This window comes from Aquarana catesbeiana, linkage group LG04, assembly GCF_042186555.1.
Source record: "Aquarana catesbeiana isolate 2022-GZ linkage group LG04, ASM4218655v1, whole genome shotgun sequence".
Classification (NCBI taxonomy): Eukaryota; Metazoa; Chordata; class Amphibia; order Anura; family Ranidae; genus Aquarana; species Aquarana catesbeiana.
This window is the reverse complement of record NC_133327.1, coordinates 574,226,750-574,679,062: the sequence shown is the minus strand read 5'-3', so window position 1 is coordinate 574,679,062 and position 452,313 is coordinate 574,226,750. Positions and strand designations below refer to the sequence as shown.

The window sequence follows — 452,313 nt, the reverse complement described above, 5'->3', positions numbered from 1 at the left end:
CTCCACCTGTGGCCCCCTTGCAGCCAATGTGGATCCTATCAGCTGCATCAAGGAGAGAGGAACCCATGCCTCAATGGATGTATCTGCCCATAAGCAATAAGACCCCCAGCCGACTTCCTGTTCCACCGGAAATTATGTCATCACAAGGCCATGAGGATGCCATCTTTATGAAGAACACTCCTGTGTTCCAGCCTGCAACAGGTATGCAAAAGTCAAGGCTCCACTCCTCAGAGTAACCCTTTGGTTACTGATAACCACCAGGCAAGAATCCCCTCTCCTCTGAGTGGGTTGCTTGGTACAGCTTGTGGAGAAATCCCTCAGCAACCAATCATGGTTAAACGATGGAAGCCATAAGAGGTTCTGGTAATCATAAGTAGTGGTAATTCCCACAAAGCCCCAGCGTTGTATTGGGAAAAAAAAGTGACCATACTAATGAGGCCCCTGCACCCATCTTGCATGCTCAACTTGTGTGCATGTTATCAGGCCAAATCACCAGGGTATGTAAACTTTTTTTCAGGCTTTTTCAGGGTCATTTGGGTAGTTTCTGTTGCCATTATAATTTAAAAAGAGTAAACACAGTTGATTGATAATAAATGGCTTCAGCCAAACACTAACCATGAGTGAAAGAAATGTTTTTGTGTTATTCATATTCTTTGAAAAATGGCCAAGAAATCATAAATTCTTCCAGGGTATGTAAACTTATGAGCACAATTGTAAATACTGTTTGAGTCTAACTAATCATCAGACCTAAAATTATTTTTTTAATGTGTGCAAAAAACACAAAAATACATTTCTGGCAGTGAAAGGGCTAAAGGCTTTTAGCCTCAGACACGTTGAAAAGCTCTAGTACAGAGGGTAAAACATTTTCTGTTGGTGTTCCACACCCTTTATTCCTGTCAGACTAGAAGTCAAGAAATACAGCATGTGAGATCAAAAAGTGTTTTTACATGGTCATTCATGCAGATACAGTAGAACCTTGCTTAACGAGTAACGTGGTTAACGAGTGTTTTGAAAGATGAGCAACGTAATCGTGTTCGTAATCCAAGGTTCCATTGTAATGGACAAATGATATGATTAATGTGGAATTTTATTGAAATGATTCGCATTAAAAAAAAAAAAAGAAAAGAAAAGAAAAAAAAACTGTTCTGTGAGACTGCCCTCTTTGTTTCAATCTCATTTTATTAAGTTTTCCATTTCATAAAAAACAATCATAAATATCATAACATCCCAATTAAACAAAACATTTTACAGCATGTTCTTCTTACTCCTAATACATAAAAGATTTTTCCTAACAGGCTTTAAACATCTGCATCATTCAACGTTAAACCACCACTTCCTACTCACCCTTACCCTCCCCCCCATACCTATCTTCCCATACATACCACATTCATAATAAAAAAAAAAAAAAAATTCTCCTTCCTTACTTATATAAATTCTAATATTTCTCGTGATGACCGAAACTCTTCCCATTTTTGCCATATTTCAGATAATTGATTTATTATATGCCCTTCCTCTCTAATCTGTTCTTCCATATATTGTATTTCATTAATTTCACATATCCAATCTGCTATAGCTGGATTCTCTGTTTTTTTCCAGTTTTTTGCTATTATTGTTCTTGCTGCTGATGTCATATGATGAATGATGTCTTTTTTAATTGTCTTTATTGACTTTGGTATCAGAGACAGTAATGAAATTTCCATACTCGGGGTCACCTCTACACCTGATACCTTATAATAGATCTCGTATATCTTGTTCCAGAATTCTTTCACCCGATTACATCCGTACCATATATGTTCCATTGTTCCCTTTTCTACTTTACATCTCCAGCATAGATCTTTATTTCCTTTGCTAATTAGATTTAAGGTGACAGGGCTCCTGTACCACCTCATTACAATTTTATAATTTCTCTCTTGATATTTATTTGATATGGTTGTTCTATGTATAATTTTGAAAATCTTCTCCCATTCTTCTTCCGATAAGGGTCTTCCCATTACTGCTTCCCATTTCCTTATGCTCGTTAATTCTTTAAGGGGGCTGCTCGGGATTAATTCATCATATATCTTCGATGATTTCTTAGTTGGGGCCTGTTCTCCCAGCAATAATTTTTCAAATCTAGTCAGTGGTCTGTTTATCCTAGCTATTTTATCTGTTGCTTATAATAAATAAAATTATATCTGATTAAATATATACTGTGCTACTATAAAACTTCCCAAAAATAAATAAATGCAAAATGTGCAGAAAGTATACAAAGTATTTTCCTTTTTCTAAAAAATCCTTCATGTGAAGTGTAGACAATTCATCAAGTGTTATAAGATCAGACTACTCAGTGTTAATTATATTATGACATTATTGAAACAAAAATAAAAATAAAAAATAGTGTCAAACAAGTGTGTTACTTTTACTTCTTTCACTTCTTCTTTAGTGCTAATCGCTCCTCCACTCAGATTCCGGACATGTGAAAAGAAAAATTATATATCCATTGCGCAGATATAAAACATTGATTGGATACTATCTATCAGATAGAGTTGTTCCACTCACATACTCTCCTAGAAGGGATCGCTTTTATTGATCAGCTGCAAACCGGAGCTGAGCGGCAAGGTACTTCATTCACCGCCGCTGCTATCTCACACACTGCAGATGCTGGGGACTTCACAGGCTCCTCCTACATGTTACGTCACTGTCACGTGGCAGTGACGTAACATGTAGGAGGAGCCTGTGAAGTCCCCAGCATCTGCAGTGTGTGAGATAGCAGCGGCGGTGAATGAAGTACCTTGCCGCCCAGCTCCGGTTTGCAGCTGATCAATAAAAGCGATCCCTTCAAGGAGAGTATGTGAGTGGAACAACTCTATCTGATAGATAGTATCCAATCAATGTTTTATATCTGCGCAATGGATATATAATTTTTCTTTTCACATGTCCGGAATCTGAGTGGAGGAGCGATTAGCACTAAAGAAGAAGTGAAAGAAGTAAAAGTAACACACTTGTTTGACACTATTTTTTATTTTTATTTTTGTTTCAATAATGTCATAATATAATTAACACTGAGTAGTCTGATCTTATAACACTTGATGAATTGCCTACACTTCACATGAAGGATTTTTTAGAAAAAGGAAGATACTTTGTATACTTTCTGCACATTTTGCATTTATTTATTTTTGGGAAGTTTTATAGTAGCACGGTATATATTTAATCAGATATAATTTTATTTATTATAAGCAACAGATATGTTTTAAGAGCGTATACACATTTCAGTGAGTTTGATTACCCTTGCATCCTTTATGAGCACAGTATTTGTTTAATGGTGGGATTAGATTGAATCATATTATATTTATTTTGTATGAATTTGTAGATGTAGAATATTTGGAGGTATTTTTAGAAGTATATTTTTTCTTTCACTATTTTAAAGGGAATATGAGGTTAATATAAGCGCAACTGACCACTTTACTATTTATTGATCTAGCACTCATTTAGTTGCAGCTATATTATTTAGTTATCTCATTTTAACCATTTGGTTTCCATAGTAGTGATTTATAACCACGTCAGCGCTTGAGCTCCTTATATACTAGACCCAAAAATGTAAGTTCCGCTTTAAGGACTCCTCGCCGGTGGCGGGGCGGAGCGGAGCACGGCATGTAAGAGATTTAGCTTCTCTGTGCTCTCATAGCTGATCCTGTCTCTCATCCTCTCCAAGGCTCACTGCCCGGGCAATCTCTACACCCGATGCTGCCTGTACCCTTGCTGGTACTTACCGCATCCGCCAATCAGCTCATCGCCCTGCTATATGGCCGCTATGACCCACTCCAAGAAGGAGCGGCCCTGGGTCAACAAAATGGCGCTGCAGCTATGCCTCAGAGGATGCCTTGTGGAGCAAAGAAGTCCAAAGACAAGGTGCATGGGACCTCTAAAGCAAAGGGTGCCAGAACACAAGGTAAAGATGGTCCAAGAGATATGCTGTACTATGCACGAAAGCTGCCATTATCGTGCACTCAGAATAGTGACACTGAGGAGTTTGCTATTGACATGCTGGAGGGGGAGCAGCATAGAGGAGCAGAGGCCATGCACACATAGCAGGATGCCCAGTCACAAGGGGACCCTGAGGAGTCTGAAGCCTGTCAGAAGACGTAGCCCTAATTAGAAAAGACCTCAAAAAAATAAGAGAACGCACGACTGCCACTGAAAGTCGCATTAGTGATCTGTAAGACAAGTTGCCATCGCTTCTTCGGCACTCACAGACCACTAAGCAGCTAGCTGGTGCCAACAGTATGTGGGCGGAAGATCTGGAAAACCGCATGAGGAGGAATAATTTGCGTGTTGTAGCCCTCCCAGAAAAAAAACGAGGGCCGAGACCTCACAGAATTTATTGAACTCTGGCTCCTTGAGTTATTCGGTAAAAATGCTTTCACTCCTCACTTTTTGGTGGAGAGGGCCCACCGCACACCCACTAGGCCTCTGCCGCCAGGTAACCCACCTAGACTTGTACTGGCTCGCTTGCTGAACTATCATGACAGAGAAATTATCCTTAATCTGGGGCGGGAACGCCGCAATGTTCAATACAACAGGGTTAGAAATTTCTTCTACCTGGACTATTCAGCTGAAGTCCAGTGCAGCAAGGTGAAATTTACAGATGTCCAAAAACGATCGCGCCTTCAAGCAATTTATGCCATGTTATATCTGGCCAGGCTCCATATTACATCTGGCGGGCAGGCCCACTTATTCAAGTCGACGACTACAGCCTCGGATTGGATCTCCACAAAGCTGACCTATGACGCCGCCCCGCTGTGGAGAAAGCTGCTTAAATGAATTCCTGTCTACACTCAGGCTGATGTTTTGGGATGCCTTACACTGAAACATGTCTTTGACAGATGGCACCACCATAGTCTCCTTCCTTATGGCAGACAAGGTTGCCCGCATAGGGTGTGCTGGGGAGGAACAGTTCCTTTTCTTCCATTTGCCTACAAGAGAGAATCAAGAGCGGTAACACTACTTTTTTGTTTTTTTCCCCCCCTTTTCTTTTTCTCCTTAGAGTATAGGAGACCTTGGTTTGCGGAGTTACGCAAAAGCTGTGTTTTATTCTATATACACTGAGGCGGGTAATGGATGTGTGAGTTGCAATCCATGCCACCCTAGTTTCTACTTACCACCTGGATTTTTGGGAATAATGTGTTGCATTTCCCCTGGTTTATGCTGGCGCAGTTGCACCCAAAGAACTTATTGCTTTTTTTCCCTGTTATGCCAAGACAATCCACTGTGGGGCACACTACAGCTCCTGATTTGGCCCTTTCGATACATCCATACTTATTTTTACATCTGCAGTCACCCATTTCTTTCTGACCATGTGTGCATGTTTGAACTGCCTGTGCACCGTTGCCCTTGGTTACTTACCTTATTGAAACCACCACTATGACAGACGTAAAAAAAAAAAAAATATAACAAATAATTCTGCGCTACCCGAAAGAACAAGCAGCTAACACGGGCAGTAGGATATGTGCATAAAACAGAGAACAGAATAAGTGCAGCGCTAATATAAAAAATCAAATAACCATATGTTATGTAGCATGAAGACCATTACGTTCCTCAAATCAACAAATCCAAATAAAAAAAGAAAAAAAAAGGGGGACATAAAAAGGTTTGTCCAAAAATAATAAAGTCCTCAAAAAATGTGTCATACAAAATAATGGGATGCTAGTCCTCAATCTATATGTGACTTCATACATAAAACATGTCAGTGTGCAGAAGACATCTGGAATGGAAAAACACCACCACCACTAACAATAGGGAGGCTTACCGGAACGTTTGAACCCAAAAAAACATACGCTCAATTGGGTCAAACAAGCTTGAGTGATAAACGGCTGATGGAGTTCTGTGGAAGTTGAAAGAAGATCTTGAGATGATCTGTGGATCGGTGTGTGCCTCAGGGGTGATGCCCGCAGTGGATGGTAATTACATTGGACAAAAAGAAACAAAAAGAGGCCACATAGTGTAATCCCGTATAAAAAACGTGTACCAAATTTATTTAAAAAGAAGGAAATACACTCACATGAAGATGGATAGAAAACAGCGCTGTGTAGGTAAAATGGCGGCAGTGGGGTCCTACCCGACGCGTTTTGTCTCCGTGGACATCGTCTGGGGGGTCCCCCCTGCAGCCAGCAAGATTTATATAGGTAATGTAGTCCCCAATTTGAGAGTCAACTCCCAATGTGTTCGGCATGTAAACAATGCCACTTCCGGTAACTAGGCAAGATGGCCGCTCGGCGTGCGCTCCACGCCTCATTTTGGGGCCTTTGCAATCATGTACCGGAAATGCCTCTGGTAGAATAGACCTAGCGTCCACGTATCAATGCCGGAAGTGCCCCTGATAGATCGGGCATCACCCGCGGGTATCACCCCTGAGGCACACACCGGTCCACGGATCATCTCAGGATCTTCTTTCAACTTCCACGGAACTCCATCAGCCGTTTATCACTCAAGCTTGTTTGACCCAATTGAGCGTATGTTTTTTTTGGATTCAAATGTTCTGGTAAGCCTCCCTATTGGTGGTGGTGTTTTTCCATTCCAGATGTCTTCTGCACACTGACATGTTTTATGTATGAAGTCACATGTATATTGAGGACTAGCATCCCATTATTTTGTATGACACATTTTTTGAGGACTTTATTATTTTTGGATATACCTTTTTATGTCCCCCTTTTTTCCTTTGGATTTGCCGATTTGAGGAACGTAATAGTCTTCATGCTACATAACATATGGTTATTCGATTTTTTTTTATATTAGCGCCACACTTATTTTGTTCACTATGACAGACGTACACATGGTATCTTGGAATGTACAAGGCCTGAGGGATCCTCAGAAGAGATCCATGATTCTGCAACTATACGTAAACATCATCCCAGCATCTATGGTTTTCAGGAAACCCACCTTACCAAAGACTATGTGTCGTGTATCCATTTACTCCTCATATTCGAGGGGACTGAATGTACTCATACATCGCGCTATTATATTCCAGGAACTGGATGTGCTGGTGAATCAGGAGGGGAAATTTATATTTTTGTATTGTCAACTGTATAAGCTACGTTGTATTATAGCTATAGTCTACATTCCACCTCCATTCTCCAGAGAGATATTGCATACTCTTTGGTGTTTTTGCTGGATAAACCTGATTTACCTCTCTTTTTGATGGGAGACCTCAATTGTTAACTCCACCCTTTGCTAGATAAACACCCCCCCATCCAGTTGGGGAATTTGGACAGGGGCACGGTCCTATATAGATTCATACAAGAGGTGGGTTGGATTGACTTTTCACACTAAGTATCCCCAGGAAAAAGTTTTCCTGTTTTTCCAAGTCCCATATGTCCCTATCCCACATTGATCTAGGCTTGGGTACCCCTTCCCTGCTCTCTTACATCTAGAAAATCTCCTACCACCCTAGAGGGATATCAGATCATTCCCTACTGGCAATTCATCCAGCAGTGAAGCCCAAGACTTCCTTATTGCCAGCCCCATGGAAGTTAAATGCCTTCTGGTTGAACCTTTTTCCTCCCCATGATCCTGAACACCTATCCATAAAATAATTTTTAGCAACAATCCAAGATCAGGGGGACTTGCTGCACATTTGGGATGCTTTCAACGCAGTCCTGTGGGGAGTATTTATCAGCCAAGTCACTGCAGTTTAAAGAAATACGCACGGGTTACGTGCAGATCTCGAGCAACAGGTACACACACCAGTTTGAAACAAGCATTTATTGATGACCCCACAGACTCAACTAAGGGGTCTTGGTTATTGGCCCAGGATGCACTTACCCGTGTGGTCTCTTCCTCAGCAGATAAACGCTTTTTTACTAAAGCGGTCTTTCTCTGAGGAAGGGGAACAAACTAGGAGGTTGCTTGCTAAAATTGCTAGATCTCAGAACTCGAGGAATTATATTGGTGCACTTAGAGATGAGAATGGTAGGCTGGTCAATACCAGACTCTATAATGACAGTATTAGTCTCATTCTACACTAACATATCAATCAAGGCTGTACAAAGGAAGATATTGTGAAATGCCTAAACAGTGTCTGCTTACCAGAACTCTGTCGCTAACAGGGAAATGCTCGACTCTCCGCTTACTTTGGAGGAGTTACAGCAGGCGACTGCTGCATTTCCCAATTGTAAGACTCCAGGAGATTACGGTCTGCCAATGGAGACATACAAACTGTATGGGGAACAGATCTTGCTGTTTATGCTAAAGTTGTTCAATGCTGCAAGGCAACGTGGTACTTTACTATACTCTGACCAAAGCTAATATACTTCTAATGAAACAGGGTAAGGACTCCACGATCCTGTTTCTTATAGGCCAATCTCCTTAAGAGCAACATAAAAATTCTTGCAAAGGTGCTAGCACTACGCGTCAATAAAGCTATCTACACAACTGTCCACTCAGACAAATCTGGCTTCATGCCACAAAAGTCAACAGCTGTTAATCTGCAGGCCAGAGCAAATATGGGCAGCAGAGCACTATTATCCCTAGATGCGGTCTTTGATAGTGTTGAATGACCCATTCTTTGGGCTGTCCTATCTAAATTTGGCTTTGGCCCGGTCTTTACTTCCCAGGTACAACTATTACATAGTCAATTGGTGACTGCCATTAGGAAGGCTGGCAGGATCCCCCCCCCAAATTCTCCCTAGGTAGAGGCACTTATCAGGAATGTCCCCTGTTGCCATTATCATTCACGTTAACAATTGAACTCCTGGCTGCATCCATCAGGCAAAACCCTGATATAATAGGCTTCCAATTTGGCAAGCTGCAGGAAAAAGTCACGCTTTATGCAGACGATACTATGTTGCTATTGGGAGACACCCGGCGCTCACTGGAGGCGGCAATGAGTACCATCGCTAAATTTGGGGACTTTCAGGTCTGCTTATAAATTGGGATAAGTCTGCATTGATGCCCCTAGACGACACCTTAACAGCAATTACCCCAACTTCTTTAGTGCCTGTCACATCTACTTTTAAAAAATTAGACATCCAGATTACGCCGCAACTGGGGGACTTTTGTAACTTAAACATGGCACCATTACTAGACTGTTTTAAGGACAAGATAAAAAAATATGGAGCAAACTGGCTATCCTTAGCAGAGAAAGTAAATCTAGTGAAAATGATCTTTATGCCCCAACTATTGTATTCTTTACACAATAACCCTATAGTGATACCGTTAAGTATCTTCCATGAGGTGAACTCCATCTTTAGAAGCTTGCTATGGCATATTAAAACACCTAGAGTATGATGAACACCTTCAAAAATCTAAGAATGCTGGAGGTTTGGCTAAGCCAAACTCCTGAGTGTACTATGTAGCGGGACAATTGCAACACCTCTGTAGGGACCTGGTTCACACCAATAGGGAACTTAATCAATCTGGCCAAGATTCCACTTTATGCATTCTGTTGTAAACGTCAAAAGGTGCCTGACTTGCCTACTGGCCTAGAGGCAGAATCCTTTGCCAAATCTAATAGTCTGTTGCCTACAAACACCCTTATCCAAAAGATTTGGGATATGGCTAAACAGCTCCAGCAGGTTAATGGTTTCACTTGTTTCATCCCCATATGTCACAATAATCATTATCCGGAGCTAGCTAAATTACAACAGGCCTCTAGGTGGCATAAGTGGGGTGTCACTCACCTTCATCATATCTTTAGGAACGGATCCCTATGTTCATTTGAGAAATTAAGCATGAAATTTTGTATACTTAAAACTATGCCTTTTTACTGCATTCAACTTAAACATGCGGTGCTGGCACAGGGCTCTGAGATGGAGCGGCTGCAATCCCCTACACCGCTATTTAACATGATGGCTGAAACTGTATCCACAAAGGTTTTTATTTCCAGATGTTATGTAATGTTACTGAGTTTTTGACTTCCTTTCCCCTGATGGATGGGAAAGAGATCTCGGTCCTTTCATAAAAATCAATGGGGGGAGGCATTGCAGGCAGTACCCCAATGCTCCCTCAATGTAACACAAAGTCTTATGCCACTATATCTACTTTTAAGGGTACATTTCACACCAGCTAGATTATTTGCAATAGGCATTTTAGATTCCCCCTTATGTAGTAAATGTTCTAGGGTCCATGGGATCTGATTCACTTGACCTGGCGTTGCCCCAAATTGCACCTATACTGGGTGGGAGTGTTGAATACTATAAACTCCATTTCAGACCCCGATTCCACTTGATCCCAAACCATGTCTTCTAGGTATCATAGATGATTTTCAATTACCGGTCCCCACGAGAGAGGCAGTGGCCAGAGCCCTCTTTCAGGCCCGAAGGGTAATTCTTCAAAACTGGTAGTCCATGGATTCTCCTTCACATAAGGAATGGGTACAATGTATGGGGGAACCCTTAGATTAGAGAAATATGTTTATCAGCACAGGGGATGCCCCTGTAAATTTGATAACTTATGGGGTCCTTGGTTGGACTCCCCAGGGTTGAGCCCACTGGAACTGGTGATGGAAAGACTCATTGGATAGGTACTTTGGTTTTACATGTTCTATGACTATGTAACTCACTGCAAGATACCAATGGAAGGGCGGATGCCTTTAAAATCTTTATTGAAGGCATGTTGCATTAACTCAGGTATAGCTCAGTTGATATGTCTTTACATATTCGTAATTTATCCTCGGCATTTTTATCACTACAGGTTGTGTCTGCAAATGCTTAATTTGTATGTGTGCAGATATCTTGGCTTAGCCCTGTATATACTACTTTTTGTTATGAGTTTTATTTCCTTAAATTCTAATTTAAAAACAAAAACAAAAAAACCTTACATGCCACATTTGGCTTGTCAAAACTAGGTACCCACTCCCCCCACCTCGGCCACCAAGGTGACTCGAGCGGAAGTTCTCCTATCCCCCTCCCTCCCTGCAATCTTCTGTGACATGTCACAGAAGATTGCCTGGCACATGCGCAGTGTGCCCCAGGCTGTGAAGCCGCAAGTTGTCACAGCCAGGTGCCACACTTGTGATGCCAGCGCCGGGGAGAGAACCAAGGGTTCAGGTGGCCGCATCGCTGGATCATGAGACGTGTGTTTATTAAAAGTCAGCAGATACACTTTTCGTAGCTACTGACTTAAACACAAAAACGACTGGAACTCCACTGTAAGACTTATAAATGTTCCACAATGATCTGATAAACAGCATGGTTTTGTGTATATGACAGTTGTGTAAAATGCTCATGTATGAAGCACTGTTGGTCACAAAACCACCAACTGGAAAAATGCATCTGAATTTAGCTCTAGGGTTCATCTAGATGATCTCTGATCTACATTTTGAAGATGGTGTTCCACACTTTGCCATTACTCTGCACTTGGGTCAGCCTTTGCTGTACCAGTGACAAAATCCACAAACTAATGAAATTCTCATTCTAGCAAAGCACAAGAATGGAAACTGGCATGCAAAGACCCAAGCATTTTCTGCTTGGCATGGTCTATGGCTGAGTATAAATGACAGCTCCAAAAATCCATAGAAACGATGCAGCTAAGGGAAGGGACGTCCGGGACGATGGACGTATTCCTCTGTAAGACTATTCACCACTCAGCTGAATGAGCTCTAAATGGTCCATGTGGGCAGGTCTCCGAACACTGTTGATCTCCATTTATGACACACTACTTGTCAGTAGCAACAAATTAGATTTAATCCTTTCTGTTTGGAAGATGAAACAAAGAACCTGCTGGGTTAACAAGATGAGTTCTTGTAGAGCTTAACTAAATATACCTAACTTATGGAAAAATCTTAGCGCACACACACGAAGAAAAAAAAAAAAAGTCTTATGGCAACCAGGTTATAAAACAAGGCTATATTTTGTGGACTCAATAAGAGTCACTGAACAAGAGATTTTTTTTTTATTAATATATTTATATTCTTCAGGACGAACCGTGGCAGAACAGATTTAAAATAGGTAGTTTTGTAACAATGTTCACTAAAGTTTTCATATCTCTTTTAGACAAACTAAATATATATATATTTTTTTTATTAAAAACAAAATGCAATTTCTTTTCCTTTTCGCTTCAACAAAAAATCTCTTTGACAACCTGAACAGGGTGGGGCTCGTGTTTCCTGGGAAACAAATACATTAATGTACAAACAAACCTTAATGTACTAGGTCAGTATAATGTGGTGTGTCTACAGAAATTCGAAAAGGAGGCCAATATACACAAAAATGAAAAGTTGTCACAATTAGTTTAATGAAGTGCACAGAATAGCGATCAATCATGTCAATAAAATAAAACAATTACTTTTTTTGTCTTTTTCTTTTTTACATCAAGTGTGCTTTATTTCCTCCACAGGTATTCTGTTAAATAAAGCACCATATATACTGCCAGGCCACAGCTAGAGAGGATTCTTTACAGAATCAAATTTCTTGTGGTTTAGTACAAGTAAACTTAATTTTGATAATAAGAACCACAGCGAATTGAGGCAACTGCCTCTATTATAAGGTACAAAACTGGCACAGAGGACACCATATTATACACGGTAAAAATGACAAGTTTAAATTACATTATATTGGGCAAGGAGGGGTAAATGCACCCCTATTTTTCCAAGCGGCCATTTAAATGAATTGCCACTACAGCGAACCTGAATTACATAAAACATAACCATTATGATTGGCCTTAACAAAGTGAATTGCAGATGCAACTTTTGTTTCTTGACTTCTGCCTGAACAAGAATGAAGCATATAAATTCTAGCTTGCCATTCAAGCAGAAAGCACTTGACAAACTGAAGCACAAAATCGAAACAAAAAGAAAAGGAACTGCAAAACTTGTATACAAACAGCTTAAAAAAAACAAAAAAACAAAAAAAGATTTAAAAGCAGACGTGCTACAACTAATGTCAAGAAGCAGCTTTGTTTTCTTTTCCTGATATCCTTGAGACCACGAGAATGGTGGACTCAATGGTCCTGCACAGGGTATCTAAAATGTCATTTTGTTGTACATGACTAAAAAGTCCCCTGGAATGCTCGCAGTTTAATGACAGGCTGAGCTCCTGGCTGTCCTGTGTGGGTGATGGCTGCCCATCACAGCTCCTCAAGTCTGCCAAGTCAGCTAGTACTGCAGAAATGGAAGTGGAAGGGAGCTCACTGTCCTCTTCTGTTACATTTGTCTCCTTTGGGCTCTGGAGCGGTTTCTCCTCTTTGCTCTCTTCGAACTTCACGCTGCAGCCAGGCTGCTCGTCCGTTGACTGTGGCCTCGCAGGCAGTATGTCTTCTGGGAGAGATGGCGGCACTTCTATTCGGTATTCTTTAGCAGACAGCGGCGATGGCGAGGGTGGATCTTGCTCTGTTCCTGGATCAATAATTGAAGAGTCTCTTGTCTCATTGTCAGATGTGCTTGTGGGGGTAGATGCTTCACGCTCTGTTTTCAGATCAGTCATACAGCTGTCAACCATGTGTTCTTCATCGCTGCTAACTCGCCGCCGTTTTACTGGAGTAGCACCTTCATCATCTAAAAAGATAACAAAATGTCCAACTTAAAATGTCTTCAGTAGTGCGGAACAGTCACTTTTATTAATTTCCTATCGAGTATATGAAAAATGGTGACACCAATATGTTATAGGACATCTCTGCCCTCAGCACTGAGAACAATGATTTTATGGTAGCACCTCTTCCTCTCTGCACTGACCCTATAAGAGCTCTGAGCACTTCTGGGTTCACAACTGTCAAATTCTGACCTGTGGCCAGGAGAGTATCAGGTCAACACTTTGGTCTCAGAGCAGGGAAGCCATCACGGGTCTGACAGATACATGTGTAAGCCCCCATTCACACCGAAGCAACTTGTCAGGAGATTTGACATTTTAAAATCGCACGACAAGTCGCAACCTATTTGTGCCTATGGAACCGTTCAAATCAGTGCGCCTCCGACTTTGCACAGGTGCTGAAAAGGTTTGAAGATTTCATGTGTGACTTGCATAGACGTTGGTGCATGAAGTCACACAGATGTCAGCAAGCCGCAACTTAAATCGCACTGACCGATGGCTTTGAAATCGCACTGAAGTAGTGCGATTTCAAAGCCGCATTCAGTGTGAACAGGGCTAAAGCTCAAAATATATATAAAAGTTTTTTTTTTTGTATTTCTGCCCATCTAGTCCTCCGATGTGCACAGCTCTGATAGAAGAGTCAAATTGGTAAGCAGATATTTCTCTGCTACAGTTAAGCAGCACAGCATGGTTTATCTCTCCATCCCCATCCTGTGACTGGACAATATAGGAGCAGTAAACAGATGAAGTTATCCCTCTGAACACTCCTCATGTTTCATGTTGCACATGAACAATCAGCAAATCTGAAGGAGTCCTACTGTGGCCTTGTGCAGGGAGCGATCTGGGAGAACACACAGTGATTATTGCTAGCGGCTATGGCTAACCCCCCCCCCCCCACACACACACATATCACAGCAATTTTTACATTTCTGCACCTGTTCTGAACCTGTTTATTTGGCAATAACTTTGTCAATGTCTAAGATGAGGGTAAAAAGCTAACATGTGTATATATATATATATATATATATATATATATATATATATATATATTTTTTTTTTTTTTTAATTTTTTTAAAGGACAAACAAGCCAGCAGGGCAGAAAGACTGGACATGCTACACGTGCCCTATACTATTGAAGATTTTTTTTTTAGGATGTTTGTAGCACGCCCAGTGTCCTCAACTAGTTAAACATCCTGGTTCCTGAGTTTGCCCCACTGATGAAGACTTATATAGTCATACCTGGAAGAGGTGCATTCCTATAAAAAGAAAAGATTTAGGGTGATATGTCGTTCTTTTCCCCTTTGGTAAACTGGAAAGTGATTATATGCAACGGATGCAAGAATCTGTTAAGGTTACAGCCTCCAGCTACCAGGAGGAAAACAGTATTTATTACTGACCTTTTGTTTTACCTTCTTTGGATTCTTGCTCTTGTAATGAGGTTCTTTGCTGCTGGCAGGCTCTACATTTGCTTAGGAGATCTTGTAATGTTGGTATTAAGGCTGGGTTGAGTTGTTTTGGAGTGTGAACAGAGAGGAGCAGAGTCAATGCTCTGAGATCCTAAAGGGCAAAAGGTAAAGGGAAAAAGCTATTATAACAATAAAACCATTAAAAATATACACGGATGTGCAGAAAAGGGGGCACAATTTTCACTGGCAATGCAAGTGCTGATGTAATAAACATTCAATTACTAATTGAATTCTTCACGTAACTGATAGCAAGGTAAAAGCCATTGTATTATCAAATGGTCATATAGCAAGCTCTTTGTTAAAAATCTTAAAGGAAAAAAAAACAAAACAAAACACAAGTGTTTGTAAACCTCAGACCTGAAACATGAACAAAGAATATAACGCTATAGTGTGTACTTTTCTCAATTAAAAGGGGTTGTAAAGGCAGAAGATTTTTTATCTTAATGCCTTCTCTGCATTAAGATAAAAAACCTTTTGTGTGTAGCAGCCTCCCCAGCACCCCCCTAAATACCTACCCAAGCCCATTTTCTCTCCAGCGATGTCCACGATACTCCTCCTGGTTAGCTGAGACAGAGCAGTGGCGCCATTGGCTCCCACAGCTATCAAAGTCAGTCAGCCAATCAGGGGAGAGAGGGGGTGGGGCAGGGCCAGGTCAGGGCTCCCTGTGTGAATGGATACACTGAGCTCTAACTCGGCTTGGGTGCCCCTTGTAGCAAGCTGTTAGCTGAGGGGCACTCAAAGGAGGGGAGGGGCTAGGGGCAGCGAAGAGGGACCTGAGAAGAGGAGGATCCAGGCTGCTCTGTGCAAAACCAACTGCACAGAGGTTCAAAAGCAAAGTGATCCAGGCGGCATTGTTCCATATCATTGTGCTCAGGTGATTAGTCTTCTGCTACTCCTCTCTAATCCTTTGTTGGAGAAAAAGGCACCAGTAGGTAAAGCAATTTGTATGAACTTGCAGCCAGATGGCTGTATTGGGGCTCATTTACATGAGTTGGCCCTCTGAAGAGTGGCTATATCTTCTGTTTACAGCCTGTTTTAAACCCTAAAAGCCTTCACTACAACTGTCTGCACTGCATGTGTTTGCAACATGGCCCCATTCTCTTAAATAGGTTATGTCCGGAACTGCCTGTCAAGCAAGATGGCATGGATCATTTTTGTATGTGTTTACCCTCATATGGCTGCCTTTGCAGCTTAGGGGGAGCAGGTGGACGCTAGAAACTTGGCTTAACTGCATATTTTTATCCCTAACCAGCCCTACCCCAACTGCAAGTGTAAACTATAATTTAGGTTTTTTGACCTTATGGCATCAAACTTACATCAGTTTGAGATGCTTTCGAGATAATTTACAAATTGACAGGTGCATTTAAGATGCAGTTGACCTCCTCCTGACCTGCATTTGACATACTTTAAGATGGTTTTCACTCTGACTTGTGTGAAAATACAAAATACCTCTTTAACCGCTTGCTGGCTGTATAACCTAGATATATGGTGGCAAGGCTCAGCTGCGCCAGATCAAGTACCTAGTAGGTGATCTGACACTTTCGGGTAGGGGGCATGTGCCGCCGGCGACCTGGCCATGCTGTGATAAACACAGATGTCGATCACCGGGTGTCGGCCAATGGATTACCGCTACCACCCATCAATCATCATGGATTCACATAGGACAGTGCCGCTCTGCCTATGTAAACAAGGCAGAGCCTTGTCCTGTCAGTGGGGAAGTGATATCATTTCTTTTCCCGCAAAGCAGGGAATAAAATCTATTACTTCCCTTAGTACCGCACAAAGTACACAAACACTGGCTAGGCACAAATGTAACCCTTTGATTGCCCCAACTGTTTAACCCCTTCCCAGCCAGTGTCATTAGTACAGTGACAGTGCATATTTTTAGCACTGATCAATGTATTAGTGTCACTGGTTCCCAAAAAGTGTCAGTGTCCGAATGTCCACCACAATATCGCAGTGCCACTATAAGTCACTGATTGCTGCCATTACTAGTATATTAAAAAAAAAAAATTCCATTATGTATTTCAAAGTTTGTAGACGCTAGAACTTTTGCACAAACCAATCAATATACGCTTATTGGGACTTTTTTTTTACCAAAATCATGTAGCAAAATACATATTGGCCTCAACTGATGAAGAAATTTGATTTTTCACTTTTTTTTATTGGATATGTTTTTTGGATATGTACATTTTTATTCTAGTTCTATAGGGACGCCTGTTCAGTAGCAACAGGAAAAAGCTGACGATGTGATAAGAAAAGGTCAAGTTTTAAGGCCCCTTTCACACTGGGGCGGGGTCAGCGGTAAAGCGCAGATATTGTTAGCGGCGCTTTACTGTCGGTATGTGGCCGCTAGCGGGGCGGTTTTACCCCCCACTAGCGGCCGAGAAAGGGTTAAAAACCACCGCAAAGCATCTCTGCAGAGGCGCTTTGCCGGCAGTATAGCCGCGCTGTCCCATTGACTTCAATGGGCAGGAGCAGGGAAGGAGCGGTGTATACACCGCTTCTTCCCTGCTCCAAAGAGTCTGCTAGCAGGACTTTTTTTTCCTGTCCTGCTAGCGCACTGCTCCAGTGTGAAAGCCCCTGGAGGCACAGCAGGGGTCGGTTTGCAGGCGCTATTAGCGCAATAGCGCCTGCAAACCGCCCCAGTGTGAAAGGGGCCTTAATGCGGTGTCCTCCTTAGAAAGAAGTTTTCCCCCTTCCCCAGCCTAATCCGGAGTTAGTTTTTAAAAAAAAAAGAAATTGTTTTGGCTGCAGTTTATAAGGGGCAGAAAAAAAAAACACAAATGAAACCATGTTACTGCCTTACCCCATTTAAAGTGCTGCTTGCTTTGGAAATTTCAATCCTGCTGATAAAGTCGGACTCCACATTTTGATACTGATTAATGACATGTGTAATAATGGTGTTAATGAGGCTTGCACAGTTTGTTTCTGAGAAGACCTGATTTTGAACCTGTGAGGTAAGGGAAAAAAAATTATTGTATACAAATTTTATAAGGTGGCGACAGCTCATCCTACAAAAAACATGATCATACATACCTTTACCAAGAAATGGGTGAGGAATGTGTATACCACATTGTTGTTGATGAAAACACGCTCATCCACTAGAATACTTTTAATATATTCTGCAAAAACAGGATCCTCACACAGCAACTTGATGCAGTTTTTTGCCAGTGGAGTCTGCAGGTTAATAGATCCAGAGATTAGGAAACAAAAAAAAAAAAAAAAAACAAGGTTTCAGAGCCTTAGCTCACTGCAGCGACTGATTTCAGGTGAAAGAAAGAAAACCCCAAACTAAAAGAAATCTAGGGTGCACAAACAAGGAAAAGTCATATGCAGTGTTAGTGGTGTCCCCCCAAGGGATTATAAAAGGGTTCTCTCTACAAACTCTCTCTTTGTGTTACCACCCCTTGCTATAGGCAGAGCATATAATCCCATAAACCTGTCTGTGTAGCCCAAAGTGAGATAAAAGATCACTACATACAAGTGCTTATTTGCACCCTTTCCAATGGCCACAGATCTCTAGCAGTATCTAGCTGGCAGCTGTGAAAACTGTTTACAAACATCCACTTACTATCAACTTCTTCATCCTTCCTTTCCCTATAGGGTAGGACTATTTGTTTTTTCCCATTGGCTGACTGCAGAGTCAAATAGTATAATTCCAGCCAATCTGGAAAGGCACTGTATCAAGACAATGTGTGTAAAAATTGACATTACCTCTAAAATCTGATTTCCTATCTGAGTTTTAACAGCTGCCATCTAAATATTTTGAGGAAAATGTAAATGGTGATGGGGGGGAGCTTCTTACAGCTACTGTTTGGCCTATATAATAAAATGGGTCTTCAAGAAATGTGCATTTTAAGACTGACTTGTTCATGCAACACATTATCATACCTGCGTTTGGCATAATTCTGTCCAGAGTTTAGGAAATAATGCAAGATGTAATGAGAGCCCTTCATATGCAATTAAGATACCTGCAAAGAAAGTAAAGAAGTGAGCCTGAACTTGAAGACGACAATATGCATGCTTTCATGATTGATAAAAAACTGTCTAGCAGTCTTTTGGGTACCCGTGACAAGTTTCTCAAGGTCTGGGCCACTTGGCATGCCTACAAACTCACAATTATGGATCCTGCATTGCTCACAACCCTACAGTTGCCCTTGTGTTATCCAGGAACTCCGGTTGCAGCCTGGTCCACTGTCCTCCTCTTTACCCCTTTTTCCTCCACTTCCCTCTTCCATTCTACTGTTTCTTGCTTTTGCCTCTGTTGCCTTTCCTTTTTTTTTTTTTTTTTTTTTAAGAGATGTTAATTTTCTCTATATTTGAAATACAACGCCTAAAATTTCTCCTTGGAGTGGAATGTTGCCCCTCTAGGCTGCCACTGATGCTTAGGTTAGTAGTTTTTTTGCATCAGTTAAAGGCCCAAGGCTCCAGCGGTCACGGCATAGGCGCTATAGAAATCGTGCCCTTTCTTCAGTGTGCCTGCGCCGATGATATCGGCACAAGCGTATATGGTAAATATCTCCTAAACCATTTCCAGTACCTATAGGTAAGTCTTAATATAGGCTTACCTGTAGGCAAAAGTGGTTGTACAGGATTTACAACCACTTTAAATTATATTAGTCCAAGAAGTGAACAACATAAAAGTCATACCCACAGACAATGCTCTGTTGACACAGAGAAGAAATACATATTACATCAAAGACCTCACATCTGTAGTGATGACCTACTTAAACTACTACATGTCTATTTTATAAGATTTACTTACTCAGCTTTATCAGAGCTTCTGTAAACTTTTCACAATTGATTGCTACACGGCAAAGGAGATGAATAAACTGGTGATATGAAGACAAGTAATCTAGCAGCATGCGGTCATACACATCATCTTTACCCTAAAATTAAAAAAAAAAAAAAAAACAGGTTTTATGGTTAGTACCACAAATAGATGATAATTCTGGGAATTCTTCATGCTTAGAAAGAAAGATGCAACTTGTAAGAAGTTAGATTTCTCCTAACATCTTCCAAGCCCCACATCATCTACTGAGATTAGCTGGTGACAAACACAGAAAGGACAGTTGGGCTTCTGAGAGGCTGGCAGAAGAGATTGCGAGTTTTGTCCGATGGTGGAAGAAAGGAAAGAAGAGTCTAGGATAAACCTGGGAACCGGTTTCAAATAATGGGAACAATTTTATCTTTAGCTTCTACTATGACCTCAATGTAGTCAGTATTAATTAGCCTCTATTCTATATATTTTCTACAGCCTAAATTCATATCTTTAGTCAAAGAAAATGATGCATTCTATTTATATTACTGATACTGCAGACCTTTTTCATCTTATTTATAGTTCTGTGTCCCTGGTTTATTCCTCTTTTCATCTACTTAGATTGATGTATCTGTGCATAACTGTGCAAAGCTATAACTTTCACACAAACCAATCAATATACACTTATTGGGATTTCATTCCACCAAAAACATGTAGCAGAATACATTTTGGCCTAAGGTCCCATTCACACTTGTACCCCAAAGTCATACAAGTCGCACCCCATGTTTCCCAATGATAACTATTTATATCTATGTGACTTCAACTCACAGCGACTTCAAAGTAGTTAATGCACTGTGTTTTGGTCTGACTTTCATGCAACCTGAGCTGCATAGACCTCAATGTAAACCCCAAAAAAGTAAATAAAATTTATCGTTAATCACGCTGTCACCCCGAAAAAAAAAAAAAAAAGAAGACCAAAAACCTTAATTTTCGATGAACACTCCCGCCGTTTGCCTGCTCCAACGCATGACAGCTCTTAAATAGCTAAAGGTTGTGGCCACCAACCGAGAGCATGCTGGGTCGGTGATGTCACAAGGGGCCCCTTAGCTATTTAAGAGCTGTCACACGGCTGGTTCAGGAGGGGGTGGCTAATTTCCCCCCCCTTCCTGGCCTGCAGGGCAGCATGCTCGGATAAGGGTCTGGTATGGATTTTGGGGGGGACCCCACGTAGTTTTCTTAAAATTGTGGTGTTGGGGTCCCCTTAAAAACCATACCAGACCCAAAGGGCCTGGAATGCATTGGAGGTGGAGGGGGGACCCCACGCTAATTTATTTTACATTCAGCTGTCAGTGGGGAAACCTACTGTCAGCTGAGGAGTCATTGGTTAAGGACGTGAAGGCCAGCTTCCTGACCCACACGTTAACAACCAGCACAGAATTTGAATCGGTCGATGAATTTTCAACCAATTCGAATGGTTCTGAAAATGTGTAATTTGTTAGAAAAGAAAGAAAACTAATTAAGCCAAACAAATTTTTCTTTCTTTTCTAACGAATTACACATTTTCAGAACCATTCGAATGGTTCGAAAGTTCTTAGAAAAATTTGTTTGGCTTAATTTGTTTTCTAACGACTTTCCACTATCTAACCATTTGAATGTTTCTGAAAATGTGTAATTCGTTAGAAAAGAAAGACAAATTTGTTTGCCTTAATTTGTTTTCTAACTTTGTGGAGCACAAACAAAACTATCACATTTATCAAAGCCAAAGTCACACTCATCCAAAGTTGCAATGGAAATTGCATTATTTTTAAGTGTGAAAAAACTCTATATGTATGAAAAAATTTGATTTTTTAAAATTGGACATGTTTTATAGCAGTAAATAAAAAATTTGGGTTTTCAAAACGTATTCCCCTTTTTCGTTTATAGTAAAAAAAATTAAAAACACAATTGTAATCAAATACCACCAAATGAACGCTCTAATTGTGGGGAAAAAAGGATATCAATTTCGTTTGAGCACAGTGTTGCAGAACCACGCAATTACCAGTTAAAATAGCACAGTGTGAAATAGCAAAAAATGGCCTGGTCATGTAGAGAACATGCGCGTGTTGAAGCCAACGAAGCGCAGTACCAAGCGGTTTGGTGCAGCGCGTTTTGGGAGGAGAGGAACCGGCGTCATCAGATGACGCCGGTCTGTTTACATGTGATCGCGCCGTCATTTGACGGCACGATCACATGGTAAACGCCCGCGATCAGCGCCCATTTACCGGGATCCGTGGACCGCCGGGTCCGGATGTGCTCGGGTGCGCGCCCCAGGGGGCGCGGGAGAGGGGAATTCCGGGAGGACGTCATATGACGTCCTCCCAGAGTTAAGCAACCGCCCTGCAGCCGTCATTCGGCTATGGGCCGGTGGTTAAAAGTTGCGACTGTTGTACTTTTTGCGTGTTCGGCAGCCAATTTAAATAAATAGGTTGCCAAAAATGCACAGTGGTGTGAACCAGTCCTCGATATTTACTGCTTGCCAACCGTATAACCGAGATATACAGCAGCTTGGCTGCGACAGATCACATACCTAATAACTGATCTGACGCTTCCAGGTAGGGGGAGTGTGTGTGTGTGTGTGCCTCCAGTGACCCAGCCCTGCTGTATTTAAACACAGCAGATGTCACTCACTGGCCAATGGATTACTGCCAGCACCCCGGGATCATCATGAATTTACACAGGACATGGATCTGCTTATGTAAACAAGGCAGAGCCCTGTCCTGTCAGCAGGGAAGTAATAGATTTTACTATTCCTATTACTAGGAATTATTCTATTTTTATACTATTACTTCCCCTAGTGAAAGTCCTACACAGTACGCAAACACTGGTTGGCACACATGTAACCCCTTCCCAGCCAGTGTCATTAGAACAGGGACAGTGCATATTTTTAGCACCGATCACTGTATTCGTGTCACTGGTTCCCAAAAGGCGTCAGTGTCCAACTGTCTGCTGCAATATCTCAGTCTCGCTATAAAAATAAATAAAAATTCACGTATATATCCCATAGTTTGTAGACACTAACTTTTGCGCAAACCACCAAAAATATGTAGCAGAATACATTTTGGACTAAATGTATTAAGAAATAAGATTTTTTAAATTTTTTATTGGATATGTTTTATAGCAGAAAGTAAAAAATATTGTTTTGGGTTTTTTTTTTAAGAAAACATTGTCAGTCTTTTTTTGTTTATAACGCAAAAAATAAAAAACGCAGGGTGATCAAATACCAAATGAAAGCTCTATTTGTGGGTGAAAAAAAAAGGACAAATTTTATTTGGGTGCAGTGTCGGATGACCACACAATTGTCAAAGTAACACAGTGGCGTTTACCAAAAAATGGCCTGGTCAGGAAGGGGAGGTAAATCTTCAGGAGGTCAAGTGGTTAAAGAATATAAACAATACCCAGAACAAGCAAACAGCCTTGATTTTTACTTTACAATCAAACTAAGGGTATACCAAAAACTGGGCGCTTTTAATCCATTACGGAGAACTAATGCCTCGTCCAGAGGTAGAGGTTTGGCTATTTAAACATGTTAAAGTCACTATAAGTATTAGAAATAACCTGCATGGCATATTAGGACTATTGCCACATTGCGGTTTCAGATTTAATTTCTAAAAAGATTCTTAAACTGAACTTCAGGTGAAATTTAGGAGTCGCGATTAGGACCAAGCGATATGGGTCACAAAGAACAGTGTACAATGAATTCAACTTCACAAGCATTTTATTGAAGTTAGTTAATCATAAAAAGTGCAGCGCTGACTTCCCTTATAACTTAAACACATGTGAAAACTCAACTCCTTTCATAAAATCATACAATACAGTATTTTAACCAAAACAGTCCCCTGAAATCAAACTCTGCGTGGTTTCTTTAAACAAATGTCCTCATTTCCCAAAGACTCAATCCAACCTGCTTTCTTGCAAAATTATTTCACCACCAGCAATTATGCTTATAATGGTCATCTTCATACATGTGCAGCCACCACTGGAACTGTTCCAGCTTGCTCTGACTCTGCATTGTATTGCCTCCTGCAGCCACCCGTAGAGCTGTAAATATAGAGGTGAAGTCGCAGGGGGCACATGAGCACCCTATGCCCGGTGCATGACGGGAAGACAGCTCCCAGACTACAGGTGAGTGCTGACCTGCGGACGTTTATGGAAACAATATAAATGAGTTATGTGGCACTGGAAGATTTGCACAATCTTTGAACACTTGGGATACTTACCATGATTGAGAAACCATCTGAGACAGAGGTTACTGACAAGAGACACCCAGGAGATTTAGGAAGTCCGGGAGATCGGGAGTTCCATGCTGGGGATCTGTGATCCAATTTGCGCTTTCTGACCTCCCTGAATAAGGGGGGGGTGTGTCGCTGGTGGTCCGGTAAGCCTTCCTCTTACTAGAGGTGACGGGTATCACGAGGTCAAGCATTCACATCAAGTCACATTAATATATGAAGATTTTTCAGTCACTTTTATGGGCTTTTTTTTTGATAATAATATTTTTCACATTGCCTTTTGCACTTTATTGTAGCTCACACACACATATATATATATATATAATCCTTTGGTGAACAAGGGCTTACAATTTAAAACTGATACTTCATCACATACATCCAACAGGCTACTACTCACATTTATTTTATATATATATATATATATATATATATATATATATATATATATATATATATATATATATATATATATATATAAACAAGGCATTCAAAACATTTCCCAAATATTAGAATTCCTTTAATGGAAGACCCATGTTGGCTCGGGGACATCTGAGAGGGATCAGACAACCAAGATACGGGAGACCAAGCCAGATCAATGTATGTACAGAGATTTTACAGCAGAATTCTACAGAAAATCCAGGCGGCCGAGTGAAGGAGGGATTGGAAATTGCTGCCTGAAAGGGCACGTGACCTGGTATATCAAAGAACACTGTGTTGGTATCCCATACACCAATTGAAAAAGCAGAATGGTACATGCATGTATATTTAAAGGGGACTCATGTTCATAATGACCATGCAGTGAGGGCTTGGTCATTAATCCCAGGTGCAAACACATCTGTAAAGGGTGCAGCACCACAAGTGATGGAAAAGGTCACGGTGGTTAAAAGCATTGAAGGAATTATAATATATGGGAAATGTTTTGAATGCCCTGTTTATATTTATAATAAATGTGACTAGTAGCCTGTTGCATGCATGTGACAAATCATCCGTTTTAAATGAAAAACTATTTAGCGACATTTCTCATATAGTCGGGTGGAGGAGGAGAGATTAAGGTTACCTTAAAGCGGAGCTTCAGCCACCCCCAACGGAAAAATTATAAGTCAGCAGCTACAAATACTGTATCTTATGCCTTTTAATATTAGGACACTTGCCTGTCCAGGGATCCTACGATGTCGGCACCCCAGACGATTTTTCATTCGGCTCTCGGGTGCTGCCACCGCCATTCCTTCTAAAGGTAAACCGGCAGTGAAGCCTTGTGGCTTCACAGCTAGTTCTCTACTGTGCATGCGCAAAGTGCGCTGCGCTTTATGAATGGCCCGGTGGCGGGGGAAGAAAGAGTGGGCCGACCTGTCAAAACCAGGTACCCGTTCCCCCTAAAAGGTGCTAAATGTGGCAGTGGAGGTGGAAAAGTAGCAAACAAGCAGCGCTTCCCCTTTTGGGTGGAAATCTGCTTGTCCCACTTCAATACAGGGCACTTTTACCCCCTTCCTGCCCAGGCCAAATTTTAGCTTTCAGTGCTGTCACACTTTGAATGACAATTGCACGGTCATGCAACACAGTACCCATAAGAAAGCTTTATCATTTTTTTTTTCCACACAAAATAGCAGTTCCTTCTGAGAGGATGTCTCATGAGGTCCACTCCGAAGGAGGAAAGTCCTGCCCAGCCATCAATCTGCTATAGGCCGGATGGGAAGGTGTTAAATTGAAAGTACCATAAAACAAATAAGGATTATTCCATTTCAGGTCTGAATGATCTGAAGAGTCTGGAAGTCCCATTATTCATCCCGTATAGGGCACAAGTGTATTTGGCCATACATAATATATATGGTCCTACATTTCAGGTGAGGGCACATCTGATGGTGGTGGCTGCACATGTATGAAGATAACCATTATAAGTACAATTGCTAGATATTAAATCATTTGATTGAGTCTTTAAGAAATCAGGACATTTGTTTACAGAAACCACACAGAATTTGATTTCAAGAGTCTGTTATTGTTTTAGTTAAAATACTGTATTGCATGATTTTATATGAAAGGAGTTGAGTTTTCACATGCATTTTATGAATTAAAATAGTTTGAGCCACGCTTATATGAGAGTGTGGATAGGTACCAGTAGCTGTAAAAGCTTTAATATATCTAGGTTTTATAGCCGCTCACAAGTTTCTTATCTTATCTGTAATTTATTAAATATCTGGCAGCATGAAATTCAAATATGAATGACTATTTTATAAAGCTTTTCTGATTTCATTTACAAGTATGTCATATAAAGTACATTTCTCTGAAAATGGAGTTTAAGTTAAAACTCCAGAATTTGGTGGACACCACCGTAAGGCACCTTTGTTCACTAGTATTATGTACAGATTTGCATCTCTTTGTGTGCACAACAAATGTTTCCTAATTCGGATATAATAAAAGCTCACAATTTGCTCTGCTCTAGCACACCTCTCAATCCCACACTGAGGGTTGAAAGGTGCAGCCTCAGTGTTATTTTCCTCTAGGACTAGGGAAAAAAAAAAAAAAAAAGAAAGCTGAAAGAATGCCTAATAGTAAACTACACCTAGCATTCTCAGCATCCCCAAGTGCCTATAGTGATTTCAGTGCTGATTTTTACAAACTGTCTGTAAATTAACAGACAGTTGGCAACCTTACTGCCTAAATTGATGCATCTCAATGGGGAATTGTAAATGATGGGTCTATGTTTTGTCCCCCTAAAGATTTCACAGTACATCACTATATGACAGACAGGATACCATTACATTGTTTTGTGTTTCTTGGTGGCCAGGACAGTGTGGAGGACATTTTGCATTTTTGAGCTCATCTATATTATACCCACCTTGCTGGATTCAACCATTGTAGGCAAGAGGCACATGTTAAGTTCTGGACGAGGGGGGCGAATATTGCTTTTTCCTCCGATTAGTTTCATGTTTTCACGGCATGGAAAGTATGGACCAAGAGACACTGGGGGGGGAAAAAAAAAAAAAAAACAATAATTAAAATAAACGGGTAACAAACCAGGGCAATTCAATCTAGGCATATGCAAAGCAAAGGGTGTTGTTATACATTTCAAAACAGCCACCACCTATCATCACCTGAACCTCCCTGCTGGTAAAGCCGCCCATTATATTAAAAGGAGAAAAGGTTAAGGATGTTTCTTTATTCCTACAGAAAGAGGTAGAGATATGCAGATAATCTGATCAGCCCAGGACAGGCGTGCTCAACCTTTTTGAAGTGATTTGATAGCGGGTACAGCGCAGTGCACCTGCAGCTTTCCTGTGCTTTGCCACAGACTATTATTACATCTTGCAGGTGTGGTGTACTTTCAGAAAGCGCACCAAACCTGCAGGCTGTAATAGAAGCCTATGGCTCCATGCAGCTAACCCACAGGAAAGCCGAAGGTGCACTGCGCCTGTGGATCAGTGTGAAAGCAGACTGATAAACCCCCCCCTTTTTTTTTTGCAAATATGCCCATTGCAAAAGTGCAGTGTATGTGATGTTTAATACGTTGACCTTTCCTATTCCAGCTTCTGCTGGCATCGCTCCCCAGGCTGCTAGAAAGGTCCCGGGTGAAGTGCACTTGGTATGACTGCGCCTGCGACAGGAGTTGGTGCTCCATGCACTCTGATGGCGGGTCGGCAACCCATTAATCGCTGATCTGCTATCCCAGAGCATGGTTATGCACTTCCCTGGTTTGAGGTTGCATGCCACATCAGAGGGCTCTGTGGGCCCCAGGTTGAGCACCCTTGGCCTAGGACTCTCACAGGTAACCGAATATATATTTGGTAATAAAGAGTAAAAACCTGTGCATGCCACATGGGCATGGAAGCAGTTTATTTACTACAACACATGGTGGGAGAACTATTTACTCATTTTACGTGCGACTGACCAATTTGCAAAAACTTACATCACAACTAGAGAAAAACAAATATTCATACTAATCTTCCGTGTGGTTACATTTTTGAGATTGGTTAAGCTTGATGTTCTTCATGTTTTGTTTGTGTCAACATTGGTAATTTCCTGAAACCAGTCAGATACTAACAGAGATAAAGCTGTTTTGCAATATTTTGTAAATGTTTGTTTAGCTTGCAAACGAGTCAAAACTTGAGTAAAATCTTTTCTCTGTTGAGGTTTAAAAAAGACTAGTGATAGACATGCACATTTGTGATCAGATTAACTAATTCATTACTACGCAACTCTCTTGCTCCGGGCATGCTCTGATCACTGTGTCCTTTAGACACAGCTGAACACTAAGCGCTGTAAGAAGCCAATCACAGCGGCCCTTTACCATGTGATCAGCTGTATACAATCACATGTAAACAAACATGCTCGTTATCGGCATTCCTTTCCTCACACACCGTCACAGCATGAGGAGAGAAGAGCTGGTAACCGACAGGTTTGACAGGGGACATTTACACAGATAATCAAGTCCCTGATCATCAGTGCAGTCCCATTAGCGCCCATCTGTGCCGCCTCATCAGTGCACATCAGTTAAGAAAAATAAGGTACTTATTTGCTAAATTTTATTTTTTTGTTCAAAAATGTTGGCTTTTTTTCTTTTAAGCAAAAAAAAAAAAAATCTGGTGATTAAATACCAACAGAAAACGGTCTCAAGAAAATGATAAAAATTTCATATGGGTGCAGTGTTGCATGACTGTACATATGTTATTCAAAGTGCAACAGCGCTGAAAGCTGAAAACTGGCCTGGGCAGGAAGGTAGTAAAAGTGCCCAGTATTGAGGTGGTTTAACCTCCCTGGCGGTTTTCTCGAGTGTGGCTCGGGGTTAAAATTCAGGACCATTAGCGGTAACCCCGAGCCACACTCGGGATTACATCGCAGGATCCTGGTGTGGCTTTACTTACCTTGTCCCCGGGATCTTGCGATGTCCCCCGCAGTGTCCGTGGGCTCCGTCCTCTGCCCGAAGCCTCTCCGTGCCAGGCTCCGTTCCCTGCGAGCGACGCGACGCACGGGGGCGGAGCCTGGCGGCAAATTAAAAAAAAAGTAAAAATCATAACACATACAGTACTGTAATCTTACAGATTACAGTACTGTATGAAATCATTTCACATCCCTTTTGTCCCCAGTGCTTTGACCCATGCCCTGCATGCATTTTTATGTGAGATATACTGTTCTTTCTGCCTTGAAACTGGAGATTGTCCATGGCAACCAAAAAGTGTCCCTTTATGTCAAAAGTGGCTTTAGACCAGCTAGAAAACAGCGATAGTAAATTAGAACACTTGCAGAATTGAGCGATAGTGAATCGTGGGGAAAATTTATTTTATTACTATTTATTTTTATTTTTTTTAATTATTTATTTTTATTTATTATATTATAATTTATGTTTTTGTGTTTCAAACTTTATCATACCCGGGATATCTACTAGACTCTTGTTTGGACAGATTTAAGTGTGTTATTGTTAAGAATTACAGGCCTACAATATAAAACGCCAAATTTACATGCAAAATAATTGTACCGCTTTCAGCACCTAAAATCCGAAATAATCATACCGCCAGGGAGGTTTAAAAAAAAAAAAAAAAAAAAGCCTTTACATTTTTTTTTAACACAGTGGATGTGTCTGGAAGAATACTTTGCTGTGAGGTTGAAAAATATAATCCTAGGAGGAATAAAATTCTTAAATTGTGTTTAATACAAACCCAAATATAATTTGCACGATATAAATGATATGATATGATATAAACATATAACATAAATGCCACATCCCTATATATAATCTAGCACCTTGAAACATAGTACTACTATGTTTTAAGACACTAGGATGAAAACAAAATGAATATAGATCATTAACAGATGTTGATAACACAGTTGATGATCATCTTAAAAAGATCTAACATTTTTATGCTGAATGCCTCTTTCCTGTTTAGTAATAATAATAATAATAATAATAATAATAATAAATCATTTAATAAAAAATAAAAAACAACACTTACTTGGGATGTTGCTATGATGGTATGTACAATGGTTGTGCTGTAAAAATGGAACAAGTGTGTGCAAAAAATCATGAGGACTCAGCAGCACAAGTTCTTTTAGGACATCTAAAAATGATACAGAAGTAACTTGTTACAATTCTGTGAAAATTGCACACAATCAATGGCAAAATAAGAGGGTTCGTCAAAAAAGTTTCCAAACTTTTTTTTTTAACTCTTTTTGGAAACTCTTTGAAGACCCCTAGTAGAAAAAGAAAAAGAAAAAAAAAAAAAAAAAAAAACCATAGTCCACATATAAAAGCTGTTAACATTTCAAATAATCAGTGATTAAACACAACAACATTATACCATTAAATGCCTGCGGGAATGCCCATACATGCAAGTATCCACTTTGCCTGCTTAAAAGCACATAGGAGCCTGCACATGAACATACATATGAGTATATAAACAGGGCTACAAACAACTACTAAACCGCAGTGAGCAATACTGGCCCCTAAGCACTGATCACTATCAATTTACTGAACACACTGTTTTGATTCAGAAAGTTACCAGTCACAGGAGCAATATGTTAAAGCAGAAAAATCCCCTAAACATCTGACCAATCTTCCAAGGTATTGCAGACCTGGCAAACACTGATATATTTTATAGATATGTCAAACCAGCCAAAGCCACAAGACTCTTACATTTCCTATGATGAAACATTTATTTTCAGCTGACAGGTAGTTTCAACAGGGGCCATGTCTTTTGGACATCAAATGCCTTTTTTTTTAAAAAAACCCATTAAAAATAAATCATATAAACTATAAAGGTTAAAAAGGGTTGTAGAGGTTCGTGTTTTTTCACCTGGCAGTCACTGGCCCCTTAGCCCCCGTTTTACTTACCTGAACCCCTTCATTCAGTCGGTGGGGATGCGCTGTCTCTCTCTCCACGGGCTCCCGCCTCTTGATTGGATAGATTGATAGCAGCGCAGCCATTGGCTCCCGCTGCTGTCAATCAAATCAAATGACGAGGGCGCCGGGGGGTGGGGCCAAGTCCTGCATTCAGCCTCTGTGGACGCCGAATGCTGGAATTGGGAGCGTGCCCACAAGGTAATCCCCCGTGAGAGCGTTTCTCTCAGGGGGTTATCTGATGCGGGGAGGAGCAGCGAGAGCTGACGGGGACCCCAGAAGAGCAGGTTCGGGGCCACTTTGTGCAAAACGAGCTGCACAGTGGAGGTAAGTAGGATATGTTTGTTATTTTAAAAAAATAATAAAATTACCCTTACAATCACTTTAAAAGAATTTTTACTGCTCAAAAAATGTTCGGTGAACTTTGAAAGATACAAATGTATACATTTCTGGGATTAAAGTGGATGTAAACCCCATTCATAAAAATTTGAGCTGGGCACATATATCTGCAGGGTTTTCTCATCTCTCTTCAAAGCCCTAGGTCCGGTGGCTTTCTCCTGCTCCGTTCTTCTGTTATCAGCATGATAACTTCTGACAAGATCTCCGTCAACTGTGATAAAACCAGTCTGAATTTTGTGTCAGGGTGGGTGCTATAAATAGATTAGCAGAGAGCTGATCTATTCACAGCAAGTGTATGGCAAGAATCCACACCCACAGGTGAATCAGGAAGAGAAAATTCTAACAGGACGTGCACTTTGTAAACAGTATATAAAGCTGTAGACAACAAATATAATGTAAAACTTATGTAGGAGTATTTGTTTCATCTCTGTGTATCATCCGAGGCCGTTCATTTCACTGAGTATATGTGAGGGTTTACATCCACTTTAACCACTTGCTGCCCGCCCACCGTCATATGACGGCGGGACGGTGCAGCTGTTATCCTGGTCCCCCAGGGGACGCGCGCGCTGCCGGCAGCACGCGCTCGCCGCGTCACTCGGGTCCCGGTGCGCGTGCCCGGCGGCCGCGATGTCCGCCGGGCACCCGCGATTGCCCGGTAATCGAGCAGAACACACAGATCCACGTCCTGTCAGATGGGAGGAGACCGATGGTGTGTTCCTTGTACAGAGGAACACCGATCGGTCTCCTCCCCTTGTGAGTCCCCTCCCCCCACTGTTAGAATCACTCCCTAGCAACACGATTAACCCTATAGCGCCCCTCCTGGTTAACCCCTTCATTGCCAGTCACATTTATACAGTAATCAATGCATTTTTATAGCACGGATCGCTGTATAAATGTGAATGGTCCCAAAAATGTGTCAAAAGTGTCCGATATGTCTGCCGCAATATCGCAGTCACGATCAAAATCGCAGATCGCCGCCATTACTAGTAAAAAAAAAAAAAATAATAATAAAAATGCTATAAATCTATCCCGTTATTTTGTAGACGCTATAACTTTTGCGCAAACCAATAAATATACGCTTATTGCGATATTTTTTACCAGAAATATATAGCAGAATACATATCGGCCTAAACTGAGGAAAAAATTTGTTTAAAAAAAAAAAAAAAATTGGATATTATAGCAAAAAGTAAAAAATATTGTGTTTTTTTCAAACTTGTCACTCTTGTTTGTTTATAGCGCAAGAAATAAAAAACGCAGAGGTGATCAAATACCACCAAAAGAAAGCTCTATTAGTGGGGGAAAAAATGATAAAAAAATGATAAATGATAAATTTGTGTACAGTGTTGTATGACCGTGCAATTGTTATTCAAAGTGCGACAGCGCTGAAAGCTGAAAATTGGCTTGGGCAGGAAGGGGGTAAAAATGCCCTGTATGGAAGTGGTTAAGGAAGTCTTCAGCTTTGTTATCTACTGTTAAATACGAATTCCCTCTGGATCCGACCTTGTGATTCGTTTACATTTTGTAATTAAACAGCATAAAGAAATGGTTTACCTATGCAGGCATTTCGCAGTTCTGGAGGACTGTAGGAATTTAACAAGGTTAAGAGTTTGTGAGCAAATTCAATGCGTTCCTGCCACTGAATCAGGGCCTGCTTTACATCTGTGAAAACAAAAGAAATCAGAATCTGTGAATGAAATACAAACAAGCTGGATGCGCTCACCATGATATATGCAGCTTCACATACACCAGTGGTTCTCAACTCCTGTCCTAACAGGCCAGATTTTAAGTATTACCTTGTGGAGATGCAGACTAGAATGCTGCAGTCACTGAGCAGCTAATGATATCAACTGTGATGTATTTCAGTTTTCTTGCAAAACTAACACAGTGAGCCTTATAGTAAGGATGAGCACAGGCGTGTTAGCAACCGCATGTGCAGAGCCCGCCAGAAAGTCAGCATTGCACAGCGCTCATCAAAGCAGTGAGACATTTTCCCAATCCGTGGCTGCAGAGATCGAGAAATGTCTCATTGCCTGTGATTAGCGCTGTGCAATGCTGACTTCCTGGTGGGCTCATCCTTAGTCCTGAGGACAGGAGTTGAGAACAACTGACAAACACTATACATATTCTATTTGGAACAATACCCTCCCACACATAGTATATAAAGTACAGAAGAGTCCTGTCCCACCTTTTCTCTGTAGATAAGGACGTGTGGACTTGAGGACAGACAAGAATATGGACAAAAGCTCCACTAAGTCTCCAGTCACATGGCAGGCTGTAGCTTCATGGTACATCATATGCAAAGTGTTAAAAGACTGTGAATACAAAATAGTTCTAGTCAAATACTTCATTACAAATGGTAACATTTACAAAAGGAAAACAACGTATGGAGTGTTTATTGTTCTGGTGACAAATGTAAAAGGTTATTTCCCATCAGCTTTTGTTTCGGTGACAGTGGCACCACAGGACAAATACATAGAAATATAGAAGAGTGATGGGAAAGTATGTTTGAATCAACCTACTAATGACTTGCTTTTTCTGCTGGAAGCCATAGCATCAACTACTCTTTTTTGCAAATTAATTCTAAGATTAGCTATGAACTTTCCTCCTGTTAGTTGATACAAAGGGTAACTCTACCTACACACTAGAAATGCTTAGTAAAATCCATATAGTCTATTCTTTACATTGTTCAAAACAAACTGGTGCCATGATTGAGTAAAAGCAGAGCTCCACCAAAAAGGGGAAGCTCCGTATGTATGCCCCCCTCCCACCCTCCTCTGCCACCTTTCGGGGGGAACTGGTACCTGGTTTTGAAGTTCGCCCTCCCTCCTCCTTTCCCCGCTGCCAGGCCATTCACAAAGCGCAGCACGCTTTGCACATGCGCAGTAGGGAACCAACTGTGAAGCTGCAAGGTTTCACTGCCAGGTTCCCCTTAGCCAAGATGGTGGTGGCAGCACCTGAGAGCTGATTGAAAAATCGGCTCGGGTGAAGATACCGCAGGATTCGTGGACAGGCAAGTGTCCTAAGCTACAGTATAGAATTTTTTCTAAACATCGCTGGATCAAGAGGGGGCTCCAATAAGTATTTGGGGGCGCTGCACGCAGGTTTCTATGCATGAAGTTAAAAAACAATTGTGCCTTTACAACCACTAAGTCTATACTTAGATTTACAGTTTCCGCACTAAGAGCCCATTTCCACCACTGAGTTGGGGCATAGCACATTATAGGTGTTGGTGCGCTGCAGTGCCATTCGCTGTCAGCGATGCACTTCCAAAATGCGTGTATTGCACCTTGTACTGTGCAGTGCAGCCCTATTTTTATGTGCATTACTGCAGTGCAGCCCAATCGCACTGAATGGGCTGTTTTATGCACAGTATTGCAATCCATCATGTATGCTGTAGAGGAAATGGGTCCTAAATGAACGCAAGACATACATTTATAAAATACAAAATATATAAAACTATAATAACCACCAAAAACATTGCATCTGCATTTCTAGGAAAACAAATGACTCACCTCAGTCATTAAGATCAATCCTCTGTTGAATACAACAAGAAGTCTGTCTTCATCGGACTCCAACAATATTCTAAAGGCACTGCAAGACAGGTAAAGCCATGCCAGGTCACTTAAGGGTCGTACACACAATAAGATTATCGGACAAATGATTGTTCGTTTTTGCATGCTAGTTTCATATCGAACACAGCACCATAATCTTGACATTATATCGCCACCTTTAGGAGATGACTAGGCAGAACATAGAAAAAAACAAGCATAGCACCGCCCAGGGGGTGGTCCTACTGGCAATAACCCCCCACTCTGCTCCCAGCAGCTCAGTTTGTCAAAAAGCAGTACAAATATAAATAGGAGGGGTGGGTGCTGTGTCCGTCAATGAACTTCAGAGAAAGGGATTTTACCGTAAGTATAAAAAAAATCCCATTTTCTCTTTCGTTCATTGACGGACACAGCACTATGATCTTGACCTTAGGGACGTCCCCAAGCAGTGCCAAAAACGAGGGGTGGGAATAAAGAAAAAATAAACTCCACCCACAACAAAAAGAACTCCCCATCAGAGGAGCCGCAATCTCAGACAGCCGCCTGCAAAACCTTGCAGCCGAAGCATGCATCCGAAGATGTGCCCACATCGACCTTGTAAAATTTGGTGAAAGTGTGTACCGACGACCAGGTAGCCGCCTTACACACCTGGAAAACGGACGCGTGATGCCGGAAGGCCCAGGAAGCACCAACTGCTCTGGTAGAATGCGCCATGACGGGAAAGGGAGGTGCCCGCCCCCTCATGGCCTAAGCCTGAACAACAATCTGTCTGATCCACGAGAAATGGTGGCCGAGACCGCCAGGCCCTTCTTCGGACCAACCACCGAGACAAAGTCCGACCTCCGGAAAGGAGCCGTAGCAGACAGATACACCCGCAGAGCCCGGACCACATTGAGAGAATGTAAAGCGACCTCCTTGGGATGCGACGGCGAGGACATAAGAATGGGAGCACAATGTCCTCATTTAGATGAAAGGCAGAAACTACCTTCGGAAGAAAAGAGGGCTGCAGATGCAGCACCACCTTATCCTTGTGGAGAATCAAATAGGGAGACTTCCATGACAAGGCCGGCAACTCAAGAGACCCGCCTTGCAGAGGTAATACTACTTTTTGAGAGAGCGTCAGTAAAGGGATCTCCCTAATGTTCTCAAACGGTGGTTTCTGGAGCACCGAGAGCACCAGATTTAGATCCCACGGGGGCAGCGGAGGGCGTACCGGAGGGGCCACATGCCGGACCCCCTGAACAAACGTACGCACCAATGAGTGAGCAGCCAGGGGCCGCTGAAAAAAGATAACTAGAGCTGATATCTGCCCCTTAATGGCGCTTAATGCAAGCTTCTGATCCACTCCCTGCTACAGAAACAGCAGGATCCTGGAAACCGAATATGAACGCGGATGCCACCCCACCTCCTCACACAGGGAGATGTAGGCCTTCTAGGCGCGATGATAAATCTTCCGGAAAGAAGACTTTCGCGCCCTCAGCACTGTGTAAATTACCGAAGCCGACAGCCCTCAGCACCTGGCTTTCAACAGTCATGCCCTTAAAGCCAGAGACGGTAAAGCAGGGTGGAGTATCGGACCTTGAGACAGAAGGTCCTCCTGCACCAGCAGCCACCAAGGAACATCTGCCACCATTCGTACTATGTCGGCGTACCAAGGACGTTGAGGCCAATCTGGGGCAATCTGAATCACCAGAATCCCCTCGGCCTCCACTCTGCGCAGCAGACGAGGAAGGCCCCTGAGAGGGGGAAAGGAATAAATGAGCTGATAACCTCCCCCCCCCATGGGGCCACCAACGCATCTGACTTGTCCGCCCAGGGATCCCTTGACCTGGCCACAAACCTCTGCACCTTTCGATTGAGCCGAGATGCCAGGAGATCCACATCCGGCATGTCCCACCGTAGGCAAATGAGCCGAAACACTTCCGGATGCAGTGACCATTCCCCCTGGTCCAGCAACTGACTGAGGTATTCCTTCTGCCAGTTTTCTACGCCCGGAATGTACACGACTGACAGAGCCGGCACGCGCCGCTCTGCCCACTGCAGGATGCGGGAGACCTCCAGCGCCGCTGCTGAGCTCCTTGTCCCTCCCGCAGACTGAGGGGCCAAACGAAGGACTCACCACCCTGAACCAAGGCGTGCCATTCTCCCCTCTGCAGGCATCCAAACCACAAGGTGTTCTGTCTCATTTTCGCGCTGTTCCTGGCTTAAGCAGCCACCCAGCGCTAGAGAACTAACAGAAAACGTTCCCCGTGGCTACATGAAGATGGCCGCCTCAGAGAAAAGTGCCTGAAAACACCGGGAAAATGGTGGCCGCGCTACGGGAAAATGGCAGTGGTTCCCGCGGCAACCATTCCCCCTGCATGGCGGTCAAACAAGGGGAAAAAAAACGGCAGCAACCCCCTGCCAGGCACCCGGAGACCCCCGGGCCAGGTAAGTACCACACACCCCCTACGCCCAGCCACGCAGCGCCCCTCGGAAGGGGAGGAGGGAAAGAGGCAGGGACGGAGGAAAGGGAGAGAAAAACCCCCCTAATCGACCCCCCCCAGGGAGTGCCCAGCTGCTCCAGCCTGCTTAAACCAATGGAGCCATACTTACCCCTCCTGCAGGGACTGCTGGATGTACTCCACGGACAGATCCATCTCCCGCATAGTACGGAGTGGCTGTCGACCATGGCAACACTGTGACTCAGACAGCAACACTGTGACTCGGACAGCAGTAGCCCGGTTATATGTGTACCCCGGAGCATAGAGCTCGCCAGCCGCCCCGGACCCGAATGGGGCCTGTCGCGGCCGACCCAGCATGGAGCTAAGGTCTGCGTGCGCTCGATGGCTAGGCTGGGGAGACTACCAGGATCTATATTATCCAGCCTGTCACCCAGCCCGGATGTTGATTGCAGATCACAGGAAGAAAAAAGCAAAAATTTTCAAAGAACCACTGGTCCCCACAGGGAGCCAGGTCTTTCTCCTAGACTAGGCAGAAAAAAAACTGAGCTGCTGGGAGCAGAGTGGGGGGTTATTGCCAGTAGGACCGCCCCCTGGGCAGTGCTGTGCTAGTTTTTTCTATGTTCTGCCTAGTCCTCTCCTAAAGGTGGCAATATAACCCCTAAAGGTCAAGATTATGGTGCTGTGTCCGTCAATGAGCGAAAGAGAAATGAGGTTATTCAATTTAGAAAATTCTCGTAATACAGAATACAACTTTGGAAGTGATGTATTGTATTTTCGGCCAAAAACTGTACTGATTAAACAAAAATGGAATGATCTGGAATCAAACGAGAAAAATTTTCGTGTTTGACGCCTACTTATTTTAGATGAACTGTCATAATTGTCTCTCGAAAGCTGTGTACAATCAGATCATCATAAGATCGCTTCAAAAGCAGTATTTTTCGTGCGATTTTCTGGTCCTCTGTACTGGGCTTTACAAATAGGTTTCTTCCAAACCTCATTTACCCATGTATTCCTCACATTAATAAGATTTACATTGCTACATTTCAAAGTTCATTCCAAGAAAATAAACTTAAAAGTGGTAACCCTAAAAAAAATAAAAATAATAATAATATCCTGATCCTTTACAGCAGGATACACAGCATAGTGCTTGTGCTGTGTCATTTGTCCCTCATGGCTGCTGATCTCCGATTACCGTGCTTCGGTTGCCGCCGCGATTCCGCTCTCTCTCCCTTTCTCCCTGCCTGTCAGCTCGGAAGTCTGTGATCTTGTGAGATCGAACCCTTCATCACATGCACCTCTGAAGGGGTCGTTTACCTCTTGCAATGCCCCTGCGCGCTACAATACGTGGGGAGGACCAAAAGGGCATTGAGTGTTCGAATGAATGAACACATAGGGAATATTAGGAGAGGTTATGACAAACACCCAGTGTCTAGACATTACGATCAAGTACATAAAAGGGACCCTTCGAAAACACTATATGTAGGTATTGATAAATACAGACCACACTGGCGTGGAAGTCTGTTGGTCAGAGAGATCTCAAAACAAGAGATGTCTTGGATCCATAGACTTAAAACCTACGCCCCCTTTGGCATGAACATTGACACAGATGTGAATGCCTTCATCAATAATGCTTGATGTTGGCCAATATGCCACACTCAATTTTTGTTCCTTTGGGCTTTTGGTTTATCTGCAATTTACTCAGGTTCCAATCAGTTATATGTGGTTGCATTTTTGTTTGTAATTTCAATATGAAATATGATGTTGGGAATAATTTTATATGGCCTTTTGCTCTGAGCCTTCATTCATTTGGACTATTTTTGCGTTTACAGAATTATTGCCTATTTTTTAGCATTTTCAATTTCGGTGGATAAGTGTTGTTATTGACCTCTATCATATTTTTAAGGACTTTGTTTTTTTTACACATTATGGCGGTATTTTTTGTATCTCTACTAATTATTAATACCCAATTTAATCTAATTTATATGTATTAGGCCCGTGCACCTTCCATATAATTTATGGTTTGATGTCTGTTGAGACCTTTGACCTTGAAATTTATGCTGTCGTTCAGTCCATGTCTTTTAGACTGGACGTGGATTTGAACATAGGGCTATCTGCAATTTGGCCACTGGGTGGCACTTGCATTTTACTATCATGTCCCCCTTATAAACTTTTATGCTGTTTCCGGCTTTAGAGTGAACGACGATAGCCGCTGACATTGCCTATATTTATTTGCTTTTTTGATGTCTGTCTTTTGTCCGGGTCTTGTGTCTTATTTTGGGGACCTTCTAATGTGTTCCCATATTTTGTATTAGGTGTCGAGTTAATGTTTTTTACTTCAATTTTTACTTAATTTATATTTATTTATAAGTTATATGTGTCGTTATGTGTGTCATTAGGTGTTGTCTGACACCTTTCTTTTTATTCACTTTTTATTTTCATTTATTGAATTTACATTTATTGTAAATTATTTGTGTAATTAGACGTTGCTTGAGCACTCTGTAGAGAATGACACAGGCATGCACATATCATCTATTTCCGCCCGATTGCGGCGGTACTATTCAACGCTATGGATTGATACATTCTTGATGTTCAGTTCCCCCGTTTGATTGCTATAGCTCAAGCTTGTTCTTAAGTGTCAGGGAAAACCTGATTCTTTTGATTGATTCAGTTGAGCGGCCTTTAATATGTGCTTGTTTATGACTATCAACATATTCGCTGTTTACCGATGTAGGCATTATGCGCATGTCCGCCGATGTAATGGAACTCAGAGCGAGGCTTGGTCAAGATGGTTCGGTACAAAGGGAGGTGACGCAGCACGCCGCCCGTGCCCCTGGACGACGTAACTATTACGAAACGCGTAGGTCGGAGCGACACGCTTGCGTCACCTCTCATCGCTGTTGCAGTTACCAGCAGGACAGGTTCTGTACGCGAGTTTACCGGCCGGTGCTCCGGACACTTTAGGCGCTTACCTTACTACCATCATGTGAGTGCAATTATTGATACTTATTTTAATAAAGGTTAATGGTTTTACACAATTGGAGCTTTTATATTTTTTTATGGTGCATTTATCCTGAATGCAGGTTGATGTCCAAAACGTGACAGTTCGAGTGTTTATGCCACGATAACAACGCCCTGGTTGTGCCAGGATATCCCAAGGATTCTGGTTTATCAGCTGTGGTCCGGAGGTCTGCAGAACATATCCCTTTCAAGCTTTCTCTGATCCTCTGTAGTGGGGGATCATGAGTCTCTGGTAAGCGGCCATTGTTTACTTGTGGTGGTGGATCGAGCACTATTCACAGCGGAGGCTTATCAGCCCTTCATGGACTCTTTATTTTCACATTGGTGATTTAGTTATTTATGTATATACATGGACTGTGTATTTACCCATTATTCTCATTTTATGTGTTTATATTTTATTATATGATTCATTCTGGTGTTATGTTACTTTGATATGTTCACATTTATTCACTTCGTATATTTATATGATATGCGTCAGTTTTAGCACAATTCCAATTGTTCTAATTTACTATTTCTGCGTTTGTGGTACTCAGAGGAATTGCTGCTTCTCAATCTGTATAACTATTTAGTTTGACATTTTGCTGTGTGTATCACCAGAGCGCAGTTTCTTTTTTCTTTTCTCTCCCTAGAGAGTCTCCCTACTTACATCAGGGTCCCCAGAGCCCCTCTCATTACATCAGGGTCCCCGGAGAGCCTCCCTACTTACATCAGGGACCCCAGAGCCCCCCAAGGTTCAGGAGTTGGCTGCATAAAGAAGGCAGAGCTCACCAGTGCCCAGCAATGCAGCCTCACCAGTGTCAAGCTGTGCCCACTGTAATGTCCTCTGTACTATTAGGATATCAACAGTTCCTTTCCATACATATACTCTATTGACGGATTATTGTGGAACGGTTTTGGCTTTTATATCCATCTTGCTATCAGTTTATTGCCTTTATTTATTTTCTGGACTTCAGCGCTTTTTTATTCTGTTAATTATATATTTTCTGAAAGCAGACACCCTATAGAATAAAATAGTGGTAGTTCCAATTTATTTGTCACGTTATTGCAAAGGTCTAAGAAATGCAACCTTTCAGAAAAAAAAAAAAAAACACACTAAAGTGAATTTTAGGGCAAACAAATGCAATAAACTACCCACAGTTTTGGTAAAATATAAAAGACGAGGTTGCACCGAGTAAATAGATAACCAACATGTAAAACCTTAAAGTTGTGTGCGCCCGTGAAATGACGACAAACTTTAGTACCCTATATTTTCTATAGACAACGCTTCAAAAGCCCCCTATAGGTACCAGTTTAGTCTTATGGAGGAGGTCTTGTGTTAGAATTGTTGCTCTCACACTAGCATGCGCGGCGATATGCAACATCTGTATTGCAATTGACATTTTCACGCGCAGGTGCCCGACGCATGCATTTATGCTAGTTTGTGCATATATGTGTGGGGTGGAGGGCTTAAAAATGGTGATTTTGTGTGATTGGGTGTGACTTTTTTTTTTTGCAAAAAAAAAAAATGTATTTACTCAACTCCCCCCCGCCCCTGTTTCTTTTATGAGACATGCAGGGACTAAAAGAGACCCTGCATGTCTCCTTTGAGCTCCACTGAATGTTTTGCAGTGTAGACCGCATTACAAAACATCCTTTCCTGGCTAAGCTAGCTGGGGGACACGGTAAGGCTGACCCGTCAGACGTCGCTTTCTGGGTCATAACAAGAAGGGACAGAGAGCAAACGTGTGTACTCTCCTTCCCCCTCCAGCCACCGGGCGGCAGATGGGCAAGCGCAGTCCGGAAAGGATGGCGGGGTGTGGCAGCACGCCGGTACCAGGGGTGTGCATAGCCGCACGAATGCTTTCACTTGACAGGCAGGATTGTGCCTGTCAGTTTCATAAACGATCCTAGTGGCTGTAGCCACTGGATTGTGTGTGAAACCCCCCCGCTGTCAGGTCCTTAAAGCAAAGTTCCACCCACATTTTTAAGTCCTTGGCATCCCAAGCTGCTCTGTGCACTTAAAACGATTTGGTATATAATATATATATATATATATATATATATATATATATATATATATATATATATATATATATATATATATATACACATACACACACACCACTTTTAAGTACACAATGGGGTTTATTTACTAAAGCTGGAAAGTGCAAAATCAGGCTCACTTCTGCATAGAGACCAATGAGCTTCCAGGTTTTATTACCAAAGCTTAATTGAACAAGCTTGGGTTAGAAGCTCATTGGTTACTATGCAGTAGTGAGCCTGATTTTGCACTTTCCAGCTTTAGTAATTAAACCCCATTGTGTACTTAAAAGTGGTGGTATATATATATATATATATATATATATATATATATATATATATTTTAAAACTCACTGTTATATTTGTGAATGAAATATTAATTTCCTCCTTCCGGCCACGGCTGAGCGCATCATTTCCAGTCTGCAATGCCTCCAGGGAGATGTTTGTCATCAATCCTAGGAGGCAATAGGCATCGCTGGGCCATAGCATCGCGTTATTTCAAAACCGGAAATGATGCAATGCAAGGCGGCGGCCAGCGCCATTTTAAATAAAGGCAACCATGCTTTTGTTGCCATTGTTACCCTTGCTTCCAAAGCAGCGAATTCGGCGGTGGTGGATACGGTCGATTCGTGTGGGGGATAAGAAGGCAAGCAACTATTTGCTATTTGAGAGTGGTAAGCACGTTTGCCGATCCAGGGGGACAGACACCACAGCATGTGCAATTACTGAAGAAAAGAGCAATGTTTTGAGAACAGCAGCAGCGTGATGTGCATAGCTAAGAGCGGCAGCTTCCTCTGACACTGTCGTTGCTATGGAAACCTGACCTGCAACCCATTACACTACTTGTGCTGCACTGAACATGTGCGAGATCTGCAAGGATGAGATGAAGGAAGAAATACACAGTCTTGCTTCAGATGCCCACACTTGAGATGGCCACAGCCTGCTAGAATTTATAAAGTAAACTAATGCTATAAACTAACAAAACTGACCTTAGTTTACAGACTAACTTTACTAGAATACATTAAGCTTGTGTATTATAAGGGTATTTTTATTTAAAAAGTATAATTTTGGCCAGAACACTGCTTTAAGACCTACTGACCTGTCAGCGAAAGGGTTAAAGTGGTATTAAAGTCTTTTTTTTTTTTTTTCTTTAACGAAGACAAACATGTCACACTCTACTGCTCTGTGCAGTGAATTTGCACAGGGAAGCCCAGATCCTCCTCTTCTTGGGTCCCTCCCTCCTGTTGAGTGCCCCCACAGCAAGCAGCTTGCTATTGGGGCACCCGAGCCGAGCCGTGTATCCATTCAGACATGGAGCCGCGGTTCGGCTTCTCTCCCCCCCCCCCCCTCATTGTCTGACTGATTCACAGTGGCGGGAGCCAATGGTGCCACTGCTCTGTCTCAGCCAATCAGGAGGGAGAGTCCTTGACGGCTGAGTTACTCGTGCACATTGCTGGATAAAGATGGAGCTCAGGTAAGTATTAGGGGGGCTGCTGCACACAGGTTTTTTTTTTTATCTTAATGCATAGAATGCATTAAGATAAAAAACTTTCTGCCTTTATAATCACTTTAAAGCAAACTTGCAGGTCAAAGTAACAGCTTTATGAAAAACTGTGTTGGAGCAAAAAAAAAAAAAAAAAAAAGGGGTACGTTGTGTGCTGCTGGGGAGGAGTAGAAGGTTAAAGTGAACTTGTTGGTTTACCGTATATTACCAAAGCACAGGTTCACTTTAAATAATCTAATCAACACCAAAAACACAAAAAACTCACATAAAAAACCACAGCAAGAGCAACTCACATTGCATCTGGAAAATATTAGGATATCAACAATGTTATTGTGCCTCCAATAACACTGACAATATTGTTCACTGTCTCTTACCTTATTAAAGTTGTCCAGCAGGAGCGGCCATCTAAACAACGCAAGTAACAGCTTATCGTAGTTTTCTTAAACTGTTTGATATCTTCCAGCTCCTCCTCTCTCATGTCTGGTCTCTGAGCTACAAAGAGCTGCATGAGATTAAACAGCTCTTCTACAGCCTGCACAAGCAAACACAATATTCAATTGCAAACTTTCCTTTACATTTTGTCTATGATTGCAGAAAATTAACTTTTAGGCTCCGTGCACACTAGCGGTTTTTATAAGCTCAAAAAACCCCCCAAAAAACGCTAGAAAAAAAAATGCTGATAATAGCAACTTTGTGCCGGCTTGTAGTTGCATTTTAGTAGCTCTGAGGAGCGTTAGCGTTTTATTAGCATCTTTACAGTACATGAAGAAATAAAACACTGCTTGAAAAAGGTAGGAGCGTTTAGCGTTTTTTTCTGCTGGGAAAATGCTCCCAAAAACTCTAAAAAAAGCAACTTTTCCACTCCTAAACACTGAATCTTGAAAAGTGCTTCTAGCATAAAACAGTGCGCATGGAGACATATAGAACACTACTGGCTTCTAGGAGCAAAAAAAAAAAAAAAAAGTTCATAATAGCTTATAAAAACGCTAGCGTGCATGAAGCCTTAAATGAAAGTCGGGGGGGGGGGGTTTGGGGGCTGAAGTTACCTGGTATCAGCTTCAGTTTTTGAAGCTGCTGAATTTTCATAAATACAAAAATGTTTGGAGCTTCTCATTAAAGTGCTTCTGCCATGAGGAAAGTGTAGGGGCAGACAATGTTGACCACCTTTTCAAAAAGCTAGTTGCCTGGTTGTGCCTGCCAAGTACGTTTAAGTCAAAGTCCCAGAACAAGCATTATGTATATTAGTGTCATAACAACATCTCTCTATACCAGTCCAGGGACAGCAGTCAATCATTATAGTTTAACTAAAGGCAAATCTTTTTTTTTTTTTTTTTGTTTTGGATGGCGTGGAGATGGATTAGAACACCTGTCAGTTTTTATTGCTATCTGTGCTCCCAGAGATTTACCCCATTTTGTCCTGTTTACCATTATCCTTGAAAGTGAAAGTAAGCAAAAACCCAAAATTTTGGGTTGTCCCCAGAAAAGTAATAGAGGGAAATTTTCCAATGGGGACACTAGTTCTGGTGACCTGGGGGTCCCCAAGGAATTCACATAATTTGCAGGCATTGTCCCTCACTTCCGGTTTTGGCTATGGGACAGGAAGCTTAGGTAAACCTCCCCAATGGGCACAGATGGCAAAAAAATTAAACTAACATGGGTTTTAACCCTCCATTACCCTATCCAAAAATGAAAAAAAAAAAAAAAAAAAAGTTTTGCCTATAGTTCTACTTTAAAGCAAAACATCAACTTCAAAAGATACAGATAAAAAAAAAAATATTTGCTGCAGAGGGTCACGTTAGCAACACACAGAAGTTGCGCTCTGCAAAGACTCAATAAGCAAGACACAGAGGTAAATCAGACCGTTTCCCTTTTCATGCACACACTGAGCAGAGATGAACTGGGGAGTTTCAGAATAGCTTCAGTTTTCTTATGGAGAGACCAGTATAGCCCATAGAAATGGTTAGGCTGAATTTACATTAAGCCATTTTCTTTCCTGCAACCACGGGTTAAAAGAAAGAGAATCGCTTGATTCCCCCATTAACACAGATAAGTGGAAGTTCCACTTTTTGGCTGGAACTCTGCTTTAAGACCGAGACTTAATTTTGTGATAAATGCTGCTAGCTGCAGAGAAATTGGTTAATTAAGGGGTAAGGATTGCTACAGATTTTAAAGAAAATAATGCCACTTTATATACACATTAACCCCAAACACAATTTCTTTAAAAAAGTTCACTGTGCTCTGAGGTCCTTTCTAAGTGGTTTTCAATTAAGGTCAATTAGCTTGTGGAATATGTTTGCATGAAAAGCTCCATTATGTTCTAAACACTGTTCCTTTCACAATAATCAAACATCAAGCTTTTCTCTCTTACCGCAGGGTACTGACTGGCATGCGGCGTAAGGTTTTTAAAGGCCCACTGAATGTTCTGATGTGAGGCAAGTTGACGGGTGAAGGCAGGAGACTGTTCACAGCACATCCGAAGAATGCCGTAATAAGCTGGCAGCATGCCACGATTAAAAAGCACCACGTCTTGGTCATCATGATCCGCCAAGATATAGTTAAAGGCAATATTCTTGGTCACCACAGGATTCTGAACAATAAGGCGCACATTCTCCGGACAGTCAACACAGACATTGTACCAAAAGGAAAGCAGCGCTTGCTTGTTGTGGTTTGTGGCTATGGCTGGCTCAGACAGCTTTGGCTGGAAGAGGTTCCACAGGTCCATGAAATATGTGGAGAACATAAGTTTTTCAGTTTTGGAAATCAAACAATAAGTCATGAAGCTAAAATAGGGCACCAGTTTGGTGGTACCATGAACAGCAGCATCAACATAGAGTTTTGCTCTAGAAAGAAGGCCCAAGAGGACATTGTACACCTGGTGCAGTACCACTGTGGTTTCTGGGCTGAGGGGCAGGTCACGTGTGGGAATGTGAAGAGAACGCGTGGATCTAAACATCTGACGAAAGGAGTTGCTTGGAATTAGTGACACCAGCAGGTAGGCTGCAGCTGTAACATAATAAAAAGTGTTAGTTATCTTCAAAGGTTTCAAAGCTGAAAACCAGAGATTGCTCATAAATACACCCCTACTGACAGCACAACTTTAAGGCCTAGGAAAGGATAGGCAATAACGAGAACTTTTATTATTAGAATAAGTAGGGCTGTAGTGATATCAGATTTTTAACAGCGAGTACGAGTAATAATACTTTTGGTCAAGCACTCGTCAAGTAGCAATACCTTTGCAGTGCCATTTGAGCCCACACAAAATGAAAGGGCTCAAATCGTACTGCAAAGAATTGCATGCGCTGTGAACAGGAATGTGATGCGATTCCTGCACTGCTCCTGTGTGAACCCAGGCTGAAGTCACTATGACAAGCCTGGGTTCACACAGGACCAGTGCGGGAAACCGCATGCCATTCAGACAGGAATCGCATCACATTCCTGTTCACAGTGCATGCAATTCTTTGCAGTGCGATTTGAGCCCATTCATTTTGTATGGGCTCAAAATCGCACTGCAAAGTTATCAGTTTGGGGTATCAGAGCATTTGCACACGTACGAGTGCAAATACTCGGCATCTGTGCAACCCTAACATGTTTGAGCAACCTAATTTCCTTTCAACAACCACACTAAATTGCATTTTGAAAACTAAAAAAACAGCATTATATTAAGATACTTTAAAAGGTGTTCAGCATAAAGTATGCTGTGATTTTCTTAAAACCCAAGTAAACTTTCAGTTGAATCAAAGATTTCAGATGCATTAAAACAAAATATTGTGCAAAGTTTTATACCTACGTTTCTTTAGAAAGCAGCCGACTGAGCAAAAAATCCTTCCTCTGCTGCAGCGACCCCCTGATCTGTGTGTGGAAGCAGCGGCTCTGCAGTGGTCCAACACAACCTCTGCTGAGTCAGAAACAGAGCTCTCCAATTAGCAGGGAAGCATGAGCTTTTCTGATTGTAGCACTAAGTCTGAATCAGCAGGGAACATGCTGGATGCCTGCAAGAGACCATCCTTCCACAAGGGTCCTTCATTACAGTATGCTGGGAGTGGCCAGGCTTTTCACTGAGGGTGCTTTGTAAATAAAAAGAAACTAAGACTTTAACCACTTGACCTCCGGAAAGGTTTTACCCCCTTCATGACCAGGGCATTTTTTTTTTGCTATTCAGCACTGCGCTACTTTAAATTTTTTTCACACAAATAGGACTTTATTGTGGTGGTATTTGATCACAAATGGGTTTTTTTATTTTAGATTAAAGAAATGAAAAATCTGGGGAAAAAAAAAATATATTTTCTAATTTCTGTTACAAAACATAATGTAAAAGAAACTCTTGCGCTCAGGACAACACAACTTAAAAGGCCTTCCCGGCACTGGGCCAATATCAACGACGCTGTCCCTTTAAGAAATAAATCTTCTACTATGATTAATACATAAAATGAAAACATTAAAGAAACTGCCCCGCTAGCGGCTGAATACCGACGGTAAAGCGCCGCTTAAATAGCGGCATTTTACCGCCGCCACAGTGTGAAATGGGGCCCTAAATGTCTTTGGTAAAAAAAAATTTTTACCAATACGTGTATAGTAATTAGTCTGTGCAAACGTTATAGTGTCCACAAACTATGGTACATATACTGGAATTTACACATCTAGGAGACGCTATATTTGTAATGGCAGTGAGGAGCGACGTACAGTGGGACTATGATAGGGACTGGCTATCTGGGAGGGTCGATACCTGTCCTTTTCAATAGTGACACCAATACAGTGATTATACTGTACACTGACACTGTACTAATGACACTGGCTGGGAAGAGGTTGATATCTAGAGGCAATCAAGGGGTTAACTGTATGCCTAAAAATGTGCCTAAAAATGTGTAATGTGTGTTGCTTTTACTTTCTGATCTGGCTATTTATCTCCCTGCTTTCCAGGGACAACAGTCAGATCGCTGTGTCTAGCCAAACCGAGTTCAGTGTTTTTGTAAACACAGAACTTTGTGTGTAATTGGACACAGCAGATTAGCGGATTTAAGCCAAAATCATAGGCTGAAATCTGCTGCCAAATGCTTGCTGTGTCCAATCACAGCACGAATCAGCAGAGGGCACGCACATGCGTGCCGCCATACCAGGAAGAAAGGGCCGACATACAAGTATGTGATGGTGCCTGAACTCGCTCGCAGTATAATTTACTGTGAGTAGTCGGCAAGTTAAGACACGCCTTTTGTGTTTAGCGGATTTAAAATGAAAGTTCAATTGGGATTTAAATAAGGTTACATTAAAAACACTGGATTGGAATTGGTGCACTTACATGTTCTCACTCTGGGGTAATTGTGTGCTAACAGAAAACGCTCCACCCAGTTTTCCATATTCTGCAGTACCCAGCTGTGTGCTAGCTTGTTTCGAGGAGTTTGCACTGCCAGCCAGTCTAAACACTGAGACGGGTTGTACTCAATTACCTGAAAGAATGGGAAAGCAAGAAGTAAGAGGGCAGCTGCTTCAACTATATATCCCAACAATGGAAATGATTCATAGCATAAACTTATTTACCTCCCATATCCTTTGCAAAATGTAGGAGGCAAAAGGAGGCATTCCTGGGGGCCCACCAGAAAACTCCATAATCATGGTCAGCAGTTTGAAGAAAGGATTAGCAGCCTGCAAAAGCCAATATCACATTAATATTCAAACTGCTTATAACTGACACCATCAGTTTCAAAATGACTATAACCGTTAGAAAAGTGAATAAGCAACATGGAATGTGACATTCTGCAACGTTAATGGTCCACAGTATACATTTCAGAATGTAACAATAGTGATTTTTCTGGGCATTAGATACCACAGGCTCAATTCATAAACTTTCAACTCATACCTTATATATGTAAAACCTGGCTATATATAAGGCACTGTATGATTTAAGTTAGGAGTTTACAGCACTGCACTGTATAATTTATGATTCTTTGATGCACTTATATGACACACATTTAGGGCCAGTTCACACCACATGTAGTCCAGTGCATTTTTTTTGTGCATCAAAAATGCATGGAAAGTAGGTTATATGCTTTCCAATGTCATAGTTCACACCAGTGCAGCAAGTTCCAGGGCAGTTCGGTTCCAGAAAAAAAAAAGTAGAACATGCTGCATTTTGCCTGCACTGGAACACAGTAAAACACATCCAAAATGCCCCAGAATGCACTGGAACACATAAAAATAGCACTGGACACCAGTAAAAAAAAAAAAAAAAAGCAAAAAAAAAGCATTTGGAATGCATCTGTACACGTGTTAAAATGCATTAAAAACGCACATGCAGAAACGTATCCGGAAATGATCTGGAGTTTTTGTAGTGAGAACCAGCCCTTAGTGTTAGCTAGCTGTATTTAGTATCAGACACCAGAAGGCAGTGCAGGAGCACTTATACAAAATACTGTTACCAATTCTTCAAAACGCCAGGCTAAGGATGCTTACTTAAATTGTTACTAAACCAACAGTAAAATCAATCTGCATATGCAGTAAAGCATGCTTGTTTTACTCACCATGGAACCTAAGGGGTTAATCCTCTGCATTGCTTAAAAAGGCTGTTTGATCCTGACTCTGACACTCCCCTTCTTTCACTGTCTCCAGTCTATCTGCTGATAGAACAGAGCCTTGGGGGCAACTCTGCACATGCTCAGTTTGGTGTGTATTATGTTTTTTTTTTTTATTCTTGGGAGGGTGCATGTGATCAGCACAGGGCCAATCTGCACTGTCCAGACAGAGGGTCGGGGGTCCTGCAGCCTCATGGGACAAATCAGGGAGAATAAAAACTCCTCCTACAAGCTTTAACCAGACACTGATAGAAGTCACAAGACTGCTAACTGCTGATGAGAAAAGATATTTAGCAGTTTAAATTTACTAAAATAATTGTATTTCCATGTTCTGTCTACTGTGGGAGACCAGATATAGTGAATGCAGGGTCCTGAGTTTAGTAACACTTTAAAAAATATATGTTCAACTATTTTCATTATCCCTATGTTAAAGCTTAGGGAATTCTCCAATCTTTAGAAAATCATAAGAATCCCTGCTTAAAAACTGCTATGTAACCTGTATCCACTACAGAATGATTATCATTTAAGGCAGTTGGCGACTTAATAAAGTACTGGTGCATTGCACGTTAAACTCAACAGTAGGCCTCCTTCACACGGGCAATTACCTGCAACCCCCGGATACCAGCAGCAAGAATCAGTGAATTCCTGCAGCAGGGATGACAGGTGTACATGAACAGCAACAACCACTTGACTGTACAAAGCAACAACAGGCTGAAAGGTGTGGTCACTGTTCACATGTACCCGCACTACCGGCGGTTACCTGTGTTTAGGGACAGATTGCAGAACCTGGACACCCCGTCTGCATCAGGCGGCGATCATTCGTCCCTATCCACAGGTAACAGCCGCATGTGCTTTTACCTGTGGACAGCTGCTGTCAGCTTGCCATTCTTTCACATGGGCAGCGCAGCCACAGCTAAATGGAAACACGGGTGATTTCAGCTGCAAGAATTCAGACAGGCCCTAATGTATCTGTAGACATTATGAACCCAAAAAAGTACAATAAACCACCAAAATATACCATAACTCAATGTATACTGTTTCAATAAACATATATTGGTGAACAAATCAGTGAGCAGAAATGCATTCATTTAAAATAATGCCTCACAACTACAAATATATTAATATAAATGAAAAAAGTACACAATTGAAAAAGTCCATCCAGAGGTGAAGAAATGCTTGATTGGACATGTGATCACTCCCAGGCTCCAACACCAAACACAGCCTCTTACCAGAGAAATCACACCTCTAACATAAAGGTCATAAACACGTGAGGACTATCCAGGGTATCTGTCAAATGACCCCCCTCAGGCGGGCATCACAACTCCCCAAAATGTCATAAAAGGACAGAATCACAGTTCAATACCGTCACAAAGTTTTATAATTTTAACTGTCACATGATTTAGATTTTTTTTTCAAAGTCTAAGTCCACCTTTCACAAAAATATAAATGAATAAAAAATTAAATAAATAAAGGCACCCATAATCAGCAGAAAAAAATGTGAGTTTATTACTTTTTTTGCAAATGAGCCTGCAAAGCATTTCAATAACTATCAGCAGATCGCGGGTGCAATGCACAGGCTCCTACAGAATCTTCCTCCAGCACAGTGTCTGCACAGACAAGTCAGTTACTGAGCTAGAGGAAATGTCAATGGACTAGGCATGGGGTAATCATTGCACATGTTTCCCAAATGAGAACCACTATCCCGTCTGCCACGGCTGGCAGATGGGACATTTAATTGTTCACAGATCTCTGTGACGAATGAAGTAACTGTGTGCTGGAGCCCTACAATATTCAAAAGCGACAGCACCTGCGGGAAAAAGAACCCCTATACGCTGTCAGGGGCACGAGAACCGCTCAGGAGTATAGTCTGCTTGCAACCAGGTCTCTCCCTAAATGTGTGTAACATGGTCTAAAAGGTTAAGTTAGCCTTTAACATTTTTGAAAGGTCACTAAATAGGCTGAGCTGCAATGCAGTGGCAAACGGTGCTGTGCGCTGCTGAACAAGGCACATAGAAAACATTTGTTTTCTATGTGACATAGCGCTGACCTACATTGTTCTTGCACAGAAAACTGCAGGTCACTGCATATTGTGTGACTGGGGCCTGAAAAGTACCTGTCAGATGAGAAATATAGGTGTTGCCTTTACTTTGGCAATTAGGAAGATCAGAAGTTACCTGAAATCTGACAGTTGCTTGACTGTCTACAGCCTGACCTCACACTTAAGCTTAGTACACCACCACTAGTTTTTTTTGTTCAAGCCGCTGTACTAACAACCCGATCTTAGTACTGCAATCTCCCCTGTTCAAACTCCCCCAGAACACTCCGGTCAGTGCTCTTGGCCATTGGCTGGTGGTTTTCCAGCATGCTCAGCTGGGTTCTGTCAGACCGGCTGCTATACACACGGGCCAAATGTTGGCCAGTTTTTAAATGGACCAGCCGATGTCGCCCAAAATTCTGCCTGTGTGTACTAGGTTTTAGTCATTGATCTTCTGAGTTTGCAGTGCATGAGGTCATGAAGCTGACAGGCAGCAAATGCCAGGTAACCTTAAATTTCCCCAACATAGCAGATGAAGTGTCAGGCTCAATGTAAATTATGCTACAACAGGGAATAGAAGTCTTTCCTAAGTAAGCTAGTATAATGATAAAAATTGAAGCCTAAATATTTAGATTCTTGCATAAGCCCAATTGTGACTGGTTCTCTTTAAACCTCAATCCCTAAATTCATTTAGTGGATTAACTTTAAAAAAAAAAAAAAAAAAAAAAAAAAAAGTGTAGCATACCTCTGGGGTCAGCTTCGCTATAGATGTGAATAGCATCGATGCAATCTAAAAGACAGAGTAGAGGTACAACTATTAAATAAGCAAACCAGATGTTGCACTTGTTCAAACATCTTAATTTAAAACTTGGCATCCAGAATGTTCAGTAAAGAATATACCTCTTTTGTTCTACCAGATAACATTTCCGAAGATTTCAAACCCCACGACAAACTGTTGGGGATGAAACTTGGGATGAAACTTATGAGCTTAACATCAGGTGAAAACAAGCCGTATACATGTATAATGGCACACTTTTCTGAAGGTCTACTTTCTAGCAGTAATGTTTAGTACCTTTAGGAGGTCATGTGACCACACAGCCTCCTTTGTTTTGTTCTTTCATATAGCAGAGGGTGTGTCTGTATAGTGGGTGGGCAGAGGATGACCTTCCACACAGCGGGGAAGCACTATTCCCATCTGTGTACGCTGCATTCCAGCAGCTGCTGTGTTGACGACGTGGCCCTTGCTGGGAGCTGCTCTTAACAACAGAGCAGGGCTGGATGGGGGCTGGTTGGTCAAACTTACTTGACACCTTCTAAAGAGGTAAGAGTGTGCTCTTTGCCACAGTTATCTTTTTGAGGAAGGCATTCAAAGATGGTCCAAACAAGTGTTCACCCTGAAAGGCTTTACTGCCTGCAAAGAGATTCCACCGACCAACAATTGAGCCAAAGGATCATTCTCATGTGGACAGACAGTGCCCATCAGCGAAAACGGCCTTATGGAGTCTTTGAAGGCATCCGCCAAGAAACACAATGCTCTTGGAAAGTCTTCCAGGATCTGCCAAATGGTTGGGTCTTATTCTCTTGAACGAAGCACATGCTTTACCCAGACTTTAAGAGCTAAGCAAACTACAACTGCAGTCACTGATGGGTGTAGAGCCACTCCTACCAGAAAGAATGCCTTAAAGTGGGCCCCTAAGCTCTTATCTGTGGCATCTTTAAAGACCAGGACCTCATCCCCTGGAACCCCTAAGGGTCTTAGTTAAGTATGAAACAGCCGGAGAATCCCATTTTTTAAAATTCCTACTCCATTGGGTACTGAGCACTCACTCACTCTGGCCAATTACAGTGATCAGAAGGCGCATAGCTGCTTGAAATGGCTGTGCACACAGTGCCTGTGAACAGAACCCTCCGAGGATGACTTGGTTTACCGGCAATAGTTAAAATGGTTGCCCCAGGGATATTTCGGGAGTGACATTTGTAAACATCACTCTAGAAATAGACGTGCACCTCCTTGCCATTTTTTTACAATACGATAGCAGATGGCTGATTTGTATTAACCAATTCCCTACCCCCTTCCTGCCTAGGCCAATTTTCATTTTTATAATTTTTCTCACACAAATAGAGCTTTCTTTTAGTGGTATTTGATTATTACTGTGTTTTTTTTTTAAGCAAAAAAAAAAAAAGAAAACGAAATTTTGAAAATAAAAAAAATTTACCCCCCCCCCCCCAATTTTTCATAGTTTGTTATAAAATTTTGCAAACAGTTAATTTTTCTCCTACACTGATATGTGCTGATGAGGCTGCACTAGTGGGCACTGATGGGACTGCATGGATAATCAAGACACTAATAATCAGTGCTGATGTCCCTTTAACATAAGTCAGTGTGAGGGGAAAAAAAAAAAAAAAATCTGATAACCGGCTTGTGTTTACATCCTGTGTTCAGCTGTCATTGGCTGACAGCTGATCACGTGGTAAAGGGCCGCTGTGATTGGCCCTTTACCAGGATCTGTGATCAGCTGAGCCGCAGGGGGCACACGGACAGCATGATCACAGGAGGGTGTCCATCTACGCCCTTCCACCAAAAAAAGCCTGCGGTGTCGACGTATTTTGGCTATAGCACGAGCAGAAAGTGGTTAAAAAATCCTGTTACACTCTTAGGATTGTTAGGACTGCTTTCAGGGGAAGGTGACGATCAACATTCAATCACATTTATTACGTGACAGTCTTACACTTACATGTTCAGCAAGACGGTTGTTGTACCGGCAAAGGCTGAAAATGAGGTTGCAAGTTTGTCGAATATTAATTCCATCTCGTATATGCTGGAACAAAAAAGGAAAGCCCTAAAAAAAATAAAAATATATATATATATTATTGAAACACAGATTTGCACATGCAATGGGGTAAAGTATGCAATATAAAATGTGCAAGAAGATTTAATAAGTATTTAGCAAAATGCTAACAACTATCTCATCCATGATAAAATCCATGTGTGTGATTATAAATCAAATACAGGACACACAATTACCTTTCCACCTGTTAAAGCTGCCATGTCATTCTGGGACAATGTGAGATGCCTAGAAAGTGGAGGAAAATGGTAATTAAAATGTGCATAAATATGACAAATGTTATAACTAGATTATGTATCTTCTTTAACTACTTCTCGCCAAAACTGAAAAAAAAAAAATGCTCTGGCATTGGTCTCCGTTCTGCACATGATATATTTTCGTTTGTGTAATTTTCCTTTAAGTATTAAATATTTTTGAGGGCAGTCAGGCTTTAATTTGGTAGCAAATTTGGATACATATATTTCCACGATTTTACAGGAAATGAATAGAAAAAAAACGTTTTTGCTCTAATTTTTCTCAATGCAGTCTTTACATAATTTGCACACCCTTATACATTTACCCCAAAATATAACGAACAAAGTCTGCCTATTAAAATGATCACATAAATCCCTCAAAAATCTCCATAGGCGACGTTTAAAAAATTCTACAGGTTGCAAGTTTTGCGTTACAGAGGAGGTCTAGGGCTAGAATTATTGCTCTCGCTCTACCGATCACGGTGATACCTCACATGTGTGGTTTGACCAAAGTTTTCATATGCAGGGGCTACCCACGTACGCGTTTGCTTCTGCGCGCAAGCTCATCGGGGCGTTTACATTTTTTTTTTCTTATTTATTTTACTTGATTTTATTTATTTTTACACTGTTTTAAAAAAAAAAAAAAGTGTCACTTTTATTCCTATTACAAGGAATGTAAACATCCCTTGTAATAGAAAAAAAGCATGACAGGTCCTATGAGATCTGGGGTCAAAAAGTCCTCAGATTTGGACTTAAATGCAAAAAAAAAAAAAAAAAAAAAAAAAAAAAAAGTAATTTGAAAAAATGACACTGAAAAAATGTGGCTTTAAGACGTATGGGTGGAAGTGATGTTTTGACGTCGCTTCTGCTCTGCAGTGTCATGGAGACGGGTGGGGGCCATCTTCCCCTCACTCGTCTCCATGCTAGGGAAAGGACGCGATCGCCTCCGCTGCTGCCAACGGCTCCGGTAAGTGGCGGAGGGCACCGGATCGCGGCGGGTGGGGGGCCCCTCCCCCGCCACGATAAAAGTGATCTTGCGGCGAACCTGCCGCAGAGACCACTTTTATCTTTTAGCCGATCGCCGGCCGAAAACGGGGATACCGGGGTTCTGGCATCTAGCTGCTGCCATAACAACGATATGCACCCCCAAAGTTAGGACATATATGTACATGCGGCGGTCAGCAAGTGGTTAATACAGATAAAAGTCAAGGTTACTGTTGCCACCTGGGGGTTTATTTATAGGGGATATTTTATATATACACACTCACCAGCCACTTTATTGCTTGGTAACACAAATTGCTAATCAGCCAATCACATGGCAGCAACTCAATTCAATTAGGCATCTAGACGTTGTGAAGCCGACTTGCTGAAGTTCAAACCAAGCATCAGAATGGGGAAAAAAGGGGATTTAAGTGACTTTGAACATGGCTTGGTTGTTGGTGCCAGACAGGCTGGTCTGAGTATTTCAAAAACTGCTGATCTACTGGGATTTTCACACACAACCATCTCTAGGGTTTATAGAGAATGTTCCGAAAAAGAGAAAATATCCAGTGAGCAGCAGTTGAGTGGACAAAAATGCCTTGTTGATGTCAGAGGAGAATGGGCAGACTGGTTCGAGATTATAGAAAGGCAACAGTAATGCAAATACAGTAGCTCATTACAACCAAGGTATGCAGAATATTATTTCTGAACGCATAACACGTCAAACCTTGAAGCAGATGTGCTACAGCAGCAGAAGACCACACTGGGTGGGTGCCAGTCCTGTCAGCTAAGAACAGGAAACAGACTACAATTCACACAGGCTCACCAAAATTGGACAATAGAGGATTGTAAAAAACTGCCTGGTCTGACCAGTCTCAATTTCAGCTGCAACATTCAACTCGTAGGGCCAAAATTTGGCGTAAACATGAAAGCATGGATCCATCCTGCCTTGTATCAAAGGTTCAGGCTGGTGGTGGTGTAATGGTGTGGGGGATATCTTCTTGGCACACTTTGGACCCCTTAGTACCAATTGAGCATCATCTAAATGCCACGGCCTGAGCATTGTTGCTGACCATGTCCATCCCTTTATGACTACAGTGTACCCATCTTCTGATGGCTACTTCCAGCAGGATAACGCACCATGTCACAAAGTTCCAATCATCTCAAACTGGTTTCTTGAACATGACAATGACTTCACTGTACTCCAATGGCTTCCACAGTCACCAGATCTCAATCCAATAGAGCACCTTTGGGATTAGGTGGAACAGGAAATTTGCATCAGGGATGTACAGCAACTAAGCTTTACGGTGCCCATCAATGCAGCCGCACTGTGCCCACACACACAATATATATATATATATATATATATATATATATATATATATATATATATATATATATATATATATATATATATATATATACATACACACACACACATACACATATATATATATATATATATATATACACACACACATATACACACATACATACACACACTTTCACATTTTACTTTTCTTTTCTCTTCATGGGGGGGTTCTGAACCTGGTCAGTGGAAACCAGCCCCCATTTATGCAGCTGTGCCATCAGCCAGTGTTTCGTCACACATGGCGACCCATCACATTTGGCTACGGAAGTGACGATCTGCTGAGAAATTTCGCACTGTGCATGCGCAACTTGCCAATATGCGTTCCAACTGTTTTTTACGAGCAGTTTAACCGTGAGATAATGTCACGGAAGTGACGTTACAGACAAGCTCTTCTTCTGTATAATTATTGATTGTAAGACACCACTTTGCAACCGGGCCCCTCGCGGGCTCGCTTCGCTCGCCACACTTCGGGCGTGGCCTCGCTTCACTCAGCATAATTATAATCTAACTCTATGTCCATTTGGATTATGGGGCTTGAACCTGGACTTCGGTGTGGAGCCACATAATAACTGCACAAGTGCAGTTCAACGTCAGTTCCGTCACACTGACGGTTTTAGTGTGCTGTTTTGTCGTAAAAGTGTTGGAACGCATATGGCGGTGTCGCGCATGCACACTCCAGCAGGTAGCCAAATGTGATGGGTCGCCATATGTGACGATACACCGGCAACAGATAGCTATAGCAGTGATCTACTAGAAGTGAGAGTTTTAATAGCTCTGCCTGAGCCTCTGTACTGACAGGAAATGCCATGATGTCAAAGCCCCTTAGACAAACACAGAGTTTGTGTTTTGTTTGCTTTTGCTCTTTGGAATAGTATGTAGCATGGTCAGAAGGACAGGAGGTGCTTATTTCAGCTGGTGGTTTCCAGCATTCTAGTCAAAAGCGGTCTGCAGTAGCTGACATTTATAAATGGTGGTAGATGGGGAATAAGGACAACCGTCCCTTTAGTAAGTAACCCCCCCACCTGCCTGAGTGCACCCCACATGGTTAAATCCTTACCTATATCCCTTGTATAGCTATACTTGCTGTGCTCAGCACTGTTCAGCCTTTGCAAAGGAAACATTCTAGCCGACTCCCCTTTCTACTGCACAAAAACTCTACAGCATTATTTATTCCTATGTGTGAGCTAAACTCAAAGCAGCCTCCAGCCATCACTTAGAGTAGGGTTAACCTATATGAATGAATTAAGTAGCAGCGCACGTGGCCTGTAGGAGGACCTGGTTGGAACTTTTTTTTTTTTACAAAGGCTATGCTCAGCAGGGTTGCAGAGTGAAAATGAGAAAAAGGTGCAGGGAGGACTGGCAAGTACGTAACCAGGTTGGCTGCATTCATGTGAAGCTGCCCTATTAAAAGGGTAAGTCCACTCTGATATTGCAGACATAAGTGGACCTAAACACTGGGGTTCTCACCACTCCAAGTAAAATAACACCGAACTGAAATTCTGACCATTAATCCTGTATAGAAAAGAAAAATCCAACAAGAAGGGTGACACCCCTGTGAAACATGTGACAGGTTATCTGTCTGCCTAAGGCCCCTTTCACACTTGTATGACTTGCCCTGCGACTTGGGACTGCAAAGTCGCATGACAAGTCGTTCCCCATTATTTTCAATGACAACCATTCATATTAGTACGACTTCTGCTGACTTCAAAGTAGTCCCTGCATTACTTTGGTCCGACTGTGATGCGAGTTACACAGGCATTCCCTGAAATTATTGCAAAAATCACGTCAAAATCACTGCCGCAAAATCGTATGACTTTGAAGTCGCGGTAGTGTGAAAGGGGGCCTTAGTCTGTCTTTGGTGGGCTAATGATTTTTAAAAAATCCTTTAAAGAAATCGACTCTTTCAATGTCTTGTGCTGATGCCAATAGGCTATCACTTTCACTGGGTCACTTTCACTGGCTGGCACTGATGCTATTAATATTTAAATTATAAATAAATAATAAGCAACAACAAAGTCTCAATTGCATAATTTGAAAATACATGTGCAAACTGCCCATCAAGCCACACCTCTTCTGCATGGGTGGTGCTAGTCAACTGCTGGAGTACCAAGTACAGTACCATAGTCTATAACAGGTCATCAGCCTACCTTTCTGAACGAGACTGTTCCACCAGAAACGCAATGAGAGCGATCATCTTCTCTAGAGCCGCTGGCCTGTACTTTTCTTCCGCAAGTGATAGAATGTCTTCTTCCTCCTCCTCTTCTCCTTCTTCTTCCTCAGACAATACTTCAACCTGTGGCTAAAAATAACAGTATATAATATATGTATATATCATCAATATATGACAAATGACTAAATCACACCATTCTAAACTAGCCATTCAAAGAACACACAATTTACTAGTATAGATCAAAAAATATACAGGACTAAATACATATATCACTGTAGTTTGTCTACCTACATTTTCAGGCCCTTTGGTGCCCATGTAAAAGTGTACCATGGTTGATATGGCTTGTAGGGACAGTAAAAACTGGCTCTGAAAGAGAAAACATTTAGTTAAACATTTAACACATAGTAAATAAATATACCACCAAAAGATGTATACAGAGATGAATAATACCTCTTCCTCTCCCATCTTGACAAACTCATAAAGGAAGGCAAAATACTCAGTCAGATGTTTACTGTGAGGCTTCACACCATGCTCCATGATAGAAAGCAATGTTTTCACAAAGCGAGTAACACAAGAGCGGCTGCCTATGTCCTCCACAGGCCCATCCATGTCATCAGAGCTGGAAAGGAATATGAATACATTGGTATGTTTTAAATTATAAGATATACTACCAATGAACCTTATTAGGTTTTCTATATGTAACATTTTCTACAAAGTACAGTAATTGTTTAGGCACTTGAAACATGATGTACAATGAGGATGCTTTTTTTATAAAGAATATCAAATAATTTAAATTTATCAAATGACCCACAAAGCGCACACTCAGAAAAAAAAAAAGCCTACATTAAATCAATATTTGGTTTGTCCACCCTTTGCCTTTTTAAAAGCATCAATTTTCGTAGGTACAACTTATAAATGTAGATATACGTATACAGTTTTTTGTTTTTTTTTTTAGTTAAGAACTCAGCAGGTGAGTTGTTCCAAACATCTAGGAGAACATCACAGTTCTGTGGATATGGGTGGTCTGTTGTTTTTTTCTGCTATTATATTTCCAGACAGACTTGATGATGTTAAGGTCAGAGCTAAGTGGGGGCCATATCTGTTCCAGGACATCTTGTTCGACTTTTTGCTAAAGGTAGTTCACGATTTTGGCTGTATGTTGGGGTCACTGCCCTTCTAAAGAACAAATTTGAAATAGAGCAGGCACCTCCCTGATGGCATTGCATGACTAATAAATATCTGCCTGTACCCTTTTGCAATTGAGTAGACCAATAATTCTGACCAAATCCACAACTTTATATGCAGAAACGTAGCCTCAAACCTGCAAAAAACCTTCACTGTTACCTGCAGACACTCATCCCTGTACTACACCCTAAGGCCTGGTTCACACCTATGCAGGTTGCAGTTGGTGCATATTCCAGGGGCATTTTGCGTTTGCCAGTACAAGTTTTTGATCCATAGAAGCCTACAGAACCAAAAAAACAACCTGATGGTCCCTGGCCCTTTCCATAAAATGCACAGATATAAACATGACCCATAGGAAACCATGTTAAATGGACTGTAGTGTGTTTCTGCAAAACTGAAAATGCATAAGTGTGAACCAGGCCTAAGACTTTTGGTAAACAAACGGCCTTGTATTATTGCCAAACATTTCACATATTTTTATGCCAAATTAATCACTTGGCCTTAGTTCCACATTGAGGTATGGATTTTTAGCTGTAGCTCTTCCATTAAGACCACTTTTAACCAGACGTCTTCAGACTGTAAATGGGTGGGTGTGTATTAGGGACGCACAGATACCTGTTTTTAAAGAGCGAGTGTGAGTCCCAATACTTGTGCTCAAGTACTCGCCGATACCAATTACCGATATACCATTCGGTGCAATTTCAGCCCATACAAAATGAATGGGTTTAAATTGCACTGCAAAGAATTGCCTGTAATTTGAACAGGAACGCGGTGCAATTCCTGTCCGAATTACATGCAGTTTCTCTCACTGCTCCTGTGTGAACCTAGGCTTGTTATAGTGACTTCGGCCTGGGTTCACACTGAAGTAGTGCGAGAAAGAAGAAGAGTGACCCACAGTTGATCACTTTTCAGAGGGCATTTGATAGGCAGTGGTGACTCGCTACCCATTTTAACCCATAAAAGTCACTCCACCATGTCAAATTTGTGTGCCTCTTTCACATGAATGAGCATCACTCAAGGGAATATTGACCCTCGAGCATGACGGGGAGATACTTTTTGCTGCTGCCACCATGGCTGTGGCATGTGTACACCCCTGTCTGCTGCATTTGCAGCAGATCGGGATGTTAAAACGTGGCTCAAACAAAAATATTTAGCCTGCGCATGAGCCTAATGAGCATGGATGGCTTCCACTTGGTCTGTGTACAACTCCAATCCTGAAAGATAAGATGATCTACATAAAGCTACAACCTTACAGGTTTATTTTGAAAAAAAAAAAAAAAAAAAAGAAGGATATATTAAAGCAACTATTGACACAATAAAAATGTACATTAAAGGGATTCCTGCAAAGAAGACAATGAATACTCACCCCCCCCTGCTATCCATTCCACTGATCACTGCAGTGAAGAGAAATGGCTCAAGATTTGCAGAATCTCACAGTTTTGCACTCAGTGGTTTAATCTGCTGTTCCCTACATCACTTCTGTATCCTGAAGTTGTGTAGAGGCAAGCAGGAACCACAGCAAGCAGCAGGGGGACCAGAAAGGTAAAGATTCAGTGTCGTCTTTAGTTAATTTCAGACACAAATGATGAGTGCTATTCCTACCACTGACACCAATGATAGGGCGTTATACCTCCCATTGACAACACAAACAATGGGGTACTATTCCTCTCATCACCTACATGGGGCACTACTCCTATAAATGACACCAATGATGGGGCATTAATCCTTTAAATGGACATCAATGAGGCGGCAGTGATGCTTCAAATGAGACCAAGGTTGGGGCATGGTTTACTCCCACTGGCACTAAGACATTTTCTACAACCACTGGCTTTTTGTTTAGAAAGTTTGGGGGCTCCTGCGCTAGACCGTAGTAACTTGTCATATAAAGTATAAAGGAGATGAGAATCTCATTATGCAACAATGCAGGTATACATACCAGACTTCATGTACAGTGAACCAAATATCAATCAGCGCAATCAAATAGTGTAAATGTGAAAAAATTATACAAGTAGCCGCCATCACTAAAAAGTGCTTTCACTCTACTTAGGGGCCATAATAAAATGAACAATACAGTGCTGTGCCACTAGGTATACTATAATAAATAATAAACCAATATATATATGTATGTGATCCAGTGCTTAACCATAAATCATCAACATCCTCATGCACACACAATCGATAAATCTTTAAAAGTCCATAAGAAATATCCATGTATCAAAGTCCATAAAAAATTTAAAATGAAAATAGGTCACGAGTGATCGATTATAGTGGATCCAAAATATAGCAATTCACCAACAAGTGCAAAGGTGGTAATGCTCCAAAAAGTGCTTTTGCTCCCCTCCACCAGTATCATAGGCTGCTAACCTCACATTTTGACCCCTGTTTCACCAGAGCGTCAAAATCAGCAGTTTTCCCTCTGGGAATAATGGAAATATCTGGGGTGGGCTTGACATTTTCAATCCTCCATCTTCCACACCCCCTTCTCTAGGTTCAGAAGAACCCCGGCAACTCTCATCCAATAGGATATGTATGAGGAAAGAGAAGGGCAAAATCTAGCTATCTCCGTATAAAAGATCATTTATTCTCATATAAAATAAATAATACACTCACAAGTAGGGATGAGCTTCGAGTTCGAGTCGAACTCATGTTCGACTCGAACATTGGCTGTTCGCAAGTTCGCCGAACAGCGAACAATTTGGGGTGTTCGCGGCAAATTCGAATGCCGCAGAACACCCTTTAAAAGTCTATGGGAGAAATCAAAAGTGCTAATTTTAAAGGCTTATATGCAAGTTATTGTCATAAAAAGTGTTTGGGGACCTGGGTCCTGCCCCAGGGGACATGGATCAATGCAAAAAAAAGTTTTAAAAACGTCCGTTTTTTCAGGAGCAGCGATTTTAATAATGCTTAAAGTCAAACAATAAAAGTGTAGTATCCCTTTAAATTTCGTAGCTGGGGGGGTGTCTATAGTATGCCTGTAAAGGGGCGCATGTTTCCCATGTTTAGAACAGTCTGACAGCAAAATGACATTTCGAAGGAAAAAAGCCATTTAAAAACTACTCGCGGCTATTGCATTGCCGGTCCAACGATACACATAGAAGTTCATTGATAAAAACGGCATGGGAATTCCCCACAGGGGAACCCCGAACCAAAATTAAAAAAAAAAAAAAAAAAAAAAAAAAAAGACGTGGGGTCCCCCCAAAAATCCATACCAGACCCTTATCCGAGCACGCAACCTGGCAGGCCGCAGGAAAAGAGGGGGGGACGAGAGAGCGCCCCCCCTCCTGAACCATACCAGGCCACATGCCCTCAACATTGGGAGGGTGCTTTGGGGTAGCCCCCCAAAACACCTTGTCCCCATGTTGATGAGGACAAGGGCCTCATCCCCACAACCCTGGCCGGTGGTTGTGGGGGTCTGCGGGCGGGAGGCTTATAGGAATCTGGAAGCCCCCTTTAACAAGGGGACCCCCAGATCCCGGCCCCCCCCCCCCCCCTGTGTGAAATGGTAAGGGGGTACAAAAAACTGTCAAAAATGTTAAAAATGACAAGAGGCAGTTTTTGACAATTCCTTTATTTAAATGCTTCTTCTTTCGTCTATCTTCCTTCATCTTCTTCTTCTGGCTCTTCTGGTTGTTCCTCCGGCGTTCTCGTCCAGCATATCCTCCGTGGCATCTTCTAACTTCTCCTCGGGCCGCTCCACACCCATGGCATGGGGGGAGGCTCCCGCTCTTCTCTTCATCTTCTTCTCTGGGCCGCTCCGCATCCATGCTGGCATGGAGGGAGGCTCCCGCTGTGTGATGGCGGCTCCTCGTCTGACGGTTCTTAAATAACGGGGGGCGGGGCTTCCCTGTGGCATTCCCCGTGACGTCACAGAGAAGTCCCGTCAAGTCACCATGTGGCCCCGCCCCCCGTTGTTTAAGAAGAGGAGACGCCGTCACACAGAGGGAGCCTCCCTTCATGCCAGCATGGATGCGGAGTGGCCCGGAGAAGAAGATGAAGAGAAGAGAAGAAAAGAAGAAGATGAAGAAGAGAAGATGAAGAGAAGAGCAGGAGCCTCCCCCCATGCCATGGGTGCGGAGCGGCCCGAGGAGAAGAAGATAGAAGACTCTGCGGAGGAGATGCTGGACGAGAACGCCGGAGGAAGAACCAGAAGAGCCAGAAGAAGATGATGAAGGAAGATAGAAGAAAGAAGCATTTAAATAAAGAAATTGTCAAAAACTGCCTCTTGTCATTTTTAACAGTTTTTTAGTGAAATGGTAGGGGTACTTTTGTACCCCCTTACCATTTCACACAGGGGGGGGGGGCGGGATCTGGGGGTCCCCTTGTTAAAGGGGGCTTCCAGATTCTGATAAGCCCCCCGCCCGCAGACCCCCACAACCACCGGCCAGGGTTGTGGGGATGAGGCCCTTGTCCTCATCAATATGGGGACAAGGTGTTTTGGGGGGCTACCCCAAAGCACCCTCCCAATGTTGAGGCCATGTGGCCTGGTACGGTTCAGGGGGGGGGGGCGCTCTCTCGTCCCCCCCTCTTTTCCTGCGGCCTGCCAGGTTACGTGCTCGGATAAGGGTCTGGTATGGATTTTTGGGGGGACCCCACGCCGTTTTTTTTTTTTTTTTGGCGCGGGGTTCCCCTTAAAATCCGTACCAGACCTGAAGGGTCTGGTATGGAATTTAGGGGAACCCCCACGTCGTCTTTTTTTTAAATTTTGGCCGGGGTTCCCCTTAATATCCATACCAGACCTGAAGGGCCTGGTATGGAATTTAGGTGTACCCCCACGTCATTTTTTTAAAAATTTTGGTTCAGGGTTCCCCTGTGGGGAATTCCCATGCCGTTTTTATCAATGAACTTCTATGTGTATTGTCGGACCGGCAATGCAATAGCCGCGAGTAGTTTTAAATGACATTTTTCCTTCGAAATGTCATTTTGCTGTCAGACTGTTCTAAACACGGGAAACATGCGCCCCTTTACAGGCATACTATAGACACCCCCCAGCTACGAAATTTAAAGGGATATTACACTTTTATTGTTTGACTTTAAGCATTATTAAAATCACTGCTCCTGAAAAAACGGCCGTTTTTAAAACTTTTTTTTGCATTGATCCATGTCCCCTGGGGCAGGACCCAGGTCCCCAAACACTTTTTATGACAATAACTTGCATATAAGCCTTTAAAATTAGCACTTTTGATTATTCATGTTCGTGTCCCATAGACTTTAACGGTGTTTGCGTGTTCGAACGAACTTTTTTCCTGTTCGCATGTTTTGGTGCGAACCGAACAGGGGGGTGTTCAGCTCATTCCTACTCACAAGAATGGAACTTTAAAGCTGTGCTAGCTGGATAAGCATACAAGCATCAGTTTCCCGAGATGGCCGCGCTGTGATGTCAATAAAAAGGTTCTGCCCCCATTTTATTTTTTATGGACTTTAATACATAGAGACTTCATGTACAAAAAACTATTTGTAAAATCTGCACCCCATTTTCAACAGAATGATGCTCCTATAAATGATGCCAAGCTGTATAGTTGAATTATATCCACAAAAATGCAACAGGATAAAGAGGGAGATGCTGGAAAATAGAGTAAAATCATCATAGATCTGTAGGTCCACATTTGTTTTGGGACAATACCGATTACATTGGAAACGTACCCATCCTCCATGCCTGGTTGAAGATAGAGGTGCGCGTGTGCAGATCGCAACCTTTGAATAACATGTATGCAAAGACGCTGGAACATCTGTTACAAACACACAAATATGAGAAATAGAATAAATGTTTGGAAAAATTAAACATCTTGCATTTAAATGTAAAAAAGCACAAATAAAAGGGTTTCTACAAAAGGGACTTTTTATGGTATTACAATAGCATTAATTCAAATGTACTGTTAAAAGTTGTAATTCTAATTATACATCCTGTTAAAGCTTGTACAACAAAATATATTAATGATCAAGTGGTATTAAATCAATATTAAAGCGTTGGTTCACCATTTCCCAAAAAACGAAAACGTGCACTGACTCGCTACACCCTCCCCACACTCCCAGTCCCTAACTGCACTTACCTCCTTAAATGATCTTACAATGCCCACAATTGCTGATGCAGCAGTCTGAGCATTTGAAAGCCAGGCTCTTCTACACCCTTTCTTCTGGCACGCTGGGGCTGCTCAGAGATTCTCACTGGTCAGCACAGTAACGTATTGGTGCTGACCAATGCCCGCTCACCATTGTGAGCATTATGATGCTACACAGCCTCTGGGCTGTGTAACATTTTTACAGATGCACAGACCGCTACACTGGCTGGCATAGGCAACAGAATATAATCAACAAAATGAGGCAAGTGCAGCGGGAAGGCCAGAATGCAAGGCAAAGAATAATCTCTAGGATTGTCTCTGTTCAAAGCCAGGCAAAGTGACTTTTCTTGCTTTTAGAATAGTAGGAATCACAAACTTAGACACCTCTCTATCTTTTAAGACCTGGGCTTCAACAACCATGAGGGTAGGGGCTGGTTTAAACCAGATGCAATCCAGTGCCTTTTTAATCTGCATCAAAAACACATACACAGTGTTTTCAATGTACTCCAACGGCCCTAGTTCACACCAGTGCAGTGTGTACCAGTGCACTCAACAAAAGAACATGCTGCAATTTTTCTGTATGGAATGGATGTGGAACGTGGCAGAACACATGCAAAAAGCACCGGAACACATGTAAACGTACCAAAACACATTAAAAAAAAAAAAATGAGGGGACAATGCAATGAATTCACACAGGAGGGAAAGTGTAGATTAAGCAGAACTGAGACCAGGAAATTATCAAGGCATTCAAGGCTAAAGCTAGAGGATCCTTGGTCCTGGCTACAATCAGAGGTAGTTTGTTGTTGAATCTGGAGGCTAGGATTTCTACATCCAAAATTCCCCATTACTGACAGATTGAAGAGGTCTAGGTTACTTGATGTGGGTCACTTGATGTAGGCATAAGCAGCCGATTGCCGATTACGTCCTGCAAGACTCCTGGTATCCTTGATGTCTGTTGTAAGGCACATTTAAGACATGGTCTGGCAGCACCTTGATTAGGTGTCCCTGCAGAAGGGGGGTTTCAGAGTTGCAGAGCCATGTGAACTGCTGAGCTCCAGGATATTGATGGGGAGCTTAGCTTCCACAGGTGACAATGTTTCTCAGACCACGGGGGAGTAGAACACTGCTCCCCAGCCTGAAAAACTGTCATCTGTTATTACATTCCAGTGATTCCTGGTCATTCCAGTACATGCCTGGTCCCTGCTGACATTGCAGAGGAGTGTAGGTCCATGTGGGGTACCACTCAAGGTTAGGTTTCTACTAAAGGAGGAACAAGGAGTACCAGGGTGTATGAAACCCAGACAAACCGGGAAGGATACACTGCTGGACGCAGTAACACTGGAAAAATGGTAACGGGCAGATGGAGGAGATGCCAGACACAAGGATTTAGCTTGTGTGTCTGTCAACTGGCCTGAACACCCAGGGACACACTACTCCTGCATTGAGGCAAAAGCACACCCTGGCCATCCGTGGCATTGCTAATGACTGTGTCCAGAGCAAGTCCAAAGAGACCTCGTCCCTCAAAAGCTAAACTGAATCAGATATTCCTTGGACGCATCATGTCAGTTCCAAGTCCAAGCCTGCAGCCAGAGTGCCCTACTCATTTGTATGGGCATCAGTCTCATGAGAGTTTAAATGCTTGTAACAAGCCTTCACAACTACAGCATAAGGCTCCAAACATTCTCTTTAACTGCTTCATAAAATGGGGACCTACACCAGCAGTGGAGGGATCCTCTTAAAGGGTATCTACCCACTCTGACATGGTCTGGCAGATTAAAAATCACCACCACAGGGTAGACAGCCACAGCAGTTAATGCAAAATGGGATCCTAGTAGGGAATTTAATGGTTTGTCAGTGGCGAGGACACCTTTAACACATTTGGTGGCATGCCTGTTAAGGTGGATCACTGTGGCGACCACAGTGGAACAGATGACAGATTTTTGAAAAAAACCCCTCCCATAAGGAAAAGTTCTTAGGGCCCCAAATCCTTCAGGGCGTTTCCAGTCCTTATAAAGGAATGACTCAAACAACAGGCGTAGCGTAAAGTACTTTGCCACTCTAAGAACCCTAAAAGACCCAAGGGCTGGAACAGCAGGCTGAGGTGCAGGGTAGTAGGCACTGCATCACTAAAGTTTGAAACAACCCTTTAAAATTGCAGACCTGCTGCAGGAAACTGCAGTGTCTCAAAAACAGCTTCTAGAGAACAGGCTGTTGGGAGTTGGAATTGAAATCAAAGATGGCAACAAGGGCCACAGGCCTAGTTACATTTAGGGGCCCAGGAGGGTCAAGTACAGGCTCTGCAGGTGATGGAGACCTTAGAGTCTCTATGGGTAGAGTGCCCCAATATTTGAGCACAAGTAGCCAGGAAGTCCAGAGTGAATAGAGCTAAGATATCATAGGATCATTGTCATCGGAGTCTAACAGAAGGCCTAGGTTCAGGGTTATGAGCATCAATTTCTTCTGGGTAAAAATGGGGATAACTGCCCCAGAATCACTAGAGGAGTATGGGCTGTCCTCACATATGGCAGTAGGACTGTTTTCTGTGTACCTTATAGAAGACCTGTTGCGTCCACAGAGTGGTAATGCAACTAGGTCCAAAGCGAGGCAAGGCCTTAAACAGTTATAAACTTGGGCAGCTGGTGAGTTTCAGGTAGCTGTAGGTGACCAAGTATCTGTGGGTGGGCAGTGGAAACAGATCCAAGATTCACGTGTTGCTTCAGAAGCAGCAGCGAGCTGATGCACTCCACCAAAAGCATGACATCTTGGTCGATCCCTCAGCCTTAACCCTTATTGTGGTAAAACTGGGAGGTGGCAAAAATTTGAAAACATGCTCAAAAGGTCTAAACAGTGAGGTATCTGCTGCTGCTTCTGTCTGGCCTCCAGAGACAATGACAAGCCTAGGGCTGTGCCATTGCTTTGGACACAGAAAGTGCTCCATGGCCAACACTATACACCAAGGTCTTGAAAGGGCCACGTAGCAAAGCTCAGTATGCAAAGGTCACACTCCAAGCTAGACAAGCATGTCAAATCCAGTCGGGTCTGAGAAGGGCCTCCAAAGCTATTGCGGAAAAAAATGCCAACAGGGATAGCTGCTATGTAGAGACCACCAAATCTTGACTGAAGTCAGAGGAATTAAAAAAAAAAAAAAAATACCCGGAAGTGAAAAGGATACCAAAAATAATTAGACCCTTTTCAGCAGAGCTGAAGAAAAAGGTGTTTAACCTCCTAGAACACTAGCAAAAAAGTGAAGCTGGGTAAAGTAGAGGATATGAGGGCTTGCTTGCAATGTTTCTATTTACCAGCATCCCAACCTCCGCTAGGCAGCAGTATAACTCGACTGCTGCTGAATTCCTGTGCCCCTCAATGACTGGAGTTTTGGCTGGAGCTGGGAGGGGCCAACATGGTGCTGTACATACATTTCTGAAAACTTCACAGCACCATGCCTCAATACTCCTCCCAAGAGCACTCAGCCTTGATACAAGCAGTAGACTTGCGCTTGAAAGGAGTTATAAAAATTGAAATTCAATGAATGAAAGGGGTGAAGTAGGGACAGTCAGACTTGGGAAGGAATGAAGTTGATATTGGACCTTCTTCAGGCACGTAATGAGAGAGCCTTTACTGAATGTAATGTAGCTTCTAATGCACGTTGCGAGGAGCTCACAGTTTACAATGAAATCAAACCAAGTAATTTCAGTATGAGAGGAACCTTTACAACTGCACACAACTGAAAGCAAGGCTGGGGATTAAGCTTTAATTATTTCAGAGATCTTTTAAGAAAAGCACACATTGAAATAAGGAAGATTCATATAGAATATTAATGGAGTAGTGGCAGCTTAAACAGTAAATTAACTTAACACAAAAGAAAGTGCAATTTTCTAATTGTGAACAGTTTTAATAACATACTGTTATAGCACATGCACAAACCTGTCTCACAATCTGATTGGGACACTTGATAAGGATCTGCATAGGCCACCAGTCATCATCAGCCATCCTGTCCAAAAACCACTTAAAAAATGAAGCAAAAATTTTAGAAGAGGTAAAACAAAGCTGTTTAAAGTTGAACTCCAAGCAAATACACAAATGATCTACACAAATGTGTTAAGAGTACTATATGCAAATGAATTTATAAATCTTTGCAGCCAGTCATTTGATCTAGGTACCACTGCCAGACAGCACAAATAGCTACTGCATCCTCTAAGGGCAAGTTCACACCATAGAAACGCAGTCCGGATGCGTTCCAGATGCTTTTCTGCATGCGCGTTTTTGATGCGTTCCAGTGCATTTGATACATTTTTAGTGCGTTTTTGATGCAGTCCAGTGCATTATTTTCCTTAACCCTAAGGACATGTGCGTTCCAGTGTGTTTTTTATGCTTTTTACAGCGTTCCAGTACAGTCCAGTGCAGGAAAAATGCAGCATGTTCTACTTTTTTTTCTGGAGCTGGAACGCACTGGAACTGCAAGCACTGGTGTGAACTATGCCATTAAAAACCATATAACCTACTTTTCTTGTGTTTTTATGCAGAAAAAAAAAAAAACCACACTGGACTGCATGTGGTGTGAACTTGCCCTAAAACCTCTGCATGCTACACACGAGTTGAGCAATACAGCCAGGTCTAGGACTAGCCTGTGGCTGGACATTGAGTGGGTAGCAGTACATTGATCAGTTCAACACTCATGCTCTTCTCTTATCTCTCTTCTGTCAGCTTTTAGTATAAGATGGACAGTATTGTGCAATGCAGTAGAGCCCTGATTAGCCAACACAACAGCTGCTTCTCATTCTCTTAAATCTAATGTCTGCTGCACATGGGGAATGCAGAAACTAGAACCAATGAGGTTATTTTTTTATATCTGCATGAAGGTTAGCAAAACAAAAGTACTAGTTTCAATATTACTGGCAAATTCAGCTAAAGCTATGGTGTGCCTAGGGTTGTCACATCATGTATAATTCACAAAACAGGTTATACATTTCTTACCTCGCAGGCTGCCTGGCTGTTGTTAAACTGCTTTGTCAGCAGTTCAATCCACTGAAGCATGGTGGGCTAAACGGAGACAGAAAATAAGTTTCAAGCGGTGTTCCGGGCAAAATGTGACTTAACATAAAAGTACCTCTAGAATACTTATGCCTCGTGCAGTGTAATAAAGGTATGCTGTAAACTATGGCCAGTTTTCTATTTGTGCAGCATCGTTTTCTTACTTCGTAAAGTTCCTGCACAGTGCGGCCATCTCCAGTGTGGGCATCCAAAGCCTGTATCCTTCCTGGATTCTGTGCATGCTGGATACCCAGCATGCACCTGGCGATCTCGCGCATGTGCAGTGCGGCGCAAGAGAGGACAATAGCTTGTAAGTTGGGTTTCCATAGCAACAGCAGCATCAGAGGAAGTTGCCACCCCTTCTGCTATGGAAACCTCTTCTCCCCTTTTTTAAAAATGGCGCTGAGCGCCGCCTTGCATCGCATCATTTCTGGTTTGGAAACAAAGCAATACTACGAGCCGGCGATGCCCACGGCCTCCTGGAATTGATACACATCTTCCAGGAGCCAATGCAAAGTCGGAACCACGATATCATAGATCAGCAGCCATGATTACTGTAGTCAGCACACACAGGGGGACACATGAACAGGCAGGATCAACCAGATATTATTTTACAGCATAGAAATGAAAAAAGGCAAGGAAGCAGCACTATGCTATTTACCATGCTTTAAAGGAACAGGGTCATTTTTATTTTTAGGGTTACAACCACATTCACTCTCTGTGATAAGGGTAAACAGGAAATCTCCAAATCTCTTGACCTACTTACTGAAATTTTGGAACTAAGTAAAGACTTAACTAATTCTACAACATCTTGGGCTAAAAGAAGAGTTCACCAAAATGTTCATCATGCTTCACATACTCTTTTTGTTCCTCACACTACCCATCCCTGTCCTCTCATCTTACATCAATAACCTCCAAAAATGTATTGATGACTAGGGGAAACAAAAAAACATGAGTACACAAACTGTCCCTATACACTGATAAATTGCTAAATTTCAACCAGGAATGGGTGCTCCAGATTTGAACAGATATTACAAAGCTTCGCTTTAGACCAAATGCAACAGTTATGGTCTCCTTTCTTGGATAAACACTGGCTTCAAATCGAAAAGTAAGCCTCCTCCATAAACCTACAAGCCCTAATAGAAGCCATATTGTTCGCCCACAAAGAGATCTCAATTGGACACTGTTCAAGCTCCACTACGTACATGGGTATCTCTCCTTGTTTTCCCCGGTAGGCGCCCTACAATTAGTGACTTTGTTCGTGTGACTTCCTTAGCAGTGGTCATACCAGGATTTGGATCTGCTGACTTGTAATATGGCAGTGATTCGCTTGATATCCCAGCTATATTCAAGAACAACTCTGATTTTTTGAAGACATAATCTATAGTTAATACATCATCAATAAATATTTTTATAAATATCTCAGGATTTGACATCTATTATCTATACCAGTGGTTCTCAACCCTGTCCTCAAGTACCCCCAACAGGCCATGTTTGCACGTTTTCCTTTATCGTGCACAGGTGCTTTAAATTTGAGTCAATGGCTTGGTATTTTGGACAGCTATTTATCTAAGAGAAATTCCCAAAACAAGGCCTGTTGGGGATATTAGAGGACAGGGTTGAGAACCACTGATATATACTGCTTGAAGACGATCCACTTAAACTCTTTACTTTTGATATATGTCTGTCAAACCAAATCAGAGAGGGATCTCCGTGATCTATGCCTCCATATGAACGATACCAGACAAACTCCCAGCAATACTCAAATGGGAACATGACTTGGGGATCTCCTGAAATACCCAGCAATGGCACTAAACTCTTCAGTGGCCCTCCAGTTGTTGCAAAACTACAAGTCCCATCATGCCTCTGCTTGTGCTTGTAAATGTCAGCCTTGCAGTGCCTTATGGGACTTGTAGTTTCGCAACAGCTGGAGGGTCGCCAGCTTGAGACCCCTGCTCTAGATGCTTGTCCCATTTGGAAACGATACATGAATGGCATTTTATTGCTCTGTTGGTCTCCAATAAATACCTTCTATTTTTTCATTTATTTTTTTCTAAGAAAAATATAATCTAACATTGTGTAAATCCAACAACTATCAAACCAGGAGAAATGAAATACATCTAAAGCAGCTGAGGTTGGCAACTCTAAGAATGTCAACAGCGCAAAGACTAAAGTGGATGCTGCCAGAGCTCAGCAGCAGTAACTACAAGTAATTAAGAGTCAGTACCCAACAAAATGATGGTAATCATTTTGGATAGATACCAGTCATTTCAATGATTTACCAACTTATTAGATCTTTATGGGACTTCAACACCTATCCACCATTTGTCAAAAGCCAACCCTACTACCTATTTTTGTTTAATATTTATCCTGAATGGCAGTGTGTATTTAAACTGGGTGGTTTGGTAAATATTCAGTAATTACCCACTTAAATATTTAATTTTGTACAGTCCCATATAGATTAGCTCATGTTTATTTTTTTTTAAAGTAAACTGTAACATCCCATTGAGAGACATAGGACACTTTTCACCTTCTGGGTTATACTGCCACCTACAGCAGGATAGGGCACTGGTAAACAAAAAACTGTAGGCCAGCCAAGGATAAACTCTTCCACTACCAGCATGCCAGTATTCAGAGCATTATCATATAGGGTTAGACCTGTACTCAATTGATTTTACAGCGAGTATAAAGATCCCATTTTATTTCTGTTTATTGAGGGACTCAGGAAGTCTTTTACCTTTGGTATGTCCACTCCAACTGAGGGCTGTGCAACACTGCAAATGTACACTAACAGATCCAAGAAAACAAAACCTGGAACTGCCTGCAGCTCAAAAGAGCAGTCTTAAAGACCTTTCTCCTAAAGCTGGTATTAGATGAGACAACAACATCCCTGTAGTAGTAGTAGTAGTAGTAGTAGTAGTAGTAAGGGGCACCTGGACAAAAATAGGTGGAACATGGCACTCGAGACCACAAGTTTGGAATATGGTCTGTCGGAGTAACCTACAGATAGTAAAGCAAGAAGATGGTGCATTCTTACAGGGACCTTCAAGGATACAAAAGATAATCAGTGGCTGATAGACTCATAGCCCAAGCTACATCCAGAAAACAAGTAGTAATTTCCTTTTGCTGAATTAAAGCAGGAACGAGGGAGGGAAGAATTATATCATGGTTGAGGTGAAAGTCAGAAACTACCTTGGGCAAGCTGAAAGTCCTGGGCCTCAACACCACCTTTTCTCTAATGCAAAACCAGGAAAGGTTCCTAGTATCATAAGGCTGTCAGACACTTGTGTTGCAGAGGTGATGGTTACAACAAATATCACCTTGTGTGTGAGAGTAGAGAGGTGAATGTCTTTAATGGTTTCCAAATGCATTCTAAAGCACAAAGAAAACCAGATTCAAATCTCAGAGTCTTAGGGGACTCTCCCCCTCCCGTACATGGCACTTAATGAAAAAGTGAGACCTAACGTCTCAGAAAAAGAAGGGAAAGCACAGAAACCAGAATCTTGATGTTGCTTACAGCCAAATGTTGGTCCAGACCCATGTTTAGAAAGAACAGAAATTTGTCCAATGGCGAAGCTCTCAGGATAAAAGCCTCAAGACTCATACAAAGCAATCATTTCACATCCAGGGATAGACCTTGCAGGTAGACTTTCTAGACTTGTCTTGAACATCGCAGGCTCTGAGATGTCCCTTAGAACTTGGTCATCAATAGCCTTGCCAGTGAAGCCAGTGTCCATGAAACAGGCTTACAAACTGACCCTTGGAAATGTAGATGTGGGCAGTCTGGCAGGGCCCATGAAGGGTTTGTCAAAAGCCTTAGCAGGTTGGTGTACCATATTTTCCTGGGCCAATCCAGAGCCATACAGATCCCTGGAATGTGCTCCACCTCAATCCTGTGGCGTAGTTGAGAAAGAAGTGTCATTGAAGGACAGGCATACATCAGGGTGTAATGATCCCACAGAGCCACCAGAGCACCCACTGTTTCCACCAGGGGAACCCTATACCTTGAAATAATCCTCTCCAATTCACTGTGGAACCTGGGAGGCAAAGAGTCATTCAGAATCCCCCATATGTGGAACACCCCCCGGTGAAGAGACTACTCCCCTGTGCCAAGGTGCTGCTGGCCAAGGAAATCAGTTTGCAAATTGTCTACTGTTGGAATGTACATGGCTAAGGCTGGCCATACATTATACAAATTTTCTTCTACAACTTTCCTTTAGATTTTCCAAAACCATATAATATGAGGTCAATCCTAAACACTTTCAATTTGTATGCAATCAGGTCCTTGCTTGTACTACATAGTTGAAGGTAAATCTAATGGAAATTGAACAAGAAAATTGTATAATGTATGGCCAGCTTAAGAAAGATGGAATGTGCAGTTCTGAGTAGAACAGGATCTGCTCTACTTCTTTGCCGTAGTGTGACTTCTGATTCCGGCTTGATTGTTGATGTATGAACCACTGCGGCATTGTCCTACTGAATCTAGACTGTATGGCCCTCCAACAAGTCGGTCCAATGCGACAGACAAAGGTCCAAAAAAGCCCCCTTCATTAGGGTTTGATAGGCAGCCAAATTAACTGTTAACACATCCTGTGCTTGTATTAACACTGGAAAAAGTGGTTGTATATCCTTACATATGCCCAGTGAAGTGAAAACATAAGTTGTACCTGTTTATCTGCAGCACTCTCCTTTATAACCGTTCAAACCACACATTTTACACAGTATCTGAGCTCCAGCAGGCAGGGGGTGGGGATTTGACGTCAAACTAAATAAACAAATACAGCTCAAATTTTTTTTTAGCCCCAGGACACCACCTCCTACACCCTGGCATCCGGAATGCAAACTGTCCAAGCATCCCCAAAAGAGAACAGAAGTCCCCTTAATCTGGAAAATTGGAGCATATCTTCATATGCAGGAAAACTTTGATTTGACAGATTTGAAATTCCAGACAGACATGGAAAAGCATCCAATACAAATCAGGAAACTCCAATTGTAAAGCCCATCTGGCATACTCTCCAAGTGTGTCTTCACAGACAGGGTGAGTGCAGAGGTGATACCAATGGCTCTGTACCTGGAAATAAATGCAGGCAATGTAACCTGCACTGGGTCTAAAAAGCACCCTACATTGAACCTAATACCTGCAGGTTAATTCCAGACTAGCCTGCAGGGTTTGGGAATGGATTCAATGCCAGGCTGAGGACGACGATTCCAGGTGGCTAAAAATCAGAGAGAAACCTCCAGCAATAGCTGTAGAGAAGAGTTAAAATTGAGGAATAAGGTGCTAGTAAATTATTAGTGACCTGGGAAAAGCGCATGAGCTGCTCAGGTTCGATAGGGAGGGGGTATGTGGACAGTGTATCCGCAGGCAGCTTCTGCTAGAGTGCTGACAGGGGATGGATCCCATCCTGGCTCCTGCAAAGGTTCAAGAAAGGAAGGGTAACCCCTGGAAGTCACACATCTATGGTGTCCTACTGCAATGGAGTGGCAACCTCAGCCTGGACTACGACCAGGCCAGGCCCCCTAGTAAATTAATAGGTCATTCTTAACAGCACATTTAATAAAAGATGCCCATCCTCCTATGACATTAGCAAAATACTGAGGCAGGTTGGTAGTAGGAGGGGCTTATCCTGGACTGGCCTACGGTTCCTGAAGGCAGCAGTTCAACCCTAAAGTTTTACAGTTTCTAAATGTTTCCAGTAATCTGTCAAATGTAAAAAGAATAAACCAAGGTATTTATCACATACCTTTTCTTTTGAATGGATAAAAGTCTCCAAAACAAACGATGTGCTAAGCTGAAAGAAATAACAAAAGAATAAACAGAAAATGAATAAGACAATGGTCCAACAGGCAAAGTGTAATTTTATTCTGCGCTAGGTAAAGGACCCCACTTTTGTTAACCATTTGTCTACCTGTGCCATACTAATAATAAATAGCAGGTAGTAGACAGGTATTTTATTTGTAGAGCAGGCGATGGGCTTTCATGTGAAAGAGATTCACCCAACTGTAATGCCATCTAATCACTCCCTCAGCCCGCCAAAAATACAGACCCCCTGATGTCTCAGTATGCCATCACATAGGGGGCTGTTGGCTCCCTATGTGATAGCAATGTTAATTGTAAAAAAAAAAAACATACAACACCTTTTTCAAGTCCCCCGTCCACATGAACATTTATACATGAGGTAGGCCTACCTATCTACAAAAACAATTGTGCTACACATCACCCCAAATGGAGAGCAATCATTCTAGAATCATTATTCACAGTTAAACTGAAAACCTATAAAAAGGTTTTTAAAGCAGCGGCGGGGAGCATCGATGGTTTAAAAAAACTATTAGATAAGCACCTGAACGACCACAACATACAGGGATATACAATGTGATACTGACATATAATCACACATATAGGTTGGACTTGTATCTTTTTTTCAACCTCACCTACTACGTAACTACTGTATGTAACTATGTAAAAATATGGAGTACCAATAATTTTAAGGCATAACATGTTGGGTAGCCATTTACTTGCTGTGACATATTTTATATTTTTTTTACAAAAAGGTTCATGTTTTGTGTTTATGTGCATTAAAATGATCTTTGTCTATTTTTTTACAAAAAAAAAATGCATTTGATAAACAAATTGCAACTCCCAACATTTTATTGTCCGTGGTCTTTGCTTTCAGAAAATATATACGGTTTGGAGGGTTTAACTAATCTTCAGGCCTAAAATGTGCATTTAAATGTGTGCAAAAACTGAAAAAATGGCTCTGGTAGAAAAGTGAATGTTACTGTGACATGTGACTGTTACCCAAACCATTTTGTAATTCAGTGCTCATGCTTTCAGTCTGTAGTTCACTATAATTTTTTTAAACTGACAAAAAAATAAACGGTTTCCTCATTGTAGAAATGGTAAACGGACGTTTGAAAACATTTAGGGATAGTCTTGCTCGTGGGACAACTTTCCTGAGAAAAACAAAGGCTTTCACTGCCATCCTTCTATGGGGGAGATTTACTAAAACTGGTACACTCTGAATCTGGTGCAGCTGTGCATATTAACCAATCAGCTTCTAACAACTTGTTCAATTAAGCTTTCACAATAAACCCGAATCTTTCCAATTTCTCCCCCCCCCCCCACCCAGTCTCTTCTGCCCGGGGGGACACTTACCTCCAACATCTACCCCCCACTCTGGTTGTTCCCCCTGCCTTACACCCCCTCTATTTTTAGTCACCCTTTGAAAACCCAGTGATGGGATGAACCCTTCAGATATGATGTATATCCTGGTTCATAGCCTGCTTTCATATTGCCCCATCCCTGGGCTTGTTAGACCAAGGGGAAGCATCAACCCCTGTTATGTTACCTGGAAAATTCTATCAATAAGTATATGCTGTTATGACCACATACTCTGTGCAACGCCGGGACCATTGATCTCAGACCTGGCCTCCGATTTTTTAACTATTTGTTTTCTATTTGAGATACTGTAAATACTATTTTTCTTGATTGATACGTGTAATGTTCTTTGGCAAATAAAGGAATTACAAAAAAATAAAAAAAGCTTTGACAATAAAACCTGGAAGCTGATTGGTTTCTATGGAGTGCTGCACTAGAATTTGCATGCTCCTGCTTTAGTAAATCTCCTATTATGCTGCTCTTAAAAAAAGGTCTTCTTTAAAGCACCGATATACTGTTTGGATCATGTGATTATTGCAGGCAGATCCTCCCTCTTTGATATCAGTAGGGCTGACTGATAAATTCCTTGCAATATTAAGAAAAGGCCTGGAGAGAATTGGCTTATCTTTATATTAAGGGTGAAGAATCTGGTACAAGTAAATTTGCAGATATTGCCTTTTACCTTGGCTGTCATTAGGGACACCGCTTTAGGATCTGGTAAGGTGCTGGGAATACTGCTGCATAGCTGCCACATAAACCTATGAAACACAAGGTGATATTATTTCACTCCTTTACAGCAGGGCATCTGAATGAATATATATATATATATTTATATTTAATACCACACCCTTACCCAAAATAAGTGTGTTCAAAAATGTTTTTGTCCTGTAGAAATTGCATGTTGTCGTGCCAGATCCACTGTTAAAACAAAACGTATGCATTACGGATGTTGCAATCTGCAAATCGATTTATGTAAAATGATGGTGCTATTGATTTGAAAGCAGAGGTTATGCAGAAAGATTGGAGTTTAATACCCTGTATTGTCCAAATGAAGAGCATCTTTAACATCCTAATAACTAAGCCAACAAAGCGTATAAACCTAAACTTCAATCTTTCTGCATTAGCCAATGGCTATCATAGTACAAAGCCCTACCACTAACATAATGTTACACACAGCTACTGTTGTCATTCAGTGAAACAAGAGAAGTGCACAACTAATAATGTTGACAACAGAAAAGTCTACCAAAAGGGGAACAGATGTATAGCTGGTCTTGATGTTCTTAAAGGGGAAGTCTAGCCAACATGGCTGGAATGAGGTGGAATGAATGAACAAATTGTCTTTAACATTGCTATGAGGAAGCCATGGCAATCATACATTACCAGCAAGAAAAATGAGCTTGTAAATGTAGTCCATGCAAAATAATTAAAACCGATGACTACTAGAGAATAATGACGTTCGTTTAGTAGAAACACACTAATTTTTTTTTTTCACACTCAGAAATCAAGTAAAAAAGAATGTAGGGCATACACTGGAACAATTCCAGTTTAATTCAATATCTGATGGCATTAAAAATGACAGCATACACTGGTTGTTTTTGCTGGTAGTGGAGGTCTTAAGATGGGTATATACACTGAGGTTTTTTTATTCAACTAATGGCTGCAGCGCTGATCTGTGTATTGCGACGGGGGTTGAATAACCGCCACCTCCTTCCGTCAGAATACACAGATCAGCAATGCCAGCCACAAGCTGCAAGCGCTAATGGAATGCTGGTCTTCCAGCATGATCATTTAACAAAGCCAGTCAGTCTTCTGTTGAACAGACAGTGGTACACACATACTGAAAGTCAGCTAGTTCCTGCTGAACTGACCAGTTTTCAGTAAAGCTGTGTACACACTAACAGTTTTTCGTGCAGCTCAGCAGGTTGCACAAATAAAAAACTGACAGCTCCGTTTGGAGCCGCTGTACTTACCATGCGAGGTTGGTTCAGTGATCTCCCCCACTGAGCTGTTCTGACAGGGGGGCGGCTTCTGTTGGACAGAACAGAATACACACAGGCCAAACGTCGGCCTTTTTTCTTTTTTTTTTAACCGGCTGTTGTCTCCTGACATTCGGCCCATGTGTACGGGGCTTAAAATTTACACCCAGCTTTAAACAACTTTTCTTTGAACATAATCTGCACTTGTAAGGACACCTTAAGCTTTAGATAATATAGTGTTGATCCAGGGGCACATTTCCAGGGGAGACAGGTCATATTTTATAGCAACGGCCCCATCAGTAGGACATGTATTCCTATGTCCCATTTATTCAAAGTATGTGTGCAGGTCAGTAAGCTCAATACCTCTTTGAATCACTATACAGGGGTCATTTACTATAGCATTTGGCAATTTCCAATCAATAAATTGCAGCTGTGTTCACTTTAAATAGCCAAATCATGTGCAGATTAAAAAAAAAAATATTTTTACATGATTGTATAATTAAAGTGAACACAACTTAAGTGAACATTCTCTACTCCTTTAATAAATCTGATTGATTGTGTTTATCATTACAATTTCTCCCGTCTAGAATGGGTACACTTTTGCCAGTGATAAATTATACAAAAAATAAAAGTACATGCATTGCGGGGAAAAAAAGTATTTGATCCCCTGCTGATTTTGTACATTTGCCCACTGACAAAGAAATGATCAGTCTATAATTTTAATTGTAGGTTTATTTTAATAGTGAGAGACAGAACAACAACAAAAATATCCAGAAAAACGCATTTAAAAAAGTTATAAATTGACTTGCATTTTAATGAGAGAAAAAAGTATTTGATCCTCTATTAATCAGCACGATTTCTGGCTCCCAGGTGTCTTCTACACAGGTAACAAGCTGAGATTAGGAGCACACTCCTTAAGGGAGTGCTCCTAATCTCAGCTTGTTACTTGTATAAAAGACACCTGTCCACAGAAGCAATCAGATTCCAATCTCTCCAACATGGCCAAAACCAAAGAGCTGATCAAGGATGTCGGGGACAAGATTATACACCTACACAAGGCTGGAATGGTTTACAAGTCCATCGCCAAGCAGCTTGCCAAGAGGGTAACAACAGTTGGTGCTATTATTCGCAATTGGAAGAAGCACAAAATAAATGTCAATCTCCCTCGGTCTGGGGCTCCATGCAAGATATTAACTCTTGGAGTTTCAATGCAGGGCTGAAACAACTAATCAATTATAAAAATAGTTGTCAACTATTTTCATAATCGATTATTCGGCCAGCCGATTAGTTGACCTGCATATTGAGTGCATTATTTGTTTACATATCAGGAAATACAGTGCAGCACACATACAGCTCAGTACACCAGCTATACATGTCCGTAAGTGCCTGAGAACTTGTAAATGTGAATGTGTGAGGAGCAATGCAGTCCTGGGCAGGAAGTGAGTGGGTCCAAAGGCAGAAGTTTTTTACCTTGCTATAGGGTGGGGGCACGCTATACTATAATTTGCAGCTTGCTATTGGGCCACTCTGAAGGCAGGAGGAGCCAGAAGTATCAGTGGTGAACCGCAGAAGAGAAGAATCGGGGCTGCTCTGTGCAAAACCATTACACAGAGCAGGCAAGTATAACATGCTTGTTGTTTAGCCCTTTCATGACTAAGCCTATTTTTGAAATTTGGTGTTTACAAGTTAAAATCCGTATTTTTTGCTAGAAAATTACTTAGAACCCCCAAACATTATACATTTTTTTTAGCAGAGAATCTAGAGAATAAAAAGGAATAGCTCAAGAAGAAGCACATTAATGTTCTGCAGTGGCCTAGCCAGTCTCCAGACCTTAATCGCATAGAAAATATGTGGAGGGAGCCGAAGGTTCGAGTTACCAAACGTCAGCCTCAAAACCTTAATGACTTGGAGAGGATCTGCAAAGAGGAGTAGGACAAAATCCCTCCTGAGATGTGTGCAAACCTGGTGGCCAACTACAAGAAACCTCTGATTGCCAACAAGGGTTTTGCCACAAATTACGAAGTCATGTTTTGCGAGGGGGTCAAATACTTATTTTACTCATTAAAATGCAAATCATATCGATACGTTTTTTAAAAAGTGTTTTTCTGTATTTTTTTGTTATTCTGTCTCTCACAGTGAAAATTAACCTACCAATAAAATCATACACTGATCATTTCTTTGTCAGTGGGCAAACGTACAAAGTCATCAGGGGATCAAACACTTTTTCCCTTCACTGTACACACATATAAAGTGTTTGTAAAGTCTTTTTGTTTATTAAAATAACAAACATGTTATACTTACCTGCTCTGTGGAATGGTTTTGCACAGAGCAGCCCGATCCTCCTCTGCTTGGCGCTCCTGGCTCATCCCCCCTGCTGAATGCCCCCCACAGGCACTTGTGTGTGCTCGCTCCTGAGCCCCACTCCTTGTCCATAAGAGACAAAGAGCACCGCTGGGCCTGGCTCAGCCCCTTGCTCCTTTGTCATTGGCTGTGATTGACAGCAGCAGGAGCCAATGGCTCCCACTGCTGTGTCTGAGCCAGTGGGGCGTGAGAGAGCCTCAGCTATTATGCACATCACTGGATTGAGGATTGGGTCCTTGTATGTATTTAGGAAGGGCTGCAGTCAGAGCTGCATGCAAAAGGTTTTTTTACCTTACTGCATAGAATATACGCAGGCATCCAACCTTATGTTGCTTGAACACAATGGTACAGCATTTCCACAGTTATGAGATATATACCTCTAGGAGTTCTGAAGAGACATCGAACTTCACCTCCTTGCTGGTCTCCTCCTCTGGCTCCACACGTTTATAAAACAGCATGTAAGCACTATGAGTCTATGGAGACAAGACAATTCTGTATTACCAGTTACAATTTTAGGCACCATTTCTATGTATTTAATACGTTAATGGTTTTTATGAACATGTACCTTTTCAAAAGAGAAGTCCATAAACTTATCAGTTACAGAGTCATATGTTTTTGTCTGAAGGGAGAAGAGAAAAAAAAAATAAAAAAAACAATGTGACTGTGAAATATAGAAGCCATCACTCACTGTAGAATGACTGTTTTGTACTTTTCTATTTTTTTTTTTTTTTTTAATCTTTATTTAAATTTTTCACAAGGCCATACAAAACGTGAGAGAGTAGCCAAAAAAAAAAAAAAATAGACAAAAACATTCAGTAATCCCAACATCATCTCTCAGAAACCTCCCCACTACCCACCCTCCCCTCCCCGTACCCCACCCCCCTTCCCCCCCGCAGACATCTGTTGCTGTTTCCTTTACTAGGGTGAAACTACTGGAATACCCCTTGGGGTCGGATTACTTCATCGTCAGTTCGGCATAAGAGAGCGAATTCCTAAAGGTCGTCCAAATTGCCCATCTTCCTCCCCTCGACGCATCATCTTTAAATAACCCGTCTTTCTCCCCTTTCTCTAAAATATGTATTTCCTGTATTTTGAGCAACCAGTCTCTGACCTTAGGGCCTTCAGTATTCTGCCAATTCTTGGGAATTTCACTTTTTGCTATATTTAATAGTACTGGGATTATAGACGTATTGTACTCCCGATTGCCTCCTTCCGAGCTGTGGAACAGACATATCCATGGGTCATATGGTATTGATTTACCCATTATCATCTTAATTATTTGAATTACTTTCTCCCAAAACTTTTTGACCACTGGGCAGCTCCACCAAATATGAGCCATGGATCCCGGCATCTCACATCCCCTCCAACAATTAGGCGACCTATCTGGTTGGTGTTTATTGATCTTTACGGGCGTGATCGTACCATCTGGATAGGCATTTATAGTTTGACTCTATCGTTTTTATGTCAGTTGCCGTGCTGTGTGTAGCTGTTAATATGTTGCCCTTTGCATTTTCTTCTAATGGTACCCCTAAGTCCTTCTCCCATTTCTTAATGAATGGCGGCGTTTCCAACTCCTCCCTGATCGATAATATTTTATATATGGCCGACATATATCCTTTCAGCTTATTACTGTTAAATATCTTCTCTATTGGTAATAAATTGTTTTCTTCCCTTATCGGAGCCGGGAGACTTTTAACAAAGTGCGAGAGTTGGGCGTATCGCCATCCATTGAGTCTCATTAGCTCTCTACGTGTGTCTAAGTGCTCGTAAGTGCCTATTTTCCCTTTCTTCATAATATCTTTAACTTGTGTTTTGTTGTTTAAGATCCAGTTACCCCCCACTTCCTCCATCCCCGGGGGGAACAGCTCGTTATTTTTAAAAAAAATTAATGGTGAATTGTACTCCCACCCATTTAATGTGTGCATCCAATCCCAAATTTTAAAAGTGTGTTGTGTAATAGTGTGTGTGTTTGGACCTAGTGTTCTACAACGAGGGGGATTCCAAAGTACATTGTTCAAACGTGCTCCACTTAAACCTATCTCCAGGTTGACCCACCTTTTAGTGGTCTCTCCCTTGACCCAATCAACTGCCCGTGCAATTACTATTGCGTTATGATATTTTTTGAAGTCGGGGAGGGCCAGCCCCCCTTGTGCTTTCCCTCTACATAATTCTTTGTGTGCAACTCTAGATTTCTTATTCTTCCAGATAAATCCCTTTATTATTTGTGTTAACTTTTTAAAGTAAATTTGAGGCAATGGGGTAGGCAACATTTGCATCTTATAAAATACTTTTGGGGCCAGCACCATTTTCACTGAATTGATTCGCCCTATCCATGAGATCGGGCAGTGACCCATCCTCTTAGCTTCTGTTCGGACTTCGTCCAGCAGAGGCACAAAGTTCAGGGCGTATGTCCTCTGCACAGAGTTCGACAACTTAACCCCCAAGTATTGGATATTGTCCCTTACTGGAAAGTGGAAAGTGTCCCTAATCCAGATCTCGTCCTTCTCTTCCATGTTGACATTCAAAGCTTCAGATTTTCCCAGGTTGATCTTATAATTTGATAACTCACTGTATTTCTTAACAACCGATAATACATTAGGGATCGAAATCCTCGGATTTGAGATGTATAAGAGGACATCATCGGCATATGCAGCCAGTTTGTGTTCCTCTTTCCCTACTGTACACCCCTTAATGTCCGGATTTTTTCGGAAGGTAGCTAGCAAAGGCTCCAATGTCAACACAAATAAGAGGGGGGACAACGGACAGCCCTGTCTAGTGCCGTTTTTCATTTCAAACTGAGCTGAGGGGGTGTTGTTAACTTTAACAAAAGCGGAGGGGTGGTCGTATAGAGCTTTAATCCATTTTAACATTTTTTCTCCCACCCCTATGGCTTCCAACGTTTTGAACATGAAACCCCAGTCTACCCTGTCAAAGGCCTTTTCGGCGTCAATTGACAGGAATAGACCTGGGGTTCCGTTGCTCTTAAAGGCCTCTACCAGGAGCAAGGACCGCACCCCATTATCTCTGCTCTCTCTCCCAGGGACAAAGCCCACCTGGTCCGGGTGGACCAGATGCGCCATTCTCCCCTTAAATCTGGCTGCGAGCACTTTTGCGTACAGTTTAATGTCTGCATTTATAAGCGCTATAGGTCTATAACTGGAGCAGAGGGTGCGGTCCTTGCCCTCCTTAGGGATCAGGGTCACTGCCGCCAGCAGGGCACCTTCACTCATCTCTCCCTGGGATCCAAGCTCATTCCAAAGCCTACACATCCTCGGGATCAGCGTTTCTCCAAATGTTTTGAAGAAGGCAGCTGTAAAGCCGTCTGGGCCTGGGCTTCTTCTCGATCTGTTATGGGTCTGTCAAGGTCTTTTGAGTCCATTTCGGACAATTTATTAAGCCCTGCCTCTGTAAGGAAGGCCTCTGCTCTTTTATTACTCCCTCTGCTGCAACCTGTTTTACTTACTGAGTATAGGGATGTGAAGTAATGCCTAAATTCTTCTCCAATTTCCCCCGAGGCGTATTTCAATACTCCATTTTTATTTTGAATCTTATCTATAAAATTTATGTCCCGTTTTTTCCTCAAAATTTTGGCCAGGTGTTTTCCTACTTTATTACCCCACTTGAATTTTTCTCTTGTATATCTGTTCGTTATGTGTTGCGTCTCCTGTTCCATTAAGTCCCTTAATTCGTCTCTCTTGGTGGTTAGTTGCATCAGTAGTGTCTTATCTGGGCCTCTATAGGCTTTGTGTAACTGCTCTATCCTAAAAATTTCTGCAATGAGAGCTTTTTTTCTTTTTATTCTTTCTTTTTTCTCCCCTGCGCCTATTGAGATCAGTATCCCTCTTATGTACGCCTTAAAGGTTTCCCAGACCATCGTCCCCCGTGTTTCGCCCGTATCATTGGTTAGGAAAAAATCATCTATATCCTGCTGGATTCTTTCTACGTTTTTGGGGTCTTTAATTAGGTTCTCATTTAGGCGCCAAGTAAACGGAGGTTTATGCACTTCTTTTAGTTTTAATTTCATCGTAACGGGGGCGTGGTCTGACAGTGATCGGATCCCAATCTTGGTCTCTACTACTGAATCCACCAATCGATGATCCACCAGGAGATAGTCCAATCTGGAGTGTGTGTTATGCACGGGGGAGAAAAAGGAATAATCCCTGACCCCCGCATGCTGAATCCTCCACATGTCTAACAACTGACATTCATGCAGTTTTTTCCCAACTCTTCGCAGGGTGTCTTTACTCATCCCCCGTGCATTTGATGAGCTATCTAGTGGTGGGTCAAAACAGAAATTGAAGTCCCCTGCTGCGATCACCTCCCCTTCTCTAAATTCCAGTAACTCATTTAGGACCCTCATCAAAAATTTTGATGGGTCTCTGTTCGGGCAGTAGATATTGGCAAGGGTGAGGATTCTCACTCCTATCCTAATTTTCAAAAACAGGAATCGCCCCTCAGGGTCACTCTTCCTATCTATCAAGCGGAAATTAACATTTTTCCCGAAACCAATTGCCACCCCCTTTGCTCGCTTTGTTGGAGAATCACTGTAGAACCAAGATGGGAGGTATTTAGAATAGAGTTTTATATTTGCATCCCACGAAAAATGGGTTTCCTGTAAAAAAACTACTTCTGCTCTGTGGTGGTACAGCTCTCTTAGTAGTTTATGTCTCTTGTTAGGGGAGTTTAGGCCCCTAACATTGTATGTTAAACATAAAAAGTCCATTTGACCAAAACCTTGTGCCTTATTTGCAACTTTATGGAAAAAAAACGAGCTCTATGAGTTTTCTGTCTGCACAGGGTGACACCCCCCCTAGCCCCCCCTCCTCCCCTCACCTCCCCATCCCCCCTCCACATCTCCGCCCCCCCCCTCCCCCCCCCGCCATTACTAGGCAAATGGATCGCAGGGCGGCCATCTCTGAGCGCCCACTCTGCGACCGATGTGCCCTGGGGTGGGTCCCGGTGAAAAGGCGGCTGCGGTGACTACTCAAACCTTTATACCTTGCGCCTGTTCCCTCCCTCTTTTTCCCTCCCCCGCCTCCCCGCGCCCCCAGCCAAACCCCCCACACTCACCACCTCCCCCTCCCCCCCCAAGTACACTACGGGAAGACACTTTCAGGGATGATAGGGACCCCAATTTCTAGTTTCTCACAGAAGTCCTGTAAGTCCTCCATTTGTCTCAAATTACAAGTCCTGCCCTCTTTTGCTACGTTCAGGGACAACGGGAACCCCCATCTATACTTTAGGTTTGCATCTCTTAGTAAGTCCAGCAGTGGCTTCAGCTGTCTCCTTCTTGCCAATGTACCGGCGGATAAATTAGAAAAAATCTGTATCTCTTGATTGTTGAATTTGACCGGCCGGGCCCCTCTTAGTTTACTCCAGATATTGGCTTTGTCCTCAAATTGATGAAATTTCACAATGATATCTCTGGGTGCATCTCCTCTTAGGTTATGAGGTTTCCTGATCCTGTGGACACGGTCGATTTTCAGTTCACTATCCAGGTTTCTTCCCAAGAGGGGATTGAAAAGCTCTTTACAGACTAAAAACAGGTCCTCATCTCTGTGCTCAGGCAGTGATCTAATTCTTAAATTTTGTCGTCTGTTTTGGTTTTCTTGTTCTTCCATCTTATAAAGCAGCTCTCTGTGTCCCCTCTGTAGTGTTTTTACTTGTTTTTTTAACATGGCTATTTCTCTACCTTGCTGTTCCACCCCCCTCTCCATCTCCTCCACTCTTGCTAGGAGGTGTCCCATGTCAGTTCTTACATTCAAGATTTCTGCTTTAATTACTTTTTCTAGATTTTCAAACATATCTTGAATCTCCATTTTTGTGGGGAGCGCCTCTTGTCGGATCTGCCTCCGTATTTAAAGCTGGAAATCCTTCCGCAAATGTCCCAGTGGTAGCTGCCCCCCCCTGGGCTCCTTTGCTTTTGGTAACAGCCTTTTTTCTATCTTTAGCTTCCTTTGGCTCTTGTTGTTTATTATCCGTGCTTGGGCTTTTCAGAAACTTTTGAATAGTACTCGAGTTCAGACTGTCTCTAGATTTATTGGGGTCCGTCGATCTTTGGGGGCGCCCTCTCATGTTCAACCCCGCTCCCCCCTGGCCGCCTGAGCCTTGATTGACCTAATTAGGTCCCACCACCTGTTGTTACAGTCTGGCTCAAGGCTCCGCTTCTACCAGTGCAGGGACTTTAACACAGGGGTGGATACCCAACCCGGAGGCCCTCACTTTAGAGAGGGCACGATAGTGCACCCAACGTGTTGTTCAGATTAAATTAACTGGTCTAACCCGGCTTTTAACAATGCTCTATCGTTGGGGCGGGAGCCCAGACGTCTCCGACCGCGGTCTCCCTTAGACCCAACTTAGGTCCACCTTTGAGAGAAATGCAAAAAATATTATGTCCTTGGGGGGTGCTTATGATTTAGAGTCACTCGGGCTACCCGAGCACCTTCTTAGCGATATCAGGTAAGTAGCATACCCCCACTTTAAATACATAATGTCCACTCTAATCGCAGCAATGGTATAATGTTTACAACTCTTCTTGTATCCTTTGCAATGCTTTAGTTGGCTTTTTTCACACATAGTTTTAATATAGCAATTAGACCAGTTCATGTGGCATTGATATCAGCCAGGCTGATCCTACCTGACTCCAGGTGGGCTCCAGAGGACCTCTTGCAGGGACGGTATCCACGTGCCAGGGAGGGACCTTTACCAACGCCAATGCCGTGTTCAGCGTAGAGGAGTAGGAAAAAAGGGGGGGGGGAGGCGGGGGGGAATCCTCTCCCCGCACGGTTCACCGCACTGTCAGATTGCCAGGCAGTCCTGTCTGCGCTGCCGTACTCCCTCAGATTGTCACAGCGCGAGTAATGCAGAGGAGGAGCGGATTCCGAGGAGTCCTGTGGCGACAACCTCACGGGGGGGGGGGGGGGAGACCAGAGGCACCGGAGGTTGGTGAGGTATGTCTCCCTTCCGTCTGCTGAGTCAGCCGCTCCAAGGACGGCACCGATCCCCGGTGTTCGTCGTGCGGCTTCCCCCGCTCACTCTGGTCAGCTGGCCGACGAGCCCGCCTATGGCTGGGGGGGAGGAGGAGGGGGAGAAGCGATTGACGGCCACGGTCTCTCACCCCGGGCTTTTAGGACGCTGACCTCCAGCAGCGTGCAGCTCTCACCGCTCTCATCGCCCCTGACACCGAGCCCCGCCCCCAGATCACAGCACGTTACGTCATGTCTCCCTGCCCCCTCTCCGTACTTTTCTATTTTTTAAATTGATGTCCTCTAGTGTCAAGATTTAGAATTGCAACCACATTTTTTACAGGTCCCTATGGGACGGGGAAATAAGAATTTAGTACTTTCCTATTTTTGAATTACTGGGGAATGCCACATGCAGGGTATGTTGCATCTTTTGTTTTCCATCCTGAACACTGGGCAGTTATAGTAAGGAATAGGGATGAGCCTGATGTTCGAGTCAAAAGTAAGTTCCACTCGAACATAGGGTGTTCGCCGAATAGAGAACAATTTGGGGTGTTCGCTTTTAAAGGCTTATATGCATGGTATTGTCAAAAAAAGTATTTGGGGACCTGGGTCCTGCCCCAGGGGACATGTATCAATGCAAAAAAAAGTTTTAAAACAGCTGGTTTTTTTTTCGGGAGCAGTGATTTTAATAAAGCTTAAAGTGAAACAATAAAAGTAAAATATTCTAGGGATGCACCGAATGGGTTTTTTGGTACGGAAACCGATACCGAAAAAAATCTTCCTTGATCCCGAAAACTGAAACCGAAACACCGATACCAAAAGTGACTGTTTTTAAAAATATTTTTATACAGGAGATGGTCAGAGACTGTGGACATGGTACAGGAGATGGTCAGAGACTGCGGACATGGTACAGGAGATGGTCAGAGACTGCGGACATGGTACAGGAGATGGTCAGAGACTGCGGACATGGTACAGGAGATGGTCAGAGACTGCGGACATGGTACAGGAGATGGTCAGAGACTGCGGACATGGTACAGGAGATGGTCAGAGACTGGGGACATGGTACAGGAGATGGTCAGAGACTGGGGACATGGTACAAGAGATCAATGCAGCCTCACCAGTCCCAGTCAGATGCAGCCAGCCTGTGTCCCCAGTAGTAAAGCCTGTGTACCCAGTAGTGCAGCCAGTGAAGGGAGAGGAGAGCCGCCGCCGCCTGTTTGATTACAGCGCCGGGAACATCACAGCTTTCATTTCAATAGCTGTGTGTTCCCTGCTGCGCGCAGTCACATACAGCTCCTCCCCCTTGTCCAGGCACTTTGATAGACAGATCACCCGTCCAATGACGATTGTCATCATTGGGAAGTGTCACTTTCTCCATTTCTCTTGTTGACCACTGTCACAGTAAAAAAATTTAACATTTTTAACTGGTGTTAGAAAAGGAATAGAGAAGAAAACTTGCAAAAGGGAGTCGTGCTGCTGTGCTAAACAAAGCTGGCCATAGATTCATCAGTGTAAATGTCCCTGCTTGACAAGTGGATCGGTTGAAGAGACACGCTGGAAAACTTTTGTCCATCAGGGTTTACAAAACGATGATCGGTGTATTTCAACAGGAATACAATGTCCTGGCCAGTTGGGGGGGGGGGGGGCAGGCCATTTTTGTGGATGGAGAAATTTGTCAGCTGGCTGAACAAAAAAAATAAATGAAAAAAAACACCCTTCTATGGGGAGACTTTATAAGGGTTTTTTCCTTGCTTAGAAGAGAGTTCCTCTTACTTCCTGTTGTGTCTGTAGGGCAGAAAGTGAAGGAATATCTTCACCCTAGGACAAAGGATCCAAAAAAAAAAAAAAAAAAAAAAAAAAAACGACAACCCTTCCCTACTATATCCAAAACAGAATCGAGTCTTGGATTGGATTTAGATATACTTTAAGTACATAATTCTGTAGCAAGTGAAATATTTGCTGACCTCAGTATGTGACATTATAGCTGCCTAGCCTTATTCAGCGATTTTAATACTTTTTTTTAACACAACAGCCTTTTTTTTTTTTTTTAACACAATGCAGAAGAATAACCCCTTAGGTTCCACACAAGCATTGATTGGCATATAGGAAGTACTCCTGAGATTATATCTTCCGAAGTGCTCCTTCTTGTCGCTGATTAGCCGTTCAGGAAGGAAGTTGGTGGACTTCAGCAGAGTCTCCTGCGGGACATCCCCTGTGGTCCATATATCTCTACTAAGCAGCCTGTTTTGACCCCCCTGAATAATGGTGGTCGCAGGCTTTCTGGTAAGCCTCCATTACTTTATCACCAGGTGGTGGGCAGCACTAGAGGTGGAACATTGATCCAGGATTCCGCATTGAGTACCATTCTGGACTTTATTTCACCTTCACTTTATCATATGAACTGTTTCCTCACTACACTATATATTCTATCATGTCTTTGCAACAATTTATGAGCACGTGATTGATTTATATATCAGCTGATATTATTTTAATGGTTATCATTCACTGTTGTTGGTTATTTCATTCATTTACATAACACATTTCACATTTGGTGACATATGCCCAGCACTGATCTTTTTATATCTATATTTATAATACTTTCTGAGTGACTTTGCCAAGACATACGTGCAGAAGAGGAGTTCTGAATTCTCTGCGGGGGATCTATCAATTCTGCAGCACAGCAATGCTAAACAGGGTCAGTGAGAAAGATTTTCTGACATTTAATATAAGACTACAGCTTAAAGTGGTTGTAAATCCTGTATAACAACTTTTTCTAGGCAACGTGAATTTCTTCTAAACTTACACAGTTTAGGAGATATTCACTATATCCGCATGTGCCGATGTCAACGGCACATGCGCACTGAAGAAACGGCTCGCTCGTGACGTTTTTTCAGCTGCTGGGCTGTTACCGGTGGCTCCCGCGCGCATACACGGGAGTGATGTCATTGTGACTCCGGCCAATCGCAGTGCCGAAGCCCACGAACCCGAAAATAACTGCGGAATGGCATATCGCTCGTCACAGCGGTGTTCTGGGACCTCTGCAACAGCACTGTTCTAAGGTATTTCATAATGAGCTAGTATGTGATGCATACTAGCTCATTATGCCTTTGTCTTGCAGGTTTTTCAACCACATTAAAGCAGAGTTCCACCCAAAAATGGAACTTCCGCTTTTCCGGTTCCTCCCCCCTCCAGTGTAACGTTTGGCACCTTTCAGGGGGGAGGGGGCAGCAGATACCGGTCTAATACAGGTATTTGCTCCCACTTCTGGGGACAGATCGCCACAGAATCCATGGCGATCTACACCATGTCCGGCCCCTCCTTCGTCCCCCTGCTGTCTTCTGGGAGACACACAGGTCCCAGAAGACAGCAGGGACCAGTCAGGATGCACATTCGCAGTAGGGAACCAGGCTGTGAAGCCGCAAGGACTTAAATACCTGATTCCCTTACTGAAGATGCCGGCGTCTTCACCCAGGAGCCGAAGAACAGATCGGCTTCGGGTGAGGACATCGCGGGCACCCTGGACAGGTAAGTGTCCATATTTTAAAAGTCAGCAGCTGCAGTATTTGTAGCTGCTGACTTATTTTTATTTTTTTGGGGTAGAACTCCACTTTAAGTCCTAAATCTCTCCCTTAGCTGCTCTAAAGTAGCACTGTGACAAAACAAATGCAAGGTAAATCATCTGTCGTAGATGCTTTGCTAAGTGAGAGGCATGCTGATTTGAGTCCAACTGTGTTGCTAATTTGCTTAACCACTTGACAATTGCTGTACCCAAACAAAATTGATGTCCCTTTTTTCCCCATAAATAGAACTTTCTTTTGGTGGTATTTGATCACCACTGCTATTTTTATTTTTTGCACTATAAAAAAAAAAAAAAAAAAAAAAAAGCAGACAATTTAAAAAAAAAAAAAAATTATATTTTTTACTTTCTGCTATAAAATATATCCAATAAATGAAAAAAAAATCTAATTTCTTCATCAATTTAGGACAATATGTATTCTGCTACATATTTTTGGTAAAAAAAAAATCCCAATAAGCGTTTATTTTTTACTAATAATGGCGGTAATCAGTGACTTATATCGGGATTGCGATATTGCAGCGGACAGTCGGGACAGTAACTGACACATTTTGGGGGACAGTGACACCAATACAGTGATCAGTACTAAAAATATGCACCGTCGCTGTACTAATGACACTGGCTGAGAAGGGGTTAAACATCACAGGCAAAGTGTTAACTGTGTGCCTTGCCAGTGTTTGTGCACTGTGTGGGAGGTGCCTTTACTAGGGGAAGGCATGGGTCCACGTTCCTGCTTTACAGTTACACAGGATCCATGCATGCTGTACTGACAGAAAGGCGATCTTCCTTGTTTACATAGGCAGATCGCCGCTCTTGCTCTCTGCCTAATGAACGCCAGGTGCCAGCAGACAGAGCCTGCGGTACCTGCAAATCAGCTACAAACACAGCGTGAGCGGGTCGCCAGTGGCGCGCATGCACGCCCCAGACACGAGAGTGTAGAATCAAGTACCTAGTGTGTGATCTAGCGCAGCAATGCCACCTTGCAGCAGTACAAGTTATACTGGCAGCAGTTGGTTAATCCTCCATCTTTCCTTACAGCATGGTTGTACTCAGTCAGAGAAAACTGACATTTTCCAAAGGTTTCCTTTAAGAGGGCTATACAATAAGAAGTGTATGATTGTATTGTATCTCGTTTTTCACGTTCCAGCGACAAGGGTAAGTTAGAACATATACAATACTTTATCCACGTTGAATTGTTTAACTTATAGGTTTCAAATAAAAGCCAGCCAAATAGCATTTTCAGAAAGTTGTCACGGATGTCAGCCTACATATCCCCCCCCCCCCCCCCCCAGACAACAATGTGCAGTAACTTATAAACCAGTCATCTTTCAATCTCTCCATAGTTCTAAAATGATGCTTGCTGTGTTACTGCACCATCTTCGTACAGTCTGAATAAAGCTTGATAGCTGAGAAAGTTACAGTGCTTGGATAAGTTACATTCCTACTTTATGGATATTAAATTAACTTACGGTCATTTCACCCCCAAAACATTCAGAAGCAAGCTGAGCTGAATCGAATGGCTTCACTTCGGCATCATTGAAAAGATACCTGAGAAATGGAATAAGTTACTACCACAATGTCATATGAAGTATAACAGTTAATTTTTGTAAAATATCTACACTAGTACTCCCATCAAGTATCCCCACCACACACGAAGCTGCCTCCTTGGTCTGCAGGCTTGGGGAGAAGTGGGTGGGCTCCCATCAATACTGAATGGGTGCCAAGTACCTCCCTGGCCCTGCACTATCCAGTGTTTCTTATCCCTTGGCCAGAGTCAGCAGACTGCATAATAAGGATTGATGCAAATAGGATTACGCCCTCTTATAAGAAAAAAAAACTATTTTGGGACAGTTCTGAACTCGTAATCGTTATGTGTTATCAAACCCAGGACCCTGCATTCACTATATCTGATCTCTCACAGAACATGGAAATGCAATTATTATAGTAAATATAAACTGCTAAATACCTTTTCTCATCAGCAGTATATAACAGTCTTATGACTTCTGTCAGTGTCTGGTTAAAGCTTGCAAGAGGAGTTTTTATTCTACTCTGACTGTCCTATGAGGCTGCAGGACCCTTGACCCTCTGTCTGGACAGTGTTGATTGGCCCTGTACTGATCACATCCCCCACGCCCAAGGAAAAAAAAAAAAAAAAAAAACCTCTCTAGCAATACACACAAACACAGAGCATGTGCAGAGTGCCCCCAAAGCTCTGTACTATCAGCAGATAAATTTAGGACTGTGGAAGAAGGGGATGAACAGAAAAGACAGACTCAAACAGCCTTTTGACACAATGCAGAGAATTAACCCCTTAGGTTCCACAGTGAGTAGAACAAGCATGTTTTACTGCATATACAGACTGATTTTACTGTTGTAAATTTAGTAACACTTTAATATCATATTGATTATAGTGACTTCCTAAAATCTTTTTCATACCCATAATGTATTTAAAGGTTTCAATCCTGTACCCATGTCCCTTCTATTCACCTATTCTTGTTATACTTCCTTCTCTTATCAATATCTTTTTGTAAATGAGGTCTCCAGAACTAGACAGACAGTAACCTAAATGCAATCCAAGCTCTAAAAAATAATCAGGAAGAGCTAAGGAAAAGTAACTTCAAATTCTGGCCTTTTCTTCAAAAATGACAAGACAATAAGGGATTTTATGTTTGGAAAACGTTCACCCAATTAGATTAGCAAAATAGTTCCTGGTCCCATTCAATCAACTACTGCTAGAAAGGAAATGTGGTGAAACCTAAGGCCAGTCATTGACGGTTTGAATCTCGGACGGTTCAGTAGGAAGCGGCGGGATTCAAACCATGTATGGACAGGCTGAATGTACCCAAGTTGATCGATCAACTTGGGTAAAACCAGCCTGCCGATTTTGCATATGATTATTTCTAGCAGCTATATACCAGCCACTAGCGATAATCATGGTCTTCTCCCTGCATGGATGGCTTCCCCACCGGGGGAATACAACGGCTTGGCAAAAGGTAAAAATATAAATTATTGATGTGCTCTAATTAAAATATCAATCAGTGCACAGCTCACCTCAAATAAATTAGATGAGTTCAATGGACAAAGCCATCAAAGCATAGAAATGCATAAAAATGCATAGAAAATCAAAGATCCTTGAGAAAGTCACGTGGTCTGTGACGTAACGCGTGGGAGGAGCTAGTGACGAGCACTGCTGTTACGAGTCACCAATACGGCAGCAGCGGCTTTTGAGGAGTCTCGCTCGTAGCGGCTGATTGCATCCTTTATGCCCAACACATACTGGGTCTTTGTGAGTGTATCACTGTGGCTATTCTTCTCTGTTTTCTTTTTGTTCATTGCACAATGATACTATTTGTTTTTATTTAGCATGGCTCATCTGTTTGCTGAGAATGATACAAAGTGAAACAAAGGCAATGCACTATTTATAAATCTGGGAGAAGAAACTTTGGAGGCACCGATGAATGAAAGTTTATAAATTGGGCTGCCAATCATCACACAAATTAACTCCTACATCTCAAACGGAAAACGATTAATGGACTGCTGGGTTAATAATATCACTTGTGTCAGAGGATTATTGTACTTAATTTTTTCTTAATTTCTCAACATGCATTGTTCATCAAATTACTAGCCTATGAGTGCTGACAGTTGCACACGTATATCTATACACATAATTTTTCTGGTTTAGTGTGTTTTATCACATTAAATTTTATGCAATTTTATGCATTTATGCTTTGATTGTATTCATTGAATTCACATAATTTACGCACACTTGTACACATAATTTTTGCTTTTAATGTGTTATCACATGCAATTTGTATGCATTTTCTATGCATTTTTATGCATCTCTATGCTTTGATGGCTTTATCCATTGAACTCATCTAATTTATTTATTTGAGGAGAGCTGTGCACTGATATTTTAATTAGAGCGCATCAATAATTTATATTTTTACATAACATTAGGGTGCCTGAACACTTATGATTGATTGCAGCTTCATTTTTAATTTTCAATCACTTTTTTACTTTATCATATATTTCATTACAGCGCTTGAGTTTTTCACAGTTCACATATAGGCTTGGCAAAAGGGATTCCCCTGTCAACACTGTCTGTCACTTGTGGTTGCAGGAAAGAAATTCACTCCGTGTATGGCCTGCCTAAGAGAAGATGCTAGTTCAGATGTACACAACTCAGAGAAGTCAAAATCAGACACCCAAGTTATCTGTCCCAACACAGGGCACTCGCTTCAATACATGATCTATATAATACATTGTCCACTTTATGTGCTACCACATAGGTGATTGCCACATGAGGGCATGATTGCATGAAAAAAAAGAAGAAAAAAAAAAAAAAAAGCAAGCTAGGACATACCATTTATTATTTTTGTAAGCGTGTGGATTCACAATGTCCCTGATGAAGCTGTAGTAGTGGCCACCGTCAGCAGTACCGGTATGAACAGTGACCCCTATTAAATCATACTCATAGCTCTCAGTCTCTTTCGCTTCCTCCCCCTCCTCTTTGAAACCTAAAAAAATAACAAAAAACCTGGAAGATGATTGGTTTCTATGCAGAGCTACACCAGATTTTGCACTCTCCAGTCTTCGTAAACCAACCCCACAGTATATATTTAAAGGGCTACTATGCCAATCTTTATTACAAGCAGTTTAAAAAAAAAAAAAAAAGTATACAAAACACAGTGTTGTTGATTACACTACATAAACACAATTTAGTGTACTATACTATGCTAGTATCATCACCGAACAGAAAGTGATGAAAAATACAAATATTGCAGTTGTTGCTAAAACATGGAGTGAAGCCGGCCATAGACGGTGCAATTCCCCCACACACAGTCAGTGCATTTGTGTTCTCCCGGCAGGGTGAGCCATCCCTGTCGGGAAAACACACAGCGATTGCCGCTGGCAATAATTGCATGAAAAATCTGAGAGACTGGTTGTACCCAGGTTGATCAATCTATCAACTTGGGTGCAATCAGCCTGCCTATACATGGATGGAATCTCAACCGTCACTGCTGAACCGACCGAGACTCGAACCGTCTTTGGTCGGCTTAAGGCTAAATCCACCGATGGGGATAGCTGTTCTGGTGAAACTCAGTTAAGCTGAGATTTCTTCTCCCTTTGGAGAGATTTTATTCACTGTTGTGTGTTTAGGAAAGGAGATAAAAGGGAAACTTTCTTTAAGGCCAGCTCAAAAGTGTCAGGACCTGGCAAAAAGAGAATCACACCATACCTTCTATTCTGTCATTTTTTCCCATTAAAAAATCTTCTGTGTAGGGAGTCATATCCAGTCGAAGAGGAAAAGAAAAGTGTGTGTTGACCTTTTCCTTCATCATGGTGACCATGTTAAAAGTGTACCGCATTGTATTAAAGCTTAATATCCTTGGCAATTTCTTAAAACAAGCCCTAAAAAAGGACAAGAGAGGTAATATAAAGAGAATATACTAGCATAGATATGAAGAATTGCAAATGTGGTGTAGGAAAAAAACAAACCAAAAAAAAAAAAAAATCTTAAACCTTTCACTTGACAGAGTCGGATCTGGTTTTTTTTTTTTTGTTTGTTTTTTGCACAAATGGTAAAATGCATATTTATAATATTTCTAAAAGCAGGGACTCATCATGAAATGATGGAAGCTGCAATTTTATGTCACATGACACTGGCACAACTGCATATTTCCAGTACAAAGTAATTATAGTGCACAGAATTGGGATAAATTTCCAATTTTGTTTTGGTAAAATATAAAAGATGAACTTGTGTCAAGTAAACAGATATCAAACATGTCGAGTCTTAACATTGCATGTGTTCGTGAAGAGGCAGCAAACTTTGGTACCCAATGCTGTCCAAAGGGGACATTTTAAATGCCTTTACAGCTCATCAGTTTAAAGTGAACAATTAATGACAGCTGCTGCCTAATGCTCGTATGTGTTCTTGTAAGTGGAGCTTTAAAAAAAAAATATTTGAGTATTTTTTTTATAAAAATACAGGCAGTATCTCAGCAGTAGGTTGTGGGGCTTAGAATCTTGACTCCTAGACTGTGGCCCTTGATAATTTACAACTATTAAAAAAAATGAAAGGCAAACATTTTGGCTGTTTTTCTTGGACTGTATAAAAAAAAAAAATGCAGTTTGGTAAAATATCTCAAATACTTGAGTCTGTGCCTTCCTCCCCCTCCCCTTTGTCCCCAATAAATGTTGTTGATCCACAGTAGGAGCAGAATCCTATGGGAGTTTTTTTTTTTTTTTAAGTCTTTGCTATGATAGGAGGAGTGCCAACACAAAAGTTTGAATGCATTCATTCTTGCACATGTAGTTGACGGTTATTTAAAGTTTGTGTTTTATTTTTTTACACATTCTAGGCTATTCATAGATCATGCTTTTTACCCATTCCGTGTCAGACTATGGTAATTGTCTGTTGTAAAATCCACAATTTTATTGTGGTAAGGAGACTGCACTGCAGGAAAGGCCACATTTGTCAGAAATCAGAACATAAAAAGGACCCTTCTTCCAGATAACAGATTCTACAGCACATAATCAAGCACAATTGATATGCATAAGGCAGAACTTAAAGCTGTTGTAAAGGCTCAGTTTTATTTTTTTGTAAAACAAACATGTTATACTTACCTTCTCTGTACAATGATACTGCACAGAGTGGCCCCACAACCTCTTCTTCTGGGGTCCTGTAGGCTTCTCCTCTTCTCGATTTACTCCCATAGGAAGCCACTTCCTATGGTGGTGCACTTGCAGGCTTACGACCAAGCCAGGCTACGTGCATCCATTGACACACAGTGCGGCTCGGCACCGCTCCCTGCATAGAATTTGACTGACAAAGGCAGGAGCCAAAGGCCAGAGCGGGGGCAGCGGAGAAAGCTGCTACAGACAGGCACAGCGCTGGATCGAGTGAGGACTCAGGTAAGTATTTATGAGGGTAAGGGGGCGATACTATTACTGGGACATTTTTTAACTTAACGTAGGGAATGCATTAACGTGTTTGTTAACCCCCCCAAAAAAAAAAAATTACCGTATTTATCGGCGTATAACACGCACTTTTTTCCCCTTAAAATCAGGGGAAAGTCGCAGGTGCGTGTCATACGCCGATCCCGAACTGCACAACTCAAAAATCGCCGACCGCGATTTGAAAATGGCGCCGCCGGCGCCGAAATACACAGAGCCGGTCCTCGTCTCTTTCCGGCGGCTCTCGTTCATTTTCGGCTCCACTCGTAGTCCCGAGCGGAGTTATCCGAACCTACTCGGCTAGGTTCGGATAGCTCCGCTCGGGACTACGAGTGGAGCCGAAAGTGAAAGAGAGCCGCCGGAAAGAGCCGAGGACCGGCTCTGTGTATTTCGGCGCCGGTGGCGCCATTTTCAAATCGCGGTCGGCGATTTTGAAGACAGGGGATCGAAGGCTGCACTGGGGGAGGCTGCACTGGGGGAGGCTGCACTGACGAGGCTGCACTGACGAGGCTGCACTGACGAGGCTGCACTGACAAGGCTGCACTGACAAGGCTGCACTGACAAGGCTGCACTGACAAGGCTGCACTGACAAGGCTGCACTGACAAGGCTGCACTGATGGGCATTTAAATGTAAGTTTTTTTCCCTTCAACTTCCCTCCTAAAAGTTTTTTTTTCCTTAAAATTCCCTCCTAAATTGGGGTGCGTGTTATACGCCGATAAATACGGTGTGTGTATGTATATATATATATATATATATATATATATATATATATATATATATATATATATATATATATATATATATATATATATATATATTACACAGCACTTGTGCAATCTGCCCCTCTAAACTGTATTAAAAGCAAAAAAAAACCCTGAACTTGCCACTTCCTTTATGGCCTCTCTAAATAGACCACAATAACCAGGGTAGCTCCGCCCTGATCACCGTGGTCAAAGTATGTCCCTCCGTCATACGCTGTCCCCTCTGCTCTCCTCTTTCCACCCTCCTTCCTCCCTGTCATCTGCCTCTGTGTCTCCATCCGCGCCCCCCCCCCGTCGTTATTGTTGTAGAATAAAATTTAAATTAAATTTAAAAATTTTCACTGCCAGCCTTAGAGGCTGGCATAGCACACGGTCTGTAGTTTTAAAAAACGAGCAGTGTAAATACCTAATTTTAGATGTCTTCAGGCCGGTTTACAGCTATGAGACACAGCTTCTGTGGAGGAGACGGGCGGCCATGTGATCTGCCCAGCTGACGTCAGAGGGAGATCACGGTCCCTCCCTCAGAAGCAATAGATCAGAGCTGTAAAGTGGCTGTGAGTGATGTGACCGGACTGAAGACAGCTGAAATTAGGTATTTACAACACTCGTTTTTTAAAACAACAGGTATAAAAAATGTCTAGCCTTTAGAACCACTTTAAAGCACTTGTTGCTTTCCACATCTAATATTTTCAAGTGCTTTTTTGTAAAAACATCCTGAAAGAAATCGCTTGTTTCACACAGACCTTTTCTCCGCTCGCACCTTCTTTCCACATTGGGAGCATGTGTACATATTGTCACCTTCCAATGTGTCCTTGATGGTGACTTCATCTAGTGACTCCTAAAGTAAAAACAAATAGCGTTGAGATAATGCACCTTATTCCAAAATCAAACACACACAATTTTTTGTCTAAAGCCCTACCCTTTCTGTGTATTTTACCCATTAATAAATGTTGGATTTTTCCTTTTTGTTAAGTCCCTCTGTCAACAGTCACAAGAACAAATCAAGAGCCTGAATGTTCCTAATAGGGGACAAAAGCAGCAGAAAAAACCTTGCAGTGGTTTTAAACCCTCACCACTATCCAAAATATAAAAAAAAAGTTCTGGGTTCAGATATACTTTACCCAAAAGCTAATGAACAAACTTGTCATTAATATAGGATATAACTTGCTAAAAGCTTGTCTTTTGCCCATACTAGATTTAAAAAGTGCAGCACCCTGAATCGATGCATTTAATAACCAGGATAAATGCACTTATAATCAGCATCTGCATGTATCCGATACTTAATTTCTACAACTGTTTCCCCATGTTGTGTATACCACTGCAGTGTAATCATATTTCACCATAATTAAATTTCTACTTTACATGAAAATCCATTTGTAACCTCTACGTATGAAGCATGGCAAGGCCCCATTCTCCCAACTGATCCATGCAAATCATGATGCCCTTAAAGAGTTTGGTGAGCCCTTTACTTACTACGGAGATAAACTAGTCCTTAAAGTGATTGCAAAGTCTAGTTTGTTATTAAAATAAACATATTATACTTACCTGCTCTGTGCAGTGGTTTTGCACAGAGCAGCCCGGATCCTCCTCTTCTCGGGTCCCTGGCTGGAGCTCCTGGCCCCTTCCTCCTGTTGAGTGCCCCCAAAGCAAGCAGCTTGCTATGGAGGCACCCGAGTCGAGCTGCAGCTCCGTGTATCCATTCAGACGGGGAACTGCGATTCGGCCCCGCCCCCTTTCTCTCCTGACTGGCTAACAGAGTTTAATTAACAGCAGCGGGAGCTAATGGCGTCACTGCTCTGTCTCAGCCAATCAGGAGAAGAATGTCCTGGATGGCCGAGGCACTCGTGGATATCGCTGGATAGAGATGGGCTCAGGTATTAGGGGAGCTGCTGCACACAGAAGGCTTTTTATCTTCATGCATAGAATGCATGAAGATAAAAAACCTTCTGCCTTTATAATCACTTTAATGAGAAACATGGTTTTCAATCTTCATCACAATACTGGATTTTACTAGCATACACAAGTGGAACCGCCAAGCAAATCTGACACTTGTGTTTGGCTTGGGAACACAGAGGAGATTTACAGATTTAGGAGTCAGTATACACAAATGTCAGAATAGGATATTTGGTATATGATTTTCATGCCCTTCGGGCACTCCCGGAAAAATGAAGGAAAAAAGTGTATTGAATTTTAAGCCGAAGTAAAATGACTATGGACGACTGGAGAATCTGGTTATAACTGCTGCTACAGTCCAGCTTGTTTTACTTCCTCTGTTTAGCATGCCTCTCTCTACAGGTTTAAAATGTTATCTTTTTAGATAAGACTCATTGATTGCTATGTAGTATAGGTATTAGGGTAACACTGTTACAAAATAGATTATAGCACAATTCAGAAGCGGCATTAGGAGGTGGCAGTATATACTGATGTGATACTCACATATATGTTTTTCATATCAGCCACCTGACATCTCACAGTATAGAATTCTTCAGCGGTCTGACTTACATGTTCACAATCCTAGAGGAAAACAGCAAAATTAGCAAATATATCAGCACAAGCAATAATACCAATCTGTGTAACAAAAGCAATTTTTTTTTAGAAAGATTTACCAAAAATTTAATCTACAGTATTGACAAATAAGAATTGTTTCCAGATATCCAAAAATAAATAAAATAAAAAGATTGCGGCCCCTTTCACACCAGTGGACAGATCGGGTCTGCCTGTCCATTTTTCAGGCGGATCTAATCAGACCACCCATTGTTTTCTATGGAGCGGTGGATGTCAGCGGACACCTGCCGACATCCAGTCCGCTAAAAACAGACGGATGGGGATCGGTTTCCCATCTGTCTGGGGGATCGGATGGCAGTCAGATGGAAATGGACAGCTAATTTGTTTACATCCGACCACCCACAGAGAACAGCAGGCTGTGTCTGTTCTGCATAGCAGAGTGCACACAGACCTGTCATTTGCCTGCTCAGTGGGCATCAACGGAGAGATCCCCCCACTAAGCAGGTGGATCTGCTTGACGGATTCCACACGTCTGAAAGGGGCCTAAAAATTTTTTTTTTTATTAAAGGGAACATATACTCAATGTTTTCTTTCGATAAACATAAAAAAAATTAGCTTGGTGTAAATAATCTTTTAGGCAAGTTAGAGGAAGTATTTGCAATTAGCTACTTGGGGGTCTCTCTAGTGACTGATCTAGTAGTCTCCATCTTTAAAATAACAAAGATATGGAGTAACCAGCATTTAAAATGCCTCAAGAAAAATAACTTTATGTATATTGTAACTGCAAATATGCTAACTGAATTTTCCCCTTTTGTTTTCATTAGTAAAAAAACAAAAAAATGTTAAACTACAGAACTGTGTAAAGGTTTTAGGGCAGGTTCACACCATAGAAACGCAGTCCGGATACGTTGTAGGTGCTTTTCTGCATGCGTGTTTTTGATGTGTTCCAGTGCATTTATTTCCCTTCTTTTTTCTTAACCTTAAATAAGGACATGTGTGTTCCAGTGCGTTCTTGATGCTTTTTACAGCGTTCCATTACAGTCCAGTGCAGGAAAAATGCAGCATGTTGTACTTTTTTTTTTTTTTTTTCAGGAACTGGAACTCACTGGAACTGCAAGTACTGGTGTGAACTATGCCATCAAAAATCATATAACCTACTTTCTGGACTGCATGTGGTGTGATCAATGCTGTAAAAAATGCTGTCAATTAGGAATGTTTTCAGAAATAGAATAGTTAAATGGTTTATTTATTTTTTATCAATTAACAAATTGGAAAATAAATGAACAGAAGAGGAATCCAAATCCAAATCAGTATTTGGCATGACCACATTTTGCCTTCAAAACAGCATCAATTCCTCTAGGTAAATTGCACACAATTTTTGAAAGAACTCAGCAGGTAGGTTGTTCCAATCATCTTGGAGAACTAAGCACAGATCTTCTGTGGATGTAGGCTGCCTCAAATTCTTCTGTCTCTTCAGGTAATTCCAGCCAGACTCAATGATGTGGAGATCAGGTCTCTGTGGGGGTCAAACAATCACTTCCAGGACTCCTTGTTCTTATTCACGCTGAAGATAAGTCTTAATGACATTGGCTGAATGTTTGGGGTCATTGTCCGCTACAGAATACATTTGGGGACAATCGCATGACTCCCTGAGGGTATAGCATGATGGATAACTATCTGCCTGTATTTCTGAGCATTGAGGACACCATTGATCCTGACCAAACCTCCAACCCATTTTGCAGTAATGCAGGACCAAACTTGCAAGGAACCTCCCCATCATGCTTCACGGTTGCCTACAGACTGATTTCTGAACCCCTTTCCAGCCCTTCATGAACAAACTGCCTCCTGCTACAGCCAAGTATTTTAAGTTTGGACTCATCAGTATAGAGCGCCGGCTGCCATTTTTCTGCACCCCAGTTCCTATGTTTTCATGCATAGCTGAGTTATGTAAAGCTTGTTTCCATGTCGGAGGAATGAATTCAGGCTGCAATTCCTCCATGAAGACCACTTCTGGCCAGACTTCTCCAGACAGTAGATGGCTGTACCTGGGTCCCGCTGGTTTCCAGAAGTTCTGTGTTGGTGGCACTGCTGGAGATCTTCCAATGTTGAAGGGAAGTAAGCTTGATGTGTCTTTCATCTGCTGCATTAAGTTTCCTTGGCAAACTGTCTCCGGTCCTCAGTGTTGGCCATTTTTGTGTTTTTCTTCAAAAGAGCTTGAACAGCAAATCTTCAAACCCCAGTGTGCTTAGAAATTTTTGACTGGGAGAGACCTTGCTGATGCAGGATAACTATCTTGTGTCTTGTTGCTGTGCTCAGCCTTGCCATGGTGTATGACCTGTGACATGAAGTGGTCTCCCATAACCTCACCTTAGCAGCAGTTTGGCTGTTCCTCACCCAGTTTTAAGCCTTCTACACAGCCATTTCTGTTTATGAATGTGTTTCAACAAACATATTAAATTGATGATCTTTAGCACCTGCTTGGTATAATTGGTTAATCATACAGCTCACTTTAATCCAAAATCCCTGACTTTCTGCAAGTTCACAAAATGTAAGAAATGATGGTCTGAAGCCAAAGGGTAGTCACACCAAATATTGATTTGATTTAAAGGTTTCTTCTGTACGCTCACTTTGCATTTTGTAAAATGATAAAAACAAAGAAAAAATGTTTTTAAAGCATTCTTACTTAGACTTCTTCTTGCTTACTTCTTACTTTTAAAGCATTCTTATTATAGCATTTCTACACACCTGCCTAAAACTTTTGCAAAGTACTCTATGGAAGGCAGTTAACTTTAGTTCAGATCCAACACATTTATGTTTGACTTTAAACATTTCATCACTCTTTTTATAATAGTTTTCAGAAAAGTTTAAAGAAATCTTACCAAAGACACAACATTATTTGTAATGACCCCTCCAAATAAACTCTTAACTGTGTTCTTCTGTTGAAAAATAAGAAAAATGATTCTGTTAAAGGACAAATTATACTGGAATAAGCTCAAGTGATAATAGGCAAGGAGAACTTACAAGCTCAGGAGACATTTCTTCAATCTTCGTAATAAGGTCTGTGAAGAACTCTGTCATATCTTTCTGTTCTCCTGTGTTGAGTGGCTGCTTGTCCATGGTGTATGTCTTACAGAACGGCCTTGGGTTATAAGCTTTACATTCACTTTCCTGGAGTAAACACATTTATTATTTATTAACACTTCAATGGTAGCACACAAATATGGGATTGAGTGTTTCCGTCTTTTACAAAAACCATAAAACAAATCAAGACAATGGTCTTCTCATGCTTTAAAGGAACTACAGTCTGCTTACATAAAATGTAATAAAAACATCTTTGCCATTCTGAAGCTTCCCTCCAACCACTTTGCATATTATTTTATATATACTGTGATTCTGTACTTGCCAAAAATGCTGCAGAAATCTCCCTTCATTGAGTCTGGCTGCAACCATTTTAACAGTGGGCAGCTGAAGCTGCTGTCTGTTCACTTCCTGGATTTACACAGAGGCACACCTCCAGATCTGCAGTTTTTATTGGCCCTCCTCTGGCTCATCCCCCCTCCCTTCCTAGCAAACGCTCAAAGAGTGAGAGAGAGTGATGCATGCATAAGTCTAGGCTTTTTACCAGACAAGAAACAGAAAGTGGGCTGTATAAGGCATTTACTGGCAGAAAAAAAAACATATGTTTTACTATCCAAAGTTAAAAGGCAGAAGAAGATTTAATAGATGTTAAGATGAAAGAAATACTGAAGTTCCACTTTAAAGATGAACACTAGGCAGTTGTGATGCTGTGTAAAATCTACATAAACCCATATTTTTTCACAAGATAAAACATAAAAACGTATCAAATGTTTAAACTGGAGAAAATATACCATTGAGAAAAAAAGCAAAATATTAGAATTGATGGCAGCAATACAATTCAGAAAAGTTGGGACAGGGCAACAAAAATCTGGCAAAGCAAGTGGTACTAACAAGGAAGAGCTGGAAGAATATTTTGCAACAGATCAGTAACATGATTGACTCTCTAAGATGCTCTTTTTTTTTTATACCCAGAGTGTCTCAGAAGTAAAGATGGACAGAGGTTCACCAAACTGGAAAGCTGTGTCTAAAAATTGTTGAACAATTCCAGAATAAATGTTCAATGTAAAATTGCAAAGACTTTAAATTAGGGTTGCACTGATACTAGTATCGGTGCCGAGCATTTGCACGAGTACTTGTACGCCGATGCCTAATCCGATACCTGGGCAGCCTCAGAGATTATCGTTGCGGCGGTGGGGGAATTACAAGCACTGATCTCCCTTTGTGGCTTTCAATAAAGCAGCTGACAGCCGCTTCTCTTCCTCTCCCTCCCACGGCTTTCAGCTGCTTTATTGAAAGTCACACAGGGAGATTGGTGATTGTAACTGCCCCCACCGCCGCACCAATCACCCCTGACTGTCCCCTGTATCCACTCCCCTGGGTCCCCTTCTGTGTCCTCCCTGTCCCGATCTGTCAGGATGGAGAGCAGAGGAAGGAGCCAGTAAATATGTCATTTACTGGCTCCTTCCTTTTCTGAATGAGCAGAGTCAGTGATCACTGACTCTGTCCATTCATAACCGAGTATGGTGTTTATGATGCCTCAGTTTATGAATGAACAGGAGCCTCTGTCTCCTGTCCACTCATCTTGAGGCTGCAGAGAAAGGAACTATGGAATTTGTATGCTCAGTCCCTTTCCCTGTCTCAAAGGGGAGATGTCAGGGGCCTGTTTAGACTGCTGATATCTCACCAAGGCCCCCCCCCCCAACAGGGCTGGAAAGAAAGAAAGAAAGAAAGAAAGAAAGAAAGAAAGAAAGAAAGAAAGAAAGAAAGAAAGAAAGAAAGAAAGAAAGAAAGAAAGAAAGAAAGAAAGAAAGAAAGAAAGAAAGAAAGAAAGAAAGAAAGAAAGAAAGAAAGAAAGAAAGAAAGAAAGAAAGAAAGAAAGAAAGAAAGAAAGAATTCAACATTTTTTTTTTTACAATTTAAAACACCACTGACACCGTCGACTCCTATCGGTACTATCGGTCTTAAAAAAGAGGTAATGGTATCGGCGCAGCCCTACTTTAAAGTATAACCATCTACAGTACATAATATTCTCAAAAGAGTCCGAAAATATGGAGAAACCTCTGTGTGCAAGGGACAAAGTGGAAACGCAACACTGGATGGCTGTGATCTTTGGGCCCTTGGACAGCACTACATTAAAACATAAGCATGATTCTGTGATGGGCATCACTGCATGGGCTCCGAAATCCTTCCAAAAATAACTGTTTTTGAACACTGTTCACCGTGCCATCCAAAAATGCAAGTTAAAGCTCTAACAAAGAAAGAAGAAGCCACCCCTGAACATGACCCAGAAAGATTGCCATAAAGTGGTCTGTTGCAAAGTGAAAAACTGTTCTATGGTAAGATGAATCAAAATTTGGCATTTTTAAGAATCCATGGGTGCCGTGTCCTCTGGGCTAAAAAGGAGAGGGACCTTCCGGTTTCTTATCAGTGCTCAGTTTAAAAGCATGCATCTCTGATGGTATCTGTAGTCCAGAGCTTTCATAAATTTAAAATGTTTGGTGCAGTTTGAAATAAAAAATACAACAAAGAAGACCTAGGACAATTAAGCAGTTAGACTCCTATATCAGGCAGGAATGGGACAACATTCCTCTCCCAAAGCAAACTGAAAACAGAACAAGTCAGAGCTAACAATGTAAGAAAACCAGCTGCGTCCAATAGGCATAGATATACAATACACCCATCAAGCATTATAACAATAATTGCAGCGCTCTGTAGTTGTAAAAAGTGTATAATTCACACAAAACACCAATACAAATATCAGTGTCCTTAAATAAAAAAGTAGTACTAAAAATAAATTCAAAATGTTAATGATTCAATTGATGTATAGCCACATTGCCAGTGCAAAATCCATTGAATCAATGAATAAGCCAAGTGTAGCTTGTTAAACCTTCACCATAAAAGTAGAAACCGCCCGCTGTGACGTGCCTTCCCCATCTAGGAAGATTGCACACACACACACATCTGAAAGTAATGCTGTCTATGGATAGAACAGCAAAAAGCGCTCGTTACTCACACTATCTCTCCCTCCAAGGGTGTGTGGCTCCAATCCTTTAATAATGCTTGTAAATGGAGAAAACTCTCTCCCCCCCAAAGGTGTATCGCTCAGTTCCATCAAGGGTTAAGACCAACACTCACATCCAAAAGGAACCACCAGCAACAAGAGTGTAGTGCAGGGTTTTAATGATGACTTAAGAGTGCATAAACATTAAAAAACACTCTTCAAAATAAAATACAAAGCTAAAAATACAAATATCGATGTCGCTAATCACTTACATAAGGGCTTGCCACTCCAGGAGGGTGACCTCTGTCAGATTAGCTCATTTTAGCTAATCTGCAAAGCATACAAATGTAGTTTCAGGGGTGGAAAGGCAAAAAAATCAGAATGTACCGATACCATGAAGCCACAAGCGCTTCCATGGCAGGAACCCCATTCCTTGGGACAAACCTGCTTAGTTTGTTTTTAAGTTAGATACTTACATTTGGCATTGACAGGGTGCCGAGGACTCAACGGGCTAGCATCTGTCGTAAGGATCTTCCAAAAGATAGAAAAATTTTTTTTTTTTTTTTTTACGGCCAAGTGTAGGCCTAAATTTTCCCACAACAGAATATTGTATTTTAGGGGTCTGGAGTGAAAATGGGCAAATGGGATTTCCTCAAAATGGAGACTTACTTCATCCAGGACTCTCTTGCAAAAGCCGAGTCAGATAACTCCTGAGCTGGAGAGCATCATTCTGGGATTTAAGAGCCCGAAATACTCTGGCTTGAGCTGTGCCTAGACAAGAGATATTCCAAACATTTCCAGCGCCAATCTCAGGTTTAGAATCCATCAAAACCATTGTAATGCCTGTATAGTCCAGGACACATTGTCCATCAGTGCCTGCTGATGAGAAAACAGTGTTGGCTGTTTTCTCATTAGATAGTCAATTAATTGTATCACAATGGAATACCAAAGAAGCACAGAAGGATAGTAACTGGGACCTGCACTGTGGTGAACACCCAAGAGGCTGAATGGCATGGCCATGATCTGCAAGTGCAGGGGACCACAGCAAAGCTTAAGAAACACTGGTGCGCTGGAAAAATGGGTACATGTATTTACATGTCCTTGATATCCACAGAAGCCAGGGCTAACAGTAGAACCATGCAGGAGATGAGAAACCTCCAGCAGGCCATTACAACTATAGCTTAAAGTAGTCAGGATGGAGAGCAGGACCAGCCAGCGAAAAACAGAGCTCTAGAGAGGGCTTTCAACCATTTATTAGTTGGGTCCTTAAAGACAGGTGCATCCTCCACCAGAATGGTGGTTGGTTTATTAAGGCAGGAAACTGTGGAATCCACAGTGGGGGTAGACAACAGGTATAATTCTAATAGGCACTTGAGGGAAGCAGACCCCTTGTTAGGGCGTTTCAAATCTCCGTAGACTAAGACCAGAAAAGCTGGTGCCTTGGGAAACGCTTTGCGGTCTTAAGGGCTCTAAAGGACCCATAATTGGGAACAGCACTGGTTGAAGCAACAGGCTGTTCCTCTTGTTTTAGCATGGTGCACACTGCATTAATAGGAGCTGAAACAGTATTTTATTTTCAGAATAATAGCTAAAGACTGCAGCGCTTCATAGGCAAGTGTGTTCAGAAAGAACTGGCTCAGAAGCCTCAGCAGGTCAGAAAGAAACTGCAGGGGAAGGTACAGGAGCATATTCGTGAGAGTCAGCAAATAACTGAGTGATTTGGAAGATAAAGACATGCATGTATGTAATAAAGACCTCAGCCAAGAGGAAAGAGGAGCTGGCCACATCCCACAGAGCTAGGGAAAATTTCCTCCTGAGATTGGATAGACCCTAGGATCAAAGGGCCTGATGAATCCAGGCTGCAGACATCAGCTGTACCAGTGGGAGCACTGCAAGCAGCACTGAAGTGGTTAGTAGAGTGTAAGCTAGAAGCAAGGAGAGCACAGCTCTGATTGGATGTACTGGATTCAATCTCAGTCTGCTAAAAGTGGCTTACTGCTGAAATAGCCATGTCCTTTAAACTGCTATTTTAATTAATGCTACTGAATGGAATCTATCATGGCCATTTATTGTTGCCTTTGCAGTAATAGGTAGGGAATAAGGTTTTATCCCATTAATCTGGTTAACTCACTTTGTATAGTTCTTTAAATGTGCATACTAATACAATCTCTTGAAAAACATAAGAAGAGTCCTGTTTTTTGGGGATTTGCATCAAAGTCATAGGCAAAGATTCTATTCTTTTCTATTAGGATTTTATTAAAAAAAAAGTAATGGATATCCTCACAATAAGGTGGAGCTTTCCAAAAACAGGAGCAACAGTGACTGAACTTTAAAGCTGAAGTCCAGGTATGATTTTTATTGCACACTTACACTGGTTCAGCTTGGACTGCTGAGGAGACTGACAATCAATTTAGTAGACTGCACTACTGTAATAGTAGCAATTTTCCAGGTTCTGCGCTGAGTGGCTTCCACTCTACACATTGACCAGAGTGTATGAATACAAAGAGTTCTTTGGACAAGGTGAAGATCATGACATTACCCCCTCCACCTCATCCAGTCATAGAATGCCTTGTATTCATAGAAAAAATAATACAGGCATTCTATTACTGGTGGCAGCGCCATTTTGTACAGGACCCAGAAGATCACAGCCATCACTGTGATAATGCCAAATACTAAAGTGATTATCAGCTTCCCTAGCTAGTCCTCGGGTATGAAATCTGCATACCTACATTGGTCCAAGCTTGCATGCAATAAAAACTATACCTGGAGTTCAGCTTTAAAAGAAGGTATTAAACAATATACTAGAGTACAACAAGGAGACTTACCATTAAATAAGTAAACATTTTCTGGAGTTCCAGCAGGGTGGTTTTATGTTTAATATCATCTGAATACTGCAAGAAAGGTTTAAAATCTGTTTAAGCAGTTGAACAACCAGGTGCTTTAACCCTACTTTAGGACACATGTAAGTAAATGTAAACAGTAAGCAAGTCAAAATTTACAATTTAAAAGGGAAATAGGCATTTTTAATGTTTTTTCCAATTATTGAACAGAAAGCTCAACTGAAGTTTATGTGAAAAGTTTATAGATAAATTCATGGTGCTGCAAAGCACTTCAGCATCTTGTCTTTCTTATGCAGCTGCAGTGCCAGTAGAAATGCCTCTGCTGATGGCTGCAGAAAAACACACTCTTACTTTGTGTAAACTTAGCAGTCTATCTACAATGGTTCAACAAGCCCCCTACCTCAGACAGAACTAAAAGTCTGTAATCTGTCCCATTCACTTTCTTGCCCAAGAGTGTGCTGATGTAGACCTGTAGTTTCTGACTAAAGCTGAACTAAAAGGTTCAGCAGGGACTGGCCAAATTTCATTCAGCATGTAGCTATTCTCACTCGACAGAAGTCAATCTAATGATCAACTTCTGTCAAACCAGGACAGCCACACGTTGAACAGACCTCAGCTGGTCCACCCTGAAGCTATGGGCAGCTAACAATCCACTTCTGTTGAATGGAAAAGCTGGAAACTTATCGATCAGCGGCTGCAGGTGGTGATCAGTGAATTCTGATAGTGGAGAGTTCCACTGTCAGAATACAATGTTCCAACAGGGGAGGATTCCTCCCATCCACCTTGCTAGTGTGGATGGATGAATCGATTTTATTTTTTCATTCAAACTGCTGGCAGAAAAAAAAAAAAAAAAACAAAAAAAAACATCTATGGCCATGTTAAAGGGGTTGTAAACCCTCATGGTTTTTCACCTTAATGCACTCTATGCATTAAGGTGAAAAACCTTCCGTAGTGCTGCAGCCCCCACCCGTTTTACTTACCTGAATGCCATCACCCTCCGTTCGGGAACGAGCACACCATCTCTAGCTGGTGTCTCATGTCTTGATAGGATAAACTGATAGCAGCGCAGCCATTGGCTCCTGCTGCTGTCAATCAAATCCAATGACGCGGCGCCGGGGGGCAGGGTCCTGCATTCTGTGTGAATGGACACAGATGCGGGACTCGGGAGCACACCCGCTTGGGTGTCCACCAAGGACAGCGATTCTCCAACGTGGACACTCGATGCGGGGAGGAGCCACCAGCGCCGCCGAGGGACCCCAGAAGAGGAGGACCGTGGCCACTCTGTGCAAAACGAACTGCACAGTGGATGCAAGTATGACATGTTTGTTATTTAAAAAACAAAAAAACAAAAAACGAGGGTTTACAACCCCTTTAAGGCTGGGAGTAGGCCTGAGCAGCCTAGTGCATAGGCTCACTGCTAGTAGTAAACAAGACATGTTCTTTTGCAAAGGAAAGGCTGTGGGGAATAGTAAAGCATGTTCAATGAGTCTGTAAAGCTTAGTGTGTGAAAGAATGCTTTAGTACTGCTGCTAAGAGATCACAAACATCCTTCCATTACCATTTTAGCATGAGTGTGTTACTACAAATTTAAAAAAGTGTTTTAACAATAAAAAATGTGATTATTGATTTACACATAAAATCCTTCTCTTGGAGTACATTACAGGACACAGGAGTTTCATATTCATAACAATAGAGTTTAGGCTGCCAATTTCAGGTTACTGGACAGGTCCCCTCCTAGGTATACCACTGCCCAACAGAAAACATTTCAGTTTTATTAGCAAGTCATAAGCCACAAAAGAAAAGAAAAAGGGACGGGATCTCAGTGTCCTGTGATGTACTCCAAGAAAAGGATTTTACAGCTAAAAAAAAAAATCCTATTTTCTTTATCATACATCATAGGACAAAGGATTTTCAGATCGATAGGAATTTCCCCAAGGACTGAACGTGCAACACAGCAACAAGCCAAAAGGCCCCAAATAACCAAAACAGAATAATCGGTTAGAATCTTATGCAGCAGTCTGCAAAACACTCTGCCCAAAGTGGCTCTAACATCCACTTGGTAAAACTCGGTCAAAAGATGAACCGAAGACCAGGTAGCAGCTTTACAAATGTGAGCTACCAAAGCCTGATGAAGAATAGCTCAGGAGGCAGTGACACTCCTGGTAGAAAGAGCCCTCACTAAAAAAAGGTGGGACTTTTCCTTTTAAACAGTACATTTGAAAAATAAGCTGGATTCATCTGGATATGGTAGATTTGAAAGCCGTTTGACCCTTCTTTGGGCCCTCAGGAGGTAGAAAGAGGGAATCAGACTGATGAATAGCAGTTGTCAACTACAGGTAACACCTGACACCATGAACCACATCAAAGGTGTTTAGAGCCGTGTCTGCCTATGACTAAGGCCTAGGACAGAAGGACAGTTACAAAGTCCTGGTCGAGGTGAAAAGAAGAAACCACCTTGGGCAAAAAGGACAGCTGAGGCAATTAAAACTACCTAGTCATGGTGTAATACCAGGAACAGTTCCTTACGGAAAAAAAAAAAAAAAAAGAAGAAGAAGAAGAAGAAGAAGAAGAAGAAGAAGAAGAAGAAGCCATTTTCGACACTTCGAGCTGAAGTAATGGAAACAAGAAAATAACCTTTCGAGTCAGGACCAAAATGAATATCCTGGATAGGTTTAAATGGAGATTTTCGCAATACAGATGGTACTAAATTAGGGACACATGGAATCAAGAGAGTCTCTTAACCAATGGGACAAGGCCTAACACCTTGAACAAAGGCATGCACCAAAGATCATGAAGCATTCTGTCTCAGAAAAAAGGGCAGCCAATGCTGAAATTTGAAGCGGTGCTCAAGGCTAGGCTCTGATCCACTCCAGACTTGACAAAAGCCAGAATACAGCCAACCACATACTTGTGAGGATGAAAACCCCAAGGCCTCAAACCAGGCAAAATAAGTCTTCCAACTTCTGTTGTAAATCTTCTGGAACTTGCTTTCCTAGCTGTCAGCAGGGTAGGAAAGACCAAATTTAGAAAAGAGAGACATCTTGGTCCTAGGACCCTGGCTTTAACAGCCATACCGTTAAAGCCAGCAACTGTAAAGAAAGATGGGAGAATGGACTTTGCGACTGAAGGTCAGGTCAGACTGGAAGAGTCCAGGGGGTCTCCCCTTGATATGTTCACAATGTCGGTATATAAGGTTCTCCTATGTCAAGCTGGGACTATCAAGATTACCAAATTCCTTTCACTCTAATCCTGTAAAGCAGAAGAAGCAAGAGTTGCACGGAGGAAGGCATATATAAAAGAAAACTGGTCTCATGGTGCCACCAGAGCATCCGGTGCGAATGCTTTAAGATCCCTGGTTCTGGAGACAAAGTTGTCCAGTTTTACACGGAACCTATATGCCAGAAGATCCATATCTGGGGTTCCTGTCACTGATCTAGTTCCTCAAACACCTCCGGGTGAAGAGCCTACTCCCCCAAAGATAGCAGTCATCAGCTGGGGAAGTCCACCTACTAATTTTCCACTCCTGGAATGTGTATGGCAGACAACACTGGAACATAAGAGTTCTTTCCAAAACAGTATGAGCTCTACTGCCTGGGGTGCCTGACTTTAGGTGCCTCCTTGATGATTTATGTATGCCACTGCAGTGACACTGATTAAACACACAGAGAAGCCCCTAAAGCAACCCTAACCAAGGGAGCAGGGTGAGGCAATCACCCTCAGTTCTAAGATGTTTATGGGCAACAAACTCTACTGTAGAGATCAAGTCCCCTAGACCAAAAGTTGGTCTAGGAGTCCTCCCCTTCCTGGAATGAAACTGGGCCAAGGACACAGCCTTGAATGAGGCTACCATCTTCCTCAGAAACTTCATGCAAAAATGAATCAAGGAATGACTGTTTTGAGCAAGCCTACCAGTGCCCTGAGTAAGACATTTGCCCGGAAGGAGGATCACTTTCAACTGGACAGTGTCTGGGATTATGCCCAGTTATTCCAGTCTCTGGGCTGGGATCAAGGTAGACTTCTGAAAATCTAGAACCAAGAACCAATGCGAACCTTCCCAACCTGGGGGGGGGGTTCGGGACCCCCTCAGGGGTCGAATGACGATTTGCCAGGGGTCACAGAATCCTGGGCTGTTTCTGGAGCCCGCACCGCTCTACCAGCCTTTTCACCGCCACCCAGCTGGGCTTTTCCTGGAGCCCAAGGCCGCCCACTCAGCCTCTTCGCAGCTGCCCATTCAGTTCACGACCTGGCCGGAGGGCAGAGACTAGAGGTCAGCTAACTGGGGAGGAATGTGAAGTTGGAGGGGCTGAAGAAGACCCTATCTCCTGATTTCATCATAGATGTCACTGCTGCGAGACACCACAAAGTCGGAGACACAGTGAGCAACACTACCTGTGATTATAGTTGCCATTAAAAGTCCCCACTACAGTTCTCAGATCAGCAGATGACCTTGATCAAGAGCACCCAAGTTGGCTGATCAGGACTCCCCACCAGCACTGCCACTCATCCCAACTCCCCACCAGCACTGCCAAAAGAGGGGGAGGAACAAAGAAAAATAGAGAGAAAGAATTCGAGAAAGAACAAGAAAGTCGGCTAGAGAGAGGGATGGGGGAAAGTAAAAAAAAAAAAAAAAAAAAAAAACACAAGATTTTAGGATAGCAAGAGCTAAAAGGGAAAGAAAGGAGAACGAAGAGAAAGAGTGGTACATCCTAAAATGTACCATAAGGGGTTTTAATACTGTACGAGTGAAAGGGACTCAGGGAGCACTAAATGTCCGTGGGTTAGGGGTGCAAATTACTAGTCTTGCCTTGGGTGCTGACAACCCAAGCTACGAAAATCATTTTACTGTTAGTGGTCCCCGCAACTTGGGAAATTTTATCAAGGGGTCACGACACTAGAGAGGTTGAGAACCACTGCTTTACAGAGTGTGTATTGTGTGAGTCACATGGGACTCACAAAGTGGATTTCTCCTGCAGAAGGTGGTTATCCATGTACCCTATTGGTAGTAATTCCCCTTTGAGCGCAAGGGTCCCAAAACTAGAGCCAGGGCCTTTGTCACTCTGGGACAGGCCGAATGGCAGGGCCACAAACTGGAAATTACAGTCCCTCCACCACCAACCTCAGAACCCTTTGGTGAGGTGGAAAAATTGGAACATGTAAATATAAGCATCAGAGAGAGACCACTACAGACCGGACACATTCCATCTGTAATTTTCTGTACCATTAGACATTTATGCCTCGTTTCCATTGAGCGGATCGGTTCGGCACGGTACGCTATTTTGGGTGTTTCCATTATGAAAGGGGCCCATACAACCGAACCGAACCGTTCCATTCAGGGTCCTGCTTCAGATGTGGGGCCATAGAAAATGGAACGGTTCGGTTAGGGCGGAGCTACGATACATTCCACTGATTGGCTGACAAAAAACCCTCTGCTGTGCTATGCTGAGGCATTTTTTCTAAACCCTGTATGGCCCCTTGTGGTCCCACTTGCAGTGGAAACGCTCACCAGAATAGACCGGACCATTGTAGGCCATTCAAACTGTACCGACCCGAACCGATCCGCTCAGTGGAAACAAGGCATTAGAGTCTCTTGAGATCCACAATATCACCAACATATAGTTTGGTTTTGGAACAGTAAAGAGGTTTAAGTAGAAACTGTGAAGCGTCTCGTCCTCTGAAAGCAGTTCAATCACTTCTCAAGATAAGATGATCGAGAGCTTGCAAAAGCGACAATTGCTTTTGTGGATTCAAAGAAACACATTTGAAAGAATGCAGTGTGGATGGGGAAGGCTCCAAAAAGCCACCTTGTAACCACAAGCCACAATTTTGCAGACCCATTTGCCAGCATTTGCCCCCCAGTCCTACCTCCATGAAGGCCTGTAAACCTCCCCCTACAAGAAAAGAGTGGGGTCCCCCTTCATTGTGATGAGGACTTTTCCCTGGTTTAGAGGGTTTCCTAATTGCAAGCATGGCCTTCTTTGTAAGTGCTAGTAGAGCATTCTTACCCAGAGTCACGTTCTGGACATAATCATCCAAAGTCAGACCAGTTCACCATTCCCCTTGAAAGGGCAAATATCCTACGCACTTCTGGCAAGGTAAAACCGCTGACCCACACTTCAGTCATAGCATCGTGCACATGTGCACCAACAGGAATCCCAGGCGAGATGGAAGTTGCTACATAGAGTCCTTCAAGACATCCACTGAAAACCCAAGAGCATGTGGAAAATCCTCCATGTTTCTGCTCGATTCAGTGTCCCCACTATCAGGATTCCTGTCTTTTTTTTTTTTATGTTTGAATGGTGTGGTGGAACTTCTATGCAATACTATATCAATGACCCAGAGGCACCATCCCATCTGAAACATGTAAATAAAGGAAAACCCCAAATATACGTGGGACTTTGTGTCAACTGGAAGATTCCATATGTGTGTGTGTAACATGTGTAAGCATATAAAAAAATATTTTTAAATAGAGTTCATAAAAATTGTCACTCAACGTATCAATCACAAGGTATACATTGAAAACAGTCTCAAGATTCATGCAGGCAAGGTCAAGTGCGGCCTAGAACAACATATTGGTCTATGCATTTCGTGGACACTGCCGCTTCTTTAGGATCAAGGATGCCAAATCATCAGGCTTGATCATCAAAAATGTATGCACTCTAAAACTAAACTAATGCAATAAAATCCAAGTATACAATCACATAAATCAACATGTTATAGACAAAAATATATAAATAAATTGCGCGCCAAAAAAATTATAAAATCAATACCAATATCAATACATAATCAAATAAATCCATCAGTGGATTCACTTCACAGCTGACATTTCTTAAACTTGTAAAAGTTTATATTCCATACTTGAGCAATATTTACTCGTCAAATAAAGTCATATATGCTGCACTATGAGAGCCTTCTCCCCTTTTCCACTATGTGCTTTATCATCAAGCTGTCCGTGAAGAGCGGGATCTGAATTGGATGGATGGGTTAAGCAGCAAAGAAGTGTTGGGTCTCTGATATAGAAGGACTGACGTGTTGAGATCCTGGGATCAGGTACAAACGTGATCAGATGCTTTATAAGAGGGTGTGGGTCTGGTATGCATTTTAACCACCTTTGGTGCTGTGGTCACTGAATCTGTGGATTCACTTGAGGACAATTATTTCTTCAACATGTAAAAGGCTTGATTTATGCGATTGTCTGTATACTTGATTATATTGTATTTTCATTTTACAGTGCGTACATTGTGACAATCAAGTCTGCTGAATTGGCATCCTTGGTCCTAAAAAAACAGTGTGTCCAGGAAACGCTTAGAACTCACGTTATACTAGGACGCACTTGACCTCACCTGCCGCAATCTTGAGAGTAATTGTTTTTAACGTATACGTTGTGACTGATCCATTCATGAGACACATTTTTTATTAAGGATATGTTTAAATAAAAGTAATATATGTTTTTTTTATGAGTTGGTGTTACTTACACATATGGAATCTCCAAGTTGGCACAATCAGAGTCTTATGTATAGTTAGGATTCCTCTTTCTCGTCATCTGACGAGCCCAGACCTTGAGGTTCTGGGGCACGCCTACCGCTGCCATAGCTGGTTGTAGGAGCTGCTACCACCAGAGTAAAAGGAGACTTTGATTTGCGGCTCCAGGTGTTTGCCCGATGCATCCTTGAACAGTGGTACGTCATCTACTGAGCACGTGAGGTTCTTATTTAGATAAAAAACCTACTGAAGGCCATCTCCATCTTTTCGAGAACTCACCCTGCATGGGGTATTATTAAGCAGACCTTTTTGGCGGATCAAACGCCTTGTCAGGTTGAGCTCAGTTTTACATACAAAACATTTCATGTGACGCCATAACCCCAGTTCTTAAACCTTTGAAGAAGACTTGGGAAGTAGTAACTTCAAATTAGTAATAACTCCTTCCTCAAGAAGAATCAAAGGCTTTTTGAGTCTGGGATAAACGCTGAACCTGGAATAGCTAAGAGGGCACTGTGCCAGTAAGCACCAGTGTGCTGGTTTCCCCACAGAGAAATTCCTATGATCTTTTTGTGTCAGTACCCTGACCCCACAAAGAATTGGCGTGGCCCTTAAAACCTTGCTGCGATACACAGTAGACACAACGGAGCTGCTGTGACCTGTGGTCCTCTCCAGGAATGCTCAACTGTGCCCCTTTTAAAAAGTCTGCTGCTCAGTGGTCCTCTGCTCCTTGTAGTCCTGCTCTGTGACCTGTAGTCCCAAAGAAACTGTTCATAAGACAGTGTACTGGGAGCCCTGCTTTTCTCTACATGAAGAATAGAATTCAAGACGGCCGCCAGCATCTAGCTCCCTGTCCGCTTGTGACATCACCGGCCGTACGCTTGCGTTCTCATGGCTCAGCAGTCTTGAGGGAATGTAGGGGTGGAGAGAGTCCCTCCACCTGGGATTTCTGTTTTGGACCTGCACAGCACCCTATCAGTCTGAGAGACAAAACCTAATTGTGCAGGGTCCCGTGCCGAACAGCAACATTGGAGGCATCCTGCTCGTCTGAGCTGGGTCCAGGTACCCCTCCCCTGAGCGTTAAACAGCCGTAGGAAAATGGATCCGGATAATACTAGTCTCCTAATCTCGGATGTAATCATTGAGAAGCTAGCTATATTTGTGCAGAGAGCTGCACAGGAAGGCCATTACTAACTGAAGCCTTTCCTGTCGAGGAGGGGTTATACCTAGGAGGGGATTTTTTTTTTGCTAATGCCAAAATTACCTAAAGGTGGCAGTAGATCCTTATGGATATGAAACACCTCTGTCTCATGTCCAGCCACTGTTTATTATTGCACTTAGTCATTCTTTAGTGATGCTTATTAACAATTCTGTATTATACCTAGGAATATTACTATATTAATATACCTTAGCAGTAAAGATGGCTTGCCTGGCCGCTGGTATCATGTACAATTGCTGAATGGTAGATGCGAGATAACAGGTAGCTCCAAGATTTGTGAGTCCAACAAACCTGCACTCCGCTCGTACATCATCATGTGGCCAGTAGTCCCACTTGTAAGGAGCATGGGAAGCTGTAGTGTAATATGAACAATAAGACATTGTAGAACAGGCAGCTGTTCACCTATGGCACAAAAAGAGCTATGCTACGGATATCATTGTCCATGCACATTAATCAAACACATCATTCAACAGCATAAATATACAACAATGTTTGACCAATGAAGAATGCATGTCTAGAAAGCATATAAAATGTACATTTAGTATACTGTATTTTACACGAAGCATCCTGTCATCCATCCCTTTACACAAAGTGGGAACCGGAGCTAAAATGCAGTATTTTGAATAACTTGCTGCACAAATGTTTCCTGATGAGAACACCTGTTGCAAGCTTTGGCATACAAATCTCCAGGCGATACAGGTGCAGTTTAAGATATAAGAAAGCATTTATAAAAAGCAGAGCTGGTATGCAGTCAAGAAAAGAACAGCAGTCTCCCTCTGAGGCTTCTGACTCAGGTATTTTGTTTTAGGATGCATCCACTTTATAAGTAGACCACCAGGCAAGACTTTTGCTTTTATTTAGAGCCAGTAAAGTTTGAAACCAAGTTTTTATTGCTGCCTGTGTGACAGCATTTTGACTGGCTCTGAAATAGAAGGGATTCTCCCCAACAAAACGTACAGACAGCAATACATCCTAAACTGCTTTTATACAATCTGCTTTACAAGGGCCTACTTGACCGCTTATGGAGACCCACTGTCTTCTCATACCTCAAGCATAAATGCTATTAAACTCCACAGCTGAGCAATTGCATTACCAGTTCTCCATCTGATCTGTCTATAGAAAACAATGGATTGCAGAAGTTTAATATAATTCTCTGATTTCCAGCCTGACATTTTTGCCTGAGTAAGGAGCAAGGCCTTCAAAATTGGCAAACTGCAGAAACTAGAGAAAGCGAGTTACACCCAAGATTCATCTCACTTGAGGCAAAACAACTGTATGTAATTTTACTGGAGTATTTATCTTTGAAATTGAACCATCTGGAAAAAATTACATACAGCAAAATAAGGCAGTTAGGGACAGGGTATAAGTACACACTATGGGGCTCCATAGCAAAATTTTGTTAGGAACCAAAGAGAGGTTGCTACATGGCCTGTCAACTGCGCTACTAAACAAATTGCCTACTAGAATATATAAACACTCTAAAACTGGCAAGTAATTGTACTGAAAGAACTACAACCCCTGGCAAAAATTATGGAATCACCAGTCCCCGAGGATGTTCCTTCAGTTGCTTATTGTTGTAGAAAAAAAGCAGATCACAGACATGGCCAAAAACTAAAGGCATTTCAAATGGCAACTTTCTGGCTTTAAGAAACACTAAAAGAAATCAAGAAAAATAATTGTTGTGGCCAGTAACAGATTTATAGAGCAAGCACAGGGAATAAATTATGGAATCACTCAATTCTGAGGAAAAAATTATGGAATCATGAAAAACAAACAAAATAACACTCCAACACATCACTAGTACTTTGTTGCACCACCTCTGGCTTTTATAATTGCTTGCAGTCTCTGAGGCATTGACTTAATGAGTGATAAACAGTACTCTTCATCAATCTGGCTCCAGCCTTCTCTGATTGCTGTTGTCAAATCATCTTTGCAGGTTGGAGCCTTGTCATGGACCATTTTCTTTAAAGCGGGGGTCCACCTATCGTTTTTTTTTTTTTTTTTTTTGAGTTCATTCACAAACTTTTCTTCTCAGCATTATATACTCACATATTGTGTGTAATATGTCCGCTTGTGTCAGATTTAGTCGGAAAGAATAACTTATATTATTCACTGCAGGCGGTTTCCATCTTCATTGTGGGCATTTGAAGCCCACAAGCATTTCCTGGATGTGCTCCCAGCATTCACTGCTCATTCCCGCACATGCTCAGTGGCATCCTGGGAAGCCTGAGACTAGCTCCCAGGAGTCTGGGAGAGGCTAGCAACACGCCTACTCCCATTGGAGGAGAACCAGGAAGTGCAAAGAAGAATAGAAAAATAAAAAGGTAATTACGGCAATTTAAATTTTTTAAACGGCATGTCAGCATCTAGGCAAGGAAGAGAATACATACAGATATTGTTCAAAATTTGGGTGGAACCCCGCTTTAACTTCCACCACAGATTTTCAATTGGATTGAGATCCAGACTGTTTGCAGGCCATGACATTGACCTTATGTGTCTTTCTTCAAGGAATTTTTTCACAGTTTTTGCTCTATGGCAAGATGCATTTTCTTGATAAATGATTTCATCATCCCCAAACATCCTTTCAATAGATGGGATAAGAAAAGTGTCCAAAATTTCAATGTAAACCTGTGCATTTTTTGAAGATTTAATGACAGCCATCTCCCCAGTGCCTTTACCTGACATGCAGCCCCATATCATAATTGACTGTGGAAATTTGCATGTTTTCTTCAGACAGTCGTCTGCATAAATCTCATTGGAACGGCACCAAACAAAAGTTCCAGCATCATCACCTTGCCCAATGCAGATTTGAGATTCATCACTGAATATGACTTTCATCCAATCATCCACAGTCCACGATTGCCTTTCCTTAGCCCATTGTAACCTTGTTTTTTTGTGTTTAGGTGTTAGAGATGGCTTTCTTTTAGTTTTTCTGTATGTAAATCCCATTTCCTTTAGGCGGTTTCTTACAGTTCGGTCACAGATGTTGACTCCAGTTTCCTACCATTTGTTCCTCATTTGTTTTGTTGTACATTTTCTGTTTTCAAGGCATATTGCTTTAAGTTTTCGGTCTTGACGCTTTGATGTCTTCCTTGGTCTACCAGTATGCTTGCCTTTAACCACCTTCCCATGTTGTTTGTATTTGGTCCATGTTTTAGACACAGCCGACTGTGAACAACCAACATCTTGTGCAACACTGCTTGATAATTTACCCTCTTTACCTACATACTAACAAGCAGATTTAATCTGATGCAGGTGTTAATGTTTGGAATGAAAATTTACAGGGTGATTCCATAATTTTTTCCTCAGAATTGAGTGATTCCATAATTTATTCCCTGTGCTTGTTCTATAAAGCTAACTGTTTCTGGCCACAACAATTATTTTTCTTGATTTCTTTTAGTGTTTCTTAAAGCCAGAAAGTTGCCATTTGAAATGCCTTTAGTTTTTGGCCATGTCTGTGATCTGCTTTTTTTCTACAACAATAAACAACTGAAGAAACATCCTCAGGGACTGGTGATTCCATAATTTTTGCCAGGGGTTGTAGAAATGGGGGTGTGCATGCCCACGCACCAATGGCCAATCAGAGACAAAAAAAAAAAAAAAATCAACCTTTGTTGATGGAAGAGTATATCAGAGGAGAAAGAAAAAGCAAAAAAAAAGTGTGTGTACACTTATAGGATGGAAAGCATATTAACTCTATTAGAGCAGATGATAGAAAAATACACCAGTAGTGCAATTCTACCAATCTTTTTTAGCTTGCCCCTATGAATACAGGATTATCACCATCTACTAGGAAGCCTCCCTCCTACAAACAATTTGACTGGCCAAATACCATGGTATGGTGTCATGCATCCAAGCCACTCGTTGGTCTCAGTCAAAAAAGGGTAATCCCATTGTAACCTACTAGTCAATCTGACTGCCCAATTACTGTGGGATGGTGTCTAGCATCTAAGCCACTCGTTGGTCTCAGTCAAAAAGAGCTTGCTATGGGGGCACCGCTCTGTGCGTCCATTCAGATACAGAGCCATGGTACGGCCCCGCCACTTCTGTACTTAATGGCTAACTGACTTTGATTGACAGCAGCGAGAGCCAATGGCACCACTGCTGTGTCTTAGCCAATAAGGAGGGAGAGTCCCGGACGGCCAAGGCCCTCGTACACATCGCTTGATAGAGATGGGGCTCAGGTAAGTAGAAGGGCGGCTGCTTCTGCCTTTACAACCACTTTAATTCTGCAATGTTCTTATATTAAATAAAGATAACCTCCGTACGACCAAACCACACCAACCTTTTCTTCCCTAGGGTTTTTTCCAAATTTATGATCTCAGTGATGTTTAAGGTGCCAAATAACTGTCCAACCAAACTATTCTAAAGGGATACTTGTGAGTGCTGAGGGAACCAACGCAAAGAACAGGCTTTAACTGCTTCCTGCCCGCCATATCAGGATCAGGGGTGTAGCTACAGTTGTGATCCTGGTTTCACTTTTCTCAGCTGGCGTCGAGCTTTCATGAAGTAGTGATTGGAGTGGCTCTACAGCCGCCCGATCACTTTAACAGGGAGCATAAAGGGGCCTCTCCTCCCACTGCTGATTTGAGGCTCTTCTGTCCAATCGGGGAGAATGGGACCGCTGCAACCTGTCGGGTCTGGTAAACACAGAGGGAAGGAAGGTACCCCAACCCCCCATGATGAAAGAAACTGGAAGCTTCTGATAAAACCTAACTCGGTTTGATCAGATGCTTTTGAGGGCAGAGGAGAGATATGGGGTCTAATAGTAGAGCACCTATCACTGCCCATGGTATCATAGAAGATGTTGTTCATCCCTTGCGATTAGGGTTGCACCGATACCACTTTTTTAAGACCTAGTATAAGTACCGATACTTTTCTTCAAGTACTTACAGATACTTTTTTTTAATGTCATGTGAAAGTAGCACTGATGGGCACTGATAGGTAGCACTGATGAAGCGTAGACTGTCAGTTTTTTATTTTTGTTAAATTTTTATTTTTTTACATATATATATTTTTTTGTTACAATGCTTTTTTGGGTGGACAAAGTCATTTTTTTTTTTAATTTTATATTATTTTTTAATTTTACTTTTAAATATTACATTTGTTCCTATTTTTTTTTATTTTTTATCAACCTTGTTGGGGGGGTGGGGGCTTTGGTGAGATATCAGACCCCTGACATCACCCCTTTGAGACAGAGGAAGGGACTGAGGACAGAGATTCCCCAGTCCCTTTCTCTGCAGCCTCAGCTGCACTAAAGATGAATGGAGAGGAGACATCGGCTCCTCTCCATACATAAACTGAAGCATCGTAAACACAGTTCACAATGTTTTAGTTCTGAATGAACAGAGTCAGATTAACTGACTCTGTGCATTTATAAAAGGAAGGAGCCGGTAAATGACAGATTTACCGGCTCCTTCCTCCACTCTCCATCCTGACAGATCTGGGACAAGGGGGACCGGAGGAGGACACGACGTGGGAACAGAGGAGGACCCGGAGGGGGGAGCGGAGGAGGACCCGGAGGGGGGAGCGGAGGAGGACCCGGAGGGGGGAGCGGAGGAGGACCCGGAGGGGGGAGCGGAGGAGGACCCGGAGGGGGGAGCGGAGGAGGACCCGGAGGGGGGAGCGGAGGAGGACCCGGAGGGGGGAGCGGAGGAGGACCCGGAGGGGGGAGCGGAGGAGGACCCGGAGGGGGGAGCGGAGGAGGACCCGGAGGGGGGAGCGGAGGAGGACCCGGAGGGGGGTGCGGAGGAGGACCCGGAGGGGGGTGCGGAGGAGGACACGGAGGGGGGTGCGGAGGAGGACACGGAGGGGGGTGCGGAGGAGGACACGGAGGGGGGTGCGGAGGAGGACACGGAGGGGGGTGCGGAGGAGGACACGGAGGGGGGGTGCGGAGGAGGACACGGAGGGGGGGTGCGGAGGAGGACACGGAGGGGGGGTGCGGAGGAGGACACGGAGGGGGGGTGCGGAGGAGGACACGGAGGGGGGTGCGGAGGAGGACACGGAGGGGGGTGCGGAGGAGGACACGGAGGGGGGTGCGGAGGAGGACACGGAGGGGGGTGCGGAGGAGGACACGGAGGGGGGTGCGGAGGAGGACACGGAGGGGGGTGCGGAGGAGGACACGGAGGGGGGTGCGGAGGAGGACACGGAGGGGGGTGCGGAGGAGGACACGGAGGGGGGTGCGGAGGAGGACACGGAGGGGGGTGTGGAGGAGGACACGGAGGGGGGTGCGGAGGAGGACACGGAGGGGGGGAGCGGAGGAGGACACGGAAGGGGGAGCGGAGGAGGACACGGAAGGGGGAGCGGAGGAGGACACGGAAGGGGGAGCGGAGGAGGACACGGAAGGGGGAGCGGAGGAGGACACGCAGGAGGAGGACATGGCGGGGGACCTTAGGAGCACAGAGTAGGACACGGGACAGTCAGGGATTATCGTTGCGGCCTGTTACAAGCACCGATCTCCCTGTATAGATTTCAATAATGCAGCTGAAGGCCGCCGGGGGAGAGGGAGGAGGAGGAGAGGGAGGAGGAGCAGAGGGAGGAGGAGCAGAGGGAGGAGGAGCAGAGGGAGGAGGAGCAGAGGGAGGAGGAGCAGAGGGAGGAGGAGCAGAGGGAGGAGGAGCAGAGGGAGGAGGAGCAGAGGGAGGAGGAGCAGAGGGAGGAGGAGCAGAGGGAGAGGAGAGGGAGGAGAGGGAGGAGGAGGAGGAGGAGGAGGAGGAGGAGAGGGAGGAGGAGGAGAGGAAAGAGGAAGAAGAGGAAGAGGGGCTGTCAGCTGCTTTATTGAAATCTATTACAGGGAGATTGGTGCTTGTAACTCCCCCACGGCCGCACCAATCACCCCTAACTGCCCAGGTATCGGATTAGGCATCGGAGCATTTGCACGAGTACAAGTACTCGTGCAAATGCTCAGTATCGGCACAGATACCGATACTAGTATCAGCTCAACCCTACTTGCGATAGCAATAAAAATGATCCCAAAAAAATGTAAAAAAAAATTTTTTTTAATAAAACAAATGTAAAAAAAAAAAAAAAAATTAAGGCACCCCTTGCCCCATACACAAATGTGAACGCATACGTAGGTCAATGTGCAAATGTAAACAGTGATTTGACCACACACGTGAGGTATTGCCACAATCGTCAGAAAGCAATAAATCTTGTACCAGACCACCTGTGTAACTCGTAAAGGCTTTTAAAGCGTTGTCTATGGATAATTTAATATACCCTAGTTTGATGCCATTCCACAGGTGTGGACACAGGCGTGACAGGTTAGGTATCCATTTTCTTAGCGTAGCATTAAAAAAAATGGGTATTGTGTTGTGTTTGTGTGCAATAAAATTCATTGTGTATTTTTTCCTGAAAATTTGTGTTTGTAAACCACTGCGCAAATATTGTGTGACACAAAAATTTGCAACAGCAATAATTTTATTCCCCAAAGCCCGTATTTTTAGAAAATATGTTTGGGGGGGGTCTAAGGCTACCTTCACACTGGGGCAGAGGGACTTTACCGCTGTAATAGCAGCACTTTTCGGACACTAACGGGGCGCTTTTAACCCCCCGCTAGTGGCCGAATAAAGGGTTAAAATTGCCCGCAAAGCGCCACTGCCGAAGTGCTTTGCAGACGCTTTGGCAGCGGTGCCCAGTGTGAATGCACTCTGGCTCTCACACTGGGGTGGCAGGGAAGGCGTTTTTCATGCGCTAATTTTAGCCCAAAAGCGCCCGAAAAATGCCTCAGTGCGAGAGGGGTCCAAGTGTTTTCTAGCAAAAAAAATGCAGATGTATGCGAGAAATGTCAGAATTGGCCTGGGTTTGATATGGTTAAGCATCAAAATAAAACCTCTGTTAGAACGGTCTCAGTGAACTACAGTTCCAGATGACATTGCCAGAAGGGAGCAGGAAGAGAAGCTTTAAAATGCATTTTTTTAAATGGCTCACAAATTAGGGATACCAGAACACTACCTCTAACCCTCTTTCTGCATCTTTCTTACAACAGCACATGAGGTTTTTAAAGTATAACTAAAGGCAAAACTTTTTTTTTGTTTTGGACAGAGTGTAAAGTGATTAGAACGTCTGCCAGTTCTTTACGTTTTCTGTGTCCCTAAGGAGATTCATCCAGTCTATTTGTATTGCTTGCCTGCGATTATCATTGAAAGTCAAAGAAAACCTAACATTTTGGGTTGTCCCCAGAAAAGTAAGGGGAAATCTTCAAATGGGGACACTAGTTCTGGTGAGCAGGGGGTCCCCAAGGTATTCCATTAATTTGCACTTCCTGCTTGGCTATGGGACAGGAAGTGCAGCGAAATCCCAGAAATGGGACACAGATGGTGAAAAGAATCTGACAGAGGCCTATTTTACTCTATCAAAATAAAAAAATTAAAAAAAAAAATCCTATAGTTCTACTTTAACTTAATTTGCCCAGAAAGTAGTAGCACAGAACCGAAAAGCTGATAAATACACTGACTCTTACACTGCATGTGCTGTGCCATAACCCAGTTGTGTAATAGTCTGTAGTTCTCCACTGAGCCTTTCACCATCTCCACCAATAGGTCATATGCTGCAGCTCTGGAAGAATGTGATTTACATTTGGGCTGCCGCCTGTCCTTAAGACTGGGTAGCATGAAGAGGAGATTGAAAACATCTCTGAGGAATTCCTGAAAAACAAAAATCCTGTTAGACTTTGACAAGTGAAAAGATTTAGACACAATCAATTTGTACAGGAAAGTGCACCAAAAATAAGCCACGTCCATAAATCATTGAGGATACAAAATAAGGTAGTACTGAGTATTACCAGGGAGGCAGACTTTTTAGGCTAAGAACCAGTGGAGAAGATATAGCAGTATAAAAAAATATAAATTTATTGAAAAATACAATATCTAAAAAACAATGACAATTGTAACATATAGCATCTATAATTATTGTGCAGTGAGCCCTTGTATGTCTACGCGTTTCACCGTTAGGCTTCCTCAGGACACGGCCAAGGTTCACAGATGAGACAGAGAAGGAAATATGTCTGTCTAACTTAAATTGGAATGCAAAATTATGCAAGTCACGGTAGCATGAGAAAGTTCAATCAGCAGTAAGAAAGTATATTAGATATAGCTAAATATCTCAGCAGGGGCATGTAAACAATATTCCTAATTAAGGGAGCAGCCATTAGAGGGAGGAGGGCCAACACCGGATTCACCACTTAGATCCTGGATTTAGTATCAGCAATGCTGAAGGCTCAATACAATCCCATCGCTGCATATTCAGGATACAAATAATCCAGCGTGCCCCTGGGTGACAGCAATACACTGCACCTAGCTATATCTAATATACTTTCTTACTGCTGATTGAACTTTCTCATGCTACCGTGACTTGCATAATTTTGCATTCCAATTTAAGATAGAGAGACATATTTCCTTCTCTGTCTCATCTGTGAACCTTGGCCGTGTCCTGAGGAAGCCTAACGGTGAAACGCGTAGACATACAAGGGCTCACTGCACAATAATCATAGATGCTATATGTTACAATTGTCATTGTTTTTTAGATATTGTATTTTTTAATAAATTTATATTTTTTATACTGCTATATCTTCTCCACTGGTTCTTAGCCTAAAAAGTCCGCCTCCCTGGTAATACTCAGTACTACCTTATTTTGTATCCTCAACAATCAATTTGTAATCCTACCTGCCCTTCCCTTGAAAATTTGAAAGGGGGCTTGTGTTTGATGACACTGGTTGCAAGTCTGAGGAGTCCCGTCATACCATCATCTTCTACATTACCATCTTGGTAGTCAAGAATTTCTCGGCTAAAATATAACAAAACAAAAAAAAGTATATAATTGTATATAGCTTTATAAGGGCTCATTTTATAAAATACATATTCATCCTATGGCCTAGAACCAATTGTTTTGAGTTTAAAGGGTTAGTCCACCTTTAAAAAAAATATGTTATTTTTGGGAAAATGTGACTTAAAGAACTGTGCAGTATTTAAAAAAAAAAAAAAAAAAAAAAAAAAAGTTCTCTTTATTTGACTCACCTGCAGTAAAAGAACTTCTGCTTTCCAAAAATTCAAAAGCCACAATGACATTCCCGGTCTGCATTCTGATTTAATTTTGGACAGTGAGGTGCTGCCGAGTCCTGACGTAGCATTCCCATCAATTATTGTTCCTACTCTCTCCCCTTCTGTTGCCTCGCTCTGCAGCTTCTCCTCATTAACAACCATTAAAGTCAATGGCCTCACTGACTTAAATGGCGAGGGATTTTTATTCAAGGACTTGGCAAATGTTTGGTTGTCTATGTCTAGGGTTTACATTTTTTTTTTTTTTGTTAACAAGAACTTATTCATATGGGGCCTAAGATAAATAATTTTTTTTTACTTTATTTTTAATGACTCGAGATTGTAATATAATATCATTTGCGATATTTACAGCAGGTAATTACTGCATTTGCAATATGTACTTGTAGTGAATAGACACTTTACATGTTGCATGAGATATTTTGTATAAAAAAAACAAATATCTAAATGGGATGAGCATTACTGAATTGACCCCACATTGAGATACAGAGTAAGAGAAAGATCGGGGCATAGAGGGATAGAAATAGATATTGAGAAAGATAAAGAGGAAATTGTATGTACAGTGCCTTGCAAAGGTATTCACCCCCCTTGGCATTTTTCATGTTTTGTTGCCTCACAACCTGGAATTAACATGGATTGTTTGAGGATTTGCATCATTTAATTTACAGAATATGCCCACAACTTTGAAGATGTTTTTTTTTATTTTTAAGCAAATAGGACAAAAAAAAAAAAAAAAGAAAAAGTCAATGCATCCCCCTAAAGTCAATACTTTGTAGAGATGCTTTTTGCGGCTATCACAGCTCCAAGTCGCTTTGGATAAGTCTCTATGAGCTTGCCACATCTTACCACTAGGATTTTTGCACATTCCTCTTTGCAAAACTGCTCCAGCTCCTACAAGTTGGATGGTTTGCGCTTGTGAACAGCAATCTAAGTCTGACCACAGATTTTCTATTGGATTGAGGTCTGGGCTTTGACTAGGCCATTCCAACACATTTATATGTTTCCCCTTAAGCCACTCAAGTGTTGCTTTAACAGTGTGTTTGGGGTCATTGTCCTGCTGGAAGGTGAACCTCTGTCCTAGCCTAAAATCACACATACACACACAGTGGTACAGGTTTTGCTCAAGAATATCCCTGTATTTAGCACTATCAATCTTTCCCTCAACTCTGACCAGTTTCCCAGTCCCGACTGCTGAAAAACACAAACACAGCATGATGCTGCCACCATGTTTCACTGTGGGGATGGTGTTCTTTGGCTGATGTGTTGGGTTTGCGCCAGACAGCGTTTTCTTTGATGGCCACAAAGTTAAATTTTAGTCTCATTAGACCAGAGCACCTTCCTACATACATTTTGGGAGTCTACCACATGCCTTTTCGCAAACTCAAAACGTGCCATTTTGCTGAAAGTAATGGCTTTCTTCTGGCCACTCTGCCATAAAGCCCAACTCTATGAAGCGTGCGGCTTCTTGTCATCCTATGTACAGATACTCCAGTCTCTGCTGTGGAACTCTTCAGCTCCTTCAGGGTTACCTTAGGTCTCTGTGCTTCCTCTTTGATTAATGCCCTCCTTGCCCGGTCCGTGAGTTTTGGTGTGCTGCCGTCTCTTGGCATGTTTCCTGTTGTGCAATTTTCTTTCCATTTGGTTATGATAGATTTGATGGTGCTCCTAGGGATCATCAAAGATTTGGATATTTTTTTTATAACCTAACCCTAAATTGTACTTCTCAACAACATTGTCCCTTACTTGTTTGGAGAGTTCCTTGGTCTTCATGGCAGTGTTTGGTTAGTGGTGCCTCTTGCTTAGGTGTTGAAGCCTCTGGGGCCTTTCAAAAAGGTGTGTATATGTAATGACAGATCATGTGGCACTTAGATTGCACACAGGTGGACATCATTTCACTAATTATGTGACTTCTGAAGGTAACTGGTTGCATCAGAGGTTTTTATGGGCTTCATAACAAAGGGGGTGAATAAATACGCACATGCCAATTATCAGTTTTTTATTTCTGAAAACTAGTTTTATGTATACATTTTTCTAATTTTACTTCACCAACTTAGACTATTGTGTTCTGATCCATCACATATAATTTAGATTAAAAAAAACATTGAACTAAAGGCTGTAATGTAACAAAATAGGTAAAAAGCCAAGGGGGGTGAATACTTTTGCAAGGCACTGCATATACTATATATTTGCTTTATCTCTATCCTGTTCTGTTCCTCTCTCTCAAAAGTACATTTTTGCATAAAAATGATTAAGCACATTCAGATTGTATATCTAGGTTAGGCATAGCTGAAGGAATTAATTCTTAGTACTAAAAGTAAACAAACTTCATATTAAAAATGGTAGAAAATTCAAAGGAAAAGTAAATTGAACCTGGACAGAAACTCTATGTTTTAGTGAATGGGCCTTTTTAGCAATTTCCTGTCCGTACAAGCATCATCCAAGTATCATTTTCAGCCGGCGACTCCTTACAATGTAAAAGCCATCCTTGCGGCTGACTAGCCACTGGATTGCCTTTACGAGCAGTGGGGCATTTCCTCCCCAAATTTTATATGGGTACACCATTGCAGGAACGTCAGTTAAAGCAACGCAGTGCCATATCGCAAAAAATGGCCTGGCCAGGAAAGGGGGTAATCTTCCAGAAGGCAAGTGGTTAAAACGTGACATTTTAGGTATCAATTTACTTGCAGTAATATCTTTTATATATTGTGCTTTTTGCAGCAAAATCCATCAAACTGTACTTTTCCCAAAAAAAATGCATTTGAAAAATCTCTGCGCAAATACTGTGCGACATAAATTGCAACACACGCCATTTTATTCTCTAGGGCCTCTGCTTAAAAAAAAATAAATACACACACACACACACACATATGTGTGTGTGTGTGTGTGTATTTTGAGTGATTTGCTAGCAGAAAAATAAAGATTTTTACATGTAGGAGAGAAGTGCCAGAATTGGCCTAGGTGGGAAGTGGTTAAACACAATAGTGAGTATAAAACATGTTCAGCAGGAATAAAAAGATTAACACTTTTTGCTTATTGGACAAAGTAGACGTAAAAAGAAAGGTTGAAAATGAACAAATACTGTCTGCCCAACTCTAGGCTCCCCATTAAACAGCACAAGTGCATTCTTTTGACAGACAATGTAGAAGCTGCAGCTGTGGATTTGTTTGGGCAGCCAGAGTCGAGAGATAAGGATTATTAAAGCATATCAAAAAGCAAGAATATAGTATATTTAAGCTTGCAAGTCTGTAAAGGAGGTGGCTACTTCGTTTTTTTTTATCCACTTGCGGAATGCTGGCTCCCCATGCAATGTGATGCACTGGTACATCGCGGTGCACATGGGCACTGCGAGTGCTCCCTGGGGCACGGAACGACAGGATCTGCAACCGCTGTATCCACCAGAGACAGAGGATAGCGGGGCTTGGTACTGGGCCGATGTGAGCTGCTCAGATAACACTTGATCGCAGTGCGATCACATGGCACATAGTAAACAATAGTCATGAATAGAATCCATTCATTACATAATTTTTTACTACTGTGTGTGATCACACGGCAGCTGGGAAGTTGCAAGGATACAAAGATTCTGTAATTTAAGAATTGTACTTAGCCTGAGAAAAGTAATGCAACCATGACATCTATGGACTGACAAGCCACAATCTGCAATTTTTTATATTTTTTTTTCTTGGGTTTAGATATTTTAAAGTATTATAAGGCTTTTAGCATTTGTTCCAGCTTCAGGACATTAGGGCTGCAAAGCAGGTTAGTTTTTAAAGGCTCAGAGATTACATTAATGGATAATCTCCCTAAAGGATATGGAGAAGATTAACAGAACAATGTTGAAAAAGATCACAGGAGAAGGTGAGACAAAATGGGTTGCACCTGTAATTACAATAAGAGGCATACCTGCGAATGCAGTCGGCTAAATGTCTTGCTAACGCATCCAAATCAAGCAATGTTGTCTGATTAAAGAAAAAACAACACTTAATATCTAGTACTTGATCTAAACATCCAGAAAGGCGAGACATATTTCAGATCTACACTATGGGGTATATTTATAAAGCGGTGAAAACGGAGATTCCCTCCAGGTAAAACTTCCTGAAGCATGTGTTTTAAATGAGTGAATGAGTCACTACCAGTGAATGTTTAGTGAAGGTCACATTCACTGCTTTATAAATATGCCCTAGGTCAGTGATGGCGAACCTTGGCACCCCAGATGTTTTGGAACTACATTTTCGATGATGCTCATGCACTCTGCAGTGTAGTAGAGCATCATGGGAAATGTAGTTCCAAAACATCTGGGGTGCCAAGGTTGGCCATCACTGCCCTAGGCATTGCCAAAAAGGACTGTTAATTCCAGAAGATGACGAGTAAAGCCCCGAGAGGCACACTCAACAATTGCTCTAAGACATTCTGGGTCAGATTTAAAATTCAGCTGGCAAGCAGAGTATGATGGCAGTTTAGTAAAAGGAGGATTAAATATTTCAGTTTAAATATTCACATATTTAAGCAACAATGCCTGTAACAAATATTCTCAAACTGAGACACTACAATGTTCTTCTAGGAGATACAAATAAGAATGACAGTATGGCTTCATCTTCTGAATAGATCCTGCAAATTGAGCTGCATGACATACATCCTTCCTGATTAGAAAATGGTCATCAATAAAATAACAGCAATGTCTAAAGTTTTGTATTTCCAAGTTCTAAAAACACTACACTTTTTCTCATTTGTGTTTAACACTTAGTAAAGCCATTTTTCTGTTACAATAGAGTACATTTTATTCCAACTATACCTGGCTAGCATCCTTGACATGAATGTTATCTATCAGTTTACACAGTAACCAAAAATATTCTTTACATCCAGGTCGTAGAATGGTTTCTTCCTCATAGTCCTCTACCTGTAAATAAAACATAATATGTATATAAATGTGTGTTTATAATATTTATACAGACACACACAATCTTTAAATGCTTAAGCGAGGGGTTATTTGATCATGTTGGGATAGATACAGGAGGTTAAAAATAAAAACAACATATAGCAGGGTATGTAGAAGGAATCTAGAAATGCTGTAGATAACCATTTCGACAAATAAGGGACAACAATAAATGTCATAACTTGCAACAAATAGGCCAAGATATCCCAATGTAGTTTTAAATGTAACTCCAGGCAATTAAAAAGGATAAGTTCACCTCTGAAAAAAATTTAAATAAATGTATGATTTTTTTTGTAGAAAAAAAAAAAAAAAAGTGGGCAAATGCTGAACATATTACAACGTTACACCCTAAATATGGGTGTAACAAGTTCAAAAAGGTAAACTTTTCCTTTAAATATCCTAATAAAAAATAGATTTTTAGCTTTTCAGAGTTTTTGTTTTGCTTCCCCTACTACTATCAGATTTGATCTCATTTGACCTCTGAAGAGACACCGTGCAGCTACTTGATGCCTGTAGTCTACCCAATGACTTGTGAGCTGACTAGTTGGATGCTTATATACAGATATCCACTACCTAATTTGCTATGTTACTCTAAGATTAAGGCCTCATGAACACTAGATGTTTGGCTATCTCAGCTTTGTACTGCTGTCTGAATTCACCTTTAGGCGTCCACCAAATGTATTAAAAAAACCCTAGATAATCCTTGATTGGCATCATTGGTATGACTAGTAATGTAGTTAAGACAGGAGGAGGGAACAAAAGATGTTATAAGAAATATTGGTGGGAGGCTAGACATTTATGATTTGTGTGCCACTTCTAGGGCACCACTGATGTAGGGGTTAGAAAGGAAGCAAGATAATAGTTCATACACCTAATGTACTGAAAATATTTTCACTTACCCGAATGGGTTTTAGTGCTTGAGCATCAGGAAGAAACTTTAATAATGTTGATGCAGCCAGAAGCAAGAATGATCGATTTATTGAGTCACCGCCATCCAGACCAGAAAGGGACAGCTTGTATAGACCATTGCATGATTCGTGCCGAACTGCAGTCTTTCAGGGAAAGAACTTAATTTTACATTTCAATCCAAACTATGTATATATTAAACAAGTTAAGATCATTTTGAATGTTTTTAAACATTCTAATGTGTTACTCTGAAATGATCGTGGAATGATAGGAATATGGAAACTGCCCAAGCCAAACATTATAAACTCCAAGGGCTTTCATCTTCATTCTTTGCTTACCATCTAGCGAGTCATATGTCACTGAACCAAAAGTAAGTAGCCAGAGTAGCCCATATTTGCTTTAATGCTATTGCAAAGTGCCTATAATTTCTAAAATGCATTTCTGGCAAGTTTTGCTATACAGTTCAATAAATCCACAAGCAAATTTGTATAATTTAGTTGTGGCCCAGAATGCTGCCACATCTATAGCCCCCTTCCTCCAAGTCCCAGTCCTAGGAAAAAGAATAATTAAAACTCCTATTAGTTTTATACTCCCACAAGCCCATCTCAGTGGTTACTACAGGAAACTAAAGTATTAAATACTCTTTTTTATATATCCTGATATTTTTTAAAATCAGATAAAATATATATATATATATATATATATATATATATATATATATATATATATATATATTGAAGTGTAGAGGAGTACCGCACACAGCTTTCAATCTTGTTCCAGCAAACAGGTCCTCCCACCGACCTTGTATATATAAGAATACATTTCCAAAGGTTGCTGCACTTAAAAACTTTGTTGCTTTATTCCATCAAATCTTTGGAAAAAGATTACAAAGCAAGAGGAGTCATTCCAAACAAAATTGTTACAATCATTTGTTCAGACAAAGATTACGTTTCGGGCTGATTTGTTCGCGCCCTTCCAGTCAGAACACATCTTTTTCCAAAGATTTGATGGAATAAGGCAACACATTTTTAAGTGCAGCAACCTTTGGAACATTGATAGATAGAGAGATATAGATAGATAGAGAGATAGATAGATCTATCTATCTATCTCTATCTCAATCACACACATACATATATACATACACACGTCGTCTATCAAAAAACGGGGGGAAAAAAAACAGGTGAAAAGATGGAATTACAGGCATGTGAAAATTTCCTATCTTGGAGTACAATACAGGACACGAGTTGATTCTTAGACCATGGGTCACATGCCCCCAACTTCAGGTGACTGGACACTGGCAAAAGCCTTGCTAGGAACTGCTCCTAGTGTGCTCATAACCCTACCTACTCAATGAGGTTCCATTTTTATTTAGAAAAGAGTAGAACGATCACAGAGAAAGGAGGTGAGGGACCTGCATCTTGTACTGCAGTGGTTCTCAACTCTGTCCTCAAGTACCCAACAGGCCATGTTTTGGTAATTTCTCTTAGATAAAATAGCTGTCCAAAATACCAAGCCATTGACTCGGATTTAAAGCACCTGTGCAAGGTAAAGGAAAACCTGCAAACATGCCCTGTTGGCGGTACTTGAGGACAGGGTTGAGAACCACTGTTGTACTGTACTGCCAAAAATGAAATTTACAGGTACATCAACATTTTCATAATCGTACAGTACACAGGAGTTGATTCATAGACCATGAGAAGCAATAAGTTGAGGGGTAGGCAAAAACCAGCTAAAATTACAGCAACAGGCCCACAGGTAGAACAAGAAGGGTCAACACACCAAACAGACAGACAACCGTAGAAGCACCTTGTAGACAAAACAAAGATCAGCAGTGGCTCAAACTACCAACTGTCAAGAAACTTAAATATGTAAAAACAGCAGGCAGTAGCTCTGCAACCCTTGAGAAGGACTAATGCTAGATGCCGTAAAGAACTGAAAAAGCCCCAATCTCTAGGGGAAATGGGTGCAGGAAGGGAAAAACTTGTTCCTTCTGGGCAGAAGCCTTAGGGAAAGGTGATCAACCACACAACCAGGGGGAAGAGGAGGGAGGCACATGAAGAAGGCCCTAGAGAGGTATAGAGAGTTGCAAAGACATTATAGTAGAGAAACTTCTTGCAAAAAGGAGTGCACAAGGAGTGTGGGGCCAAAATGTCTTGAAGATGACATTAAAGGTCTAACCAAGACCTGCCAGGCACCAAGAGCCAAGTGTCTTGTGAGCATAATTCAAAGATATAAAATAGGAACAATTTGTTATTATTATCACACTAAGTGAAAACTACCTCACATAATTACAGAGAGTGTGTGTGTGTGCCCAAGAAGGAAGAGCACCCAAATTAGAGGCTACCTAATCAGGGTACCAGAGATGCTGGGAGATCTCAGAGTGAGACTTTGTACAGCAGTCACATAACATATGTTTGATGAGATGGGCAGACAAATGCCAAGGTATCTACAGACAGCATGTGGAGGGATAGAAGCACATAAAGGGGGCACAGAGGACAGGGGTGATGCTCCAGTACTAGGTCAACAGTGTCAAGGCCATTTATTTTAAGGCTGCCAGAGCAGAAAGACTACTCAGCTTGTAAAACTGGAGAGAGGGGACATATCACGAATCAGGGCAAAGTCTGAGGGTTACAGGCCAGGGAAGTCTGTGTAGAAAAGGGGGTTAATGTAATGGAGATAGCTTCCACACGTAGTAAGGAGTATAGTGCCGGTGACCTAGAGTGGACCAACCAGCCGCTGGCTTTCCTAAAGAAGTCTGCCAGCAGAACTGAAAATTCTCATGGGAATGCAACTGAAGATGCCAATGGCAACACATTAATGAACTTGGTGTCAGTGATGGACAACATTTTGTGCTGACGAGTTAATATATAAATCTCTAAAAAAATCAGGTGAGGGTTAGACCCCGATTTTCTAAGCAGAACAAGGTTGGGGAGAAGTCTGAGAAGGGTGTGGTATCAATCGAAAGATAAAGTGAAAGAATTCGTGTTTGGGCCTATGGTCAAAGATTTGATTCAAGAAATTAAGAAAAAAATGTCTTCAAGGCAACCTGGTACATAAATGGCTAAGGGCAGGGGTGTCCAAACTACGGCCCTCCAGCTGTTGCGGAACTACACTTCCCATGAGGCATTGTAAAACTCTGACATTCACAGACATGACTAGGCATGATGGGAGTTGTAGTTCCTTAACAACTGGAGGGCCATAGTTTGGACACCACTGGCTAAGGGTTTAAGAGGCTAATGATATAACACCATAAGATGTGGCAAGTTTAAAAACTACATGGCAGTTTAAAGAAGTGGGGAATAAAACCTCATCACATTGCGGTTGCTGTTAAAGTTAGGGGATTCCTCATATGAGATACAGTTAGGTCCATATATATTTGGACAGAGGCACAATTTTCATACTTTTGGCTCTGTATGCCACCAGAATAAAATTAAAATGAAACAATCCAAATGAATTTTAAGTGCAGACTTTCAGCTTTAATTCAAGGGGTTGAACATAAACATCAAATACAAATTTTAGGAAATGCAACCATTTTTATACACAGCCCACCCATTTTCAGGGGCTCAAATGTAATTGGACAAATTAATATAACCATAAATAAAAGGTTCATTTTTATTATTTTGTTGCAAAGCCTTTACTAGCAATGACTGCCTGAAGTCTGGAACCCATGGACATTAACAAAGACTGGGTTTCCTCCTTTCTGATACTTTGCCAGGCTCTAACTGCAGCTGCCTTCAGTTGTTCTTTGCTTGTAGGTCTTTCTGTCTTTAGTTTTGCCTTCAGCAAGTGAAATGCATGCTCAATTGGGTTGAGATCAGGTGATTGACATTCCAGTACAGATAAATCTTGGTTTCATCCGTCCAAAGAAAGCTTTTCCAGAACTGGTCTGGCTTTTTTAGATGTTTTTTGGCAAAGTCTAATCTGGCTTTTATATTCTTCAGGCTTATGAATGATTTGCACCTTGTGGTAAATCCTCTGTAAAGTCTTCTTTTGATTGTAGACTTTGACAAGGATACACCACCTCCTGGAGAGTGTCCTTCACTTGTCTGAATGTTGTGAATGGGTTTTTCTTTACCATAGAGAGGATCCTGCGATCATCCACCACTGTTGTCTTCCATGCACATCCAGGCCTTTTTATGTTGCTGAGCTCACCAGTGTGTTGTTCTTTCCTCAGAATGTACCAAACTGTTGATTTGGCCACTCTTAATGTTGCTGCTATCTATCGTTTTTGAAGATTTACAATGGCCTGTTTCACTTGCATGGACAGCTCCTTTGAACGCATGATGTAGATTCACAGCAATAGATTCCAAACGCAAATACCATACTTAGAATAAACTCCAGACCTTTCACCTGCTTAATTGAAGAAATAACGAAAGGAATAGCCTACACCTGGCCATGAAACAGCTTTTGATTCAATTATCCAATTACTTTTGGTCCCTCGAAAAAGGGGGATGGCCATTAACAGCTGTAATTCCTAAACCCTTCCTCCAATTTGGATGTACATACCTTCAAATTAAACCTGAGAGTGTGCACTTTCAGCCCATATCCATTATACAACTACAGCTTGAATATGTTTTGGTAAATACCTGGAAAAAAAAAAAAAAAAAACTAAAAAATTGTGGCCATGTCCAAATATATAGACCTAACTGTAAAGTGGTAGATCTATAGAAGAGCAGGCAGAAGTCACTCTGCTGTTATAAAATCAGCAACAAGTCTGCAGAAGACGGTTGGTTACTACACTAACTAGAATAGATGTTCTTAGGAGCATGATGCAGTGTTGAATAGAGGGGAGTCCATAAGCAGGATTTTGAAGGTCCTAGAAAAAGACTACCCTTTGTGAGTGTAAGCTGCAAGGAGATATAGGAAAAACTGCTGCCTCAAGGTAGCAAGCAAGAACATTTAGCATGGAACAAAACAGCAGGGAAAAGACCGCATCAGAGGTTCTGTGTGTATCAGTATTTTTTGTTATAAAATTACTTAGAACCTTTAGTAGAGACCCAAGTGAATAAAATGGCGATTGTTTCAATTTTTTAGGTCACACGGTATTTGAGCAGCAGTTTTGCAAACGCAATTTTTTTGGAAAAAACACACCAACGAAGTAAAAATAAATAAATAAAAAATTGACCCCAAGTTTGTAAAATGTGAAAGATGATGTTACGCAGAGTAAATAGATACTAAACACGTCATACTTTAAAATTGTGTACGGTCGTAAAATGACGACAAAAAACGGTACTTAAAAACCTCCATAGATGATGCTTTAACCATTTAAGGACTGAGCCTCTTTCTGAGATTTGTTGTTTACAAGTTAAAAACAGTTTTTTGTTTTTTTTCGCTAGAAAATTACTCAGAACCCCCAAACATTATATTTATTTTCTTAACACCCTAAAAAAATAAAATGGCGGTCGTTGCAATACTTTGTCACACCATATTTGCGCAGTGGTCTTACAAGCGCACTTTTTTTGGAAGAAATACTTTTTTGAATTAAAAAAATAAAAAATAAAAATAAGACAACAGTAAAGTTAGCCCAATTTTTTTTTATATTGTGAAAGATAATGTTACGCCGAGTAAATGGATACCCAAGATTTCACGCATCAAAATTGCGCCTGCTCGTGGAATGGCGACAAACTTTTACCCTTAAAAATCTCCATAGGCAACGTTTAAAAAATTCTACAGGTTGCATGTTTTGAGTTACAGAGGAGGTCTAGGGCTAGAATTATTGCTCTCGCTCTACCGATTGTGGCGTATGTGGTCGTTTCTGCACGCGAGCTCGGCGGGACAGGGCGCGTTAAAAAAAAATTTAAAACATTTTTTTCTTATTTTACTTTTTTTTATTTTTACACTGTTCTTTTAAAAAAAATGGTGTCACTTTTATTCCTATAACAAGGAATGTAAACATCACTTGTAATAGAAAAAAAAAAGCATGACAGGACCTCTTAAATATGAGATCTGGGATCAAAAAGACCTCAGATCTCATATTTACACTAAAATGCAATTAAAAAAATAAATAAATAAAAATGTTGTCATTTGAAAAAAAAAATTAAAAAATGGCCCTTTAAGAGCTATGGGTGGAAGTGACGTTTTGACATCGCTTCCGCCCTGCAATGATATGGAGTCGGGTGGGGGCCATCTTCCCCTCACTCGTCTCCATGCCTAGCAGGGAGAAGGATCCGATCGCCTCCGCTGTTACCGACGGCTCCGGTAAGCGGCAGAGGGCACCGCAGCATGGCAGGAGGGGGGGTCCCCTCTCCCGCCGCCGATCAAAGTGATCTTGCGGCGAATCCATCGCAGAGGCCACTTATCTGAAAGCGGACCGCCCGCTGAAGAGGATACCGGGGTTATTGCAGCTAGCTGCTGCCGTAACGATATTCCTCTTCAAAGTAGACCTGCGGCTGGCGGTCCGTAAGTGGTTAAAGGTCTTTACAGGTTAACGGTTTAGAGTTACAGAGGAGGTCCAGTGCAAGAATTATTGCTCTCGCTCTAGTGGCAATACCTTACATGTGTGGTGCCAATACCGTTTACGTATGCGTTCGCTTCTGCTCGCAAGCACGGAGGGATGGATACACTTAAATTTTTTTTTTTCTCCCTTATTTTACTTTTATTTTTACACTTTTCCTTTACTTTTTTTATCACTTTTAATCCTATTACAAAGAATGTAAACATCCCTTGTAATAGAAATAAGAATGACAGGTCCTTTTTATGGAGAGATCTGGGGGTCAAAAAAAGACACAAAATCTCTTTTACCTTTAAAAGCAAAAGATCAAAAATAAAAATAATTATTAGCTTAAAAAAGAAAAAAAACTTTTTTGCTTCCAGCCTGGCCCAGAAGTGATGTCACAATGTTGTTCTGGTCATCAAAGGCCATAGAGGCAATCAAAGTGGATTTATTCTTTGATAGTCTGTATGGGCAGCCAACGTCACCGTCGGATCGTTTCTCGGGCAAACCAGCGGAAATGGTAAGCCCTGGAAACACCGGCGAGGGGTGGGAGGAGCTCATAAGTCGCTCAGATTGCTTTCATGAGAAAGCCAACCACCAAAACAATATACCGGGTTATGGCTGATATCTTCAGCCATAATCCCAGTAAACTACAGCGTGTATATATACGGCAAGTGGTTAAAAGGTCAGGACATCTTTGCCTAATATGGTTCAAATGTTAATAGAGGTCGTCAGGATGGGCATATACCCTGAAGGGTACAGGATCTGGGTACCATAGGAATGGATCACAGCCCTGGACCTGTATAAAAACTTGCAGCCAACTCACTCTTGGTAAATTGTATCAAGGTGAGTGCAGAATGCAGGCTGGCCCCATTATTATGGGGTCCAGGTATGGTTCATGAGATGTACATGGAGGATAACAAATCTGGAAACCGCTAGTGAGCCAAAAGGTGATAAGCAGTCAGATCTTAATAGACGTATCAGTTTGAAGAAATAATGAAAAATAATGAAGTCAAAAAAATGTATTCTCCTCCAATAGGAGAAGGGGTCCATCACCTAAGGGCACTAGCAAAAAACTGGATCCCCACTGAGTGGGCATGGTTATATACACAGTGGACAAGTGGTTAGCCCTTCCGCCTAGCAGCACTAGGGTTGTCAGTATGAATACCAACCACAACACTACCTACTCAGAAATTGCATGTCCTCCATGTGCCTGAATGGGGGTTTCCACTGAGTACACCCGTTTTCTCCCACACTCCAAAGACATGCTGGTAGGTTGCATATATATATATACCTGTAATAAATGGGTACCCTGGGGGGGAAGTTCCCAACAGAGCTTTTGCCAGTGTCCATCTGAAGGTAGCAGCATTTAACCCATGGTCCAAAAATCAACTCCTGTGTCCTGTACTGTACTGCAAGGCATGGAATTTACAGGTATGTGAAAATTATTAATTTTTGCCTGCTTTTGCAGTTTTTTTTTTTTTTTTTTTAATGGATGTTATTGTATTTTTTTTTTCTGATAAACGATAAATTCTGATTTAAAAAGAGCTCAGGGTATATAAAAACTGTATTTAAAGTGGTAGTAAAGTCGTACTTTTGGAAATCCGCTGACAGGCAGGGTTTTTCCGGTCATAAATGTCCCCCCCTGCCTGTCAGCGGGTAATGTGATCTAAAATGCATTTTATTGCCTCTCAACTTCAACACCTTGCAGGATAGGGAAGGGTTAAATGTTGCAATTTTCCTTTTGTGGAGCATGGCCCATTGTATGCATTTGAGACAAGGTACCATAAGCTGCTTAAAGTCATTTTAAAAAAATTGGATGCACGTGGAATGCTGTAAAACATTTATTGGAACCCAATAATCTTACTAAATATACTCCAGTGAGTATCTTCTGGAAGTGGCCAAGCGTCATCTTTTTTTTCTCAGGACTATTTTTTTCCAAAATTTATGAATTCAGGTCTGGTTGATAGAAATGAGATTCTTGAGAAACTTGCATATCAACATAGAGTGCAAAATATACTGATAATTGGTCCTATTGGTTGAATTATATTGTTGGCCATTGATGGGTTAAAATGAGGGCAGGAGTTTGTATACAGATTGGTGAAATGTCTCTATAGTTATACCACTTTGTGCTAGAGAATTGAATTTGGTACCTGCAGTGGAAGAGTGTCTAGGTGGGTTATAATGTATAATGTGTGGTAAAGCCTCAAAAGTAAAATAAAAGAAATGGTCCCCCTGCAGGTTCAAGCCAAAATGTACTAGTATGCACTGCATGCTAGGATGCGCTGTCAGGGCTCTCCCGGTCCCCGGAGCTTCCACCTTCACCCTGTCTTCCTTCCAGGTTTCGAGTTTTCGGCCGCTCAATTGCATGTGCGTGGGAGTCCCATCACCACAGCACACAGAGTAAGCCTTAACTGTGGTCAGAGCTGTGCAATGTTTAACAGCATTCCACATGCATCCAATTTATTAATGCCTTTAAGCAACTTATGGTGCCTTCTTGTTTCAAATGCATACAACCGGCCATGCCCCAAAAAAGGAAAATTGCAACATTGCATCCCTTCCCCATCCTGCAAGTTGTTGAAAGTTGGGAGCCAATAAAATAGATCTAGGGAGAAAGGCCTGAAAGTTCTCCCATCTTCCTAGGATACTGTGAAGTCTCCAGTCTAATTCAAAGTACTTTCTTCTTCCATATTGCCTAAATACTCCATCAAACTTCCTAAAAACAGCCAGAAGTACCTTACCGGGAGAAATATTCAAAAAGTAGATTTTGACTTCATCAATCATCATGTGAAAATGATACAGTGCCTTGAAAAAGTATTCATACCCCTTGAAATTTTCCACATATTGTCATGTTACAACCAAAAAGCGCAAAAATATTTTATTGGGATTTTATGTGATAGACCAACACAAACTGGCACATAATTGTGAAGTGAAAGGAAAATGATAAATGGTTTTCAATATTTTTTACAAAAAAAGATCTCAAAAGTGTGGCGTGCATTTGTATTCAGCCCCCCTGAGTCAATACTTTGTAGAACCACCTTTCACTGCAATTACAGCTGCAAGTCTTTTTGGGGAGGTCTCTACCAGCTTTTCACATCTAAAGAGTGAATTTTTTGCTCATTCTTCTCTGCAAAATAGCTCAAGCTCTGTCAGATTGGATGGAGAGCGTCTAAACAGCAATTTTAAAGTCTTACCACAGATTCTAAATTGAATTTAGGTCTAGACTTTGACTGGGCCATTCTAACGCATGAATATGCTTTGATCTAAACCATTCCATTATAGCTCTGGCTGTATGTTTAGGGTCGCTGTCCTCCTGGATGGTGAACCTCCGCCCCAGTCTCAAGTCTTTTGCAGACTAACAGGTTTTCGTCTAAGATTGCCCGGTATTTGGCTCCATCCATCTTCTCATCAACTCTGAGCAGCTTCACTGTCCCTACTGAAGAAATGCATCCCCACAACATGATGCTGCCACCACCATGTTTCTCGGTGGAGATGGTGTGTTCAGGGTGATGTGCAGTGTTACTTTTCTGCCACACATGGCGTTTTGCTTTTAGACCAAAAAGTAAAATTTTGGTCTTATCCGACCAGAACACCTTCTTCCACATGTCTGCTGTGTCCCCCACATGGCTTCTCGCAAACTGCAAATGTAACTTCTTAAGGCTTTCTTTCAACAATGGCTTTCTTCTTGCCACTCTTCCATAAAGGCCAGCGTGGAGTGCACAATAGTTGTCCTGTGGACAGATTCCCCCACCCGAGCTGAGGATCTCTGCAGCTACTCCAGAATTACCATGGGCCTCTTGGCAGCTTCTCTGAATAATGCTCTCCTTGACCGGTCTGTCAGTTTAGGAGGACGGCCATGTCTTGGTAGGTTTGTAGTTGTGCCACACTTTCCATTTTCGGATGACGGATTGAACAGTGCTCCGTGAGATGTTCAAAGCTTGGGATATTTTTTTTATAACCTAACCCCGCTTTAAACTTCTCCACAACTTTATCCGTGACCTGTCTGGTGTGTTCATTGGCCTTCATGATGCGGTTTGTTCACCAAGGTTTTCCAACAAACCTGAGGGCTTCACAGAACAGCGGTATTTATACTGAGATTAAATCACACACAGGTAGACTCTATGTACTAATTAGGCGACTTCTGAAGGCAATTGGTTCCACTAGATTTTAGTTAGGGGTACCAGAGCAAAGGGGCTGAACACAAATGCACGCCACACTTTTCAGATATTTGTAAAAAAAAATTGAAAACCATTTATCAATTTCCTTCCACTTCACAATTATGTGCCACTTTGTGTTGGCCTATCACATAAAATACATTTACGTTTTTGGTTGTAACATGACAAAATGTGGAAAATTTCAAGGGGTATGAAAAACTTTTTCAAGGCACTGCAACTCTGAATTCAACTAAAAGCTGGGAGGTGTGCAAGGATTGAACCCCTCAATAAAGATATACCAAAGGCTCACAACCTGCTTTAATCTGATCTCCTCAACAATTTTAAAGCCGTGGTAAACTTTGTTTTGAAAAAAGTGCTAACAGATAGGCTATTTATGACAGAAGAGACCCTATCGGTCTGTCATAAATGCTTACTCCTGACTGTCAGCTGTCATGTACACTGAGCCGCGTAATGTGCAGCTCAGTGAACATTTACGGCCCCGATCTGTACCGCTGTGCGCAAGGGTAGGAGTGACATCATAGGGGCCCGGCCAGTCAAGCGGCCAAAGGCATCGAACTGGGAAGGAAAAACTGGAAGCGCCCAGGACCCACCGGATCCATCAAAGCGTGGCATCGGAGGGCTCGGTTTCACAGGTTAGTATGCCACAATGTGCCAATATGCTGTGCATACTAGAACAATATGGAAAAACCCACCTGGGGGCCCCGAAAAAGAAGAAATGATAGCAGACTTCACTACCACAGTAAACTTGACATTTTTAAGGAAAAAGAAAAGTAAATGTTACATTGCTTTACAGAATCTCACAAACTATGTTTCCCCTACAATGATAGGCACGATATTGAAATCTTACCTCAGGAATAAGGAGAGTTAATTTTTTGAGCCAATCTTGTAAATTATCACTGTCTGCAAGACTAGATTTCACCATAGAACAACAATGAGCCCAACTAACAAGGAGCCACATTGAATAATGTGTAACTGGAAAATGAAAAAAAAAAAAAAAACACAAGAAATATGTAAATAGTCACAAATTTTACTTTAAAAATAGCTATTGCTATCACAAAAGAAAACAGAAGTTAAGGTACTGAAGTACAGAGTCACAAAATGGATTCATACTTGCAGGAAAATGGCTCACAGTACAAGACAAAAGGAATACAGACTATATTTGATTTATTTAGTGTGTGTGAGAAAGGAAAGGTACTGGAATTAGGATTAGCTGCTAATGATAACTGCACACTCCTGCTGTTTGCTTTATAGCCATTAAAGATGAACCCCAAGCAAACAGCTAAATAAACAGATAAAATACAGTGGGAGTTATTTAAGCTACCAAAAAAGATTTTTGTCAATCTACTTCTTGGATTTATATAGCTAAGCCAACAGACTTTTTGATCTGTTAAATATAGCACTGGAAACTTTTTGTTATATCTAGCAAGTGCAAGAAAAAGCTTGTCAAATTCAGGGTTGTCATGTGTCCCCTTGCACACTTCCTGCATTCTCAAAAAGTCTATTTAGCCCCCCTAGTCTTTATCTTGCGCTACAGAGAGAGATACGGGAGTGTGGGTTGATGAGCAGTCTAGCAGAAGACACTGGGCACAGCTGACACCACGCAGTCCAATGCTGTGTGTTAGTCGACAAAAGGGCTTACGACCTGAATGCATTACTGGTAGATCAATGGGTATTTTTCTGTACTTGCAAGGTCTGTGCAGGGATAAAACTTGGGCAAATGTGCATCCTGTGATTGGACAGTGTAAAGAAGGCGCATCTGACTAAAGTTCATCTGTCACTCGGATTTTTTTTCCCCATCAGCATGCCGACCAACTGACAATCTTTGTGCTGCTTCTCCCATTCCCAATTTGAACACTGCTTTACAGTGGACTGCAAGAGGCTGATATCAAATCTTTACATATAAATATTTTATTTTATATAATATTTTCAGATATTTAGATTTAATGTAATAAATATATCTAAGACTGCATTATTTTATGTATTGTATACCAAACAGGAGTTTAGTAGTAAAAAGAACTGTGCCTTTTCTTAAATACATTTTTTGCCTGCAAATGACGTGCAAAGAGGGCGGGTCCAGATAACTTTTTAAAGAAAAAAAGTAAAGAAGAAAAAAAATCTTGCTATTCATAAAGAGGTCCAAAGGAGGGGTGGAACGGAGGGAAGTTTTGGAGGGTGAAGATCTGCTTTAATCAGAATTAAATCTTTTTAAAAACTTTTAGAAAAAATAATGCCACAAATGCAAAACTATAAGAATGCTGGCAGTTCAGCACAAATCATGATGTAAGCAGAAGCAAGAAAACAAAAAGGGATGAAAATTTATCAGAGAAAACAACATTTACCTTCATCCCTTGACCTATGATCAGATTGGGCTTTCAGTACCCTGTAATAATGACACAACATCTTAACATGTAAGTTACATTTTTATGTTAAAATTTTTTAGCATTTAGGGCATAAACAAAATACTGAAGGCCTGAAGTGGCTGGCTACAAATGACATTAGATCAGGGGTAGGCAACCTTAAAGAGGTGTAGATCTACCTGAACAACACGGGAGAAGTCAAAGATCACCGGGCACAGTGTCACCTCCTCGCATCCGATTTAAACCTCTAATTTTCGTCCTACCCCGTCACAATCACGTGCATTGCGTGGCAATCATGGGTTTAAATCAGGTGGTGAGGAGGCAACATATCGCCTCTTCACCACCTGTCAGACACACTTGGATCACTTTTCAGAGGAGCAGCTGCGCCTGCTGCACTTGTGAATGAGCTCTTAGGTGCATTCGGCAGTGGCACCCTTAGGGTTCATTCACACAAAGTTGGGGGGGTTGTAAAACCCTGGGGTTGATTCATGGATTTACCGCCCCTAACCCCTTAAGCTGCTGAAGCAGCAGCCAAAAGGTGTACAACATGCTGCAACAGGAATGAAACCCCCTGTTGCTTTTGGTGGGTGCTACAAATAAATAGGGCCACTCTGCAAGCACCCCACTTTAAGGGGTTAAAGCAGGTGGCGAGAAAGCAACACAATGCTGCCTGCTTTAACCCCTTGTTTGCTGTACTGCACAAGGTTGCATGACATTTGCAAAGTGGCCTCATTTACTTCAATGGGTCATGCTTGGCCAGTGCTACACCCACCAACCATGACAGGGCGTATAACTTGCTTTTGCTGTGAAATGCGTACACCCCTGGCCACTGCAGCTAAAGGGGATGCAGTAAAAACACATCTTAACTATGGGGATAGCTGTGCTTTGCCATAGACTTCTATTATATCCTGCAGGTTTGGTGCACTTTTTGAAAGTGCACCAAAACTCCTGCTTTCAGAAAGTGCATCAAACCCGCAGAATATAATTGAAGTCTATGGTTAAGTGTAGCAAAAGGAAAGCTGCAGGTACAATGCATTGCACCCACGGTGTGGGTAAACCGCAGCGCATCAGTGTGAAAGCAGCCCTATATTATTATGCCCAGCGTATTACTTCACACTAAACAAATACTCCTGCACATGAGTATAGTGGCTAGCCCAATAATGAATGATGGTCCACTCCTCAATGGATAATGTTTTCCGGCTTTGCTGCCCTCTAAGACCAGGGATATCCTTATTGCACTAGAAAAATAAAGGAAGAGAGGGAGCACCAGCCGTGTGCATTATGCCAAGTAAATTTATTTTGTATAAAAAAAAGATAAACTACTCAGAAGCATGTGGAAATCGATACGCATAAACTGGCTTCCATCCCGTGGCTATACAGTCCTGAGAACAGCACTCTCCAGATCATAGGGGAGACCATGTAGGTGTCCCTGCTGGCTGATGCGTTTCAAAGATAAACAAACTTCCTCAGAGCCTCAAGCTCTGAGGAAGGTTTATCTTTGAAATGTGTTAGCCAGTAGGGACCCCTACATGTTCTTCCCTATGATCTGAAGAGTGCTGGTCCCAAGACTGCATAGCCACGGGATGGAAGCCAATTTATGCGTATCGATTTCCACATACTTGCGAGTAGTTTTTATCTTTTTTATACAAAATAAATTTACTTGGGATAATGCACAAGGCTGGTGCGCCCCTCTTCCTTTATTTTGCTATTACTTCACACTGACCTAAAGATCTCTTCTTTCCTGCTGCTGGCCCCAATCTGGAGACCATTAGCTGGGAGAAGAAATGCAGTGTAGTTGGTATCACTCCGCATGGGACAGGAGCCAGCACTACAGAGGAGGCATCGACTTATGTGGCTCTTGCTCCCTACTACAGCTCCAACTTTATAAGTAGTCCCTCTGCATTGCACTCTGTTTTATGTTCTGGAATGGTGGGTCAGCAAGCCCAGACCCCTGCATTAAATAATACAGATTAGCTACTATCTGTAATAAAGCTATTGCTTACAGAAGAGTAAGAACTTCTTAAAAGGGAATTACAGTTTATGCTGAGCTGGCAAGAGCAGGTGGCCATGTAGAGCAGATCAGGAAAGTAAAGGAGGAAATAGCCTTCATTTTCAAAATGCGCTAAACTATAAAAGTCACTTTATTGTCCGAATAATGAAGTGTTTGTATACTAAGTTTTAATTGTGATGCACCTCTTATCTGCAATAGCCCTAGACAACTATAATGAGAAACAAAAGAAAGCAGGATCCTGTCCTATTAAAAATACCTTGTTGCTGTTATCTATTAAAGTTGATCTATACCAAAAATTTTTTTTGTATTTTTTTGGGTTGGAGTGGGGAAAAATTAGAACTCCCGTCAGGTTTTACTGCAGTTGGAGAGACTCCTTTATTTTCTGTCTGGGAAAAGGGTTGTTCCTGGGACAGGAAGTTAAAGGAAATCTCTCTCTAAAGCCTTGTGCCCACTGGAGCTCTTCTAACTGGTTTTCAGCTGAAGAGTAGCTGCAAAACACACTCCTAAACCGTGTTTTTTTCAACCACATTTAGGTATGTCGAGTGCTTGAGCATTTATTTACAGTGCCTTGAAACAGTATTTCATACAACTTGAAATTTTACACATTTTGTTATGTTACAACCAAAAACATAAATGTAATTTATTGGGATTTTTTGTGATAGACCAACACAAAGTGGCACATAATCGTGAAGTGGAAGGAAAATAACACCATCCTCACTGTGAAACATGGTGGTGGCAGCATCATGTGGAGATGCTTTTCATCAGCAGGGAGAGGGAAGCTCGTTAAAGTTGATGGGAATATGAATGGAGCCAAATACAGGACAATGCCAAATACAGGGCAATCTTAGAAGAAACCCTGTTAGTCTGTGAAAGACTTGAGATTGGGGTGGAGGTTCACCTTCCAGCTGGACAAGGACCCTAAACATACAGCCAGAGCTATAATGGAATGGTTTAGATCAAAGCATATTCATGTGTTAGAATGGCCCAAAGTCCAGACCTAAATCCAATTAAGAATCTGTGGCAAGACTTTAAAATTGCTGTCCACAGACACTCTCCATCCAATCTGACAGAGCTTGAGCTATTCTGCAAAAAAGAATGGGCAAAAACTTCACTCTAGATGTGCAAAGTTGGTAGAGACATCCCCAAAAAGACCCGCAGCTGTAATTGCAGCGAAAGATGGTTCTACATAGTATTGACTCAGAGGGGCTGAATACAAATACAAAAAACATTTATCATTTTCCATTCACTTCACAATTATGTGCCACTTTGTGTTGGTCCATCACATAAAATCCCAATAAAATACATTTACGTTTTGGGTTGTAACATGACGAAATGTGGAAAATTTAAAGGGGTGTGAATACTTTTTCAAGGCATTCTAAATGCCTATAGTATGTATGGACACATAGGTTAACATGGAGGGAGGTTTAGAGGCAAAAAAAAAAAAAAAAACCAAACGCCTGTAAAAGCAGCATTTTTAGATCAAGTGTGTACGAGTCCTTAAAGCAACAAAGACAAAAAAAAGTGTTTTTCTTTTTAAAGTAGAATTAAAGGCCAAACTTTTTTTTCCCCCATTTTGGATAACTTATGGGAGGGTTATAACCCCTGTTTTTTTCTGTCCTCTGTGTCCCATTAGGGAGTATTCCTTTCACTTCCTGTCCCATATCTAAAACACCTTGTCCCCATTGGAAGATTTCCTCTCTATTCCTGTTCTAATGGGATTTTCTTTCATTATCAGTGAGAATGGTGAACAGAAAAAATTGGTGATTCTCCAAATGGGAACACAGACCACAATAAAAAAAATACAGACAGGTGTTCTGTACCCTCTCCACACTATTCAAAACCAATAAAAAGGTTTTGTCTTTAGTTAAGCTTTAAGTTAAACCCAATTATTTTAGTCTTTGTTGCTTTAACCACTTAAGGACCGAGCCTCTTTTTTAGATGTGTTGTTTACAAGTTAAAAAAAAAGTTTGCTAGAAAACCCCAAACATTATACACCCTAGAGAATAAAATGGCGGTCGTTGCAATACTTTCTGTTTGGAAAAAATACACTTTTTTGAATTAAAAAATAAGACATCAGTAAAGTTAGCCCATTTTTTTTTTATATTGTGAAAGATAATGTTACGCCGAGTAAACTGATACCCAACATGTCACGCTTCAATATTGCGCCTGCACGTGGAATGGTGACAAACATTTACCCTTAAAAATCTCCAAAGGCAACGTTTAAAAAATTCTACAGGTTGCGTGTTTTGAGTTACAGAGGAGGTCTAGGGCTAGAGCTATTGCTCTCGCTCTACAGATTGAGGCGATACCTCACGTGTGGTTTGAACACCGGTTTCATATGCGGCCGCTACTCACGTATGCGTTTGCTTCTGCATGTGAGCTCGGCAGGATGGGGCGCATTTAAAAAAAAAAATTTTTTTCTTATTTTATGTTTTTTTTTAAACCGTGTAAAAATAAAAAAAAGTGTCACTTTTATTCCTATTACAAGGAATGTAAACATCCCTTGTAATAGGAAAAAAAAAAAAGCATGACAGGACCTCTTAAATATGAGATCTGGGGTCAAAAAGACCTCAGATCTCATAGTTACACTGAAATGCAATAAAAAAAAAAAAATTGTCATTTAAAAAAAGAACAAAAAAAAATGGCCCTTTAAGAGCTATGGGCGGAAGTGACATTTTGACGACGCTTCCGCCCTGAAATGTCATGGAGACGGGTGGGGGCCATCTTCTCCTCACTTGTCTCCATGCCCAGCTAGTGAAAGCATCCGATCGCCGCTGCTGATGGCTCGGGTAAGCAGCAGAGGGCACCGGAGAGCAGCGGGAGGGTGCTCCTGATAAAAGTGATCTTGCAGCGAATCCGGCGCAGAGACGACTTTTATCTTGAAGCGGACTGCCGGCCGAACAAGAGGATACCGGGGTTATGGCAGCTACCTGCTGCCATAACAACGATATCCCCCTTCAAAGTCAGGACGTATATTGGCGTGCGACAGTCCGGAAGTGGTTAAGGACTCATACACACTTGATCTAAATATGCTGCTTTTACAGGCGTTTGAGCTTTTTTTTTTCTGCCTCTAAACCTCCCTCCATGTTAACCTGTGTGTCCATACATAAGAGGTCTTCTTTTTTTGCTTGTTTAACTTTTTTTAAAAACATAGGTGTTTTAATCTAGCCTTGCCCCATGGCTGCCATTCTCACCTAGGCAAAAATGACCTGTCCCTGCTCCAACAGCCTCCTGGGATATCAAGTCACATGTCCCACGAGGCTGCAGGAGCAGTAAAAGTTGCCGGTGGCTGGACCTGGTATGCATCATCAGGGGTTTGCTGCAAGAGCAAAGACGACAGAGAAAAAAGGGATGGGATATGGATCTAATTGCTCAGTAAAACATATACAGCAAGACTTGTACCCACCCAGGTGTATGCTATGTCCCACAGTGAATATAGGGTGCAAACTGATAACTCACCTTTGGGCTAAATTGTCATAGGTATAAGCAACAGACATCAACCTCTGAATCATACATGTTCCTTGTACCAGAACTAAAAAAACCTATTAGAGAGACAAAAAAAAAAAAGATAATTAATGTAAAAAATAAATAAAATAACAAAAAACAAAAAAAACACAAAACACTAACCTTAAAAGGGGAAATCATAATTGAATGGCTGACTAAATGGGAACCAAAAAGTACCTGTGCTGCTTTTGCCAACTTCCTTTAAAAGCTGCTAACTAAGTTTGTATTAGTCCTCCAGCTTCAAAGGCTAATTCCACTTTTGTGGGAAAATACACAGCAAATAAAAAAAATAATATAGTATATACAATTTATAAAAAAGCCATATTTTAGATGTTACTAAAGTTGACTTTTCAATCTACAGTACTGTACATTTCTGGAAAATTCAATGCAATATAGCAACTGGAGGCATTCTGTACATCATAGGTGTACGAAACACCCCCAGAGATGTCACTTCCTATTTGTGCGATTGGCTCACTGATTTTCCCTGAAGTCTGCACAAAGCTGCAAATCAGATTTGGGTAACCTCTGCAACAAAAATTTAATTTGTTGTAAGATACTCCACAAGATTAATGACTTCGAAGGGGATGCATATCCTGCATTTTCCTCATTATAATACTGTAAGCTGATCAATATTGAAAAAGTCACTCCCATCCAGATTCACTCTGCAGCCAACAGACAGCTCTTTGTTTGGAGCTGAAACATGTAGGCTCCCAGAGGAAATTGATTTTTTTCTCAAAAAAGTGGAGACCATGGACAATGATGTGCTTTAACGTGCCTTACACTCCTCCATCAAAGCCAAACAGACTAAAAGTTCTGAGAAAAAAAGAAGGGCTGAAGGATTGCAAGGTCAAATGACCGGAGTACAATGGATAGCAACAACTATTCACTTAAAAAGAATAAATAATGATATTTGAAGCGCTTCACAATGTGCATGAAAATGAATATATAAGAATAAATATAAATAGTCAAATAAATCCAGCGGTGAGTAAAAATTCCTATAAAATCCAGCAATCAAAATAGTGTAAAATTATTAAAAATTAGTGACACCAAATGTGTAAAAAATTCACATAAAAAATCCACATAAAAATAAATATATAGGGATGTATTCAGAAGGTTCAATTATACAGGTGTAGAATCCTGATTGGTATAGAGCTTTTGATCACTAGCAAAGCTGTTTAAAAACACTTGCTTAATTAAGGTGCTCATTAATAGTACCAATGTGTTTTTTGCTTCTATTCACAACCAATGTGGGAATCATAAACAGGCAGATAAGAGAAAAAAAACCAATCATTGTGCAATAGTTAGGATACCAAGGTACACAGGCAAACTTCAATCCACTCACGTGTGCCTTATAATGATAAGGCATATGCAGGTTTTACTATAGCAGTCAGCCGCCTTAGACAGGAGTAGATTCAGTGCAGTACACTGTGTGAAACTGCTGATCTGCACAGAGCTTCCTTGGCTCCTCCCACGCGTTACATCACAGTCACGTGACTTTTTCAAGCCTTGAAAAAGTCACGTGACTGTGATGTAACGCGTGGGAGGAGCCAAGGAAGCTCTGTGCAGATCAGCAGTTTCACACAGTGTACTGCACTGAATCTGCTCCTGTCTAAGGCGGCTGACTGCTATAGTAAAACCTGCATATGCCTTATCATTATAAGGCACACGTGAGTGGATTGAAGTTTGCCTGTGTACCTTGGTATCCTAACTATTGCACAATGATTGTTTTTTTTCTCTTATCTGCCTGTTTATGATTCCCACATTGGTTGTGAATAGAAGCAAAAAACACATTGGTACTATCAATGAGCACCTTAATTAAGCAAGTGTTTTTAAACAGCTTTGCTAGTGATCAAAAGCTCTATACCAAATCAGGATTCTACACCTGTATAATTGAACCTTCTGAATACATCCCTATATATTTATTTTTATGTGGATTTTTTATGTGAATTTTTTACACATTTGGTGTCACTAATTTTTAATAATTTTACACTATTTTGATTGCTGGATTTTATAGGAATTTTTACTCACCGCTGGATTTGACTATTTATATTTATTCTTATATATTCATTTTCATGCACATTGTGAAGCGCTTCAAATATCATTATTTATTCTTTTTAAGTGACTCTGAAAACACTCTCTTTTGATAGCAGCCTCACTTGGTTTTATGTGTAATTATCAGCTATTTAGCATCACAGCGCTTTGTGTTTTATATATATTTTTAACAACTATTCACTAAAGCCTAGTACACACAATGAGATTATCCGTTTTTCTAATGCATGACAGTCTACATTTTAAAAACGAACAGGTTACTAAAGTACGAAAATTCTCATACGACAGAATAAAAATTTGGAAATGATGTATTTATATTGTATTTTTGGGCAAAAACTGTACGAAAATTGTACGATCTGGTATCGTACGAGAAACATTTTCGTGTTTGTTCCTTCGGTAATCTTGGACAAAGGTGTATACTAATGTTCAGAGTATCGTACGATCACTTCGAAAGCAGTATTTTTCTGTACAATATTCTGATCGTGTGTACTAGGCTTTAGTGGGTCAACAACCTGCAACACATTAGTTACAGATCAGGACTGGTTGTATGACTAACTAGGCACTCGATCGCTATGACAATGCTCAGGCACGAGCACAACCACATGATCAGTCATATATTGGACTATATTGGTGGACTCCCAGGAGACAGGTACTTTGCACTGAATAGGCTCTTTAAAGTAATTTGTGCTACCATTGTCACATTTTACATACTTGCTCATCCAATTTTTTGTTATTATGTTCATTTTTAGGTTAAAAGGGATTCTAAAAAGGTATTAATAATAAAAAAAAAAAAAAAAACACACAACAGGTTATACTTACTGCTCTGTTCAATGGTTTTGCACAGAGCAGCCCCGATCTTTTTCGTTTGGGGTCCCCCCCACCCCACCAAATGCCCCCAATAGCATATAGGGGCACTCAAGCAGGTTTGCACCCGGGCTGTGCTCCTGTGAATGGACATTTTCCATTCATACATAAAGCGTGGCTTGGCCCTGCCACCCCTGTTCTCTCCCCATTGGCTCACTGGATTTGATTGACAGCAGCAGGAGCCAAAGGCTCCCACTGCTGTGTCAGCCAATGACCAGAGAGAGACCCAGGAGAGCCGCTGCTCTCATGCACATTGCTGGATCTAGATGGGGCTCAGGTGAGTATAAGAGTGGGCTGGGGTGGAGTTGCACCCAGGAGGTTTGTTTCCTTATTGCATAGAATGCATTAAAGTATAACTAAAGGCACAACTAAGAATTTTGGATAGAGCAGAGAGGAATTAGAACGCCTGTGTGTTTTTATTGCTGTCTGTGCCTCTGTTAGGGAGATTCATCCTCTCTATTTGTCTTGTTTACCATTATCATTGAAAGCGAAAGGAAAAGAAAATCCCAAATTTTGGGTTGTTCCCAGAAAAGTAACAGAGGGGAAATCTTCCAAGGTGACCTGGGGGTCACCAAGTGCGCAATTTGCAGGGATTTCCTCACACTTCCTGTTTGGCTATAGGACAGGAAGTGAAGGGAAAGCTCCACAATAGGACACAGATGGAAAAAAAGATCTCAGAGGGGTTATAACCCTCCCTTGTTCTATCCAAAATAGAGCCTATAGTTGCAAGAGGGAGTAGGGCACATTGCATGGCACTGTAAAACAGGAGATGCTTTGGTAATGATGTAATTGTTATCACATTGAAAGGAAACAAAAAAGCTTCTCTTTGGTTTCTGATTTTTCTCGTCCCAAAAGTGTATGAAAACGGCACACATTAAAACAAAAATAGTTTGTTTGGTCCCCGTACGAGAACATTTTTGGAGTTTTTCCCTTCAAAAATTTTCATTTGGAAGGTCAGAATCGGGTGTCGAAAGTTGTGTACACACTATCATAAAATCGTACTATTGTTCCTGGGACGGAAATGTTCACCCAATTTTCTTATAGTGTGTACGGGGCTTTACATTACACTGTATGGCGTTACCATTAGCTACATATACAGTGTCTTTAAAAAGTATTCATACCCCTTGAAATTTTCCACATTTTGTTATGTTACAACCAAAAACATAAATGTATTTTATTGGGATGTTACATGATAGACCAACACAAAGTGGCACATAATTGTAAAGTGGAAGGAACATGATAAATGGTTTTCAATTTTTTTTTTTTTTTACAAATAAATCTGTGAAAAGTGTGGCATACATTTGTATTCAGCCCCCTTTACTCCGATATCCCTAACTAAAATTTAGTGGAACGAATTGCCTTCAGAAGTAACCTAATTAGTAAATAGAGTCCACCTAGGTGTAATTTATTCTTAGTATAAATGCAGCTGTTCTGTGAAGCCCTCAGAGGTTTGTTAGAGAATGTTAGAGAACAAACAGCATCATAAAGGTCAAGGAACACACCAGACAGGTCAGAGATAAAAGTTGCGGAGAAGCTTAAAGCAGGGTTAGGTTATAAAAAAATATCCCAAGCTTTGAACATCTCACGGAGCACTGTTCGATAAATCATTCGAAAAAGGAACGCGTATGGCATAAATGCAAACCTACCAAGACATGGCCATCCACCTAAACCGACAGGTCCGGCAAGGAGAGCATAATCCGAGAAGCAGCCAAGAGGCCCATAGTAACTCTGGAGGAGCTGCAGAGATCCACAGGACAACTATTAGTCAAACACTTCACAAATCTGGCCTTTATGGAAGAGTGGCAAGAAAAAAGCCATTGTTGAAAGAAAGCCATAAGTAGTTCCATTTGCAGTTTGCGAGAAGCCATGTTGGGGACACAAACATGTGGAAGAAGGTGCTCTGGTCAAATGAGACCAAAATTGAACTTTTTGGTCTAAAAGCAAAACACTATGTGTGGTAAAAAAAAAAAAAAAAAAAAAAAAACTAACACTGCATCACCCTGAACACACCATCTCCACAGTGAAACTTGGTGGTGGCAGGATCATGTTGTGGGGATGTCTTTCTTCAGCAGAGAAGCTGGTCAGAGTTGATGGGAAGATGCATGGAGCCAAATATAGGGCAATCTTAGAAGAAAACTTCTGCAAAAGACTTGAGACTGGGGTGGAGGTTCACCGTCCAGCAGGACAATGACCCTAAACATACAGCCAGAGCTACAATGGAATGGTTTAGATCAAAGCATATCCATGTGTTAGAATGGCACAGTCAAAGTCCAGACCTAAATCCAATTGAGAATCTGTGAAAATTGCTGTTCACAGACGCTCTCCTTCCAATCTGCAGAACTTGAGCTATTTTGCAAAGAAGAATGGACAAAAATGTCACTCTCTAGATGTGAAAAGCTGGTAGACACATCCCCAAAAAGACCTGCAGCTGTAATAGCAGGGAAAGGTGGTTCTAGAAAGTATTGACTCAGGGGGGCCGAATACAAATGCACGCCGCACTTTTCAAATATTTGTAAAAAAAAAATGTAAAAACCATTTAGCATTTTCCTTCCACTTCACAAGTAAGTGCCACTTTGTGTTGGTCTATCAGATAAAATCCCAATAAAATACATTTACGTTTTTGGTTGTAACATGACAAAATGTGGAAAATTTCTAGGGGTATGAATACTTTAAGGCACTGTATCTGTTCTTCAGAAATCATGCAATCACCCTGACTAAAATCTTCCTAAATCAAGAACAGAATGCAAGCAAATTTACCTCTGTTAAACGAGGTATATGGAGCCCTTTTGAATGATCTGCACCAGACTTTCTTGATTTTCCAGGCCAAGCTCTTTTCCTGTGGCTCTCTGCTAATCCCGACCAAGCAAAGACATCATGATATGCCAGATCCAGATCAGCCGGGTCCACAGCAAACTGACAGATCAACTTTAACAAACATGCTAAGCAGTCCAGCTGCCACTGTGGAGGCAAACAGCAAAATTTAATTAGACTAAACAGTTTGTTTTTTTACTTTAATCGACATATAAGCTTTCTACATTCATTTTAACAGCTCTCAATTTTTAAATCATACGATGCTCTTACATTAAAACCAGAGCTATTTTTAGCCAATTCCCGCCCAGCCTATAGCAAAATGATGGCTGGGCGGTGGCTCCATTATCCTGACTGGACGTCAAATGACACAACGCAACACAGATTTTAGGAAGAGAGTCTCTGATGGAGACTCTTTACCACATGATCAGCTGTGTCCAATCACAGCTGATCACATTGTAAACAGGAAGAGCGGTTTATCGGCTTTTCCTCACTTGCGTCTGACAGACGCGAGTAGAGGAGAGCCGATCGACTGCTCTCCTGACAGGGGGGTCTGCGCTGATTATCAACGCAGCCCCCCACCCCCCGAGGATGCCTACCCAGGACCACCAGGGATGACTACCAGAGGTGCCAATCTGTGCCCAAAAAGTATGCCAATCAGTGCCCATATATGATGCCACACGGTGACCATCAGTAATGCCTGCCAGTGATGCCCATAAGTGCCACCCATCAGTGCCCATCAGTGAAGGAGAAAATGTACTTATTTACAAAATTTTATAACCGAAACAAACACTTATTTTTTTCAAAATTCTCTGTCTATTTGTTTAGCAAAAAATAAAAACCCCAGAGGTGATCAAATACCACCAAAAGAAAGCTCTATTTGTGGGAACAAAATTATAAAAATTTAGTTTGGGTACAGTGTAGCATGACCGCGCAATTGTCATTTAAAAAGCGACAGCTCTGAAAGCTGAAAATTGGCTTGGGCAGGAAGGGGGGAAAGTGCATGGTATTGAAGTGGTTAAAGTACAACTAAACCCAAGAACCAAAGGCAGAATATATTGCAGAATAACAGTCTTTAGAAGTGGTGGCTACATTTGTTTCCTAAAGTGGCATTAAAACAATTTGAATATTATCCCACATCTCCTGGAACTACCTGTCTCACATGGCTGAGGCACAGTATTTCTATGTGGAGACTCTAGCTTGACTACACATCCCAAGATGGATAAATCCTCTGGGATCACTACCTTAGCTAACTCCGATTTCATATGCTACAATAATTTGTTCACTTAGGCTGGCCTGGTGGATGTATGGAGGGAGAAACCTCTATACCTGTATCAATCACATATGGATCCATCACAGTTTAATACCAGAGCTATCCCTTCGGTACCCTGGGCAGATTATGACTCAGTCATACTTTACTGTCGTTCCCTCTTATAAAGATCCAAACCTTCCTTCTGGACCGTGAACAATTCTTCCATACTTTCCCACATGGAAGTTTTGGATAAGCTTCGGATGGTTACGGTGGAATATTTTCAACTGAAGACAAGTTTCCTACCACACCACAGTCTGGGACACATACATAGCAGTCGAGAGAGGCCATGTGATAGATTGCTTCCCGCCGACAATGCCAGAGGGACCAATGAAACAAGGAACCTGAACCAGAGCTGGAACAGATCGCTCAAAAGGCCAACTCCACTTCATGCATGTGTCCTCATCTTGACTAACTTAAAAATGGGCTAAACTTATGTCTTTCAGAGAGAGGCAGTTACACCAAGCGGAAAAAATATGCTTTAAACATAGCAACAAGCATGGCACAATGTAAGCTAAACATTTGCGCTACAGCACACCACAACCAAATTCCACAGCCATTAGAACCAGGCATCACGTACTTACCAGTAACCCAATCAACACCCTAGCGGAATTCAAACATCACCTCTCCAGGCTTTGTTCATTCCCTGGCCCCTTCCCCACAGAAGTGGAAGAGTCCATCTGAAATATCTGACAACCCACTATCTCAAAACAAAAACCTCTCCCTGAATGCTGATATTACAGTGAAGGAACTCCAGTAAAAAATCTCAAATCTGGCAAAAGTCCAGGCCCTGATGGCTATACTGCCTGATTTTTCAAGAAATTCTTATCCCGCACTTTACAGCTTTAATCTCAAGAAGGGTGACTCCTACCACTCCGGACTCTTTCCAAGCCTACATTGTCATGAATTCCACAGGATGAAGGAAAGAAAAATTACTTGATTCCGACATCAATACAGTTAGTGTTGATGGAGAAATCCCTCCATTAGCGCTAATGTGTTCTGCAAGCGGGGAGCTTTCTCCACCAACAGAATACAATGATCACTACTGGCAGCTATACTGCAACCAGCCTGCCCACAGTTGTTCTGTGAAGCCCTCAGTAAAGTTCTTCCTGGGTCATCTCATCCACAAAGACCGGGCAGGCTCTGTGCAATTGAGACAATGTCCGCCAGGCAATACAGCTCCATCCATCTTACCAGAATCTGGTCAGTTGAGTCTATATTGCTTTCATTTGACAGGCTCAAAGCGTTGATACCCTTTCCAAGAAAAATATAAGCTCTCTGTTATTTGCAAATGGGCTTTATAAGAGGACTTCATATCCTGGGTCAAGGCCCTTTATACCCTGTCAACAACAGTAAAATATGAAGACTTCAAATCCAATATGCCTTGGGTCCAGGCATGGCTGCTCTTTGGCCCCGATCCTATTCACCCTAGCCTTATAAAATCTTGTGACAAACATGTAGATAGTAGCAAGCATAGGAGCGTTTATAACAATTCAGGGTCTATCATATAGTCCTTTTAAGTTGCAGTCTCTTTTTATTAGGTAGAAGATATGCAGTCAATGTACTCAGGGCTGGACCGGTTCACGAGTGGCGTGAAACGACTCTCAGTATGGACCAGTGGAGTTGCCCTCCACCAGGTTACTATACATGCCCATTACGGATGTCCTCCATGTGAGTTTTATTCCTTTACTCTATTATTAAATGCTTAACAGTCTACACTCAGAAGCACCTGTATCTTCTTTTTAGAAAAATTTTCAGCTGCCATTCAGGCAGATCCAGACATCTGGGACCTGGAGTTTGTGGGCGATCACCAAAAAAATAATGATGGGATAATAAAGTGAGGAAAAAAAAAAAAAAAACAACTAATGTAGACACCACAACCAATGACTGGTAATAAATATTTGTTCTCAGGTTTAAATACAAATTAAGATTCAGAGAGAACTATCTTGTTTGCATTGCAGAAATTGCAAATTACATCATTATCTAATGGAAATACCGAAAAGAACATCAACTCACCACAGTCCAAGATTCATGCTCTTTGGGCTCCAAAATTCCAGAGTTAAAGATTTCAATCAGTTGCTGAAGACCACCAGAAGCTACAAACTAAAAATAAATTCCATATCAACTGATCAGATCAACATGTCAAGGAAAAAGCCTCTACTATGCAGGTGATTTCTCTACTGTAATACTGATCAACACAGGATTTATCCTGTTTTTCTATGACTTATGGATTCATGTCAAGCATAACAGACAAATGGCATTTACAACATGGACTGAAGTGATTTCCAAAAGTTGTAAGCAATCCACAGATGTGAAAAAGTAAACAGTTGCTAGAATGCCACAATAAATTTACCATATTTAATCGGCATAAAACACGCACCTTAACTTTAAGAGGGAAGTTTCAGTGGAAAAAAAAAAACAAACAAAAAAAAAAAAACCTTCCACAGCCCCCTGCACAACATACAGACCCCCTTGCATTATAAAGTCCCCCCCCCCGCACTCCTGAGAGACCCCCAGTCTCCTGGGACAGCGCTGCCCGCATACTCTAAAGTTGAGAGAACGTCACTGTCAGCCCCTTCTCATACGCCGCTCTCATTGTAAATCAAAGCTTCTAAATACCTCCATTAACGTCGGACCCGGTCATGCGACTGCTCTACTCTTTCATTGACAGTCATGTAACCGCTCTCCTCCAATCAAAAGCTACACTCGAGGAGGAGACGGAGCAGGAGGAGGAGAGCAGCCATAACGAGCGGCGTTAATTGAGGGATTTAGAGGCTTAGATTTACATTGAGAGTTACACAGGAGGAGCGGTATATAACAAAGGGCTGGCAGTAATATTTTCTGAACTTTAAAGTATACCGTCAGCGCTGTCCCATGGCCAGGAGAGGCGTGGCTGCCAGCCTGACACCCTCACAATGGGTGGCACCCAGGGACGGACCGTCCTATCGCCGCAAGCCCCACCCTGTTGGTAAAAAAAAACAAAAAACAAACAGATATCGGCGTATAACACGCAGGCACGGTTTACCCTCTATATTCAGGGTAAAAAAGTGCGTGTTATACGCCGATAAATACAGTAATTTAACACCTGAGACAAAACTAAAACTGTAGCGCAACTACTGGGTGCCATGGTAAATGCAACAGGATGAAGCAGCTTTTATTTTTGGGCTTCCAACTTGTTAGATGCAGGGCTTACATCCCACCCCACCAGTCACTGTGTGTGTATCCCAAAGAATAGAAATAAAATACCTTGCAGCTCCATGTGTTTTTACTGTTTTCAATCTGATCTTCACTGGAATCATCAGAATCTGGATACAAATCACTGTAACTACCCTGTAAGAAGATTTTAATTAATATGTATTTTACCTTTTAGCTGAAGCAATCAATCTTTACTTTTATATATGTTTGCAGAACTTTGCAACTTAAAGTGATATTAAAGTCAAGTTCCTTTTAAAATAACAAACATGTCATACTTACTTGTTCTGTGCTGTGGTTTTGCACAGAGCAGCCCTGATCCTCCTCTTCTTGGGTCCCCTGTAGATGCTCCTGGCTTCACCCTCCTGCCGAGTGGCCCCCCAGACAAACTTTTTACTGTGGGGGAGCCCGAAGAAGACTTTCTTTCGAGCTGCTGCTCTGCGTGTCTATTCAGACACTGAGCCAAGGCTTGGCCTCGCCCACTCTCTCTTCTCAACTGGCTCACTGGTTGTGATTGATGGCTCACGCTGCTGTCTCAGCCAATAAAGGAGAGCTGAGAATCTTGTGCATATCGCTGGACTGGGATGGGGCTCAGGTGAGTATTGCAATAGGTGTTTTTTTTTACCTTCATGCCTATAAATGCATGAAGGTAAAAAAAAACCTTGAGCCTTTAGAATCACTTTAAGGGTGCTTGTACGTCACATTCATATAAACAAAAAGCGCTACAAACGATAACATGTTGACAGAAGGAAGAATAAATTAGGAAACTTGGGAATCATGTAGATCTGGGGTCGGCAACCCATCGATCACGGCCTACCTGTTGACCGCAAGTAGCTGACAGGTAGACCGGGAATAGGTAATGCACAAGGTTTGTGCGCCCCCCCTTCTTCTTTATATGTTTCTGCACTGCCGACCCCTGCCTTCTCTCTCTGCTCTTAGCCTCCCTTCGGTCCCCCACCCCCTCTGCTGTCATCAGTGAACAGCGGGGACAGAGAGTCAGCACAGCTCAGGACGGAGGTGGGGGGGGCTAAGTTAACCTGCAGGTGTGATTGGTTGCTAGGTCCTAAGCAACCAATCACCAGCTTGTTAATATGAAAAGTCACTCTGCCAGCTTCTGCCCCACCCCCTGTCCAGAAGTGTGCTGGCTCTCGGCCTCCTGAGTGCACAGGTAGGATGCTATGGGAGGAAAAGGACGCGTGTGTGAGTGTTCGCAACGCACTTCCGATCCCTGCATTCTGAGTGCAACCCACTCCCGATCCCTGCATTCTGACCGCAACGCACTCCCGATCCCTGCATTCTGACCGCAACGCACTCCCAAATTTGCACTCTCTTGTAATACTTTTTTTTTAGTGTGCACTGCGTTTGCGATCTACATTTGGGGTTAACAACGTATCATCACCCACAGTAGATCACAAAGGCAGTGTGTTTTGAAAACGGTGCAGAAAACACACATGGAACATGGCTTTCTGGCATTGCGTTTCTGGTGTGAACCGGCCCTAACAGGACACTGTACTCGGTGATCTTTGACTTAATCAGTGTTGTTAAAGCAGATCTCCATCTCCAAAGTTACCTACCCCTGGTGTAGACCAATGATTACATGAGGTTTAGTCATTTTTAGCACTCCCCTAAGCTTTGCATCTGTGGCAAAAATGACTGCTTCTGACGTGACCCATTTAAGTGAATGTGGGATTGGCAGAAATGCCCCGCGACCATGGGGCGATTGGTGAGACAATTACAGGGTTAAAACAGGCAGTGAGGAGGCATCACATTGCGTAATCACCTGCTGTTAAACGCCTCTTTAAAGCCATCCTACCGTGGTTCGCTTTTCAGAGGCGTGGCGGTTTAGACCAAAGTCTAAATTTAGGCTTAAATCGGTACAAAACCCAAAAACAAAAATGTTAATATATGGCAGCTTACTAATCCTTATATTTGGTGGCTGCATGCTTTGTATTAAAGTTTTGATTGTGAAAGGAGGACCTCCATAAACTATCCAAAGTTTTGGTAAATCAAGTTCTGTACAAAGACTGTACAGTTAGACGTTTACGTGCATGGTGACACTTAGCCTGGGTTTACACTTGTGCATTACAGACACCATATGTGATTTGCACAGGAATTGCACCACATTCCTGTGCACATCACATGCGATGTCTGTGCGGTGCAATTTGACCCATAGATTTTGAATGGCTCCAACCACATTGCATCCACACCAAAATGGTGCAGGACCCTTTTTTCTCTGCCTAAATTGCATCGTATGGGTGTTCACACCTATGCAATGCAATTCTGGCAATCGCACGGCATTTTGCAATCTGTTTCGGGTGTCCTTAATCTAACACTGACACTCGGAGCAGATCGCATGGATGCCGTGCGATTACTAAGCAGTGCAATGCGAAGAAATGCAGCGAATCTTTTGTGTTTCCTGCATCACATTAGTGTGAACCAGGGCTTAATTTGCTAGTGCATCTAACATTACCCTCTCCCTAAATTGACAATGTTGTTCAAAGGTGTCACCTTTGTCCTACAATGGAGTAGTGACCCCCCCCCCCCCTTTACTTTCCGTTACTTGCAGGCTCACCAAGTAAAAAATAAAAGGAAAAAAATCCATATCTTGGTAGTAAAGTAAAGGACACAGGCAAAGTATTCATACATATTAAATATTCTTTCAGTTGAATGGACACTGGCAAAGCTTTAGAGCCCTTTCACACTAGGGCGGGGGCGACGTCGGCGGTAAAACGCCGCTATTATTAGCGGCGTTTTACCGTCGGTATTCGGCCGCTAGCGGGGTGGTTTTACCCCCCGCTAGCGGCCGAGAAAGGGTTAAATACCACCGCAAAGCGCCTCTGCAGAGTCGCTTTGCCGGTGGTATAGCCGTGCCGTCCCATTGATTTCAATGGACAGGAGCGGTGAAGGAGCGGTATACACTCCGCTCCTTCACCGATCCGAAGATGCTAGCAGGACTTTTTTTACCGTCCTGCCAGCGCATCGCTCCAGTGTGAAAGCCCTCGGGGCTTTCACACTGGAATGAAAGCAGCGGCACTTTCGAGTCGGTTTGCAGGCGCTATTATTAGCGCAATAGTGCCTGCAAACCGCCCCAGTGTGAAAGGGCTCTTAGAGAACACTCCCCCTGGGCACCTGGCCCTATAACCCTACCCCACTCCATGAGTTCTCAGTTTTGTAGCAAGCGAGTAAACCAAGGAATAGAGGGCTGCGCCCTGTACTGTCCTCCAAGATACAAAGTTTACAGGGAAGCCAAAATTCCTTTAATTTTAATTTACAGTACAGGACACAGGCAGAGTATTCATACATCATGGGACTTCCCTAAGCAACGAATATGAACAGGATCTGGTGGAATTCTTACTGAGGCAATTTCTCCTTCAGAATGTAAGCTCTTGCAATCAGATTTCATATTCATCGTGCGATTGTTGACACAAAGCAGGGGGTCTCTTGAGAGGTCCAGAGAACTGGACAAATAGGAAATCTGTCCATCTGATTGGAGCAATAGCCTTGAGGTATACTTAATGGCTCTGGCTTTGTCCACACACTGAGAGATAAGTCCTTAGGATGCTTAGAAACAGAACATAAGAATGGAGAATGTCTTTAGAGGTGTAATGCTGAGAACACCTTCAGGAAAAAGGAGGGCCTTGGGAGTAAGACAGTCTTATCACTGTGAAGAATGAGGAAAGGCTCTTTACAGGAAAGGGGCTGACGTTATTAAACAAATCTAGCAGATGCCATAGTGACAAAAAAGGCTACTTTGCATAAGATTCTCTAGGCCAGTGATCTCCAAACTTTCACTGACACCAATGATGAGACACTATTCCTCCCACCGACACGAGCAATGGGGCATAATCCCTCCCATTGATACCAAGGATGGGGGCACTATTCCTCCCACAGATACCAATGATGGGGGGCACTATCTCCCACTGATACCAATGATTGGGGGCACTATTCCTCCCACTGATACCAATGATGGGGGCACTAGTCCTCCCACTGATACCAATGATGGGGGCACTAGTCCTCCCACTAATACCAATGATGGCAGAACTATTCCTCCCACTGATACCAATGGTGGGGGCACTACTCCTCCTACTGACTACAGGCACAATGTATTATTTTTTTTTTTAATCCAACTGGTGCTGGGGCATTTTCTATTTCCAATAGCCACTCCGGTCCCCCTAAAATCTGAAAGATCGTAAACCGGCCCTGTGTTTAGAAAGTTCGGAGACCCCTGCTCTAGGCAGATATATCTGATAGGTTCAAAGGGTGGTTTTAGCAGAGCAAAGAGAAACAAGTTAAGATCCCAAGGGAGAACAGAGTGCTGGAAGAGGGGCTTAAAGTGGTTGTATAGTGTTTTTTGTAACTTTTACCTACAGGTAAGCCTAGAATGCGCACAGGGGATTCTCGGCTGAAGGCCCGGCAACTGCCAGACCTTGCCGGGTAAGAAATCTCCCGCGCGCATGCGCGGGAGTGATGACATCGCGGCTCCAGCCACGCACAGCGCTGGAACCGCGATACCCGGAAGACACGCTGAGGCAACATGACAGCTCCCTCGGCGTGGACCAGGTAAGATGCCGACGCCTCGTTCTAAGGTAAGCATTTCATAATGAGCTAGTATGTGGTGCATACTAGCTCATTATGCCTTTTGCTTTACAGGGGTAAAAAAAAAAATAAAAAAATTTTGCGGGTATACAACCGTTTTAATACAAGATATACCTTTAAGAGAGGTTGTTGCAATGGACAGTGAAGCCAGAGTACTTGAGGCCAATTTCTGGTCAAGACCTGCTTGTAGGAAGGCCAGAAATGCGAGGTACAGAGTCTTTTTTGGGCTCGAAGTGCCTGCGTTTATACCAGGCAAAAAGGATTTCCAGGTGCGATATGTCCATGGAAGAAGGCTTTTCTTGCTTTTAGCAAGGTAGGAATCACAGGCTCTAAAACCTATCCTTTATCACCTGGGTTTCAACAACCATGCCATTAAAGCCAGACTGAGAAGCAGGATGAAATAGAGGGCCTTGAGATAGTAGATTTGACCTGCTGGTAAGAGACCAGGGGATGTCTGCTAGAAGTCAGAATATGTCTGTATACCAGGTTCCTCTGGGTCAGTTTGACGCAATTCTAGTCAGTTTTCCTCTCTTGCTCTATTATCTTAACCACTTGAGGTCTGGAAGGTTTTATACTCTTCATGAACAGAGCATTTTTTTTTCTATTCAGCACTTTACTGGCAATTGCGCGGTCGTGCAACACTGTACCCAAATAAAATTTATATAATTTTTTTTTCAAACAAATAGAGCTTTCTTTTTGTGGTATTTGATCACCACTGGGTTTTTTAATTATATATTTTATATCATTTGAAAACAAAACCACTATATTTTCTACTTTATTATTATTATATTATGCAGGTTTTATATAGCGCCAACAGTTTGCGCAGCGCTTTACAAAATGAGGGCAGACATTACAGTTACATTACAATTTGGTACAAGAGGAATCAGAGGGCCCTGCTTGTTAGAGCTTACAATCTATAAACATATGCAATAAAATCTAAATTTCTTCATAAATTTAGGTCAAAATTTATTCAGCTACATGTCTTTGGTAAAAAAAAAAAAAAAAAAAAAAATTCCCAATGAGTGTACATTAATAGGTTTGTGCTCAGACGAAGTAGGATTCGCACTGTAGGAAAGACATAAATTGGCCTAACCAAGGCATTCAAGGCTAGATTTGTACCCTTAGGTCTTCTTTGTCAGACCCCCCTGGTTTAGGGCTCCCCTCCTCCCTCTACCACCTACCCCTGCCCTCTCCCACCCCGTCAGCCATCTTGCTTTCCCTCTCTGGACTTTCCCTCCCCTTTTCTCTCATGGTCACATTTTTTTTTTTTTTTTTGGGGGGGGGGGGGTTTAGCCCTTCTCTCCTCTCCTTAGCCCAGGGGTCTCAAACTGGCGGCCCTCCAGCTGTTGCGGAAATACAAGTCCCATCATGCCTCTGCCTGTGGGAGTCATGCTTGTAACCATCAGCCTTGCAATGGCTCATGGGACTTGTAGTTCAGCAACAGCTGGAGGGCCGCCAGTTTGAGACCCCTGCCTTAGCCTCTGCTGTACAGCAAATACAAGTGTCAGGTGTTCTGGTACTTCTTCACGATTCTTCAAGTTGGTCGGATACCTTTTGAGTGCTATATAATCTGCCCAGGGTTTCTCCAAGAGAGACATTTTCCACCCTTAAGATTCTTTCTTCTAATGCCGAAGAAAAAATGTCTCCAGTGAACCAGGGAAAAAAACCTACCATTCTAACTGAAGTACACATACAGTATATAGGGCACATGTAATTTTTTTTCCCCAGGAGACTCACTTTAAGTCTGGCTCAACAGCAAACTTCTCTAATAAGATTTTTGATGCAACATCAAAAACTCGAGGAGCTTCCATTCTGTTCTCTAAATAGACCCCATTTGTCCTTTCGATCAACTTGCAGACCAGAAAGGTACGCCAAGAGGTAGACCGATCACGTTAGCTAACATTTATTGGCCAAATGTGAACCAGGTCCGCTTTTTCTGTAAGGTGTAGTCTCTTTTGTCTTGTTTTCAATCAGGTTTGGTTGTTCTAGACTAGAGGGTGATTTCAATGTCCCCCTAAACCCTAATCCTAAACAACTCCACGGGGACCTCTACTCTCCCCTACAGAGCGCTAAAGCATATTCCCAGTTAGATTACAGGCGGTCCCCTAGTTACAAACATCCGACTTACAAACTACTCCTACTTACAAACGGAGGGAGACAACAGGAAGTGGCAGGAAATATATCCCTAGGAAGGGAAATTCACTCCTGCTATGCTGTGTACACACGACCGGACTTTGACGGCAAAGGTCCAATGGAAGGAATCTGCCGGACAATTCGATCGTGTGAGGGCTTCATCGAACCTTTGCTGCCGAAAAATCAGACGGACTTTAGATTTAGAACATGTTTCAAATCTTTCAGACGGATTCGAGTCCGGTCTAAAAATCCGTTCGTCTGTATGCTAGTCCGACGGACGAAAACCGACACTAGGGCAGCTATTGGCTACTGGTTATGAACTTCCGCATTGTAGTCCGGTCGTACGTCATCACGTTCGAAACGATCGGACTTTGGTGTGATCGTGTGTAGGCAAGTCCGTTGCGTCGGAGCTCCGTCGAAAGTCCGTCAAAAAGTCCTTTGGAGTTCAGTCCCTCAAAAGTCCCCTCTAGTGTACACGGTATAAGAGTTATTACGAGAAAAAAAGGTGTCTCCACTGATGCTTTATCACCAAGGCTTGTTTCCACAACAACCCAAAATTTTCAAAATCCAATTGTCATTGGGACAGGAAGTGAGGTGAAATCTTCTGAACAGGAACAAACAGCAAAATAAACATTACAGGAGTGTTAACCCTTCCCTATGCTATCCAAAAAGCTTAATAGTTTTTTTTGGCTGGAGCTACCCTTAAAAAAAAAAAAAAAAAAAAAAAGTATCCGTTCCTACTTACAGGTTTAACTAGTTACATAACATTCACAAATCACAAACATGATACATGACATTCCTAAGGTAAGAATTAACCCTCTCCCAAGTGTGGACATACAATTCTGAGGTTCCCCCTTCCATCTACTCCATTTTTGAGAGCAAGAGGGGGTAAAATTTTCCCTTTCTTCTCCCCCCTACTTGTGCTGTGTGTTTACTTTATTTAAGGGGATATTTATAATATATAAATATATATATATATATATATATATATATATATATATATATATATATATATATATATATATATATACACACACACACACACACACACACACACACATACATTATATATATATATATATATATATATATATATATATATATATATATATATATATATATATATATATATATATATATATATATATACATATATCCCATACCCTATTTCACCCTTATTAGTTTTGTGTTGTCCTACACCCCCCCCCCCACCCCCCAAAAAAAAAAAAAAAAAAAAAAAACCCACACACATCCCAATCCTTTTAGCCATGTGAACCTGAAGTGTTAAAAAAATATTTAATTTAGGGGTGGGTCTAGAGATGGCTGCACAAAGGCCCCCACCCTTTCCCACCCCAATTCTGTGCACCCTTTCCCACCCCTCTTTCCTTCCCCAATTCCCAAAAAGGATATCCAAACAAAAAGCTGAATATTAGACTCTAATTTTGAGCGACCCAGGTAATCTTAGCTCTCTTAAATGCTCTTTGGGCGAATACTTTAAAACTAATAATACCCCTGATGTTTCTCCACATACACAGTGGGAGGCACAAAAGAGTGTAGCTAGCGGAGTCTTTATGACCATGTTCACAAAGCAAAACGGGAATGCCAAGCTACCATCCTATCACTAGCCGTTTAGCTGAGCTTGAATTACAACAAACGATCACGGGCCCAAAACACTGCAGGAACACTAGAGCTACACTATTAGAAGAACGCACAAATTATTCTACAAAACGCGATAATTAGCGAGAGCACTACAGAAATAAAGGAGCAATGTGACCATAAAACATATACGCGACTATCAGAATGTGATCCATTGCCAAAAACAAGGAGTCTTACTATAGTTAACGATATAACTTGAATCCTCAGGACAGCAAAGCCCTTGTTCCAGGTCACAGAAAGTTTGATTCAGGAGTCCTTAGCTTAATACGATTCAACCTCTCCCCATTTATCGAAGGATAAAAATTTGGAGGTTTCAATCCCTTTAGAGGATTTTAACTAGCATTAAAGCTGATGAAACCAGGGAAGTGCCCTGGACCGGATAGTCTTCCAGTGCAGAAGTGTTTGATGGACAAAGATGCAGAGAATTTTGCTTTGGTCAAATAAACCCTTTTGTGTGTGAAATACAGCTAAAACCAGATGCAGAAACTGGTGTTTAAGCCTGTTCTTGCTCCAGTGCAAGGGATGCATTGTTACTCTGAGGTTGAATGCTGTGCAAGACTTCGGCAAAGTGAATGTTCTTCTGCGATTCTGCACCAACACCCTTTTCGCCTGGTCTTCATCATAGCTAAAAGGGAGGCTATTCCTCTGTAGGGTACTCACGGAATAGAGTGCAGAATATTGGGGAAGTGTGTCTGTAAAGAGTACGTGGTAACCCAGGTGTAGACTGTCCTGTAATGAATTAGGATTATACTGAAGGCACTCTGAGTGACTTCTAAAGCTTTGCCAGTGTCCTTCACCTGAAGGTACATGCCTATAAACCATGTTGTATGAATACTCTGCCCATGTGTTCTGTAAGATTAACATAATTCCTTTCTATTTTAATTTGAAACAGCAAAATTTACACACAAAAAAGAAAAACAAAAAAGAACAAAATAACTTACAGTAGACTCTCTTCTTATCCTTCTGTTAGGCTTGCCCAAAGCTTCAATAATTTCAAGAGCGTAGAGAAGTTTGTGGGCACTTTTTATGCGAAGCAAGTCCTTCCAACATGGTCCATCATTTCCCTTAACAGAGAAGAAATGTGATTAAAATAAAAGGGAAATAGAAAAAAAGAAATTGTGATACCCATCAAAATTGAAAACTCTGAAGCTGATCTCTAGAACAAAGCAGTTACATCCACCGTTGAAAATGCATATAGACACTGTTCTCACTTCCAAAGAACTTTTAATACTATTCAGCCATTTTCATTGTAATACTGTTCAGCCACTTTCATGATCCTGGCTGCCAGGGTTCAAACACTGCCAGGTCCTTTACCTTCTTAGCAGCACATCTTGGTCAAAAATCACACCCAGTCTGATGACTAGGCAATGAAGAACAGGCAGCACAGTCCTTAGATTATACCTTGACTCCCTCCTACTGCCAGCAGATTACTTGTCAGCATGGCCCAGTCTGGGTCAAAGTGTTTTCCTCTCCCAGTCTGAGCGGTGCTGTGCAGGGGAATACTAGATGCCAAAATCAAGACAAAATGTAGATACTGCATAAGTTGTTTTTATAATATCTGTTTGAAGTTCATACTTAGAACTTCTACATCCAGCTTGCAGGCAAACACTTTTTACTTTGCAGTGCACAGCCGCAGAAAGAAGAAATTAACTTGCTGAGTACCATTCTACTCACCTGCTCCTCAGACACATTCTGGAATGCCTGCAGCATATTGGGACACGTGGGCAGTAACATCAAGAGCTCCCATACACGTCTAGATAGGTTCTCTGCATGAAGATGCAGCTCCTCACACCTAGCGCTCTGTAATCAAAAGACCATTAATTCTATCAAACATTTGGCAAATATATAAATATTCAACTTAACATAGGTAAAGATCTTTCATTTTTTTCACAGTTCTGTTCCCTATTCGACAAAGTACATGTAGAACTTTGTCTCACCGTTTTAAGTGCTTACTAACTCCAATATCGAGGTCCAACCTGCCCCCCCCCCCTCTCCCCGACACAGCTGATCTGACAATAGCTATGAAGGAGATGGCCGATTCATAGCTGCAGCTAATCTCAACTATGAGCACTTTACCAAGACAAGCAATGGCAAAAGGATAGCTGAGTGAGGGGGGACATGTTGGCCTGTGCATTCCCCTTGCCATTGATTTCAGCAAAAACATTTCCCAAACATTAGACAATCTTTGAAATTTACCATGGATATTTTGTTTCTATATGACTTCTGACATAGGACACCGTAAGCCTGTTCAAAAAGTGTTAGGATTGGAATACGATTACAAAGACAGGTAAGGTGAATAAAGTTTGCCGAATATCAAAGCTTGGCTTTAGAATTAGACTCTAGTCCCAGTGCAGACGCAGGTCTACATTAATTCCAGTCCCTGGAGCAGTTTATAGTCCACCATCCTTTGTAGCCCTATTTACTGTCAGCAATGAAGAAAAATATACACAAATTTCAAGCATAGTGGCATATGCAATTCACTCTCATTCCATTGTATAAGGTCTATCAAGAACTGATATGAAGCTTTAACCACTTGCCAACCGCTGGTCGCCAAATAACGTCCTGGGCTTTCGGTGGTGATATCTGAATGATGCCTGCAGATGCAGGCATCATTCAGATATAATTTTTTTCAGCCGGCGATTCCCTTCACTTCACCGTAAGGACAATCATAACGGCTGTTCAGCCCCTTGATCGTTCTTACAGGCAGCGGGAGGGGATGCCCCCCCGGTGCTGCTCCCGGATCGCCCATTTGATCGGCGAGCCGGAGAAGGAATCCACCACCGGCGGAAGTTAGCTATAGAGATTTCTAGGACAGATAGTCCCCGCCAATCTTTATGACTCTCGGAGGCCTGAGCGCGAAGTTATGACATCACGTCCGGGCTGGCGGAAGTAAACAAAGCTAGGGGACTCGGCAGGAAAGCCTGAGATACTTCTTTTTTTTTTTTGTTTTCCCTTCATCTCAGCCTTTCCTGCCTGGAGGAGGAATTAAATAAAATAAACAAAAAAATAATGAAAGCGCCCCCGTCCTCGCATGCAGAAGGAAACACATACGCAAGTTGCGCCCCCCCTATGTAAACAACATTCAAACCACACATGTGAGGTATCAGCGCAAACGTTCATGCAGGAATCCATTTTTCCAGGAATCCAGTTCGGATGCAGGAATCCATTTTTTTCTTTCAGTCAGCAGGAAAAAACCCAAAAAAGTGTACCTAGATTAAGGCATCTTGCACACGATACTCCTGTTTGAGCATCTACTTTTTCAGAAGTTTTTTATTATGTATTTGCACTCATTTTCACACCCTTTCCCGTATATGCGTTTGTGCAATTTTCACGCAAATTCGCACACGCGCGAAAACTTATTCTCGCTTTTTTGTTCTGCACAATACGTAAATGAGCATTTGCACACATTTTGCGCGTGTATTTGCTCGCATGAGGTGTTCATTACGGACTAAAAATGCAGATTTTTCTATTTTATTTTTACTGAAGAATGCACGGCGATTGTTTACACGCCTGTGTGCATAGGCACATTACAATTAATGGGCCGTATATTAGCTCAGTAAAAAAAACAAAAGCTGTACTGAGCTTTTTCAAGCTGCAATATGCAAGAGGCCTTAGGTTTACTACGCAGATAAAAAAATAATTTTACCTCAACATCTTCTAAGTTCATTTCTCCTGATGGAGGCTTAAATGAAGCCAACATTTCCAGCAAGTCGAAGAGAGTGGTGAGGTGAGGTTCTTGTAGAAGAAGCAGCATGGGGATGTTTTCTTTCTGTGGGGGAGGCAGACACGATGCTGGAAGCTGCACTCCTTCCCCTTTTCTTTCCCGCCGTGGGGCACCCAATGATACAAACACCATCTGCACATAACATACAAGTAAACAAGTATCAGTTAATTTGAATTACAATTTATGATTTAGAAAAATCTAAAATGATTGTGTACAATCTAAAAGGGGTTGTAAACCCTTGTTTGAAAAAAAAAAAAAAAAAAATGAAGTCATACTTACCTCCACTGTGCAGTTCGTTTTGCACAGAGTGGCCCCGATCTACCTCTTCTGGGGTCCCTCAGCGGCGCTCCTGGCTCTTCCCTGCATCGAGTGCCCACGTTGGAGAAGCGCTCTCCTTGGTGGACACCCGTGCGGGCGCGCTCCCGAGTCCCGCATCTGTGTCCATTCACACAGAATGCAGGACTCGGCCTCGCCCCCCGACATTGGATTTGATTGACAGCAGCAGGAACCAATGGCTGCACTGCTATCAATCTAGCCAATCAGGACATGAGACATCAGCTAGAGCTGGTGTGCTCGTTCCTGGTCGGAGAAGGATCGGGGTCAGGCACGTAAAACGGGGGGCTGGCGGGGCTGCAGCACCACAGAAGGTTTTTCAACCCCTTTAAGGCCGCACATATAACTGAAGGTCCAGCACATGTCTAGAAATCTGGGTAATAAACCACACAGCTCGTGATTATTTTAGTTTTCTGCAAATGCTTAAAAGGGGACATTTTTCTCTTTACTTAAAAGATTGTAAAGACAAAAACCTTTTTAATTAATATAAAAAGGAGGTTTATACTTACCAGCTCTTTGCAATAGTAAGCAGCTCCTTACCTCCTCTTCCGAGGTCCCCCCTCCCCCTCCCGGCGCTCTCCACTCCATGTCTTTTGCGCATGACACCATAGCAACCTGCTTGCTATGGGAGCACACTCCGAGAGACACAGCACGGCTCAGCCCTACCCTCACTCCCTCCTTACAGGATTTGATTGACAGCAGCAGGAACCAATGGCTACCGCTGCTCTCAGCAAAGTTTGTGAGATTAGGAAGAGAAGGCCTGTAGCTGGACACAGCACTGGATCGATAGAGGTCTCAGGTAAGTGTATTGGTGAGGGGTTGTGGGGGTAACGGCAGTGAATTATTTTTTTTTTTTTTTTTTTACTTTAATGCAGAGAATGCATTAAGGTAAAAAAAAACCTTTAGTGTTTAGAACCACTTTAACCGCTTCAGCCCCGGAAGGATTTACCCCCTTCCTGACCAGAGCACTTTTTGCGATTCAGCACTGCGTCGCTTTAACTGACAATTGCGCGGCCGTACGTCGTTGCACCCAAACAAAATTGACGTCCTTTTTTCCCCACAAATAGAGCTTTCTTTTATTGGTATTTGATCACCTCTGCGGTTTTTATTTTTTGCGCTATAAAACAAAAAAAAAAGAGCGACACTTTCGAAAAAAAAAAGAAGCATTTTTTTACTTTTTGCTATATTAAATATCCCCCAAAAATATATTAAAAAAATGTTTTTTTCCTCAGTTTAGGCCGAAATGTATTCTACATATTTTTGGTAAAAAAAAAAAAAAGTCACAATAAGCGTATATTGATTGGTTTGCGCAAAAGTTATAGCGTCTAGAAAATAGGGGATAGTTTTATGGCATTTTTATTATTAATTTTTCTTTTATTAGTAATGGCGGTGAGCTGCGATTTTTATATAACTTTTGTGCAAACCAATCAATATACGCTTATTGCGATTTTTTTTATTTACCAAAAATATGTAGAAGAGTACATAATGGCCTAAACTGATGAAGAAATTCGTTTTTTTGGGGGGGATATTTATTATAGCAAAAAGTAAAAAATAATGGGTTTCTTTTTTTTTTTTTTTTTCAAAATTGACTATCTTTTCTTGTTTATAGTGCAAAAAAATAAAAACCGCAGAGGTGATCAAATACCACCAAAAGAAAGCTCTATTTGTGGGAAAAAGAGGACGTCAATTTTGTTCGGGTACAGCGTCGCACGACCGTGCCGTATCGCAAAAAATGGTCTGGTCATTAAGGGGGAAATCTTCCGGTCCTTAAGTGGTTAAAGCAGAACTAAACCCTCCTATCCTTTACAGCCAAGGAAGCTGCCATCTACTGTTTGATCTGCAACTGCCATGGTTCTGCACATGTGATCAAATACGACAGCAGCCATTTGATGGTTTCACAGTTTTGTTCAGGACACTAGCATTCTAGGAATGTAATTGTTATTTGAAACAGTTTAAGCGTAACTTTACCCATAACAACCTGATAAAAAAACAATGTTCTTAAGTAAAGAACATACACTCCACATTAATAATTATGCTACCAAAATTTACGGTGTGCTACAAATTGCCTCTAGCATTGCTCAGATTTCTTCCTGCTGGTGGCTACCATTTTGCTGAAGCCCAGAGCCCCTGAGCAGAAGTAAATCATACTGCAAAACTAAACCCATCGATTTAACAGTTTCAAAAAAGTTACATTCCTGAAATAGCGGGATTACTAACCGTCATATTTGCTTGTTTCCTCAACCAAACTGTCAAACCATCAAATAACTGAACACATGTGCAGCACCATGGCAGTTGCAGATCAAACAGCTTCCTTGGCTGTAAAGGACAGGTGGTTTTAATTCTGCGTTAAGGCTGTCAGCAGATCGGCCTCTACAAATTCAGCAATGCCTAAAAATGGAGAGCAACTGAGAACGTGCAGAGCAGGGTGAGACAGTGTATTACTGGATTTTAAACAGTATAGGCACTTATTTGTAATGTGTACATAGCTATACTTGCAAAAGAGGCCAGCCTGAAGTGATCTAGCAGGACTTCATGTTCTGACTAAAGTTCCACTTTAAATCAATGGGTTTAGTTCCGCTTTATGATTTACTGCTGTTGTTCAGGGGCTCTGGACTTCAGCAAAATGATGACCTCCAGCAAAAAGAAAAACAATGCTGAAGGGGGTGTGGCCTGACGAGGCATGTGAGCGGACCTGCTGCGCGGAGCTCCCGCAGATGATCCTGCATTTCACCCTTTCCTCGCCATAGATTTTGCCCGTTTTTGCCTAAAAACGCTGCCTGTTACCTCCTGGAAGTGTTCGGTACTGCTGGCCGCTGGTTCCGAGCGGATGATGACCCGGGGGAATCAAGCAGAGGCCGCGGCCTTGGAGCCCCAAGCTGGCCAAGATGGCGCCGGACAGTCTCAGCCTCCTAAACCACAGCGCGGCCTGGAGAAAAACGCTGAGCAGGGGGGCAAGTCACACAAGCCTCTGAAATCCAAAGAGCAACCCAGGGACATGCTATATTACAATCAAAAGCTGGCTGGATGCTCCGACTCCCCCCTGCCTGTTTCACATCAGCCCTTATGCTCCTCTGAGCTGGAAAGCAGGGAGGACACAAGTATGCTGGATTACACAGTGCCATTAGACATGCAGCAGGATCTCACGTCTGACCCATCTGACTCCCCTTCTGATGATAGTGCGCAACCCTCTCTGAGTGAGATCCTGCACGCTGTGCATAAGTGTACTGCCTCTGTGGAAGATTTAAAGGAGAAATTTGGAGGGCCGAGGGAAACAGTATCTCTCATGCGTCAAGATTTTCAGAAGATCAGGGAGAGAACCATGGCTGTGGAGGGAAGGGTGAGCGACGTGGAGGACCAGTTGCTCCCCCTTCACAGGGATGTCAGAATGGCCACTCAAAACGCCTTCCAAGCTCTCAGTAAAACAGACGACATTGAGAACCGCCTGAAAAAAAAGACGCAACAATGTGTGTATAGTGGGGCTCCCTGAAAAGGTGGAAGGCCGGGATCCTACAACATTTATTGAAGGATGGTTGCAAGAAGTTTTGGGCAAAGAAGCTTTTTTCCCCCATTTACATTGTGGAAAGGGCACACAGGGTGCCCCCACGACCCCTACCGCCTGGCAACCCCCCACGATCGATGCTGGCCAGACTACTGAATTACAATGGTAGGGAGGTGGTATTACGTCTGGAAGGAGAAAAGGGCACTGTCACACACAATGGAGCCAAAATCTCATTTTACCCGGACTTCTCTGCAAAAGTGCAACGTAGGCGATCGAAATTTGCTGATGCCAAGAAAAGGCTACAAAGGCTGCAATTAACATATGCAATGATGTTTCCAGCAAAGCTTAGGGTGACTGCCGGAGGACAACACCAAATCTTTGAAAATGCACAAGAAGCAGCAGCCTGGCTTGATCGTAATGAGCAGGATCTCAGTCGCCAAGGTCGAGAAAATGGATAAACCCTGTATGGCAGTCGACATAATGGAAAGTATAGGGCACTAAGTTCCCTTTTTTCTTTTTGTTCACCATTCTGAAGAGGAACTTTACATGTTAATTGTTCATTATTTTCACCAATAGCAACAGCCCACAAGGGTGATGTTAGTTACCGTGTCGGGTGTATGTGCGTTATGTGAAGGCATGGGTTGTATGGCTTCTGTTTCAATGCCCAGTTGGCGTAAAAGGAATGGTTCTGGCTATGTGCGTTTAATCATGGCTAGGTCCAAGGCCTTCACTACTTTCAGATTATGTTTTGTTTTCTACCGTTTTACCACGCAGTTGCGCAAGACTTTTCATTTTTTACGAACAATTTGTTTCCAATGTGCAGCCCCCATGCAGGGCAATTATTTTTTGATGCAATATGATTCACTACACTTGAGCTGTTGTACAGTCCGAGTCAACCTGATCTTTAAGAATCGGATGGCTCACAAAGGGTTCCTTTTTCAATATATTTCTGTTTGCAATGTTGTCCACGCTTATAGTATCGTGGAATGTCCAGAGAGTGAATGACCCTCTGAAGAGGACTGTGATCTCCTCATGTCTACGCAAATTCCACCCCGCCATCATTGGCCTTCAGGAGACCCATCTCCTGGGAGAAAATGTGGGGTGTTTGCAATACGCCTGGGTTGGCAAGTCATATCACTCCGCGTATTCACGTGGGGCGAGTGCATTGATACACAAAGCATTGGTATACCAGGAACTTGATTCGATGGTGGATGCTTCTGGTAGATGTGTCTTTATCTACTGTAAATTATATACTTTAACACTACTGCTAGCTTTTATATATATCCCACCCCCGTTTTCACGGGATGTGTTACAGTTATTGCTGACTTACTTGACAGGTAAACCTGATGTCCCAGTGCTGATTATGGGGGATTTCAATTGTTATCTAGACCCTAAATTGGATAGACAACCCTCGGTTTCTCCCCCAAGGGGCAACAGGGGTACTGCGTTGAGCCGCTTAATGGCAGAGGTGGGTCGGATAGACATATGGCGCTTACGTAACACGGGCACGAAACAGTTTTCATGTTTTTCCAAAACCCATGGATCACTGTCACGTATTGACCTTAGTATAGGCACGCCCAATATAATGGACAGCACTTCCAGGGTGGAGTATTTTCCCCGTGGAGTGTCTGATCACTCGCCGGTGGTTCTTTGGTTGACTACTCAACCCCCCTCCTCGCAACCCAAGGCTCATTGGAAACTTAATGCATTCTGGCTCAAATTGTTTACTTTCCCTGAGCGCATAGCAATCCAAATTGATCGATTTTTTTCAATCACACAGTCACTGTACGGATAAAATCCAAAAATGGGAGACTTTCAAGGCCTATCTCAGAGGGGTGTTTATTGCAGAGATAGCTACAGTTAAAAGAAAATCCTCAGCTCTACTGGAACAGGTGGGGGACCAGGTCCATCAGCTGGAATTATGTCATGGATCCTACCGATTCTGCAAGGGAGGCATGGGATTTCGGCCCAGGATTCTCTAGACCACTTGAGATCCTCCGCTGCAAAACGCAAGCGGTTTTTCACCAAGTTGGCATTTTATGAAGAAGGGGAGAAAACAGGACGCCTACTGGCAAAAATAGCTAGGTCTCAACAACAATCCCCGGCAGTTGGAGCGATCTGTGCCGCGAGTGGCAGGGTGGTTAATGACCCAGAATAGATTACATCTGAGCTGGCATCCTTCTACAAAGACCTCTACGGGGCGAGGGATGGCTACTCGGATACGGATCTTGAAACATATCTGTCAGGGATTGACTTGCCCTCTCTGTCAGAAGAGGCCAGGCAGCAGTTAGAGGCCCCTCTGACCCTGAAGGAGTTACAAAGTGCGGCATGCTCCTTTCCCACGTGTAAAGCGCCAGGGGAGGATGGCATCCCCATGGAGGTCCTTACTCAATATGGTGAACAGATAATGCCACACTTATTAGAAGTATTTAATGCCTCCCTTGAGGAGTGATGTTTACCGCCCTCAATGACTAGAGCTAATATAATTCTGTTGTTTAAACCCGGGAAGGATCCGGTTGACCCAGGTTCCTATAGGCCTATATCTCTTCTCCAGAGTGATGTTAAAATCCTGGCTAAGGTCTTGGCGCTACTGGTCAACCGGGTCATAGCTTCTATAATACACCCTGACCAGGCAGGCTTTATGCCGCAAAAATCCACGGCCACTAATCTTAGGCGCCTGTTTTTAAACATGCAGCTGCAGGCGGACAATGGGGGAAACAGGGCTCTGTTGTCCCTAAACACCTATAAGGCATTTGACATTGTTAGCTGGCGATACCTATGGGCTGTGCTGACCAGGTTTGGAGACTGATTCATAGCCTAGGTTAACCTGTTATATGCCTCCCCGCAGACTATAAGGACGTCTGGCAGGATGTCTCATGCGTTCGCTTTGGGCAGGGGCACAAGGCAGGGTTGTCCCCTGTCTCCCTGGCTCTTCGCCATCACTATTGAGCCACTGGCGGCTGTGGTGAGAGCAAGCCAGGGGATTGCAGGATTTAGATTTGGTGACCTTCACGAGAAGATTATGTTATATGCCGACGACATGATGCTTTTCCTGGGGGACACCACCACCTTGTTGGCTGAGGTGATCGCCATTATTTCAGGATTCGGGCACTTTTCTGGACTGACAATCAATTGGTCTAAGTCAGCCCTGATGGTGCTAGATGGGGAACAAACAGTGGATCTACCAGATTCCTGCCCGATTCCAATGGTGACCTCATGCAAATACAAATTTCACCTAAACTTGCAGATTATTGCCACTTGAATATACACCCCTTACTGTCTAGATTTAGGAGACAAAATTAACACTTGGAACAATCTTAAACTTTCGCTGGCGGGTAAGGCAAATTTTTTTTTTCCCTTAAACATAAACTTTCATTGATTAAACAAAAGTATTGTATACAAGACATACATCAATACAGTTTCCAAGATAAACATGTAGGATCACATACAAGATTGTATCAAATATCTTACCATATTTTCCCCCATGTTATGCATATTAAAACAGGTTATGTCCCATAGTGTCATGTACATTACAAATTATTTCAAATTGTACAGTCTATGCCAGCCAAATCTCTGCTAACTCTCGCTCTATGTGTGTGATGCATAGGTATGCTGTCTCTTGAGACGCCCTGTGTGTATTTTCCACTCATATGCAGATTTCTGGTGTCTTAGCCCATTTGTCCCATATTTTGTCATACTTTGAAGGGCACCCTCTGTGTGAATATATAAGTTTCTTATAAGGCAAAGTGTTATTGACTTCCGCTATCCCATGTGTAATCTCCGGAGGATTGGGCCTCATCCAGACTCTAGCTATAACCTTTCGTGCAGAGAAAAGTGTTTCATGTAGAAATATCTTATGAAATGTATTGATCTCTGGATCTGATAAGATTCCTAGGAGGCATATTTTGGGTTGAAGTGTTACAGGTGAGCCCATAGTGTCATGGAGGAAGCGTACTACCTATGTCCAGAATGCCTGAATCTGAGGGCATTGCCACAATAGATGGAAGAAAGTACCTACAGCTTGGTTGCACATTGGGCACACAGTGGACTGATTTCTCTTGTACCTAGATATTCTGAGTGGTGTAAGGTACGATTTGTGAATCATAAAAATTTGGGTCAAACGGTCGGACAATTTAGGGGATACTAGTTTGCATGTGTCTAGGGCGGGTAAGGCAAATTTAATAAAAATGATACCGATGCCACAGCTACCATACTTCCTACACAACTCACCGGTTGTGATTCATCTGAAAATCTTTAGGGTGGTCAACACCCTCTTTAGACGTCTATTGTGGAACACAGGCCCCCCCCCCCCAGAATTAAATTAGAACAGTTGCAGAACCCTAAAGACAGTGGAGGACTGGCAGTGCCCAACCCTTGGCTGTACTATATCGCGGCCCAAATGCAGCACCTGATTGGTTCCATGGCCCAGGATCCAGCCGGCTTGTCGGCGCGGCTGTTGCTGATTGGATCTGGAGCGGAGACTATTCTGATGGGCCTCAGGTGTTTCACAAGTCTAACAAACTGATACCCACCTTCACTTTAATCCAAAAAATTTGGAATAAGGGTAGACAATTACAAGAGGTGACTGGATTCACGGAATATAGTCCGATATGGGGGATTTTCTCTTATGACGAACTAGCAAAACTTAAACAGGGACCCAGATGGCGCCCCTTTGGTGTTACTTGATTATCGCACATATTCCAGAACGGCAAGTTACTGTCATTCCCTGAATTGCAAGCCAGGTTTAAGCTACCTCCTACTATGTACTACCCTTATCTCCAACTCCGACATGCGGTGGGTGCACAGGGAAGCGCTACCCAATGGACTATGTCGAGCACCCCATCTTTCATTTATTGCAGACCAGTGCGGAAACTAAAGGGATTATCTCACATTGCTATCAAATGCTATTGATGTATCATTTAAAAAAGCTCACCCAACTAAGGCACCATCCCTATGGGAGAACGATGTAGGTCCACTTACAGGAGACCAGTGGGAGGAAGTCCTGCAGTCAATTAATATATGTTCTCTCAATGTAGCTCAAAAGATCTCCCAATTATATAGAATTCTTAGAGTACACTACACCCCACTTAGACCATATAAAATGGGTAGGCGGTCGTTATCTCTATGTAGCAGATGCGGGCGAAATCAAGGCGATCTCATTCACTTACTCTGGAGATGCCCAAAACTGCATAGGTACTGGAGTGAGGTGCTTGGGACGCTTAATCAGGTGTTCTGGACTACCGCCCCCTTCGATCCAATCCATTGCATACTAGGGGTCCTGGAGGAAGTTGTCCCGGAGGAGGTAACTAGAATAGCACTCTCCAGGGCACTGTTCCAAGCACGTAAAATTATTTTGAGTGGCTGGAAATCAGTCTCCTTGCCCACAATGGCATCCTGGATAGCACACAAGGGAAATACCTTGGTTATGGAAAAATACATCTATCAACATAGGGGTAGCCCTGGCAGATTCGAAAAAATTTGGGCACCATGGTTGGACACCCCTGGACTAAGTCCCAGGGAACTGGTAATGTCTAGATTGTTGCAATGTCCTGCGGGATCATAAAAGTTTTATTGCTGGACAATAGTCGAATGTTGGCTATGTATTTGTATGTTGGTAACATCTTACGTTTATAAGACGAGCTAAATATGATAGACACTGGGAGGACTGTACTTTATGCATGAAAACTGTATTACTAAGTGATGCTTGTGCATTGGAAACTGTGTGAACTTAAGAAACACCTTTTTGATTACAAAAAAAAAAAAAAACAATGCTGAAGGCAATTTACAGCACACATACATACTATATATATATATATATATATATATATATATATATATATATATATATATATATATATATATATATATATATACACATATACATACACATATACACACATATACACACACACACACACACACAGTATCTCACAAAAGTGTGTACACCCCTCACATTTTTGTAAATATTTTATTATATCTTTTCATGCGACAACACTGAAGAAATGACACTTTGCTACAGTGTAAAGTAGTGAGTGTACAGCTTGTATAACAGTGTAAATTTGCTGTCCCCTCAAAATAACTCAACACACAGCCATTAATGTCTAAACCGCTGACAACAAAAGTGAGTACACCACTAAGTGAAAATGCCCAAATTGGGCCCAGTTAGCCATTTTCCCTCCCTGGTGTCATGTGACTCTTTAGTGTTACAAGGTCTCAGGTGTAAATGGGGAGCAGGTGTGTTAAATTGTCATAGCTCTCACTCTCTCATACTGGTCACTGGAAGTTCAACATGACACCTCATGGCAAAAAACTGAGGATCTGAAAAAAGAATTGTTGCTCTACATAAAAATGGCCTAGGCTATAAGAAGATTGTCAAGACCCTGAAACTAAGCTGCAGCAAGGTGGCCAAGACCATACAGCGGTTTAACAGGACAGGTTGCACTCAGAACAGGACCCGTCATGGTCGACCAAAGAAGTTGAGTGCACGTGCTCAGCATCATATCCAGAGGTGGTCTTTGGGAAGCAGACGTACGAGTGCTGCCAGCATGGCTGCAGAGGTTGAAGGGGTGGGGGGGTCAGCCTGTCAGTGCTCAGACCATACACCGCACACTGCATCAAATTGGTCTGCATGGCTGCTACCCCAGAAGGAAGCCTCTTCTAAAGATAATGCACAAGAAAGCCAGCAAACATTTTGCTGAAGACAAGCAGACTAAGGACATGGATTACTGGAACCATGTCCTGCGGTCTGATGAGACCAAGATAAACTTATTTGGTTCAGATAGTGTCAATCATGTGTGGCGGCTACCAGGTGAGGAGTACAAAGACCAGTGTGTCTTGCCTACAGTTAAGCATGGTGGTGGGAGCATCATGGTCTGGGGCTGCATGAGTGCTGCCGGCACTGGGGAGCTACAGTTCATTGAGGGAACCATGAATACCAACATGTACTGTGACATACTGAAGCAGAGAATGATCCCCTCCATTTGGAGACTGGGCCGCAGGGCAGTATCCCAACACGATATCGACTCAAACACACCTCCAAGACGACCACTGCCTTGCTAAAGAAGCTGAGGGTAAAGGTGATGAACTGGCCAAGCAGGTCTCCAAACCTAAACCCTATTGAGCATCTGGGGGGCATCCTCAAGCGGAAGGTGGAGGAGCGCAAGGTCTCCAACATCCACCAGCTCCGTGATGTCGTGATGGAGGAGTGGAAGAGGACTCCAGTGGCAACATGTGAAGCGCTGGTGGTGAACTCCATGCCCAAGAGGGTTAAAGCAGTGCTGGAAAATAATGGTGGCCACACAAAATATTGACACTTTGGGCCCAATCTGGACATTTTCACTTAGGGGTGTACTCACTTGCCAGAGTTACCAGAGGTTTAGACTTTAATGGCTGTGTGTTGAGTTATTTTGAGGGGATAGCAAATCTACACTGTTATACAAGCTGTATACTCACTACTTTACATTGTAGCAAAGTGTCATTCCTTCAGTGTTGTCACATGAAAAGATATAATAACATATTTACAAAAATGTGAGGGGTGTACTCACTTTTGTGAAATTATATATATTTATTTATTGAGTACTGCTCTAGATACATTAAAGCAGCATTTTAATTTTCCTCTATCCCATTTCCCTTCAGTTACAACTAAAAGTCTGGTAAGCTTTTAAAAGCAGAGCTGCACCCTAAAGGAGAAGTTCTGCTCTAAGGCCTCCTTCTCTGCACCTGGTGAAGAAATGGCACTTTTGGGGAGCGGTACCTGATCTTCACAGGTACCCAGGCCCCTACTTTCACTCCAATCGCCTAGGCAATAAAAAACAGAAGTTCTCCTCCCCCTGCAGTCTTCTGGGACAAGTGCCAGGTCCCAGAAGACTACGGGACCATACACAAGGAGCAGTGCCATTCAAGCAAGCGCAGTGGGCACTCAGCTGTGGAGCTGCTGTCACAGCCGGGTGCCCACAGTCAACATGACAGGGACAGGCGACAGGAGGGGAGAACAGCTGGGGTGAGCCCATCGCTGGATCAATGGACAGGTGAGTGGCTATTTATTAAAAGTCAGCAGCTACAATTTGTGTAGCTACTGACCTAATTTTTACACAGGAGACTAGAGCTCCGCTTTAACCACTGAAGAAAAAAAAAAAAATGACAACAACTGCAAGGGTTGAGGACGACAGTCAAAAATGTATTGTAACCAAGCCCAGGTATTGTTCCCTGAACATGAGATGGTGACAATGCCAGTGAAGTTGTGGTTTTATTTTGAAAAATAATTTCCAAAAATCATTTCCATCTGTAGTGGGCTGAGAGACTAAGGATATTGGCACCTAACCGTTCTGTTATCCTAGAACCTGGAAGAAAAATATATGAAACCTGCCTGCAACTTTGTAGTTATAACTCTGAACAAAGGAATAATTTATTTAGCAAGTATGATGCTAACAGCTATTCATAAGGAATAAGAGACAGAAGTTTAAATGGTTAGAAAAATTTAATCAAATAAAGAAAAATACCAAGTCAAGCCAATTACATAATAAATACCTGCATGTCCTTAAATCCGAGTTCATGGAGAGTTTTTTCATCATAATCCGTTGTCAACTCATGACCAGATGAAATCATTCGAACAGGACCCATAAGACCACCTTTGGGGAAAAACAAATCCATCTAACTTTCTGCACTAGCAATCCATTTATCACAGTTTTCGTAACATGTTATAAATACATAAATAAATCAACATTTAGTGATGCAAAACCTGCCTTAATCGGATATAACCATACTGTCTGATATTATAGGGACAGGGGACCACATTTTCTGTCCTACATACTGTATATTGAATGACTTATTTCAGAATATAAAAATGTGTAGTCTTCAAACAGAATGGTCCTCAGGCACAACTGCAATGTTAATTACCAAGCCTGTAATAATGATTAACCACTTGAGGTGATGGTACTTGCTTTTTATAACTTTGCACTTCCTTTTGTTATTGAATGCAAACATTAAGGGCCCATTTGGTGTTAACTTGAATTGATTTATTTAACTGGGCTGCCTAACAAAACAGATGCATGTAGCATTTTTGACAGGGAATCGCAACACACATGCATTGGCAAGTTGTGTTGGGGTGCCTTTAGAATAAATGGCCCTGCATAGTACCTACACACATTAGCTGTACGCTACTGCAGAGCAATAGTGTGAATGGGCACCTTTAAACCTTTACAGTCCACTGTAGTGATGCTTTTCCACTGAAACAAACTTAACCGATTGAACACAGGGCATTTTCACCCCCTTCCTTCCCAGGCCAATTTTTAGTTTTCAGCGCTGTCGCAATTTAAACGACAATTGCGCGGTCGTGCGACGTTGTACCCAAAAAAAATTGGCGTCCTTTTTTCCCCACAAATAGAGCTTTCTTCTGGTGGTATTTGATCACCTCTGCGGTTTTTATTTTTTGCGCTATAAACAAAAGAAGAGTGACAATTTTGGAAAAAAAACACAATATTTTTTACTTTTTGCTATAATAAATATCCCAATTTTTTTTTTTTAAAAACAAATTTTTCCTCAGTTTCGGCCGATACGTATTCTTCTACATATTTTTGGTAAGAAAAAAAAAAAAAAAAATTGCAATAAGCGTATACTGATTGGTTTGCGCAAAAGTTATAGTGTCTACAAAATACGGGATAGATTTATGGCATTTTTAAAAAAAAAATTATTTATTTTTTTTACTAGTAATAGCGGCGATCGCGATTTTTTTTCGTGACTGCGACATTATGGCGGACACATCGGACACTTTTGACACATTTTTGGGACCATTCACATTTATACAGTGATCAATGCTATAAAATTGCATTGATTACTGTGTAAATGTGACAGGCAGGGAAGGGGTTAACCACTAGGGGGACACAAGGGGTTAATTAGGTTTCCTAAGGGAGTGATTTTAACTATAGGGGGAGGGGACGTACAAGGGGAGGAGACCGATCAGTGTTCCTCTGTACTGGGAACAAAGATCGGTCTCCTCTCAACTGACAGGAGGTGGATCTGTGTGTTTACACACACAGATCCACGGTCCGGCCCGGCAATCGCGGGTGCCCGGCGGACATCGCGGCCGCCGGGCACACGCACCGGGTCCCGAGCATCGCGGCGGGCGCGCGCCCCCTAGGCAGCCGGGAAGCCCAGGCCGTCATACGACGTCCACCCAGGATGGGAGATCCCATCTGTGGATGTCATTTGACAATGGCCGGGTAGGGAAGTGGTTAAAAATGAATAAGCACCATACAAATGTATTTATATTTAGACCGTATCTTACATATTTAGTTTATTACAATTACTATATGCTCCCTTTGAGGTACTAGGAAACAAGATTTTTGACTAGAGAAAAAAGAGAGGAAAAACTGCGCAACGAAAATTAGTAAATGATATTGACCTTCTATGCTGCAGAGTCCTATATGTGACACAAACACACAAATTTGAATGGGAAAAGAAATTGACTCGCGCTAAAACAAAAAAACTAGCACATGTATGATTACAAAAGTGCAAAGATAAACCTTATGTGAACATATAATATAATGTGACAACACCAAAATAGGTTGATAAATGAAAACAACCTCCCCTTAAGTAAGAAATAAAAAATGGATTATACAAATTATATATAAAAAAAAGTTCATGTACAAAAATTCAATATAAAAGTACATATACAAGAAGCCCAAAAAAAGTGCAGTAATGTGCAAAAAAAATTAATTAATTGAATGAAATCCCAGATGTGTGGGTCCACCACCATAGATGAAGTGCCTGGCCGCTTACCGGAACCCCATGACCCCCCGTTACAGAGGGTCTAACTGGGCATTGTAGTCTTGTTGCTTCGGGCAACCCAGGAATCAGGATGGAACCGGAATGGAACCTCAGAAGCTGTAGTGCAAATGGATCCCCAGGGGAAGATAAAGCCCGGCCCTCAATGGAATGTTAACATCATGTGGGGAAAACAGAAGAAGGCTCCCATAGTGTAAAATCCAATGGTATTTATTGAAAAAATGTAATAAACACTCACATATAGATTTTTTTTTTTCTATATGTGAGTGTTTATTACATTTTTTCAATAAATACCATTGGATTTTACACTATGGGAGCCTTCTTCTGTTTTCCCCACATGATGTTAACATTCCATTGAGGGCCGGGCTTTATCTTCCCCTGGGGATCCATTTGCACTACAGCTTCTGAGGTTCCATTCCGGTTCCATCCTGATTCCTGGGTTGCCCGAAGCAACAAGACTACAATGCCCAGTTAGACCCTCTGTAACGGGGGGTCATGGGGTTCCGGTAAGCGGCCAGGCACTTCATCTATGGTGGTGGACCCACACATCTGGGATTTCATTCAATTAATTAATTTTTTTTGCACATTACTGCACTTTTTTTGGGCTTCTTGTATATGGACTTTTATATTGAATTTTTGTACATGGACTTTTTTTTATATATAATTTTTATAATCCATTTTTTATTTCTTACTTAAGGGGAGGTTGTTTTCATTTATCAACCTATTTTGGTGTTGTCACATTAAATTATATGTTCACATAAGGTTTATCTTTGCACTTTTGTAATCATGCATGTGCTAGTTTTTTTGTTTTAGCGCGAGTCAATTTCTTTTCCCAAGATTTTTGACTTACCTGTAAATTCCATATTTTAGAGCAGTCTCTCTCAACCAGGGTGCTGTGGCATCCTGGTTAAGAAATTGCTCTGCATATTATTGTTGGTTCTACTCTGCTGACAGTTTGTAGCTCTGCCAGTCTCAGCCCTGCATAGTATAAAGGGCTGAGGCCAGCGGAGTTCTGAAATGTCTGCAGAGTGAGAGCCGACAATGTTCAAAACTCTGGATGGGAGAGGCTTCATTCTGAGTGCTGACCCGCTCAGCCCCCCTCTACAGCAGGGGTAGGCAACCTCGGCCCTCCAGCTGTGCTGAAACTACAAATCTCATCATGCCTCTGCCTCTAGGAGTCATGCCTGTGATGGTCAGGGTCTTGCAATGTCTCATGGCACTTGCAGTATCACCACAGCTGGGGGGCCGAGGTTCACTACACTTGCTTTACAGTGAAGGACTTTGTAAATAAACAGTTCGCCCTGCAACGCGGGATGCCGAACATGAGAGTGAAAGTGACTGTGTGTATGTATGTCCGCACATTACTTTCTATCCTGAACTCCTAAACTCTGTACGATCTGAACTGTTTTTTCTACGCTGGTGGTTGCAGTGAGGCGCCATTCATCAGTAATACATAGCAAATGCAACAGGGGGTATAATTCCTGCAACAGCCGCAAAGCATCACAGCTGCAGTAAGTGTACAACCCTGGCTGCTGCCTTTGCAGGTAAAGGGAGAATAGTTTGCGAGTTGGAAAAAAAAAAACACATCTCAACTACATTGTTTTACTGTCCCCGAACCTCACGTGTGAATGAGCGCTTGAGAATGAATATACATTCAAAGGGTGCCTTGACTGAAAAAAAAAAAAAAAAAAAAGAGTTATAAAGTGCGGCCACAAGAACCTTGAAGTCAAAAGCTGCATCCTCAGAACAGTAGACATTCACCTTGTAAAATTTTTGAAAAGATAAGAACAGAAGGCCAGGTGGCCTGTTGGGAGACAGAGGCTTGGCGCTTAAAAGGCACAGGATACTCCAACTGATCTGGTGAAGTAGACATTAACTGCACAGGAGGGGGTATTTGTTTTTGAACTCTTGTAATCAAATCCCTTATACACTGGGTTTTGAAACAAAAAGCCCCTTGCAAGGTCCAATGGAAAGAACAAACAGGGAATCTGTCTAGTTGAAGCAGTACCATTTAAATACACAGCAATGGCTCTAATTATGTCCAATGTGGAGAGACTTCCTTTGGATCAGGGTTTCCCAACTAGGGTTCCTCCGGAAGTTTCTAGGGGTTCTCTGTGCAAATTTCTGCTTCTCAGGTAAGTTACCAATGATCTTTTAAGCGATCTGTAAGGTGATAGTTCTTCCTACTGACCACCATGCTAATGTGCTGTAAGCTGGGGGTATAGTAACAAGTGGCAGAGGTTCCCTAAGACCTGAAAGTTGTGTCAAGGGTTCCTCCATGTTAAAAATACTGAGAAGCTGCTTTTAAATCTTGGGAGCAGGGAACAAGGATAGCAGAACAATATCCTCATTGAGATGAAATGCTGAAATCACCTTTGGAAGCGTAATACCTTTTTGAGCGTAATACAACCTCGCTGTGAATTATTAGAAATGGCTTTTACAGAAAGGGCTGCCGATTGAGAAAAATGTCTGACAGACGGTATAGTGAGCAAAAAGGATACTTTGAAGTTCTATCCGAATATACCTGATGGGTTCCATTGGTGTTTTTTTTCAAGGCAGAGAGAACCAAATTAAAGTTCTTCTAATGTTAAAATGTTTTTTTTTTTTTTTACCTTAATGGAATAAAACTTTTTACTACTTTAATGTATCCAAGTAATATGGCCAAGGGAAGAAACTTGTTGGTAAATTTAATTTAATGGCAAGGCGCACATTGACTTATCTTAACTATAGGTCAAACACTTGGGGTGACATTTGAACAAAAAAAAAAAATCACGTGGACACAAGGCAGAGTTTTTAAACACTTTATTATGAATTATAAACACATGACTTCTGGTAAATGCATTTAATTTGGACTTGGGTAAAATAAATGCACTTTGCATTGAGCACTTTATTAAGGACTGTAAATATAGGGCCTATACGAGTATTTAATGCATATTTTTTTGGGAACATATTTGTGATTAAGAGTATATGTTACAAACGCATATGGTATATTGGTATTGTGCACTGAGAGGAAATAATTTGTTAATCAATACTCTGCACTTTAAAATGGAGCAAGTTTTACCACTTGCTGCGCCCCCTCCCCCTTAATCGCTTACCCGAGTGCTTTCTCAATCCAGCACTGTGTCCGGCTGCATCTCTTCTCTCACAAGGTTCACTGAAAGGATCAGGAGCCATTGGCTCCTGCTACTGTCAGTCAAATCCTGTGAGGAGGGGGCGGGGTGCCTGGGCCTAGCAAAGTTGTGTGTATCTATAGAAGCACATAGCCCAGCTCGGCAGGCTTACATGCATGTCCCCAATAGAACACAGCTTGCTATGGGGGCACACATAGATAAGGGGAACAGACAGTGCTGGTGGGGGACTCCGGAAGAGCAGGTAAGGGGCCCCTCTGTGCAATACCATTGCAAAGAGCAGGTAAGTATAACATGTTTATGTTTTTAACAAAAAAACACCTTTTCGACAGTTTTAAAGGTACCAGGGAAGCACTGGGTGCTGCAAAGGCGCCTGATATGAAAAACAACTTAATTATAGGTTTTGGAATGTAAAGCCAAAGGTCTTTGAAAAAGGATGGATAAAGGTCAATACCTGCCCTTTCAGGCTGCTAAAAGCTAGATTTTGATCAAGGCCTGTTTGTAAGAAGGCCAGAATGGTACTGAAATGACTATGCTCAAGTAAGGTCAAGTAAAATTTCCAGATACAATAATAAATCTTCTTGGAAGTACCTGTCTTGCTTTTAGCAAGGAAGGAATCACAGACTTAGACACCTGGGTTTCAACAGCCATGCGTTAAAGCCAGGGACTGAAGAAGGGAAGAGGGGTGGAAGGCACAGCATGACAGCTCCAAGATTCCCTTGGCCAAGTTCCCTGAACTCTCAGTCCTGGTTCACACTGATGCGATGCGGCATTTGCAGTGATTCCTGTGCATTTCCCTTATCACAATAGCACTCCGTTCACGAAAACCACTGCGAGTATCAATGTTAAGTTACAGACACCCCAAAAACAGAGCGTAGTGTGATTGGTGAACACCCATGCGATCCAATTCCAGTGAGGCAAAAAGCACCTTTTTCGTGCGGGTGCGATTTGAGCCGTACAAAATGAATGGGCTCAAATTGTACTGCAAAGAATCTCCTGTGATTTAAACAGGTTTCACTGATGTGGATACACTTTTTACTGAAGTTTCACTGGTGTGGAAACACTGTTTCTGTGTAGGAGTTAGACAGCGAGGGTTGATTAAAGAATCGAAAGATAAAATACTAAAATAATAAAAACTAGTGAAGTTTTTCTTTTCTGGAAAGCAGATGTCAGTCACCTACAGACACTAGATAAAAGCTCACAGAATGGTGCAGGGTTATAGGGGAGGTGCTCATATCTTTAAAAGCTCATCAGTGTCCAATCACCTGAAGGTACAAGCCTATAACTCATGGTGTATGAATAAGTTGCCTGGGTCCTGTAGTGTACTGTTAATATTTTTAGACATAATAATCAGCAACACATGACTCAACAACCCTATGGTCTGGTTAAAATTAGTACATTTACCCATTTGTCCAGGCATCGCAATCTGAATATTGAGTAAAAAACTTCCTATTGAAGATTAAACATTCAAAATTGATTTCAGCTGCTCACTTATATTTATGATGCCCTGAAGCATGTTACGCATCAGATATTACAGTGCATTTAAAAATATTTCGAGACACAGACAAGAATTGGGAAATTTTCCAGGAGTTAAACATGGTGCAAGATAAATAAGTGGGAATGATTAATATTCCCCTTGCTAAACGGGACATTCAGCACTTCAAATTTATGAAAACATAATTAAAACTTGTAGAAAAGCAATAAACATCTCAAGAAAAAAAACAAAAAGGCAGAAAACAGTTTAACCACTTGGTGTCCGCGCTATAGCCAAAAGACGGCTACAGCACTAGCTTAAAATGTCGGGAGTGCCTCATCATCAGTGTCACTTATCAGTGCTGCCCATCAGTGCCTCCTACCAGTGCCATCTTATCCTGCCCATCAGCGCTACCTCTCCATGCCACCCATCAGTGAAGGATAAAATGTACCTGTTTGCAAAATTTTATAACAAAATATGAAAAATGTTTTTGTTTTCAACATTTTCTGACTTTTGTTTGTTTAGCAACAAATAAAAAATCCAGTGGTGATTAAATACCACCAAAAGAAAGCTCTATTTGTGTGAAAAAAAATTAGTAAGCTAGACTTACCGGTAACTTGTTTTCCTTGAGTCTTTCAGGACAGCACTTGAGAGAGAGTGACTCCTCCCCTTGCAAACAGGAAACACCTCTTCCACCAAACTTTAAAAGGAGGCTCCTTTCCACACATTGTCAGTAGTAGTAGAGAACCTCCGGTCCCAAACTGGAACACATAATCGAGATATGATTAGTCACAATATATATATATATATATATATATATATATATATATATATATATATATATATATATATATATATATATATATATATATATATATATATATATATATATATATATATATATATATAAATAAAAACAATAGGGCGGGATGCTGCTGTCCTGAAAGACTCAAGGAAAACAAGTTACCGGTAAGTCTAACTTGAATTTTCCCTTATCGTCTTTCAGGACCGCACTTGAGAGGATAATAGAGACTTACCCCCCTAGGGAGGGGCCACAGCCTGCAGAACCTTTCTGCCAAAAGCCTGATCCCCTGCTGATAGGAGATCCAGTCTGTAATGACGGACAAATGTTAAGTAGCTTGACCACGTAGCCGCCTTACAAATCTGATCTGGGGTGGCACCAGCTCTTTCTGCCCATGTAGTGGCCTGAGCTCTCGTTGAATGAGCCCTAATTCCCAGCGGGGAAGATAAACCCATTTGAGAATAGGCTACAGAAATAGCTGTCTTAAGCCATCTAGCCAATGATGCCTTCGATGCTTGTTGGCCTTTTTTGTTTCCAGAAAAAAGAACAAATAATGAATCTGAAACTCTAAACCCTCCTGTTACTTCCAAATAATGTAATAGGATATGTCTTACGTCTAAATTGTGAAACTGCTCTTCCTTTGCACCCGAAGGGTTAGCAGAAAAGGTTGGTAGAGTAATCTCCTGAGACCTGTTACTAAAGCTTGCCAATTTTGGCAAAAACCCCGGATCTACTTTAAGGACTCTATCAGGAAAAACTGACAAAAAAGGCTCTTTTACTGATAGGGCGTGCAGTTCACTAATCCTTCTTGCTGAAGTAATTGCGACCAGAAAAATAGTCTTCAAAGTTAAATTCTTTAGGGATATGACCTGTAAAGGATCAAATGGTTCTTTTGCCAGAGCTTGCAGAACCACCGAGAGATCCCAATTTGGGAAATGCCTCACCGGGACCGGTCTAGACCTGGAAAGTGCTTTGAAAAATCTCATGATCAGAGTTTCTGAAGATAAGGATCTCTCCAGATAAACTCCCAAGGCGGCCACCTGCACCTTAAGAGTGCTGACTGCCAGATTCTTGTCTGCACCTTTTTGCAAAAACTCCAGTACTGAAACTAGATCTTTTACCTTCCTATGTTCAGAATGACAGAAGGCAACATAGACTTTCCAGACTTTGGCGTAAATATCCCTGGTTACCTTTTTCCTACTGGAAAGCAACGTAGAAGTTAAACTTTCTGAAAAGCCTTTGCTTCTCATTAACTGCTCCTCAGATACCAGGCAGTGAGATTTAATCTGCCTACATCTGGATGATGCACTGGCCCCTGAATCAACAGATCCTGACTGAGCGGAAGATGCCAACATGGTTTGATTGCCAACTGAAGAATTGTGGAAAACCAGGCTCTCTTTGGCCAATATGGAGTAATCAGAATTATTGATACTCTCTCTCTCAGAATTTTTCTCAACACTAGAGGGATTAACCTGAATGGAGGAAAAGCATACCCTAGGTGAAAATCCCACGGATGTGCCAGAGCATCTATCCCCTGAGAGCAATTGTCTCTCTGAAGGGAGAAAAAATTTGGGAGCTGCGAGTTTTGTTTTGAAGCAAACAGATCTACCTGCGGAAGGCCCCAAACACTGGTGATTAATGCAAACACCTTCCTGTTCAGACTCCACTCTGATTCCTGAACTTTCTGTCTGCTCAGATAATCCGCTACTTCGTTTAATGTGCCTTTTAGATGGACTGCGGATAGAGATAGTAAGTGGTTCTCCGCCCACTCCAGAATCTCTACTGAGAGTAAGTGAAGAGCCCTGCTTCTTGTGCCTCCGTTTGTTCAGGTAGGCTATTGTAGTGGCATTGTCCGACAAAATCTGGACATGGCAACCTATGAGGTTTTGAGAGAAGAAAGCTAATGCTAGAGCAACCGCCCTCAGCTCTCTCCAATTTGAGGATCTTTGGGCCTCGAACTGGGACCATGTTCCCTGCGCTAAGGTCTGACCCATGTGGGCCCCCCATCCCTGTAAACTGGCGTCTGTTGTGACAACTTTTCCAGTCGGAAACGACCAAAGAAGACCTCTTTGCAGTACCACCTGACTTTTCCACCACCAAAGTGAACGTTTGACTATGGTGGGGATCTTTATTTTTGCATCCAAACTCTCTGTCCTGTGGTTCCATGTCCTTAGAAGGAACCTCTGGAGAGTCCTGAAATGCAGCCTTGCCCATTGGATGGCTGGCATGGAAGAGGTTAATGTCCCCAGAGCCGACATAACCTTTCGGACTGAAATCAGTTGATTTGTTTGTAGTGCCGTTATTACCCTTTGGACCTTGATCTTTTTCTCTTCTGGGAGAAAAATCTTTTGCTCCACCGAATCTATCAAATAACCCAGAAACAGTACTTGTTGAGCTGGGATAAAATTTGATTTTTGAACATTCACTATCCACCCTAGTGACTCCAAATGACTGCGGGCTATGTTCAAATCCTCCTGCAACTTTTCCCTGGATGGGGCAAATAAAAGGAGGTCATCCAGATATGGAATAACCGCAATCCCCTGGAGACGAAGAGGGGCGAGAGCTTCCGCCATTATCTTCGTAAAAATACGAGGAGCTGACGACAGGCCGAAGGGAAGGGCCCTGAACTGAAGATGTATAATCTCTTTGCCCATATTCACCGCAAGCCTCAGGAATTTCTGGGACTGAGGTGTTACAGGAATATGAAGATAAGCATCCCTCAGATCGATTGATGCCATAAAACAATCTTTTGTCAGAATGTTCCTGACAGAGAAAATTGAGTCCATACAAAACTTTTTGTATAGGACTGACTTGTTCAGGGGTTTTAGGTTGAGAATAAGACGGAAGTTTCCAGATGGTTTTCTTATCAGAAAGATGTGTGAATAGAAACCCTGACCCTGTTCTTCTGGGGATACTGGTATCACTACCCTCTGGTGCCTCAGATCCTTTAAAAGGTTCTTCATGGCCAGAGCCTTTGTTAGATCCCTTGGTAGGTTTGTTACAAAGAATCTTTCTGGCGGGCGATCCGAAAACTCTATCCTGTAACCTTGGGACAGCATGTCCAAAATATATAGACTTCTTGTCATGCTGGCCCAAAGGGGGAGGAAACTTTGAAGCCTTCCCCCCACTGGTACGCACAAGTCATTGCGTTTTACCGGAGGCTGCAGGAGGATGGAAAAGGACATTTCCTTTGCCTTTACCCTTCTGCGATGCCCAATTTTTTCTTTTCTCCTGGGGTTTGGTTGGTTCCTGAGCTCTTTGGGAACGAAAAAAACCGTTTAACTGGCTGCTTTTTCTTTTTGATGGGAAAAGACTTCTTTTTATCAGCTGTTCTATCTAGAACCGCATCTAAGTCAGGTCCAAAAAGCAAGTCACCCAGGAACGGTATCCCACACAGTTTGTTTTTGGATGCCGCGTCCCCCGCCCAAGTTTTCAACCACAGAGCCCTTCTGGCTGAGTTGGCTAGGGCAGCAGATCTAGCTGTCATTTCAATTGATTCCGCTGATTCATCAGATATAAATGCGACAGCGGCAGACAGAGTTGAGAATGAGTCCAAAATTTCTTGTTTTGGTGAGTCTGCTGAGATATGGGCCTTAAGTTGCTCTAACCAGAACTCCATATTCCTGGATACCACCGTAGTCGCCATAGCAGGTTTAAGATTTCCCATGATGGATTGCCAAGCCCTTTTTAATAGCTGGTCCATCCTTTTATCCATGGGATCTCTCAACACCCCCATGTCCTCGAATGCCAGATCTGTTGACCTCGAGACTTGGGAAAACGCGGCATCTAGTTTGGGGTTTTAGTTTCAAACCGCCGCTGGATCTTCATCAAAAGGAAAACGCCTTTTTAAGGCTTTGGGAAAGAAAGGCTTTCTCTCTGGCTCTGTCCACTCTTTCTTAAATCGCTTCAGAAATAACAGAGTGCACTGGGAAATTGCGATTTTTATGTTCGCTAAGCCCTGCATACATTTTATCATGCAGAGATAACTCCCTTCTTTCCTCCTCCAGACCCAGTGTGGTATAGATTGCTTTTAACAGGCCATCTACCTGTTCTAAAGACAATTTAAACTTTGAAGGTAAATTTTCTCCTTCCTCCCCCTCATCAGAATCCTCAGATTGAGAGGGGGAATGTCCCTCTGGGGTAGGAGATGCCTCAGTCTCCACCGCCGGGACTATAAGTGAGCCTAGAGAGGACTGTGAGGTAGTAGGCTGACTCAGGGATGGGTTTGCTAGTGAAGAGCGAAATGATTGAATAGTCGCATCAAGTTCTTTTTTAACAGATGCAATCAAGTCGCTGCAAGCGGAAGAAGCTTCTTCTTTGACTAGCAAATCAATACAGGCTTGACATAACATCTTCTTCCATCCTTCAAGTAGCTTGGATTTACATGAAGGGCATTTTCTTTTTGCCACTGGATCAGAGCTCTTGGCCTGCCATGAGACAAAAGAAGAAACCATCCCAGTGAGACAACCTGTCCTATTCCCAAGGATGCTCACCACAGGTGCACAGTAAGAACTAAACTGCCTTATGTGCCCAGACAGGCCCCTGCCACCGGGGGGGAGAGAGATAGAGAGACCCCACAGTACAAGGAGGACAGTATACAACTGCCCCTTACCTGGGCCTTGCTGGTGCCTGTCCCACTCGCTGCCGCCATCGATTCCATCGAGGAGCGCTTGCTGTGTTGTGTGGCTAAAACGCTGGTTCCGGACTCCAATAGCGCCAGTGCGCCGGACCGGAACCGCTAAATAAGCACCAGCCCCATTCCTCCTCTTTCCCTCTGCGATTTCAGGCGGAAATGACGCCGCACGCCTGTTCTGTGGGCGCCGCCCCTTTTCCGGACGCCTCACTTCCGGCGGATGGAGTCCCGCTGCCATCCCCAAGATGGCGGCGGCGCAATAAGCAACAGGCGGTGGACCTGAGAAAAAAATACAGTAAACGGCCACCGCCTGTCTTGCCGCCGCCTAGGAGCGATGCCCACAACAGTCGGACTCACCCTGAGCCCAGTGAAGAGGGAGAGGGAGCCCAGCCAGCAGCACCTTCATCAGCTGTGGAATGGGAGGAACAGCTCTCATGAGGTAAAAGAAAAAACACAGGAAACCTGAGCTCCCAGGACAGCACCTGAGAGCCCTGACTTCCCCACGAAGTGTTCCCTCTGGAGGAAACACAAAAACTGACAATGCGTGGAAAGGAGTCTCCTTTTAAAGTTTGGTGGAAGAGGTGTTTCCTGTTTGCAAGGGGAGGAGTCACTCTCTCTCAAGTGCTGTCCTGAAAGACGATAAGGGAAAAATGTCATATGGGTACAGTGTTGCATAACCGTGCAATTGTCATTCAAAGTGAGAGAGGGCTGAAAGCTGAAACCTGGCCTGTGCAGGAAGAGGGTATAAGTGCCCAGTAAGCAAGTGGTTAATGATACTAAAGTCTTTTTTTTTTTATGTTCTTTAAAAAAATAACAAACCTATTATATACTTACCTGCTCAGCGGATTTGCACAGAGCAGCCTAGATCCTCCTATACTCAGGTACCTACAGGCCCCTCCCTCCTGTCAAGTGCTCCCAGAGCAAGCATCCCAAGCTGAGCCGCAGCTCTGAGTGTCCATTCAGACATGGAGCCTAGTTTCGGACACGCCCCCTCTCTCTCCCGATTGGCTAACTGATTTTGATTGACAGCAGCGCCACTGCTGTGTCTCAGCCAATCAGGGGGGAGAGTGCCGGATAGCCGAGGCACTCGTCGACATCGCTGGATCGAGATGGAGCTCAGTTGAGTATTAAGGGACTGCTGCATAATGAAGATTTTGTTATCTTCATGCATGGAATGCATGAAGATAAAAAACCTCCTGCCTTTAGAATCACTTTAAGCCAAACGTTGCTCACTCATGGCAATCAGTTTTGTCAATAGACTGTTTACATTAAATAAAGATGTGGAACATATAGTAGCTTTACTTCTGCAAAGAAGCAGGCACTAAACAAATAAAAGAACAATGGATACACAGCTGTCCGTGACACAAAGTAACAATGTACATAGATACGGCACATAGGTTAGACTAGTAACACCAAATATAAATATTAAAATACATATTTTTTTCCCTTCTGTTCCCTGCAGCTGCCCCTAAAAGGTTGCTGGCAACTACTACCAATATTCCTGATATATGCCTGCTGTACCATGTACTTGTATGAAAAAATAGCCTGTTCTCTTTGTATTGCTTCCTGGTGTTCCTTCCAGTCCCTCTGGTTTTCTATTAAAAACAGACCACACTAAGCAGGAGAACACAGCGTGGTCAGTTCTCTAGCTATGCTGGGAACTCAGCTCGCTCTCCTCCAATGATCAGACCTGTCATGACATATTCTCGCACCCCACCCCCTTTGACTGGGAAGCTCTGTGTATCGTTGCTTCTCCTCCCCCAGTTCTTATTTCTTATGCAGCTGAGAACAAAGGGAATGTGATCACTTATAAAAGAAAAAAAAAAAGAAAAAAAAAAAAAGGAAAAGGGTAATTATAATGCTTTTTTTTATATCTATACACAAATGTTTTGCCTTTCATTTCTGTTTTAAACCGAATGTTGTTAAACAATGTGATCATTTACAATCACTTTAATCTTTGGCACATCCACCATTTGACAGAGTACTGCATTCTTGAGGGCATGAAGTGTGCCACGTGTTTCCCTATACCTATAGTAACTAGAATATGACAGAGTAGTGGCAGACTCTGGGGCAACTGTTTTTGAGCATACAGGGCAAAGCTGTGATAAGCTTCTAACGAGCACAAGTTTTTCTTTTCTAAACCATGCAGTGTGTCACAGCACTTCAGTATGCAGTTTGTATAGCATGCTACTAATTAAATATTTTTAGTAACAAAACAGTAGAAATTTTGTCTTGAAATATCATGGGCTTGAATCAAATGTGAATTTTTGCATTATTTTTTCACAGTGCAGGCTCAATATCTCAAACAGCAACCTACACTATAAACACAAAAAGAATAGCATTATCATTCCTCACCAGGAAAATCACCTTTACGGCTGCTCTGTCCAAACTCTTGAAGCTGAGGCTGTTGATTTAGCTGATCTTTCTGTAAATTTTCATACCAGTGAGTGACTTCTGCCCGCAGGTCAGCTACCTGGTCACTTGGATACATTTCTATGGTCATCTAACAAGGGACAAAAAAAATTAGCTATGGAAAAACGCAAATACATTATGTATAATAGAGGTGGTAGTACACGGACCTTATCGGGAAGCCCCGCAGGTTGGCAAACAATTCTAAGAGGCAATGATTGCTTATCATTCAGTGCTTTCAGGTGGCTGCTGATACCAGTTCCTTCAATCTGCCATTGCCTTAGATGGTAGGCAAACCTAGGTGAGAAACAAAATGGGGTGGTTACAATAACATACTGGAAATACCAACCCAAGGTAACAGCAAACAAAGAGCGAGCAAGTTTCTTTTTGTCCAGCTTTCTAATGACTAACATTCCTTCTGTTTACAATAAAATCCAAGAGCACTGTAAAAATAGGATTTTTGTACTCAATGTAAAATCTTTTTCTTAGAGTACATTGAATGACACAGGAAGCAATTTTCGGTCATATTATACTGTTGCCTACAGGAGGTTAGGACACTGACAAACCAAACAGAATAAAAAATAAAAAAAAAAAAAAATTGAGGCCAGCCCAGGATCTCCCCTCTACCCAGTACAGCAGTCTGTGCTTCACTGCAGACAAGAGCCTAGACTCAGTCTAGTATGCCGCATTAAACGTTTCAAGGTAACACCCTCTTTATCAGAGCCAAGTCTCCCAAACTGGGTATATAGACTACCTTTATATAGTGTCCTTACATATCCCAACATGCCTCAATAAGCCACTCCCTTCCAATTGACATTGTATAATTAGGTGATTGAAATTTAATACAAATGTATCCATATGAAATATATAGGTATATGCACACAGAAAAATCACACTATGCATAAAAGAGGACACAGCTCTACCATATTCATAGGTTTGTGCTTCCAATAACTTGAATATATTCTGCATCAAGATAAATAAATAATGCCTGCAATTTCATACGAGTTATACTGATACGATTTACAAACAGCTAAGGAAACCGTTCCATATTTAGTGGACCTTTACACATGCAACGGAGCCTTTGTGTATATATAATGCATTACAACTATCGATACTAACCCAGGTTAAGAGGTGGGCAAACTGTCAACACTAGATAACAAAGAAAAATATTACATAGAAACATAGCAAAGCGATGGCAAAAAAAAAAAAAAAAAAAAATGATCAAATGGCCCATCAAGTCTGCCCAATTTTGTTTGAATTATATAACACATATATATATATATATATATATATATATATATACATACACACATATATATATATATATATATATATATATTTTTTTTTTTTTGTCAACATAGATCTATGTTTGTGACTCATTACCTCTACTGGAAGTCTATGCTATGCATCAACTACCCTTTCAGTAAAACAATACTTTCTAAGATTAGTTTTGAACTTTCCTCCTGTTAGTTTAAAGGTCATGTCCCCTCTATTTACCTGACCCCCTACTTTAAGACACTAGAACTCCATACCGCAAGATATAGTTGGAACAGACAACCGCCTCACCAAGGCAAAATTCACCTATGAAGAGTGTTAAAATGACCAGCATTTGTAAATCCAAAGCACAGTCCACACTCCAGTGCCAGGAATGTTTTCTTCACAAATCTGCAGAGCAGCCAAGAAGAGGGACCTAACCCCAGGTGGACAGGTCCCAGTGAGTCCTGAAGGCATTCCCCGTACATAACTGTGGACACCTGCAGCAGGAGACTAGTCTGTTGCACCCGCACACACCTCAGAGACACGGAGCCATCCTTCATCAGAGACGTACTTTGGTTTACGAACCTCTTTCGTGTCCAGAAGCTAGCATGGACAACTGAAGGGAATCAGCATGGACAATTGAATCCAGAACTCCTCCTGATGCATCGAGGACTCCTGTTCTTTCTAGATTTTAAAGACACAGCAGTATCTAGATGGTGTTCAGCAGTGTCAGAACGAGGAGACCTGACCAAAGAGGGATCCCACGATGTAGAAGGAACCATCTGATCTGGAAATTCATAATGCTGCTCTGGAGATAATCTGCCAATGAATGGACCCCTTACCTAGCAAGGGTAGAAAAATTCTTCTCAGGCATTCGATGGGGATGTAGAATAATCAGGCCAGGATCCTTACAGGCAGACACACAGGTCTGTTGAGGAACTAAATCCACAACAGGGTAAGGGGCTGAGGTGGACTAAGAAGAGATGGGAAAAAGGAAGGTTTGGTTCTTTAGCTATAGGATGTCATTGTGGTAAATCACCAATATTGTACTGTTGCCCCTGGAAGACCTCCCGTCAGATGAAGGGCAGAGCTCAGCAGGGGCGTCAGCACGTCTATCTGGAGAGCCGGCGGCTGTGTGAAATGCTCTTTGATATTGTTTTGCTTGCGAGTATCCATACGTTTTAATAAATTGGTTTTAACTGTACTTCACTATGGGATTTCCTTGGTTCTTTCTGGCTGTGTAAGCCCCCGTTCACAGTGAGTGCGGCTTTGAAATTGTGCAATTTCAAAGCCGCATCTCAGTGTGCCTTCGTGTGCGATTTTGAAGAGATCTGTGCGGCTTCATGCACAGATATCTATTGCCGTTGCACCCGAAATCGCCAAAGTACTGCATGTACTACTTTTTCAAATCGATACGGCACTGCAAAGTCGGCGTTGCATCAATATGAACACTGCCACTGCCATCATTGGGGCGCTCCTAAAGCGCCCCAATGATGCTGCTTGCAGGACTTTTTTTTTTTTTTTTAAACTTCCCGCAAGCGTACCGCTCCAGTGTGAAAGCACTTGGGTTCTCACACTGGAGTTACAGGAGAGGCGCTTTACAGGTGTTTTTTTAGTACTAAAACGCCAGTAAAGCACCTCAGTGTGAAAGTCACCTTAAAGAAACAGCATGACCCTGTCTTATCTGTCCATGTTGCTGATCCCTATATAGAGTCTAGGTTTTTCCTGTCATGGTGGGTGAACCCTTTTGCCCCTTCTTGAACAAAGGGGTCTTCAGGGTCTCGGTTCTATAGCGATGGACCACGGCGTTGGACCTGTATAGCACCCTGCGGCTAACTCCATGCATTGCACCAAGGTAAGTGCCCAAGAAGAATCTAGTGCACAAAAACAACATTACAGGCTGTCCCCTTGGTGTGGAGTCCAGGTATGGCTCCCAAGGTTTTACCGAGCTTGCACTGATCCAGATGTGCTCCTTCTGTTACTGTGTTAGAAGACAGTGAATAGCTGAACAAGCTGAATTAAAATAAGAAACTAGTGATGCAAAATAGATTATTCTGTAAGGGAGAAGTCCATCACTTTAGGGCAAAAAACTGAGGATTCACGGGGTTATGTAGGGTTATTGAGGGATGCCCAGGAGGCATGTCCCCAAAAGCTTTGCCACTGTTCAATCACCTGAAAGTACCCGCCTGTAACCCTGGGTCTATGAATATCAAGCCCATGTCCTGTATGATTGACAGATATAAAAAGTATCTAAAACAAATACTTAAGGTACATACAGAATGTTTAAAGCATTGTTTCCCTTTATCTCATCGTTTTCACACGCACAATGAAGAAAGAAATGATGAAAAAAAATTGCTTTAACTTAAGTGATTTAGCATTAGTATATATGACCACAAAGTAGGTTGGATTTTTCTCTAAGCAGATACATTATAGAATAAACCATCACATATGTATATGCATATGAACTGAAAAGCAAAATAAAAAGTATAGCTTACCGTCTCCTGAAAGCTTCAAGATGTGTTTTTAGCATCAACAGGCCTCTTTCAATAATGGTGAGGCTTGACTGTGCATCCTGTTCAAGGTTACTAGAAGCAATCATAAGGCTTTCCATGCACTTACTAATGAACTCGTTCTCTTTTTCTAGCCCAGTTTTTCCTGAAAAATGTATTTAAAATGTAGAGCACATTAAAAACAAACACCAGATACAATTTGAAAACGGTCTCTCGCGACAGTTGAAATATCATTCTCACCATTGATATAATAGGAGTTGATATACTGGATAGCAGCACGGCTTACATCTCCACTGTGGGCTCTCAGTGCAATGCCCCAAAACTGGTCCATGCCACACAACTGAATGATCAAAAAAAAAAAAAAAAACACACTTATTAATGGATCGTGCGTCAACTAGGTCAGAGTGAACAGAATAGCAGTACAGTACTTCCATAAATGTACGATAGCCAATAAAGCATAGAATTCAGAAGCCTGTCATTTCAGTCTATTAGTTATTGATATCGGAGTAAGATTTGCATGTAATGACATTAGTAAAGTTTCTAGAGAACCTTTTTTCTTGGTATCATTTTTCTTGGTGTTTTGGTTAGTGGCTACCCAATCTCTTGGATTTGCCCAGCCTTACCATAAATTGTAATCAAAACTCACCTCAGAATTTGAGCCCCCGTCATAAGCGCTGGTTGCTAGGCGAGCAAGATTACAAAGGTGTTGAAAAAGGTTCAGTCCTGTCATGCTGATTGTTTCAGGTTTTAGCTGGGGCATCTACATATAAAAAAAAAAGATATACATTATATATTTCAAGACAGCACTAGCACTGTTGTACATAAAAGGAAACATGACCCATCTACAGTTGAATTACCTTTTCCAGAAATAGATGTTTATAGGTCTCCATTCCCATAGCGTGCTGGTCCTTGCTGCGCACCTGATTTAAAAACCAGTGTAATGCATCATCATAGCACTCCAGGTCTTCTACAAGGCAGTGCCACAAGATGTCTACCTGCTCCAAACTTAACCCTATAAAGAAAAAAAAAAAAAATGTGAAGCAAGCAAGCACAATCTCTAATTGACTAACAGTTACATTAAATTAGAACTTCAGCATGGGGAAGAATTAGAACCTTAGTCAAGCTTTTCAAGTGTGCCCACACTGTGGAGATTCCTCCCCCCTCTTCCTGAGTCACAAATATCACAAAAGGTGGTAGATATTTCCATAAAGGAAATGGTAATTCCCCTTAACAGTTGCCCTGGATCAGGTGTCCCTATTGGAAGAAATCAGCCATAACTGTTTCAGAGACAACCGCAAAATTTGAGTCTACCCTTACTGTCTGTCCTGATGTCAATAGTTATGACAATTATTGGGCTTACACAAGCTATTGAATCCAATATAAACACTGTAATTTAAAATACATACGGAAATGGTCTGGTGATCCCAGTGTTGAGAAAACACACGTCAAAAACTGAAGCCGTACTTGAACCTCAGCACTGTGGCTGTACCTGTAACAGTATAATGACAAATAGAATAGTAAAAAAGTTTGGGCCTACTTGCTATGTATGGTAAGAACATGCAATAGGCTTTGATTTATACTTGCATTTTCAGCTGGTTTGCCTACGCCTGACTACACAGAATCCCATTCTAATTGTCCCTAATCCTATTTCTACATTAAGTCTCCCTACGTTCAAAAAAAGTTTTTTTTTTTTTTTTTAGCATATTCAGGTGTTTTAGGGCCATTAGACTTTAATGTGAACACCTTGCATTTTTTTACACCAGAAGCATGCCTCTCCTCCTATAGAACTGCTCTCCTTCCCCTTGCCGGGGATAAACTCCTGAAGCTTGGTACAGGTGCAAAAACACCTGGAGAGAGAAAAAAAAAAAAAAAAAGCTTCAAAATACCGGGAATATGCCCTGCTTACTGCTCAAGTGTGAATGTAGGAAAGTAGCCACCCTCTCTCTTACTCGCTCCCAAGATGGTACACATGACTACAAGGACAATGCACTACTTGTTCCAAATAAATGGAAGTGAGGAGGGGAGAGGAGAGGTCCAGGATCTCATAGGAGGAGGTTATAAGGAGGCAGAAAAATTACATTTTATGAAAAATAGATTACGGGACCCATTAAGCAAAGGATGAGCATGGATTATTTTTGAAAAATGGTATTGTTTAGTGTAACTTTAAGCTGCATTTTGTATAGTATATTTTTATCATATCAATAGATTTTCTATATACACTTACAAAACATGTTTGTGCCTCCCATCACGAATGGATTGGATATAGTGCACCAGATTATCAAAAAAAAGCTTCATCATGTTGAGTTCCTTCTCTGCCCACCTAAAAAGAGAGGGTTATAAGGTTTATACATAAAACATTACACTGTAAAAAGGAAAAATTTCTATGGAAACATTAAAAAAATAAAAACGGAAATATTTAGTGGTGTATTTGTTAGCAACTGAGTGTATGTCTTGTTTTACTAACTTTCAAGTGGTTCTAAAAGGCAGAAGTTTTTTTACCTTCATGCATTCTATGCACAAAAGGAAAAAACCTTCAGGGTGCAGCTACCCCTCTCTCCCAGCCCCCCTTATACTTACCAGAACCCCATCTCTATTCAGCGACCTGCAGGAGAGCAGGGTCTCTCCCGAGTCTTTGTACCCTCATTGGCTCACAGCGCAGCAAAGAGGATTAACCTTCAGAATCACTTTAAAAGTAGCACCATCGTGTTTTCCCATTTCTTTATTAATTATTTTAGAAGAAATTATTTATTGGCCCAAAGCCTATAATTTCAGTGTTTTGTGCAATAACATTATTCTATTCTGTTAACATTCCACTGAAGGACTACACAGCCATGAGCTATAGCATAACCACAATGCTTGGAAAGAACCTGGCCACAGCTGCAGTCACCCAGGATGAGGAAATAGGACAAACTGTAAAAAGGATTTTCCAAAAAAAAACAAAAAACAAAAAAAGAAGAAATCCCATGTAGAGGCACAGTGTTCCCCCCACCTCTTAAATCTCCCTTGAAAACTGCATCCTGATTTGACTCACGAGTAGTACTTTCCATGGAGAACCATCATGCTTTCTAGTTACAATGCAACCTCAAAATTTGCCTGCAGGTGGAGCAGCCCATACTATCTAACTGCAGATTTCTAAACTGGGGATCGCTCTGTGAAATGACATAGGTATCCAGTACAGCCACAATCGTGCAAATCAAAACCTTTGAAAAAAGTGAAGCATAAATTACAATTTACTCTTGCCCTTAGCCGATGAGCAAGTGAAAAGGGTCAGCACTGGAAATTTAGTCAACGAATGCTATCCAGAATTACCATAGAAAACCTAAGCAGCTAAAAACATTGGACACTACTGGCAATGCTTTCCGCCTGAAGGGAATTTCTTTTCTTATGGAAAGTGCAACATCCAAAAACCACTTCTTCCAGAGTTGAACTGCACTGACAAACTCTTAAAGTGGTACTAGCCATATCATAAGCATATGAATATTATGTAACTGGAGTTTCCGTAAAATAAAATATACGATACAGACATACAATAACTTTAATTAAAGCTCAACTGCGCACAAATAAGAAATTATCCCTTGCAGTGGGGCTTTGCCCGTATTGCAAGTGTTAACTGCTTAGTTATAACAGGAAAAAATATACTTAACCAAGTTCATTGACAGACACAGCGCTCCATTATTCAGAACCATAGGGTTATATCGCCCCCAACAGGAGTAGGGACACTAGGCAGAAAAAAAGACTTGGCTACGTCTATGGGCAGTCCTAGGTGGTATACACCCCCCACTCTGCTATAGGTCTTCAGTTTAGTAACAAGCAGTTTCAGAAGTATCAAAACTCCTTAGAGGGGTGGGTGCTGTGTCTGTCTAAGAACTCAGAGAAATGGATTTTACGGTAAGTCAAAAATCCCATTTTCTCTTCCGTTCATTGACAGATACAGCGCTCCATTATTCAGAAACATAGGTACGTCCCAAAGCAGTGCCAAACATGAGGGGTGGGACAAGAAAAATCCCAAGGCTAACACAAGAACCAACCAGGTAACAGGAGCTCAACACAGAACAACCAAAGCCCAACATGAACAATACACCCTCAAGAGGGAAGAGATCCTCTAACAGCAGCCTGCAAAACCTTGCGGCCAAATGAAGCATCCTCAGATGCCAGCACATCCACTTTGTAGAATTTAGTGAAAGTGTACACCGACGGCCACTTGCAAACTAACGCAGCCGACACCTGATGATGGAAGGCTCAAGAAGCAGTAAGCGGCCAAGCAGAATGCACCGTAACAGGGAACTGAGGAACCCAACCCCTGATAGAATAGGCCAGAGTAATCATCTGTCTGATTCATCTAGAAAAGGTCGCAGAAGAAGCAGGCAGCCCCGTCCGTGATCACAAACAGTGAGTCTGATCTCCGAAAAGACCCTGTGGCTGCCAAGTACACCCAAATTGCCCAAACACATCCAGGGCATGCAAGGTAAATCCCTTAGGATAGTTTGACCTGGGACACAGGGAAGACAACACAATGTCCTAGTCAAAGGGAAATCAGGAGGGAACCACAGGCAAGGGTGAAGAACCACCACATCTTTGTGGATCACCGGGTAAGATATATGACAAGAGAATGCCTACAGTTCCAAAATGTGAGCAGAGGTGATGGCCACCAAAAAAGCCACCTTCTGGGACAGAGTAAGCAGAGGAACCTCACAAATATTTTCAAAGGGAGGCTTCCGTAGAACCGAACGCACCAAGAGCAGATCTCACGGCGGTAGAAGAGACTGCACCGGTGGAGGCAAATGTTGTTGAACCCCTTGATTTAGAGTAAGCACCAGGGAGTGCAAGGCTAGGGGACACCGAAGAAAACCTCCAAGGCCGACACCTGGCCCTTGATGGTACTTAAGGTCCGTTCAACACCCCCCCCCCCCCCCCCCCCGTGAGGGAAGGTCGAAATCCGAGCCACCGAGTAAGAACGAGGGTAATAGCCAGGCCTTCAAAAACCAGCGACTGAAGCAGGATGGAAGATCGGCCCTTGGCACAGTAGATCCTCCCTGAGGATCCCCAAGGGATTTTGGCGACCAAGAGCACCAGGTTGGCGTACCAAGACCGACAAAGCCATCCGGGCCCACTAGAATGACCGGAATCCCTTCGGCTTCGATCCTGCGCAAAAGCTGCGGCAGAAGCTTAAGAGGAGGAGAGGTACATTTGACAGTTCCATACGAGCTCCCGTCAAGGGAGACCCTGGCATAATGGGACAAGTGCCCGAGGTCTCTGGGAACAAACTATGTATGGATCATGGACAGGTTGACATCGGGGGCTCCTGGTACGGATCCAGTCAGACAATGCCACGGTGGTGACCTATGTCAATACACCAGGGCGGAACAAAGAGTGTGTTGGCAGCCCTGACAGTAGCCAGCATCCTTCAGCGTGCAGGCGCCTTGTTCCGGTCCTCTCCGCTGTATGCGTTTTAGGAGTGGAAAACTGGCAGGCGGTTGCCTCAGCCGGCTAGTGTTGGTCCACGGGTCGGTCCCTTCACCAGGACATGTTTCATCGGCTATGTCTTTGATGGGGCACTCCCGAAGTAGATCTGGTGGGTCCAGTATAGTTAGATCTATGCCTCCCCTCCTCTTGCACTGAGGAGAGGCTTCCGTCAGGCCACTCTGCCATAAGGCCCTGACTGGTGCAGGGCTGCAGTGATGGTTGACTTTCTACAACTTTCTCCCATCTCCTGACTGCATCTCTGGAGCTCAGCCACAGTGATCTCTGGGTTCTTCTTTACCTCTCTCACCAAGGCTCTTCTCCCCCGATAGCTCAGTTTGGTCGGACGGCAGCTCTAGGAAGGGTTCTGGTCATCCCAAACGGCTTCCATTTAAGGATTATGGAGCCCACTGTGCTCTTAGGAACCTTAAGTGCAGCAGAAATTTTTTTGTAACCTTGGTCAGATCTGTGCCTTGCCACAATTCTGTCTCTGAGCTCTTCAGGCAGTTCCTTTGACCTTATGATTCTCATTTGCTCTGACATGCATTGTGAGCTGTAAGGTCTTATATAGACAGGTGTGTGGCTTTCCTAATCAAGTCCAATCAGTATAATGAAACACAACTGGACTCAAATGAAGGTGTAGAACCATCTCAAGGATGATCAGAAGAAATGGACAGCACTTGACTTAAATATAGGAGTGTCACAGCAAAGGGTCTGAATACTTAGGACCATGTGATCTTTCAGTTTTTCTTTTTTAATAAATCTGCAAAAATGTCAACAATTCTGTGTTTTTCTGTCAATATGGGATGCTGTGTGTACATTATTGAGGAAAAAAAAATTAACTTAAATGATTTTAGCAAATGGCTGCAATATAACAAAGAGTGAAAAATTTAAGGGGGTCTGAATACTTTCCATCCCCACTGTAGGTGCGGGCACGCCTTCATGCTGAAGGGGCCTTGTCCGTGGGTCTAGGGAGCCCAGTTCTCGACTTGTCAGACCAGGTCCGTTGCGTGCCGAGAATGACCGCATCCGCTAGAGAGGCCCTTTTCCCCATTCCAGAATGTGGAAGAGATGTACACTTCTCTCCTGTGAGACTGTAATGATGTCATCCAGGGTAGCCCCAAAACAGACAACTGCCTTGAAATGGCCAGAGTTTTTTTTTTTTTTTTTTAGAAGCCCAGTCCGCAGACCAACACTTAAGCTACAATACATGCCTAAGCACCACTGCAAAACAGAGCTTAGCAACCAGGGGAACTGCGTCCAAGAGGCATCGCAGAAAAACTGCAGCCCCCAGACCAACTGGTCCGCCAATTCAGCGAAAGCAGAGGGATTTTGCTCCCCCTCCAGGTATATCAGACGGATTTTTAAAAAAACGGAGATTCCTCTACTAGAATCACGGTCGCCTTGCGCACCCTAGAGACAGGGGCATCCACTATTGGTAGAACAGTCCACTCTTTAAAGGAGGGACCCCACAAAGGGGTACCTCACAGCAAAGCGTCTTTGGAAACACAAAGGGGTGCTTTGGACACTTCCAGTCTTTACAGACAAATATTCCAAAATAGGAGGGAGCGCTTTTGCCGTGCAAGACAGTTTATGGGTGCCAAGGGGACTGGCACCTCCACAGCTGCATCCTCCATCTTCAAAGTTTTCCGTACAGATGTAATAAGAGCAACAACCAGCACTTTCTTGTGCGCCACTGCAGTTGTGGAGGAACATTCTCACTGACAGAACAGGGAGTGTGGCCACCAACCCCACAGGGTGGGCCACGTCCACGGCGGCAGAGCCAGATATAGGAGCAGTCAAGACTGATGAGGCAGGGGAGGGTGGGGGGGTGCCATTTACTAGGCTAAGTGCCACCGGTGAAAACACAAAGAACTCAGATGGGGCCGCCGGCTGAGACCTCCGTTGCCTTAGGCCCCGCACAGTGGAGTCACTGAAGCCCCGCACAGGGGGCGCTGACAGAGGCTCTTCACAGGGGGCACCACTGGACCCCTAACAGGGGCACTGGCTGAGCCCCAGCACAGGGGACACCACTGTACCCCTCTCATAGGGGCACCGGCTGATATCCCGCACAGGGGGCACCACTGGACCCTTCATAGGGGAGCGTCCGCTAAGGCCCTGCACAGGAGGTGCCTACGGAAGGCCCACATAAAGAACCCCCTAGAAGGGGGTCATCCTCAGAGCCCCCACAGCACCGTCCGGCATGGCTGCGTGGACTAGTAAAGGCCGCAAAGTCACGGCCTAAATTTTCAGCCACCCACCACAAATTCATAGGTCCATGGGGGGACCGGACCAAGCAGAGCTGAGGAATGGAGGGCGAATGCCCGCAACGGAAAGCGGTGGCCTCCGCCGCCCAACATGTCGCCCGTTTGGTAGACCCCAAAGCCGCAGCCTAAATTAGTGGAGGGCCGCGCAGGGGTCGCGGATCCGTGAATGCCTGGTCTCCCAGGCCCAATCATCCAGCCAAGGTGTACCCCCCCCCCCATAGTGACAACCCGGGGGGGGGGGGGGCTGGGAGTGGACAGTGTGTCCAAATCACCTAGGCCAGAGACCTGGGACTCACCCAGGGAGGGGGGGGGGGGGGGGGGGTGTGGAGAACCCCAGAGGGACCGACCACCCCAGGGAGTACCCGTGCCCCACACCACTCCAGGGAAGAAAAGGAGGGGGCCCCTTACTTACCGATCCAGCGAAGCGCGCGGGTAACACTCCCAGACAGATCCTCCTTGTCACCGAAGTGGGGGGGAGGAACGCTGCAATACAGGCTGAAATCCGCTCATATGCAACCTCGCGAGACGTTTAACTCGCACAGTCAGCCCCCGTTCAGTCTATGTCGCGGCTGACCTAGGGCGGAGCTGCGGTCTGCATGCGCTCACTGGCCAGACTGGGGGGGACCACTGAATCTAGATTAACCAGCCCGTCGCCCAGTCCGGCAGTTGATTGTATATCTCAGGAAAAAATCCAAAAGTTTAAAAAGCAAAAACAAAAAATTGCAAGGACCAGAGATCCCGGCAGGGAACTAGGTCCTTACTCTTGACTAGGCAGAAAAAAAAATAAAACGTAAGGACTATAGCAGAGACGGGTGTATACCACCTAGGACTGCCCATAGGCGTAGCCAAGTCTCTTTTTCTGCCTAGTGTCCTACTCCTGTAGGGGGCGATATAACCCTATGGTTCTGAATAATGGAGCGCTGTCTGTCAACGAACGAACGAGAAAAATATTTTTTCTACCCAAATTTGGGCCTTAACCATAAAAGTACAATTTTAAAAAAATTAAATAGTGGTAATAAAGTCTGGGTTACAAAAAAATAAAAACATTCTCCTGCAAGTTAAGAGCATAATGTGATAGTATGCATCGCATACCAGCACATTATGAAAGACTTGCATTAAAACGAAGCCCTCCAGCGGCTCTCCGTCACCGCTGGAGAGGCTTTCACCTGGTCTTCCTTCCAGGTTGGAGGGCTGTGGCCACTTGAATGGCCATGCCGCAATGACGTCCCCTCCCACTCATGGGTGCCGGAGTCCCTGCCGTGGCACGCAGCTCTGTAGGAATGGCACGGGTATGCCATTCCTTCAGAGTGAATGCTGCAGTGATGTCATTGGCTATGGCTCACAGGAATATCTACTAAACAGTGTAAGTTTTATTATAAGCTTACCTGTAGGTAAAAATCACATTAAGGCGTTTACTACCACTTTAATGAACTGATAAAATGTGTAGTTCATATACACTACATATCTACTAAAATAACATTAAAAAAAATTTTTTTTAAATCCTACATTGTGATCCAGTGGGTGTCATAACTGCTCCCGAACTGCTGAAAGGTCCCAAATAATTTAGGTAAAAGTCTTAGAGACACAACAACAGACCTAAAAATGACAAAAGGAGAAAAAAATTAAAATAATTTACTGGTGGATTCTTAGCTCACATATCTATGTATGAAGTATTAAGACATGCAGGACAGACATAACTCAAATCATTGCGGTACTTAAAGCGGATCTTCACTCATTTTTTACACTTTCGCTCCGTGGCTTCAAAATATAGCACTGAGTGCTATATGGACATCATTTTTTTTTTTTTCCTACCTTAAGATAAGTGGCCTGGCCTGTCTTCCGTCCCTGCGGCTGTGGGCGGGGATTTTGCGGGTATCCGCGTCATTTCCTATGATCGCCGCCCTGTCTCCTGGGATCTCATGTCATTCATCCCAGGAGTCAGTGCGGAGACCCGCCGTGAAATCTCGCGTGATATCAACAGACGTTGATGGCGCTACGATTTCTGTTTACTGCGCATGCGCGAGATCGGGGATAGAACGGGCGGTGCATGCTGGTCGATCAGCAGCACCGTATCCCGGAAGAGGATGCCTGTGGGCTTCACATGCCCACAGGCAAGAAGAAAACCGGCAGCAGGAAATTTTATAACTTTTTTTTATTGGAGAAAACTGAGAGCAGTAAGCTCTAAAACCGGAACGAGTAAGTTCAATATTTATATATATTAAACATTGTCATTTTGCCCCCCCCCAAAAAAATATGTGGAGACAGTGAAACCCCGCTTTAAAAAGGTCAATTAAAACAGCCAGTTCCATGAAAACGAATATTATTAGCTGAGCACCAGCTTCATAAATGGTTTCTGGGACCCTGTGTATATGATCAGCTGAGTTTCTAGCATTGCCTGCCCAGACAATTATAGGTAGTCTCAGTCACTTTACATTCTGGAGGACTACAAAATCAAGACGAAGAATACATTATTATGGGAGGAGGCAGGCTCAAGAACTCAGCAGTGGGGATTTTGATGATCTTTAAAACATACTCTAGACCCAAGACCAAAACTATTGCAGCTTACCAGTCCTTGGATGTAGTGGCTACATTCGTTTTTTTTGTTTCAGGTTTTTGCCTTTAATTTTCACCTGGTGATCTGGCCAGTAAACAAACTCCCTATCCTTGTGCGAAGGCACTTACTCACGTACTGTATCTACGGTCAGATTAGAACGTATTAAGCTAGCCATAGATGGGTAAAATTTTGAATGAAAAAACGGTTCGTAAAAGTCTTAGGAAAATTTGTACAAAAATTCTCAGAATATTCGAATGTCGTTAAAAGCACAGAAAATCTTTCGAACATTTGATATCAGAATGAATGACTTTGCTGAAAACCACACTGCTAGAAATTTGTTTGAGAAAAATTGTCCCTCCTGCTCCTTCAAATTTTCATTGCGGTTAAAAACGAATGTCGATTTGACACACCAATGATTAGTGGTGAGTGATGATGAGTGGCGATTAGACAGAGACTGAGGCAGGATGATAAATCTGTCTTTGAAAAAGATGATCCAAACAATCTCACAGAGCCAACAGCACATCTGCCAGGAGTCTATCAGGTCAGAGTACCACATCTGCATCTACTCCAAGAACAAGCCTTAGGAGACCAGGCAAGCTCTGAGGCAATGCAAACCGCTCTGCAGCTAATTAGGTAATTACCTGGGGTCTTGGAGAGCATGTTATACGGAACCCAGTGACCAAATGTCATATCCAGGCTGGTGCCACAATGCTCAGTGCAGCAGGGTCAGATTGCGGCACTCTAAAGGCCAATCTGAGGATAGGCCATGTTGGACAGTTGCAACCCAGAGACCAGTGATATTGAGAGCTTTGATTCAAGATAAAAAATTAGTTACTCCCACGCCAAATTTCTTAAGGTGTGGACCCCAAGGTGGTTCCCTAATTAACCACTTCAATACCAGGCACTTAGACACCTTCCCGCCCAGGCCAATTTTCAGCTTTCAGCGCTGTCGCAATTTGAATGACAATTGCGCGGTCATGCTACACTGTACCCAAACACATTTTTTATCATTTTGTTCCCACAAATAGAGCTTTCTTTTGGTGGTATTTGATCACCTCTGCGGTTTTTATTTTTTGTGCAACAAATAAAAAAAACAAGTTTTTCTTTGTTTCTGTTAACATTTTTTGTAAATAAGTAAGTTTTCTCCTTCAATGACGGGCACTGATATGGCTGCACTGACAGGCACTGATGGGCACCGATGAGGTGGCACTGACGGGCACTGATAGGTGGCACTGGTATGCGGCACTGATGGGCACTCAAAGGTGGCACCGATGGGCAATCATAGGCGGCATTAATTGGTAATTATGGGTGGCACTGATGGGTACTTATGGGTGGCACTGATGGGTACTTATGGGTACTTATGGGTGGCACCGATGGGTACTTATGGGTGGCACCGATAAGTACTTATGGGTGGCACCGATGGGCAATGACAGGTGGCACCGATGGGCAATGACAGGTGGCACCTATAAAACATATTGGGGGCATTGCTGGGCAGATCTGGAACATAATGGTGCCAATCAGTGCCCATTTGTGGGCACTGATTGGCACAGATTGGGCACATGTGGATGGCCATGGGGGACATACCTGGCCATCCACATGTTGCCCCTTCCCTGGTGGTCCTAGTGGTGATCCCTGTTGGTCCAGTGTGGGCATCCGAGGGGGGGCTGCGCTGATAAACAATCAGCGCAGACCCCCCCCCCCCCGTCAGGAGAACCGCCGATCGGCTCTCCTCTACTCTCTTCTGTCAGACGCAAGTGAGGAAAAGCCGATCAATGGCTCTTCCCATTGACAGCGTGATCAGCCGTGATTGGACACGGCTGATCACGTGGTAAAGAGCCTCCGCCGGAGGCTCTTTACCAAGATCGTTGTATCGGTGTGTCAGGCTGACACACCGCTCCACCGATCGCCGCGATGCGCGCCCCTATCCTGCTGGACGTCATATGACGCCCAGTCAGGATAACGGAACCACTTCCCGGAGGTCAAACCGCTATAGGGCGGGCGGGAAGTGGTTAATGTTTTCTACCCCCCAGCCTGAGGGAAATCCTCCTCCCCTCTTTCTCTGTGACCTTGCTTCCTTCTACTTTTCACCTCATTATCTTGATTCATTCTTCCTTCTTTCCCTCCCCTCACCCTAAACCCCCAATTTTTTCATTTTATTTTCTGTCCACTTTAGGTTTTGTCTTCTCCCTCTAAGTTGTCCACTCCCTATGCCTATTCCAGTCCCTGGGCCCAAGGACTCAGGCACCCTCTGTTGACCCTCCCCACGGCCTAGGTTTTATCATTTACACTCGTAGGTACATTCTGTTTGTGGTCTTATGTGGTTCTACAATGTGCTTACTGTTTATGTCCCCTGGGTGGGAATACCGTGGTTGTAATTTTCAATATACTTTAATAAAAATATTGTACCAGAAAGATAAAAATTTGTTAGACTTTTCCCAGAACAGATGAAGAAAATAAGCCCATTCCCCTAGACCACTAGCAAAAAAACTGAAGCATGCTGGTGGTAGGAGGGAATAATCTTGAGCTGTCCTGCAACTTTTATACTTGCCAGTGTTCAATCCTTCTGCAGGCATCGACTTAAACCAAGGTTAAAGTAGAACTAAAAGGCAAGAATTTTTTTGATTTGTATAGAGTTTGTGATTAGAATTCCTGTCAGGTTTTCATTGCTGTGTCCCAGTTAGGTAACTTCAACCCTCTCTGTCATGTTTAGCATAATCACCGAAAGTGAAAAAATAAAAAATAAAAACAAATACTAAATTTGAGGTAGTCCCCAGAACAGGAATGGAGGGGAAATCTTCCAATGGGGACACAAGTTTTGGTGGCAACAAAAGATTTCCTCACTTCGCGGGATTTCCTCCCACTTCGTTATGTGACAGGAAGTGAAGGAAAATCTCCAATGGGACACAAAGGACAGAGAAATTGACACCTACGCTATCGAAAATTAAATCAAAGGTCAAGCATGTTACTGAAAATCAGAGCAGCATAAGTTTATGCTGTAGATACATTGTACAACTTATTCCACAGAGATTATACCTTTATTTTTGCGTTTAAATTTAGGGTAACCTCCATAAATGTGAAATATTTACGTTTCACCTACCTGTTATTAGCAAGGTTTTCCAAGCAGCCTTCAATGAAACGCATTCTAATCTGCCTGTCCGTAAACCAGCAAACCAAGGAACAAAGAAGCTTCTCTGCTTCATTAATTAAACCCTCAGACAGGTGAACCTACAGAATACAAACAGATGCTGGTTACATGCCATGTTTGAGCATTCAGGGCTCTCTGACTGCTTCTATCACATGAACTCACAGCATCCTCATCTTGAACAAGATCCCAAAGGAGAGTATTTCCCTTCTTGCAAACATTGTCCAAGTTGATGTCCATCACTGCATTACTGGTGTACTGGTGTTTATGTACAGAGGGACCTGAACAACCAATAAGGGAAAAAAAAAAGTAAATATGTTGCCAGAAAATACCAAATTTAAAAAAAAAAAAAAAAAAAAAAAAAAAAGCAAATCTATACAACAGCACAGCATTACTAAATTTTACTTTACAATTGGAGAATGTTGTGTACGATTACTTTCCTTGATTTTTAAACCTATTAATATTAGGAACCTAAAGTTATTGTAAGGGAAGCACATTAAAAATGGTGCAGTATATATATATATATATATATATATATATATATATATATATATATATATATATATATATATATATATATATATATATATATATATATATATATATATATATATTTATATTAAAATTAGAGTCTGTCAAAAAATGTATACCAACTAAGCCACAGATCTAGCTTTGTATATACTCAATGCCACCCCATTTTAGATTTTACCATAAAATTAGAGTATTACATTTGTGTGCTCTAAAATTGATTATATATTTTTGATAAATGGTTGCATAATTACCGGGCAACATTAGAAAAAAATAAATAAAAAGTAAAGAAACAACTATTTTTTTTATTCTACAGAGTTCTCAATAAATCCAGCACTGTGCATGGCTGCATCTTTCTCTCCCCTCTCTTTCTCTTCACACAGGGACTTGGGCTAATGCCTGCTGTCAATTAGAGATGGGCTCATGTGTGTTCAGGATCCTAGTCCCAACCCACCTGCCCGATCTTAGCCAGGAAGCCGACACTGCTAATCACAGGCAGCGAGACATTTCCCGATCCATGCAGCTGCGGACCAGGAAAGGTCTCACTGTCTGATTAGCGGTGTGCAGTGTCGGCTTCCTAGCGGGAATGGGCAGGTGGGTTGGGACTAGGATCTCAAACACGCCTGAGTCCATCTCTACAGTCAATCAAATGCTGTAATGAAGAAAGGGGGGGGCAGGGCCAAGCCCCACTGCGTAAAATTGCAGCAAAATCGTGTCAAAATCAAATGCGTTTTAGGTACCACTATCGGCAAAATGCCAAAAACATTTCCTGCCAATCTGTTTCAACTGCCGAAATTTCAGTGCATCTCTAGCCAAGATCGCTGGCAGGGGAATTCAAGAAGAGAAGGTTTGGGGATATACAATGTTTATTTAAAAATTAAATTGCCTTTAGTGACCCTTCAAACTTGCATGAAACTAGTGTAAATAACAAATTTAACTAGCAGTTCCCTATACTACACCACTCACACAGAAATTGGTGGAGGGGGACTGGGAACCAGTCAGCGGTGCTTCATGCAAGTGTGTGACAATCAACATGCAGATAGGAGGTGAGAGAAGAACAAGCAAAGGTATAACCCTCATCAGTTTGTTGCTGCTCCTTCACTGTCCAGTCAGAAGGCTGCCAATGGAGGAGGGGAGAACACTTTCTCAACCACCTGATTGTGATGTGTGATTGGGCTGTGAAAATCTAAGGAAAAGTTGGATAGAAATACATATCTTTCTGCACATAAAACAGCTACCATACATGTATTTCATCTCTGTATTTAGCAGCTTTCCTGCTTTAAAAATGGATCACATGCATGTGTAATGATACAATATAAACACTACACTAGTGATGCAGTACAGAACAACTCTTACCTTGACTCAGATGCTCATGGTAAATAGAAGCCAAATTAGGTAGGTGCTGCTGAAGGTGTGAGGTCAGCTCAGCATGGGAATTAATCTGTACAAGTTCTTCCTCACAACCAGACTCCTCACCATCAAAGTCTGCCATGTTTTTCTCAGACTTTGCACTTACTTGTGAGCTACTACAACTCACATCATCCGCACTCAACATGTCATCTACCATGTGCCTGGAAAAAAACAGAAATGGTGTAATGATGAATTGATAAGGCAAGTTGGGCAGATCTAACAGTAATAACAATGCTCTGTTCAAGCAAGCCAACAATGATTAGTACATAACCAAGTATAAGGCCTCATTCACATGGGTATATGGAACCCTACACCCTTTGCAGAAGGCCATGTTTATCCACTCTAGGAGCACAGGTGCTTTGCGCACCTACATGCCACTACACAAATCAAAAACAGAGTGGATTTTCACTTGCATCCCTTAGTATATATCCGTGCAGGACCGATGCCCAACATTCAGGGATACATTTAAAAAGGATCACCTTTGGAACAAGCTACATGTTCCACCTGTAGTTCGGGTGGAATATGCAATATATTCCAACTCCCGCCTCCTCTCCTCCTGCTCCCCTCCTCCCTGTGGCAACGGAATCATTTCCCCGCATGAGCTATCAGAATTTAAAAAAAAGGCTCCGCCCAAACGGCCAAGTCATTCATTCACAGAGTTCTGTGATGGAATGAACTACATCAACAGGCTTGAATTTCTAAATTAGCTGCAAGGGCACTAGTGAGCGCTCTCCTAGTGGTCGCCGTCACTATACTGCGGCAGGTTGGCTCTCCTGCGCAAGCCACCATAGGTGTATGTCGGTCTGTGCAGGGAGGCTAGCAGGCACGTGTCGCAGGAGCGTGCCCATGACCAGCGATTGTGGTGTACAGAAGCAGAACGGGGGAAATGTAAACAAGGCAATTCCTCATTCTACCTAGTGACAGGTCAGAGATCTTCTGTTCCCAGTCATTGGGAACAGCAATCTCTGTCATGTCCTAGGTAGCCCATCCCCCCTACAGTTAGACCACACCCAGGGAACACAGTTAACTCCTTGATCGCCCCTTAGCGTTAACCCCTTCCCTGCCAGTGACATTTATACAGTAATCAGTGGCTATTTTTAGCTCTGATAACTGTATAAATTTCACTGGTCCCAAAAAAAAAAAAAAATAAAAAAAAAAATAAAAAAAGTCAAATCTGTCTGCCGCAATTCCGCTAAAAACTGCAGATCACAGCTATTACTAGTATAAAAGAAAAATAATAAAATATAAAAAAAAAAAATGTATAAAAATGCCATAAATCTATTTCCTATTTTGTAGCCGCTATAATTTTTGCACAAACCAATCAATATACGCTTATTGTGATTTTTTTTTACCAAAAGTATGTAGAAGAATACACACTGGTCTAAACCAATGAAGACATTTTTTTGGGGGGGATATTTATTTTAGCAAAAAGTAAAAAATAGTTCTTCTTTTCTAAATTGGTCTTTGTTTATAGCGCAAAAAATAAAAACTGCAGAGGTGATCAAAAGGTGATGGGTACAACGTCGCATGGCGGTGCAAATGTCAGGTAAAGCGACGCAGTGCTGTATTGCAAAAAAGGGCCTGGTCATTAATCTTTCTGGGGCTGAAGTGGTTAAATCAATATCTTTTGCTAGAAAATTACTTATAGTCCCCATAATATATAAATAGATAGATGTTTTTTTTTTTTTATATAGAGACCCCAGGAAATAAAATGGAGATCGTTGCAATTATTTATGTCACACAGTATTTGAGCAACAGTTTTTCTAACGTATTTTTTTTGGAACAAATAAATTTTAATGAATTATACAAAAAAACAAGACAATATATACCCCAATACAGTGGAAACGGTAAGTCCAAGAAACACTGGTGAACAGCGGGGGTTACGCCACTTATGAAAGCATTCGAGCGGCTCAAGACCCTTTTAGCCGCTGAGGAAAAACAAAACCGGGGTTATGGCTGATCTCTTCAGTCATAATTCCGGTAAACCACTTGCAAACCGTAACATATATCTACGTATTGTTTGTCTAAAGATCCGAACAGCTGTCCACCTGCCATTGATTTGAATAGCCTGGCTATGTGGACCACCTGTACCTCTGAGAAGTAAACGCAGCTCTCTTCATGGCTATATGGGTCTATGTGTCTATTTGCCTGAAAGTATGAACTGGCCCCATTTATTACAATGCTTGTGAAAGAACTGAGAGAAATGTTCTGTTAAATGATCACAAAATGCAGCATTGTAATCTTTGCAAGCTTTGTTTTGAAAAATAACATTTTATCAGGAGAGATTTGTGTATGCTTGTCCTGGTAATATGTTTGAAACTATCAAAGCAAAAGTTACATAAAAAAATTAATGCAGTTAACAATAAATCTGGTTTAAAGCGGAGTTCCACACAAAAATGGAACTTCCACTTTTCGGAACCCTCCCCCCCCTCCGGTGTCACATTTGGCACCTTTCAGGGGGGAGGGGGGTGCAGATACCTGTCTAAGACAGGTATTTGCACCCACTTCCGGCATAGACTCCCATGGGAGTCTATGCCTCTTCCTGTCCCCACCGCGCTGTCTCCTGGGAACACACAGCTCCCAGGAGAGAGCGGGGACCACAAGGGACGCGCAGCGCGACTCGCGCATGCGCAGTAGGGAACCGGGAAGTGAAGCCGCAACGCTTCACTTCCTGATTCCCTCACCCAGGATGGCGGCGGCAGCTGCAGAGAACCTAGCGGGTTCTCGGCGTCCCCTGCCGACATCGCTGGACTCCTGGACAGGTAAGTGGCCATGTATTAAAAGTCAGCAGCTGCAGTATTTGTAGCTGCTGGTTTTTAATATTTTTTTTTTTTTGGCGGTGTGGGTGAACCCCCGCTTTAAGATGTCAATCCATTATAATTAATTATTGTCATAATAAAACAGATACTTATGTAAACAGTAACCAATAACCATCACTAAGATACAAATTAAATTGCAAATTATGTGCCTCAAAGATCTGCCCGATTTGGATTGTACAGAAAGAAGTTTTAATTAGAAAAATTATAAAACTACATACCCTTCATGGTGGTGGTGGTGATGGTGGTGATGGTGGTGGTGGTGGTGGTGATGCTGAGGACCAATAAACCGTCGGCAGTTGAACAGCTCATTCCCGATAGCCTCTCCCAAGAAGTCTCCACTACGGGCGATGCAGGTGTCGTGCGAGCTTTGCATGTGGCCACCACTGATCTCCCCCGTCATGTCGTGCTCAGGCTCTTCGGAATGGGAGCAGGCATCCAAGATGCGAATGCGACTATCACCTGGTTGAACAGACTCTGAATTAAAAACCAGGTCCTTGCATGTGCCATTGCTTGTTGCACCTATATCCGCTGTCCCCTGGGGATCCCCCAAACAAATACCCGCTTGAGACTCCAATTTTCTCTTCTGTAGGTCAACTGCTCTGCTGCTTTTTGAAGGGTTGTGAGAATGCTCCTCTTCTTCCTCCTCCTCCTCCTCTTCCTCCTCTTTTAAGGCTTCCATATCTGCTATGTCCTCTGAGTGAACCTCGCTGCCCGGGCTGCCTGCAGACTGACTGGCATGACTGGAATTGACCTCATTGCTTGAGCCATCACTGTGCCCACTGCTACTCCCTGGTCCACTGCTGGCATCTTCACCACTGTTTGCGGTTTCATCTGAACTCCCTTGCATAGATTCCTGAATAGATCAGAAACAAACGTGTCAGGGACTGTGCCAAAAACAGACATTTCAGAATGTGGCCTTAGGTGGCTCTGGGGACCCTACAAGGGTAGGGTGGGAGTTCTAATAAGGAAAACTCCAGGATAATACCAAGAATGGTGCTGCAGAAAGCTTATTTCAGACTTTTAGAAACCCCAGAAAACAGGCACTTCAAATACAAGAATGACTATATTATAAATACACACACACACAGTAAGGCCCCTTTCACACTAAGGCGGTTTGCAGGCGGTATTGCGCTAAAAATACCGCCTGCAAACCGCCCCTAAACAGCCTCCGCTGTTTGTTCAGTGTGAAAGCCCGAGGGCTTTCACACTGAAGCGGTGCGCTGGCAGGACGGTGAAAAAATCCTGCAAACCGCTTCTTTGGAGCGGTGAAGGAGCGGTGTATTCACCGCTCCTAAACCACTCCTGCCCACTGAAATCAATGGGACAGCGCGGCTATACCGCGGCAATAGCCGCGCTGTACGAGGGATTTTAACCCTTTTTCGGCCGCCAGCGGGGGTTAAAACCGCACCGCTAGCAGCCGAATACAGCTGCAAGAACGACGGTACAGCAGCGCTAAAAATAGCGCTGTTGTACCGCCGACGCCCCCACCGCCCCAGTGTGAAAGGGGCCTTAGAATATAATAAATCTATGATACATTTGTTTTGTTAACTGGCCAGCAAGGTAACATTTTATTGTAAGTGTATATTTTCCTTTGATATGAAGGGGGTATGTTTAGGATTTGCTTAAAAAAAACAAACACAGGTCACTATTGGGCACAGGATGCTAAAATATACAGTGCCTTGCAAAAGTATTCACCCCCCTTAGCATTTTTTGTGTTTTGTTGCCTCACAACCTGGAATCAACATGGATTGTTTGAGGATTTACATCATTTAATTTACAGAACATGCCCACAACTTTTAAGACTTTTTATTGTGAAGCAAACAACAGATAGGACAAAAAAAAAAACAGAAAAAGTCATTGTGCATAACTATTCAGTCAATACTTTGTAGAGCCACCTTTTGCGGCTATCACAGCTCCAAGTCGCTTTGGATAAGTCTCTATGAGCTTGCCACATCTTACCACTGGGATTTTTACCCATTCCTCCTTGTAAAACTGCTCCAGCTCCTTCAAGTTGGATGATTTGCGCTTGTGAACAGCAATCTTTAAGTCTGACCACAGATTTTCTATTGAATTTAGGTCTGGGCTTTGACTGGTCCATTCCAACAAATTTACATGTTTCCCCTTAAACCACTCAAGTGTTGCTTTAGCAGTGTGTTTGGGGTCATTGTCCTGCTGGAAGGTGAACCTCCATCCTAGCCTCAAATCAAACACAGAGTGGTACAGGTTTTGCTCAAGAATATCCCTGTATTTAGCCCAATCCATCTTTCCCTCAACTCTGACCAGTTTCCCAGTTCCGACTGCTGAAAAACATCCCCACAGCATGAAGCTGCCACCACCATGTTTCACTGTGGGGAAGGTGTTATTTGGGTGATGTGATGGGTTTGCGCCAGACAGAGTTTTCTTTGATGGCCAAAAAGTTCAATCTTAGTCTCATCAGACCAGAGCACCTGCCTCCATACATTTTGGGAGTCTCCCACATGCCTTTTCGCAAACTCAAAACGTGCCATTTTGTTTTTTGCTGAAAGTAATGGCTTTCTTCTGGCCATTCTGCCATAAAGCCCAACTCTATGGAGCGTATGGCTTATTGTCATCCTATGTACATATACTCCAGTCTCTGCTGTGGAACTCTGCAGCTCCTCCAGGATTACCTTAGGTCTCTGTGCTGCCTCTCTGATTAATGCCCTCCTTGTACGGTCCATGAGTTTTGGTGTGCGTCCGTCTCTTGGCAGGTTTGCTGTTGTGCCATGTTCTTTCCATTTGGTTATGATAGATTTGATGGAGCTCCTAGGGATCATCAAAGATTTGGATATTTTTTTTTTTATAACCGAACCCCGACTTGTACTTCTCAACAACATTATCCCTTACTTGTTTGGAGAGTTCCTTGGTCTTCATGGCAGTGTTTGGTTAGTAGTGCCTCTTGCTTAGGTGTTGTAGCCTCTGGGACCTTTCAGAAAGGTGTGTATATGTAATGACAGATAATGTGACACTTAGATTGCACACAGGGGGACATCATTTCACTAATTATGTGACTTCTGAAGGTAATTGGTTGCACCAGAGCTTTTTATGAGCTTCATAACAAAGGGGGTGAATACATACGCACATGCCAATTTGTAGTTTTTTTATTTCTGAAAAATAGTTTTATGTACCCTGTTTCCCCGAAAATAAGACCTAGCGTGATTGCCAGTGATGGCTGCAATATAAGACCCACCCCCCCAAATAAGCTCTAGTTAAAGTCCTTGTAGGTCTTATTTTTAGGTTAGGGCTTATTTTCGGGGAAACAGGGTAGGGCTTATTTGGGGGGTAGGGCTTATATTGCAGCCATCAATGACAATCACGCTAGGTCTTATTTTCAGGGAAACAGGGTATATATTTTTCTAATTTTACTTCACCAACTTTGACTATTGTGTTTTGATCCATCACATATAATTCAGATTAAAAAACATTGAACTAAAGGCTGTAATGTAACAAAATAGGTAAAAAGCCAAGGGGGGTGAATACTTTCCAAGGCACTGTATAAGCCCTATACCAAACTTTAGAATACTAGCAGTTAAAAGGAAACCTGCATATTTAATCATGGAAAATTCTCCCTCCATTCCTTTTTTCTTTTTTTTTTTTTTTTAATATAAACACACACCTTAAATTCTGAAGCAGAAGCTGCTGTACACAGCCTAGCAGTTCTGCAATTATGTTTCCATAGAAACCGGAGTGATGAGACACCCTCCTAAAGTAGCTGTGCACTGTAACCCTATAGGCAGGAATTCTGGAATTGGATTCCCGTCAACCTTTAAGTTGATGGCAAAGGCACAAATCAATCACAAACTATGCTGCTGCAAGGCATGTGCCAAGTTGAAGAGGATGTCTCAGCCCTCATATTTGTATGGAAACCCAGTTTCCGATGTGTGGGATGTGGTACGGTGTTTCTGTGTCAGAAGGGGCATATTTTTACTCAGATACAGAACACAAAACAAGGACATTTGACCTACAGATCAAGCACTGCTTTTGGTATAAATTATATTTCTACATGGCAAATAATGTACTAGTAGGTTTAGCTGAGTAACAGAAAACCAACAGTCATGACATGCATGCTGCCGATTGTGTAATTGATTAAATAAAAGGGGCGTGTTCCACTCTAATCCCCAAGGAGGATCAGGTGAGTTTCATTCCCTTACGTCAGGCAGCGGATAACGTCCAGCGTACAATTCTTCTTACCCATTATGCACGTCAAACATCACAGCAGCTTATGTTGCTTTCTTTGGTCCTTCGCAAAGCCTTTGACACTCTCCTGAACCTATTTGGCAGCAGTGTTTCACCATAGAGGGCTGGGCGGTTCCTGTCTCGGGTTGACTCCCTTTATGGTTCCCCCCCTCAGACTCCGTAAAATATATGGGCTATGAGTTTACCACTTTTGCTATCACTAGAGGCACGAGGCAAAGCTCACTCACATTTTTATGGCGATGAAGCAAACCATAGCGCGGTCCTGGAAAATGCCACTTCTTAGCTGCGAAGAGGTTAAAAACTGGGTTCATGGCATGCTCATTAATGAAAGCTTGACGGCAATCCTTGAGGACAAATATGACAAATTCCAATGAACTTGGCAACCCTGGATAGACCAGTTCCCACCTTCTCAAGTGACCTCCCAATTTATAGAATTGTGTGGTTTTAAATGGTTCAGTCTCAACCCCTGGGGTCCCCAATTCCCGCCTTCTCCTCTCCTCTTCCTTTCTTGTCTCCATGTGCTTTCTCCCCATTTTGTTGAGCTCCAGTAGGCTCTGGATGAACAGTAAAGGCTGTGGAAATTTTTTTTTTTTGCGCCAGGCCCCACACTGCTGGACTGTATGTAAAATCCAGGCTTCGGATATCATAGTGAGCATCTCTCCGAAAGGGTCTTCAGGGACTGGAATTTATAGCAATGGACCATGACCCTGGACCTGTATAGCACCCTGCGGCTAAATACGAGTTGCACTAAGTACCAAGGTAAGCACCCATGGCTTCAGTATAAATCACACAAATAGGAAACATAAGGGGGATACAAAGACACTGAATTTCAAAAGAGCCAACTTCCCTAAACTACAAGCCTTGCTAGAAGGCATAAATTGGGATAAAATCTTAGGAACAAACAACATGGAGGAGAGATGGGTTTGCTTTAATAGCATATTAAATAAGGGCATTAGCCAATGCATCCCATTGGGTAATAAATTTAAAAGAGCGAACAAAAGTCCTAGATGGCTTAACTCCAATGTAAAAATGCATATAAAAGCAAAGGAGAAGGCCTTCAAAAAATACAAGGTTGAGGGATCATCATCAGCATTCAGACTTTATAAAGAATGCAACAAGAAATGTAAGGGTGCAATTAGGATGGCTAGGATAGAACATGAAAGACACATAGCGGAGGAGTGCAAAAAAAAAATCAAGAAATTCTTTTATGTAAACAGTAAAAAAGGGAGGACAGACCATATTGGCCCCATAAAGAATGAGGAAGGACATCTGGTTACAAAGGATGGGGAGATGGCGAAGGTATTGAATTTATTCTTCTCCTCAGTCTTCACAAAGGAATCGGGGGGGGCTTCAGTAACCAAAACTGCAGTGTTTATCCTCATGACACCTCATTAACAGAGGACAGAATTAAAATTAGACTTGGGAAACTTAACATTAATAAATCACCGGGACCAGATGGCTTGCACCCGAGGGTACTTGGGGAACTCAGTCAAGTAACTGACAGACCATTGTTCCTAACTTTTACTGACAGTCTGACTGGAATGGTACCAGCTGATTGGAGAAAAGCCATTGTAGCACCAATATTTAAAAAGGGCCCAAAATACATCCCTGGAAATTACAGACCAGTTAGCCTAACATCAATAGTATGTAAACTCTTGGAGGGGATGGTAAGGGACTATATACAAGATTTTAGTAATGAGAACAGTATCATTAACAGTAATCAGCATGGATTCATGAAGAATTGTTCTTGCCAAACCAATCTATTAACCTTCTATGAGGAGGTGAGTTGCCATCTAGATAAAGGAAGGGACATGGTGTATATGGATTTTGCAAAAGCATTTTACACAGTTCCTCATAAACGTTTACTGCACAAAATAAGGTCCGTTGGCATGGACCATAGGTTGAGTACATGGACTGAAAACTGGTTACAAGGGCGAGTTTAGAGGGTGGTGATAACTGGGGAGTACTCGGAATGGTCAGAGGTGGGTAGTGGGGTCCCCCAGGGTTCTGTGCTGGGACCAGTCCTATTTAATTTGTTCATAAACGACCTGGAGGATGGGGTAAACAGTTTAATCTCTATTTGCGGAAGATACTAAGCTAAGCAGGGCAATAACATCCACGCAGGATGTGGAAACCTTGTAAAAAGATCTTAACAAATTAATGGGGTGGGCAACTACATGGCAAATGAGGTTCAATGTAGAAAAATGTAAAGTAATGCATTTGGGTGGCAAAAATATGAATGCAATCTATACACTGGGGGGAGAACCTCTGGGGGAATCTAAGATGGAAAAGGACCTGGGGGTCCTAGTAGATGATTCAATGCCAAGCTGCTGCTAACAAAGCAAACAGAATATTGGCATGCATTAAAAAGGGGATCAACTCCAGAGATAAAACAATAATTCTACCGCTCTACAAGACTCTGGTCCGGCCACACCTAGAGTATGCTGTCCAGTTCTGGGCACCGGTAATCAGGAAGGATGTACTGGAAATGGAGTGAGTACAAAGAAGGGCAACAAAGCTAATAAAGGGTCTGGAGGATATTAGTTATGAGCAAAGGTTGTGAACACTGAACTTATTCTCTCTGGAGAAGACACGCTTGAGAGGGGATATGATTTCAATATACAAATACCATAATGGTGACCTCACAATAGGGATAAAACTTTTTTTGCAGAATGGAGTTTAACAAGACTCGTGGCCACTCATTAAAATTATAAAAAAGAGGTTTAACCTTAAACTACGTAGAGGGTTCTTTACTGTAAGAGCGGCAAGGATGTGGAATTCCGTTCCACAGGCGGTGGTCTCAGTGGGGAGCATCGATAGTTTCAAGAAACTATTAGATAAGCACCTGAACAACCGCAACATACAGGGATATATAACATAATATTGACATATAATCACACACATGGGTTGGACTTGATGGACTTGTCTTTTTTTCAACCTCACTTACTATGAACCTATGTAACTCTAAGATCCAGAGCCTGAAGCAACATAACAGACTGTCCTGCAGTGTGATGAGGGGCCTGGGTTCAGCTCCCAAGGTTAACCGAGGTAGTGCCGATTCAGCTGCACTGCTTGCGGTATTAGAAGGTAGTGAGGAGTTGATTGAAAAAACAAAAATATCGGTGATAAAAAAAATAAAGTGTACAAATGGTTAAAGGGGTTGTAAATCCTTACATAAAACCCCCAGTGAAGTGACTAACCGCAAGAGATACAGAGAGAGACAAAGAGATTAAACAAATCCTCCTATACAAGTTGCACCTGTTTATTTGCAGCCATTTGCTCTGTAGATCAATCTAAAAAAACACACAGATCAAATTATTTTTTTCTCTCAGCACAGAGTACAGAGCTCCCTAATATTGGGCAGCCAATGGAAGGCAAGTGACACAACCCATGTACAGGTTCATAGAAAAATACACACAGCTAAGGCTATAAATCACCGGCTGTGGGCTGGAGGGAGGTGGGCTGTCTCTGGGAAGGCTGTTAGGTCAAGAAAAAAAACGGTAAGAAATGACTCATGCAGATAGAAGAAAGAGCAGGGAGCAGCCACACTTCGCACTTTGGATTCAGGCTAGTAGATACTATAGTGGGATGTGGTTTGTACACTTTTCATGTTTGAGGTTTTCAACTACTTTAATCCAAGAATGATTTAAGCCAAGAATGAGAGGTCCATTACCTTAAGACGCTAAAAAATAAAAAAAATAAAATAAGGATTTACAGATTGGGTAGCGTTATAGGGGAGGTCCCCAGAGGGGCATATCTTTGAAAGCTTTGCCAGTGCCCAATCACCTGAAGGTACAAGCCTATAACCCAGGGTCTATGAATACTTTGATTAGAATATAGGATTTTTGTCCTCACTATAAAATACCTTTCTTGGAGCCCATTGAGGGATGCAGGAAGTCTCTCACCTTTGGGTTACACTGCCCGGACATGAACAAAAGAAAGAATACTACCAGCATTTCTCAGTTTTGTAGCAAAGTAGTACCAAAACCATGAACAAACAGAGGGGTGGGACCTCTGGACCCTCAATAGACTCCGAATAAAGGATTATACAGCGAGTACAAAAATCCTATTGTCTTTCTCATGCGCTGAGGGCCACAATTTTTCACCTTTAGGATGTCTAAAGGCAGTCCAACTGAGGAATGGACAACACTGCAAACAACTGCAACATGAAGAATTGCTCAAGTGTTGTCTGAAGGAAGGTACACCCAAAACTGGTATCAAATGAGGCCACAACTTCCAGTAACAAAAAGACCAGGTGCCAGCCTAGCGTAGGGAAACTAATGTCTGATTACAAAGGTCCAAGAAACCATTATATAGCCAGTATAGTATTCTTGACGAGTAGAAAGTAAAAAATAATTCTGATGTGCTGCCACAAATTAACTTTAGATGAAGATTCAAAAATGTAAATGAAATCATAAATAAGTGACAAGCTGCTGCAAACACCAGTACGTGTTTCCAAATATAAATCGCAATGGTAAATAATGCAAATAGTGCTTGTGCTGTTGACATACAAGTCAACAAACTGTGTATAATAAGCAATAAGGCCAAATAATGCAAAATCTTTAGTGTTCAGACTCTTAATATAACAAACATTCATAAGTGCCACCAAAGTGATCAAAAAGTCCCAAAAATGGTATAAAGTTGCCTGTGGATTACTTCTCATACATACCAGTGCTGCCAACACCACAGATTGCTTGCTCACCTTAGGAAATGGACCTATACATAACATACAGGTCATAACTCATTCGTTTGAATAAATATTTCCACCACCACTCCTCAGTATACTAGGCTCCTGGATGCTGTGCCACTGGTCTCTTAAATGAATGGTACCAATACTCAAAAAAAAAAAAAAAAAAAAAATTGATCCATAATGCAATATATTTACTAAAGGATAAAATTAATTATTAAAAAGCGCACTCACATTAAGTAATGAGTCTTGTAGTCCTTTAGAACACACCGTGTAAACAGCGCTACTTCCAGTCCTGGACAGGAAATTATGTCACCCAGCTTCCATCCGACGTGTTGCATCACTGTCCCACGCGATTTCCTATTCCTCCTTCCTCTCTATCCATGAGGACGTCACGTGGGAAAGTGATGCAACTTTTTGTTGGGACTTTTTGACATTTTGGTGGCAATTATGAATGTATACATTATATCAAGAGTCTGAACACTAAAGAAGCTTCTGCACTATTTGGACGTATTGCTCATTATACACAGTTTGTTTACAAACAGGTTAGCAGTGCAGCACAATTATAGTTGTATAAAAATGTGAATTGGAATGGAATTTCCTCCAAGGAGCTGAAGTGGTTCCTTAGAATGGGAACCAAAGTTTTGATCTCATCAAGTAACCAGAGATAAACTGGGTAAGGCACAGACCACTCTGCGATTGAAGAAAAGCAAAGCGGAGGGAAAGAAATCCATCCTCCTAGAAATATGAGGCATGTTGTTAGCAGGAGGCATTATCCTGGACTGGCCTACAGTTTGCTTGCTAGTGTCCAATTCTCCTGTAGGCAGCAGTGTACCCTGAAGGTTAAAGACTTCCTTATGTGAACCAAAGCCAGGGCAGCCTTGATCACAAGGTCTATGGCTACCAGGAACATTGTGGGTGTGAACCATGTTTTTAAAGTCTTCAGAGTGTATTATTTACAACCAGAAAGAACCAGTCTGTTAAAACTAAGAGAAAGTAGCAGAGGAGCACATTCACTATGCATCACTACTAAGCAAAATGCTGAGCTAGCATATGTAGTGATCAAGAATGGCTGACACTATGTGCAAATATAACGGTGAAATGGAAACGTGTGGAAACTGATATGAAAGTCCATTCAAATGTAAATAAAAGCAATATTAAAATGATCTAGTACCTCTGTATCTGAAAGTCGCTGTTGTACATGCTTAGATCGGTTTAACATTTGTTCATCCATTTCTATGTCACTTCCGCCACTGTGGTGAGTGTCACTGTTGTCGCTGCTCTGAGGGCTACCTGCTGGTGAACCTAAAAACATTTTTGTCAAGGTTCATTATTTTATTTGTAGATATCTGAACTTAATAGCTCATATCAGAATGTTACTCAGCTGATACAATCATGCATACAAAATCATTATCTACTGACTAAAAGCTTGGAACAAAAAAATAAACAAAAGAAATTAAAGAAGAAATTGTGGCAGTTTCTATGGACTCACCTTTCTTGTTGCCCATTGGTAGATTAGTATTCAGTAATGATGCAAAGGAGCTCTGTTTAGAAAGCTGGGCCTTGGCTGCTAGTGCATTGTTCCACAGGGCTTTAATCAACATTGAAGCCAAATACAAGGTCTATAAAAAGAAACAACTTCCTTTTAGCACAATGCTAGTGGCTCATGATCAAAAGACACTTAAGCACTGCCCAAACTACATTGAGGATTCCAGTTCTATGCATGCCAAAGACCTGAACTAGTATTAAAGGAAGCAATTCACTAGGCAATCTAACTAAGCCTTTTCAATTGCATTTTAAAATGCAGCTGGAACACAAAACAGAACAAAAAGATATGCAGTACAAGAATGCATGCAACAGGTCCCACCCAGACAGTTCCTCTCCATACTCCAGACTTGAATTACAAAAAGTCTGTGGGTCCAATAATTTATACAGGAAGACCGCAAGCTAGGAGCAACTTTCAGAGTACAGAGCAGGGGTACAGAGGAGAACAGGTTGAACCGTGGTCTAGAACAGTGTTTCTCAACTCCAGTCCTCAAGTTGCCCCAACCGGTCAGGTTTTCAGGCTCTCCATTATTTTGCACAGGTGATTTGATCAGTTTTACTGCCTTGGTTCTTACCACAGCCGTTTCATCTGAGGGAAATCCTGAAAACATGACCTGTTGGGGTGCCTTGAGGACTGGAGTTGAGAAACACTGGTCTAGAAAGCACTGCCTGACACCGGCGTAAACCAAGCAGGCCAAGGTAAAATTTTGAACAGAAGCTAAAATTGATATAATAAAGCAGAGGGGCTGTTCACTTAGGCCCCAGTCACACCTGTGCGATTTTCTGCTTAAGGCCCGGTTCACACAGGTATGACATATGTGTCATACCGACTTGTGTCAATCTGACTTTGGAAAAGGTTCCTGCACTATTTTGGTCCGATGTTCAGCCCATTGAATATCACTGAAGTTGTATCCAACTTGGATCACCATCTTACCTATCTGACCGAAGTAGCAGGGCAAAACTGGATCGACTGTCGTGTCGCACCAGTGTGAACCAGGCCTCAAGCTTGTAGCTCTAAAATGCTCAACAAGCCAAATCCTATTCATTTCAATGGCCCCTGTTCACATCTAAATAGTCTTTCGTCTGAAACAAAACGCTAGAAGCTCAAAAAAGTACATGAGTTTTTTTGGCAGAGTACAAGCGTTTTTGGCCCCATAATAAAAAATGCCTGACTTGAGCGTTTTACGAGCATTTTCTGCTCAAAAAGCAGCTCTCCACCCCAATTTCCTCTCCCTCTCCTCCCCCTAGTGTTTTCTATTGGCTAAATAAAAACGCCTGAAGCTGTAAAACGCTTGTAAAAAGCTGCAAAAAAAAAAAAAAAAAGCCCAAAACACGCCAGTAAAGCCATACATTCAGGTGTGAATAGAGCCTTAGCAAAGTGAATAATCACTTTGAAAACTATAATAAATAGGGTAAACTTTTGTTCACATTGAATACCCAATCATATACTAGAAAAGTAAAAAGTAAAGTAAAAGTAAAAAAAGTTCATCTAGTCTAGTAAGCTCAGTGAAAATTCACTTCCTCTATCTCTAAATAAAAAAAAAAAAACTGCAAAAGATATAAAGTCACAACATCAGGGGTACCAACTATCCCCCAATTTATCCAAATCTTAAAAGAAAAAAAAAAGAAAGAAAAAAGCTCCCCCGAAATTTTAGTTATAGATATACCTTAAAGTTCACGCCACTTAAATAGAATAAATAGCATTCTATACACATTTTCTCTAATACTTCCAAAACGAAATACATTTTAAATTCTCTTTATCCAATGCACAGTGATCTGAGAATACTTGGTCATATTAGTTGATTGGCAAATGCTTGTTACCTTTGTCCAATGTTCTTTTAAAACAGACCCCAAATCTTTTTATTAAATGTAAAAAAAAAAAAAAAAAAAAAAAAAAAAATTTACACAAAAACAAACAAGTTTAAAAGTGAATAAGATTAAAAGCTGAATTACGGAAATCAAACCACAATACCCATTTCAGTGAAACTTGTGCTCATAATAGCTCATATCAGAATGTTACTCATACTCATAACTGGTCCCCTGTAAAACGTGTAGTCGTGTTTTTCCAAGATTGCTGGACTCCTATATCCCCCGGGACTGCAGCAAAAAGAAATTCACCAGAAATGCCCAACTTCACTAGACGTGCCCAACTGAATCAGCAATTATAAGTGTCATAGGATCTAAAAGAAACATCACGTTTTGGAGGAGTTGGCCTCCAGGGGCATAAGCCAGGACCGTTTGGGAATAAAACTTGCTTTCCATCTCCACTTACCTGTTCTGTATGTGCACTGGGATGTAGGCCTGATACTAAATTCAGAAGATGTCTCAGAGGCACAGGATCCAAATTTTTAATCAGTGAGGGAAACAGATCATGGATATAGCGACTACAATGTTTCAACTGTAATACGGGAAAGACAGTTTCAGCATTTTAAGGCAGGCAGGTGATAGAACAATCCAAATATGCATAACAAATAAATGCACATCTTTTAATATTCTATAGAATAAAACTTTTGCACTTAATGTAAAATCATTGTTTAAAGTCCATTGATGGATAGCGGAATGTAGTAATTCTTGGACATGTGGGTTATACTGCTGCCTACAGGAGGTTTGGACTCTGGCAAACAAAAACATTAAGCCAGCCCCTGTATAACAAACCCCAGCTCCAACAGTCATGCCACAGTTTAGTGAGCAGGCAGGTTACAAGGTCCAAAAATGCAGGGCGCAAGACCTGTGTGCCTCAATGAACTTTGAGAAGATGATTTTATGGCAAGTATAAAAAGTTGCCTTTCCTATAAATTTCATATGTTGAAGTACAGTACAGGACACAGGCTGGATATTCATGGACCCTGGGTTATAGGCCACTACTTTCAATTGGCTGGACACTGGCAACAGCTTTACGGGGAGGATACTGCAGAGTCTAATAATGTTTTTTAATAATGTTTTTTTTTTTTTTTTAGCAAAAACTAATATTTTAGGCAACCAAATCGAATTTCTTCTAATGAGGTAACCAAAAGCGTAGACAAAAGGAGTGGCTGTGGACAGGGCCACTGCTATAAATCACAGGCCCCTGCACAGACTCCTGATGTCCCACTTGAGACAGAGAAAGTTATTGCAAATAGAATCCTCAATCTTTATCTCTGCAGCCTCAGCTGCACAGAATAAATGAACAGGAATAGCCCCCTCCCCCACTTTTCGTCCTGAAACAATCCCATCCAGCAGCCAGCGGGAGGAAGAGGAGGGGGAAGCTGGCAGTGCTGGGGGTGGGGCCACACAATTGGCCCAGGTAGCAGAAGAGGAACCTGGACAGGAAGGGCAGGGGGAGGCGCATTTACTAGTACCAATCCCCCTGTAGTTCACCCCAGAAATCGGTAACATTAAATGCTGACCCCCACCACCACCACTCCTCCTGTCCAGGTTCGCCTTCCTGCTGCTGACTGGGTCCCCCTGTTGAACTGATGGGCACCAGTGTTACCCCCTTAGCAGCCTTGGCTGTTGACATAGTATGCTTGAACTCTGCAAAAGTATTTGCCACACATGGCTAATTTGTAAGTTAAAGTCTACAGGCTAAGATATTTCAGTTTGTAAATGGGAAGAGTAGTGGTTAATAATTCATACTCTGAACGACCTAAGGTTATTAGTGGAGTACCCAAAGGTTTAGTGTTGGGACCCTTACTTTTTAACCTAATTACCAATCATATAGAGTTTAAGATTAAAAGTACCATTTCAGTGTTTGCAGATAACACCAAGGTATGTAGTGGAATAACATCCTTACAGTATCTCTCCAACTTACAAGCCAACCTCAATGCTAAATTAATTTGGCAATATTTAATTTGGCAAGAATGTGTAAAATTAGGTTTATTGTTGATAATGTAAAGTTAAGCACTTGGGGGCTAAAAACATGCATGCATCATACATTCCAGGAGAAGAGCTAGAGTTAATGGTCGAAAAGGATCTGGGTGTTCTGGTAGATCATAGACTTTATAGCATGCAAGACCAAGCTGCGGTTTCTAAAGAATATAAAGAAGTGAAAAGAATACTTTCTTGCATTAAAGGTATAGAATCCAGAGAGAAAAAGAATTTAGCCCAAATAGCCGGAAATGTGTCACTTTGGTCACGCCTTATTTTTGTAGCCTGCATTTGCCTTATTGGAGCCGCGATCCTGGTTGGCTCAGCTTTTTTTTTTTTTACGTGCCCCAATGTTGTGACGAGGCTCCGCCCTTGAGCGATGCACTTGCAGTCTGGCTCCTTAATGCATTCCAGTAAGCTTCAGCGTGCGTTTCAGCACGGTCTGCCATGAGGAACAACCGTGGAGCAGCAGGAGTGAGACATGTTTGTGTCTGTGGAACCTTTATGTCTAGTGTCTCTACTATGATTTAGATGTAGTGGAGAATGTAGACATTTGATATGGGTTGTTACGCATTGGTTGCTTCAGATGAGAGCACGGGGGTGTGCTGTTGGGAGATATTCGTGTGCACCTCATTTGTTTTACCCCACTTGTTCTGTGCCATCTGGTGGTTGTGTTGCATTGATTTATTCCACCTTTTTTGATTGCCCCCTCCTAGGCTAGTAAATACCAACATACTTTAGCCCATAGACCTTACTCACAGTGGGAGTCTTCAGGGACTGGTTAATACCAGAATCTGTGCTGTTGCTCTGGTCCCAGAAAGCTCAATGCAGGGCCCAGTGCCCAAAAATCCCATTCAAAGTTAGCCCGCAATCTACAACTCCTCCAAACCTATTGCTGCGGAAGCACAGATCTGGATAGTTGCTGTTAGACTAACTTCAGTAGGGCATCATTCTAAGGTAAGCATTTCATAATGAGCTAGTATGCAATGCATACTAGCTTATTATACCTTTGTTTTGCAGGTTGTTTCTTTCTCAGGGGTTATGGGTGACGCTGGTTAGTTAGTTTATTATAGTTTTAGGGCACCCGCCGTTTATTATCTTATAAAGGTTTAACCCCCTGATCGCCCGGCGGTGATACAAGTTAAGTTTTTAGGGTCAGATAAGGTCTGCGTCGCCCCAGGCAGCGTCAGGTTAGCGCCAGTACCGCTAAAACCCACGCACGCAGCATACACCTCCCTTAGTGCTATAGTATCTGAACGGATCGATATCTGATCCGATCAGATCTATACTAGCATCCCCAGCAGTTTAGGGTCCTCAAAAACGCAGTGGTAAAGGGATCAGCCCAGATACCTGCTAGCACCTGCGTTTTGCCCCTCGGCCAAGCCCAGCCCACCCAAGTGCAGTATCGATCGATCACTGACACAAAACACTGAGCACACATAACTGCAGCGTTCGCAGAGTCAGGCCTGATCCCTGCGATCGCTAACAGTTTTTTGGTAGCGTTTTGATACAGTCGCTGACAGTCAGGAGCTTTTTTGCCTGCGAGTCTCACTAGTGTACCCCTAAATTTAGAGTCCAAAATGGCAAATCGAAGGTACACTAGTGAAGTTTCTGAGCATGACAGCTAGTGAAGAGGAAGTCACTCATCTGTCAGATTCAGGCTCAGAATACGATCCTGTAGAGGACAGCAGCTCCATGACAGATAGCTCTGACGACGGAGTTGTGGTCCCTGCTAAGGTCAGGCGTACCAGACCCCAATCATCTTCTTCTGTCCTTGAAGTGCAAGAACCGCAGGGCTCTCGTATGGAGCAGAGAAGTACTAGCGCCGCTATTCCTTCTGGTAAACTGGCAAGCACCAGCGGCCTAGTACACCCTGGTCGTACATCCAGCACTGCAGTAACACTTGGTGACGTGGCGAGTCCCATAAGTGCAGTTCAAGCTGGCGAGGTGGCAAGCACAAGTAGTGCCACCAAGAAAACAAAGACAGGCCCGTCGTGCCCATAGTGCCCTTCCTGCTGCATTCGCCAATCCGAATTGGGAACCCACTACTTCTGCAGCACCCGTACTTCCCCCATTCACCGGCCAACCCGGAATTCAGGTGGAAACAGTTGATTTTACGCCACTGGATTTTTATTCACTGCTTTTCACCGAAGATCTCTATAGATCTATTGTGGACCAAAGCAATTTATACGCTGGTCAACACATCGCCGCTAATCCCCAGTCCTCCCTTGCCAGAGATTGGAGACCAATTACGGTCTCCGAATTTAAGCTCTTTCTGGGCATTTCCCTCAACATGGGCTTGAATAAAAAGAGTAAGTTGCGGTCATATTGGTCCACTGACCCAATTTACCATGCGCCCGGTGTTCTCTGCCTCCATGGCCAGGGCACGATACGAGCAGATTTTGCGGTTCATGCACTTCAACGACAATGAACTCTGTCATCCTCGTGGAGACCCTGAATACGATCGGCTCTACAAAATTGGGCCCCTCGTAAACCACTTCAACCAACGCTTTGCAGACTTGTTTACTCCCCATCAAGTTGTCTGCATTGATGAGTCCCTGATTAAATTTTCTGGCTGCTTGTCATTCAAACAGTACCTTCCCAGCAAGCGTGCCAGATACGGGGTCAAGATGTATAAGCTCTGTGACAGGGCCACAGGCTATACATGTAGATTTATGGTTTACGAGGGCAAAGATAGTCAGGTAGAGCCGACAAACTGCCCTGACTACATAGGAAGTGCTGGCAAGATAGTGTGGGATTTGGTGTCACCCTTATTCGGAAAGGGGTACCATTTATATGTGGACAATTATTACACAAGCGTGCCACTTTTTAGTCACTTGTTTGATCAGCAGATTGGAGCATGTGGCACCGTGCGACCTAATCGCCGGGGCTTTCCCCAGCGGCTTGTAGATTCCCGTCTTAGAGCCCTTGCACACTGGGGCGGGGGACGGCGTCGGCGGTAAAACGCCGCTATTATTAGCGGCGTTTTACCGTCGGTATGCGGCCACTAGCGGGGCGGTTTTACCCCCCGCTAGCGGCCGAGAAAGGGTTAAATACCACCGCAAAGCACCTCTGTATAGCCGCGCCGTCCCATTGATTTCAATGGGCAGGAGCGGTAAAGGAGCAGTATACACACCGCTCCTTCACCGCTCCGAAGATGCTGCTAGCAGGACTTTTTTTACCGTCCTGCCAGCGCATCGCTCCAGTGTGCAAGCCCTCGGGGCTTGCACACTGGAATGAAAGTAGCGGCACTTTCGGGGCGGTTTGCAGGCGCTATTATTTTAGCGCCTGCAAACCGCCCCAGTGTGCAAGGGCTCTTAGGCTGGGGGAGAGAGCCTGCTTGCAGTGTAATAATTTGCTCGCTATGAAGTGGAGGGATAAGAAGAATGTTTTCGTTCTCACCTCCCTTCATGCAGACACGACGGCCCAAATTACTACGGCGACTGGTGTTGTGGAGAAACCCCTCTGTGTCCACGAATATAACCAAAATATGGGAGGAGTGGACCTCAACAACCAGTTGTTGGCGCCGTACCTAGTTGCCCGTAAGGCCAGACGCTGGTACAAAAAAGTGTCTATTTATTTATTTCAATTGGCTTTGCTGAACGCTCATGTGCTATACAGAGCTTCAGGACGGACTGGATCCTTCCTTAAATTCCAGGAAGAGATCGTCAGAGCCCTTCTGTATCCAGACGGTGCTCCACCTCACCTTCCCCAACCAAATGCAGTAAGCCGGCTGCTTGAGAGGCATTTTCAATATGTCCTCCCGAGTACCCCTACCCAACGAGCCCCCCAAAGAAAATGTTGTGTCTGCAGAAAACGCGGATTTAGGCGTGACACCCGGTATTATTGTCCCTCCTGTCCTGGCAATCCTGGTCTTTGCATTGGTGAATGTTTTGAGCACTACCATACACTAGTTGAGTTTTAGCGTAGGGTACAGCATTGCACAGACTAGTACACACTTTCACAGGGCCTCCCAAGATGCCATTGCATTTTGAGAGATCCAAACCTGGAACCGTTACAGTTTTAAAAGTTACAGTTATAAAAAAAAAAAAAAAATACACAAAAAAAATATAAAATAAAAAAAACAAAAATAGTTGTTGTTTTATTGTTCTCTCTCTATTTTCTCTCTATTGTTCTGCTCTGTTTTACTGTATTCTATTCTGCAATGTTTTATTGTTGTTATGTTTTATCACGTTTGCTTTTCAGGTATGTAATTTTTTTTTTATAGTTTACTGTGTTTTAACCATTTTTTTGTTTTCAGGTACACCATTCAGCTGCAGCGTGGATTTATTTATCTTGACAGCAACAGCGTTTGCTCCCACGATATATAAAGCCGTGACTCCAGCGCTGCCGGAGGTGATTTTACCACCACAGTTACATACTTCAGCATATATGCCGAAGCGTGGGGGCAGCAGTGGGTGGAGGAGCGATTTGCTCCTGCCTTTTGTGGGAGGATGCCCCCATGCTTCGGCATATATATATATATATATATATATATATATATATATATATATATATTTTAGATAGGCACAGGTTGCGTTAAATGTTTTATTTTTTACTATGTTTTTTTTTTTTTTTTATTTGCTTTGCAGGTATGGTAAATCTTACTTACTGTTATACTGTAATGTTACTTTGTTTTTTGTTAACCATCATTTGCTTAGCAGGTACGCCATCCAGTTGCAGCGCGGATTTATTTATCTTGACAGCAACAGCGTTTGCTCCCACGATACATAAAGCCGTGACTCCAGCGCTGTCGGAGGTGCTTTCACCACCACAGTTACATACTTCAGCATATATGCCGAAGCGTGGGGGCAGCAGTGGGTGGAGGAGCGATTTGCTCCTGCCTTTTGCGGGAGGATGCCCCCATGCTTCGGCATATATAAACGCTGCATGTATGCCCATCATTAGAAGTGGGTGGATGAAGGGAGGTATTCTAATGGTGGGCATACCCACTGATCAATATCTTTTTTTCGTTCAGCCCACAGGCTGCATGAAAAAAAAGTTTACAATATATGCCCAACAAGGACCAGCAACGTACTGGTATGTTGCTGGACTTTGAGTGGTTATACCAGAATGATTTTACAAGCAGTGGGAGAGAATGCCCCCCCACCGTCTTCCATGTTTTTCTCTGGCTCTCCTGTCCCAACAGGGAACCTGAAAATGCAGCCGGTGATTCAGCCAGCTGACCATAGAGCTGATCAGAGACCAGAATGGCTCCAAACATCTCTATGGCCTAAGAAACCGGAAGCTATGAGCATTTCATGACTTAGATTTCGCCGGATGTAAACAGCGCCATTGGGAAATTTGGAAAGCATTTTATCACACCGATCTTAGTGTGGTCAGATGCTTTGAGGGCAGAGGAGAGATCTAGGGTCTAATAGACCCCAATTTAAAAAAAAAAAAAAAAAAAAAAAAAAAAAAAAAAAAAGAAGGAGTACCTGTCACTACCTATTGCTACCATAGGGGATATTTACATTCCCCGAGATAACAATAAAAATGATTAAAAAAACATAAAGCGTCGGTCTGGCGTCAAATGTAAACAGCAATTGCACCATGCATGTGAGGTATCACCGCGAAGGTCAGATCGAGGGCAGTAATTTTAGCAGTAGACCTCCTCTGTAAATCTAAAGTGGTAACCTGTAAAGGCTTTTAAAGGCTTTTATAAATGTATTTAGTTTGTCGCCACTGCACGTTTGTGCGCAATTTTAAAGCATGTCATGTTTGGTATCCATGTACTCGGTCTAAGATCATCTTTTTTATTTCATCAAACATTTGGGCAATATAGTGTGTTTTAGTGCATTAAAATTTTAAAAAGTGTGTTTTTTCCCCAAAAAATGCGTTTGCAAAAATCGCTGCGCAATTACTGTGTGAAAAACAAAAAATGAAACACCCACCATTTTAATCTGTAGGGCATTTGCTTTAAAAAAATATATAATGTTTGGGGGTTCAAAGTAATTTTCTTGCAAAAAAAAATAATTTTTTCATGTAAACAAAAAGTGTCAGAAAGGGCTTTGTCTTCAAGTGGTTAGAAGAGTGGGTGATGTGTGACATAAGCTTCTAAATGTTGTGCATAAAATGCCAGGACAGATCAAAACCCCCCAAAATGACCCCATTTTGGAAAGTAGACACCCTAAGCTATTTGCTGAGAGGCATGTCGAGTCCATGGAATATTTTATATTGTGACACAAGTTGCGGGAATAAGACAATTTTTTTTTTTTTTTTATGCACAAAGTTGTCACTAAATGATATATTGCTCAAACATGCCATGGGAATATGTGAAATTACACCCCAAAATAAATTCTGTTGCTTCTCCTGAGTACGAGGATACCACATGTGTGAGACTTTTTGGGAGCCTAGCCGCGTACGGGACCCCGAAAACCAAGCACCGCCTTCAGGCTTTCTAAGGGCGTAAATTTTTGATTTCACTCTTCACTGCCTATCACAGTTTCGGAGGCCATGGAATGCCCAGATGGCACAACCCCCACCCCCCCAAATGACCCCATTTTGGAAAATAGACACCCCAAGCTATTTGCTGAGAGGTATAGTGAGTATTTTGCAGACCTCACTTTTTGTCACAAACTTTTGAAAATTGAAAAAAAAAAAACAAAAAAAAAAAAAAAACACACATTTTTCTTGTCTTTCTTCATTTTCAAAAACAAATGAGAGCTGCACAATACTCACCAAGCCTCTCAGCAAATAGCTTGGGGTGTCTACTTTCCAAAATGGGGTCATTTGGGGGGGTTTTGTACCATCATGGCATTTTATGGCCTTCAAAACTGATAGGTAGTGAGGAGTGAAATCAAAAATTTACGCCCTTAGAAATCATGAAGGCGGTGCTTGGTTTTCGGGGCCCCGTACGCGGCTAGGCTCCCAAAAAGTCCCACACATGTGGTATCCCCATACTCAGTAGAAGCAGCTAAATGTATTTTGGGGTGCAATTCCACATATGCCCATGGCCTGGGTGAGCAATATATCATTTAGTGACAACTTTGTGCAAAAAAAAAAAAAAAAAATTTGTCACTTTCCCGCAACTTGTGTCAAAAAATAAAACATTCCATGGACTCAACATGCCTCTCAGCAAATAGCTTGGGGTGTATACTTTCCAAAATGTGGTTATTTGGGGGGGGGGGGGGTTGTACCATCTTGGCATTTTATGGCCTTCAAAACTGTGATAGGTAGTGAGGAGTGAAATCAAATATTTATGCCCTTAGAAATCCTGAAGGTAGTGATTGGGTTTCGGGGCCCCGTACGCGGCTAGACTCCCAAAAAGTCCCACACATGTGGTATCCCCGTACTCAGGAGAAGCAGCTGAATGTATTTTGGGGTGCAATTCCACATAGGCCCATGGCCTGTGTGAGCAATATATCATTTAGTGACAACTTTTTGTAAATATTTATTTTTTTTGTCATTATTCAATCACTTGGGACAAAAAAAATAAATAAATATTCAATGGGTTCAACATGCCTCTCAGCAATTTCCTTGGGGTGTCTACTTTCCAAAATGGGGTCATTTGGGGGGGTTTGTACTGTCCTGCCATTTTAGCACCTCAAGAAATGACATAGGCAGTCATAAACCAAAAGCTGTGTAAATTCCAGAAAATGTACCCTAGTTTGTAGATGCTATAACTTTTGCGCAAACCAATAAATATACGCTTATTGACATTTTTTTTAACAAAGACATGTGGCCGAATACATTTTGGCCTAAATGTATGACTAAAATTGAGTTTATTGGATTTTTTTTATAACAAACAGTAGAAAATATCATTTTTTTTTCAAAATTTTCGTTTTTTTTCCGTTTATAGCGCAAAAAAAAAAAAACGGCAGAGGTGATCAAATACCATCAAAAGAAAGCTCGATTTGTGGGAAGAAAAGGACGCAAATTTCGTTTGGGTACAGCATTGCATGACCGCGCAATTAGCAGTTAAAGCGACGTAGTGCCAAATTGGAGAAAGTCCTCTGGTCCTTAGGCAGCATAATGGTCCGGGGCTGAAGTGGTTAAGTAGAGCTGAGGAAAATTAGTCCAAACTCACAGGAAACTAGCAATAAAAACTGTTCCCGTTTCTATCGGATATACTTCAGAGGCTGGTTTAACATTTATGTTTCCAGTGTGCAAAGCTCCAGTAGGCAGCAATATAACCTAGGTGTTCAAGCATTATCTGTGTCCCTTAAAAGGACAAAAAATAAATTAAAAAAAAAAAAAAGGAGAAAAGAGAAGTAAAATAACATACTTGTGCAGCTACCCAAATACAGTCAATGTGCTGAGTGCTCAGCCGGCCTTCTGCAGCCAGAAAGTTTAGGATAACTTGGCACTGTTTGATGATCTAGAAAACAAAAAAACAAAATTGCTTATATATTAATTAATTTGAAGTACGAGTGAAAAGAAATGCAATACAACAAATCAATATGCCAACCTCAATGTGTAGGTTTGGTCCAAAAATATGTTCCACCACATTATTGCTGATGAGCCAATCTGCCAGCTCCTTTGCTATAGAACTGAAACAAGACAACAGATTAATAATTGTTCCTGGCATTGTCCCAGGCAAACAACAAGGGGCCGATTTAAGAAAAAAAAAGCAAAAACATATAACTGCAGCTGTCATACACAGCCGAATCCCCTTGCTGCATTCGGCTTTTGCTCCTAGTTTCATAAAACAGTCCTAGAGAAATAAATTAACTAAACTAATACCAATTTTCCAAAATGATGGATACAATCATCCTTGAAGGGTCAGGGGGCAGTTATAATATTAATATATATATATACACACACACACACACACACACACACACACACACACACACACAAAAATATATAGCCAAGGTCGTATATGTTTCTAAACCCTACATAGGAAATCCTTTTCTTGAAGTATATTATGGAATACAGAGCATATTCATGACAATAGGGTTATATGCTGCCACCTTCAGGTGATTGGACACTTGCAAACATTTTGCCAGGGTGAGCCCAGCCTGCGTACAAAACATCCTTTAAATGAGGATCAAAGCAGTCCAAGCCGACAAGTACCGTATTCTGAAAAGGTACTACTGTACCCCAGCAATAGTAGATGAAAAATATTGACCCAGAGGGGATACATTTACAGGAAAGGGTGCGTCCAGGTTCCTCACCTCCCGCATACCCTCTACCTTGCCATAAATGAGACCACAAGGAAGGCACTGCTGTGCCTTGTAGTCCCACAAGAAAAGCTCTGCTGCGCCCTGTAGCCCCACAAGGAAGACTCTGCTGCAAACTGTAGTCTCACCAGCAATCGGTCTGCTGCCACCTCTAACCCAAAAGGCAGCGCTACTGCTGCAACATGTAGTGCCACTGAAAGCACAGTCCTGAAGCAACTAGTAGTCCCACGAGAGCCCGTACATTAGGATGTGGTGATCCAAGATGGCAGCTTCCAGAATGCAACCCCTAACCGTGACGTCACCAATCACACTGTGCTTGCGACCTAAACTGTCCTGAGTGAATTTATGGGGCAGAAATTAACCCTTGTAATGGAAATTTGTACGTTCTGTATAATTGTATTGTATTTTGTATGTATTGCACACTGCCCTCACTGTGCACACAGCACTAATAATGTTTTCAGTAAATGTTTACATTCTTTCGAGTCCTGATTAGAATTAGCCTGCCTATGTAACGCCCCTTGTTACCATAAACGTACAATTGTAATATTAATGTGATACCTATGCATAAAAACCTTCAATTGCGTCATAATAAAGCAGAACAGTTATTTGGAAAGATGCTGAGCGTATCTTGTGTCTGTTCCCTACTGCAGTAGTTATTAATTTGGAACCACTAATCAATATGAGGATAGGAGTTGCCTATCATCAATTTAACCGAGTCAGCATGGCGAGCTTTGCCTTAGGAGGGGATTCCAAGTGACCCTGAGTATCCGAAACGAGGAGCTTGAGACTATCTGGGAATTTCTGATAATCAGCCAGCTAAGGTAAGCCTTTTGCTTACATTTGAGTTATCAGACTTCCTTGATCGGTAAGGCATTTTCGGGACAAAGGGTACCTATTTTACTCCCCTTAATCGAACTGTATTGATTGGTGGTTATATGTTATGTTGTCCCTGTCTATTGTCCATCAGAGTGTTATAGATAGGAAAGGGTAGAATAGTGCTGTTCACAGGTATATGTAGTACATCTGCTAGATAAAGTAGTTTAGAGGCAAGAGGGTATAGGCACATGTAGAGAAGACTGGCCAGTCATTATGGCCATTGAATTAAGTAAGGGAATGAAGGGTAAGAGACCCTCAAAAATGCCCAGCGCAAGAGGAGCGCTATATATGAACCGAAGGTGCGGTTCCGCCTATACTGAGCCCCTAGATTAATGGTTAAAGTGGACAGGGATCCACAATGGGTAACTGGATTACCAAGGTCCACAGGGACTAAGAATCATGCAGAGTAAACAGCTAGAGAAACAGCTATCTATGTGAGCAGGATGGATCAAGGGTAACACTAACACTAGACAGAAAGGGACATTTTCATGTTAAGTTGTGGGATGAATTTGGGGTCAGGCACTACAACTATTAGAGTCAGAAACAGAGAAATGAGAATTAAAACAGAATACTTTATATGTTGTCAGAGAGGGAAGATGGGATGAGCACTCTGGCTGCCCATCTGATCATAGAAGCTAGATATAAAGGATATCTGAACAAAATAAGGAATGCAGAATTTAAGGCAGGGAAATGTTAAAAAGTTAAAAGAAAGTGAGAGAATGATATGCATGTGTAGTGTACAAATGGGATAAAGTAAGCGATTTAAAGAGATATTGGTGTATGTGTGTGCGAATGCTGGGACCTTTAGTTCTATTGCTTGTGTGTGTCATGTATGCAGATGTGACCCCCTCCTCTGTGCTCTCATGAACAAATGTGGCTGAGATGAGAGGTCAGTGATAAGCTGGAAGGACACCATGCCAATTCCAGTTTTCCAGACAAAACATTCTAACAAAATGTGCCAGGTTAACGAATCTAATGATAAACAATGTGATCACAATTATTTTGAATCTGTTTTCCCAAACATGGTAAAATGAAGGTTACATTTAACCGTGTATTACACAAATTGAATATCCTTTGATAGTGGAAACAGTGCATTTAAAAAGGGAAATTAAGTAAAATTAATAATGAATATTCATTTCTAATATGAGTTTAACGATTTTATTAATAATATAGATATATTGAAACTGGTTTAGACAACCTTTGGTTTGAAATGAAATCCAGGTTAATGGGGAAATTTGTAAAAATGGGATTAGTTTAGATTAAGATAACAATTTTGTCATTTTACATTTATACAATAAGCCCTTATTGAGAGAAAAAAAGATTAAGATGAGGTTGTTATTTGGAATAAAGCTGCCATAATATTTAACAAAGCCAAGATGGATGGGATACATAAGAAGTTTTTCTACAAAAATGATATTGTAAGGTTTTTGATGACAACTTGATGTGCGGTCCATCATGTAAGAGTAATAATAAATAAAATTTAAATATAACAGACCCATCACATCAAGTCCACACACCCTGTTAGGATAGATGCCACCTGCAGCCAGTTGTTTTATAGTTTTTGATGCTTTCTGGTCCATCATACAGATTGCTGGTCCTTTTGTTTTATTTATTTTTATTTTTGAAATCCAAAGCAGAATGTGTGGATTGTGAAATGATGTGCCCCTTTTCCTTGTAAGTACAGTGGTATAAGCAGAAGAATATTTTGGATTTATGGGCATCTCTCCATGACCGCAGGGTATTGTTATCATTTATTATAATATTGTCAGGAAAAAGTTGTCTTTTGAAAAATGAAACTGGAGTTCTTACAGAAACAGCGTAATAGAAAACAAGCCATTGTAATATATTTATGCAGGCTGGACCCAGTAATGAAGGGTTCATCCCGATATATCAGAGCTGTAGCTTTATGCAAAGGTGCTATTAGACAAAGTTAGATATTGTTTTGGTCAAACATTTAATTTTTAATGGTCCGACATTCTGTGCAGCAAATATACAGCCGACTAAATGTTTGTCTAATGAAAGGTTTAAAATACAAATCTAACAATGAAAAATGCGTACATTTGAATCTAGCCACCTTATTGCCTCTATTGGAGGAGGCTGGAGAAAAAGGAAGACACGTGTGTTAAATTGATGTTGTAGGTATCAGCTGCTGTGAGCCCCGTGCAGGACACACTCCCTGAAGACCCAGATATTACATTTTTTGTAGATTTGAGTATGCAGTTTATCAGCCAGAAGGATACTCTGTATTCGAAGTCATTGGATCTTTTTTCCCCAGCTCAAGAAGCAGAGCTCCATGTTTTAGCAAAGCCTGTGAGCTATAAAAAAAAGTGTATATTTATATAGATAGTCGAGATATAGAGAGCTTTTGGCTCCATTTAAAGGGCCAGAAGTTTGTTTTTACTTCGGCAGGTAAACCAACCAAGCATGCCAAGTTAATTTGATTGGCTGTTTTCAGCCTTCCAGGTTCTTGCTGAGGTAGCCATACTAACTTTAAAACTCACACATGGAAGCAGACCAGGCGACTCTAAGGATGCTGCATTACAGCCCCGGACACTTGATGGGTCTGTGCAACTCACAGATTCCACCCTAGTTCTGGCCCAGTATAGCTGGGATTATTAATTCAACTTTAAGGACCCCAGAACGAGAAGAACAAGTGGTCCACAGGGGGCAACTTCTTATGAAACAGGACTTTGGAAAAGGTGATCATTTATGTCTGCCAGCCACTCTTTTCCCTCCAGCTTGACACATGGACCGTGTCATCAGTCACGAGCAGTTATGGCTGCCTTAGTAAATGAGCATGGGATAGAGCCAGGGTTCTCCACAGTTGTTTTTATAACATACCACTTCTTGTTTTACCTGTTACCAAAGGTGTTACCAAAAGCTGAACATCCCTTCCAGAGATTACAAAGATGCCCAAGTCAGGATCTTACAAGTATGCATTTTGTCTGTATGGACATGTTTTTTGGATGTCCAGTGGCAAATGCTACTGCAAAGGCCACAGTAAAAAGTGTTATCAGAAGTAGTTTGTAAGTACAGAGTGCCAGAAAGTACAGAGAGTAACAGAGGAAATCATTTTTATAGGAGAGTCCTTACTAGAAGTTTTGAGGTTTTATTTTTACACCCCCTACTGTCTACAATGTAGCGGACAAAGTAGAGTAAGAAACTAGAAAACTTTTGCCTGAATGTTTTCTTATATTTTATCAAGCCCCTAAGGGGGATGTTGGACTCCCTCCCTATGGGATTTGATTTGGGAGTGTGTTACTCACTTGCTTATATTTTGTCTCAGCAGCTGAAGTCCTCCACTCGGATCTCACAGAGAATGTTGCTGATCTTTTAAGGTTTTTGACAAACTAATTTATGTGTTTTCTCCCCAATTCCAGATTCTAAAAGTTTGGAAGGATCTAAAACTAAAGCCAGGTGACTTGTGGATACCTACGTAATCATGTGCATAAAAACCTTCAATTGCATCATAATAAAGCAGAACAGTTATTTGGAAAGATGCTGAGTGTATCTTTTGTGTCTGTTCCCTACTGCAGTAGTTATTATTAATTTGGAACCACTAATCAATATGAGGATAGGAGTTGCCTATCATCAATTTAATCGAGTCACTCTCTGCCTCCTGCATTTGGCACCCAGAGCCTTCTGGAATGCCCTTAAGATCTGCCACAGCTATGTAGTGCTCGAGGTGGCCCAGTAGAGTGAACAGTTAGCAAAAAAAAACAAAAAAAAGTATCAGTATGGTAATAGTAAAATTAAAATTGCCAGAAAATTCCTTTTCCACCCAGGTAGGGGTGGGGTAATGGGAGTCACCATAGGGAGGGTATTAGCAGGGCCCACTCAAGAACACCCATCAGGCCTGCTGCAGAACCCCCTAGTGCGTGTAATCTTCAGCCACCAAGGTGGGTAATGTCACAAGAGCCTTAAGGGAGTTGACTCCTCAGCTAAGGAGCACTGCCTTGAACCTGTACAGCACCCTACCAGTATGAAAGGCAATATATCATTGCCCAAGGTACTGTTCCGCAGCGTTCAGTGCTGACCAGCAATTTAACAGGCCATTCTCGCGTGTCCAGAACAGGGTCTGGGTACCATTCATCTGAGCATAGATAAGATTTAAGAAAAAGTTGGTCTCCTAACCCAGATGCACAGAAATAACCATCCCCTAAGACACTAGTACACTAAGACACCATCCCCTAAGACACTAGTACACTAGTAGTAGCCTTGCCTAGCTGGGAGGAGCTAAGCCTAGGAGATTTTTTTTTGTCTTTTTTTTTTCTGCCAGTGTCCAATCACCTGAACCTGAAGGTGGCAGCATAACCCTATTGTCATGGATATGAAGGTGCTCAGGTTCCTGTGATAAACACTAAAAATACAAGAGTTTTAAAACATTAACAAAGATAAAATTTATGTACCTTAACCACTTCAATACAGGGCACTTTCACCCCCCTTCCTGCCCAGGCCAATTTTCAGCGCTGTCGCACTTTGAATGGCAATTGCGCAGTCATGCAACACTATACCCAAATAGCTTTTTTATCATTTTATTCACACAGAGTTTTCTTTTGGTGGTATTTAATCACCACAGGGTTTTTTTAATTCTTTTGCTAAAAAAATAAGAAGACCAAAAATAAAAAAATTCAAAAAAAAAAACAAAAAAACACGTTTTTCTTGATGAGGAGGCACAAATGTGCAGGCACTGATTGGCATAACGGATGGACACAGACTGATGTCACTGACAGACACAGACCGGTGTAATTGAGCACAAAGTGGCATCATTGATGGGCACTGTTAGCGCTGCATTGTAATCAGGGCACTGATGATCAATGCCCTGATTACCTTTACACATCTTACCTGTGAGGAGATGTCGCTGATCAGCTCTCCTCACCGATAAACGGCACTTCCTTGTTTACATGTGATTGGCTGTGATTGAACACAGCCGATCACATGGATAAAGAGCCGCGCTCGTGGCTCCTTGTCGAGATCGGGGTCACGCCGTGTCCCAGAACAGCTACACCGCAGTCATTTTACTATAAGGTGGGCGGGAAGTGGTTAAAGTGGTTGCAAACCCTTACATATACCCAGTAAAGTGAACGGCCTCAGGTGATACACACATGAAACCAATACTCCTACATAAAGTTGTACCTATGTTCAAAGTGCTGGATTTTAAACTAGTCTGAGTGTTAAAGAAAAAAAATAGGATTTTTATAACAGCTTACCTGTAAAATCCTTTACTTTGAAGTACATCACGGGACATAGAGCCATAGTAGTTACTATGTGGGTTATAGGTCACCTTCAGGTGATGGACACGGGCACGCCCCTAGACAAAAAGTACCCCCTCTCACTACTGGGAGTGCCTCAGTTTTGTAGCCAAGCAATACACATGTATCCCAAAGAAGGGAGGGACCTCTGTGTCCCGTGATGTACTTCAAAGAAAAGGATTTTACAGGTAAGCCGTTATAAAAATTCTATTTTCTTATTGTACATCATGGGACACAGAGCCATAGTAGTTACTATGTGGGATGTCCCATAGCAATGGCAAGTGAAGGGAGGGAGTCACAACAAAAAGTAGAGCATTAAGAGACTAGAGGACTCATACTGCAGCCTGCAGTACACTGCGCCCAAAGGCGATATCCTCACAATCTTTTACATCGAATTGTTAGAATCTGTTAAATGTATGGGCTGAAGACCAAGTTGTGGACTTGCAGATCTGAGCCATGGAGGCCTGGTGCTACACCGCCCAAGAATCACTAACAGCCCTGGTGGAGTGCGCTTTAACATGAAAAGGAGGAATTTTCCTCTTTAAACCATAAGCTTGAACAATCACTTGACGAATCCATTTAGAAATAGTAGATTTTGACGCTGCCTGTCCTCTTTTAGGACCGTCTGGCAATACAAACAAAACATCTGTTTTGCGGATCTGAGGGGTCACCTTTAAATAGACTTTGATCGCTCTCACTACATCAAGATAATGTTCCATAGACCGAGGTTGTGGGAAAAAAGAAGGTAGGACAATATCCTGGTTTAAATGAAAACCTGTCACCACCTTTGGTAGGAAACTAGGATGAGGCCGTATTACCACCTTATTCTTATGAATAATCAAAAATGGCTCTTTACAAGAAAGAGCCGCCAACTCCGAAACTCTTCTGGCAGGATATGGCAACCAAAAAGATTATTTTCCTTGTTAAGAGGACGAAGGGAATATCCCGTATATCCCGTATGGGCTCAAAGGCTGTTTTTGTAAAGCCGACAGGACTAAATTCAAATCCCAAGGGTTCAGGGGTGTACTGACTGGAGGATTAATCTGTGTTACCCCCTGAATAAAGTTACGAACCAGAGAGTGAGAAGCAAGAGGCCGTTGAAAAAATACTGATAAGGTCGACACCTTGCCCTTGATAGTACTTAAGGCCAGCTTCATTTCTAATCCCATCAGTAGGAATTCAAGGATCCTACCCATTACATATTTTCTGGGGTGCCAACCCCTGGATTCACACCAGGAGACATATGCCTCCCAGACTCTATAATATATGACTCTGGAGGCCGGCTTCTTAGCATTACCCAAAGTAGAAACTACTGAAGGTGACAGCCCACGGTCCTTTAGAATGTGGGTCTCAATAGCCAAACCGTTAAATTTAGCGTTTGTAAGGTCGGATGGAATACCGAACCTTGCGCGAGAAGGTCAGGCCACAGTGGCAGGGACCAAGGTTCCCCTGCCGCCATCTTTATGATCTCGGCAAACCAAGATCTCCTGGGCCACACTGGGGCCACCAGAATCACCTCCTTTCCTTCCTGCTTGATCCTGCGAAGAAGGCGCGGAAGCAGCAGAACCGGAGGGAACGCATAGAGCAGTGAAAACTGATCCCATGGAAAGACCAAGGCGTCTGTTCCTCATGCCAGCTGATCCTTTGTCCTTGACACAAAGTTATCAACATTGTTGTTGAATCTGGACGTGAACTGATCCACGTCCAGAACACCTCATCTTTGACATATCAACAGAAAAATGTCAGGGTGAAGGGACTATTCTCCCGGAAACAATTGTTGGCGACTCAAGTAGTCCGCCTGCCAATTTTCTATCCCTGGAATGAAAATCGCCGATAGGCAAGGGACGTTGCTTTCTGCCCAAGATAGAACATGATTCACCTCTTTGGGCTGCACGACTTTTCGTGCCCCCTTGGTGATTGATGTAGGCCACCGCCGTGGCATTGTCGGATTAGATCCTGACAGGACAATTCCCTAGTCTGAGCGTCCAGGCTTCTAGGGCCAGACGTACTGCCCGAATTTCAAGAATATTGATGGGCAAGGTCCTCTCTGACTTGGACCACTTCCCTTGGACAGATGCTTCTTCCAGGACTGCTCCCCAGCCTAGAAGGCTGGCATCCATCGTTACCACTCTCCAGGATACTGGTAAAAAGGATCTCCTCTGTTGAAGATTGCTGAATATCAACCAATTGAGGCTCTGACGCACCACGGGGGATAAGCGCATTGGAAAGTCCAAAGCCTGGACTTTCTTGTTCCAATTTGACAGAATACTGTTTTGCAGCAGTCTTGAATGAAACTGCGCATAAGGAACGGCTTCGAAGGAGACCATCTTTCATAACAACTTCATGCAAAGCCGAATAGAAGGATTTTTCTTTACTTTGACAAGCCAAGTCAGTTGCCTTATGGAACTGATCCTTTCCTGGGATAGAAAACCCTCATCTGACCTGTATCTATGATCAGCCCCAAGTACTGCAATCTCCTTGATGGTTTTAAGGTGGGTTTCTCTAGGTTGAGAATCCAGCCTAGGAATTCTGGGTAACTCATAGCTGAGACTAAACTTTGGTTTAGGCGGGTAACTGACTGATCTACTAAGAGCAGATTGTCTAAGTAGGCTAGAATTGTTATACCCTGAGCCCTTAACTTGGCTAAAGGAAGGGCCAGGATCGTTGTTATACTCGAGGTGCAGTAGCTAGAAAGAAAGGCAGAGCTACAAACCGAAAATGACAATTTTCTACCTCGAAGCACAAAAATTTCTGATGAACGGGGAAAATTGGCACATGGAGGAGATCGACATCAATGATGTCTATCGATGCCAAAAATTCTCCTCCTTGTAGAATGGAGACAACTGATCAGATTGACTCAATGTGAAAGAAACAGATATTCAAAGTGCTGGTTTAGATCCTTGAGATCTAAAATGGGTATGACTTCACCGTTTGGTTTTGGCACCGTGAAGAGGTTTGAATAAAACCCTGATCCCTGCTTTTCTGTGGGAACCTCTGATATCACTTTTTGAGGCAAGAGATGATCCAGAGCTAGAAAGAGAGACTTCATTTTCCCTGGGTCTCTGGGAATGTTTGATCTTAGAAAAAGAGGAGACGGGAATTCTCGGAATTCTAGTTTGTAACCTAGAGAAATTAAGGAATCCACCCATCTGTCCTGACATTGTTCCTGCCAGATCTTTGAAAAGTGCAGAAGCCTTCTCCCCACTCAAGCGAGTGGGGGCGCCCCTTCATAAGGAGGCTTTAGTATTTTGCTTCGCGGGTTTCCTGCCCCAGGTCCTCTTTTGGCCCTGGGACTGCCCTTGAGGTCTTCCTCTTGAACCTGACGGTGGAGGCCATCGAGACTGCCTGGAAGCTGATGCCCCTGGCACTGGAGAAGATGCACGTTTAAAAAGGAAAAACGTTTAAACTTCTTCTTCACTGGTAAAAAAGAGAACTTTTCCCATTAGAAATTCTTTGGATATACTTATCCAGATCGTCTCCAAACAACCGTTCACCATGAAATGGGAAACAGGCCAAGAGCTTTTTACATGGCGCTTCGGCTAACCAATTTTTCAACCATAGGATTCTCACACATGTACCCGCTCTAGCATAAGCTGTGAGGCTTGGAATAGAAATTTTCATAGCATCTACTGTGAAACAGTGCTTCTGATATACCAGCCAACTGCTGGACCTGCTGATCAGGAATAATTTTGAGTACCTCTACAAACTGGTCCTTTATGGACTGAGAAACTCCAATCGCCGCCAATGCCGGCTGAACGACAACCTGCAAGAGAAATGTTTTTAAAAAGAAATTCCAACTTCTTATCTGTTGGATCCTTCAACATTTGTGCATTGCCTACAGGACAAGTCAGGTTCTTGTTTACAGAGGATATATCAGCGTCAATTGCTGGAATCCCCCATTTCTTATAGAAATCTTCCTCCATAGGATAAAAGTATAGAAAACTTTTTAGGAGGAAAAGACTGTTTATCTGGGTGCTCCCACTCAAAATACATAAGCGTCTTTAGCCATGAATGGATAGGAAAGGTATCAACAGATTGGGGAGGCTTTAGTGATCACAAACCAGAGGTGGGCTCATCGACTGACTATTACAGGTAGCAAAAAAGTTGAGCGGACTAATTTAGTGAGTGAGTGTACCAACAGTCTCTCCTGTGAGGCCGATCCTTCCATATTAGGATCTTCGGAAGAGGAGTCATCAGCATCTTCCTGATCTTTTGAGAGAATTCCATGATCTCTAGCCCCTTGTTCCTCAGTATGAGGGTCCCGAGCAATGGACGGGGATCTCCTACGCTTAGGCCTATTATGGGAAGCAAATAAAGCATCAATCTTTCGTTCCAAACTTGAAATGGTAGAAGAAAAAAAACCTCCTCAGTGACAGATTAATATAAATATATATATATATGGGCTGTAGTGTCCAGAGCTGCTGCAACACCAGATACCCCCCACCCCGATTGCTCACTCTGACCGGCCACATCACTCTCAGAGGAGGATGCCATCTTTTTAGATATGAATCTAGGTTGTCGTGAAACAACAAACCCTCTAGAACCCTTTGAGGTGTTCCTTGTCCCCCTTCTGCTCATAGCCTGATGCACAAAGTAGAGGCACTACCAGAAGGAATGCATACCTGCTTGGGCTATAGTCCAGCACAATTGCTGCTATTAATGCCCAGCCTGATGCAGCAGTAAAAAATGAGTCAAAGGAAATGCCTGTGTCACCAAACCGGTTAATGCCACCTTTTGCTCTTGTGTCCCTCCACAGCCTGCAATAACACACAAAGGTGCTTTTAAAATTTGCCCTTCTCGTGTAGGGCGTCGGAGAACGCTGACGCCCCCCCCTCTCGGACCTATAGGAAGAAAACAGCATGGCGCGGGGGGGGAGGGGGCTGGAAGCCACTGAGCTGATCGTGCCAGTTTTTTTTTTTTTCAAATAAACTTTAGAGCGCTTATTCCCCCAAGAGGGGGAGACTGTCAGCACAGGGGGGCGATAAGTGGGGAGAAGAACCCTCCCCCTCAAGCTTACCAGAGGTCCTGCTGTCTGGCTGAAGAAGAAGCATCTCAGCTCTCTGACACAGCGTGTTCTTTCAGAGTGAGGCGGTGAGTGCTCAATGCAGCCCCCAGTGGTGACACATAGGCATGACAACATTATACTGATCTTTAACCACTTCAAAACCAGCCTCGTTTTGGATTTTAGGTGTTTAAGAGTTTAAAACAGGTTTTTTTGCTAGAAAATTACTTAGAATCCCCAAACATTATATATTGTTTTTTTTCTAACACCCTAGAGAATAAAATAGCGGTCATTGCAATACTTTTTTTTTGCACCGTATTTGCGCAGCGGTCTTCTAAGCGCATTTTTTTTGGAAAAAATCACTTTTTTGAAAAAAAAAAAATAAGACAACAGTAAAGTTAGCCCAATTTTTTTTTATATTGTGAAATATAATGTTACACCAAGTAAATTGATACCCATCATGTCACGCTTTAAAATTGCGCCCGCTCGTGGAATGGCGTCAAACTTTTACCCTTAAAAATCTCCATAGGCGACGTTTAAAAAATTCTACAGATTGCATGTTTTGCGTTACAGAGGAGATCTAGGGCTAGAATTATTGCTCTCACTCTACCGGTCGCGGTGATACCTCACATGTGTGGTTTGACCACCGTTTTCATAAGCGGGCGCTACTCACGTATGCGTTCGCTTCTGCGCGCGAGCTCGTCGGGACAGGGCGCTTTAAAAATTTTTTTTTTTTTTTTTATTATTTATTTTACTTTATTTTATTTATTTTTTCACTGTTTTTAAAAAAAAAAAAAATTTGGATCACTTTTATTCCTATTACAAGGGATGTAAACATCCCTTGTAATAGAAAAAAGCATGACAGGTCCTCTTAAATATGAGATCTGAGGTCAAAAAGTCCTCAGATCTCATATTTAGACTAAAATGCAAAAAAAAAAAAAAAAAAAGTCGTTTAAAAAAAAAATGACACAAAAAAAATTGTGCCTTTAAGAGAAGTGGGCGGAGCCGTCGTAATGACGTCGCTCCGGCCGTCACATGGTATAGAGACGGGTGGGGGCCATCTTGGCCTCACTCGTCTCAGTACCTCAGCAGTGACAGGTCCCGATCTCCTCCGCCGCTACCGACGGCTCCGGTAAGCGGCGGAGGGCGCGGGAGAGTGGTGGGAGGCACCTCTCCCGCCGCCGATAACGGTGATCTCGCGGCGAACCCGCCGCAGAGACCACCGTTATCGTGTACAGAATCGCCGGCCCTAAAGATGGATACCTCGGTTGTGGCAGCAGCTGCTGCCGTTACCGAGATATCCATCTTTAAAAAACAGGACGTCAATATACAGTGGGCGGTCGGGAAGCGGTTAAAGGAGACATTCATAAGAAAATTCAAAAAATTTCTTAGAAAACTCCACTTACCTTTCCCGCTGCAGGGTTTTCTGTGGTAAACCAACAGACCCAATCTTCACGGTGGGTTCCGTTAAACCTTCAGGAGCTGGGGATCCTCAGGAAACCCACTATCCTGGACCTGCAACAGCACCCCGCCAGTAAAAACTTTATGGCCTTACTACCAAAAAGTACTGGATCCTAGGGTCCAGCTCTCTAAAAAGAGAAGCATTCACAGGCAAAACCTCGTTTCTTCAGATACGAGGCCTGGGTACCATTCAATATGGCCAGAAGAGACACTTTGAATGGATCCGGTCAGCATGGCTAGCCCCAGCAAGGATTGCTCCAGTGGAGCACAGCCCATCTTTACTCGTGACCAACACCTTAGACACTGGCAAAAAAACTGAGGTAATCCCAGTAGTGGGAGGGGTTATATAGGGAGGGCACTTTTTGTCTTAGGGCTTGCCAGTGTCCATCACCTGAAGGTGGCCTATAACCCACATAGTAACTACTATGGCTCTGTGTCCCGTGATGTACGATAAGAAAAAGGCGCGGAGAGCTGAAACTACATTCTGCAGAGCTCAGTGAGGAGATTTCTGACCGCTGATTTGAAGAGACACACCCCCCCTTCACACAGCAATAGAGCTGAGGCTGTCAATCAGCTGGGATGTCCTTCCTGTCACCATTTTTCTTCTGGCATAAGGAAAACCTCATCGGAAGCGATTCATGCTGACAGTAGAGAAATGAAGCAACAGGCAGGAATGACACTTGCTCTTAATTGAGACAAGTACACTACAGGATATGCTTTGTTCATATTTTCATATCTGAGGTTTACAACCACTTTAAGTTTACTGAGGAGTAAGGTAAATAGAATGACAGAAAACTCTTAATAAACTTTTTGGAAGAAGAAACTTGATATAAAAAACTTTCATAATTTCTGTAATAAGGGAACAAATGCATATTAGATAACCTTCCAATTCTTAAAAACTCAAAGCACATAGTCCAAAGTACTGAAAAAGAAATAGACTCACGTCTCTGTGTCAGACACCAAGGACTCGTTGTTGCAGACATCATTAAAAGTATGAAGTTGGTTCTATATAAAAGAAAACCACAATTAAATTATAGAAAAGGAAAACAAAATGAAACAGCTAACACACTATCTAAATAAATAGATGGAAATTATTTGCAAGAGTACACAGCATATTAACTTAACTAAATGTTAAAACAACTGGATCATGAAGTATCAGAAAGAAGGTCTATCTATATCACACATAGAGGGTAAGAGGGAAGATATCAGAATGGTTGCCAAGGTTCCCAAGAGGCATATAAGCGAAAAGCTGATCAATTGTTACAGAAAATACAGGCAGTTCTCTGGAGATCAGTCTAAAGAAATAGCTTGAACTATATGCAAAAAAGGAAAAAACAAATTCAATGTCTTAAGGTAACCAGTCTGAAATCACCAATTTGCTCCGATCAGGTGTCATGGGCACCTGAGCCTTGCCATATTAGAATCCAATTCTATGATATGTATATTTTATAAAAGGGGTGGGGGGGGGGGGGGGGGGGTGGGGGACTAAAAAAAAAAAAAAAAACAGAATGCATACATAGGTCTCTTAACTGAACTTTAAAAGCAATTTTTTTTTTAATCCTGTCTAATCAATAAAAATAAAACACCAGATCTGTTTTTACCAAGAGGTTACCATAGCGATATGGCAAACACCTACCGTTATCTGACTCAAGCCAGCAAGCCTCATTGTTAGTGTGGGTGACATAAAATATTTGAAAGCCAAGTCAAGGCTCTCTTTATCAAAGCACAAAGCTGTGTCCAGAGGCTCTTTCACAGTGCTCCACATGAGGTCAGCCATGTTCCTAGCCGCACTCTGACGCAGCTCCTGGTCAGACAGCTTACACAAATACCTGGAAAATAGCAAATAGAATTAGATAGCATCTGTAAACTAAAACACCATATCAGTCTAGGAAAGGTCCTTCATCCTGTGGCTTGACTGCCACTTGTGTCAATATACTCTGATGTAGCACATGGCCAATTAAAATAAAAAAATAAAGGGAGGTTCTAAACTCAATCCTAAAAAGTACAGGAACTTTTATTGCTTTTCTAGTCTCCATTTGAGAGTTTATGCCTTATGTCAGCAATACACCTACAAATTTCTCTTGTTCAGCCCCTGCCAACAGGACCCACAGCTGCTACATATCCGAGCAGTGACTATATCTCGATGGATGCTCCCCACATTCAAAGTCAAAGGCCGTCACAAAGTAGCTTTATCAGAGGAACTGACATGAAGTGCTAGGCTACATTTCTATAGTTAGCATGTTTTAGCCCTACGTACTGATTTGAACTGGATCTAGCTATAGTGTCAAAAGACAAACTCTCAGGCCACTTTCACACTGTGCCTGAAAAGCGCCTGTAAACTGTCTCTTCTGCAGCCCCAGTGTGAAAGCCTGAGTGCTTTCACACTGGGGTGGTGCGCTTGCAGGACAGGAAAAAATAAATAAAAAATAGGATTTTTTACTTGCCTTAAAACCAGTTTCTGAGTCCATTGATAGACACAGCCTTATTTATTCATAACAATAGGTTTAGATCGCCTCCGCAGGAGTAGGACTAGGCAGAACAAAAAAACAAAAAACACTTGGCCACTCCCATGGGCCGTCCTGAGTCAGTAATCAACCCCCTCCCTGCTCTAGGTATTCAGTTTAGTAGCAAGCAGTAATAGAAGTATCAAAAAATAACTCCATAGAGGGGTGGGTGCTGTGTCTGTCAATGAACTCCGAGAAATGGATTTTACGGCAAGTAAAAAATCCTATTTTCTCATTCGTTCATTGACAGACACAGCCTTCTTTATTCATAACGATAGGGACATCCCAAAGCAGTGCCAACATGAGGGGTGGGAAAACAAAAATCCCATGGCTAATACAAGAGCCAACCAGGTAACAGGAACTTCACCCAGGACAAGCTGGAACTCAACCTGGACGATACCCCTTCAAGAAGGAATAGACCCTCTAAACAGCACCTGCAAAAAAAGCTGCGGCAAAAAGAGGCATGCGCAGATGCCAAACCATCCACTTCGTAGAAATTGATGAAAATGTACACCAACGAGCAGTGGCCGCCTTGCCAACCTGCGCAACGGCCGCCTGATGACAGAAGGCCCAAGAAGCACTAAGTACCCGAAAAGAATGCGGCATTATCGGGAAAGGAGGAAACCGATCCCTGACAGGATAGCCCAGAGACATCATCTGTCCGATCCATCCAGACCAACAGACTCAGTGGCTGGCAAATACATCCAAATCCCCCAAAACACATCCAGGCCAGATAAAGCCAATTCTTTGGAATGTGCTGACCAGGGACACAAGAAGCCAGCCCAATGTCCTTATTCAGATGGAAATCCAAGGACTGAACTATGTAAAAAAGGACGGACGAAGCACCACCTTAACCTGGGTAAGGTTAATGAGAAGATAATGCCACCATTCACAACACCCTGCGAGTAGAGGTGATATCCACCAAGAGGCCCCCTTCCGAGAGAAAGTAGTGGGACCTCCCGAATATTTTGAGAGAAACATAGAGAGGCCTTTGGAGAACCGAAAACACAAAGTTCAGATCCCACGGCGGTGGAAGAAACCGCCTCGGTGGAAACAGAAGTCTAACCCCTTGAACAAAAAGGCATGCACCAGGGAGTGCGAGACCAGGAGATGCTGAAGAAGACCGCCCAGGCTGACACCTGGCCTTCTATGGTACTCAAGGTCTATTCCTGCTCATCCCTCCATAAATGGAGGTCGGAAACGAAGCCACCTAAAAGGAACGAGGACAAATCTGATGAAACAAGGCCCAGAGAAAGGCCCATCCCGTGGCCCAACCCTAGCCAACTGAGGTATTCGTCTGATAGCATTCCACTCCTGGAATGCGTTTGTCGAAAAGGGCTGGAACTAGACGTTCTGCCCACCGAAGGAGGATACTGGCAACAGCCAGGGTCGCCAACAGCCTTTTTGGTCCACCCTGGTGAGGGACATAGGCCTCCACTGTTGCCTTGTCTGACTGGATCCGTACTGGGAGCCCCCGAAGTCAAGCCGTCCGTGATCCAGACCTGGTCTGATCAAATGAAGTTCCGGGATATTACACGGTAGTCCAGATTTCACCAATGTCCAACAACCCCGAGCCGAGCTCAGTCACAGGACATCTCCCCACCCAGACTGGTATTGGTGGTCACCCTGTTCAATACAAGGGAAGAAAGGATCTTCCCTACTGAAGAACTGGAGAACAAAGCCCCAGACTAGGGAAACCTCTGGTTTCCTGACTCAGCCGAATCCGATTGTTCAGAGACCTTGGGTATTTGTCCCATTATGCCAGGATCTCCCCGAAGGGAGCCTACATGGAACTGTGCAAATGACCTTGACTCAAAAAAGGGTAGATACCATCAGACCCAACACCCACATGTAGATCCGCAGAGGAGCCCACCTGCCGGATAGTAAATGAAAAAATGCCACATGCCACTTCTTCCCCTGGACAGACTCCAGAAACACAGTGGCCAGAGCTGAAACCCGGTTAGGCTCAGATCCAACTGAAATCAGAGAAAGTCTGTATAGGAACTACGTTGCCCCTCGGGGTAATCAAGAATTTGGCGCAGAAGATCGCCCAGGCAGCCCAGGACCGTCAACCCCCACTGATGTAACCATGCCAAATCCAGGGCCAACACCTCGTGAACACCCGAGGAGTGGTGGCCAGATCAAAGGACCATACCACATGCTGATAATGCTCCGCACCCCCAGCAGAAGGAGGAAGTGCTGGAGTCGGCACATAACAGAATGCTTAAGCATTCGTGATGTCGTAGAAGTCAGAAAGACCCCATGATGCAGTGCCACCGCTGCGTGGACTGACTCCATCCTGAACTCCCGTACCCACACAAGGCAGGTCAGGGCCTTGGGGTCCAGAATTAGATGTACCATGCCCTCCATCTTCTAGACTGTGCACAGGTTCGAGTAAAACCCCTGACACTGTTCCCAGCACGGGAACCGGGACAAATCACACTCTGCAGCAACGGGGCTTGCACAGCCCCCCGCGCAGTCTGGCGACAGACGACCACTGAAAGCAACAAACTGTTTGAAGGAACACAGCCTTATAACCAGACAAACTCAAGACGGGACATGAAGTCATTCAGAATAGCCCCCCAAAATACATGTCTAAGCACCATTGAGGCAACAGACTCAGCAACCAGGGGAACTGCGGCCAAGAGGCATAGCGGACAAACCGCAGCGCCTACCCAATAGGTCCTCAAGCAGCAAAGGCAGGCGAATTCTGCTCCCCCTCCAGGTATGCGAGCTGGGCCCTTAGAGGCCAGAGATTCCTATAGCAGCCTAGAGACAAAGGGGTTCACTACTGGTGTAACAGTCCCCTTCTGAAGGGGGGACTCCCCAAAGGGGTACCTTACAGCCAGCGTTTTTGGAAACGCAAAAGGCACTTTGGACACTCCCAGTCTACATGGACAATTTTGTCTAAATAAGAGAGAGAAGGGAACGCTTTCGCCACGCAAGAGGTTTTATCCAAGAGGGTACTGGCCCTCCCCTGCAGCATCCCCCATCTTGAAACGTTCCCACACAGATGTAACAAGTGCGACAACCAGCACCCCTTTGAGCCCTTCTGCCTTCATCCTCACTCCCTGAAAGGATAGGGAGCGTGGCCACTACCCCGCAAGGTTGCCACATCCGTACGGCAAAGTCAGATAGGATTATTCAACAGGGGAGGTAGGGGAGGACAGGAGTGCCCTATAGAAGGCTATCTGCCTAAGCACTCACCAAAAAGATCGGGGGGGGGGATCACCAAAAAGATCGGGGGGGCCACCCGCCGGGACCCCCCACCTCCGAAGTCCACAAAGGGGATGTCGACCGAGGCCCCGCACAGGGGGCACAGACCGAGGCCCCGCACAGGGGGCACAGACCGAGGCCCCGCACAGGGGGCACAGACCGAGGCCCCGCACAGGGGGCACAGACCGAGGCCCCGCACAGGGGGCACAGACCGAGGCCCTGCACAGCCACCCCCCAGGAAAGGGGGCCGCCACGAGGCCTAGCAGGCCGCCGAAGCCACGGGCTAAATTTCTGGCCTCCCGTCGCAAGCACATGGCCTGCGGGGGGACCGGGCCGATCCTGAGCCCTGAACGGACACTCGGACGGTAGGCCACAAAGCCGCGGCCTAAAATTTTCTCATGCCGGCCATGAGTGCATGGCCCGCACCCATCCTAGCTGGTAGGCTGCAAAGCCACAGCCTAAATTAGTCAGCAGGACCCCCGCCTCCCAGGCCTAACCACCAGATTATCCCCAATACAAACCCGAGGGTGGAAAAAAAGGGCAGTGTGTCCCAAAAAGTCCCTAGGCCGGAAGCCTGGGCCTCACCGGGGAAAGGGGGGGGGGGTTCGAACCACAGAGGGACCAACCACCCCAGGGAGTACCCGCGTCCCACACCTCTCCAGGGAAGGAGAAGAGGGGACTACTTACCCCTCCAGCTAAATGCGCGGGCAACGCTCCCCGACAGATCCCCTCACCACCAAAGTGGGGGGGGCTGTCAGCCATGAGGAACGCTGCAACACAGGCCGAGGCCTGGTCGTATGCGACCTCGCGAGACGTTTAACTCGCAGGGCCTAAGGCGTAGCTGTGGTCTGCACACAATCGCTGACCAGACTGGGGTGACCCCTGGACCAAGTGTCCAGTCAGTCACCCAGCCCGGCAGTTGATTGGAGTTGAAATATCCAGGAAAAGCAAAAAATAAACAAAAATTCCGAGAACTAGCGATCCCAGCAGGGAACTAAGTCCTTACTCTCCTTACTCCTGACTATTCAGAAAGAAAACTGAATACCTAGGGGAGGGGGTTATATACTGACTGAGGACAGCCCATCGGAGTAGCCAAGTGTTTTGTTTTTTTTTGTTCTGCCTAGTCCTACTCCTGCGGAGGCGATATAACCCTATCATTATGAATAAATAAGGCTGTGTCTGTCAATGAACGAATGAAAAAGTCCTACGAGCAGCATCTTTGGGGCGGTGCGGAAGCAGTGTATACACGGCTCCTAAACCACCCCTGCCATTGAAATCAATGGCCAGCGCTTTGCGTGCACTTTTAACCCTTTATCGGCCGCTAGCGGGGGTTAAAAGTGCCCCACTAGCGGGCCAAAAAGCGGCGCTTTACTGGAAGCGCGGCCGCCGTTTCTGTGTGAAAGTGGATCAGGTCCCCCATCATTGTTCATGCGGACCTGCTCGGAAAGGTCCATGCAGCCCTATGGACAGACGGGTATAAAATAGCTAGTGTCCATTTAAACATGCCTACCTTTGTGTCCGATCAGGTCCGCTATTAAAAAAAAAAATAAAATTTAAAAAAAATGTAAAAAATGGCAAAGAGGGCAGCTTCCTTTTTGGTTCTAGCAGATCGGATCAGCCTGATGTAAAAGGGACAGCAGAGTCAGTTTACACACAGGGCCCACAGAGCATAGTGGGATCTGTCCACATACGCAGAAACTGAGTGGGCATAGATGTGACATCCGTCCCACTCTGCTCCTATCAGCAGAGGATCAGCTCACAGATCTGCTGCTGATTGGAGTGGAATCCACCCCATGTGAAAGGGGCCTTAACCTGTTGCAAATTAGAGCAGAGACTGAAAGGGTTTGCCATCCACTAGAACTATACAGTGAGACTTTCAAAAATAACAAATTGGGATATGCATAACATAATCTTACCTTATAACATAGGTTCTAAATGGTATAATATGCTGCATAACAGCAGGGATGTGCAACCATATTCTGATCTACAAAAGGAAAAAACAAACCACAATTACCATGTAGTTTCCCTTTTCATGTACGCGTATATTTTCCCAAGCTGACTAATGTCTAGAACATGGTATACACACACAAAAGCCTACATATCCAGTTATATTGATATTTAAAGTAAATGCTTCAAAACCATGACACCCTCAGCCTACAGCGATAGAAAGTTACATTTAATTTGAGCTTAGGCACAACAAATTTGCTGTATTACAATGCAAATGTTTAGCACTCAATAGGAGCAAGAACTCGGCAAAACACAAGCAGTTATAAAACTCATACTGCAATACATGGGCAACTTTGATTTCCAATGTTTCAAACACTTTAGAAGGGTAACTTACGTTGGACACAACAGTGATGAATGCATGAGCTATCAGAAAGGGCAGGGTCTCGGGGGTTCCATACTCAAAACAATCCTTCATAAGAGAAAGGCCGTTTTTCCCACAGAATAGACACACGTAACGGAGAAGGTGCAAGGGGACTTCCACGTCCTACAAAGGTCAAAGACATAAATGCATTAAAAAAAGACCAAATAGAAAATATAAAACACATGTTGTGTATGTGCTCAATGCAGCAGTATCCATTTTAGAGAAAAATACAAAGTCTGTTAATCACACCCCAATAGTTACTAATAAATTCAAACTTCACTCATTTGTATGGATAGTAATTTGTATTTTTTTTATATTTAAAAATAAATTAAAAAAACCCACACATCCTGGTTTCCACATGCTGAGACAAATCTGTTACTGAATGTAACAACTCAGTTAAAGGACAAGCCCACTTTTAGTGAAAAATAAAAAAATAAATACATATATACACACACATACACACATAAGAAAAAAACAACATACATACATACGCACAGCTGGTAAAATAAGTATTGAACACGTCATCATTTTTCTAGGTAAATATATATATTTCACCACATGTTGGTAACAACTCATGCAATCCATAAATACAAAGAAACCAAAACAAATAAAGTTCAGAAATAAACCACTTGCTGACCGCCTCCTGTAGATATACGTCGGCAGAATGGCACGGCTGCGCAAAGTAAAGTACCGTACGTTACTTTGAATTTGCCGCCGTGCGCGCGCGCCAGCCACGAGCTCCGTGAGGCGGGTCGCGGGTCCTGCGGACTCGATCACCGTGGGGATACCCGCGATTGCCTCACGGAGAGGACGAACGGGGAGATGCTGATGTAAACAGCATCTCCCCGTTCTGCCTAGTGACAGTGTCACTGATCTCTGCTCCCTGTCATCGGGAGCAAAGATCAGTGACGTGTCACACAAACCCCCCCCCCCTACAGTTAGAACACATCCCTAGTACTGACTTAACCCCTCCCCGCCCCCTAGTGGTTAACCCCTTCACTGCCGGTGTCATTTACACAGGAATCAATGCATTTTTATAGCACGGATTGCTGTATAAATGACAATGGTCCCAAAAATGTGTCAAAAATGTCCGACATGTCCGCCATAATGTCGCAGTCACAATAAAAAATTGCTGATCACCGCCATTACTAGTAAAAAAAAAAAAAAAAAAAAAAAAAAAAAAATATATAACCTTTGCGCAAACCAATCAAACTCTTATTGCGATTTTTTTTTACCAAAAATATGTAGAAGAATATGTATCGGCCTAAACGGAGGAAAAAAAAAATGCTTTTTTTATATATTTTTGGGGGATATTTATTATAGCAAAATGTATAAAAAAAAAATGCGTTTTTTTTTTTCAAAATTGTCGCTCTTATTTTGTTTATAGCGCATAAAATAAAAATAAAAAAAAAAAAAAAAAAAATATATAACCTTTGCGCAAACCAATCAAACTCTTATTGCGATTTTTTTTTACCAAAAATATGTAGAAGAATATGTATCGGCCTAAACGGAGGAAAAAAAAAATGCTTTTTTTATATATTTTTGGGGGATATTTATTATAGCAAAATGTATAAAAAAAAAATGCGTTTTTTTTTTTCAAAATTGTCGCTCTTATTTTGTTTATAGCGCATAAAATAAAAATAAAAAAAAAAAAAAAAAAAAAAAAAAAAAAAAAATCGCAGAAGTGATCAAATACCACCAAAAGAAAGCTCTATTTGTGGGGAAAAAAAGGACGTCAATTTTGTTTGGGAGCCACGCACTTGTCAGTTAAAGCGACGCAGTGCCAAATCGCAAAAAACGTACTGGTCAGGAAGGGGGTAAACCCTTCCGGGGCTGAAGTGGTTAAGTTATGTGTAATAAAATGGAATGACACAGGGAAAAAGTATTGAACACATGAAGAAAGGAAGGTGCAAAAAGGCATGGAAAACTAAGACACCAGCTGAAATCTATCAGTAATTAGAAAGCACTCCTGCCCCTTGTCAGTGCAAATTAATATCAGATGGTTCAGTCTCAACTGATGGCCTATAAAAATGTGTCTCATTACCAAGGTCTCACACAAGAACTAAAAGATCAGCGTTAATAGAAGAGGCCCATTGAACCTTCATGAGTTGAAGACTGTGTGGAAGAATGGGCCAAAATTACCCCCGAGCAATGCATGTGACTGTTTTTTCCATACAGGAGGTGTCTTAAAGCTGCCATTACCATCAAAAGGATTTTGTGCAAAGTATTAAAAAAATGTTAGTGGGTTCAATACTTTTCCCTGTGTCATTCCATTTTATTACACATAACTTAATTTCTGAACTTATTTGTTTTGGTTTCTTTGTATGAATGGATTGCATGGGTTGTTACTGACATCTGGTGAAAATTTCACGTCAATAGCACCTTTAAAAATATATTTACCTAAAAAAAAGGTGATGTGTTCAATGCTTATTTTACCCGATATAATAATATATATATAATAATAATATTATATATAATAATAATAATAATAATAATAATAATAATAATATTAGATAGATATATTATTATATATATATATATATATATATATATATATATATATATATATATATATATATATATATATATATATATATATATATATATATATATATATATATATATCTCAATATCACACTGTTCCTGAGAGTCTCTGGTGCCCCCGCACCACTGGCCACATGCGGTATTGCATAGGCAAGCAGTGGCACGGATTTGATATACGAGTGCTTTGGATTACAAGCATTCTTCTGGAACCAATTATGCTCGCAACGCAAGGTTTTACTAAAAAAAAATAGCCCCACCCCAGGACTGCACATTCTATTTTTTGGTGAATCCGAGAACATGCAGGATTTCATACCAAGCATGCTAAAATAGACACTAATACAGTCCCTAATTAATTTCTGCTGTATGAAACTGTGCCGCTATATTATTATTATACAGGATGTACAGTATATAGCGCCAACAGTTTACGCAGTGATTTACAACATAAGGGCAGACAGTACAATTACAATACAAGGTAATACAGTAGGAATCAGAGGGCCTGCTCATTAGAGCTTAAAATCTAAGAGGGAGGGTCAAGAGATACAAAAAAAGGAAAAAAACTGTGAGGGATGGGCTGATAGGGACAATAAAAGTACAGTTGTTAGGCGAGGGTGGGATAGGCTTCTCTATAGAGATGAGTTTTCAGGGATCATCTAAAAGTGGACAGCATAAGAGATAGTTGGACAGATTGGGATAGGGAGTTCCAGAGGATGGGAGATCCTGCAGGATAGCATGGAAGGAGGCGACAAAGGAAAACAGGAGGACTTGGGAGGAACGAAGAGAACAATTTGGTTGGTATTTTCAGACCAGGTACAGTGATATGTATCAAAAAAAGAAAAAAAAAAAAAAAAAAACCCTTGCGCCAAAAAACTATTTATGCAAGTTAACCACTTACCAACCGGCTCCTGTACATATACGTCGGCACTTTGAAGATGGATTTCTCGGTAACGGCAGCAGCTGCTGCCACAACCGAGGTATCCATCTTTACAGGAGCCGGTTCTGTGTACGATAATGGTGGTCTCTACAGCGGGTTCGCCGCGAGATCACCGTTATCGGTGGAGGGAGAGGTGCCACCCCCCCCTCCCACCGCTCTCCTGCGCCCTCCGCCGCTTACTGGAGCCGGCGGTAGCGGCGGAGGCGATCGGGACCTTTCTGTGCCTGGGTATGGAGACGAGTGAGGCTAAGATGGCCGCCACCCGTCTCCATACCATTGGATGGCTGAAGCGACGTCATTACGTCAGCTCCGCCCACTTTTCTTAAAAGGCATATTTTTTTTTTATGTCATTTTTTCAAACGACTTTTTTTTTTTTAAACAGTAATAAAAGTGACACCATTTTTTTTTAAACAGTGTAAAAATAAATAATAAAAAAATATTTTTTAAACCCCCCCCCGTCCCGACGAGCTAGCGCGCAGAATCAAACGCATACGCGAGTAGCGCCCGCATATGAAAACGACATGTGAGGTATCACCGCGATCGGTAGAGCAAGAGCAATAATTCTAGCCCTAGACCTCCTCTGTAGCGCAAAACATGCAACCTGTAGAATTTTTTAAACGTTGCCTATGGAGACTTTTAAGGGTATAAAAGTTTGACGCCATTCGACGAGCGGGCGCAATTTTGAAGCGTGACATGTTGGGTATGAATTTACTTGGCGTAACATTATATTTCACGATATAAAAAAAAAATTGGGCTAACTTTACTGTTGTCTTTTTTTTTTATTCAAAAAAGTGATTTTTTTCCAAAAAAAGTGCGCTTATAAGACCGCTGCGCAAATACAGTGCAAAAAAAAGTATTTTAATGACCGCCATTTTATTCTCTAGGGTGTTAGAAAAAAAAACAATATATAATGTTTGGGGGTTCTAAGTAATTTTCTAGCAAAAAAAACTGTTTTAAACATGTAAACACCTAAAATCCAAAACAAGGCTAGTCCTTAAGTGGTTAAATAATTGAAATTGCAGCTGCTGTTTCAACCCTCATGTGAGAAACAAATTTGAATGTGCACAAAACACTACGTACAAAACAGCGCTTGCCAACATTAAAAAAAAAAAAAAATAAAAACACACAAATGCTGTGATTGTGTGCCACTCCATACACAAACAAAATTGTGAATTGACATACAAATAAATGGTATTAATAAACATTCAAATAACAACTAAATTAATATAATTGAGCATACTCTCTTTGCAAACAAAATCCCCGCTCAACTTGCGTATGTCAAAACACATCAAATATGTGGCGCCAAAAAACATAAGTGAACAAACAGAATCCTACAAACAAAATGTGAAATGAAAAATAATAAAGCTTGTATATGGAGTTACACACAATCACAGCATTTGTTTTTTGATTTTAATGTTAGCAAGCTCTGTTTTGCACGTAGTGTTTTGTGCATTCAAAAAAAGGTTAGTGATGTAGTTGGGGGCAGAGTTGTGAATGGCTTTGTAAGTTGTTAGTATCCTGAATTTAACCACTTCCGGCCCAAGCCAATTCTTTTTGGCTAGAAAATTGGCGGTCGTTGCAACTTTTTATGTCACACGGTATTTGCCCAACAAATTTTTTGGGGGAAAAAAAACCTTCCACAAATTAAAGAAAAAAAACAAAAAACAAACAATATTTACCCCAATTATTGCTCTTGCTCCAACGTTCACGGTGATACTTCATATGTGTGGTTTGAACGTTTAAATATGCGGGCACGATAGGATGGGGTGCTTTAAAATTAATATTTTCAATTTTTACACTTTCCCTTTCATATTTTGATCACTTTTATTCCTATTACAAGGAATGCAAATATCCCTTGTAATATGAGTAGGGCATGACAGGTCCACCAAGTCTCCAGATCTCTCCTCTATGCTGAAAAGCCTGAGATCCAAAAGAAAAAAAAAAAAAAGGCAGTGTTTACATCTGCCAGCGACGACATGACGTCACTTCCGGCCTCCAAGTGTCCTAGAGATAGCCAGGGACCATCTGGTCAACGGTCAGCTCTATGATAAGCCGCCGCCGGTGGATTAATTCTCCGTCTCCTCGATCACAGCCACTATGATTACTTTTAAATGATAGGGAATCCCCTGCTTAAAAAAAAAAAAAAAAAATTAAAAATATGATATCTGGATGATGCCTGCAGCTGCAGGCATTGTTCAGATAACACCACTCAAAGTCCAGGACTTCATATGACATCCACCTAAGGAGAAGTGGTTAATTCATTGGGTGAGTGGAAGCCAGTGGAGGGATCAGCAGAGAGGGGGTATAAATATAAAATATAGCTTTATCAATTTCATATCATAAAAAGCAAACAAACCTACAGGCCAAGATCAGACAGGTAAAGGATGCAAAGCAGAGAATGAAAATATTAAAAAGTGTATCTGTCATTCTCAAAAAAATAAATAACGCAAAGAAAGAAAAAGCAACAAAGCCCTGGTTATTTTCATAATGTTCAACTGCAGTTTCCCTCTTCACGCTACCCTGCTGCACCTAAATGTTTATACATAACACCTTACGAATGCATACCAAAAGCGTCTTCATTTACCGTATTTATCGGCGTATAACCCCTGCGATCCCGACCTGTCACATTTGCAAAATCGCCGACCGCGATTTGAAAATGGCGCCGCCGGCGCCGAAATACACAGAGCCGGTCCTCGGCTCTTTCCGGCGGCTCTCGTTCATTTTCGGCTCCACTCGTAGTCCCGAGCGGAGCTATCCGAACCTACTCGGCTAGGTTCGGATAGCTCCGCTCGGGACTACGAGTGGAGCCGAAAGTGAACGAGAGCCGCCGGAAAGAGCCGAGGACTGGCACTGTGTATTTCGGCGCCGGCGGCGCCATTTTCAAATCGCGGTCGGCGATTTTGAAGCCCAGAATGGCTGGGATCACTGGGGAAGGCTGCACTGGGGAAGGCTGCACTGGGGAAGGCTGCACTGGGGAAGGCTGCACTGGGGAAGGCTGCACTGACAAGGCTGCACTGACAAGGCTGCACTGACAAGGCTGCACTGACAAGGCTGCACTGACAAGGCTGCACTGAGAAGGCTGCAATGATGGGCATTTAAATGTAAGTTTTTTTTCCCTTCAACTTCCCTCCTAAAAGTTTTTTTTTCCTTAAAATTCCCTCCTAAATTGGGGTGCGTGTTATACGCCGATAAATACGGTAATTCATTTTCATAATTTCAGGTCTCTTTTATATAATCAAATGACAAACTCTGTCCCTCTCTAGCTTCAGAGTGCCTTAAAGAAGTTCTATCATCACATTTTTTTCCATTTACTGTTCTGTCTCCTATGGAACAAAGGACACGTGGTACTTTGACCCATGCTGCCAAGTGCTTTCTAAAACTAATTATAAGGTCTTGCTCAAGAACTGGAACGCACCAAAACGGACTGCACTGGTGTGAAATATGCCATTGAAAAACATATTACCTACTATGTGTTTTTTGATGCAGAAAAAAAAAAAAAAAAAAAAGCACCGGGCTGCATGTGGTGTGAACTGGCCCTTACTGGGCAATATTTATATTTCTGAGCTGAATGTGCTAAGGTGAAAAAAAACAAAAAGCTTAATATGACATATATGGAGAGTCAAATCTGTAGTATTGAAAATCACTTAAACACAGACTTCATACATCATAAAAGGTCTTCAGCTTTTCACTTACATTCATGTCACAAAAGGCTCCTAAGAGATTGCTTTCTTGAGCGGAAATATCCTGGGAGAGCAAGAGAAAAAAAAAAAAAAAAACTTCAGAAGTGATGTGAAAAACATGTTTGTTAATACTGCTTTTACTGACATGTTTGGAAGACATTTTATTTCATAATTTAAAGACCTAAGGCTCGGTTCACACTGCAGCGATGCGGGAACCCTGCAAATCCCCTGCGTGTTCCCACATCGCATGTCTCCTGGCAGCAGTTCACACTGCCCTATGCGAACTGCTGGGAGTGTTAATTAAAAGTTTATGACACCCCCATATCAATTTGCATATCGTAGTGCAAACTGCAAATATGGACAGGAATCGGATCGCACCCATGCAATCCGCTTCTGCTGCGGAACAAAAAAGGGTTCTGTTCAAGTTTGGTCCGAATGCAATGCGAATTCAGACATACTACCCTGTTTCCCCGAAAATAAGACCTAGAGTGATTGTCGGTGATGGCTGCAATATAAGCCCTACCCCCCAAATAAGCCCTAGTTAAAGTCCTTGTAGGTCTTATTTTCAGGGTAGGGCTTATTTTCAGGGAAACAGGGTAGGGCTTATTTGGGGGGTAGGGCTTATATTGCAGCCATCACCGACAATCACGCTAGGTCTTATTTTCGGGGAAACAGGGTATCTGTATGGCTGAAATCGCATCGCACGTGCGATTTGCTGTGCAAATCACATCTGATGTCGGACATCGCACCAGTGGGGCCCTAAAACACAACTTTTATAAAGAAAATTGGAGACACAAAAATAAATGCTCATATCTCACACCGCTATTAGTAAAGTGGGATCATGTACATGGCCTTCAAACTCACAAGTGAGCCAAATGCAGTATACTTTCGGGTACATTTCAGATTGGCCTGTATGAGGGGAAAAATAGGCTGTTTAGATGCCAAAAAAGTATACAAGCCCTTAAAAGAATTATTCTGGGAAAAGCAGGATGAAATTAGGCATTAAAATTACCCAACATTACTGATCAAAACTTTTACCAATTTCCTCACAACGTAAGAGACATGCAGCACTGAGCCAGACTATCGAAAAACATTTTGTCTGTGTTCAACCCCTCTTACCACATCATGCTGACAGAAAAGCTTAAAAACATTGATGGAGACGGCTCTAGATAAGGAAAGCACTTGGAGTATACAGGACAGGAAGTTTTCCTACTCTACAGGCTGCACAGCTCATACTGTAAAAGTGATACCTCCTTGTGGGGTGAATAATAGCGGTGAGTGCGTTTGTTATTGGGCACTGTTTTCTAAGAAGCACAGAACAATTTGAAGGAGCACATTGTCACTTTATTATTGGACTTTTTTTATACACCAGGGTTTAAGAACGGTATATGCATGTTTCTAAGCCCAGTTTCATAGCAATACTACATACCAGTCATATATGTTGTATTTTTTTTTGGCATAGAAATGTTACTTTGAATTGCAGATTTTGCAAAGGATTGTGGATTTCACACAGGAAAAGTTAGTGCTTTTCTATTTGTTTTTTTTTTTATTTTTCATTTTATTTTAGTTTGAATGCACATAGCTTCTAACAGTATGCATTATAAATAAGCGATCAGGAAGTTTACACAGTAGGGTATCCTTTACATTTCTTATTTTCTGCCTTTTTTTCACTTTTTGCATTATATGCACCAGTGGTATACACACCCCTCAAGTACCTAGAGGTTGCAAATTACTTCTTAATAAGAGCAGCGCCATATCTATCCTTCCCCTTTTTTCACATTTTTCTAGATTTACCTTAGGGTAAATTTATAGATAGAGGCTGCTGCTCTTCACACATATTTTACATTCAATTTTCATTTGTACCATAAGAGCGGGAGTCAAATCTTTCATCACACTGATGGAGACACTCACGTTTCAAAAAATAAAAAATAAATAAAAGACGCATGCTAAAAAGAATTGGCCTTTCTGAGGATGGAGGATGTTTCTGGGGATTGAACCATATTTCTATAGAATAAAACAAAACAGCCCTGACCCGTCGAGGCATGGACTCCACTAGACCTCTGAAGGTATACTTTGGTATAAGGCATCAATCCATCAGTAGCAGATCCTTTAGGCCTCCTCTAGCTTGTTTTCTTCCCCTGGTGCAAAGCTAAACAATGCATACACACCCAACCCAACCATACACGTGATGCAAATGAAAATTAAACTCATCACACCATGTTACCTTCTCCCATTGCTCAGTGGTCCAGTTATGATACTCATGCCTACCGTAGGCACTTATGGCTTTCTTACACATCAGCATGGGCACCCTGACCGGTCTACAGCTATGCAGCTCCATACATAAACTGTAACACACTGTGTGTTGAGACACAATAGAAATCTATCAGAACCAGCAATAACTTTCAGCAATTCAAACTACAGTAGCCCCTCTATTGGATCAGATCACACGTGTCGGCCTTCGCTCCCTACATACGTCAATGAGCCTTGGCTGCTTACAACTATTGTCAGTTTCCCTTCCTTCGACCATTCTTCGTAGGTCCTGACCGCTGCAGACCAGGAATATCTCACAAGAGCTGCAATTTTGGAGTCTAACCCAGTCTAGCCATTACAATTTGGCCCTTGTCATAGTTCAAATCATTATGCATTTTTCTGCTTTTAGCACATCAACTTTTTTTTTTTTTTTTTTGGATGACTAGGGTTGCCTTGATAAATTAATTCTGCCAAAAAATTAGGGATCGGTTTCAAAATTCACACTTTTTTTTTCCCCTCAATTACTGGAAGTGTGTAAAACCCTAGATGAAAGCTGTGCAAATGATTTCTAAATAGATCCTTAGTGTAATTCTCATTTAAGTGGAATTCCAGGCTATAACCAACAATGCTATTCTAACTAACTTGTGAAAGAAAGATGCTTATACTTACCTATTCTCAGGGCGCTCCATTCCAATCACGCAATTGGCTACCAGCAGCAGCTTTAGGGGAGAGGAGGGACAGCCACCAAAAGATGCCCCAAAGTAAACCTATGGGTGACATCACCACCCATTCATTATAGCCATTGTCGGATCTCTCCTCTTCTCTGAAGCCGGCCGCTGGGGAGATCTAGTGAATGGAGTGGAGCACTGGGAGAAGAGTTAAGTATATGCATCTTCATTTTACAGGGTACGGTAGTTAGAAATTGGAGTTGAGGATGGGAGCAGGTTTAACCATAATTAGTAATAGCCTGAAATTGCACTTTAACATCTATCTTTACCTGAAAATGGGTTTGTTCTTTAGTTTAGGATAGAGTAAGGAATAGTAAAACCCTATGCCACTTTATTTTTGTTGGTGTGACTTCCTGTCCCTGAAACACAACAGTAAAGCAGAAATCTTATAAAAATAAGGGAACTTCCCCTCCTAGTTGTAACTGGAACACACTCCACATTGAAAGATTGATTTCCTTTCATCTGTTTTGGTGACAACTGTAAAAATTATACATTTCATGCCACTTACTGTCCAGTGAAAATCACTAGGACAAACAAAAAAAAAAAAAAGGTACATCTACACAGTTTGGACATAAATGGTACAAACCCTACTATACTGGCATTCTGTTCCATGTTCTTTACAAAACTAAGAAAAATATTTTTGATCAGAGAAGCACTTTAAAATGATAGCTACATGCAGCAAACATCTATAGAGTACATCTAACAAATTAGTCACGACCCAGGTGGAAGTACAACCACAATTACAAAAGGTGGGACACTGCAAAATATACATAAAAACAGAATGCATTGCTTTTTAAATCTCATTAACCCATAGTTTAGAATAAAAAAAAAAAAAAAAATCAAAATGTTTAAACTGAGAAAATGTACAATACAGCGGAACCTCGGATTACGAGCATAATCCATTCCAGGAGAATGCTCGTAATCCATAGTATTCGCATATTAAAGCGAGTTTCCCCATTGAAGTCAATGGAAACGAAAATAATTCGTTCCGCATTGACTTCAATGGCATGCAATACCGCATGCGGCTAGAGGTGGGGGGGGGGGTGCCGGAGAGCCTCGGAAATGGCCGGAAAGGCCTAAAGACACCTCGGCGAACTTCAAAAAGACTCAGTTCCTGAGGTTTGCTGAGGTCAGCCGAGCTGTCCTCGGGCTCAGCTCCGGCGCCCCCCCATCTCAGGCCAAACGCGGTACTGCACTCGCTTTGGCCTGAATCGTGCTTGTTTTGCGAGACAACACTCGCAAACCAAGTTACGATTTTTAAAAACACTGTGCTTATATTGCAAAACGCTTGTTAACCGCATTATTCGCAATCCGAGGTTACACTGTATTAAGAAAAAAAAAAAAAAAAAGAGAAGCTTATTGGGAGATTGATGGTAGCAACATGTCTCCAAAAAGTTGGGACAAGGCCATGTTTAACCCCCCCCCCCCCCCAACATTTTGTGAACATCTGGAGAACTGAAAAGACCAGTTACTGGAGTTTTGGGGGAGGAATGTTGTCTCATTCTTGCCTGATATAGGACTCCTTTACCATGAAGCATTGTTGTTGTCATAGATGCAGTTTAGCATTGTCCTGCTAAAATAAGCAAGGCCTTCCATGAAAAGGCGTCTGGATGGGAGCCTATGCTGCTCTAAAACCTGAACATATATCTTTCAGCATTGATGGTGCCTTTTCAGATGTGCAAGCTGCCCATTCTACTATTGCACCCCCCATAACATCAGAGATGCAGGCTTTAGAAAAGAGTGCTGATAAACAAGCCCATTTTTACTTCTAAGACACTCTGACTCTCTAAGAAGCTCTTTTAATACCCAATCATAGGTTACTGACCTGTTCCCAATTAACCTAATTAGTTGTAAAATGTTCTTCCAGCTCTTCCTTGTACCACTTTGCCAGCTTTTTGTTGTCCTGCCTCAACTTCTTTTTAAATGTATTGCTGCCATCAATTTCAAAACAACCTTTTTTTTTTTTCTCAAAATTATGCATTTTCTCAATTTAACCACTTCAGCCCCGGAAGGATTTACCCCCTTTCTGACCAGAGCACTTTTTGCGATTCGTCACTGCGTCGCTTTAACTGACAATTGCGTGGTCGTGCGACGTGGCTCCGAAACAAAATTGACATCCTTTTTTTCCCACAAATAGAGCTTTCTTTTGGTGGTATTTGATCACCTCTGCGATTTTTATTTTTTGCGCTATAAACAAAATAAGAGCGACAATTTTGAAAAAAACGCATTATTTTTTACTTTTTGCTATAATAAATATTCCCAAAAAATATATTAAAAAACATTTTTTTTCCTCAGTTTAGGCCGATACATATTCTTCTACAGATTTTTGGTGAAAAAAAAAAAAAAAAATCGCAATAAGCATTTGATTGGTTTGCGCAAAAGTTATAGCGTTTACAAAATAGGGGATAGTTTTATGGCATTTTTATTAATAATTTTTTTTTTTTTTTTACTAGTTTTGGCGGCGATCCGCGATTTTTATTGTGACTGCGACATTATGGCGGACACATTGTCATTTATACAGCAATCAGTGCTATAAAAATGAATTGGGGTTGTATGTTGGAATATCACAGCAGACAAACGTTTATTCACATCTACTGTAACGACACATACATATGAAAAAAAAAAAAAAAATCACTTAGGGGGTGAAGTCTGTCCTATTGACATTAATACCCTCTAGGCTTAATCAATGGATATAAAAAGCAAGTACCAGAGTAAGCAAGAAGCCAAAAACAACAGTCTTTATTTGGACCATCCACTCTTAAATATCAGAAACGAGAAACAGTAATTGGAAATACCTCTATCGTTGGATGCGTGTTATGCTTGTAGGCCGTGTAAAGAGGGAATTGTATCTGAAAGATTTTTGCAACACACAACAACAGTTTTTCTTTTTCTTCAGTACTCCATAAACTATACAGATCAGTGCTTTTTAGAGAGTCTTCTTCGGTTACATTGCAAGTTCTTCCACTCTCTAACTGTTTGTCAGGGGCTTTACATGGTTCCGAACGCCTCTCCTCCCCTTCTTCCTCTTCCTCCTCCTCCTGAGTCTCTTTCTCCACATTCAGCAGCTCATCGGATGGGTTGGCCTCATCCTGCCAGTTTGAATCAGGGCTAGTAGTGCAAATTTTTAAAAGCTGGTCCCTCAGGGCTTGGACTTGGCCAATCACCAAATTAATAAGGGAACATACCACTTGGTTAAAGATCTCCAAATGTTTATACTCCTTAAAGCAGCATAGACACTGTCTGCAGGACAGAAAGAGAATTCAACATAAATACAAGCAAAAAAAAAAAAAAAATCAAAAATCAAACACCACCTGCAAGAAAAAGCATCTTATATAACGAATGGGATTTAAAACAAAAAAACCAAAAACCACACATAGGCACCAAGCCAAAAATTTAGACTATCCCATCACTATGCACCAATGACACTAATAACAACATGATGATCCTAGCTGATAGGATAAATACTAGATCAGCTTATAAATGACTAGTGCCACTAAATTGGGAGGAAGGTACACCTAAATTCCTGGGAAAGCTTAGGGAGATATCTGGATGGCAAAAGATGTGAAAAGTGACAAACACAGTTACCAAAACTGTGCATATAAAAGGGTATCTACAGCAATGTTTCTTAACTCCAGTCCTCAAGTACCCCCCAACAGGTCAGGTAGGCGTTCTATTATTTTGCACGGGTGATTTGATCAGTTTCACTGCCTAAAGCCCTACACACACGATCAGATTATCGGACAAATTTTCCTCAGATTTTTGTTGCATGCTAGTCTCATATCGAAAGTGAAGAGGTTACTCAACATACAAAAATTCTCATACGACTTCAGAAGTGATGTAATGTGTTGAATTGTTCTTTAGTTTCTGAGCATGCGTAGTCTTGCTCTTACGATTTTTTTCGGATGAAAACTGTACTAATCAAAATGAAAAATGGGGCGTTGTGTTCACGTACGTCAAAAATTTTATAGCCTGCGCATGCAGTTTTTGTCATCTGAAAATTTGGAATCGGCTGTTGAAAGCACCATACTAATGATCAGAAAATCAGCAGATCGTTTGGACAAAATTTTACTTCAGATTTTCGTATCGTGTGCACAGCCTTTACTAATTACCAGAGCCATTTCATCTGAGGGAAATCCTGAAAACATGACCTGTTAGAGGTACTTGAGGATTGGCATTGAGAAACATTTATCTACAGGAAAAATTACAAGTAAAAAAAAAAGCAAGTAATACCATAATTTAGTATGTATATGCAAGTTCATAATGAACAGAACATGAACACAGAGAAACTTGGACACATGACACTATGTTTACCCATGTCATTTTTAGTTTTCCAGGAAATACCGATGAAAAGTGGCTTATGAAAATTTTGTGCCATAATACCTGTCCAATTCAAAAATCTTTCTATTATATGTACACATACTAAGCTACCCTGCACTGAAAAGGCACGAGCAGCTCTATACTTCCCTTGCAGCCACAGGGTTGCTTATACATGCACCAGTAAAACTGGCCATGGATGGATTAAAATTCAGCCTGTTCAGAAAGGACCAACTGAATTTCTATCCAGGTGTAGCCATCCCAATTCAACAGAAGCCAACCACTAGATAGACTTCTGTAGAATGGACAAGCTGGAAAACTTGTTGACTAGGAGCTGCAGACACTGATCAGTGTATTCTGACAGCAGAGGGTCCCACTGTCAGAATACTATATCCCGGTGGGGTGGATTCCTCCATCCACCTCAGTATTTTTTTTTTTTTCCCTTGTCCAGCCTGGCTGAATGAAAACAAAACAAACCAACCATCTAAGGCCATCTTAAAGCGGAGTTCCATCCAGACATGAAACTTCAGATGATCCAGTCCCCCCCCTCCGGTGTCACATCTGGCACCTTTTGGGGGGGGGGGGGGGACAGATACCTGGCTAATACAGGTATTTTGCTCCCACTTCCGGCAAAAGAGTGCTGCAGTATCCGTGGCAAACTACGCCGTGTCCGTTCTCTCCATGTCTTCTGGGAGACACACAGGTCCCAGAAGACAGAAGGGACCATTCAGAACGCGCAGCATGACTCGCGCATGCGCAGTAGGGAACCAGGCTGTGAAGCCGCAAGGCTTCACTTCCTGATTTCCTTACTGAAGATGCCGGAGCCGAGGGACAGGTCAGCTTCAGGTGACGACATTGCAGGCATCCAGGACAGGCAAGTGTCCTTATTTTATAAGTCAGCAGCTGCAGTATTTGTAGCTGCTGACTTAAAAAAAAATTCTGGTGGAACTCCGCTTTAACAGGTTTGCTGATAGGGTATTGGTGAAAGTAGAAAATTCAACCAAAAAAAGAAAAATAGACAAATTAAATTAACTGAAATATGAAAAAAATACTTACCTTTGTGTCCAGGAATTAATATATGCGAATATCTTAAGTGCATGTTCTTTTCTGAGCTGCAATTCATCACTGTTGTCAGTGTCAGATACTACAAAGAAGAAAAGAAAAAAGGAAAAAAAGAAAAGCACATTATTCAAATAATCTTGCATATTATGCATTAACAAACTACAGCAACAATATCCAGCTATGATTATGTTTGGATAGTCAAATGGGTGGACTAACATCTAAATCCTCAACACAGACAAAAAAACAAATAGAAAGAGACCTAGAAAGAGATCAGATAGTCTTGCCCTGTATCCTACAGCTGTAAAACAAGTAAATAGAATTTTTTGCAGCATGAATAGTTCCTAAACACCTCTTGCTGTAAAGCAGTGGGATTGTTGGCATTGGGGGATGCAAATAAGCTTATTGAGGCCTGGAGTATCAAGCCGACCATGAACAACCGGGAGGAGAGGCAGACTGGGAGGTGATTATAGACCATGAGAAAAGAAGAGGGACAGCTGATCAGACTGGTGGGGAAGAGGGCTGAACAGCAGCTGAGCCTAGGCCAGGATGAGAACTGGGTAATTTCCATATGACTCAGTTGTATACTGTACATATGTGGTACAAACTTTTTTTTTCTGTTTAGTTATAATTGATAAAAAAAAAAAAAAAAAAAACACATAAAAAAAAGTTTTTCTACTGTTAAAAAGAAGCGTCAGTTCTTAGATTATAGAGGTCATGCATTAAAGTGGTTGTAAACTCTCCCCCACAACTTTGTAAATCAGCTTAAAAATCCTAATGAATACTGCTTGTAGATATCCCCTTACTTGCTTAATATTGTAATCCTTTTTGTTCTTTAGAACGACGTCACTGAGCATGCCCGTATCTCCCCTGATTTACAGCACACTGTTTGCTTGTCTATTTTCAGGACTTCCTACGGCACAACACTGAAATCCCACGAGACTGCATAATCACTCAGTGCTTCCTACTACACCCCATGTGACATCACATGCAGTGTAAACCTGGGCATCAGACAGCATTATTGCAGTCTTATCAGCTGAAGCTGATAAGACTGACATAGGCAAACACTAGATAATCAGCACAAGTAAATACTATGAAATAAGTCAGCTATGAGCAGGGAAGCAGGGTTGCCATAGAAACGCTGGATTGAGAAGGAGGCTTGGTTAACAGTACAGGAAGTGCTCAATGTAAGGGCGGAAATACACTACAGTGGACTCAGAAAACAATACTTAAGATGGCGCTGCCTTACCCCTGGAAACAAGGTTTTTAAAGTTTCTTTAAAAAGTAATATGCGATTTGGGCTGGATTACAGTGGCTATAGTTTGATAATTACTTATTATAATGCACTAAATGAAAAGAAGCATCAGAGTGGGAGAGTTTACTTCCTCTTTAAGATGTGCAGTGCCATGATGCATGCCTCATGTTTGAACACAAACAGAAATTGCTGACAAAAGGAATGTGAAGATTTACTCTACTATAGGCTGTCCATACAGAGCAACAAATGACACCATGAAAATACCTAATCAATGCACATTATATACAGGTGAAAAACACAAGGTGCAGGTAAGGTGGATCATAATGCCTTTAAGTAGAAAGCAATGCAGCTTCTTAATGTGGAGGAAAAGGGAAAAAAAAAACAAAAAAAACGTAACACATGACTTTTCTTATCCTGGCAGGAAAGAAAGAAGCCCATCTTGGAGAGTACATTGGAGGCAGAGTTAGAGCTGACTTTGATTGAAAAGAACCAGGAGTGGCAGCTGACTGCATACCACTGAGTAAAGAGACAGAGGGAGCCGAATGTGGGCTGGTGATGGAGGGGAGAAGATGTAGATCAGAAGCTAGTCATGGACCAGGGACAGAGGAAGCAAAATAGAATCTGTGGCAGCTGATCTTAGCTGGACAAGACAGATCTAGACAGGCAATTGTGACTGGAGTCATAATAAGAGGTGTGCATAGTTGGGATTTGAGAAAGACGGTAGAGGTGGAAGCCATCTGTGATGAAGGCAGGCAGATATAAAGCTATGGCCGAGAAGGTCAGAAGACCAAGAGAACTGAGCAATCAAACATTGTTGATCATTCAGTTCTCTGTCTGCAGAGAGCTGGCGACTCTAGCGCTAATTGGAGTGCTGGGCTGTGAAGGGGGTGGATGCAGCTGGCTTAGGCATTCAGTGGCTCGCTGAGAGGCTGATCCAGCTTTTGGTCCAGGCATCTGGGTGGATCCTGGCCTTATGGTCGGGATCTTTTTAGAGCCTGGACCGGCTCTGTGAGGTCAGCCCACTGTCGGCTGAAAATAGGTCACAGGGGTGCAGAACGAATTGCACCCCCATGATCCATAGAGGTATAGCCAAAAAAAGTTTGGCTATACTTCATTAAGATCAAGAGGGGGCAGAGCTAAAGCAAAATGATTAAAGCCCAACTCAAGTCAAAAAGTTGGTAAGGAGTTACAACCTTCATAAGGCTTTTATTACTATCTTCATGCCTGTTGCCTTCATATGTTCGTGATACATTTACTTCTGATCCTATATGATGATTTTTTTTCCCTCTTGAGATTTTGGTTTCTTTGGATGTTGATTCTTTATATGTGAACATTTATCATGAAAAAGGCATACACAGTTAGAGCTTTTCTAAAGGAGCATGAGGTCTCTTAGGATGAACACAGTGCATTTCTTCTGCATATCCTCAATTTTTGCTTACTCGATCAATTTTCTTTGGATCCCATTACCTCCAAGTATATGACATTGCAATGGGCACTACATGTGCTCTAAAATGCATTTGGAAATGATGATCTCACATGGTACCTGTGCCATGTACCAATCTTGGCATTTTGTTTTTAGGACTGGCTCTTTAAATATTGCATGTTAAAAGAATTTATGGAAATTTTAAATTCTAATTATGAGAATTTGAAGTTCAGTTTGTCATTTGACTTCAGATAGTTAAAGCCCTACTTCGGAATGAAGCTAAGTTTTTACAACCCCACCCTTCAACCACCTTTTATCGAGGTCCCTTACTGGCGGTATTTCCAGCAATTACACAGACATGATCCAAGTGGGATTTTAACCTTTTTCAGATATAAAAGGGAAAACAGGAGAAGGAGTTGCCCTTAAAGTCCTGGTACTGATGGGATTTAAGGGCAACTTAACTCAAAAGTCGATAAATAGTATTGTATAAAACATGAAGGTTTTTATTTTTACATTCATAAAAAAGGTGTATACATCACCAATTATATAAAAAACAAGTAATCAAATGATGAAACAGGCTGATTTATATGGGTATATACACAATATGGTAACCCCTGTCACCTGTTTTACCAATGCGTTTCAGGAAGGGTTCAATCCTTTCTTGAGGGGTGTTAAGAAAAGGTCACATACAGTATTAAATTCATTCACATGAACAGCATGTCTAGATGCTCACAGTTGTATAGAGAAGTTTTACTGTGCTACAACTCGAGGTATCTCAGGTGCCCCCAAAGGAACAACCAGGGTCCCACACATGCCACACAAGGATCCCCCTGTGTACACCACTTTCCTGCTTGTGCGGTAGGCTCGTCGATTTTCCCAGAAGTCTGCACTAAGATACAAGTCAGATTTTAGGCATCCTCTGCAACAAATATATTATTTTTGGTGAGATACCCCCCAAAGGGTTAATTATTGCTAAAGAGATGCAGACACTGCAAGTGCATTGGCTGATTAAAGTGCTACTAAAACCACAACAGTAAAATCAGTCTGTATATGCAGTAAAGCATGCTTGTTATACTCACTGTGAAACCTAAGGGGTTAATCCGGTGCATTATGCAAAAAGGCTGTTTGGTCCTGTTTTCTCTTTTCCTCCCCTTCTTCCGCAGTCCCCAAACCATCTCCTGATAGAACAGATGCTAGGGGACAAGCTGCACATGCTCAGTTTTGTGTGTATTGCTAGAGAGTTTTTTTTTTCTTGGGAGGGTGCATGTGATCAGCACAGGGCCAATCAGCACTGTCCAGACAGAGTCAGGGGTCCTGCAGCCTTATAGGACATTCGGAGCAGAATGAAAACTCCTCCAAGCTTTAACCAGACACTGATAGAAGTCATAAGACTGCTATATACTACTGATGAGAAAAAGTATTTGGCAGTTTATATTTACTAAAATAATTGCATTTCCATGTTCTATGTATTGTAGGAGACCAGATATAGTAAATGCAGGGTCCTGGATTTAGTAACACTTTAATAACAAAGTCACTCCCACTTAGATTCACTCTGCACACAACAGAACAATTTTTTCAGAGCAGAAACTGGTTACTCTTTCAAGTAACTCACAACAGTAAAATCTGTCTGTTTATGCAGAAAAGCATGCTTGTTATACTCACTGTGGAACCTAAGGGGTTAATCCTCCGCATTGTGTAAAAAGGCTCTTTGATCCTATATGGACAGATCCTCCCCTCCTGCACTGTCTCTTGGCAAGGCCAAAAAATCTAGTGAGGTTAGTCCTCCTGCACATGCTCAGTTTAGTCTCTATTGCTGGAGAGAACATTTCCTTGTTCTCAGAGCTAGCCAGGTCACATGTTATTGACATCACACAAGTGGGCGTGTATACAGGCTACAGTGGAAATCTTCTCCTACCTGAACACACAGTTCTGGACAAACTCTGGAAATCATGTGACCTTGGTATACAGATCAGCCAAAAAGTTATATAGTGGCAGTATTTTAATGTAAAAAAAAGATTTATAAGCTGTGGGCGGGCAGATAAACTATTTTCATATTACTGGGTTTAGTAACACTTTATCTGCATCAACTCAATTTAAATTAAAATGTATGCAAATTCAATTTATGCAAATTAAACTAATGTAAAAGGAGACTTTACAGTACTTGAATGCTATAGCCAAAACCCATTTCCCTCTTAGAATCAGTATTTGGTACTAAACAGATCTCACAATGCTTTAACCTGTTATTATCATTCACTAAAACATTCTACTTTCAGAATGGTTTTCTAAAGAAAACACAAATTGTTTGTGCATATTTTTTAAGCTGCAAATTCATTTACATCATGTACTTTCCATTAAAAAAAAAAAAAAAAAAGGGAACAAAAAAAACATTTTGTCCATTTCACCTAAGGGAACAATGTTTGCATTGCCCAAACCATTACTGAAGACTGCTGATCTCTTGTCCTAAATGGCACAAGCAGCTCCATAAATATGCCACAAGATAACAGCTTGTGATTGATTTCCACTGTACAACTGTTCCTGATGATTTATGAGGCTGTATGCAGCTGCCAGAGCGACTGCATGAAGAATGAAAGTGGACCAACTGGCCCCGTCTATAATGGGCCAGCTAAAGCAGCTGTCTTACGTTTTTCTGAATGTCTACCTTTTGCGGACAAGCGGCCGCCTGCTACAAAGCTAAGGAACTAGACGCATGAGCATAAACTTTATGCCAGCAATCAGAAGGCTTTTTAGAAGCCCTCCATAATAAATTATTTTTTTTGCTCGGGTTTGTGTGTTTATTATTATAACAACTTCTTAATATATTTATGGTTAGGGGTGATTTTATTACATATTAAATTTTTATTTTTTTACATTTTTGCATTTGAGCAGAAAATCACGCAAACGCGTTTCTATTCATTTCTGCGATAGGAAAAAAAAAAAAAAAGCTCCAGAACTTTGCTTTGAGCTTCATGAGATTTGGAGTTGGAGATGTGAACCAACTCCAGAGAGAAAATTTTTTTTTTTTATTTTACAGAACACTGATGGACATACAAGCTACCACAGACCCTCCCTTCTTAACCAAGTGGGAAAGACCTACAAACCACATTTACCACCCCACAGAAGGAACGCATATACTCTTCTTTGCTCATAAATCGTCACTTTGCAGCAAATATCAGGAAATTTCCTATAAGTTGACCACACGCTGGTATCACACCCCGGCCGTTTTGGGCAAAATATTTCCCAATCAATCTGACCTTGCTGGCGTTGCGAGCAACAAGCTGGCACTATTCTACACATTTTTTGGGATTGCCCAAAACTACAAACTTTCTGGCAACCTGTCCTCTGACTCATCCACAAATTCACAGACATTTCCTTAACCAATGACCCCACTGCTGTGCACCTCAACTTCACTCCCATGTCAAGTAAGCGATACCACAAATCTCTCCTTAAACGCCTACTCAATGCTGCTAGAGCTTGCATCCCAAGTCAATGGAAGCAACAATCTGCCCCCACTGTGGCCCACTGGTTTGCAAGGGTTAATGACATTGAACGAATGGAAGACCTGACTGCCACGATACGGGATAAATCCGAGGAACATAACACTGGGTGTTTTTTTTTTTTTTTACCCAGTTCCGCTCCTCAGAGGAAGACATAATTTGGCCAAGATGAATGCCAGAGGCTCGTGTTCCAAAACATGGCCTTCAGATGGCCTGGAGGGCTTGGGGCGGTCCTTGCTCTCTAGGTGGACTTCTACCCCCTTCACTTTACCACCACACCCCCTCCTTCCCCTCCCCCTCTTTCCCTTTACTCCGTCCCCCTCCCCCACTCTCTCTCTTCTTTTCTTTCTTCTCCTTTATCTCAAAAATTTGGTATGTTTCGACCCCAGCTGGGCACACCGCAGTACTCTTCACCTATGCACGGATACCCGAATTCTCCATGGATACCGGGGCTAATCCCTAGAGTATTATAAGTGATCAATTGCCCTGTTGAGGAGAAGCCCTAGTCTTATACCTCCTAGGTATCTTTTATACTTACAGAGCTGTTTCTGTTTTACTATCTTGAGTTTACTTATCTTTTGTTCAGATACCACTACCTGTTGTTCATATGTAAGCTACTTTGTTCGCACAACATATTTTGTGAAGTTATCATTTCATTGTATGTCGCATACCACTAAATAAAAAAATATTTAGAAAAAAAAAAATTGATTTTTTTTTCTCCACCAGCATTTTGGAGCTTCAAGCTAAAAAACACTGAGGTGTGAATGGGGCCTTAGACCATATAAAAAGTGTTGTTTGTACTACTTTTTCACCTTGAATGCAATGCTAAGCTACAACTCTCTATACTGTGGAAATATAACAAAACACAACATACAGAGCTCGGAATGCCCCATTTGCCATAAAGCAGAAAAGCAACATTTGATTTTTTTTTTCCCGCAAGCTATTTTAGAAAGTCACAATGACAAGAGACTGAAATGGAAAATGAATGCAGAAACCTAAACATTCCATTTATTCATTGTGCAGCAGGCAGGCATAAGCAAAATGGAAATTTTATTTAAAAGAAAACTTTTTGTGAGAAAATCATGCAAGGTGCAACTACTAACTCTCCCTAAAATGCTTACCCACTTGAAGACCGGGCCTTGTTTGGCACTTTTTGTTTTCCAGTAAAATAAAATTTCCACACATATACATATACTCTTTCAGTGTGACTTATAACGGTTTCCACCTCTCCACTTCCTCTCTCTGTAGGGGTACCTCAAGGTTCTGTCCTTGGACCCCTTTTCTTCTCCATTTACACCACTTCCCTTTGTCTGTTAATAAACTCCCATGGCTTCCAGTACCAACTCTATGCTGAGGACACACAAATCTCTCTACTCCTCACCTCACTCCTTCAATCTCCTCTCGCATTACTAACGGACATATCAACATAGATATCAAACCACTTCCTCAAACTCAATCTTTAAAACTGAGCTTGTAATTTTTCCTCCAGCCCATGCCCCTGCCCCCTGACTTCTCTATTAAGATCAATAATACAACCATCAGTCTCTCCCCTCATGCCAAGGTACTAGGTGTAATCCTAGACTCTGACCTGTCCTTTCAGCCCCAAATCCAATCACTGTCCAAATCATCCAGACTTCACCTCCGAAACATCTCCAAAATACGCCCCTTTCTAACCGTCAAGAACACTAAGCAACTTATTCACTCCCTTGTTCTCTCGCCTTGACTATTTTAACTCCCTCCTTATTGGACTACCTCTCCGCAAGCTATCCCCTCTGCAGTCTATCATGAATGCCGCTGCCAGACTCATCAACCTTACCAGCCGTTCAGTGTGCATCACTCCTCTCTGCCAATCCCTCCACTGGCTTCCCATTGCCCAAAGAATAAAATTCAAAAAACACTAACAATAACATACAAAGCCATTCACAATTCTGCCCTGAGCTACATCACCAAACTTATCTCCAATTATCACCCAAACCGTCCTCTCCACTCCTCCCAAGGCCTTCTGCTCTCTAGCTCCCTTGTCGCCTGCTCCAACACTCGTCTACAGGACTTCTCCAGAGCCTCTGCCATCCTGTGGAACGCAGTACCCTAATCTGTCCGGCTATCTCCTACTCTGTCCACTTTTAGGCAATCCCTTAAAACTCATCTCTTCAGGGTTGCCTACCTTGCCTCCAGCTAACAACCAAATCTTCTACTCCCCTTATCAGTTCATCCCTCACAGTCCCTACCTTTTGTTTCACCAGCCCCTCTCTTGGATAGTAAGCTCGCAGGAGCAGGGCTTCTCTAACCCTCTTGTTTTTAAATGTACTGTAAATATTGTGAAACCTTGGATTGTGAGCATAATTCAATCCAGAAACAGGCTTGTAATCCAAAGTACTTGTATATCAAAGCAAATTTCCCAATAAGAAATAATGGAAACGCAAATGATTCCATCCACAACCATTTATTCATAAGTCCTTCAGTTTATAGTCCATATAAAAAGATTATAGCAATGTGACCAGGTTGTGTAACCATAAAATGTAAAAAAAATATATAATTTTTATAGCAGAGCCTATAGAGAATAACTGGAGATCGTTGCAATTTACGTCACACGGTATTTGCGCAGTGGTTTTTCAAATGCAATCTTTTGGGAAAAAATACACTTTAACCCCTTCCCGACCAGCCTCCGAGTTGTTTTGGGGAAGGTTGGCTCCCCTAGGGGATCTCCGTGCTGTCAAGGGTGAGGAGAGTGATCTGTTGTTCATACCAAGTATGAATAACGATCTGTCTCCTCAGTCAGTCCCCTCCTCCCCCAGTTAGAATCACTCCCTAGGCAACGCAGTTAACCCCATCCCTGCTAGTGACATTTACACAGTAATCAGTGCATTTTCTTTAGCACCGATCGCTGTATAAATGCCAATGGTCCCGAAAATGTGTCAAAGGTGTCCAATCTGTCCGCCATAATGTCGCAGTCCTGTTAAAAAAAATAAAAGCGCTGAGCAAAAAAAAAAAAAAAAAAATAGAGAAAGATAGAAATATATATATGTGAATTCCCACTGATCCTAGAAAATTAGAGGAAGCCATGTAAAAATGTCAATATTTTCCAATATAAAAGCCTGTACAGGCAGAACAAAGTGGCAATGAAAATTGTAAAACAGATTATCTTACTCATCCTTCTTATAAAATTTGTCAAAAAATGAAATGTATACAGTTGCATGTTATTAACACTTTTAGCAATCTTTATTGCCAGGAACGGCATACAGTAATAACATTTCATGGTCATTGTAAGGGAGGCTGGTTGCTATGCAAAAAGTAAGAGTAGCAACCTGTGCCTGCCACTTAACCTCAAAAGCACACTCTCTGGATAGGAGCCTATTTATGTATGTGTTTTAGATTGAACAAAGACCTTTTGGCTCCAAGTGTCCCAGAGCCTCATTCACAGAGGTGCTAGATTCAGAAGCACATCTGGTACCTGCGACTTTTCAAATGCAGCCCTGAAAGAGTGACCAATATAAAGTCAGTGGCACAGACCAGACATTTCAAGCATAGTTAGTTAGGGGTAGTATGACACCAGCGTCCTTTGTTACCTAAAGTCAGGAACACCTGCTGAATGCCCTAATTTATGTGACCAAAACCAAGCATGTCTTTACCACCCCACAATAGTATTCCAAATATGCATGTTTGATGGAATATACACGTGTTTAAAGCAGTAATGTTGTTTCCTTATACAGTGCCTTGCAAAAGTATTCACCCCTCTTGGCTTTTTACCTATTTTGTTACATTACAGCCTTCAGTTCAATGTTTTTTTAATCTGAATTATATGTGATGGATCAGAACACAATAGTCTAAGTTGGTTAAGTAAAATTAGAAAAATATATACGTAAAACTATTTTTCCAAAATGAAAAACTGATAATTGGCATGTGCTTATGTATTCACCCCATTTGTTATGAAGCCCATACAAAGCTCTGGTGCAACCAATTACCTTCAAAAGTCACATAATTAGTGAAATGTCCACCTGTGTGCAATCTAGGTGTCACATGATCTGTCATTACATATACATACCTTTTTGAAAGGCCCCAGAGGCTGCAACACCTAAGCAAGAGGCACCACTAACCAAACACTGCCATGAAGACCAAGGAACTCTCCAAACAAGTAAGGGACATTGTTGTTGAGAAGTACAAGTCAGGGTTAGGTTATAAAAAAAATATCCAAATCTTTGATGATCTCTAGGAGCTCCATCAAATCTATCATAACCAAATGGAAAGAACATGGCACAACAGCAAACCTGCCAAGAGACGGCCGCACACCAAAACTCATGGACTGGGCAAGGAGGGCATTAATCAGAAGCAGCACAGAGACCTAAGGTAACCCTGGAGGAGCTGCAGAGTTCCACAGCACAGACTGGAGTATCTGTACATAGGACGACAATAAGCCGTACACTTCACAGAGTAGGGTTTTATGGCAGAGTGGCCAGAAGAAAGCCATTACTTTCAGCAAAAAACAAAATGGCACATTCTGAGTTTGCGAAAAGGCATGTGGGAGATTCCCAAAATGTATGGAGGAAGGTGTTCTGGCCTAATGAGACTAAAATTGAACTTTTTGGCCAACAAAGATAACGCTATATCTGGCGCAAACCCAACACATCACATCACCCAAAGAACACCATCCCCACAGCGAAACATGGTGGTGGCAGCATCATGCCGTGGGGATGTTTTTCAGCAGTCGGGACTGGGAAACTGGTCAGACTTGAGGGAAAGATGGATGGTGCTAAATACAGGGATATTCTTGAGCAAAACTTGTACCAATCTGTGTGTGATTTGAGGCTAGGACAGAGGTTCACTTTCCAGCAGGACAATGACCCCAAACACACTGCTAAAGCAACATTTGGGTGGTTTAACTGGTTCCTGACTGGCACACGCCGATGTACGTCGGCAGAATGGCACGGCTGGGCAAATGGGCGTTCCCGTACGTCCCTTTGAATTTGTCGCCGTGCCATTGTGTGCGTGCTGCCGGTGCATTTGTATAGCACTGATTGCTGTATAAAGGACAATGGTCCCAAAAATGTCCGATGTGTCCGCCATAATGTCGCAGTCACGATAAAAATCGCTGATCGCCGCCATTACTACTAAAAAAAAAAAAAAAAATGAATAATAAAAATGCCATAAAACTATCCCCTATTTTGTAAACACAATAACGTTTGCGCAAACCAAACGCTTATTGCGATTTTTTTTTACCAAAGATATGTAGAAGAATACGTATCGGCCTAAACTGAGGAAAGAAAATGTTTTTTTAAATATTTTTTGGGAATATTTATTATAGCAAAAAGTAAAAAATAATGCGGTTTTTTCAAAATTGTCACTTTTTTTGTTTATAGCGCAAAAAATAAAAACCGTGCAGAGGTGATCAAATACCACCAAAAGAAAGCTCTATTTGTGGGAAAAAAAAAAAAGGACATCAATTTTGTTTGGGAGCCACGTCGTACGACCGCAAAATTGTCAGTTAAAGCGACGCAGTGCCGAATCACAAAAAACGTACTCGTCAGGAAGGGAGCAAATTCTTCCGGGGCTGAAGTGGTTAAGGGGAAACATGTAAATGTGTTGGAATGGCCTAGTCAAAGCCCAGAGGAATGGGCAAAAATCACAGTGGTAAGATGTGGCAAGCTCAGAGACTTATCCAAAGCGTCTTGGAGCTGCAATAACCGCAAAAGGTGGCTCTACAAAGTGAATAGTTATGCACATTGACTTTTTCTGTTATTTTGTCCTATTTGTTGTTTGCTTCACAAAAAAAAAAAAAAAAAAAAAAAAAAAAAAAAACACAAACATCTTCATAAATTGTGGGCATGTTCTATAAACTATATGATGCAAATCCTCAAACAATCCATGTTAATTCCAGGTTGTGAGGAAACAAAACAAGAAAAATGCCAAGGGGGTGAACACTTTTGCAAGGCACTATATGTGCAGCCATATATGCAATTTGGTTACCAGGATACATAGTTATTTTGGATTATATAGATTTAGAGTTGCCCTCAAGAGTTAACAGTTGCAAAGCGTGTCCCCTATTACGCCAAATACTCTCAAAACTTAAAAGGAAAAGTAAAGAGAAAGCTGGATCATAGGAGTGCGGTTCATTCTGCACTGTGACCCATTTTCAGCAGACAGCGGGTGTCACAGAGCCAGTCCAGGCAGGGGAAACATGGCAACCATATGGTCAAGATCCCTCCAGATGCCTGGACCTGCACCCGGCTCAGCTTCTCAGCGAGTCGCTAAGAACCAGCCATTCCCTCCGCTCCAGCCCAGTGCTCCAATAAATGCACGGGGGGGTGGCGGGGGGGGGGGGGGGGGGGGGAGTGGGCAGCACAGAGAACCTGTGACTGACAGTTACCAGCTCTCTGCTTACAGAGCTCTGAGAACCGAGCGATCAGCAGTGGACCGATGCTGTATCCACCTAGGCAAGTATGATTTCTAAAAAAACAGATAAAAAACCCTTACTTCTCTTTTAAAGAATGTCAGGGGTCGCAAATAGAAAAGAATAATGTAAAAAACACTAGTATATGTTGTATTATATGCTTAAAACGCCACTCAAAACTTATTCATCACCCCAGTGCAGAGATTTTCCTCACTTCCTGAATAGTCGCAGGGACACAACGAATAATCTCAACAATAGAGACACAGTAATGAATGCACGTTTAATTGTACACAGATTTAAGTATGACCAAATGTAAAATTTTTATGCAATTAGGGTTGAGAGGGATTAGAACACAGGTGCCTCTGTCCTCAGAAATGATCCCCCTTTCCATTCTGGTGACCATTATCGAAAGGAAAAGTAAATCCCAAATTGAGTGACCACCAGAACAGGAATAGAGGGGGAACTCCTAGCTCTGGTAACTACCAGGGATTTCCCTCACTTTAGAGAGATTTCCTCACTTCCTTTAATGGCTTTGTGATGGGAAGTGACAGGAACAACCCCCCCCCCCCCAACACAGATGGCAAAAAGCACTGCCTTCCTCTATCCAAAGTTCTGCCTTCAGTTCTACTTTAAAGTGTTTGTTAACCCAAAAAAAAAGAAAAAAAAAAAAATCAATCCTGCTTCCTTAAAGCATGTTACACAGCACAGTGCTTGTGCTATGTCATTTGGACCCCTCTATCACCTGCAATACCTGGCTGACCCTGCCCGGCTATACCCTCCCCCCTGTAAACTGACCACGGTGAATAATGGCTGCTGAGCCCTGACACCGTGGTCAGTTTACATGCCTCAGTCATCCGCAGCCTGCCATCTGTTTCCTCTGTCCTCCTCCCAACTTCCTGTCATCTCCGTGTCCTTGCTGCTCTGCTCCCCACCCTGCTCCCCTCCTGCTGCTCAAATTATGGTTAAAATAACATAATCCTCTCTATGTATTAAATGTAATGTGCCCTGTGTCTATGCCTTAAGAAAATAACGCTGCTATATATCTGTTTCAGAGCACTGATCGGCGGTCATGTGATCCAGTCTTTCCTCTCCCGCATGACAGCTGCAGCAGGCAGGGCCACCTCTCTCCTCCCCTCCTGGCCAACATCAGCAGGGGATCCTTGGTCCTGTCCACTGCAGCTGTCAGGCCAAGAGATGGTGGATCACGTGACTGCCAATCAGAGCTCTGAAACAGGTATATTGCAGCATTATTTTTACAAGGCATAGACACAGGGCACATTACATTAATACATAGAGAGGATTATGTATTTTTAACCTAGTGGGTTAACAAACTCTTTAAATAAAAGTCCCCAAGAAAACAGATCCTCTACGGTTTTAGAGGCTGTTCAGTTCTTCAGGTAAACTTTACACGTCTATAGGAGTAACTCGCAGGTTTCCTCTATCCAAATTCTAGTGTTTTGGTGAACAGTGCAGATCAACCATGTCTCACTTGATGCTGTTTGTTGCTTGCTGCCGTCCCTCAGCAGGTAGTTTGTGAACACCAGCAATACTGCAGACATCCTACAGGTCTACAGGGTCAGCACAACTAAACCTCATAATTCAGGTTCTGGTACATCGATGGGCTAAAAGCACACATGTAAATAAAAGACCCAATATTTTTTTTTTTTTTTAAATCCAATTTGTTTGGATTTTTTTGGATTCTTCAGGTCTGGTATGAATTTTGAAGGGGACCCCAGACTGAAAAATAGAATAATGCGTGGGGTCCCCCCAAAATCCACACCAGGACCTTTTTAGTCTAGTATGGATTTTTAAGAGGAACCCCCCACCAAAAAATACAAACACAGACCCTTATCTAAGCATGCAGCCCAAAAAAAATGGCCTGGTATAGTTCAGGAGGGTGCGATTGCTTGTGTCCCCCCCCACACACACACACTTTCCTGGCATCCCCTTTCCCTGCTTTCAAAATAGTTAGGAACCGGCGTCCTAACAACCAGCACAAATTGTACACAAAAATGCATCTAGATGAGATTTTGATGCGTTTCCATTGAAGGCTATAGACCACAAAATTGCAGAGTATTAAAAGGACCCTTACCCAAACTTGCAATACAGATGCACTGCATCATTGGTAGCAATGTTACTTTAATTGTCATGCGATTCTGTGCGACCCAAGTCGCATCTGAAATTGCATCAGTTTGAACCAGACCTTAAACCACCGGTTTCCTGTGCCTATCAGGGACTCCAGCGGCAAGTTCTTCATCCTTGCATTCCCAGACATGATCAGTTGCTATGGAAACAATGAGGAAATCTCTCCTTTAGGGATATTTAATCGGTTTGAAACTAGAGAAAAAAAAAAAAAAAAAGAAAAAAAAAAAAAAAACACCATAGCAGTGGGAACAGAACCAGGCGCTCCACTCCATAGTAGGTAAAGGCCTCAAGAGATTTAAAAACCCCATCAGTGACTTACCTCACATGACTTCACATTCATCTAAAAATCACTTCAGAGTGGACTGTAATAATAATATCAATAAATCACAACACAATTCATAGGAACCAGCTGAATATAAAACACAATGGAAGCGACTTAAACTGCTTATCTCAAATGTATTGTCTCTTGGCTACTCTGTCCACAGACTTTGTTCTGAAATATCATGTGCAGCTGTTCCCACAGATTATATATTTTAGAATGCAATACATTTAACAGTTTATCTTTAAAAGGAGAATCCAGCCTAAGCTTGTTTGGCTGGGCTTCTCCTAAGGCTCACAGGAGTGCAATTCATTTTGCACTCCTGTGACCCTACTTCAGCAGAGAGCAGGCTGAAGAACGCTCTCTGCCGACATCACAGGAATCAGACCAGGCACCGCGTCATCAAGTCTGTATACGCCAAGTGCCTGGACTGATGCCTGTCTCAGCCTCTCAGCGAGCCACTGAGAGCCCGAGACGACTGCTCCCCATCCCTCCACAGATCTGTGCTCCATTGAGGCCGCAAGGTGGGGGGGGGGGGGGGGGGGGGGAGTAGAGCGAGGAGCTGCTGATTGACAGTCAGCAGCTCTCTGCTCAGGGAGCGAGAACCAAGCTCTGTTCTCAGTGTAGAGGTGCCAGGAGCCGATGCTGCATCTACCCAAGTATGATGGTGGAAAAAACTCAAAACCCATACTGCTTTTAACTGCTTGCCGCCCGCCCCGCCGTCAAATGATGGCGGGGCGGTGCGGCTCCTTAACCATGTGATCGGCTGTGTCCAATCACAGCTGATCCACCATTTGCTGCTCTTTAACCATATGATTGGCTGCGTCCAATCACAGCCGGTCACGAGTAAACAAGGAAGTGCCGGTAATCAGCTCTCCTCGCAGGGGGACATCTAGGAATGTAATCAGGGCACTGATCATCAGTGCCCTGATTACAATATTGCATTATAGTGTCACAAATCAGTGCCCACCATTGCCAGCTATTAGCGATGCCAGTCAGTGCTGTCAATCAGTGCTGCCCAACAGTGCCCATAAGTGCGGCATATTAGTGCCTCCCCATCAATGCCCACCAGTTCAGCCTATCAGTGCCCATCAGTGCCGCCTCATCAGTGCATATCAGTGAAGGTGAAAAATTACTTTGTTACAAAATTTACTGACAGAAAAAAGGTAGAAAACTTTTCAAAATTTTTGGTCTTTTTTTTTTTGTAAAAAATAAAAAACCCAGCAGTGATTAAATAGCACCAAAAGAAAGCTCTATTTGTGTGAAGAAAATTATTAAAAATTTGTTTGGGTACAGTGTAGCACGATCGCACAATTGTTATTCAAATTGCGACAGCGCTGAAAAATGGCTTGGGCAGGAAGGGGGTGCAAATGCCCGGGTAGGCAAGTGGTTAAGCCAATATTCTCAATGTCATTATTTATCAGCATGTCAATTTATTACATGTAGAAAACAGGCCTACTAATAGCTTTGGGAGATGCCTAGCACATTCATATTGTTCTTAAAGTGTTACTAAACCCAATAACAAATTAACCTTAAGACCCCTTTCATACTGGGGCGCTTTGCAGGCGGTACAGCGCTTAAAATAGCGCCTGTAAAGCGCCTCTCCTGTATCTCCAGTGTGAAAGCCTGAGGGCTTTCACACTGGAGCGGTGCGCTTGCAGGACATTAAAAAAAAAACTCCTGCAAGCAGCATCTTTGGAGCGGTGAAGGAGCAGTGTATACACCGCTCCTAAACCGCCCCTGCCCATTGAAATCAATGGGGCAGCGCGGCTATACCGCGGGCGGTTTTAACCCCTTTTGGCCGCTAGCGGGGGTTAAAACCCCCCCCCGCTAGCGGCCGAATAGCGCCGCTAAAACGGTGCTAAGAATAGCGCAGTTTTACCACCAGCGCCCGCACCGCCCCAGTGTGAAAGGGGCCTTAAGGTCAAGTTCATCTTTTTTTCTCAATTCTACCTCCCCTATGTAGCAATATAGTATTAATGTACTACTTTTGCAAAAATTAAACAGCTTTCCATTTATTCTACACACGCTTACCTCACTCCCTTCATGGCTGTTCAAAAACGGATCCATTACTTCTGCCTTACTTCCTGGACAAACTTTAGGTCATAACCCTGGAGGTTATGATCTCATCAGCACACACCCTGCGTCATCTACCCTCAACTGGTCAACTCCTTCCCGTGTCATGATCTAAAGTTTGTCCAGAAAGTGAGAGTGAACAAAAGGTTAACCTAGCCTTTAAATGCATCCCTATCAAATTATTAGAACTATACACTCACCGGCCACTTTAGATACACTGTTAAATTGCTTGGTAACACAAATTGCTAATCAGCCAATCACATGGCAGAAACTCAATGCATTTAGGCATCTAGGATGTGGTGAAGACGAAGTTCAAACCGAGCATCAGAATGGGGAAGAAGGGATTTAAAGAGACGTTTCAGCCTGGGGGGGTATCCGCTACCCCTCCAAAAGGTGCCAAATATGACAGCAGAGGGGGGGAGAAAGCAAACAAGCGGAGCTTCCCCTTTTGGGTGGAGCTCCGCTTTAAGTGACTTTGAACGTGGCATGGTTTTTGGTGCCAGGGGGGCTGGTTTGAGTATTTCAAAAACTGCTGATTTACTGGGATTTTCACGCAAAACCTTCTCCAGGGTTTAGAAAGAATGGTCCGAAAAAGAGAAAATATCCAATTAGCGGCGTGAGAACAAAATGCCATGTTTATGTTGGAGTTGAACAGTCAGACTGGTTCAAGATGACAGAAAGGCAACAGTAATTCAAATAACCAGAATACCATCTCTGAATGCACAACACATCGAACCTTGAAGCAGATGGGCTACAGCAGCAGAAGACCACACCGGGTGCCACTCCTGTCAGCTAAGAACAAGCAACTGAGGCTCCAATTCACACAGGCTGTCAGAATCAGTGATGCAGGCTATAGCCTGCAGCTCTGAACGAGCGGAAATGTTCCAAAAGGTTGACTGAATAGAAGTAAACTGGTAAATAACTTTTGTTCAATCACAGTACTCATACATGGATCAAAGTTTGGCCGGTCCCTGCTGAACTGGCCACATTTCAATCCATGTATGGCCATCTTAAAAAGTGATACTAAAACACACACTATTTTACATGGTCCCTTCTACTTCTCTATGTGGATGATGGCACTGTAATTTTTTTTTTTTTTTTTTTTAATTAAAAACATCCAAGTACCTTCTTCCTAACAGATATACAGCGGTCACAGGACCCAGATCTTTCCCACCTGTCTGCAGGGAAACATAAGCAGGAGGAGCTTCTAGTCCTCTGCTGCTGGTCACATGTTCCAAAAAAAAAAAAACACAGCATTTGGTATACAAAGTAAAAAATAATAAAGATCAATATAACCATTTTAAAATTGTCATAGCAATATATATTTGAAATCAAATCTTTATTAGTTTTTGGTAATAAAATAGCGTGGGCAGATTTCTGACAGCCACAGGCTGTGTCACACTCCTCCAGCCTATGTCTAAGAATAACAGGGAGGTGACACCTCCGCCAATCTACATGTAATATCCCACCTCCATTGTGTTTTGCTGGTTAGTGGGCATGGAGGAGGAGGAAGGGAGGAGGGAGTGGGCTGTCATTTACCACTGCCTATACACCCACATGTGTGGCTCTATAGTCACATAAGATGATTAGATAGGAAGGAAATGCTCAGCAAAGTATCTTACTGAAAACTGAGGATGTGCACTGCCAACACTGCTCTGCAAAATCCCTAGCTGAATTGGGGACATGGGCAGAAGGTGGAGAAAGAGCAGCAGGATCAACCAGATTTTTTGCAGAATGCAGAGAACAAAGTAACTGAGTGATTATGAAAAGCATGCGTTATTTTTAGGATGTGGGTTTAGTGAAACTTTAAGCCTTTATAGCAGACCTAAAAGCCTGAATAAGGCATCGGTCGCCGAAATAAAAATAAAGCATGCAGAAGGCCCCAACATCAAAAAAGCACTGTTCAGCTCCTGGAGTTTCTACAACTACCTACACTTAAGTTTGCCTTTGATTGCTAGTGTTCTTGCAGTTATTAAACAACATTTCCTTTGGTTCACTAATTCAGCATGAAGAATATAATCAGACTACTTAGCTTCAAAGTTTGCATTCCTTAACCAAACCAATCTCCCACACACTGCATTATGTAATCTCTTCATGCAAACAATGACCTAAAGCCCCCAAAGCAACCTGCTAAGCTTTGTTTCTTCAGCTGGAAAATAATTCAGCAAGTTTGGGCCTCTAAAGTCTACAGCTCACATTTTTGGTTGAATATATATTAGCGTTTTCAGAGGAGAATACAGAAAAAACAAATGGAAATCCACATTGAAATTGCAAGTATATTTGTGCTACTAAGGTAATCTGACAATAACCATGTCACAGGACTCATTCAAACGAAGATTTCAGCAATTATAAAGAAGTGATCGGGTAATCACTTAGAAAAAAAAAGGATCAAAAATATGGGCAATGACACCATCAAGACACTCACAATAGTGAAAGGTAAATGTAGTGTCACTAAAAGGTGACCCTAAACAATAATTAGTAATGCTTATAAGAGAGGTAGACAGAAAAAGGAGAAAGACAAAAAAAAAAAAAAAAAAAAAAAAAGAAGCCAAGTGGATACAAGTCTAAGGCCCCTTTCACACAATCGGACCGTTCAGGTCCGCCTGTCAGTTTTGACGGTAGATCTGAACGGGCACTCCATGTTAGTCTATGGACATCTCCGCTGACATCTGACCTGGTCCGATCTGCTAAAAGCAGACGGATGGCTCTATGTCCAGGTCCGTCGCTATCGGATCGGGTGAGATCTGATGAAAACTGACATACTGTCCGTTTTCATCCGATCCCTCCATCGGCGGCAGTGGCGCCTGACAAGCCCCTCCCCGCTCAGTGAGCAGAGAGGGACCTGTCATCTGCCGGCTCAGCGGAGATCAACAGACAGATCTCCTGTTGAGCCGGCAGACCGAGGCGGGCTCCATAGAAACAGAGTCCGCCTCGTGTGAAAGGGGCCTTATTGTCCAAAACCATAATTTGACCTAAACCAGGGGTCAACAGACCCCAGGCGCCAGGTCACCAAGGCAGCATCCTGGCACCTGGGCTGCCGCCTGAATGCTCCACACACCCCACTCTCCCCACCCCCCCCGCTATGTATCCTGAGCTCCGCTTGCCCATCTGTGGGCCCGGGACAGTGGGTGCCGCAGGGTAGACGGACACGTCCGCTCTCCTCACCTTCTTGTTGCTGACCCAGAAGTGATGTGTGACATCACTTCTGGGTCTCTGTTGAGTTTCCCTGCCAAATGCAAAGCGATCTGCATTGCATTACATTCAGTGAAGCACAGGGGAGACATGCATGTCTCATTAAAGAGAACTTGTCACAAAAAAAAAAAAAAAAAAAAAAAACACAAAACATCACATAGGGGACTTTTTGTCCTTTATGTGATGGAAAAAACTGTTGTTTTTTTTTTACTTAAAAGGGCTCTGGCTGTGAAAGGGTTAAAAGGAGAAGTTCACCTTCAGGAACATGTTACATGTTCTACCCGTAAGCTTTGTTGGTTAAAAAAAAAATAAAATTATGGCTCTTTAACTTTTTTAGCTGGCTTCTAAATTCAAAGTTTGACAAGTCCCGGCCTAAACAACTGACATTTTAACAGCCAAAGCTTTTTTCCTTAAATTACAACACTACCAATAGGTCAATAAAAGGGAAAAACAAAAAAAAACTCCCCCACATATAAAGCCTACAAGTATTTATGCTTTCGCACTTTAGCTTACACAATGGCCACAAATCATGGAACTCAAGTGGAAGACTGGTCATTCACAAAGCAAAGCGACTCACTTAAAGTGGATGTAAACCCGATTTTTTTTTTTTTTTTGATGTCATAATGTAGAAGAGTATAAGATTTCCTATCATTTGAGCCCAGTCTTGCCACACAGAGTTAATCCAGTTCTGAGCAATCCTCTTTTATTGTTCAGTGAGATAAAACTTGACAAACAGAAAAACTTTGTCAAATCGTCCCCCTTGCTGTGAGTGACAGGTGATTTGAATATCTTGTGCACTAGCCTAAGACATACATTATTTTTTTAATTCCCCACCCCCACTCCTTTCTTCAGCAGCTCTGCAAGGATTGGCTGTTCCACACCTCAGCATGATTTGGCATGCTGAAGTCATGTGGTTACTTTCCTGTCTTTTCACTGGATGTTAGAGATCATAGCAGAATTTCAGTGTAAGAAATACACAGGAGAAAATGCATATTGACAAGGGGAGTGTAGAGGTGGGCGGGGAGTCTACTGACATCACGACTCCACCCACCGAGCTCCAGACAACAGACCCACCCACAGAATATGCAGTTTTTCAGGTCTAATAACAGACAGAGGGGAGACATTTGACAGGTAAAGATACATGCAGGAGGCATGTATATCCTTATAGATAACCCCTATGGCAGTAGTTTAGAAAGGATGACATTGGGTTTACATCCACTTTAACAAAAACAATGGCCCGAAGAGTTGTGCAACTGACTGGTCTACTCAAAAACTACTTTTGAGTGTGTTTTTGAGCTACTAGCCAGGCCTTAAAAATTACTCACCGCCACACCAACCCCTACCCTGCCCCTAAACACGCCCCCGTAAATTATATTTTATCCTTATTTTACTTATCATAGTCAGATCAATGAAACATGATTACTGATTGCTAGTATTGGCTATTTTTATTTTTTTTTCTTATTCAGTGTAATAATTACAAATTATACTGAGGGCGGGGCAGACAGGACAGCCTTCAGAAATTTTGGGGCCCCTTACACAGCTTTAGGTCTGGCGCAAACTCACCCCCGCCCCCCCCCCCCCCAGGCCTGACCGCCAGTATTCCCAGGGCAAATACACTGGCTATCCCACAGTCCTGCAGGCAGCCCCCCCCTACACCTGTACACACTCAGTCCCCCTCTGACATACACAGCACCCCAAACACTGCCCCCCCTGTACACAAACAGTCTCTCTCCTTACTTATACACACAGACCCTACTTGTAAAAGGAAGTCTTTATAGTCCCGGCTCGTTTCCACAAAGCTGACATGTGTCCCTGAGACTCAGAGGAGTTGCAGCCATTACAATCCAGAGAACAGTACAAGCAGCACTTACACGAGGAGTGCACATGCAGGAAGCAGCCACAGGTGGCAGTAAAGAACTGATGTGAGCAAAACAGAGCAGCCGCTGCGGACTCCGTTGTAAATAAAATACATAAAGAAAGACAGGGTGTTCTATCAGAATACCACTACCCATTAGAAAATGCAACGAAAGCAACGTTCCGTCGCGGCAAGCAAACATTTTTTTTACACCCAGTGAAGTCTTGCATTTTACACTTATTTTTACCAGTAAACTCAGCTTACATATTGAAATACAGCATTTTGAAATCCGTCAAACTGTTTTGATGTTGAATTTTAAAATCAACGGTGTTGTCAGATAGCAAACCTGTGAGATCAGCAGGCTTGCCGATGATTTTAAAATGCAACCTCAAAACAGTTTGATGGATTTCAAAATATTGTATTTAACTATACAAGCTGAGTTTAATGGTAAAAATAAGTGCAAAATGCAACTTTGGTGGGTGTAAAAAGCCATCCGCTTGCTGTCTTCTGACCGTAGGCCTACTGCGGACTAGTGCGGGTGTACCAAGATGGTCGCGACGGAACGTCATTTCAGTTGCATTTTCTGATGGGTAGTGGTATTCCGATAGAATAGGGGCAGCCAAGCTAACAGGAGGAGGACAAGGGACAGGAAACGCCCATCACCATCTTCCTTCCCGGCAGGTGTGCTCCACTTGCCCTCAGTTTATTTCCACTTGCCAAATGCGAGCGGAAATTTTGAGGTCTGTGCTATGGGAATAAATATTATTGAGATGTGTGGGGAAATTTTCATCATAGTGGCCTTACAATTTGAGGATTTGTGCGAGTTTACTACAGCTTTATTCTGGGGGGGAGGGGAGTGTTAGTAGTATTAGCAGATTTAAATACATTGAACAAATTGAAGCCAAACCACAGCTAACACTTTATAAACAATTACAGTAACAATTTTGTTCCTTTTGGGATAAAGGTTTTACATAAATAAAAGCTGATCGTTGCAAGCACCCAATCAGTGGTAAATGGTTTGTCTCAACACTAAGTGCTACATTCGCAGAACTTCAGCTCACCGGGTGAAAATCTGGGAAAGAAAGCATAATGAAAAAAAAAAAAAAAAAGAACCCTATTGCAGACCACATCTAAATATTGAGAAAATGTAATATACAAATATTTGCTTTTGGGTTTAATACCGCTTTAATATCTATGCAGAGCTAAAATCAGCTCATCAAGGACACAGTGCTTATCTATACAACTGAAGAAAAAAAAATTATTAATAAATATTAATGTACCACCCTGCACAATGAGGAAGAAGTTACATAGTTACATTTTTAGATAAATAAACTGCCTCAACCAAGTTTGTAACAAAATGTGCACTATAAAGCAAGCTCTGTTTCATAAATTAGAGTTCCCACCCACAAAATAAATTGTCACATTAACCACTTACCAACCTGGCTTTTTCTGGCACTTTTTGTTTACCAGTTGAAATCAGTATTTTACTAGAAAATTACTTATAACCCACAAGCTTTATACATTTTTATTTAGCAGAGAACCTAAAAAATAAATGGTGATCGTTGCAATTTTTTATGGCACACGGTATTTTCGCAGCTGTTTAGCAAAAGCTATTTTTTTTGGGGGGGGGGGGGGGGGGGGGGGATACACTCTAATGGACCGCCCACAATAAAATATATTTCTATCTCTCAGTACTTTGATGTTATATACTGTTATGGCACTCGGGGAGGTTAGGCATCTGATAAAAGTGATCCCGGTGACGGATTTGCCTCTCCCACTAAAGGCGGAAACGATTCAATCCCCTGGAGCAATGGGCAGCATTCGATTGAGGGCAAGATGGCCCCTACTCAACTGTGCCCTTGGAGGACCGGAGTAATGTCTGACATCCCTTCCGCCTAACCGCATTAAAAAAAAAAAAAGTAACAATTTTTAAATTTTTTTTGGTTAATGTAAAACTACATTTTTTTTTCCTTTTTTTAAAGTGCCCAATCTCTGCGAGCCCGAGCGCAGAACCAAACGCATACCTAAGTCGTGCCCACATATGTAAACGTATTCTAACCACACGTGAGGCATTGCCGCAATTGTTAGAGCGAGAGCAATAATTCTAGCACTAGACCTCCTCTAACTCTAAACAGGTAGCGTGTAAAAAAGTACCATAGTTGGTCGCCATTCCACGAGCGTGCGCAATTTTGAAGCATGACATGTTTGGTATCTATTTACGTTACACAAAAAAAAAAAAAAATTGGGCTAATTTTACTGTTTTTTTTAATTCATGAAAGTTACAAATTTTTTTTAAAAATTGCATTTTAAAGATCGCTGCGCAAATACAGTGTGACATAAAATATTGCAACAGCCGCCATTTTATTCTCTAGGGTTATATATATATATATATATATATATATATATATATCTCTATCTAGGGGTTCTAAGCAATTTTCCAGCAAAGAATACCAATTTAAACTTGTAAACAAGTGTCAGGAAAAGTACTGGTCCTGAAGCGGTAAACAAAAAGACACCTCAATTTTTTGTATAAATGTGAAAGATGATGTTATGCTGAGTTAATAGATGCCCTGGAAGTGACGTCATGTCGTCGCTCTGGTCCTCCAAAGTCAGAGGCGATCAGAGTACTTTTGGGGGAGTGTGGGACGTCTTCTACCCCTGCTTCGGAAACATTGAGAAACCATGAGCTGCTCGGACTGGTTTCATGAGAGAGCTGGCGTGTGTTTTTCTATTGACACTTTTTCCCCAGGTGAATGGGTAGGGGTACGATGTACCCCATACTCATTCACATAGGGTGGGGGGGCCGGGATCTGGGGGCCCCCTTATCAAAGGGGGCTCCCGGATTCCGATAAGCCGCCCGCCCGCAGACCCCGTCAACCAACGGCCAGGGTTGTCGGGAAGAGGCCCTTGTCCTCATCAACATGGGGACGAGGTGCTTTGGGGTGGGGGGGCCCGCAGGGCACCCCCCTAGCCCCAACTCCCCCATGTTGAGGGCATGTGGCCTGGTACGGTTCAGCGGGGGGTGGGGGCGTTCGCTCGTCCCCACCCCCTTTCCTGACTGACCAGGCTGCGTGCTCGGATAAGGGTCTGGTATGGATTTGGGGGGGACCCCCCACGCTGATTTTTCAGCGTAGGGGGTTCCCCTTAAAATCCATACCAGACCGAAGGGCCTGGTATGCTCTTGGAGGGGAACCCATGCCGGTTTTTTAATTTAAAATTTGGGGTGGAGTTCCCCTTCAAGATTCATACCAAACAGTGCCGGGCATTGGCGGGGATCCAAGTCGGATCCCCGTGCTTGTCACTCATTGGGAAAGGAAAAAACAACAGCAGCTCGCTGTTATCCGCAGCTGACCCAGTGCACTGCATTTACCTGCGGTTATGTGCGGATAGCTGCGCTAAATCACTCCTGGACGCAATCAATTCTATTTTTTCTATCCGCACCAAACCGCATGTAATCAAAACGCAGCTAAACGCAGTGTGTGAATGGGGCCATAGGAAAGCATTATGTGCTTTTAGCTGCGGTAGAAAACTAGAAAATCTGCAGTTAAAAGCACCCTTCTATCCGTCCGTGTGAAAGGGGCCTTACTGACTTACTATGCCTCATTATGAACTCTGTGGAGGCAGCCAGTTTGGTAGAGACAGGGCTTCACTTCCTTAGGTTAGATCCTCAGGCAAGAAGCACAGTAGTGACAACACCAAATCTCATGAAGTCACTTAGATGTCAAACTGCAGATATATAGCTATGAGGCTGTGAGTACTATATAGTGCTATCTTTCTAGAGGAATGCAAGACACAAAAAGGTACATGTTCAAAATACTGCTTAGGTAAAATTAACATTTCTAGGAGGTTCTTTATACACGCAGCAAATTTTGAGTTCAGCTCCAGTTTAAACCGCCCTTGAATTTTAGTATAAGGTCCCCTCTAAACATTTCTGGAACTAGTACACTGATCAAACCAGATGGGATGTATCTGTAAACACATTTTCTACAAATTGACAAAGGTCAAAAAACCAAACTATTCAAGACTTGTACTGTATATGCAACACATCACACTTTTTTCATAAACTTTTGGGTATTTGCAAAAAAAAAAAAAAAATGTACCTCCAACACACGTAAAAGGTGTTTAGCCAGACAGGTGCACTGTAATATGACTCCCCTTTATCAAAGGGACAACAGATGAAGTATGGAATAGAATCTTTCAACAAGAGAATGTTTATACACATAGGAGCAACCGCTAAGTTAAAGAGGCTCTAAAGGTTGAAGATGTTTTACCTACATGCATAGAATGTGCAGTGTGCAGCGCCCCCCCCCCCCCCCCCTTATACTTACCTGAGCCCGATCTCGATTCAGCAATGTGCACAAGAGCAGCAGCTCTCCCTCCTCATTGGCTGAGACGCAGCAGCAGGAGCCATTGGCTTCCGTTAATCACAGCCAGTGAGAAAATGGGGCGGGGCTAAACATGCTCTCTGTGTCTTATGGAAAACAACTGCACAGAGCAGGTAAGTATAACATGTTTGTTATTTTAAAAAAATAAAAAAAATCCTTTACAAACACCAACTACAACTAAACTAGAAAGCCTGCTTGTTTACTCTGCCATACTTAAAAACCTAATAAAGAGTTTTCTTAAAGTGGTTGTAAACCCCCATTCGTGTAATCTGACCTAGGCACATATATCTGTAGTGTTTACTTATCTCTCTCCAAAGCTCTAAGTCCAATGCCTTTCTGCTGCTCTGTTCCTCTGGTATCAGCAGAGTCACTTCTGACAAGTTCTTCGACACAGGAGAGAACAGTAGCTGAAAATTAGGGTCAGGGAGGAAGCTTAGAGATAGATAAGCAGAGAGCTGGTCTATTCATAGTACAGCTCTGCATGTTCCTTCCTTCCTCTGCCTATGTGGAGAGGGGGAGGTGTGCCTTTCCTCCAATCAGCTTTCACACAGCATATGCCCAGACTCCACACCCACTGCTGAATGAAGAAACAAGATTTGTAACAGGATCTGCACTTTCTAAAGAGTGTAGAAAGGTGGAAAGACAGCAGATATACAACTAAAATGAATGTAGGGAGATGCGTTACATCTCTGTATCATCTGAGGCTATTCAGTTCACTGGGTATAGGAGAGGGTTTACATGCACTTTAAAAAAGACAAAATAAATAATAATAAAACACTAGAAAGCCTGAATCTTGAAAATGAAATATCAAAAAAACCTGTATTAAGTGCCCATTCACACCAGATCTGTGAATGAGACTACAAGTCCCATCTGCCACCACTACAATGGAACAGGAGTACAGTAATCTACACAGTGCACAAGTGTGGTAATTGGGCAGGGAGCTATGAATGAATAAACTACAAGTCCTGTCCGCAGACTTAAGCGGAACTTTACCTAAAAAGGGGAAATTTGGCTCTTCCTTCTCCTCTCCCCCACCCCTTCACGTTGAGCACACTTTTTTTTGGGGGGGGGGGGAGCGGGTGCCTGGTTTTGATTCCGCTTCCTTCCCGCACAGCCTTCTGGGGCATGTTACAGGTCCCAGACAGTTGCTGGACCATTCGGCTTGCACATTGAGCAGCCAGCTGTGAAGCTGCAAATGGTCAGTCGGCTGCCCACACTTGAAACCAGGTGAAGAAACTGGCAGAGCGAGGACAGCGCTGGATCCTGGGACAGGGGAGTGGAATTATTAAAAGTCAGCAACTATAGGCATGTATCGGATGGCCTAGGTATGGATCTCCCCCACTTCACCAGACTACTTCCTGCTTCATGTTCCCCCTATTTCTATTTCTTGCTATAAACGTAGTGCTCTCCCTCACCTTCTCAATGCTGCAAAGCACCTCATACCAGTCCACTGGAAGAGCCCATGTATCCCGAGCGAGCTCGAATGGGTTGAGAAGGTGCAAAAGATTATGGAGGCGGGAGGAGTGGTTGGCTACCTGTAAGGGTACCCGAAAAAAATTTGACTCCAGATGGGTGGCCTGGAGCACCTATATTTCTGATTCTGCTCCAGTGTCTTCCAGTCCTTATGTAGCTTTGTTGGCCCCGCCCCTGCATCATTGGATTGGATTGACAGCATGCGTGAGAGAATGGCTGCGCTGCTATCAATCTATCCAATCAGGACAAAGAAACACCAGCTAGAGTTAGAGATGTGCTTGTTCCCGGCCAGAAGATTACAGCTTTCAGGTGAGTGGGTGGCTGCAGCACTACAGAAGGTTTTTCACCTTAATGCATAGAATGCATTAAGGTGAAAAACCATGAGGGTTTACAACCCCTTTAATATATGTTTTCTAACGGAATTTTTTTTTTTTCTTCCAAATGTTTTGGTCTTTTTTTTCTTTTATATAAATAGTGATCATTAAAGAAGTACAGCCAAAGCTTGTTTGGCTGTACTGCCCCTGCGTATCACAGGAGTGCAGACCTATTTTCAGCAGACAGCAGGCTGAAGTGGTCCAGGCTGGGGAAAGATCGTTGCCATATGGTCGGCCTCGGCCCAGAACCCTGGACCGAAACCTGGCTTTGCCTCAGTGAGCCAATGAGTGAATGGGCCAGCTGCTCCCGCCCCCTCCACAGCCCAGCACCTAATTCAAACAGGAGGATAAGACCGCTACTTCCACTATGACATCCATGTGGGTGCACGGCCCCAAAGAGTTCAGGGACACGAACCCGCACAAATGCCATATTGGGGCATCATGCCTGCATGAGGAGGTTTTAACCACTAGCCTACTGGGCACTTTTACCCCCTTCCTGCCCAGGTTAATTTTCAACTTTCAGTGCTGTCGCACTTTGAATGACAACTGCACGGTCATGCAATGCTGTACCCAAACTAAATTTTTATAATTTTTTGAGACAGATAGAGCTTTCTTTGGTGGTATTTATTCACCACTGGGTTTTTTATTTTTTGCTAAGCAAGAAAAAAAAAAAAAAAGTCTAAAAATAAAAAAATAAAAAATAAAAAGTTTCTTAGTTTCTGTTTTCAAATTTTGTAAACAAGTACATTTTTTACCTTCACTGATGTGCACTAATGAGGCGGCACTAATGATGTGGCATTGATGAGGAGGCACTGATAGGAATCACTGATGGGGCTGCACTGATAATCAGGGCACTGATGATCTTGTGCAGATCTCCCCTGTGAGGAAATGCAGCTGATCAGCTGACAGACCGGGCCAGTCCCAGCGACTGAAAGCACCCACGATTGCAGCGTAGCGCGCGTTGACATCCTCCCGCCCGTCATTTGACTATATACGGCAGGCGGGAAGCAGTTAAACATGTGGGTAAAGACAGTTCTTGCACAGGCTACACTCGATGTAAAAAGGAGGGCTAAACGTGTTTTTTTATTTCTATATTGCAGCATTTTGTCAACAGGGGGTGGGAGGCAACATGTGGAATCTGCATTTTAATACAAGGTACATTTTAATCATTCTCTTTTTCTCACAACAACCAATATAAACAAACATGGAACTAAAGTATATGTCAAGGCAAAAAAAAAAACACATGCAGTATATTTCTGCAATGCATGCACATTTCCTCATGTTTTATCCCCTTTAACATCCTGCAAGAAAAATACCGATTCGCCTGAAAGAAATCAGCTCCTAAAGCCTGGTACACACTGTACGATTGTTGGCAGGGGATTGTCTGTTGACAGATTGTTGTCCTAAAATCTGACCATTAGTACGCTCCTTTTGACAGTTGTTGTCAAACTTTCGGCCAACAAACGTTGGATGGCAGGCTATCAAATTTATAGCGGACAACGGTTTGACGTCAGATTTTCGTATGGTCAGTATACAAATCCGTCACACAAAAGTCGAAAGTACAAACACGCATGCTCGGAATCAATGCTCACCAAACACACAATTAGCAGAAGGGGGCCAAAGGGTGGTGCTCAAGAGCTGAAATTCCACTACATTCGTGTTTGTTGCACGAAAATTGTGTACCGTTGGTATGCAAGACAAGATCCTGGCAAACGCCCTTAAAGAGGAAGTAAACCCTCATGGGTTTTACTTCCGGTTTATTTCCCGGCAAGGGTAAAGCATAACGGGCTACTATGCATCGCATAGTAGCCCATTATTTGTCACTTACCTGAAACCAAAGCCTGCGGTGTCACCGCTGTCCCCACTAGCAGCGAGCGTCCATCTTCACCCCTCTTCCTTCCGGGGCCGCGTACTCTGGCTCTGTGACTGGCCAGAGTCACCAGTCACAGCATGACCCCTTTAGAACCGACACCATCTCCCCCTTCTAAAATGCGCATGCACCATAGACATCGGCGCACGGCTTTATTGTAAATATCTCCTAAACCGTGGAGGTTTAGGAGATATTTCCAGCACCTACAGGTAAGCCTTAATATAGGCTTACTATTAGGTAAAAAGTGGTTGTACAACCACTTTAAAACAAAAATCAGACACTCGGTTGGCCAACAATCGTACCGTGTGTACGAGGCTTAAGTCTTCTTGTGTGCTGCCAAAACACAGCATTTTGGGAACTGACTGGTGTCAGCCCTGCCCAATGTATTTTGCTAACCTACTCAACCACTGCCACTCTCAGATCTCCACAACATAAAATCTGTATTCCAAGATAAGAACTAGGAGGAAAGTTAAACAGGAATTGTGCAGGGGACACAGGCAACTCTGAATTTTTGACAAGATCAACAGTTTTCATTTTTACACTTATCAAAAAGATATAACAAAATGCTTCCAATGCTATATTACCAATTACACTGGTGCCCAACCATTCACAGTTTACATGTAATGCAGCCGCTGTGTCCTGTTCTTTCAGCGCTGCTCCCCTGAACTTACTACTGGAGACAACATGCGCTAGCTACGTGACATAAGGCCGGTCCCAGGAGGCTGAGCAATCTTCAGCTGCTGCAAGTCAATTAAATTGGAGGTAGTAAGAAGTAGAGCAGAAGTGTGGCATGCTGTGACTAGGCCTCAGGGATGTGTGTGACATACACAAAGATGGGACAGTTGGCTGGGAACACGTACAGGTGGCTCCAGTACCCTGCAAGGCAAAGGTGCCACCCTAAAACAGGACACCTGCAGCAATGATTTTTGCAGTGCTCAGTTAAACAGTTAATAAATAAATAAAATCGCTGATCACCGCCATTACAAGTAAAAATAAATAAAAATGCCATAAATATATCCCCAATTTTGTAGACGCTATAACTTTTACGTAAACCAATCAAAATACGCTTATTGGGATTTTTTTTTACCAAAAATATGAAAAATATGTAGCAGAATACATATTGGCCCAAAACTGAGGAAGAAATTAGATTTTTTTTTTTTTAATTATTGGATACGTTTTATAGCAAAAATGTAATTTTTTTTTTAATAGTTCCTTGTTTTGTTTATAGCGCCAAAAAAATAAAAAACGCACAGGTGATCAAATACCAACAAAAGAAAAGCTCTATTTGTGGGGGCAAAAAAAAAAAAGGACATCAATTTTGTTTGGGTACAGAGTCGCACGGCCGCGCAATTGTCAGTTAAATAACGCAGTGCCGTATAGCAAAAAATGGGCTGGTCAGGAAGGGGGTGAAAAAACTTTCCGGGGCTGAAGTGGTTAAAGCAGAACTAAACCCATCAATTTAACCATTTTTCAAAACAGTTACAGTCAAGGAATATTGAAAATGATAGCTGTCACATTTGTTGTGCTCTCAACTCAACTGTCAAAACATCAAATGGCTGGTGTCATAACTGATCACATGTGCAATTGCAGATCAAATACAGGCAGTCCCCAGGCTACAAACAAGATTCTGTAGGTTTGTCCTTAACTGATCAGGCCTCTTTTTCAGACTCGGTGTTTACAAGATAAAAACAAGGGTTTTTTTGCTAGAAAATTACTTAAAATCCCCAAACATTATACATTTTTTTCTAACACCCTAGAGAATAAAATGGCGGTCATTGCAATACTTTTTGTCACATCGTATTTGCGCAGCGGTCTTTCAAACGCACTTTTTTTGGAAAAAAATTCACTTTACTGAATAAAAAAATAACACAACAGTAAAGTTAGCCCAATTTTTTTTTTTTATTGTGAAAGTTAATGTTACGCCAAGTAAATTGATACCCAACATGTCACACTTAAAAATTGCGCCCGCTCATGGAATGGCACCAAACTTTTACCCTTAAAAATCTCCATAGGCGACGTTTAAAAAAATTCTACAGGTTGCATGTTTTAAGTTACAGAGGAGGTGCAGGGCTAGAATTATCGCTCTCACTCTAACGATCGCGGCGATACCTCACATGTGTGGTTTGACCACCGTTCTCATATGCGGGCGCTACTCACGTATGCATTTGCTTCTGCGCGCGAGCTCGTCGGGACGGAGCGCTTTAAAAAAAAAAAAAAAAGTTTTTTTTGCTTATTTTAATTGATTTAAAAAAAAAAAAATATGGGTCACTTTTATTCCTATGACAAGGAATGTAAACATCCCTTGTAATAGAAAAAAAGCATGAAAGGTCCTCTTAAATATGAGATCTGGGGTCAAAAGACCCCAGATCTCATATTTGGACTTAAATGCAATAAAAAAAAAAAAAAAAATTGTCATTTGAAAAATGTGCCTTTAAGACGTATGGGCAGAAGTGAAGTTTTGACGTTGCTTCCGCCCTGCTAAAGTATGGAGACGGGTGGGGGCCATCTTCCCCTCACTCGTCTCCATACACAGCCACGGACAGGTCCTGATTGCCTCACGTCGGCAGCAGCAGAGGGAGCGGGAGAACGGCGGGATGGGGGGTGGCACCTCTCCCGCTGCCGATATTGCAGCGAATCTGCCGCAGAGACCACCATTATCGTATACAGAACCGCTGGCTCTAAAGAAGGATACCTCAGCTGCGGTTACCGAGATAACCCTCTTCAAACTGCCAACGTATATGTACATGTGTCGGTCGGTAAGTGGTAAGTTGAATTTGTATGCGAACAGGCACATTTTTTTTAAGTGTACCTCCAGCCCCAATTTTTTTTCAAAGTTTTGGAGAGATAAATAGCTTAGAAAAGGGTTAACACAGGGCTCAACAAATGGCGACTGGAAATTGCGTCCTGGCGCCTGGGCTACACCGCAGCAGCAGTCTGGATTTCTTCCATGTGGCCTCCCCACAGGTTCACGCTCCTTTGTGCAAACCGGCGCTCTCATCTGGCGGGCAGTGCTGTGATGAGCGCAGCTTGCTTTCACTGCCCGCCCACCTCCGACATAATCTTACCAGTTTGACAGCTGGGATTGAGGTTGCGGGCTTGATTGGTCACCCTTAACCCTATCGCCGCTGAGGAGACGCGGGAGCGACGCCCATGAGTTCTGCCTGTCAGTGGCACCTATGAGTGCCCATCAGTGCCACCTCATCAGTGCCACTTATCACTGCCCATCAGTGCCACCTATTAGTACCACCTCATGAATGCCCATCAGTGCAGACTCATCATCACACATAAGTGAAGTAGAAAACAAAATTACTTATTTGCAAAATATAACAAACAAAAAAAAAAAGTTTGTTTTTTTTAATTTTTCAGTCTTTTTTCACCTGGCACTAGGCGTGAGCAATTCTTATTGCCCGACGCCCCGGACATGCAGTTCTGGGCGCTGGGCAGCCGATTTAAAAAACTGGCTCCTAACCTTTTTAGCTGGCTCCTAGATTCTAAGCAAGTTTGTCAAGCCCTGGGTTTTAACCTCCCCTGTAACGTTTGTTTTGCTGTCTGTGCCCCTGTTCAGAAAATTTCACCTCACACTTTCTGTCCCTGTGACAATTGGATTTTGAAACATTTTGGGTTACATAGTAGGTGAGGTTGAAAAGAAAAAAAATACAAGTCCAACCTATGTGTGTGATTATATGTCAGTATTACATTGTATATCCCTGTATGTTGTGGTCACTCAGGTGCTTATCTAATAGTTTTTTGAAACTATCGATGCTCCCCGCTGAGACCACCGCCTGTGGAAGGGAATTCCACATCCTTGCTGCTCTTACAGTAAAGTACCCTCTACATAGTTTAAGGTTAAACCTCTTTTCTTCTAATGTAAATGAGTGGCCACGAGTCTTGTTAAACTCCCTTCCACGAAAAAAAGTTTTATCCCTATTGTGGGGTCACCAGTATGGCGTTTGTAAATTGAAATCATATCCCCTCTTAAGCGTCTCTTCTCCAGAGAAAATAAGTTCAGTGCTCATAACCTTTCTTTATAATTATAATCCTCCAGACCCTTTATTAGCTTTATTGCTCTTCTTTGTACTCGCTCCATTTCCAGTACATCCTTTCTGAGAACTGGTGCCCAAAACTGGACAGCATACTCTAGGTGAGGCTGGACCAGAGTCTTGTAGAGCGGGAGAATTATCGCTTTATCTCTTGAGTTAATCCCTTTTTTAATGCATGCCAATATTCTGTTAGCAGCAGCTTGGCATTGCATGTCATTGTTGAGCCTATCATCTACTAGGACCCCCAGGTCCTTTTCCATCCTAGGTTGTCGTAAAAACAAGGATTGGGGGATAAAGCTTCACTGTAGACACCTTTTTTCCCCATAATATCTCTTACAGGAGTGAATTTCCCTTCCTCTGGGTAGATTGCCTCCATTTGTAAGTGTGAGTCACACGTAAGTCGGATGAATGCAACTCGGGGACCGCCTGTAGAGCCTAAGGTGGCAGCCTTCTTGGCTGTAAAAAATAGGAGGGTTTAGTTCCACTTTAATTAAGAAGATATATGTTTTGAAGAAGATGATGCAACAAACAAGATAAGCGATCATCAAAGCGGAAGTAAACCCTCCAATCCTTTGAAGGTAAAGCAGAACTTTACTCATAACAACTTGTGTGCTGTAAATTGCCTCCAGCATTGCTCCCATTTCTTTTTACTGGAGGCTGCCATTTTGATAAAGCTCAGAGCCCCTGAATAGAAGTGAATCATAAAGCAGAACTAAACCCATCAATTTACCGGTTTCAAATTAATGGAATGCTAGGATTGCTAATGGTCACATTTTCTTATGTTTTCAATCAAACTGTCAAACCATCAAATAACTGGTGTCATAACTGATCACGTGTGCAGCACCATGGCAGTTGCAGATTAAACAGAATCAGCTTCCTTGGCTGTAAAGGATAGGAGGGTATAATTCTGCTTTAAGACTGTCAGCAGATCAGCCTCTACAAATTTGGCACAGTAAAATAGAGAGCAACTGAGCATGTGCAGAGCAGGGTGTTTTTACCTTCAGGCACTTATTTTTAATGTTTTCCATAGCTATACCTGCAAAAGGGGCCAGCCTGAAGTCACCTAGCAGGACCTAATTTTCTGACTAAAGTACCATTTTAACCACTTTAACACCAGGCACTTTTACCCCCTTCCAGCCCAGGCCAATTTTCAGCACCATCACACTTTGAATGACAATTGTGCGGTCATGCAATGCCGTACCCAAACAAAATATTTATATGAGACAAATAGAGCTTTCTTTTGATGGTATTTATTCATTACTGGGTTTTTTATTGTTTGCTAAACAAACAAAAAAAGGCCGAAAATTTTGAAAAAAAATTTTTTTTTTAGTTCGTTAGAAAATTTTGTAAATAAGTAATTTTTCTCCTTCATTTGATGAGGCGGCATTAATATGCAGCACTGAGAGGCATCACTGGTGGGGCTACACTGATAATGATTGCACCGATCACCAGTGCAGATCTCCCCTGTGAGCCATCAGTGTGAGGAGAGGAATGCCAATAATCGGCACTTCCTATTTACATGGTGATCAGCTGTGATTGGACACAGCTGATCACATGGTAAAGAGCCCACGTCATAGGCTCTTTACTGTGATCGGAGATGTGGTCTGTCCAGCACCACTGATCGCCATGCTGCACGCCTTGATCTGAAGGACATCATATGATGTCCATTCAGAACAATTAAACCCCTGTCTGGCCATCATTCTGCTATAGGCTGGGCGGGAAGTGGTTAAGGAACCTGCCATCTCACCTTCTGTTTGATCTAGTTATGGTGCTGTTCATGTGACCAGCTGTAACACCAGCCATTCGATGGCTTGACAGTTTAGTCAAGAGCTAACATAAGCACTCTAGTAACTAACAGTTATTATTCAAGGAATGCCTTGAGTTTAAAGGTTTTGGGAAAAATATAAATCGATGGGTTTAGTACCGCTCTAAGCACACCACATACTATACAATCTCCTTTAGTCTAGCAGTCCAAGGGCCTGTCTGATTGTACACAGATTGATTAGATAGATTAGATGTGCCCTCATGTTAGATAGTTTTGGATTATCTGCTTGTACAATCGGACTGTATGGCCACTTTAAAGGATAGGTTCAACCTTAAAAAAAATAAAGAATAAATGCACTTTTTTTGCAGGGGAGAAAAAAAAAAAAAGGTGCATTTATTATTTTTTTTACCCCCCCCTAGGAGCCCGTAGAGTATCGCATCTGCGATCTGCAATGTCCAGCTCCTACAAACTCTCTTCATAGCTGTCTGCACTTACCTCATACAGGCAGACAGTTACCTGAGAGCAGGAAGAATCAACGAACTATGAGGACGCTCACCAGTACCCTCGCAGCTCATTGAAAAACTACAAGCCCTCAGCCGCAATGGCTGACAGCATTTGTGGGCCCCGCATGGCCACAGGGTTTTCAAGACCCCTGGCCTGCTGTCACCGGGGCAGTTGGGGGACGAGAGCTGCAGGGGTGCTGGAACAGGTTACATGTTCTACCCTAAAAACCAGGTGGAACATGCAACATGTTCCAAAAGTGAACTTATCCTTTAAACAGATCAAAAAGGAGGCAAATCAGAGAAGCCTATTGTTAAAAGAGAATTATGGGGAAAGCTTTTTTTTGGTCATACTTCTCTTCTGGGTCACAGGAGTGCAATTTCTTTTTGCTCTCCTGGTTCTCAGAGTCAGGAGGTCTAAAGCCACAGAGGTTCTCCAGGTTCTGGAAGGATCCTGACCGTATTATCGGGATCCACCCAGCTGGCTGAGGCTCTCATTGAGCATCTGAAAGCCAAATGCACAAGCCCCCTCTCCAACCCAACACTCCAGAAAGCACTGGAGGGGCAGAGCGGAGAGTGGTGACTGACAGCCACTGCTTTCTGCTCAGAGCAGACTGAGAACTGAGTGATCAGCAGTCATGTGATCTCTCAGGCTTAGAGCTGGAGGGGGACAGTAACAGATCAATGCTACAGTAGGGGGGTGAGGACGTATGTTTGTTTTATTTGGAACCCAAAACTTCTCTTTTAAAACTCACCTTTACTCCCAAAAAAAGAAGGTTGTCCCCTTTCAAAAATCAGAAGCAGGTGGAGTTTTTTTTTCACTTTCTTCCTTCGGCCCCAAGATGAGAATAATGATTCTGGTCCAGCAAATTGCTGGAAGAACACATAAAAGCAGTCATAGAGCAGGCCCATTATTTGGGAGCTGGCTGCCTAAACCCAGAAAAGGCAGCAATCTCCCATCAGTTAGGAAGGCCAAGATGGCGGCCCAGGATGTGGGCTATGTCACCTAAACAGCAGACTGAGCTGGACATTGCTGAGCAGGGGAAGAAGGCCGACATGGAAGTAGAAGTTTAGTCAAAAAAATAAGTCCTGCTAGATGACTTCAGCCCCTCTTGCAAGTACAGTAAAACCTTGCTTTGAGACCAGCTAGGTTTTTTTAATAAATTTTGACTTGATATACAAGCGATGTCTTGATATACAAAATAGCAGAAGAGAGGTGCCTCTAAGTGTAGCAATATGGTTACATTTAATGAAAGTACAACATTTAGCAACTCACATGGTTGATGATTAAAACAGGCACATCTAAGTATGCAGGCATCTGGGGTAAAGTTGTCCACATAGACCGTCCTCTGCATTGCTTACACACTGCGTTCCACGAGCGGTTGAAGCCTCGCTCTCAGATCGCTCTACTGCAGGGTAGTCTTCCCGGTCACGATTGCAGACTGACAGCGATGACAGGCAGAAGATGGTCTATGTGGACAGCTTTATCCCAGATGCCTGCATACTTAGATGTGCCTGTTTTAAATCATCAACCATGTGATTTGCTAAACGTTTTACCTTCATTAAATGTAACCATATTGCTACACTTAGAGGCGCCTCTCTTCTCTTTTACACTCTGTAGCTCCTGCTGGATTTTGCTTCTAATACCTTTGTGGATGGACATTTTATGGTTACACAACCTATCACATTGCTATAATCTTTTTATTTAGACTATAAACTGAAGGACTTATGAATAAATGGCTGTGGAACGAATCATCTGAGTTTCCATTATTTCTTATGGGGAAAATCGCTTTGATATACACATGCTTTGAATTACATGTATGTTTACGGAACGAATTATGCTCGCAATGCAACGTTTTACTGTATAGCTATGTAAAACATTCAAAAGAAGTGTCTATACAGTTTAAAATCCAGTAATACACTGTCTGACCCTGTTCTGCACATGCTTAGTTGCTCTCTATTTTTAAGCAATGGCGAATTTGTAGAGGCCGATCTGCTGACAGCCTTAAAGTGGAATTAAACCCTCCAATCCTTTACAGCCAAGGAAGCCGCTTCTGTTTGATCTGCAACCGCCATGGTGCTGCATGTGTGCGCAGTTATGACACCAGCCATTTGACAGTTTGGTTGAGGACACAGACAAATGTGACAGTTGGCAATTCCAGCATTCCAGGAATGTAACTTTTTAAACTGTTAAATCGATGGGTTTACTTCCACTTTGAGATTTACTGCTGTTCAGGGGCTCTGGGCCTCAGCAAAATGGCAGCCTCTAGCAAGAAGAAACAGCAGCAATGCTGGAGGAAATTTACAGCATGCTCATTTTGGGAGCATAATTATTAATGTGGAATGTATGTTTCTTGCTAAAGAACATTTTTGATTAAGTTATGGATAAAGTTCCCCTTTAATTTTTAGGTATACTTAAAAGAAGTATGGCTAAAGCTTTTTTGGCCATACAACTTCTCTTGTGGGTCACAAGAGTGCACTTGTGTTCTCCAGTGACCCAGAATCAGCTGACAGCGAGCTATAGCCCAATGTCAGCTGACATCACAGAGCAGCTCCTACGGTAGCTCTAGAAGGATCCTGACAATGTCAGGATCCACCCAAATGACTGACAGCTGGCTCAATCTTACAGTGTGTGGCCGAGAGCCTGAGCCAGCCTCCTCTTCTACCTTGTGCTCCACTGGAGGGACAGACCAGAGAACAAAGACTGACAGTCATTGCTCTCCTCTCCAAGTTAAATGGAGTAGTAAACTCTGCCCCTCAGATGCTGTTTAAAAAAAAAAAAAAAAAAAAAAAAAAACAATTAATAAAGTATTACAACATATTCTGCATTATAATAACCTCCATTCGCATGTTTCTTACTTTTTTCCAGCAGTTTTAAAATCCATGCTTCCCGGGATGAGCCAGCTCCTTTTTAAGTATGGCTTTCCAAGTCTGCATTGTAATATACTACCGCCCTTCCCTCTAGTCCTAGCTGTAATCTGGTGCATGCACAATGCTTTCTTAGCCAAGCCGCGTTCTAGCTCTGGGATTACTTTGGCAACCATGTCCCCCCTATCATAGCAGACCTGTTTGACATTAAAGTTCTTGATAACCCAAGTGACCTTAAATCTCGGGTATCTTGGTGGAGTGCAGCATAGAGGAAATGATCGACACAGCATACTTAATAATGGACTTCCGGCACAAAGAGAATGCTGCGCATCTGGGAGGAGATGCGCATGCATGGGCAACGTCAATAAATAGAACGGGACAGATTACAAGCAAATAGAAGAGGTATAGTGACATCTATTCTTTACACAGCGATTTGTACTGTACTCACTGATAATTTATATGTGCGAAAGTTATGTGGGAAACTTTACTAACATTTTAACCAAGAACCAAGCGATCAGTGGTCACGAGACTGTTCAGTTCTCGGCGTTAGAGCCAGCAGGGGAAAGTTCTATAATCAGGCTGATGCTGCAGCAGAGAGGAGAGTATAGATTTTTTTTTTTTTTCTTTTGATTCCCACACTTGTCCTTTAAAGCTGCAGCTGTCCCACTTTGGCGCTAACGACAGCTGAAAATGACCACTGATCACTCAGTTCTCGGTTAGCTTGGAGAGTGATGACTTGTTATTCACTTCTCTCACTCTGCCCCTCCAGCACTCACTTGGGCGCCAAGCAAGAGAAGGGGTGGGCTCCAGTGAGCGCTGAAGGGACAGACCAGGGAGCAGTGACTGACAGTCATCGCTCTCCAAGTTAACCAAGAACTTAGCGATCGGTGATCATGTGACTGTTCAGTTCTCTGTGTTGGGGAAAGTTCCAGAATCAGGCTGATGCTACAGCAGGGAAGAGAGTATAGATTTTAGATTTCTTTCAATTCTCTTTTAAAGCGGTAGTAAAGCCCGCTTTGTGATCTTTACCTACGTGCACAGTTTACCTGCATGCAGCCAGTGACATCACCAGCATATGCACTCTGAAGGTCCGGCATACCTTGCTGGATTTTCAGAACTTCATGCTGGAACTAGGGCTCCCACGAGTGACATCACCGCGGCTCCAGACAATCACAAAGGCAAACCCGGGAAGAAAGACTGGGGGAAGATGTCAGCCCTCTCAGCGGTGACAGCAAGGTAAGTATTCCATAATGTGCTAGTATGTGATGCATACTAGCACATTATACAATTGTCTTACAGGCGTGTTTTTTTTTGCCAGCCGTGGATTACAACTGTTTTAAAGCTGCAGCTGTCCCATGTTAGCTCTAACAATTGACAACTGAATGATCACACGACCACTGATCACTCAGTTCTCGGTCAGCTTGGAGAGTGATGACTTGTTAATCAGTGCTCTTGCTCTGCCCCTCCAGCACTCATTGGGGTGCCAAGCAGGAGGGGGAGTGGGCACAGCTGGTTCTCAGCCACCCACTAAGAGGCGGAGCCAGCTGTCAATCAGGCAGCTGGGAGAATCCCGACAAATCCTTTCAGAGTCCGGAGCAGCTGTGTGACATCAGATGACAGCGGCCTACAACCAACTGTTAGCGGATTCTGGGTCACAGGGAGCAAATACATTGCTGTCACCCAGAAGAGAAGTATGACAAAAAAAAACTGCAAAGGAATGGCTGCCAGGCTGAAGAGACACTAAGCAGGAGGAGAAATCCACATTAAAATTCCAAGCAGCAATCCACAGATCCCACCAATGTCATCAATCCACCCAGGATGAGCAGTGAAGAGGACCTGTCATGCAGGACATGTGGAGGTCACATGACAGCTGAGGCCTGCAGAGGCCGGTCTCGGATCCCCCCCTCTTCATCCTTCCATCATCATCAGCAGAGCAGACAGGCCTCCCCATCCCGGGCCTCTGCCCCCTTCCCCTCCCCCACACTTACTCTCATTTAACACCTCCACCAGGTCGGCGCAGATCTCACACATCGTTCAGGAAGGAGCCGCGTCCTGAGCATGGAGATGGCGCTGCCCCACGGCCCCGTCAGCTGGTGAATGCGGTGCCTGTGCAGCCTACAAGGCCCGGAGAAGTGTATGGGAAGGAGGAGAGAAGACGGGGGCTCTCCGGAGGCGGCCGGACGAAGCGAGGTGACAGTGCGACCGACAGAGGTGACTATTCCCCCCGAAGAAACTGTGGCGGCCACACGCAGATTCCTTCACTGCCTCCACCGAACCATCTTCATCACCACAGCCGCCGCCATTTTGGTTGGGGATGCTCGCTTCACCTCGGCTGTTTCCGGGAGCGCTTCGGGTGTTCGGCGCTGTGGTCACGCCCCCTCCGCTCATCTGACGTGTCACATGACGAGGGCTGACTGGCGGTTCTGAAGGTGGGAGTGGCTCTTCCATGACGTGACCCTGGCAACAGGGAGCAGAAGAGATGGATGAGAGGAGTTCTCTCTGCTTGTATATCCCTGCTTCCTGTCAATGCTGGAGGTTAAATATCTATTTTTAGAACATTTCTTACCTTTCTTTGGAGCAGAATTATATAGAGGACTGCAAATTATTCTCAACAAGTGTAACTAAATGGACAAAGTGCAGGTGCAGTTTATTTTTCCCACTGTAGGTAGCGCTCTGCAGTTGGAGAGGGAGTCAGGAGGAACCTGGTACCTCTATGGGTCACTGGGAAGCTATCCAGTTGGGTGCTGTTGTCCCATGTGATTCTGGCAGCCATCTTGGGTCAGGCAGAGCCAATTCAAACAAATATACATGCGTGGCGCAAAATCTAAAGCAGATTTATTTATTTATTTATTTTAGATACCTTTAAAGCGCCGTCAATTTATGCAGCGCTTTACATATACATTGTACATTTACATCAATCCCTACCCTCAAGGAGTTTACAATCTAAGGTCCCTAACTCACATTCATACATACTAAGGACAATTTAGACAGGATCCAATTAACCTACCAGCATGTCTTTGGAGTTTGGGAGGAAACCGGAGTACCCGGAGGAAACCCACGCAGGCACAGGGAGAACATGCAAACTCCAAGCAGGTAGTGTAGTGGTTGGGATTCGAACCAGTGACCCTTCTTACTGCTAGGCGAAAGTGCTACTCACTACACCACTGTGTATTGTACTCAAAAATCTATATAGTCTTTTGTCAGACAGCTGCAAAGCAGCAACCATGAGAATGGGGTAAAAAAGTCCACTGTATCAGGGCCAGCCTTATGTAGGGAAGCAGAAGCAATCTCCAGGATATGTAAGAAAAGAATGCAGGCGCCTCTGAGTGCAGACTGTTAAAATTTATATTGGTAAATCACATAGTAAACTCACATTTGAGATTGAAATGACAGACACATCTGTGGTGATTCGCTCAGTGAAGCATCCATGGCACTAGTCCGCAAGAGGAGCCGCCCTGGCCGCTCTGTGAACTCTTGTGGCTGGCAAGATGGTGGTGTAATGGAGGAGAACTGGAACAGAGGGATGAGAAAATAGCTTGAGAAAGGAGCTTGCATACCTCCTACCACCAGGGTGAGCTAGCTCGGAAACGTGTCGCGAGCGAGCCAGTGATGTCATCCTGACCAGCGCAGCAGTCCGAGGAGCGTTCCAGCCCTCTGTTCCAGCACTCCTCCATTTCACCACCATCTTGCCATCCACGTAAGCACACAGAGCGGCCAGGACGGCTCCTCTTGCGGGCTAGTGCCATGGATGCTTCACTGGGCGAATCACCGCAAATGTGTCTGTCATTTAAATCTCAAATGTAAGTTTACTATGTGATTTACCAATATAAATTTGAACAGTCTGCACTCAGAGGTGCCTGCATTCTTTTCTTACAGAGCCTATTTAAAGTGGTTGTAAAGGCAGGAGGTTTTTTTTATCTTAATGCATTAGGAAAAAAAACCTTCTGTGTGTAGCAGCCCCCCTAATGCTTACCTGAGCCCCATTTTGATCCAGCAATGTTGCACAAGAGGCTCAGCTGTCCAGGACTCCCTCTCCTCATCGGCTGAGACAGCAGCGGAGCGCCATTGGCTCCCGCTGCTGTCAATCAATGTGAGTGTGCCAATGAGGAGAGAGGGCTGGGCCGCAGCTTCATGTCTGAATGGACACACAGAGCAGCAGCTCGGCTCAGATGCCCCCATAGCAATCTGTTTGCTGCGGGGCACTCAGCAGGAAGGAGGGGCCAGAAGCGCCGGTGAGGGACCTGAGAAGAGTATCTGGGCTGCTACTGTGCAAAACTACTGCACAGAGCAGGTAAGTATAATAGGTTTGTTATTTTTAAACCAAAAAAATTTAGACTTTAGTATCAATTTAACCCCTTCATGCCTAAGGGTAAAACAAATATAAATGCCTAAGCACAATTTTGCAACTTTGACATGTGTTAGTAAAACCGTACATATCATCACAACTACATTGTGTATCCAGGTGAAGTATACCTTTTTTTTCAGGACAAATTGTGCTTTCATTTCGTGGTAAATGGTAATGGATATCTGCTGATTTTATTTTTTCATTTTTAAAGGAAAACTGGCCCACAATAGTATAAAAAAAAAACTTTTTTTTTTTTTTAATTTAGCTGTATATTACTTACTACTACCATAACCTTCCACCAAAGAACAACCCAAATTAAATTCTCCTACTCCTGACGATCGCAGCTATATCACATACAGTCATGGCCAAAATTGTTGGCACCCCAGAAATTTTTTCAGAAAATCAAGTATATCTCACAGAAAAGTATTGCAGGAACACGTGTTTTGCTATACACATGTTTATTCCCTTTGTGTGTATTGGAACAAAACAAAAAAAGGAGGAAAAAAAGCAAATTGGACATAATGGGGGTTATTTACAAAAGGCAAATCCACTTTGCACTACAAGTGCACTGCAAGTGCACTTGAAAGTGCAGTCACTGTAGATCTAAGAGGGACATGCAAGGAACAAAAACAGCATTTTTGCTTGCACATGATTGGATGATAAAATCAGCAGAGCTTCCCCTCAGATCTACAGCGATTGCACTTGTAGTGCAGAGTGGATTTCCCTTTAGTAAATCAACCCCAATGTCACACACAAAATTCCAAAAATGGGCTGGTCAAAATTCTTGGCACCCTATCAAAATTGTGGATAAATAAGATTGTTTCAAGCATGTGATGCTCCTTTAAACTCACCTGGGGCAAGTAATAGGTGTGGACAATATAAAAATCATGCCTGAAAGCAGATAAAAAGGAGAGAAGTTCACTTATGCCGCGTACACACGAGCGGACTTTCTATCCTACTTGGTACGGCACACTTTCCGACGGACTTTGTCCGCCAGGTGCGCCGGACTTTAAAACGGACGGACTTGCCCACACACGCCGGGACTTTCCGGCGGGCTAAGTCCGCCCGTCTTTCCGACGGACTTTCGCCGGAGTTCCGGCGGACTTTCAGAATGAACGGACTTGCCCACACACGGAAAAGTCCGTTCATTTTGAACGTGACTCAGGTGCGACGGGACTAGAAAAGGATGTCAATCTTGCCGCTTTTATCGGCGAGATTGACACCTTACTAGCCCCGTCGCGGGGCATACCAGGCCCTTAGGTCTGGTATGGATTATAAAGGGGAACCCCGCTACGCCGAAAAAACGGCGTGGGGTCCCCCTAAAATCCATACCAGACCCCGATCCGAGCACGCAGCCTGGCCGGTCAGGAAAGGGGGTGGGGACGAGCGAGCGCCCCCCCCCCCTCCTGAACCGTACCAGGCCGCATGCCCTCAACATGGGGGTGGGTGCTTTGGGGGAGGGGGGCGCCCTGCGCCCCCCCCCCAAAGCACCTTGTCCCCATGTTGATGAGGACAAGGGCCTCTTCCCGACAACCCTGGCCGTTGGTTGTCGGGGTCTGCGGGCGGGGGCTTATCGGAATCTGGGAGCCCCCTTTAATAAGGGGGCCCCCAGATCCCGGCCCCCCACCCTATGTAAATGAGTATGGGGTACATGGTACCCCTACCCATTTACCTAGGAAAAAAGTATAAGTAATAAAACACACTACACAGGTTTTTAAAATATTTTATTAAACAGCTCCGGGGGGGGGGGATCTTCCTCCGGCTTCGGGGGTCTTCTTCCGGCTTCGGGGGTCCCTCCGCTTCATCTTCTCCCGGCGTCCGGTTGGTTCTTCTCCGCTCTCTTCTCCCGGTGTTCCTGTTCTTCGGCCAGCTCCTCTGCTGTCTTCAATTAGCTCTCTTGCCAGCAGAGGTCCGGACTTCTGGGCTTCTGGGCTTCTGGGCTTCTCTTCCCCAGATGTTGACACGACGCTCTCTCCTGCTGGACTGCTCTCCGAGGGCTGCGTTGTGACTTATATAGGTGGAGACCCCGCCCCCTTTTGATGTCACAGTCCCTGGGCATGCTGGGACTGTGACGTTTTAGGGGGCGTGGTCAACATCACCCAGTGACCACGCCCCCTAAAACGTCACAGTCCCAGCATGCCCAGGGACTGTGACATCAAAAGGGGGCGGGGTCTCCGCCTATATAAGTCACAACGCAGCCCTCGGAGAGCAGTCCAGCAGGAGAGAGCGTCGTGTCAACATCTGGAGAAGAGAAGAGAAGAAGCCCAGAAGCCCAGAAGCCCAGAAGTCCGGACCTCTGCTGGCAAGAGAGCTAATTGAAGACAGCAGAGGAGCCGGCCGAAGAACAGGAACACCGGGAGAAGAGAGCGGAGAAGAACCAACCGGACGCCGGGAGAAGATGAAGCGGAGGGACCCCCGAAGCCGGAAGAAGACCCCCGAAGCCGGAGGAAGATCCCCCCCCCCCCCCCGGAGCTGTTTAATAAAATATTTTAAAAACCTGTGTAGTGTGTTTTATTACTTATACTTTTTTCCTAGGTAAATGGGTAGGGGTACCATGTACCCCATACTCATTTACTTAGGGTGGGGGGCCGGGATCTGGGGGCCCCCTTATTAAAGGGGGCTCCCAGATTCCGATAAGCCCCCGCCCGCAGACCCCGACAACCAACGGCCAGGGTTGTCGGGAAGAGGCCCTTGTCCTCATCAACATGGGGACAAGGTGCTTTGGGGGGGGGGGGCGCAGGGCGCCCCCCTCCCCCAAAGCACCCACCCCCATGTTGAGGGCATGCGGCCTGGTACGGTTCAGGAGGGGGGGGGGCGCTCGCTCGTCCCCACCCCCTTTCCTGACCGGCCAGGCTGCGTGCTCGGATCGGGGTCTGGTATGGATTTTAGGGGGGACCCCACGCCGTTTTTTTCGGCGTAGGGGCTTCCCTTTATAATCCATACCAGACCTAAGGGCCTGGTATGCCCCGCGCTCGCCGCAATAGGAAAATGTGTTTTTCCTATTGTAGCGAGCGTGAGATGCAATACCCTGCCCTCGTGTTGTATCTGGTCCGTCGGACCAGCCTACACACGAGCGGGCTTTCCGTCGGACCAGCACACACACGAGCGGACTTTCCGCCCGAAACTGAGTCCGGCGGAAAGATTTAGAACTTTCTTCAAATCTAGGTCCGGCGGGCTTTTGGGAAAAAGTCCGCCGGAAAAGTCCGCCGGTGCCTACACACGGGCGGATTGTCCGGCACACTCTGGTCCGCCGGACCAAGTATGCCGGAAAGTCCGACCGTGTGTACGCGGCATTAGTCTTTGCATTGTGTGTCTGTGTGTGCCACACTAAGCATGGACAACAGAAAGAGGAGAAGAGAACTGTCTGAGGACTTGAGAACCAAAATTGTGAAAAAATATCAACAATCTCAAGGTTACAAGTCCATCTCCAGAGATCTAGATTTGCCTTTGTCCACAGTGCGCAACATTATCAAGAAGTTTGCAACCCATGGGACTGTAGCTAATCTCTCTGGGCGTGGACGGAAGAGAAAAATTGATGAAAAGTTGCAACGCAGGATAGTCTGGATGGTGGATAAGCAGCCCCAAACAAGTTCCAAAGAAATGCAAGCTGTCCTGCAGGCTCAGGGAGCATCAGTGTCAGTGCGAACTATCCGCCGACATTGAAATGAAACGCTATGGCAGGAGACCCAGGAGGACCCCACTGCTGACACAGAGACATAAAAAAGCAAGACTACAGTTTGCCAAAATGTACTTGAGTAAGCCAAAATCCTTCCGGGAAAACGTCTTGTGGACAGATGAGACCAAGATAGAGCTTTTTAGTAAAGCACATCATTCTATTGTTTACTGAAAACGGAATGAGGCCTACAAAGAAAAGAACACAGTGCCTACAGTGAAATATGGTAGAGGTTCAATGATGTTTTGGGGTTGTTTTGCTGCCTCGGGCACTGGGTGCCTTGAATGTGTGCAAGGTATCATGAAATCTGAAGATTACCAAAGGATTTTGGGTCGCACTGTAGAGCCCAGTGTCAGAAAGCTGGGTTTGCGTCTGAGATCTTGGGTCTTCCAGCAGGACAATGACCCCAAACATACGTCAAAAAGCACCCAGAAATGGATGGCAGCAAAGCGCTGGAGAGTTCTAAAGTGGCCAGCAATGAGTCCAGATCTAAATCCCATTGAACACCTGTGGAGAGATCTTAAAATTGCTGTTGGGAAAAGGCGCCCTTCCAATAAGAGAGACCTGGAGCAGTTTGCAAAGGAAGAGTGGTCCAAAATTCCGGGTGAGAGGTGTAATGCCGTGTACACACGAGTGGACTTTACGGCAGACTTGGTCCGGCGGACCGGACTCTATCGGATAATTCGATCGTGTGTGGGCTCCAGCTGACTTTTTTTCCCCAAAAGTTTGATGGACCTAGAAATGAAACATGTTTCAAATCTTTCCGAAGGACTCGAGTCCGGTCTAAAAGTCCGCTCGTCTGTATGCTAGTCCGACAGACAAAAACCGATGCTAGGGCAGCTATTGGCTACTGGCTGTAAACTTCCTTATTTTAGTCCAGTCGTACGTCATCACGTACGAATCCATCGGACTTTGGTTGATCGTGTGTAGGCAAGTCCGTTCATTCGAAAGCCCGTCGAAAAGTCCACCGGACCTAGTCCATCGAAAAGTCCGCCCGTGTGTACACGGCATCAGAAGCTTATTGATGGTTATAGGAAGTGACTGATTCCAGTTATTTTTTCCAAAGGGTGTGCTACCAAATATTAGGTTAAGGGTGCAAATAATTTTGACCAGCCCAGTTTTGTGTGACATTATATCTAATTTGCTTTTTTTCCTCCCTTTTTTGGTTTTGTTCCAATACACACAAAGGGAATAAACATGTGTATAGCAAAACATGTGTTACTGCAATACTTTTCTGTGAGAAATACTTGATTTTCTGGAAAAATTTCTGGGGTGCCAACAATTTCGCCCATGACTGTATGTGTATGCTAGCTGTTGCGTGTACCCGTAGTACTGCCCAAAATCAATACTGCCCATTTTTCTTTTTTTTATCCTACCTAAAACACACCAACACTGATACTAATGGTAACCACCTCAATACGGAGCACTTTCACCGCCTTCCTTCCCAGACCAATTTTCGACTTTGCGTGCTCTTGCACTTTCAATGACAATTGCTCAGTCATAATTAAATTAAAGTAGTGGCGCGCTAATATGCAGAAATAGTTGGATAATTAAACTAATAATAAAAAACCTAAAATTGCTGCAGCTGTCATTAATGTGCTCCCACAGAAATATACAAAATGAATAGTGTGGCAGCGCTGTGCAATATGTGTGTAGTAATTGCATATAATAAAAAGTCCAAACAGTAAAGCAAAAAAATTTTTTCAACTGATGTAAAAAAAAAACGTATGTGATGTTCCTTCAATGACCTCCTTATCCAGAGTGCTCCCACCTCCACATGCATTGCTTGCTCACCTCCTTTACACGACCCTACAAGGGGTCAAACACGCCTTGCACTTTGTGCCAACACTCCCTCCAAAGAATCCTCAGCAGTACTTGCTCAAGGAAGGAAGGAAGAAAAAACGATCTATGACTGGCATAGGTTCCCTCCACTGTGCTGCTTCAAACCTTAATCCACATTTAAGACCGGTAGATGCAGAGATACATGGAAAAGATGAGAAAAGTGCCTCCTATAGTGCAGTACCCGAGGGATTAAAAATGAAACTTCTCCACCCCAGCTAGCAATAAACTCACTCTTGATAATAATCAGAACAGTCTCACTCAGTTGCGATAAAAGTCCACCGCCAGGCTCCACCTCTACTAGTTTCGCCACCTCCCATGTGGCTTCATCTGGAGGAGTATAGCATATATATATGATAAGATATACTCCTCCAGATGAAACCATGTGGGAGAAGGCGAAACTAGTAGAGGTGGAGCCTTGCGGTGAACTTTTATCGCAACTGAGTGAGACTGTTCTGATTATTAGCAATGCTTTTAGTCGTTTAGATAAATGTGAGTTTATTGCTAGCTGGGGTGGAGAGGTTTCATTTTTAATCCCTCGGATACTGCACTATAGGAGGGTGATCAGACACAGCTGGGTGATCAGTGTGTAAAGAGCTGTAAAAAAACAGCTCATACACACACTGATCCCCAGCTCACAGATCCGTTCTCCTTCTCCTCACTGACACCGATTAACTGGCAACGGCTCTCTGCTTACATTACATGACGGCTGTGATTGGACACAGCCGTCATGTGATCAGGAGGGCAAATCACAGAGCCCTCCTGCCAATCTGAGATGTGGTGTGTCCGGGGGACACAAACGCATCGGGACCGAATGTCCACTCAGGAGGAAGCGCCCACCCGGCCGTATATGTGCAGTGGCCTGGTGGGAAGTGGTTAAAAAAAAAAATTCTGTCCAAAAAAAATACTGACCTTGATCTTTGACCCAAACACTAACCCTGGCACTGACCTAGATCAAACCTTGATCTAGGTATTTTTTATTATTATTAATTTTATATTTTAATTTATTATTTTGGATACGCTTCTTTTTTTTTTTTATTCTTTGCAAGGAGAGAGAGAGATACGATGTATCTCCCTGCCTCATTCACAGAGAAAGAAAACATGGGGGCTGCCCTCACAGTGACTGATTACTGTGCTAGCCAATCAGAAGCTATCACAGTGATCAGGTGACCCAGAATCTCGAGTTCTGGGTCCCGATCGTTAGTACGGGGCTCACGGTAAGAGACCCCGGTCTCTGTGCTGGGAGCGTCCCAGCACAAAGGGAGATCCGCAAATATGCGGTCTAGCGGGGCCGCATTTTTGTGTTACGTCGACGTGAAGGGGTTAAAGAAGAGTTCCAGTCTCCTGTGTAAAAATTAAAAGTCAGCAGCTACAAAAACTGTAAACTAATAAAAAGACACTCACCTGTCCCATCAAGCGGTGTGCTCACCCCAGCTGTTTTCATCTCCTGTTATCCCCGACGAGTTAACTGTGGGCAGCTGGGTGCCCACTGCGCACGCATGAGCCGCACTGCACATTGCGAATGCTTCTGTAGTCTTCTGGGATCTGTTACGTGTCCCAGAAGACTGCAGGAAGGGAGGGTGGGGAGAACTTCTGCTTCTGATCACCTAGGCAATCACAGCAGAAGTGGGAGTGGGTACCTGTCAAAATCAGGTACCCGCTCTCAAAGTGTTATTTGTTTACCAGGAGCAAGGGAGGAGGCTTTAAAGTGGAACTTCCCCTTTGGGGTGAGCTCCGCTTTAAGGCCCTGGCTCCCGGGCTTGGCGCACTTCATGCGAGTAGGCAGTGCAAGGAAAGGTATTCAATCTGTTAGGGACAGTACTAGTGGTAGGGAAAGGTTCCTGACGAAGAGGAAAAAGCATAGGGTCATACCTCCTTTGGACATCTTCCCGATTGAGCACGAAACGATCAGGCCGCATTCTGCCCCTCTCTACAGACGCTGTCAATCCAGCTGGAACCTGTTCTGTTCACGCTGTTGTAACCGTGAGTGCACCCGTTTGGGCAGTCTTCCTACCAGGATTGTTGTGAACTGTTGCTGCATTGCTTTAATACAAATTTATAATTGCACCTGACTGTGTGAATTATTGCCACCCCACCACACTGCACCCCACTTACACTTGGCAGCAGACGGCAGGATATGTCCTTTGCAACGGGTGTGGAAGGAGGACTGGCCTACAGCATGGCTCCACTAGGATCCGCCTTACCCCTAATATTAATATTATTGCACCTGACTGTGTGAATTATTGCTGCTGCACCCTACTTACAACTTTACAACAGGGGTCTACAACCTGTCAATCGCGATCTACCCAATGATTATGGACAGAAGATGGGTAGATCACATCTCACTGGGGGCTTCTCCCACCCACCAGCATTAAGCTGCTGCCAGAGGAAAGGGGATTGGTTCCAGTAAATACCACCTCTGCTGCCCCTCCTGGCCAGGTTCCCTGTCTTTTTGTTGCCCAGGCCTCCCTGTGTGCTCCCCTGGTGGAGAGAGGGGGAAGGGGTGAGTAAATATTTTGTTTACTGCCCCCTTCCTTTTTTGAATGAACACAGTGAGTAATCGTTACCTATGCTTCAGTTTGTGAATGAACAAGAAGCTCTGTACAGAGCTATTCCTGTTCATTCATTCTGTGCAGATGAGGCTGTAGAGATGGAGGTTGAGGACTGTGTCCTCCATGTCCTTTTTCGATCTCAAAAGTGAGACATCAGGGCAGTGGCGTATCATCCATGGGTGCAAGGTGTTCACCACACACGAGCCCTGAGGGGGGCACTGTTGTCCGACCCACACTGCACTCATGGAAGATCTGTCCCTAGTTGGTACCTCCTGCAGCAGGTGAAATTTGACAGTCAGTGCGGCAGTGGGGGTAGTTACAAGCACCGATCTCCCTGTATGATTTTCTATGAAGCAGCTAAAAGCCGCTTCTTCTCCTCTCTCTCCCACGGACTTCAGCTATTTCAAGGAAAAGTATAGAGGGAGATTGGTGCTTGTAACTGCCCCCACCTCTGCACCGATCACCACCAACTGTCCTCGGATTTATCTACCTTTCTGGGCCCCCCCTGTGCGCTCCTCCGGCCCCCCTTCGTGCTCCTTGAACCCTTGTGGGCCCCCTCTGCTCACTACCAATCACTGACTCTGCTCATCCAGAAAAGGATGGGGCCGGTAAATGACATGTTTCCTCGCCCCTTCCTCCAATCTCCATCCTGATGGATCCCCCACGCTGCTGGCTTCCCTCCTCTCCTCTCCTACCGGCTGCTGCGGGGATCTATCAGAATGGAGAGCGGAGGAAGAGGCTGGTAAACATGTCATTTACCAGCCCCTTCCTTTTCTGAATGAGCAGAGCCGGTGACCTGTACCGATCACTGACTCTGTCCATTCATAACTGAAGCATTGTAAACTGTGTTTTACGATGCTTCAGTTTATGTCTCCTGTTCATTCATCCTAGTGCAGCTGAGGCTACAGGACTGCGGAATCACTGTCTACTACCCACCGCTATACACTCCGCACTCCTCTCCTGCACATACTACCCACTGCCATACACTTCATACTCCTCTCCCTGCACATACCACCCGCCGCCATACACGCCACACCCCTCTCCTGCACATACTACCCACCACCGTACAATCTGCACTGTACATTCCCTATTTAGCATTACCACATTCTGCACTATGTAAGTAATCTCAGACTCTATTTAACCACACCCCTTTAAACCACAAACACTTTTCGCAGCTTTTCATCTTGCACACGGGCCCACTGATTTCATGATATGCCCCTGTATCAGGGGTCTGTTTAGACCTCTGATATTTCTCCAAAGTTCCCCAACAAGGCTGCTAAAAAAAAAAAAAAAAATATAAAAAAATAAAATATTAAAAATAAAAAACTACTGATACCGTCCACTTCCCTACTGACAGCAGCTTCTGCCGTACTGAAATGGTCCACTGCTCTGCTGACTCCATCCTCTGCCCTACTGCCACCGTTCTCTGCTTTACTGAAACTGGCCACACACCTTCCACTGCCCTATTGCCTGACACTGTCCACGTGAAGGCCTCATGCACAATGGACGTTAACCACTTGCCGACTGACTCACGCTGATATATGTCAGCAAAGTGGCACGGGTGCACAAAACGACGTACCCGTACGTCACTGCGGCTAGCGGGCGCGCGCCCCCACAGTGTGCTGCCGGAGCATGCCCGCGGGTCCCGCGGACTCGATGTCCGCCGGCGGCCTGCAATCGTGGCACGGAGAGGCAGAATGGGGAGATGCCTATGTAAATAAGGCATTTCCCTGTTTTGCCTAGCAACATGACAGGGATCTACTGCTCCCAGTGATCTCTGTCATGTTCTAGTGAGCCCATCCCCCCCTACACTTAGAACACACTTAACCCCTTGATCGCCCCCTAGTGTTTAATCCCTTCCCTGCCAGTGACATTTACACAGTAATCAGTGCATTTTTATAGCACTGATCGCTGTATAAATGCCAATGGTCCCAAAATAGTGTAAAAAATGTCCGATCTGTCCGACAAAATGTCGCAGTCACGATAAAAATTGCGGATCGCCGCCATTACTAATAAAAAAAAATTAATCATAAAAATGCCATAAATCTATCCCCTATTTTGTAGACGCAATAACTTTCGCGCAAACCACTCAATATGCGCTTATTGCAATTTTTTTTACCAAAAATATGTAGAAGAATACATATTAACCTAAACTGAGGAAGAAATTTGTTTTTTTTAAATTTTTTGGGAGATATTTATTATAGCAAAAAGTAAAAAAAAAATTATTTTTCTAAATTGTCGCTATTTTTTTGTTTATAGCGCAAAAAAATAAAGACCGCAGAGGTGATCAAATACCACCAAAAGAAAGCTCTATTTGAGAGAAAAAAAAAGGCGTCAATTTTGTTTGGGTACAACGTCGCACGACCGCGCAATTGTCAGAGTAAAAGCGACGCAATGCCGTATCGCAAAAAAGGGCTTGGTCAGGAAGTTATTGGTGTTATCGGTGTTTAGCAGCATTTTTTGAAGTTAGAGCGTTTTTACAGCTGGAAACAGCTGAAAAATTCCTCTCAGAACCCAGGCTTTTTTAAAGCCAAAAAACACCCCAGCCAAAAACTGCTGATAGCAGCCTATGTGTGCATGGACATATAGAATAACATGATGGGGAGTTTATTGACTGTAGAAAAAAACGTCTGAAGCCAAAAACAGCTGCTGTAAAAACATCCAAAAACGTCCAGTGTGCATGAGGCCATAAGGTAGGCTATATTTTTCTAAGTTTACCTTACTATTTGGTTAGTCCTTGCTAGTTACATTCTTAACCACTTAAGCCCTGGACCATTTGGCTCCCCAAAGACCAGAGCACTTTTTGCGATTCGGCACTGCGTCGCTTTAACTGACAATTGCGCGGTCGTGCGACGTGTCTCCCAAACAAAATTGAAGTCCCTTTTTTCCCCACAAATAGAGCTTTCTTTTGGTGGTATTTGATCTGTGGTTTTTATTTGTTGTGCTATGAACAAAAAATAGCGACAATTTTGAAAAAAACGCATTATTTTTTACTTTTTGCTATAATAAATATCCCCAAAAAATATATAAAAAAATATTTTTTTTCCTCAGTTTAGGCCGATACGTATTCTTCTACATATTTTTGGTAAAAAAATCGCAATAAGCGTTTATTGATTGGTTTGCGCAAAAGTTATAGCGTTTACAAAATAGGGGATAGTTTTATGGCTTTTTATTAATAACTTTTTTTTTTTACTAGTAATGGCGGCGATCAGCGATTTTTATAGTGACTGCAACATTATAGCAGACACATTGGACATGTTTGACACATTTTTGGGACCATTGTCATTTATACGGCAATCAGTGCTATACAAATGCACTGATTCCTGTGTAAATTACACTGGCAGTGAAGGGGTTAACCACTAGGTGGCAGTGTAGGGGTTAAGTATGTCCTGGGGAATGTTTCTAACTGTGGGGGGTGTGGCTACCTGTGACACGTCACTGATCTCTGCTCCTGATCACAGGGAGCAGAGATCAGTGACACTGTCACTAGGCAGAATGGGGAGATGCTTGTTTACATTAGCATCTCCCTGTTCTTCCTGTCCATGAGGCAATCACGGGTATCCCCGTGGCGGTCGGGTCCACGGGACCCGCGACCCGACTCACGGAGCTCCCGGCCGGTGCGCGCCACCAGCACTGCGCATGCAATGGCACAGCGGCAAATTTAAAGGGACGTGCGGGTACGCCCATTTGCCCAGTTGTGCCATTCTGCCGTCGTACATCGGTGTGCGCCGGTAGGGAACCGTTTATAAATGCATTGATTACTGTGTAAATGTGAATGGCAGTAAACGGGTTAACCACTAGGTGGCGCTGTAGGGGTTAAGTGTGTCCTAGGGAGTGATTCTAACGGTGGGGGGAGGGGCTACGTGTGACACGACACTGATCACCACTCCCGATTACAGGGAGCGGTGATCAGTGTCACTGTCACTAGGCAGAACGGGGAAATGCTTGTTTACATCAGCATTTCCCCCTTCTTCTTCTCCGTGAGATGATCGCGGGTATCCCCACAGACATTGAGTCCACGGGACCCGCGATCACACTCACAGAGGCCGCAGCGAGCGCGCGCCCACAAACCGCTTCTTAAAGGGCAACATACAGATACGTTAATCTGCCTGTATATGCCCTTCTGCCGATGTATATCGGCGTGAGGCGGTCGGCAAGAGGTTAAAAAAGGGTGCTCAAACCCTAGTGATCTTTGATCTTTGTCATGTTTTTCTGATAGATCACTATCTCTGAGGTTACCCCTGCTTTACAATGTACCACCCAGGCCCGTAGTTCTCTAACAACTTCAGCACTAGTGCAATTTTTTGCACACATGTGAAAATCTGCACTTTGGCTATAAAATTACTTAAAACCACCGAACACGATAGTTTCTGAAAGTGGAGGACCTGTAGAATAAAAATATAGGTGTTGCGATTTTTTTTTTTTTTTTTTATGTCACGCAATATTTTCAACCGTTTATTAAAATTATAATTTTCAGAAAAAAAAATAATAAAATGAATTTTAGTGCAAACACAAACAATAATAAATATTTGGTAAAATATAAAAAAGTGAGGTTGAGTCAAGTACATGGATCTCAAACATGTCCAGTCTTAAAAAGTGTGCACGCGTGATATCACGAAAAACTACGATACCCAAAAATCTCCAACCGTTTATTAAAATGATAATTTTCAGAAAAAAAAATAATAAAATGAATTTTAGTGCAAACACAAACAATAATAATTATTTGGTAAAATATAAAAAAGTGAGGTTGAGTCAAGTACATGGATCTCAAACATGTCCAGACTTAAAAAGTGTGCACGCGTGATATCACGAAAAATTACGATACCCAAAAATCTCCATAGGTAATGCTTTATAATCTTTTACAAGTCATGAGTTAGGGCAGGTTCACACTGGGGCGGTGAGAGCGTCGGCAGTAAATCGATTTAGCGGCACTTAACCATTGTTTTAGCAGCGCTTTCGGTCGCCAGCGGAGTACTTTTACCTCCGCTAGCGGCCGAAGGGGTTAATACCGCCCATGTAGCACTGCTGCCGAAGTGCTTTGCAGGCGATTTGGCAGCGGTGGCCATTCATTTCAATGAGCAGGGGTGTTTTAAGAGCGGTGTACACATACTCCAAAGATGCTGCTTGCAGGACTTTTTTTAACGTCCTGCAAGCGCACTGCTCCAGTGTGAAAGCACTCGGGTTTTCACACTGGAGTGACAGGAGAGGTGCTTTGCAGGCGCTATGTTTACCGCTAAAACACCTGTAAAGTGTCTCAGTGTGAACGTGGCCTTAAAGTGATATTAAAGCCTTGTTTTTTTGTTTTGTTTTTTAAATAACAAACATGTTATATTTACTTGCTCTGTGCAGAGGTTTTGCGCAGAGCATCCCAGATCCTCCTCTTCTCGGGTCCCACGCCAGCACTCCTGGCTCCTCCCTCCTGCCAAGTGCCCTCACAGCACCCAAGCAGGCGCAATCTCGAGCCCCGGCTCTGTGTCCAGTCACACACGGAGCCAATGGTTCCCGCTGCTGCCAAAAGCCAATCAGGGGTGCAAGTCCCAGGAGAGGTAAAGCTCTTGTAAACATCGCTGGATCAAGAGGGGACTCAGGTAAGTATTAAGGGGGGCTGCTGCACATGGAAAGTTTTTTTACCTTTAGGCATAGAATGCATGAAAGTAAAAAACGTTGAGCCTTTACAACCACTTTAACTGTGAGCTCCAGTGCTAGAATTATTGCTCTCTCTCTGACATTAACAGTGATATCTCCCATGTGTGGTGCGATCGGGATTTACATACACGTGTGCACCTTGGGTGTGATTTTGCATTTGTAGCCATGTGCGGGGCAGCTGGGGTTACATTTACATTTTAAAAAATACTTTTTAAGATAATGGTTTTATTTTTAACTTTTTTTTTTTTAATTAAGCCTCCATGTGATAGCATTGGACAGGTGACAGGTACTATTTATGGAAAATAACATCCGGATGTTATTTTTTACTTTCCTTTAACAGACCAAGCTCTCCAGCAAAAGTGTCAGTTAGAGAGTTGTAACTGCTGCAAATATGCGTGACTTATGTAAAGTCCATCTAGTCCATTTAACACTACTGGTTTTGCAATTTTGGGCACTACGGGCACTTTATATCACCTGGAAATTTTCTGTGTGGACCTGGACTGTTTACAGTGTACATAATATTTTTTTTGGAATTGTATTTATAATTGGTATATATTTAGTGAACTTTATAGCTCATGTTGCACTATTATTTTCTAGCACATATGCATTTTGGTATTGTTGAAGCACCACTTTACTACTGTTGTTCATATATTTGTATATTATTATTTTTAGATTTTTTTTTTTATTTACATATGAATTATTGCTAATATATATTATGGCTTATTTAAAGGGACATCCCCTTTACATTTTTTATCAATATATTTATTTATTTTTTATTTTTTACATACACAGATTAGGAGAGCACTATCACTTATTTCTTTGAGTCTTAAAGGAATATCACATCTTTCAAACAGCAGGCATCTATCCACTGATCCAGAAGTGACCTCACAATTTACAGGACTTAAAGGATCTGCTACCGATGTCTTGGTGCTAGAGACCACAGCATACTATCAGAAATCCAGTGGCATCCATGCCTTGATTAGTGCCACAGGCTCCTGAAGTCCTGAGGAAGCCATATGACCCTGTGAAGTAACGCATAGGGAAGGAGCACACTGACATTACGACGCTCGGGGTCCAGAAGAGAAAGGCAATATACAACACCGAGCCGGTACACAGTCTCACATAACGGCGTTTATGCAATGGATTTTTAAAGTGTGGTGTGCTGCAAACACCTTTTAAATGTGAGTAGATTTTAATGGAGTGTGACTAAAAAGGTTCTTTTTAAGTCATAAGCACTATTGTCGGCAATTTCCGCCACTTCTCTATGGCTACACCGGATATGTATTGAGAGAACTCACACAGCAGGACTAACGAGGAAGAAGAAGAGTTAAAGAGGAGTTACGCCCCCGCCCCCCCTCCAGAGAAAAATTAAAAGTCAGCAGCTACACATACTGTAGCTGCTGACTTTTAATATTAGGACACGTATCTGTTCTGGAATACAGCGATGCTGGCACCCCAGCCGATGTTTCCATCCGCTCTCGGGTGCTGCCACTGCCATTAATGCTAAGGGAAACCAGCAGTGAGGTGGGGGAAGGAGGTATATATGTGCAGTTCATTTAGTTCCGAATTTAAATTCGGACAAATTTTCAGTTTTTGGGAAATCCGGATGTATCCAAATTACAATACTAACGAATGTAAACAAATCCAAAATAACGAAAAACAAATTCGCACAAAATTTGAATTCAAACCGATTTGAATCATTTTCGAATCAATTTCAAATAGTTTTCTAATTCAAATAGTTTTCAAATTCGAAAGGTTTTTGATTTGTTTTCCAATTTCCAAAGAGAATAAAATAGAATAGAAAATGAAGGAATAGAATAGAACAAATAAAATAGAATAAAAAAGAATTGAATAAAATAGAATATAACCATCTTCTGAAAGTCGAATTTCAAATAGAATAAATTCAAATTTGAATACATAAGAAAAGCATAGAATAGAATAGAAAAAAAGAATACAATAGACTATAATAGAATAGAAAAGAATATAATTCAAAAAACAATAGAATAGAATAAAAAAAAATTAACAATTTCCCAAAAATAAAATAGAATCAATTTGAATTTGAATAGAATAGATTAGAATAGAAAATAATAAAATAGTAAAGAAAAAAACAACATAATAGAATAGAACTAATATAACCATCTTCCAAAATTTGAATTTTGAATAGAATAAATTCAAATTTGAATAGAATAGAATAAAAAAAAACAGAATAGAAAATAGAATATAACAAACAAATAGAAAAATAATAGCATTCAAAAAACAATAGAATAGAATAAAAAGAATATATCCATTTCCCCAAATTCACATAGAATCAATTCAAATTTGAATAGAATAGAAAAGAATAGATTAGAATATGAAGATGGTTATATTCTTTCTATTCTATTCTATTCTGTTTTTTTTTTATATATTACTCTGTTATTTTCTATTCTAATCTATTATTTTCCATTATAATCAAATATGAATTGATTCTATTTGAATTTTGGGAAATGGTTATAGTCTTTCTATTCTAATCTATTGGGTTTTTTTTATGTTATTCTTTTGTATTCTATTATTTTATATTTGAATTTCAGAAGATGGTTATATTCTTTAAATGTATTCTATTCATTTTTTTCTATTCGTTTCTATTCTTTTCTGTTCCTTTATTTCCGATTCAATTTTGTTCAGTTTTACTCTATTATACTTTATTCTTTTATTTTCTGTTATATTCTTTTCAAATCTATTTTTTTTTCTATTCTATTCCTTTATCTTCTTTTCTATTTTATTCTCTTTGTAAATTGAAAAACAAATCCAAAACTTTTTGAATTCGAAAACTTTTCGAAAATAGATTTGAAAACTATTCAAATTCGGAAAATCCAAATCGATTTGAATACGAATAAACAAAACTAATTCCGAAATCGAATCAAACAGTATAAACAAATTTAACTTAACGAATCGAAACAAAACAATTTTTTTTCATTCTGCACATCCCTAGAAGGAGAAGAGGGGCCGAACTTCCAAGTGATCTCATCACGGCGAGATCTCTTGGAAATGTTAGGTCCCCCCCCCCCCCCCAAAGGGTGCCAAATGTGGCACTGGAGGGGGGAGGAGGCAGATAAGTAAAGATTACGCTTTTGGGTGGAACTCCGACTTAAAGAGTTTGATCTTTAAGGTCCTGGAAGGACAAAAAGTGCTTTTGACTTTACTTAGTTGTAAGGTCACATGCTATCAGGTGAGAGCACATCTTATGGTGAGGAAGCATGATTGATATAGAGCCTTCAGCACTGCATGGGGATGTGCACAAAGAAGATTTTAGCATTAAAAAAATAACACTGTTTGGAAGATTACCTGTCATTATAATTGAAATCACACTGGATTGCTAAGGACTTAATTTTGGACTACACTATTTGTTAAGAATATTATATTCTCTCTCTCTCTCTCTCTCTCTCTCTCTTTATATATATATATAGATATAGATATAGATATATAGATATATATATATATATCTATATATCTATATCTATACATGTTTTATTAATAGAGTTTAACACTGATATTGGTTTTGTCACAGAAGTTGTATGTTATATGCATAGAAGGTAAATACATCTTTACAGTGAGGGGAAAAAAAGTATTTGATCCCCTGCTGATTTTGTACGTTTGCCCACTGACAAAGAAAAGATCAGTCTATAATTATAATGGTTTATTTTAACAGTGAGAGACAGAATAACAACAAAAGTATCCAGAAAAACACATTTCAAAAAAGTTATAAATTGATTTGCATTTGAATCCCTATCCATCAGCAAGATTGCTGGCTTCCTGGTGTCTTCTATACAGGTAACAAGCTGAGATAAGGAGCACTCTCTAAACCTCCCTGGCGGTATTCCCGAGTCTGGCTCGGGGTGGAATTTGAGAACCAAAAGCGGTAACCCAGAGCCAGACTCGGGATCGTATCGTAGGATCCAGGAAGAGCTTACTTACCTTGTCCCCTGGATCCTGCGATTTCTCCCTACATGGTGTGAGCGGCTCGTCCTCCGCTCGATTCATCACAGAGTCGGGCTCCGTTCCCTGCGAGCACTACGACGCACGGGGACGGAGAACGGCGCCAAATTCAAAAAGTGAAACACACACAATACATACAGTACACTGTAATCTTACAGATTACATTACTGTATGAAATTATTTCACATCCCTTTTGTCCCTAGTGGTTTCTCCAATGTCCTGCATGCAGTTTTATATTATATATACAGTTCTTTCTGCCTGGAAACTGGAGATTGTCCATAGCAACCAAAACCGTCCCTTTACATCAAAAGGGGTTTTAGACCAGCTAGAAAACAGCGATAATAAATTAGAATCACTCGCAGAATTGAGCGATAGTGATTTGTGGGGAGATCCGTCATCAAACACTGAAAAGTAATGACAGCGACAATTCTGCAATTGAGCAAATTTCAGTGTTTTTGATTTGATTACATTATTGAATATTTTTTATTATTATATTATTATTTGGTATAATTATTTATAGTTATTTATTATATTATAATTTATGATTTCGTGTTTCAGACTTTATCATACCCGAGATGTATACTAGACTTTTGTTTGGACAGATTTAAGTGAGTTATTCCTAAGAATTACAGGCCTACAATATAAAACGCCAAATTTCCATGCAAAACATTGTACCGCTTTCAGCATCAAAAATATGAAATAATTATACCGCCAGGGAGGTTAAAGCGAGTGCTCACAATCTCAGCTCGTTACCTGTATAAAAGACACCTGTCCACAGAACCAATCAATCAAATTCCAAGCTGTCCAGTGATGTCAGGGACAAGATTGTAGACCTACACAAGGCTGGAATGGGCTACAAGACCATCGCCAAGCAGCTTGGTGAGAGGGTGACAACAGTTGTGCAATTATTCGCAAATGGAAGAAACACAAAATAACTGTCTCCCTCGGTCTGGGGCTCTGTGCAAGATCTCACCTCGTGGAGTTTCAATGATCATGATAATGGTGAGGAATCAGCCCAGAACTACACTGGAGAATCCTGTCAATGATCTGAAGGCAGCTGGGACCATAGTTACCAAGAAAACAATTGGTAACACACTACACCGTGAAATCCTGCAGCTCTCCCAAGGTCCCCCTGCTCAAGAAAGCACATGTACAGGCCCATCTGAAGTTTTCTAATGAACATCTGAACTGGGTGAAAGTGTTGTGGTCAGATGAGATCAAAATCAAGCTCTTTGGCATCACTCAACTCGCCATGTTTGGAGGAGGAGGAATGCTGTCCATGACCCCAAGAACACCATCCTCACCATCAAACATGGTAATGGGACAGGACTACTTCACTGCATCAAAGGGACGATGGACGGGGCCATGTACCTTCAGATCTTGGGTGAGAACCTCCTTCCCTCAGCCAGGGCATTGTAAATGTGTCGTGGATGGGTATTCTAGCATGACAATGACCAAAAACACACGGCCAAGGCAACAGAGGAGTGGCTCAAGAATAAGCACATTAAGGTCCTGGAGTGGCCTAGCCAGTCTCAAGACCTTAATCCCATAGAAAATATGTGGAGGGAGCTGAAGGTTCAAGTTCACTGTTAAAATAAACCTACCATTAAAATTATAGATTAATAATTTCTTTGTCAGTGGACAAACATACAAAATCAGCAGGGGATCAAATACATCTTTCCCTCACTGTATATACACAATCAGGTTTATATATTACACCAGGTACAATTATTTATGTATTAGGGAAGGGTAGCGTGGCACAATATTTGATTTATATGATCCATAAGTGTAAGGCATATAAAAGTGAGATGCCGCTCAAGCCTACCTGGTGCTCTAGAAATGATGGGAAGATATCTGTACGTGTGAAAAATGTAAAGAATATAAAAGAATATTTTAAAAATGATGTCCCTGACCAGGACTACAGAGTTTTGTTTTTAATTTCATTTTTTATCCCTAACATTTCTCATATTCGTTACATGTTTCACATATACTAATATCTTATTATCATTTTTTTTTTTTTTAGCTCCTTTCACACATTTTTTTCATTTTCCACATATTTTCTTCTAATTTTTTTCTTATTTTGTATTTTTTCATTTTCCATTACATTTTCTTTATTCTTCTTCCTTTTTTTCACTCATTTAATATGCTTTTTCTTCTTTTCCCTGGTGGACGGAGTGGAAGGTGTCAGGGCGTGGGCGGAAAAGTGCTGGCTAAGGCCACGTACTATCACAAACATTTCTAGAGCACCAGGACACATTTCACTTTTACATGCCTTATGCCGCGTACACACGAGCGGACTTTACGGCAGACTTGGTCCGGCGGACTTTTCAACGGACTTTCCGAATGAACGGACTTGCCTACACACGATCAACCAAAGTCCGACAGATTTGTACGTGATGACGTATGACCGGACTAAAACAAGGAAGTTCATAGCCAGTAGCTAATAGCTGCCCTAGCGTCAGTTTTTGTCCGTCGGACTAGCATACAGACGAGCAGACTTTTCGACCGGACTCGAGTCCGTCGGAAAGATTTGAAACATGTTTCATTTCTAGGTCCGTCGAACTTTTGGGAAAAAAGTCTGCTGGAGCCCACACATGATCGAATTATCCGATGGACTCCAGTCCGCCGGACCAAGTCTGCCGTAAAGTCCGCTCGTGTGTACGCGGCATTACACTTTTGAATCAGTGGATAGATGCTTGCTCTCGCATCCTAACATCAGCGGGGGAAACTTTCATCCATCGGCTTTGAGCGGCGCTACAAGCCTTACATAGCCAGCACCAGTCCAACACTATTCCTTATATAGAGCAAAAAGTCCAATCACTCCAGCAGCACCTCATCAACGAAATTCAACAGAGGAGCCTCCACCTCCCAATGTTAATAGTAAATGTAAAGATTAGAGCAGCCAAATCCCATCCACTGGTAAAAGGTAGTCCGTGGATGTTAGCTTGTAACCTGGTGTGTTGAAGTGGATAACAAGCTAACATCTACGGACTACCTGGTACCAGTGGATGGGATTTGGCTGCTGTAACGAAATGTCCCACACTTCGCTTGAGTGGTTTCGTCATATACCACTTCCTCCCAGTCTGAATATAGATATCAGATATTCCAACCGCTAACAACCACAAACAAGCAGTGGCGTAGCGTAGGGGGTGCCATGGCCCCGGGCACGACATTTAGTGTGGCACTGGCTGCCTCCTAATTTTAAATTCCTGTGTCCCCCGTGCTCCGGACCCATGTTCTGTGTCCGGCGCCCTGTGATTGGGCATATGGGGGTCATGTGAGGCGTAGGGCTGGCCTGTTCGCTATCGCTCCTGAAGTCCCGCCTCCGCACATGCCCCCCATACGTCCTATCACAGTGCGCTGCGCCGGACACAACATGGCAGCTACAGCGCGGCAGAGAGAAGCAATGTGAGCCGCCGCTGTATTCTCCCCCTATCCTCCAGACTGATGCAGGCCAGCCGGACACGAAGATTAGTGAGACTCCCTCATGACAGTCGTGTTACTGGCCCCGGGGGGGGATAGAGAGAGAGAAGGTCAGTTAGTGTAGTATGGTGGTCAGTTAGTGTAGTATGGTGGTCAGTTAGTGTAGTATGGTGGTCAGTTAGTGTAGTATGGTGGTCAGTTAGTGTAGTATGTGGTCAGTGTAGTGTAGTATGTGGTCAGTGTAGTGTAGTATGTGGTCAGTGTAGTGTAGTATGGTGGTCAGTTAGTGTAGTATGGTGGTCAGTTAGTGTAGTATGGTGGTCAGTTGGTGTAGTATGGTGGTCAGTTAGTGTAGTATGGCGGTCAGTTAGTGTAGTATGGCGGTCAGTTAGTGTAGTATGGCGGTCAGTGTAGTGGTCAGTGTAGTGGACAGTGTAGTATATGGTCAGTGTAGTGTAGTATGGTGGTCAGTGTAGTGTAGTATGGTAGTCAGTGTAGTGGACAGTGTAGTATAGTGGTCAGTGTAGTGTAGTGGATAGTATAGTGGTCAGTGTAGTGTGTAATGGTAAGCATCCCACTGCTTGCCACCAATGTAATGAAATGTCCCACACTCCGCTTGAGTGCTTTCGTCATATACCACTTCCTCCCAGTCTGAATATAGATATCAGATATTCCAACCACCAACAACCACAAACAAGATAATACTCGTTTGGTTGCTGAACATGAACTGTTTATTAGAACAAGAATACAGTCTTATATACAGTTGAAGAGGAGGTTCTCTCCCCCCTGCTCATATTACTCTAACAATACACCTGTAACCAGAAACATAAATTAACATGAGCTAATTACCGTATTTATCTGCGTATAACACGCGCCGGCGTATAACACGCACCCCAAGTTTAGGAGAGAATTTTAAGGAAAAAAAATTTTTAGGAGGGAAGTTTAAGGAAAAAAAAACTTACATTAAAATGCCCATCAATGCAGCCTTATCTGTCCATCTGCAGCCTTTTCAGTGTCAGTGCAGCCTTGCCCCAGTGCAGTCTTGTCAGTGCAGCTTTGTCAGTGCAGCTTTGTCAGTGCAGCCTTGTCAGTGCAGCCTTGTCAGTGCAGCTTTGCCCCAGTGCAGCCTTGTCAGTGCAGCTTTGCCCCAGTGCAGCCTTGTCAGTGCAGCTTTGCCCCAGTGCAGCCTTGTCAGTGCAGCTTTGCCCCAGTGCAGCCTTGTCAGTGCAGCTTTGCCCCAGTGCAGCCTTGTCAGTGAAGCTTTGCCCCGGTGCAGCCTTGCCTCAGTGCAGCCTTGCCCCAGTGCAGCTTCGTTAGTGCAGGTCTGCCCCAGTCCAGCCATGTCAGTGCAGCTTTGTGCACTCGGTGTAGATTCAAAAAATGGCGCCGAGACTGCAGGGAGCCGAGATACACATACTCAAGTGTTCTCGGCTTTTTCCGGCGCCGCCGTCACGCCCAGTCCCGCCCCTGGACCTGTGTTATGTCCATCATAGGGCGGGACTGGGCGTGACTGTGAGCGGCGCCGAAAAAAGCCGAGAACACTCGGGTATGTGTATCTCGGCTCTTGTCGGATCCGAGATACACATACCCGAGTGTTCTCGGCTTTTTTCGGCGCCGCTCACAGTCACGCCCAGTCCCGCCCTATGATGGACATAACACAGGTCCAGGGGCGGGACTGGGCGTGACGGCGGCGCCGGAAAAAGCCGAGAACACTCGAGTATGTGTATCTCGGCTCCCTGCAGTCTCGGCGCCATTTTTGAATCTACCCACGGCTGTGTATGTCAGCGGCGACCGCGGCAATTGCCGCGATCGCTCCGATGACACAGAAATCGGCGGGGATCGGCCTATAACACGCACCCACGATTTTCCCCTGATTTTCAGGGGAAAAAAGTGCGTGTTATAGGCCGATAAATACGGTAACTAATCCCTTAAAGCAGCTGATGTGACTCCGTGCCCACCTGACCATTGTTGTGATTAATCAGGATTTCACTACAGGTCAAACTTGTTGTCACCGAGCTTCACACAGTAGATTATACATTATCACAAGTATAAACACAGGACACCTTCACACAATAGCAGGAGCTCCAGTAGGAGTTGGCCCGTCTCCTACATTGTACAGAGGCCAATGTGATCAGCTCTTTCAATTAACATGTTGAGTTCAGAATCAAACAAACCAAGAATAGTCTTTATATATATCCTGGGAGATATTATGGATAAATATTACTGTCCCATTTTAAGTAATCCAAGCCACATTTTCTCAGTCACCCTGTGCCCCTAATGGACACAGGGTAACTTAATCATAGGAGGCGCATGGGGAGCTAAAACAAGGGTTTCCCAACTTCTCCAATGGATTCTGGGTTCCACAGACCCTCCCATCACAGCTGCTCTGATCTTTACATACACTAGGTGGAGGCTCCTCTTTTGAATTTCTTTGGTAAAGCGCTGCTGGAGTGTTCGGACTTTTTGCTCTATATAAGGACTATGTATTCTGATTAAGCAGCAGCTATCTGTGTTTAGAGTTTGTATGGATATATATATATATATATATATATATATATATATATATATATATATATATATATATATATATTTATAATTTCTCTTTTCTCCAGGAGCGCATAGTACTATGATCATATACTCCAACATGATTAAGTAAACAAAGCATGGGTTTTTGTCACAAGTAGAAATCAAGTTATGCTATGTGAATGGGGGACCTGTATCAGATATAAATTAGGTGTTATCTCAATCTGTCTGAAAAAAAGCGTATATATTATAACTTTAACCACTTACCCACTGGACACTTAGCCTAGGTTCACATTGATGCGATTTGACATGTCAAATCGCATGCCAAATCGGCAACTATTGCCGGCAATGGCATTGTCCGAAACGGTGCAACGCCGACTTTGCGGCGCCACACTGATTCCCAACAGTAGTTTCTTTACTACTTTTTGGTAACTTTGGGTGCGATTTCAATAGACATCTGTGCAGAAGTCGGACTGACATGCGAGTATGAAATCGTGAGAGTTCAGCTGAACTCGCACAATTTCAATCCCACTGTCAGTGTGAACCTAGGCTTAAACCCCCTTCCTAACCAGACCAATTTTCAGCTTTCAGTGCTCTCACATTTTGAATGATAATTACTTAGTCATGCAACATTGTACCCATAAGAAATTTTTTTCCTTTTTTCACACAAATAGAGCTTTCTTTTGGTGATATTTCATCACCACTGGGTTTTTTTTTTTTTTGCGCTGAAAAAAGACCGAAAATTTTGTAAAAAAAATAATACATTTTTCTTTATTTCCGTTATAAAATTTAGCACATTAGCAATTTTTCTTCATAAATTCTGGCCAAAATTTATACTGCTACATATCTTAGGAAAAAAATAACCCGAACAAGTGCATATTATTTGGTCTTTGTGAAAGTTATAGTCTACAAGCTATGGTGTCAATCATTGAAAATTGATCACACCTGATGTACTGATGGCCTATCTCATTTCTTGAGACCCTAAGACCCCTTTCACACTGGGGTGTTTTTCAGGCACTTTTGGGCTAAAAATAGCGCCTGTAAAGCACTTGAAAAACGCCTCCCCTGCAGCCCCAGTGTGAGAGCCCGAGTGCTTTCACACTGGGGCGGTGCGCTTGCAGGACGTTAGAAAAAGTCCTGCAAGCAGCATCTTTCAGGGGTGGAGGAGCGGTGTATACACTGCTCCTCCACAGCCCCTGCCATTGAAATCAATGGGCAATTGCTTTACCGCTAACGCCCCCCGCCCCAGTGTGAAAGTAGCCTAACAAGCCAGGACAGTACAAATACCCTCCAAATGACCCCTTTTTGGAAAGTAGACATTCCAAGGTATTTAGTAAGAGGCACGGTGAGTTTTTTGAAGTTGTAATTTTTTCCCACAATTCTTTGCAAAATGAAGATTTTTTTTTACACAAAATTGTCATATTAACAGGTTATTTCTCATACACAGCATATGCATACTTGCAACTACACCCCAAAATACATTGTGCTACTCCTGAGTATGGCAATACCACATGTGTGAGACTTTTTTTTACACAGCTTGGCCACATACAGAGGCCCAACATGTAGGGAGCACTGTCAGGTGTTCTAGGGACATAAATGACACGTATAATTTCTAGACTACCTTTTACACTTTTAAAAGTCCTGGGGCACCAGGACAATGAAAATGCCCAAAAGATGACCCCATTTTGGAAAGTAAACACCCCAACATATAATCTATGAGGCATAATGAGTCTTTTTTCCACAAGTTTTTAGAAATAAAAACGCATTTTTTTTACACAAAGTTGTCCATTTATAAGGTATTTCTAACACATAGTATGTACCTAGCAAAAATGAAAAAAATTACACTTTTAGGCACTGATTTGGCACGGATGAGCACTGATGTGGCACGGATGAGCACTGATGTGGCACGGATGAGCACTGATGTGGCACAGATGAGAACTGATGTGGCACTGATGAGAACTGATGTGGCACTGATGAGAACTGATGTGGCACTGATGAGAACTGATGTGGCACAGATGAGCACTGATGTGGTATGGATGTGGAATGGATGAGGACTGATGTGGCACGGATGAGCACTGATATGGCACGGGTGAGCATTGATATGGCACAGATGATCATGGATGTGGCACGGATGAGCACTGATGTAGCACGGATGAGCACTGATGTGGCACGGAAGAACACTGATGTGGCAATGTGGCACGGATGAACACTGATGTGGCACGTATGTGGCACTGATGAGAACTGATGTGGCATGGATGAGCACTGATGTGGCACGGATGAGCATTGATGTGGCACGGATGAACTCTGATGTGGCACGGATGAGCTCTGATGTGGCAGGATGAGCTCTTTTTTTTTTTTTTTTATTTAAATAATAATTTTCTCCTACCCATTTTCCCTTTTAACCCTTACCCCCCCCTTACTTATACCCCCCACCACCTTACCTAAATTCCTTACAATTCCTTTATGTATTAACTTTAAGACCGTAAAGCCACTTCCTTTATCATCCCCTTTACATAGGGTATCCCATTTCTTCTAACCAAGGTCTCCAAAGTTTTTTAAACTCACTCAAGTTCCTTCTCCTTGCATATACTACCTTTTCCTTCCACATTGTTTCAGATACAGTTTTAATCCAGTCATCCTTCGTGGGGGGATTCTCTGCCTGCCATCTCTGCGCTATTAACTTCCTTGCTTGGAAGAGACATCTCCGTACTACTTTGATTTTGGCATTGCCTCTATCTAAACTCTCCCCTACTCCCAAGATACATAATTTCGGATCCATTTTAAGTTCTAAAGTGAAGATCTTATTTAAAATATCCAATATCTCAGACCAATAACGGAATCATTTTGGGCATTTCCAAATCCCCGGTGTTCTGACATCTAGGGCATTTAGCATCCGTCCTCTGCCCAAATTCAAACAATCTTTTAGGGGTATAATATGTCCTAGGTAGTAACATTAAGTGTGAGACCTTCTGAGCAGGTGAAACCGAAACCTGATGTCCTCCCACCAGTATCTTTCCCCACTGTTCATCTGATACTATACCCAGGTCCCCTTCCCATTTACTTCTACATTTAAGCTTTTCTGGGGTCTCTATACTACTTCTACATATATGTGGGTAAATTTCGGCTATAGACCCACTATATCCACCCGGGCTACCTAGTCTTTGTAGTATGGGAGAGTTATTCCAAGTCGGTTCCTGACCCCCAAACTGTGTATTTAGAGCATGTTTAATTTGTAAAAAATTGTAGAATGAGTGGTCCGGGATATCATATTCCTCTTTCAGTGAGAGGAATGTTTTTAAAATATTCTGGTTGTATAACTGAGCCAGACTATCTATTCCTTTTATTTCTCATGCTTTTATTTTCCCTATTGATTTTAATTCTTGTAGGTTCTTATTCTTCCACAGGGGGGCACACTGTTCATGGCACCTTCATGGCCTTGATAGATTTCCAAACTTTTATTATTAATTTAGCCGTAGGGGTTCTATGAACGAAAGAGTTTGCTTCCAGTACCTCTACCACTGTCCTATGGGGCGCTCCCATAATCAACATTCCCCCATTGTTACCCTCTAGGATGGTACCCCTCCCTAAATGCTGTAATTGGGCTGCTAAAAAATAGCTCCGTGGATGAGGCACTGCCAAACCCCCCTCTCGTATTGAGAGTTGTAGGGTTATAGCTAATGGCTCCATTGCTAAAGCAAAAATCAGGGGAGATAAAGAACACCCTTGCCTTGAGCCTGTTTCTAATTGAAACCCGGCCGAATAGTCATTATTCACTCTAACTTTTGCATTTGGGTCATTATAAAGTATTTTAACCCAACTAATAAAGGAGGGGCCAAAACCAAACTCCTTCAGTACCCGCCAGATGTACTCCCACTCTATGCTGTCAAATGCTTTTACCACATCTAACAGCATAACCACCCTTGAGCCCATATTCTCTGTGGGAATCTGTAAGTTCAAAAAAACTCTACTAATATTCATACTGGTTGATCTATGGGGGATAAATCCCGTCTGATCCGGGTGAACTACTTTATGAATTATCTTCCTTAGTCTGGCAGCTAGGACCTTTGCTAAGATCTTAACATCTGAGCAAAGTAAAGAAATAGGTCTATAGGACCCGGGTTCCAAGGGGTCTTTCCCCTCTTTATGTAAAACAATAATCTTGGCTTCATTCATTGATATGGGTAATTTCCCCTTTTCCTTCGCCCAATTAAATACCTTGAGGAGCTCTGGGAGTAGAACTACCCCATAGTATTTATAGGTCTCGGCTGGGAGGCCATCAGGACCAAGGGATTTATGGTTGGCCATTTCTGTTACTGCTATTTTAATTTCCTCCAGTGTAATCGGGCTCTCTAATTCCTCTTTGTCAGTCCCCGCAAGTGAAGGCATATCAATGTTACTAAAAAAGCAATCCATTTCCTCTCCTCCCATGATCCCTCAGGATTTATACAGCCCCTCATAATATTCCTTGAATGTATCAGTGATTACCTCTATCTGAGAAGAGATCTCACCACTCAAAGTCCTAATAGCTGGGACCATGGAGGGTGGGGAACTAGTCTTGACAATGTGAGCCAGCATCTTCCCAACTTTTTCCCCTTCCCCGTATACAATTTGTTTCTGAAACAGCCTTTTTTGTTTTCTACCTTCCTAGATATTATATCTTTATATCTTTGTTGCTTATTCTCCCACACTCTTTTTTTATCAAGGGAAGGTTCTTTCACATACTCCCTTTCTGCCTCTATTAACTCTTTCCTGGTCTTATCCTCCCAGTCCCGAGACGATTTTTTAATTTTGGACACTTTCTGGATGAGTAATCCCCTCAAATATGCCTTCAATGCATCCCACATCAACCCCCTCGTTGTAGTATCTGAGTTAAATATTATAAATTCATTTAGTTTAGCTGCTACCTCCTTCTGATCTTCTATTATTTCCAACCAAGCTGGGTTCATCCTCCATACCCTACACGATTTCTTATTTCTTGGATTTACCGAGACTGTCAACATAGAGTGGTCCGAAACCCCTCTGGGCTGATAGACTATATCTTTTATTACTTGGGATGCCAACTCGTTACCCAATACAAGGTCAATCTTTGATAGTGTAGAATAGGAGCTCGAATAGCATGAATATTGTAATGCTACCGGGTTCCGTATTCTCCAGAGGTCAGAAAACCCAGCTTCCTGAAGAAATTGGCCCATCCGATTTTTCCTGTATCCCTTGACCCTGTTTTCCTGGGGGGAGCCTATCAACTTTTTTATCTATGACTACATTAAAATCCCCAACTACTATAATTGGTAACTCGGGTTTATCTATTATAAATTCCAGTAGGCTGTACATAACATCCAGTCTAAAGGGAGGGGGAATATAAATATTAACTAGCACATATTCCTGATTCTCTATTGTACAATGTAAGAAAATATATCGACCTTCTTCATCTATCTTACACTGTCTGCAAGAGAACACCACCCCACTACCAATTAACACCCACACACCCCTAGAATAAGAGGTGTGTGTAGAGTGAAACTGGTGCTGATATCTCCTGTTTAGTGTCTTTTATTAGATGTGTCTCCTGCAGACAGGCAATTCCGACTTTAAATGTATCCAAAACGTCAAATACTGCTGCTCTTGTGGCAGAGGAACCCAACCCTCGGACATTCCATGACCCAATATTCAAAACCATTGATTAGTCTGGTAATTATGGTCAAAAGACCATACAGAAAGGGGGAGATTAATATCTGATGATATCAAGGAGAGAGATACAAAAAACCAAGGGGATTTTTGTAATATTAAACCCTTTAATTTAAAAAAACACCATTACCCCTTGTGCTTTAGTGTCCCAAAGTACTGAAGTACTTATCCCTATTAATGGAAAAATTTCCCTATTAACAAAATATTTTAAGTTAGTGTCCACAACCACTTCAACTCTACTCATATTTTACACTACTAATATAATTATTATAACTGTATTTTAATTTCCCTGTGTCCATTAAGTTAACCTACAAAGTAATGTGTAATATAATGTGCGATACATCTCCTTACAGTCCAGTGATTCATATGTTCCCCTAGTATGTGTTCTTCTACTTCTATGACCTTTACCCACCCCCACCCAGTTCAAATTCCCCCCCCCCCCCACCATTCTAGGTCACCCTTGAAGGCTTTTTTAATGACCGTCTCATACCCCCCCACCATTACAGAACTCATTCCACCCACTCCCATACCTCCAATCCCCCCACCCTCCCCAAATTCAAACATAAACCCATTCCTAATTCAACCTAACCATGTGAGTTCCCCACCCCACTCTACACAAAATATATCAATATTATTTTACATTTATTCCCCGTCTACATGTGTCACCCCTGACCAGATCCCCATTTATTTTGTTGGCAACTGATCTCTCTTATCCTCTAGCCATGCCAACGCCCCCGCAGGAGAATCAAAAATCTGACTTCCTCCAAGTGCGTTTACCCGGAGCCTGGCAGGATAAAGGAGAGCATATGTAACATCAAACATTTGGAGGCTACGCTTAATTCCTAAAAATTCAGATCTACGCTTCTGCAAGTCAGACGAGAAATCGGGGTACATAGATATCCTAGCTCCGTTGAAGGATATGTTCCCCCTCTCCCTGGCCCTACGAAGAAGGATTACTTTATCTTTATAATTTAGAAATTTCAGCAGCAAAGCTCTTGGGGGGCTTCCTTGGGGGGGGGGGGTTCTGAACGGGACTCTATGTGCTCTTTCAATAGAGAACTGCTGCGAGAATGTCTCCCTTCCAAAGATTTCAATCAACCGTTTTTCCAAAAATCCTATCGGATCTGACCCGTCACTCTTCTCAGGCAACCCCACTACCCTCACATTGTCTCTACGAAGTCTATTTTCCATTTCGTCAAATTTTCCCGCGAGTCTATTCATCTGTTCTTTTCAGGCCTTGGCCTCTTGCTTTATAGGGTGCAGGTCATCCTCTATCAAGCTTATTCTCCCTTCCATTTCTGTCACTCTTTCTGCTGTTTTCTTGAGCTCATGGCATACGAGGGATAATTCTTCTTTAATATCCTTCATTTGATCTGACATTTCACCCAAGGATTGTTTGCAAGTATTAATTGCCGAAAGGATATCTTTAAGGGAAGGCTCCCCTTCTACTGTATGTTCCTGAGTAACAACTGTTTCCATTGGTTTCCCCACCGTTCCTGCTCCTTTAGTAGAAGATTTCTTTGTTACAGTACCGCTTACGGACATACTTGAGTGTCCCTGGCTCTTCCTGTCTGTTGCTGACTTATTTTGTGCCTGCTGCCCCCCTTTCATAGGAGTATGGTCAGTAGCATGAACCATTCTCTCTAATTTGGCAGTTGCTGCGACGGCTGCTGCTGTTACACCTGCCACTGTAGACGGCGTCCCCTTTTCCTTGTCCTTTTCATTATCTTTAGCAGAGCTTAGTGATTGAGCCCCCATATTCTTTCAGTTAGCATGTTCGTCTCCTTTCCTCCTTGCTGACATGTTATCTCACTGCTTACTGTTGTAAAAGTTACTTATCGTACAAAAACAATATGCAAAATAAGCTGAGAATCAGGAGAAGAGGGGCGACTTTAGAAATTAAATTTCCAACAGCTGCTGCCAGTTAATAACTATTATTTAAAAAAAGAGACAAAAGGGCTGGACTGTTATTGTCAGGCACAGGAAAGGTGTCCATATTAAAGTCATTTTTCTTGAACTTATAAATATTGAGTATTTAAATTTCCATCCGGTTTAACCTCTATTCTTTATTGTTATCACTTTTATACAGTGTAAATACTTATGAGTCAAGAATAACTTCCCATTACATAGAAGACCGCACACTAGTATACTCCCACATAGAGTCTCCGAGAGTTCTAATCATCTGCTATGTGTCCTCTTAGAAATATGGGGTATAAACAAGAGGGTAGAAAATAGTACCTCCGTTCCGTCGGTTCATACAGTTCTGGTATTTGTTCCCCCCTTTGTTTGACTCACCGACCCGGGGTATATCTCGGACTCCACTTCAGGGTATATTTGGTATCTTCGGTTGCTCAGGGGTCTCCGCTCGGCTTTCTCATGCTGCAGAGACTGCACCCAGGGAGCCTCCTCTGCTGACACCTTGACGTCAGCTCCTGTAGTGGCTGTCCTTCCTCCTCCTCGTGTTCCTGCGAGAGTGTATCATGGCGTAGTTTCCAGAAAGTTTATCGAATCCGGGCACCTCCGAGAGCTCCCGAAGGGGTTCGGGAAGAGAAGGAGGACTCACCGCTTCAACTCCGGAGGGCACCCGCAGAGGGGGCAGACTGCACTGGAAGTAACGCCGGCTGTTTTTAGGTATTATTGCATGTGGAGAATCATGTTCATGGAGCGGGGAGGGTACACACACTCGCTCCTCACTAACTCACTCCTCCATCCGTTTCCGGCCCCGCCTCTCCTCGGCAGGATGAGCTCTGATGTGGCACGGATGAGCTCTGATGTGGCACAGATGAGAACTGATGTGGCACGAATGATTACTGATGTGGCATGGATGTGACACGGATGAGCACTGATATGGCACAGATGAGCACTGATGTGGCATGGATGAGCACTGATGTGGCACGGATGATCACTGAAATGGCATGGATGTGGCAGGGATGACCACTGATGTAGCATGGATGTGGCACAGATGAGCACTGATGTGGCACGGATGAGCACTAATGTGGCAAGGATGAGCACTAATGTGGCACGGATGAGCACTAATGTGGCATGGAAGATCACTGATGTGGCACGAATGAGCACTGATGTGGCATGGATATGGCAGGGATGAGCTTTGATATGGCATGAAAATGGATGGATGAGCCAGGGATGGAGCATGAATGAGCCAGGGATGGAGCATGAATGAGCCAGGGATGGAGCATGAATGAGCCAGAGATGGAGCATGGATGAGCCAGAGATGGAGCATGGATGAGCCAGGGATGGAGCATGGATGAGCCAGGGATGGAGCATGGATGAGCCAGGGATGGAGCATGGATGTGGATGGATGAGCCAGGGTTGGAGCATGAATGTGGATGGATGAGCCAGGGATGGGGCATGAATGTGGATGGATGAGCCAGGGATAGGTGGATGAGCCAGGGATGGGCACAGATCAGCGCTGTGGGCACCTCAGATGCAGCCCACAGCGCTGCTGCACCGGCTACCTCCTTTCCTCACATGCTGTACCGATCGGTGTACGGGGAGGGGAGGAGCCAAACCAAACATGCTCCGGTTTGTTTACAAGTGATCACGCCGTAATTGGATGGAGTGATCAGGTGGTAAAGGGCTGCTGTCATTGGCCCTTTATCCCGATCCGTGACACGCCGGTGTTCTGTCAAAATAGCCAATTCATCAAGATCTCCAGTTATGTCACTAACGGTTACTGTAAGCCGTCAGTAATTGGAGATATTGATGAATTGCTGTTTGAGCCAACACTGGCAACCGTATACACTCCGGTAAACGGTATTATGAGCGGATATTGCTACTCCGCTCCGATACTAACCAACAAAATGGCCGCCTCCGCGGTGGTGACAACTTTTTCCTCGTTACCCGCTGTTGTGTCAAAACAGCAAAGTCTTCGTGTACCGGAGTGTACATGCTTGCCGGTGTTTTGTCAAAACCTGAAGTCATCGAGATCTCCAATTAATGATGGTTTACAGTAACCTGAAGTCATGTAATTGGAGATCTTGATGAATTGGCTATTTTGACAGAACACCGTGTCTAGGAGACCCAAAGGTCACGGACATTTCCGTGTGCGTGCCCCAGGGGGCATGCGGGAGCACTATTCTGGGAGGACGTCATTGTACGCCCTCCCAGAGTTATCCGACTGCGCTGTAGCTGTCATTTGGTTATGGCCCGGTCGGCAAGCACAGTAGCGTTTGTTGCTCCACATTGGAAACATAAAGAGAAGCAGTTATGACCGGTGCCATGCAAAATTTATTATTTTGTATATTTCATAGTTGTGCTGGCTTACATACAAAATATATTTGCACTTTTTTTTTTGCTTTTCCTACTTTAGGGTTAATATACCTATTAAGCTTATAACATGTAGTCACTTTAATTATCACAAATTTTTCTTTATAGTTCACTTAAATGGTAAGTGCAATTAAAGTGATATAATGAGGTTTAATGTGGAAAAATGTAAAATAATGCATTTGGGTGGCAAAAATATGAATGCAATCTACTCACTGGGGGGAGAACCTCTGGGGAAATCAAGGATGGAAAAGGACCTGGGGGTCCTAGTAGATGATAGGCTCAGCAATGGCATGCAATGTCAATCTGCTGCAAACAAAGCAAACAGAATATTGGCATGCATTAAAAAGGGGATTAGATCCAGAGATAAAGTGATAATTCTCCCACTCTACAGGACTCTGGTCTGGCCGCACCTGGAGTATGCTGTCCAGTTCTGGGCACCAGTCCTCAGGAAGGATGTGCTGGAACTGGAGAGAGTACGGAGAAGGGCAACAAAACTAATAAAGGGACTGGAGGACCTTAGTTATGAGAAAAGGTTACTAGCATTGAACTTATTCTCTCTGGAGAAGAGAAGCTTGAGAGGGGATATGACTTCAATTTACAAATACCGTACTGGTGACCCCACAATAGGGATAAAACGTTTCCGCGAAAGGGAGTTTAATAAGACATATGGCCACTCATTAAAATTAGAAGAAAAGAGGTTTAACCTTAAACTGCGTAGAGGGTTCTTTACTCTAATGCTGCGTACACACGATCGGACACATGGCGGGTGCATGGATTTTTGACACCCTAGGCGAGACCTTATTTTGCCCCCCCCCCGCTCCATCCCTGACTCCACCCCCTTTTCTCTGCCCATATATAGCCCACCTTTGTAATGAAGCACCCCCTAAAATGCAGCCCACCAGCGCCCATCAAATGCAGCCTCACCAGCGCCAATCAAATACAGACTCACCAGCGCCCATCAATGCCGCTTCACCAGCGCCCATCAAATACAGTCTCACCAGCACCCATCAATTCCTCTTCACCAGCACCCATCAAATACAGACTCACCAGCGCCCATCAAATACAGACTCACCAGCGCCCATCAAATACAGACTCACCAGCGCCCATCAAATACAGACTCACCAACGCCCATCAAATACAGACTCACTAGTGCCCATCAATGCTGTTTCATCAGCTCCCATCAAATACAGCCTCACCAGCACCCATCAAATACAGACTCACCAGCGCCCATCAAATACAGACTCACCAGCGCCCATCAATGCTGCTTCTTCAGCGCCCATCAAATACAGACTCACCAGAGCCCATCAAGCCGCTTCACCAGCGCCCAGCAAATACAGACTCACCAGCGCCCAGCAAATACAGACTCGGGGGGGGGACATTTGACAGATCAGTCAATATAATACATATACACACACATTTTAAAATTACATTTCCTTGTCATCACATATACAATCTCATTCGTTTTTACTTACCACACCAGTGTAACACCTGTTCCTCGCTGGCACCAACTCTGCTGTACTGCCTGTGTACCTGCCAGGCTGCCTGCTGCTTCTGTTTTGTGTCGGTACGGTGCCTCTTCCAGTACCAGCCAGCCCAGGCTCCACCTGTCCCCAAGCCTGGAGAGCCACCGCCAGGCGCTACGCCATGCTGTATCCCATGATGCATCCTCCATCCATACTCCACTCCAGTGACACGGCCAGGAGAACGTGGGGGGGCCGGGCTGTGCTGCTGGACACAGGACACGGACACTGTAGAGCGGAGAGCGGCCTCGGTGGGACATGACATGTCACAGTGTCAAGCGGAGAGGGAGGGGGGGCTGCTTCCTGACACTGACACACATCAGAGAGCACCTTGGGGGTTGCTGGACTGGACACATGTGACACTGTCTGTTACTGGCTCGCTGCATGATAGCAGAGCAGAGAGGGGGGATTACTGTCTGTCTGGACTGGAAACACATCACAGCGAAGAGCCAGAGCATGGGGAGTGGCGCCATGGGCTTCCGCAGAACTTTTTTCGGGGTGCATCATTTTAGGGTCACCCATACACCGCCCCATTTTGACAATGTCATTATCACATTATCATGGTCAGAGACGGCAGACAGACAGTACAGTCCCTAGGATAAGTAATATATAATGGCCAACAGGCACTCTTACCAGACCCAGAGAAACTACAACAGTGATCCCTCCGACTGGACGATCGCTCACTCTGGGTTCCCCGGGGGCGACTCTGGTCAGTAGTGTAGCATTTCTGTACCCTGGTAGTGGCTCAGTCTTTCTCTCTCTGGTGGCGCTGGGCAGCGTGGCGCTCTCTCTGGCTTCTGCCCAGCACACTCCTCGTTCTTTGTCCTGTAGCGCTCTCTCCCTCAGCTTTTTTCCAGGCTGCAGTCTCTCAATCTCTCTCTTGATCGAGCTGCAACCTCCTCCCTGTGGAAAATGGGGCCGCCAATCTTTGGGACTACATGTCCCATGATGCTCTCCTCTCCTAGTCTCCTTTGATTGGCCCTCAGTTATGGCCAATAGGGAAGGAATGGAGCAGGCAGGAAGCTGGGCGGGGAACTGGTGAGAGCCGCCGTCTCTTCTCCCTGACAGGAGAAAGGGGGGGGGGCGAGCGGGGGAAACCTCTGACAGCCCACAGCTCGCCTTTCTCCTGTCACAGTGCTGCCGAGTTCTCTGCTGGACTGAGCAGGGAACAGAGCCAAAGTCACACTACACTGATGGGGGGGCTTGCCAGCACCTTGATGGTGTCACCCCATTGGTGGGTAGCACCCGGGTGCGGGCTGCCCGCACCCTGATAGCGATGCAACTGTGCTGAAATTAAGATCCGATCCCTGATTCCAGTAGGGGGCACTTGACTCCCCTTTCCCCTACCTGTGGACGCCCATGGGTGGCGCTGCTTGACATGGCAGGGTAGTTGCAAGCTCTGTGCAGGACAGTGTGGGAGTAAAATAGCCAGCGGCTTGGGCGCCCTAGGTGACAGTGCACCCTAGGCTGTTGCCTAGTCCACCTAGTGGTAGCACCGGCCCTGATTGGACATTCCGACAACGAAATCCTGGGATTTTTTTCCGACGGATGTTGGCTCAAGCTTGTCTTGCATACACACAGTCACACAAATGTTGTCGGAGATTCCGATTGTCAAGAACGCGCTGACATACAACACGAACAACGGCACTATAAAGAGGAAGTTCAATAGCCAGTGCGCCACCCTTTGGGCTCCTTTTGCTAATCTCGTGTTACTAGAAGTTTGGTGAGAGCCTCGTGCTTTTCAGTTCGTTACTGCTCTTCAGTTTGTGCTTGTGGGTTTGTATCTGGTTTTCAGTGTGTGTAGCAATTTTGCATCTGGTTTACAGTGCGTATTTTTATATTACGTATTTATGTTCAGTGCGTTCTTGTCCACTCGTTTCTGATTTTCAGCTCGCTCTTCTCAGGCCTTTCTGATTTTCAGTGCGTTCTGTTAGTTCGTTCTGATCAGCCGACCATTTTGAAGCCATGTTGCGGGTACGTACTCATTGTACAGTTCGTACTGTGCAGGGGCTTGGTGTTGGGGTTCTTACTTTGACCCAAGTCCAGTCCATGAACAGGGTGAGGAGGAGTTCATGGACAAAGAATTGTTTGCTCCAGCGTGACCAATTCTCTCATATGTCTTTGTAGCAGGAGATCCGTGAGAATAATCCTGATGATTACAGGAATTATATCCAGATGACGGATCACGTTTTTCACTGTCTGTTGGCTTTGCTATCCCCTTATATTACGAAGCAGGACACCTGCAGGTGGCAAGCCATCACTCTCGAGCAGAGGCTCGTCACCACCTTGCAGTACTTGGCGATGGGGAGAAGTCTGCAGGACATCAAGTTCTCGACAGGCATCCCCCCCAAGGCTCTGGGAATCATTATTCCAGAAACCTCTTCTGCCATCATTCAGGTCCTGCAGAAGGACTATATTAGAGTAAGTTTTATCCTTTAACATCACATTATATGTATTTAAATGTATTTTTAAAATAAATTTGTATTTTAAACTGAAAAGTATTTCCTTTGATTTACTGCTTGTGTTTCTTTTAGCTGTCTCCTAAAGACAGCTTGCCATTTTCTTCAATAGTTCCAACGTAATTTCTTTGATACATGAGGTGACAATCTCTTCTTCAGCTAACTATTATTTATGTTTTGGGTCTGCTACACGCACACCTTCTTTTTGTTGTTAATGTATGTAATGCATTCATGATAATAATATTCATCATTTTCAGCACCCTGAATTAAAGCGGGATTCCGTCATTAAAAAAAAAAAATTTAAAAGTCAGCAGCTACAAACACTGTAGCTGCTGACTTTAAATAAGTACTTACCTGTCCTGGATGCCCGCGATGTCGGCCGCCTGAGGCCGACCGTCCCTCGGCTCTTGGGTCCCGGCACCGCCATCCTAGGTAAGGGAAACAGGCAGTGGAGCCTTGCGGCTTCACTGCCTGTTTCCTACTGCGCATGTGCGAGCGGCGCGGCGCTTTGTGAATGGAAAGCGATGTGTTGTGGGACACACAGTTCCCATAACACACCGCGCCCCATTCCCCAGAAGACAACGCGGGGAGCAGAAGACTGAAGATCACCGCGGTGTAGGAAAAGGCAGATTAGGAAGACTGCCTAGCAACAGCCATTTCACGTAAGTAAAAAAAAATTTTTTTTCTTTTCCTCCATTTTTTTAGGTATTTTTTGGTGCATTTTTTTTTTCAGGGTGGACCTCCACTTTAATGTTTTGGAGTGACGATAATGGCCTGATTGTGGCAAATTGTAAAGCACTGTGGGTGTTATTTACTAAAGGAAAATCCACTTTGCACTACAAGTGCACTGCAAAAGTGCACTTGAAAGTGCACTGAAACTGCACAGAAAGTGCACTTGTAGTACAAAGTGGATTTGCCTTTAGGAAATAACCCCCATTGTCACTGTATACACCAACTTAAGCAAAAAACTGCTATTGAGCATTGAAAGAAGAAGCCACACATTGTTGAGTAGAAAATATTTTACTCTGTGCACATTCACATGTGCGTTTAGAAAAGGGTTTTTGAATAAACCAACATATTTTTTGGAATATATTTATTTTTTTGGGACAGTAGAAATATCCTTTTTTGTGGTAAACAGGCATGTTTTTCAAAACATAAAACAATACACAACTCAGGAACTTACAAAGTTCAACTTTGATAAATTGAAGGCAATATCAGACATAAGTATGTCCAAACTGTGTTGATATTGCCTTCATCAGATGGGGTGATGTGAAAGCCAAATTTTGAAGATGCACACAAATTGGGAGTCAAAAAGGGAATTTCACTCCTGATCCCATTCCTAAGGTCAACATGTGCTAGCTCCCATTATGGGGGATCAATGGACGTGTATCAGGGGTACAACCCCTTCCGCTCAGCTACTTGAGTTGCGAGGAAGGGGTTGCACCCACAAAACGCATACCTTGATATCCGTGATAGCAGATAGCACATGTTGACACACTGTGTGTATCTTCAAAATTTGGCTTTCAACATTTTTTAGAAAAGTTCTAATAAAAATTAAAAAATTCTAAAATTTTGGTGTGTTTTATATTCTGCCTAAAACATCAATGATGTTTTTGAGTCTTTTTTCAACATCATTGATGTCTTCCTTGATGTTCTGTAAATCCCGATTGCACACCATGATCTCCCCGATGAGGACGTGTGCACTTGCACGTGTGAAATGAGATTCTTCTTCCACAACATCCACATCACCTAAAAGAAAACAACAAACCATGTATTATATATATGCAGGCATACATCTATTACCTGAAGCTGTGGTCTCAGACACTCACCTGTTGTGGTCACTATTTCGCCCACTTCATAAACCTCTCCTTCCTCCACATCCTGAGGTTGTGGTGTGATGACTTCCCCTTCTTTAGGAGGTTGGGGGTCCCTGGTGTCCTCTGAGGTCCCCATTCTTTTCTCCCCTCTGTGAATAAAATAAAGGTATACTTAGCACACAGATATTTGAGACAAGAAATAGGAATATGAAACATTGCTTGGAAGTGTCGTACAATTGTCTGTTTTGGCAGAGTTCCAAGCTGAAGACATGATTTTTTCCCCTTTCTTCAAGCTGGAATACTTACCTTTTTGGGTAAAGTTTCACACATGAAGACACCCCTAGTATCCACTGGAACACCTGTGTGGGACACCCTAAAAAGTTTGTTCTGGTGTCCCACACTAGTGCTCCTGCGTCCAGATGTGTAAACAGCTGCTGAGTGTCCTCTCCTTACACAGAATCTAGTTTGCATTTCATTCTAGTTACAAACCCATCTAGACAACAATGTACTAAACTTCTTTTAATACAAATAGGCCAGAACAAATGTAGTTAACCTGCATCTGCCAAAAACATCGTATTATTGGGCGAACAAACGATGTTTACTATGAACAATTACTGTGCCCACGAACCTGAAACTTGCCATTTTAAATTGTACAACAGTAAAGAAAAGCACATGGAGCAGCACAAACATAATAAGAAGAATAGGAACACACGACAAAATACTTACTTTTTTGCAGCACTCTCTTGATTCTTCTGTACTGATCCTGCTCCCTCAATTTGAGGTCTGACCATCATTTCCTCAGTTGATCCTTGGATCACCATACCTCAAAATTCTTCTGCAGACTTTTCACAACTTTAGTCATGATCTTGGCCTTTCTGACATTTGGGTTTGGGTAAGGTCCATGCTTCCCATCATAGTTGGCCCTCTTCAAGATGTCCACCATGTGCACCATCTCTACAAAGGACATATTAGAGGCAACCTTCTCCAGGATCGGGACGTTCGTGGCTCCGGGTTTTCGTCGTTGCTGCTGTCTTCATGCACCTGTTGTCTCTTCGCCATGTGCTCTCCCACTGCGCTAAAAGACAAGGGGCGGGGAATATACTATAAAGAAGGTCAGGGGCGGGCGGAGATTCACGCATGCGCAGTGTGTATAAAGCGTAACACGCGTGCGTCGTACATACGATCTGTGAGTGGAGGAAGGAGTAGCGGAAGCACCGATCATTCTAATGAAGGTACAATTGAGACCTATATTGGGACAAGATTATACGAGTTTAGCCTGACATTAGGGTTTGTCTTGTGTTGTGTCTTGCAGATAAAATGGATTGATTTAATGATCATGATTTCCTCCACCAATTCATTGATTTGTACAGAGAGCTGCCCTGTCTGTGGCAGACAAAACACCCCTTTTATACAAATCGACTAAAGAGGAAGGCAGCACTGGATAAATTGCTGAAATTTGTAAATCCGCAGTGTGAAGTGCGAAATTGGTGGCCTGAGGAGCACATATAATAGGGAGCGCAAGAAGGTCCAGGATTCCCAGAGATCAGGAATAGCAGCAGATGACATTTATGTCCCCAGGCTGTGGTACTACAACAGACTGTGATTTCTGTCAAACCAGACTAAAATCAGGCTATCACTCTCAACCCTTCCTTCCACTCTTCCTTCCACCCCAGCTAAGGCTTCCGACGTCCAACCTGGGCCTTCCACCCAGGAAAAAGATGTGGAGGAGCCCAGCTTGAGTCAGGTATAGCATTGTTCAACATATTTCTCAAAATTGTGTGAGATTGATGATCAATATACTAAAACTATGTCTCTTTCATACGCAGGAAATCCTTAGCCAGGAGGAGGCTGTAGAAAGGGCAGCCAGGAGGTGGCAGGGGAAAGTGGCAGCCAGGAGGTGGCGGGGGTAAGTGGCAGCCAGGAGGTGGCCGGGCCCAGTAGTCTGACTGAATCCCAGGTCCCTCCCCTCAGCCTTCAACAAAAAAAGGCCCGGCAAGGGGAGGACCATGGAAGAGTCAGCAGTTGGGTTAATTCGGCAGGCTTCTGCGGCCCTCAGAACCCCCCCAGTCTTCTTGAGGCCTATGCCTGCATGGCTGCGAACAAAATGCAGGAAATGGAGGTGGGCCAATGCCTCTTTTGTGAGGAAGTGATATAAGGGGTTGATGGGTGAACTCACAAGCAAAATCCACTTGTGTGAGTTGGACCATCCTCCTTCTCCTCCACCTCCTACTACAACTCCAACACCAGAGCCACAGCCTGGAAGCAAGCGTGTAAGGAAGACAAGAGAGTGATGGCCTGGGATAAGTCTGGTCTGGCAAAAGACGCAGGCTGTTGTAAGCCCACAGCCTGGGGACATATATGTCATCTGCTGCTGTTCCTGATCTCTCGGAATCCTGGACCGGATTGTGCTCCCTATTACATGGACTCCTCAGGCTCCCAATTTTGCCTGTAAAATAGTTGATGTGTGCCCTGGGGTACAAAGGCTTCGCAGACTTCACCAGTTTATCCAGCGTTGCCTTCCTCTTTATTTTGTTATGACTCCTAATAAATGTCTATTTTTTGTCTAAGATCATTGGCCATGTGTTAAAATTAAAAAAAAAACAGTTTGTTTGTGAGTAGGCAGGTACATTTCAAAAAGACAATGTAAAATTACCAAGGGACACCAACACCAACCAATCTCCTTGAGGTTAAAAAATACAAGATAATAATGGTGTTGTGGTAACTTGACACACACAAAAAAATATATTATGGCGATCACTAGAAAAAAAATAAAAAACAGAAGATCTTGATTTGAATAAAAAAAAAGGCGATTACGATAAACAAAAATTAAAAACATTATTCTGGAGATCTGGCGAAAAAAAAAAATGTATTCATGAGATCACAAGAAATAATAAAGAAATCAGTTTCTCAGAACTCTGTGTGAATATCGGCTGCAAAAAAACTTCATAATTCTAGCATTATAAAGAAGAAGAGTTTGCATTGAAAGATTTCAAAATTTTCAGTGTGACGAATGTGCTAACTCCATTAGGAACGCTAGTTTTACCAGACCGAGCGCTTCCGTCTCGTACTTGATTCAGAGCATGCGTGGAATTTTGTGCGTTGGAATTGTGTACACACGCTCGGAATTTCCGACAACGGATTTTGTTGTCGGAAAATTTGAGATCCAGCTCTCAAATTTTTGTTGTCGGAATTTCCGACAAAAAATATCCGATGGAGCCTGCTCACGGTCAGAATTTCCGACAACAAACTCCCATCAAACATTTGTTGTGGGAAAATCCAATCATGTGTACACGGCATTAAGAGCAGCAAGGGTGTGGAATTCCTTTCCACAGACGGTGGTTTTAGCGGGGAGCATCGATAGTTTTAAAAAAACTATTAGATAAGCACCTGAACATCCACAACATACAGGGATATACAGGGCTGGGGCAAGGATTTTTGACACCCTAGGCGAAACCTAATTTTTCCGCCCCCCCTTGGCTCCACCCCTGACTCCACCCCTTTGCCCTGCCCATGGATACCCCACCTTTTTCATTGAAGCGTCCATCAAATGCAGCCTCACTAGCGCCCACCAAATGCAGCCTCACCAGCGTCCATCAAATGTAGCCTCACCAGCGTCCATCAAATGCAGCCTCACCAGCGTCCATCAAATGCAGCCTCAACAGTGCCCATCAATGAATGTTTTCTTGCTTCCATTCATTTGGGAGTCGGGAAACAGACACAGTCCTCTGCAGCCGATGCGCCTCTGACACTATGTGCGAACGGAGCAGCGGCTGTCTGCTGATGCTGAGACTTAGTTGCTTGCTGCAGAAAGAAGAGAGTAGGAACACCAGTGGCTGGGCACCCTAGGCAGCAGTGCGCCCTAGGCGCCTGCCTAGTTTGCCTAGTGGTAGCACCGGTCCTGAGGATATACAATGTAATACTGACATATAATTACACACATACTGTAGGTTGGACTTGATGGACTTGTGTCTTTTTTCAACCACTCCTACTATGTAACTATGTAATATGTAAAGTACACAAAAACATGCCAGAATCTCCTAAGCACAACTTTAATAGCACTGTATCCCATGCATACCTCTCTGTGACAACCATGTTTTCACCATGTTTCTCTTTCCCATAAGGTTGTTACCCGTTTTTAGGAAGTAATACTGGACTGTTGATCTCTTTACTAGTCATGAGGCAGACAGTCCCAGGTGGTAACGCACTTACCCGCCAGTCACGCTTGAAAGAAAGGACCATATCTGATAAGCAATTTTTTCAATAGGTGGGAGTGGTTGCCTGGTGCTGAAATGTTATGTGGGTTCCAGCATTGTTAAGCAGAGTTATCTACTGCCCGTCAGTGGCAGCGCCAATGACAGTGCCATTAAGAGGCACAGCAACTGCACAGGAACAGAGTGTGATCAGGTAATGACCACTAAACATCAATGCTATCATAAATCACCTGCAGTGTTGGTTATAACTCCATGTTTGTGCTCACCTTCTCAGCTGGATTTCATATGATTAATTATGTCTATCAGAGCTGAAATCGAAACCAGGAACCAGCTTTTGTAATTACATATCCAGGTATAGCAGTCAGGAAGAAACAAAAAACAGTCCCATATGCTTTCCATACAAATAAGACACTTTATTAAAATGCCAACTAAAATCTTACATTAATAAGTGCACTTTATGCATGCATATAAAATCAGGGGTGCTGATCATGGCTGCTACTGCTACTGTCGATTAAAGCACACGTCCAGGCTCCTCCCAATGTAATGATGTCACCTAGGCTCTGTCCTATGCATTGCGTCCATTGAATTCTTCAGGGGCTAGGTGACCATGTGTCCCTATTACCCAGGAACAGTCCCCATTGTGAGGAGTCTATTTCAGGAAATGGACACTCTCATCATCATCCCCGGGAGCCCCTCCAACATAATGAGAACAATACAGCAGTTACACAGTCCAAGTGTCAGTTTAAAATGGCATAATCCAGATTTCTGTGCACATGCAGGCAACTCCAACTGTTGAATTGGCATCTCCACTCTGCTGGGTTTATACTGTTATGCTCCTGGGAACAATATCAGGCATGCCAGCAATATGTCTACCTATGTAATGTGTAAACAACAGAGTTTCATGTAGGGAAACAGGTACAAGTAGTGAGCCACCAAGCCAAAGTACAAGGTTTAGAATATTTTAAATATATACTGAAGCTACACTTATTACCCTGCAACCTGTGTTACTTGCTCCAGACCTGACCCGTGCATTCTCTGCATTACTTACTCCTGACCTCTGCTCTCTGTGCGTTACTTGCTCATGACCACTGCTCTCCATACGCTACTTACTCTTGACCCCTGCTCTCCATGTGTCACTTACTCTCCGTGCAATACCTACTCCTGACTTGTGCTCACCATGCCTTATTTACTCCTAACTTCTGCTCTCCGTGCCTTACTTACTCCTGACCTCTGCACTCCATGCATCACTTACTCCTAATCACTGCTCTCCATGCATTCCTTATCCTAACCGCTGAAATCTGTGCATTATTTACTCCTGACCTCTGCACTTTGTGTGCTACTTACTCCTGACACTGCATGGTATGTGTTATGCACTCCTGGCCCTGCACTTTGTGCATTACGCACTCCTGATCCCATTCTGTTGGACAACTGCTCACAGCCTATTCTTCCCTTGCACTCTGGCGGTCCAAAGTCTTTAGACATCATGAAGATCAACGCAGAGCCCTGTTGAATTGTCCACCATTGTTGGAGCAGAGATGAGAGCTGCAGGAGGGTGTGCATTTTGCTCTGTGCAGAAGAAGTAAATAAAAGTGCTCTTACCATTCCCTAGACTAATTAAGCAGTTAAAGTGGTAGTAAAGTCTGTAATTATACTTGTATCTTCAAGCAGTGGTGGAACTACCAGCGTCGCAAAGGTCGCACTTGCGACCGGGCCCTGGTATTCCGCCATTGTCGGGGTTGCTGGCTTAAGTGCTCTGACCTGAGAGCGTCTCTCTCATACAGCCCAGAGCCTGCACTGACAGTTCCTCCCTCCCTCCTCTCTCGCGTGGACAGGGGAGGAGAGAGAGAGAGAGCTGATCTGCTACTTCTCCTCCCGCTCCTCTCCTAATGATCAAAGTTGCAGACAGCCGATGGCTGAGCCTCCATCGAGGGTGAGTGATATCATCCTCCATCCCCTGTCTGTGAGTTAAGGTCCCCCCCCTTCCCTTCTCTCTCCTGCCTCTGAGTAAACTAATGTAAGGGGTGCTCTGTGGGCTCTGATCTAAAGGGGGCTTTGGTGAACAAAGACCCCCTTACATCAGAGCCACGCTAACCTCCTCAATACTGGGCACTTTCCTCCTGCTCAGGCCAATTTTCAGCTTTCAGAGCTGTCGCACTTTGAATGACAATTGCGCAGTCATGTAACACTGTACCCGTATGACATTTTTATCATTTTTTTTTTCACACAAATAGAGATTTCTTTTGGTGGTATTTAATCAGAATTTTTTTATTTTTTTGCTAAACAAGCAAAAAAAGACCAAAAAGTTGTTTTTTTTTTAAGTTTTTCTTATTTGTAAAATTTTATAACAGAAACTAAGTAATTTTTTTTCTTCACTGATGGGCACCGATAGGCTGCACTGATAGGTGGCACTAATGGGCACTGATAGACGGCATTGATAGGCTGCACTTATGGTCACTGATGGGGCTACACTGATAATCAGGGCTCTGATTTAAGGTAGGACTCTGCAGACTCTGATGTAGGGGGGCTCTGAGAAGCCTCATTAAAGAGGAATGCTGGGAACTCTGATGTAAGTGGGGTCCCTGGTTACCAGAGTCTGCAGCATTTCCCCTTACATCAGAGTTCCCCCCGTACATCAGAGGTTTCAGTGTTCTCCTTAAACTAGAGTCCCCAGAGTTCTCCCTTAGGCTCGATTCACACCTATGCATGTTGCTTTTGAGCGTTCTTGGAGGTTTTTTTTCATGCTTGCCACGTTTTTGAGCAGCGTTTTTGCGGCGTTTTTGCCGCGATTTGCGTTTTTTTTTTTTTTTTTTTTACAGTTTTTTTTTTTACAGTCTTAAAAAAAATGTAAAAAAAAATAAATAAAAAAAAAAAAACGGCAAAAACGCTGCAAAAACGCTGCAAAAACGGTGCACTTGCGTTTTTGATGCTTGTCTATTGAATTCTATTACATGCAAAACGCTGCATTTTGCATGAAAAAAAGTCCCTGACCCTTTCCAAAAATGCAGAGAAACAAAAAAGCATTGATGTGAACATGTTCCATAGGAACCCATGTTAAAAAATTCCCGTGCATTTCTGCAAAATGCATCAAAAAACGCGCTAGTGTGAATGGAGCCTCAAGAAACACTGCAAGTTCAGGTGTAAGGCTCGATTCACACCTATGCATGTTGCTTTTGAGCGTTTTTGGAGGTTTTTTTTTCATGCTTGCCACGTTTTTGAGCAGCGTTTTTGCGGCGTTTTTGCCGTGTTTTTGCCGCGATTTGCGTTTTGCGTTTTTTTTTTTTTTTTTTTTTTTTACAGTTTTTTTTTACAGTCTTAAAAAAAAAAAAAAAAAAAAAAAAAGGCAAAAACGCATCAAAAACGCACCAAAAACGCATCAAAAACGGTGCAAAAACGGTGCACTTGCGTTTTTGATGCTTGTCCATTGAATTCTATTACATGCAAAACGCTGCATTTTGCATGAAAAAAAGTCCCTGACCCTTTCCAAAAATGCAGAGAAACAAAAAGGCATTGATGTGAACATGTTCCATAGGAACCCATGTTAAAAAATTCCCGTGCATTTCTGCAAAATGCAAAATGCATCAAAAAACGCGCTAGTGTGAATGGAGCCTAAAGGGGAACTCTGCATGTTCTGATGTAAAAGGGAACTCTGTGGATTCAGATGTAAAGGATGAACTTTGTGGACTCTGATGTAAGGGGGGACTCTTGTGATTAAATATATATGATTACAAATGTTATTTAAAGTGGTTGTACACCCTGTACAAACACTTTTACCTACAGGTATGCCTATATTAAGGCTTACCTGTAGGTGCTGGAAATATCCCCTAAACCTCCACGGTTTAGGAGATATTTACAATAAAGCAGTGCGCAGATGTCTAAGGCATATGTGCACTTTAGAAAGGGCAGATCGTGCCATTTCTAAAGGGGTCATGCTGTGACTGGTGGCATGATGGCATGTGCACGGGAGTGACGTCACGCGACTCCGGCCAGTCACAGAGCCGGAGTTCGCAGCCCCGGAAGGAAGAGGGGTGAAGACGGACGCTGCTAGTGGGGACAGCGGTGACATTGCAGGCTTCGGTTTTAGGTAAGTGACACATAATGGGCTACTATGAGATGCATAGTAGCCCATTATGCTTTACCTTTGCAGGGAAATAAAGAGGAAGTAAAAACCATTAGGGTTTACTTCCTCCTTAATCATAAATTATACAGTAAGGTCCATAAATATTGGGACATCGACACAATTCTAATCTTTTTGGCTCTATACACGACCACAATGGATTTGAAATGAAACAAACAAGATGTGCTTTAACTGCAGACTTTCGGCTTTATTTGAGGGTATTTACATCCAAATCAGGTGAATGGTGTAGGAATTACAACAGTTTGTATATGTGCCTCCCCCTTTTTAAGGGACCGAAAGTAATGGGTAGGGATGAGCCGAAAACCCCCATGTTCGGTTTGCACCAGAACGTGCGAACAGACAAAAAATTCGTTCAAACACGCGAACACCGTTAAAGTCTATGGGACACGAACATGAATAATCAAAAGTGCTAATTTTAAAGGCCTATATGCAAGTTATTGTCATAAAAAGTGTTTGGGGACCTGGGTCCTGCCCCAGGGGACATGGATCAATGCAAAAAAAAGTTTTAAAAACTGAAGTTTTTTCGGGAGCAGTGATTTTAATAATGCTTAAAGTGAAACAATAAAAGTGTACTATCCATTTAAATTTCGTACCTGGGGGGTGTCTATAGTATGCCTGTAAAGGGGCGCATGCTTCCCGTGTTTAGAACAGTCTGACAGCAAAATGACATTTCAAAGGAAAAAAAGTCATTTAAAACTACTCGCGGCTATTAATGAATTGCCGGTCCGACAATACACATAGAAGTTCATTGATAAAAACGGCATGGGAATTCCCCACAGGGAAACCCCAAACCAAAATTAAAAAAAAAAAATGATGTGGGGGGTCCCCCTAAATTCCATACCAGGCCCTTCAGGCATGAGTTCGACTTGAACTCGAAGCTCATCCCTAGTAATGGGACAGATTAACAATCATCCATCAAACTTTCACTTTTTAATACTTGGTTGCAAATCCTTTGCAGTCAATTACAGCCTGAAGTCTGGAATGCATAGACATCACCAGATGCTGGGTTTCATCCCTGGTGATGCTCTGCCAGGCCTCCACTGCAACTGTCTTCAGTTCCTGCTTGTTCTTGTGGCATTTTCTCTTCAGTTTTGTCTTTAGCAAGTGAAATGCATGCTCAATCGGATTCAGGTCAGGTGATTGACTTGGCCATTGCATAACATTCCACTTCTTTCCCTTAAAAAAACTCTTTGGTTGCTTTCGCAGTATGCTTCGGGTCATTGTCCATCTGCACTGTGAAGCGCCGTCCAATGAGTTCTGAAGAATTTTGCTGAATATGAGCAGATAATATTGCCTGAAACACTTCAGAATTCATCCTGCTGCTTTTGTCAGCAATCACATCATCAATAAATACAAGAGAACCAGTTCCATTGGCAGCCATACATGCCCACGCCATGACACTACACTACCATTCTTCACTGATGAGGTGGTATGCTTTGCTTTTGGATGCTTTTTATTTCCTTCTCCATACTTTTCTCTTCCCATCACTCTGGTACAAGTTAATCTTGGTCTCATCTGTCCATGGGATGTTGTTCCAGAACTGTGAAGGCTTTTTTAGATGTTGTTTGGCAAACTCTAATCTGGCTTTCCTGTTTTTGAGGCTCACCAATGGTTTACATCTTGCAGTGAACCCTCTGTATTCACTCTGGTGAAGTCTTCTTTTGATTGTTGACTTTGACACACATACACCTACCTCCTGGAGAGTGTTCTTGATCTGGCCAACTGTTCTGAAGGGTGTTTTCTTCACCAGGGAAGGAATTCTTCGGTCATCCACCACAGTTGTTTTCCGTGGTCTTCTAGGTCTTTTGGAGTTGCTGAGCTCACCGGTGCGTTCTTTCTTTTTAAGGATGTTCCAAACAGTTGATTTGGCCACACCTTATGTTTTTGCTATCTCTCTGATGGGTTTGTTTTGTTTTTTCAACCTAATGATGGCTTGCTTCACTGATAGTGACAGCTCTTTGGATCTCATATTGAGAGTTGACAGCAACAGATTCCAAATGCAAATAGCACACTTGAAATTAACTCTGGACCTTTTATCTGCTCCTTGTAAATGGGATAATGAGGGAATAACACACACCTGGCCATGGAACAGCTGAGCAGCCAATTGTCCCATTACTTTTGGTCCCTTAAAAAGTGGGAGGCACATATACAAACTGTTGTAATTCCTACACCGTTCACCTGATTTGGATGTAAATACTCTCAAAGTAAAGCTGAAAGTCTGCAGTTAAAGCACATCTTGTTTGTTTCATTTCAAATCCATTGTGGTGGTGTATAGAGCCAAAAAGATTAGAATTGTGTCCATGTCTCAATATTTATGGACCTGACTGTATGTATAGTGTTTACTACCAGTGTTAATTTTAGTCTTAGGACTAAAATGGCATTTTAGTTTTAGTCCCATTTTAGTCTTCTGCAATTGTTTTAGTTTTAGTCGTATATAGTCAACTAAATCTCCAGTACATTTTAGTCGACTAAATTGTCCTCCGATTTAGTCGACTAAAATCTACAGTACATTTCAGTAATTGCAATTTAGTTTTAGCCATAGTCTTTTGACTAAAATGGCATTTTAGTTTTAGTCTCATTTTAGTCTTTTGACTAAAATGGCTTTTAGTTTTAGTCATATTTTAGTCATCTCAATTGTTTTAGTTTTAGTTGTATTTTAGTCGACTAAAATAGTATTCATTTAGTCGACTAAAATGTTTTAGTCATTTTAGTCGACTAAATTAACACTGTATACTACAAAAAAATGTGTAGCTATTCATATTGGCAATATCAGTGACGCTCTGCATTTAGGCATACAGTATGCCATGCCATGCAGAAAGCTGTGCTGCAATGAGTGACAAGATTGTGGCCCCAGCCATTCAAACAGCCAGAACCCATGAACCCAGAAGGAAACTGGCTGAAGTTGGAACCCCCGGGTGGCCGTGACAGCGCTGTGCTGAGGGCTCTATTTGCAGGTAAGTCTGCCATAATGTGCTAGTATGCGTTGCATACTAGTGCATTATGTCAAAAACCTGCAGGGGACCCATTTATTTATTGTCAGTTTACTACCCCTTTAAACCTTGTAGTCGCAACCCCACTGCAAAAGAAGACTTTTGGTTTTCCCAGGGTTCAGCGTTAACATTTAAGTGGTTGTAAAGGCAGAAGGTTTTTTTTGTTTATCTTTATTTCAGAGGAAAAAGAAAAACACCTTCCGTAGAAACATACACAGCAAAGGTACTGTTTTCCACATTACAAACCAATAAACCCACATCGTAACAATTAAGACATAACTGTCCAAAGGCATAATCAGTGATATCATCATCCCAATCTGTTAATCAAGATAACTTCCCCACCTTGGCCATAATTGCGAAGAACCTACCCCTCAATTTCACCATCCTAAAATATACATCACTTGAGGTGTCAAACCCTTTCGAAACTCCTTCCCCTTTTTTTCCCTCCTTCCCAAACAAAACACCCCCAATTCTCCTATTCCCAGACCCCCACCAGGGTCCGCGGCTCCATCAATGAGCCAATCCATATCAAGGGGGATACTATGGTCACTCCTTCAATGAACAAAGTTCACATCAATAACAGTCCTTCCCTCCTCTGAGTTAATGAAAAGGTTTCATACAGACCATGTTTTTACGTAAATCTCTAGTTTCTGCCTTGTTGTCCAGACCAGATCTTCCATTTGGTTCAGTTCTTCCACCTTTCTGAGCCAAAGTCTCACTCAGGGTGGCTGTGTCTGTTTCCAAGTAAGAGCGATGCAGGATTTAGCGGCATTCAAAAGGTGGCATAGGATGGAATTTTCATATGCCTTATGAGATGTTTTTGGTGTAGAAACAAAAAAGTTGGATCTTCGGGGACCTCACAAGCACAACATTTTTGAGTGATCCTCCGGACCTCTCTCCAGTAGCCCTCTATTCTAGAGCATGACCAGAAAAATGTGTAGTAACATCCCCTGTTCCTCCAGACAAGGCAAACATCTGTCCGAGATACTCTGAAAACATCTATAAAGAAAGACCAAGGTTCGATACCATTGAGAGAAAATCTTAAAATTCGTTTCCTGCACTTTGTGCAAATTGAGGATTCAAATATTAGATGTATTATGTTAGTACACTGTTCTGTAAAAGTTCTATTCAACTCCATCTCCCATTTTCGAAAGAATATGTGGTTGAAAATCCTCTGGAGGTGCAACCAGCAAAGCATACTTCTTCGAGAGGGTGTGTAGAAGTGGTCCTTCTTCAGTGCAATATTTTTTGAAAGGGGATAAGTTATGCTCAAAAACCTCAGAAGCAGGCAAAGTATGTAAAAAATGTGTTAATTGGGCCGCCCGCTAAAAATCCAGTTGAAAAGGGCCAGCTCTAGAGCAGTGTTAATTTTAGTCTTAGGGCTAAAATTGCATTTTAGTTTTAGTCCCATTTTAGTCTTCTGCAATTGTTTTAGTTTTAGTCGTATTTAGTTGACTAAATCTACAGTACATTTTAGTCGACTAAAATGTCCTACATTTTAGTCGACTAAAATCTACAGTACATTTCAGTAATTGCAATTTAGTTTTAGTCATAGTCTTTTGACTAAAATGGCATTTAAGTTTTAGTCTCGTTTTAGTCTTTTGACTAAAATGGCTTTTAGTTTTAGTCGTATTTTAGTCGACTAAAATAGTATTCATTTAGTCGACTAAAATGTTTTAGTCATTTTAGTCGACTAAAATATTTTAGTCGTTTTATTCAACTAAATTAACACTGCTCTAGTGGTCAGTATTTGGTACAAAGGCTGAGCTCCGGATGACGGAAAATGGGAAACCTGATATAACACCTGAGCCATCAGTATATCAAAGGTCCCCTTCTGCAGCGTCGGGGTGAATTGAGGGTTCCCCAGAATGGGGAACAATGGGGTATCTAGTGATGAAAGCTTACCCTTAGAAAAAAGCCCTGAACACTGGCGTAGCGTGGGCCCTATCAAAGGCATCATAATGTGTATTGTGTCTTCTGAGCTAGAAGATGGCAAGGCTGAGATTGCCAAAGGGATCAGTTCTTTGAATTAACATGTATAGTTGATTGGATATACTGTATATCACTCTACATGACAACAATAAAACACCTTTGTTTTGTAAAAAAAAAAAAAAGTATAGTTCAGAATCAAATAAACCAGGTCTTTGTATATTTCCTTGGAGATATTGTGGATAAATATTGTTCCATTTTCTTGGTCACCCTGTGCCCTAGAAACAGGGTTACTTAGACATAAGAGGTGCATGGGGAGCTGAAACAAAGGTTTCCCTTAACAAACCAGGGCCCATAGTCAGTAGGCAAGAAACTAGCATTCAGTCCCCTCCAAAAGCCTCTGTCCCGGGTGAGTCTGTCACATCCATTTCATGTAAAAGATTGGGGAGAGATATCTTCGGGGTTTGTCAATGCAAAAAACATATCATCTTATACTGAATTCCTTCTGTCATCAGTCCTTGGATATCGGGATTTAACCGTATCTTACAAATAAAAGGTTCCAAGGAAAGGGCAAAAAGAAGAGGTGACAACAGGCATCCCTGCCTCGTCCCATTAGTGACCAAAAAGGAAGGAGAAAAAACTCAATTTACCTTAACCTGTGCGGCTGGTGAGGTATAAATGCTTGAGATCCATCTAAGCATATCACTGTATTTATCGGTGTATAACACACGCCAGCGTATAACACGCACCCTAATTTTAAGAGGGAAGTTTCAGGAAAAAAACATATTTTTTAAATAAACAACTTTGAAGCAAATTAAGGGTCAGTGCCCATCAATGTTCATCTGCAGCCTGATTAATGTCCATCTGCAGACTAAATGAAGTCCTCAATGCAGCATAAACAAATCAATACAGCCTAATTATTGTCCTCAATGAAGCATAAAAAAGTCCTTAATGTAGCATAATAAATGCCTTTATTTAACCACTTGCTTACTGGGCACTTAAACCCCCCTCCTGTCCAGACCAATTTTCAGCTTTTAGCGCTGATGCACTTTGAATGACAATTGCGCAGTCATACAACACTGTACCCAAATGAAATTTTTATAATTTTTTCACCACAAATAGAGCTGACTTTTGGTGGTATTTGATCACCTCTACGGTTTTTATTTTTTGTTAAAAAAATTTAAAAATACAGAATTTTTTTTAAAAAAATTATATTTTTTTAATATTTTGTTATCAATTTTTGCAAACAGTTAATTTTTCTCCTTCATTGATGTACGCTGATGAGGCGGCACTGATGGGCACCGATAGGTGGCAGTGATGGGCACTGATGGGTGGCGGTTATGGGCACTGATGGGTGGCAGTGTTGGGCACTGATTGGGCACTGACTGATGGCAGCACTGCTAGGTGGCACTAATAGGTGGCACTTGTGGGCATTGATAGGTGGCACTTGTGGGGATTGATAGGTGGCACTTGTGGGGATTGATAGGTGGCACTTGTGGGCTTTAATAGGTGGCACTTGTGGGCTTTAATAGGTGGCACTTGTGGGCACTGTGGGCACTGGCAGATGGCACTTGGAGGCACAGATGAGGCATCTGTGCCTCCTTCCTCTTCGGGACCGATGTCCCTTTGACATGAGCCGGCGATCGGCTTTTTTTTCCTCCTCACGCTGTCAGCGTGAGGAGAAAACGAAACCGATCACCGAGCTTTTGTTTACATCATGTGACCAGCTGTCATTGGCTGACAGCTGATCACATGGTAAGGGGCCGGGACCGGCCCCTTACTCTGATCTGTGATCATCCGAGTCTCCGTGACTCGGTGATCACAGCGCGCACACCGCGCGCCCTGCAGGGTGCGCGCGGTGCGCGTGCATAGGGGAGGACGTCATATGACGTCCTCCCGGAGATTGAGATTGAGCCGTCATTCGGCTATGGCCCGGACCTCAAGTGGTTAAACTGCCTTAATTTAAAATGCCTTCAATATTAAAATGCCTTCCTTTAAAATGCCTTCAATATTAAAATTCATTCTTTTGCGGCCTCACCATCTCCCTCTCCAGCAGCCTGAAATCAGGAAATAGCCGAGCCATCACATCCTCTCCACTCGGCTCCTTGGTTTTCACTCGGCTCTCACGTTGCACACACACAGTCCCTCCTCCGCCATTGGCTCCTATGATAGGCAGAACACTGGTCCAATGCCAGTGGCGGAGGCGGAACTGTGTGTGTGTGTGTGTGTGTGTGTAACGTCATGTCCTCTCCACTCGGCTCCTCGGCTTTTACTCAGCACTCTGCATCACACACAGTCCCGCCTCCGCCATCGGCTCCTGTGATAGGCAGAACACTAGTCCAATGCCGGTGGCGGAGGCAGGTCTGTGTGTGTGTGACGGGGAGAGCCGAGTGAAAGCCGAGGAGCCGAGTGGAGAGGACATGACGGCTCGGTGAGGTACGCTATCGGCGTATAACACGCACCCCTGATTTGCCCCTGATTTTCAGGGGAAAAAAGTGCGTGTTATACGCCAATAAATACGATATTTCCCAGCCCCACATATTGTGGGACTGAAAATATAAACTTCCAGTTCACCCGGTCGAAGGCCTTTTCTGCATCTGTTCCCAAAAACACACACAGAATTTTAGATAAATTAGCCAAGTGAATTAAGTTCAAAGCCTTAATAGCGTTGTCTCGTGCTTCCCGCTTTGGGACGAAACCCACTTGATCAAGATGGATCAAGGAGGGCAACTGCTGCTGCAAACGTGTCGCAACAATCTTGGCAAAAAGTTTCAGTCCTGTGTTTAAGAGAGAAATTGGCCTGTAGCTCTCACACTGTGTGAGGTCTTTACCTTCTTTAGGTCTTACCGTAATAAGGGCTTTCAAGGATTCTATATGGAAGGAAATCAAATCACTTAGACCGTTAAACATCTTTACAAGATAGGGCCCCAAGGTTGGTAAAAGAAGTTTATAATAGCAGGCAGTAAAGCCATCTGGACCCGGTGCCATACCCATCTTTGCCGTACTCACCGCAGCCTGTAATTCCTACCGTGTAATTGGTGATTCCAATTCCTGCTGTGCAGTGGTCGTTAAACTGGGCATTCCAGAAGATGCCAGGTATTTGTCCACTGCTGACTAGTCAGGTGGATCCAAGTTATAAAGTGAGGAATAGAAATCACCAAATTTCTGGGCTATTTGTCTGGACAGGGTAATTTTTTCTCCATTAGCACCTACAATTAACCCTTTCATGACTAAGCCTATTTTATGACATTTGGTGTTTACAAGTTAAAATCCATATTGTTTGCTAGAAAATTACTTAGAGCCCCCAAACATTATATATATTTTTTTAGCAGAGAATCTAGAGAATAAAATGGCGATTGTTGCAATATTTTATGTCACACGGTATTTGTGCAGCGGTGTTTTAAACACAACTTTTTTGGAAAAGGGACACTTTCATGAATTTTGAAAAAATGAAACAGTAAAGTTAGCCCAATTTTTTTGTATAATGTGAAAGATGATGTTACGCCGAGTAAATAGATACCAAACATGTCATGCTTTATAATTGCACGCACTCGTGGAATGGTGACAAATTACGGTACTTAAAAATCTCCATAGGTGACGCTTTAAATTTTTTTAATGGTTACCAGGTTAGAGTTACAGAGGAGGTCTAGTGCTAGAATTATTGCTCTTGCTCTGGCGATCGCGACGATACCTCACATGTGGGATTTGAACACCGTTTACATATGCGGACGCAACTTCCGTATGCGTTTTCTTTGCTACACGAGTTCGCGGCAAAGGAGGCGCTTTAAAAAAATTCTTTTTTTTCTTATTTATTTTAATATTAATAAATTGTTTTTCTTAATGTAATGTAGAAGTATGGACAATGCATTCTTTAGTATGTGGCACCATCTAGTGGCTAAAATTTGAAATGGACTTCATTTATTTTCTGTTTCAAGAACATGGGGATGTTACAGGAAGTGACTGTTTACATTTTACAAAGAATTGACCTACCCACAATGCCAAGTGACCTCCCATGGACACTCAGCACTGAACTGCATGCTGGGTAGGTTATAAAAGGCCCCGCGCGGCCATTTTCTTTCTCTTGTTCCTGGGACGCATGGCCTGCCAGTAGGGCTCTGTGGGTGTGTGTGTTCCACAGAGCCGTGGCCTACCTCGTGCGGAGCGGAACAACCATGATCCTGCCTTAGATCACAGCGTGCTAGAGTAGCAGTGTGATCATTCCAGAGACCCTTGAAGGAGGTAACCGAGGACTCCCGGTCATCTGTGAGCAGCCCTTTGATCCTGCCTTACATCACAGCGTGCTAGAGTAGCAGTGTGATCATTCTTGAAGGAGGTAACTGAGGACTCACGGTCATCAAGGGGACTGAGCAAAGTTATAGGGGGTGTGAGAGCAGAGTACAGTCCCAATCAAAATTCAGCAACCCCTTCTGGGGTAAGTGCTACAATTGTTTTTTTTTTAATTGGATCACTTTTATTGCTGTCACAAGGAATGTAAACATCTCCTGTGACAGTAATAGGTGGTGACAGGTACTCTTTATGGAGGGATCGGGGGTCTAAAAGACGTCTAAAGAGGGGGCGTCCCCTCCCGCTCCTCTGGTATAACAGCTGAGCGGCTTTTAGCCGCATTGGTTGTTATCACTGGAAAGCCGATTGTCGGCTCTACAAAACAGTACCGGGATGATGCCTGCAGCTGTGGGCATCATGCCGGTATAACCCCCGCAAGCCGAGTACGCACATCTGCGTATGCTTGGCGGCAAGGGGTTAATGAAACATAGGTCATCACTTGTTGCTCTCTCAAAGCTCTAGCAAGTGACTTACCACATTTGTTGCCAAACTCGTAGGCCTGTTTGCGTCCCATCTGAATGACCTTTTTAGCTTTATAGAATAGCAGGTCTGTAAGTGTCTACGGGCTGTTAAGAGGTCTCGTTCTACATCCAGGAAGAGAGCATGTTTGTGGAGTGCTTGTAACTGGTGTATATCTTCTAGTAAATAGTTAACTTGGCTTCCCACTCCCCTTTAATCCTAGCCCCGTGCTTAATCAAGGCACCTCGGATCACTGCTTTGTGAGCCTCCCAAGTCACCCCAGGGGCACATTCAGGTGTATCATTGGAGTGAAACATCTTCCAGAACAGCAGGATCTTGTAAGAGGCTTTCATTAAGCTTCCACATGACTGGACCAGGTCGATTAGTATCAGAAATCTTGTATTTCAAAAAATTTGGCGCATGGTCTGACTACGTGATCGATCCGATAGTGGTTTTAACAACTGAGTGTAATTGGTTATGAGGGATAAAGAAATAATCAATCCGAGAGTATGACTTATACGGTAAAGAGAAGAAAGAATAATCTCTTTCCCCAGAGTGGAGAAGGCGCCCTATGTCCACAAATTTTGCTCCATAAAGTGACTGAGAGATCTGTTTCCGAGGGCCAGGCAACACTGACAATGTACCTGTTGAAGTGTCTTCCCTGGGAACCAACGGTACATTAAGGTCTCCTACCATGATCAATTGATCCTCAGGAAAATTCCAAGAGTTTATCCAGGATCTTTCTAAAGAAATTATTCTGTTGTACTATAGGAGCGTAGAAAGAGGCCAGGGTCAACCTGATCCCCCCAATCATACCTTTAAGAATTTTGGTAGAGATCAAAATAGACACTCCACTCGACTTGGTGACAGTATTAGTAGCATGATATGCCAATGGAAAGGCTTTCAGGAATATTTAGTCCCTCTGTGTTAAGGGACATTATAGAAAGAGTATCCATCCCTGATATCCTGCTCCTGAGTCACCTCCTCCAAGGGTGAAGCGGGGGGGAGGAGGGAGGAGGGAGTGAAGAGGCAAAAAAAACCCCAAATAAATTATCTGTGGCCGCTTGGGGTGGACGCTATACTGCCACCTCCCCAAGGTTCACTTAAGCAAATTTGCTTTATACACTCAGCCCACTCTCTCTGGGCAGTATGAGTGCTGGCCTACTGGGGGGAAATAGTTGAGCATGACCAAGCAAAGGGAGCTCCCAGCATTCCCTGCCAGTCTACATTAAAAATAGCTGAAGAAATTCGGTAATACCATTATCAATCTAAATATAATCTTAATAAAATCTGACAATCCTTTTCTAAGACCAAAATAATACACAAAACCGGGCATAGTTCTTTTCCAGAAAGAAATCTTCGGGCAATATTCAGAATAAAGGTGTCATGGTTATGCAATAGAGTTTTCTCTGTCAGCTTACCTGTCTCCATGTGTTCATCTCTAAAGACCAGCTGTCTCTCACCTGACTGGTTTTATAACCTCTCCTCTAAGCATGGCCCCACCCCAGGCCCTATGAGGGAACCCTATATTAACCTGTGCACTGCAAGCCAGCAGTGCTGATCAACCATTGTGTGTTAGCCTCCGTGTGTACTTGCTGTGTTTTTGTGGCTTACCCCTTACTTCTCTGTCGTTCCACCCTGCTGCCTCCTTCCGCTTCTCCTGTAGTCTACGGTGAGCATGAGCTGTGAGACCCTGGGGGCCGCGACCTGGAGCCAGACTGTAGCGCAGTCCATCCTCACCACTAGAGGCACTGGTGAACACCCGCTGGCTCTTAGACTCCGCGCCCTGGGGAATCTATGCTCTAGCTCCCACTGGGATCCATGTTAGTTATCCTGTAGACCTGCTTCCTGAACCTTCCAGGGTTCAATCCGCAGCAGTCAGTCCTAGGGTCCACTACCTTAGCAGTGCACTTCTGACTCCTACAGAGTGCATCTGTCACCTGGTCCCAGGTGACCTGACAAAGGGATTGTTTCTTCCTAAATTCAAATATTTGTTTCTGCCTGTGTAGAATCAGTTTCTGGGGTGCCTAATTCCATCCCAGGTGGTATGGGGAGGGGCACGAAAGAAAAAGAAAGAAAAAAAAGAGGAGGGTTCCCTCAGTTGCCCCTTAAACTCTGCGCATCCTCATTCAACTTCAACCGTGCCCTAATCCATCAAACTCTTCTTTCTCACCCTAGTGCTAACTCATTTCGAATATTGTGTTTTAATGTGGACCAAAAAAAAGGGTGGGGAACCCTTTTCTTATCTTTTCCTTCCCCCCTCCAATAGATGGAAAGGCCCACTTTTCTCTATCGTCTAGTGTTATCAAGTGTTGTCTTATATTTAAATAATTAGTGCAACAATAGTTTTGGTGTCAGGTATCTAAATCCAATTCATACCAATTCTTCACTTATACCTTACTATCAATTAGGTAGTGCCATGTGAATACAATGTAGATATGTGAAATCAACTCAAGTGTCCCCCCCCCCCAAAAAAAAAAGGGTTTCCTCTTCTTCTGAATATCTCTCAATCATAAACGTTATGCTCTTTGAGTGGGCCAGATCTTTCATTGAGCCAGGAATCTTTTAAGGCTCTATGTCGATGATATTATCTGTATTCAATTAAGACTCTAGCAGTCTATCCACTATAGCAACCTCAGGCTGCTGCCGTGTCCCTCGTTGTAGTGTGGATAAATCCGTTTGCTTGAGCCCTACTCCTCTACGTCCAAATGACCGCGGGAGTAACTGTAGCCAGTTAGGGACCGGGAAATGTTCAGTGTCTAAAAATGAAAAAAGGTCTGGAAGGTCAGCCTGTGATTTAAGTGTTAAAGAGGAAGAATTCCTCCGTATTATAACTGAGATTGGGAACCCCCATCGATATGTACCATCTGATTGTCATACCCGATCCAAAACTGGGCGAAGCAGGGCTCTGCGCTGCAATGTGGCTCTTGATAAATCAGGTAGCATTTTAATCCTCACCCCGTCAAAGTCTACTGTGTCTGCAATGCATCCCACGCCTTCCGCAGTAAAGCCTCCTTACGTGTATAATGATGGAAGGGGCAGTTCATGTCTCGTGGACAGTTAGGGTCTGGAGATTTCGGGCCCAGTGCTCTATGAACCTTATAAAGTTCCACATTGGTTGGTACAGCGCCATCCAGCATCTTACAAAAAATGCCTCTTCCCTTGTCACTGAGGCTCTCTCAGTCTATAGTTTCTGGGAGAACTCCGAGCCGCAAGTTATTTCGGTGGCCCTGGTCCTCTAAATCTTCCATCTGTAGTTGTAATACCATGGCCGTATCCACACACGAGGCTCTGTCTCTTTCCAGAACAATCACACACTGCTCCAAAGCCCGAGTCACAGTCTCATCAGTTGTGAGGCGATCCTCCAACATCTGCAGCTCCGTATGCACAACCTGCAGTTCCTTGTGGTGAGCGTCTTCTAAACTGCAAATAAGGGCTTCTATGTCTGCTCTTGTGGGAAGCATCTGTATTAGTGTCCTTAGGTCTTTCTCCATACAAGATGAAACCTAGCTGCCATATTGAAGAGAGAGCCTTCCCTCCGATGCTGATATCTGATGGGATGCGGGGGGAGCGTCCTCTCCGGTCAATGTAAGTTTGGAAGTCTGTACTGTCTGTGAAGACTGGATGCTGGTGGCTTGGCCTCCTGGATTCTCCATCTTACTCCCCAACCTGCACCTATTTGCCATTGGGAAGTATTGTTGATATATATATATATATATATATATATATTGATCTCTAACTGCGATTCGCCAACTTTAGCTGCCTTGTGGGAGGTTTAGGACTCCCGCTGCTTAATCGCGTACATGTCGCTACTCTTTAGGCATTTAATTGCTTTGGGGCTGGCAGAGGACCAGGAGCTTAAGCACTACACGTCCTCACTCGGCCATATCCAGACCACGCCAGACCACGCCCCATCAGAATGCATTCAGTGATTTAAGATAAAAAGCCTTCTGTGTGCAGCAGCCCCCCTTATACTTACCTGAGCCCCCTCTTGATACACCGAGAGACTCGGCTATCCATGACTCCCCCTCCTCATTGGCTGAGACAGCAGTGAAGCAGCATTGGCACCCACTGCTGTCGATCAAAGTCAGAGAGCCAATGAGAGAGAGGGAGCAGGGTCGGGCTGTGGCTCTGTGTCTGAATGGACACAAGGAGCTGCGGCTCAGCTCAGGTGCCCCCATAGCAAGCTGCTTGCTATGGGGGCAATCAACAGGAGGGAGGGACCAGGAGAGCAGAAGAGGGACCAGAGAAGAGGAGGATCAGGGCTGCTCTGTGCAAAACCGCTGCACAGAGCAGCCTCCTTCATGACCAGGTAATTTTTTGCTATTTAGCACTGCGCTATTTTAACTGGTAATTGTGTGGTTTTGCAAAGCTGTACTCAAATGAAATTTATATAATTCTCTTTTCACACAAATATAGCTGTCTTTTGGTGGTATTTAAACACCACTGTGTTTTTTTATTTTTTGTGATATAAACAAAAAAAAGACCAAAAATTGTGAAAAAAAAAATATTTTTTACTTTCTGTTATAAAAAACTTTCCAATAAAAAAAATAAAAATTGTAGTTTCTTCTTAAATTTTGGCCAAAATGTATTCTGCTACATGTCTTTGATAAAATAAAATAAAAAATCCCAATAAGTGTATATTGATTGGCTTGCGTGAAAGTTATAGCATCTACTAACCATGGTGTATATATAAACAAAATATAAGCAGAGCTAAAAATAAATGAAACAACACAAAATAGATAATAAAGTGCAAGCGTACAAGTAATGCTAAAATAACCTCCTTAAAGTTGCATAAAAGATCATATGGCTTGCAAACATACATACAGTGTACGATGCATTTAAGTGACTGGTGAAACAGCACAAATCCACAAATCAGTCTGTAAAAGTCCAAAATTGGGGTAAATCCACCATCTAGAAAGTGCACTGTGCGATGCAAATGAAAGGGGAATTCGCCACCAGCAACTCCCTCTTGGCATACACCTCTGACCGGATATGTAAGGCCATGATAGGTGTATTATCTACTTTGTGTTGTTACATTTATTTTTAGCACTGCTTATATTTGTGCACAATTTTGTTTACTTTTCTATGACATATACATATATATACAGTGGGGACGGAAAGTATTCAGACCCTCTTAAATTTTTCACTCTTTGTTATATTGCAGCCATTTGCTAAAATGATTTAGGTTCATTTTTTTTCCTTTTTTAATGTACACACACCACAAAAGAAAAACTGAAATATCACATGGTCCTAAGTATTCAGACTCTTTGCTGTGACACTCATATATTTAACTCAGGTGCTGTCCATTTGTTCTGATCATCCTTGAGATGGTTCTACACCTTCATTTGAGTCCAGCTGTGTTTGATTATACTGATTGAACTTGATTAGGAAAGCCACACACTTGTCTATATAAGACCTTACAGCTCACAGTGCATGTCAGAGCAAATGAGAATCATGAGGTCAAAGGAACTGTCTGAAGAGCTCAGAAACAGAATTGTGGCAAGGCACAGATCTGGACAAGGTTACAAAAAAATTTCTGCTGCACTTAAGGTTCCTAAGAGCACAGTGGCCTCCATAATCCTTAAATGGAAGACGTTTGGGACGACCAGTACCCTTCCTAGAGCTGGCCGTCTGGCAAACTGAGCTATCGGGGGAGAAGAGCCTTGGTGAGAGAGGTAAAGAAGAACCCAAAGATCACTGTGGCTGAGCTCCAGAGATGCAGTCAGGAGATGGGAGAAAGTTGTAGAAAGTCAACCATCACTGCAGCCCTCCACCAGTCGGGGCTTTATGGCAGAGTGGCCCAACCGAAGACATATGAAAGCCCGCATGGAGTTTGTTAAAAAAACACCTGAAGGACTCCAAGATGGTAAGAAATAAGATTATCTGGTCTGATGAGACCAAGATAGAACTTTTTGGCCTTAATTCTAAGCTGTATGTGTGGAGAAAACCAGGCACTGCTCATCACCTGTCCAATACAGTCCCAACAGTGAAGCATGATGGTGACAGCATCATACTGTGGGGGTGTTTTTCAGCTGCAGGGACAGGACGACTGGTCGCAATCGAGGGAAATATGAATGTGGCCAAGTACAGAGATATTCTGGATGAAAACCTTCTCCAGAGTGCTCAGGACCTCAGACTGGGCCGAAGGTTTACCTTCCAACAAGACAATGACCCTAAGCACACATCTAAAATAACGAAGGAGTGGCTTCACAACAATTACGTGACTGTTCTTGAATGGCCCAGCCAGAGCCCTGACTTAAACCCAATTGAGCATCGCTGGAGAGACCTAAAAATGGCTGTCCACCAACGTTTACCATCCAACCTGACAGAAATGGAGAGAATCTGCAAGGAGGAATGGCAGAGGATCCCCAAATCCAGGTGTGAAAAACTTGTTGCATCTTTCCCAAAAAGACTCATGGCTGTATTAGATCAAAAGGGTGCTTCTACTAAATACTGAGCAAAGGGTCTGAACAGTGGCGTAGCGTGGGTTGTCAGCACCTGGGGAAAGGCAAGTAATTTGCGCCCCCTAACCTGCGGACTTTTAGTACTCCCCGAGTCCCTTCAAATACAATAGTACTGACCTACATGATTCCTATACTGACCACTACACACTACACTGATCACTATACTATACTGTCCACTACACTATCCATGACACTACACTGACCACTATACTACACTGTACACTATACTACACTACACTGACAACCATACTACACTCACCACTATACTACACTACACTGACCATATACTAAACTAAATGACCACCAAACCACACTACACTGACCACTATACTACACTGTCCACTACACTGACCACCATACTACACTACACTGACCACCATACTTCACTACACTGACCACCATACTACACTAACTGACCACCATACTACCCCCCGCTAACCACTATACTACACTGTCCACCATACTACACTACACTGACCACCATACTACACCAACTGACCACCATACTACACTAACTGACCACTATACTACAGTGTCCACTACACTGACCACCATACTACACTACACTGACCACCATACTACACTAACTGACCACATACTACACTACACTGACCACCATACTACACTAACTGACCATCATACTACACTAACTGACCATCATACTACACTAACTGACCACCATACTACACTAACTGACCACCATACTACACTACACTGACCACCATACTACACTACACTGACCACTATACTACACTGTCCACTACACTGACCACCATACTACACTACACAGACCACCATACTACACTACACTGACCACCATACTACACTAACTGACCACCATACTACACTACACTGAACACCATACTACACTACACTGACCACCATACTACACTACACTGACCACCATACTACACTAACTGACCACCATACTACACTACACTAACCACCATACAACACTAACTGACCACCGTACTACACTACACTGACCACCATACTACACTAACTGACCACATACTACACTACACTGACCACCATACTACATTAATTGACCACCATACTACACTAACTGACCACCATACTACACTACCCTGACCACCATATTATACTACACTGACCACATACTACACTACACTGACCACCATACTACACTAACTGACCACCATACTACACTAACCACCATACTACACTAACTGACCACCATACCACACTAACTGACCACATACTACACTAACCACCATACTACACTACACTGACCACCATATTATACTACACTGACCACATACTACACTACACTGACCACCATACTACACTAACTGACCATCATACTACACTAACCACCATACTACACTAAATGACCACCATACTACACTAACTGACCACAATACTACACTAACTGACCACATACTACACTAACCACCATACTACACTAACTGACCACCATACTACACTAACTGACCACCATACTACACTACACTAACCACCATACTACACTAACTGACCACCATACTACACTAGCCACCATACTACACTACACTGACCACTATACTACAAAGTCCACTACACTGACCACCATACTACACTACACTGACCATATACTACACTAACTGACCGCCATATTACACTACACTGACCACCATACTACACTACACTGACCACCATACTACACTAACTGACCACCATACTATACTACACTGACCACCATACTACACTAACTGACCACATGCTACACTACACTGACCACCATACTACACTAATTGACCACCATATTACACTACACTGACCACCATACTACACTACACTGACCACCATACTACACTAACTGACCACCATACTACACTAACTGACCACATACTACACTACACGGACCACCATACTACACTAACTGACCACCATACTACACAACTGACCACATACTACACTACACTGACCACCATACTACACTAACTGACCACCATACTACACTAACTGACCACATACTACACTACACTGAACACCATACTACACTACACTGACAACCATAATACACTAACTGACGACCATACTACACTACACTGAGCACCATACTACACTAACTGACCACCATATTACACTAACTGACCACCATATTACACTACACTGACCACCATACTACACTAACTGACCACATACTACAGTACACTGACCACCATACTACACTAACCACCATACTGCACTAACTGACCACCATACTACACTAACTGACCACATACTACACTACACTGACCACCATACTACACTAACCACCAGACTACACTAACTGACCAACATACTACACTAACTGAGCACATACTACACTACACTGACCAAAATACTACACTAACTGACCACCATACTACACTACACTGACCACCATAGTACACTAACTGACCACCATATTACACTAACTGACCACCATATTACACTACACTAACCACCATACTACACAAACTGACCACCATACTACACTAACTGACCACATACTACACTACACTGACCACCATACTACACTAACTGACCACCATACTACACTAACTGACCACATACTATACTACACTAACCACCATACTACACTAACTGACCACCATACTACACTAACTGACCACATACTACACTACACTGATCACCATACTACACTAACTGACCACCATACTACACTAATTGACCACATACTACACTACACTGACCACCATACTACAATAACCACCATACTACACTATCTGACCACCATACTACACTAACTGACCACATACTACACTACACTGACCACCATACTACACTAACCACCATACTACACTAACTGACCACCATACTACACTAACTGACCACATACTACACTACACTGACCACCATACTACACTAACTGACCACATACTACACTAACTGACCACCATACTACACTACACTGACCACCATATTACACTACACTGACCACCATACTACACTAACTGACCACATACTACACTAACCACCATACTACACTAACTGACCACCATACTACACTAACTGACCACATACTACACTACACTGACCACCATACTACACTAACTGACCACCATACTACAAGAACCACCATACTACACTAACTGACCACCATACTACACTAACTGACCACATACTACACTACACTGACCACCATACTACACTACACTGACCACCATATTACACTAACTGACCACCATACTACACTACACTGACCACCATACTACACTAACTGACCACCATACTACACTAACTGACCACATACTACACTACACTGACCACCATACTACATTAATTGACCACCATACTACACTACACTGACCAACATGCTACACTACACTGACCACCATACTACACTACTCTGACCACCATACTACACTAACTGACCACATACTACACTACACTGACCACCATACTACACTAACTGACCACCATACTATACTACACTGACCACCATACTACACTAACTGACCACATGCTACACTACACTGACCACCATACTACACTAATTGACCACCATACTACACTACACTGACCACCATACTACACTACACTGACCACCATACTACACTAACTGACCACATACTACACTACACGGACCACCATACTACACTAACTGACCACCATACTACACAACTGACCACATACTACACGACACTGACCACCATACTACACTAACTAACCACCATACTACACTAACTGACCACATACTACACTACACTGACCACCATACTACACTACACTGACAACCATACTACACTAACTGAGGACCATACTACACTACACTGAGCACCATACTACACTAACTGACCACCATATTACACTAACTGACCACCATATTACACTACACTGACGAAATACTACACTACACTGACCACCATACTACACTAACTGACCACATACTACAGTACACTGACCACCATACTACACTAACCACCATACTGCACTAACTGACCACCATACTACACTAACTGACCACATACTACACTACACTGACCACCATACTACACTAACCACCATACTACACTAACTGACCACCATACTACACTAACTGAGCACATACTACACTACACTGACCAAATTACTACACTAACTGACCACCATACCACACTACACTGACCACCATAGTACACTAACTGACCACCATATTACACTAACTGACCACCATATTACACTAAACTGACCACCATACTACACTAACCACCATACTACACAAACTGACCACCATACTACACTAACTAACCACCATACTACACAAACTGACCACCATACTACACTAACTGACCACCATACTACACTAACTGACCACATACTATACTACACTAACCACCATACTACACTAACTGACCACCATACTACACTAACTGACCACATACTACACTACACTGATCACCATACTACACTAACTGACCACCATACTACACTAACTGACCACATACTACACTACACTGACCACCATACTACACTAACCACCATACTACACTATCTGACCACCATACTACACTAACTGACCACATACTACACTACACTGACCACCATACTACACTAACCACCATACTACACTAACTGACCACCATACTACACTAACTGACCACATACTTCACTACACTAACCACCATACTACACTAACTGACCACATACTACACTAACTGACCACCATACTACACTGACCACCATATTACACTACACTGACCACCATACTACACTAACTGACCACATACTACACTACACTGACCATCATACTACACTAACCACCATACTACACTAACTGACCACCATACTACACTAACTGACCACATACTACACTACACTGACCACCATACTACACTAATCACCATACTACACTAACTGACCACCATACTACAAGAACCACCATACTACACTAACTGACCACCATACTACACTAACTGACCACATACTACACTACACTGACCACCATACTACACTACACTGACCACCATACTACACTAACTGACCACCATACTACACTACACTGACCACCATACTACACTAACTGACCACCATACTACACTAACTGACCACATACTACACTACACTGACCACCATACTACATTAATTGACCACCATACTACACTACACTGACCAACATGCTACAATACACTGACCACCATACTACACTACACTGACCACCATACTACACTAACTGACCACCGTACTACACTACACTGACCACCATACTACATTAATTGACCACCATACTACACTACACTGACCAACATGCTACACTACACTGACCACCATACTACACTAACTGACCACCATATTACACTACACTGACCACCATACTACACTAACTGACCACCATACTACACAACTGACCACATACTATACTACACTGACCACCATACTACATTAACTGACCAACATACTACACTAACTGACCACCATACTACACTAACTGACCAGATACTACTCTAACTGACCACCATACTACACTACACTGACCACCATATTACACTACACTGACCACATACTACACTACACTGAACACCATACTACACTAACTGACCACCATACTACACTAACTGACCACATACTACAGTAAACTGATCACCATATTACCCTAACCACCACACTACACTAACTGACCACCATACTACACTAACTGACCACATACTACACTACACTGACCACCATACTACACTACACTGACCACCATACTACACTAACTGACCACATACTACATTACACTGACCACCATACTACGCTAACTGACCAGATACTACACTAACTGTCCGCCATACTACACAACACTTACCACCATACTACAATAACTGACCACCATACTACACTAACTGACCACCATACTACACTACACTGACCACCATATTATACTACACTGACCACCATAGTACACTAACTGACCACCATACTACACTAACCACCCACATACTACACTAACCACCATACTACACTACACTGACCACCATATTATACTATACTGACCACATACTACACTACACTGACCACCATACTACACTAACTGACCACAATACTACACTAACCACCATACTACAATAACTGACCACCATACTACACTAACTAAAAACATACTATACTACACTAACCACCATGCTACACTAAATGACCATCATACTACACTGACCACCATACTACACTACACTGACCACTATACTACAAAGTCCACTACACTGACCACCATACTGCACTACACTGACCATATACTACACTAACTGACCACCATACTACACTACACTGATCACCATACTACACTAACTGACCACCATACTACATTACACTGACCACCATACTACACTACACTGACCACCATACTACACTAATTGACCACCATATTATACTACACTGACCACCATACTACACTAACTGACCACATGCTACACTACACTGACCACCATACTACACTAATTGACCACCATACTACACTACACTGACCACCATACTACACTATCTGACCAACATACTACACTAACTGACCACATACTACACTACACGGACCACCATACTACACTAACTGACCACCATACTACACAACTGACCACATACTACACTACACGGACCACCATACTATGCTAACTGACCACCATACTACACTAACTGACCACATACTACACTATACTGACCACCAGACTACACTACACTGACCACCATACTACACGAACTGACGACCATACTACACTACACTGACCACCATACTACAGTAACTGACCACCATATTACACTAACTGACCACCATATTACACTACACTGACCACATACTACACTACACTGACCACCATACTACACTAACTGACCACATACTACAGTACACTGACCACCATACTACACTAACCACCATACTGCACTAACTGACCACCATACTACACTAACTGACCACATACTACACTACACTAACCACCATACTACACTAACCACCATACTACACTAACTGACCACCATGCTACACTACACTGACCAACATACTACACTAACTGACCACATACTACACTACACTGACCACCATAGTACACTAACTGACCACCATATTACACTACACTGACCACATACTACACTACACTGACCACCATACTACACTAACTGACCACCATACTATACTAACTGACCACATACTACACTAAACTGACCACCATACTACACTAACTGACCACCATACTACACTAACTGACCACCATACTACACTAACCACCATACTACACTAACTGACCACCATACTACACTAACCACCATACTACACTAACTGACCACATACTACACTACACTGTTCACCATACTACACTAACTGACCACCATACTACACTAACTGACCACCATACTACACTAACCACCATACTACACTAACTGACCACCATACTACACTAACTGACCACATACTATACTACACTAACCACCATACTACACTAACTGACCACATACTACACTACACTGTTCACCATACTACACTAACTGACCACCATACTACACTAACTGACCACATACTACACTACACTGACCACCATACTACACTAACCACCATACTACACTAACTGACCACCATACTACACTAACTGACCACATACTACACTACACTAACTGACCACATACTACACTAACTGACCACCATACTACACTAACTGACCACATACTACACTACAGTAACTGACCACATACTACACTAACTGACTACCATACTACACTACACTGACCACCATATTACACTACACTGACCACATACTACACTACACTGACCACCATACTACACTAACTGACCACATACTACACTACACTGACCATCATACTACACTACACTGACCACCATACTACACTAACTGACCACATACTACACTACACTGACCATCATACTACACTAACTGACCACCATACTACACTAACTGACCACATACTACACTACACTGACCACCATACTACACTAATCACCATACTACACTAACTGACCACCATACTACACTAACTGACCACATACTATACTACACTAACCACCATACTACACTAACTGACCACCATACTACAATAACTGACCATATACTACACTACACTGATCACCATACTACACTAACTGACCACCATACTACACTAACTGACAACATACTACACTACACTGACCACCATACTACACTACACTGACCACCATACTGCACTACACTGACCACCATACTACACTAACTGACCACCATACTACACTACACTGACCACCATACCACACTATCTGACCACATACTACACTACACTGACCACCATACTACATCAATTGACCACCATACTACACTACACTGACCACCATACTACACTAACTGACCACATACTACACTACACTGACCACCATACTACACTACACTGACCAAAATACTACACTAACTGACCACCATACTACACTACACTGACCACCATACTACACTAACTGACCACCATACTACACAACTGACCACATACTACACTACACTGACCACCATACTACACTAACTGACCACATACTACACTACACTGACCACCATACTACACTACACTGACCACCATGCTACACTAACTGACCACCATACTACACTACACTGACCCCCATACTACACTACACTGACCACCATACTACACTAACTGACCACCATACTACACTAACTGACCACCATACTACAGTGCACTGACCACCATACCACACTATCTGACCACATACTACACTACATTGACCACCATACTACATCAGTTGACCACCATACTACACTACACTGACCACCATACTACACTAACTGACCACATACTACACTACACTGACCACCATACTACACTACACTGACCAAAATACTACACTAACTGACCACCATACTACACTACACTCACCACCATACTACACTAACTGACCATCATACTACACAACTGACCACATACTACACTACACTGACCACCATACTACACTACACTGACCACCATGCTACACTAACTGACCACAATACTACACTACACTGACCCCCATACTACACTACACTGACCACCATACTACACTAACTGACCACCATACTACACTACACTGACCACCATACTACACTAACTGACCACCATACTACACTACACTGACCACCATACTACAATGCACTGACCACCATACTACACTACACTGACCACCATACTACACTAACTGACCACCATACTACACTACACTGACCACCATACTACACTAACTGACCACATACTACACTACACTGACCACCATACTACACTAACTGACCAAAATACTACACTGCACTGACCACCATACTACACTACACTGACCACCATACTACACTAACTGACCACATACTACACTACACTGACCACCATACTACACTAACTGACCACCATACTACACTAACTGACCACATACTACACTGACCACCATACTACACTAACTGACCACATACTACCCTAACTGACCACCATACTACACTACACTGACCACCATACTACACTAACTGACCACCATATTACACTAACTTACCACCTTATTAAACTACACTGACCACATACTACACTACGCTGACCACCATACTACACTAACTGACCACCATACTACACTACACTGACCACCGAACTACATTAACCACCATACTACACTAACTGACCACCATACTACACTAACTGACCACCATACTACACTAACTGACCACCATACTACACTACACAGACCACCATACTACACTAACCACCATACTACACTAACTGACCACCATACTACACTAACTGACCACCATACTACACTAACTGACCACATACTACACTAACCACCATACTACACTAACTGACCACCATACTACACTAACTGAAAACATACTATACTACACTAACCACCATACTACACTAACTGACCACCATACTACACTGACCACCATACTACACTACACTGACCACTATACTACAAAGTCCACTGCACTGACCAACATACTACACTACACTGACCATATACTACACTATCTGACCACCATACTACACTACACTGACCACCATACTACACTACACTGACCACCATACTACACTACACTGACCATAATACTACACTATACTGACCACCATACTACACTAACTGACCACCATACTACACTACACTGACCACATGCTACACTACACTGACCACCATATTACACTAACTGACCACCATACTACACTAACTGACCACCATACTACACTAACTGACCACATACTACACGGACCACCATACTGCACTAACTGACTGTGACGGATCCTATCCCACACTCCACTGAGTGCCTCCGTCAATAACACCGCTTACTCCAGTATGACCATCAGACAGATATAATATTATAGCTGCAGTAAATACAAGTCTAGTCGATAATAGCTTGTAGAATCTTGACTGCTTTATTGGACAGAATACAGCCTTTTTATACACATTTAACACAAGGGGTTAGATAACGAGGTAGGGCTGACTCATGGACACTCCCCCCTCCCCTCTAGAAACAACTTAAAAGACAATAATATAATTAACATGTTAATTAACACAACACTTAAGGCAGACCTGGTGACCAGACAGTTCGTCTCTGCAGGTTAATGTGATCAGCTCTTTCAAGAATCATGTATTGGGCAAGTTCAAAAAAAATAAAAGATTAATATAGAAATACCAAATAACAGGGTGAATGTGGACAGAAAAAGGTCCTTGCAGCCAGTGTCCGCGACAGTGCCCCCCCCCCTGTCCCATAGTCCGGCAGACCCAACTAGATCCACCACGGGTCAGCTTGGGGCTGTCCGAGAGAGTTTTATAGTTCCGTTTGCCGGGAAAGTCCATCAGCATTCCCATTCTGCTTTCCTGGCCGATACTGTATGGTAAAATTGTAGGGCTGCAGTGCCAAGCTCCATCGTAACAAACGTCCATTATCCCCGGAGACCCGATTAAGCCAGATTAATGGATTGTGGTCGGTGAGCACCGTAAAAGATCGTCCGTAGAGATAAGGTTGGAATTTCTTGAGAGCCCACACCAGCGCCAAACACTCCTCCACGGCTGCATAACCGACTTCCCTGGGTAGCAGCTTCCGACTGATGTAGGCCACTGGGTGCTCACCGCCATCAGGTCCTACTTGGCTCAGTACTGCCCCCAGACCGAATGTAGAGGCATCTGTGTGGACACAAAAACGTTTGGTTGGGTCAGGGGCAGCTAGAACAGGAGCTGAAGTTAGTGCATTCTTTAATTGTTGGAAGGCAGCTTCACACTCAGGGGACCACAGTACCTGTCGGGGAAGGTGCTTCTTAGTCAGGTCTGTCAGGGGCTTAGCGATGGAACTATATTGCGGGACAAATTTCCTATAGTACCCAGCTGTGCCGAGGAACGCCAGGACCTGGGTTTTAGTACGGGGGGTTGGCCACTTGGCAACGGCCTCAATCTTAGCAGGCTCAGGTCGTTGTTGTCCACTGCCTACTCGATGTCCAAGGTACTGTACCTCGGACATCCCTATGCTGCATTTCTCTGGCTTAAGGGTTAGTCCTGCAGCCTTGATGCGGTCTAGCACGACACCCAGATGAACCAGATGGTCCTCCCAGGTATCACTGTAGATCGCAATGTCGTCCAGATATGCACAAGCATAGTCCTGGAGGCCATCGAGGAGTTGGTCTACCATCCTCTGGAAAGTCGCCGGTGCATTCTTCATCCCAAATGGCATTACTTTAGACTGGTATAAGCCAAATGGGGTAATGAACGCCGATTTCGGAATAGATTCCGCATCCAGAGGAATTTGCCAGTATCCTTTGCATAGGTCAAGGGTTGTCAGGAATTTTCCCCGAGCAATGTGATCTAACAGATCATCGACCCGGGGCATAGGGTAAGCATCAGTGGTGGTGCACTCATTTAATCTGCGGTAGTCTACACAGAAGCGAGTTGTGCCATCCCGCTTCGGTACAAGGACCACCGGGGAAGCCCAGGGGCTGCTGGATGGCTCAATGACTCCCAATTCAAGCATCTCCTTAATCTCATGACGCATCCCCTCTCTCACTGCGTCAGGTATCCGGTAAGCTGCCTGTCTTAGTGGCAGTTGTCCCGGGGTCTCCACACGGTGCACTACCATAGTAGTGTACCCAGGGACTGTGGAGAACATTTCCCTTCTCTGACTAAGGACCTGTCTAGCTTGTTCTCTCTGCGTCGGCCCTAGCTGGTCGTCAAGCTTTATCATCTCTATCCCTGCAGTAATTCTATTTAGCTCCGGGAGCACCAGCAGGGGAAGGTTCTCAGAATCTTCCACAGCTGGAGCACATATAGCGGCTACCTCTCCTGATCTTTCCCAGTATGCTTTCAACATATTCACATGAAAGGTCCGTCGGACTCTTTCATCCGAACATTTAGCCACTAGGTAGGTTGTGTCACAGAGCTTTGCCACAACCCGGTAAGGTCCCTGCCAAGTGGCCTGTAACTTGTCCTGCTTGGTTGGTCTGAGGGCAAGAACCTTCTGCCCAACCTCCAGAGTGCGGTTCCGAGCAGTACGATCGTACCATCGTTTCTGCCGCCTTTGGGCAGCCCGAAGGTTCTCCTGGACAGTGTCCGTGAGCTCCTTCAGTCTGTCCCTAAACTCAAGAACGTATGCTACGATAGAGGACCCTTGGGGATCAATTCCCCCTTCCCAGTGGGCTCTGACTAGATCTAGGGGCCCCCTCACCCGCCTCCCATACAGTAACTCAAATGGGGAGAACCCGGTAGATTCCTGCGGCACCTCCCGATAAGCGAAGAGAAGGTGTGGCAGATATCTCTCCCAATCCCTGTGAGAGGTTGCAAATGTCCTAAGCAGCTGTTTCAGTGTTCCATTGAACCTCTCACACAGTCCGTTGGTCTGGGGGTGATAGGGAGAGCTCTGTAGGGGCTTTATCCCACACAGCCTCCATAACTGCTGAGTGAGCTCAGCAGTGAACTGGGTCCCCTGGTCAGAGATGATTTCCCGAGGGAAACCCACCCTGGCAAAGATCCGGAGCAAAGCATCAGCCACAGTTTCTGCATGGATATTTGCCAGGGGAATGGCCTCCGGGTACCGGGTGGCATAATCCACCACAGTAAGGATATATCTCTTCCCAGAAGGACTAGGTCTGGGCAATGGTCCAACCAGGTCTACGGCAACACGGCTAAAGGGTTCATCAATGATCGGTAAAGGGTGTAGGGGAGCTTTCAGCGGGCCCCCATGCTTACCCACCCGCTGGCATGTGTCACAGGTCCGGCAATACTGTCGGACATCCCCTGTAATCCCCGGCCAAAAAAACGACTGAGTCAGACGGTGGAGGGTCCGGGACATCCCCAGGTGTCCGGCTAAGGGTATGTCATGCCCAATGCGCAGCAGGTCATGACGATATTTCTGCGGCACAACCAGCTGCCGCTTGGGTGGATGGGAGGCTGTCTTTCCCTCAGTAACCCGATAGAGTAATCCCTGGACCCACTCTATTCGCTCCCTCTCCAACCCCCCAGGGTCCAATCCTGCTCTTTCCCTATAGCTAGCTAAGGAAGGGTCGCTAAGAGTTGCCTGAGCAAATTCTTGGGGAGAAGCCCAAGTCGGGATAGGGTTAGTTGGGGTAGTACAGTCTAGGTCAGGGGTGACAGGTCTTACCTGGGTCCCGTCCTCGAGGGAGCGCACCTCCATCCGGGCTTGCTGGCGGGTGGTAACAGGATAGGCTTCCGGGGATACATCCAGGGAGAAGGCTGAATTTAAACGTCCCAAATCGTTGCCCAACAAAACCTCTGCAGGTAAGTTCTGCATTATTCCCACTTCCACTTCTTTGGCCCCCGAACCCCAATCAAGGTGAACCCTGGCAGTGGGGACCCGCATAACATTTCCCCCGGCCACCCGCACAGCCACAGACCGTCCCGTCTGCTCTGCCGGGTTTATCATTCGGGACTGTATCAGGGTAATAGTAGCTCCCGTGTCCCGCAGTCCCTGGGCACCCCGACCATTAATCCACACGGCTTGTCGATGGTGCAAACGATTATCTGTAGTGGCAGCTTGCACAGGGTCTGCCTCATGTAGAATTCCAATATTCTCCTCGCTTGGGTAAGTCACATCATCTCTCTCCAGACAGTGTGCAGCAGCCCGGGCAGGTCCAAGGGGCCTGTTGTTCCGCGCGTCCTGGGAAACATTCTGCGGACAATACCTCCTAACATGCCCTGATTGGTTGCATCTGTAGCAGAGGTCCCCTTTTCCTCGTGAAGATGGTAGCTGAGTGGGGCCGGGGATGGACGGCTGGTGTGGAGGGGCAACGCTCCGTGGAATGTTGGGGAGAGGCCGAGCTGGGGTCTTAGGCTCTGGTTGTACAGTCCGCCTTGAATCCACGTATTGGTCAGCTAGGGTGGCAGCTTCATCTACTGTGACTGGCCGCCGATCCTTTACCCAATCTCTAACTTCATGTGGGGTATGATCATAGAATTGTTCCAGGAGGATTAGCTGGAGCGCATCTGCCATGGTAACAGCTTGGCGCCCGGTCATCCAACTCTCCGCTGCTCGGGTCATTTGATGAGCCCATTCTGTGTAAGGCTCTCTCTCCTTTCGGCGGAGGTTGCGAAACCTCAAACGGTGTGCCTCTGGAGTAATGCCGAAGCGAGCCAATAGTCTTTCTTTTACCCGGTCATAGTCCTGGCTGATCTCATCAGGGACATTATTGTACGCCTCTGCAGCCCTTCCTGTGAGACGGCTGACCAGGAGCGTGACCCAATCTGCTTTATTGACACCTTGGAGACCGCATTGACGCTCAAACATTTGCAGGTAAACATCCATCTCATCTTCACCATCTTGAAACATGCGGAAGGCGGCATAGGGTAGCTTTTTGCGGGCCGCTGGAGCTTCCCGGTTGAACATAACTGACGCTCCTTGGTCCCGCTGGAGTTCAGCCATTCGCAGCTGGGACACCTCTGTTAACACTTGACTGATAACCTCCTGCGGGGGGTGAGTACCATACAAGGCCAGTCGCCACTGGACGTCACGCTGGAACTTTGCCGCCTCTGAGGTATCTGCTGGTGGGTTACTGGCCTGGTCAATCTCCATTAGTTCGGTGATGAGAGTCGCTTTGGATTTGTTGCTGGAGACTTTTCCACGGGCTTCCAAGAGATCCTTCAAGGTGCTGCGCTTGAGTCTGGCGTAGTGATGTTCCATCTGCTGTTAGGAGCAGGGGGTCCCGGTGGTGATTTGGGTGTGCCTAGGCAAGAGGAGCATCCCAGAGCTTGCCACCAATTGTGACGGATCCTATCCCACACTCCACTGAGTGCCTCCGTCAATAACACCGCTTACTCCAGTATGACCATCAGACAGATATAATATTATAGCTGCAGTAAATACAAGTCTAGTCGATAATAGCTTGTAGAATCTTGACTGCTTTATTGGACAGAATACAGCCTTTTTATACACATTTAACACAAGGGGTTAGATAACGAGGTAGGGCTGACTCATGGACACTCCCCCCTCCCCTCTAGAAACAACTTAAAAGACAATAATATAATTAACATGTTAATTAACACAACACTTAAGGCAGACCTGGTGACCAGACAGTTCGTCTCTGCAGGTTAATGTGATCAGCTCTTTCAAGAATCATGTATTGGGCAAGTTCAAAAAAAATAAAAGATTAATATAGAAATACCAAATAACAGGGTGAATGTGGACAGAAAAAGGTCCTTGCAGCCAGTGTCCGCGACACTGACCACCATACTACACAACTGACCACATACTACACTACACTGACCAACATACTACGCTAACTGACCACATACTACACTACACTGACCACCATACTACACTAACTGACCACCATACTACACTACACTGACCACCATACTACACTAACTGACCACCATATTACACTAACTGGCCACCATATTACACTACACTGACCACATACTACACTACACTGACCACCATACTACACTAACTGACCAAATACTACAGTACACTGATCACCATACTACACTAACCACCATACTGCACTAACTGACCACCATACTACACTAACTGACCACATACTACACTACACTGACCACCATACTACACTAACCACCATACTAGACTAACTGACTACCATACTACACTAACTGACCACATACTATACTATACTAACCACCATACTACACTAACTGACCACATACTACACTACACTAATCACCATACTACACTAACTGACCACATACTACACTACACTGACCACCATACTACAATAACCACCATACTACACTAACTGACCACCATACTACACAAACTGACCACATACTAAACTATACTGACCACCATACTACACTAACCACCATACTACACTAACTAACCACCATACTACACTAACTGACCACATACTACACTACACTGACCACCATACTACACTAACTGACCACATACTACACTAACTGACCACCATACTACACTACACTGACCACCATATTACACTACACTGACCACATACTATACTACACTAACCACCATACTACACTAACTGACCACCATACTACACTAACTGACCACATACTACACTACACTGATCACCATACTACACTAACTGACCACCATACTACACGACACTGACCACCATACCACACTACACTGACCACCATGCTACACTAACTGACCACCATACTACACTACACTGACCACCATACTACACTACACTGACCACCATACTACACTAACTGACCACCATACTACACTACACTGACCACCATACTACAATGCACTGACCACCATACTACACTATCTGACAACATACTACGCTACACTGACCACCATACTATACTACACTGACCACCTTACTACACTAACTGACCACCATATTACCCTACATTGACCACATACTACACTACACTGACCACCATACTACACTAAACTGACCACAATACTACACTAACCACCATACTACACTAACTGACCACATACTACACTAACTGACCACCATACTACACTACACTGACCACCATATTACACTACACTGACCACATACTATACTACACTAACCACCATACTACACTAACTGACCACCATACTACACTAACTGACCACATACTACACTACACTGATCACCATACTACACTAACTGACCACCATACTACACGACACTGACCACCATACTACACTACACTGACCACCATACTACACTAACTGACCACCATACTACACTACACTGACCACCATACTACAATGCACTGACCACCATACTACACTATCTGACAACATACTACGCTACACTGACCACCATACTATACTACACTGACCACCTTACTACACTAACTGACCACCATATTACCCTACATTGACCACATACTACACTACACTGACCACCATACTACACTAAACTGACCACCATACTACACTAACCACCATACTACACTAACTGACCACATACTACACTACACTGACCACCATACTACACTAACCACCATACTACACTAACTGACCACCATACTACACTAACTGACCACATACTATACTACACTAACCACCATACTACACTAACTGACCACATACTACACTACACTAATCACCATACTACACTAACTGACCACATACTACACTACACTGACCACCATACTACAATAACCACCATACTACACTAACTGACCACCATACTACACAAACTGACCACATACTACACTATACTGAACACCATACTACACTAACCACCATACTACACTAACTGACCACCATACTACACTAACTGACCACATACTACACTACACGGACCACCATACTACACTAACTGACGACATAGTACACTAACTGACCACCAGACTACACTACACTGACCACCATATTACACTACACTGACCACATACTATACTACACTAACCACCATACTACACTAACTGACCACCATACTACACTAACTGACCACATACTACACTACACTGATCACCATACTACACTAACTGACCACCATACTACACTAACTGACCACATACTACACGACACTGACCACCATACTACACGACACTGACCACCATACTACACTACACTGACCACCATGCTACACTAACTGACCACCATACTACACTACACTGACCACCATACTACACTACACTGACCACCATACTACACTAACTGACCACCATACTACACTACACTGACCACCATACTACACTAACTGACCACCATACTACACTACACTGACCACCATACTACAATGCACTGACCACCATACTACACTATCTGACAACATACTACACTACACTGACCACCATACTACACTAATTGACCACCATACTACACTACACTAACCACCATACTACACTACACTGACCACCATACTACACTAACTAATCACATACTAAACTACACTGACCACCATACTACACTACACTGACCACCATACTACACTAACTGACCACCATACTACACTACACTGACCACATACTACAGTACACTGACCACCATACTACACTAACTGACCACATACTACACTAGACTGACCACCATAGTACACTAACCACCATACTACACTAACTGACCACCATACTACACTAACTGACCACATACTATACTACACTAACCACCATACTACACTAACTGACCACCATACTACACTAACCGACCACATACTACACTACACTGATCACCATACTACACTAACTGACCACCATACTACACTAACTGACCACATACTACACTACATTGATCACCATACTACACTAACCACCATACTACATTAACTGACCACATACTACACTACACTGACCACCATACTACACTAACCACCATACTACACTAACTGACCACATACTACACTACACTGACCACCATACTACACTAACTGACCACATACTACACTACATTGACCACCATACTACACTACACTTACCACCATATTACACTACACTGACCACCATACTACACTAACTGACCACATACTACACTAACCACCATGCTACACTAACTGACCACCATACTACACTAACTGACCACATACTACACTACACTGACCACCATACTACACTAATCACCATACTACACTAACTGACCATCATACTACACTAACTGACCATATATTATACTACACTAACCACCATACTACACTAACTGACCACCATACTACACTAGCTGACCACATACTACACTACACTGATCACCATACTATACTAACTGACCACTATACTACACTAACTGACCACATACTACACTACACTGACCACCATACTACACTAATTGCCCTCATACTACACTAACTGACCACCATACTACACTAACTGACCACATGCTACACTACACTGACCACCATACTACACTACACTGACCACCATACTACACTAACTGACCACCATACTACACTAACTGATCACATACTACACTGACCAATATACTACACTAACTGACCACATATTACACTAAGTGACCATCATACTACACTACACTGACCACTATACTACACTAACTGACAACCATATTACACTAACTGACCACCATATTACACTACACTGACCACATACTACACTACACTGACCACCATACTACACTAACTGACCACCATACTACACTACACTGACCACCATACTACACTACACTGACCACCATACTACAATGCACTGACCACCATACTACACTATCTGACAACATACTACACTACACTGACCACCATACTACACTAATTCACCACCATACTACACTACACTGACCACCATACTACACTACACTGACCACCATACTACACTAACTGACCACCATATTACACTACATTGACTACATACTACACTACACTGACCACCATACTACACTAACTGACCACCATACTACACTAACTGACCACATACTACACTAAACTGACCACCATACTACACTAACCACCATACTACACTAACTGACCACATACTACACTACACTGACCACCATACTACACTAACCACCATACTACACTAACTGACCACCATACTACACTAACTGACCACATACTATACTACACTAACCACCATACTACACTAACTGACCACATACTACACTACACTAATCACCATACTACACTAACTGACCACCATACTACAGTAACTGACCACATACTACACTACACTGACCACCATACTACAATAACCACCATACTACATTAACTGACCACCATACTACACAAACTGACCACATACTACACTATACTGACCACCATACTACACTAACCACCATACTACACTAACTGACCACCATACTACACTAACTGACCACATACAACACTACACTGACCACCATACTACACTAACTGACCACATACTACACTAACTGACCACATACTACACTAACTAACCACCATACTACACTACACTGACCACCATATTACACTACACTGACCACATACTATACTACACCAACCACCATACTACACTAACTGACCACCATACTACACTAACTGACCACATACTACACTACACTGATCACCATACTACACTAACTGACCACCATACTACACTAACTGACCACATACTACATGACACTGACCACCATACTACACTACACTGACCACCATACTACACTACACTGACCACCATGTTACACTAACTGACCACCATACTACACTACACTGACCACCATACTACACTCACTGACCACCATACTAAACTACACTGACCACCATACTACACTAACTGACCACCATACTACACTACACTGACCACCATACTACAATGCACTGACCACCATACTACACTATCTGATAACATACTACACTACACTGACCACCATACTACACTAATTGACCACCATACTACACTACACTAACCACCATACTACACTACACTGACCACCATACTACACTAACTGACCACATACTACACTACACTGACCACCATACTACACTACACTGACCACCATACTACACTAACTGACCACCATACTACACTACACTGACCACCATACTACACTAACTGACCACCATATTACACTAACTGACCACATGCTACACTGACCACCATACTACACTAACTGACCACATACTACACTAACTGACCACCATATTACACTAACTTACCAAAATATTACACTACACTGACCACCATACTACACTAACTGACCACCATACTACACTAACCACCATACTACACTAACTGACCACATACTACACTACACTGACCACCATACTACACTAACCACCATACTACACTAACTGACCACCATACTACACTAACTGACCACATACTATACTACACTAACCACCATACTACACTAACTGACCACCATACTACACTAAGTGACCACATACTACACTACACTGACCACCATACTACACTAACTGACCACCATACTACACTACACTGACCACCAAACTACATTAACCACCATACTACACTAACTGACCACCATACTACACTACACAGACCACCATACTACACGAACTGACCACCATACTACACTACACTGACCACCATATTATACTACACTGACCACATACTACACTACACTGACCACCATACTACACTAACTGACCACCATACTACACTAACCACCATACTACACTAACTGACCACAATACTAAACTAAATGACCACATACTACACTACACTGACCACCATACTACACTAACCACCATACTACACTAACTGACCACCATACAATACTTACTAACCACATACTATACTACACTAACCACCATACTACACTAACTGACCACCATACTACACTAACTGACCACATACTACAATACACTAACCACCATACTACACTAACTGACCACCATACTACACTAACTGACCACCATACTACACTACACAGACCACCATACTACACCAACTGACCACCATACTACATTACACTGACCACCATATTATACTACACTGACCACATACTACACTACACTGACCACCATACTACACTAACCACCATACCACACTAACCACCATACTACACTAACTGACCACCATACTACACTAACTGACCACATACTATACTACACTAACCACCATACTACACAAACTGACCACCATACTACACTGACCAATATACTAAACTTACACTGACCACTATACTACAAAGTCCACTACACTGAACACCATACTATACTGCACTGACCACCATACTACACTACACTGACCACCATACTGCACTAACTGACCACCATACTACACTACACTGACCACCATACTACACAACTGACCACCATACTACACTGCACTGACCACCATACTACACTAACTGACCACATGCTACACTACACTGAACACCATACTACACTAATTGATCACCATACTACACTACACTGACCACCATACTACACTACACTACACTGACCACCATACTACACTAAATGATCACCATACTACACTAACTGACCACATACTACACTACACTGACCACCATACTACACTAACTGACCACCATACTACACTAACTGACCGCCATACTACACAACTGACCACATACTACACTACACTGACCACCATACTACACTAACTGACCACCATACTACACTAACTGACCACCATACTACACTACACTGACCACCATACTACACTACACTGACCACCATACTACACTAACTGACCACCATACTACACTACACTGACCACCATACTACACTAACTGACCACCATATTACACTAACTGACCACCATATTACACTAACTGACCACCATACTACACTAACTGACCACATACTACAGTACACTGACCACCATACTACACTAACTGACCACCATACTACACTAACTGACCACAATACTACACTAACCACCATACTACACTAACTGACCACCATACTACACTAACTGGCCACATACTACACTACACTGACCACCATACTACACTAACTGACCACATACTACGCAAACTGACCACCATACTACACTACACTGACCACCATATTGCACTCATTGACCACCATATTACACTACACTGACCACATACTACACTACACTGACCACCATACTGCACTAACTGACCACCATACTACACTAACTGACCACATACTACAGTACACTGACCAACATACTACACTAACTGACCACATACTACACTACACTGACCACCATAGTACACTAACCACCATACTACACTAACTGACCACCATACTACACTAACCACCATACTACACTAACTGACCACCATACTACACTAACCGACCACATACTACACTACACTGATCACCATACTACACTAACTGACCACCATACTACACTAACTGACCACATACTACACTACATTGACCACCATACTACACTAACTGACCACCATACTACACTACACTGACCACCATACTACAATGCACTGACCACCATGCTACACTATCTGACAACATACTACACTACACTGACCACCATACTACACTAATTGACCACCATACTACACTACACTAACCACCATACTACACTACACTGACCACCATACTACACTAACTGACCACATACTACACTACATTGACCATCATACTACACTACACTGACCACCATACTACACTAACTGACGACCATACTACACTACACTGATCACCATACTACACTAACTGACCACATACTACACTGACCACCATACTACACTAACTGACCACATACTACACTAACTGACCACCATACTACACTAACTGACCACCATATTACACTAACTTACCACCATATTACACTACACTGACCACCATACTACACTACACTGACCACCATACTACACTAACTAACCACCATACTACACTAACCAGCATACTACACTAACTGACCACCATACTACACTAACTGACCACATACTACACTACACTGACCACCATACTACACTAACCACCATACTACACTAACTGACCACCATACTACACTATCTGACTACATACTACACTACAATGACCACCATACTACACTAATTGACCACCATACTACACTACACTAACCACCATACTACACTACACTGACCACCATACTACACTAACTGACCACATACTAAACTACACTGACCACCACACTACACTACACTGACCACCATACTACACTAACTGACCACCATACTACACTACACTGACCACATACTACAGTACACAAACCACCATACTACACTAACTGACCACATACTACACTAACTGACCATCATACTACACTAACTGACCACATACTATACTACACGAACCACCATACTACCCTAACTGACCACCATACTACACTAACCGACCACATACTACACTACATTGACCACCATACTACACTAACCACCATATTACACTAACTGACCACATACTACACTACACTAACCACCATACTAAACTAACCACCATACTACACTAACTGACCACATACTACACTACACTGACCACCATACTAAACTAACTGACCACATACTACACTACATTGACCACCATACTACACTACACTTACCACCATATTACACTACACTGACAACCTTACTACACTAACTGACCACATACTACACTACACTGACCATCATACTATACTAACCACCATACTACACTAACTGACCACCATACTACACTAACTGACCACCATACTACACTACACTGACCACCAAACTACATTAACCACCATACTACACTAACTGACCACCATACTACACTAACTGACCACCATACTACACTACACAGATCACCATACTACACGAACTGACCACCATACTACACTACACTGACCACCATATTATACTACACTGACCACATACTACACTACACTGACCACCATACTACACTAACTGACCACCATACTACACTAACCACCATACTACACTAACTGACTACCATACTAAACTAACTGACCACATACTACACTACACTGACCACCATACTACACTAACCACCATACTAAACTAACTGACCACCATACAACACTAACTAACCACATACTATACTACACTAACCACCATACTACAGTAACTGACCACATACTACAATACACTAACCACCATACTACACTAACTGACCACCATACTACACTAACTGACCACCATACTACACTAACTGACCACCATACTACATTACACTGACCACATACTACACTACACTGACCACCATACTACACTAACCACCATACCACACTAACCACCATACTACACTAACTGACCACCATACTACACTAACTGACCACATACTATACTACACTAACCACCATACTACACTAACTGACCACCATACTACACTGACCAATATACTAAACTACACTGAACACTATACTACAAAGTCCACTACACTGAACACCATACTACACTGCACTGACCACCATACTACACTACACTGACCACCATACTGCACTAACTGACCACCATACTACACTACACTGACCACCATACTACACAACTGACCACCATACTACACTGCACTGACCACCATACTACACTAACTGACCACATGCTACACTACACTGACCACCATACTACGCTAATTGATCACCATACTACACTACACTGAATACCATACTACACTACACTACACTGACCACCATACTACACTAAATGACCACCATACTACACTAACTGACCACATACTACACTGACCACCATACTACACTAACTGACCACCATACTACACTAACTGACCACCATACTACACAACTGACCACATACTACACTACACTGACCACCATACTACACTAACTGACCACCATACTACACTACACTGACCACCATACTACACTACACTTACCACCATACTACACTACACTGACCACCATATTACACTAACTGACCACCATATTACACTAACTGACCACCATACTACACTAACTGACCACATACTACAGTACACTGACCACCATACTACACTAATTGACCACCATACTACACTAACTGACCACAATACTACACTAACCACCATACTACACTAACTGACCACCATACTACACTAACTGGCCACATACTACACTACACTGACCACCATACTACACTAACTGACCACATACTACGCAAACTGACCACCATACTACACTACACTGACCACCATACTACACTAACTGACCACCATATTGCACTCATTGACCACCATATTACACTACACTGACCACATACTACACTACACTGACCACCATACTGCACTAACTGACCACCATAATACACTAACTGACCACATACTACAGTACACTGACCAACATACTACACTAACTGACCACATACTACACTACACTGACCACCATAGTACACTAACCACCATACTACACTAACTGACCACCATACTACACTAACTGACCACATACTATACTACACTAACCACCATACTACACTAACCGACCACATACTACACTACAATGATCACCATACTACACTAACTGACCACCATACTACACTAACTGACCACATACTACACTACATTGACCACCATACTACACTAACTGACCACCATACTACACTACACTGACCACCATACTACAATGCACTGACCACCATGCTACACTATCTGACAACATACTACACTACACTGACCACCATACTACACTAATTGACCACCATACTACACTACACTAACCACCATACTATACTACACTGACCACCATACTACACTAACTGACCACATACTACACTACACTGACCACCATACTACACTAACTGACCACATACTACACTGACCACCATACTACACTAACTGATCACATACTACACTAACTGACCACCATACTTCACTAACTGACCACCATATTACACTAACTTACCACCATATTACACTACACTGACCACCATACTACACTAACTGACCACCATACTACACTACACTGACCACCATACTACACTAACTGACCAACATACTACACTAACCACCATACTACACTAACTGACCACCATACTACACTAACTGACCACAAACTACACTACACTTACCACCATACTACACTAACTGACCACCATACTACACTAACTGACCACATACTATACTACACTAACCACCATACTACACTAACTGACCACGATACTACACTATCTGACTACATACTACACTACACTGACCACCATACTACACTAATTGACCACCATACTATACTACACTAACCACCGTACTACACTACACTGACCACCATACTGCACTAACTGACCACATACTAAACTACACTGACCACCATACTACACTACACTGACCACCATACTACAGTAACTGACCACCATAGTACACTACACTGACCACATACTACAGTACACAAACCACCATACTACACTAACTGACCACATACTACACTACACTGACCACCATAGTACACTAACCACCATACTACACTAACTGACCATCATACTACACTAACTGACCACATACTATACTACATGAACCACCATACTACACTAACTGACCAGCATACTACACTAACCGACCACATACTACACTACATTGACCACCATACTACACTAACCACCATACTACACTAACTGACCACATACTACACTACACTGACCACCATACTACACTAACCACCATACTACACTAACTGACCACATACTACACTACACTGACCACCATACTACACTAACTGACCACATACCACACTACATTGACCACCATACTACACTACACTTACCACCATATTACACTACACTGACCACCTTACTACACTAACTGACCACATACTACACTACACTGACCATCATACTATACTAACCACCATACTACACTAACTGACCATCATACTACACTAACTGACCCATATACTATACTACACTAACCACCATACTACACAAACTGACCACCATACTACACTAGCTGACCACATACTACACTACACTGATCACCATACTACACTAACTGACTACCATACTACACTAACTGACCACATACTATACTACACTGACCACCATACTACACTAATAGACCTCATACTACACTAACTGACCACCATGCTACACTGACCACAATACTACACTACACTGACCACCATACTACACTAACTGACCACCATACTACACTGACCACCATACTACACTAACTGACCACATACTACACTAACTGACCATCATACTACACTACACTGACCACTATACTACACTAACTGACCACCATATTACACTACACTGACCACATACTACACTACACTGACCACCATACTACACTAACTGACCACCATACTACACTACACTGACCACCATACTACAATGCACTGACCACCATACTACACTATCTGACAACATACTACACTACAATGACCACCATACTACACTAATTCACCACCATACTACACTACACTGACCACCATACTACACTAACTGACCACCATATTACACTACATTGACCACATACTACACTACACTGACCACCATACTACACTAACTGACCACCATACTACACTAACTGACCACATACTACACTACACTGACCACCATACTACACTAACCACCATACTACACTAACTGACCACCATACTACACTAACTGACCACATACTATACTACACTAACCACATACTACACTACACTAATCACCATACTACACTAACTGACCACCATACTACACTAACTGACCACAAACTACACTACACTTACCACCATACTACACTAACTGACCACCATACTACACTAACTGACCACATACTATACTACACTAACCACCATACTACACTAACTGACCACGATACTACACTATCTGACTACATACTACACTACACTGACCACCATACTACACTAATTGACCACCATACTATACTACACTAACCACCGTACTACACTACACTGACCACCATACTGCACTAACTGACCACATACTAAACTACACTGACCACCATACTACACTACACTGACCACCATACTACAGTAACTGACCACCATAGTACACTACACTGACCACATACTACAGTACACAAACCACCATACTACACTAACTGACCACATACTACACTACACTGACCACCATAGTACACTAACCACCATACTACACTAACTGACCATCATACTACACTAACTGACCACATACTATACTACATGAACCACCATACTACACTAACTGACCAGCATACTACACTAACCGACCACATACTACACTACATTGACCACCATACTACACTAACCACCATACTACACTAACTGACCACATACTACACTACACTGACCACCATACTACACTAACCACCATACTACACTAACTGACCACATACTACACTACACTGACCACCATACTACACTAACTGACCACATACCACACTACATTGACCACCATACTACACTACACTTACCACCATATTACACTACACTGACCACCTTACTACACTAACTGACCACATACTACACTACACTGACCATCATACTATACTAACCACCATACTACACTAACTGACCATCATACTACACTAACTGACCCATATACTATACTACACTAACCACCATACTACACAAACTGACCACCATACTACACTAGCTGACCACATACTACACTACACTGATCACCATACTACACTAACTGACTACCATACTACACTAACTGACCACATACTATACTACACTGACCACCATACTACACTAATAGACCTCATACTACACTAACTGACCACCATGCTACACTGACCACAATACTACACTACACTGACCACCATACTACACTAACTGACCACCATACTACACTGACCACCATACTACACTAACTGACCACATACTACACTAACTGACCATCATACTACACTACACTGACCACTATACTACACTAACTGACCACCATATTACACTACACTGACCACATACTACACTACACTGACCACCATACTACACTAACTGACCACCATACTACACTACACTGACCACCATACTACAATGCACTGACCACCATACTACACTATCTGACAACATACTACACTACAATGACCACCATACTACACTAATTCACCACCATACTACACTACACTGACCACCATACTACACTAACTGACCACCATATTACACTACATTGACCACATACTACACTACACTGACCACCATACTACACTAACTGACCACCATACTACACTAACTGACCACATACTACACTACACTGACCACCATACTACACTAACCACCATACTACACTAACTGACCACCATACTACACTAACTGACCACATACTATACTACACTAACCACATACTACACTACACTAATCACCATACTACACTAACTGACCACCATACTACACTAACTGACCACATACTACACTACACTGACCACCATACTACAATAACCACCATACTACACTAACTGACCACCATACTACACAACCTGACCACATACTACACTGTACTGACCACCATACTACACTAACCACCATACTACACTAACTGACCACCATACTACACTAACTGACCACATACTACACTACACTGACCACCATACTACACTAACTGACCACATACTACACTAACTGACCACTATACTACACTACACTGACCACCATATTACACTACACTGACCACATACTATACTACACCAACCACCATACTACACTAACTGACCACCATACTACACTAACTGACCACATACTACACTACACTGATCACCATACTACACTAACTGACCACCATACTACACTAACTGACCACATACTACACGACACTGACCACCATACTACACGACACTGACCACCATACTACACTACACTGACCACCATGTTACACTAACTGACCACCATATTACACTACACTGACCACCATACTACACTACACTGACCACCATACTACACTAACTGACCACCATACTACACTACACTGACCACCATACTACACTAACTGACCACCATACTACACTACACTGACCACCATACTACAATGCACTGACCACCATACTACACTATCTGACAACATACTACACTACACTGACCACCATACTACACTAATTGACCACTATACTACACTACACTAACCACCATACTACACTACACTGACCACCATACTACACTAACTGACCACATACTACACTACACTGACCACCATACTACACTACACTGACCACCATACTACACTAACTGACCACCATACTACACTACACTGACCACCATACTACACTAACTGACCAACATACTACACTAACTGACCACATACTACACTGACCACCATACTACACTAACTGACCACATACTACAATAAATGACCACCATATTACACTAACTTACCACCATATTACACTACACTGACCACCATACTACACTAACTGACCACCATACTACACTAACCACCATACTACACTAACTGACCACATACTACACTACACTGACCACCATACTACACTAACCACCATACTACACTAACTGACCACCATACTACACTAACTGACCACATACTACACTACACTAACCACCATGCTACACTAACTGACCACCATACTACACTGACCAATATATTAAACTACACTGACCACTATACTACAAAGTCCACTACACTGAACACCATACTACACTGCACTGACCACCATACTACACTACACTGACCACCATACTGCACTAACTGACCACCATACTACACTACACTGACCACCATACTACACAACTGACCACCATACTACACTGCACTGACCACCATACTACACTAACTGACCACTTGCTACACTACACTGACCACCATACTACACTAATTGATCACCATACTACACTACACTGACCACCATACTACACTACACTACACTGACCACCATACTACACTAAATGACCACCATACTACACTAAATGACCACATACTACACTACACTGACCACCATACTACACTAACTGACCACCATACTACACTAACTGACCACCATACTACACAACTGACCACATACTACACTACACTGACCACCATACTACACTAACTGACCACCATACTACACTACACTGACCACCATACTACACTAACTGACCACCATATTACACTAACTGACCACCATATTACAGTACACTGACCAGCATACTACACTAACTGACCACCATACTACACTAACTGACCACATACTACAGTACACTGACCACCATACTACACTAACTGACCACAATACTACACTAACCACCATACTACACTAACTGACCACCATACTACACTAACTGGCCACATACTACACTACACTGACCACCATACTACACTAACTGACCACATACTACGCAAACTGACCACCATACTACACTACATTGACCACCATACTACACTAACTGACCACCATATTGCACTCATTGACCACCATATTACACTACACTGACCACATACTACACTACACTGACCACCATACTGCACTAACTGACCACCATACTACACTAACTGACCACATACTACAGTACACTGACCAACATACTACACTAACTGACCACATACTACACTACACTGACCACCATAGTACACTAACCACCATACTACACTAACTGACCACCATACTACACTAACTGACCACATACTATACTACACTAACCACCATACTACACTACACTGACCACCATACTACGCTAATTGATCACCATACTACACTACACTGACCACCATACTACACTACACTACACTGACCACCATACTACACTAAATGACCACCATACTACACTAACTGACCACATACTACAATACACTGACCACCATACTACACTAACTGACCACCATACTACACTAACTGACCACCATACTACACAACTGACCACATACTACACTACACTTACCACCATACTACACTAACTGACCACCATACTACACTACACTGACAACCATACTACACTACACTGACCACCATACTACACTACACTGACCACCATACTACACTACACTGACCACCATACTACACTAACTGACCACCATATTACACTAACTGACCACCATATTACAGTACACTGACCAGCATACTACACTAACTGACCACCATACTACACTAACTGACCACATACTACAGTACACTGACCACCATACTACACTAACTGACCACAATACTACACTAACCACCATACTACACTAACTGACCACCATACTACACTAACTGGCCACATACTACACTACACTGACCACCATACTACACTAACTGACCACATACTACGCAAACTGACCACCATACTACACTACACTGACCACCATACTACACTAACTGACCACCATATTGCACTCATTGACCACCATATTACACTACACTGACCACATACTACACTACACTGACCACCATACTGCACTAACTGACCACCATACTACACTAACTGACCACATACTACAGTACACTGACCAGCATACTACACTAACTGACCACATACTACACTACACTGACCACCATAGTACACTAACCACCATACTACACTAACTGACCACCATACTACACTAACTGACCACATACTATACTACACTAACCACCATACTACACTAACTGACCACCATACTACACTAACCGACCACATACTACACTACACTGATCACCATACTACACTAACTGACCACCATACTAACACTAACTGACCACATACTACACTACATTGACCACCATACTACACTAACCACCATACTACACTAACTGACCACATACTACACTACACTGACCACCATACTACACTAACCACCATACTACACTAACTGACCACATACTACACTACACTGACCACCATACTACACTAACTGACCACATACTACACTACATTGACCACCATACTACACTACACTACACTTACCACCATATTAAACTACACTGACCTCATACTACACTACACTGACCACCATACTACACTAACTGACCACATACTACACTACACTGACCATCATACTACACTAACCACCATACTACACTAACTGACCACCATACTACACTAATTGACCACATACTACACTACACTGACCACCATACTACACTAATCACCATACTACACTAACTGACCATCATACTACACTAACTGACCATGTACTATACTACACTAACCACCATATTACACTAACTGACCACCATACTACACTAGCTGACCACATACTACACTACACTGATCACCATATTACACTAACTGACCACCATACTACACTAAATGACCACATACTACACTACACTGACCACCATACTACACTAATTGACCTCATACTACATTAACTGACCACCATACTACACTAACTGACCACATGCTACACTACACTGACCACCATACTACACTACACTAACCACCATACTACACTAACTGACCACCATACTACACTGACCACCATACTACACTAACTGACCACATACTACACTAACACTGACCACTATACTACACTAACTGACAACCATATTACACTAACTGACCACCATATTACACTACACTGACCACATACTACACTACACTGACCACCATACTACACTAACTGACCACCATACTACACTACACTGACCACCATACTACAATGCACTGACCACCATACTACACTATCTGACAACATACTACACTACACTGACCACCATACTACACTAATTCACCACCATACTACACTAACTGACCACCATATTACACTACATTGACCACATACTACATTAACTGACCACCATACTACACTAACTGACCACATACTACACTACACTGACCACCATACTACAATAACCACCATACTACACTAACTGACCACCATACTACACAAACTGACCACATACTACACTTCACTGACCACCATACTACACTAACCACCATACTACACTAACCGACCACCATACTACACTAACTGACCACATACTACACTACACTGACCACCATACTACACTAACTGACCACATACTACAGTACACTGACCACCATACTACACTAACTGACCACATACTACACTACACTGACCACCATAGTACACTAACCACCATACTACACTAACTGACCACCATTCTACACTAACTGACCACCTACTATACTACACTAACCACCATACTACACTAACTGACCACCATACTACACTGACCACCTACTACACTACACTGATCACCATACTACACTAACTGACCACATACTACACTACATTGACCACCATACTACACTAACCACCATACTACACTAACTGACCACATACTACACTACACTGACCACCATACTACACTAACCACCATACTACACTAACTGACCACATACTACACTACACTGACCACCATACTACACTAAATGACCACATACTACACTACATTGACCACCATACTACACTACACTACACTTACCACCATATTACACTACACTGACCTCATACTACACTACACTGACCACCATACTACACTAACCACCATACTACACTAACTGACCACCATACTACACTAACTGACCACATACTACACTACACTGACCACCATACTACACTAATCACCATACTACACTAACTGACCATCATACTACACTAACTGACCATGTACTATACTACAGTAACCACCATACTACACTAACTGACCACCATACTACACTAGCTGACCACCATACTACACTACACTGATCACCATACTACACTACACTGATCACCATACTACACTAACTGACCACCATACTACACTAACTGACCACATACTACACTACACTGACCACCATACTACACTAATTGACCTCATACTACACTAACTGACCACCATACTACACTAACTGACCACATGCTGCACTACACTGAACACCATACTACACTAACTGCCCACCATACTACACTAACTGACCACATACTACACTGACCACATACTACACTAACACTGACCACTATACTACACTAACTGACAACCATATTACAATAACTGACCACCATATTACACTACACTGACCACATACTACACTACACTGACCACCATACTACACTAACTGACCACCATACTACACTACACTGACCACCATACTACAATGCACTGACCACCATACTACACTATCTGACAACATACTACACTACACTGACCACCATACTACACTAATTCACCACCATACTACACTAACTGACCACCATATTACACTACATTGACCACATACTACACTAACTGACAACCATACTACACTAACTGACCACATACTACACTACACTGACCACCATACTACAATAACCACCATACTACACTAACTGACCACCATACTACACAAACTAACCACATACTACACTATACTGAACACCATACTACACTAACCACCATACTACACTAACTGACCACCACACTACACTAACTGACCACATACTACACTACACTGACCACCATACTACACTAACTGACCACCATACTACACTAACTGACCACATACTACACGACACTGACCACCATATTACACTGCACTGACCACATACTATACTACACTAACCACCATACTACACTAACTGACCACCATACTACACTAACTGACCAAATACTACAGTACACTGACCACCATACTACACTAACCACCATACTGCACTAACTGACCACATACTACACTACACTGACCACCATACTACACTAACCACCATACTAGACTAACTGACTACCATACTACACTAACTGACCACATACTACATTACACTGACAACCATACTACACTAACTGACCACATACTACACTACACTGACCACCATAGTACACTAACTGACCACCATATTACACTAACTGACCACCATATTACACTACATTGACCACATGCTACACTACACTGACCACCATACTACACTAACTGACCACCATACTACACTAACTGACCACATACTACACTAAACTGACCACCATACTACACTAAACTGACCACCATACTACACTAACCACCATACTACACTAACTGACCACCATACTACACTAACTGACCACATACTATACTACACTAACCACCATACTACACTAACTGACCACATACTACACTACACGAATCACCATACTACACTAACTGACCACATACTACACTACACTGACCACCATACTACAATAACCACCATACTACACTAACTGACCACCATACTACACAAACTGACCACATACTAAACTATACTGACCACCATACTACACTAACCACCATACTACACTAACTAACCACCATGCTACACTAACTGACCACATACTACACTACACTGACCACCATACTACACTAACTGACCACCATACTACACTAACTGACCACATACTACACGACACTGACCACCATATTACACTGCACTGACCACATACTATACTACACTAACCACCATACTACACTAACTGACCACCATACTACACTAACTGACCACATACTACACTACACTGATCACCATACTACACTAACTGACCACCATACTACACTAACTGACCACATACTACATGACACTGACCACCATACTACACGACACTGACCACCATACTACACTACACTGACCACCATGCTACACTAACTGACCACCATACTACACTACACTGACCACCATACTACACTACACTGACCACAATACTACACTAACTGACCACCATACTACACTACACTGACCACCATACTACACTACACTGACCACCATACTACAATGCACTGACCACCATACTACACTATTTGACAACATACTACACTACACTGACCACCATACTACACTAATTGACTACCATACTACACTACACTAACCACCATACTACACTACACTGACCACCATACTACACTAACTGACCACATACTAAACTACACTGACCACCATACTACACTACACTGACCACCATACTACACTACACTGACCACCATACTACACTACACTGACCACATACTACAGTACACTGACCACCATACTACACTAACTGACCACATACTACACTACACTGACCACCATAGTACACTAACCACCATACTACACTAACTGACCACATACTATACTACACTAACCACCATACTACACTAACTGACCACCATACTACACTAACCGACCACATACTACACTACACTGATCACCATACTACACTAACTGACCACCATACTACACTACATTGACCACCTTACTACACTAACCACCATACTACACTAACTGACCACATACTACACTACACTGACCACCATACTACACTAACCACCATACTACACTAACTGACCACATACTACACTACACTGACCACCATACTACACTAACTGACCACATACTACACTACATTGACCACCATACTACACTAAACTTACCACCATATTACACTACACTGACCACCATACTACACTAACTGACCACATACTACACTACACAGACCATCATACTACACTAACTGACCACCATACTACACTAACTGACCACATACTACACTACACTGACCACCATACTACACTAATCACCATACTACACTAACTGACCATCATACTACACTAACTGACATTATACTATACTACACTAACCACCATACTACACTAACTGACCACCATACTACACTAGCTGACCACATACTACACTACACTGATCACCATACTACACTAACTGACCACCATACTACACTAACTGACCACATACTGCACTAAACTGACCACCATACTACACTAATTGACCTCATACTACACTAACTGACCACCATACTACACTAACTGACCACATGCTACACTACACTGACCACCATACTACACTAACTGACCACCATACTACACTAACTGACTACATACTACACTGACCACCATACTACACTAACTAACCACATACTACACTAACTGACCATCATACTACACTACACTGACCACTATACTACACTAACTGACAACCATATTACACTAACTGACCACCATATTACACTACACTGACCACATACTACACTACACTGACCACCATACTACACTAACTGACCACCATACTACACTACACTGACCACCATACTACAATGCACTGACCACCATACTACACTAACTGACCACATACTACACTACATTGACCACCATACTACACTACACTACACTTACCACCATATTACACTACACTGACCTCATACTACACTACACTGACCACCATACTACACTAACTGACCACATACTACACTACACTGACCACCATACTACACTAACTGACCACCATACTACACTACACTGACCACCATACTACACTAATTACCATACTACACTAACTGACCATCATACTACACTAACTGACCAAGTACTATACTACACTAACCACCATACTACACTAACTGACCACCATACTACACTAGCTGACCACATACTACACTACACTGATCACCATACTACACTAACTGACCACCATACTACACTAACTGACCACATCCTGCACTACACTGACCACCATACTACACTAATTGACCTCATACTGCACTAACTGACCACCATACTACACTAACTGACCACATGCTACACTACACTGACCACCATACTACACTACACTGACCATCATACTACACTAACTGACCACCATACTACACTAACTGACCACATACTACACTAACACTGACCACTATACTACACTAACTGACAACCATATTACACTAACTGACCACCGTATTACACTACACTGACCACATACTACACTACACTGACCACCATACTACACTAACTGACCACCATACTACACTACACTGACCACCATACTACAATGCACTGACCACCATACTACACTATCTGACAACATACTACACTACACTGACCACCATACTACACTAACTGACCACCATACTACACTACACAGACCACCATACTTCACGAACTGACCACCATATTATACTACACTGACCACATACTACACTACACTGACCACCATACTACACTAACTGACCACCATACTACACTAACCACCATACTACACTAACTGACCACATACTACACTACACTGACCACCATACTACACTAACTGACCACCATACTACACTAACTAACCACATACTATACTACACTAACCACCATACTACACTAACTGACCACCATACTACACTAACTGACCACATACTACACTACACTGACCACCATACTACACTAACTGACCACCATACTACACTAACTGACCACCATACTACACTACACTGACCACTAAACTACATTAACCACCATACTACACTAACTGACCACCATACTACACTAACTGACCACCATACTACACTACACAGACCACCATACTACACTAACTGACCACCATACTACATTACACTGACCACCATATTATACTACACTGACCACCATACTACACTAACCACCATACTACACTAACCACCATACTGCACTAACTGACCACCAACTATACTACACTAACCATCATACTACACTAACTGACCACCATACTACACTGACCAATATACTAAACTACACTGACCACTATACTACAAAGTCCACTACACTGAACACCATACTACACTGCAATGACCACCATACTACACTACACTGACCACCATACTGCACTAACTGACCAGCATACTACACTACACTGACCACCATACTACACTGCACTGACCACCATACTACACTAACTGACCACATGCTACACTACACTGACCACCATACTACACTAATTGATCACCATACTACACTACACTGACCACCATACTACACTACACTACACTGACCACCATACTACACTAAATGACCACCATACTACACTAACTGACCACATACTACACTACACTGACCACCATACTACACTAACTGACCACCATACTACACAACTGACCACATACTACACTACACTGACCACCATACTACACTAACTGACCACCATACTACACTACACTGACCACCATACTACACTACACTGACCACCATACTACACTAACTGACCACCATATTACACTAACTGACCACCATATTACACTACACTGACCACCATACTACACTAACTGACCACCATACTACACTAACTGACCACATACTACAGTACACTGACCACCATACTACACTAACTGACCACCATACTACACTAACTGACCACAATACTACACTAACCACCATACTACACTAACTGACCACCATACTACACTAACTGGCCACATACTACACTAAACTGACCACCATACTACACTAACTGACCACATACTACGCAAACTGACCACCATACTACACTACACTGACCACCATACTACACTAACTGACCACCATATTACACTCATTGACCACCATATTACACTACACTGACCACATACTACACTACACTGACCACCATACTATACTAACTGACCACCATACTACACTAACTGAACACATACTACAGTACAATGACCACCATACTACACTAACTGACCACATACTACACTACACTGACCACCATAGTACACTAACCACCATACTACACTAACTGACCACCATACTACACTAACTGACCACATACTATACTACACTAACCACCATACTACACTAACTGACCACCATACTACACTAACCGACCACATACTACACTACACTGATCACCATACTACACTAACTGACCACCATACTACACTAACTGACCACATACTACACTACATTGACTACCATACTACACTAACCACCATACTACACTAACTGACCACATACTACACTACACTGACCACCATACTACACTAACCACCATACTACACTAACTGACCACATACTACACTACACTGACCACCATACTACACTATCTGACCACATACTACACTACATTGACCACCATACTACACTACACTACACTTACCACCATATTAAACTATACTGACCTCATACTACACTACACTGACCACCATACTACACTAACTGACCACATACTACACTACACTGACCATCATACTACACTAACCACCATACTACACTAACTGACCACCATACTACACTAATTGACCACATACTACACTACACTGACCACCATACTACACTAACTGACCATCATACTACACTAACTGACCATGTACTATACTACACTAACCACCATACTACACTAACTGACCACCATACTACACTAGCTGACCACATACTACACTACACTGATCACAATATTACACTAACTGACCACCATACTACACTAAATGACCACATACTACACTACACTGACCACCATACTACACTAATTGACCTCATACTACATTAACTGACCACCATACTACACTAACTGACCACATGCTACACTACACTGACCACCATACTACACTACACTGACCATCATACTACACTAACTGACCACCATACTACACTAACTGACCACATACTACACTAACACTGACCACTATACTACACTAACTGACAACCATATTACACTAACTGACCACCGTATTACACTACACTGACCACATACTACACTACACTGACCACCATACTACACTAACTGACCACCATACTACACTACACTGACCACCATACTACAATGCACTGACCACCATACTACACTATCTGACAACATACTACACTACACTGACCACCATACTACACTAATTCACCACCATACTACACTAACTGACCACCATATTACACTACATTGACCACATACTACACTAACTGACAACCATACTACACTAACTGACCACATACTACACTACACTGACCACCATACTACAATAACCACCATACTACACTAACTGACCACCATACTACACAAACTAACCACATACTACACTATACTGAACACCATACTACACTAACCACCATACTACACTAACTGACCACCACACTACACTAACTGACCACATACTACACTACACTGACCACCATACTACACTAACTGACCACCATACTACACTAACTGACCACATACTACACGACACTGACCACCATATTACACTGCACTGACCACATACTATACTACACTAACCACCATACTACACTAACTGACCACCATACTACACTAACTGACCAAATACTACAGTACACTGACCACCATACTACACTAACCACCATACTGCACTAACTGACCACATACTACACTACACTGACCACCATACTACACTAACCACCATACTAGACTAACTGACTACCATACTACACTAACTGACCACATACTACATTACACTGACAACCATACTACACTAACTGACCACATACTACACTACACTGACCACCATAGTACACTAACTGACCACCATATTACACTAACTGACCACCATATTACACTACATTGACCACATGCTACACTACACTGACCACCATACTACACTAACTGACCACCATACTACACTAACTGACCACATACTACACTAAACTGACCACCATACTACACTAAACTGACCACCATACTACACTAACCACCATACTACACTAACTGACCACCATACTACACTAACTGACCACATACTATACTACACTAACCACCATACTACACTAACTGACCACATACTACACTACACTAATCACCATACTACACTAACTGACCACATACTACACTACACTGACCACCATACTACAATAACCACCATACTACACTAACTGACCACCATACTACACAAACTGACCACATACTAAACTATACTGACCACCATACTACACTAACCACCATACTACACTAACTAACCACCATGCTACACTAACTGACCACATACTACACTACACTGACCACCATACTACACTAACTGACCACCATACTACACTAACTGACCACATACTACACGACACTGACCACCATATTACACTGCACTGACCACATACTATACTACACTAACCACCATACTACACTAACTGACCACCATACTACACTAACTGACCACATACTACACTACACTGATCACCATACTACACTAACTGACCACCATACTACACTAACTGACCACATACTACATGACACTGACCACCATACTACACGACACTGACCACCATACTACACTACACTGACCACCATGCTACACTAACTGACCACCATACTACACTACACTGACCACCATACTACACTACACTGACCACAATACTACACTAACTGACCACCATACTACACTACACTGACCACCATACTACACTAACTGACCACCATACTACACTACACTGACCACCATACTACAATGCACTGACCACCATACTACACTATTTGACAACATACTACACTACACTGACCACCATACTACACTAATTGACTACCATACTACACTACACTAACCACCATACTACACTACACTGACCACCATACTACACTAACTGACCACATACTAAACTACACTGACCACCATACTACACTACACTGACCACCATACTACACTACACTGACCACCATACTACACTACACTGACCACATACTACAGTACACTGACCACCATACTACACTAACTGACCACATACTACACTACACTGACCACCATAGTACACTAACCACCATACTACACTAACTGACCACATACTATACTACACTAACCACCATACTACACTAACTGACCACCATACTACACTAACCGACCACATACTACACTACACTGATCACCATACTACACTACATTGACCACCTTACTACACTAACCACCATACTACACTAACTGACCACATACTACACTACACTGACCACCATACTACACTAACCACCATACTACACTAACTGACCACATACTACACTACACTGACCACCATACTACACTAACTGACCACATACTACACTACATTGACCACCATACTACACTAAACTTACCACCATATTACACTACACTGACCACCATACTACACTAACTGACCACATACTACACTACACAGACCATCATACTACACTAACTGACCACCATACTACACTAACTGACCACATACTACACTACACTGACCACCATACTACACTAATCACCATACTACACTAACTGACCATCATACTACACTAACTGACATTATACTATACTACACTAACCACCATACTACACTAACTGACCACCATACTACACTAGCTGACCACATACTTCACTACACTGATCACCATACTACACTAACTGACCACCATACTACACTAACTGACCACATACTACACTAAACTGACCACCATACTACACTAATTGACCTCATACTACACTAACTGACCACCATACTACATTAACTGACCACATACTACACTACACTGACCACCATACTACACTAACTGACCACCATACTACACTAACTAACCACATACTATACTACACTAACCACCATACTACACTAACTGACCACCATACTACACTAACTGACCACATGCTACACTACACTGACCACCATACTACACTAACTGACCACCATACTACACTAACTGACCACCATACTACACTACACTGACCACTAAACTACATTAACCACCATACTACACTAACTGACCACCATACTACACTAACTGACCACCATACTACACTACACAGACCACCATACTACACTAACTGACCACCATACTACATTACACTGACCACCATATTATACTACACTGACCACCATACTACACTAACCACCATACTACACTAACCACCATACTGCACTAACTGACCACCAACTATACTACACTAACCATCATACTACACTAACTGACCACCATACTACACTGACCAATATACTAAACTACACTGACCACTATACTACAAAGTCCACTACACTGAACACCATACTACACTGCAATGACCACCATACTACACTACACTGACCACCATACTGCACTAACTGACCAGCATACTACACTACACTGACCACCATACTACACTGCACTGACCACCATACTACACTAACTGACCACATGCTACACTACACTGACCACCATACTACACTAATTGATCACCATACTACACTACACTGACCACCATACTACACTACACTACACTGACCACCATACTACACTAAATGACCACCATACTACACTAACTGACCACATACTACACTACACTGACCACCATACTACACTAACTGACCACCATACTACACAACTGACCACATACTACACTACACTGACCACCATACTACACTAACTGACCACCATACTACACTACACTGACCACCATACTACACTACACTGACCACCATACTACACTAACTGACCACCATATTACACTAACTGACCACCATATTACACTACACTGACCACCATACTACACTAACTGACCACCATACTACACTAACTGACCACATACTACAGTACACTGACCACCATACTACACTAACTGACCACCATACTACACTAACTGACCACAATACTACACTAACCACCATACTACACTAACTGACCACCATACTACACTAACTGGCCACATACTACACTACACTGACCACCATACTACACTAACTGACCACATACTACGCAAACTGACCACCATACTACACTACACTGACCACCATACTACACTAACTGACCACCATATTACACTCATTGACCACCATATTACACTACACTGACCACATACTACACTACACTGACCACCATACTATACTAACTGACCACCATACTACACTAACTGAACACATACTACAGTACAATGACCACCATACTACACTAACTGACCACATACTACACTACACTGACCACCATAGTACACTAACCACCATACTACACTAACTGACCACCATACTACACTAACTGACCACATACTATACTACACTAACCACCATACTACACTAACTGACCACCATACTACACTAACCGACCACATACTACACTACACTGATCACCATACTACACTAACTGACCACCATACTACACTAACTGACCACATACTACACTACATTGACTACCATACTACACTAACCACCATACTACACTAACTGACCACATACTACACTACACTGACCACCATACTACACTAACCACCATACTACACTAACTGACCACATACTACACTACACTGACCACCATACTACACTATCTGACCACATACTACACTACATTGACCACCATACTACACTACACTACACTTACCACCATATTAAACTACACTGACCTCATACTACACTACACTGACCACCATACTACACTAACTGACCACATACTACACTACACTGACCATCATACTACACTAACCACCATACTACACTAACTGACCACCATACTACACTAATTGACCACATACTACACTACACTGACCACCATACTACACTAACTGACCATCATACTACACTAACTGACCATGTACTATACTACACTAACCACCATACTACACTAACTGACCACCATACTACACTAGCTGACCACATACTACACTACACTGATCACCATATTACACTAACTGACCACCATACTACACTAAATGACCACATACTACACTACACTGACCACCATACTACACTAATTGACCTCATACTACATTAACTGACCACCATACTACACTAACTGACCACATGCTACACTACACTGACCACCATACTACACTACACTGACCATCATACTACACTAACTGACCACCATACTACACTAACTGACCACATACTACACTAACACTGACCACTATACTACGCTAACTGACAACCATATTACACTAACTGACCACCGTATTACACTACACTGACCACATACTACACTACACTGACCACCATACTACACTAACTGACCACCATACTACACTACACTGACCACCATACTACAATGCACTGACCACCATACTACACTATCTGACAACATACTACACTACACTGACCACCATACTACACTAATTCACCACCATACTACACTAACTGACCACCATATTACACTACATTGACCACATACTACACTAACTGACAACCATACTACACTAACTGACCACATACTACACTACACTGACCACCATACTACAATAACCACCATACTACACTAACTGACCACCATACTACACAAACTAACCACATACTACACTATACTGAACACCATACTACACTAACCACCATACTACACTAACTGACCACCACACTACACTAACTGACCACATACTACACTACACTGACCACCATACTACACTAACTGACCACCATACTACACTAACTGACCACATACTACACGACACTGACCACCATATTACACTGCACTGACCACATACTATACTACACTAACCACCATACTACACTAACTGACCACCATACTACACTAACTGACCAAATACTACAGTACACTGACCACCATACTACACTAACCACCATACTGCACTAACTGACCACATACTACACTACACTGACCACCATACTACACTAACCACCATACTAGACTAACTGACTACCATACTACACTAACTGACCACATACTACATTACACTGACAACCATACTACACTAACTGACCACATACTACACTACACTGACCACCATAGTACACTAACTGACCACCATATTACACTAACTGACCGCCATATTACACTACATTGACCACATGCTACACTACACTGACCACCATACTACACTAACTGACCACCATACTACACTAACTGACCACATACTACACTAAACTGACCACCATACTACACTAAACTGACCACCATACTACACTAACCACCATACTACACTAACTGACCACCATACTACACTAACTGACCACATACTATACTACACTAACCACCATACTACACTAACTGACCACATACTACACTACACTAATCACCATACTACACTAACTGACCACATACTACACTACACTGACCACCATACTACAATAACCACCATACTACACTAACTGACCACCATACTACACAAACTGACCACATACTAAACTATACTGACCACCATACTACACTAACCACCATACTACACTAACTAACCACCATGCTACACTAACTGACCACATACTACACTACACTGACCACCATACTACACTAACTGACCACCATACTACACTAACTGACCACATACTACACGACACTGACCACCATATTACACTGCACTGACCACATACTATACTACACTAACCACCATACTACACTAACTGACCACCATACTACACTAACTGACCACATACTACACTACACTGATCACCATACTACACTAACTGACCACCATACTACACTAACTGACCACATACTACATGACACTGACCACCATACTACACGACACTGACCACCATACTACACTACACTGACCACCATGCTACACTAACTGACCACCATACTACACTACACTGACTACCATACTACACTACACTGACCACAATACTACACTAACTGACCACCATACTACACTACACTGACCACCATACTACACTAACTGACCACCATACTACACTACACTGACCACCATACTACAATGCACTGACCACCATACTACACTATTTGACAACATACTACACTACACTGACCACCATACTACACTAATTGACTACCATACTACACTACACTAACCACCATACTACACTACACTGACCACCATACTACACTAACTGACCACATACTAAACTACACTGACCACCATACTACACTACACTGACCACCATACTACACTACACTGACCACCATACTACACTACACTGACCACATACTACAGTACACTGACCACCATACTACACTAACTGACCACATACTACACTACACTGACCACCATAGTACACTAACCACCATACTACACTAACTGACCACATACTATACTACACTAACCACCATACTACACTAACTGACCACCATACTACACTAACCGACCACATACTACACTACACTGATCACCATACTACACTAACTGACCACCATACTACACTACATTGACCACCTTACTACACTAACCACCATACTACACTAACTGACCACATACTACACTACACTGACCACCATACTACACTAACGACCATACTACACTAACTGACCACATACTACACTACACTGACCACCATACTACACTAACTGACCACATACTACACTACATTGACCACCATACTACACTAAACTTACCACCATATTACACTACACTGACCACCATACTACACTAACTGACCACATACTACACTACACAGACCATCATACTACACTAACTGACCACCATACTACACTAACTGACCACATACTACACTACACTGACCACCATACTACACTAATCACCATACTACACTAACTGACCATCATACTACACTAACTGACATTATACTATACTACACTAACCACCATACTACACTAACTGACCACCATACTACACTAGCTGACCACATACTACACTACACTGATCACCATACTACACTAACTGACCACCATACTACACTAACTGACCACATACTACACTAAACTGACCACCATACTACACTAATTGACCTCATACTACACTAACTGACCACCATACTACACTAACTGACCACATACTACACTACACTGACCACCATACTACACTAACTGACCACCATACTACACTAACTAACCACATACTATACTACACTAACCACCATACTACACTAACTGACCACCATACTACACTAACTGACCACATACTACACTACACTGACCACCATACTACACTAACTGACCACCATACTACACTAACTGACCACCATACTACACTACACTGACCACTAAACTACATTAACCACCATACTACACTAACTGACCACCATACTACACTAACTGACCACCATACTACACTACACAGACCACCATACTACACTAACTGACCACCATACTACATTACACTGACCACCATATTATACTACACTGACCACCATACTACACTAACCACCATACTACACTAACCACCATACTGCACTAACTGACCACCAACTATACTACACTAACCATCATACTACACTAACTGACCACCATACTACACTGACCAATATACTAAACTACACTGACCACTATACTACAAAGTCCACTACACTGAACACCATACTACACTGCAATGACCACCATACTACACTACACTGACCACCATACTGCACTAACTGACCAGCATACTACACTACACTGACCACCATACTACACTGCACTGACCACCATACTACACTAACTGACCACATGCTACACTACACTGACCACCATACTACACTAATTGATCACCATACTACACTACACTGACCACCATACTACACTACACTACACTGACCACCATACTACACTAAATGACCACCATACTACACTAACTGACCACATACTACACTACACTGACCACCATACTACACTAACTGACCACCATACTACACAACTGACCACATACTACACTACACTGACCACCATACTACACTAACTGACCACCATACTACACTACACTGACCACCATACTACACTACACTGACCACCATACTACACTAACTGACCACCATATTACACTAACTGACCACCATATTACACTACACTGACCACCATACTACACTAACTGACCACCATACTACACTAACTGACCACATACTACAGTACACTGACCACCATACTACACTAACTGACCACCATACTACACTAACTGACCACAATACTACACTAACCACCATACTACACTAACTGACCACCATACTACACTAACTGGCCACATACTACACTACACTGACCACCATACTACACTAACTGACCACATACTACGCAAACTGACCACCATACTACACTACACTGACCACCATACTACACTAACTGACCACCATATTACACTCATTGACCACCATATTACACTACACTGACCACATACTACACTACACTGACCACCATACTATACTAACTGACCACCATACTACACTAACTGAACACATACTACAGTACAATGACCACCATACTACACTAACTGACCACATACTACACTACACTGACCACCATAGTACACTAACCACCATACTACACTAACTGACCACCATACTACACTAACTGACCACATACTATACTACACTAACCACCATACTACACTAACTGACCACCATACTACACTAACCGACCACATACTACACTACACTGATCACCATACTACACTAACTGACCACCATACTACACTAACTGACCACATACTACACTACATTGACTACCATACTACACTAACCACCATACTACACTAACTGACCACATACTACACTACACTGACCACCATACTACACTAACCACCATACTACACTAACTGACCACATACTACACTACACTGACCACCATACTACACTATCTGACCACATACTACACTACATTGACCACCATACTACACTACACTACACTTACCACCATATTAAACTACACTGACCTCATACTACACTACACTGACCACCATACTACACTAACTGACCACATACTACACTACACTGACCATCATACTACACTAACCACCATACTACACTAACTGACCACCATACTACACTAATTGACCACATACTACACTACACTGACCACCATACTACACTAACTGACCATCATACTACACTAACTGACCATGTACTATACTACACTAACCACCATACTACACTAACTGACCACCATACTACACTAGCTGACCACATACTACACTACACTGATCACCATATTACACTAACTGACCACCATACTACACTAAATGACCACATACTACACTACACTGACCACCATACTACACTAATTGACCTCATACTACATTAACTGACCACCATACTACACTAACTGACCACATGCTACACTACACTGACCACCATACTACACTACACTGACCATCATACTACACTAACTGACCACCATACTACACTAACTGACCACATACTACACTAACACTGACCACTATACTACGCTAACTGACAACCATATTACACTAACTGACCACCGTATTACACTACACTGACCACATACTACACTACACTGACCACCATACTACACTAACTGACCACCATACTACACTACACTGACCACCATACTACAATGCACTGACCACCATACTACACTATCTGACAACATACTACACTACACTGACCACCATACTACACTAATTCACCACCATACTACACTAACTGACCACCATATTACACTACATTGACCACATACTACACTAACTGACAACCATACTACACTAACTGACCACATACTACACTACACTGACCACCATACTACAATAACCACCATACTACACTAACTGACCACCATACTACACAAACTAACCACATACTACACTATACTGAACACCATACTACACTAACCACCATACTACACTAACTGACCACCACACTACACTAACTGACCACATACTACACTACACTGACCACCATACTACACTAACTGACCACCATACTACACTAACTGACCACATACTACACGACACTGACCACCATATTACACTGCACTGACCACATACTATACTACACTAACCACCATACTACACTAACTGACCACCATACTACACTAACTGACCAAATACTACAGTACACTGACCACCATACTACACTAACCACCATACTGCACTAACTGACCACATACTACACTACACTGACCACCATACTACACTAACCACCATACTAGACTAACTGACTACCATACTACACTAACTGACCACATACTACATTACACTGACAACCATACTACACTAACTGACCACATACTACACTACACTGACCACCATAGTACACTAACTGACCACCATATTACACTAACTGACCGCCATATTACACTACATTGACCACATGCTACACTACACTGACCACCATACTACACTAACTGACCACCATACTACACTAACTGACCACATACTACACTAAACTGACCACCATACTACACTAAACTGACCACCATACTACACTAACCACCATACTACACTAACTGACCACCATACTACACTAACTGACCACATACTATACTACACTAACCACCATACTACACTAACTGACCACATACTACACTACACTAATCACCATACTACACTAACTGACCACATACTACACTACACTGACCACCATACTACAATAACCACCATACTACACTAACTGACCACCATACTACACAAACTGACCACATACTAAACTATACTGACCACCATACTACACTAACCACCATACTACACTAACTAACCACCATGCTACACTAACTGACCACATACTACACTACACTGACCACCATACTACACTAACTGACCACCATACTACACTAACTGACCACATACTACACGACACTGACCACCATATTACACTGCACTGACCACATACTATACTACACTAACCACCATACTACACTAACTGACCACCATACTACACTAACTGACCACATACTACACTACACTGATCACCATACTACACTAACTGACCACCATACTACACTAACTGACCACATACTACATGACACTGACCACCATACTACACGACACTGACCACCATACTACACTACACTGACCACCATGCTACACTAACTGACCACCATACTACACTACACTGACCACCATACTACACTACACTGACCACAATACTACACTAACTGACCACCATACTACACTACACTGACCACCATACTACACTAACTGACCACCATACTACACTACACTGACCACCATACTACAATGCACTGACCACCATACTACACTATTTGACAACATACTACACTACACTGACCACCATACTACACTAATTGACTACCATACTACACTACACTAACCACCATACTACACTACACTGACCACCATACTACACTAACTGACCACATACTAAACTACACTGACCACCATACTACACTACACTGACCACCATACTACACTACACTGACCACCATACTACACTACACTGACCACATACTACAGTACACTGACCACCATACTACACTAACTGACCACATACTACACTACACTGACCACCATAGTACACTAACCACCATACTACACTAACTGACCACATACTATACTACACTAACCACCATACTACACTAACTGACCACCATACTACACTAACCGACCACATACTACACTACACTGATCACCATACTACACTAACTGACCACCATACTACACTACATTGACCACCTTACTACACTAACCACCATACTACACTAACTGACCACATACTACACTACACTGACCACCATACTACACTAACGACCATACTACACTAACTGACCACATACTACACTACACTGACCACCATACTACACTAACTGACCACATACTACACTACATTGACCACCATACTACACTAAACTTACCACCATATTACACTACACTGACCACCATACTACACTAACTGACCACATACTACACTACACAGACCATCATACTACACTAACTGACCACCATACTACACTAACTGACCACATACTACACTACACTGACCACCATACTACACTAATCACCATACTACACTAACTGACCATCATACTACACTAACTGACATTATACTATACTACACTAACCACCATACTACACTAACTGACCACCATACTACACTAGCTGACCACATACTACACTACACTGATCACCATACTACACTAACTGACCACCATACTACACTAACTGACCACATACTACACTAAACTGACCACCATACTACACTAATTGACCTCATACTACACTAACTGACCACCATACTACACTAACTGACCACATACTACACTACACTGACCACCATACTACACTAACTGACCACCATACTACACTAACTAACCACATACTATACTACACTAACCACCATACTACACTAACTGACCACCATACTACACTAACTGACCACATACTACACTACACTGACCACCATACTACACTAACTGACCACCATACTACACTAACTGACCACCATACTACACTACACTGACCACTAAACTACATTAACCACCATACTACACTAACTGACCACCATACTACACTAACTGACCACCATACTACACTACACAGACCACCATACTACACTAACTGACCACCATACTACATTACACTGACCACCATATTATACTACACTGACCACCATACTACACTAACCACCATACTACACTAACCACCATACTGCACTAACTGACCACCAACTATACTACACTAACCATCATACTACACTAACTGACCACCATACTACACTGACCAATATACTAAACTACACTGACCACTATACTACAAAGTCCACTACACTGAACACCATACTACACTGCAATGACCACCATACTACACTACACTGACCACCATACTGCACTAACTGACCAGCATACTACACTACACTGACCACCATACTACACTGCACTGACCACATACTACACTACACTGACCACCATACTACACTAACTGACCACCATACTACACTAACTGACCGCCATACTACACAACTGACCACATACTACACTACACTGACCACCATACTACACTAACTGACCACCATACTACACTAACTGACCACCATACTACACTACACTGACCACCATACTACACTACACTGACCACCATACTACACTAACTGACCACCATACTACACTACACTGACCACCATACTACACTAACTGACCACATGCTACACTACACTGAACACCATACTACACTAACTGACCACATACTACACTACACTGACCACCATACTACACTAACTGACCACCATACTACACTAACTGACCGCCATACTACACAACTGACCACATACTACACTACACTGACCACCATACTACACTAACTGACCACCATACTACACTAACTGACCACCATACTACACTACACTGACCACCATACTACACTACACTGACCACCATACTACACTAACTGACCACCATACTACACTACACTGACCACCATACTACACTAACTGACCACCATATTACACTAACTGACCACCATATTACACTAACTGACCACCATACTACACTAACTGACCACATACTACAGTACACTGACCACCATACTACACTAACTGACCACCATACTACACTAACTGACCACAATACTACACTAACCACCATACTACACTAACTGACCACCATACTACACTAACTGGCCACATACTACACTACACTGACCACCATACTACACTAACTGACCACATACTACGCAAACTGACCACCATACTACACTACACTGACCACCATATTGCACTCATTGACCACCATATTACACTACACTGACCACATACTACACTACACTGACCACCATACTGCACTAACTGACCACCATACTACACTAACTGACCACATACTACAGTACACTGACCAACATACTACACTAACTGACCACATACTACACTACACTGACCACCATAGTACACTAACCACCATACTACACTAACTGACCACCATACTACACTAACCACCATACTACACTAACTGACCACCATACTACACTAACCGACCACATACTACACTACACTGATCACCATACTACACTAACTGACCACCATACTACACTAACTGACCACATACTACACTACATTGACCACCATACTACACTAACTGACCACCATACTACACTACACTGACCACCATACTACAATGCACTGACCACCATGCTACACTATCTGACAACATACTACACTACACTGACCACCATACTACACTAATTGACCACCATACTACAATACACTAACCACCATACTACACTACACTGACCACCATACTACACTAACTGACCACATACTACACTACATTGACCATCATACTACACTACACTGACCACCATACTACACTAACTGACGACCATACTACACTACACTGATCACCATACTACACTAACTGACCACATACTACACTGACCACCATACTACACTAACTGACCACATACTACACTAACTGACCACCATACTACACTAACTGACCACCATATTACACTAACTTACCACCATATTACACTACACTGACCACCATACTACACTACACTGACCACCATACTACACTAACTAACCACCATACTACACTAACCAGCATACTACACTAACTGACCACCATACTACACTAACTGACCACATACTACACTACACTGACCACCATACTACACTAACCACCATACTACACTAACTGACCACCATACTACACTATCTGACTACATACTACACTACAATGACCACCATACTACACTAATTGACCACCATACTACACTACACTAACCACCATAC

The 452,313-nt window shown here is 42.6% G+C and overlaps 1 protein-coding gene across 4 annotated transcripts; it reads right to left on the bottom strand.

Moving 5' to 3' along the window:
* Window positions 1–12,185: 12,185 nt before the first annotated feature.
* Window positions 12,186–329,188, bottom strand: USP34 (ubiquitin specific peptidase 34). Of its 4 annotated transcripts, XM_073628088.1 has the most exons (80): window positions 328,812–329,188; window positions 287,402–287,489; window positions 284,827–285,271; window positions 279,067–279,117; window positions 271,872–272,021; window positions 271,447–271,514; window positions 265,447–265,639; window positions 264,754–264,815; window positions 250,505–250,586; window positions 250,322–250,414; window positions 240,521–240,646; window positions 238,196–238,325; window positions 237,878–238,008; window positions 228,360–228,654; window positions 228,020–228,260; window positions 224,929–225,143; window positions 223,210–223,325; window positions 223,000–223,127; window positions 218,855–218,944; window positions 211,846–211,941; window positions 211,028–211,110; window positions 210,479–210,633; window positions 210,268–210,381; window positions 209,862–209,961; window positions 209,607–209,766; window positions 206,025–206,151; window positions 205,801–205,948; window positions 191,153–191,253; window positions 178,717–178,926; window positions 176,745–176,870; window positions 176,012–176,134; window positions 166,740–166,823; window positions 165,510–165,596; window positions 162,134–162,334; window positions 156,419–156,501; window positions 150,931–150,971; window positions 149,439–149,563; window positions 137,977–138,129; window positions 136,937–137,041; window positions 136,048–136,103; window positions 131,758–131,878; window positions 130,557–130,740; window positions 122,284–122,447; window positions 113,386–113,451; window positions 107,503–107,649; window positions 107,361–107,417; window positions 104,413–104,490; window positions 102,720–102,814; window positions 99,497–99,669; window positions 98,621–98,774; window positions 95,727–95,805; window positions 84,284–84,337; window positions 84,096–84,191; window positions 80,235–80,299; window positions 80,064–80,139; window positions 77,967–78,014; window positions 72,166–72,231; window positions 71,116–71,196; window positions 66,776–66,861; window positions 60,401–60,569; window positions 60,242–60,316; window positions 59,928–60,079; window positions 55,374–55,422; window positions 55,084–55,188; window positions 53,094–53,138; window positions 49,283–49,387; window positions 49,044–49,191; window positions 46,119–46,753; window positions 44,125–44,282; window positions 34,730–34,808; window positions 33,403–33,529; window positions 32,769–32,876; window positions 29,935–30,039; window positions 26,826–26,950; window positions 19,731–19,854; window positions 18,857–18,936; window positions 18,002–18,142; window positions 17,772–17,915; window positions 14,894–15,053; window positions 12,186–13,465 (listed from the first exon to the last, which is right to left on the bottom strand). In XM_073628088.1, exons 1-80 carry the CDS (start codon window positions 328,852–328,854, stop codon window positions 12,855–12,857), a joined length of 10,560 nt encoding a protein of 3,519 aa, XP_073484189.1. In that variant the 5' UTR covers window positions 328,855–329,188; the 3' UTR covers window positions 12,186–12,854. The 4 variants fall into 4 exon arrangements, with proteins under 4 accessions (XP_073484189.1, XP_073484185.1, XP_073484187.1 ...); XM_073628084.1 differs by having other exon boundaries at window positions 228,020–228,654; XM_073628086.1 differs by having other exon boundaries at window positions 14,906–15,053; window positions 228,020–228,654.
* Between the last annotated feature and the right edge of the window lie 123,125 nt (window positions 329,189–452,313).

Bases quoted from the DNA above. Each gene is read 5' to 3' on its own strand.
- USP34 (XM_073628084.1), bottom strand. From the start codon at position 328,854: ATGTGTGAGATCTGCGCCGACCTGGTGGAGGTGTTAAATGAGA. The intron at 149,564-150,930 runs GTAAATGTTGTT...TTCATTTTCCAG, and splicing joins TCATAGGTCAAGGGATGAAG to TTACACATTATTCAATGTGG. The intron at 122,448-130,556 runs GTAAGAGTCAGT...ATTACACTACAG, and splicing joins TATGGCACAGCACATGCAGT to CTTCCCATGCTCCTTACAAG.